Genomic DNA, 522,378 nt, shown 5'->3' with positions numbered 1-522,378 from the left:
CAGTCTACTTTCTGCCAGTGCATACTTTGTTTCATTGTTTATTATAAAAAGGAGAAGTGATGAAGGATAAGGATGGGGTGCCACAGTAAAAAAGTTTGCATCATGAGACCTTGCCATATCTGATTAGACTAGAAATTATTGACCACACTGGACGTCCAGAACCAGTTGGATTATGCTTTGTCTGTATCATAGTTCAGATGCTAAGAAAACTAATTAGTTGCTTATAGACTCTGCAGTTCAAGAGCTAGAGTCAGGATCAAAGTTATCACAATGGCAAGTCTCTGAATGGAAGTCAGGCTACAGAGATGAATGTTGGTTCCTAACCTCAAAGTACTTGGTTTTAGTCACCAGGACACACAGCTACATTTTGTTCCCTGCTGTGGCTGTTTCTGAAATGCTTAGACTTACAATAAAGTATCTTCTTTTACTAGTATTTTCATTGGTTGGAAAACAATTTTCCCAGGCCACAGTATTTTCTGAAGAGTAGATTAAATTTTCTCTGCAAAAATCTTCTTATTCTTATGGTGTGTCAATTTGAAAATAATCTAAATAGCCACTATGACAAGAACATTAGGATTCATACATCATACACACACAAGAAAAACATGGCAGGTTTTGTTGAATGAGTATTTGTTGGGTGAATAATAATAGTCTTCACAGAATTAAAAAGGCTTTTCATTTCATGTTTATCATCAGTGCTTCCATACAGAACATTTTATAATGATTAGTGACACGTAGATACCAATGGATTTTTTTCAAACATCAAGTGCCAATATTTTTGGTATATGTTGATTTTCACTAAACAAAATAACCAAACAAAACACAATTTTAGAAGACGGTAATACCATTAGCATAATTCACCCAAATTATAAAAATGGTAACATTTAAAATCATGCACATTATTTCACCATTTCATAAAACTTTTAAAACTCCCACAAACTTTCCCAATGTAAAAAGACTCCTCAAAAACTTCATAATAACATTAAGCTACAAAATTCACTATGGAAATGTAGGGAGTTATTTTGTTGCTCTAAGTAATTTTTGCTCTAAGATTTTTTAAAATCTCTTTAAAAATACGGTGAGGAGTGTGTTGAGAGATGTGGAGAAAAAGGAGCTTCCAATTGATGGATTCAACAAATCTGAAAATACTTCAGTAATGTAGAGGGAAAACTTCAAGAGTAAGAACATATTATAAATAAATGTCTTTTAGCAAGATGAACAGATGAGCAGCTCTTGCATCAGTTGTACCCACAGGTGAGAGGTCCTTTTAAAGAATGCTTGTTCATAGGATCTTCTGTAAGATAGAGTTGGCTACTTCCAAGGATTCATCTTTTACTAGAACAATATCGTAAGATTCCATGTACTTTTCTAAAAGCTCATCCACCTAATTAACAACCAAAAAATCATAAAAATTAATATGGAAGGAGAAGTAAATAATCTCAGGATAAATCTCACTGTTATGTTAGATCTTCTGGGCAAATGTAGTAAATTAAATTGATTTTCATAAAACCTTTGGCATGAAGAAATACTTTCAAAATGTTAAGACTCATTGACATAGAAAATTAACCATATGGTAGCTTTGCTTCTGAAATGGTTTCTTGCCCAGTGGTTCTCAACTGGGGAGACAGTGCCCAAGGAACATTTGGCAATGCCTAGAGACATTTTTGATTCTCGTGACTAGGGAATGATACTGGCTTCTAGTGGGGAGAGGTCAGAGACGCCTCGCTTAAAATGTACACTCTACCTCCCCCAATACCTAAAGCATGCATATGTGCACATCAACTCCTTTAATAATCACCAAAGTAAAGGGATAAAAAGCAATCAAAATATCTTTAAAATAACTACTTTCTCAGGCACCTTTGGTAACAATTGCCTATAGTTTCATCTGAATTTTGTAAAAAAATAAAATTAAGTAACAGATTTGTATACTTACTCTATCGTTTAGATATCCAATTTTCAGAATGTATTCAACATTGGCTACTCCATCTGCCATTTTTAAGTCCCCTTGGGAGTCTCCCAGCAGAATTATGTTGCTGTTGTTTTTCAGTTGATTGAAATACTCTGTATTCTTCAAGGAGCCATCATGCTTGTTAAAGACATGAATTAGTTCCCCTTTAAATCCTTTGAGCAGCCCCTATTAAAAATATAAATCCTTTGAAACAATAGGTTCTGCAAGTTCTACTTGTTGTATTTTCACATTTACGATAGGTAAGAAGGGCTCTAAGAAGTTAACAACTTTCTAGAGACTACTTTAAATGTTAAACACAATGCATTGAAAACCCAATTTTTACTTTTCATCTGTTTTCTAACCAAAAGGTCCCATTTTATGTATATCATAATATAGTGTCTTTCTTAGAACCTATTCAAATAATGCCACTTCTTATTCATTTTTTTTCCATCTATGGATATTAAGTGTTCAGAATTGCTACATTAAATTACTTTGAAAGAAGTTTTACTAATTTTATTATTAGTCAATAGCTTTGGAAATAAGTTTAAGAATGGTATACTATTTTTAAAAATGGATATACAAGAACCCTGGGAGAGATGAGTCCCACAGTAGGCCTATCAACTTGGCCTAATCTAACGGATATACATCAAATAATAAATTAAAATGCATTTACATAATTAAAATTATTTGATATTAAAATTATGAAGAATGATTTGATATTCTTACATTGTCATCAAAATCCATGAAGTTGGACACTACTTTGACATTTGGATAATAGACACCAGCTTGACGGATAACCTCCTCTAGTACATCACCAATACCAGCCGAAAATATGAACACAGGGATACTGTACTGTTGGAGCTTATCAAAGAAATTCTCATATCCTTCCCTGTAATATGGAGGAAGTGAGTGTTAAAGAGTAAGACATATCTCCTTTTCACCTAGAAGTTAAAACAGCTAAATATTTCTACTTGATTCTATGGCTCATTTATATTCTTGTTTCAAAAATACTACCCAAGAGGGCTGTTGTTATTGATGTCTACGACACTACTAGTACAAGTTTTTCAAACTGGTTAACTCTTTACCATCCTTTCAATAAATTCTAATAGTACAAATTAGATGATTTAAGACTTGTACTGAACATGTATACAAACCTACAATTCAGAATGTACACCATTTAACAGCACGTAACTGAACCACACATTGAAAAACCCACTTTGGGTGAGCTGGAAGACCTCCTGCTTGTCATCTTGCTCACCTACTCCCTGCTGTTAGGAAAGGAGAGCGGCAGGAACTAGGCTACTAGGAACTAGGCTACTACATCTGGCATCTCTCCTACCTAACATCTGGCAGCTGTAGGTAATGTCTTGATCTTAAAATCAAAATCTTTTTTACTGCTACTGGGCTATAGGTTAAGCTGCCTACAAAGGAATAAAATAGTTACTAGCTGTCCTCACACTCTTTGACAATTTAATGCTTTCCTCCTTAGAGGTAGATCACCTTAAAATGTAGCAGCACCATCAAAAAAAGTAAAAAAAGAAATAGTATCATCATATTTGCTTAATGAGTTCAAAAATTTAAGAGGTGGTAAACAGTATTGAAAAAAAGCTTAAAACTGTTTATATCCTATAATTCATGTATTACAAATATTTTTATTATCTGCTAAAACATATTCACCCTTCCCAGAGACAACAGTTTTCAAGGGGAGTTTGAGAATTCAGAAAGCAGACCATGTAACAGAAACAGAGTGACGGGCTAAAAAATCTTTTTCATGTTGATCTATATACATTCCTTTAATACTTCATATCTTTCAAAAATATTTTACTAAAATATTTCAAAATGGTCTTGGTTTCAGAAATTTTTAAGTTAGTCTTGAAATTTTTAATCTGTAAAAAAGAAATGCAAATTCATACTTAAATCTCCTAGGGCTCTTATTCCCTACATCAAGACCTATTACGTTATTCTAAATTTCTTGTTTCACCACTGTTTTATGATAGGTGGCATATTTTGGGTACATTTTTATATGTAATACTGTGATAGGTTATTTTAATAAAAATACACCCTTGAATACATATAAATAATAACAGTTCAAGCATGTAGACAATTAAATAACAAAAAACACCCAAGAAACTTACTTGAGCATAATGTCAGATTCTTCTACAATTTCTTTAAGTTTGGCTTTTGGTAAAGCCTGTTCAACAAGCAAACCATGTGATTTAGTATACCTGATAAGCATAAAGAGAATATCAAAGCAAATTAAAACTAGTATCTTTATTTAAAAATCATTCTTCAGTATGAGAAAATGAGTCTTTCATTCATCATAATTTTGGATTTAAATTTTAGAGATTTAAATTAATTACTAATGAATGTATATCCCATGTGCCTCAAAATATAATACACATACTCTTACTGTTATTTCCCAGTTCTCAAACCCTGATTTAGTTTAAAGGTATTAATAAAACAATGACAGGATACTAGGTGTAAACCTTTTCTCAGTCTATAGATAAGAATTGAATCAAAGCTAGGGAGGTATAATCATTTCTCTAAATTGCAGTAAGAATTAGAGCAAAGCCATTTTTTTCCACCTGTTTGTGGTCTGAATTTTCACGCAATGCCTTAGTACTGAAGATGTTGCCTAGTGAGCAAGAGAAAATCCTTGTTATGGAAAGATTTACACATAGGTGTTCTGTAATTACATCACTGGTGGTGATGCTATAATTACAGCATCTCAGTATAATAGGCCTTTAGAACCTCTCCAGTTGATATCTAAGAATCTACCTGTCATATTCCTAAATGACCCTCCTCTCTGGTCAGCTCCTATCATGTTAGTGAGCTCACTGTCCAAGGGAAGCTTATTCCATTGCTAGAAAATGCTAATTGCTGGACAGTCCTTTCTTTCATCATGTTGAAATCAATCTGTTTAAGTCTTCCAAGTCTAATTTCAGTTCTGTTTTGACAGGCATGTACAGTAAGTGTAACCTCTTTTCAATGTTTCATATCATGAACACTGATTAAGTGTGCAAGGTTAGGTAATGGGATAATGAAGACCAAAAACATCATTCCTGATCTTTTAAGACTATGAAACCACAACTTGTTGCTTCTCAAATCAAAGCACTCTCTGTTCCTTGAAATCTTCATCAAGTGGGATGACTCCAATTCCTGCGATTATCTAAGTGGACTCCTTTGACACAGCCCAAGGTTGTCAACATTTTTCTTAAGAGCATTCTCTCAGGACTCAACACAATGCTGCCACTGTGGTCTGCTTGGAATGCTGCATTTTGATTAATTCGACCAACATCAGAGGTTCATTTCTCAGTAACTATGCTGGCTCCAACTGAGTTTAGAGTCAATTTAAACCCTAATTCTTTTTCTTTACACATTCAGTCACATCTGTACATATACTTAAAAATTTTTTTCTCGTTTTTAATTTAAGGCTTGAGTGCAGATTTTTTAATTTATTCCCACTGATATTCATCTTAAAAAAAGAACAAATTCTAGACTGCTGCAGTAATAAAAGAGTTCATTTTGTCATATTTAATCACTGCTCGAACTCACTGGATAACTTAGGAATCTATTTATATACAGTTCAGGGGTAAAATAAACCATTAGTTTTCACTGTAGTGTTATTTTATATTTTTAATCCCCCCATCACCCAACACACACTTACCATTCTACTATATAAGGGTACTTCTCTTCTACAGTAAGAACAGGATCAATTTCAATAGCATAATACTTTTCCTTTAGTTGTAATAACTAGAAATAAATGAATAACTTAATCATTAAATTATAGTTGTCAGTAAGCTGCTTAGATTTTGTTTTTTTAAATGGAAGCACTGGGGCTTGAACCTGGGCCCTTGTGCATGCTAAGCATGTGTATTACCATTGAGCTATATCCCTTCCCTCTAAGCTGCTTAGTTTTATAGAAAGCAAAACAAGGTAAAAAAGTGTTTTCTATAAACTGCTTTATATGGTAAAGACCAGATCATGCTTAGCTAATGCACATATCCACTAAAGAGATCTTTGTTTACATGTAACTAAATACACCTGCTAAAAGCTAACTATTTTCTCATACCTTTCTTTAAGTACTTTCAGGTCAGTAATTCAGCGAAACCAATAATCAAGTTATCACTACAAAAAACTTTTGTTCTCCTATGAGAGTATTAAATTTGATTAATACTTGGAGTCACAGTTTTAAAATAGACACAGATAGACACCTACTCAAGGAAAGTAGAGAACTGAGGTATTTTCCTGACCAATTTAAGGGAACAAAATACATAAAACCACAGTACTTTTGTTTTAATTCTCCAGTTAAAGTCACCAGGATACTTTGGTAATCGATTAAAAGTTTTCCATGTTAAGTTTTACTGTTGTTACAAAGTTACTATTAATTTTTTTCCTCAAACTATGTTGAGAGCATACAATAAAAACTAAGATCTACCGAGTGTTTACTATGTGCCAGATATGGCTACAAGCACTTTACTTCCACTCTTGTTTGTGTGAATGAACCTGAAAAAATTCACCAGCAAAAAAGGTAATGAAGTCTTTGAGTAACTCTGGATTACAGTTAGTGTTTACCTTTTCTCGACATTCTTCTGTAATTAGCTTACAGTTGTCAATGACATCTAAAGAGAGGAAACACTAGGCATTAAAAGAAATACATTCTGATGCTACCACTACTATAAATAACTTACTACTTTAAAGTTTAAATACCAAGTCGATTAGCACAGTCATTATAACTTTTGGTCTTAGTGCTAAAATTCACATGGCATTCCTAGAGAATCTAATGGTTTTAAAATCTAAACCGTGGATCTAAAGCTTTTTTCCTACATTTGGGATTACCTGATTAGAATTCTCCAGAGAGGTATTACTGGGCCAACAGCTATAATTTTTAGTGGTTTTTAAAAATAAATCATCAAAATGATTTCTCAAATTATACACATACCAACAGTAAATGAGATTGCTTGTATCACTGCTTATTTGTCAGGTTGAAGAGTATCATTTAAAAAACTTACTACCAAGTTTGGAAAACAAAAAAGGTATATTATCCTAGTAACATTTTATTTTAATTTGACTGAGTTATAGTCAGTTTACAATGTTGTGTCAATTCCTAGTAACATATTTTAGCTTGATATTTATTTAGTAACTCATTCTTTTACTCAGTTTATCAATGACACAAAAATGTATTAACAGCCCTAGAAAACAGAGTATTTGATAAACCTGTTTCTTTAGGACAATTCAAGGTTTAAAACCATTTAAATATTTCTTGAATAATACACAGACCACATTTGTAGAGAAAAATTTCAGAAGGCTTCATTCCTCTTGCAACCAAAACAATATAGTAAAACAGCCATTTATGTAACATGGGGGAAAACAAATGCTCAAAATATAATTTAAAAAGCAGCCTTCCCCTTTTAATGTCTAAAAGGAAAAAAAAAAATCCAAGCAATCTCATAGCTAATGTAAGTAGAAAAGGATCTTAAAACAATGATTACTTTGTCCTGAATTTATTTTTAAATGCCTCACTTACTATGACATGATGGGCATCTTTTCCCTTCGTAGGAAAATCGACTCAGTGTCATATCAAAGTCTGTTATTATCTGTAAGAAAAGGGAAAAAGGCATGAAATCATAGCCACCAAGGCCACATTTAATGCTCACTTCCTAGAGGCATGAGACTATGCTCTGCTTCTGCCCCCCACCTTTGGTTATTCTGTCTATGCTGCGTTTTCTAATGCAGTTCATATATTATGTCCTTAACAAGGTGAACCTTAAGTGCCCCAGCACTGCCTGTCACCAAATAAAATCTGACTAATCAGTACAGGAATTTGCAATTGTAGGTGATATGGTTACTGCTCCTGACACCAATAAAACATTACACAACTTCAACCTACTTGGTCAATGTACAAAAATGCAGTGGAAGCAGTTAAACTAAATGAATCACTTAGTTACTGAAACTGTTACATTCTTTTTTTTTTAACTGTTACATTCTTGATTTAACTTGTCTATTTAGGTAAACTATACCAATGAATAAATGATATACAGCAATAATTTACAGCTCTTAAAATTTAGGAGACTGGGCTAAATATTTTTTCAGAAATATTTTAAAAAAGGAATAATTTTCTTACTGAATATTCAGATTGTTGATTTAATTTACATGTAAAACATTCCTTTAAAGAGAAAATTAAAAAAAGTTATCTATCTCCTAATAAAGTAACATCTTATCTTGAACTTTATGATTTAATTAAAAGAACAACAATGTGAAACTGTGTATTTTTTTTAAAGTTTTCCACCATTGTATTTTATGGTGTCTTTTCTGGTCTAGTGGGGTTTTATTTATTTATTTATTTTTAAAGTTGAAATATAATCAGTTTACAATGTTGTGTCAATTTCTGGTGCAGCAACTGTACACATTTTAAAGGTTATTAATCATATTATTAATATTAATAACATTATACTTAAAATGGTTTAATACTTATGCATAGTACTATTAATTTAGTAGCACTTAATAGCTAAAGAAAAGCTAAATTTATCTCAAGACTATTAATTTCTGTTTGTTTCCAATGGCTGTTCTGCATATTTTAGACCAATTCCAGATCTATCTTTTAGATTCTATATTCCAGAAGGATAGGCGAAGCTTGTCTACTAAATTTTCTTTATTCAGATTGTAGCAAAGCGTAAGATGAATGAACATTAAATTAAATCTGCTTGAACATGAAAAATAAAGGCTTAATAATAAATTAGGGTTTATTGATAATTATTCACCTGAAGTTTGGCAGCGCCTCCTTTGATAAGACCACAGATAATTTCTTCTACTCTTTCAAGGTTCTTGATGCGAACTGAACTTTTCTGTAATTCTGGCATCTAAAAATTAAAGGAAATTATTAACTATTTTTTATTCCTTTCCCCCCCAGTTTCCTTTAATATCAAGCAGAAGCTTATATTATTTAAAGATGTAAAAATGTTGAGGCATTATTTTTTAAAAAGCAAACCACCATATCAAACTGCCATTTATATACACAAAGAACTTTAAAGCACATCAGTAGTTTCCATCTAGAACACTAAGACAAAACAAAATTTTTAATACAGTATCAAAAAATGTAATTTTTCTTCTTATAAAAGTTATGCATGCTTATCACAGAAAAAGTATAAAAAAGTAAAAATTGCCTGGAATTCTACTACCCAAAGATTAACAAGTAAACATTTTAATCTATTTTGCATTATTTTCATTTCTATGATTGCAACCATGCATGTGTATGCATATAGTTTGTCTCATTCTTGTATATTTTACATCTTGCTTTTTTTGACGTTAATATTATCACATTCATAGTTATAAAAATATTTTTTAACAAAATTCATTCAAAATAAAATTCTAGAATTGAATGGAGAACATCTGAACTCTGTGACAGAGTCTTCTTTTAAGACTCTTTCTGCTTATAAGATTACATTAAGATTTACATTAAAAATTTTTCTTAGCAGAAAGGAAATAAATATTGTATGACTATTTGCCATAAGCTTACCTTTGTAGTGATAATTAAAATATTTAATGTATTTAATTTGAAAAGTTGCTTCAAGATCTTTGCTCCTTTATTGTACTATATCCCAAAAAACTTCACTATTCTTGGCATAAATTTTACAATGGATTGATTTCAAGTTAAGACAACTACTAAAAAGCATTAAACTAAACCTGGGCTTAGGCTGCTGCTAGGTTGATTTATGTAGGCTTTAGTTTTTCTCAACAATTTAATATTACATTAATATTGTTTCTTTTTTCTACCGCACTACAGATAGAATAAAACTGATCAGAGTTCGGTCAGAGTAAAATCAGCACAAGCACAGTGCTCTTATAGCTGTACAAGACTTGGGGAAGAAAATTATGGATCATTTAATAGTCAGCTCACAGTATAAAATGACAAAACTGAACCTCAAATCAAGATTCCACAGTGGTTTGTACCCAATAATCTTTATTTATTTTATATGCTATTATTCTGGGTGTGTAGTCACCAGTATTAACGTATTTAATAAGTGTTACAGACATGGTTATGAAAAAATTTCCAGATATTGTATCTTTGCTATAACAATCAGACCAACTATGGCTCTTAGCTCCTATGTTGCCTTTATATAATGGACAAAATTAGAAAATCAAAAAAAAGGTAAAATGGTTTCCTAAGACTGGAGGATGAACACAGGGGAAAAAAAATGTGAACATTAAATTTTTCTCCATAAATGAAAAGCCTGGATGTACAATACACTTACTTTTAAAAAGCCACATTTAAGTAGGACAGGATAACCTGCAATGCCACTAATCTTCATACAGTGTTCTGTTTAACTTAACTGGACTTTAAAGGATTTCAAAAGAATAAAAGGATCATTTTCTACTACCTCTGTTTAAAAAAAAAAACAACCAAAAAACAATTAATCACCCCACCTCAAAAAAAAGAACAAAGGAGTTTTTTTTTTTTAATTGAAGTCCAGTTGGTTTACAATGTCATGTTAGTTTTTGGTATAAAACATAGTGATTTAGTTACATATATATATTTAAAGGAGGTTATTTAAATCATCTAAATACATCACTATTTATTTTACAGTGATTTTTTAATAGATGAGAAAAACCAATAGGCATTCGTTCCTACATTCCTTTTTTTTTCATCCATTAATATCCATTCATCTGTTTTACAAATACTTACATGTGTCTGCTTGGTGTCGGACATGAGAAACCAGGGATATGATGCTTATACCATTTAACTATTGAGTTTTAGGAACCATTGCTGTATTGGAATATCACTTCTGTAGCTCCCTTACAAATAAATACCTTAGCTGAGAAATTCATCTAACTAAATTCTGTTCTTACCTCTGCCTTAATTGGCAGATAAATAATAACCAGCATATGCTTGATTTAATAACTAACCCATTAAAAAGCAACAGAGGGTATATGTCATCTATTGTGTTTTCACAGAGAAAATTAAACATTTTACTTCAGTGTGTCCATACTGAAGAATATGTCCTGCCTCAAGCAAATCACTTCTTATGATACATTTAATTTAAAAAAGCCATATCTAAATAGGATAGGATAGTCTGTTTCAGATAATGGATAGGAGAATAGCACCAAGGCCACTTCAAACTAGGCTGGTTTCAGCTTGGCTACCAACTGTTGGATTGGTTTATTTCACATTACTGGGGCCTGAAAGAGAACCAGTGGCTAGAGACATTCATATCCCTGCTTCTGCACAACATATAACCGTTTTCAGATAAATGAGTAGTGAATACCCAAATAGCACTAGAGTGAAATAACAATGATGAAAACAGATGAAAGAGCAGCTCTCTTTCTCCAGAGAACACAACACGATGGAGAACATAAGTGTATGAAATATAAAAATGACAATTATATCTGCCTTGGATTATAAGGTAATACACTATACCCCCCTTCCACAATACCCATACAATGTTATTAAAGTATATGATAAATACTTCTCAGGAACTTGAAAGATTGGGCATTTTACTCAAATACTTTAGAATACAGCCTAAGAAATATAGTTTTCAAATACTGTATGAAATGTGTCAATGAACATCAGAATTGCAGGACACCATGAAACACACCACAGGAACAGGCATTTCATCATACGTCATATATTTTTGTTACCTCCTCAAATCCCTTCCTCATTTCCTCTTGGACAAAATACACCCGTTTGGTAGTACATAAAATAATGATACTTGAAATTTGAAGGGTATCTTATTTTAAATTATTTGAAAACTTTCCAATTTGACTGTGATTCAATTTCATGAAAAATAAGAGGCTAAAATTATCCACCATTTGTGAGCAAAAGAAAACATATTCATTTTATAAGATCAATGTAAAATGCTGGGGAAGGAGTAAAGTTTCCCTGATAAGAATCAGCGTATTTTGGTTGATCAGAGCTTAATCTGAATCAATACTAAGGATAATTAAGGAAAACCTAAAATGCACTTATTGTGGCTGATCTTTAATATACTGTATTTGTACACATGAAATGAACTCCTAATCATTAGTCTACTTCCATATTCAAAAATGCAATGATTTCTAAAGAAGCTGATTTCAAAATTATACAGTTTCATTCACAATTCTATAGCAATATTAGATTTGATACTTGATATTATCTTGTGGCTACACTGAGATAAGACATAAATGAGTATTTGCATGGTATAGTCACAAAATTGTCCTAATGATGTCTACCTGTAGTTCTCTAAAAGTAGCCCACAAAAGAATTAGTTTAAATCTCTTAAAATCTGTCTGAAGCTCTCAGGGAAATTATTTTTTCTTTGTTTTCCAACTTTCAAATATGGTATAAGTAAAAAACTTCATTAGTGGTACAAAGGAGTAGGCACTACAATTTTTATGTGATGACAGAAAAAGTACAGATTTTTAAAACCAAGTATTCAGACTGGTACATTTACCTATTCACATACCTAGAGGAGTCTATGATTTATTTTGAAGATTATGCATTGCTAAATTTTATTGATAGCCATTTCCCCTGCCTACCACACATCTGGCCTGTCTCCACATTAAGGTAGTGTAGGCCAAATTCTTTCCTTCATTCACCATATAGTCATGAAGTGTAAAGCACTGGGTTAAGTAGCTCTGTAAGAGATATAGAAGTTTTAGTAACATATACATCTTATACTCAAATATATATTCTCTAAGATGAATTGTAATATAGGAACCGAAATAATTAATACATTGCCAAGATGTTCAGACATAATACAAGAGAAACAGAAGAAACTGATAATTCTGCTGGGGACAAAGGACGGATGGCGAATAGAGCTAGACTTCTGGAGAAGCAGGATTTGGATATGCTGAGATTTGGGAGGAGTCCAAGTAGAGGGTCTAATGTAGGAAAAGGGTGAATAGCTGTTTTTCTACAACTTAAGTGTCCATAGAGAAGAGTGTGAGTATGTGTAAAGTCTGGAAGGAAAGATCTGGACCCAGATCATGAGAAGTCAAGAAAAACATCCTAAGGAGCTGTCAACTTAAAAGATGTATCAATGTTTTTAGAAAAGCAAACCCAAGGTAAAAATTGTGAAATTCATGCAATGATAGTAAGAAGTATCTAAGTACGTATCATCTTTTAGTTTGTTTTCCGCCAATAGTTCTTTTGTGGGTTAACTACATTGTTACTTGCTTCTAAAGGAGACACGTGTTAGAAGGTTCTAGGATCCAGGTAACAACAAATTATATGGTAGGACATTCATATATCACTTGAATTCATTTTGGTTAAAAAAAAATCAACTCAAGCAAGAAAATGAGTTTAGACTGATTTAATTCTACACATCAGAGATACATGCTCAGTACCAATGAATCAAATGCCAATCATGACATGGACTGAAAGATCATGTCCACACAAAACTGCCAACATTGGAATATATTTGATGTATCAAAACCCCAGCAATTTCATATGCTTTATCCTAACAGTAATAACTACACTGATGAAAGCTTAAGCAGCACTTTGTATCAGCTTTATCCTCCCATCACACACTGGGTGAGGAAAGTTAAGCTGAAAAAGAGATTTACTAATTGTGACACAAAGCTAAGTCATCGTTATGGTTTATAGGCTCAAAGCAGAAAAAGAAAACTAGAAATAAAAAGGGTGAAAAAATAGAAAGAGGAGAAGAGGAAGAACAACAAAAAGAACAGAAAGAGATCATGGGAGAGCTGTCCTCTTTAAAAGGTAGGAAGAAATTATGATTTAAAAAATTTTATGACTGTGAGTAAGGAGAATGGACACAATTTTCCTCACACATACAAATAAATGCTACTTACATAGTTAAAACACTAACATAATACAGATTAATATTCAGAGTGCTTATTATGTGCTATTAGGTACTTTACATGTACTCTTTCACTGAATATGTGTAAGAACATTTCAGTTATAGAATGAATAACGTCTGAGGATATGATGTATAACATAGTGATTATAATTTATAACACTCTACTGTACAACTGAAATTTGCTGAGAGAAGAACTTAAATGTTCTAAAAAAAGGTAAATATGTGAGGTCATAGATGTGTTAACTAGATGGAGGAAACTTTCACAATGCATACACAGATCAAATCATCATGCTGTGCATGTTAAATATCTTATAGTTTTATTTGTCAATTATATCTCAATAAAGTTGGAAAAAAAAGAGTAAAAACAACATGAGGTTGGTGGTTTCATACCCATTTCTTAAAGGTGAGATGGTTGCCTTCATTCAAGGGAATCACAGCTATTAAAGACTGAGTTAAGAACTGAAGCCAGTTCTGACCTCAAAGCCTATATTTTTCTTACCTCATCCTAACGTCTAGAGTGCAGTAAAATCTACTGCTATTCAAGAAGTTTTAAAAAATTATTTAAATGCTTGTCATTTTAGTTTAGAGGCCTAAAAGACCTCATGTTTTATGATTTCAGTGTGTTGCTGCTAAGCAAGGAAAATTTAGTACAAAAAGGAAAAAGGTAATCATTTTATATGCTGAGAAACAATATAATGCACATTAGATTTCAAGCAAAAAAATTCAAAGAAATTCAATTCAACAAATATTTGAGGTTCTATTGTGTGTCAATATTGTGAAGAAAAATCTGCATTAAGTTACAGTCCCATAATTATCTGATTAGAGACAGAGGTAAATTAAACGTGGTGAAGATTCACCATTAATAAATGGAACTGGAAATATTCAAATACCCACCATTTTCACATGTACAGCAGAATCTTGATTAGGCATTTCTTGGTTATCCAATCTTCTGGATTTTCCCAGGTGATGTCACAGTAAAAGAGAGAGAAAAAAAGTACATGTGACATACATAAATTCCAGGCTCTTTGTGTATGTTAATGACATACTCAAGTGGTAATTTTGGTTTGACTGAAACACCAAGTTACCAAAAAAAAAGGAAAAAAAAAAGAAAAAAAAAAAAGAAACACCAAGTTATCGAAGTCACTTTTTCTTTCCTAAGAAGTTCAGCAAAGATTTTACTCTATTTCACAAAGTTTTGGGTTAAAAATTTTGTATGGAGAATTTGCAGCTCTCCTATAATAACTTACATGGTGTTAGTAAGATTTGAATAAAGAGTTAAAGTGAAGTATATACCTGCAAGAAAATGCTTCATTGCAAGAACACTTTATCAACAACTTCTCCACATGTAAGGATGAAGTTTGTGGTAAAATTATGCACTATTATTACTGAATCAATGAAAGAATATATAAATAAATGTAAGTAGAAACATAATACACAAAAATCAAATTTATTCTTCAATTTTCTCACATTAAAATCTTTAATTTTGTGAAATGTGACTAAGATCTGATTTGTGTTTGAATCTACATAGTGTTGGGAACAAAACAGATATGTGATAGTATTTTTTAATTGAATGATCATTTAAGGCCTTTGGATGAAATTTATATGCATCTATTTGTTAAACCCAAAGAAGCAGTTTTAAAAATCCCTTATCATTATGTTAAGTTTCATATTTGTACTAAAAATCTTACGGGAAATTAATTATTTTTGATCCACAATGACTTTTCTTTTACTTTATTCTAGGTAAGCAAAATTTTATTTTAAAAAAAGCACTATTCTAAAATAGGATAACTTAGTTGAGAGGAGAAAACTGTGACTTCTTCTTAAATACCAGTAATAGAAGTTGGACATTAGATCTTTGTTCTTTATAATTAAAATATGTGTAGCAGATATATAAAAATTTCTCAGATTCTAAACTCTTTCCCCTCTTCCACTTAAAGTACGTAAAACTGAGAAATGTCTGTTTAAAAAAAATAATGTCATAGAAACTGCCTGGAAAGTCTGTTTCTTCATTTATAGAATCCAAAGCATAAAATATTAAATGCTTATGGCTTTTCTTTGATGTTTAATATCTGAAAAGGGTTGCTAGATTTCTCAGAAGGGACTATTTAAATAAAACCATTTTATTAGCTTGAAAAAGAGGAAGGAGAATGTGGAAAAATACAGTGGAGTTTACAAAAATACCACATACTCTGAGACATTTGAAAAGCCCAAAGAAAAACAGAATTCAAGCAGTGAAGAATACATTTTAATATCTGGAAATCTAAAATCTTTTGTTACACATAACCAGGTAACTGAATTCCTTTCCACCCTCCACCCCCAAGTATGGCTCTTTTTGGAGCATTCATTCATGTTTACTAGAAAAAGAAAGGGAAACAAACAAACAAAAAGAAGCCCGTGTTAGTAGGGAAAAAAGTTAATTATTTTTTCTCATGCTCTCTTCCTTACTTTATTTAAACAAAATGTAAACAAAAACAAAGAGTGATCAGAAATTTAATAATGTCCAACTTTAGGACATTATTTTTGATAAGTAAGACTAATAGTTTACTAGATATTACACAAATTTCAACTAAGATATTTCATTCTTCCTAATCCTTATTGGCAATCTGATCAGAATTCATCCTTGTTCAAAGACAATCTCACATAAAGTGATACTGCAGTCATAATAGAAAACTCACTATTATTACAAAAGTGTAAAGACTAAAGTACAAATGTCAGCATTCTGGCACTACTTTAAGGAAGACACTGAAAATTAGGGCAGGGTATTTTTAAACCAATAGGCTTGTAAATCTATACTTGGTATATAAAGTTCTGGCTTACTTTGCCAACAGTCATCTGTTCCAGATGCTTCAAGAGAAGAGTTGTTGGAAAAAAACACATCAAGTGTAGAAGACATGTTCAAAATAGAAAATATTACCCTTGAACCGTGAACTGTCATCTAAGAAAGTTTTGAAGTTTTAAGTATTTGGAATCTTTAAATGTGGACTGGAAAAATGTGGAAACTGGAAAATAATTACTTTGTGTTCTTTCACTATGAGATTTAAAGGTCTCTACTGTAACATTGTTCATTACAAGGAGTATGTAGGACAAGGCTAAAGACTGAAGCAAGAGGTAAGAACTACACTTGAATAGTACAAACTTGATACCTGAAAGTTTAAGCTATCGGCGTATTTCATTCTGAGACAATTATCTTTACATCTTGAATATATTTACACATTAGTGACTGAAAATTTCTATATCTACATGAAAAAAATTTACTTGCCTTTATACAAGTTTTAAATCATCTATCTGAATGCAAACTGAATGCTTTTTTTTTCCCCACTCCCAAACTGAATGCTTTTAAAGGCCCACTTGACAGTCTTATGGGAAAGTAAAAAAGATTAAGTTCACTGATATTATTAGCTTCAAAAGTTGTGATTCTGCTTTAATTTTGATACTTTCAGAAACATTTAAACTATACAATAATGAAATTTTGAATGGTAAAGTGTATACTACCTACATAAGAAAAAGTATGTATTACTACAATATGGACAAGGTATCAGCAAGGGTACTGAACATCTTACTGCACATCTCCAGCAACCTATGTTACCTGTCTTAAGCTTGGGTTTTTAATGACACTTTATTAGGATGACTAGCACATGGAAAATCAAACTATAAGTTATAGTGACTATAGTGACTATAATGTCACTATTTGTGTAACATTATCAAATCAGTTTCTTGAGAGTATTTAAAGAACTCTCCCTAATTAGATTTTCAAGGCAGTAGTGAAAAAAATACACAAACTGGAAAGTGAAACTTTCTCTTGATACGGACATAAAACAAAAATGAAACTGAATAGCAAAATGTGGGAGGATAAGAGAAGGAGGTAGAAGAAACGAGAATAGATTTCAAAGTGTAGATATTTTAAAATTGGCCATTTATACCAATTTTCTTAGATAGTAAAGCTTAGCTTTTCAGTCAGAATTTTATGGACACGTATGAATATATACAATTTTAGAGCTTAGACTTTATTTATCTATTCTCCCCCCTCCACTGCCCAAATACCTAATGGCACTTTTCAAGATGAGTAAACCAAGGCACATGGAAATGAGGTAATTTATAATGATTACCCTTAGAGCTCTCTGAGTTGTTCTGTCCTTGACTTTGTCCTAGAACAACAGCATATATCAGCAATATCCAGAGATACAGGGCTTGGATATAGGCTGCCAATGAAAACCAGTAAACTGCTTTAAGAAATGGTCTGCTGCATTAGCTAACTATAAAAAATAACATAAATTCAATTATTTAAATCTTACTTAACCACAATGTTCTCAGCTTTTATGGTAATATGAGTTTGAAACTTAATTTTCAATATATAATATGTTGTAATTCTTACAGACACTAATCCAGCTTTTATGAATTTATAAAACATACCAGTAGAATCCTATTCCATGATTTCCTGGATAAAACTTACAGGCACAAAATAAAAATTACTTATCTTTATTACTAGCCATAATAAACAGTTCATAATTCTAGGTACATAAACTTAATGTGGCTATCAGCAAAACTGAATCACACAACAAGCAAATGAACAACAAAAATGGATCTTTTTTCCCCTTGAAAAGAGACTTCTGAGAGTACTGTTCTTTTTTTAACATCTACATGTGAAAAAAGAAGCTCTTAAAATCAGATCCTACAGATTTAAATTTCTGAGACCCAAGGTACTGCAAACTTTTACATATCATATCTTTGCAAACTATAAAGAAATTCTTTGTTATATAGGATCATTGTATTTCTATTTCCTTAATTTGGATTTTTAAATGCCTAAAATTTCAGCAAGATACTGAACCAAGTAAGAATCAGATAAATTTAAACAAGAGAAACTCATGTTTACATGAACTGTACACTTACCCTGAAGGTAACCGGACAAGCTACCGCAGCAAAAGAAAATTCTTCCTGTCGGAGGAGTACTAATATAGCACAAGGTGCAGCCGAGGGCGGTTCCAAAAGCCTTGGCTAAGCTCAATGCAAAAACAGTCTTGTGACGCATTACTACACAGTGCTTTATTATGCTCTGGGTGACAGGCTTGTTAGCTGAGCTAGTTGCCAATCTACAGAACATGATCAAATGAAATAATGTGGTAAAGAGAAGGTAAATCTGTACCATTAGAGCACTGTCAACTTGCTCTGCAAAGAAAAAGGAACTTCAATATTGACACTTAGAAAAACTCCCTTCCTCATCATGTTTTTTGGTTGTCAGCATACTTGTAATATGTGTATTTTTCTGTATGAATATTCTATTTCAATACAAAGTGAAAAAGATTAGTTGATGGTTGCCAGGAGCTGGGGGAGGGGAGAGCGGGGAGCTATTGCTCAACAGGTACAGAGTTTCAATTTGGAAGATGAAAAGAGTTCTGGAGATGGATGGTGGTGGGGGTGGTTTCCCAACGATGTCAAAGTACTTAATGCCACTGAACTGCACACTTAAAAAGTCATAATGGTAAATTTTATGTTATGTTATTTTACAATTTTAAAAAGATTAGGTCATTTAACATGTGTTAAAAAAACATGATGCATAAAAGTGTGGTTAGTAGGATGTTAACAGTCTTTACTGCAGGGCAATGGCATTTAAAATAATTTGTTTTTCTTCATATTATACTACACTGTAAATTTCAACAAGACCATGCATAGATTTGCTAAAAAATCTGAACACAGAGAAAACTAATTTTTATGGTTAAAAAACTGAAAAAAGTTCCCTTCCTGCTGGAAATAAAAGCAGTCAAACCGTTGTGAAGACAAAAAAATTGTTTTAATTGAAGCACTGTCAGTTATAACGTGTCAATTTCTGGTGTACAGCACAATGTCCCTGCCATGCTTATACATAACGTATATTTATTTTCATATTCTTTTTCATTAAAGGTTATTATATTTTTTAAAATCTATTTTTAAATATAGTGGCTAACACTTGTAAATCTCAAACTCCCAAATTTAGCCCTTCCTACCCCTGGTTCCCCAGTAACCATGAGATTGTTTACTATGTCTGCGAGTCTGTTTCTGTTTTGTAGATGAGTTCATAGTCTTCTTTTTAAAAAAAATATTTTTTCACCTTTAAAATCAGTCTTGTTTTTAACATGAGTAGCAGGATTAAATATGATAATACCATGTGCCAGGGCCCGATAGGTAAGTTATGCTACAGGCTCTGGGGAACCTTATCAAGAGGAACATGGCTATGCTACTTATGTAAATAAACTTGTAATACCAGCCTTCTCTCTTCTAAGTTCAAAAGAAATCAAACCCACACAACATTTCAGTAATCAAACTTTGTGAAGTAGCATTTTCTATTAAAAACAACACACAAAAAATTTTAAATTGCTTAAAAAAAAAAAAAGGCCACTAACAAATTATCCAAACTTGGTTATCTACCAAATGTTAAAAACTTGGTTGGCACTGCCATCTTATTTTACTCAGATGAGGAAATTCACAGCATAATATTCTTCTTAGAGGGAAATCTTATATTCTAGTAATGTAGGCTCAAGGGCAACTAGGTGGTCCATTTTGAAAATACTTCTGTATCATATATGAATATGATGACTTAACTGTCCTGTAATATACTAATATAGTTAGCAACAATAAAAACTTTAAAGATATCTCTTTGAAAGATGATTTCAGATAAATCATCTTCAACAAAATGACAGAGAATGATGGAGTTAGAGCTCCACAATCTTTTGGAAGGGTATTTAGAAATACTATTAAAAGCTTTAGAAATATACATTCCCTTCAACATACCAATTTTATGTCCTAAGGACTGTATCCTAAGGAAATAAGGCAGTACACAGAGATTCAGTTGCAAGGATGTACACTGCAGAGTTGTTTTATAATACTGGGCAGCTGTAAGTAGCCTAAATGCCCAGTATCTAAATGTTCATTAATACTGGACAGGTGAATAAATTGAAGTATGCACATAAAAAATTATACAGTTCTCAAAACTGATTATTATAAATAGCTAAAATTTATTGTATGTTTACTGTTTGCCAGATACTTTTAAGCACTTGATATTCATATTCATAACCCTATAAGGAATGTGCTATTATTATCCTCATTTTACAAGTGAGTAAATTAAGGCTTGGTGCTGGTGAGTGGCAAAAATGGATTCAAACTCAGGTCTCTGTGACTTCAAAGTCCACGACTGTAAATCACTATGCAGTAGTGTTCTGTGAGATCAATATTTACATACATACGGAGATGTACATGATCTACTATTGAGTGAAAAAAGTTATGAGTATAGCAAGTGCCTGATTTTTGGGGAAAAAATATCTTTATATAAGCACAAGAAAGTCTAAAGTAGAATAGATAAGATAGTATCAGTAATGGGATTAAGGGGCCATTTCTATTTTCTGAGCTTTATAAAATAAATGAGTTTCTGGGGGAAAAATGGCTTATTAAAAATGTTACAGTAGTAGAACCAATCATGTCCATAATCAGAAAATAAAGTTAAAAAAATGAGAACCAGTCAACATCATATGGATTGATATTTTAAACAATAAACAAAACGTAGAGACAGGTACAAGGAATTCAGACAGTTTACTCTAAAACAAAACAAAAAAATTTATAACATGAAAACAAAGATGGCTGGTTTCTTATCAAGAGGAGTGTTTCGATCTTGAAGGGCTAGATGGTTCTGGCTCTGCTGGTATTCTGTCCTGCTACTCTAAGGAGAGTAGAGAAGAGAGGAAATATGAGTATTGTTTCCTAACTACATATAGGGGGCTTCTGCCTTTTAATTCCATCTAAGTGTGTATATGTGGTGGGGGTGGGACTGTGTGTCTGGTGGGGTGTCTAAAACAACAATGTACATATCTTAATTTAAAAATACTTTATTGCTAAAAAGTGTTAATCATCATCTGAGCCTTCAGCAAGTCATAATCTTTTTGCAAAAGTAATATCAAAGATCACTGATCCAAACCACTATAACAAATACAAAAACAATGAAAAAGTTTGAAATACTGCAAGAATTACCAAAATGTGACAGAGACAAGAAGTGAGCAAATGCTGCTGGAAAAATGTTGTCAATAGACTTGTTTGATTCAGGGTTGCTACAAACCTTCAATTTGTTAAAAAAAAAAAAAAAAGGACAATCTGCAACCTGGAGTAAAATGAGGTATGCCTGTGTAATTTAATCAGTAAAACCTTAAGAGAAAAATAATATTTCCCCTTTCATTACAGATAAGAATCTAAGGTCTGGAATAAGCCACTTGTTACTTATGTGACTTATGTATATGAGCTGGAAGACTCTTCTTACTATATCACTGCTGTTTTTAGGCAATAGCATAAACATAACACTTAACATGACGTAACATGAGAGGGCTAAAGATGTGTATGACTAAGAATAATGTTTTGAAATTGTGTCACAGAAAAGCAACAAGGACACAAGCAAAGTCCTGAATGAAAGAAAATAAATTTTGTTTCAAATAGCTTGAGGATTTTTTTTTTTTTTGAGAGGAAACACGGGATCCAGGAATAAGAGAAGTCATAAAGGCAGACTCTTTAGCAGCACAGTGGACTTTTACCTCTGGACACATGACTGGGCCTTGTTGCCCTGGAGTTTCTTTATTTGTTGTCATAGAAACAGAAATTACTCATATCGCTCCTAATGCAAACTCTAAACCTGAAACTGATATGCCAAAGATTAAAGAACTTCCCATACAGGACTCAAATATCTGGCAGATTTTTTCTCCCCGTCTAACACTGAAACTGGCTGTCTTTATCAACAGAGAAAAGGATATCCATTCAAACTTCTGAGTTATTACAACTTTTAGATACTGCCAATTATTCAGTTAACTTGAAAAGTTTAAAATGATCACTTCATATTTTGCCATCAAAAAAGCTCAAAAATTTGAAATACTGAAAAAGCGAAAAAGCCACAGAAAACGTATCAATTTAAATCTTAATAACTTAATTGTTTGATTTTGCCTTTAATCTGTGAGCAGGGAAGTTAAGGGAATAAAGGTATTATATTAATTAATAGTTGTATATGAAAGAAATCATTTCATAATCCCGCATAAAACCTGAGGTTAAGTATAGTTATTTCTCAATAATCCAATCTATGACTTTGCTAACTCACAGTTAGTTTACCAATTATCATTCCTCCATGGAATGTATTTTTAAACTTCAATCTGAACTTGGATGACAACCCTAGGAAGTTACTCCAAACCAAACAATGAAGCCATATAAGGAAGACAATTCAGAAAGAGGTCAGGTGCAATACTCTCTATAAGGACTCTTGCAACACTTGTTCTTGCTAATTGCTGCATGATGTAAATACAAAGACCATTTTTTTAAAACATGCAAAACACCTGTCTAGGCATGTGACTTCTATCAAAACTTCTCTGAAAAAGACAAGAGTCAACTAACTTCAATACTGTGACTGTTCAAAATAAAATTGAAACAAGGTGCTATAAGCTATAAATGTTTACATGAATATGGTTTAAAATATTTAATGAGCAAAAACAGATGAAAACAATGAATTGTTAGATTTTGGAAAAATGAAAGACAAGTAAAGATTTTCTCATAAGTTTTTCTTTCACTTAAAATCATTCCAAAAACTTATCCTATTAGGTGACTGTGAAGTTGATTGCTGCATTTATGAATTTACACACATATATACAAACTGAGGAAAACCTATCATTCTAATCTTAAAATTCTATGCAAAAATCTGGGATTAACTTAATTTTCAGAAATTCAAAAGAAGTTCTTGGACATAATCTATTATCTTTTTTTTTTAACAGTTTTGCCGTTTTGTTTTGTTTTGTTTTATGAGGGGGAGGTAATTGGGTTTATTTATTTATTTATATTTGGAGGAGGTACTGGGAATTGAACCCAGGACCTCATGCATGCTAAGCATGCTCTCTACCACTTGAGCTATACTCTCCCCTCTAATCTATTATCTTTTGTTACTTTCTTACTTAATAAAGAGTAATAAATTCTGTAAACTCCTTTAGAGGAAATGACATTTATGTTGCAATAAGTAGGTCAAGTTCAAGAAAATCTTATGTAAGACAATACCATAAATGAAGGAAGTCTTTCCTAACTCTGCTCTCAAATGTACTATGTTCTAATATTTCAAGATGCTTAGCACTGAAATTGTTGTTCCTATTTTACCTGAATTTCTGTGCCTGAAATGCAACAAGAAGAAAAACTTTTGTTTTAATTTTGGACTCCTTCCACATCACACAGTTGGTATTGTGTATGTTGAAAAGAAACAGTATTGTTGAGGATTACTATTTCGGCATAAGTTATATTAAAAATGGTTAAGAAGTTATGCTATTTAAGCTTTTATTATTTGGTGTATTATAACCAGTACATTTAAAAGGAGAATACAAAGACTTAACCTACTATTCCTTCTTTTTGCGGTGCCAGATAAACTCACTTAAAACATAATAAGGTAAGAAAACAATGAAGAAAATTATCTTAAAGTACTTCAAGTTCATAAATTAATAACTTGTAGTAAAGAATTATTTGAAATTTTATGTAGGATCAGTGGTTCATAACTTGAGTTTTAAAAGTAATTCTGAAACATGGACAAGCGGGTGAAACATACCTAATTTCACTTATGAATACAGATATAAAAGTTTTAAATAATGAACCAATAACAAACTAAACTCAGTAGTATAATAATTATCTAACAGGACTGAATCAGATATATTCCAAAAGTCAATGAACAGTTATCACAGAGAAATGATAGGATCACAGGTGATTGTATTTTCTTTTTCATACTCTGGTATATTCTAAATTTTCTATAACAGATAACATCTTTTACCTAGAAGAAAACAAAGATTATTTTTTAAAAGTTACATGTTCTAAAACAGAAGAAAACAAAAGTGTATCTACATCTTTAGAAGAAATGGACATGGCATATGTTAAGTCATGTTTATAAAGGTAAAATGCATATTATCTATTGAGCCAAAATCATAATACCTTACTATTTTTTCAAAGTAGCTTTCCTCATTCTATGGCTGGGAGGGTCAACTAGTGAGTAAGTTATACAAACTATTTAAACAACATGCTATATTCTCCTCCTACTCTGGCTATAGAATGAAGTCATAATGTGTAAATAAGTCATGTGCAAATCAAGGTCAGTAAAACATTCTAAAGTATATAAATCATTTAAAGGTTTGAAAAGGAGGGTCACATTTAGACTGCTCAAAAATGGAAGTGAAACAAAAAAACTTGGAAAAATATATTTCTAACATACTCTCATGGTTAAAATCATCGTATAAAAGCCCATGAAAATCAAGAAAAAGAACTCAGATGATTCAGAAAAGAAGAAAAATAAATGGCCAATTATCTTAAAAGTTCAACTTCAAAAGTAACAGAAATAATTGAAAAAAAAAAAACTATCATTTGGTAAAGATGAGAAAAAAAGTGATACCTACTTCCAGGCAACCACAGATCTAGGTATTTGAATATACTGCTGGTGGAAATATAAATTGGTACAGCTTTTCCAGAGGGTAACCTGGCTTTGACCCAGCAATTCCATTTAAAATCATGGACATTCACAGATGCTACAGGAATGTTCACTGATCCACTATTTAGCACAGAGGAAAACAAAAAACAATCTAAATGTTCAACAATGAAGAACTTGCTAAAAAAAAAACTTGTAAGTAATTTATGATATCTGTGTAGAACAAAGTAATAATAATATAGTAATTAAAATTAGTTTATTGTTAAGGAAAAATTTGATAAGTGAATAATCTTGTTAAAAACAATGTTACATCATTTTGTGAAAAATGATACTTAATAGTTACATGCATAGAAAGAAAAAGGAGTAACTAAAATACGGGGGTTTTTTGGCGGTTAAAATTGCAGATTACTTCTTTTTGCTTAACTATATTTACTAATTTTATATCATCATATATAAGAAATAAAAAGAGAAAGAATCAAAGGGAAAATAAAGTTTAAAATCCACACATGGGGACCCCATGAGTTAATTTTTTGAAATCTATAATGAATCACATTGAGCTGTGCTTGTTTTACATATACTAGACGGCTCTCAAAAGTGAGTCAAACTCATATAGCTTTATTCTTTATAATAACTCCTGTTTCTCATACAATTTTAGTGAACTTAAATCTCAGTAACTGAAAACGATACAATTATATATCCCAAGCCTCCAAGTGTGCTACCCAGGTCAGTTGAACCATCTACAATTATGCCAGCAGGCACGCAGGGTTTATGCTCTGTTTTCTAAAGTGCTAGTGTGCTCAAGCTAAAAACTGCTGGCATAAAACTGGGCATCTCTCATTCCTAGTCTTTTAAACTTTAAGATATATGATAAAACTAGCAATTCAGTTTTTATCTCCAAATTTGAAGGCCCAAACAGAATACTGTTTAGAGATAATTCTTAAAAGCATTACTTAATATGAACCTACTATAGGAGAACATCATGTCTAAAAGAAAGTTGGGAAAAGAATAGCTTTATTTCACAAAAGGAAGAGGATAAAAGAACTAATATTTTATGGAATTACTAGCAATGTGGTAGAAACAGTTTGGCATTATATGTATATAATCTCTTTTTTAATCTTAATAACAACCTAGATAGACATTAGAATAGTATACTGTTGGAACTCTCCCGAAGTGTAATTATTTAAAATAAGTGAAACGAAAAATACTAACACAAAGACAGAACATACTGTAATATAATACTCTGAAGGAAACAAGGGGGCAGGAGAGTTTTTAGGTGAATCTTCTCCAAACTACAGAACTGGAAACTGAGACTTACAAAACTGAAATTTGTCCAAGGTTAAACCATTAGAATGTGGCAGAGCTGAGATCTGAACCAGAGATTTACCAACTACTAAACTCTCAAACATGTATTACATGACCTCATTCCTTTACAAAGTTCAGATCACACATTACATAACTGGTTAAAGAAAGAAAATTCTGTATCTCTCCACTAAACAACTATATTTATAATATGCAGAGAATAACAGAACAATAATTATGGAACAGGAGATAGATTTTTCTAAACTACCAAAACTAGAAACATGCGACAAAATCATATATAGTACACAGTTGTGCACAAAAGACAAAACAGAATAAAGTACTTAATTAGCTTAGAAAGATAAAAAATTTTAAAGACCAGCAACATAAAAACACCTTATTAAAGAAGTAATTCTCATTTCCAACTGGGGAAGTATGTTTTACTCAAAAGCTTCAGAGAGAGCTAGAATCAGATTGAATGCTGGCTGTTACTAGCTATAGTTCTGAAGCAAACTAATAGACAATTACAATAATTATCAGCTGTACTACATTTTAAGGATTAAGTTAGGTAAGCATGTAGGGTGTACCCTGAAATTTCAGTTCCATTTCCCTGGTTACAAGGTAATAGGGCAATGCCAAAGTAGTTTTTAATTATTTTCTAGTTCTAATGCTGGTGTAGCTCCCTTTTCTCTTAAGAGAACGTCGGTAGGTTTCCTTGTTATAACATTTCACTATGCTATAAAGCTAGGTTACATTCTGAAACTTTTTCTGTCTCCATCAAAATCAATCCAGTGTCTCATTCTCTTAGAAGGTTAATGGTGTGACTGATAGAGAAATCAAGATAAAATGACAAAACTGTTCATTGGGGAAGACTGCATGATGATTTTTTGGATGATGGTATTCTGAACCCAGGCTCCATGTGGGACATTTGAAGTAAAGCAAGTGAGAGGGCTGTGCCATGACAAGTCTTCAGAGGAGATACAATAGAGGCAGGAAGGATCTTGCAGGAATCCACACCATGTTAAACCTGTGACTATCTACTTCCATCTACTTACAAGCAGGAACTTGCCAAACAAATTAAGCAACCCTCCAATCAATTGCTAAACAACTCTGTAATCTATGAGCACCTTGAAAATGAAGATAACATAGACTGAAAAAAACAGACAAATGGCACTTACATTTTTAATGTCAGAAGACTGTCATACTTGGCTTAAATTTCATAGGTTAATGTTTTTAGGAAACGAAAAATAATTTTCTCTCTACTCTTCTAAGTTCTTGCCTGAGACCCTCTGACTAAAAAGACAGATTAGCAGAAAAAACAATTGTACCTATGAGAGCCCCCATGAAGATATGAGGCCCGAAAGTTGCCAGGCAATTGAGGCTTATATACCAAATTGAGCCAAAGAGAAAGAGGTAGGGATCTGGGGCTTCAGAAGGGAGGAAGGCAATTCACAGGAAGAGGGGAAGAGCAAATGTTTGGTAAACAAACATTTGTCCTGCTATGCAGATAAATCTCTCAGATTAAAATGTGATCTTTGGTAATAGCTCTCTTCCTGGTACAGGCCACTTTTCTAAATTTTCAGACAGTTAAGAGGAGGTAAAAAGCTTTTCCTGAGTCGGCTGAATCTTGACTGCCTTCAGCCCTCAAATAATCCACAAACCAAAATGGCACGTTTTGGGGTGGCATATTCTGCTCTCCTTCAGGTTTAAGCAACAGAGTAAACAGAAGTGCATTAACAAGAAAGGTAATTTAGAAATGTAGCACTGTGCCATAGAAGAGGGAGAAGTCTGCCACCTGCTGACAGAAAAACAGAATTATATACTTTCCCTGATTGCTCTTTAAGGGGGGGAACCTATCAAGTAAGGTTCATGACATTAGACTTCAAGTAAGTTATTACATGAAGATATAAATGACAACCTCTAATTTCAATGAGAATAAAGATTAAAATAGGATTTCAGATTATATGTATGTGTCTTAATTCAATAAATAATGCAATGCCTGAATTATTTTAAAAGTAAAAGAGAAATATATAGAAATGATTTAAATTATCAGAAACATTCAAACTGCTATGAAAATTAAGGAAAACCCAAAACATTAAGCAAAATTATAAAATCTGTGGGGGAGGGAAAATAATTTTCCCTCTACCCTTCTGGGTTCCTGGCTGACTCCACTGTAATAAAAGACAGATTAACAGGAGAAAAACAAACAAGTTTAGTAACATGTACAGTATACTTTCTGTATACATGGAAGATACCTGGAAAACTGAGTTAACTCACAAAACGGCCCAAGTCATCACTTCAGACATCATCTCCAGCTAAAGACAAAAGATGTTGGGCAAGGGAAAGCTAAATTTCAGGCAAAGCACAGTAAACAAGGAGATGGTTGTTATGCGAGTTAAGACCTCTGGAGAGAGTTTCTATAGATTCAGTCATTACCCACTTCCTGGTACACAGAGGGAGACACCCCTACAAATGGAGATTTCCCTTATAAATGTAAATTGCTTTTATCAAAGGTAACCTCTCCTTGGTTTTCAGAGCTTCCCCTGTGTCAGTTTTTTTTTTTTTAAATAATGAGCCTAAAATGATCCTTATACTAAAGAAGCATATTTTGGGGTTACAAATTCTGCCCCCCTTTCAAATTCTATAGATTTCACCTCTGCAATCTGTCAATTTTCTGTCTTCCTCTTTCTACTGCTCCAACATAAGTCCAGAGAGCATAGTCATTCTCCTTATTCCTGCTCCTCTAGAATGGTAGATTTGCCACCCCAACATTTTCCTCTTTGGCGTAAGGATTACTTGGAGCAGATTATTTCAGAGAAACAGCAGGTGTAGAAGTTCAGAAAACAGAGTAGAAATTACCCTATGTAAGGGAAATTTGCATTATGAAAGAAATCTCCATTTCTAAGTGTGTCTCCCTTTGTACTAGGAAGCGAAGGATGACTAAAGCACAAGAAAACAAATCAATGGAGAATGCACCTAAATCTGCATATCAATCCCTTGTCAACTTTACCATACTTCCTCCACACCTCATAACAGGCCTCCCTATACCCTTCTTTTTGTCTTTAGCCATAGATGGTGTAATTCTAAGCCATCCAGGAGTTACTCATTTTCCCCGGGTATCACCCATGTGTACATGTTAATGACCTTCTGTTTGTTTTTCTCTTGTTAGTCTGCCCTTGTTGTGGGGTCCCCAGTGGAGAATTTAGAAAAGGTGGAGGGAAAATTATTTTTTCCTTCCCTACACTCCTCTTCTCCTGATTCTACTAATGGTAATTTAGTGTACTTCCGATTACTTCAGATTACTCACACTAAAATACATTCCAGAGCTTATTTATTTCTTTTTTAAAAAACAAACTCAAAGGTTCATTAGCAAATTAATTACAAACACCTCACTACTGATAATAAAGATGATTCTACAATGTAGTTTCACAACACTTTAAAAATGTTACTGCTTTTAATTAACTAGTTTTTAAAAATATATAAAATACATGCTCGTGTTATTTCAAACAGTAGGAAACATTAAACGATGAAAAAGTTGAAGGCTTCCTTCCTAGTCTCATCCTCCCAAGCTCCACCATCACCAGCAACAACTATAAACAGCTTCTAGTATAGTTTTTCAAGAATTTCCAATAACAAGCATATATGCAAATCTCTTTTGGAACCATAACCGTCCTCCAACTTATTTCCCCCTAGTTACTATCTTTTGAGCTTTTTAAAACGTTATCTCATACAGATTTACTGTTTGTTTTCAAAGCTGTTCAATATTTTATTATACAAATGCACCATCATTTAACAATGAACTGTTATTTATTTAGCCAATGTATACCACCTCCAAGAGAGTAAATAAAAGTGCACATTTTTCTACATCCTCATTGTTAAGCAGTTAGAAATGAGCACCGGGCAGGGGGAGAGGGAAGGGAACGGAGCAACCCAGAAAATAACAGTACACCTGTGCTCAGGATAAGGCGCTCCAAAAACTTCTACATTCTCTAAATGATGGCCAGCAAAGAAGCTGGCTAGGATCCAGCGCTGTGGCTGCGCAACAGAGAGAAGAACCTGGCTAAACTTGACCCAATGCTCATTATAATGTAATTAACACTACTCCCTCCCAGGTTTCTCTGTGTGCATCATGAGTAAAAACCTGCATAAAAGAGATGAACATGCCTGAGCACAAGAAACGTGAGCTGTCAGTCAGCCTGAGCCCTCAAAGAACCTGAGCCATGAATCAATCAATCACAACCCCCCTACCCACAAAGCCAAGATACAAAGAGGGAAAAAAAAAGGAGCAGCACAATTTTTCCTCTCTTGGATTGGCCTGCTCTCAATTCTCAGGGGTGTACTATATTTGTCTACCTTTTTCCTTCACTAATACAATCTTCTGTTTATATCACGCTCTCTGTCTCCCGTTAGAAATTATCTATTTTTGTCCAGTGGACTAAGAACTAAGGTAACTTTTATTCCCCTCCTCCCGGTAACACTCATTACTCTGCTTTCTCTCTTAACACAGTAATTGGCAGCCACAATATTCACTGTTTGTGAGCAATTAACCTGGATATTTTGTGACTTGTAAAATTTTGCTAGTGGCAAGAATTTGAATTGTTTACTTTAATGGTTCTCAAACTTCTGTAAGCCTCAGAATCACCTGAGAGGCCTGTTAAATGAAGAAAGTAAGAGGATCTAAGGACATGATGGCTTTTAGCCAGAAAGAAAATTCTTGGGTAAATTAAAAATATTAGTATCTGGTTCAAATGTGTCTTCGTGTGTTATGTAAATGAATTTGTAACAAAATGAACACACAAAGAAACAATTAATGAAACTAAAACTTTTCCAGGAAGTATTCTAGCTAACATAAAAACAGCTCACTAGATAAGATATCAAACTTTCACTTAAGTTGAAAATGTGGTTAACCTGCTACATGAAGATAATACAGAGGAAATACAACAAATGTGCTTTGGAAAGACAAAAATCATACGTCTGGTACAAACATTTCCATATTTGCAAACTGGAGATTCAAGATAACCATGGACATATATTTTGCTAAAGTTAAAAGTTTAATGGATTTTCCTTATTTTACAATATACACTATTCAAACTGGACCAATCATGATTGCTATCCCTCAAATACCACAACCATCAAACACTACCCAATGTAATCTGTTTCTTTGGGGGGTGTGTGTGTGTGTGTGTGTGTTTTGAGAAGATGGCTTTAATAATCTGATATTCATTTTTGATTCACTACTTTTTTTTTTTGTCTTTCGATTGAAGTATAGTCAGTTACAATGTATGTGTCAGTTTCTGGTGTACAGCATAATGTCCCACTCATATATTCTCCTATTTCTTTGAATTCCACAAAGCCTTCCATTGATCTCTTTCACATTTATATTCATTCACTCTAGAAGTACTGTTAAGTACTAGTTTTTAAGCTAGATGTGACACATATTTGGGAGATTAGCTTCTAAATCTCATTAGCATGTATAAAGGCAGTGGCCATGTCTCAGGAACTATTTAAGATCTAGATATTTGAGGTGTGAATGAATAAACCTTTACTCTTGGGGGTGGACAGAAGATCAAAGGGATTCTGAGTCTGTATTCTGTACTGCTGTATACCAAGTACTTGGAATAGTTGAAATGCTCTATTTTTCTAGCAAGCTGACTGGACTACCAGTAATATATTATATACATGTGTTTTCATTTGATCGAATATTAAATCAACATTTACTGATATGAAAAAAGAACAGGCACTATAGTGTAACATGGTAGACTGCTAATTACCTAATTAAGACACACCCTCCTCTTCTTTCTTACTAACAGAATCTCAATTTTGTGAGAGGATGGCAAATTGCTCAACCAAAAAAAAAAAAAATCCTCAGTTTCACTTACAGGTAGGGTGACCATATGAACTGTTCTCTCCAATAACATGTAAGGAGGAAGTTTTGCTTATTAAGTATTCTCTTCCCTGCTTCATCCCTTCTGCTGTCTGAAAGATGAACATGTTGGCCAGGACTACAACAGCCACCTAGTGACCATGAGAAAAGTCAAGGAAATTTCAAAGACCTCTTCACATCTTTGTACCCCTTAATTAACACCAGTAACTGCCTATTTTTTGAACTCTTTGTTACACTAGAAAAATAAAATCTGTATTGTTTATTAAAGCCACTGACTGTGGGACTGTTTCTCTTGGTCAAGTGCAATTAATTAAAAAAAGACAACAAGGAACTATGTACCAGTCCAGACCCTTCAAGAACATATGTAACAGTAAACAATACAAGAGACTATATAAATTGCTAAATTATGAGAAATCATCAAGAAATGCCACAGGAGTTCAGGGAATATGGTTCACAGAACAAATCAAGAATTCAAACAGGTGCTAAAAAAGGTCATAGATTTCTGTATTGATATAAATTAGATAAAACCTGAGTTATAGGGATATCTTAAAAGCCTATGTAATAGTGTCAATCCACTGAAGCACTTGTGTAAATCTTGATTTTTCTCCCCAATCCCCTTTCCTAAATGTATCTAAATACAGACTTAGTAGTGGGGTTTCCACTTAGAATAGTACCCACAGAACATCTGATATCTTAAGATAGAAGAAAGGAAGATGTTTTTATTAGAAGTTTATCTCCAGGAAGGAAACGTACTAGTTTCAAAAACAGCCCCAGCTATTTAAGGAGTAACTTGATCTGCACAAGAAAGTCGTAAGTACTTGAGACATGTTTAAATTAGAAATGACAAATTTAACTGGTTGGGGAGCTGCGAGTGACAGTTCCATCTCCCCTGTTCCTGCTGTCCAAATATTTTCCACCCTTTTTGTTGCTCTTTAGGGAACAGTGTTAAGACTATACATTTGTTCTGGTTTTGTGCTTGCATTTTATTTCATTTGTTAGATACTTCTACTTTGGGAGAGTTCCGCACCACAGCCCTCCCTCCAGTTTTATAGAGCTATAACTGACATATGTCCCTGTATAAATTGAAGGTATACAGTATAATGGTTTGATATACATATACTGTGAAATGATTACCACAATAAGTTTACTTAGCATTCATTATCTCATACAGATACAATAAGAAACTAAAAAAAGAAAAGAAAAAGAAAAAAATGTTCTTCTTTGTGATGAGAACTTTTAGGACTTAAAAATTTAAATTTATTTTACTTATTTTTTGAGAGGGGAGGTAGTTAGGTTTACTTATTTACTTTTAAAGGAGGTACTGGGGATTGAACCCAGGACCTTGTACATGCTAAGCATGTGCTCTAGCACTTGAGCTATACCCTCCCCCTAGGATTTAATGTTAACAACATTCCTACATACCCTACAGCAGTGTGAGCTATAATCATGTTGTACACTATATCCCTAGTACTTACAAACCTTGTAACTGTAAGTTTGTACCGTTTGACACCTTTCTTCCAACTAGGTTGGGAGAATTTAACAAAGGACATGAGAACTGAATAACATTAAACCATCTCAAACTCCCAAATTTAACCCTTCCCCCCACTTCCCTGGGTAACCATAAAATTGTTTACTATGTCTGTGATTCTGTTTCTGTTTTGTAGATGAGTTCATTAGTGTCTTCTTTTTTTACATTTGCAAATATTAGCCACCATATATAAAAATGGGTATAAAAACCAAAATTTTTTCTGTATAGCACAGAGACTATATTCAATATCTTGTAATAACTTTTAATGAAAAATATGAAAATGAATATATGTATGCATATGCATGACTGGGACATTGTGCTATACACCACTAATTGACACATTGTAACTGACTATACTTCAATTTATAAAAAAGATTAATCCATCTCATCTTTTTTTGGAATTAGTTTTCTACTGGAGAAAAAGAAGTAACCTGCTGGTAAAAAATAAAACTAAAATATATTCTAGTAACCCCCCAAAATTAGAAAACTGCTGACATATGCAGAAATAAGCACCCATGAATCAATGAGTAGTCAGCCATCTCTATTTGTGGGTTCCGTATCAGCCATTCAACCAACTGAAGACTGAAAATACACAGGAAAAAAGTTCCAGAAAGTTCAAAAAGCAAAACTTGAATTTTCTGCTCACTGGCAGCAATTTACATTGCACTTAAATTGTATTTACAACTGTCTACACAGTATTTACACTGTACTTACAACTATTTACATAGTATTTACATTGTACTTACAACTATTTATACAGCATTTACGTTGTATTAGGTATTAGAAGTAATCTAGAGATGATTTAAAGTATATGGGAGGTTGTGCATAGGTTATATGTAAATACTACACCATTTTATAAAACAGACTTGAGCATCTTCAGAGTTTGATATCCAAGGGGGTCCTGAAACCAATCTCCCGTGGACACTAAGGGATGACTGTACACTCTTTTAGAGAGGGATGTTCCTTATTCCTTTAAAAGGGCATTTTGTCCACCTGCGTTATCTATCTCCTGCCTTCCTATCTCCTCTGGAACTCAGCTTGATTGATTATTCCCTCTCCTCTCTTCTTTAAGCACTAGTTTTTCACTACCCCTCTGCGTACCAATGGTCATGGGCCAACTATTCAAAAACAAAACAAGACAAAACACACCCTGAAGGCACAGGTATTTCTTGTACTCAACAATTCAATAATCACTTTCTGATTTTTTTCACTTCATTGTTTTTCCAGTGACTATTCAATGTACAAGACTTTAAGTCCAAATTCTGATCTGTGCAGACACAGCTGACTCTGCCCACTCTTTTGGAACAGTGTCCTGTTATCTCACCTCTGACACCTCTGTTTTCCTTACTGAATACCCATTATATGTTAGTATTCTCAAGTTTTCTTTTTTTTTGTCTTGCTGCAAAGTTATGGATGAGAATTTATAACCATTTCCACTATTACCGCCAGGGGCTAGACATTTGACAAAGTACTGTTTCTAGTCCCAATTTATCTTCTGAGTTCCTGCCCTACATTTTCAGTTGCTGTTGTTAAAAACAATAGGTAATGTATACAGTGTATATTACTACGAGCCAATATATGGACCAACAGTAAATAAAAGCTTTTCTAAGCACTTTACCTATGGTAACTAATTACTGACATTTCTACTTGTCTACTCTCTGATCACCTAAAATTTAACACAACAAAGTTATTGTATTGTTCCACATTGTCTCTGCCTCCTCCCTCTTTCCCCACACCTTTCTTTCTTGGCAAATAATGTAGCCAGTATCACCATTTACTTTGTAACCTCCCTGTGATTAATCTCTTTATTTAATGATCATAAATAATAAGCTCTCAAATGATAGCAATTATGTTTACTGTGTTATCTTATGTAGTCTTCACAACTACCCTAAGAAGTACTATTATTATCTCCCAGTTAGTAGATGAAGAAACAGAGACTCAGAGAGGTTAAATAACTTGCCCAAGATCACACAGCTTGATAAATGAGAAAGTCTAGATTCAAAGCTAGGTTTGTATGACTCTAGAGTTTGTAACACCGCTGCCTGTTGATTTTATTTATTTATTTATTCCTTGATTCCTCATTTCCTAGTCTAGGTCCTAATCATCTTTTACAAGGAACACTGCCAACATCCTCCTAAATTGTTTCCTTCCTTCCAGGCTCTCCCCTTCTACCCTATCTTGTCTAAGTGATCCTTACAAAATACAGTTTTGAACACGCAATTATCCTGTTTAAAAATCATTTATGCCCACCCCCTTCTCACTCCTCGGACCACTGCTACAAAACAAAGGGCTTTACAAGATTCTTTTACAATCTGGCTTTTTTTGTCCACATTCCCTACCTCTTCCTTTCAAATACACATCTGTATATTTTGCTGTAGCCACAATATTACTTGCCCCTATGCCTTAATATAACATATTATGTATATATAAAGGTTAGCTAATTTCTATACTACAAATAATGGGCCTGAATTATTTTTCACAAAGATGGCAAACTGTTCTTACGATGGCTTTTTGTGGATTTTATGAAAGCATTGATTTTTAGCTCTACTTGGTTTAGAAGGGAAGTGATAGACCAATCTACAGTCTAAGTACATACAGGAAGGTATGGCAATTAAGGTTTCTTCCCACATATGTATCATACATTTTTGCTGTGGAGCAAAAGGAAGCAACATAACATAAAAACGACAGCAACATAAAGAAAATTAAATTTTTGAAATTAAAAACATTTGTCTACGGCCATACCACCCTGAATGTGCCCAATTTCGTCTGAAATTAAAAACATTTGCTGCTGTGAGTAAAGAGATGGAGAAAATAAGGTAGGTAATAATAACCCAAGACTAATTTTACTCTATCAATAAAAAAAAAAAAAAACCTAGGAATATTATTGGCATATGAGAAATGCGGGAGTTTTTGGTTTTTTGTCTTTCTATGGAAAAACATTTCTGCATTCAACCTGAGGTAAATAGCAAACAACACGACAAAGTTTATTTGATCAATAAGAACATATAACTGAGACTAAGTATTCTAAATACATGAACCTAAAATTATATTATTTAGTACAGTGGTAAACTATCAACTGATTTGTCAAAAATATTTGACCTCAGAGGGAGGGAAATAGCTCAGTGGTAGAACATATGCTTAGCATGCTCGAGGTCCTGGGTTCAAACCCCAGTACCTCCATTAAAAAAATTTTTTTTGACCCTAGATTACACATGTAGCATTTTCAGGAGTATACAAGGGACAATGCACTCCAGTAAGTACATTAGAATTCAACTCACTGGGTAAACTGTCTTGATGAGTGGGCTCTAATTAAAAAACAGAAAACTAAAAACTAAATTTGCTCCCCACTGTGGAGCAAATATTGCTTACTATGTACCTCAAATGAAAATCTTGGAACACTCTCATTCAATAAAATCGTAAATAAATTTCTAAGGTGTTATGTAAGAGGTCTGGTGGAAAAAATGAACACAAAGATACTTCCCAGCAGTTTGAGACAAGAAGGAAAAACATTCAATCACAAAATAAACTATTCGGAACTCCAAGTGGGTTAAGTGGCATTCCTTTTATTAACCACTGGGAAGTTACACCTTTTCATAATTTAACTCATCCTAGCTACGGGGTAAAACCAACTCCATCAGAATTAGAAGAGTTGCAATGGTTTCACGCGGGATGCGGGAGCAGAGAAACCTGCCAAGAAAGTTCCGTTTATTTCTTGAAAAACGGGTTTTGTAGTGGGAGGCAGCTTTTTCCGAATCATCTATTTGCTTTTTTGTTTCAAACGGAGACCTAACAAAGGCCACGGGAAACCGAGTGCCGCCGTCGAGGGTTCAGACCAAGTCACCGAGCGCGCGGGTCGCCGCACGCGGGGCGACCGGGTCGCCTGTGGGCCCCTCGCGTTCCAGCAGCTGTCGGCGCGGGAAGGCGAGGCCGGACGTACCACCCTGAGGCCCCTCAACCGCTCCGGCGCCACGAACCCCGCACTCACCATCTCGATGATCTTGGTCTTCCGGCCCGTCTTCCTCTTCAAGGTGAATATGTACTGGGCCAGCACCACCCCCGCCACCAGGGCGCACACGCTGGCGCTCGCTACCGCGCCCACCCTCGCCACGGCCGCTCGGTCCATGGACGGGGCTTCCTGCGCCTCCCGGCCCGAAGAGAAGAGATGGCCTGCTGGCTGCCGGCCTCGGAAGCGCCGGCCTGCGGAATAGCCGGACGCCCCGCCCCCGCAGGAAGCCCCACCCACGAGCGCCGAGCATGGGGGAACCCGGAGGGAGAAATGAATGGCTTGCGTGGGAGGCCAAGGGGCGAAGCGGGTCTTATCACAGCTGGGTCCGAGGAACTGTTTAAGGATGAGAACCAGGCAGGCGTTCATTCCAGCCCTGCTCAGTAGAAATCTGATTACAACCAGGCCCAATGAGAAAAAAATCTTCCGCCTTCCACTCGCCTCAGACATTCAGGACTACAACTCCCAGAAGGCATCGTGGCGCAGCTATTTGACTTGCGCCGAAGCTTGACTGAAATGCTGTGACAAACTGCAGGGTTCGGCAAAGGAAAACGGAACAGGAAGGTGACTTACAGAAAGTGAGAAAATATCTGCAAGCCGTGTATCGGATAAGGGACTAATATTCAGATTATGTTAAAAACCACTGTAAGTCAACAACAACAACAATAAAAACCATTAAAAAACAGGCAAAAGAGGGGGACGGTATGCCTCAGTGGTAGAGTGCATGCTTAGCATGTAGTCCTGGGTTCAATCCCAGTACCCCCATTACAAATAATGAATAAACAAAGTAAAAAAATAAACCTAGTTACCTCCCCATTTTTTTAAATAGGCAAAAGAAAAACTTAACAACAAAAAAAGGCAAAAGACTCGAATAGACAATTGGCCAAGAAGCTCAATATCACTAATCATCAGAAAAGTGCAAATCAAACCCACAATGAAATGGGATATCACTTCACACAAGTTAGGACGACTATTGTCAAAAACCCCAAAATTAAAAGTGTTGGTGAGAATGTGGAGGAATTGGGCACTACTGATGGGCATGTTAATCAGTGCAGCCACTGTGGAAAAAGTGGAGTTTCCTCAAAAAATTAAAAATAGAATTACCATATGATCCAGCAATCCTACATCAGGGTATATTTCCAAAAGAATTGAAAGCAGTAGTCAAAGAAATTTCAGCCCTCTCATGTTCATTGCAACACTATGCATAATAGCCAAGATGTGGAAACAACCTAAATAAATAAATGGTCATCAGTAGATGAATGGACAAAGAAACAGTAAAATGGTGACTGTGGGCTCTGAGGGAAGGGGAAATGGAGTTGGTGAGGCTCTCTTTGTCAAGGACATGGAACAAATTGGAGCAGGAGAATGAGAGCGAGTAGTAAGGGTTGCTCTTCTCTGCACTCTCCACCCTTGCTCTAGTACTTTAAGTCCTAGGACCCTGGCAGGAATTCTTAGAGTGAAATTTGTGGAGAGAGGGTTCTTAGAAAGGTGAGGTAGGGCTCACCTGAGCAGGCATCTGGTAAGAAAACAAGTTTGGAATTAACCACTTGGGGCATAAATGCCTGTTTTGTTTTATTTTGTGGGCAAGATTGAGCCTATGATGCTATGTAATGATTTGGGGGATATAGAAGGACTGACTTAGGAAAGATGTTAGCTTTTTTTTTTGGTTTGAATACAAGCACAAAATATGTGTGAGATCCTGTGAACATATTTGAAAAAAAGATGACAAGAATTTCAAAGGAGTCCATTGGGGCATGTCACATGATGCTTGAGCATCCTCCTCTTGTGACCAATAGGTCCTCAGCAAATGTAAAGCAAATTTCAGCCTTTGACCGAAGTAGGATGCATATACTAAAACCCCATAATTCTTTTCTGCAGTAGGATTACTGTTTCCATTTCCCTCTTTATTTTGCAGACCATAGCAGTTTACAATAATTTAGCTGATTTTAAGGCCAGGATTAAGAAAAAAAGAATTACATATAAATTTATTATTAATACAACTGCTGTGTACAAAGAGACAATGTTAAGATGGTTGCTTTGTTTGAACAGAGTATTTATTAATCCTGCTAAAGACAAACAAGGGTAGTCAGAAACTTTACATGAGGTTGTTCCAATGTACTATCAGGTCCATCTTGAAGCCAAAAGGGAGGTCTAAGTTGTCATTTTTAAATCTGCCAACTTTTTAGAAAAGGCAATTAATGGTATGAAATCTTTTCACAAATAAAATTTTGTGGTTTCTGCATTTGAAGGCTTTGGCAAAACTGGAAAACACATGGTGGCTACAGACTATCAGCCGATATAATTGGTTTGTCTGTTGTTGTCTTTAACTCTTAAAGTATGTTAATCTTTGTTTTTCAGTAAATTATCGTCCATAATGATACACGATGCCACGTGGGATAGCAGGAACCATGGGAAAAACATGCAGGAACTTGATGTAAATTTATAAATTTTGCTATGCGTGACCTTACACTTTGCTCTGATAGGATAACTGGCATAGACTTAGTTTAAAGTAGTTAAGTAGTGTCCTATGACAAAGGGCCATTTGTTGGATGTGGGTTTAAGATCTTGGTTGGAGGTATCTCTTCATTTTCCTTCCTTCCTTCCCTCCCTCCTTCTTGTATTTCTTTCTCTCTTCATTCCAGTATTTTTGTTTTTTTTTTTTTAATTTTCATTTGGAAATAATTTTAAACTTCCATGAAAGGTGCAAAAATAGTACAGAAAATTCCCATGTAGCTTTCACAAAGCTTCCCCCAATGGTCCCATCTTACAACTGACTGTATCTTATAACCACAGCATGATTACAAAACAAATAAGTTGACACTGATACAATATAGAAAGTCCACTATATATCATACTTGGATTTCATCAGTTTTCACAAGTACTTTTTTGATTCTAGACATACAGTTCTAAGGAATTTTGTCAGGTGAAATCAGGATCAGGATACAGAACAGGATCCAGGAGCACCATCCTTCACACCAAGAAGTTCCCTTGTATGACTGTGTTAGAGTCATACTCTCACTCCAAACTTACTATTGGAAACCATTGATCTTTTTAGCACAATGTCTTTGAGATTCATCTAATTTTTTTCTGTGCATCAATACTTCATTTTTTTCTATTGCTGAGTGGTTTTCCATGATAGGAATATAACCATTTGTTAAACCACTTTACATATTATACGTTGAAGAAAATTTGTTTTTTTTCTTGGATGTTGCTTTCTGAAAAAACCTGAAAAGGAAACAGCATCAATGACTAACATTTATTGGGTACTTAATAAACAGTGCCATTTCAAGAGTTTTTTAAAACTCAATCTCCAGCCCCACTCCCCCTCCCCTCTCCCTGGAGGTTGAGGGGTGGGATTGAAAGTTGCCATCCTCTAATCTCAAATTTGGTCTTTCTGGTGACCAGCCTCCTTCCATGAGTTGTCTAGGAGTCCCACCCTGAGTCACCTCATTAGCATACACTCTTACTTGGTGGAAAGGGTTCTGTTATGCGTAAAAACAGACATCATTTGTGCATGTCCTAATAACAACAAAAGACTTCTGTTGAGACATAAATATCTAGTAGAGAGATTAGAAATAGAGGTATGGGTGTGAGCAGTATGCTGGTTGTATTAGAAGCCCTGAGAATGGGTGAAAATGCAGAGAGAAGGTGTAATAAGATGGAGAAAACCAAAAAATGGGCAGAAGACCTAAACAAGCAGTTCTCCAATGAAGACATACAAATGGCCAATAGGCACATGAAAAATGCTCAATATAGCTAATTATCAGAGAAATGCAAATCAGAACTACAATGAGGTATCACCTCACACCAATCAAAATGGCCATCATTAAAAAGTCCACAAACAATAAATGCTAGAGAGGGTGTGGAGAAAAGGGAACCGCCCTACACTGTTGGTGGGAATGTAGTTTGGTGCAGTCTTTATAGAAAACAGTATGGAGATTCCTTAAAAAACTAAAAATAGACTTACCATATGATCCAGCAATCCCACTCCTGGGCATATATCTGGAGGAAACTCTAATTTGAAAAGGTACATGAACCCTAATTTCACAGCAACACTATTTACAATAGCCAAGACATGGAAACAACAGAAATGTCCATTGACAGATGACTGGATAAAGAAGCTGTGGTATATTTATACAACGGAATACTACTCAGCCATAAAAAGAATAAAATAATGCCATTTGCAGCAATGTGGATGGATCTGGAGATTTTTATTCTAAGTGAAGTAAGCCAGAAAGAGAAAGAAAAGTACCATATGATAGCACTTATATGTGGAATCTAAAAGAAAGGACAAATGAACTTACTTACAAAACAGAAACAGACTCACAGACATAGAAAACAAACATGGTTACTGGAGGGAAGGGGTGGGAAAGGATAAATTGGTAGTTTGAGATTTTCAGGTACTAACTACTATATATAAAATAGATAAGCAACAAGTTTCTACTGTATAGCACAGGGAACTATATTCAATATCTTGTAATAACCTGTAATGAAAAAGAACGTGAAAACAAATATATGTATGTATATCTATGACTGAAGTGTTATGCTATACACCAGACATTGACACAACATTGTAAACTGACTATATTTCAGTTAAAAACAAAAACAAAACCAACAAATGAACAAAAAGATGGAGAAAACCTTACAACCATAACCTGGAGAACATGAACATGAAAGAGAGAAATTTGGGAAGAGAGCCAGCAAAAGAATTTAAGAAAGGCCAGTAGAGGGGCAACCAGTTAGGCTGATATCTGGGAAGTGAGGTTTAGTGATATGAACTGAAAAGTTTCCATGCCATTTAGCAGCAAGAAGTTCATTAGTGTCCTCAGTGAGGGTGGATGAATGGGCTTGATGGTAACAAAATCTGGATTTGCACTGAGTGAAGGAGTAAGGAGGTAGAGAACGCTGAGAGTTTATAGTCTTTTATAGAGAAACGTAGCTGTTAATGGAAGAAGGGAGAATGATGACTGGAGACAACAGAGTAGAGGGACATGGGAGAACACTGCTTCTTTCATTACCTGAAGCATCACAACAGACACTGTTAGCTACCTGCCCAATTAAAATCTACTCTCCACTCTTTCTTAGTCACAGCATCCCAGTTTATCCCAAGTGGCAATATGCCCAGCTAAAAGACAAGAGCTCCCACACGTCGTGTCAGCTGTGAGTAAGCAAAGAGATATAATCTGAAGCTCCATGTGTCTTCGAGGACTAACACACTTGAATCTTAGAAAAGGGCTGGAGTTTGAACTTGAGTCCATAGAAAAAATGGTAAAATCCAGGGAAAAGTGTTAACTTGGGAAGAGAAGGTGTTCTGCTTTTCTGCGTAGGTGGTAGGGGGAAGAGTGTTAAATGGTGAGATTGAGGGACTGGACTAGCAGCTCATCCACACCTGGTTGAAGCTTGAGTTCGGACCACCCTATGACTGGTGGGGACAGGGCTGACAGGAGTGGGGAGAGCCCGAAGGAGAGCTTTGGGGTGATTACATCTGGGGTGCAAAGAATGAAGCAAAGCAGGTAAGTGAAGAATCGGATGCATAAGAGCTCCAGGGAAGTTTAAATAAGTTCTAGTCTTGGCCCCCAAATCTTTAGATTCAAGAAATATTTAAGCCTATCCCATCTACTTAAAAGGTAGTGTATTGTTACATCTTAACTCTTGGCTGTTGTCATGACTCTGATTCATGCTCAGTGATCTGGAAGGGATTTTTAAAAACAGGGTGACTTTACAATATGAGCAATTTTTTGGCTTTGGTAAGTTAGTCCTTGCTCCTAAAAGGGCAAGACAATGTTCTGGGTCACTGTGCTTAGAGACCCCCTCATGCATAAGAAATGTCAGCATTTTGTAAACTCCACAATGAATAAAAGCATTCCAGATATGAGCCATCTGTAGGCGCAGCACTCTCCCAACACCTCCCAGAATCTCTCTGAACCCTATCTTGGGTTTTTATGGAGGCTCCATCACATGGGCGGGATTGGTTAAATCATTGGCCATTGGTGATTGATTCAACCTCCAGTCCCTCTTCGCTAAATCAGAGGGTGGGACTGAAAGTTTCAACTCCATTCAGTTTGTTTTTCCTGGAAATCAACATGCCCCTCCCTGCCCCTGCATCTTTAGGTGCTTCCAAAAATCATCTTCCACAGTTGTTGTGGAAGGGAGTTCATTATGAGTAACAAGACACATTTCACCTTTATGGCTTTGTCATGAACTGAGGACAAAGAGATCAAATATAACAAAAGATGCTCCACTGCTCTTACCACACATGACATTTCAAGGGTTTTGGGAGCTGTGGACCAGAAACTGTGGACAAAGACCAAATATATCTGAGAAATATATTTTGGTCATATGAATGATCAAATATATATTATAAATCACAATATCAAAGAATGACAAATAGGAAACAATTGAATTGTGATAGAGGAATGGTTAAATAAATCATAGCACCTTCAAACCAAGCAATTTTGTGGCCATTTAAAGCTTGTGGTAAGCAGTAAGAGTGCCACACTATAGTAAGTGAAATGAAGTCTTAGAATCATATTCATGGTATTCTTCCATTATTTCAGCTGATAGAAAAACCCTGTGCCTACGTGTTTGGTAATGCATTTTTAAAAAGATTTCTTGGAAGGCTGTATCAAACCATCATAAGTAGACTCTCCTTTCACTTTTTACTCTACAATGACCCTGAATGAGGAACTTTTTATAAGCATGTGCTAATTTTATAATTTTGAAACAATTTTTAAATGCTGGTGGCAACATAGCAGTCAAAGGGAAAAAGCATTTGAAGATGTGAGATGGGACAATGAAAGGAAGATCCCTGAGGATGCAGCAAGAGATGAAGACTATAGCGTAAGTAGTAGGAGTAGCCAACATTCATTTAGCAACTGAAATGTGCCCAAAGGTGTCCTAAATGCTTTACAATGTTACTTTATGATTCTATGAGGTAATGTTATCAGTCAAGGAAATGGGAGGCACGGAGAGCTCACACAACTTGCTCACAATGGTGCAGCTGGGATTCAAAACCGGGTGGTCTGGATCCAGAGCCAGTGCTCTTATTCACTGCCCTGTACTGCTGGCTGGTGGTCAGGGTCCAGAGCACAGGTGGAGGACTAGCCTGAGGGGCAGAGAGAAACCTCACTGAACCACTGTATTAGTTTTCTATTGCTGCATAACAAATTACCACAAACTTAATGGCTTAAAACAACCATTTAGTATCTCACATTTCTGTTGGCCATGAAGTCTGGGCAGGCTCAACTGGGTTCTCGGCTTAGCATCTCACAAGATCAAAATCAAGGTGTCAGCTGGGTTGGGCTCACATCTGGAGGCTGTAGTGAAGATCATGCCTCCAAGGTCATTGAGGCTGTCAATATTGAGCTCCCTTTGGCCCTAGGGCTGAGTTCCCCATTTCCTTGCTGGCTGTTGGTCAGGGGACTCTAATTGGTCTGCTGCATTCTTCTCCTCGTAGCCCTGACTTCTCCTCTATCTGAAAAGTTGGCAATGGCATGTGGAATCTCTCACAGGCTTAAAATCTGCGTTCCTACATTGTGACCAAAGAAAACCCTGGAATTTTAAAGGACTCTTTTGATTTGGTTGGGAACACCAACATAATTTCCCTTTCTTCATGCTCGTAAAATAATCTAATCACCATATTTAACAGTTACGGAGAATAGGGGGAAAATCCTGGGGCCATTTTAGAATTCTGCCTCCCACAACTATGGTGATGGATGGTGGGATGTCTTGGTGAAGGAAGGTCTGAGGGCTTGTAGTGCTTTCCTGGATAGGATTTGAAAATACTCAGCTTGAAGGACATTGTTCTAGGATGAAGGTTTGAATAGGTAACTGGCAAACTTTGCTAGTCAGCTTTAAGGTATAAGTTGATTTTGGAGATGAATTTGGGGGGGGGTACTAATCTACATGGCTGTGTCATTTTTCTCTAGCAGTCGGGTTTATGTGCAGAGGGGGTTTGTGGTTCTTCTGAGAAAGCTAGGCCAAAGGGACCCCAGGTCAAGGAGATGACAGGCTTAAGTGATGGACTCTGGAATCTAAGCCAGAAATAGAAGACAGAGAAAACCAGAGGGAGTAGGGACAGTTACCTTGAAAAAGCTGCAGGGGATGGCCAGATTCCAGTTAGAGCAGCAAGTGGAAGAATGCTCCAGTAAGAGGTTAAAGATACAAAGCAGTGGTTCTCCAAGTGTGGTCCCCAGACCAACAGTGTTAGCATTAATTGGGGACTTGTTAAAAAGGAAAATTCCTAGGTCCACCCCAGGCCTACTGAGTCAGAAACTCTGGAATCCTGAGAGTACAGGAGCCTGTGTTTTAACAAGCACTCTAGTTGATTTTATTGTCCCAAAGGTTTGAGAATCATTGATGCAGATTCTTTCCTATTGTTGAAGAATATTTCATCATGAATGGGGCAGTAAGAAATTTCCAGAAGGAGACAAGAGGCCGGGACTGGGTAGGAAACATTGTGAGACATAAAGAAAAGAACAAATGGTCCAGGTTGTGCATTCTGAGCTAGGCTGCTAAGGATAAGTTTAAAGCATGCCTAAATTAATTAACCTCAGGGGTTTCAGGAATAATAAGCCCTGATCTGGACCATTTCTTAGTGAGATACTATTCCAAGGCCAAGACCAGGAGCATTTATTGGTAAGGATCAGAGATGGGTCCATTCTGGGCATGGATTGGCCGTTCTTTAAAGAAGGGGGAAGCCAACCCCCAGGGAAAGAGGCTGGAAATGGGAGTAGAAAGTTCCTGGGACCCTGAAAACAGCAACAGACCCTACTGAATAGGAAGGAACACTTACCTGTGAGCAAGATCTAGCTCCATTTGGCTCAGCAAACCATAGGACTTACTCTCCCTTAGCTGCAGGCACCACTCTGATGGGCTGAGCTGCTTCTCCTGAGGCACAAAGCTTGAAGAGCACAGGTGGGCCATGCTTAACCAACAGGATGAGGAAGGAAGTGAGGGAGACATTTTGGGATGTGGTAGCTGACTTGAAATAGTAATTCCCCTATACTCTTACAATTTTTCTGAGACAGTTACTCCAGGAAAATCTTAGGACTCAGGCAGTAAGATCCAAGTAAGTTAAATTCAATGTAGCCACACAACATTTTTCACTGTTGTTATAGGAACCCTGCCCCATCTTCAACTAATCTCAGGTGATTATGAACACACTGTACCTTTGGTGCAGCAATGCAGAATGTACTTGATATTAAAATCAGTTTTATACTGTTAAGTTAAAAAGTAATGTGTAGATGAATATGTAGTATTTGTATTAAAAAAAAAAGCCCTATGCTTGTGATGTATACAATACTCCTGGAAACTTCACAAGAAACTGGTTAAATTGGTAACCACTGGGGTAGGGAATTGGGTAGCTGAGGGAAAAAGGAAGTAGGAAGAGTTTTCATAATTAAATCTTATATACCTTTTAAATTGGGAGCACATGTATGCATTATTAAGAAATCAAAGATAACTACATTTAAAAAATAAATAATGAGCTTTTATTATCCTCAACAACAGAGGAAAGTCAAGCCTGAAGTCTATGGGCAGTAAGTAGCCCCACCAAGGAGGATGAAAGCTGTGGCAGCACCTGGAGGAGCTTCCTCAGAGATTCCCTTAGTCTGGACACCCTGCCGGAGGCATTTCTAAGGGATCACAAACCACAGTGATCAGCAGGGACAAAAGCTTTCCGGCCTGAAATCAGCAGCTGCCCAGAGCTAGCACCTGGCAAGATACAACCCTCTCTCCGCTGGGTCACACCTTTACTAGAAGGTAGGTGAGAATTCGCACCTGTGACACCAAATCTCCTCCTGTCTTGGTGACTCTCTCTCCTATTCCTCTCCGATCCCACATTCCTCTGATCTTTGGCCACGGTGTTAGTTTTTTGAGAAGAGAATGCTGAACAAGTCAAGTTCTTGTCATTCTCAGTCTGAACTCTCACTTGACTTGGAAGACTTATGCTTCCGTTTTTTCTTCTTTTTCTTTTCTTTCTTCTTTTTCTTATGTTTTTCTTTCTTCTTTTTCTTGTGTTTCTCTTTACATTCTGAGGAACTGGAGCTGCTCTCATCTTCATCTGAGGTTGAATCCTCTAGTAACTGTCTTAACTGTTGTATCCTAAACACATAAGAATGAAAAAAAATAAACATGTAAGAATGGCCAAAGAACCATATTCAACTTAAAAAATTTTTTAAAAGATATAAATATAAAAGCAGTAGTGAGGGTGAAAAATGTCACAAATAATCACCTTTTTGAAGACAATATTTGTTTTTATTTTTGCATGTTTTCCCATTCTTGTCTTATTTTACATGATTATAACCAGTGTACAAGCCACTTTGTATTCTTCTCGTTGTCCTAAATATTTCTCCATGTTTCTATATTCCTTGCTATTATAACTTCTAACAGATGCACACTTTCCTAAATCATTCCCCACTGCTCAAGTTCAAACTAGGTAATCTACCTCCTCAACAACTATAATTCAATGTCACCAATTTGGAAAAAAAAACAAAACCAAAATGACTTTTTTTTTCCCACCTTATCTTTAAGCTAGTCTAGGAATTTTTTACAAAAGCTTAGCTCTTTAAAGTCACTGGATAAGATAAATTATAGTTGCCAACTTCAACTATCAGTGCAATGAGTGGGCTGTGCCAAGCCCACTGTTTTAAGCTAATCCAAGTAGAACAGGCTGGCCTGCTCATTCTCCGCGTACTGGCCTATTCAGAGATTACTCCTATTCTCTAAATATTTCACAATTAAAGCACCATATTTACTAAACCACTCCTCTAATACCGGAATGGTTGTTTCTAACTTTATATAATTTCATACTTTAAGAGGATATTGTTATCATCAGGACAACCTCACCTTATATCCTTCTCATGTCTTTTATTCTCTCGTATGATGTCATACATGGGATCTTCATGTGCCTTGAGGGTTAGAGAAGATTAAAATTAGGCCACGCTTCACAGATTGTTAAATGAAAATTAAATCCCTCTTTCACTGAAGCTAGGCTTTTTTTTTTCCCTGTTTGGTGTAATTTTATATAAAACATGTCCTAATCTTTCCTAAAGGTTCAAACTCATGGAGGCTATGAAAAAGATTTTCCAATATACAAATACAGGATATAATTTACATAGCCTTTATAAGGAAATAAACCATGGCAAATCATTAAATACTACTCAAGGTTAGAAATATTGAGGTAATTCTATTTGTTCCAGGTGGAAATAATGATAGAGAGATATTATTAAGCAAAACAAGTGAGTCGGAAATGATACATAAGAATGATTCACTTATGGGTGCACAAAAACATACTGTTTATGACCAAAGAGAAGTCTGGAAGTATACTCATTAAGCTACTTACTACAAATTCCCTCTGGGAATAGAGGCAAAATTGGACTTGAAAAATCAATTGCGAAAAACCTTACTGTTTCCATTTTGTTAAAATAAGGCAAATGTATCTTGTAATATTTGTATGATTTAAAATTACTTAAATTACTTAAAAATATGAATACATGTAGAATGAACTTTATAGTATGTGAATTATCTTTAAAATACATTTATTATAAAAATTTTACACATCAAAGAAAACATAGTTAAAAATGTGTATTATCTTACCACCCAGGGATATCCACTGGAAATATTTTAGTGTGGTTCTCCCAGTTATTATTCATAATTCACAAAAAATTACAGTCATATATATAACTCTTTTCACATACATTTTCATGAATATCTTCCCGTGGCATTACATATTTTTTTAAAACATAATTCTTAAAAGCTATATGTTTTATATGTTGTGGTAATTTATGTTGTATATTGGACACTGAAGTTGTTTCCTTTTTCTTCAGTTTCTATTTTTCAATCATATAAATAATTCTGAAAGTTATCCTTACATATTCATAAAAATTTGTGTATACTTATGTTGTTATATTCTTAGATCAATTCTTAGAATTCAGATTTCTAAATTAAAAAAATATGAGTATGTTTAAGTTTTTAAGATTTATCATCAAATTACCTGTTATAGGCACTCTAAAAGTTGACATTCTAGGTAGCAGTGATTTGTCCAGGGCATTTTCCATAAATTAGTAAAATGAAAATCTAATATTTTAAATGTCTTAAAATCCTTGGAAAATGTTCATAAACCCCATATTTGATATATGCTGATAATCCTAATATATCTAGTCATAGCATAGTTAAACTGACTAAAACAGTTACTGAATGATGAATTAACACCTCTGGGATGTATCTTTGTTAAAATCAAGTGACGAAATGGTAGACTGATTTTATTTTCATCTAAAGAAGGCATATCATTTGTACACACACTTCTAGTTTATGACAGAAAAATATATAATCTTTAGACAAGGACTGGCAAAATAGAACCCTGATTTTTTCTTTATAAAATATGATTCTTTTACATAAGTAGAAAAAGTGATTGAATAAAGATGTCTGCTTCAGAAAAAAGCAGTGCTTACAAAACATAAGTAAATAACAATTTAATAAGCATTTTTTTGTTAATCAACTAATTTGTCACACAAATTCTACTTAATATAGATGTAGTTAATAGCAGATACTTTGGCCTAAAGGATTTTGGGAATGTTTTTCATGTAAACCTCCAGTTCACTGTGACTGCCTGATTCACTGACATTCATCATCTCCAGTAAATTTAAGTTGACACTCTGGGGTTTTACTTACTACTCGAAACTGTTCCAACTTTTGGTTGCCTTTGATAAAGAAAGGGCATTCTTTGTCACCTGTTCGGTGACCATATCGTTTACAACGCCAACCTAAAACAAAGAAAAAGACATATATTTCTGTAAGATAATGTATTTTTACTTAAGATAAACTATCCGTAGATCATATTAAAGATATCCTTCAATTCGACTCCAATTTTAAAAGTAAATGTAATTAATGGATGAACCACGAAAAGAGAGGGAAACTAATTACTTTCTCAATTATCCTTTAATTGTAGAATTTTAGAAATGAACCAAGTACTTACTAAATAATCCTACTCAAAAAGCAAAGTGTGATTTTTTTTTTTTAACCGCATGTTACAGGTTGAATTGTGTCGTTCCCTCTGCCTCCTCACTGGAATGAATGTCCTAACCCCTGGTACCTAAGAATGTGACCTTACTGGGAGATAGGGTCTTTAGAAAGGCCTGGAATAAATCCTTTCCTCAAAGACCTCAGAAGGAGCCAACCCTGCTGACACCTTGATTTTGGACTCTTAGCCTCTGGAATTGTAACTCAGCTTCATGTAAAACTGGTTCTGGTCCAGACCAAACTCTTAATTTCCAAGTCAATGAAAGTGAATGGCAAGTGAAACAAAACTAACTACCCCAGCACACAGAGGAGTGGTTTTAAACTTAATTTTAAGCCCTGTTTCTTTAATTAAATGCCTCATGTTGGGTGTCAGAGAGATGATACAGGAAAAATGAATGTGGGGTGAGTGGAGGGCTGTGTCCCAGGTCTTGGTTGAGCCCCTGGGACGTGCTCTGCCAAGTGTGTATGTGGGTTCTTGGCTTCCTGCAGGAAAGAATTCAAGAGTGAGCCACAGTTGAGTAAAGGTAGATTTATTTAGAGAGATACATACTCCATAGAGTGCAGGCTGTTTCAGAAGGTGAGACAAAGGCTACGAGGTGTGGGGGTTGGGTGCTAAATAGATACACACTCCCTAGACAGAGTGAGGGGGCCGTCTCAGAAGATGAAGAAGCAAGAGAGATCTTTAAACTTAATTTTAGAAAAAGGAAATATAATCAGTGTAACTCTGAGAATAATAAACACAAAGCATTTATTTACCTAAATTATGATACGACTTACTGGGAAAATGGGAGACAGGGAGGGTATGTGTATGGAATGAGATAGAGGCAGGAAAAAAAGAGTTGAACTCATGTCTTCCATAGTAAGAAGTCAACAGATAATGAAGAGATCTGAAAAATCAAGGGGCAGGAATGTAATCATATTTATCTAGATACATAAGGATAAACTTCAAAATAACCTTCTTAAAAAAGATTGAAGTGGTTGCCTTTAGGGTGAGAGGAATGAAGAAAAGGGGCTGGGAACTGCTATTTTAATTATGTGCATGAAGAATCTCTTTTTTTCTCCTGCATGAATAATCTTTATACAAATAAATGTCTTTAAAGGCAGCAGAACGCTTTCTTCAAATGCCATCTTAGGCTGGATGCAGGTGTCACTGCTCTGGTGCGGTGGAGAGTGCGCACACAGAGCTCCACCTGTTCCAGACCCACCCTCTGTGACCCGTGGCTCCTCTCAGGTTACCTGGATAAAACCTTAACACCACTGAGTCAAGCCCCAGAGGGTCTCACCCCAATACATCTCTTGTCCCCCATGACATTTCTACATGGAGTATCCTTTCTGTTACAGGAATATTACTGTGTATACTCTGCAGGCAGCTATGGACGTGGAAGACCAGGACCAGTGGAGCCAGAAGCCCTGGATTCAAAGCACTGCTCTGCCCCTTACCTCAGACTACTTACTAATATATGTAAGGGGGCTTCTCATCTATAGAATAGAGATCATGCCCTGACTTTCACAGCACTGTGGTGAGAATGAATTAATTAAAAGAAATGAACATGTTTTGTAAACTGTGGTCCATGACTTGCATGTACTGAGGATGTTACTTGAAACCCTTTCATACTCACATTGCATGACTTTGACTTCTTTCCCCAGTGGCATCCAAAGTCCTTTGGTTGGTGCGTGGGCCAGAAATTCCCTGGCATGTTCATTGCCTGGGACATCTGGTATACAGTCTTCTGGCTTAGTCTCATCTTCCTGAAAAAGGAAACAACGTGTAAGCTCTATGGCAAAAAACACACTGTAATTCTCTCCCACCTGTTTGAGACCAAGCATTGTCTAGCTTTCTCATGGGCTCCAGATCCCAATGTCATCAAGTTACCCCTGAAGAGCTAAAAAGACAAATTATAACTGACAGAAAAAACGAAAATAAGTATACTAGAAGAACTATAACCCCAAAACAAAGTAGCTGTTCTTGTATAAAAATTACAGTGTTTACACAGGATTGATCTGTAAACTCCAAATACTAATTCTAGATCACAAAAATCAGATTCTAAGATCACAAAAAGCTTTCTATTCACTTAAAATCTTTGTGGGATGATGCAGAGTACAGAATTAAAGTAAGGTTTCCTAGAATAATAAAAATAACATGTAGATTAAAACAGATTATTAGGCCTTTAAGGCCACTTCCATTTTTTATAATCTCATACATGTCGTATTTGTGAAATGTGTTTTCACCACCAAGTAACTGCACTATACAATTAAGGTGCTGTATTTTTTTAACCTTATGATTTTTTCAAGTTTCCATGAATATTAAATTTATAATGGAAGAATGTTTCTAAAAATCTTTTTTTTTTTCCAATTGAAAGTTACTAAACAGGAAAGGTTGTTTTGTCTGTCAGTCCTCTAAGTCTCACTCCCACAGAAAGACACTGACACTGTGGCCAGGGTGCTGGAGGAGGGACTCGGGCACCAGAGGAGGCTGCACTGGATGAGCTTCAAGTCTCCTCAGAGTCCACTGTTCTCTGAGCTGATGACATTCAAAAAACCAGCACCAGGAGAGTCAGAGAAGGAACATGGGGAGCAGAGCTTTGAGAAGATGCAGTCACAAGCGAATGAAGGGGAGCGATCGCTGAGAAACATACGTGGGCCTGCAGTGGTTTCTTATTTATTTAATCAGACACAAGGCTGATTAAATCTCTGCAAAGGCACAGGCCGTGACAAAGCGCAAAGTGTATGAACGGACTGGCATCTGCAGGGAAGAAGCAGGACTATCATAAACGGAGGCTCAAACCTTATGCAGCTTTTTTTTTTTACTAACAAGTGACTGAGTCTGAGCACTGAGTGAAACGTCTCAGAGAAAAACCAGAAGTACAAACTTCACACTGACCTTGATAAGCCCAGGAGGAGGTTTTTCATAACTAGAAAGGAAAAAAACACCTGTCATCAACCATGTTCATATGAACATAACACATTTCAATCAGCAAAAAGCAACTGCAGAACAAAATAGAAAGGCTTTTTTTTAAGTAAAAGGTTAAAAACTACATTATAACTGAAACAGTTAATAAAATATGCCCAGCAGTCAGAGATCCTACATAAATAACTAAGGAGGATGGGGGCAGTGCAGGGAGGAAGGAGCAAAGCTAGAGGGAAGGGCCTGTTGTGGGGGAAGGAGGTGGGAGTGACCTGTCCCATAGTCTCCCTCTCCCAGCTCCCTGCCCTCCAGCTCCTGATTTAAGATCATCCCTGCTGGGCCATTCTGCCTGCTCAGGCTGCTGTCTGCAACTCAGCTCTCTGATTGCCCTCTATTCCCCTACTGACCTCGCCTGACTCAGGGTGCAGGACACCTGCTTGGTGCCTGCATGACAGGCGGTACTCAGTAAAGAACTACTGCTAAAGAATCAGATAACTGATTGTGTGTAAATGTACTTTCCCTCCCACCAACAGAGCCCAGGGTCCTGAGGATACAAATCATGCCTGTGCTCCCAACTCATGTCCACTTTTCATCATTCTGCTGGAACTTCCAGAAGAGGCTTCCGGATGCAAAATTGGAAAATCAGCACCAAATGCTCATGTTCATTTAAATTTGTTTATTTTAAACTAAAAAAACCAAAAGAGATGTAATTGACATATAACACTGTATTACTTTCAGGTTAATTATGTTCAGTTTAATGTACTGGCAAATTTCAGAGTGTGCAATACACAGTGTGTCTGGTTTTTAAATGTGAGTGTCTAATGGATAAAACTCCCTTCTTCAAAAAAAGTAGTGGAAAAGGCAGGACAAATGAACATCTCAGGTCTTTTCAATACTTCTATAGCAAAATTTTACTGAGAGGGCATCTGGGCGCTATGGCTGGTTTAGAAACTTGGAAATGGGGGAGTTCCAAAATTGATGAACACAGAAGGCAAATTCAGAGATGATAAATGTTCTGAATATTGTACAGTGAAAATGTCTTACTTTTTTAGCATCAGGAAAACATTAATAAATGTTAAAATGATCAATCATTTCTCTAGTAGTCAAATAGATACTGATTATCCCCAAACTAGTCCAAAATAGTTTAAATGAAAAAAAAAAGGTAGTAGTGTAAAGGACAGTGTGTTCAGCGTGGTTCTATTTGTGTGTATGGGAAAAAGGATATTATACAGATACACATTTACAGACATACAGACATGCCTTTATAGGAATAGACTTACCTCTGGAAGCTGAAGAAGGGAGCTTTATTTTTCACTTACATTTATTTACATGCAAATACATTGCTTCAAACAGTTTTTTTTCTTTTTCCCATGTACTTTTTTTTTTAATTGAAGTATAGTTGATTTACAATGTTGTGTTAAGGTCAGGTATAAGAAAATAACTAGAGGAGTGTAAGGGGAACTAAACAGGGCATACCACGTGTCAAAAGGATTTGAATTCAATTTGGAAAAAAACCACTATGGGGCTTCGCATTTAACTGATCAACTTATGCCTGGCTGATCAACTTACCTGTCTTCCTTTCCCAGACCCTCTTAAAATGACAGTAAAAGAAATAAAAAAGGTTAGAAGCCACGGAGAAATCCTAAGAGGAGAAACTAGCAGAGAACAATTTCAAAACAAGGCTGGGAAGACAATGGAAGGTGGGAGAAGGTAACTGACATCTGTAGGTGCAGGAAGTCACCACCTTTGGAATACAGGGGTTGGGAGTATGAACACTAAGTGTTGAAACCACCAATATGCTCCTTCCCTACATCCAAGAGACCTGGTCTGTCTTCACCCTTGAAAAAGACTGCAGGTTTAGTCCCCTGTGAAAGTTAACTGGAGAAGTCCCAGATGCATGGGAATACTTCGTGTTATAGTAAGTGAAGGATGGAGACAAGAATGGAAGGGAAAGAGAACTAAATCCTTGCTTACTATAACACAAAGTTAATAGGTAATGTCTATTATTCAATTGAAAAAAAGCATAATAAGCATAAAATTTAGAAATAGTTAAATTCCAGAAGGAAAATTAAAGTTTCCCCACTGTAGCCTTGTTTGGAGGAAAAGATGCAGGGAGTGTGTGGAGTGACTGAACAGTAGAGATGCGAACCACTGTTTCTTGAAATTAGAGTTTTCATACTATTTTATGTTTAAACTACGTGTAAGTATTATTCTGGAAATATAAACTTTCATTTAAAAGCAAACAGGCATCTGAACTGGCCAACTAAATATGTCAACAGCCCAGAACTTTTAAAATCTCTGAATTGAAAAATCTCACTGGTCTGAGAATTAAACACCAGGGTTTCTATTTAGTTTTGCTAGTTTTCAGCTCCGTGTATCATTGATCAGGTTAGTTAACTGCTGAATCTGCATTTCCTCATGTGCACAAGGAGGTTATAATCTCTCTGATATCTGTGACTGCTCTGTGAGCTACAAAATAGATGTTTAGTATTAACCATTTGGCATTCTACAGTTAAAGATACTGAAGGCTGGGTAGGGCTGAGCCTTGCCTGAGCTTATCCTAGGGAAACATTTTTGAACATCAGCCTTGCACAGGCAACAAAAAGCACCCCGGAGGGCCTTGAAGGGGCCAGGAGTGTGAATGCCAGCGATGCAGCACCTGTATGGGCAACCTCTGCCCCCTGAGGTTAAGCTCAAGGGCTGCACTGAAAAGAGCAGGCCAGGCTGCAGGGAAGCAAGCATTTTGTACCAAAGCTCCCAGAGGTTAATGATTAAGGATTAACCATCTGAGGACCTTTCCTTACATAATCGTCTCAGCACAGATATTGAGAAGTGCCTGAAACTGAAGTAATTCAAATAACTCAGTGACCACCAAACTCAGAAAAGTTAGACTTCTAAAGCTAATGACAGATTGCTTCTCGGCCTTTTGGCTAAGATCAAGTGTAAAGCTAACGACAGAATTACAGAAGAGAACCGAAAGCGTCATCAATCCAACCTTCCACCTGATGTTTAAATCTCCTTTACAACCCACTCTTCCCTCAGTGGTTACCAGGACTCTCCTCCAACCCTGGGCAGCTGGGAAAGCACAGTGCCTCCTACCTAGGTCAGGCACGCTGACCAGCAAGAATGTATGTCTGGTCCTAATTCTTGTTGACTTGGCCTCTTTGTGGCTTCCACCCTTAATCCTGGTTAAAAAAAAAAATCCTGAGGACTAAAGAGAACAGCTCTGACAGCCTCCCCACGAATATTTAGGGACCAGGCCCTCACCCCACTGTTTATTCTACCTTCCTCACCACACTGCCGTTACAGGACTTTCTCTCCCTTATTAACAGCAGGTGTAAAGGACGGGAGTTTTACCCAGCTCATAGCGGGCTCCTTGAACTGACAAAAGGAAAAGACCAGAGCGCTCAGCCGCACTTCTCAGTACTCAGTCCCCGAATCCTGACCGAGCGCCTAAAAGTGCCCCAGCCGAACCCCGCCGCCGCCGCACGAGGAATAAAACCGTCGCTTCCTGCTGGGGAGGCGCCCGCCGCCGCCGCCGCCGGCGGGAAGAGCCGCGGGGGTGGAGCCTCCCCCACCTGCCCCCGGATCCAAGGGGAGAGCCTCCCCACGCGGAGCCCGGAGTCATAACCCGCACCTGGCTCGCTGGGGCCCGACGGGCCGACCTGCCCCACTGGCGGGTGTCCGAGGACCCCGCCTAAAGCGCCAAGACGCGCCGCGCGACCCCGGGCCCCGGCCCCATTCCTCGCAGAAGTCGGGGGCGGGCGTGACGGGCGGGGACTCACAAGGACTCTAGGTGCTTGAGCTCCTGCAGCTGCTGCGCGTCGTGCCGCCGCCGCTTCTGCTCCCGGCGCCGCTGCAGCTCCTGCTCTGGCGGCTCCCGCGGCCGCCGCGCGCCCCGGGCGCCCGCGTCGTCGCGCCCTGGCCGGGACGACATCGCGGCGCGGCTGCTGCGGCCCCGCGAAGCTGGCGAAGACGGCACTTCCTCCGCGTCGCGCACGCGGGTACCGCAGCGCCCCCTCCTGCAGCCTCTTCGCGGCCCTCCGGGCGGGGTCGGTGTCCAGGCTACGGCCGCCTGCCACCCATCACCCTGACAGGCCGGCGGGGCCCCACGTTCGTGCTCGGAGTCCCGGGCCCTGCAGTTAGGCCGGCAGGTGCCGGAGGTAGGAGCGTGCCCTCTGGCGGCGGCCGGGAGCTGAGGCCGCTGTGGAGGGAGCCCAAGCCCTTTCTGCCTGTGGCTGGGCCTCCCCTCGCGATCTCCACTCCTTAAGTCCAGGAAACCTGTGCAAGACACATTCGTATTCCCCTAGTGGCTAGGCACACAGTAACTGCTCCTTACATGTTAGTAGGACTCCTACTGTTTTGGAAAAAGGCAAGACTCTCCATAGAAATTCTCCAGTTTTCCAGAGCATGTGATCCATGCGATGTATACAGTGTAGTATACTGTATTCAGATAAGGTTTGGGTGCTGGCAATGAAAAGCTAACAAACACTGTGCACTTTTTATGTGGTTATTAAGCTAAGCCCTTAACAGGAGTTGATTTAATTTTTAAAATCACTGTAAGTGCTATTACTAGTCATATGTATTACCCTTACTTTACATATAAGGAGAAGGCCCAGAGAGTTAAGTGACATGTCCCAGGAAACAGAACTAGGTCAATGAAAAAGTGTTAGTTGCTTAGCTAGGTTGTGCTTTGAAACTGTCTGGTATATAATTTTTTCAGCTTTGAAATAATGAAAGAAAAATTTTTAGCATTGAAATAATGGAATAAACTGAAATAATGGAAAAGAATCGAAGAAATAAAGGAAGTAAAAGTAACAGCATAAGGGAAATACTTACCTCAAATATTCAAATGATTAATACCCAACAAAAATGAAGAACTCTTTCTAATTTATTCAAGAAAACACAAACAGAGGCTATGCACAGATATATGAAATTATACTGACATATGTTCTGGAACTGGAAAATGACCTTTTGGGGAGGGTGTATAGCTTAAGTGATAAGGCGTGTGCTTAGCATGCACGAGGTCCTGGGTTCAATCCCCAGTATCTCTTCTTAAGTAAATAAATGAATAAATAAATAAATCTAATTAGCTCCCCAAAACTTTTAAAACTGCTTTAAAAGATAAAGAAAAAAATGACCTTTTCCTCTAAAAATGAAGCCAATAAGAACTGCTGCACATTATGTATAATCTAGCCATTCATGGAAATTACCTGGGCCAATAAATGGCCTGTACAATGCCTTATAAGACATCCAAATCCAGTCAAGAAGGATATAGTCTCTGGAAGGTGTGATTTACAAATAAAGAAAATGTAATGTGATCGTGTTACAGATAGAAGTTGGTCTACAGAATCTAGAAGAGAGCCAAGGAAAAGCAGTAAGACAGTGTTTTTCCATCATTGTCCTGTAGAAATCCAAGCTCTGTAATAGAAAAAAGGGGTCAAATCAATCAGATTTGGCCCCATCTCAAAGGAAATATGCTTTAAGACTAGCCAAGTCCCAGTTTCTGATTCTATTCTCAACCAGTGACATTCTTAGTGAGATTCCATATTTTTCCATGTCGGTTTACCAATGGTAAGTGTTAAAATTAAAGAGAAAGGAAATAAGAGATGTGAGGAAAGTTCTCTAGCTACCCAGGAGCTGCAGGGGGCACCACTGTTCAGGGTCTGCCCCTTAGCTGTATAGCCCCAAAGCCTGACACGTCTTTGAGGTCTCAGGATAATTGCTCCTTCAAAACAAACCACTCCAAACCTACTGGAAAGAAATAATGAGCATTTTTTTCTCAGCAGTTTCTGTGTATCAGGAACTCCCAAGGGCCTTGATTTAGCAGTTCTGACTGGAGCGCTTTCATTTGATGTCAGTCAGAGGTGTCTGGTTCTTCTGGGCAGTGCAGCAAGGTTTACCTGTGTCCATTCCTTATATCATAGCATCCTGGTGGTGTCAGCCCACAGTCTAGCTGCATGTTTCTTCTGGCCACTCTGCCTTGGCCACAGCATTCCTGGTTGTGAAGGTCCAAGTCTGGTTTTCTGGGTCTCTCAGAGGCACAGTGAACTACCTGATTCCCTTAAAATTAGCTACTTTATATTTAAAACAGCTAGAGTGGATTCTGTTGTTTGTGATTAAGAATTCTGTCACAAACAATGTCTGATTTCTGATTTCCTTTTTAACACTTTGAGTAACCTCCTAGAGTTATCACAAGTGGAGAGGTGAGGATACTGGGAGCTTTGACAGCTCAGCTCTGGACAGTGGAGTCCCTGGTCTCAGCTGTGTGATAGCTCTAGCTACTGGCGTGATTCCACATGCTTGAGGTGGGTCCTTCTGGATCCTTATTGTATGCAGCCTCCTGAGCAAGAACCCACCCACTAAGAGTGGGTGGCATCAGGCATGCAAGCTTGGCCAGAAACAAAGCCTCGCCAGGAAGGGAGGAACAATTCTGGCCTAATTTGGTTGGTGTGAGCCACTTAGATGTATCAAACATGCATCATTAAGTCGTCTGGGGAGAGGCAGAAGCTGCAAGGTTTAGAAGTGGACAAAAGAGCCAGTAAAAACTCAAACATTCAGTCATTCGTCCATCTAGTCATTTATTTATTCATTCATCAAACACTAAATGAAATCTGCTATGTGAATGACATTTAAGTGCAGGGAACAAGCAGGTCTTTGCCTTCACGAAGCTTATGTAGGAAAAATGTTGAACCAATAATTACTCACATATTAAAATTTCAATTATGATTAGCTCTGTGAAGACATATGACAATACCTACGCTACTGGTTGGCCAAGAAGTCTTCCCAGGGGAAAGGGCACATCAGCAGAGGCTTAAAGGGTGAATAGGATCTGGTGGAGAAAAGAAAGGAAAGTATGCTGGGAGGCAGAGCAACCTGTGGAAAGGGACTTCATGCACAGGAGAAACAGAGAGAAGGCCAGTGTATAGCTGGAGCCTGGGGAGCAAGGGACAGTCATGAGATGAAGCTGGAGAGGCAAACCAGATGAGGTTATTATTATCCAGAATTTTGCAGACCCTATGTAGAACCTGAATCTCAATGCTAAGTGTGGTAGGAAGGTAATGAAGAAAATAAAGTAGGGAAGAGTCATTATCAAATTTGAATTTTAAACACATGTCTCTTGATACCATATTCTATAGCTCTTGCTGTGCCAAATCTGCCTATATGAATGACATTCATTCGTTGCACAAATATTTATTTGGAATGATAAGCTTTATAGTCATGCTTTTCAGACTGGGTCAAGGGTTAAAGGATTGTGAAATCAACTTAGGAAATAGCCAGCAATATTTTAAACAATGAAATAAAATAGAAAAGAATAGAAAGTAGAAATATCAGAGGGCATCACACATGAATAGGCTAAGGTATTACTTCTTTCCAAACTTATTTTGTCCTATTAGTTAAGGCAAAAAATGACTAAGATCTGTGCTCTTAATATTAAATGTTCTAACATGCTTAGCATAGTGCCTGCCACATATTTTAGATATTGAGTATGTGGATCAATAAATAAATAGCCTTGATGATCAGTATAGTCCTTTATGTGTCTAATATGTATGAGTTAAAAAAAAATGAAATAGGTTGGATGGGCAGTTGTGGTCTGGGCTGGCTTAACTGATCTCTGCAGTTAGCTGGGGACTCTGCTGGGGTTGGTTGATCTAGGATGGCTTCACTCATGTGTCTGGTGGGGCAGTGGGGATGGAAATGACCAGCCAAATGGCTATCTCAAGCTTTCAGAAGCTTCCTCTGTCACAAAGAGGTTTTTACTTATTATTTATTTTTAATTAAGCAGTTACATTTCTTAGAAGGTTTAAATAAAAATTAGTAATTCAACACAACATTGTAAGCTGACTATAACTCAGTTAAAAAAAAGATATGGAAGCAACCCAAGTGTCCATCAACAAATGAATGGATAAAGAAGATACACACACACAAACACACACACAATAGAATACTATTCAACCATAAAAAGGAATGAAAATTTTGCTATTTGCAAGAACATGAGTGGACTTGGAGGGCATTTTGCTAAATGAAATAAGTCAGACAGAGAAAGACAAATACTGTATGATATTGGAATCCAAAAAAATCTTTCTTACTTTTCAAGGTGTGAAATATTTCAAATGGTACCATGGATTCATCACTTGATTTTTATCAAGTTTAACTTTATGCTATATTTGTTCCTCATATTTTAAAATAAAGTTAAATTTTAGGTGTAAAAAATTAGTAATTCAAGGTAATTTTCATTTAATTATTTGCAGACAGTATTTTATTCTATCATTGTATTATTTTAAAAACTTTAATTCCAATTACAAAGGTAATACATGGCCATTGAATAAATATTGAAAACATTGAAAAAGCAAAGGAAAAATTAAATGACTACTAGGCCCATTAATAAATAGCTACTGTTAATATTTTTGCAAAAATTACTTCCAATATTTTTCCATATTTTTTCTTTATAAACATGATACCAAATGGTATTTTTAAAGACTTTTTTTTTCCACCTATGATCATTTTTTTCAAGTCAAAACGCTTCAATAATTTGAATTTTAATGGTGGAATAGCATTTTATCTAATTTTCCTAAGCTCTTATTATTGGCAATCTAAGTAACTGACATTAAAATTTTTTTTACAACCAGTGCTGTGATGGTTTAATAATATCACAGTATTAAAAATTAATACTATTGATGATTTTTATGAACTTGTTTTGTCTTTAAGAAATGTACTAATTTAGAACTTCATTTTCTAGTGGGAATGTGAATTAGTGTTGAAAAACAGAAAATCTAAAGCCTAAGCTAAAATCCAGTGAAAAAAGCAAAACAAAATTTCGAGGTTGGTGACTGACAAGAGTATTATACCTACGGTGAATCTGTAAGCAGAGATGAAATAAATGTTTTGAAAATGTCATTATTATTTTGTTTAATTGTAAAGTTGAACATTTGTATACTATACACCAGAAAATCCATTCCAAGGTATATGCTAAAGAGAATAATTAGCACATGTAATCAGGAGACATGTACAAGTAACTTCTAAGCAGCATTTTTCCTACAAGAGAAAAATAAACACCTGGAAACTCCAAATGCCTCACCATCTTGATGATCTTGGTCTTCTGAACCGTTTTCCTCTGCAAGGTGAAAAAAGACTGGGCCAGCACCACCCCCAACGCCAGGGCGCACAAGGTGGCGCTCGCTACCGCGCCCACCCTCGCGGCAGCTGCTGGGTCCGTGGACGGTCTCCCGAGCCTGCGAGTTCGGAAAAAAGCGGTAGCCGGGTGGCTGCAGGCCTCGGAAGCCCCGCCCCTGGAGAGCCCCGCCCCCGCGGAAAGTCCCGTCTGCGAGCGACGAGAGGCGGGAGCGCGGGAAAGAAGGGGAGGGGGCGTGGCTTGAGTCTGCTGCGGAGGGGAGAGGCGGGTCTTCTTCAGAGACTGCGTCCAAGGAACCGTCCAAGAACAAAAGAGGGCTATTGTATTATTTCTTTATCTATCTTTGTGCTAATGATGACCGGCAGGGGTTCATTCCAGCCCCTCCCAGTAGAAATTTGATTCTAACCGTGGCCCAGTAAGAAAAATTTCTCCACCTTCCACTCTCCTCAGAGACTCAGGACTACAACTCCCAGAAGGTACCGGGGCTTAGCTATCTGACCTGCGCAGTAGCCTTCGTTGTAAAGCGCTATGACAACAAGGCGAAGATGGCTTGGAGTTAGTCAGGAGTGAGGAGGTGTCCTTTCCGTTGCTGCTGTCCCTTTTCTGCTAAATCCCACTCACCGCTTCCTTCATAATTTCCTCCTCTGTGAGCAGCAGGACTTTCCGCTGTTCTCGCCTACCTGGTCTCTTCCAAAGAATTGATGCCGTTTTCCCCGCTTGTCTCCGGGGGTGATAGTGTGGATGCAGGGGAGCTTCTTGGTGGGATCGCTCTAACTCTGGAGCTGGTGGTGCTACCTGGTGAGGCGCTCTCTTTCCCTGGGACGTGGAATACGTTGGAGCAGGAGAACCAGAGGGAATATTAAGGGTTGCTTTTCTCTGCACCCTCCGTTCTTGCTCTTTTTCCAGCTCAGGGACCTCGTCAGACGTCCTGAGGGAAGAGAGTTCAAAGAAAGGTGGGGCAGGACCCTCCCGAGTCGGCATCAGGTAGGAAAGTATGTCTGGAATGAAACATTGGGTGTATGAATGCCCTTTCTGTGTTTTATTTTGTGGTCAAGGCTGATTCTCTGATACCATGTTTCGGGGGATATAGGGCGATAGATTTCCTAGGAAGGATGCTTGCATTCAAAACAAAGCAAAACAAAAACACAACTAACAGAGCAATGTGTGTGTGTGTGTGTGAGGAAGAGTGATTAAGAATTTTTTGAGGAATGTCACGTGGTGCCCAGCATCCTTCTCCCGTGACACTTCAACAGGTCTGGTGAGCTAATGGTCAAAGCAGTTCCCAGCCTATGACTGAAGTAGGATGCATGTACTAATACCCGTAATTCCTTGTTGCAATAGGATTATTGCTTCTCCTTCTCCCTCTGCATTGCAGACCACAGCACTTTAGGTGAACTGAGGTGATTTTATTAGCATCTCCCTTCCCCGAGCCAGTCCTGCAGTTGACTCCAATTTCCTAAAGCTTTTTTTCCATCTCACTTTTACTTTAGAAATGAAATCATATCACAGACATCCACAACTTAAAGTTGTGGAGGGAAAACTAAAGGTCTTAGCTAAAGTCCGCCAACATTCAGAGAGGGAGAGATTTTGTAACTTGTTAGAAATATGTAGAGAGAATAATTGTTGAGTCTTTTTTTTTGTGTGTGAATAGACTGAACCGTTATTTAGAAGAATATAAGAAAAGAAAGTTTTTAAATCTTGCAAATGATTTACAAGTTATTTATGAAAGTTTAATGAATTTTTCATTTTGTGTAATTATGTGTAATTGTCCTTAAATTACAACTACACACTTATGTTTATGATACACCTTCTTAATGGAAACATTCTTTGAAGGAAAAAATACCCAGTATCAATGGTATATAGTATTTTTAAAGTTTTACACCATTTGATGTATATAGCAAGTCTTATCCCTCAGAATAAAGACTTTCAAATATTTCTCAGTTATTGAAACACATGAAGTTATTATAAAACATCCCTGCTGATTAACATTTTGATGAAAGATTACTATCATCCTTTGACTGTCCAATTTAAATCTTCATTCCAGAAGGTCAGATTGACATTTGTAATTTTATCTTGCTCACAACATACCACAACCACTACCACCACTACTGCTATTACTACTATTAGGTTACTACTGACATTTATGACATTTGAGTGCTCCCTATGGGTTGGGTGTTGGGCTAAGTAGTTACATGTGTTAGGCCATTTTATCCTCCCACCTCCCAGGACAGCTGGGAGTCTAGAGGATGAGAGACTTATCTAAGTTCACATTGCTGGTGTGTGGAGTCAGAGAGGGAACCCAGGTCTGCCTAACTTCGTCTCCTGTGCTCGTTTGTCTTCTGTGGCTTTTATTGAAAGTTCTGACACTGAGCCCTTATAATACAGTCTTCAACATTGCCCTTCTAAGTTTATATGCATTTGTCATCTTTCTTGGACTAGAAGATCTGAACCCTACATTCCAAAATTTGAGGTGGCACTAGCATAGCATGGAGAAAACAAAGCCCCAAAAATGAAAAACATCAGAATCTAATTCCAGAATCTTTCATCTAACCTACATGTTCCTTCTACAGGATTCTTTGGGTTATCACTGCTATAGCCATTCTTCTAGTCATCCTTCCATATTTTAGGACTAGGCCAATTGAAGTGTTAAAACATTCACATCTTAAATGAAAATTAAATCTGAGTAAACTTGGTTTGGAAGATAATATGTATATAAGTATTAAAGCAAAAAAGAAAGTGGTAAGTGTGGAAGAGAATTTCTAGAATTTAGGGGATAAAGAGATAATCTCTTACTTATTCTAATAAGGCGTAAGAAATCAATCTTTTGTGGCTATTCATAGATATGCACCTGTTAAAACCTTCAAACTGTTGTTTTCTAATCATTCTTAAGAAATTTAATTAAATGCATGAGATACTTTCCTGAAGTTTGAATTTGCAATTATTAGACTTAATATTAAGAGAATTATAGCTTTTTGATTTTCGTGAGGTAGCTGCATTTATTTAAAGTTCTGGAGTAGGCAGCCTGGTGTTGGATGCTTCTTTCACCACTTAGTTGTGATCACTTGGGTAGGTTTCTTAACCTCTCTGTATTCAGGGATGCCTGAAAAATAGTATCTTTGATTTACTTTGTAGTTTTGTTATGAAGAGTAAAATAGAATACTTGCAAAGGACTGAGAATAGTTCCTGGGACCTTAGTAAATGATTAATAAATGTTAGCTATTATTTTCTTTTCCAGTGGAGAGAGATGATATCTATGGAAAACCTGATATTTGTTTTTTTGTTTTATATTTATTAAAAAACCAAATCATTAAGGAGCTGGAAATCAATAATGAATGAATAGGGGATAAAATGCAAGTTCTTCTTTTCTTATTTTTGTTGAAGACAGTTAACTAAATCTAATTAAAATCAGTTTATATGTATTTAATTTTTTGTTGTTTGGAATACATTTTATTTGTTTTTGTAACAGAAAAGCCAGGTTTCATGACTAAAATATGCCTTATTACCATGTTCCTGTTCTTCTTTCTAACCTGCCAGTAACTGATCTCCACCATCTGGCTGCTTACCTGGATATGTTAAAGTCAAGGCCTGTATCTTTTTGAAAGTGGAAAGTGAATTAGCATTTTATTTAAGTCTTAATTTATGGTTAATTTTTCTTTCTCTCAGTGCGGTGGGATGTCCTTCCAGGAGAAAGGGTTTAATTTGTTAATCTTCTGAATTTAATTTGCCAACCTTTTGTTCCTCTGATAAAGTGGTAACTGTGGCCAAAATACAGGTGTATCTACTTAAAAAAAAGTAAAACTTTCTTTTATTATTTTTTATTATGGGAAATTTAAAACATAAACAAAGCATAAATAATATGAATCTGTGTGTCCCCCCATGTGTCCATCACTATTTACTTAAAAAAAACAGCTTTATTGAAATATAATTCACATACCATGCAATTCACGCATTTAATGTATACAATTCAATGCTTTTTTTGGTCTGTTCACAGATATGTACAACCGTAAGTTGTACCACGGTCAATTTTAGAATGTTTTTACCACCTCAGAAAGAAACCTTGCATCCTTCATCTGTAACTTTCTTGCCCTCTCCTTCTCACCAGACCTAAGGCACCACTAATTTACTTTCTGTCTCTATGGATTTGCATATTCTATACATTTTTTATAAATGGAATCATATACTATATGATCTTTTGTGATTTATCATGTTTTCAGGGTTCATCCATGTTGTAGCATGTATCAGTGCTTCATTCCTTTTTATCACTGATTAATATTCCATTTCATGCACATGCCTCTTTATGTTTATATATTCATCAATTGATTGATATCTGGGGCATTTCCGCCTTTTGGATATTATGAGTAATGCTACTATGAGCATTCCTGTATATGTTTTTATGAGGACTTAACGTTTTTATCTCTCTTGGGTAGATACCTTGTAGTGGAATTGCTGGATCATATGATCACTCTATGTTTAAGTGTTTGAGGAATGCCAAATAATCAATGAACATTCTTTAGTAAGGGATAGAAGAGAGTTTTATTCAGGCCAAGCTAAGGACTGTAGCCCAGGAGATACAGATTAAAGAAGCACTTGAATTGTGTTCCTCCACACTACAAAATGGGGGAGGCTTATGTAGTCAAAACCCACAAAGTTACATGAGCTGTTTGTCAAGAATTAGGATTGGAGCTGCCAAGAAGTAAGGATGCTTGTTAAGCAAGGATTGGTTGGGGTCCGAAATGGATGCATAGCTACGAGGAGAGACCTTGACAGTATAAATTTGCAGCTAGTAGCTGCTGGCAGATATTGTTTTGAAAACAACTGTTCATGTCCTTGAGTTTGATACAATTCAAAAATTCAAGTTCTCAGTGATGTAGGAATATGTCTGAGACCACATCCACAGTGGCCATCTGGCTCCATTTTGAATGCCTGTATCACAGTTACTCTATCTTGATTTTTAAAAAATGTACTCTTTTCTTTAATGGTCAAGCAGATGTACAATGCCTATTTGACAGGCTATATAAGACAGGCTTTTCTAGTTAGCATAAAACTTAAGTTAAATCACGTGTACACAAGAATGACTATTATTTAGTCAGCAGCAGATGGCTAGGAGCAAGATGAGTAATGCCGGTGTCCTGCCCTTGCTGGAAAGTATTTCTCTGACTAGGAACTGTGGGGAGAGAGTACCTCTGTTCTTGGCTGTACCAGTCTGGAGTGCAGTTTCCATCTTGTTGAGCGAGGAGTGTGGAGAGGAGTGAATCTTGGTTTAAATACTACAGACTCTTACTGTTTTTACTCTAGTTTAAAGTAGTTTAAATATTACTTAGTCTTACTGCGTTTTAGATTTTTAATGTTTATTTGTGTATGCTCCTAGGACAATTTCCAGAGACTTTGAAGGGTTGTTTTTAAAAATAATTTTCACAATTTCACTGGGTAGTGGGTTCATGGAGCTTCTTACATGGCATGCTGAAAGTAGAACTTTCAGCTCTGAAACTTTAAATTGCATAGCATATGATTTTTTGGAGACATACTTATGTTCTGAAAAGATTTGATCTGATTTCCATTAGATATCAAGGTGCTCTAGTGTCTATAAGACTTACATTTAAAAGCAAGTAAAAAGGTTATCATATACAAGTTTCTTAGGAACACAACTACTGTGTTCAAAGAGAAGTTTTTTTGTAGGTGTGTTTTATTTGTTAGAGCCAAAGGATTAAGCTTTTCTTTTCTTTTCTTTTTTTTTTTTTGCAAATAAACAGGGATATCTAGCAACCTGAAGTTGTCCAGACTTGCTGTCAAATCCATCTTTGAAGCCAAACTAGAAACCCCCTTTTGAAATCTGTTGTCCTGTAGCCTAAGCTGTCATTTAAAAATCCAGCAATTTTTAGAAAAGGTAATTCATAGTATGCAAATTAAGCACAGGTGAAGGTTTGTGGTTTCTTAATTTCTTAGGAGTGGCAGTGCACCCTCCTCTGCTTCTGTTGGAGAGAAAGGCACTGGAAAGCTTACTACTGCTGACTGTCAGCCCAAATTGTTGGTTTTCCCAATGTTTATTAATGTTTTAAAGATGTAAGTCCTTATTCAATAATTTACTGTCCATAGTGGTACATGTTATCACTTGGATCATGGGGGAATCAGTATACAGAATTTTGATGTAATGGAATTTATGCGATTCTGCTATGTATTAGCTTATGTTTTGCTGTGATATGAAAGTCAGTTGGTCTGAAATAATGCAAGTAGCTGTGGTTTTGTTAGGAAGAGCCATTTGTTGGATCTAGGCTTAAAATTAGCAACCACCCTCTCACCTTTTAAAAATTAAAACAAAGCAAAACAAAAAAAAATCCCTCTACTGATCCATACTTTTCCAATTTTTTAGATAATAAATTGCAGGCAGTGACAGCCTAAGAAGACACGGATCTAGAGACCAGGGAGAGGGTATGCAGAAGCGAGTTTCTGCCATCAGCTGTTCTATTTAGGGGAGTCATATAACCTACAGAATGAGAAGCTGATTAATAGGTATCTTCTAGTAGTTGAAGCTCTTTGATTTGAAAAGTGAGTCTCTTTTTCAAGCTTTGGAAAGGAAAAAAGGAAGGGAAGTAGAGCATTGCTATAAGAAAACATCCATTTAGGCTATAAGGTGTCAGTTCAATCATTGCTTTTCAAACTTTAAGGTGCATGTGAATCACTTGGGGATCTTGTTTGGTATGGGGTTGAGATTCTGCATTTGTAACAGGTTCTTGGGTGATGCTGACCTGCTGATCCTGGGACTTAGCAAAGAGCTAAACAGTCTAGGAAAGGAGAATTTTTAGAAGCTAATGAAGTGGTGGGTGACTAAGGAGAAATTGATAGAGTGGGAGAAACAGGAAGGAACTAAATGTTGCCTGACTTATTTTGTTGATAGGAATAGATACTCAGTTTTATGATGGAAATTAATGAGAAATTAGTGCTTGATGTAGAACATTTCTATTTACACACAATGTTGGAGAGATAGGTTTCCATATTGGAGGTTCCCCCCTTTATTCTAACAAGCTGAAAAAATCTGTTCACTAACAAATGTTTTTTAAGGCCATTTTTATATAATAGCTATTTTCATCTGATGCAGTCATGTGTGTTTATATTTGTTTGAATATACAGGTATGTCTCTTGTGATCAGTTATCTAAGCCTTTTTATTTTAAATATATCATTCAATAGGGCTGATGGAAAAAAGCTCTTCTCTTTCACCATTACTTGGGTATTTACTATGTTCTCTAGGCAGGGCCCATGAGATTTTCTCTTTTTCTGCATGAGGTGAAAGGAGACCCCTTTGGTTGTTGGGCAGATCTCCCCTCTTCATGTTTACTTTCCTCCAGACTCCTTTTGAACTGGCTGATACAGATTGTGCAAAGGATCACTTACTTGTTAGTTAGCCTGTTGATTTCTGTCTTTGGCTATAGCCAAGACTTGTGTTCCCAAGTTTTCATTCTTTTTTTTTTTTTTTCCAAGTCTTCATTCTTTATGATGTATCAGTGGCCCTTTCCTGATTATGCTTTGTGTCCTTTTTTTGGGGGGGGTGTGTGGAGATAATTAGGTTTAATTATTAATTTTTTAGTGGAGGGACTGAGAATTGAACCTGGAAACTTGGGCATGCTAAGCATCCACTCTACTACTGAGCTATATCCTCTCCCTGCTGCTTTGTGTCTTTTTTACTAGTAAATCATAGCCATGATGATGACTATATAATGAGTGCTGTGAGTCCTCCTAGTGAATCTTTGAATGGTATTGAATTTGGGTAATATGCTGCTCTGGGCTGCAAGAGAATGATGTGTCTTCATTGTGGTAGTCCAATAGTATGGCATATTACAATTTTCCAATGTATCTGGAGTACATAATAAGAATATATAGCACTTATTAAGTATGTTATTTCCCTCTCAAAAAAGTCCAGTAAAAATATAATAGAAGTATTTATTACATTTTTTCAATACTTGCTGTGAGATTTGAAGTTTAGTCACCTGGCAATTTGTATGGTTATATAGTGCCATTATTAATAACAGGTGATGCACATGTTTTTCAGAAACTCCTGCATATGTTGAAACTCATAAGTTTATTTACCTGCTATATAATTTTTCTAGACCTCCATCAACACCTTGAGTTTTTCTAACTGCTTTCTTTTTTAGCATAAAGAGAGGGTCTTGGATGGAGTTTTCTTTTTTTCTCCCCCTCATTGTTTGCTTCCTTTTTTTTTTAGAATTGGAGAGTGGGAAAAGATAATGTCTGTCCCTTATTAAGTTGTCCATATTAGATTTACAGGCAACAATAAGGCCCTGTTTCTTTCAACTTGTCACTTTGAAATAATTTTATGCTCACATAGAAGTTGCAGTGTACCTCTTACTTACATACAACATATGAAAGCTCTTAATGGTAGTCCAAAGTTGTATAGCTTCTTTATATGAAAAGTAGTGTTTTTTGATAATTGATAAGTACAATTATCAAAACCATAAAATTGACATTGCTACAGTACTATAAACTAAAGGTCTTATTTTGATTTTATCAGGTTTTACATTAATACACATTTTTAAAAGAATATAGTTCTAAGAAATGAAATTTGTCCCATGAAACTACTGCCAAAGTTAGGTTACAGAACTTTTTCATCATCCCAAAGAAATTCCTTTGTGCTAACCCCTTAAAGTCACACCCTGGTAACGGCTGATCTGTTCTCCATCAGTAATTTTGTAATTTTGAAAATGGTATAGAATTGGAATTACTTAAAATGTGACCTTTTGGGATTGGGTTTTTTTTTAACTTAGCATAGTGCCCTTGAGATCCACCTTAGTTGTTATTGCTTCATTTTTAAAAATTACTGAGTTTTACTTCATGGTATAGTTGTACCATAGTTTGTTTAACAAGTCATACATTGAAGGACATTTGGTTTTTTCCTTCAATGTAGGTTAAAAAAAACCCCAAACCTTAAAAACAGTACAAATCATAGCAATGGCTAACATTTACTGAGTGCTTATTATGTGTCAAGTATTGTGCTGATACTACTTTTTTTAAATTTAAAGTTTTCATTTTTTTATTTCTAATTATGGTAGAACATTTCTAAAATAAAAATCACCATCTTAGCTTTTTTTTTTTTTTTTGGTGCCTTTTTTTTGGAGGGGACAGGTAATTAGGTTTTATTTATTTATTTTTTAATGGAGGTACTGAGGATTTAACCCAGGACCTTATGCATGGTAAGCACATACTCTACCACTGAGCTATACCCTCCCCTACATCTTAGTCATTTTTTAAGTGTACAGTTCAGTAATGTTGTACATTCATACTTTTGGGCAACCAATCTCCAAAACTCTTCATCTTGAAAAACTGAAACTCTAGGGTGAGAAGGGATAGACTGGAATTTCAAAATGTAGAATAGATAAACAAGATTATACTGTATAGCACAGGGAAATATATACAAGATCTTGTGGTAGCTCACAGCGAAAAAGAATGTGACAATGAATATATGTATGTTCATGTGTAACTGAAAAATTGTGCTCTACACTGGAATTTGACCCAACATTGTAAAATGACTATAACTCAATAAAAAAAAAGTTAAAAAAAACACTAAAACTCTATACCCATTAAACAAAAACTTCCCATTTCCCTCTTACCCCAACCCTGCAAACAACCATTTTGCTCTCTGTGTATGACTTTGACTATTCTAGATACCTCATATAAGTGGAACCATGCAGTATTTGTCTTTGTTACTGGCTTATTTCACTTAGCATAATGTTCTGAAGGTTTATCCATGTTGTCACATGTGTTAGAGTTTGCTTCCTTTTTAAGGCTGATAATATTCCATAGTATAGATATAAAACACATTTTGTTTATCCACTCATCTGGCAATGGACACTTGGGTTGTTTCTACCTTTTAAAGGCTGTTGTGCATAATGCTGCTATGAGCATGGGTGTACAAATACCCTTCTGAGATATTTTCAAAAATACACTCCAAAGAATTGCAAACAGAAGTGGATTTGCTATACCCAGAAGTGGAATTGCTAGATCATATGGTAATTTCTAAATTTAAAAAATTTTTTGGGGAATCATACTGTTTCCATAGCGGCCGCACCATTTTACATTCCCACCAACAGTGCACAAGGATTCCAGTTACTCCACATTGTTACTGACTTATTATTATTGTTGTTTTTGGTAGTAGCCATCCTAATGGGTGTATGGTGGTATCTAACTGTGGTTTTAATTTGCATTTTTCTAATAGTTAGTGATGTTGAGTATTGTTTCATATGCTTTTTGGCCGTTTGTTTATTTTATTTGGAAAAATATCTATTCAAGTCCTTGCCCATTTAAATTTTGTTGTTGTTGAGTTATACCAGTTCTTTATGTATTCTGTATCTTAACCCTTTATCAGATGTATGATTTGCAAATATTTTCTCCCATTTTATAGGTTGATTCTACTGTATTTTTGTTTAATCCTGACAACAGCATTCTTACCTTTATTTTGAAGAGAAGGAAGCCAAAGTATAGAGAGGTTCAGTAACTTTCAGGAACCTGCCCCTGGTTACATGGTTAGTATACGATGGAGCAGAGATTCTAACTTATACTGACTGCCTCCAGAGTCTGCATTTTTCACCAGCACATTATTGTCAACTAATTTCTTGGCCAACTTTATGGAAACAAGTGGCCTTGGTTTCTGTGATTAGCCTGTGTGGAAGGCCCACTTTAAGAAGCAGATTGATCTGCATATTTAAAAAGTACGATGATCCTCATTATTTGCATATTCCATATTTGTGAGTTTTCCCACCCACCAAAATTTATTTGTAACCCTGAAATCAGTATTCATGGTGCTTTTGAGTTCATTCATGGTCATGCACAGAGTGGCAAAAAATTTGAGTTACTTGATACACACATTCCCAGCTGATGTTAAACCCAGTGTCTCTGTCTTCTTGCCTTCTTGTTTTAGCTCTTATACTATAGACAAGGATTCTTTCATAATCTATTTAGTGACACGTTTTCCACATCTGTCTGGTTTGGGTTTTGTGTGTATGTGTGTGTGTGTGTGTGATTTTGCTGTTTAAAATGGTACCCCAAAATAATACTAAAGTGGTGTCTAATGTTCTTAAGTGCAAGAAGATTTTGATGTGCCTTATGGAGAAAATAGATGTAATAGATAAGCTTCCTTCAAATATGCATTATAGTATTGTTGTCTATTGAATTCAGTGTTATTGAATGGATAGTATATTAAATAAAGTACCTTTAAACAGAAACACACAAAACACAAAGTTATGTATTGACTGATGAAAATTTTGTGATTAGAGGCTTGCAGGACCCTAACCCTGTATTTCCCCTAGGAGCAATGCTTCAGTATTTGCTAATTCAACAGTTGCTACCTTATAGAACAGAGTTTCTTTGAATAAGAAGAATTGACTGCATATCCTGACTATCATTTAGATCATTGTAGCATGGAAGAAAGCCCCATTTATGTTAGATAAGTGAGCTCTCATAGACTCCCAGGGTATGTGATGTTTGTACTGTAATTCAAAAGATCCTACTGAGTTTCATATCCACCACCTCAGTAAGTCAGTGATATGGCTGGTATATCCTCATTTTAGATGAGGAATTAAAGCACAGAGAGGTTGTGTGGGTTGCCTGATACACAGGTAATTAGTGGTATAAAAAGACTTACAACCCAGTTTTCCTGGTTCTTTTTTGGTATGAATATCCCTCTTCCATCTTCCTTTCTACAATTAGAAAGGGGAAAGGGAGTGAATGTTTTTTGAGTGCCAGTAATGTATCCCCTCCAGTGTTAGTTGGTTGATGTATTTGGCCTCACTTGCTCTTCTCAGCAACTCATTGTGACAGGAGATGCTGCAGTCTTTCTAATGACCAAACTGCAGGGAAATTAGGTATTTTGTTAAGGAATTATGTGCTAACTAGTGCTGGTTTGAATCTTGATCTTCCAAAAAATACTTTTTCATTACTTTGTGTAGTTGTTTATTAAATGTCCCAGAAGAGAGAATTGGCCCAACATAAATGTGTAATTTCTCAGCTTGACTTTTCAGTGACATTGCAAAATATCTGATTAATGCTTCCACCCACTTGGATTTGTGGTTTCACGTATGTCCACAAAATACAAAATTTTAGAGCTGAATACAGTGTTTTTCCTCAAAGTTGTCCAGGTTTAGTTTGCTATGTATGCCTTAAGAATTAATTTGTAAATCATGGTGTGAAGTGGATTTTTATGGTAAATTAATGCTTTCTTTTTAGAGTGAAAGAAAATGTCTTTATTTAAAGCCCGTGATTGGTGGTCTGCTGTTCTGGGAGAAAAAGAAGAATTTGATCAAGGCTGTTTGTGTTTGGCTGATGTTGACAATACTGGAAATGGACAAGGTAAACAACTTACGACCTTTCCTCTTGGAGCAAAGCTTTATAGGGATGAAATAAAAACAACTTCTTTTTTAAATGTGTATTTTATAGAACTTAGGTGAACTGTCACAGTTATGCCCTAGTTTTGAAGGTAGTTTTTCTTATAATTAGTATTTAGGTAGCAGGCTGATAAATATAGTTCTGTTTTGTTGTTTGTGTTTATCTGGTTTGTGTTGATTCTGTCATATTTACTTCAACTCAGAAGAATATTATAAGGCATCATTTAGTTTGTTTTCATTTTTTCAAAATTAGATTTCGTAGGATAGAACTAGTAAAATATTTTGAAGTTTGAAAATTTTTTTGTAGAAATTATTTGCAAGAGAAGTTATATTCTTTTGAAATTGAATCTAAGAAGCTGCTTACCAAAATGGAGAAATTATGCTGGCTCTGTTTGTTTATAGAAAACAATTGTTGAATCATTGCTTTCATTTTTATATTTTGATACTAGATACAGCATTCTATTTTATTCTTATAGTATTTGCTCTTCTTTGCATTTTCATGTATTAAGTGGTCTATAAAACATTTTTGTTCTGTATAATTGCTATTTGAAATTTGTGTTTGGTTTTAACAATTTATAATTCTGAGCTTTTTTGGTAACTCAGATAGTCACTGGTCTTTTAAAAAGAGAACTTATTATAACTTTTTTTTGTTCATTGTATATAAATATTGTCCCTTTACATTTTTATTTATTCTATTTCTCTTGCCTATAATGAAAACATTGGAATTTGGGGAACAAGGTGAAAGGAGAAAATTATATTGGCAAAGAAGAGTGGGAGGCACTAACCTCTTCTGAGCACCTACTGAACTGTTTCTAAGGAAAATCTGGGCCCTGCCTTCCTACCGATAGGAGATGGGTAGGCCTAGTCAGAGGGTGTCCTGAGCAGTTCAAAGATTATCAGCATAAAAGAGTCATACCACAGAAATACCTGCCAGAGAGAAACAATTTCAAACCCACCTCTGCCAAAACTATTTAAAGCTCAACTTGATTGGAAATTATACTTACCGGTTATTTGAATAAAATATACTGTTCACTTACCATTTCTATTAGAGGTCCTCCCTGGGGTGCCACCAGTAGGTTACCAACATGCTGAGATGTTGCTTCTCCCCAGTTTGCAGCCATCTGTGAGCAGCTTCCTCTGTCTTCTCAAGCATGCTATACAAAAATTGTTCTTTATGTGTATGTTCCACGTAGGAAAAAAAAAAACACTGATCGTTATTTCTCAAAGCCTGGACCACCTGTATCATAATATCCTGAGGTGATTATTATATATGAAGATTTTCTATCTCAGATGTTTAAGATCCTCTAAGATCATATTCTTTAGGGTGGGTTAAATGGGGGCTGAGGTATCTGCATTTTTGACAAGTTCCAAAGTTGAATGATGGCACACTAAAATTTAAGAGTTATTACTGTTGGAAGGGGAAGTATAGTTCACTGGTAGAGTGCCTGCCTAGCATGCACATGGTCCTGGGTTCAATCCCCAGTACCTCCATTAATACACACACACATAAAATAAAATAAAATAACAAAAAATAAAATTAATAAAATAAATAATAATAAAATGAACAAAACAAAATAAAAAAAGAGTTATTACTGTTGATATTATGGAGTGGAAGGTTAGTGAGAGCAGTTTTGGACATGTTCTGCTTGAGATAGAAATGACTGGTAGGCAGAATTCAGGTAGAGATTTGGGATTGAGCAGTGTGCTGGTTGTGTTTGAAGCTCTGGAAATGGGTGAAAGTGCACAGGGAGAGAAGATGAAATAAGAGGGAAGGAATCTTAGGACCATAACCTGGAGAATATGAGCATTAAGGGAGGAGTTTTTGGGAAGGTAGTCAGTAATAGATTCTGAGAAGGGCAGGCAGAGAGGCAGTTGAGCTGGTACCTGGAAGGCAAGATTTAGTGACATGAAGACTGGTAAGTTTCCATACCATTTTGCAGCAAGTGATTCATTAATGTCCTTGGTGAGGGTGGATGAGTGGACACAATGGTAACCAAATCTAGATTTGCAGAGTATAGGAGTGAGAGTTGGGGAAGACTGAATGTTTACGGCCCTTTAAACAAACAGCTGTAAAGGGAAGAGGGGAGGATGATTGCTGGGGACAATGTAGGGTAAAGAGAATTGGGAAAAATTTAGTGTGTCATGTAGGGGATATAATTGATAGGGCAGGGAGAGATCCAGAGAAGACAGTCAGAGATGGGATCAGGTCAGATGGAAGGGTTAACCTTAAACAGGTGTGAGAATTTTTTTTCACTGTGACAGAAGGCAAGAAGGTAAGAATGGATATACATGAAGAGAAGTTTGCAGGTCAGGGTAAAAATTTGAGACAATAATGCAGTTGAGCTTACTTTCTTTGAGGTGATCAGAGAGTAAAAGGGTGATATTAGGCACTTTAAAATTTCTTTAGGTGAAGCTGACTTGATTCATAAAAGAAGGATTCCTTGTTAATTTTGAGAGGATCTGAATGGTCCAGCTTAGATTACATGCCAACCCATGGCCTGGAGGGAGAGTTTATTACAAGAATTAAGGTAAAAAACATAGAAGGCAGACTAAAAAATAGTTACAACATTTATCTTTCAGCTTCTCAGCATTTATACCTCACATGGGGCAACTATCCCTTGTACAACATCAATTGCACATATTATTTCCCATCTGCAATGGGAGATAACTGCTTCAGAAGCACTTTCAGGGAGCCCTGGATCTTCAAGTCCAGGATCTCTGAGCTGTATCCTTTTCACTTCTTCATTCAGTCATGATCATGTCCCAGTGTTCTGTTCCCTCTAGAATAATTGGTATGTACAATCCATGTTCACAACCTATTATAATAGATGAGGAAAAGAAGAAGACAAGGAAAAAATTTAAAAATTAAAATGAAGTAGAAAAAATTATATGGTACCTTGAAGAAGTCATGTTGAGAGCTACTGCTTTCTGTTTTACAACTTGGTCACCTGGCTGTGTGACTGTGCTGTTCTTTTTTTTTTTCTTTTCTTTGACTAGCCTTCTGTTTGGTTAGATCTCTTGGTCTTGAGTGGAGATGAAGCAACCAGAGAAGTGGTCTAGGCCTTCACTCCTGAGGGATCTAGAACACTGATGCTTTCCCGAAAAGGATTATAGTAGTTGCATTTACCCCTGATCCAGACAGTACAGGGAAGGGCCCTTGGGGACCCCTGGGTTTCACCCATATTTCTTTCAGCCCCATTCAGTCCTTATGAGATGATGAGGTAGTCCTGCTTCCTGCAGATAGGATTGTGGTAGTACATGTAAAGGTATACTTCTGCTCCTGTCAGGTGAAAGCAAACTATTTCCATTGGTCTCTGGGTATTGGAAAGGAGAGAGTGAATTACCAAGATTTAGAATTGTACTCCAGCAGAAGGCATGTATTAGTTGGCTCCAAGAAAAAACAATTTGTGGAATAACAGAATTTAGAGTTACCTTTTAAGTTATACTGATCAACCCTAACTCTGTAAGACCCACCAGACTTTAATATTGGCAAATCTGGTTATTAAACAGGGCTGTGATTGAATTACCACGCATACATATTTAAGTGTTTTGGCATTGAATTTTGGAAACCACCCCAAATCAGGCCTAGGAGTGATATTGATTTTGATTTTCTCCCTGGGTGGGGAGATGGAGTTCCATTGGCTTCCCTATAGTCCTTCCAATATAATATACCTCAATGTACCTGTCAGAGAACCAAATGGGTATTCTACCATTTTCTTAGGAAATACACTTCCTTTAAACTCTCAGATACTGGGTGAGAAATCATAGGTTGGTTTTGCTCTCCCACTGGGTAAACTAAGTTAAAAAGTTCATTTATCACTGGGTCTCCATAATTGGCAATAACAGTATCTTTCCGGGCTTCCAGAATTAGTAGTAATTTAGAGAATATTCAGTGTTCTCATGAAGTCTGGGTATTTACCTTTCCTCAATACACCTGGATAAATGACTGCTCATCCTATAGAGAAGGATCTGAGGAAAATTCATATGTGGCATGTGTGGTGTTACAGCAGTCTATACACAGTCTTGTCTTTGTTCAAGTGACTCTGAGTCTGTAAACTGACTTAAATGTGGGGATGCATAAGATGCCATGACTGTCTAATATGGAGGCTTGAGTTAGTTCTTCTTTTTTCATAGACCTGGAATATTTTTGGTTATAGACTTCAGAAAAGGCCTTAATTTGATAAACACATTATAGTACATTCTTACAATTAAATACTACTAATAATAAAAAAAAGTAAATGAACCACTGGGAAAAAAGAGCCTTAATGAGTTGCCTGTTGGTTCCATTCCTGGTGATCCTATATTATTTAATCACAGCTTGAAATCTGTGAGAGTTAGTTTGTTACCTGAGATCTGGGTACTATAATAGTCCTACTGTCTATTGTAATAATGAAACACATTTAAATTCTAGGGGTTAAATTATCACTATGTGGACTTGGGCATCCCTGAGGATAGGGCTATGTTGAGCTGAGTCTTGGTAGTTTAGGGAGTGAAAATGGGGGTTGGGACATGACAGGATACATAGGAAGCCCAGTAGGAGTGTTTTAGAAGAGTTTGGAGGTTGAAGTCTTGTCCAAGTCATCTAGATTTTGCCAGTAACCCTTTTATAACAGTATGATCCCATTCTTTTTGATCAATGTCTTTATTTTTATGAAGGAAACCTGTAGACTCTGAACTCATTTGTTACTGTAATTTAAAACCTATAGAATTAATCCCTGAATTAGATTCTTAGCAGTTAAGTCCACTGCTAAAATAGGTAAGAAATTCTTTCTGTAGACTCCCAAAGACCCTGAGTTTTATTCTTTATCCTGAGATGAGAATTTTGAGATTTAAACCTGCCATTTTCTTATTTTAAACTATCCTCTGCCCTTAGAAAAAGTCATCTTACAGTGATTTGACATTCTTCCTTCCTATTGATTTGGGCTATAGAAGCATCTATTTAGTCTACTAGAGTGTTACTTGCAAAGGGCACAGGGTTCCAGATACCTGGAGGTGTTAACTTGATTAACCTCTCTGTTACTGTATACAATGCTATTTAACTGTAGCTAGAAAATGAACAGGAGTCATCACATTGTGCCCCAGCTCAGCTCGAGAACCAATTCCCAAATTGGGATTTACAGGAATTAGTGCCTGTAGTTTATTCCTTGGTGCCAATTTCTCTATCAACTAACATTTCATTTTATTTTATTCTTGCCACAGGTGACAGGAAACAATTATGATAAATGCAAATAAAAGAGAGATTGGAATGAGAGTAACATAGCTCTCCCAAATACAGGGAGAGTTAATTTGGCCAAGCCTTAGTTGGAGACAGGAACCAGATGGCTCCAGAGACCTGTAGACCTCCAGGGGGCTGCCATCAGATCACCTAGCATCAGATTTCTGATGACATGTGTGTCTCTGTTCAGGACTGAAAATCCTAGGATAGTACCTCTCTCATAGGGTTACTATAAGTGTTTAATGAGTTAATATATATAAGCTACTTAGACCATTCCCTGGCACATAATAAACTCTGAATAAATAAGTAAGTAGAACTCCTTCTTTCAGTAGATAGAAAAAAAGTCAATCTACTAATCCAGGGATATTAAACAGTCTAAAGTATTAGTTTCCTAGGATTGTGATAACGAAGTACCACAAATTGGTTAGCTTAAAACAACAGAAATTTATTTTCTTGCAGTTCTGGAGGCTAGAAGTCCAAAATCAAGGTGTTGGCAGGGCCATGTTACCGCTAAACCCTTTAGGATTCTTCTTTGCCTCTTTGTTTCTTTAGGATTCTTCTTTGCCTCTTTGTTTCTGATAGTCCCAGGCATTCTTTGGCTTGTAGATTTATCACTCAAATCCCTGCCTCCACTGTCATATGATCATCTCCTTGCTGTTCTGTGTCTTCACGTGGCATTTTCCTCTCCACCCCCATCTCAGTGGTCTCTTCTTATAAAGATACTGAGTCCTATCGCACACATAATCAAGTGACCTCATTTAACTTGATTATATCTTCAAAGATTCTATTGCCAAATGAAGTCACAGATACTCAAGGTTAGGACTTCAACCTATCTTTTTGAGGGGCACAGTTCAGCCCACAACATCTATCCTACCATTTCCCCCTCTTGTACCCAAGACTAGATAAATCAGAGTATTCTATCTAGTGAGGCCTCAGAATCCTTTTTAATACAGTATTTTTGACAGCCAGACCAGCTGTAGATTTGAAATTCTATGATGAAATCAGTTTACAACCTTACTCTAATCCTTTGTTACAAGGACTTGCTTTGGTTGAGTTAAATTATGGCTACTGATACCAAATCAAGGCTTAAAAAATTGATATGTTTAATATGTTGCTGATGTAAAGCTATTTTTGAAAAGCTATATGTTATTAAAATAAGTTCACTTTAGTTATATCATCTATTGGCAGATTGGGCTTTGTGTATGAAGCAAGACTAGATTCTTTTAATTTTCAGATTACTCTTTAGACATTTAAAATTTTATTTCCAAAAAATTTTGTTACTAACATGTTTCTTCCTCTATCTTAAAAAAATCTCTTTACAGATAAAATAATTGTGGGTAGCTTTATGGGATACCTAAGAATCTTTAACCCTCATCCTGTAAAAACAGGAGATGGAGCTCAGGCTGAAGATTTGCTTCTAGAAGTGCATCTACGAGATCCAATACTGCAAGTAGAAGTAGGAAAGTTTGTTTCGTAAGTACAGCTTACTCATTCTGATATTTTATCTTACTACTTGGAATATGTCAGTCCCTTACTATGTCACTTTTATGAATTCATCAAAGGAAAAAAGACTATCCATGAATTAAATATATTTTCTGGATATTGTCACCTAGGTGTTCCTCATGTACTGAACATTTTTTATATGGAAACCTGTAAATTTAAGAGAGAATAATTTAGGCCTTTTTTTTTTTTTTATAGTAATAGACCTAAGATGTCTGATGTATCAGAAGCTTAAAGGAAAAGAGATAAGCTTTTGAAAATAACCAAATGAAGAAATAGAAAATGTTCACTTACTTAAAGCACTAATTATCCAGTTTATATAAATGTCTGTTTAAAAAATTAGACAATGTAGCAATTATGCTTTTTGGCACATAACTTTGAAGCTTTAAAATGAATTGCTTATCTAGGGTAAAGAGGTCCTTAGTTCTTAAAAGGAACCATTTCAACCCACAAGTAAGTCTTTGGTTCAAAGAACTTTACTTTTAACTTTATTTTATTTTATTTTTAAATTAAAAACATTTTAATTTAATTTATTTTAGAAGACTTATTTTGCATTTTGTTAAATGTGTCTTCTCTTTACTGATGATATTGCTGATATTATCTTATTTTCATTCATTCTCATGAATTCTCTTAAAATTAAACCTGTATTTCTTAATTATTAATGAAAGTGTCTATTGTGAACTGTTATGTAGGCAAAGGTGGACTTGTTTTCCCTGACTGTTCTTTTTGAGCCCCATTTGGCTTCCTTAAGTCTGGGAGTACCCTGAGCTCTGGATTTTGGCTCACTCCAGTTGTTCTTCATGATGTATTGGCCCCAGGTTCCACTTGTTCAGGGCACTGATTCTTACTAGAAAAACCTAAATGACAGCTCTTGATCTTCTTCCAGTGGTATGTTTTATTCTGATGGGAAGCTGCTTCATGGATGCTTATAGGCCAGGACTTGAAATGGGAGTTTTATGCACTGTGACAGGCTAGATCAGGGAGATTTTATGACTGATGTGGCTGGTAAATATCTACTACATCTAAAATTTGATGATGATTAGGTGCCCACTGTGTACCTAGCACATATTAAACATGATGGATTTATAAAGTAAGGAGACAAAAGCATTCTTGCCTCTAAAAAGCATTTTTGCCTTTTCATTTTTAAAAAAGTGGAATGCTGTCATAATCTTTCTATACAGTAGTATGGCTCTCATGTATATGATCACTTGTTGGAAGGGAGGAGGTTAACATTAATGAGTAGATTCTGTACTAGCATTAATTAACTAGTACTGTCTCATTAATCTTATCTATAGGATATGATCTTTATTTAGAAATAAGGACGCTAGATAGAGCTCAGAGCTTTAGGTCACACAACCTGGATTCTGTCTGACTCCATACTTTACTATATTTCCATGACATCATGTTCTTTTCCTACGCATGATGGAAAAATTGTTTTGAATGTTCAAGGTATATATAAAAAAATTTGAGGGCAATATTGATTATGTGATAGTTGTGTATATTTTCATTTTTTAGTAGTAGAGTGTGTTGGTGACTTTATTGTAACAATATTTTGCAGGTTATTATCTAATACAATTTTTACTTTATAAATGAGAAACCAACACTCTGAAAGATTAAATTATCATGGAAATATCAAAGTGCAGAGTCAAGACCTCAATCCAGGTCTGCAGACTTCAATTATAGTCCTTCTAATTTGGAAGAGTCTGTATCAGAGGTCATATACTGGAGGCCTGTTTGCAGATGTGTTTTAAATTTAAAAGAATTGAGAACAATTAAAAATGAAGACATTTCATATAAAATCCCTGCTTTCTGGCTTTTCTTGAAAAAATGTGGAGGTCTGGCCACAAGTCCAGAACTGAATCGTAGTCGCCTCATTTTGTCAGGCCCTAGCCTCCAGTTGATCACAACCATTTACACCCTTTATTCATTTATATACCCTTGAAGACTTTGAATTTAGGGTTTCTAGACTGTGCCATGTCTCTGGAAACCACTTGATAGGGGCTGGGAAGTGCAGTGATGATAGTGGCAGTTTATTTCTATTTGAGATTTAGTCCAAACTGAAATATATTCAATACCTTTAGTACAGTTTCAGAGCTGGACGTGATATATGCTATTTACCAATAACCATTACCATTCTGTGGTGCTTTATACTTTGCAAGATGCTTTCATATGATTTTATTACGTTTAATTGAAACCTCTTATTTTCCAAAAGGGGAAACAGGATTCTGTCTGACTCCAGAGAGAGTGACTTTCCCAAGGTCACAGGTTAATTATTCTGAGAGCCAGAACCAGAACTTGGATCTCTTTATTGTAGGAGAGCATTCGTGAAGGGGCCCCTGATATGACTCTTTTCTAGGAGGCTCTCGGCTTCAATCTGAAGGGAACTCCTTGAGGCAGAGACCTTGGGCCTCTGGGATTATCAGTCTGGCTGTTTGTTGTTACATTTATTTTTCACTTTAGAATTTTATCTAGTAAATTATTAGCTCACTCATGGTTGGCTGTGGTTACAATCTGTTTTTAAAATAATTTTTGGAGGGGAGGGTATAGCTCAGTGGTAGAACATGTGCTTGGCATGCATAAGGTCCTGGGTTCAATCCCCAGTACCTCCATTAAAAAAAAAAGGATAAACCTAATTACCCCCTAATAAATTAAAAAAATAGGATTTAAAAAATGAAATAATTTTGTAATTTTTTTGGCTACATCTGAAACTAATATTTAAAATTTTAATACTTTCCCCATTTTCCAGAGGTACTGAAATGCTTCATTTGGCTGTGTTGCATTCTAGAAAACTTTGCATCTACTCTGTCTCAGGTAAGAAACATTTTATTCTAAAGTAGAATTTGTATTAGAATCTGGACTTCTAAATCTTACATAAGAATAGTTAATATTGACTTGATAGAGAAAACAAAACATTCCGTTGAAGGTTTTTCCTATCTTGGTTAGCATTTTCCCATTGTTCATTTCTTCTTTTCATTATATTTTCTTGATCTGCTCTTTCCATGCATACTTAAATTTCTAGCATAGAGGGTTCCTTGAAATCTCCCTCCTCCAAGGAATTGTGTCCAGGATTGTCTATGACTAATAGAGGCTGATTCTGGGTACTTAGGACACTTGAGTGTTCTAACAGCAACAACAGAATTCATTAGATGCTGAGTCATGGTGGTTTAAAGTACATTTTCTTTGGTGAACCTCAAGTGTTCTTACAGTTCCAATTTCTTGGCTTTTGGTTGTGTTCACTCAATCAGATCTCAAGGCATTTACTTGAGACTATTTTTTTTAAACATTTTTTTATTGAGTTATAGTCATTTTACAATGTTGTGTCAAATTCCAGTGTAGAGCACAATTTTTCAGTTATACATGGACATACGTATATTCATTGTCACATTTTTTTCGCTGTAAGCTACCACAGATCTTGCATATATCTCCTTGTGCTATACAGCATAATCTTGTTTATCTATTCTACATATGCCTGTCAGTATCTACAAATTTTGAACTCCCAGTCTATCCTTTCCCTACTTGAGACTTAATCAGGTTTCACTCTCTAACATGGTTCTGTGGGTACAAGTATGATAGTTAATTGTGGTTTGGTTTTGGCATTTTGGCTGTTACTAAAATATAAAAGGTAATTTATAAATTTTGTTTCCGTTATTAGATACATTTTAGTTTAGTTGAGAGAGTTATTTTTATGAATATAAAATACTGGGTAATTTTTAAATGGTTACAATAAATACAGTACAATAGGTCTATGGACCTAGTCCTTATACAAAAGATACTCTCCTTTGGAGTTTGCTGTACATATTAGCTTCTAGGATTTCATTTCTCACTGTCATTCTCTTGATTTGGGTTTCTTTGTATTTTGCTTTTAATTTGAGTAATGATTCATATTTACTGGCACTGAGCTGGATATTCTTAGGTAGCATCTTTTTGGGGTGAAGATCTGTTAGATTTCTAAGGCAGGCTTGGTAACCTGGTATATGGTATATGGTAGGGATAGTTGTTGAATGAATGAATGAACTAAGTTCTGAGGCAATTGGTAGTGGCTAAATATTACTCTCTATATTTTATTTTATTCCTTCTTTCTTCCTTTCCTGTTACCACTATCATTTTCTTTTCCATTCTATTTATATCAGAGGCCCAACAGACTACCTCTCACTGACATTATTAAGCACTCTGATTGGTTTCATGATAAAAGATGTTGTCATCCTAGTGATAGGGCAAATATTTAGTGTTCTAGAGAAAGTGGAGAAGGTATGATATAGGTTACTTTATTGCATGACTCTAGTTGTTCCTCTCTTTTCCATCATAAGCCTGTTAACTTCGAGTGATATTTTATTAACAGGTGTAGAGGAGGAGAACTTGCCCACAGTTACTCTTGAATACTGCTTGGAGTACTGGTCTCTTCTAGAGTCTCCATGGGGGGCTCATGGGGGCTGTAAGAAGGCAGGAAAGGGAAGTGTTCTAAAAACTAGAAATTAGGTTAAACTCTTGGCCTTTCCTGGTCCTGTTTGAATGATAGCCCAGAAAGCCAGACATAGACTAGGTATGAAATTTGTTTATCAAAATAAAGCCTACTGAAAGAAACAGGCATGTTTTGTCACACCTTGTTTGAGGGACGTTGGTATCCTCCTTCAAATTAGTGTTGAAAATGAAAGTTATTTGTTATGGGAATGCTGATTTTATTGAGCTTTTATTCTTTGTATTCATTTACAAGCTTTATATTCTCTAGGGATGAGGAGTTGTCCAAACTCCATTCCCTTACACTCCACCTCACTTCCCTTCTCTGTTTCTCATTTCTTCAACCTCCTATGATATTCGTAGGCTGACAGTTTGTGTATTTTTCCTGGCTTGGCTTAAATTGAGAAGCAGGGAAGTTATGTTTTTGTTCTCTTGAATATGTTTCTTGAGGTTCCAGACTGAACTTTTACCTAGCTTTTACTGTAACAGTGGAAGCATAAACACTTTTTAGTTTAAGTGAATTCACTGGTGTCAGTAGATGAAGAGTGTTAGCTGAACATCCTTAACCCCAACTGCCCTCTCCCCAAATATTTTTTGTTTTATGTGCTGTGTGCTCCAAAAAAAGATTTGAGGTAAATTAGAGACACCAAACAACCCTTAATAATCAGAGGCTACTGTGCTGCCTTTTTTTTTTTTTGGTGGGTGATATGTCATTAAATGCAGGCTTAATATAAAGAAACAGTAGGGTCTTGCTGACCTGAAGTTAGCCTGTCTTATACTCTGGTAAAGGAAGAGCATCATATGGCGTCTCATTCCTTTTGGATGGGCTTCTGTTTCTGAGTAAATGGTTGCAGATGTGGGAGCTTAAGCTATCCTGATTATGTTCTTTTAAATATTCTTTTCCAAAAATTGTGTACTTCTTAACAAGCATTTACTAAGCATTTGACGTATTTATAGAATTTTGATATTTGCAGTGAGAGGGCAAAAAGATGTGGCTGTTTACTTTTGACAAGCTTTTATAATCTAATTTGGTTATTTAATACAATGAACCTTTTAACCTACTCTGTAATGTCTTTTATTTCATTTAACATCATTAGATGTCTCAGCAGTTATATGAAATAGCACCAAATCCTGTTTTCAAGGTGACCTTTGATTTTTCCAGAGAATTTTTTTTGTTTAAATCAAATTATGTTTAAATAAGGCCAGCAGCCTTATAAAATTATAAATTTTACTTTATAATTGATGGAACTTTATACTAACTTCAGCTATATGGAGACTATAATTATAGATATACATTTACTGTATTGAGTCTATATATCCAAGGACAAAGGAAACCTATGTAATTTTGATCTTATGTCATTCATGCTTTTCTAGAAGAAAAAGTGGTGTTTTTAGATTTTCAAATACTACCTTTATTCTAAGGTTAGCACTGAAGGAAAATAAATTGTTTTTTGTTCTCCATAGTTGCACTATTACATTTTAAAGTCCTTTCACCTGAAATTTAAAAATTTATCAATGCATTTGGTACTTTTTCAGAAGATAAATCTTAGTGTCATTTTATGCAAATTTGTTTAAATATTGACTAACTTTTTGGCTAACAGGCAAGAGTAAATGCATTCCTTACTCAGAGAGGTCCATCTGGTTTTAGGTGCAGAATGAAATTTGGAATTTCTGTAGGGACAAACCAAAAGTTTCTCAGAACTTCCTTTTTTGTTTGTTTGTTTTTTTAAAGGCTAGAACTATCCTTAGGTCAATGCTGTGAGTTAGGTATTTAGTTAGAATTTTTTTTTTTTTTTGCCCGTGTGGCTGGTATGTATGTGATAAGCCCCAGTTTCTCTGGGCCTTACTGATTTTATTACCATTTGGATTCCAGAAAGCTTTCATCTCCTATCAGTGTTAGCTGGCATATTTGAATCATTCTCTTTATTTTTTATTCTATTGGTGTGTGAAGTCTGTTATTATTTTCAGGGGCATAGATCTGAGTAGAAGTGATTTTCCTCCAGGAAATCATTCCCTGTTAGTTTTTCCCTTTCAACCCTTTACCTTTCAAATGAGGAAGAGAAGGCCAGGGCGAGAAAGGTAGAGGTGGGAATAACGTATTCTTGATGCTGCATTTTATTTTTTTGAAATTGTCATTGGCTTACCAGGTTCCCTGAAAGTTGTTAAAGGATGGACAGCCAGGCACCTGGATATATAGTGCTGACTCTAAAGGCCTAGTTTGAGTATTGTGTTCTTTATCAGCTGTGTGATTTTAGGGGAAATTTATTGAATTTTTTTGAACTTAAGGTGTCTAAAATGGAAGTAGAAGTATTTCTGTTCTTACAACCTCAGTGCACATCGGTAAATAAATGATCATGTATAAATATGTATGTACATATACATATATAAAAACATATATACTTAGGTTTTTAATGATCTAATGTTATCCAATTTGGGGACTATTTCATTTGCTTTATGATATTTTAAGTTTTTCTTTAACTGTTGCATTTTTGAATGAATGATAAACATGCTTCTTAGTGAAAAAATTGCATTAGGAATCATTTTTCTTTCCAACACTTCTTTTTATCATAATGTTCTTGCCTGGTCACTGGTATATAGCTGTAACTGTACGAACTCTAGAAAGCCTAACAATGAGAGAGTGAAATACAGATAAAGAGTCTTTTCTCATTTGGAAAGAACTAGAAAGTGGTTGTAGCACATATGATCTATTAAGTGCAGGGCAAGTATTTTTCTTTGCTGAAGGAGATTCTTCTTGGCAGACTTCAGAGAAAACATATTGTCCTATTTACCTGCTGAGGAAAGCTTTAGAAGATCTCTCTATTAAATTAAAATATAATGTTTTAGAGGGTGGAATATTTTGAGAGTTGTGACAAAAAATTGCATTGCTTGAAAGTATGCAGAATTTTTTTCTTAGACACTTTGAATCATGTTTTTGCTCTATCATTGTTATAAGTGCAGGAAGCTTGACCTCATTTATTTCAGAACTGAAACTGGAGGGTTTTGTTGTTATTTTAATAATTACACTTTACTCAGACAGAATAGAAATAGATAATAAAATGTCACCCAGGGTAGTATTTCACTAATGGTATAATCTAGCTGAGACTTAAATTGTTTTGACTGTGCTAGCATTCTGTGTCATCAGTATGCTAATTGTTCATAATACATAATGTTTTAGAGCTTTGTCATTTTAAATTTCATTGAAATTGAGTTACTTGGAATTGGTTTAGAGGATGAGAAGATATTAATATTTTTCAATGTAAAAAAATACAAAGCAGTCCTTTTATTTCTTCTCCGTAGGAATTTTGGGTAATGTGGAACATGGGAACCAATATCAGATCAAATTGATGTATGAACATAATCTTCAGCGAACAGCCTGCAATATGACTTATGGACCATTTGGTGGTGTAAAAGGTAATTTGCATTTAATCATAAGTGTGCTATTACAAGGACCAGATTTAGAATATTTGGTCATATGAAAATGGAGGATTGCGTGGTATGAATCTCAGAGAGAGTTAAACATATTTTTGAAAATTTTATATTCAAATACTTGAACAAAGTAATAAAAAAGAAAACTTTAAACATTGAATGTGTTTGGTTTTCATATAACCAACACTTTTATGTGGTCTATAGAGATACTTCTAAAACTGCCTTTTCTCCAGATTTTATCTTTTATGCATGAGCTCACTGAAATTGAGCTTGTTTGTGTGTGTGGTGGAATGTGTGTCTGTTTCTCTCAGTGGAAGAAGGGATTGATCTCTTCACTTATAAGGGGTCCCTGTTCTTCTTGCTGTAGGCAAGGTTAAGCTATGGACCTTTGTCTCCACTTCAACCACCTCCATGGCCACTGTACAGGGTTGTGCAGATTGTTTCGGCACCAGAGCACCTGGAACAGGGGCATGTGGAGACTGAAATGCAGAGCTGATCTTGCTCGTTAAGCCATGTGCCCTGGCCTGGAATAATCCTCCCTAGAGGAACAATGCCTTTTCTAAATTTCACAAATTACTGTCTCAATGAGGCTGAGTTCCTCTCACCTTAGGGGTATCTTTTCCTAATTAGCACAAAGGCTACCTATAAGCATGCTCCTCCTAGTCCCAGAACTTGAGTTACTAGGTCTAGGTGCTTGCTTGTGTACACTGCTGCTGTTGGTGTGGGAAGATTGTTTACGGTCCCACTCCCCTCACTTCACCATGACAGGGTGATAGAGGAGCTGCTGGTGCTGGAGTGAGGAAAGGAAGCCAGGTGGTAACACTTACCTCTGTGGTTTTGTGTCTGAGTGTGTGCATGTGGCACCTGCTGAACATGTAACTAGGGATTTTATATTTGAGCTCTCTTTGGGCTCAAGTTTATGAGTTTATTGTTTAACTGTTGTGTTAATAAAAAGTGACTACCTATATTAGATTTTTCTTTAGTGATGTGAAAAAAATGACTTTATTTTAGAATTATCCTTCATTTATGTGAACTCAGCTTCTTCATAGATAGAGGTAAAGGCAAAGAATAGATGATTTTGAGCATACCAATTAGCAGTCAAGAATATTTTGAGTGGGATGTACAAATAAATGTTTTGTGTAATTAAAGTGATATGAAACAAAATACTTGGCTGGATTGCTGTATAGCTTAACTTGAGTAATAGGACTGTTTGGATTATTTGAAGAATATGGAAGATGTCCAGAGTTAGATGAAAAAAGGAGAGAAAGAGGTAAAATTTGATGAGAGACTAACTTCTATTTGTGAGGTGTCCTTTCCCAAAAGGTGTTGAAACTGGTTTTCACTGTCCTTTAAAAAAAATGTCTGACATGACCAGGGAACCTAGGTCTTCCTTGTTTAATTAACTGTTTTCAATTTTCTTACCCCTACTAAATCTCCAAAAGAATGCTCTGCTAAATTCTGTACATCTGGAGTCAAAAAAATTGTGTGAGAAAAATTGCTTTGGCTAAATGAAAGTAAGTTTTAATTTTTTTGTTAGCATCAAGACAATTATTTATTAATTTATTTTTAAAAAGACAATTCTTTAGATCACACATCAAATGCTATCTTACACTGATTGCACTCTATTTTTAATATCAGATCAAGTTAATTCAATTAAAATAAAGTTTTAAATAAATCAAATAAAAAGCAATTCCTTACTTTTGTGTGACATTTTTGCTAGCTTTATTAATGGACTTCCAAAGTAATGATAGTTGCTACTAGTTTTGAAAACAATAGATAACCTTGTACTTACATGATATCTTCTCTTAGTTCTTAAATTATGCCTTACATTTAAAAAGAACCTTTTGAAATGGATGGAAGACCTAAATAGAAATTTCTCCAGTGAAGATATAATGGACATGTGAAAAGATGCTCAATATCGCTAATTATCAGAGAGATGCAAATCAAAACTACAGTGAAGTATCACCTCACATGAGTCAGAATGACCATCATTAAAAAGTCCACAAATGATAAATGCTGGAGAGGGTGTGGAGAAGAGGGAACCCTCCTACACTGTTGGTGGGAATGTAAATTGGTGCAGCCACTGTGGAAAATAGAATGGAGATTCCTTAAAACACTAAAAATAGACTTACCATATGATCCAGCAATCCCACTCCTGGACATGTATCTGGAGGAAACTTCAATTCGAAAAGATACATGCACCCCAATGTTCATAGCAGCTTTATTTACAATAGCCAAGGCATGAAAGCAATCTAAATGTCCATCGACAGATGACTGCATAAAGAAGCTGTGGTGTATTTATACAATGGAATACCACTCAGCCATAAAAAAGAATGAAATAATGCCATTTGCAGCCACATGGATGGACCTACAGTACCTGCTCTAAAAATAAATAAATAAATAAACCTAATTACCTCTCCCCAAAATAAATAAATAAAAATAAATTGTACAAAAAAAAAGTTGGACCTAGAGATTATCATACTAAATAAAGTATGTCAAACAGAGAAAGACAGATATTATATGATATCACTTATATGTGGAATCTAAAAAATGAAATGAACTTATTTACAAAATAGGAACAGACTCACAGATACAGAAAATAAGCTTCTGGTTGCTGAAGGGGAAAGGCAGGGAGGGATAAATTGGAAGTTTGGGATTAGCAGGTACAAACTGCTATATATAAAATAGATAAACAAGAAGGTCCTACAGTATAGCACAGGGAGGTATATTCAATAGCTAGTAACAAGCTATAATGAAAAATAATGTGAAAAAGAGTAATATATATGTATAACTGAATCACTATTCTATACACCAGAAACTAACACAACATTGTAAATCAACTATACTTCATAAAAAAAGTACATTTTGAAAAAATAATAGGCTATTATGATATGTCTTACTTTCCTATGGTTAAGTGGGATATTTCATAGTTTGAAACAGAAATATCTGAGTAGCAGAAGCAATTATTTTGTTTCATGAGTTTGAAACACTTACTTAATATTATTGAGATATCTATATGAAAATATGAAAAAGTAATGGAGTGGTAAGTTAGTAAAAATTAGCCATTTTGGGGGCTGCCAGAGGGAATGGGTAGTTTCTGCTAATTGGTACAATGTTTCTGGGATGATGAAAATGATCTAAAATTGGATTATGGTGATGATTGCACAGTTCTATAAATACGCTAAAAGCTATTGAGTTGTATACTTTTTTTAAAAACATTTTTTATTGATTTATAATCATTTTACAATGAGTTGTATACTTTTAAGGGGTGGTAAGTAAATTATATCTTAATGATAAAACTGTTAAAAAATTAGCTGTGGGATGAAACCTGATGCTAGAGAGGTGATGGTACAGTCTGTACAACCTACATTGCTTGTGGCCATGTAAAATGATACAACACTCTTATAAACAGGTTGGCTATTAAGAACCATGAAAATGCTCTTGAATGCTGATATGTGGTTTATGGGAATGTATATCAGGAAATGATCCAACATGTGGAAAAGTCACATCAAGTTGACATATGTTTTGTTATTTCCTTCCTCTTTCTGCCTTCCTTTCCTTCCTTTTGTATATACATATATGTATTTATTTGTAATATAGAAAAATTAGAAGTGATCTAAAAGAGTAACAGAGGAGAATGACTAAGTTTTGATGTGTAGATTCTGTGGGTTATTATTAAGCTATTAAGTTTGGTTTGCTGAAATGAACACTTTTGAACATAAATCTTTGTCCATGTTTCTGATTATTTCCTTAGGATAGAATGCAGAAGTACAGTTATTGAGTCAGAAGGTTATAAAATACTTTTTTCTCAATCTGAAAGCACCTCTGCCACTATATAAATAAAGTGTAAAAAGTATAGAACTTAGGAAGAAAAAAGTAAAAGTCACCCCAAGAAATGAACGTTTCAAAAGAAAGTCCCTTTTCTAAGCCTAATGTCACTAGTGTGTGTCTGATGTGCACCTTTCCAGAAGAGAGCGGGTCAATCTTATTTTGATTTGAAAACGTCCATAGACTTGATCTGAGTTTAAAAAAGGAAATTTAAAAATTACCTTCCTCTGTATTTAAGATGCCTTCTTGTAAAATTATGAAGTTGGGCAATCATGTTACTAGTCCTCAGGAAAGGAAGCAAGCAAAAAGAAAACCTAGCAGCATTTTAAAACAAATGTGTTTAAAGTACTGGAAGGCAGACGGAGTTTCTTTGGGATGGATAGCAGAATGAACTACCACTAGATGGCAGTCCTCTACAACCTTGGGCTTTAGTTGGTTCTGCCTTTGAATAAGATATTGTAAGGAATTACTTAACGGAGGAATTTTTATCCCAAATAATACTTTGCGTTTTACTAAAAATTATTGTAACTTCTTAAAACTGCAGAAAGACAATGGAATGGTTCTTGAGAAATTAATTATTATAGGTAACATCTCAGAATATAATGTAAAAATGCTTTTTACCTATGCTTCTCAAATTTTAATTTGCATTTGAATCATGAGATCATGATAAAAATGCAGGTTCTAACTCTTTGAGTCTGGAATTGGACTGAGAGTTTGGATTTCTGACAGTCTTCCAGGCGATGCAATGTCGCAGAGATCTATAGGTTTGCTGCCACCTTGCATCTACTGAGTTCTTATTCTGTACCAGGCAATGTTATAAGTGCTTTACAGGTTGAGTAACTTAAGATATACTTAGTGAACGGTAGAGGAGGGATTCCAACCCAGGCTCTCTGCTTCCAGAATCTTGTGGTGTTAACCATACTAAACTGAGCTATCTGGGCTGTGAGTAAATTTACCTTCTTCCTAATTCAGGAGAAAACTTTCCTATCAGAAGGATGTATACGTGGTTTGGCTAAACTTAGTGTATAACTTTGATTCTTCATAGATGATGGAAAACATTTTGGATAATTTTGGGTCAGATATTTGCTTTTCAATTTCATCTTTTTTTCATTGATGCTTTGATTAGTAAGAAGAGTACCGCCTAAAAATAATCATAGAGATTATATGTGGGTGGGTAATGTATTATTTGGAATTAGCAAAGGAGTAATTACTATTTTTTCTAAACTTTTTTTGTTTGCTTCCTTATGTTAAGAAAATCTTTCAAAAACACCTTTTATACATTTGCAAACACTCAAAGGTGCATTCATTTGATGCAGTAAGTTTTGGTTTTACCTCAAACTATGTGCACGCAATGTTTATCAATGAGAAAGAAGTGATAAAGAAATAGGAAATCTAGTTTTATGAACTAGTTGAAGAATATTTGCCTAATATCTTTCATTATTCAAACTACTACCTACCATTCCAGAATTTAAATTATAATTCTTTCTATGTTATACTTTTAGGGGGAAATGACTGAAATGTGCAGTATTAGTGGCTATATTGGGCTTTCTTTTTTCTTTCACAGAGGAGTGTGGAAGACGTGTTTGAAGTTAAAAATGTTAATAGTTTCTTTGATTTAAATGTAAGCTGCTTTTATGAAGGAACATGTGACTCTGGGTTTTTATAAAAATGATACTTTATCTTTGCTTTTTATACTGTTGACAAATTAATGCTTGCAAAACTTAGTGAGTGGTATAAGCATGGACAATCAAATTATAGTTTGGAAATATGCTAAATCAGTTTTTTTTCTTTAACATTTTTTATTGATTTATAATCATTTTACAATGTGTCAAATTCCAGTGTAGAGCACAATTTTTCAGTTATACATGAACATACATATATTCATTGTCACATTTTTTTCTCTGTGAGCTACTGGAAGATCTTGTGTATATTTCCCTGTACTAAATCAGTTTTGAAAAGGTGGATTTGAACTGATTTAAAAATATGTAGCTAAAATTGGTGTTATTTATTTTGTTAGGTAATTTGAACTCTACTTGTTTTTGAAAAAAGGAACAAATGCCAGATTTTCCTCTGCTTTTATTTCCTTGTGTCACTACAACTTCTAGTCATTATTGACATGGTACTTTACCTAATTAAGATAAGCTTGCCATTTTATTTTATTTAATTAATTAATTTCTTTTCTTTTCTTTTTTTTTAGAAAATTATGAAATATATTTTATTTGTCTAAATGTTATTTTTAAACATTTTTTATTGAGTTATAGTCATTTTACAATGTTGTGTCAAATACCAGTGTAGAGCAAAATTTTTCAGTTATATATGAACCTACAAAAATTAATTGTCACATATTTTTTGCTGTGAGCTACCATAAGGTCTTGTATATATTTCCCTGTGCTATACAGTGTAATCTTGTTTATCTATTCTGTACTTGCCTGTCAGTATATACAGATTTTGAACTCCCAGTCTGTCCCTTCCCACCCTTAATTAATTTATTTTCAATTGAAATATAGTCAGTTATAATGTGTCAATTTCTGGTGTACAGCATAATATTTCAGTCATACATATACATATATATTTGTTTTCATATTCTTTTTCATTATAGGTTATTACAAAGTATTGAATATTGTTCCTAGTACTATACAGAATAAATTTGGTTTTTAATCTATGTTATATAGAGTAGTTAGTATTTGCACATCTCAAACTCCCAATTTATCCTTTCCCCTCCTCTTTTCTCCTGATAACCATAAGTTTGCTTACTATGTCTGAGTCTGTTTCTGTTTTGTAAATACGTTCATTAGTGGCTTTTTTTTTTTTTTAGTTAATCTTGCCATTTTCAAATAGTGTTTGGAAAAGGACAGCATTTATGTTTACTAACAGAAAGCCAGTAGTTAAGTGAAGAAAGAATATTATTGTTTTAAGGTCAACAACTGCATTAAAAAAAAAGAATTAGCATACTTTGGTAGGATTACCTGAAACAATGACAACAACAACAAAAAATCCCCCAAACCCCAACTGCATATACTTAGTTTGGTAAAATATGATACTTTATGTGGTCTACGTCATGTATCTTGCTACTGTCAAGATAAATTTGAGGTAGAATTTCCTTCACTCATAATGTGACTTAGAGACTCTATAGTTATATCCTCAGTTACCCAAAATATGTCCTGTAGGGCTGAGGCAGGTTGATGAACCTTATAATGTATAGGGATCTTTCAAGTGTGTGACATGGACACTGGGAAGAAATAGTTGAAGATGTTTGGGAACTTTCAAAAACTAGAGCAAGTGTGGTGTTAGTTGCATCATCTCTCTGTCCATCCATCCATCCATCCATTCAGTGCACATTTATTGAGTGTCTTTTGTGACCAGACACTGTACTAGTTTCTCAGAGTAGAAAGATTATGAATAAAAACCAGTTTATGTTCTCAAGCAGCTCACAACCTAGAGGGCAATAAAGACTAAGAATTAACTGTAGTATAATGCAGTGAGTTGAAATGGAGATAGATATGTACAAAGTTATGCTGAGGGTAAAGCAACTCCCTCAGGCTATGTAAGTGTGTGTGTGTGCGTGCGTGTGTGCGCGCGCGTGTGCGTATGTGTGTGAGGGGAGGGGAGGAAATGAGGGTGGGGCAAAGTGCTGTTACTTTTTAAATTCCAGCTCTTTATTTTTATCCATTTTAATCTGGAGGTTACTAACCCCAGTTTCCTATAAATGAGTAGTTGTATGGTCTTCAGTATAAAGCTTTCATTGCCTGTAGAATAAGCCATTCAAATTCCTTCTAGGGTAGTTTGTTCCTCTGAGAAGATTATTTTTCAGGCTTTGGAGCACTTTAAAAAATTACTTTGTTGTGAAAAATCTTGGTATTTTCAGGTTCCTCAATTTTCTTACCTATAGTTTAAAACCCCCAATAAGGCAAAATTATGTCCTCTAGCTACCAGCTGATCTTTAATGGAGAAGAATATATTACTGTATGAATAGATAGAGTACTATGACTATATTTGTTGAGAGTGACAAATTTAAGGGTAGAGATAGGAAGATGAACTAACACAAGAGATTAAGAGACATATAAATGGAGAGACAGGAGAACATGGTGTCATGGAAAGAGAGGAAAGAAAGTTTTAAGAGGTAGGAAAGGACTCAGTAGTGTTAGAGCTTAAACAGCTGGAGTATTGAAAAGAAAGTATTGGATTTTGCCATTTGGATGTCATTGGTGATCATAAGGAGGAAGTTTTAACAGAAGGATAGGAGCATTTGTCCCAGAATGAGGAATTACATACAGAAGAAGTGGAATCCCAATGGAAAACTGTTTTGTGAAGAGGTTTGGCCATGAAGGGTAAGAAAAAAATAAGGCCCTAGCTGGAGGTGAAAACGTTTCATAAGGAGGGAGAAATCTTTGAGGACATGGGATAAAATCTTTTTTTTTTAAATTTTTTTTTTTAATGGAGGGACTGGATATTGAACCCAGGACCTTGTGCTTGCTAACCACTGAGCTATTTCCCTTTTCCATGAAATCTTGATCCAATAAAGAGAATGCCTTCCATGGTATTTTGTTGAAAAAATTAACTCGAGTACATTTTTATTTGAAAATTACACTGGATTATGATGAGCCAGTTGTGTTTTTAAAATTTTTTCTCATTACATAATTTGTGCTTTTTAGTCATGTAAAATTGCTATGTCTTCATAATGAATTATAGTTTATGGAAAAAAGGCTCTTTGCAATAGGATTATCACCACCATCTGGTTCTTTTGTCAATTTTTTACCTTCTCCAACATCTTTGCTCTCATTTTTTTCCTCTTCCATTTATTCTATCTATCTAATCATCTATCTATTTATAATTTTACCATGGTAATAACAATTAGCATGAAATCTACTTTTTTAAAACAGATTTTTAAAAATTGAGGTATAATTGATATAGAATTGATTATATCAGCTTCATGTGTACAACAGAATGTTCTGATATTTGTATCTCTTACAGATTTAAAAGCATACAATACAGTATTATTATCTATAGTCTGCTCTAATTTTAAAAATTAATTTTCTTGATCATAAACTTTGTTGTACATGGGGATATTTATATTTTGAGCTTACCTCAAACAATAGACAGCTAAAGACTTGAAGAAATGTTACCATCAAAACCCCAAAACTCCCAATTTCTGCTTTTCCATTGGGCTTGTTTCTTTTCTCTTTTCAACCTGCCTTTGCTACAACTGAGGATTCTTTTGATTGCAGTTGATAGTGGCTTAAGAAAGAGTAAGAAATCTACTGGTTCTCATAATCTGGACCTTTAGATCTGGTTTCTCTCTTTTCATCTCTTGCTTCCATTTCCTTGGACAGGTTGTTTCCTCCTGGTTACAAGATGGCTATTGCAGCTCTAAATCTTACTTTCCAAATTCTAGTCCGTATGAAAAAATGCCTGCTTACCTCCCAGAAGGCTCAACAAAGTTCTCTTTCCAACTCAGTGGCTCTGGTTGGACCATCTCTGAACTGTCACTGTCACTGTTACCAGAGGAAGGTGATTAGACTTGGCCCAGAGTTACTTGTGCTGGAGGTATGGTCAATTCTCCTTTTACCACTAAAACTGAAAGCAGGGGAGTTGGGTCTTTGGGGGAATATCAGTGAATAATTAACTGGTGAGTTTGAGGATTTGGGGGCTGATCAGGGAAAAAGATGTGACTATGAGATGGCAGTAGCATCTCATAGATGATACTTTGACAAGATTTCATGTGAGGGGAAGTCTCTTACAGCAGGAGATCTTCCAGAGACAGTGACACAGGACTACCACCCAAAGTGGGAGAGGGCAAGGAACAAGCATCTAGGTGATGTTGCTCAGATGCAAGATGGTGAGTCTGTCAGGGAGCTGTGAAACGCAGCCATGACTTGGAGTCTTTTATAGCCCCAGAATTTATCTTATCTATGGCTAGCAGATGTTAGGTGCAGTTTTGCAGGGTATGCAAAGCAGGCATACTCTTAATGGCTAAATATATTCTAATTTGGGCTATATGTAAAGGAATTGGAGGTGTGAAAATTTGAGTTTGGCATCTGTGGGCTTTGAGTTCACTGTCAGCCTGCTGTGAAGAAGTAAACAATGTGGGGTAGTATGCCTTTCCTTTAAAATGGCAAAAAATTTCATTCAGTGATTTGAAACCTATGCACATTTTATATTCTGGGAAAGCCCTCTTGAGCTGCACATAGGGTGTGCCCAGTCACAGCTCAGGATCTCTGGTAACAGTGTCTGCAAGTGGATGGGGAGTACCCTGTATCAGTACTCTAGGACTGATGGGGAGCATGTATGACATCACTTCTGACAGTTATCAATGCCTTCTGCTGATTCTTGGTTTTCTTCATCCGTCTTTTGTATGTTGTCTTCCCCCTCCATCTCTCCCTGCCTTCTTTCTATAGTGTATTTGTGGACAGGCCAGTCTCTTCTTATCCTGTTCAAGTGTAGCCTGGTCAACTCTGTCTGGGCCAGTTTGCTTTTTATGATGCTGGTGAATTTTCCTTGCCTTCACTCCCACCCAGTCAGAGATGAGTTTGTTTTCCTTTCTGACACACTATTTTGAGGCTGGTTGTTGCTTGGTGTCTCTGCCTGTCACTTGTCTGTTGGGGCAGTGGGGATGGGAGTGGGGTGGGGGAGGGTGTGTCTGCGGCCACGGCAGATTAATCTGCTTATGGACAATCTGGCCTAGCCCTGTCTTTTGTGGTTTTGCTCATTGTTTTGAATCACTATTCACTCCACCTGGATGGTCTGTAACTTGTTATTGTGGAAGATGGGGAGGGTATTCTCAAGATTTTGGATCTTTTCTGTGATGACTTCTCCCCACCCTGCTCCTCTTCCTTCTACCCTCCACTTTTCTTGGCCCCTTGTGGATGTGTGTGAGGCTCCTCTAGCCCATCTTCCACTTCCCATACTCATCATCGTTGCTGGAGATACTTGGTGTGGCTGCTATTTTTATTTCTGTTTTTCTTTTGGCAGAGAAACATCAGCATGGTAAAAAAATTTTTTTTTCTCTGATAGAAAAGGAAGTGTGGTAAAGGTAAAGGTAGAGTTTTAGTTATCCTGGCATTTCTATTTCTCTAGACTGTCTACATCCCCTCTGGATCTGACTTTCCCTAAATTTGAGAGTTATAGTAAGGTTTTCAGAATTTTGTTTATTCACACTCTTTCCACCCCCTCCTCCTTATGTGAAGTGGATTTAGCACTTTCACAAAATGCACTTAGTCTAGTCCTAGAGATTCTTAGAAACATCTATGTTTCTTGATGGTCACCATTTTTCTGTGTGTTCTTTTGTTCCACTGCTGCTGGTGTATGTTTACTATTCTTTTTTCTTTTATCATTTAATTATTTATTTGTTTGTTTAGCCCATAATGTTATATTTTTGACAGGGTTTTTTGAAAGTAGTCCCTTGACTGCCAGATTTTTTTTGTTGTTGTTGTTGCCTTGACTGCCAGATTTGAAGAATGGATGTTTATCATAAAAATTCTTGTGGATTCTACAGTTCAGTTGTTTGGATGATTCTGGTAGACTCCTGAACAATCTTTTATTTTGTTTTTATTATATGAGCTATTTATTTAGTAAAGAATAATTTCTTTGTACTTGATGTGAGTGTCTTTTTACCAGATCGTTCTTGGCTTTTAAATTGTATGTGTGTGTGTGTGTATCTTGTGTAATGCTGCCTCACTGGCATATTGAGAAATAATCTGAGCCAAAGTGAATCCCAGAGGCCTAAGTAATCATCCCCCACTTTTACCACTATGGGTGACAGGACCTACCATGACCCACACATTGTAGTGGGTATTCAACTGTGTGCGTGTATGTGTGTATTTTAATGTGGTCAAATCGTTCCTTTCCTGTTGAATTTATTCTGTTTCTTCTAAGCTTAGAAAGATCTCTCCCTTGCAGAGTTTTGATGTTTCTGTCTTCTGTAGTTTGATTTTCCAGCAGGAAGTTTTATATTTCTTTATAGAGAAGACTATATGGAAAGAGAGCTAATTTTTATTATCTCCTATATGTTGTATTATTGCATTTAACCCTGTAGGATAGGTAACTTAATTATAATTTCCCCAACAGGGAAACAAAATCTCACAGAAGACAAGGATCTTGCTGCAAATCATACTTGGGTAGAATGAGGCTTTGAATCCAGAACTAACTGATTCTAAAGCCTATGTTCTTTCTAATACATTACCTCTTATTTAATTGTCTTGTTAGAGAGAAGGTTTATGTGAACTACGAGAGAGAAAGGAGAGGGAGGCTTTTCTGTAAGCTTAATGAGGGCAAAGGCCATGTCTTTTGTTCACCATCGGTATCTAGCATTCTGTACAGTCCTTGGCATGTAGTGGGCTAAATAAGTATTTGTTGAGTGAATGACCCAAAATAGCCACGTAGCTGAGCAGGGCTGATATACCATACCTGTTAGGCTTTCAAGGTTATTTTTCAGAAACAAATTTTAGCCTGATTCCCTCATTCTAGCCAACTTCTGAGTTTTGTTTTCTTCATTAACAAACACGGATTGAACTCCCATTACAGTGCATGTGTCATGGTAGTTATTGTCTCCCATAGTGGTAAAAGTGATGGTGACTATTTGGGTCTCTGGGATTCACCTTTGCTCAAATTATTTCTCAATATGCCAGTGAGGCAGTGTTTACACAAGACAAGCTTAACAGTAGAAATAATGAGTTTTCTTGAGTTTTATTTTTATATATTATCCATTCTTATGTTATTAATATGTTTTCAGCATAAAATATGATATTCAAAATTATTGACTACTTGTGATGATGTTCACAAATTAAAAAGGTTTTAGTTTAAAAATTATTTAAATTCTTTAATATTTAGCATAAAAGATATTTCTTCTCTTTAACCCTTTTACTTCTCTCCTTTCTGTGCCTTGTGAAAGCTTATTTTCCTTCAACTCTTCCAGTTCTTTTATTTTACTTTGATTTTTTTCAGTAAAACGGAACTTCAAAAAAGTAGAATTTTTATCAAGGAAAGTTTAATGTCAGAGTGTAGACATATATGGGCATGGTATAGATTATAAAGGTCTGACAGCATAGTAGTCCCATGTTTGTGACTGAAGTGGAAAGAAAGTACTATATATAAAAGGTTCAGTATGTTTGAAATACAATTGTCAGTAAAAGAGGTGAACAGATTTTACTAATAATATATATGAGCATGGTGGAATATTTTTTAAATCATTAAATGACTTCTATAAGCTTGTATGGGATTATATTGTCACATAAATAAAAATTCATGAATTCTTTGGAATAAAAAGTCCGCCAAAGAAAATAGTGAACAGAAGAATAAGTAAGTCACCTTTGCTTCATCTTGAGGCAACTCTAGATAATCAGATCCTAAGCCTTCAAATAACTTCTAATTTTCTAAACTGAAGCCTTTTACTTGTCTGCCAAGGAAATGTATTAGTGGCCACATGCGGTTGTTGAGAGGCTGTGCTTCCCAAAGCTGTCTGGATTCTTTGATTGCCAACCAGAGAGTGAACTGATATGCTCAAGTAGGGTGAATAAACAGCCAGAAACAACCTTGCTTTTTTGGTGTGGGGATGTTAGTGCTAATAAAAGATTAACACTATTTTCCTTATAGGGAATTAAAGGATAATGTTTTGATAACCCTTGTCTCACCAGTGAACCGTATAGCCCCTATTTTCTAATAGATATGGTTGAAATGTTGGAGAATAATGTTATGGAAGAATCCCTATGGTGTGCTGGCTTCCGTTTCTTGCCTAAACATTTAAGTATAGGTGTTTTATAATATAGGAGAACTTCCCTCATTTGTTTTTAAGATTCTTTATGGATCCACAGTGAAAAGTCAGAAGATCAAGGGGATGATAGGATTGATTCTCATCCTGTGCTGGTTTTTCTCATATATATGGTATTCATTTATAAAATTTCTGGTCCAAGACCCATAAAACAATGTCACTTTCAAATAGTGTCTTCCTGTATATTATGCTTTATAAAACCTTTAGTTCCTGGGGGAAGGTTATAAAGAGGGTTCCCTGTAGTCTGCAAATTCTTTTCCTACATGATAATTTAAAGTCATTACTTTTCCTGAAAGGTGAGTTCTGATTCCCTCTATACATATACTATAGAAATTTAGTGGTTAAATACCTCCTTGCCTAAGATGGCTAAGAAGGGGAAAGGTTAAAAAGAAAATTTGAAGTTTCTTGGTGTTTTTTGAAAAAAAATACTTTCTTTCATGGTGGCCAAATGCCAAGGCTGGGAAAGTGTTATGGAAATGTCTGGTTGGGTCTGCCTTTGACAAGAGGATGGTTAAATATGGTAGTCTTGATGGGATTTGACAGCCATTTTTGATCTATATATATGTTTAATCATGGTCTCCTTCTTAACAGTGGAATAACTAAGCTATTAAATATTTTACTCAATTGAGAAGGAAAATTATTACCATAAAACTACTTTATTCAGACGGCACTGTGATATAAAGGGTTCCAAGAATTAAAAAAAAATCATCTACAAAACACGTTGCCAGGGGGCAGGGCATAGCTCAGTTGTAGAGTGTGTGCTTAGCATGCATGAGGTCCTGGATTCAATCCCCAGTACCTCCAAATAAATAAACCTAATTACCCCCCACAAAATTAATAAAAAAATTGTATTAAAAATATCACAATGGGAAATGAACAATCTGCTTTCCCCTCCCTGCTCTCTTCACCTCAGTCTCTGTTGAATTAAGTTGATTCATATATCCTTTTGCATTCTACAAGGAGACTCTTGCTTGCAGATTTAAATTCTAAAACATAGGTAGAGATATATGTTAATGCTTAATATGGAAAACAAATGTGTTGACTACTATCAAGTTAAAATTATTTTAAAAGTGCATTAGTAGTACTCTGTGTAACAGAGGATATATATATATATAAAATAAATTTTAAATACTTTATCTTTTTGATGGACATTTGCGTGGTTTCCAGTTTTTGACAAAAATGAATAAAGCTGCTATGAACATCCTTAGATAATTCTTTATGTGGACAATACTAAAATAAAAGTGTCAAACAAATGTAGAATGATTGTCACTATTAAAAAATTTTAAGGCACTTGAGCCCCCTCTATTTAATATTAATATTTGAGCTATATTTCTGCCTAAGTTAAAAATAAGCAGGGTGTTTATACCAAATTTCCTTACAATGAAATTTGCAAACAAGAACCTTTTAAGGAAGCAATTCTAGATTTTTGCTAAAATAAGACAGTACTATTTAATATGGAAACAATAACTGAGAACTATTCCTCAATCTAATTTGGAAAGTTATATTCATAATTTTAGGGGACTGTCAGCATAAAAATGTGTGAGTGGAAAATTAAGATTTCATATGGCTTTTTGCAGCTGGTTGATTAAGTCCTATACAGTTCATTGTCCTAAAGATGAAATTTGTGCAAGGTTTTGAAAGGCAGGGGTTGTATATTAAAACTGCTTGTTTCCAACGTAGTACAAACTCGTTTTAACAATCTATCACTTTTCATTTACCAAAGGAAATATGTGAAAAAAAAAAAAAGGAAAATGTTCAATGGGAACAAAATGTTGAGATGATGAAAAGCTACAAGGAAAGAAAAAAGATTTTAGAAAGACTACTAAAAAGAAACTAGCTTTTTTCCTCAACAATCTGTCTGAATTCATTTTGCTTTCATTATGTATCTAGCCTGGAGGCAAAGTATGTTGAGTATTACAACAAAGAGGGTGTTATAAGGCGGACTTTTTTTTTTTCTGTAATAAAGTGTAACATATGTGTAAACCATGCAACTTTGTAACAGGAAACTTTATAATAAGGGAGGACTGTTCTTAGCTTTTCCACAATTTTAGAAGAATGAATTTTATTAGGTGTTAGACAAAGAAATTATCAACTGACTTTTATGCTGTAAGGTTGAAAGATTTGTTATGACCATTTCTAGACTTTAGCAGTGGTTTTAATGTGGGTCCTGATATATTAGGAACAGTGCCTAGTGCTATTAATATGTCTACTGTTTCTAGTTCTCTAAAGGAATATGATGTTTAACTTTTGCCTTTCAATGAAAGATTATTTAAAATCCTGTTATTCTGTGGTTTTCTCAGAAGTATTAGGCTGTTCTTGAATTGATCAACACATAATATAATTTGGGAACACAATCAATGGTTCTTTTCTTTTTGAAAGATGGTGACAAATTCTATTGAAACTTGGGAAATTGGCTCCATCATTCATCCCATACTCTTTCTTTGCTTCTCCTGCCCAACTTCCTGAAAACCATATTGTTTTGATGTTAGTGTGTAGAATAGATTATCTGTTGGGGAATCAGTGTTTATTAATTGTATTGGGATAAATGTAAGTATGACAAATGATAGGTTAGTAGGCATTGGGCCTAGTAGATTATGCAGTTAATGAAGACATTAAAACTAGGGACTTCTAATATACCTGAACCATATTTCTTGTAAATTTTCCTCAGTTTTGAGATTAACTGGCAATAGTTATATTTTTCTGGCTTTTAAAGGCTAATATTTTATGGTAGAGTTTTAGGATTTATATAGTGCTTATTATAGAATAGTTGAGCCTCTTGAATTTATCACACAATTATTGAAGTGAGCTAGAAGTGTGGAAGTCAGTCTTCCACTTTTTTGGCTTTTCAATAATCTATTTTTTTAATATGTTATACCTACTCATTCTCCTCTCCTTCCTCTCCCACTTAAAAATTACACATTTATGTACTATCTTAAATGAAAGTAGAGAAATTTAATGACACCTTTTAATATGGTTCAATTTACTGCAGGGCTGTTAGAAAATCAGAGATGAACCTCCTACAGTTAGCAGAGAGACATCAGAAGTATGTTAGCAAAATATATTATTACCTCTTTAAAAATAGACTTTACCTTAAGCCTTGCAAGATCATAGAAGCATTCAAAATAACTTTTAACCATGTGCACTTAATTTGTTAAAAATAAAAAGTCACATAGTACAAACTTAATGAAGGCATCAGTCCCCCCTGCTTCTACCTCCTCTCCAATATGATTCATGTCTGCTTTTATTGTTTCTGATGGCTAACTGCTTATCTCTAAATAATATGATTATACCACTGTTTTTTGATTCATTCTATTTAGATTTTGTCTGTTGGTGTACTACAGTGATAAAGGTTTTGATTATTGACAAATCCTTTCTCTTATCCTTCCTCCAGTTTTATCAAGTGATTTTTATGACTGCTTACATCTGCACCTTCACACAGGATACTTAAACTTTCTTATTCCATCAGCTTTCAATACCTTGATACCACATTTTGTGAAATGAGCACATTAGCCATTTTCTCTTTACCATTATTTCTTCCTACCTTAAGTCTCTCAACTTCGTCATCCTTGCCTTTATTCTTCCTTTGTCAAGGTAATAATATTTATATACTGGTCTGTTGTTATAGCTAAAATTTCAATGGCTTCTTTATAGATGGTTCTAAAAGTTAATACATACTCTGTTTCAATTATCTAAATATTGTTCAGTGTAGTGTACCAGGAGCCAATGGATACATTTATGGATACAATGTCCTTTGCTACTCAAAGGAAAATGTTTATAATGTTTTTTTTTAAATATACATAGTCTAACAATTCCTCAAGGTTTTCTAAGCTTTATATCATACTATTGAATCTGTCAATTTCCTCTAGTTTCTGGAGACCTGCCTGTCATCCTGGAAGCATGGGATTATTTTGCCCCCTAATTTTCTACTTTTTGAATGATCTCATTTTGTTCTGGAGTAATTTTTCTTTTGTTCATGTGTTTTTCTTGGGCTTTTTTTTTTAATTGCAAGTTTTCCTTATACCCAGTTGTTAGTTTTTATTTGAGGATCAATCAGTATACTAAGAAAGGTGAAAGTGGTAACAAATTAAGTGCACATGGTTAAAAGACTAAGAAGTGTGAAAGTGGTAGCTTTAAAGTGAGTGGATGAGGAACTAGCTTAAATTAGAGGCCATCTAATAACTAAATGAGGAGAGGAGGTCTGTATATTCCCAGGAGTTAGCACTTATATTAATCACTGTAGTTCTTCCCAGGTAGGTCAACTGTTTTTTTAAAGAGAAAAAAACATTCCTCCTTTTTTTTTTTTTTCTCCTTTCCTGTTTTGGACAGTAAAAACCTGGCTGCTGAATGTACAGTAAGTGGGAAGAGGGAAGGAAAGTACACAATTAGCTATTGGGCTATCCTTCGCTGGCTACCCATCTATCTATCTCTCTGTCTGTCTGTCTATCTAGCCATATAATATTTCTTTCTTTCAAAACTTTTTTAATTGAATTATGTCATATTACACATTTCTCCTATTTAAAGCACACAATTCAGTGTTTTTCTTATTATACTTACAGAGTTGTGCAGCCATCACCTCATCAATTTTAGAACATTTTTACCACTCCAAAACAAACCCCATAACCATTGAAATGGTTCTGAGATTCAATTCCAGTGTGTGGAGGTGGGTGTTTCTCATATACCACCAAGTAATTCTGTAGACACCAGCTTGGTGTTCTTCAGATAAACTCAATTCTGATACTATCTTCCCAGAGATAGCATCAGATTTCCATATAGATTGAAGGCTCAGTCTGCAAACCACCTCCACACCCTTCAGATGCCAATTGCAAGCCTAGATTGTTACCTGTGCTTCTGACTGACTAGCTACAGATTGGAGGTTCCCACCACTCCCTCCTTAAACTTCAGACACCAGTGGAAGCCCAGGTTGTTACCTGTACTTCTGACCGACCTGCTGTAAATCAGAGGTTCCCATGACCTCTTCTTTGAGTTTGATTAATTTGCTGGAGTGGCTTACAGAATTCAGAGAAACAATCTACTTATTAGATTACTGGTTTATTATAAAAGAATATAATTCAGAAACAGCCAGCTAAATATTTATGAGACCAAATATACATGAGAAGTATATTTTGGTCATTTGAGTGACTTTAATATATATTTCTTATAAATCACAATATCACCCCCATTAATGGTCACTCCCTGTTTCCATCCAAACTCCCTAGTCTTAGGCAACCAGTAATCCACTTTCTGACTCTAGAGATTTAAATATTCTGGACATTTCAATAAATGAAATCATACAATATGAGGTCTTTTGTGGTGGCTTTCTTTCACTTAACATAATGTTTCCAAAGTTTATCTAGCTTCGCATGTATCAGTATTCCATTCCTTTTTACTGCAGAATAGTATTCCATTGTATGGACGTACCATATCTGTTCATCAGTTGATGGACATTTAGACTTTCTGTTTTCTGGCTATTATGAGTAATACTGTTATGAATATTTGTATAAAAGTTTTTGCATGGACATACGTTTTCATTTCTCTTGGGTATATACCTATGAGTGGAATTGCTAGGTTTTATGGTAACTCTGTTTAACTTTTTGAGGAACTGCCAAACTGTTTTCCAAAGTTGCTGCACCAATTTTTATTCCTACCAGCAATGCATGAGGGTTTCATCAAGGATGAGGTTCTCTATATCTTTGCCAACACATTATTGTTCATCTTTTTGATTATAGCAACTGTAGTGGGTATGTGGTGGTATCTCATTGTGGTTTTGATTTGCATTTCTCTGATGGCTAATGATGTTGAAAATCTTTTCATATACTTATTGGCTACTCATTTATATTTAACAGTCAAGCAAAAAGGCTGACTGGAAACTGTGTGTCCCTAGGGCCACATGCCAGGGCTTATTAACTGATGGGCTTCATCTTAGGATAGTTAGGGGACTACTTTACTGTTTTATGGGGGACTCAACTATCTGTAGCTATAGGTCTTTTCTCCTGAGGTGGTTTTCTTTCTCTAGAGTTTTTTAAAACTCCTGTCTGGGGACACGAACCTAGTCCCAAGTATTCTGGAGCCAGGTGGGGAAGGGAGTTAGAGGATTGACTGTCCAGGATGTAGATGTTTTCTTCATCCATGTATTTTGAGGTGCTTCTTCTGTTCCCATGCTATTCTATAACTGGTGTCCTCCTAATCTGGAGTCACTTACTTAGTTAAGCTTCTCCAGAGATTATATTTTCTGTTTCCAGTAGAGGTCTGGCTACCTAACTGTTGCTTACACAGCCTTTAAAATAACATACTTGTCTTCAGATCTCACCTTACCCCACTTTCTGTGCTTACCTGGTACTTTTCAGAATTTTTGGGGATGAACAAATAAATTTCAGGGGGTGAATAAATATAAATATCTATCTAAGTATACGTTTAGATTTGACCTAGCTCTTCTCTTCTGTATTGTTGACCTCTTTCTTTGTTCACTTTCCATCTGCACAGATTGTGGTTAGCCATACCACAGTTCTTCTGATATCTATGAAGGAGTTGATGTCTATTTTACTCCTTGTTGTTTGAGGTTTTTTTTTTGTTGTTTTGTTTTTTTGTTTGTTTTTAGAAGGGGACATAAGTCTTTAGTTCACTATCTTGAAATAGGAAGTAATACTTACTCTTTTGATATACTGCTTCTATAAAATATTGGGGAGAAACTTGTCGTCAGAGTCTCTAGTCAATTAAAAGAAAATGTGAGTGACTGTCTCCACAGGCTTTTAATTTCTGCCTTGAGTGAAATAATAATAAAGGGGTCAGAATGCTTGCCAGGTCATGATTATAGAAGCTTGGCTGTAAGTCATGGGCAAAAAGCTTGATTGTCTGCCCCCATAGTTGAGTGAGTTATTTCACCTCTGGGATCCAGTGAATGTTCAGACAGTTGTGTAATCCCACCTTCACACACATAGTTGGCAGCAGGGCAAGTAATATCTGAGTACTTGGCATAATAATTAATGGGGAATATAAGGGGAGTGTAAACGTTTGACAGAACTCTGTCTCTTAGTTTCCTACAATTTTATTTTCATTGCTACCAGTAGGATTGGTTCTGCCCAGAGATCGAGGGCATTCTTAATTTTGGCAGATGTTTGGGATTACTATCATTCTAATACAGTTTCTAGAGAGAGAGGAGATGAACCCTGTGTTAATCCATGATAAGAACATTTTAACCCAGTGGTTGTTCTCACAATCCCATGTTCCAGCTTCCTATTTCTAGTTAGGAAACCTGGTTCTATCTTGTAACAGTATATAAGTTGTTTCAATATGGCTCTCCCAGTGGCACTCAAAACTTAACATATCTGAACCATGGATTGGTATCTGAGATAATGTCTGTAAAGCACTCAGTCCTGTGCTTGGTTCCATTTACCCATTGTCAGCCTCTGGTTTAGCAATCACAATGGAAAATAAGAATCTATCCTAATAATTCTAACCAACAATGACCTGCCAGGTACTTTGAGTGGCTCAAGTGGATCATATGCTCATTCTTGAGCCCATCATTAAAGTCAGAGGATGGTATACCCTTATGGGTAAGGTCTTGGTTAAGTTCTCAGCTCTCTGATATGTGGTGGGAGTTGGTAATGTAGTTAGTCCTATTTGGATCACATAGTATTTGGGAACAGATGTTGGCTGACAAAAACCACATGTTTGTCATACAGAGAAAAGACAAAACTCTAGAATGGTGATTTACAAACTTGAAGTGTCCACCAGAATCACTAGAATCACCTGGAAGGCTTATTGAGTTGGATTGCTGGGCTTCACTCTCAGAGTTTCTCACTCAGTAGGACTGGGGTGGGGCCCAAGAATTTGCTTTTCTAACAAGTTCCCAGGTGATGCTGATACTGCTGGTCTGGAGAATCACACTTCAAGAATCATTACCTTTTTTTTTTTTTTTAAAGAATAGTGCATCAAGACCAAGTGGAATTTATTCCAGGAATGCAAGTTAGGAGAACCACTACTTTTGAACAATGATTCTTAAACTCTAGTTTAAGAAACTTTAAAAGTGCAAAGAATTTTCTGGGAGGGCTTATTGAAAGTGTTGCTTATCAGGGATCACTTCCAGAAATTCAGATTTGGGAAGGAACTTTGGAATCTGCATTTTAAGTACTTCGGCTAATTCTTAAAAGCCATAGGAGATCAACAGACCATACTAAGAGAAATGCTGCTCTCCAGTTTTCATGTAACAAAGATTATAAATTAACATCCTTATTTATTTATTTTTACTAAATTGGAATGCTACTTTTCTAATTCCGTTTGTACTTTTTATCAGTCAGCATCTCAGCAGGAAATGGGATTTATCTCAGGTAATTTAAATGAAGAGATTTTAGTGAAGGAGTCATTGACAGGTATAGGCAGAGTTAAGGGAACAAATAGTGAAGCAACCAAATATTATCAGCAGTGGAAGCTGTTATCACTTCTAGGGCTGAAGAGATAGGAAGAGGTAATGGTATTATTTTGAGGGCTTATTAAAAGCTGGAGCCATGGAGAAGGGTCCCTCTTCTTACTCTTCATTCAGACAAAAACTCTCAATCTCAGCCAAAGGAACACAAAGCCCCACCAGTCACCCTATTATCACAGGGTGATATTTCAGTCATAATGCTATCTAAAACCAAATTTCAATGTATCCATCTCTGATATTCTTCATATTCGATGGTGTGAAGATGGATAGAATGGGGAGAAATAATGGATTAGTATAAAATATGCTTAGCTGTAACAGTCTTTGTCAACAGACTAAGGTTGACAATCATATCTTCCTTTCTCCACCACCCACTTTGTGTTCCCCTTATATTTTCCCAACATGTTGGCTAGTCAATTTGTTTACCTTTATTCCCCAAAGATCTCAATCCTTAGTGGTCCTATGTTTACCGGGCTGTTGTAGTTTTCTGTTAACTTTGTTATTGGACATAAGAATAATAAGAGGACCTACTGTGTAGCATGGTGACTATAGTATTGTATTGCATACTTGAAAGTTGCTGAGAGTAGATCTTAAGCCTTCTCATTATACATACATACACACACCCACACACACACACACAGAACTAATTATGTGAAGTGATGGATGTGGTAGTTGTCTTGATCTTGGTGATCATCCCACAATATATATGTATATAAAATAATCATGCTATATACTTTAAATAAATATAGTTATATTTGTCAATTATTCCTCAGTAAAGTTAAAAAATAGGAAAAAAGAGTAAGAGAGGAATAGTAGTGTAATATCAGAAACTAAGACAGAACCTGTTTCTTTGGGAAGGAATGATTTTTCAGAAGTTTGATTTTAATTGATTTGTTTAAAGCAGAGCTTCCCTGAGTTTGTCCAATTGAATGGTGATTCTACAATGTGCGAATAGCTGTTCCTTGGCCAGATATGTCTGGAGAATACTGGGTTGATCAAAGTTATATATTTCTTAGAGCCATTACTATGCTCAAATGTGCAGCTCTAATTCTGAGGAGGGCTGTAGGATATAATCTTCTCAATATCTTGATGAACATGAAGCTCTTATTTTTCATTGAACTTTTTATGAGACTAGTGTTCCAGAGCAGAAATTTGGGAGAAATCTGATAAAAGATTTTGATCTTCCCTACATGTCAGAAAGGTGTCAATAGAGTATTATCTATAATCATTGAAAATTTTATATGGAATAATTTAAACCCCCTATATTCATAGTAATGCCCTAATTACAATGGACTTGTAGTTGTGTTTCAAAAATTTATTCCTTAGTAACTTTTTTGGCATTTGGATGCATTTCCCATATTCTAGTGCTATTATTGGTGATTAGGTTCCATAAAAGCTCATTTAATCTATAAAGGACACAAAGTATGTTATTATGTGCATATGTAACTAACGTTGATAAAATAGTTTCTATGAAGAAATGTCTTCTGAATTCTTACTTGGAATGCCTGGAGCACAATTGTACACCAGAGGGCCAAGTTTCTGATAGGAGGGGAGATGATTTATTGTTTTCCTGGGTTCTCATAAGTTGTTAATTGGCAGCATCTATATAAATAAAGATACCTCTTGACAGAAATGTAGGATAAATGCTTCTTTGGATTATATTTGGTGAAATTTAACCCTTCATTTTTAATAACCGAGAATTTTTCACATGTTGATGTATTTATGGTAGTTTTTACTAAGAACGCTCTATACTAATAGTCATTTGTTATGTGACAGAGAAGAGCATATTTAATATTATTTGCAGTTCCTAATTTTTTAACACTGAAGATGCTTTTTTTTTCTTTGACATTTAGCATTTCTGCTTATATGAGTCATTATCTCTGTGATATATTTTGGGCTAAAAGAAACTTTGAAAGCAGAGGAAATGACTAAAATTAAAAAAATTTAGCCCTCCAAACACTACCCATTAGTTACTTAAATTTTATATTGACTCCATACAATGTTTATAATGCAAATATATTTCAAATTTTCATATTTTGATGCAGAATAATATTTATAATTCTCAAAATATCCATATATTTCAACCATGCCAGGAAAACACTAGTGTTCAAACAACAGTAGCTGGTCTAACATTTAAAAGAAACAGTTGCTAGCTGAAGGACATTCCTCTTGAGGCAGAGACTGGAAACCATGTTGTGTATGCTAAGTGATTCCATCTGACCTGCACAAAATCAGTATGGGTTACATTTTCACTTTGCACATATGTCACTGACAAAGCCAACTGGCTGGAGTAAGATTTTTGAAATGGACATTTCTGGCTGAGCTTTTGGAAGACTGAATTTTTTAATGTGAAACATAAAAAAGCCTACTATTCACTGGTTGCACATTAAAAGCAAATGGCCAGAGGAAACAGGATGAACTATAAAAAGCTCATAGGATTAAAACATTGAATTTTGTGTACAATTTTAATTTATTCTATTTGTAGTAGGTTTAAAAATAATTACCCTTAGTATAATAAGCCAACCTCCCTAAAAAAACAAAAAGATTTAGAATCAACTGCATATAACACAGAAGGATGCATTGCATAGCTTAATAAAGAAAAGATTTTGACATTGTTCCTTTTATGTTTATTCACAACTGTATATAGATTTCATACTTACTGAGTGAAGACTTGGAAAATTGATGTGAATCATTGTACTTTTGTCCTTTGAGGGAATGCTGTCTGGGCTGGAAAAAAACTCTCAACTTGAAGCAGAAATTTCTGAGTTTGAGTCCTTGTTTTGCCACTGACTGACTTTGTCAGTCTAAAACATATATTCTTTTAGCTTTGGGTTTCCCTCAAAATGTGGTTATATATTTATCTGATCCTGTCATTGTCAGTAATGAACTGTTATTTAGAAGTGGCTTAAGCTCTTGCCTGGAAAGAAAGCCCATTTTTTTGTAAATTCAGAGCATTATTTTTATACTGTGCAGTAACTGAACTGGTGAAGCCAGAGTTTATGAACCACATGTGGCATTGAGAGATTGTTGAGTATTCAGAAGCAGTTACACAAGCCTTTTTAGTTTGTTGGGATTTACCATAATAAGCTTCTTTTGTGGAGCTCTTTGCTAGATACTGTTTGAGTTATAAGATAAATAAATGCTAGTGTCTCAGCCCTAAGAAAGGAAAGAAACCAATGTAAGAAACCAACATGAGTTACATGCTGACTTGTGCCAAGGACTTTACCACTGATTGACAGACCTCATGTGATCACCTATATCAGTTAAAGGCCTCACAGCAGCATGCTTACTATGTGCCCAGCATTTTGCTGGAGTCGCATAATTATAGTTTATTTTACAGATTAAGAAGGTTAGGTTTAAAGAATTTCCTTATGAGCATATAGTTGATAAATGACTGAGTGTACATTTCATGCCTACATTGCTTCACATTTCTGGGCAACGTATCTTCAAATGAAAAGAGTTTGAAAGTTAGGTATTATGACATAGTTTAAAAAAAAGCACATTTCCATATAGAGGGATGAGCAGAGAGGACACCACTGATACTTTTTGACTGAGCCTCCTCTGTTGCCAAATGTGAAAAGAGCCCTGGGGTTGGAATGTTGGAGCTATTCCCAGTTGACCCTGCACTTGAGATTTGCTTAGATGTTTGCCTTAGTCCTGTTGTTAGACTGAGTCTTCACCATCACAGTGATTCCTATTAAATATAAAACTACTTTGTACATAATTTTGTCCATAAACATAAAGGCTAGATTTAAGCATTTTTGAGCAGCATCATGTTTATGAAATGTGAAGATAATTGATTCTTAGTCAGGTACACTGTGATTTAATAGTAATGAGTTCGATGTGATACCTTCTTTTATATATATATTATTTGCATGTTGTAAGTTACTCAATTCATGTGTTTACCGATTTACATTTAATCTTACACTGACTAGTACTAAACAAATTCCAACGCCCTTCTTAATTCTGAAATTATCATACAGTAATAAGAATAAAACAAAAACCTCCAAGCTCACCTTTTAAATGCAAGTTATAAAATTTCACTTGGCTAAGGATAAGGGGAAAGAAATGTTTTATGGTTTTGATTTAGACTAAGAAATTTGTTTTACAACTACAAAATTAAAGCCATGTACGTTTTCTAAAGTGTAAGAGAAAAATCTAAAGCCTCTTTTTATAAGTTTAGCAGTGCTATTTGCACATGTAATTTCTCTTGTCTTGATGGTGGTTACCAACTAATGGCTCTACTATGTCAGCCAGAGCCTACTTGGGGCCCCATCCCTGCTGGTGTCACTTTATCTATTAAGCTCCCTTGGTCTGCCCTGTTGGTTTGGTTACTTCTCCTTTTTTATTTCTACAGAAATTGTTTATACCTTATCTTTAATTATTACATCTATTAAGTTATGGTAAAATGATTTGTTTTAGAATTTCTTAACCCCAGTTTTTTTTTTTTTTCAGTTTAAGGACTATACTTTATTCATGTTTTTAATCTCTAGTGCATAGCCCAGTTCTAGACAGGCAACAAGTAATTAATGCCTGGAGTGAATGAATAAGCTAATTATATTTTGATTTTAAAGATAAGTATAAGATTGAAATCACCAAGTACAGTGAACTTTATGCAAAAAAGTTTTTTTTTAAACAGTTCAGTTTAGAATGAAAATGTCTTCTTTTTATTCATTTTAACAAGGAGAAAAAAATTAGGGGAACCGCTTTCTACTGTGGAATGTTATGTACTTGATTAAATAATTCCCTTGCTTTTAAATTACCCACTTTGTTACAGAAAAATTGTACAGCATTGTAATTTTGGAATAAATCTAGAGGGCTTCAGGCAATTTATGTAACTGAAGGTAAAGATTCTGTACTGTTCATATATTAGAATAATTTTTAATTGCTTTTTTCTGAGATATAGAAAAATTATGCATTAAAGAAGGTTTTCAAAGTATTGCTTGAAATAGTGAAAATTATTAAAAACAATTAATAGTGAAGACTGATTTAATAAAGTATGGTGCAATGCTTTACCTCTTATAGTGCAATATTATGCAACCATTAAAATGATAGCAATTACAAAGTATATGTATAGTAGCATTGAAAATGCTTCTAACATAACTTTAGTTATATTAGCAATGCTCCAAGTATAAATGAAAACCAAAAAGAAGCCGAAGAGTATAAAGTAAAAAATGAAACTTTATTTTAGGGTAACCATTGCTAAAAGTTTTGTGTGCTTGCAAACTTTTTTCTATACACAGAAAATTTTACTTATTATTGTTCATTGAGCGTTTTACATGTCATTAAATAGTTCTCTAAAACATTACAAAATTTACATATATGTACTGTTCATTGTTTCTAAGAACAGTTTAGAGCTTTAGCTTTTTAAACTTAACATATATATCAAAGGAATAAAGCCAACCACAAAATGCAGTAATCCAATCATAAAGGACAGTCAGATGTGCTTACAGATATTCAAAAAATCAGTCTTCTAAGTTATAAACAATAAGTAGTTCATTTGTGTCCTTTTTAAAAAAAATTCCACATGTAAGTGATCTCATATGGCATTTTTATTTCTCTTTTTGGCTTACTTCACTTAGAATGATGATCTCTAGGTCCATCCATGTTGCTGCAAGTGGCATTATTTTATTCTTTTTTGTGACTGAGTAGTATTCCATTGTATGTATCATTGTATGTATCTACCACATCTTTATCTAGTCATCTGTCGATGGACATTTAGGTCACTTCCATGTCTTGACTCGTGCTGCTGTGAGCATTGGGGTGCATGTATCTTTTTGAATTAGAGTTCTCTCCAGTTCTCAAACTGTTTTCCATAATGGCTGTACCAAACTATGTTCCCATCAACAGTGTAAGAGAGTTTTCTCCACACCCTTTCCAGCATTTATTGTTTGTGGAATTTTGAATGATGGCCATTCTGACTGGTGGGAGGTGATATCTCACTGTAGTTTTGATTTGCATTTCTCTAATAATTAGTGATGTTCAGCATCTTTTCATGTGCTTGCTGGCCATCTGTATGTCTTCTTTGGAGAGATGTCCATTTAGGTCTTCTGCCCTTTTTTTGATTGGGTTGCTTGTTTTTTGATATTAAGGTATATGAGCTGTTTGTATATTTTGGAAGTTAGTCCCTTGTCGGTTGCATCATTTGCAAATATTTTCTCCCATTCTGTAGGTTGTCTTTTCATTTTGTTGATGGTTGTGCTACATTCTTTGTATACAGTATCTTATTTAATTGCCAAAACAATCTTGTCAAGTCAGTGTGATTAACTTCATCACAGAGATGAGGAAACTAGTGCTTATAAATAAAATTTCTTGCTTGAGTTTACACAGCTGCTAAGTGCAGAGCTGAGGTTTGGATCTGGGTAGATCTGATTTGTAGGCTGAGTTCTTAACTGTCCTGTCTCCCTGTTGCATTTATGACAGTGACTATAAATAATAATTTGAAAGCCACAAGTTTAAGTTTTTAAAAACATTCTTACAGCACACATTTCAGTTAGGCTTAAGTTGAGACTGCAGTGGCAAAGTACGCCAAGTTTTACTGGCTTTTTATTCCATTAAAATATATTAATTATATTTATATTTAATTATATTATAATATAAAATATATTAATGCAATAGGTTAAAGTTAGATTCTCCTTCTCTCTTTCCTCTATAACTTATTTGTTCAATAGATTGAATTTTTTGTCATGTTAATTCCCATAGTCTAGATTCTACTCCTTGTATACCCCATGGTGAGTTCTTCTGTCTTTTAAATTTGTAAATTTGTAGTTAGATCTAGAAGCTTTATCAGATGCAGTTTTGATTTTTTGACAAGACAACTTCACAGCTGGTGTTGTGTGCTTCTATAAGGAGGTACATGATGCCTGCTTGTTTCTGTGTTGTCAACAGCCATTGATGATCATTGCTAGATCATTATTTTATTAGGGATTCAAAATAGTTATATTCTAATTTTATCATTTCTTTATATGTTTTAGTTGAAATACATCTGAAAGAATAGATCTTTAATCAATTATAAACTATTCGGTTACCCAGAGATACATTTCATATAAGAAAGGCAGGATAAGTGCTTTGTTCTCTCTTTGTTTTCTAAATACAGAGTTGGTTCCCTAGAATCCTTCAAAAAAAAAACCCCAAATTATTTGCTGTTTTTGTTGTTTGCATGTTATTATGAACTCATGGATTTGAATATTTGGTGCATTTCAATTTATTGAAGTTGTTATTTTTATTAATGCTAAAAATTATATCATCTTTGGCCAGGGAAACTTTTTCAAGTTGGTGCTCTTGAGCCCTTTTGACATAGTTCCAGTAGTCCTTGTCATCTTTCTTATTTTCTGTTATGAGCTGTTCCAGTCACATCTTATATATTTCCCCTTCCAGAACTGGAATAAGTCATTTTTTAAAGGAGCATGTTTCTTTTTTTAGTGGGAAATAACATTTGAAGATCACAATCTGGCTAGTGGTACTCTGCTCCTGGTTGGTTTTTACTTCTGGTTTGTTTTGATGGATAGAGCTAGGAAATATATATAAATAATGTTTAAAGATAAAAAATATCATGGATCCATATTGATATTTCTAACTCATATTCAGAACTATAGGAATTTATTTATCCTCATTTGTCTTACACACATACGTGTGCATGTATTTTGGAACACTTTCAGAAACACTGCCCTAGTCATTGGTTCTCAGACTTTCTTTTTCTTTCCCAAGATAACCAAAGCTCCAGCAACACTCCATTTTGGCGTGGTGGCAATGATTTTCATTTCTCCATACTAAACCTGAAAAGCTGAAAGCCTTCCTGCTAAATTCTGGAGCAAGACAAGGATGCCCACTCTCACCACTTCTATTCTACATAGTACTGGAAGTCCTAGCCAGTCAGTCAGACAAGAAAAAGAAATAAAAGTTATCCAAATTGGTAGGGAAGAGATAAAATTGTAATTATATGCAGATGACATAATGCTCTATGTAGAAAACCCCAAAGACTCTACACAAAAACTATTAGAACTGATGAATGAATTCAGCAAGGTAGTAGGATACAAGATTAACACAAAGAAATCTGTTGCATTTCTTTACACTAAAAATGAAATATCAGAAAGAGAAAGTAAAGAAACAGTCCCATTTAAAATCACATTAAAAAAAATCTCTAGAAATAAACCTAACCAAGGAGGTGAAAGACTTAGATGCTGAGGACTATAAAACATAGATAAAGGAAATCAAAGATGATTCAAGGAAATGGAAATATACCCCATGTTCTTGGATTGGAAGAATTAATAAGTTAAAATGGCCATACTACCCAAAACAATGTACAGATTTAATGTGATCTCTGTCAAATTACTCATGACATTTTTCACAGAACTAGAACAGATAATCCTAAAATTTATATGGAACCACAAAAGACCCAGCATTGCCAAAGAATCCTGAGGAAAAAGAACAAAGCAGGAGGCCTAACCCTCCCAGACTTCAGACAATACCACAAAGCTACAGTAATCAAAACAGTGTCGTATTGGCAAAAAACACACATATGTGTCAATGGAACAGAATAGAGAGGCCAGAAATAAAGCCACACACCTGTAGTCAATTAATCTTGGACAAAGGAGGCAAGACTATACAATGGAGAAAAGACAGTTTCTTTGGCAAGTGGTGTTGGGAAAGCTGGTCAGCCCCATGCAAATCAGTGATATTAAAACACTCCCTCACACCATACACACACAAAAAATTCAAAATGGCTGAAAGACGATTATAAGACATGACACTATAAAACTCTTAGCAGAAAACATAGGCAAAACTTTCTTTGACATAAATTGTAACAGTGTTTTCTTAGATCAGTCTTCCAAGGCAATAGAAATAAAAGCTAAAATAAACTAATGGGACTTAATTAAACTTAAAAGCTTTTGCACAGCAAAAGAAACCATAAACAAAATTAAAAGACAACCTACAGACTGGGAGAACATATTGGCCAGTGATGCAACTGACAAGGGCTTAATATCCAAACTGTACAAACAGCTCATACAACTAAATAATGAAAAAACAAACAACCCATCCAAAAAAAAAATGGCAGAAGACCTAAATAGATTTTTCTCCAAAGAAGACATCCAGATCAATAGGCATATGAAAAGATGCTCAACATCACTAATTATTAGAGAAATGCAAATCAAAACCACAATGAGGTATAACCTCACACCAGTTAGAAAGGCCATTGTCAAAACATCTACAAATAATAAATGCTGGAGAGGGTGTGGAGAAGAGTGAACCCTCCTACGCTGTTGGTGGGAATGTAAATTGGTGCAGGCACTGTGGAGAACAGTATGGAGGTTCCTTAAAAAACTAAAAATAGTCTAACCATATGATCCAGCAATCCCACTCCTGGGCATATATCTGGAGAAAACTCTTAATTTGAAAAGATACATGCACACTGATGTTTACCGCAGCATTATTTACAATAGCCAAGAAAAGGAAGCAATCTAAATGTCTATTGACAGATGACTGGATAAAGAAGATATGGCATATATAAACAATGCAATATCAGTAGGCCATAAAAAAGAATGAAATAGTGCCATTGGCAACAACATAGATTGACCTAGAGGTTATCATAGTAAGTGACGCAAGTCAGAGAAAGACAAATATGATATGGTATCACTTATATGTGGAATCTAAAAAATAGTACAAATGAACTTATTTACAAAACAGAAACAGACTCACAGACATAGAAAACAAACTTATGGTTACTAAAGGGGAGAAGGGAGGGATAAATTGGGAGCATGGGATTAAGAGATGCACACTACTATACGTAAAATAGATAAACAAGCAAGGATTTACTGTATAGCTCAGGGAATTATATTCAATATCTTGTAATAAACTGTAATGAAAAAGAATAGAAAAAAGAGCATATATACATATGTATGTATAAACAAATCAGTATGTAGTTTGTTTAGAGTCATTAAAGCCTTTAGTCTTTATTTAGTTGAAGCAGCTAAAAATAAAATAAATATTAATTTGAAATAAAAATCTTAACAGCTGGATTCAATTATCTTTATCCAAATTCAGAAACTTTTCATTTCTCTTGTTCTAGAAGATATATTCACAAGAGGAAGAAGGAGAACTTTTTGTATATCTTTAAGTCTGTTGTTGTGAAGTCATGCTTGATCTTGGGTCAGGAATATGCTGAAGGAGGTGAGGACAGAGAATTAAAATTGAGAATGAAAGAAGAATTAGGCTTTATTTTTAAAACCATTTTTTAAAAAGTAAGTAGTTTAGATGCTTGAACAACTGGAAGTAGTGTATCCTTCAAAGATAATGGATAGGAATAACTTCTTGAATTAAAATTAATTGTCTTTAGGATTTTGATTTGTAATTTAAACTTAAGAGGTTTATTTTCTCTACACCAAGATTTCTTACCCTTGGTACTATTGATATTTTAGTGGATAATTCTTTGTTATGGAGGCTGCCCTGTGTTGTTGTAGTATGTTTAGCAGCATCTCAAGTCTCTACCCATTAGATGCCAGTAGCCCCCGCCTTCTCCACTACCCAATGAGACAACCACTGCAGGGTACAAAATCACCCCCACTGCTCTACAGTATAGGATTAATATTAACAAAAACTCAGGACTATATTTTATGTATAACCTATACATCTCTTTTTTTCTCCTATTACAACTGTTAGATTTGAATTAGAATTTACTGTATATTCCTTTTGAACAAATCATGAGAAGTCTTAAATTCATAGATTAACCCTTTTTGGGGAGGGAGTTACCAATACTGTGCTTTCTGATTTATATTTCACACTCAAATATTTTAATTATTGCTTTAAAATTACTTCTTTTTTTAAATTATAAAGGCCATATATATCTGCATAAAATTTGGAAAAATATAAACAATTACTAATAACATTTAAATTACCTTTAATCCTAAAATTTAGATATAAACAGAAATACATGTACTTGTAAATCAAATATTGATAAAAATACAGTGGGATTTTGGTGAACACTTAGAGACATGATTGAAATAGGATCCTTCCTTTATGGGTTAAAAATGGCAAACAATGACTAAACAATTCTTGATTTTTAAAAAAGGTATTAGAGCTCACCAATATTTTGACTTAATTTTGATAGAATTGTATAAATAATTGTGATAGCATGTATGAGGATATCTGTGAGGTTAAAAAAGGTATGTTTTTTAATGAATTATCCATTTGAGAGATTAACATTAATAACCTCATACATGTGTAAAGTACTTTCTGATATAACACATTAAACCTTTCAACTGTTCTATATATAATGCATAACTTAGGTGTATATGTTTATTAATGTGTATATATATATATTTGTATCTGTTTCTAATTTTATAAACAATAAAATCTAGGTTTGAACAGAAGTCATATTCTTTGCTACGTAATTGAAAAAACATGTGTTTCCGTGTAGGCAAACTGAAGGAAAGTAGTAACTCTCAAACAATTCATCAGTTTAGAAAATGATTTCAGGACTTTACATGTTAAATCCATAATTCTATTACAGTTATTGAATTTTTTAACAAGAAGCATTTGTTCATTGACTTAAACTTTTAACATAATTTAACAATTAGAAATTTTCCAGAATGATGCATACCATGTCTATTGGAGAAATTGAGGGAATTCAGGAATGAGACATTGTCTGGAAAACTGAAATCTCATAGGTTAAATCTGAATCGTGACATTGATAGTTTAGGTGGCTGCAGATAATGCTGAAATGTTAATTTATTATTTTTTTGTAGTATTTTGTTTTAGGATGTACCATGGCAATTTGGACTGATTTCAAGTAGTTAGTAAAATGTTACCAGGTTGCAAATACATTTTTATTAATTACAGATAATCTGTTCAGAATCTTATTTATTTTATTTAGGAGAGGGGAAGTTAACTTTTTGCTTTCTCTTTTTGGAGTCATTAGAGATTTATTGACTAATGGCTTATTTTATTTTATATAATATTAAAGGATATGGACTTTCTATAAGGAGGAACAACATTGTGTTTCATACATTAATTTCTGTTTTTATTAGATCAACTCTTTTTTTTTTAGATGAAAACTACTGGTATTATATAACTGGCATCTTAAAATATGAAGTCAGTAAAAAACTATTAAAATATCTTAGATGGAGAGTGTATTCGATTTAAGATGGAAAAAACCAAGACAACTGCAGATGTTATTATTTTTTTTCTTGCATTTAAAGATACCTTCTTGTAAAGGCTATTAACTTTGAAATTTCTCTTTTCTCTCCAAAGGCTAAGAAAAACATTTTTTTGCCTGCAGGTTGTGGTTATATGTCTGATACTGTGCCAGTCTCCTTCACATGTTTCCTTTCAATTCTTGAAACAACTTGAGAAGTAGATATTCCCATCTTACAGATGAGAAATTTGGCAGAGTCATAATTCTGTACAGTTATGTGTATTTGTGTACATATCGATATATGTGTGTATGTATATGTTAGTGTACATATACATACACACATATATGTTAAAAGATTTGAAGAGTTCAAGGTTTAAATATCATAATGGCAGTCTCAAGGGAATGGAGAAAAATAATTTTTGGGGAAATACTGATGTTTTGAACCATTCATTGTACCATCAGATGAATTTATTTGAATGAACAACTGTATTTTGATTTTGAATTTGACATGTGACAAGTATATTTTAATACGAGGAATGCCATCAAGTAAGGGATTTTACTAGTTATCTCAGAACATGGACTCAAAGAAGAGTATGTTATACTTTTTTGGGGAATGAGAATTTTACATTTGATAGCATTGGATAGTTTAAGTGGCCTTACTTACCTTTCCACATGAGAATATACATTTTTCTATTCTCCTTTCCTCTTTTTTTCTTTAAGACATGATTCAGATCTGCGGTCTTTTGAAAATCCACTTGAGGTAGTTCGTGAAGGACTTGACTTTTTCTTCAGCAGGAAGTGGCAATCTTAGCACATTTATTTCTAATTAAAACCAGAACCCTGTATTTCACTAGGGAATTTATTATTACTCTAAGCAATGAGAATTTTGAACTTGGGAGTGGAGTTTTCTCTTACAAACCTTATAGGGCATTGGGGCCTCAGGATTTAAAAAAGCTGTTGATTGCCCATTGTGCACTAAAGAGGTTAAACGTCTTTATTTTAATAGTAGTTTTGTAGCATTCTCTTTCATTATAATGCTTGTTTTATGGGTTTTATAAAGGTGCATTAAAATGTAGCAGCTTCTGTTGGAAGGACATTAGTTCTTGGCTTCACTGGCAATGTTTTTGTCCTTGACAAAATTGATTGGACTTTTTAATAAGTCATACACATGACTGAAGATGGAAATATTTGTGCACTGACATATACAAAGTAACTGAAGTTGTGTGTACACATAGAGGAAGTGAAGTAGAAAAGTGGAGGAGCTTACCTGGGCAATTCAGAATCTTAACAAACTTTACCTGAAATACTTGGCTATTTTCTCTTGTTATGTAAACGATTTCTTTTATTTTTTCACTTTACTTTGTGTGACTAAGATCTGAAAAACAATTATTTATTCATGAACTTTAGATATATAGCTCTTTTTTGTGTAATGAAACTGCTTTAAGGATTATTTTTCATTAATTCCATACTACTATGTTAGTTGTTTATAGATTAGAGATACAGTTAAGTGAATAAAAAACAATTACATTTGTTACTGTTAAGTTTTATGACTAATTATGATTATTAATTGACTTGTATATTCATTTATATACACATACATACTTCAAACAAAATGGGTAACTGTTTACTCCTTGTTTTTTTGCCTTATGAACAGTGACTATTTTTCCATGTCAATAAATATAAATCTATTTCTTTTTTTTTTTTACATTTTTTTATTGATTCATAATCATTTTACAGTGTTGTGTCAAATTCCAGTGTTCAGCATGTTCAGCACAATTTTTCAGTCATTCATGGACATATACACACTCATTGTCACATTTTTTTCTCTGTGATTTATCATAACATTTTGTGTATATTTCCCTGTGCTATACAGTGTAATCTTGTTTATCTATTCTACAATTTTGAAATCCCAGTCTATCCCTTCCCACCCTCTACCCACCCCCCCAAATATAAATCTACATCATCACTTTTAATGGCATAGAATTTGTGTTTTATGCATATATATACAGTTGACCCTTGAACAACACAGGTTTGAACTATACAGGTCCATTTATACCTAGATTGCTTTCAAGAATACATAGTATAGTACTACATGGTTCTTGGTTGGTTGAATCCACTCATGTGGAACCATGGATATGGAAGATTGATTGTAAAGTTATACTCAGATTTTTGACTGCATGGAAAGTCAGTGCCCCTAGTCCCTGTGATATTCAAGGGTCAACTGTACATCAGAATTAATTTCTGTTGATATATATCTAATGCTTTTAATAGTTTTCTTTTTATAAATCACTGAACGTATTTGTAGTTCTTTATATATTTATCAAAAGCATAAAACGAATACATTCTTATTTTTTAAAAAGGAATAAAAAATGAAAGTTCCTTTTTAATTCCTTGCTGCCTATGAAATCTCACTCTTCTCTCAAGGTAAATAGCTTGGTGAACAACCTTGCACTTTCATAAATTATTCAATGCATTTAATAAACATGTTTTGTTTTCTTTTATTTTACATTAATGGAATCATTCTCTATATGTTTGCCTGTAAATTGCTCTTTTCATTTACATGGATGTCTTTCCATGTCCAAACATATAAACTTACTTTGTTCTTGTAAGGGCTTCATAGAATATATATATATTTCATAATTTATTTATCCATGGAGATTGCTTCCAAAATTTACTATTGTGGACAATCTGTTTTTGCATTGACTCATTCTGTTTTGACATTCAGGCTCAGAGTAAAGCTCACAGGTAACTATCCCATTGGACTGACTGTGACATGTATTTTATCATTTACATTTTATTACACGTAGGAGTACAGTAGTATTTGTTGTAGTATTTGAGAATAGAGACAGTTGGCTAAACATTCTAGAAAGTTTGCAGAGTGTTTGATCAAATGCTGAGCATAGGAGATTCCTCGCTTCTCATTTACCACATTTATCTCGTACATTGTTTAACAGTCATTTTAATTAACCTTCTCACTGAAAGCTCATTTGAGTAATGGAGGAGTTCCAGAAAGCTACTGGAGAAAAACCATGACTAATTAGCAAGAATAAACAACCAACAAGATTCAGTCAGACAGGTATTTTTTGAATGCTTGTTATTCCTTCCCCAAGGATCTTTCCACATAGCTGGGGAGATGAGAGTAATACACATCAATCTGATATGATACTGAACAACAGAAGTCATCATGTAATATTTTCTACTGATTAATTTTTGAACCCAGTCTTCTTATAAGGAGCTGGTGGACTTGAGTGACACTTACTCTATTTTTGATGGCCTTTCAGGTCTTCATTATCTTCTAGAGAAATAGCATTGTAATAACTTGTTTTCTGACTTTAGCTGGCTTTTTATCATGTGAAAAGAAATTAATAAAGATTCCAAATGTATCAGCTCTTTTTAGGTGTGCTACTTGGTAATTAATATTTATTCAGATTTTTATCCTGGTGAAAATCAAAATCAGTAGGAGTCTGGCATTTTCATAGCTCAAATGACATTTTATAGCAAGTAGAAACAGGGCTTCTCTAGAAGTTGTATCAGTTACTTTCTGATGAGGTGAATGCATATTCTGTCTGTTCTCTCCTCACTTTCCTTCCCTCCTCCATCCTTAAGAATAGAGATATTTCATGTATAGAAGGCATTGTTTTATTTCATGAAATAAAAATAGCTTGTTTAGGGCTAGATGTATTTTGTCTACTTCTGTAAAGAAGAGTATATATCAGCCATTTAAAAATTTAGGTCATCATTTTTGCCAAAAGTGTTTTAACATATTTGCTTTCTTGCCAAGGTTCAACTTGTATGTTTGGACATGTGATTTTTAAAAATGTTTATTGGAACTTTGATCTTTATACCTTATGGCAGAGCCAGTCATTGGTAGGGCCTGAGCTTGAGGAATGGTGAGAAATTTGATGGATTCCTGCCTCTCCTGTTTTTTTTTTAAATTTAAGTAACATGATCATTGTATGAAACTTTGGATGAGATTTATATGATGAGGGAAATAAAATAATCTCTACTCTTGCCACTAAGAATTAACTAATCATTATGACTATTTTAGTGTAATTATTTCATCTTTTTACTATGAGTTTTTGTGCCATACAACTGGATTCATATTGTATTTTAAGGTCTTTTTCTCACTTAGCAATATCACAAGCATTTACCAAAGCAGTAAATATTCTACTGCAATATAGTTCTAAATGATTGTAGGGAATTTTGTGATATATCACAGTTAGTGGAATTATTTCTAATATTTTGCTTTTAAAAATACTATGATCATCCTAAAAATTGTATTGAACTACAAAAGACCCTAAGTAGCCAAAGCAATCTTGAGAAAAAAGAACAAAGCCGGAGGCATCACTCTTCCTGATTTCAAACTATATTAGAAACCCATAGTAATCAAAATAACATGGTATTGGCATAAAAACAGATACGTAGATCAATGGAACAGAATAAAGGAGCTCAGAAATTAATTTATGGCAAAGGAACCAAGAATATACAATGAGGAAAGGAGAGTCTCTTCAATAAATAGTGTTTGAAAAACTGGTTTGCCACATACAAAAGAATGAAACTGGACCCCTAATTTACACATCAATGCAAATGGATTAAAGACTTAAATGTAATGCCTGAAACCATAAAACTCCTAGAAGAAAACATGGAGGGTAAGCTCCTTGACATTTGTCTTGGCAATGATCTTTTTGGATTTGACACCAAAAGCAAAGGCATCAAAGAAAAAATAAAGTGACGTGTAACACTGTATGTTTCAAGTGTACAGCATAAGAATCTGACTTACAAATATTGTGAAATGATTGCCACACCAAGTTTAGTTAACATCCATCATCTTATATGATACAAAAGAAAAAAAAAAAGAAAAAAATATTTTACTCCTTGTGATGAGAACTCTTGGGACCTACTTTCCTAACAACTTTAAAATATTATATCTCAGTAAAACTGGAAAAAGAAATAAGAGAACATTTTTTAGCACCACAAACATCAAAATGGAAATAGAAATACCAGAAATTTTATACCCCAAAGCAAGGTTGCCTAATGATCAAAATTTAGTAGTAAGGAGTAGCTAGAATATATTTTTCTTATTGAGAAAATGGTGGCCATTCAGATTTGTTATTTCTATTACACTTTTTTGATAAACTCTTTGGAAAGAGAAGTGGGATTGGGTGGGGCCAAAGGGGAACCTTTTCTTTGACTGTATCATTGAAATTATTATAACAAAAATGTATTTATGAGATTATGTGTTGATTTTAAAATAAATATTCACTGCCTAAAAATCCCCCCAATCCTCCCCAAACCAGGTAAGACTACATCAAACTGAAAAGCTTCTGTAACAGTAAGGGAAACCATCAACAAAATGAAAGGCATCCTACGGAAAGGGGGAAAATATTTACAAATCATATATCTGGTAAGGAATTAATATTGAAAATATATACAGAACTCATACAACTCAACAGGAAAAAATCCCCAACAATCCAATTTAAAAATGGGCAGGGGAACTGAACAGACATTTTCCCAAAGATGACATACAGATGACCAGCAGGTACATGAAAACTTGCTCAACATTACTAATCAGCAGGGAAATGCAAATGAAAATCACAGTGAGGTATCACCTCACATCTGTCAGAATGGCTATCATCAAAACGTAAATAACAAATGTTGTTGAGGATGTGGAGAGAAGAGAATCTTTGTACACTGTTGGTGGGGATGTAAATTGGTGCAGCCACTGTGGAAAACAATATGATGTTTCCTCAAAAAATTAAAAATAGAACTACCATATGATCCAATAATCCCACTTCTGGATATGTATCCAAAGGAAATGAAAACAGGGGTTTGAAGAGAGATCTGCACTCCAATGTTCATTGCAGTATTATTCACAATAGCCAAGATATGGAACAGCCTAAGTATTCATCAACAGATAAATGGATAAAGTAGATGTGATGGATACATATAACAGAATATTATTCAGCCATAAGAAAGGGAAATCCTGCCATTTGTGATAAAATGGATGGATGTTGAGGGCATTATGCTAAGGGAAACAAGCCAGACAGGGAAAGACAAACACTGTATGGTATCACTTATTTGGAATCTTAAAAAAAAAAACACATCAAACTCATAGAAACAGGGAGTAGAAATTCTAATAGACACTCACAAAGGTTCAAATGCTGGTAATTTATGACCATTGTATTTAAAAATTTTTCATATTTTAATTTCAGTTTTATTGAGGTATAATTGACACATAAAATTGTAAGATATTTAAAGTGTACATTGTGTTGATTTGATACAGGTATACATTGTTTAAGGATTCCCTCCATTTAGTAACATGTCCATCAACTCACATATTTATCTTTTTTTCTTTTTTTGATAAGAACATTTAAGTTCTACTCTCTCAGCAAACTTCAATTTTACAATACAGTGTTACCAACTACATATTTTACATTAGATCCTCAGGTCATTCATTTCATAGCTGAAAATTTATACCCTTTTACCAATCTCTCCCAATTTCCTCCACCCTCCAGCCCCTGGCAACCTCTTTTCTCCTAAAATTCTAGAACTTTTTTCCTAAAATCCTAGGACTGGATACTTGGGACAAAAATATTTTGATACATGTTATAAATTGTTTTATGTCAGAGGGATGGGCCCAGTATACCCTTTTCTCAGCTATGTGTAATATCTATGTCAACATCAGGTATTATCATTTTTAAAAAAGTTCAAAATCTCTATTTAATGGGCAAAAGTGATATGTTGTTATATTTTCATAATTTAAAATAGTAGTAAAAATATTTATTGGTCACTTGCTAGGTGCTACCACTTAAGACTATGCTAAGGATTTAACCTTAACTTTCTCATTTAATTCTCAAAACAACATTCTAAAGTAGGTCATTATTTTCATCTCAGGCATGAGAAAAATGTAGGATTGGCAAGATCAAGCAATTTACCCAAAGTTATGCCCTGTGAAGGATGAGTTTTTAACTTTTAATTTTGTTCATTTACTTAATTGTACAAATATTTTAATTTTTTATGATGTTAAAAATTTTGATCTTTTTTTATCTTCTGATCTTTGTATCATTCTAATGAAGACCTTTCCTACACTATAATTCTAAAATATTTTCATATGTTTTCTTAAATTTTCTGAAATTTATTTTTAGATATGATATATAGAGCTCTAATTAATTTTTTTCCCAAATGCTTATCCTGTTGTCTAAGGACCATTTATTATTATTCCTTTTATAATTTTAAATGCTAATTTTCTTATATGCTAAATTCCTATAGTGTCATCAACTTGCTCTTAGACCATATTCCTTTCCCTTGATTTGTCATAGTGTGTCTGTAAAGAATGCCAATACTGTATTTAAAAAAATTAATGTACTCTATGTTTTGATATGTGGGAGGATTCATCATTCTTTATTGGTCTTGTTTTAAAGTATTTATAGGCCATTTTTGCTTTTTTTCCCACTTTCCCTTAAGGTTTAAAAAATAGTTTATTGAGTTCTGAAAAAACCATGCTAGTATTTTGTTTGCCATTGCATCAAATCTATATGTTATTTTAGTGCATAATTGATATGTTTATATATGGATTCTTCCCATCCAGAAATATAACATGTCTTACTATGTATTTAGCTGTCCTTTTATGTCTGTTAGTAAAAATTTTACTTTTTATTTATATTAGTTGTTTATATGTCAGGTAGCTCTTCCTTGCCTCTTTCCTTTCCTCCTTCCATATCTCCTTCACTTCCTTCCGCCCTTTCAGTTATGTGCCAATCATGGTGGTAGTCACTATGGATAGAATAGTGATAAATACAGAGGTCTGTGGCCTCACTAAACTTGGAGAGGAGATAAACATTAAGTAGACAATAATAGAAATAGATGTAAAATTATAAGTGATATGACGGAAAATATGCCATAATAATGAGGGTGTAATGTAGGGGTATACGGCTTAATTTGGCCTTTCTAAGGAAGTTAAGATCTGAAAGTTGAGTTACGGTCAGTGTGTTAGGAACTTAATTGCTTTGGTCGCTATTGTGAATGAAATTTATGTTTTATTATGTTAAATTTTGGTGGGGGAGGGGGTGGAAGTCTGGATATACAACACGATGTTGACAGTTATTTTTCCTGCTACACAAAAGATAATATTCTGCTCCATTTTGGCTTCCATTGGTGTTAAGAAGTCAACTTTCAGTTTAGCTTTGGTCCTTTTGCTAGTGAAGCTAACTTTTCTCTATTGCTTTTAAGAGATTCTCTTTGCCTTTGGTGTTATGCAGCTTCTCTGTCGGGTATCTAAGGGAGGATTTATTTTTACTTATCCTACTTGGAATTTATTTGGCTTAAACTTGGATCTTAAGATTGGTGCCTTTCAGTGATTCTGGAAAATCTTCAGCCATTAATTATTTCTTTGAATATTACCTCTTTCGTATTCTCTCCATTATCTCCTAATGACATTCCAATTAGATTTGTGTTAGACCATCTTACCCTATTGTTCTTAACTTCACTTGTATTTTCTATCTGTGTTTCTTATTGATGCATTCTAGATTATTTCCGTAGATGTATTTTCCTGTTTCCTAAATGATAGCTGTTTAGAGATTAATTTCTGTTGAAAGTACTCTTGGAGTTTTGTTAACTTTGTTAAGTCTAATTGTTATATTTTTTATTTCTCAAAGTTTATTTAGTCCTTTAAAAAAATCTGCTTGGTCATTGATAAATTGTTCATGTTTTTAATACATTTTTTTCTTTTAAACATACGTGTGGATTTTTGCATCCTTTGTTGATAATTTCGGTAAATGAAGTCTTTGCGGTTCCTGCTCTGCTATTATTTTTGCTGTCTTTTGCTCATACTCCCTTTAATACCATGTATATTGCAATTTTGCCTGTAAGATTATATTCTTTGGAGTTTTATCCATAGGAATGATTGGTGTGTTCCTTCAAAGATTTGAATTGTCTTTTGTTAGGTGCTTGATTATACTTCTAACCCAGGATCACTTTATACTAAATTCACAGGTTGAGGCTTCTTGGGCAAACCAGTAGAGTGAATTTGGCCTGAAAATCCACCTTAAGATCAGCTTGGAGTTTAGGAGTTCTTAGGAGAGTTTTTCTTTTCCTTTTTCCTTCATCTGGTTCCAGGTTTTGAGATATGCATTTTATTTTACTTTCTCTTGGGCTTGGGGGAGGAATGCTATTTCTAAGTTCTCTCTACACTAAGTGTATAGCCATTTGTGGTCTTAGCTTTATACTAGGGGGAGAAAAGTAATGTACAGGATCAGTTGGATTTCCCACATAGAGTGTGCCCCAAGGTTTTTTCTCCTTTACCATATATCATTTGAAACCATGAAAACTGATGCTGAGTTGTATGGGTTAAGAGAATACCCCAAGGTGTCTGTTTACCTTTGTGAGTTTCCACTTTCACTTAGTGTTTGGCTTCTGAATTTAATTTATTTTTTTTAAAGCGGGGGGGGCATATTGATGTACTTAAAAATACTGCTTTTAGCAAATATTTTTTTCAGTTATTTTAGTGGGAGAATCAGATTTTTATCTGCTAATCTCCTCATCTACTTCTTTTATAATTTGTTTAGTTTTATTTACCTTTGCAAGCAATCCATTTGGGAATGAGGCAGTAATTAATAAAAAATTATAGCAAAGAATTCACCAAGCAGCTATATCAAGTTTTGTCTGCAAAGTGAAATTGTTTAACATTTTATATTTAAATTTGATGTTACTTATAAGCATACCAAGTGCATTTGTGATGTTAGGCCATGTTAAATTTGAAATCAGAAAAGAATTTAGAGATTATGTCATTAAGATATCTGCTTTATGTGTAGTTTTCAGTTGGAGAAGCAGATTGAAGATTAAAAGATATAGGGTTGAATTTTGCTACTTACTAGCTGTATGTCCTTAACAAACCATCTGACTTTCTTGAGCCTTAAGTTTCTCCACAATCAAATAAGAACAATAGTTCTTGACGTTCCCAAGTTGCAAAATAGTTGCTAGAATTGGATACGCTAATAATATATGGGCCAGCACTTGTAACCTATTATTGTTCATTCTCAAGGCTTTAATTTGCTTCTGTTAATTTCTTGAGACTTCTATGAGAGAAGGTCGTCAATGCAGTCATAGATTGCTACCTTTGTTCTATATAACCTCTTGAAACCCTCCTCTTTTCTTTTAGCCTCCTTTAATTTCCTCTTTGACAGTCTAGCTCAGTTAACATTTAAAGCATATAGAAGAAACTAAGACATTTGAAAGCTGTTTTAGAAAGGTTTATTGTGATATACAAGGAGTGCTGCCTAGTTATACATACCTTTCACATTCGTATCAGATGGAGCTATAGTCCAGTGTTTCAGGATATAAAGTAAAACTAGTTTTTGATAGAGAATAGTAAAAGCTCATGTGATAGCCAGTCAGAACTGGGAGGATTTTTGAAGTCAGTTGCTTTTTGATAGGATTAGATTCTTTGTTTACTTGTCAGTAGAGGGAGCCTTTGCCTTACTTTTTGATTCCTCTAATGGTGTTTGTAAAGAGCTAATGTATTTATGGAAAATGTTTGTGTCCTCACCCAGCCTAGGCCTGAATAGGAACTAGTTCTGGAACCAGTTTTTCCTTTGTTCCTATAAAGGGAAAACTTTCTTTGCTTTTTTTCTGAGTTTTTTTTTTTTTTAATAGTGGTTCTTGAGCGCTGATGTGGGGAGTTCTTTAAAAGTGGTTCATGCTGGGATAAACTAGTGGTTCTCAAATGCTATGCACTGTTAAAGCTTTAAATGGTCTTAAGATAATAAAAAATTAGCTAATGCACTGAATTATTCATAAAACCAAACTTTGTTCAGTTAAAGGGCTATACTTAGTGCTGACATTTTCTACTTCCTACTTATTTGTTTTATATTGTCTTTGTAGAAAATATTGGTGATGCTAGTCTTTGTGTTTTTAAAAAAATCTCCCCACTGGGCAGTTTACAAGGTTGACAACCCTATTATGTTCCTGAATAGTTTCTGAAATTTTATAAATCGGTGAAATTCAAGAGCCTGGGGATCACTCCTTTTAGCAAGTACTTTAACAAATAAAGATTGGAATTTCTGAACAGAACCATTTCCAATTTCCTAGTCACCTTTTGTCCTAACTTTTCAAGGAGGTATTTACTTCCCTTTTACACCTACAGAGTGAGACTTAATGATTAAACTATCTGATATTCAAGATATAGATAAGTATAGGTACTAGGGAAGGTTGGTTTGATTCCTTTTTTTAAGTGTGCTAAATTTGGAATTAAGATTCACGTACATTCCTGCCATGTTTCAGGTCCTAAACTGAGTAGTTTGCATATGTTGCTTTAAAAAATTTTTACAGCAACCCAATGGGGTATAGGTATTGTGATAAGGTTTATTTTGCATTTGAAGAAACAGACTGAATGAAATTAAACAGGGTAGCCAGAGCCTCATCTCTAGAATGTATTAGAGCAGGATTCAAAACCTTATCTGCTGTCTTTTTGATTCAAAATCATTGCTCTTTCCCCTACATACTAATACTTCATACTACATTTAGCACATTTCCCATGTTTGTTCAACTTGTTCTTTTATGGTATACCATCTTGCTTTGGGAGCAGGGAATAGCTAGAGTATCCTATTCAGTACCCTTTGAGGGGTACTTTTCCTGCTGGCAATAATCACTTGTTTTGTATTGCCCAGAGAAAGACTTTGTACTCAAAGGCTCTAATAATTATTAAAGCTTTAAGGTTTACCTGTGTTATGTTTTTGAAGTTAGAGTTTTATGAAATATTGATGGATTTAAAGATCATTCTACTTCTTTGGTATCTTTTTTTGGGCTGCCACAATTTATTCTTTATGGTAAAGTGATTTCCCTTCTCATTTATATATTTTCCTTTTGCAGTGCTTTCCCCCACTCCACCTTTTTTTCCTGTGTCTTTCCATTAGGCTTAATCTTTCTTAAGAGCACAATTATCCTTAACCTTTCCCCTCTCTTCTTAGTATTTCCTAGTGTATCTAATGTTGGGCATACAATGAGTACTTTGTCTTTTAACACGGTACTAAGCCCTAGAATAATCTAGAATTCCAACTTCTTAAGTGTCACATAATAAAACTTACTGTTTCAGGGCCTTTGCCATACCATTTTTACTTTGATGCTGTCCATTCATTCATTCAACAAATATTTATTGATCTCTACTCCATACTAGGGACTGTTTGGGGTGGGGAGGTGTGGTGAATAAAATGTAATGCTAGATATCAAGGGGTTTTCTTATGATAGTGGTAATATTGTCAAATATCTTGGCCCACTTCATGATCATTGGTATCCTGGTACCTAGTACTACAGTTTGACATGGTTTTCTACTTTCATGAGGGTTCAGTTGACTTGAACAGATATTTTTGGAACACCAATGTAAAAGGGACTATACTCAGTGCTGTGAGCCAGACAATGAAACCAGAATAGACTTACCTTCAAGGATTTTATGCTTCATTTATGGAAGTTTGGGAAGGGAAAAAATACATGCCAAATTTAGCTGTATCACCAGGGAAAATATTGTCATACTAATAGGCAGTGATACAGAATGTATTAAGAAAGAATAGAAGGAGAGTGGGTTATTTATGCCTAAAGGGGATTGGAGAAAGTCTTCAAAGTGGTGGGTTTGGATCCTGGGGATGGAGGAAATGTAAAAGGATTTTGTGAGGGTAAGATGAGGGAATGGCACCTGAGGTGAATTGAACTAGAATAACAAATGCATAAAAGCATTTAGGGCAGGCTTATGTTACCTGAAGAATTTGGTCTTTGGGACTGGATGAGAGGGAATAGTCAAAGTTCGTTTAGCAGTTACATTGAAAAGTTCTTTGGATATCCTGCTTATTAATTTCTACTTATTTTGGAGACACTGGAGTACTTTTGAAGTTGTTGAGTGAGTTGATAACATGATTGCATCTGTATATTAAGATGATTACTTTGGAATATTTATTTTTATGACTTTCATTAAAGATATGGTATTTTAACTTCTTTTAGAAGAATCCAAGGACATTTAATAGAGCAAACAATGGTTGAATGACACATTGAACTTTGTGAGAAGAAGTGACAGTTCAGGAAATTTAAAGTCATCATTGTCATTATCCCTAATTCATTTTGATTTGCTTTTAAAATTGTATGAGTTTAGATGAAGCTGAACCTCGGCTGAGAATTTTCTGGCTTTCGTTATTTTTTTCACAACCTAATTTAGTTTGTTATAGTGAATTCCGTGTAGACTAGTTTTTTCTTATTCCTTCTTTTGATACACTGATGATTTTAAAATTAAGAGAGTTAACAATATATAAAAAGCAAATATTTAGCTTTTGGAGTTATTGCTTTATGGGACTGATAATATTGCAAATGGAGAATATTTGTATAAAATGAAAGGGTATTTAAATTTTTTTCTTTTTTAAAATATTTTTTAGGAGGGATTTTTCTGAATTTCTTATCATATCTGGTTATTACCTTGAGAAATTTACCTCATTTTGAAACTAGTTATTTAAAAAAATATATACACAATATTATACTCACCCTTTAAGAATTTTTCTTTTGGATGGTAGAGAAGAAAGGAATGCTAATAAATAATGGATTCTGCTGTATGATATCATCTATCTTGTCTTTCTTAAGTGACCCAGGGTCATCCAAAAAAATCAGTGAAAGGGAGGTGAGAGTGGGGAGAGGGGGAAGAATACGGATATGTGTGTTGAGGGGAGGGTACAGAGGCATGGGTAGCTCATTCCCAGATAGGGCTTTCTGGCACACTCATACTTCTTTAGAGATTTCAATAGTTATCATGTTAGGGAAATTGCTATTTTGAGGAAAGTAAACTTAAAACAGGCAGAAAATCATCTTGAATCGATAGCATTTGACACAGACTTAGGTTTTGAGAGACTTTCCATAGTTCTTGAAGTCTTAAAAACTCTTTGCTTTGGCAAAAAGGGTGAATATCTAGTTTTGTGTGTGCTCCTTCCTGCATTAAATTTTATCCTTTTCGGCCTGGAAATTTTTTTTCCTCTCAATTTTAAGTTTTTCACATAATTTGGCCTGAAAGGAAGCTGGTAAATCCAGTAATATCAATAACTTACTATTTATTGAATGCTTACCAGGTACCAAGCAGTGTATAGCATCATCTAGTCTTCTCCTCATACCATTGCTTTACAGATGAGGAAACTGATAGAACTTTCAGGGCTAAAATAAGGTTGTAGCAAATCTGGTCTCAAGTTGTGGCTTTCCCATCAGTTCTGATGAGCATGCTTGCCATCTTCATCAGCAGTATCTCCCTCCATACAGCGCCCTCCCTCAGAGTTTGCTGATCTTACTCCTCTTCAAACATAATTCTCTTATAACCCTATAATTCATGTCTCTGTGAATGGTGTGCCTTCTGCTTTTGCTTCTCTGAATGTCTGGCAAACTTTCTCACCTGCAAAACCCGAGTGTTGTTTCTGTTTCAGATTTTCTTGATTCTTCCAGATACTGTTAATCATGCTACCATAGCCTTTTAAATTATTTTAGTATGCCTCTGTTCTTACATTGTTGTAACTCCCATATTCAGTGAACTTTCTGAGGGTAGCAACTGTCTCTCTTATTAGCACATATGAGGTACAGTGAGTGAATGTGGAATTTGTTGAATGAATGTGAATTCTGGAGAATGTTATCAAACCGTTCATGATTATTCCATCTGACAAAGTAATTCACCCAACATTTTGTGCATGCAAGTGATAATATAATGTGTAGGGCCTTCTTTTAAACTCTAACATTGTATTGCATCACATGTAATGCTAATTTAATGAATGGTTGTAATTTCTTTATAATATGTTATTAACCATGTTCACAGTTTTGGGGGAAAGCTGTGATAAATGGCTTGGCGGAACACACACTAGTGGTCTTTGTAAGGCTATTAAAGTTCCTGCTAAAATGAGACACATTAAAATGTCAAAAAGCAAATTCATAGGAAAAGTTAGTATATAGACCTAATTTTTGTTTTCTTGAGTCTTAAAGTAATTAGTCTCATGAAGTTATTTATTGGGGTAACACTTCAATAATAGTTGAGAATTTGTATAATTTTCCCCTGGTATATATTTTAAAATGTTAGCTATTTAGCTCAACACATGTATCATATTTATTGATTTCCTCTGTTTACTTAAGGCTTTAAATAAATTTTATTTATTTATTTATAACTAAGTTTTTAAACTTAGAATCTACTTGAACATTGCGTTATTTTTAGACATTGCTTTTAGAATGCTCAAATAAAAAGGAATATGAGGGAGAGATTAATAAGAAAGAAGCTAGCTATTCTTTTATTCAATTAATTACCAATTATTAATCATTAATCACAGCCCCAAAGTAGCATGTATCTCAAAACAATGATAGTTTTATTTCTATGATGGTATGCATTAAAAAATACAAAAATGATATTTGATGGCAAAACAGCAATCCTGCAAACTCTAGAAATCCATCTGCCATTTGTTTTTAAGTCAGTATCTGTTGAAATCCTACTGTGAACATTTTTATGTCCTTGCTCATAGCAAACTTGTTGTATCATTTTTGAGTTAGGTTTGCAATAAAGATTAAAAAGTTAGTGTTTCAGTTTTTCTGTAACAACAACAACAACAAAATTTTTTCCGTGCATGCGTAAAACGAGCGGAAGTTCCACAGACTTTTGGACTCTTCTGTTCTTATGTATCAGTCTCTTGATGTTTCCTGTCTGCCTTTTTGACTACCTATACAGCTGTTTTTCATGTGTTTTCCAGACTTGGAGAAAGACCAAGTATTTTTGACAGCTGCATGCTGAACTGCAATATATGCTTGGCCACAGGTCACGTTTGCATTTCTTCACTTGTATTTTTACTCAGTGTGTAAAAGAAATATGAGCATAGAGAGATTCAGAAAACATGTTGCATGCTGAGTAATGGTAGCCTTCTTTCATGTATGCCACTACACTTACTCTGCTATATAGGTTCCACAGGAAGAGAAAGACAGCAGAGAAATGGAGGAAATGGTATTCAGAACTACCCTCCACGGGGCCCTTGTTGCTATAATGATGAATGATGGAAAATGCTCTGGGTCATGCATGGTGGAAAGAACTGATCATGAGGATGGACACGGGAACACACACACAGACACACGCACACGCACGCACGCACACACACACACTCACACACCCCAACACTGCTACACACCATTTTAGTGAATAGACCATAATTTAGTAGAGAAAACTGTTAATGGAGCAGTCAGTTCGACATGTAATTGATTACCAGTTTATGCATCATGTTAAAGCTGTGACTATATGATATTTTAACACCAGGAAATGAGACACACTAATAAATATTCATTTCACGAGGCTGCCTTAATGGAACTTTTCTGTCTCTATCCACCCATCCCCACAGGCATAAAAATTATTCTTTGCCTTTGGAAATGAAAAATACTGATTTCCAAAATTCTTTCAAAATGGTTTTGGTAGGGTCTTTGTCAGTTTGTTCCTAGATCTTGCAAATAATATTTCAAATCACAACATTTATTTTTCTCTCATCATGGTTAATTAAGATTAATGAGATAAACATCCAGATTTTAAATTCTGATGAAATCTCCAACCTTCCTAATTCTTTTAACTTTAAAAGATATTTTTCTCTTACAGTTTAGGCATAATTTTTGAGGAAGCATCATTAAGATTTTGACATCTTTTCAATCTGTTGCTTTTACATTTCATTATCTGTTGGTAAAACTTGATTGTTGCACTGGATCAAGTCTTGGCTGCCTCTGTATCTTTTTCTGATATATTCTTTTTCTCTTGCAGAAATTATTTCTGCTTTTTCCTTTGATCCCTATTCATTTTACCTACCCTTCTCAGTCTAGGTATCCTTCTCAGTTGAGAGATAGGATACATCCTACCTCTTTCATGAAACCTTTCCCAATAAGTTTACTCTAATGAAGCTCTGATTTTCTAAGACTTAGTCTGTTTCACATCATTTAGATTTCATGTATTAATTTATGTTACTTTAAAAAATGGGTCCAGTGTGGTATAATGGAGCTTCCCAGGGATCATGTATGCTACAATGGAGTCAATTAGATTCTGATTTGAGTACTAGCTGTCATTTTAAAACTATTTGGCATTAGACAAATTATTTAATCTCTGTGAGTTTCAGTCTTTTCATGTGTAAAATGGGACTACTGTTATTAAAATTATAGCTGATACACTGGGTAAATATACAGCACAAATGTGGTAATATAACAGGTGCTCAGTAAATGGCAATAGTAGTTACTTGCTGTTGTTCTGTATTTCTTACGGCTTCTAATATAATACTGAGGATGTGGTAAGAATTCATGGTTCATGGCGGGGTCATTTAAATAGCTCCTGAAATCCCATCACTTTTATGAAGGCTTCTTGTTGGCTCTGTTCTATTAGAACTGCAAAACTCCATGGCTTCTCCGGACTGTTCTTTCTATTCCCATTATCTGTAAGGGAGCCTTTGGTATGTATTCTGAAATGGCTTCCAAAACAGTGATTTGAAGGATTTATTTATTTATTTTTGAGTAATGTTTTGGATTGATCCTTACATTTTTCTAAACGTCAGCAGCCAGGATTGTAATAAATAAAGAATTTTTAATGTGCTTAAAATGCAGTATGTGAAACACATAGAATAAAGTCTCAGCCAATCTGATCTGCAGATGAATAAATTATTTTGCCTAGTTTACTTCAGCCCAATAGACATTTATTAATGTATCTCCCATGTGCCAGACATTTTCTAGTTGTTGGATTTACAAAGATGAGTAAGATATACCTTCCTGCCTTTGAGTTTAACCTAGGGTGAATGAGAGACACAGAAACAGATCATTTCAATTGATAATTAGCTGTAAGATGGAAGTAAGGATGGGGCTTTTTGGGATCACAGATGGAGGGTAATCAAGGGGAAAAAAGAAGGTTTTTTGGGGAAGACATGAGCTTTATAAAGCCTGTGATGTCTCTCAGAGGACAAATGGGTTGATCTCCTTATTTCAGGGACAGAGACCCAGCTCACCTTCAATATTTATGAGAATTTATTGCCTGTAAAGTTTGCAAGTGGGTTTGGCTCCAAGTGAGGCTTGATGCACTGGCTCAAACAGTGTCTTCCATGGCCCTCTTTTAACTGCACCCTGGTAAAAGCCAAATGGCTTCTGTGATTTCAGACCCTATCCTCCTCACATATTACTCCCCAGGGGAAAGAGTAAGTCTTTCTCTAGTTTCAGCTCAGTTTAGGGATTTAGTTTCTTTCATTGGCTGTAAATTATAACCATCCCTAACCAAGCACTGTGACTAGTGGGATACTAATTAGTTTACATAAGTCAGGGCCTACTTACCCTCAAGCTTAGGATGAAGTCAGTCTCGTTCAAGTCTCATGGCTGAATATGGGAGGACAGGGGAAGGGATGACTGGGAGGCATCCAGCAAATGTTCATTATACCAGGAGAAGAAAAGTGTAAGTTTTTTTGGGAAAGGTAATAATGTAGGCAAAAACAAGGAAGTATGCACCATCATAATGTGTGTAGGAATAGCAAGTGGTTAAATATTAATACAAGTGGTTAAATATTAATACAACATGTAGTACAAGACTTAGAAAATAATTATAGGATAATAATATGATACACTGTTTACCACCTGCTTCCATATATTACTTCATTTAATTCTCACAACAGCTGACTAAGGTAGGTACACTGTCTTGCAGGTAAGAAAACTTGAGCCCAAACTCACAGCTAATAATTGATAGAGCTGGACTCAAACTCAGATTATCTGACTCTAGAGGCAGCCCATGTGGATGTTACAGTATATTAAGTACTTTCCTCTATATTGCTAGAGTTTCAGGAAATAAGACTTCATATATCATGCTAAGGAGCCAAGTTTTCTCTGGGGCTCAACTTTTCTTCAAGCTCTAGCTCTTTGTCATACCATGTGAAGACAGTGGTTTCAAACTTTAGCATGCATCAGATAGCCTCTAGGGCTTATTTAAGCCTAGACTTGCTGGGCCTTAAGATCATAATTTCTGATTCCGTAGATCTAGAGTGGGACCCTAGGATTTGCATTTCTAAGACATTCCTAGATGATGCTGATGCTGGTGGTCTGGGAGCTACACTTTGAGGACCAGTTCTTTAAGTTTCTTTGGGAGACTGAAGATTTGTTGTTCAATGACATTCAACATATTGAAATGAACTCACATTTTACTGATACTTCTTGGAAGTATACATGCCCTTACCTCACATTTTATAATAATACAGAGAGTATATTTTATTACAGTAATATCCTCCTCCATAAGTCAAGGTCATTGCATAAATGTTTCATTGATTGGATTTCTTCTGCCTTTGATTCTTGACTCATTAAGATTAAATTTGTAGTTCTCCTAGGTCCCACATAATTTGCAATGCTAAGTTCCCTCCTTGATGGTTAAAAAAGTGCATTTGTATACAAAAGGAATATATTTGAATACTTTGTCTATGTTTTTATTGTGAAAAATTTAAATATCAGAAAAAGTAACAGAAACACCCATATTTCCACCATTTAGAGTCAACAATTGTAAATGTATATACATGTATACACATACTTTTTTTGATGAGCCATTTGAAAGTAAGTTACAGGTCTTGTGCCACTCACTTCACTTCTAACTATTGCAGTGCACAACTCCCTATAAGAATATTGGGTAATCACCATATCATGATCACATTTAAGAAAATTAACAATTCCTAATGTTATCCAACATGCTGTCATATTCCAATTTCTCCAGTTGTTCCAATGTCTTCTATATATGATTGTTTTTTGATACTAGAATCCAGTCAAGTAAAACTGAATTTTAAGAGTCAGTAAAGCTGAATGGATCTTTTTTTGTTTTCATTTTTCTAAATATATTTTATTCTATAATTTAAGGAGAGAAGGACACATAAACACATAGGTCCCAAATATACATCACTCTGTACAATCACTCATTTTTCTCTCTATTCTACAATCCAGATTAAAACTCTTAATTGATCATTTTGTCTTCCAATTAACATCTTTACAAGTGAGAGTCCAACTGTATGATTTACATTAATCAAGGTTTGATGGTAATTATGCATATATATATATATAAATATAGGATTTCTTCAAAGCTGAATGGATCTTTAAGCTCAGATAAGTTCTGTGTTATTTAAGGTACAAGTTTGATTGCTTTAATAAAGACCCAACTTAATTAAGGAAGATGTTTATTTCTGTCATATTTAACCACCTGGAGATAAAGTGGTCCAGAACTGGTAAGAGGCTCTACTGTTCTCAATACTGCTTCTGTCTCTGAAGCTAAGATAGCTATTCCAGCCCTACCATCATGCTGGTAAGATGGGAAGGTGGTGCATACTCAGTCCTTTTAAGGATATGTCTGAATATACATATTATTCTGCTCCCATCTTATTGACAAGAAAGTAATCACATGATGTGTCTGTAATAGAGGCCTGGAAATATAGGCTTTATTTTGTCTGGATGGCCATGTGTCAGAAAATATGGCTATTGGGGATCAGTTAGTATCTGTACCACAAGTTCTTTACTGCAAATGACTGAGCTATATATACCAAAATGTATTAAATTCATTTACTAACTCCTAGTACATTATAATATGACATTTCTCTTCTTGAGACATATAGGGCTAATAATGTTTCCTAAGCTGAGCCCTGTTACTCTTTTTTGAATTATTTGATACATAGTTTATAGATGTTCTATTGTCTTTTTGTTAGGGCATAGCTGTCACTGTTCACAGTATCCTCATACCTTTTCTAATTTGTTATTTTCTTTTCTCTGGGCTGGGGAAGCAGGTAATGATAACCATCATAATAATGCTATGATGTACTATGCTTATTGTGTGTTTTATGCATGTAATGCAGTATTAGAGACTATTAAGTCTATCTCTAACTTTAGGACTCTGATGCAAATACATTCATTTTACAAATGAGGAGGATGAAGCTCCTGGAATATCAGTAACTTGTTAGGAGAACTACAATTGTTAGTACCGTAATTAAAATAAGAATTGATACCCAAAAAGTTGCATGATTTTCATTACAAAGTCTTTGCAGTGTCTATTTTAACTATTTAGAGGCATGGTTATACTTTTTCATTTTTGCTGGGTACAGACAGGAAGTTTGCTAAATAGTTAAATTCTGGATAAATCAAGTGTTCTATCTAAATATACCTCTGTGAATACACTTGTACAGCATGCATACACACACAGCATGCACACATATCATACCTTTTTGGGGAAATCTTTAATAAGCATAGCAGGTAAAGAATAGATTAAAAATCTTTAAACGGTGACTGCAAAACCTACTATGCATTGTAAAAGAATCTGAACATAGAGAAAATATTCTTCAAAATGGCATTAGTATGAACAATCTGTTTCTCTCTAGAGATCCCAGAGTGCTTCAGATGTGGTTTTAGTGAACATGTGCTAAGACAATATTCGACCTGAAGTATCTCTCAAACTATTAAATCTATTGAGTCAATCAAGATGGGGTAGAGTATATTGCAGTAATAAACACTGCAAAATCTCAATTGTTTCTTTTTTAAAAAACTCCTTGGCAACTTCTTTTCCTTTTTAAAAATTGCCTTTTTGTCCATAGCTAGGAACAATAAGAGTGTCATCCATTTCTATGCAGTTAATTTCTTTTTGAGCAAAATATTCTTTACATTTCAAAACTTATACTACATTGGCACTAATATTCAATATGGAATAGTTACTACAGGACTTACTATATATGGTAAATATGAGTTAGAGAAGACTAATTCGAAGATTGACTTTTTATTTATTTCTTCAGTGAGTAGCTTAATTTTTCTTTGACATAGTTCTTCCTTATATAATACATTATAGGATACACTAATCACCCTAGCAGAACATGAAAAATTACAGTCACTAGATCTTTCTCAGATTAGGGATACTATACTGTCCCATAGAAATCATCATCATTATCATCATTTCAGTATATTTTAAGAACTATGAATTTTGTAGTTAATACTAATAGACTAATAGCAGAAGACTCTTCAAAATCAATCTATAGTTTATGGCAATCAGTGATTAGTATTTTTCAGTAGTAGTAGTTTTCATTGTCGGCGGTGCTGAACACTGATTTGTATAAAACTGGGTGCTTAACACATGTCTGTGGATTTGGCCTGCTGTGTTTGATACCTAAACCATTTGAAAGTATGGGGCTGACATACTATGAAGAAGAGAATTAAGCTCATGCAGAACAGTTATATTTCTGGTTTTGCAATAATTTCTGATTTTGGTAAAAATAATATCTTGCAAAGAGTTGATTTCAGGGATTATCTTGAGCTAGAGATTTTAGCTCAAGTAAATTAAAATAAATATTTAAAATTATAGACATCTTCTGAATAATTAAGAAATTGGGAAATGTATATATATACTGACATACAATAATCTGATAGCTTTATCAGTTTGCAATTTAAAATTTAAACTGCTCATTTTGCCCCTTGGCAAATATTTGTGGTGAATAGTGGTAAATTAAAACCATTATAAGTGGGGAGGGTATAGCTCAAGTGGTAGAGCACATGCCGAGCATGCATGAGGTCCTGGGTTCAACCCCCAGTACCCTCTCTAAAAATAAACCTAATTCACCCCCCAAAATAATTAAATAAAACCATTACATTTATAAAAAGAATAGGTCACCTAATTTCCTCTAATTCTTTTTTAGGTCGAGATTTAATTTGTATCCAGTCTATGGATGGGATGCTGATGGTGTTTGAGCAGGAAAGCTATGCTTTCGGGAGATTTCTCCCTGGTTCTCTTTTACCTGGCCCTCTTGCTTACAGTTCCCGTACAGATTCCTTCATTACTGTTTCTTCCTGCCAACAAGTTGAAAGTTACAAGTAAGTTTGGAAGTTGAACCTTTGGAATCATGATTTTTGGTGTGTGTGCTGTTGGTAAATTCTTTTCCACAAAGAACTTTGAATATTATTGCAAATTAAAAAAGAGACTGGTTTCTTTGATTAAATGTAATTGTGGTGACTTAGAGGATATCATTTACATATCATAACATATTTGGAAGGCAGTATAGTGCAGAGATTGAGAGGAAGGATTTGGAGAGAAGCAGACTTGGGTTGGAATCCTGATTTTGCTACTCATAGCTGTTTAACGGTCAGTATCTTTTATTTTGGCTATAAAGGAAGTAATAATGGCTATTTTGACAAACTTGTTAAAAGCATTAAGTGTATGTCAAGTTGCCACCCCATGGAAAATGCTCAATAATTATTGTGATTGTTCCCTGAATTATAAATATTAAAACACAGTGTGAGTGAAAAAAAATCCAGATACAAATACATATGTAGAATGATTTTATAACAAAAAAAGAATATATGTGACATAGGAAGAATACTGACAAGAAATAGAAGTGTTGTTATGAATGCTTTTAAAAGAATGATTCACATAAGTGAAGTATGAAAATGACCCTATGAAAACAGCTTATACTTTTTGCTAGAAATTCTTACTGATTTTCATGAATTGTGTTTGAGAGAACCCTTTTCTCCTCTACCAGCTAAATTTCAATAAAAATTATCATTTTGAGTTTTTGAAGGCTGTGGTTTTTGTTGGGAGAACGAGAGACAAAAGTAGAAATCCATTTTGGGAAAAGAAATAGACTTGGAGAGTTACAATAACTTCAGTAACTGTATTATCTTACTGATGGCAGTATTTAGAACTTTAAATATCTAAGCAACACATCATTATATCTTTATCAATATTATTTTTGGCCACATGATTTTTCCCAAGGCAGGAGGAAAATGTAAATTTATCAGGCAACAGCTGTAAATTTTTGTCTTTAAGTTTTTTTTTTGTATAATATATACGTTTTATATGTATGTGTATAATACACAATATATTTTATATAAGTATTACATGTTATATATAAAATATACAATATATGTATAAAATATGTATTCTTTACATTATATATAGCATTTTTTTTTATATTTTTTATTGATTCATAATCATTTTACAGTGTTGTGTGTCTTTAAGTTTTAATATTGTGTATAGAGCAAGTTAATGTAGTTTTCCCTTCATAAGAGATAATCTATGTTTTGAGAATTATTATTAAGGCACCTGGGATTCAAAACTCTGAAAATAAGCAAATGTTTATGACTAAGCAGAAGTGAACTGATGATGGTAATGTATTATTATGTCATATTCCGTCTACAACAACTATGGCTCTTGGCCAAAGGAGGTGAATGAATTGTGGCACTGCTACTGGTAATAGATAAAATATTATAATTATTTTGAGAGGCTGAGAAAAATATCTAAATAATTCATTCAAGCCTGACAAAACTTAAGCAATATTGGAAAGATCTGCTTTTCAGCTTTCCACCCAGTTCTGTGACTCAACTCTTGTCAAGTAGATACTAGCAGTGTTACACTGGGGTCACAATACAAAGATTTGAATGTTCCATGACTTACTCTTTGAGATATGTGCATAGGAATTAATTTGGTGATAACTCCAGGAGTAATTGGATGAGGAAGCAATGTGTAGGTTTTCTTAATGTATAAGTTTAACCTCACACTGTTTTAGCTGTGGTAATTCTCCAACATACCAATCTATTAAATTCATCTCCACCTAGATTACAAAATATGCACTTTATTTATTACGTAGATCTTTTGTAATGGTAAAAATGCATGGGATATGTAATTATTGTGAAATGATGACAATCAAGAGGGTTTATAACATTAAGTAGTATGTTGTATTTATATACACTTTCAAGTTTAATAGATTAAATGATAATCACTGGTGTAATTTAGGATGGAAGAAATCATGAATATTGTAAGTTTGTTCCTTGGAGGCTTCATTAAATCTATTTATAATCAGTTAAAGTGTAATCAGTTAGTAGAAAAGGCTTTTAAGACATAATTCTTTTTCATTTTTGATATTGGTATATAATTACTTTAAAAACAGATCAGTTATGTTCAGATAGGAACTAGAGAAAGTTGTGAGTCTCAAACTTTAGTGTGCATAAAAATCACCTGAGCATTCTTTTATAAAATGCACAATTGTAGATTCCCAACCCCCGAATCCACAGATTCTGATTTAGTAGGTTTAGGAAAAAGACCCAGAAATCGTCATTGCAAGTACACACTTCAGGTGATTCTAATTCAGGAACACACTTGAGTGTTGTTTTTCTTTTGAAGTGAGAGAATTATTTACCGTTTTTTTTTTTTTTTTTTTGCTAGTGGAGGGGCTTAGGTACCACCATTTCCTTGGCCATGTTTATCTAAACTTTAGATCATCTTTTATTCTCCTTTTCTTTCCTTCGCTGCTCAGAATTATTTAGTCAGTAAACCGTGACGTTTCTACTTTTTTCCCTCTTATTCAGCCCTTCCTTTCCATTCCCACTGGCATTCAGGCCTTTATTTTTTCTCTTGGATTTCTGGTTTTCTTACCTCTAATCTCGACTTTGAAGGGCCCTTCTTACATCTATTCTTTTTAAACACCTCTTTAAGCTGGAATAATTTTCGTTGTCCATTAAAAAAAATCTAAACCTTACATGACATTAAGTACTGTTTATAATTCAGTCCCATTTTTACCTGTATTAACTGGACTTTCAGATTTGGAAGGCATTTTTAAAATTAACAGGTTCAAATATCCTCCTTTTTTTCACCTCCTCGATATCTTATTGCCTAAAACACTGATTTTTGCACAATATTATATATTGCTTTTCTGTATTGCATTAAAATGTTCCGGAGTATATTTTGCATTATCAGGTTCCTGAGGGCAGAATCTATTTTAAGTACTTGTTCATTAAAGAAATAATCACTTCATTGGTTCAATAATTCATTCAGCAAACATTTTTCAAGAGGCTTCTCTGCCACACACTGCAGAGTACTGGAAATGCAAAGTCAGATATGATCTGTCTCTTGTCCTCCAGCAGTGTGCCAGCAAGCCGGGGAGGTAGCAACTCACCTGTTTCTTTTCATTATGATACAGGCTATAACATTGCTGTGCACAGGACACTGAGGAGGCCTAGAGGTGACACCTTTAAGTAACAGTTGAATCTAAGGAGGCTTCCTGAAGAAATATTTGTGCCATGAGTTTTGTCTTCCTCTCCTCTTTACTATACACTTTCCTCTGTACCCTTGCAGTGGCTCCTAATGCGTTGCTAAGTAGACAAAAGGCTTTAAATCAGTATTTTAAAATGTGTTTGTTGAATTTAATGGATAATATTTTAAAAAGAAGACTGTGTTCTTCACTAGCCTTAAGCTCTTGACAAGTTGAAATATTTGGTGTCGTCCATGTATATTCAGGGCTTCTGTCTTTCTCTTTTGCCCATGCTGTACTGTCTGAAATGCTCTTCCTTCCTTCTCTGCAAATGAAAATTATGAAGCCTCCCTGCTCCCCATTCAGTTCTTCCCTGACCTCTCTGTTAGTAGCATCTCCTCCTTCTCAATTCAGAGTAATTTTTCACTGCTTTCCGGAAGCACTATTCCCACTTTCACTGATATTACATATTTACATGTTTTTCTCCTTGACTAGGCTGAATGTTCCTTGATGGCAGGGATTTTGTGTCCTCTGAAGTGCCTAGCATTGTACCTCGCTGAAAGTGGATGCTTAACGAGATCTTGATGAAGGAGTGAAAATTTTATGAGGAAAACTTCTGTTTTGTTACTGGCATCTTTCAGTGAAAATGGTTATCCCTAGCATAATCAAGAATGTTTTAGCTATTGTCGGAAAGAAAATAGTAATGCTCTGTATCCAGAGCTTCCATTTCTAGTAGAGTTCTCCAGGTTAAATATGAAACTTCTAAAATCTCCTGGCACCTTTTGAGGTGACAGCTATTTTTCGTTTGAAAATAAATGATTTTGGAGGGTTTACTTTTGTGTTCTGTGACACCTCAATGCATATTTTAGTTACTTGCTGCTGTTTTTATGATGTGATACAGAAGAGCACTAAATTATAGATTGAGCTTGTCACTGGTGCTCCACAGGACCTGTTAAGCATTTGTTGCTATTGGGTCAAAAAGCACCACTGTTCACTTGGACTTGCTGTATTTGTGATTAGTGCCTTTCTGTTCTGAGAAACATGTATGACAATCTTTCATGAAATCTTATTACATTGGACCTGATTATTCTTTCAGCAGTCTCAACAAGGGCATTTTATTCTTTAGCTTATTATCACTGAGCACTTGAGTAGTAAGAAAAAAAACCCCAAGTGTTTTCTTTCAGAATTTTCAGAATTTCAGAATTTTCAAGTCTGCCTGGAATTGTTTGGTTTTGGAAATAGATTTCCATGTACATTATTGGTCACAGTTAAGAGGATTTAAGGAAGAACCATAAAATAGATGCTATTGTAAGTTTGTCATCATCTTAATTTATTGTCCGTTACGTTTAGTAATAAAATACTCATTCTGAGTTGTCCTCCAGGAAGAGAAATGGTCCGATTTAGAAATCAGGAGTCAGGCTGTGTCTCTGCTTGCTGTTTTCATGTTAATGAGGCCACTTTAGGGGTTCACTTATTCCTCAAATGAAGTAATAGCTCTTTGTTAATAAGAAGCTTCAAACAGCTCAAGAGCTTTGGATTTCTGTAACAATCTCATTAACATCCGTATCATCCTCCAGTAGGCTGGTGTCTACAGGAAATGAACTGCCTATGTAATTAATTGCCTGAGGTTAAATCCATAGCAAAACCAGCTCTGGGCTGATGTTCTAGTCATTGGTGCATACTATTTCTGCGGCTACAAACTGGGAAGAGTAAAACAATCCTATTCGGAGGTTGAAATGTGAGGTCTAATTATTTGGCACTTTTAGAGACTTAGAAATGTTGGAAGTCAGTCTCAGATGGTATGGAGACTTTTGCTGCAACTTCGTATGGAATTTTTTAGTATGGTTTTACAAGGCTGAGATCTTCACCCTCCTACCTTTATTGTCTCATTTCCCATGACTCATTCCTCTCTACCATGCCTCTCTCTTGCCCTGGCCTTTCATGTCTCTTTTACTGCTGCATGCCTTTGCATGTGCTGTTTGCTTTGCCTTAATGCCTTTTACCTCTTTAACAGCATGCCGAGTTTTCACTCATTCTTTAAAACCTAGCTTTCTCCTCCTGAACTGATACCAAGAACATTTATATTTCCTCCAGCCCAATTACCTGTTTCTGCCACCATGTTCCCTTAATACTATATGCATACCTTCTGTTAGCACAGGGCACTATGGATTACACTTATTTGTTTGTATATGAAATCTCCACAACTACTTTGGGAGGTCCTGGTGGATATAGACCATATGATAGTTTTTCCTCTTGTTAATGCCTATATGAGATCTCTACTATATGTTTATTGAATGAGTGAAATTTATATACATTAAGCTAACTGTAAGACCAATTTTTGTGAATGCATTGCAAAGTCTACCTTAATTCATAGTTATTCAGCATCCACTGAAAATTGGAGGCTTTTTACAAATGAAGTATTCCTGAATGAGGTAGGATGCTTTAAGAGTTGTTACATGACATTTGAATACCAGTGTACATTTCAGTGCTTATTGATATATTCCACACTGCCTTTATTCATTTAGGCCCCTGGTGTTCACACCATCAGACATCTTTCTCTTGGACAATATGAAATGTCTGAATATATCTGTTTACTAATTTTCTTCTTAGCTATTGAAGAACAATGCAAGGTGTTTTGAATAAAGGAAAGGAATCTATGAGCCTGAAGTTTCTTCATTTTGAGTAGGATTATTACTCTAACAATATACCATTAATTAATGGGAAATACGGGGATTTAAACTTTATTGTCTAAATTAATCATCACTTAAAAATAGAGTGGTATTTATAAATTGTTTTTAAGACTGATTTAACTAAATGTTACTATTGAAATAAAAGCTATAAGATATTTATAGAAAGTCATAATGTTCATAATGTCCATTATTGAGAACTTATTCAGATAAGTGATCTCTATGTGTATATAAATCTGTATCTGTTTGTCAATCTATCAATCAGTAATTAGGGACCTAATATATACCAGATACTGTACTAGGCACTAAATTATTTTAAAATTCTTTCAATAATGTTTGAGTTAGAGATTATTACTCTCATTTTATAGGTGGGAAAGTTAAGACACAGAATGATTAATTTTTAAAAATTTACTCAACTAGTTAGTGGTTTAGCTGGGAATTAAACTCAGTTCTTCTGGGGTCCATAGATTATGTATTAATGATTTCTACTATTTTTGGTTGCTTTGCATTATTATTATTATTATTACTTTTTAATTTGGTGTTTTGATGCTAACTCTTTCTTGGTATTGTTGTCACATAAAATTCTAATAGAAGTGCTTTGATATTTGGCGGAGCTATTCTCCTAATATTGAATTTTGGGATATTTGATTATAATTTCTCTATCATTATAGTTTTGCATAGTCTAATGTCACAGTATCATTCTTATTGAATTCATTGCTAATTTTACAATTTTTATTTATTTATTTATTTATTTATTTATTTATTTATTTAAGACAAAAGGTTTTTATTCAAAAAACGCCAAGTATAAAAAAAAAATAAGATCTCTTTTATTCCCCTGTACAGTATTTCACTCAGATAAAACCAGCAGGCTACATGCTGCTCAAAACACAGCCCCAGAGAGGATCCGGAAGGCACACCATCCAGAACTGCTTTTCATATATCTATCCTATATACACAAGCCAGCAACGCCCCTCCCCCATCACCCATGGAACCCATACCCACTTGGGTAATCAGCAGGCGAGGGGGCCCACAGCAGTCAGGGAGCTGCAGCAGCTGTCCTGCCTGAGTCCCGTCACCCTACAAACGAGCAGGCGTTGCAGTCCTCCCCAAAGGTCCCCAAGTCAGAGGAGGAAAGGAGAAAAGAAAACTATGGCAGCAGCCGTGGAAGCTTCGAGCAGGAAGGGAACCAAATAAATAAATAAATAAATAAATACATAAGGTTGACCTCCAGGTTAGAATGCGCATCTTTCCCCCCAAAAAGAGAAAAAAAACAGGTAAAATAACTTAAAGGCAAAATTAAAAAAGAATTAGATCAACTACAATCCTTTTGTACACTATCATGCCAACTGTACACACATTTACAGTTTTTCTGTTGGTTTGCATTGTTTGTGCATTTCTGTGTGTGTGTGAGGTCTTGGCTTAGAAACAGTAAAAACCAAAAAGGAAGACCAGTTCACTTGGGAGTTTTACTAAAGGAAGTGGAAAAAGGGCAGGTGGCTCAGCATTTGGCCCTGTAGCCTCTTTCATGGCACCTTTCATATGAAGGATTTGGGGGAGGATGGGGAAGAAAGGGGGAACCAAACCCAGGCAGATTTTTGGAGAAGCAGCAGGTAAAAGAGGCAAGTTCAAGTATTTCTCCCAGCACAGCCGGAGTCCCCACAGAAGGCACTCAGAAGAGTCGGAAGAGGTGACAGGGACTTAATATGGTGCTAGTCCTATTCCACCCCAATCCATCTTCCCCCTGCCCGACCCATCGCGGCATTCAGCAGAACTCTTGATGAAGGGAACAGTTCCATGGCAGGATTCTGACCCACTCCCACCCCACCCCCCACCCCAGGGATTTTGCAGAGTCCAGCAATGCCAGACACCTACGAGGAGAGCATCTATGGGAGGAGTTGAGGCCTAGGATGCCTGGAGTAGAGTCTCTTCCTCCCATTGGGAGGCAGCCTCCAGGGGCCTGGGGTCTGGAATGAGTTGTAAATGTTGTTCCTGTATCAAGCACTGTCCTGCTTGGAGAGAACTGTCACTGGTATTTGGGAAGCTGGAAACAGACACTTTCCCTCCCTTAAGCATCTGATAGAGAGGGGAGAACTTGCTGGAAAAGCTATTTGCTGGGCCCTGGCGACAGGCTGTGGAGATGGATCTCAGCAGTTTCCTGGGGCAGGAGAACATCTTGCATCCATGGATGGTTCTGGATTTCTTTGAAGGATGGCCGATCTGAAGGTCTCAGGGCCAAGCACCATCTAATGAGATGCTGACACTCTGAAGAGACCCTCTGCCTGAAGAAAACTTGGCCCCTGATGATCTCCTCATTGTGCTCAAAAGGAATATCTCCACAGACCATATCGTACAGCAGGATCCCCAGAGACCAGACAGCTGCCGACCATGGTAGCGATGGTAGCGGATCCAGTCTGGAGGACTATACACTCGGGTTCCATCGAAGTCCGTGTACACTGTGTCCTTGAGCAGCGCCCCCGACCCGAAGTCAATGAGCTTGAGCTCGCCGCGATTGAGGTCGATGAGGATGTTCTCGTCCTTGATGTCGCGGTGGAGCACCCCGCAGTTGTGGCAGTGCCGCACGGCCTCCAGCACCTGCCAGAAGAAGCTGCGGGCCAGCTCCTCCTGCAGGGCCCCCCTTTCCGTGATAAAGTCGAAGAGGTCTTGCACCGGCTCTGGTCTCTCCAGGATCAGGACGAAACTGTCGGGCCTCTCGAACCAGTCCAGGAGCCTAATGACGCCGGAGAAGCCCGAGCTCACCTTCTTCAGCAGAACCACTTCCATGGGCACTCGGGTGCCATTGGGCAGTTCTCCCCAGTCGGAAATCCGATCCTTCTCCACGTGCTTGATGGCCAGCGGCAAGTTGTCGGAGACACGGATGCCTGAGTAGACCGAGCCGAAACCGCCGCTGCCCAGTAGCGGGCCCACCTGGTACTGCGACTCAAGGGGTTCCTTCTCCTTACCGGGCGCCAGCTTGGTGGCGTGCAGGTCGTTGCAGGGCGCGGCGCGCAGGTGGGCTAGCGAGTTGATTTTGGACAAGAGCATCCCAACTTCCAGGGTGTCGGCGTAGGGACTGAGTCTGAAAGAGCTGCAATAGGACCTGGGGCTGAGGTTGTGCGGGTGGCTGTGCCTACGGCTGGGGCTGAGGCTGCGGGTGGCGTTGCGGCTGCGGCTGCGGCTGGCGCGGAAGGCCGAGGGCGAGTCGGAGGACGACTGGGGTCGCTGCCGGGGTTGGCGGCTGGTGGACACGCCGGCGGGGTCAGGCAGCGCCAAGGGCGGCGGGGTGGGCGTCTCGTGGGGCTCGTGGGGTTCGTACGGCAGCGCCGCGACACAGGGAGCTTGTAGCTGCTGCTGCTGCTGCCGGTACCGCCACCGCCGCCGCCGCTGCCGCCAAGTCTTCTCCTACAATTTTTAAAATTAAAGAAAAAGTGATTCATAAGGGTTGTAGATAATGTGCACTTATTTATTTATTTAATTTATATTAAGATTATGTGCTTTTAAAGTTTAAAATAATTTATACTTTTTAACTGTAAAGTCACTTACTATTATTCCATGTCTCTCAAATAGGTACCAAGTACTTGCTTTTGCAACAGATGCAGATAAAAGACAAGAGACTGAGCAGCAAAAACTTGGTTCTGGAAAAAGACTGGTTGTAAGGCCTTTTTTTAATATATGAAATTTTAACAATGTTATATCTAATCACAGATATTTGTTCAGAATAAGAATTCCTGGGAAGAAAATTAAAAAATCCATTTCAGCCACTTCTCTTTTCTATGTTAAGATTATATCAATGATCAAAGAATTTAGCTGGGTATTTTTGAGCAATGAAAACACATGTCTAGTCATGGTCATAATATACTAGACTATAGACTTATATCACTAGGATTATAGATGTCCAAATGGAATCACTTTTAACTGACGTGATTATAAAATAATAGAATAAAAACAGAAGAATGAAAAAAAATTCCTTTAATAGGCAAAAGGGTTGCTACTAGAAGGCATGTGATGAAATATATAAGTAAAAGATGAAAATTCACAGCCTACAAAAATAAAATTAGCTCAATGGTGTAAGTAAGATAACTTGAAAAGTAGTTTGATGAAAAATTGTAAATGATAAATTCTCAATTTATTGGAAATTAGGGAATAGATGCTGATTGTGAACTCTTCCTTATCCTGATACCCTCCGTGGACAGGAAGGCAAAAGGTTAGAAGGAAGTGAAGATTATGATGGAAAGAGTAAAGTGAATTTGAGAAGGATAGAAGCAGTAGGCATGAAGAAATAATGTGGAATTTAGAATGATAAAGAAGTAATATCAGAGAAGACTAATTTTCTATATTAGGATACAGAAGTTAAGGGAGATGGTAGAAAGGAAGGCTAACTTGGAAATAGTAAAGAATAAGATGGAAACATTTTCTCATTGGTAGTAAAAGTTCAGAGAGCACAAATATAATGTCAAACAACTTGGCACAGAATTTGTAGGCAGTATACTAATAATAGTTTAAGCATAGACTTTGGAGTTAGATAGATCTTGAAAGCTATAGCTACTACTTATTTTGAGCAAGTTTATTGACTTTTACATTTTTGTTAATCATTTTATCTTTGTTGGCTTATTAGCCAGAGGGCTTTGTTTCGTTATTTTAGTGGTTGCTTTAGAGTTCATAATATGTATCTTTGACTGGTTTACTTTCAGGTGATATTATGTTGCTTCATATATAGTATATGAACCATACTTCTGTTTCTCACCTTCCAGCCTTTGTGCTATTGTCATGTATTTTAATTTTACATATACTATAAAACTTCACACTACATTGTTATTAATTTTATTTAGTCAATATCTTTTAATAAGATCAAATTATAAGAAAAATACCTATATTTAGCCATGATGTTACTATTTCTGGTGTTCTTGATTAATATATATAGCCCTATAGTTCCATTTGGTGTCATTTTCCTTTCTCCTGAAGGACTTCCTTTCCCCTTTCTTTCAGTGTGTGTCCACTAGTGATGAACTATTGCAGTTTTTGTGTTTCTGAAAAAGTATTTTTGCCTTTGTGTTTGAAAATGTATTTTTTGGTTACAAAATTTTAGTTTAACTAATTTTTCCTTCTAATACTTTGAGATATTGCTCCATTGCCTATTTTTTTAACTGACATAAAGTTGATTTACAATATTATATTAGTTTTAGGTGTACAACATAGTGATTCAATATTTTTTATAGATTATACTCCTTTTAATTACAAAACAATGGTTGTATTTCTCTGTGCTGTACAAAATATCCTTGTTGCTTATCTATTTTATACATAGTATTTTGTAACTCTTAATTCCATACCCCTATCTTGCCGCTCCCTTTCTCCCTCTCCCTACTGGTAACCACTAGTTTGTTTTGTATATCCGTGAGTCTGTTTCTGTTTTGTGTCTATATATGTTTTAGTTTTTAGAAAAATTCCACATATAAGTGATAACATAGAGTATTTGTCTTTTTCTGTCTGACTTCTTTTACTAAGTATGAACCACTTAGGGACCATTAGATCCATCCGTTCTGTTGTAAATGGCAGAATTTTATTCTTTTTTATGGCTGACTAATATTGCTTTTCATACACACACACACATGCGCCTATACACACCTCATCTTCTTTATCCATTCATTTGTTGATGGACACTTAGGTTGCTCAGTATCTTGGCTATTATAAATAATGCTGTTGTGAACAAGTTAGTGTTTTTGTTTTCTTCAGATATATACCCAGGTATATACCTCTATGAAATTAGTTGGAACAGTTAGCTAATGAGATCTTGAAGGGGTGTCCTTATGTGGAAGCATCCCTGTAGAGTCTACATGTGCTCAGTGATTTTTGGTGGGAAAGCTGGGTGTGACATGAACATAAGTCACATCTTTCCTTACAGTGTGCTTGCAGATATCACCTTGGTAGGATGTGGGGCTGGAGAAGAAGGAGCTACCAGGTGTGAGCCAGGGCTTCCTCTCTGTTCAGTGATCATCACTGCCCTATGCGGGGCAGGGTCAGTCCCAAGTTGCTGAAGTAGAAGCCCTTAGGGTGGGGTCTGAACTGGTTCTATTCCCTTTAAGTGTGAGCTCTCTCCACTCCTGGAATTGGCACCCTTGTCCCAGAGGCGGTAGTGCTGGATCAAGAGGGCCTGTACAACTGTTGGTGTGCAAAGGGGTGTGTGGCTGCAGGCAGAGGTTGGGCTCCTTCTGATGCTTTGCCTGTGTGTGCATCAATAATGGCTTCCCCCTCCCTGCTTAGACATTGCTTTGAGTCTTAGCTGCCTCAGTATCTCATGGCTGGGTTCTTTCCCTAGTTGTAGTAGCCCTCACTCCAGCATGGAGCTGCAGTGTGAGGTAAGTGGGGCTGGAACATTTGCTCTGCTCAGGCTAGGGTGCTTGCAGTGGTGGTTGCAGGAAACCACTCAGCTACCCACACAGTTCCAATTTGTACTTTCCTCCATGTTTCAGGAGTAAGCAAGTATGTCTCTCCTACCCAGCAGAGTCCAGGCTTCCTCCAGCCTTTCTATTAGTCTCACCAGCCCTCCAGCTGGCCAAGAGGGCTTGTCTTCTCTATGCAGGACCCCAGGGCTGGGGTGCCCAATATGTGGCTTTAACTGCTCACTCCCTATGGTGTATTTTTGCCTGTGTAATCTCCCTTTTCCTCTGAGTCCCCTCTCTTGGGCACAAGTCTTGACCTGGTCGCTTCTCTTCCCTTTCTACCTGATTATGTGCAGATGTTTCTTTTAGCTTTGGTTACACAAGATTCTTTCTGCCAGTTTCCAGTTAATTTTCAGTGAGAATTGTTCCACGTGACATACATTTTTGATGTATTCATTGGGGGAGGTGAGTTCAACATCCTTCTACTCTGCCATCTTGATTTCTTCCTCTCAGAGCAGAGATCTCCTCCATCTTCTTGTTTGTATTGTTCTCATGAGAAATCTGCTTTTATCTTATCTTTGTTCCTTTGTACATAATGTCTTGTTTGTCTGGCTGCTTTTCAGATTTTCTTATATCACTTGTTTTGAGCAATTAGTTTATGAGGTACTTTGTGTAGTTTTCTTTCATTCTTTTGTGTGTGTGTGTGTGTGTGTGTGTGCTTAGGATTTGTTGAACTTCATGTATGTGTGAATTTATAGTTTTCATGAAATTTAGGAAATATTAAGATACAAGTCCTTGAAATATTTTTTCTTTTCTCCATCTTATCTCCTCTTCTCTCAGTTACATGTACATTTAGGCTAGTTGAAGTTGTCCTACAGTTTACGTATTTTCTTTTTATTTTAGAAATATCTTTTTTCTCTATTTGATTTTGGATAATTTCTACTGCTATGTTTTCAAGGTTACTAATATTTTTCTGCAATGTCTAATATGGTATTAATTCCAATCTGGTATAGTTTCTGTATCTACAAGTTCAATTTGTGTGTTTTAAAATATCTTCCAAGTATCTACTTAACTTTTTAAAGATATAGAATACAGTTATAATAATTGTTTCAATATCCTTGTTTTCTAATTCTAACATCTGTATCAATTTTCAATTTTTTTTACTTTTTTTTTTTTGGTGGGGAAGTAATTAGGTTTTTATTTATATGTTTGTTTTAATGGAGGTACTGGGGATTGAAGTCAAGACTTCATGAATGCTAAGCACATACACTTTACCACTGAGCTACGCCTTTTCCTCTAACATCTGTATCAATTTTGAATCAATTTCAGTTTATTTATCTTCACATCGTGGATGACATTTTCCTGTTTCTTTACATGCTTGGCAATTTTTTGTAAGATGCTAGGATATAGTCAATTTTACTTTGTTGGGTGCTAGATATTTTTGTATTTCTGTAACTCTTCTTGAGCTAAGAACTGGGATACTGTAAAGTTACTTGGAAACAATTTGATCCTTTTGGATCTTGCCTTTAAGTCTTGTTAGGTGGGACTAGAGCAGTGCTCATTCTGGGGCTACTTATTTTCCACTCCTGAGGTAAGACCTTTCTGAGTGCTTTACCCAGCTCCTTTTGAATTATGAGGTGTTCCAGTCTGGCTGGTGGGCACAGGCAGCATTCCAGGCTCTATGTGAATACTGGGCACTGTTAACTGCTAATTTTTTGGGGTGGTTCTTTCCTTAGCTTTGAGCAGTTTTCAACAGGAACGTGCTAATAAGTACTCAGCTGAATATTTGAGATGATTCTTTATAGATCTCCGAGTTCTGTCCCTGTACTGCCCTCTCTCTTTGGCATGCTATCTTGTGAACTCTAGCTGCCTTGATTTTTCTGAACTCTCAGCTTCCATCTCCTCAACTCAGAGCATCTGCTGGGCTTTGCCTGGATTCCTTCTTCCTGCGCCATGGCCTAAAAACTGTCTCATGAATGGAGCAATTGTACCACTCACCTCATTTGTTTTGTATTTTTAAGGGATTTCTGTCCTTTGTTTCCTGCTATCCAGTGCTTTTTAAACTGTTGCTTCATACATTTTGTTCATGTTGTGGTTGTTTCAGGTGGGATGGTCGATTTTTTTCCTATTACTTCGTCTTGGCTGGAAGTGGAAGAATTTTTAAATAATTGTTCTTAGTAAACTTTTGTGCTTTTTGAGACTCATTAATTTAAAATATGGTGAATTTCCCTAGGGTAGGTTACAGAGAGTCGCTCTCAGTACCTAGTGAACTGAAAGTATTTAGTGGCTAGATCTCAGCCGGTGGCCTCAGAAACTTGATTTGCCCGTTTACTCTGAATGAATCATTATCTCTCAGAGTCAGGGACATATCAGCCTGAGTTTCAGGTACTGAAAAATAATGCTGGAATGCCAGGCTATTAAATATAATGAGAAATGTAACCACTTTAGGACTGATGTTCCTATCTTTTTTTCAGTGGAAACTTTTCATATAGGGAAGCTACACTTGAACTAAGAGATAATTGAATGATTTCTTGGTGTTGAGTACTAATTCAGATTAAGATACTCTAATGCATCTACTTATATTTACTATGCTGTCTCCCTACTCCAGATAGTGTTTATATACACATTGATGATATCTGCCCCTGACTACCCTCATTTGGATTTCATACCCTCTTCAGATATTTTAATAATCTAAAGTAGATAGATTAATACCCAAGTCATTCTGGATGGCTTGAAAATTATATGTATCTTTAATTTGACTTTTCATATCTCTTCTTTGATCTATTATTTGTTGAGTCTTGCTTCAAAGCCTAACTTTGAGGGCTATCTTACTTCCTCTTTTTCTGCATACTTTTGTGTATCCATCTCACTGTTGTTGCCATATACAATATATGCCTGTCAGCCAATGCTTTTCAAAATAGTATGTATTTGCTTTTTGTGTTTTCCTGATATTAACTGATTGGGGCTGAATTCTGAGAAACTCTTTTTCACATGTCCATTTTACATTTATTTCTTCATTATTTTAAGAAACATTTCTTAAACATTGATCATGTTCCAGAGCAATGGAGATACCCTGAGAAGCTCTTATGTGTAGAGGATCCTGTCTATAGTACTACAAATGTTTGATGACTTCCCTGTACATGCATATTGATAGTTTCAAAAAGTATCTTTATATCAAAACATTATATATACAGCAATATGGCTGTAGATTTTATTGGTTATTAAATTTAACTTGCAAAGTAAACACAACAGCTTTCTTACAGAAAATTTTCAGTAGTGCAAATAACTTCTTTATGTATATTTTTTTGAACAAGCCATGGAACCTCCTCTTCCAAGACAGGACTTTTGTACAGGCAGCTCACTTTGCATGGGATGTTCTCCCACCTTCTCCATTACCTACCTTTTTTCCCCCTCTAGCTTTATTGAGGTATAATTGACAAATAAAAATTGTATAAATTTACCACGCACAATCTGATGTTTTGACATATGTATACATTGTGAAATGATTATCACAGCTAATATCTATCACCTCACATTTTTTTGTGCTAGAATCACTGAAGATTTCTCAACAAATTTCAAGTGTATGATGTAGTATTATAACTATATGTACATCAGATCTCCAGAACTTATTCATCCTGCAAAACTGAAACTTTGTATCCTTTGACCAGCATCTCCTTATTTCTCTCATACCACAGACCCTGGCAACTACAATTCTACTCTCTGCTTTTATGATTTTGACTTTTTTAGATTCCACAGATAAGTGCAATCATGCGGTATTCATCTTTCTGTGCCTGACTTACTTCACTTAGCATGATGTCCTCCAGGTTCATCCATGTTGTTACAAATGGCAGGATTTTCTTCTTTTTAAAGACCAAACAGCAATATTACCCACACACATATATCTATATAGTGATACATATCTTACATTTTCTTTATCCATTCATCCATCAATGGATACTTAAGCTGATTCCATATTTTGGCTATTGTGAGTAATACTTCAGTGAACACAGGAAAGCAGTTATCTTCTCAATATTCTGTTTTCATTTCTTTTGGATATATACCCAGAAGTGGAATTGCTGGATCATATGGTAGTTCTATTTAAAATTTTTGAGAAACCTCCATATTGTTTCCCATACTAGCTGTACCATTTTGCATTCCTGCTAACAGTATACAGGGTTCCTTTTTCTCCACAGTCTCACAAACACTTGTTATCGCTTGTCTTTTTGATACTAGCCATTCTAACAGGTATGAGGTAATATCTCATTGTGATTGTGATTTGTATTTCCCTGATGATTAGTGATGTTGACCATTTTTTAATATACCTGTTGGCTGTTTGCATGTCTTATTTTCAGACAATGTCTAATTTGGTATTTTGCCTGTATTTTTAATACTGTTTTTTGAGGGGAGCATAATTAGGTTTATTGATTGATTGATTGATTGATTGATTTTTACAGAGGTACTGGGGATTGAACCCAGGACCTTATGCATACTAAGCATGCACTCTACCACTGAGCTATACCCTCCCTTTGCCCATTTTTAAAATCAGTTATTTGTTTTCTTGCTATTGAGTTGTCTGAGTTCCTTATGTATTTTTGAATATTATCCCCTTATTGGATATATAGTTTACAAATATATTCTCCTATTCCATAGATTGTCTCTTCACAGTGTTGATTATTTCCTTTGCTATGCAGAAGCTTTTTAGCTTGATGCAATCCTTTTTTGTGCATTTTTATTTTGTCTGTGCTTTTGGGGTCATATCCAAAATATCATTGCCCAGACCAATGTCAGGAAGCTTTTTCCTATGTTTTCTTCTAACAGTTTTACAGTTTCAGTTCTTATGTTTAGGTCTTTAATCCATTTTGAGTTGATTTTTGTGTGACGTAGTCTTTCATTTTCATTCCTTTGTATGTGGATATCAAGTTTTCCCGATATCATTTACTGTCCTGTTCTCATTGTGTGTTCTTGATACCTTTGTTGAAGTTCAGTTGACTCTAAATGCAGTTTTATTTCTCAGCTCTGTATTCTACTCCATTAGTCCAGATATATGTTTCTTTTTTTTTAAATTCTAGTACCATGCTGTTTTGATTAGTATTGTTTTGTAGTATGTTGAAATCAGGTAGTATGATGCCTACAGTTTTGTTCTTTTTGCTCAAGATTGCTTTGTCTATTGGAAATCTTTTGTGGGTTCATATGAATATCATGATTGCTTTATTTAATTTTTGTGAATAGAACATTGGAATTTTGATAGGGATTTGAATCTGTGGATCACTTTGGGTAGTATGGATATTTTAGTAATATTAATTCTTCTAATCCATAAACATGGCATATCTTTACACTTATTTGTGCTCTTCAATTTCTTTCATCAGTGTTTTATAGTTTTGAATGTACAGATCTTCATCTCTTTGATTAAACTAATATGAGTGTTTTCGAACTGCTGAATAGCTAATATCATCTGGCAAGAGGTGGAACAAAACCTACTACAGTCTATAAACTATTGGAAATATGGCCATAGGGAAAAAAGGAAATGAAGATTAGCCATTGTTTATGTCTGCTTTGTTGTAAAGTATTTCTTAATTGTACTAATGTGAAAGTGACTGAAATGTTCTGTTTTTAGTTACTAAGTTGATAATAAATTTTCCTTTTAGGTGGATTGGACTCTAAATATTGGAGAGCAAGCCCTTGATATATGTATTGTCTCTTTCAATCAGTCAGCATCTTCTGTTTTTGTTCTTGGTGAGAGAAATTTTTTTTGCCTTAAGGATAATGGACAAATTCGATTCATGAAGAAACTTGATTGTAGCCCAAGTTGTTTTCTCCCATATTGCTCAGGTGTGTAGAAAGATTTTCTTTTATCTTTTTCATATGTCAGGGCTATACATCAGAAAAAGCCAAACTCACTCACATATATTTTAAACATCTAGGAAAATAGTTTTATACTGAACATGTAATGGAAATTTTAACTTTTAAAGTTTGAATAGAAGTTTGATATAAAGCACATGTTTGGTTTTGTCAGTCATTTTACTTTGTATAAAATGACTTGTAGAATTGGCCTTAGGTATACATTAATGCTTGCCAAAATGTGGCTGTTCAAGATGCTTCCAAGAGAACATAAGATTCTTTTTAAAGAAGAATGAAGCATAGTAATGCCTAATAGAATGACTTATCTGTAGTGAGTGCCTATTAAATCATTAGCTTAGGTGGGCTAGTTATTAATGAAATTCATGCTGTCTAGATGAAATGCAAAAATGCTGTCCACTGTCTAGTTATAGTTTCTATAGTTACATATAGTTTTTATATATTTGTAAAATGATTTTTTCTCTTTGATATTGGTAGCTTGAGTTTGAAAAATAATGTTTTATTACTTAAAATCTTTATGCATTAAATCAAGACATTAGAATTAGTTTGGATCATAAATCCTCTAAAAGGAATGTAATATACTGTTGGAAATGACTGTTTTCTTATTATTCTCTTTTTCTGTCTTCAACCTGTAGTTTCCGAAGGAACAGTAAATACTTTGATTGGAAACCACAATAACATGTTGCATATTTATCAGGATGTGACACTGAAGTGGGCCACTCAACTTCCTCACGTACCTGTAGCAGTAAGAGTGGGCTGTTTACAGTAAGTGGTTTAATTTCACACAGTTTTTTTTTTTTAAAGAGGACCTTAGTCAAGGAATTCTCTAGAAGTATTATGAAACAATTGAAAATGATTCTACTAAGAAATGACAAGTGATATTGTAGTGTGAATGTCTACAATGGAAATAATTTAAAATATAACTTTTATTGGAAAATAAGGATATAAAAAAGCCTTAATTATCATCTTTAATCATTTTTATTTAGTATCTCTAGCAAGATATCCTGTGTAAATTAAAGATTTTAAGAAAATAGTTTACCTGATAGATTATTTTCTTTAAAATAGAAAAGGATTTCTTCAAGCATTTGATGGGTCCCACTTAGAGATCACTTATAGTTAGGTTGTGAAAATATTGCACTTCAAAACTTATTTCAGAACTCGTTATATCATTTGGTGCAGAATTGCTAATAATTATGTGTTTAAGACAGTTTAGATTTAAAATAGGGCCACCTTACATTTAAAATAAAAGACAAAGTTCTTTTTTTTTAACATTAACTTTACAATATTTATCAAAAATAAGAGAAATGAGACAGCTAAATGTGTTGTTTTTCTAGTTTGTCAGTATATGAGGCAAGGTCCTGAAAAACTCTTTTAGCATTTCAGAGTATGTTTAAGAATTCAAAATCTCAATTAATGTATAGAAACACAACTTTCCATTAAAGCTTCATGGATTCCTAGACGTAGTCAATTCTGCTTATTTAGATCATTTTATTGAACATTTAAAAACCATACATAGAATTCCTCAGTGACACCTATTATCTGATCGGTATGATTAATCCTCCCAATTTAAGAAGTCAAATGTGTAATATTATTGTTGAAGCTCAATGAAGAGTATTTATATTTGCATTAATGGTTAATCTGAAGTCTGAATATTAGAAAAATAAAAACACTGTTTTTAAAACATTGAATATTTTAAAAAGAAGTTACTTTTCATGTTTTATGAGAAAACAGGATTGCTATTCACTGAACACAAATTATAGTTATTTTGTATCTGAAGAAAAACTTAAAATTTTGAGATTAGTTTTTGTAATGTCCACCAGATGGTCTTTTAAGTTCAAACAAATGCTCAGACTCACCAGACATTTTACATCAGATTTACTTAGAAGGATTTAGAACAGGAAAAATATCTTGCCAGCAGGGCAACATCAAGTATTTCTCTTCTAGGAGATTAATTCTCATTAGCAGTATATCTATTCATCTAAGAGCTGTTTTCTTTGGCCCCCCAAAGGACAGCTCAGGTGCAATAAGACAGATCTACACTGATAGATATGCAGCCCATCTTGCCTTATAGTCTACATGCCCCTCAGGAGCCAATATCTTTAAATACTAAAAAGTCATTGTGGTTTTCTTGTGTATGTGGGGCATGGGAGAGTGATGGATAGAAAGGGTTTATAGAGATCATTTAGTTGAAATACTTACTTTACACATACATTATCTACAAGGGATGTGACTATTTCAAGAGTCACCATACTCAGAGAGAAGCTCAAAAGTACAGCTTCTTAGCAGATATTTATAGTTAATTTATAGTTTCTGGTCCAGATGCAACTTATAAGTCAAGCGTCCAATAGTTACTGAAACTACTTTGAGTAAAAAACCAAATTTCTATATAGTGTGCAGCAGGATGCTAATATTCAAAAATAATCTGTCACATCTAAATTTAGGTACCTGTGAGTAAAACTTCCTATTTCTCATAGCTTTTTAAAGATCATAATTGTAAGTAATTAAGTATAAATAAGGCCATTAATGATTTCCACAGTTAGTTAATATATAGCAAAAACTGGAAGGTTTTTCTTATTTTCATACACTTTAACATAAAAGTATAGGGTTAGACTGAAGGAACTTTATTGTAATTTTTAGAAGAATTAAAATTTATCACTGACTGTAAACTATAGTTATAAACTATAAGCTTTAGTTTATTTGTGTTTAGAAGTTATTATTTGAAATTAGAGCACTGAAATAATTTCACTCCTGCTTTTTATTACTTTTAGGGTTAAGCTTTTTGTAGAAGCTTCCTTGGCTGAATGTGTTTATTTGTAAAGGAAATTGCTGCTATTTTAATGTTTCTTTTCAATGAATAAGAAATAATTGGATTTGGATCAAGTTGATGCAATTATACTTAGTAACAGCATTTTGTTCAGAAACTACGATGCTTGATTTCCTCCCACTCCCTCCTACTTGGCAGTCCTAGTCCTCTCTACCTTGTTTATTATAAACCAGTTTTAAATCTGTCTGTGTTCCCTTCTTTCCTTTCAGGATAAATGACATTCTTGATTAGAGTTCTTTTAGTTTAATTATTTTAGTTTTTGTATGTTAGACTATAGGAATGTGAAATATACAGTTTACAGAATCAGAAAAGTCTGAATGTGATAATATTCTTTAAATTCTTAGCTATTACTGTTTTCCTCTCATTGCACGAAGTAGCTATGGAAGCCTGGCCGAGTATCTTACCTCTGCTGTGGTCAGTTCCCAAATGGCAAATAAAGACCATCGTTTATCGGTAACATTATTCTCTCTAGAGATATGAAATATACCTAAAAGTGGAAGTCTATTTGAATGAATGTTCAAAGTGATGGGAGTCTTTCTAGAAAAACTTTAGCCGGCAGCCACAGCCATTGTGCTTTAAAATGTTGTTACAGCTCATTTTCTAGTGTAAACAATTTGGTCTAGTACTTCAGTGTTTTTCTTCCTGGTTATGTTCACTATAGTAACTTTTTATAACTTTCAGTATTTAACATTTTATTCTTTAGCCTTCATTAATATAGTATTCCTGACCAGAATGTTTTTCCATTTTCTTCTCTGGATTTTCAAATTTCTTCTACTTTGAGTCCTAACAAGTCACATAAATAAGACTTCCCTCTCTGGTCTCCTTCTTCTTTGAATTTCTATATTATTTATATTATGTTGATGACTGCTGTTTGATTTTTCTAACTCCCCAACTTGATCATACACTATTATAATGTAGGGACCTGTTCTACTTTTGCATTATCACACTATCTAATCAGTCAGAAATGTGAACACATGATATATGCTCAGTAGATATGTAAGAGTCATTGTGGTTTGTGTTTGTCAGGTTTCAGGGTGGCTAGAAAGAACTTATAAGAGTTTTAAGCTGAAAAACCTTTTTAAATATAAAAAAAATCACAGTTGGAAGGATATGGTTTCTTTGAAAACAAATTTATTAGAAAAGTTCTTAAAAATGACTCCTTCCTTTTTAGTTTAATGTTTGCTGTTAATTTGACATTTTTTTCCTTTGTGCTTTGTAGAAGGAGAATGTAGGCCTATAAATACATTTTTTGCTAAGTTATATTTTTAAGGATTTCCTTTGTGGCTTAATATTCCACATAAAATTAGTAAATATTCCTGGAAGTAGGGTAGGGCATAAATTATGATTTTTAGAGCTTGTGCATTCTTATTGTCATTTTCCTTTATTAATCTGTTAATAGCTCAGGAGTGAAATGTTTGTCTTTCACTACCATATTTTTCTGTCAATTTTTTGAATATCTAAGTATTTTTGATTTATATATTTTAGTTCTATGTTATTCAGCTTATGTTAATGATATTTAATTTCTTGATTAGTTAAAAAAATTTACCAATATAAAAATGACCTTTTTTGTGTTTTCATTTAATGTTTATTTGCTTCTTTGTTTTGTTTTGTTTGCTTTGAGTTCACATTGTTATTAATTGTTAGTATGCTATTGTTTGTGTTTTTTAAACCTGTAACTTTATTTTGGGTGTATTGCTTATAAACAGAATTTGATTGAATTTTTCAACCCATCATGAAGACCATTGATTTTTAATCCATAAAACTGTTATAATTGATATATTTGGTCACTTTTTATCTTCTATGATAGTCTCTATTTTTTATACTTTTTTTTTTTTTGGTTTCCATTCTATGGTATGTGACTTGTGGTATCTTAGCACCCTTGGATTCTCCCATGTACTGGTTGTTACACATGCATACGTATTTCTTTATTTCTATTAGCTATAAATTATTATTGTTAAACTAGTCTAATGCTTTTTTCAAGAATGTTTTACAATTTGCATTTACTTTCTATTTAGACTTACAGTGATTTTTATGTATTTTTCTCTGTATCTAAGAAGATTGTGAAATTTTTTATACCATGAATTGCAATTTTTTAACTTACTAATTTTGCTTCATCTCTCAATAGGCTGATTTAATGTTCCCTAGAATGCTATAGGGTGTAATATTATGTGGTAAAAAATGTATCATCACATTTTCCCTTCAAAGTTTATTGATGTTGTTCCTTTATTTTTTTGAAAATAACTTTGGTGGAAAAAATATCTTTGTGATTTTTGTAAAAAGTATAGAACTTCATTATTTAAAACTTAAGCATTATTTAAAGATGCAAGAAAGAAAACAAAAAATAAGACTAACAACTGTTCCACCAAAGTTACCTGATCTTACCATCCAGAATTAACATTTGTTAACACCTGCTAAACATCAAGCCTGATATTTTTGTCTACAAATATGCCAATTTAGGCATATAATAAAATTTACAAAGCAGAATCATGTTTTTTAAGTATAAATGTGTTTTATATTCTAACAGAAAAAGAAATAGATGAAACAGAAGGAATAAATAAATTTTACATAAATATTTATTCTCAATATATTTCAGTTTCTAAAAGATCCCTCTAAGCAAGGATAGAAAAAAAGTAAAAGGTTGATATTTTTCAGTGTTTTAAAGTGGCATTTCAACCTTTGACAGTGTCCATTGACCTCTTATAAAAGGTAAGGAAAGCAGCATACTTAAGCTTCCTCCTTCCTCTCTTCTTACTGATTTCTGATGTTGTTGGTATCTTATTATTTATTTTGTCAAATGTCAAAACATTTACGTAAATTTTACTAATCACTATTTTTGCAGTCCTTTCATCCTATCCAGTTTTTCTAAATACACTCATAGCACACCACCAATTCTTTTACTGTTCCTAAATTATCTTGATTTACTTCTTGGTTAGTTGAATTTAATCATCCAGTAGATTTAAGGAAAGTCTTAGAAGTCTTCTTGGTTTCTTGAGAATTGCTTATTGCTCTTATACTTGAAGGTTATCTTAGCTTTCCTCAGAATTTTGGGTATTCCATTTTGTTGACAGTTACCGTGGTAAAGTCTGAGACTGGCTTAAATTTTTGTTTTAAAACTTCTTATTGAATTAATTATTTTTCTTCCTGGATGCTCATATCTGATTTATTTTTTTAATCCTTAAAAGACTGTAAATTCACTAGCATTATCTTCAATGGATTATCTTTGTATATATCATTTTATTCTGGGACAAGGCGAGATTTGGTAGATTCAGAGATTCATTCATTTCAGAACAATTTTCTTCTGTTATACTTTTGAATATTTGTTCTGGTTTACCAGTTTAGTTTTCTTAATCAATATCATTATTATAAATATATTAACTCTTACATTGTATCCCAAATACAATCATCTCATCATTAATTATTGTGTGTGTATATATTTTTTCTATTTTGAGTTACGTGATTTTTTTTCCCCATGCCTCTCTACCATGCTCTTGTATTTGTTTTTAGTTTTTTTTTTCTTGTTATTGCTTGTAGTGTGGTTTTCATCCCTCCAGCTTGTGTTTGTGCTTTCTAAACAGAGAAAAAATTATGTTTCTATCATTTTGTTGATACAATGGTAGCTGTTTGTCTGATTTCTTCTTTTATTTCCTTAGGAAATTCTTCTTGCTATGAATATTTTCTGCCTTTTGCTTATGTTCCTATCTCCCTTATCTCTGCCTCTTTTACTTAATTGCAATTTCTACACATAGGTCCTCTGTTAATTACTTTGCAATTATTGCCCATTTTTAAAAATGATGATAGCAAATTGCTGAAGAATCATGTGGGAAGTGATGGGAGAAAATAATGAACTCGGACCCTCTGAGTCTTTCACCTTAGCACTGTGTTTATTTTTCCCTTTGCTCTGGGGACCTGTCTCTCTCAATTTTCAGAGTTTAAGAGGTTGGTAAATCTAACAGAAGTCCCCCTGTATCTCCAGCCACAGGCCTTTGGTGCTAAGAATCAGTGGCGGCTGCTTGTCCTCTTATCTTCATTGGTTAGGAAGATAGCTCATTGATAAATTGATATTTGCTCCTACTGTGGTTTTCTGATATTGCATCTCCTGCATCCCACCTTTAAATTCTGGACCACCTTTAAAATCTGCACCCTTCGATCTCATACTGCTGGTCTAGGACCTTACTCTATTATGCTTGAGGTCTGAGGAGCACTTGTCAGCTCCTGGCATCCTATCTTACTATGGTCCAGAATTTAAAATGTTTGGTCTCAGAGTTTATTGATTGTGTTTATAATGATTTCCTTGTTCAATTTCCCTCTTTTTTGTGGGGGCAGTAGTTGGTATTGTCATGCTTTCTGCTGTTTTTGTTGAGTTTTGAGGAGTTTTGCTGTGCTATCTTTGACTGGAAGTCATTTAAAAAAAATCAGTTGATGTGTATTGTTGCTGGGGAGAGAAATACGGAAAATTTGACTTTTGTTCTTTGTGTCTGGTTACTTGGAGAATGTTCTTAATTTTTTCTCTAAATGCCACATTTGCTGCTATGTATTTATATGATACTGTTTTCCTTGATTTAGTTGGGAATGTAGAAGGTTTAATCTGTTTAAACGATTTGTTTGGCTGCTGAAGAAAGCTTCCTTATGTTATGTATTTGATCATTCCTTCAGTTCTGTTTGATATAGTCCATCCTTCAGGGAAACAAATATCTTTTGGTTGGCTATTTTCCATTCCCCATATCTGCTGTGTTCTTCCTCATAATTTTTATTTCTTTGTCATTTTTCTTCTTGTTTTCTCCTAGGGTGTCTGAATTTTGCGTTCTGTTACCAATGCTTCCAGAGGATTGGTTTTGCTCTTTTCTATGTCTACCACTGGGGATTGTTTTAGTCTACTGAAGCGATATCTTTCTCCCTCCCACATTCCTCCCACTTCCTGCATCCTTGGGATTATTAACCAGTGTAGTACATGGCAGGCTACAATTCCCATAATGTACTTGTACCAGGTATGTCTTACTTTGAAACATGTTTAATGTGTTTATTTTGGGATTCTATCTCTGAGCATATAAAGTGCTACTATTAATTTCTGTCCTTTACTTGGCCAGTTGTTTTATAGAATTTGTTACCTCTGTATGGATGTAGATAGATGGTGTAGACAGGCTAAGGGCAGTAGTAGAAGTGGGAAAGGTTCCAGTGAGTGGGGTAAAATACCTTGCTTCCATAATAGGTCAGATTTCAGTAGTAAAAGATGTCTACATAGTTTTGTGGTTCTTGTGGAACCTGGGTTTCTAAACCACATTAAGTAGTGGTTGGGATTAGGGAAGAAGAATATAACATCTTTCAACCTTTGTTGAGTTGGTCTCTATGAAGTGAAGCTGGGGTGTGGCATGAGCTAAATTAAAGCTGCATTTTTTGCTTCATCTACCTGAAAATTAGTCTAAATTTCTTTTAGGTTCTGAATTGAGAATTTATGGGGTTGTTTTCCTTTCTTTCCTCTGCCTTTTCTCTCTTTTTCCAATGATTTTTTTGTGTCTGTGTCTTTGTCTCTTTTCAGTTCCTGCATGATTTTAGTTAGCTCTTAGAAAGATTGCATGAGGGCTGTTGCCATATTGAATTGAAGAGGCTTCAGTTTAATCTAGAAGAGGCTTAGAATATCATTAAATTGCAGAGAAAAATCTAGTTAGAAATTGGATTTGAATAGTACCAAATTAAGTATTCTTTTGGAGAAACTGGCTTTTTTTCCCAGTTCTGACTAACTTTTAATTTCCAAAAATAATTTCTGTTCAAGCTAGAGGTTGAGCAGTATAGTGAGGTTTTTGGGGAAAAAAATTAAAAATAAAGTGGCAAACTTTTTAGAAAGATATAGTCCTTGAAAGGTGGCTGAGCTCTTGATTTTACACAGAATATATTACTGTCTTTAGTAATTAACTATTGCACTGTCCTTTCTGACCAGTTAATATTTGGTTTTATTTTGTGTAGTGTTCATTATAACTAAGTTCTAGATCATTTGAAAGGATTTGCATACCGTCATGAAATTTGACGTAGCTGAGTTTTGAACATTAATATGATTGTTTTCCTAACCTTCTCTTTTCCCCACCATAATGTTATATTTATATCCTTTTGGTGATTTTTATAAATTTTGTTTTTACTTGTAACTGATGCCTTTGCATTTTAATTAAATTAAATTAAATTTTGTTCACTTTACTGTGATTAAGCTTACTGGTTTTCAGTGTTTTCATTATTTTTTTTCCTGAGAAGTCTAGTTTCTTCCTCTATTTTTTATTTGCTTGTTTGTTTTTTGTTTTGTTTTGCCCTTTTATTTGGGAAGTAAAAAATATATTTTCTGTATTAACAATGATAAATCAATTTTAAAGAAACCTGCTGTGACTTAAATGGCATAAGATTGTGATTGGGTTATTAATGAGAAATATTAAATAAGGTGAGAGAACCCCTATCAGAAAAGGGGACTTTCAGTTTGGGACCTGGTGGTACTACTAATGCAATACAATAGATTATAACTTAATGTAAGAAGATATGGGGGAAGGAAGAGAAGGAAGAACAGAATTAATCATATTTGGTATTTTTTTCTTCCTCTTTATTGTTGATATCTCAGTAACCATTATTTGTTTATGTCAATTCTACTGAAGCATTTTTGGGGCAAAATGAATTGCATTATTATTATTATTATTATTACTTTTGGAGCAGAGAAAGGTTTATTGCAGGGCCAAGCAAGGAGGACGAGATGGCTCATGACCAATAAACCCCAAATTCCCAAATTACATTACTTTGGATGGTCATCATTACTTGTATGTATATGCAGTATTTCCATTGTGTGAGGTCAAACTCTGTATTGAGGTGATTTATAGATTTTATATTGATTGGATTTTATAGCAATTGAACAAGAATTGTGCTTGTAATGTCTTTATAGACATGTGGCTAAACCATAGTTGACCAGTGGCCTATTATTTGGTATGCGGCTTTGTAAACTTCAGTATTGCCCTTTTGTCAAGTATTTTATTCACATGGAAGAGATTTGTAGTAATCCTATAAATAAATTAAAAGACATATATTTATTGTTTTTTATTTGTTGGGGTTATAATCCTCAGAAAAACTTTCCTTATGGAAGTTAGAAATCTTCTGCTTGTGGTCTCATGTTTTCATTATCATTTTATTTTTTATGTGATAATGTAAAACACAGTGTCCTCTATTCTCATGAAAAGTTTAATAATAATTACAGTTGCAGATTGTTTGACTGTGGTACATTCCATAGTAAATCTGTTTAATTTGCTTGCCAGAGGTTTTAGAAACACTGTACAGCCAAGAATAAGGAGTTGTACTTAGAATGCTAGTTAGGTTTATTCTTTTCTGTTTTATAAATTAAATGTTTTAATGTTAGAATTCTTATTTCCACTGAAAAATTTCTCTAGACATACTGTCACTGAGGCTGTGAATGTCTCTTAAAATGAAGTGCTCAGTCTCAAAGAAAATAATCTATATGGAAAAGTGCCTTATCCATCATTCTCTATCCCGTGCTGATATGAGAGTTAATTTCATAGTGGTTGAGGGGGCTGGTAGAGGAGTCAGTTGTTCAATAGAGTTCTAGCAGCAGTAAAGTGTTTTGCTTTTCACTCGTTATGGTAAGTTTTACCTTTTATAAACTCATAGTTCCTTGACCCTTTTGGTCTTGGAGATCATTTGTATCAAGTTGGTGACTTTGCTTTTATCTTTCTTAGAAACACATTCAATTTTACATTTTCTCTCCTCACTTCAAATACTCTGGTTTCAAAGATAGAATGAGGTTTTACAGAAGTTGACATAACATTGTAAACTAACTATACTTCAATAAAAAAGAATGCAAATAAAAAAAGAATGAGTTTTTAAATTTATTTTAAAATTATTTAAAAAAATTTCTATTTCCCAGAGGGAAAAAGTTACATTTTCTAAGTTGCTTATTGGAGAGTATAAAAGGTAAACAAAGTGACTTTTTGGGGGTAATATGAGGTTTACATTGCTGCTGCTAAGAACTTTGGGACTTTAGAGGGGCTCGGTTCTTTTAATCTGTTAATAACAGTATATGGCCTGTATTTATGAACTAGCGTTGGAATGTAAGTGTGGGTTATTGCCAAACTAAACAAGATTGTTTGTAGATATATAGATCTTACTGTATAAGTTAACGTTGGGTGACTTAAAATTAGAATTGACTATTATCTGAAACGAAATGCAAGAAATACAACAGTGCATGCTTATTGCCTGCTGTGTACTGGCATGTTGTATCATTAGGATCTTAAATTCTAAAAAAAACTGCATTAGTAGCTCATTCGAAACTTTCAGTGTTTAATGTATCAGGTTTGATAGTTTAGAAATCTTCATCAACTCCCTACATCTTTAAAAAACAGACTTGGGAGATTGGTTGTGCCTTTTTTCATTTCGAGAGAATACAATATTAATTAAAATTACAAAAAAATGGGGTTAAAAATACAGTCAAGTAATCATGTCATCATTTAGGTCCTCCTTATAACTTTAACTTGAAACTTGTAAATGAAATCTTGCCTGCTAAAATAGGGCTTTATCTCTCAGTTATCTGACACCTGGAACCCACAGAATCTGTCATGGAATAGATAGGAGGGTTCTCATGTATTCTAAAATGGGCATATGTATTCAGTGGTCTTTCTTCGTGTAGATAGAGAAAATCTACTAACTTTTGTTCACTGAAACGCAGTTTACTGTTTAAAATAAGTGTAAAATAAAAAGAGAGTTACTGCCTGCTTTATTGATGTGCTAGAAAAAGGAGACAGATGCCCGTATAATTTGTTTTGAGTACATAATATTTAAAACCATAAAGAAAATAGTACTAATTCAAAGTTAAAGTGTTTTTGTTTTAATTAAGTAGAAGATCACAGAATGCTATTATTGAACATTAATTAATTAATATAGAACCTATGTTCTAATTAGAATTTTTGTTCAAATCTTGATAAGCTTGCACTAGATAAAAACTTTGCTTTGTACGGATTTTGTTCTGTTTTCCCTTGTAGTTCATCAAAAATCATCTTTACTTTTCAGATGTTTTTAGAGTGAGTAAATTTTAGTATCTGTAGATAGTTAACATGTATTACATATTATGAAGATATTTTAGAGCATACATTGATGTTTAATTAGTAACGTGTTCTTTTACCATTACGCTGTTCCAAGAGTCCATATAATAATAATAGCTAATATTTTTTTTACTTACTGTGCACTAGACAGTATTCTAGGTGCTATACATATAGTCATTTAATTCTTCTGAGAACAATTGCTATTATTAATATTATTACCATCTCCATTTTATAGGTGATAACACTGAGGCATGGGAAGATCAATAACATGCCTGGGCTCATAATCAAACATGTAAACAACTAATTGCAGTATAAATTAGTGATACTATAATATAGAAAAGCAGAAAATGATAGGGCCCTTCAAAGTGTTTAGTCTACCATGACTGGAAGTAGAAGTACCAACTCTTTGTTTCTACTAAAAATCTCTCATATCTTTCTTTTCTCTAAAACAATTGCTTCCCTTTCAGATTAGTGATATTCAATAGTCAATCTAATGAAAATGCATTTTTTTGAAGTTAAAATGGTAAGCATCTGAAAAACCAGAAGGCAGAAGCCTAAAACAAAAGTGATTATTTTGGAGTATGGGACTTCAGGGTGAAAGAATCTGGGTGTGTTCTTTAAATATCTTTCAGAAAGTATCAGGTATTCTAAAAATCAACTCCTATCTTTGGAAAAATAATGATGCTGCCAAGACTTTTTCATTTAAATCTAAAATGGTGTAGATGTATTAGATATAAATAAATCTTCTGGAATGAATGAAAAGTGAAAGATAAATTGTTAAGTATTTTATTGAGAATAACAGTGTTGTAAAAAAATCATTCCTTTTTTCTTTTTATTTAAAAGTTATGGTTTTCAGTTTTCAAAATACAATAAAAAATAGTACCTTTCATTTTTTGCATAGAGCATTTTACAGAATACTGCCTTTATTCTTTCATTTATATTTATTTCCAACAGCAAATTTTCTGTCTTCTTATTCCATCCTGTTACTTTCATATTTCAAATGAGTAGGTACAGTTCATATTACTTGAACATTTAAATTTTTTTCTTGGAAAGGAAAGTATTCTAATTTGGACCATATAATGATTTACTTCTAGGAATGAATTTTGCAATAACTTTGAACATTTAGGAGTACAAAAATACTGCATTTCCCTTCTTTGAAAAAACTTTGTTAATGATGGAGCAAGAAAATATGACATCTGTCAAGACCTGTAGTTGGAAAAAAACATTCTCTACTTTCCAAAGCCTCAGCTCTTCCCCTACTGTGTGAATCCAGCATGAGGCTAGTGTGTGAGTGATTAAGTAGCAGGAACAGTTTCTATGGAAACAATATTCAGGGTTTAGCAGAAATATATGAAAAATTAAAACACAATCACATTGGGAGTAATGGGCGGATGGAGTTAAAAAAGTTATCTTACTGCTTTTTCAATTTCTGCAGGCTTCCAGATGGTAGGAAATGCTTTGTTCTTCCCTCCAGCCCATCTGTTCTTCTGTAGTGTAACTGACATCACCGCAACTACTGCAACCGTTAAAGCATCACTATCTAAAAATGACAAAATTTAGAACTTATTGCATAGTTTCATAGAAAGAAGATTACAAGAATCAAAGTTACAGTTTGTTGAAAGATTTGCTCTTTTGTTTTTCATTTTTTGGTGTGACATCGTGGTATGATAGAAGTAGTGCCTAGGAATAATATACTCTGAGATTAGAACAGATTTCCCTTATTTGAGGTGGTGTAGAAAAATTTTCATAACTCAGAAGTAAACATAAGAATTTACATATCATTGAAATGAATTACTTTTTAAGTAAGGGATATAGTATGTGAAATCCACTAAACCTTTGCATTTGTTTTATTCTTTTTTTCCGCAGACTACTGTCTTTGCCAGAAATGGAAATGTGTATTACTGTTTTCTACACAAAAATTACTTTAAAGAAAATAATTGTAATAGTTATTTGTGCCAATTTCAATTCAGCAAGCATATCATTTTTGTAGTTAAAAATTTAAAAAATAGCTAAGCAAAATAAATTTCTCTTTAAATAACATATTATTATAAAATAATTTTTACTTATTGGTATCTGCCTAAAGGCAGACTTCATAAATTTTATTTGCCACTGTTTTGGCACTTTTATCAAACAGAACTTGTGTTTACTAGCACAGAATTTAGAGAGTGAATTTTGGATCGATTATTCATCTTAACTCTCTTTCCTTTTTTCATTCCTTAATTATATCTAAAAACTAGTCTTTTAAGAAAAAAAGTTAAATGAAGTTTTGTTAAAATTAGAATACTTGTCTAGGTTACCTTTGCACATTTTTAAGTGCTGTAATTTAAAAATACTTAAGAAAAAAAATCAACGAATTTTGCTTTTAGGGAGACTGTTGTCACCTTTCTTGTTATTCCCCACTTTGTGACATTTGAGTTTGGGAAACCCAGTTATGACTAGAAGTATTGCTTTACCTTTAGAGATATGCAAATGAATTAATACAGTACCTTGAGTTTTGGCAAACCTCATTTTTAAGCCATTTGAACCATCCAAGTGATATTCACATATATAGTGAAATTCACTAGTCCCTAGAAGCCCAGCTAGTCTACAGTGTTTGGTTTCTTAAAGACAAGCTAAACTAAGTAAGAGTACTGGGTAAGTTTCCATTCAGAATGCCATGTAGCACAGAAACAAGTCATTTGTCTTCCAATGTGAATTGTAATAGGTCTTATTTCCCTAATCTAGGCTCTTTCTGTGGCCAGGACTGGAGTCCTGTGATGTACAGTCTTTAGCAACCCTCTTAATTTCAAGTCTAGGGAGACTACTTTCTTCAGCTGAGATTTTTCTGCAGGGTTATAGAATGGGCATTTTTCAGAGAGTACAATGGTGGTTACCAGGGACTGGGGAGATAGAGAGATGCTGGTCAAAGCATACAAGGTTTCAGTTCTAAGCTGAATAAGCTCTGGGGATCTAATGTACAGCATGGTGACTATGGTTAATAATACTGTGTTGTATACTTGAAATTTGCTAAGAGAGTAGACCTTAAGCATTCTCACCACACACATACACACACACACAAAATGGCAACCATATGAGGTGATTTATGTGTTAATCTGATTGTGATAATCGTTTCACGAAGTATATGTGTGTCTAGTCATCATGTTGTATACATTAAATATATACAATTTTGTTTGTCAATTGTACCTTGATAAAGCTGGAAAAAGAAAGAATGGGCATTTCTTCATTTTTACACAGGGACCATCCTTACTCAGTTTCTTCAAGCTTGGCAGTGAATTGGTATTCAGTGGATGTTGATTAAATGACTAAAGGGATTAATAAAGAAATGGCCTGAAAACAAGTGTCTCAGAAGAAGGGTCAAAGGCATACTGCTTCAGAAGCTGAACACTTTGCCTATGAGAAATTAAAAGAGCATTTAGTTTGGTTACTTAAAAATTTTTTTGACCAAAATCCATTTGTTATAGCAGTAGGTTAAAACTATGGCCTAAAAAAGGGTTTCAATTTTGTGTGAATTTAATTTAGTCTCAATAAGCATGTTTTCCATGGATGATGGGGATTTGTTTGTGTAACATTTATTTGTTTGTTCAGGTCAAACATTTTATTAAGCTTTTTTATTCTGTCAGACATAGATGATTACCTCATAAATAGTCTTAGATCCATTTCATGAAGGGCATGATTGCAATTTGAATTCCTTATATGCATAGTTATTTACTATGCTAATGAATATGCCTGTACTGTTACTTTAGATTGTAGAAGAGAAATTTCAAAAAGTAATTGTTTTTACTGGCATTGACTTTATTTTAAGTCAGCAGTCATAAGTTTAAGTATTTTTATGTGCAAAATGTCCCATACCACTTCATAGAAAGCATATTTGATTATCTTTTAATGGATTATGTCAAAATTTCTCTCACTTATATATTTAGCATGGAAAGATTTTATATTGTTATTGAACTCAGATACACATATATCAGCACTGACCACTTGAAATATATAATTATAAGAGTGAAAATAGAAAGGGTTATAGCAACAAATTTTTTGATAATCAGAAAGTAAATAAGTCTTGATCTCCAGAATATATAAGCAGCTCATACGACTTAATAAGAAAAAAACAAACAACCCAATCCAAAAATGGGCAAAAGACCTAAACAAACAATTCTCCAAGGAAGACATACAAATGGTCAATGGGCACATGAAAAAATGCTCAATATCACTAATTATCAGAGAAATGCAAATCAAAACTACGATGATGTATCACCTTACCCCAATCAGAATGGCCATCATTCAAAAGTCCACAAATGACAAATGCTGCAGAGTCTGTGGAGAAAAGGCAACCTTCCTACACTCCTGGTGGGAATGCAGTTTGGTGCAGCCACTGTGGAAAACAGTATGGAGATTCCTCAAAAGACTAGGAATAGACTTACTCTATGACCCAGGAATCCCGCTCCTGGGCATATATCCAGAAGGAACCCTACTTCAAAAAGACACCTGCACCCCAATGTTGATAGCAGCACTATTTACAATAGCCAAGACATGGAAACAGCCTAAATGTCCACCAACAGATGACTGGATAAAGAAAATGTGGTGGATTTATACAATGGAGTTTTTTTGTTTTTAATTTTTCTTCCTGTTTCATTGAGATATAATTGACACAGTACTGCATAAGTTTAAGGTGTACAGCATAATGATTTGACTTACATACATCATGAAATGATTATCACAATAAAGATTAGTGAACATCGTCTTATATAGATATAAAATTAAAGAAATAGAAAAAATTTTTTTCCTTATAATGGGAACTCTTAGGATTTATTCTCTTAAAAACTTTCATATAAAACATGCAACACTGTTAATTATATTTGTCTGTAGACCACTGGTCCATAGTGATTCATATACTTTTAATTTCTGCAATTATTAATGAGTAATATACTTAATTCCCCCCAATATCTTCCTTTATTCCCTACTCTATTCCTCTTTATTTCATCATCTGCTGTTTCTGGGAGATTTGACTTTTTTCCTCTATGAAGAGATCCGAACAAAATTTTATATGTGGCTTTAATGTAACTGCTAGAAATATTTTTATGTTACTTCATTTCTCAGTGGATCATGAGTTATATTGCCCTAGTGTGTGTGTGTGTGTGTGTGTGTGGTCTTAAAGATATTTTCTTGCCCTATCTCTGAGTGGCCTGAAACCTCTGAACTAAACGCAGAGAAACATCAGACTGTGAATCTTAGTTTACTATATATTTTCTTAAAAGCCACTACAGGTAAAAAGAATATGAAAATAAATATATGTATGTATACGTATGTCTGAACCTTTATGCTGTACACCAGAAGTTGACACAACATTATAAACTGACTATACTTCAATTTAAAAAAAAGCCACTACAGGTAAATAGTTTATTCCATATTATATGATGCTGTTTTACTTTGATCCGGCCAATTAGTGGCAATAAGACTTTTGAAATATTTTTCCATTTGGAGATGATTACTACTGCCCTGAACAGCAGCCCTCTCCCCTCCCACACACAAAAACACGTTCATGTATGTATGTATGTCTTTACGTTTTTATCTTTCCTCCCCTTCACAGTTGATGGGATGTGGGTGGCTTTCTGAAGAGGGGAGGGAGAAGGAGGCTTTGGCTGGGGACTGCTGTTGATTTAAGGCAGGGGGCATTATAATAGGCAGCATCTGCCCTCTCACTTTTGGTAATGCAGCTGATCCTTTTAGCTGCTGGATATCCAAGCTGTAAGTGGCAACTTTAATGTTATACGTTGGAGTTATGTCCTTACTAAATAAATCACATTAAGAAGCTTTTATGTAATCATAGTCATACTTGTATTTTAAAAAGTCTAAACATGATAAACATTAAAAATGAATTTATATTCATGAAGCAAAATTTGATTTTCTAGGTAATTACCAATTCATCTAAAAATTCAGATGGTTGCTTTTAGTGTTTATCTATGTAAATGACACAATCGAAAAAGAAAGCTATTCTGTAATACTCTGTTACTCATTTCGAATAGTTTTCTTCATGTCTAAGGCTTTTAAAAATAGCCTTGTCTTTCCTAAATAAGACTTAACCCTGTTGGAAATAATATGTTTACTGCTGGAATGAGACCAATATAATCTTTTATTTAGGTCTTTTACTTAGGAGATTTTTTTCTTTATTTGGTACCACCTGAGTGGGCATATTGAAAATATGAAAAGTGGTTGTAGATTAAAGGATGCACAGAGACATTATATAATTTACCTTTAAAGCAAGCAGTGTTGGGACTTAGATGATGTTGGATCTAAAATTGAATCAAAGAGTCAGAAATTCAGAGAGATTTGACTCCCCCTAATTCATACGATAAAAGAGAGATGAATTTCCACTGATGTTTAAGAGTAAAATTCTTAACTATAATGGAGGATTTCCTGATATTTTTCTCCCCATATCATTTTGTTAATGAGATTCATACACAAGTTTTGGTATTTAATTCTAAGTTTGAAGTGGGAAATGATCAAAAAGCATTTTTATAATGGAAGCTTAAAGATTACAGACTATATATTTAAAATTTTAATTATTTGAAAAAGCAATAAAGTGGACACAATTGAGAAATATATTTTTAAAGGAACCAGAATTTTATGTGGTAGCTAAATTTTAAACTTTACTTCTGCTTTTGCTTCTTAATTACATTTCTACTTTTTTCATCTTTTTGAATTTCTGTATTTTCCTCCCCCTGCCTTCAAGTTAAAAAAAAGTTTAAATTTTCTATTTCAGAAAACACTGACATTGAGAGAGAGATGTGACTGTTTAAAACATGGCTATAGTAGTCAGGGAAATCGAGAAAAAATTTCTGAAAGTAATTGTAATTGGATTTAATCACCATACTAATAAATGTGTAATTCATGTTGTTGACAAAACAGCCCAGAATACATTATAATTGAATTTTTTTTTGGTTCATTAGTGACTCTTGATAGTAGCTTTCTGAACATATCTTGGAATTGCTTAGTACTTTTAAGTTATAGAACTATGGAAAATATTACATACCATGTATATAAAACACTATATTATCAGAATTTAATTTGTGAATAGATGACATTTAATACAATTTAACTGATACTGTAAACAAACTTGACACCCAGTTAATTTAAAGCAATTATTCACAATTCACAATTGTATTACTTGGCATGCTTTCATTTTGGATTTGTAATTCGGAAAATCTTTAAGTTGGAATGATCACCTGCTTTGTTGAGATTGTGGTAGTCTAAAAGGGCAAGATGGGACTCCTAGTTAAATTAGACCTCTGACCCAAACTTGGCAGTTCTCTCAGCTTGCCAGGGAAAACACTTACCGGGTTCATTACTTTCTTCCGTCATCTTGAGAGATTCTACCCCATTTTCTCCTCCATTGACTAACCTTTGACTTCCCAAACCTGCATTTCTTTCCAACAGGGGTGAATAAACATTCTTGGTATGTGAAGATTAAAGGTCCATGGATCCTGCAGGTGCCCTGAAGCAAATTTGGTCAGAATTAATTTGGTACCTCCAATTGTGGTTTGTTTAGAATAGGAAACCAGATAGAATTTAATAGTGTATCTTGAATCTTAGAACTTAGTACTTTTGTTACAAACAACAGGAAAAAAAAAAAAGACCAACACTACTAACATTTACTCTTCAAAGGAAAGTTTTTGTCTTTCTCTGCCTGGTTATCTTCAAGAGTTACAGAAAAAAAAGAAAATTTCAGTGGATGTATATTTCTGCTTCTGATATAGAAAAGACCTTTAAAAGAATCATTGTTGACATGAAAGGGAAAACATTCTGATTTTCTGGGATGTAAGCCTTAGAAAACAAGCCAGAGTAAAAGAACATGTAGAAATGAAAAACTTATGGCTCTAGGAGATGACCTGTTGTGAATTATTTCAGAATTCAGTGGATATCTCACATGATTGATTTTTCTCTAAATCCTTGCTCCTATGAACTCACCTTACTGAGTAGGCATTAGCTTCATTTTAGAGTGAAAAAAATCACTATAATGAATACTACTATTCTGAACAGATATACCACTTGCTATAGAATATATTGTAGAGTATGTGCTGTAAAGAACAAAATGTGTCTACATGACTAAAGAATATACAGAAGCACTTCTCTGAGGAATTGTAGATATTGATTGGTCTTTAGTAGTATTTTGGCTTATAGATTTCCGAATCTAAATCTAGTGGATGTTTTGCCAATTACAGTTAGGTGATTCTGGCAACAGATACAGTAATCTGGAAGCAATATAGGGATTAAGAAGCAGAGAAGCAAGAAGGAATAGATCCTTTCTTAGGTACATACTTTGCACCTTTTTGTAAAATAAAATGTGCAACAAAAGATATGTTTCACAATACTACCAATGCAGCTAACCACTGGAGTTCAATTGATTATATTCTACTTAGGAACAGAAGCAGTTAAAAACAGGCATTTGATAATGTATTTGGCAAGTTCTGAGTTGTGTTGGTAAAATAGTACATTCAAAATTATGAAAGTCTGCTTCTCTTTAAACATCGAGTATAGGGCAGAACCAATTTTGTTAGATACAAACACCAGAATGTTATTGAAAACTTCTTAAATAATTGGATAGCTTATAAATAGTTATTAAAGACAGTTTCTCAGTCCTCTACATTTTTACCATAGCGAACATTCTGAAATTTCATAGAATAGAAATTTCATAATAGCCTTCTCTTTCTTAGGAGAAAAGTTATTTGTTTGTAAATCTAGGCTTTGAATGGTTAATCTGAGAATAAATAGAAGAGATAGGAGACAGTAGAGCTTTAGAAGAACTTTAATTAGATCAGTAAAATTATGGTTCAGGAATACTTTAAAAAGCTATGTTTTTACTGTTAAGATATCATGATGGTTATAGCAGAAGGCTCTGGATCACATGCTCATTAGCTTATTCACTAGCTCTGAGACGCTGGACAAGCTATTTAAATTCTCTGTGCCTCAGACTCCCTTTCTGTAAAATGGGGTATGGAAAATTTAAATACCTACCACATGCGGTTATTATAAGGACTGATAAGTTAATTTAAGTACTAATAGCACTACTATATATGTTTTAGCCAACACTATCATTAGATTTGGTGCCAATTTGCTTACTTTGGCAGTTGTTTTCCCTAGAGAGACTATAACTCTCTAGTTACTGAATTAAATTCCTTGAAGAAATACAGTTGTCTCTGAGTTATATGTCTCTTAGAAGTCTGGGCCCAAGATCAGAAGGGTAGACAAACAGGTACTTCCTGGTAAATATTATGTAATGGGTCACATAGCAACATCATTTAATGCCCACCTGTGTGCAGAGTTTTGTTTTAGCTTCCTTTGTGTGCTGGATTGTATCAAGTTTGAACGGTTCAAATCAGAAGAATTTGGAAATTGTGTTTTTTAGAGGGATTTGATTCAGAAAGGCAGCTCCATATGGCTTCCAAGATCAAGGGCTTGAACTGGAGCCTCACATGGAAGCTGAGTTGAACTGGTACCTTGATGCAGTACAAGGGAACAAGTCATACTTTTGTTTTTCTACCTATTGAACCAGTACCATAGCCAACTTGGATAAAAACATTTTGGTTCGTGTTTTAAATAGCAGTCAGCAGTCTTTTATTGTTGTTGATACTTAGAAAAATTTGGAAGATAGTTATCTGTTTAGTGCTGCCAAATATATTGTTATTATGCAGACCCTGCAGGCAGCAGCTGCAGTTGTTTTCCAAAGGATATGCAACCAATCTAGCTGTCATGCACCCAGCTTTAGTACTGCTGGCTGTATTTGTTTTTTTACTCACAGATGCATGCATACTAATGAACCCTTTTAGTCACAATGTTAAAATTGAAGGATAGGTACTCTATTTTGATGGTCTTTGTCTTCTCTTTCATCTGTTCTTGGTTTTAGTTCTTAATTACTGCTATTATTATTGGGTACTTCTGATCACAAGCATACATTCGATTTCTATCTAATACATCCTTTTTGAGGGGTTCAAGACAGTTATGTAAGTGTATGATGTACTGAAATAATTTGCTTTGACTTGACTGAATTAGAATTTACTTTAGGCCTTGACCCAGCTGAAGTAAGATAGAGCTAATTTATGCCACTTTCTCCCCCAGGAATGTCGAATTGGAGCAGAACCACTTATTGTGCTAAATCTCACTTCTAAAATGTACAGATACTTATTTACATAGAAGAATGCATGCTAATTGCATTTTAATCTTTTGAAAGGCAAAATAGAATATTGTAAAAGGTATAATTTGCCTCTTTGACATGGTTTTCTGGTATGAAACTTGATACATTAGATATTAATCGAAATCAGAAGCTGAAGTGAGATGAATATATTTATTCCAGAAATTATAGTTATGTAGCCAGTTTTATACCACACCTATTTGTTATTTGTGAAGCAAATAGTGGTAATCAATAATAATAGTAATGATGACAATAATAGTGATTTCATATTTATTAGGCCCTTACTTTGTACCAGGCACTGGGTTAAGCTCTTCAAGTTAAATAATTCACACCAAACAACAATTACAAATTTTCCTTTTTATAATTTATACTTTAAATTTATAATTGATTTATAATGTATTAATTTCTGGTATACAGCATAGTGATTCAGTTATATACGTGCATATATATATATATATTCTTTTTCATATTCCTTTTCATTACAGGTTACTGCAAGCCATTAGATACAGTTCCCTGTGTTGCACATCTATTCTGTACATAGTAGTTTGTATCTGCCAGTCCCAAACTCCCAATTTACCTCTCCCTCTCCACTTTTCCCCCTGATAACCATAAGTTTGTTTTCTATGTCTGTGAGTCCTTTCTGCCAAACAACAATTTTTTTATTTAACATTTTTTATTGATTTATAATCATTTTACAATGTTGTGTCAAATTCCAGTGTTCAACACAGTTTTTCAGTCATACATGGACATATACACACTCATTGCAAACAACAATTTTTGAAGCAGGTGCTAGTATAATTTTCTAATTTTACAGATGAGATAAGAGAGGCTTAGAGATATTAGCACACTCTCCAAGACCACATAGTTTTGGAGCAGAGATCCAATTTCAATTGTTTCTGACTTTTAGAGTCTGAGCTCCTAGTGTCTGTTCTATTTTTACTACATTCCGTATTATAAATTGGCATGCAGTTATATAGATCTTGGCAGCAAGTAGATGGCACACTCAAATGGTGTAATTGAGAGATGAGTGATGGACAAGAGTAAGAGATAACAAGGGATGATGAAGGGATGGTGAGACTAGCAACAATGGGAACTGTTACCACCCCTATATATCAAAGGACAAAAGAAAGGATTGGTTACTCGATCCTGAAGACTGTAGTTTTAGCTATAGGAGAGTGCCATCTGATAAGAGCTGTTGCCTTAGGTTGAGGAATACAACCAACCTTGATGACCTAGCAGGGAAGGAGCTGAGGAAATAAACCCCGGCTCCACTTTCCTCCCTCTCTCCAGTCTCTTGCCAGTGATCCTCATTGGCCATATTCAACTGGAAGCCAGAGGAAAAGGGATCTTTTGATGCAGTGGTCAGTTTCTTCTGGCATGGAGCAGATTAGAAACAGATGGAAAGTTTGCAGGGCAAACGGAAAATATCCAGTTCACAGATGCACTACCAAGAAAATAGTTTCTCAGTGTCAAAGCATCAGAGAGGCCAGGATTTTATGCTTCTGTCTCTAATCATTTGACCTGCTTTTCTTAATTTTAATTTTTTATTTTGTCTTCTTAATTATAGATTTCAGAAACAGCATGCATTCGTACGGAGAATGTAGACCAAAATTCATTCCTTGCAATTGCCAGGGTTACCTTTAGGATTTTGAACAAATTAACTTTGGATGTGCCTCAGCTTTTTTCTTCTTCTTTAAAATATGAATAACAAAATCAATACTATCCCTGTTCTAGGTAGATATAATAAAGGTTCAGAAAATAGTAATGAACTTGGGACATTAAATAACATATACATATATCTACATTTTTATCTTTTCACTGATCATCTTCCTTTCTAAATCTTGAAGTGTCTATCTGAGATCATTTCCTTCTGCCTGAAAAATACCCTCTGCTGTTTCTTTTAGTATAGGTCTGCTGGTAAGTGTTTTGATTTTTTTCCTTTGTCTGAAACAATTTCTTTATCTTATGTTTATTTTTGAAGGGTATTTTTGCTGGGTATAGAATTCTAGATAGCAGGTATTTTCTTTCAGCACTTTGAAAATATCAGTCCATTGGTCATCTGGCTTCTGTAGTTACTATTGAGAAGTTAGCTGTGGTGTTCTAACTCTTTACTTCTTTGAAGGTAGTCTGTCCTTTTTTAGCTGCTTGTAAGATGTTTCTCACTTTGATTTTCAGAAATTTTACTGTGATAGGCTTAAAGTTATGAATTTATTCACAATTTGCTTCTTTCCAAAGCACTTATTTCAAGAGGATCCAAAAGTTTGGAGTGTTAATTGTTATTTTTTAAAAAGGAAATTAATAAAGAAACCAGTAGCTAATGAGGGCTGATGTAAATAAATTAAAAGCTCCTTTTTTAGTTACTTTTACATATTCCTTCTTAACGTTGCTTCTTTTTTCCAGCTTTATTGAGGCATAATTGACAAATAAAATTGTATATAAAGTGTACAATGTGATGGTTTGATATATGTATACATTGTGAAATAATTCCTACAAACTAACTAACACATCCATTACCTCACATGGGTACCATTTGTGTGTGTGTGTGTGTGTGTGTGTGTATGTATGAATGATCATTGTTTCTAACTTACAATTGATGGTAGTACAGGAAGTCAGGAAATATCAAAGAGAGTCTAACAAAATTCTCTCTTTCACTTTTCTAATGCCAGGAGTGTAGAAGAAGAGAAGGAAAGGGTAGACTCCCCCCTGCCCTTTACTTAGAATGATAGGGAAGAAGATAGAATAGAGGCAGTTGATTGTTAGGGTTCTTATTGCTTATTATAGTATTGTATAGACTTGTTAGCATTCTCTTTTGTCTTTGTCACTTTATGATGAAATCATGCATTTTGAAGGGACAAATACTTTTTAAAGAGAAACATTATGTAAATTAAGAAACAGTAAAATGAAACAAAGGGAAGAATCTTGAAGATGGTAGAAGATTATTTGTTATAAAAGAAAAATTATTTTATCCAATGAATTGTCCATCTATAGTGAAGGCCATCATACTATTGAAGCATTTTTCCTTCCATACACCAAATTCATCTTATATTAGCATCAACAAAGTTTCCCGTATTCTATCCTGTTACTCAGGACAAGAAAATGTAGAAAAAAATAAAACAGTAAATTTTCTAATCTAAAATGTTTAAGAGTCTTTTTACAATTGTTAACTGTATTGGAGTAAAAATGATGAAATGCTTTTCTTTTGATAATAATCTAAAAAAGTTTGTGTACTAAGTACTATAAGCCAGATATTTGACTTATTGGATTGATATTGCAAGATGGAAAGTATCTGAAGCATTTTGATTTCTTGAAAGGTTATGTTGTGAAAAATTTGTTTTGTAAGAGTAGATGTACGAAAAACATATGCCATTGTTATTACCTAGAATCCAATAAAAGATAGCTTTTGCAAATTATTACCACATGTGTGTAGGAGTTGCTTTCACAGTTAGGTTATTTTAGATACCAGAATAATTTGTTTCATATTTTCAGCATTGAAATGCCCCTTTAAATTCAGTGTTCCTATGACTCCAGCATGATGTATAATAGAAGTAGCACAGAATAAAATATTTTGGCAAGTAATGAAATAGTAAATTGTTCGGTAATCTATTGAATGAAATAATGATATTTGCAGGAACACTGTATGAGTGCAGGATCTGTGAGGAGTCTTCCTAAAAAGCTACTAAGTTCAAGACTTATGTCCTTAAATCATATAATTAAAAAAAGGAAGAATACCAAGCAATTTGATTGAATGACAAACAATTCATTAGTGACTGCAGTATAGTATAATTTTCAACTTTCAGCTTATAACCTACATTTTTAGTGTTACAAGCATTTGGGTATCTTTTGAAAGGATACTTTAAAAGTATCACTTAGCTGTACACATACAGTAACAAAATTGAGAAATTTTATCTTCTTGTGGTCTGTGTTTATTTGATTTTAAAGTGATGGCAAAATTTTGAAGTCATTTGAACCCTAAGGGAATTTACAGTCTGTAGTGATAGAGGCAGAAGCATTAGTAACCGTAAAGAAGGCTACTTTCATTTCCCACTTAGAAGAGCATATGCCTTGTGTGATCTGTTACTATTGATGGCTTATCATCTAGGATTAAAAAAAATTTCCTTATTAGTGCTGAAATGTGTTTAAAAAATTGGCTGTCAGTTTAGAAGTACAATCTTTGTCTTAACATACTGCATTTTTGGTATATTTGTTACTACTGATTTCTCAGTTGTAGAGGCTGATAGACATCAGGGAATATTTTACTTTTATGACTTAAAGATGTTACTTATTTGGACTAAGTTCCAATAGATTTAGATAATTTGTTTATTGTTAAATGTCACTGCAAATAAGTTAGTTCTGTAGGCCTACAGAAAGGAGAAAGATTTGTGCTGTAATGAAACCTTTTGATACCATTCAAATTGTATTGTATTTTGTTACAATACAGTCATTTTATACTCCACCAAAATGAAGTTATAAAACAAACCAATGGCTAGATATTGTTAGTAGGTCTCAAAATGACCTCAGTCATTTACGAAAGAAAAAGTTAACAGCCAGGTAGTAATGAAGTACATGTGTTCATTAGAATATATGATGTTTATGAAGGGGTGGGAGTTAAAGGTGTACAAATGTTATCTTCTGACTGGTAAAAGGTAAGTTGGCAAGATGTTGTTGATTGATTTTCTCAGCAATTCGGACAGCTAGCTGACTGTCTGCCTCACAAAGGTCTTACCACAAAGACCACAAAGACCACGTGCAGCATCCATAGAGAAACATGGAATCAAGTTAGGAAGAATTGGAGTTGGAGGATGCATCTCATTACAAAACCCTCTGCTCTGCCTGAAGAAGAAACTAAGGACAGAATTAAGGTTAAGCTGCCTACAGGGAATCATGAAAGGAAATTTAGAGGTTGATTTGTCAAGATTAGACTAAACTTTAAGGCAGGAATATAGTAGGTGAGAAAATAGAAAATAGTGAGTTTCTGAAATTCTTTGTTTTAACTGAATTGTTTTGAAGAATTACTGTTGTTAAGGTATCTAGTCATAAGATTTGGTTATTCACGAAAGGTTTGATGTTTAGTAGTTTGAGTTTATAGAGCTATAGGAAAGCACCATTCACAGAGTTCCGAGCTTGATTATCCTTTCCTCCTGAACTGTGTACCGTATTGATTCTCCATCTCAGTGGGTTGATAGTATTTCTAAATTATGGTGCCAGTTTTCAAGAAGAAGTTCAAACTGAAATCACTACTTTATAAGAAATGTTTAAAAAATAGACTTTATACTTAAGTCCTCAGTCCTGACATAGTTTCTATAGAGGAAATCAGAAGACTGTATCTCTGACTTATAGCCTTTTTGGAGACACCAACTGTACACATATGGGGGAGAAAAGAAAGCATTTTTAAAACCACATTAAAGCGAGCATTATATCATTTGGTATAGATTGTACATAAATAGTTGCTCTTGGCACTGTGAAAAAATGTGAGCTTTAGAATCAAGAGTGAGTGTGGTCTATTTACTAGTTATGAAAAGTTGAACTAATCTTGTCACTTCTCTGAGCCTGAATTTCCTCATCTGCAAAGTGGAGGTGGCAATAATGAGGGCTTAGACTTGTGACTTTTAGTTTTGGTGACTTTAAAATCACTGGATCAGGGGGCCTTTAAATAACACTGATCTCTAGACCCCAGAAGGACCAGCTATAGATGATTTTTTAGATCCCCCAGGTGATTCTAATGTACTCCTAGGATTGAGAATCATTAGCCTAGACTAAGGTAATGGTGAATGAGTCCAAGAGCTTAAAGAACTTAAAATCATAGCAGAGTTGAGCTAGAAGGGGCATTAGATCATCTGGTTTAACTGCTTCATTTTGCAAATGAGGAAACTCAGAAGCAAGTAAGTAATTTGATTCAGTGACTTTTTATATAGAGGCATGAAGTAGAGAAATAACTATGGTTATTATTTGCAACATGGTTATGAGGTTAATTGTAGTGATTCTGAAAGCAATGGAAAGATTTATAAGAAAGAAAAATTTAGTTTCCAGTATATTGAATTTAGTTTAAGGTGACTGATGTACACAGGTAGAAATAAATGTGTGCATAAGTCCTTTATAGACTAGAAAGACTTGTATACTTGAAAGTTAATATAATTCAAGTGGAAATACTCTGGCCACATGATATTTGAGAATACAGTCTAGGTGTGATGCTAGTAATCATCAGTGCAGAGGTCATAGCTAATAGAACATTGAATTCTCAGAGTTAAGAGAGTGGGGAGAAGTGTGAGTAATGTTTAGGGCTAGAAGGCTAGAAGAAGAGCCCTTGAAGAAAACCAAAGAGTAGAGAAGTAAGAGAAGTCAGTGGCATTGGAGCCAAACAAGCAGAGCACATCACGACAAAGATCTGCTTCCTTGCAAGACCTGTGCTTACATGTGTCTGGTGGGTAACACCCGAGTTTTGAGGAGGTGCTTCAGAATTCAGGCTTGCTATTTTCATTATCTCCCTATCCACTCCACAAAATCCAACCCACCTCCTGTTGTACATCTAATCTTGATAGATGGCTTTGTATCCAGCTCTCTAAAGATAAAATTTAGCTATCTTCTTTGACTTCTTTCTTTTATACTTTTCCCATATTTAGTAATTCATCGTGTTTCTTCTGTCCACTGTTATTGTACTATTTCTATTAATTCCAAAGCCTAATAGAAAGATAGGTATTTTTTGTTCTTTTAAACCGTATTTCTTGGAAATACTGTTAATGCTATAATTTCCGCTAAGTTAGAAGTAAAACCAGGGTCATTATGTATATAATAGTTTACTTGGTCTGGATGAGAGAACCCATAAAGATACATCCAGGTAGGATGACAAAATAGTTTACTAACTGGGATACTTCTGAGGGTGAAAGGGGGTGGTGTTAATAATTTTACCAGGACAGCAGGCATTAAACTGGAATTGCCCTTTGCAAAATAGGATGTATGATCTCCTAGCTCAGTGGTTCTCATCTGGGAGTGATTTTGATCCCCAGGGTACATTTGACAATGGAGACATTTTTGGTTGTCATAACTGGAGGAGGAAGAGTAGTTATTGATATTTAGTGGGTACAGGCCAGGGATGCTGCTAAGCATCCTATAATGCACAAGATAGCCCCCCACAACAGATAATTATTTGGCTTTCTTCATTTCATTAATTGTTTATTTAGCCTCTCTCAATGGCAGATACTGTGTTAGGCTCTAGGGATACATTTATGAGCAAATCAGTCATGGTCACTGAGTTTATGGAACTTGTTGTGGAGAAGATTGAGACTAAATACATAATTGCACAGGTAAAGATATTATTTCAACAGTGAAAAACTCTGTAGGAATAGTACCTGGTGCTTGGGAGCATTTATAAACAAGGGACCTGACCTAAAATGTGAGGTCTTGAGAAAATGTTCTGACACTTGAGTTGAAATCTGAAGGATGACTAGGCTTGAATTAGACAAAGATCCTTTTTAAAGGGAGAGGAGGGAGAGCATACCAGGCACCAAACAGGAATGGAGAATGACAGTTCCAAAAAACTGGAGGAAAGCCAGTGTGGTAGAAGGATAGGGAATGAAGGGCTGGGGAGAAGGGGTGGAAGAGAGTTGACTAGGGGAGACTGGTCAAATAAACAGGGGTCATAGCTTTGTTTAAAGGATTTTGATTTTTAAATGGGAAACCATTGGAGGTTTCTAAACCAGGGAATTGTGTGATCGGATTTGTATTTTAAAGGGCTCATTTCTAAACTATTGCCTGATTGTTTTACTGTCTTGCATAAAAGAGATAGCTCACAGCATTCAAGATCTGTCATAGTCTGGTTCATTTACATTTGTAGTTTCTCACTCCATGTAGTCTTTTCACTTACTTGCCTTGTTCACTGCATGATGTGTTAGAAAGCTGCCATGATTTTTCTCCTCAAAAATATCTATATATTAACACTTTATTTGCTTAGAATAGTAGTCACTGTTTTTTTCCCACTGACATTCTTCAATAGGATGTTAATCTAAATAGTAAGACATATACTTTCCCCCATGGGGCATATTAAAAGCTATTTTAATTTTGAAAGAAAAGTAATGTGGCCCAGAAACATTTGCATTTTTTCTGAATTAATTGTGATGCAAAAAAAGACTCTGCCATGCTTTAACCATACTGCACTTGAGATGACATATGACTGTGTGCCTCTAAAACTCTCTACCTGAAATGCCTTTTTTTCTGTCAAATCTCCCATGAAGCCTTTCTTGTTTTCACAATATTAACATTTTTGTAATGTCCTTTTCTGTGCTACTATTGAACTTTGTTCATTCATTATATTATTTAGCACATAGTGTCTTGTGTTATCTAGAATGGGATATAAGCTCCTAACTTCCTTAGTGACCAGAGATGAGCTACACCTCTGTAACCTTTTATGACATGTATACAGTGTTACTTTAAAAATATTATTTTTTAACACAGTATCATGTAGCTGCACAGAGAGTGCCTACTGAATGAGTGAATGGAAGGGCCATGAACAATTCTGTCATATACCATATGAAATTGAAGAGGACTGAGAAAATTTATCGTTTCTCCTCCACTGGGAACTTTCAATGGTTTCCTGTTTCTTGTGGGATAAGATCTACAATTCTTTGCAAGACATTAAAAGACTTCGTATTTTTATCACCAATCACTTTTCCATCTGAGTCCTCTTGGGAAAAAAATAGACCTTTCTGGCTAATAGAAACATGTATATCTTAATACTTATGGTCATGCTGTTCCACTGTTCTGGAACTCCCACCCCAGCCTATGCAAATCATCCTTTTCCTTCTAGGTCCAATTTGAGTCTTACTTCACTTTCTTATTTTTTATCCATACCATCTGTCACCTTTGAACTTACTGTATATTTATTTCTTTTGTTCATTGTTTTTCTCTCCCTACTAGAAGGTGAGCTCCTAGAGGACAGAGATTTTTGTGTGGTTTCTTTACTGATATTCTCACTCTGAAACTGTCACTGGCATATTTTATACTCAAATAGATATTTGTCGACTATCTGTTTGGTTCTGGCCTTAAAACACTTCCTGAAGGCCCTGTACTTTGCTCTGTGTGTGTGTGTGTGTGTGTGTGTCCCCTTAGAGGAGAATGCTTTTTTTTTTTTTGCTGGAATGCCCTGCTCCTTCTCTTATTCAATTCCTGCTTGTGTTTTCTCCTCTAGAAATGGTTCTCTCTGCTCACTGTCTGATTTTGATGTTTTTTCACTTTGTTTCTATTGGCTCCCTTGCTTACGTCCATTCTCCATCAGAGCATGCCTCATACATTCTTGTTTCATTTACATATCTGTATCATCCACTGTACTTTAAGTTCTTTGAGGAAAATGACCAGTGTAACCTGCCTGTCTATCTTTAATATGTAAAATGGTGCCTGGATACAGTAAGTGCTAAATAAATATATTTTTTTTCAATAATGAAAGAAGTTAGAGTTAAGACCTTATAAACATGTTTTGCTTCCTCAGTGCAAAATAGGCACTTCTAGAAGTTTCATCTTTTTTTTTTTCCTGGTTAGCAATTTACCTATTTAGTCTTGTGAACAAAATTAGCCAGATTTCATAGTCTGGTGTTGACTTTCTAGTAATTCTAGTAAGAGTTAGTTTTGAAAGAACAAGCTAACATCTGAGCTCTTGATGCTTAGAAATATCCTTACTACAAAAGGTATTTTGTTCAGTCTACGCAACTACAACTTTGTAATTTCTGCAGTTTGCTGTGACAACTTCTTTTTGCAGCGTTCTTGTTACTATGATATCTTTGGAAGCTGGCCTTGGCTCCCTGATTTTACTTGTCCTTTTCTTGGGCATTCTAATTACCATGTCTCTCCTATTAAATAATTTACCTCTTGATTATCGAGGCTAATTGTGGATAGCAATAACAACTGAAAACCATTTACACAAACCTCAAATTACACCTTAAAAATTATTTTAAATTTTCCATTCTTGGGAAGTCAACATGGAAGGGTGGGTTAAAAAAAAAACACACCTCATTGTGAATTGGGAAACATAGGTTCTACGCTTGATTCTTCCTGACGCCAAGATTTTGTATTCAGTATGAACTATGTATGTTAAAATGTATTGATATGAAACTTTGCCTGAGAGATGGTTGTACAGAGAAGGACAAACAAGGCATATTACTTTCAAAAAACTGCAAAGATAACTCTTCAAAATATAAGAGCTAAAAATACAGAGGTGGTTTCCTTAATGCCTGACTTAATTCCGGTAAGGGCTTAATACATTAGAAAATTATGGCACAGAATCATGTCTCCTTTCATGCATCAGGGAAGGGCTCCAACATCCAGTTTTATTTACGGAAAGGTTCATTGCTTTGAACTTTTACTTTAGAAAACTTTCTTCTTTTCCTTAGGAGAGAATATATTTGCTACTAGCCTTCTGGTATTATACATTCAAAGCTCAGTGCCAAGTTAGAGCTACCACCTGCAAGCTCTATCTTCATATTCCTCTTGGCATTACTTTATTATTTGATGATTAGAAGGAATAAGGAAGGGATATTAGAAAACTGTAAATGAAGTTGAATATATCCCATGTTGTTGACTCTAAGGTTCCATTTAAAGTAATTATGGGCAATTACACAGGTCTTCTATATTTACTTGTTAATCTATAATTATTTATTGGTATATGGAATGTTGTGGTGTTTTTGTACTTGCTTATAACTTAGTTGTAGATAAAGATGAATTTAGAGTGAATTCTTTTGGAAAATTTCATGTAGATGAAGTCATTGTGTCTGGCAATGAGGGATACAAATTCAATGTTACATAATACGTGCCTTGAGGGAGTTTACAGCCTGGTCAAAGGTGACAAATATGCAAAAATTTAAAGAGGTGCTATAACATTTTTATAGTTGCTATCATAGAAGTATTATTTAGTGAGTATAGTAAGGTGGTCTGTTTTATGCAAAGATAATAAATTGACTGACTATAGAAGAGATACTTTTTAAAAGAGGAGTGGGTAGTTGCAGGGTTGATTGTGTCAATCAGCTTTGCTGTGTAACAAACCATCTCAAAACTTAGTAGCTTAAAACAACTATTTATCTAGGTTATGTTTCTGTGAGTTGTCAATTTTGAGCTGGACTTAGCTGGATGATTCTTCTGCTCTGTGCTTGTATATTGGTTAGCTGGGACTCCTATAACAAATTACAACAAACTTAGTACTTAAAAACAACAGAAATTTATGATTTCATAGTTGTAGAAGACAGAAGTCCAAAATCAAGGTGTGAACAGCCTTTGGAGCCTCTGAGGGAGATTCTATTCCACGCCTCTCTCCTAGGTTCTGGTAGCTTCTGGCAACTCTTGGTGTTCTTTGGTTTGTAGACATGTCACTCCAATCTCTCTCTGTCTCTTTTATCTGGCCTTCTCTTCTGTGTTTCTCTGTGTCTTCTCTCTCTCTCTCTTTTGTCTCACATAAGGACACACACAATTGGATTTACAGCCTGCCAATCAAGGATAGTCTCTTCATCTCTTAGGCAAAGCAAGACACAGGTCCAGTCCAGATAGAAAAGGTGGAGGAATAGACTTCAATCCTTGATAAGAGGAACTATAAAGCCACATTGCAAGAGCCGTGGATATATAGAGGGAGAAAATTTTGGCCATCTTTGCAGTCTACCAAACTGATAAAGAGAAATGGGCAGGATGGAGGAGAGGGTTGAATAGGGGTGGGAGTGGGGAAGGGGAGAACATTTATGGCCTAAATCCAGAGCTAAAATATTAGGCAGGCCCCAGGTCATGTCAAGGTAGATTTATACATCATCTCTCTAGGTGTTTTGTGTTGATGGTGTCATTTTATACATATTTGTGTGTGTATGTATACATTTTATTTGCTTTTTTTAACCCCCCAAATTTTGTATTGTGAAAAAGTTCAAGTATATACAAAGTAATGCATGGTACAATGATGGTACAATGAACTCCCTTGTACCCAGTGCTCAGCTTCAGCAATTATCGATGTTCTGACATACTTGCTTTTTCTACACCTCTACCTACTCTATTCTTATTCTTAATTCCTTTTTTAAAGGAATAAGGCACAATTGGAAGGCACAAACCTTAATGTACAATTTTGACAAGTGGGTATACCTGTATAACTCATAGTTCTCTCAAGTTGTAGAACAATTGCATCACCAGAAATTTTCCTTGTGTCCCTTTCTAGTTAATAATCTCATTCTCCCCTGCTTGCAGATAACCACTGTATATTTTTCATAATATATTTATGTTGCCTATTCTAGAACTTCTTATAAATGGAATCACACAGTTTGTACTTTTTATATCTGTCTTTTTTTTTCAGCATAATACTTTTCAACATTTTTATTGTTGCATTTTTATTGTTTATTTTATTTGTTTTTTTTTAATTGTTGAGTAATGTTCCATTCAGTGACTATCTCATGACTTGTTTATCACTTTTTCTGTATAAGCCTTTCTGTGGACATGTGTTTTCCTTTATCTTAGATAAATAACTAGGAGTAAAATTGCTGGGGCAGAGGATTGGTATATGTTTAATCTCATGAGAAACTACCAGACTTTTTTGCACAGTAGTTAAACCATTTTACATTCCTATCAGTGATTTTAAGATCACTTAAAATTTGTACAACTTTATGATCAAAGCACAAAAAAGTAAACAAAACAAAACCCACCAAAGAAAAAAACCAAACCCCAATAACAATAATAGTAAAATAGGACTTTACTTTTAAATAGAAAGGTGATGGTAGCTCAAAGGAAGGGTTGAGGAGACAAGAGTAAAATACAGACTGATCATGAGAATCATGTAAGAAGCAGTTTAAAAAAAAAGCTGTATTTATTTATATATTTTTTAATGGAAGTATTGGGGATTGAACCCAGGACTTTGTGCATGCTCAGAATGCACTCTACCACTGAGCTATACCCTCCCCCTAAGAAGCACTTTCAGTCCAAGTTATATAGCCACAAAGAACAGTGGAATAATGGTGCATTGTATATAGCCATGTAGTATATTTCCCTGCTACTACTTGGAGGTTCAAAACATTTAGGTATTGGGAAAAACTGAATATGAACTAACTTCAAAGTTCTATTGACATCATTTACTTGCTTATAAATCACATTTGAGTTAATTTAGGTTTCAGAAACAATTATTGAAGAACAGATTGAGTTTCAGTGTTCAGCTTAAGCTTTTATTTCCACCATCAAAATTTCCCTGATCTCCTTGGCTAGAAATGACATTCCTACTTCTGAACATTGAAATACTTTATACCTGTCTCATGGCTCTTATGTCTTCAACCCTATATTATGTTTATCAAGGTGTATGTCATTCTTTTACAGGGTTGCAATCTCTTTCAGCTAATTTCTAATTTTATCTGTGTATGCTCTATAGCACTTCAAATGGTATCCTGCATATAGCAGATGTTTGAAAATGATGAATGAATGAATGAGTGAATGAACGATGAGCAAATGAAATATAGCAGAGAAATGAGAGGCCAATAGTATATAAAAAAGAGACTGGAACAAAATCATGCACCCCTCTCTTTTTGTTTTCTGTTTCAGTGTTATTTTGGTAAAGGCATGAAAGAATCCAGAGCTGGTTTTACCATAAGAACAATTATAATTTGAGGTATTTCTAATATAAAAAATATTTCTCTTTTGTTTAAGACATAATGTCTTCAAAAGAACTAACCAGAAAGCCACGTGCCTGTTAAATTCTGTAGATACTCATCAATGTACTTTATAACTCAGGTAATTTTAACAATTGATAACTCTCATCCAAAGACACTGTAAATTTTTTCTAAATATACAAAACTGGAAACTGCTGACAATAACAACTTCTAAATGGCCATTGAGTATGCCTTTACTACTGAATTCCAAAGAGTTGTGTCAGCTAATTTCATCTCAATATGAGAAAATAGCCATAATCACTTTGTATTTAACTTTGTTGACTAAAGACAAATATCATTCACATGACATTTTATGTAGAATTGGCTTCTTTTCCTTTTCTCTTTTATTTTCCATATTTGATTCTTGAATACTTAGGCTTGTGCTTAGAAAAATAATTTAAAAAATCCCTTCTGTAGTTTACTTAAATACAGTTCAGTAAAATATCAAATCATACTGTTTCTTAGCATTTTATATTTGTTGAAAACATAGTCTACTCTAAAAAAAACATTTTGCGTGAAGTATCATTTGCTGCCTTCAGAGGGGAGCTATGTAGAAGTGGAAGGTTTCAAATCCGAAGCCAGAAAGTCTGCAGCTTTCTGCAGCTCTGATTATTACCTTGTGGTAACCATAATCTAGTATTTTCTCTTCTCTGCATTTCCTTCTATTTTTCTGTAAAGTGGAGGCAATACCTCTTCCTCATAAGGTTAGTGGGGGGGATTAAATGAGATAATGTGGTAATGTCTCCTAAATGTGTTTTGATCTGTTCTCTTTTCTCCATTCTCATCATTCTTTCCTGGACTTCCTGTACAAACCCTACCTAGAGTGATCTCTCCACATTGCAATCAGAAAAGATCTTTATCAAAGATGAATCTGATTGTATTACTTCTCACTCCTTTATTTTTTAATTTTAATTTTAATTTTAATTTTTTTACTTTAAAACCTCTTGTGATTTCCCATTGCTTAAGGATACAATTTAAAATTTTAATAGAATTTACAAGAGCCTGGACAGTTTAACTCAGTGTCATTTCTTGGCCCCATCTTGTCATAATGCCCCTCCGAACTTTCTTTGATACAGCCACTTTGAGCTTCTTTGCTTCACTGAATGTATAACATATCTCCTTGTCTTGGGAAAATGAAAGGCTGCAGGGGGAACAGGTGTGAGTTGGAGGGGAAGAGCCAAAATCAGAACTCAGTTGTAGCCATGTCTAGCTTTAGATGTATATTGGCCTTCCAAGTGGAGATATCCCATAGACTGCTGGATGTACATGGCTGGACTTTCGGAAAGAGGTCTGTCTGGAGTTATAAACTGGGAGCTGGCACAAAAAAAAGGTATTTAAAGTCATGAGACGGAACGAGTTCACCAAGGTCAGAGTCTTCTGCCTTCAGTCTGTCCACTTTTTTCATCTCCGAGGATCTACTTGTAGGTCAGGATCCAGCTTCTGCATCCTCTGCCCTGTGAAGCCTTGCTCTGCTGTCTCATGTGTGGTCACTGTACTCTCTTCCTACTGTGCTATAGCATCTACCATGTTCTATTGCAATTGGTATTTTTTTTTTAAAGGTTATCCTTTACAGCTAGACTGGATTTTTTTTATGGGGTAAGCACCATGTCTTATTTGCATTTGTAGCTTCTATGTAGCAAATGCTCAATAAACATATCTTAAATAAATGATAATGCAGTGACTCAAAATATGTTCAAGTGACCGGGTCCAGCCTGATGGGTTTGAGGAAGGGCGGCCTGCACTGAATCTGCCTGCTGTGCTAAAGGAAAGTGCCTTTAAATCATATGCTCCTTATTAAGGCAGAGTAAAAATTGGGTACAATAAATAGTATTTAAGTTTTTAAGATTTCTAATGTCTACATATTGTAATAAAAACCAGACTTTGGCAATTTGCTAACTTAAAATATTTCTATTTTGCATAATATGTGGCTGGACAATAGACCATTAGATACAGTTCATGTTCCTTTTCATTTGTTTTTAAAACTATTATTCATTTGTTTTATTGTATTAGCAAATGAAAGAGACTGTTCATTTTCTGTCCCTGTTGAGCTGTATTTCAAATATTTTCAGGTTGCTCTTTTATAGATTAGCCTTCTCAGAAATAGAGAAATAGATAAAAGTTTTAATTTCATAGACTACTTAACTTTGAAGTTACTGATTCAAGTGAATTGTACATTTCCTTTGACCTTTTTCTTTTGGGATATACTCTTATTTTCATTGATTTGTAAAAGTTCTTTACATATTAGATGAAACATATAAAATTGTTTTTATAGGTCAAAACAATTGAGTATCCATAACTATATATGGTTCAACTTAAATTATGTATTTTATGTTAGTTGCCAGGTTTTTCCAGTTTGTCTTTCATTTTTTTTCTTTTTACCATGGTGTTTTTTTAAGCATATAACAGGTTCAGATTTTTTTTTTGTGCTTTAATTTAGAGATCTTTTCCTTTGTAGTTTCCTCTATTGCTTTCTTGTAGTAAAAGTTCTTTCTATTCGAAGGGTGGATAAATATTTTTGTAGTTTCATATTTTTAAATTTAACTTTTAAAATCCATCTAGAATTTTGTTTGAGTGTATTGTTAAGGCAGGGATCTGCTTACTGAGTGATGAAACGATTATTTTCAGATTCTTGAACTAACTCTGTTGTTTAATTTCATGCTCCATTGTTAAAAATCACAAAATTATTATATGTCCTATGAACATAACATTTTGACCTTGATTCTTCATACAATACATTATTCTGGTGCCTTGGTTTAGCTAATGTGCTTCAAGGACTAGTAACAATATAGAGACCTTAATTTTGGCAATGTTAACTTCACTTTAAAGATGTAAGTAATAGGGTACACAATACTTGATTTACTTGATGGCTTCTTGCAACACAAAATTCTGTCACTCACAAAATTTTACACATTAACTCACATGGACAATATTTATTGTTAAATAAAACATTCTTTAAGTAGATTAAAAATTTGTATTGTGTTTTTCTTTTATACTGAATTTGGGCTTTATAGTTAAACTGGGCTTAACTTCAGCAACAATATATTTTAACATTTGTCCTTTGCATTTAAGATACCAAGTGATGACATTACTTATTTATTAAGTAGTGCTATAGGTCTGTGTCAAAGTGTCTGTCCCATCATAGATGTTTTAGACAGAAATTTTACTGATTTAGTCTGAAGTTTTTAGGGCTTGTGTTTATGTTCCTGTGGAATAAGACATGCAATGTTAAATGAATTTGTCTATAGTCTAAATTTCTGATCTAAATCTATATAATCTAAATTATATGTAATGACTCTGATACCATTGATTAGAAAAAAGGTAAATTGCTTAAGTTTTGTAATTTACTGTTAAGACATTCTGGTGACTGCTGGTAAGCTCTTTCAATGAGGGAACACCCCGACTCCTCCGTTTTCCACTTGGATACCTCAAATACCTGTAAAGAATTTTTTTTTGAGAGGCTGAGGAAATACATGTATACTATTATTCAAACTCTTCATATCTGAACTCAGAAACTTAATAGGTTCAGATAAATTTTTAGTTAAATCCCTGTGTCTAAATTGTTGCTATTTGCTGTCTAAAACATTGGAGTGAAACTGATTCAATAATAAACTATCCAATTCAAAGAAATAAATTTGGAAGTGAGGTATATTTGTACTGGCTCATGCTAGGTTTCCAATATAATGGACCACTCGAAGAGTGAAGATGAAATAGAAATACCCTCTGGATTCAAGGAACCAGTGATCCCTGCATTATCTGAGAAGCTCTGCCCTTTAGCATCCTAGAATCTTCTTGGAACTCATTGGATTCTTAGGCTTTAGTAGGTCTGGGTGGAATGAGGAGCAGACTACAGTCACAACTCAATGAGGATGGAGGTTTGCCCTCTTGAAATAGGCCTTGTCAGAACTGGAAGCTGGGATTTCCACGGCCACTAGGTGGCTTCAGTTGCCTGCAAAGAAAGGATCAGGCCCAGAGATCCTATGGGGGTGATAGCAATAATTTTATTTTGGGAGTATTTATTTTCTGAGATAACTTACAGAACCAGTTCATAAAACTTAAAGGCCTTTGAAGATCATCTCGTTTCACCTTCTCATTTTATACATAAGAGCATTTAGGAAGACTTCTCCAAGTTGACTCAGCTACTTAGGGACAGAGTCAGAGCTACAACCCAAGTTCCCTTTTTTCAGTTTTCAAGCTGTTAAATTAGTGATACCAATATAGTTTTTATTTCTCTGCAGTCACATTCCAGGGTTATGTATAAGCCCTGGAGAAAGTGTACATAAGCATATCATATTGAAGGCAGGTGGTAAAGTGGTTGCTGGTGGTCACCTCATGGGAAGGATTGAGTAATGGTAGTATCTACTCTCAGCCAAGTGAAGCTTTTAGGTTAATGAGCTGACCACTTGCTGTGACCCAAAGTTGGGAAGTTTTAAAAATTCTTATTTGTTTTGAATAATGCTTAGACCCTTATATATACCTTGTTTCCTTTTCTTCAGGTGAATAGCAACATTTTTTTCAAGTTCTTTTCTTGCTCAAAATTTTAAAATTGCTTTTGATTAATATTTAACCTTTAGAACAGCGTTGAAAACTTTTTAAAAAATCAAAGGCCATTGGAAACCATAGCAAAGATAAATTTATTATGTATCAGCTCAAAATGACTTATGACAATGTTGAATTTATTTTTCTCTGGGCAAGCTAGAGAGGAAGCAAATAGTGTTCATCTCAAATACTTTTTATAGCAAGTTCAGAAAAACTTACAAATTTTATTTTTAAACATTTTATGCTGAAATTGTCTATAACTTACATATTATGATTAATTTCTAGAGTATAACAGAAATAAGTGAGCCTAAGAGAGAAGGAAAAGGGAAAAAATTGGAGGGGGGGAAGCAATAATCAGGATGAGAAGAGTGATGGAGAAAGAACTACTAAATGGGAAAACGGGTAAATTCTATCTAAGAGTGAAGGGGAGAGAGAACAGACCAGAGAGCTACTTGAGTAGGAGTGTGTGTGAAAGGAGTCAGGGTGGGTGAACCCAGGGAAAGAGGAGAAAAATGAGTTCTAAGGGTAGAGAGAAGGAAAAGGAAAAGAGCAGGGGCACATTTCTCTTCAAGGCCTCCCAGGGCTCCCTCCATTTCCCTGGATTGTTCTGTCTTCCCTCCTCTGCCTCAGCCCTGGTCTTCGGCCAACCAGCAGTCCAGCTCTTGATCCATTGTAGCTCCATATGTGTTGTTCACTGCTTATTATGAATCTGCCAAGTGGGAGGTGCAGTGAGGATTAAATGATACAGTACCTGAAAAAGCTCTTAGAGCAGGATTTGCCATGTAGTTAGGTCTGTGATAACAATTAAGTTCCTCATGTGATGAATTGTAATGTGATGAAATGTAATTGGGAGTACTTTTTAAATACAAATCATGTTTGAAACATTGGAATTGAATCCTTGATGTACAACTTTAGAAATAGATATATTATATAGTCATTTTCTTAATGGTATGTTGAGGCTGAATTGAGTAAAAATCTAGTTGGTCCAGTCTAAATCCACTGAAAACTTTAATCATGTTTGATTTTCTCTTCTCTTTATTGTAGTGATTTAAAGGGGGTCATAGTCACTTTGAGTGATGATGGTCACTTGCAGTGTTCATACCTGGGGACAGACCCTTCTTTGTTCCAAGCTCCAAAAGTTGAATCTAGAGAACTAAATTATGATGAACTTGATACAGAATTGAAAGAACTTCAGAAAATCATCAAAGATGTTAACAAATCACAAGGTATCTCATTTGCAGCTTTTTATTATTTAATTTTAGTATTCATTGTAAAATTCATATTATTTTGTGTATAGATATTATTTTGTACATATTAGTTAATTTTCTCCCCAGGCTTAATTAAAGTTATTTTTGTAAAAACAGCATTGCTTTTTAACACACTAGGTAGGTCTTTGTGCTTAATTTGTATTTTATAGCTTCTGAAAAGTATGTCCCATTTAAGATAGTACTTTTGTTAGTGTGCTTCAGGGACAGTGCTATCTAGTTTTTTTCTTTATACTCTAAGAAAGGAATAAGTGTTTCTTTGGGTAGTGGTTTTAAGCCTTTAGAGGAGCATTAAAATTCAGAGTGGTCATTTATTAACTTCTAATATCCTTGAAAAAATTTTAGTTGCTTCTTTTAAAAGAAACCAAAGCAGGACATGAGTTACCACTTTGTTGCTAAGAATGTAGTCATTTGCAGCCTAGCGATATAATTTATGTTTGTAGTTAATTAGCCATCCAAATGGAGTGTAGCCTGCGGTATGCTGATTTCTAATGACTCAGAGGCTGATGATATTTTCAGTTCCTGAGTTTTGAATAACTCAATATTATCTTACTTTGGGATTCACAAGGGTATAATTTTATTGTAAATTAAAAGGAGAAACAAAACACCAATCCTGCAGTTTGAGTTGGACATGTGAAAAGCATTACTTTAAGTTCCCTTCTCAGGGTCAGGTAAAAGTATTTTTTTAATGAGAAAAAATATGGACTATTTTCACATAAAAGAAATGTTAAAACAAGTAGGAATAATAAAAGAAGCAGAGCATCAAAAGCCAACCAAAACAACAGAGCCGATTTTAATCCTGGTCCAATCACTTTCCTAGATTTATGTATTTTTGAGTTTATATTTTGAAGAAGGATTCAGAGAAATTTAGACAATATATTAAAAAATATGAATATTAAAATAAAGTTATTATGCTTTGGTTTGACAAGTTCTCTTAGAAAGTTTTGAAAGTAAACCAGTGAAACCGAGGTCTTTTAAGTACCTCGAATTATTTAAAAACCTATTTGTTGTCAGCACCCACCATCAAACAGAGAATGGTTAAAATTAGATGTGTCATAATGCAATATACACATTTTTCCATTTTTGATACTAGTGTTTTGGGATTAATGGAATTACAAGTCTCATTTTGTATTTAAAAATGTAATTGGGGAAGAGTGACATATATGTAAAACATGAAATTTCCGGAGTTCATTAAATAAATTTAATGTGGCTTTTCACTCCAAATTTTGTGTCTTGAGATTTTGCCCTTTCCATAAACAATGTGCTAATGATATTTTGATTAATACTTGATTATATAAAACATTTCTCAGAAAAATTCCTTAAAACTAAAACTTATTTTTTGGTGGCCATAGTGAGGCCCTTGGGTGGAAGGGTTAGGCTGTTTCACTTGTCATTACCTTAATTCTTCTGTGTATCTTGAAATAACTGCTAATTAAGCTAGGGATGTACCCATAGGCTTGGGTGCGAAGTTCATTATTTACAAAACCTCGAAGTCAATATTTGAAGTTCTTGGCTCCTTCTGTGCCACCATCGTTTGGTTTTATTCCTAAAAAAGTAACAAAGAGAATCTTTTAAAAAAGAGAGACTTTAAAAGTATTTTATTTCTATATATGGAAAAAATTTTGTACTCTCTACACTTGTAAAATTGTGGTATATTTGTTTATTAAAATACCTGTAATTATATAAAAGTACCAAATAATTTCATTACAGAAGATTATGAGAAGTTAAAACTCTGAACTTTTTGATGACCTCGTTATTCGTTTAAATGCCACCTATTTTAGTACAGTGATTTTAACCTGCAGAAAAAGTTCACAGTCTTGTGGGTTACGTTCAGCACTTAAAGCTTTTTAAAAATTTCTTCAAAGCAAGAATTGCAGCAAAATTTAAAGCCAATTTAAAGAATACATTTTGTTGTACACATGGTGTATATTATCTATTGTAATAAAAGTGTTTTTGAAGCTGATTTTATGTGTGTAAGTTATATGAGGAATGTATGTTGTAATCAAGAAATTATAGTAATAATTTCTGTATGGCTCATGGATTTTGAAGCTTTTCATACTCAACTCATTAGTGAGAATTCTGCCTAGCATTTCTGTTACCAGTAGTCAACAACGTCTGTCGGTAGGCATTTTCAAAAACAGAGTTTCCTTATAATTTAGACAGCTGATATGTTCTTAGGTGGGTGGATATGAAGGAATGGGTACAATATTGAGGTAAATTCCCACACAGCATAGTTGTGTCTTCAGGAAGGGAAAGAGAGACGTTAAGACATGGGCATATAAATGGAAATCTGCACCCCATTTGAAATGTGTCTGGGATAACTAAGTTGCTTCTACCATTGAGTAATAGAAACTTCTGTACTTGGTGATCTTGTTGAAAGATGTACTGTTCAGGGTTGTGTCTGGCTACACATAACAGAATGCCCAAATAAGGTGACTTAAACAAGGCAGAGGTTTATTTCTTTCTCATGGAAGAGAAATCCAATGATGAGCAGTCTAGGGTTGATTTGGCAGTTTCACTGTCATCAGGGAATCCAGTTCCTTCTCACCCAGGGTCCAGGATGGCTTCTGGAACTCCTGCCCTAACATCTGCAGCTGAGTCAGCTCCCTTAAGGATCTTTTCTGGAAGCCACACCCTGAACAGCTTCTACTCACATCTCACTAGCCACTCAAAGCTGCAAAAGAGGCCGGGAAGTTTAGCATTTTAGCTCAGCACTTTGTTGCTTTGAATAAAATTGGGTTCTTTTTCAGTGAAGAACTGAGGAATCATTACTGGGTGGGCAAAGAATAGCCTTTTGTACTCTCACTAAGTTATGGAAATTCCTATTCCAAATATTGCAGTATTGGTGGGAATGCCTGGTGGCAATTGTAGGCAGTTCTCTTTGTGAGACAGCTGATTCATGTAACATCATCCAAGTGCTTTCTGTATTTTCAGTCAGTCATCCTCAGTGTATGGGGAATATTTCCCCTCAGGGTCACAGGGTGATTTCAGCAGTTTCAGGCATTATGTGCAAATATGGTTTTCCAAGAAGTAGACAGATATTTCTCCTAAGTCTGCCTTTTTACTAGGGAGGAATAGTTTTCCCAGAAGCATGTTCCAGCACCCCCACTTCCACCTTCCCTTACCTCACATCTGCCAGGATTAGGTCCATGCTCATGCCTAAAATAGCAAAATGTCAGGGGAATGAAATCACCATAATTGGATTTGACCAAACCAGTGACTTTTGAGGTGAAGGTGAATGTCTCAACAGAATTAGTGCTCTACCACAAAGAAGGAGGGAAGAATGGATGTTAAGTGGGCAGACAGTTATCTGTCATATATATATATATATATATATATGCATATGTACCTACATGTATATATGTGTACATATTATATATGTTTCTTGTTTAATTTAGGATGTCTTTTACGTGTTCATAATATTTCATTATGCACTATATACCCTTTTTAAGTTGTGAAAATAATATGAATATGGTAAAAATAATTCAAATAGTACTGAAAGCGTAAACCCCAGATTTCTTAGTTTCACTAGATTATTAAAGCTAACCTTTATTAAGAGTTTTTATGTATTCTTTAGGAATATTTTCCTGTTTATATAATTATTTTTACACAAATACATGCATATTAGATACACTGTACCACATCTGGCTTTTTTTTTTTTTTATCAATAACATGTCTTGGAAATCTTTTCATGTCAGTGTATAAAGATGTACAAGCACTCTTATCTATAGTTTTGGGTTTGGACCATTGCACAATATGGATATACCATAATTTAGTTAATCATTTCTCTATTAATAGAAATATAATTGAGATTTAGGTTGTTTTTGTTTTTGTTTTTAATAACCTTCAGCAGCAGAGAACCTCCTTGGGCATGTCTGGGAGTACTGGATAAATGCTTGGGAGTAGAATTGTTAGGTCATAGGGTATGTGAATTTTACATTTTTGGGGGTGAATTTTACATTTTGATAGTTATAGCCAATGTACCTTCAAAAAGGTTGTACTCTTTGGGCTTCTACCAGTAGCTAAGGAGAGAGCATTGAAATTCCTGATACTGGTCAGCCAATGGATCACACCTTAACTAGCATCTTTGGAGAAAGAGAGAGTTTTTCTTTACAGTAATGTAGAGGGGAAAGAATTAGCATCAAGCTTTTCACTCTGTAATGCATCAGTTTTTTCAACTTGTGAGTGTATTTATGAGGTTGTCTTTTGATATATGGTATAGAAACACCTTAAAACAACTATATACAGTAAGTTTTACTTTATAATTAAATATGTTTTTTTTTTCTTTTTAAATTACAGGTGTTTGGCCCATAACTGAGAGAGAAGATGACCTGAAAATCTCTGCTATGGTTTCTTCTAACTTTGACTCAGTATCTGTAGGTGTTTTTGCAGCTTTTAAAAGGGTTTATGATAGTGGTGTTCTCTTATAAATTGGGATTAAAATGTATTGGCTTAAATTCCAGGCCTCCAAATAGGAACTTTAGGGAGGATAACAAATTTTAGGGTTTGTTAGTTTCTAGAAAAAAAAAAAACACTTCTAGACTCTTAGTGTAATAAGGAGTTCTGCAGGCAGAATTTCTGTTTAAAAAAAGGGATGGGAGGGGAAATGGTAGAAGGGCTTTCACCATTACTCTGAATCTACCTTTTTTTTGGTTTTAAGCTTTTTTTAGTACTAGAGTATTGAGATAATCCTAATCCAGATGAATAATACTGACACCAGTAGATTTTTGTTGAAGGTTCAATGAGATAATGTTTATGAAACTCATAGATCAGGGTTTGATAATTTATAGTCTTTAATACACTATGGTTGTTATGCTGGGGAGTAGTTTAAGAATAAACAGTTGGGTGCTCAGTGTATATTTGCTCTATAAATGAACAAATAAAGCTGAGAAACAAGACAGATGAAAAAGGGACTGTCCTTGGTCACGTTACCCCATCTCTTTGTTTAGTCTTCTGTAAGCACTTGTTTAATTATGATTGGTTTTGTCTCACTGCCTGCAGTTTGGGCAGAATCTATGAAGTTTATCTATATCTGTACCAAAAGTTGATCAGTTTTGATAAGTGATTGAGTTTACTGGTTTTACTATATTTGGGGTTCATGTCATATAATTTTGCTTAGGAAATGACTTCAATATTTAGATATCAAAGCATAATACAGTAAGTAGTTTCATAAGTTTTTTAGATTAATCTTAATATAAACAGCCAACTCAAGTTGTGATAAAAATCACATTGACATTGCTGTAGTATATAGTAAGTTGTGTATACTTAAAAAAGTAGGACTGTATATGAAAGAAACATTCACCCATCTGAGTCATATAGTAGAGGCACTGTTTTAAACATTGGATACTCAGCACACACCATTTCTCACTCTACCTGAAGGGTGTAGTCTGAGTGGAACATTTCTGCTTAGTTAGCTGACAAATGTACACACATTTTCTTGCCTTGGAAATGATTCTTTTTTTCCTTTGGGCAACTTATATAATTTTTTTCTAGGTTCTCTTAAACATAGGGGCTATTTGGAATGAGGAGTTCCCTTTCTGTTCTTCAGCAACTTTTGATCTTAGCACTGTACTGTAAGACATATTTCCCTATTGGTAACCTGGACTGCTGTTTCCTCTTAACTGGGTGTCTCTTTCCAGCTTCATTTCCCCGGTCTTACTATTTTTTCCTTCTTAAGAGATTCTTGAGAGTATCGTATTCATCCCATTGGAAAACATTAGTCCAGCAATTCATGTAGCTGTGGTGCCATAGTGTCTTCATATAGCCATTTCTCTCTAGCTATAATTTTATGTTTCCAAAGGACTGTTGTCCTTAAAATATCTAGGTGTTTAAACATGGATTGAAAGGAGTGGGAAACAGGAGATGTTGGTTTCTCTTCTAGATCTGTAGACAGCTAAATGTAAAACATTTCATAGATTTTAGGTAATACTAGAGCAAAAAATCCTGGCTTAATATTTTATTTTCAATCATTATTATGAAAGCACACATCCAAAAAAATAATATAATTTGTGTTAGAATAGGGTCTTTTATAGAAGAGACAAGCATCACTGTACTATCGTCTTGATTGAGAAATTGGATCAGAATTCATATATAGTTTCCTGTGGAATCATAAATAGAATGTGAATCTCTTAACTCTTAATTATGCTGATGACCATTACATCATAGTGATCCCCATTGCTTAGGAGTGGCTTAGTTTTTCTTAGTAAAATAATTTCAAATAGGTTAACTTAAAGTACAATGGATTTATTCATTGGTTGGATAGAGACTTTATGATTTTAATTGTTCCCTTAGTAATTCATATGGGTATTATTAGAAAATATGTTACACCTTGATCTTATTCTGTCATAGAGCATTTTTCCTCTCAATCTACCACTCTAAAAGTAAGTTATAAATTATAAGGAAGTGTTTTCTCTCTTATATTCTGAATTCTTTAAGAGGTGGTGGTACCAGGTAACCTAGGCTGATGGTCAAAGACTGAAAGAGTTTATGATATGAGCTAGTAAAAAAAAATACACTCCTACTTTTGTTTTATTTTCTAGGTGCAAGGCCACTCAATCTTTATATCATTAATTACATATTATTAATCAGAATAAAGTGTACCTTTGGCAAGTTGAAAATACAAGGACCTAAAGGAATGGCATAATATTTATCAACAAAATACACAGAGGCCTTCTTTTATATACTATAAATAACAAGTTAATAGAATTAATTAGTTTCAACTTTTAAGGAAATTTGGCAATAAAGTAGTTTGATAATAAAGTACATCAAATTTTCTTCTCTTTTTTGGTAGGTTTTTAAATATTAGCTCATGACTTTCTGAATAAAACTATCCAAAAAGCCACACTGATTCTTTTATTCTGTCATTAGAGTGATAAATCCTTTATAGTTTTTTCCCTGTTTTGGTGGTAGGAAGTATATACCACACCCACTGTGTTTATTCATTGACATGTTGTATTGAAACTATTCTTTCCTTCCTTCTCTTCTCAATTCTGTGTTTACAGCAAGCTACTGATGTTGAAGTGGGAACTGACCTTGTCCCTTCAGTCACAGTGAAGGTATCGTACCATAGTTCTAGACTGTGATGTATAAAACAATGTCACACATTTTATCACATCTGTCACCCTGTAAATAGCTTATGGAAATGTAAAACAGATGCTTGGTGGCCAGAAGAACTAATAGGTGTTTTTCCAAAGAGCAAATCAAAATGGCCAACAGACACATGAAACGATGTTCAAAATCACTGATTGTCAGGGAAATGCAAATCAAAACCACATGAGATATCACTTCTTACCTGTTAGAATGGCTATCATCAAGAAGACAAGAGACAACAGGTGCTGGTGAGGATGTGGTAAAAAGGGAACCCTTATAAACTGTTGGTAGGAATGTAAGTTGATACAGCTACTATGGAGAACAATTGGAGGTTCCTCAAAAAATTAAAAATAGATATACAGTGTGATCCAGCAATTCCATTTGTGAGTATAAACCAAAAGAAATGGAAACAATATTTCCAGGAGACACACACACACACACACACACTTTCACATTTATCACAGAATTATTCACAAAATAGCACACAGTGCCCATCAATGAATGGATTAAAAAGATGGTACATATACACAGTGGAATATTATTCAACTATGAGAAAGGAGGATATCCTTCCATTTACAACAGCATAGATGGATCTTGAGCACATTATGCTAAGTGAGATAAGTCAAAGACAAGTACTGTATGATATCACTTATATGTGGGAATAAAAAAGTTAAACCTGTGAAAAACAGAGTAAAATGGTGGTTACCAGGGAATTAGAGGGGTTTAAGAGTGATGGTGTTCATTACAAATTGTAATGAATAGTAAACTAGCCATAGAGATCTAATGCACAGTATAATAAATATAGATAATATTGTACCATAATTATGTAATGTGATAAATATCACTACATTGGCAATCGTATTACAATATATAAATGTATCAAAGTAGTGCTCTGTACATCTTAAACTTATACAATATTATACATCAAATTTATTCAATTAAAAAAAAGATTTCTTGCTTAACAACTTAAAAAAAAGAAATACCCAAACACTTGAAATTTATAAGTTTTCCTTAGCCTTGGGTGGTAAATAATCTTTATTGTTTCCTACAAATATAAAACTGATAATTGCATTTATAGCAATATGTGTATAATACAAAAATTGTTATAACTTATTCTTGCCATTATTTAAATATGTAGTATGATTCATGGTCTTTTTCTAGAAATAATATTTAAATATGCTACAAGAATTGTGTCATCACATTCATAATAGACCAGTTGATTTCAGTATTATATATATATATATACATATACATGAATCATATGAATGTTAATAATCTTTCTTCTATGTGTGATTATGTGTGTGTTTGAAAAGAATACCCAGTCATCTATCTGCCATAATATTAGCTTTAAATGGATGTATTTATAGCAAGAAAATACTAAATGAAGAAGCCACAAAGTAGAGTAGTGACAAATTGATAGTCCCCAAAAAATAGAGTATGAAGGATGTGGTTTTGGTTAAGATTTTTAGTCCTGCCATTGTAGAATTTTAGAACTAGGACTCCAGTGTGAACCCTCTTAAGGCATTTAGATTAAAGTGTGGTAATCAGTCAGCACATTATTAAGCTGAAAATATTTATCACTGCCCAGACGTTGGAGCCAGGGAAAGTTGTGGATCTTGGCGATTCGCTAAGTCAAAACTTGGACGGGGCTTTATATTTTTTTAGATTATGAGTTGCTGTCCTTGGAGGAGCTTGACAGGGCACCAGGCTTTACCAATTGTGTTCGCTTACACTGGGCCCAGCGGGTGGCCCAAGTGTGGGGATCTTTGGTAGAAGTTGAAGGGAGCCCAATCTTGTAACAGTTTCCTAAGCTAATTTTTTTGGATTCTTGCCACTGGAAACAAGGGTGGTCTTTTCCCAGTCTCCCTTCCCTCCCCATCCAATCAAAGGCTCTATCTCATTAATACTTCTGAGTCTGGAAAAGCATTAGTGGCAAGAAATCAAACATTTAAGAAAAAAAAAACCTACAGAGTTCCAGGAATGATCTATAGACTTTTGTGTAGGAAAATCTCTTTTATATCTATCTACTGATATTGCTCAGACACATACATATAATAATTCAGAAGCGCATTATTATAAATGGCAAAAAGAAATCCTATACCTAATCCAGATAATATTGCTCATGCTAATTTTCCCCTCAACTACGAGTTATTGCTATAAATAAATAAATCTTTCCCTTCCATGCAGTTCTTAGGCCTTCATGTGTAATAGCCACCTTAAATGATGGCATGATACTGCTGGAAACTTCTCTTTCATTAGTGGAATTTAACAATGTTTGAGAATGACTAAGCCACAGCTCTCTTCCTTACTGCCTTTATAAGAGCATGAGAAAGAATGCAACATACAAGGGTTGCACAAAATCAGCTGGACTTACATAGCAGACACCATGACTTCCTGATTCTGCCTGACAGTTCCTATACAAATTTATGTTATAAATCACTCCTTATAGCCTTTTGTAACAACAGCAGCCAAGATATATAACCATGCAAGTTTCCATCATAATAAATCCTGTTAATTGAGAAAAATTTTCCATCCGTTCCAAGTGAATGAAGATGTGGCTACCTTGAGTATATGTGCATGATGCGTGACCATCTATTCCAGGCAACTAAGGCAGAGTGGTTGTTCATACCTGGCCTTTGGAGTCATATTTATATATCTAGGATAAAAATTTGGTATTATATTTCTTAAGGATCATATTTCATTTTGTTAGAAGCGGAAAATATCATGGAAAAATCTCCTATTAATGTTTTATATTTTCCCCATAATATTCTATAATTATTTTTCTCTTAAAATATGAGGTTTATGATTTAGCCAAGTCTTTAACTCTTTTTTTGGCTCAAACACAAGTCTTCTTTGTTACTGTAGTTATTTTCGTCACACATCTTCTTGAATCACATTTGAAAATGACTAGTCCATTGTTGGGATTCAAAAAATCTGTGTATGAGAGTTATCACCATCGATCTTGTATCTAAATTAAATGTGAACACTTGTAACAATGTAAAATTGTGCATTTGTTGTCTAAGTACACATTATTATGCCAGGCAGAGTCAGAATATCGGCTCTCATATAAATGGCTTATTACAACTTTGAGGATTTTTCATTTTCATTTTTAAAACCAACCTCTCACGAGATGTTCCTGGTCAAGTTTTCAACTCTCTTGCACATATTGGCTTGACGGTCTTCGACATGTTATTTAGCTTCCCTGAACCTCTATTTTAAAACTGTAAAATGGGGGTACTTTTTCATGTGCAGAATTGTTTTGAGACTTAACCACAAGCTGATTAAGAGCATGGGCGCTGGATTCTGGCAGACAGAAATTAAATTGTGGTTCTTCCACTTATAATCAGAGTGGCCTTGGGCTAATTATTTAGCCTCTGTGAGCCACATTTTTCTCTTATGTAAAATGGTATATAGTGATAGTACCTGTTTCACAATATTGTAAAGATAATGATGAGTTAGTGCACATAAATAATTTATTGGTTCCATGAATATAGAAGCTGCTAATGATTATTATTAATATTATTAATTTTATTTAAAACTCTATGTACAGACTAGCCTATTATTATTAATAATAAAATATTTAAATTGTATTCTATTTATTTAGTGGAATAGCTATTTGAAAGAATGTTGTCTATATCATATGCATAGTTTCTTCTTCCCATAATTACCATCAAGGTTTTATTTAAAAGGTATTGGGATTTTTATAATGGTCAGACATCATTAAGGAAGCTTTGTTTGTGGCATGCAGATATCCCCCCATGTATTTCCAAGGCTTATAAAGTGAAAATTGACGATTCATTGTTCATTTGCTGTGTTTATTGTATTTATTTGCATCAATAGTTGTCCTTTAAAACTTTCACTGTGCAAGTCAAAATTTTTATGCTTATTTTTAAGTTGTAAAGAATACCCACAACATTTAAAACTAATACAAGACATTTACTGAATCTAATTATGTGTGTATAATGTTTGTCGGCCAGTTGTATGTTCTTATATATTGTTTCTCTCTAAAATATGTGTGTATGTGTATGTAAAATATATATATATATAATTAAGGGTTAATTGATACATTCCTTTCGCCTGACAGAAAGTTCAAAATGACTTTTCTTAAAAATTAAGTATGCCCTTGCATTATGTCAGTTAATAATGAAATGTATCTCTCTCATATACTAGAGTCTGGTAACTAGACTGAACTTCTCTATAGCAAAGATGCCATATAGAAGAGTGCTTATCAACTCTAGTTGTACATAAGTATCACCTGGGGAACTTTAAAAAAATATCAATAGCCAGGTCTACCCCCAGAGATTGTAACTCAATTGGTCTAGCAACCCTACCTGGCTGATGACTGGTAAATCTGGCTTGCCATTTGGATGAACTCATCCAAAGGAGACTATTCAAAGGGACTGGGACTTTTAGGAGACAAAATTCAAAGACAATGTGCCCAATAAAAGAGAGATCTTTAAGCTTTTTCTTTGATACTCTGAAAATGATGCCGCTAGAACTGTGGCCCAAAAAAGATCCTTGGGCCTGATGGATTCTATTGACATTCTTCCTTAGGGGAAGTGAGAGAAGTTGTGGCCTTCTCTACTCATACCCATCCTATTTCCCAGCCAAACTGTTACCCCAGAGTTCTTAGCTCTTGATTCTAATTGGAGTGGGAGAGTTTTCTTAGCATCATGAACCAGGAGCACCAGTTTGGAACTGCAGCCAGCTTAGAAATGCAGCAGTCAATAGTGCCATTCTTTGATATTTTCTAGAATTAGTTATGTCATATATTTTTATGTTAAGTCTTTAAAAGAAAATGTAGTGCTTTGATATGTATGTGTGTAAACTAGTAAATATCTACCTAGTAAGGAAATCTTTAGAGAGTAATTAACTTGTGCAAAAGGTAATGTACTGATATTGGATAAAATAAATAATTCATGATGTCATACCTATACTTGTAAAGAAGAATAGTACTGCTATGAACATGTGTACAAGTTTTTGGGTGGACGTTATGTTTCATTTCTCTTGGCATAGAATTATGAGGTTCAATGGTAAATTTATGTTTAATTAAAATAAACTGTCAAACTGTTTTCTTGAATAGCTATACCATTTTGCATTTATCAGCAATTTATGAAGGTTTTAGTTTCTCCACATTCTTGCTAACACCTGTTTTTGTCTGTCCTTTTTTTTTTTTTTTGGCAGGGGAAGGTAATTAGGTTTATTTATTTAAATTTTTTTAAAAAATGGAGGTACTGAGGATTGAACCCAGGAGCTTGTGTATGCTAAGCATGTACTCTACCACTTGAGCTATACCCTCACTCCTTCTCTGACCTTTTCATTACAGTGTTTTATTGGATGTGTAGTGGTATCTTGTTGTGAATTTACTTTGTGTTTCATGTGGTTAACGACATTGAACATTTTTTCATGTGCTTGTTGGCTATTTGTACATGTTCTTGGAGAAAAGTCTATTCAACTCTTTTACCCAGTTTCTAACTGGGTAGAACATTTAATCTACTACTTATAACCTGTAACAGCTCATTTTTTCTTAGATATTTCCTAATTATTTGCTAGTGATTTTCTAAAAGTAGTTGTGATATTCTATTAATTTGGAAATAATGCAATTTTCTATTAATAACAATTTCTATTTCCTTAGATCACACTACAGAATCAAGTGGCATTGCAAAAGATCAAATTATCAGTCTATGTGCAACCACCTTTAGTATTAACTTGTGATCAGTTCACCTTTGAATTTATGGGTGAGTGCTGTGTTTTGTCTTGAAGTCTATCATGGTGTGAGGTTTCTTTAACTAAAAAATTTTTACTAGTGTGTTTATTTCATGGCTTTATTTCTTATCTGAGTAGTGAGACTGGTGTCTTCCTGAAATAAGCATTTGTATTGTTTTGCTTATATTTTCCCGCTAAACATCAAGTTTGGACATTCAGTGAATGGTTGTTGAACTGAAGTAATTACAGATTTTCAAGCACTTTTCTTAACTACATGGACTGTAATTGTACTTAAATACTATATTTTGGTAGGCTTTTTTATTGATGTTTTTCTAGTGAGCTATTTACTGAATCAGTAATGTTTGAAGAAAGAATACTGGCTTTGGAGTCTGGCCTGAATTTGAATCCTGGCTCTAACACTCACTCGATGTGTAACCTTGGGCAAGCTACTTGAGTAATTACTTGGTGCCTTAGTTTTTGTTTTTATTTTTTTTAATCTGCAGAAAGGGTATAATGATACCTGTCTTGCAGAGCTCTTTGGAGGATTTGATTAGAAAATGAATCTATGTAAGATACCTGTAATAATGCCTTAAAAATAGTAGACAGGTCATAAATGGCAACTCTTAGTAAAATTTCTTTGCATAAAGTCTCTCAACCCCTACCACTTATATCCAAGTTGTCATTAGTTCTGTTAAAATGATTTCTGAATTATCTGTGAGTCTTTTTCTTTCTTTGTTTTACTACCACTGTTCAGCTGGGAACCCTGTGTCTTAATCATGAAATCAAGAACATCTCTCTCTTTTTTCCATTTCTGTAACCAACCCTTACCTGAGTGCCCAGCAGATAGTGGGAACTCAAGGATTCGTTGAATCAGTGAGTGAATGGTTGAATGGTTGAGGCTAAACTTGTAGGTGATATCTCGCTTTATTTTCTAATTTTTCACAACACCTTAATTTGTCTGTCTAAAACATTCTAAACAATTAGTTTTTCCAGTTAAAAACCTCTTATAGCTCTCTAACGCAGGTTGGAGATCAAATACATGAATATAGAAGGCTGTGCACAATCTGCTAAGTTGCTGCAGTTTAACTAAGTTACATTAGTATCCACCCACTTCCATTTCCCCCTGCAGTCTGTGTTCTAGCCAGGATAAAATATTATTCCACTCTTCGAAATTGTCTTGCCCTTTGTCGATATTTTTCTCTGTTCATGCTGCCTGTTCATCTGAGTTAAAAGAAAGTGATATGGAATGTTAGGTACCTTGTTTTGAAGTCAATTCCCAGCTCAGTATTAGCTGTATGACTTTGGGCAAGCTTCTTACTCTCTCTGAGGCCAGTTTTCTCATCCACCAAGAAACAGAGGCAATAACAATACTCACTTTGTAGGGCTGTTGTGAGGATTAAATGAGTTAAGCCATTTAAGTGTGATGTTAAGTGCCTAAGACAGTAGCTGCTGTGCAGTATATACCTAATTTTAACTGTTGTTAATGATAATTGTCTAAAATTATGTAACATATTATTTTTACATTGCTTATAGCACCAGAGATGACTAGAACAGTAGGCTTTTCCGTTTATCTGAAAGGAAGTTATACACCACCTGAATTGGAAGGAAATGCTGTTGTTTCTTATTCCAGACCAACAGGTAAACATACAGTTGTTCATGAATTTACAAGCCTAATCACTTTTTTAAAATTATTGGAGTTATAAGTTAAATGTTTAAGTGTTTAAGATGGGAAAATACATTGTAAAATATTATTAAACGAAAAAATACCCTTTCTTAGTGTTAAATCAAATCGTATGTCCAAATTACTTTTGTATGTTATGAATAATCAGTGATAAGTTTACTTAGCTGATTTCCATATATAATATTTGATTCTATCTCTTCAATTAATAGCAAATATGATATATTTTTATTCCTACTAGAAGAATGGTATCTAGTCAGACTTCATGTATTTGAACTAAAGAGAAAAGCCTCATCTGAATTAGTGAAAAAGACTATTATAGGGTTACTTTAACATTAAGGCATATTAAGTCATGTTATCTTCAGTCCAGTTGAGATTCAATTATTACAAATTTCAACTTAGTTGGCTTCAGTTTTATAGGTTTTTTTTTTGTGTGTGTATTTGTGTAGTGAATTTTTCATAGTAACAGTTTGACAGTTAGTTGATTGATAGAATAAGAATAATAAGTCATTGCTTTTTTTAAAAAAATGTTTCAACATAGTGTAACTGATAGGGTATTTCGGCAATGTTGCATTTCTGTTTTCTTAGTTTAGAAAGTTTCAGAGATGCCTTATTCATATTACTTTCTCTCTGTTGATGTCCACTTTGTTTATCTAGCAATGTTTTTAATAATTGTAGTTCTTATTTTGTCTAAGTGAATTTTCTGTTTTATGCATTGACAACTCTATGCTTGGAGGTGATTTTATAACTGTAGTTCATGTTTTCAGACTCTGCTTCTTCTGCTTTGTAAGTTATTTTGCTTTAAATAATTTTAAAAAATCATTTTTAGCCAGAAATGATCACTTTAATCATTTATCTATATTTTCAAAATTTGGGATAACATAAATATTTTATGTTTAAATGGCTTTGAGAAAGCTGGCTTCAGAAAGAAATGCATAACTTCCATAAGGGATCAAGGAATGATGGACTTTTTAGTTGGATACTTATGAAAAGAACATTGAAATGTTCAGTGCTATTTTAATTTTGAGTTGTGAAATAAAAAATAGAAAATGTTTGGCTAAAATCTCTAGATCATTTATGATTAATTGAAATCAATAATAGACGTTATATACTTTTTATCCTTGTTACACTTAGAACATGCAGTTGTAGACTGTTGATGTCTTAATTCAACTAATTATTTCATTTATTTCCGAGGAAAATAGTGATACTGTTGAAAATAGAATTTAAAATAGAGAAATGGATTACCTAGCAAGTGGACAAAAGGCTTAAAAATATATTGTAAAGTTATAGAATCATTCTGTGAGCTTATATTTGCACATACCATTTTTAGCTGTTATGCTTTTCTAAAGACAGAATTTAAAAGATTATAAATTATTACTAAACCAAAGAATGTAGGCATTAATTGATTGAAAGTTAATTAGAAATTAAAATAAAACAAGTCTATAAAAGTAAAAGAATACTAAGACAAGCCAAAAAAAAAAAAAAAGACCTTACTCCATAGTAGTCTACTGACTTAAGTTATAATATAAGCAAGACTAACTGGAATATTAATATATATTTAGCCATTCATTCACATTCCCCCCCCAATTACTTTAATGTTCTTGAAGTCATTTACATATTCAGTCTGGTTTGCTTTTGGCTAGATCATATATGTTTATCTCTTTTGCTACATTTACACTGGAATAACACCCTCTCATGGACTTCTGAGAATGGAAGTGCATTTACTCATGTTATATTCTTCAATTGTGAATTGACTCATCTTTATTGGAGGCTTATTGAAATCATCTGTGAGAATCTTAAAAATTTTCATTTAAATTTAAGCGATGTGTATTAAATTTGTGTTGTAATTTTATGACAGATAATTTGTTGCATTCTTTCTCCCCTATCCTTTTTTTGCATTGCCTCGGATGGATAGATCGAAATCCTGATGGTAAGTGAAAAGATGCTTTAGAACAAAATGAATGCCAGAAATGAAATTTGGTCAGTTAGCTGAATTGATATTATACCATGAATGAACTCTTCTTGTGGACTGCTGTTTGAACTATAGTAGCCTTGTTAGGGTGATTCAGTGCCTTGATCTGGCTATGGAGAAGATAATAGATGTTTCCTCTTACAGAGGCTTGTCATTCATTATTAGTTGTTTTATTTTTATTTTTATTTTTTTAAATTAAAGTATAGTCAATTACAGTGTGTCAATTTCTGGTGTAGAACATAATGTCCCAGTCATGCATTTATATATGTATATTCATTTCATTAGAGGTTATTATAAGATATTGAATATAGTTCTCTGTGTTACACAGAAGAAATTTGTTTTTTTTTTATCTATTTTTATATGTATTGTTTAACCTTGGCAAATCTCAAACTCCCAAATTTATCCCTTCCCACTCTCTTTCCCTGGTAACTGTAAAATTTTTTACTGTGTCTATGAGTGTCTTTTGTAGATGAGTTCATTAGTGTCCTCTTTTTTCTTTTTCTTTTTCTTTTCTTTTTTATTAGATTCCACATATGAGTGACATTATATGATATTTTTCTTTCTCTTTCTGGCTTACTTCACTTAGAATGATGATCTCCAGTTCCATCCATGTTGCTGCAAATGGCATTATTTTTTCTTTTTTATGGCTGAGTAGTGTTCCATTGTATAAATATACCACAACTTCTTAATCCAGTCATCTGTCAATGGACATTTAGGTTGCTTTCATGTCTTGGCTATTGTAAATAGTGCTGCTATGAACATTGGGGTGCATGTATCTTTTTGAATTAGAGTTCTCTCTGGATATATGCACAGGAGTGGGATTGCTGGATCATATGGTAACTCACAGCCAGCATTATTAGTTGTTGTAGAGTCATGAGAAGCAACTAATGATTTTTTGAAAAAAACCGAAGGTGTCTTTGACAACTTATTTCTGTTAAGTCATTGGTGATTTACCTGTATGCTCTGTTATCTTACTTCACTTAAAAAGAGTAATGAAAAAATTCTGAATTCAAAAAAACAGAATTTAGAACAATTCTGTTTTCTATATACCCCAACAGATTCACCTCTCTTTCTGATCAGAATACCATGTGTACTAATTCTGGGGGCCGATCCCTTGTCTTGTTTAGAATTTATGGGAGAATGTCATCAAGGGTCTGACCTCTTGAACTTGCCTGGGTCAGTGCTGTCACCATTTTGTTTTCCCCAAATCCTCTGTTTATGACTCTGCTATAATATTTATCATAATATGAATTTCATTAAGTTCGTTCCTTAGGTTCCCCTAGTACATTTTGAGCTCTTTGAGAGCAGAGTTCAAGTACTTACCTCTGAATTGTGCAGTATCTGGATGCATGACAGACACTCTAAAAGTACCCCCTACTTTGATTATTTTTTTCTCCTAGATGCAAACTTAGTGTGGTGGTTTGTCTTAGTTTCTTAGCCATTTTAAGATAAATATTAGATAATACTAATTAATTGGTAATAATTAAATAAAATACTCTAAAATAATGGCCATATTTACTCATATAGTTTTGTGGTGCCAGCAACCTGAGTTGCATAGTGTAGGGAGGTTAAAATACATTTATATGAGAAATATTTTAATAAGAGTAAGCTTTTAGTATAATAACATAAAGTATACTTGTCAAATTAGAATTTGGGTTATTAAAAATGACATTATTGGTAGTGAATATTTATATTTTACTTTGCAGGGTTGCAAGTAACTGATAAGATTTTGCAGTAATTTTTGTAAAATACCATATTATTATTTAAATGATTTGTTCTGAGTTTTAAAAAATCAGCAAAGGTTATTATTGAAAGGAATTTATTCCCTCTTACTATCAATTCATATGAAACCATGAGAAAAAAATCACAATATGTTGAAATTTTAATATTTTAATGCAAAGCTAAAGCTGGTTTTAATAGTCTCTTGTGATATATTTTAAAATTTTAATTAAGCTTCAAGGAGTAGAGTTGAAATATTCAGCTTCACCTAGTAGGCAAGTAAATAATATGTTGCCACTTAGATCTTACACACAAGGCTTCGCATTTCAAAGACTGTTCCATTTTATTGGCCTGATCTGTGCAGGCTGTACTGCAGATAAGCAGTCCCTGCTTTTACATGTGGAAAAAGAGAAGCAAACGAGGTTTTATGTTGTCCCATAAGAGTTAGTCTCCATTATTTCTGCATTAAAGTTACATGGCATGGGCAGTGTAAAACATGACTGCAGATGGAGCACAGTACGGAGCCAGACATAACAGGAAGGGATCAAGGAAGTTCTGGCTACCAGACATTGCTACTGCTTTGGGGTTCCTTGTTTTCAATATGAAATGACTCTAGCAGACCCTTGGAAAGAGTTCTAAAGGCATTATATAGATGTGTAATATATAGATATAGTTATTCTACTCTGATATATAAATTCTTTTTTCTTTTTTTTAAAAGCACATTTTGGCTTCCCTCTTGACAGTGATACTGGACTCTCGGGTGTACCAGGGGTAATTAGAATTCTCTTCCTGGAAAAATTGTTCTGTCAGGAGTGATTCTGATGTGAATTTTCCCTCTAAATGTTAAATAATTTTGTGATTAATTAAACCATAGTAGTTGCAACTATCCATTTCCTCTAGTAGGCTAGAAGGGGAAGTGTTTGAAGGAGAAGTAATTATATTTAAAAAAAAAAACCTGTAGAACAAAATTACTCTGATGAACAAGTAGGCCAATGAGTATTATAAGTGACCAAAGTTTTCTTCTCTCTCAGAGTAATACTCAGAGTTGAATAAGCCAGATATAGAGACTGTTTTACCAACTACACAGAGAAAATATCACTGATGGTAGGCAAAGGTAGGACCAGTTAGGCTCTTTCAACTAAGTTGAAAGCTATCCTACTACGAACCTTGGAAAGTCTTTAAATGCATGTAATTCTTTCCTTCCTTATTACAGATGCACATAAGCATACACTCACACATACCTCTACATGTCTCTGGCTTCAGGTTCTTAGATACAGTTCTAACTTGAAGACTAATTGGTAGCTAAATTTGCATTTCAAGTTTCTTAAGAAAATGTGAATCTCAGAAGAAATGTACCTCTGATAAATCCCATGCCTAAATACTAGAGATTATATTTTGAAATGCTTAGGTTTAATTTAATGGAAAATAATATAAAATACTGGCATTGTAAAATTTCGTTTTAAGGATATGGTTTCCTTAAACTGGTTTCTAAAGAATTTCATACTCTCTCTTTTCTCCCTAATGGTAAAACTTTTCAAGTTGCCATCATTTAAAAAATAACCATAATCATTTTATTAAGTATGAGTGTCCTCATTTTTCAAAGTAATGTTTTCCAAATGTCCTTTGAAATAGGTTTACAATTACTGGAGAGAAAAGAAATTCTGGAGAGGTTCTACAAATCTGAGCAACTGCAGACCATTGTCCTAGTGTGTGATATTGTCATTAACTGACTTAACTGAACTGTGAATTGAGTTATAATGTATTTCCCTTCTTGGGTTTATTAGTGCTTGCAATCCATTTGTTTTAATTTCTGAAAACTTACATACACCAACAATTTCTTTAGCTCTAGGTTGTTGAAATTTTAGAGTAATAATCTTCAAATATGTGGACTCAGTAACATAAAGCTAGTGTTGCTAATCATGGTTTTTTTTTTAACACAAATTCAATCAGTACTTGGTCCAAGTGAAGTAGAGCCACAGTTTTAGCAGTATAGTTTTAGAAGAACATTTACAGCCAAACTTTGTTTGAACAGTTAGCTCAGACTTCGGTTGAAAGTACATAAAAAATAGCTTCTCTTTGTGCATGTGCAGAATTGTCAGAAGATGAAGCATTTTTTTCCCCTGTTACTCTATTCATTAAAAATGAAGGAAATGGAAATAGGTTTCAGTTTCCTTGTTCTTTCCAGACTGTACCTATTAATTGAGGCTGCAATTTATATAATGCAGAGGAAACATATTAGTAGATATATTTCCATAATTTAGGGATATATGGTATATATGCAGTTGGAAAAAATAATGCTTTGTAATGTTTTTTGTGGTGATATTGATAGTTGTGGTTTGAGCAGTAGCTTAGATCATGTTACCATAATATTTTGAGTCAAAACATTTCATCATTGTAAAGTACAAATACACATGCCTCTAAAACCTTACAGAATGTCAGGAAATAATACCCTGGGATTTTTCTGAAGAGACACCAGTTATAATTTGCATCTAGGATTCCAGGAGAAGTGAATTTAACATCTGTTGACTATGAGCAAAAAATGAGCTATGTAAAATTTGATGGATAATAGATTATGTTGAAGAGAATGACAAATATGCTCCACATGCTCTGAAAAAGTATTTAATTGACCTCATATATCAATATGCTTGCCATTGTTGATGATCTTTCACTATCCTAGTGAATAAGTAGTACTGAAAAGTGTACTCCCAGCTTGGTTGTAGAGTAAACCACACAACTCTAATTGGCATTAACAAAATGCATATTGCTAATTCTAGGAATCCTACTTTGGGATCACGTCTCTGAACTTTACTGCTTCTGCTTTTGCTATTTTAAAGCTGCTCTCTGACTCCACTATAAAGAAATAAAGGAACTATTGTGTAAATCTATCAAGTAGAGTAAAACACTTTAAGTTTTCCATTTCTCTAGAATAGTTTACAAAGATACGTGTTTTTGTATGTTATCTTTTATCTTATTCAGTCAAAAATAGAATCCTAGTATAAAAGGAGAGAAAACTAAAGTTGTAGAATTGTTTTTCTTGATTTATAAGTAGAGAGCCTAATTTACTTTGGTTTCAGTTTTATTCTTTGTAAAACATTAAAAGGAATGATCTTTAAAAACTTCGAATTCTCACATAAAACTCTTCATTGCTACTTATTTATTCAGGTACCTATTTCAGTATGCCTGTGTACTTTCTGAAAAAATTTGACAATTGAATGACTATATAAGACTTTCAAGATGTTGCTTAACAGTGATATGTAAAGTTAAATGGATAGGGAAAAATTTAATTTATATGAAAATAATATTCTTGATATTAATGTGTGAAATGACATGAATGTCAGTAGACCAAATTCTCCTTTCATGCTCATATAATTTATTGCAAATTGTTCACTGTAATTTCAATCTTCAATAAGTAAAAAAGCTAAAGATTAAAAAATTTATGAGATAGAGAAATTATTAGATATGGTCATATAGTCTTTCTGATATAAATTTCATATTCTTTGCTCATTTTAGCTGACAGCCTTAGATTAGGGCTAGAACTTTGAAGGTCTTAAAGAGTTCAGTAATTGAATATAACTGTGTAATATTTTATATAGTGCTCAACTGTGATGATTTTTAAAATATGGTATTACTGTTAAGGGCAGAGCTTGCACCTATGCTCCTTTTTAAGATTATATTTTTACCTTGTACTTGTTGACAATAATATAAAAATATGAATGTTCATCATGCCTTCCAGTTATTGCAGTTATGCTAAATGAAATGGGCAGGTAGCAAACATATAAACTAAGATATAGTGCTATTTAAACTATTAGTAGCACAATTTTTTTGGTCAAATTATTTGTCAAATCTATGAATCTCTGTTTCTCTCTTTCTATTTCAGGCATTCCTCGAGTTACCCAATGTAAATTTAGACTTCCCCTGAAATTAGTCTGCTTACCAGGCCAGCCTTCAAAAACTGCAAGCCACAAACTAACTATTGAAACCAACAAATCTCCAGTTAGTCTTCTCAGTCTCTTTCCAGGTAGGACTTTTGAAATAACATGCCTGTAAAATCAAAAATGTTAAGAATTTAGAATGGAATCCTTCATCAGCAGGTAATGATGGGGTAATTTTCAGATAATTGTTAAGTCAGAATACAAAAATGCCTCAAGGGTTTTTCCTTCTTGTTTGCCTTTTCAAAGGTGAATAGCATATATCAACAAAGTAATAAAGTGTACCTTTTAAGTTTGATTAAAATTATTGTAATCATTATTTTGCTTAAGTATTCAAAAATGAAAACATCAAATGTTTCTTTTTAGACTGTGGAGTTTTTTGGCTTGGAATGTAAATATTTATTATTCATTTTATTGTAGGTTTTTGAATATATCCCTTTTCTAAGTATATAAATATTTATTATTCCTCTATTGTAGGTTTTTGGAGATGCACCTTTTTAAAGTATATTCTTATGTCCCTGAAAAATAATCTCATAAGTAGGTACTTTTTGTGGTTTTGCTGTCTCCAGCAGCTGGAAGGGACGATGTTCATTCATTCTCTGGCTCTGATCCTCTGGAAGGGACTTTGTGTATAAAGCTTGAATATCACAGTGAACTTTTGGGGTAATTTGTGACGGTGTGACTTTATCCAGGTGTTGGGTTTTTCTTTCTGAGTAGCTTAGAAAAGAGTAGTGTTGATTAGATAAAACATCTTTAGTAGCCAGGATTTCTGATGTGTCACGTCTATTAACTTTCTTGGTAATGAGGTGGAACTAAAAAAAAAATCTAGGAATTAAATCAACCCTTTTAAATCCCTCATTAAAAATCAGCACTGTTGACCATAAGATGCATCCTCACACTTGCATTAGTGGATAGGATTTAGAATACAAAGTACTTTCCACAAGGTTTAGAAATTTATAGTAAGTCAATTTTTGTGTTATTATCTACTTAAAGTACTTAAAATTTATTTTTCATTAATTTGAAGTGTTATTAAAAAGCTTTATTCATATATATATGTGTGTGTGTATATATATATTATATATATATGTGTGTGTGTATATATATACCTTTACAAAAAAATCTGCAAGATGATCTTTATTACAATTAATCTGCTCTTTAGTTTGAGCTGAGTTTGAGTGAGTGAGTGAGTGAATGTGTATGTGTGTATAGTTAGCAAATAGTTTTGTGCCCTTTCTTATTCCCTTCCCCTCTCTTTCTTCTTAGTTAATTTTTTTAGAACAAATTTGGATTATAACAAAGGCAGAAAGAGCCACCAACTTTATAACATCTTATACAAATATACTAATTCCTTGAGTCTCCTATACTATCCTGACAGTATATTTGGAAATTGTATGTTACACACCAAATTTATTGATGCCTTTGAAAAATATTTAAGACTATGGTTTCTGAGTGGTTGATCTTTACTATAGATGGCTGAAACCCATAGAGATTGAATAAAAGTGAATGATTTTGACCAGAGAGGTAATTTCTGTAAGATATGGATTGGACAAGAAATACTAAGGGAAGCTTGGACTCAAGTATTTTGATGTCACAGGTATCTTAGGCTCATCAGCATATATTTGCTTTTTACTCATTTTAGAAATGGGTCTCAATGACAAATTTAAAAAAATTTCCTCTAAGATTCATTGTATGTGATATAGCATGTTCTCTTTTTGAGCTCCTGGGTTTGTTTTCATATTGAACATGCTGGAATCTTGTAATTGCTTAAAATAAGTACTCTTGGTACTTCTTCACTTTTCATGAGTGCTTTTCACTCTTGAGGTTTATAAGACTTTTATTATGCTGATGTCAGATAAGGTTACTATTGCAAATTTATTTTTTAACTGAAATAAACATAATTAATGAGCTTCATAGAGAAGAAATAAAACTGCGTTTAATCTACATCTCTTCGTACTTATTTCAGTTCTTTTTTTGTATATTTAAAATATTTAAAATAACTTTAATGTTTCTTATTACAAAAGATATGTAGAATTTAGAAATAGGTAACCAAAAAGAAGAAAACAAAAGTAACTGGTAATTCTATCATCTAGCAATATTTACTTATATTTTGTTATATTTTCCTAATCTTTTAAAAATATTTTTTCTAAGCATTTCATCTCCCCAAGGAATTTTACTTTATATGTTGTTGTGAGGCACCTTTCTACATAATTAGATTTTTATTTTATAATTTTAATGATTGCATAATATTCTGTGATAAATCTATACTATAAAATCATTTGACCAGCATTATATTTTTTGACATTTATGTTGTTTTCAGTTTATTAATGTTGTAAATATATTATGGCAATACTTCCCTAAACTTATATTATTTATTTGATGACTATCTAAAAGTGGAATTACTAAGTGAAACAAAGGATAAGAATATTTTTAAAGCTTTTGAAATTGAGTGTGAAATTGATTTCCTAAAGGGCCATATCATTTAACCCTATCATCAGTGTTTGAATGGAGGTGTTTTGTACTGCAAATCCTGGCCAGTAGAGGGTATTATAATTATAAAAAGCTTTAAATATGTTTGATGGCTATATAGAAAATATTTATTTACATATGTATATATAAATAACTATCTGGAGTGCTTCTGGCTAAATGTGAGTTAAGCAATGTATATAAATATATGTGTATGTATATTTGTCTCAAAGAGAAGTCCAGAAGTGGGCCCTGGAAGCTGGTATAGTGATTTGTGAATGTTATCAAACACCCAGTTTTTTCTTTCTTTGCAATGTGCATTCTCTAGTGTATTTGGCTTGTTCAGTGGCAGTGAGATAACTGCTTCAGCCTAAGTCACCATAACTAACCTCAAGGCAGGAGATAGGGGAAGGAGTTAGCTATAGAAATGACTAACTTTTATCAGGAAGGCATGTTTCCATAGCTCTTAGGAGGTTTCTGTATAAGTCTCAATAGCCGTTAATAACATCACATGGCCTCTATAGCTGGTAAGGGGGCTGAGAACTAATGTAGATGGGCTAGGGAAAAGGAGGTTAAGAATAGATTTTAAATTAGCTGACATTCAGTATACGCCATGATACCAGTGATTTTACACAAAAGTTTTCCTTAAATGTAATAACAAATAGCATGCTATTATAACAATCTTTCATGGTACTGAAATATATGGTTATCTTTCCTTGTCAATGAGTTTATATTTTAATGATTACATTATATTCTATTGCTTGCAGGTGCCATGTAAATAGCTTTTTTATACTTTTCTGTTTCTCTTTGGAGAAATTCCTTGAAGACAAATGACTGAGTTAAAGGATATGCACATTTGAAAACTTTATTCAGATGCCAGAGTTACTTCTGGAATAATTGTATCAGGTTATAAGCCTAATATCAGGGTTCATACCCAGGGTAGCAGCTGGGTTTGAATCTTTTTAAATTTTTGACATGGTTAGGTGAAAAATGCCATCTCTTTTTAAAATTTGCATTTCTAAATGGTTTGTTAGCGTAGTAATTTTGATTAATTAATTTTATTCTTTTAACATATGAGGTTTATATGTTTAGATAGTGAAATTTATTTTAAAATTTAATTTTATTTACTGCTATATTTTTTTTGTTTGTTTTCAAGTTTTCATATTGTGTTTAGAATGATCTCTATTTTAAGATTATAAATTAATTGCTTATATTTTCTTCTGGTACATGTTTTTTTAAACTTTAGTTTTATTGTTTCTTTGTTTTGTTATTGAGGGGGGAGGTTGTTTGTTGTTTGAGGGGGGAGGTAATTAGGTTTATTTACTTATATTTTGTTTTTAATGGAGGTACTGAGGATTGAACCCAGGATCTCATGCATGCTTAGCAGGCACTCTGGCAATTGAGCTATACCCTACCCCCTCTCCTGGTAGATTTTAATACATTCTTTAATTCTCAAACACAGGTTCAGGGTATAATTTTTTTTATAAAAAACAACCTTATTGGAGTATAACTTATGCATACATGTATAAAGTAAATAATTTAATAAGTTTTTATGTTAGTATTTATCTGTGAAACTGAGACAGAAAGGGGGCAGGGCACAGCCATTCAAGGAATGCTACAGCAATTAACATCAAAATGGTGAAAGATTCAACCCCCAGTAGGCATTGAGGCTCAGGATGGTGAGAGATTTAACTTCTAGTAGATCTTGCTTTTCATTATATGCTCATTGTAATATATTAACATGATGAATAACATGCCCACAGGCACCATGGCAGTACCAAGGCTAGCCACAGAATGTCAAAGAGTGGGAAATGGCAAACTTCCTGGGAATTCCACCTCCTTCCCCAGGCTACTTAGACTGGTCCCTCCACTTATTAGCATATGAAGCCACCAAGCCCATAAAAACCAGCAACATGGTGCCTCGTGGCCACCCCGGCCTCCCTCTTTGGAGATGGCCCACATTCTGTCTTTGGAGTGTGTACCTACTTTTATTCAGAGCACCCAACCCCCATGCCTCGTGGCCTTTCACTTGCCTTTCAATGTATCTCTGTGAATAAATCTACCTTTACTCAACTGTGGCTCTTGAATTCTTTCCTGCGTGAAGCCAAGGACCCACACTTGGCGGGGCAGATCCCAGGGGCTCAACCGAAGCCTGGGACACAGCCCTTCTCATGCTCCACATCTGTTTTCCTGCATCAAAACCATCTCTGTAATCACAATGCTGAAAATATCGATCACCCCAAAAAGCTTCCTTGTCCGCCTTTGTAATCCTTTATCCCCCATCCCCAGGCAACCACTAGTTTGCTTTCTGTCACTGTAGATTACTTTGCATTTTCTAGAATTTTATAAAATGGGATTATTTAGTATGTACTCTTTTTTTATCTGCCTTCTTTCATTACTGTATTGGATTATGTGATTTACAAGTATTTTCTCCCAGTCTGTGGCATGTCTTTGGAAGAGCAGAAGTTCTTTTTTTTGATAAAGCCCAATTTATCATTTTTTTTATGGATTATGATTTAATGTTATATCTAAGAAATCTTTGCCTAACTCAGGGTTACAAAGTTTTTCTTGTATGTATTTATCTAGAAGTTTTCTAGTTTTACATTTTACATTTAGGGCTCATCTGTTTTGAGTTGATATTTATGTGCAGTGTGAGATATAGATAAATCCCATGTTTTTGCATATGACTATCTAATGCTCCAGCACGACTTTTGAAAAGACTATATCCTTTTCCACTGAATTGCCTTTGCAAAGTTATTGAAGTAATCTGACTTTATATCATAGGACTATATAAACCGTTGGAATGTGTATATATATTTCTGCTCCCTTCATTTTGTTCCATTGATCTGTTTGTCTTTGCCCATCAATATTGCTGTATACCAACAGCTTAGTGTCTTAATTAATATTATAAGTCTAGAAGTCATGTAGTATAATTTCTCCAACTTCATTCTTTTTTTTCAAAATTGTCTCAGATGTTCTAGATCATTTGTATTTTCACATGAATCTTAGAATCAGCTTACTAATTTTTACCCAAAAAATGCCTGCTGAAATTTTGGTTGGAACTGGGATTACAATACTGTAAACCAGTTTGGAGAGAAACATCTTAACAATATTGAACATGGTAAAATTTGCTCTACTTATTCTAGTTTCTTAAGATGAAAGTAGAAATCTTCATTTATTTAGGACTTATTTTGTTTTTCTCACTAAGAGTTTGTAGTTTTCAGTGTATAGGTCTTATATATCATTGTCAGTTTTGTACCTAAGTATTTTATATATTTTGGTGCAATTACAAATTGTATTGTTTCACTTCAATTTCATATTGTTGTTTCCTAGTACAGAAATACAAGTTTTTTTGTGTGCATTCATCTTGTATCATGCAACATTGTTAAACCACTTATTGGTTCTACTAGCTTTTTTTTGTAAATTTAATCAGATTTTCTACATAGATGATTATGTCATCTGCAAGTGGGAACAATTTTACTTCTTCCTTTCCAATCTGGAGATTCTGTGTTTATTTTTGCTTGCTTTTTACTTTGGCTAGAAACTTTGTTATGATTTTGAATGAAAATGATGAGAGCAGATATGCTGTCTTTTGGCATTAGTATGTTTTAGCTGTATTTTGTAGATGTCTTATACCAGGTTGAGGAAGTTCCCTTCTATGTCAGGTTTGCTGGGAATTTAATTAGGAATAGATATTAAATTTTTTCAATGCCTTTTCTACATCAATTGAGATATTTTATGTCATTTTTTTCTTTAGTCTGTTAATAGGTGGATTACATGAACTTTTGAATGTTAGTACAGTGGTGCATGCTTTAGATAAATCATGCATTGATCTTGATGTCTTGTCCTTGCAATATATTGTTGGGTTTAATTTGCTAAACTTTAGTTTAGAATTTTTACATATTTTTACAAGGGATACTGATCTGTAATTTTGCTTCCCTATAATTGTGTGTCATTAATGTGGAGTTTATGGAATGAGTTGGGAAATATTTACCTCTCTTCAATTTTTATTTCTTGCTCAAATATTTAGAAGAATTCAAGTTTTCCAGATCTTGATTTTTCTGTATGGGATAGCTTTTAAAGTACAAATGCAATTTCTTCAAAAGAGATAAGACTATTCAGGTTATCTATTTCTTATTGAGTGAGTTTTGCTAGTTTTTGTTTTTCAAGGAACGCATGCATTTCATCTGAGTGTTGAATTTATTGACATAAGGTTGTTTGTAATATTTTTTTATCCTTTTAATATCTGTAAAATCTGTAGTGATGACAGCTCATTACTGATACTGGTGATTTGTGTCTTGTTTGTTTGTTTGTTTCTCCTAATCTATTGATTAGAGGTTTATCCATTTTATCTCTTTTTGAAAAAACAGCTTTTACTTTCATTAATTTTCTCTTTTTATTTTTGTTTTCTACTACTTTTAATTCTTCTGATTTTCCTTTTTTCTGCTTACTTTGGATTTAAGTTTTTTTCTTTTTCTTCTGTTTTCTTAAGATGAAAGAGACCATTCTTTTTTTAAATGGGATTTCAACAAAAAAAATTGAAGTGTAGTTGATTTACAATGTTGTGTTAATTTCTGGTGTACAGCATAGTGATTCATTTATACATATATATATATTTCTTTTCATGTTCTTTTTCATTATAGTCTGTTACAAAGTATTGAATACCAGTTCTCTGTGCTATACAGTAAGATGTTGTTTATCTGTTTTATATATAGTAGTTAGAATTTGCAAATCTCATACTCCCAATTTATCCCTCTCTACCCCCTTTCCCCTCTGGTGACCATAAGTTTGTCTTCTATGTCTGTGAGTCTGTCTCTGTTTTGTAAATAAGTTCATTTGTGTCCTTTTTTTAAGATTCCACATATAAGTGATATCGTATGGTATTTTTCTTTCTCTTTCTGGCTTACTTCATTTAGTATGATGATCTCCAGGTCTATCCATGTTGTTGCAAATGGCATAATTTTATTCTTTTCTATTCTTCTTTTTAATGTAGTTGGTTAATGCTATAAAATTTCCTCGAACTACTGCATTTAACCTTTAGCTACAAATTATGAAATGTGTTTTTCTTTCTATTCAGTTTAAAACACTTTATTTACTTATTTGTTTATTTTTTAAAAACACTTTAATTTCCCCTTTGATTTCTTTTTTTTGGTGTGTGTTTAATATATTTTATTGAAGTATAGTCAGTTTACAATGTATCAATTTCTGGTGTACAGGACAATACTTCAGTCATATAGGAACATACATATATTCGTTTTCATATTCTTTTTAACCATAGGTTACTACAAAATATTGAATATAGTTCCCCATGCTATACAGTATAAACTTGTTGTTTATCTATTTTATATGTATTAGTTAGTATCTGCAAAGCTAGAACTCTCAATTTGATTTCTATTTTGACTCATGTTATTTAGACATATGTTTTATAGTTTCCAAACACTTGAGGATTTTGCATGGAACTTTTGCTATTGATTTGGTCTTCAATTTCACTGTTGTAGGAGAATGTATTTTGTATGGCTTGAATCCTTTTAAATTTATTGAGACTTATTTAATGGCCCCAAGCTAGGACTGTCTTTATATATATTCTACATACATTTGAAACTAATGAATTTTCTGCTGTTGTAGGGTGAGATCTTGCATAAATGTCAGTTAAGGCAAGTTTTCTGATAGTCTTTTAAATCTTCTATATCCTTACTGATTTTTTTGTCTACTTGTGTCAATTACTGAGAGTAGGTTGTTGAAATCTTCAACTATAATTTATTTATTTCTATTTTTGTTGTTGTGGGAGAGCTGAAGTTTTTACTTTATAGATTTTCAAGCTGTTTTAGGTGCATAAAAATTTAGGATTATAATGCTGTCTTAATTATTATGAAATAACCTCTGTCTTTGTTAATATTCTTTGCCTAAAATCTGCTTTGTATGATATTAATATAACTATTCCAACTTTTATTTGCCTAGCGTTACAATAGTATATATGTATTTTCCTTCTTTTACTTTTTTTTATTATTCAAAGGATTTTTTAAAAAACTGAAGTACAGTCAGTTACAATGTGTCAATTTCTGATGTATAGCATAATGCCCAGTCATGCATATTTATACTTATATTTGTGTTTTCATATTTTTTTATTAAAGGTTTTTGCAAGATATTGAATATAGTTCCCTGTGCTATACTGAAGAAATTTGTTTTTTAATCTATTTTTATATATAGTGGTTAACATTTGCAAATCTCAAACTCTCAAATTTATCCCTTCCCACCCCCTTTCCCTCGGTAACCATAAGATTATTTAGTATGTCTGTGAGTCTGTTTCTGTTTTGTAGATGAGTTCATTAGTCTCCTCTTTTTTCTTTTTCTTTTCTTTTTTTTTTCAGATTCCACATATGAGTGATATCATATAGTATTTTTCTTTCTCTTTCTGGCTTGCTTCACTTAGAATGATGATCTCCAGATCCATCCATGTTGCTGCAAATGGCATTATTTTCTTCTTTTTTATGGCTGAGTGGTGTTCCATTGTATAAATATACCACAGCTTCTTTATCCAGTCATCTGCTGATGGACATCTGTCTCCACTCCTTTTTCCTTCTTTATTTTAAGGGACATTTAGGTTGCTTTCATGTCCTGGCGATTGTGTATAGTGCTGCTGTGAACATTGGGGTGCATGTATTTTTTCAAGTTAGAGTTCCCTCTGGATGTATGCCCAGGAGTGGGATTGCTAGATCATATGATAAGTCTATTTTTAGTTTTTTGAGGAATCTCCATACTGTTTTCTATAATGGCTGCACCAAACTTCATTCCCACCAGCAGCATAGGAGGGTTCCTTTTTATTGTTCGTGGTCTTTTGAATGATGGTCATTCTGACTGGTGTGAAGTGATACCTCATTGTAGTTTTGATTTGCATTTCTCTAATAATTAGCAATGATGAGCATTTTTTCACATGCCTACTGGTCGTTTGTATGTCTTCATTGGAGAATTGCTTGTTTAGGTCATCTGCCCATTTTTGGATTGGGTTGTTTACTTTGTTTTTGTTATTAAGTTGTGTGAGCTGTTTATATATTCTGGAAGTTAAACCTTTGTCAGTTGCATAATTTGCAAATATTTTCTGCCATTGCATAGGTTGTCATTTTGTTTTACTTATGGTTTCCTTTGCTGTGCAAAAGCTTATAAGTTTAATTAGGTCCATCTGTTTATTTTTGCTTTTCTTTCTATTGCTTAGGTAGACTGCCCTAAGAGAACATTGCTAAGATTTATGTCAGAGAGTGTTTTGCCTGTGTTTTCTTCTAGGAGGTTCATGGTGTCTTGCCTTATATTTAAGTCTTTAGGCCATTTTGAGTTTATGTTTGTGTATGGTGTGAGGGAGTGTTCTAACTTCATTGATTTATATTCTGCTGTCCAGTTTTCCCAACATCACTTGGTGAAGGGACTGTCTTTTCTCCATTGTAATTCTTGACTCTTTTGTTGAAGATTAATTGACCATAGGTCTTTGGGTTTATTTCTGGGCTCTCTGTTCTGTTCCATTGATCCATATGTCTGTTTTTGTGACAATACCATGCTGTTTTGATCACTGTCGCTTTTTAGTTATTGTCTGAAGTTTTGGCGGGGTTATTCCTCCAGTTTCATGTTTTTTCTTCAGCATTGCTTTGGCAATTCTGGATCTTTTGTGAGTCCATATAAATTTTAGGGTGATTTGTTCTAGTTCTGTGAAAAATATCATGGGTGATTTGATAGGGATCACATTAAATCTGTAGATTGCCTTTGGCAGTATGGCCATTTAAACAATATTAATTCTTTCAACCCAAGAGCATGGGATATCTTTCCATGTCTTTGAATCATCTTTAATTTCCTTAATTAGTATTTTGTAGTTCTCCATGTATAAGTCTTTCACCTCTTTGGTCAGATTTATTCCTAAGTATTTTACTGTTTTGGATGTGATTTTAAAAGGGATTGCTGCTTTCTTTCTTTTCCTGATATTTCATTGTTAGTGTAAAGAAATGCAACTGACTTCTGTATGTTAACCTTTCATCCTGCTACCTTGCCAGATTCTTTTATCAGCTCTAGTAGTTTCTGTGTGGAGCTTTTAGGGTTTTCTATATATAGTATCTTCTTTTTTAACTTTCAAATTGTTTACTTTTTTATATTTCAAGTAGATTTCTTATAGGTAGTGTACAGTTGAGTCTTGGCTCTTTAAAAATTGCAATCCAAAAGTATCTATTTTTACTGGGGTTGTTTAGACCATTTACTTTCAATGTAATTATTGATACGGTTGGTTTTAAGTCTACTGACCTACTCTTTGTTTTTTATTTGCCCCATTTTCTTCTTTTCTACATTCTTTTATGTTGAGTGTATTTTATGATTCTGTTTTTTCTCCTTTGTTGTTTTATTCCCTATATTACCTAGTGTTAATTTAGTTGTTTCTTTGAAATGTGTAGCAATGTTTTTCAACCTTTCTTTTATTATTCCTCCCCCCCAAAAGCCATTTTAGACTTTTTTTTTCTTAATCAACTCCTCTAGACATTTTTAATAACCTGGATAGCCTACATATCTGTTCATATTCTACATAAATATCTGTTTTTATACATAAAATGAGTAAGTTTTTTGAGCCCCATGAATTGATTTTTGCACCCTTAAGAGCAATATTTCCCTGTCAAAAATGCTTGAATGCATGATATCATAAACATGTTTAACTTATCACAGTCTATTTTTAGGTGGTACTATAGTGCCTCACACATAATATAAGAATCATATGATTGTATATGTCCATCTCTCCCCTCCAGCCTGTGTGCTATTGTCTTATATTTTATACCTACATGTATTATTAACTTTGCAATACATTGTTATGAATTTTACTCTAAACAGTGATTACCTTTTAAAAGAGATAATAATAATAAAGACAATAATCTCATATATTTTCTCACAAAGTTACTTTTTCACTGCTTTCCATTCCTTTCTATAGAACTGGATTTTCATCTGGTATCATTTTATTTTTTCTTGAAGTACTTCTTTAACATTTCTTTTGGTGCAGATATACTGATGATGAATTCTTTCAACCTTCTTTGTCTGAAAAGGTATTTTTTTCACCTTTTTTAAAAAGTTACTTTCAGTAGATAAAGAGTTGTAGGTTGACAATGTTTTTCTTTCAGTATTGTAAAGATATTGCTCCACTGTTTTCTGAAGTTGGGTTGACAACACAAAGGCCATTCCTCTATATGTAATGTATCATTTTTCTTTGGTTGCTTTCAAGACATTTTTCTTTAAGCAGTTGTAATTTGGTATACCTTGGTATAGTTCTTTTTTTTTTATTTGTTTGTTTTGTATTTTTGTTTCTCTTGTGCTTGGTGTCTGTTAAGATACTTTGATCTGTGGCTTTATAATTTTTATTCAGTTTTAAAATATTTTGGTTGTTATTTTTTCAAAATTTTTTTTGTGTCTCCACTCTTTTTTTCCTTCTTTATTTTAAGGACTACCATCATATGTATATTTGCCAGTTGAGGTTGTTCCAGTGCTCAGTGATGCTCTATTTTAGTTTCTTCACTCTTTTTTCTCTTTGTGCTTTATTTTGGGTGGTTTCTATTGTTATACATTCATGTTATTTTTTTCTGCAGTGTGTAATGTGCTCGTAATCCCACTCAGTGTATTTTTTATCTCAGATTTTGTAGTTTTAGTTTCTCAGAGTTTGATTTGTGTTTCTCTCTTTTAATAAAAATCTTCCATGTCTCTTTAATGTAGCTCCTTTGAACATTTATAATAATATAATATAATAATTGTTTTAATGCCCTTGCCTACAAATTTTATCATCTGTGTTATTTCTGAGTTAGTTTTGATTGATTTTTCTCCTTGTTAGTGGATAGTAATTTCTTTTATTTTTGAATGTCCTGTAATTTTTGGTTGAAGGACAGAACTTCTGAATTTTATCTAGTATGTTGAGCATTTTAGTTTTTCTGTTAATATTCTTGAGCTTTTTTGTTCCCCTGGGACACAGTTAAGTTACTTGAAAAAGTTTGATCCTTTTTGGTGTTACTTTGAAGCTTTGTTAGGCAGGATGGGAACAACATTTATTCTAGGGCAGAATTTACCTGCTACTGAAGTCAACCTCTTCTGTGTATTCTACCTGATGCCTAGTGAATTATGATGTTTACATTCTGGCCAATGAAAGCAGGGATTATCTCTGGCCCTGTATGAGCTTGTGGATTAGTCCCTGTTACCATTTTTGCTGGTTCTTTTCCCAACCTCAGGTGGTTTCCTCACAGGCATGCACTAATTAGTGTTCTGCTGAGTACTCAAAGGGGACTCTGCAGATTTCTGAAGTTCTTTTTATGTAGCTCTGACCTTTATCTGCCTTGAGAACTTCTGCCAACTTTTGTTCTTCTTGGATTCCCAACCTTATTTCCTCAACTCAGGAAGAATGCTGGGTTGCTTCTGGGCTCCCCCTCCTTGTGTTGTGCCTTGGAAATTTTCTCTAGGTAGTAAGCTGAAGCAATCATAGGGCTCCTTTATTTCTTGTTTGTCAGAAATCACTGTTGTTCATTTGCTGATATCTGGTGTCTTAGGAAATGTTTCATATATTTTATTCCATTTTTATGTTGTTTGAGATGGAAGGGTAAATTTGTCTCCAGTTTTTCCATCTTGGCCCAGAGTGAAAGTCTCGAATGTTATAATTTTTATTTGTTTTTGTCAAGATTTAAATGTGTTCCACTTTTTGCAATTTTTGATATGAGTTTTTTTTTATTATATGCACTTTATTTTACTAGATTATTGCACAGAATACAGTCATACACAAGGTCTTTATCAACAGAGAGGGCATCTCATGTTTCTGAGAGAAGCCTGGGTTAATCTTAAAATTAAGAAATTTCAAAAGAATTTTCTGATGTCTCCTCTTTTATAGATTTTTCTCCTTTATATTTCTTTTTAATTTACCTTTTATTTCTTGAAGAGTACAAATTATTTTTTTCCTCTGAGTTTTCCATACTTTGAATTTTACTGATTACATCCTGAAATGTTACTTAATATTTTCTCTGTCCACCTTGTTCCCTGTAAATCGATAATTGCATCTAGAGCTAATAGTCAGGATTATTTTGACCACCCTCCTTCATGAATGGTGGTATATCTGTTCATCAGGAAGTACATAATGCCTCTTTATCCCTTTTTTTGTGATGGTGACAGCTATTGATATTCAATGCTGAGATCAATTAATTCATTAGAAGTTGAAAATTGATGGTATTCTATTTCTTATAAGCTTTCTTCAATTTATAGCTGAAATATTTGTGTATAGAGTTCCTTTCCCTTATCTGCTATTGGTTTTGTGGTACCATCTGAGTAAGATCATCAGGATAAGTGCTTGATTCTTTGTCTTTATTATTGATTTTTAAAATAATGAATTGATTCTCTAGGACCCTTCAATAGTGAGCATTTGGATTTTTTGTTTTGTTTTTAGTGTCAGTATGAACACATGACCTTATATTTGATGTGTTTCACTCCAGTGCAATTATTATCTTTTTAAATACTTAGATATTTTCATCTCTGGCCAGTGGTAGTCTCTTTTGGTTCGCTCTTATGTCCTTTTCATACAACTCTACTAGTCACTGATAATTTCCTTGCTTTTCGGTGTGACAGGTGTTTTATGTTTATCTTGTGCACTTCGTGCCTCAGACCTAAAGTGAACTAGGAGAATAAAGGAAATTACATGATTTCAGCACATTATTGTGAGGCAGAAATTTTAGCTGTTGGAAGCAACTATGGAAATCAATTAATATATTATATAGTTCATAGATATGCTTTAAACATGACTAGATGTAAAAAATACTCATTATCAACTAAGTTTTCTATTTCAAATGTTGTTTGCTTTGTGGTTATGTAAGGTGATTTTTTTTTTTTTCTTTTCTTACTAGGCTTTGCTAGTCAGTCAGAAGATGATCAGGTGAATGTAATGGGTTTTCACTTCTTAGGAAGTTCCCGAGTTACTCTTCTTGCTTCCAAAACGTCTCGTAAGTAAAACCATGGTATTATTGCTTTTGAAAATTTTTACTAAGGACACTGAATCATGGTCATCACCACATCAAGGATTTCTGCAAAGGGTGATGTTCAGTTAGATATTGAAAACTAAGGGCTATTATATTAGTTATGAAGATAGGACCCTGTTTTATTGGAGATATGTAGCTTTGGTTTTGGGGATGAGGAGAGTTTGAGAGAGGAATTTAAAGAATTGAAAAATGTTTTTGAGATAGATACATGGTGAACTAGGTTTTAGGAATAACTAGAAACTGCAGTTAATTTTGTGTGTGTGTGTATATTCTTAAATCCTCCTTTTTGACATTGGCAAAGATGAAGGTGAAAGTGGATGACTGGTGAGACTAATCTCAGTAGAATGAAATACGATAATTGTATTGTCAAGTTTGAATTTCAGATTTAAATATGCTTTATTGATTTGGTTGTTTCATATGAAAATAATAGTTGAGACAACTCAGTGTAAAACTGACTTTTGATGGATGTACATAATGAAGCTACTAAACTCACGGAGTTTTATAACCTTCATGGAAAAAAATTAAAATGTTAAGAAAGGAAATGTTTAACAAATTTTAGGTATACTAAGGGTATTGGGGAAATGAATATATTTATATCTGTTATCTATACCTATATCTGTATATTCATGCTGTTTGTACAATGGGCTTTCACTTTCTACTTTATGCATTCAAAGCCTTAGTTGTTTAATTTTTTTATAATTCAAAAATATAGTAAAATAAGAGCATATCTTTTTGAAAAATGATGATTTGAACAGGAGGAATGTATATATACATCCCTATTTTAGAAACTGAATGATGTTTCTGTGGTTAAAATCATAACAGCTTCTAAATATGTAGATTGATGACTGGTGAAATAGGCTTGGATACAACTAAAAATTATAGAATAAGACACAGAAATCGAATTCAATTCCTAGCTGAATGAGAGAATTCTGTACTTATTGTAGTCTTTGTGATTGGTCATGATTGCAGTCTTCTTTACATTGGCACCATTTTGTTTTGATTAGCTTTACTCTTCAGTTGAATGATGGAATCATTTTTCTACATATCTCTTAGTTAAACTATTCTCTTTAGTTAAACTGAAAAATTGTTACCAACATTTCTTTGGGAAATTGTACACATCTGTTTAACTTGAGTTGATGATGCTATATGATGAATCTGCAATTGAGACCATTTAAAAAAGAGAGAAAGTTATTTTTTTGTGCAAATGGGGATATTTATGTCCTAAAACATTATATTTATTCTTTTTTAGATAAAGTAACTCTTAGAGCACTGCTGTTACCCATGATTACATTACCATTATCTAAATTTCACCAAACAGCGGAGTATATAACTGATTTATTCACATTCATCTTAATATATGGCAATGAATGCCTATAGTGTGGGCAGACAGACTCAATAATGGAATAGGGCAGGATCCTTTAAATAACAAACCAAATAAACTGTGTAAATTGAAACCTTAAACCTGAAGAATAGCTGTTGAAATTCCCTTGTGGTTTTTTGGCTTCAGTGACACACAGAATTCTACCTAAGAAATGCCCTTGAAAATGGGAAGGGTTTCAGTTTTTCACTGTTGAGTATTATGCTGGCTGTGGGTTTGTCATAAATAGCTTTTATTATGTTGAGATATGTTCCCTCTATACCCACTTTGGTAAGAGTTTTTATCATAAATGAGTGCTGAATTTTATCAAATGCTTTTCTGTATCTATTGAGATGATCATGTGATTTTTGTCCTTTGTTTTGTGTATGTGGTGTATCATGTTGATTGATTTGTGTATGTTGAACCATCCTTGTTCCTGAGATGGACTAAACTTGATCATGGTATATAATCTTTTTTATGTGTTGTTGGATTCTGTCTGCTAATATTTTGTTGAGGATTTTTGCATCTGTGTTCATCAATGACATTGACCTGTACTTTACGTTTTTAGTAATGTCTTTGATTTTGGTATCAGGGTGATTGATGGTGGCTTTATAGACTGAGTTTGGATGAGTATTCCCTCCTTTTCAATCTTTTGCAAGAGTTTGAGAAGAATCGATAGGAGTTCCTTTTGTATGTTTGGTAGAATTCCCCAGTGAAGCCATCTGTCCTGGACTTTTGTTTGTAGGGAGGTTTTTTTATTGCTGATTCTATTTCATTTCTAGTGATTGGTCTGTTCAAGTGATCTATTTCTTCTTGATTCAGTCTTGGTGGACTGTATTTTCAGAAACTTGTCCATTTCTTCTAGATTGTTCAATTTATTTCCATATAGTTGTTCATAGTATTCTCTTATTTTTTTTTTATATTTCTGTAGTATTGGATGTAATTTCTCCATTTTTCTTTCTCACTTTATTTATTTGTGTTCTCTCTCTTTTCTTGTTGGTGAGCCTGGGCAGAGGTTTGTCAATTTTGTTTACTCTTTAAAAAAAACCATCTCTTGGTTTGACTGATTTTTTTGCTAGTATTTTTTTTTTAAATTTCTGCTTTATTTATTTCCTCCCTGTTCTGTATTGTTTCTTTCCTTCTGCTGACTTTAGGTTTTGTTTGCTCTTCTTTTTCTAATTCTTTTAGGAGATAGGTTAGGTTTTTTATTTGAGATTGCTCTTGTTTTTTGAGGAAGGACTGTATCATGAACTTCTCTCTTAGGACTGCTTTTGCTGCATCTCATAGATTTTGTGTGGTTGTGTTGCCCTTGCAAATGAAGGGAGATAGATGTGAAGAAAGTCCAGTTTTCTGGGATTGTGGTAGATGTTGGTGCTTCCAGATGCTCTATCAGAGAATTTATCTCCAAGAAAGGAATGAAGTAATTTGTATCCAGTCTTTGTTTGATATTTTTCTTTTTTTGTGAAAGGCAGACAGTCTTTAGAATGGACAGAAAAACCCTACATATGGAAAGAACCCAGTACGTTTTCCCTAGTAAACAGTCAAATGCTATATAAATTGTACAAAGCTGTTCTTGTATCTTAGTATTTTCTGTGCATTTTAAAACCTGCTTGATAATCAACCAAATCTTGAGGTGTGCTACATGGTAATTTTAGTTCAGTTTGGTGTAGATCAGCCAGAGTAGACAAGAGAAAAGAGGATGCAGCTTATTGTCTCAGATATTGTCACATTCTCTGGGAAACTGAATAGGTTTTTAATATCAGAAAGTAGAGTAGTGATTCAGTGTAATTAGAGTTTATTATGTGAATTCTGAAAAAAACCCAAAGCATTAAAGGTAAAAATATTTAGGAAAAATACTCTACACTAGAGAGATTTCTGAAAATGATTTCCATAGTCCTAAATTGAAAATAATAAGACAGGTGATGGATAAGTATATTACTTTGATTGTAAAGGTAGTTTTACAGGTGTATGTATATGTCCAAATTCATCAGATTGTATATATTAAATAGATGCATTTTTTGTATATCAATGATGTACCTATAAAGTTTAAAAAGTAACAAGAAGAGATCAAGTATTTTTCTACTATTTTTGTGAGATCAAATATCTTTATAATCAGAATTATAAAATATTTCCACATGGAAGTCAATTATATTGACTGATTCAGTATAGATGGATTTCAGAAGAAATATGTATATATTCCTGCCATGCCACTTTTGTAAGATTCAGATCCATATTGTGAATTATTACCTCACACAACAAACTTTACTATCTCTCTTTCCCTCCTCCTTCCTGCTCTTTTCTGTCTCTATACTTTTCTTCATCTTTCTTTTATATCTATTTGTACCTTGCCTTGTTCTACTTGTTTCTTAAAGGATTTAAAATATATAAAAATTATAAAAATTTCTAAAATATGAAAGGAGAAAATAAATGATTGAAAGATTAGAGAGAGAAAATAAGAGCAGGAAATTGATAAAGGTAAGAATAAGATTAATATCCAGAAATGTATACTGTATAATTGATAAGATGCCAACAGCCTAAAAATAATAAGAAAGTATTTTGGTTCCAATTTTCAGAATGCTCCAAAGATCAAATCAAATCAGTTGTTTAGGAGATGCATAGCCTTTACTGATGCTGAGTCCAGGATGAAAGTTCTCTCCTGAATAACACAAAGGCAACTCCTTTAATAATGCCTCTATAGCTAATTTTTTTATCATTATGATTATTATACTTCTATTATTATAATTTATGAGTAAAAATTTCATAGAGCTTTAAAAATAATAAAGCTCAGTTTACTAAATATGTTCTACCTGAGCTGAAAGCAGTGCAGTTTAAGCTGCAGCTTAATACAAGGAAATGAATTTAGAATGCCTAGTATTGCAGGTTTTTAGTATCTAGTATTTTCCATAAGAATTGGGCAACCAAACTCAGTAATTCAGAAGTAAAATGTAGCTAGAAGGAGTCATGGGTTTTGTTTTGTTTTTAAATGAACAATATTAGAACATGTTTGAAAATTAATTGAAATTATTGAGTTCATGGGAGAGGCTGATGATCAGGAAGGAGAAAGGAATCATAAAGCAAAGAATCCTTGAGAAGGAGGGAGGGGGTAAGAAGCAGAGCCTGGTCGAGGGTGAGGTTGAGGAGAATTGGAGGACAGGTCTTTGTAACTTTACTGTGATAGGAGATATTGGATGTAGGTCCAGGAAGATTTTGTAGATTTGTTGATGGGAAAATAAAGGAGCTTTGGTGATGTCTAAATTTGAAGAAAAAAAAAAGGTATGACATTCATTTCTTGGAGAATAAGTAAGCAAACTCATGAAAGGTAAGGCAATGTTGAATTCCCATTTGAAGTCTGAGATCCTGAATTTTGAAGTGAAACTAGCCATCCTTAGATGATTTTCTCTGGCAGTGATTTGTTTATCAGTAGCCAAGCAACTAAATTCAGGGCTGGAATTTTGAAGCAGAGAATTGGAGATAAAATATTTTAATGAGAACAATTGTAATAATAGATTACTAAATCTAAGATAAGAGCAGTAAAGATAAGAGAAGACTAATACATAGTGAAAAATTAATGGGTTCAATGGATCACATGTCTCAAGAAGGCTGAAGTGAAATATTAGGAGTTATAGAGCAAGTGAACTAGAAGAACAAAGTGTGGTGGGTGGTCAGAGAATGATTGAGCTGTTGGTGTTAAGAGGTCAGAGGGACTACAGATTCTGGTGACAAGCTCATCATACAAGGTGTGAGGTTGGGGAAGTGGATTTTGAAGACAGACAGAAGACCAATGGAGACAGGGATTTCTGGGAAATCAAATGTCTAGGTTGTGGATATTGGAAGAGATTGTTCATGTTAGCACAATGAATGAGAAAAAGAAACACATTCAGACATATTATTGTGAAACTTTAGAGCACTAAGGATGAGGAGCATAGCTTCAAAGATTAGAAATGAAAAAAACAATCTACTCAAGGAACGTGAATCAAGAAGGCTTTTCATCATAATCATTAGATGTTAGTTGACAATGGAAAAATTTTCCCTAATATCTGATGGAAATGATTTTCAGCTTAGAATTCTGTAGCCTGCTAAACTGGTAATTAGCAATGATGCTGAGTAAATGTATCCTCCCATTATCACAGGTAGGGCTAAGCAGTTGCAAATAGCAAATTTATGTTGCCTCAGGTAGGCCTTTGGAAAATGGAAAGGATAATTAACATACTAAACATTTCAATATCCTGAAGGATTTTCACATACTAGAAGGAGTGATTAAATTGAATAAGATCAAGTTTAAAAGTCCTTTGCTTATCCATTTTGATTATTTTGCTTTCAGGTATAGCAAAAGAATTGTAATCATGTACATGAATAAGAATGGGCCCTTGAAAACGGCTTTCTTTTTATATCTGCCAAAAGAGAGCATATGTGATCTTGAACTGTATTAAACAAAATATCTTCAGAACAAAGAAAGTGAGAGTCTTGCTCCACTCCATCTGCGTAGATCATACACCTTTGTTTATTTTTAATTCAGCAGACATATTAGACATGAAGACTGTTGTGGCTGTTGTGGAGCTCCCGGACTAATGGGAGAGACAAACAGGTAGAGAACTGATCATAGAATGCTTGATGTGCTTGAAGCACAATTTAGCTGCTATTGGAGTCCAAAGTAATGAGGTTCCATAAGAGATTTTATTTGTAAAGGACCTTGAAGAATGGATAGGTGATTATTAGGTGGAGGGCATTCCAGAAAGAGGAAAAGATATTTTCTGATGCTTGATAAAGCACAGGGATTTTAGAGATCAGTAAGTTTTCTCCTCTGCCTGGAAATCCATAGAGTAGAGACTCTGTAATAGTCCTTTAATGAAGCCAAAAAATTTAGGGACAAGTGTAATCATCAAATCTAAAGTCATCTGACACCACCTCATGCCACTGTGAGCACTTTAATGTGTACAGTGATTCATCAATATAATATTAATGTTAATCTTTATCTTGGAATTTCTTAACAATATTATCAAGGGACAATGGGAATATTATATAAATCTAGTTCAGAAAAAGCCTTTTGAAAAGTAAGATTAGAGGGACCATCCATAGTTTCTACTAATACTGAAGAGGTATATTTAGAGAATATTATACTAATATCTACTGAAATTGTTTACATTATTTCATCCAACTTTTGGTTTAAAAAGCATTCATCTGCTTTCCCATCTCACATTTTAAAATTTCCAAAGAGCATAAATTATATTGATGCTTTGTTTATGATATGAATACAAACATTATTTATTTTGATGAACTTCAGATGTTCTGACGTGAATATAGAGACTGACGTTATGCATTTTTGTGCCCTGCTTAGTTGAATATATTATTTTCTCCATTTGTAGTAGGGTGGAATGGCAATTGACTAGGCTCCAATCATCCAAATTTATTTCATTTGGAAGCTGAAATGGTTATTTCCACAGAGCTGCTATTACAAGATGCAAAGGAAAAGAGATAAAAAAATAAACTGAATGTTCATTTTGGCAGCTATTTTAATTACCAATATTATGAGGGTGAATTTTAGAATACAACTTTCTTCTTTCATGTTATATTATAAATAGAAATTTTCATTTCTCCTTTCCAAGAAATGTATACTCTGGAAAGTCTCCAGGGCAATGTTAACTATCTTGTAGTACTAGTACTGAGAAAATGCTTAATAATTGAAATAATGCCTTAAAAATCTTTGACTCATTAATGTACTGGTTTTTGGTAATCTGAAAAACCCAACTTACAAATACTGTATTTATATTTCTAAATACCAAGTCTGATAGTAAATTTTTTATTATAAAAAATTTATTTGTATTGCATGTATTGATGAAAATAAGAAAATAATTGAGGCCAAAATTTTAAAGGTACATAAAATATTATACCTATTTAAATGTTTATTATGATTTTTACATTTTTGTTATTTGGTGATGTTCATGTACTATACTTATTTATAGTAAAGTACCATCTTAATCCATTTGAGCTGTTACTGAAAAATGCCATAGCCTGGTGGATGGCTTCTATACAACCGAAATTTATTTCCCATAGTTCTGGAGGCTGGGAAGTCTAAGATCAAGGCACCAGTAGATTTGATTTCTGGTGAGGTCCTGCTTCCTGGCTCTTAAATGGCAGTCTTTTCACTGTGTCCCAATATGGCAGAAGGGATAAGGGAGATTTCTAGGGTCTCTTTTATGAGGGTGCTAATCTCATTCATGATGGCCCCACCCTCATGACATAATCACCTCCCAAAGTTCCCACCTCCAAATATTATCAAATTGGGTGTTAGGATTTAACATATAAATTTTAGGGAGATGCAAACATTTGGTCTATAGCAAATATCAGCTGGATATCTAGAATTTTATTCATATGAGTTTTTCATTGAGCTGTAGTTTTTTTTATTTGTTCCGCTGCATACTTTTTGTATCAGAGTTTTAGTTTTTTCAACCAATATATTTTGAACATCTAATTTTACTTGATCTAAATTTTATAATACAAAGATTACATTTGTGTAGGTTTTTTCCATATAGTATTATAGTTGATCTCCATAACAACCTTTTGAGGTATATTTTATTTTCCCCTTGTGTAGATGAAGAAATTGAAGGTTAGATTATTTGTATTGAAGTCATAGATTAAAAAATTTGCTAACATTTTAAGATTTAGTCAGGGTTAAGACCTGAGAAACTAGGGATTTCCTTTCTAATATGATGCCCTTCATTGATATATATGCCACCATCAACTGTTACCTGGATCATGGTTGTAATATCCTAACTGTAAGTCTATTCTTGTCCCTTTCCAACTCTTTTTCTGCTTGGCAGCTCTTGTAATAATAAGAAAGAAAGAAACAATTACACATTATATCATGCTACTCTCTAGCTTAAAATTCTTTGTGTTTATAAAAATATTCAAACTTTTTAGCGACCCTTTTAGGTCTTCTTGTATGTTCTGGCCTGGCCTAACATCCAGCTTTATCAATGTGCAGTCTCTTCCTCACTCTGGCGTTCTCTCAGTTCCTGATACATGTCTGACTTTTTCTGCCCTGAGGTCTTTGAACTTGCCATTCCCTCTACCTATTCTTCCAAGCTTTATGCACAAAATAGTTAGGAGTATGGGGTCTAGAATCAAATTGATAATTGAAATCCCAGCCCTGGCTTACTGTTTATTTGAATGACTTGAAAAAATTATTGTGCCTGTTTTTTCTATCTGCAAAATGGGGATAAAATAGTACAATTATAATATGTAAGAATCAAATGAGATAATTCTCAAAAAGCAATTTCCTGGTACCTTCCAAGTGTTTAGGTAAATTTTATCTACTAGTATTATTTAGTTGGTATATTATATGAAATAATATAAAGACTATTTTACTTGTTAGTTTTTATCACAGCACCCTTTTTATCTGCATCATAGTTCTTTCATAACTTATAATTATTTGTTATTTACTTACTTATTTTCTGCCCTCCTCACTAGGGTGAAGACCAGAACCAATGTGTGTTGTTCCTCATTGTCTCCCCAGCACATATCACTTAGTATCTTTAGAATGAATGAGTAGGTACAGGGTTACCTTCAATCTTCTTGAGAGTATCGAAGATAGTCTTGCATTGTGGCTGTTTCATAAAGGGAATTGCATTTCATTTCTCTCATTTGTCCTTTTCTTTTGAACCTACTGTACATGACTTTTCTCTGTTACTTTATCTTTAGGAAGTGGAAATCTTTGTTTTCCCACAATGGGGGTTTGAGATTGGTCTCTCAGAGAGTTTATAGGCCTCTGTTCAGATAATCCAAATCTTGATAAAAGATAAAGGGAAATGTTTAGATATGTCCACATTTCATTTTAGCAGATTAGGGATTTTGTTGCCTGTCAGGAGTGGGGAAGGAGCTCAGCTGTAAGCAGCAGAGATAAGACACTTCATCTCTCTAGGGATGAGTTCTGGGCACTACTGCCTTTCTTGGCTTGCTCAGACATCCCCTGCTTTCCTTAACATAACACCCATGCCCAGTGTAAGCTGTGAATGGGGACTAAATCCAGGACTTCCTAGGAGGCATTAGGATAGGTGTTAATTCGATTTGTCTTTCCCCATCATCTGCTCAATCTCAGGACAGCTGAGCTTCGGGGTACTATTGGTATTTTGCTGAGAATCCTGTCCATGTTTTCCCCGGTTGTAAATTCTAAGAAATTTTCTAATTTTAAATCAAATTTAACTAATTAAACTAGTAAATCTAACTTTTTGGTGGACACATTTGCCTGGAAATAACGGAATATGTCTTGTTAGGAGATTTTCTTGCAGTACTTACATGGGTGATTTAACAGAAACTGGTGTATTATCTTGTTATAGCGCAGCACAGAAACTACTTACTCAGATTCAGATATGCTGGCCTCCGCACTGTTCCTAAAAGAGCATTTCTGCATCAGGGCCTTTGCACTGACAGCTTGCTTGACTGGGAATGCTCTTCCCATAGATATCCCTGTGGCTTGCGCCTTCATTTTAGTCAGGTATCTTGAAATGTACATTTTTTTGTATCTTGGGCCAGATGATTTAGTTCTTTCAAAAAATGTGTCATAATAATCCCAGTTGTTATGTGCATCTCTTTTAAGATTTGTAAATTGTGACACATTTGTATTGAAAAATTATAATTGAATGGGGTAACTTACTCTCTGTAGTTTTATTTCATTTTATGTATAAGAAATTTTATTCTTTATTTATATTTAGGCTATACTCCCAGTTTGTCTACCTGTGTGTGGAAGCCTATTCAAAATCCTTCTAGAACCTAAATGAATTAATTTTCTTTTGAAATATCAGCACTGTAACATTTATGTAAAAATTTGCAGCTCTATCTAAAATGATAGCAAATTCTATCCTAAGGAAAACACATTTTATTAAGGCCACTTTTTTCGTATCTTTTTTTTGAAAGTTTTTGGGTTAGTTAGGCTCTTTGTGGGGCTAATGAAGTTTATGATAGAATCCCTGCCCTTTAGTTTATAATATTTTTGGGGAAATAATGGTGACAGTGATGATAATAGGTAACACTTATTGAGCACCTAATATGTTTCAGGCACCATTTTAAGTATATAATTAAAAGGTACATATACATGAGAAGAAATGACCACATTAAGACAGTGTGTCTTCTCACTTTCAGAATCTCAGAATATGGACATAGTAAACGATTTTGTTCAATATGATGAACCTTGGAGAGAGCTCTTCTTTAATGCTCTTGACAGGTATTCCTACAGGATCTCCATGAAGATTTTCAAGAAGGGCAGGGCTCTGAGCCCTGAAGGAGGAGCTTACAGAGCTCATAAGGAGCTGAGGCTGAAAGATGAGGGCCATATCCAGCTGTGTGAGGTGTGGCAATGCCTGCAATAGAAGCTGGAGGAGTTGCTGATGGCAGCCTGTCTGAGGAAGCTCACAAGATGGTGTGAGAAGCCCACGTGAAGTAGGTGGGATCAGAAAAGCAGCTGAAGGAGGCATGGGTCAACATGCTATAGGTGGAAGTAGCAAACGTGAAAAAACTGATCACCATATCCACAGCAGCCTCTCCCAGCCACAAGCTCCACCTGCAGCTGCTGAGCCCCACTAAGGCTAGACCCTACAAGGTCCCAAAGCACTGGCAGCTCCCTCTGCTCAGCCGTGTGCCCCATGGTGGGACGTGCCCTCACTCTGGACTACGATGACAAAGAGATAGACGTGATTTTTTTCATGCTAGACAAGTCCTGTTCCTTCCTGGAAAGATTGTACTAGGAGAATGTGAGGACTTCACAATACAGGATCTCTTGGCACTGGTGCAGGTCGCTTTGGAGGACAACACATTCACTATCTAGTCTGTGGCTTTGCAGGTGCTGCCCACATTTAGGGAAGCCACAGTCACATGTGGCAGTGCCAACATATGTGTCCACACCTGCCACTATCACATTCAGCTCTGTCACTCCAGTAGTAACAACTACGTCTCACCATCCTCTCCGGCCTGCATCACTGCAGTATGCAACTTCACCATCTAAATCTGCTATATCTAGGAAGGCCTATGCGGCAGAACATGAAGCCAGTGTTTTGAGAGATCACAAAGCTACAAAAGGAGATGTAGCTGGCTTAGCTCAGCTTCTTCCTCAGAAGGCTGAGGGCATTGCCTGGGCCGGGATGGTCTGACCTCTGCAGATGACCCGCCTTTCTTCCCCACTAAGTTCTACAACTCCCAGTGAGACTTTTAAGAAAGCAGCAAGGAATAAGGGGCTCAGAGCCTAAAACACTTCCAATGGTATGAGGTAGTTCCCTACCTCCTAAGGCAGCTAACTCTGTGAATATCTATAATTATTCTACAACTCTTATTGTGCCTCTGCCCTTGGTAACTCCCTTGCTATTGCCTAATTCTTCTGCTATGTGATAGGCCTTCACATGCCTGAAAATAGTTATCTATCCCTTGAGGAAAGTCTTGGCACTTTGTGGCAAGGTCAGCCTTAATGGGATATCCCTGAATCGATGATGGCAGAAGCAGTGTTCATTCTTCCCCCATAACTCCATCTTTCCAAGTCTACAGTGAGTTCCTTGAGGGCAGAGGCTCTTGCTTTATTCATGATTTTATCCTTAGCTTCTTGTACTGAGTTATAGAAATAAATGAAAACGTGAATAAATACCAGTCTGGGTTTACTCTGATGGATCCCAAGTTTACCTTGGGTAAGACCCTAGATTTAAAGGATTCTAATGCTCCTGTACTTTGTCATCATCATTCTTTCTTCTGCTTCTCCACTCCCACCCCTCCACAATTGTGCTTCTGTGAACAATTTCTTCTTCTTCTAAAGCATTAAATCTTCAGTGGCATTTACAAAGAAAGCTAAAAGCTGTCATATCTAACCTTGGTCCTACTGTCTTTAATGGGGAGAAATGAGGAAAGCATCTATTCAGCATGATGGGCAGATGCCAACATCCAGAATGAGACTGGAGTGAGGGGAGGCCTGGGGAACCTCCAAGGGGAATGATATGACAGCAGAGAAGACCATGGTCTTTGCTGTGTACCATGGTAGGCATACCCAGTATATTTTATTTCTTATATAATTGAAGAGAGTATGACTAGAGGAATAAGAGCAGATATATTCTTGAATTTTGGCTGAGGATGACAAATTTAAGTCCTAAAAGCCAATCGAAAGATGTAATATATTTATAAAATTTGTCAAGGTACCATGGGGAATATAAATATTTCACATGCACATGTCATGTGCATGACCTAAGGCTAGACCTAAGACTCCTTAAGCAAAATGACTGAGTTAGTCTTTATACTCCCAACATTTCTTTCTTTATGAAATTGCACATAATAGATGTTCAGTAAATGGTGAATTAAATGGAATAGGTGACTTAGATCTCAAAAAGTGTATAATCTCTTTGAAGAGACTGAAAATAATCATCTGGAAAGCTAAGTAAGAGTACATGCTTGTATGTGGTTAAGTGTGTTGTTAACTGTAGGCATTCTAAGTCTATATATGAATTCAGAGAAATGCAATTTTGTGAGGTGGTTAAGACTGACAGATAATCTTAGGATTAATAGCTACAGTTCCACCCTTCTACACTATAGGTGAGAATGTGAATTGGTGTAGCCACCATGGAAAACAGTGTGAAGGTTCCTTGAAAAACTGAAAATAGAGTTACCATATGATCCAGTAGTCCCACTCCTGGATGTATATTGGGAAAAGATGAAAGCTCTAACTTGAAAAGATACATGCACTGCACTGTTCATAATAGCACTATTAACAATAGCCAAGACATGGAAGCAGCCTAAGTGTCCATTGACAGATGAATGGATAAAGAAGATGTGGTATGTATATACAATGGAATATTATTCAGCCATAAAAAAGAATGAAGTAATGTCATTTGCAGCAACATGGATGTAACTAGAGATTATCATATTAAGTGAAGTGTCAGACAGGGAAAGACAAACATCATATGATGTCAGTTATATGTGGAATCTAAAAAATAGTACAAATGAACTTATTTACAAAACAAAGAGACTCACAGACATGGAAAATAAACTGGTGGTTAACAAACGGGAAATGGGGAGAGAGAAATTGGGAGTATGGGATTAACAGCTTTAAACTACTATATAATAGCTAAGCAACAAAGATTTACTGTACTGCACAGGGAACTATATTCAATATCTTATAACAAACTATAATGGAAAAGAATAGAAAAAAAGGATACACACACACACACACACACACACACATATACATATATATATATAACCAAATCACTTTGCTGTACACCTGAAACTAACACAATAATGTAAATCAACTAGACTTTAATAAAAAAAATTGCTAGAGTTTCAATTCGTGCTCTGTTACTAACTGGCTAGATGACCTTGCAGATTATTTAAACTCTTCTATGTCTAGATTTATTCTTCTGTAAAATGGGGATAACAGTATTTTCCCCATGGGGCTATTGAGATTTAAACAAGAATTTGAAGTGCTTAAGATAGGGCCTGGCACATATTAGACTGCTGTAGATGGTAAAGAAGTAAAGGTTTCTTGGGGTAGGTGAGGTTGAAGCCAGGTCCTGGAGAATAAATAGGGTTTAGACAATTGGGAAAGGATATATCATGAATTCTAGCTCTGACATTTAATTTGCTTTGTGACCTTTGGCAAGTCTCTGAAATTCGCTGTGCCTAGTTTTCCTTTTTGTAAAGAAGAGGTTGTTGCAATCATGGTGCTTGGTGCATGGTTGGTGCTCAACAAATAATAGTTGCTCTTATCATAGATGTAGTTATTGCCACTGCTGTCATCATCATTGTCATCACTGTTGTCATCAACATCCGGGTAGAAGATGGACAAGAATTTGCCTATCTTGGAGCTGAGGTTTCAGGAAATAGAGGGAAACAAGATTTATATTTAGGGAAGGGTCTTACTATAAAATCTCTCTTCAAATGAAAGAAGCATTAGAAAAATAGAAACCTTTGATTGTGATTACAGGGATTTAAGCTGGCTGCTGTGTCCAGGATATGGGACTTTTTATGGAATAAATTTTATTTCACATCAATTTTTTGAAACAAACTAATGATAACAGATTGTGCTTTTGCAATGGCTATTTTCTTACCTCTTGAGCAAAGCTTTCTTAAGAAGAATCCAAAAGTTATGTTTTTATTGTACTGAAACCTATTTTAAGATACGTAGTAAAACAGACCATACGCTGAAGCTTGCCACTCTGACCACATACCTTTGGAATGAAACTTGAAAATGTTAAGTTGTTGATGCAGAAACTCACAAAAAGGTAGTAGAATTATTTTTATTAAGCCAATAGAAATCATATTTATATTCCAAAAAAGAAATCTTTGTCCTTTTTTGTGTTGGTGTTCCTGTCAGAGTTAGTGATAACTGATGCAGTTTCAGCTAATAATTATGTGTTAATAGGCATTTTTCCTTAATTATTTTTTCTCTCTTAGAGCGATATCGCATTCAGAGTGAACAATTTGAAGATCTTTGGCTCATAACAAATGAGCTTATTATTCGCCTTCAAGAATATTTTGAAAAACAGGGAATCAAAGATTTCGCATGTTCTTTTTCTGGATCTATGCCCCTTCAAGAGTATTTTGAGTTGATTGATCATCATTTTGAGGTGTGTATAATCATAATCCACATCATCTTTAGTTTTTCAGTATATGAAAGAGAAAGAGATGCTGTAGAGGTAAGAATTCTAGTATACATGCTATTAGGCTGTGGATTTCAAGTTGTTATTCTTATGTGGATGGTAAGGTTGTGAATCTGTTCCTGCCCGCTTGCCTAGTTTGTGATCAATTGCAGACTTTTACAGAGTGGCTGCCTAGAGCTAAGCATGTGGTCTGGCCTCAGAACAGAGCTGATTTAATTCTCCCACATGGGGATTTAACCTTTGACCCCAATAACCCAGTGTTAAAACTGTTTGAGCTTATCGGCAGCCAGTTGGCTAACTAATTCTAGCAGGCCATAAATGAGGTGTGATTATAAAGTAAAGTGATTTTTCCTTTTCATTTTTAACAAACGCATCAGAACTTCTGTGTCTGAATGAGGATTAACCACATAACATATTCTCCAGTATCTGGCACAATGGGTGCTTAGTAAATGCTGAATGATTAAATGTCTAAATCAATGAGATCTGACAGTGATTTTGTTGCCTGAATATGTTTGCATTTATTGTTTGGAAATACCTTCAGAGCATATGTTAGATCCCCTTGAGTATCTTGAGGGTGTCAAATCTTCATTCTTCGAATATTGATTTGATATTTGGAAATAGTCGAGTCATGTTTTATTAAAAAATTGAACAAAGACAGTCATTGTTTCAAAAGTCTCATGTGTTAAAATTCACCAAGCTTTACTTACTTATTTGCCTATAAGTAGACCCTGTAGGCAATTATGAAAGGGAATTTCAAAAGAATTTTGAGCATTATTTAAGGAAATATTACTTCCCTAGAGTTATTACTTTTTAAGGAATCGATAGGTTTTTGCATTTCAGTTTGTAAACTATGGTGTGTCTGTGTGCATGTATGTGTGTGTGTGTGTGTGTCGGAGAGAGAGAGATAAAAATATTAAACACTGAAGATTTCTTAAAAAACTAAAAATCGACTTGCCATATGATCCAGCAGTCCCACTTCTGGGCATATATCTGAAGGAAACTCTAATTCAAAAAGATACATCCACCCCAGTGTTCATAGCAGCAATATTTACAATAGCCAAAATATGGAAGCAACCTAAATGATCATCAACATAGAAAGCAAACTTATAGTTACCAATGGCGAAAGAGGATAAAAACAAACTTACAGTTACCAGTGGAGAAAAGGGGTATAGGGGGAGGGATAAACTGGGAGGTCAGTATTTGCAGATACTAACTACTGTATATAAAATAGATAATAAGTTCCTACTGTATAGGAGAGAAAACTATATTCAGTACCTTGCAATGGCCTATATATATAGAGAGAGAAAGAATTTGAAAATGAAGAGTCATTTCTGAGTCTCATCCTCCCGCCATTTAGTCTCCTCTTTGAAAGCAAATTTTCGTGTCCAGTTTTTTGTGTATCTTTCTAGAACTGTTCTATGAGATCACAACTATGTTACTATGCAGATTAAAAAAAAATACATGAATGGTATTCTGTATTTTTTTGCTTTGTTTCATTCAGTCCATCTTTGGCTAGCATGGCATTGTTCCTGCAAAGTAGTCCTCTTTATTTATTCAGTCTGTTCCTCTATTGATGAGTATTCTGATTATTAATATTATCTTACTATAATAGCAGCAGAACAAATTTTGTAATAAATAGCTTCCCATGTACATTGCTTTTTGCAAGCATACCCCTAGGATAAATTCCTGAAAGTGGGATTGCTAGGTCAAAGGCTGTATGTTTGAGAGCTATGTGTATTAACTTTTCTGTGAATTTTGGTCACTTTTCTATTGGATTTTTGCTCCTTTTCTTATTGATTTGTATTGGGTTGTAGTCCTTTACTCATTGATTTGTAGATGATTTCTAGGTATTATGGACATGACTTTTTGTCTCTGTGGTTATTGCTATTATTTTTTGCAATCTCCTGTTTGTCTTAGAACTTTACTTAACAATGTTTTTTTTTTCTTTTTTCCTTAACCGCATAGAATTAAATTAATTTTAGTTAGTAATTTATCAGGGGTGTGTGTGTGTCTGTGTTTTCGTTTTTGACTTATAAGGCTCTTTCTCATGCTAAGATTATTTAAGAAATCAAATTTTCTAGTACTTCTATTGTGTCTGAACTTTTGGTTCCTCTACAGCTGATTTTGCTGTGAAGACTGGGAGAGAAATCCTTATTTTTTTTTCTTGTGTACTTAATCATTTATCACAAAACATTTTAAAAATAATCTGTTTTTTTCCCCATGATACTTGGTCAGTTTACTAAATTTCTATTTGACCTATTTCACTGTATCATCTATGTATTCATGTATCAAATATCACAGCGTTTTAATTCTCTAAATTCTACATAATGTAAATTTCTTCATTACTCTTTTTAAACTTTTATTGGCATTGCCTGTATTCTTACTTTAAACATGTTTTTTTGGGTGCACATTTAACCTGAATTAAGGAAATTCTTCATTTAGTTGCGGATAAATGGTGAAAAATTAGAAGAACTTTTATCTGAAAGAGCTGTACAATTTCGAGCCATTCAACGGCGGCTGCTAACAAGGTTCAAAGATAAAACACCTGCCCCCCTGCAACACCTGGACACCTTGCTAGATGGAACTTACAAGCAGGTAAGTATAATATCAGTGGAAGTTTCTACTACTGGATATAGTTTTTTCCCTCACCGTAGAGTCATGTACTAGATATTTTTCCTATATGTTACAGTGCAGCAAATAGCAGATAAGTTTTAGAGTCAGAACTTAAAGTCAAGTTCTGCCACTTTCTAACAATGTGACCTTGAGTAAATTAGGTCTACCAGTTTCTACATTTTACCTCCCAGGTTTGTTGTGAGGATATTCCATCATTTATGTGAGGCAGCCAGCATAATGCCAGGCACATAGTGTATGTTTGATAAACAGTAGCTATTGTGATTAGTGTTATTATTGGACAATTCTTGGTATATCCCATGATTATCATCATAATTCTCAAATTATCGTACCGAGCAACTAACTTACACTTACAGTTTTATGTCAGTTGATGTTTTGAGATGAAATTCTTTAATAGTCCTTTGTTCTAGTTCAAAAAGACTTTTTTCTTCCTCTTCTTGATTCTTCCTTCTACCAGTGATTTATCATTTACCTGACTAGGGTGATCAGACTCTCAGTTGTAAGGTATTATGTTTTTAAAAACTATTCAAAATGATCATCTCAGGCTTGAAATGATAATTTTTAAAATTTAAGTTTTATAGATAAGGCCTCTGCCTATTCCACTATAAAGAAGTCAGCGTGGAATAACTACATTAGGTCTTATATTTATGTATAGCATCACTGATCTGTTTCAGAATCAATGTTTGTGCTTTGAATATTCTGTTGATTTTTTTAGCTGAATATTTTTGTTGAGATAATTGTGTATTCATATGTAGTTATAACAAAAAATACAGGTAGATTTCATGTATACTTTACCCATCTTCCTCAGTGGTAGCATTTTGTAAATCTACAGTATACTATCACAACCAGGATACTGACATTAATAAAATCTATAGATTTTTATTCAGATTTTCAGTTTTACTTGTACTTATTTGTGGATGTATAAGTTGTATACAGTTTTGTCACACATGTATGTTTGTGTATCCACCACCACATTTAAGATACTGAGCAGCTGCATCAAAAGACCACCTCATGTTGCTTTTTATTAACATAATTCCCCTCCATACCACTGCCCTCCTTTATCACATTCTGTTGTTTTTGAAAGAACAAATCAGATTTTTTTCATATTTAGCTTCTGTAGAGGAAAGAAAAATTACTATTAAACATCAATAAATGTGTTGATAATATATTTGCTTCTTGAAATTTTCATGGTTATTCAAAAATTAGTAGCAATTTGAGGGGCAGTCTATAGTGACAGTGGGGTATTGGAAAGAACATTGTGCTTGGAGTTCAGAGACCCTTGTTCTGTCACTTATTAGTTGTGTGGCTTTTGGCAATTCGCTTACCATCCCAGAACTGTAGTTTCTTTCTATAAAATGGGATAAATACTCACTATGTTGTTACAAAGATTCTATTCCATAATGGATGTGGAAATACTTGGTAAATTGTTCTACAAATATAGACTGCCAGTTTCTTTTGTGCTGGAGCAATTATGTGACTCTGAGATCAGTAGGCACTAATGCTCTTTCTGTTCCACACTTTTTTTCTCTCTTTAGTACACTTTTTGTTTCGGTTTGTTTTTCATTTTCTTTCTTTTTTCCCCCTCTTTCTTCTTATCTCTTTGATGACCTGTCTATCTCATTCTTAGGCCTCCTGCCATGCCTGCTCTTGGGGCTGAAGATACACTGAATCTTGTTTTAATGATGCTGTATTGTTTTGTGGACACAATGGCAGAAGGGTCTTTAAAGGGATTTAATGAGGATACTTGATATAATGCTTTCTGTATTTTCTTTATAGCAAGATTTTCTTTGTCCCTTAAACATTTAAAGTTCTGGGTTTTACATCTTTCTGCTTAGCCCCAGGGTTGGGGTTTTCTATGATTTGTAAAACTTTAGACAGGGTGATCAAAACCATAGATTTTCACTTGAATCAGTATTTTAAGTCTCCAATCTTTTTAGATTAAAAAAAGACAAAGACAAGCTTTTGAAAGAAAAATATAAATACTGTAAGGAAATTGACTTAGTTTTAATGTAATTTACTACTCAATTTTATTATATATGTTAAGATTATATACAGTGCTAAATTCTCCAACTTGATTCTTTATCATCTCAGAAATTTAGTCACTTTTGTATGTTTTGGGGTTTTTTTTTTTGCATTCAGAAATGAAATGTTGTTGATAATTGATTTATATGAAAATAGAAGCAGAAGTAGGTATCCTCCTAACACTAGTGTATAAACTCTCAGAAGTCAATGACCTTTTTACTCCACCACGATATTCTCAGAACAATACATTTCTTGTTGTATTATAGGCGCTTAATAAACATTTGTTCTAGGAATGAATGCTTTCTTACCATTAAGACAATTTCTTGAAACTGGATGCCTTTGATAAGGGCAACTCTACAAGAGCAGAGCAGCAGAAAATTCTTTCAGTTCAGGCTCATGAATCATTAGGATGATTTATTCTAAGATCCTCAAAAGCCACTAAAAAGTTGAAACTCTCTTTTCTCTTCCTAAATAATATTGTTGGAGGACTCAGGTAATTGTCATAGCTAGGAAGGGTTTATATCTGCAAATTCTTGACTACAGAAATCTTTTCAGTTCTTTTCTTATAAGTATGTGTATATCAAAGTTAAATATGAAATAATCATCTGTTGAAATATCTCTAGGCAGATAGAATATTGTTGAGGCTAAATTTCATCATATCCTAAGTATAAAGAAATATTTGGGATTTTGCAATATTAATACCTGACCAGAAGCATGAAGAGTTTGATTGTTTTCATTCTGTTTACATAATTATTGAGTTATTCCTCTTGGAAGCAAAATTTCTTTCATAAAAATGTATCCTTTGAGCATTGAGATTGAGATTTAGAAATGTAGACTTGGACAAAGTTTAGGGTTCTTATGGGTGCCAGATCCAGGAATACTATAAATTCCAAAAATGTCCTTAGGACAAACTGAAAGTGAAGCCCAAGTCCCTTCATATACACATGATTAAGCATTGCTGAGTTGGCTGTAATGTGAAATAGTTTGGTATAGTCATTCATGTAGTAGAGTTAGTGATGGTATAGCCAGCCATAGATTCTGAGGTCAAAATTTGGCTTACTAGCTCTTCACTCAGTAATGGTAGCTATTATTTTATATATATACCAAAAAGTCAGCTTTAATTTTTTAATTTTTAAATTTTATCTATATCTATATCTATATCTATCTATCTATCTATCTATCTATCTATCTATCTATACACACACATACATACACACATACACACCAAAAAGTCAGCTTACCAGATACAGAAGCAGTATGGGATCTGTGCCCCTGGTGTTTAGCAGAAACTTTGGATACCACTAGGTTACATAGTGAAGCTAGCAAAGTAGGCCTCTACTCTTTGAATGACGTGGTATGTAAGTGCCTTTGAATCTGATCCAGTGACTTAGAGAAAGTCACTGCTTTCTGAGGTTGTGGTAAGACTCCAACATTTTTTCCTTTAAATGCATACTAATAAATGTTGGGTTTGAAGTGGCATATCTGATGTGTCCTAGTATAATGAATAAGAGCTCTGTCTAGAGTCAGCTTACTCATACATATTCCAGTTTTGGCTCTGTGACCTTGAGCAAATTACTTAAACAAAGAGAAAACAAAACCCTCCCTAAGCCTCAGTTTTCCCATCTGTAGAATAGTGCCTCCTTCAACGGGTTGTTGTGAGGACTGCACTGTGTAAACACATAAATTGCCTAGAATAGTACTTGGAACACAGTAAGCTCTCAAAAAATGTTAACTACAAGTCTGGTGACTTATTCTTCATCTTATTTGACTAATAAGTTATGCCATTTCAAAAGTGGTGCTATTCATTGATTAGACAAAAGAGGTTATAATAATACATCATCTTTTTGAAACTCTGCTATTTGTCAACATCACAAATCTAGAACTCACCTAAGAATCACGAAGATAATGGATTCTCAGGGACATCTCCAGACTCCTCTCGTGTATCTGTTTTGGGTGTTGTTTGGTTCCAGAGAGGATACCAGAATTAAAGGGGGATCAGCATCATGAGGTCAAGTGGCCATCTTCCCCAAATCCCTGAGTGTTTCACCTGGATTTAGTCCTAGAAGGAAAATTGTTCAACCAAAAAATATTTCACACATACATACACACACATGTACACATACATAATGCTTTGCAAAAATGTACCAAATTATAGTTCCACTGGCAGTATATGAAAATGTCTGTTTTCTAGGTAATAATTGTTTTGATCTTTACAATTTTTAACTGAAAAGATAATTTGTTATTTTAATCTTTCTTTCTTTGCTTACCAGTGATGTTGAACATTTAAGAAATGTTCATCAGCCACTTGTCTTTCTTGTTCTGTTATTTACATATGTATGCCTTTTGTTCAATAGTGTATCAGGTAGTTCAGCTTTTTCTTGTTATTTTGTGTATATCAGGAGTGGTAATCTTTTAGCATACTTTTGTCAAGCATGAAAAATACTTTGTGTGTGTAACGAATGTAACTCTCTTTATATTTAAAGAAGTTTTTACAGTTTGTCATTTGCCTTTATTATTATTCATAATGCTTTTTAGACATGTAAAGACATGTAAAATTTATAAAGTATTTACATAGTAAAATCTATTCATCTTTTCCCTTTAGGTTTCTCTGTCTAGGAAAGCCTTCCCATGCCAAGAGTACATAAATGTCAACCTATAATTTATTCTAACATTTTTATGCTATCATTCTTTATATATACTTTTAAAATCCATCTGGAATGTATTATGCTATTTAGTGGGAATCTAATCTCCTCACCAAAAATGGTGAGCTAGTTGTCTCAGCTGCTGCTTATTGCATAATCCATTTTTCTCTTACTGGGCTGAAATGCTACCTGTATCATTTAACAGTTTTACTGTATGACAGACTAGCCCAAACCTTAGCAGTTTAAAACAACAACAATTCAATATTGTTCATGAGTCTCTGAGTTAGCTGTGCAGTTCTGTTGATCTGGACCATGGTTGGCTGTTCTTATCTGAGCTCATTTACATTCCTCTGGTCAACTATTTGCTCAGCAGGGAACTGTATGGCCTAGGATATACTTATACTCACGTATTTGGCATTTAGCTCACAGTTAGATGGGACGATGGTTCTACACATCTCCCCAGGCCCAGCAGACTGGCCTGGGCTTGTTCACATGGTGGCTACGGGTCCCAATGCACAAGTACTCTTCACGCCTCTGCCTGTGCCATGTCTTTAATTCCCCATTGGTTTTGACCAACCCAGATCAAAGAGTTGGAAATATCTACTCTGCTTCTTTATTGAAGGATTAGAGAATTGTGGGCATTTTTATAATCTACCATATTTCTTTAAATATATGCTAAGTTAGAAAAGTGTTTTAAAAAATAATTTTCAACCTTTCCTAATCCTGGAACTTAGGTTTTCTATACTTCTAACTTTCAAACCTAAAGTTTTGTTGTCATTAAAATTATTTTGTCATTATTAATTCATAATTAATTATAGCTTATGGATTCCAAAGATAATTTCTCTTAGGTTTGTCAAGAGTTGTTTAAAGCAAACAGAGCATCTGTGCTGTCTTCAGGCTAGCGAGACTGCCTGAATACTTGCCTATGTGCTTAGTTAAGGTCAGTTGTTTCGGGGATGAAATCTGTTATCCAGTCTCCTTGTAGGTCCCCACCTGAGTGCTGTCCGGGGTAGGCTTCATAAGCATGTGCTCTGTGCAGTCACAGAGCCCTGTGTTTGGTTGAATGCTCTGTGGTAGCCTTGTGGAAATGCCTAATATTTTTTGAACAAGAGACCCTGTATTTTCATTTTGCCCTGGGCCCCTCAAATAATATAGGTGGTCCTAGCCCTGTTGGGATACTAACTATTTTCTAATGAGGAGAACAAGACAATTGGGAGTTCATATACAGAACAGAGTTCAAAGACATAATGGTTTTACTACCATTACCCCAAAACCACCTGTAAGTTTCCCCAAAGATGAAGAGAAAGGGAAGCAGTGGGCATCAGTGTGCTTCTCTGAATAGCTCGAAGGCTTCTTTCTGGGAAACGCATCTTGTTTAACTGACAGCGAAGTGACAAGGGTTATCTCATTTAAGAATATCATCCAGGAATTAGTTGTCTCTAAGCATGTTTTGTATGGCAGCCTCTTTTCAGCTTTGTATCCGGTGGGTCACTGGCTTCAAGATGCACAATGAATAGTTATGAGTTTTGGAGCATGAGGGAGTCAGCCAATCACCTTTCTTCTGTTTTTAATGACAAGTTATTATATCCCGTATCTTTGATTGAATGGGAACCCCGAAACCACATCCCTACATTATCACTTTACTTTTAGTAGCATAGTTTTCCTACGTAGTATCTACCTACCACCACATAATGATAGAGGGCCATCTATCATGTACCCCTTACTGAGGTCAGCCTATCGCCAAAGCAAGGAGAAGGGACTAGCACTCTGGGAAAAGCATCTCGTGATTCTTAATGGGAAGGATCTGGTTTCCAGTGAATGAGGATTTTTCAGTTGCCCACCACAATTTTGACAATTTTTTCTAGAATTTTGGGAAAAAGTCTTCCTTTCTGAAAGAATTTCACCTTTACTTCTAGCTCTGGAAGCATAATGCTGAAAGTAACTATGTCAAGAATTTTTTTTCAGCAGTTAGAAACCTAAATTTCCTCATTTAAATAATTGGAATGATGCTTTGTCAACCACCTGAATATATGTTTGGAGGACCTAGAAAGAAAATATGAAAAGAGAAGGGAAATTCATGATTACTGAGCATCTGTTGAGTCTGAGGTACATTTCATTTATTATTTCATTTAATACTCACAATCATATTGTCAGGGTGGGAATCTTGTTTCCATTTTATGGGTGAAAAACTTGAAATTTTGAGCAGCATTAAGCAACTTGCTCAGTGTTACACAGGGATTAAGCCATCTGTTCTAAAGTCCATGCTTTAGTATGTCATGTGGCATTTTTACTTTAATTATTTCCAGGTGGAATATAGACATTGTAGGTTTTCTTAGCACAACTATAGTCAGGTTGAAGGAAAAGGGGAATCATGCAAAATATTTGTACATATTCGTGGTGTGTATATGCATATATTCATGATCGTTCAATATTCATTGTGTATACACTGATGAGAAAGTAACAAAATCTTCTGGACAGTTCCCCAGAGTTGTGTATTATGTCTAAAACTTGAGTATCAGAGGAAGAGGCGACTTTGCTAATTTAACTGATACTGAAGTTCAGGTTCTTTGCCATCAAATGCTAATGCTTATTGCATTTGGCAGACAAGCTTTGGAAAATCAGTTCTCCTTCCTGTTATAAAATTTTCACATACATTTGTTTGTCAAAGCAGGACTGATTGGTTGAGTTGAACTAAGGGAAATTTAGACTTACCCTATAATTTGGCTTGTGTTTTGATGCTTTTATGTGTACTGAGAATTTTTTTCTCTACTTGAACACTAGCGCTCTGTTGTAACAGAGGAAAAATGTTTACTAATCTAAAGTTTAATTGTGTTGGATGACATATGTGTGATGTAATGACCGATAGTCATTAATATTCTAGAAAGGCACTTGGCTGATTTTTCTCTTTTGTAAAACAGAGGCTGTATTAGGCATAATTTTAAACAGAGATCTTGTGGTTTGGAGCTTACTGTTTGTTACTTTTTCTGTACTTAAAACTTCCTTCCACTCTGTTTATTTGTGTGGTATTGATATAAAAATCATTTTAAGTCACGCAGAAGTCTAAGAGAGTTTTGGTTCATGGCTTTTTAAATTAGCATGATTTTGACTGGTAACACAAAGGAATATGTAATGAAACCATTTGGAGACCTACTTTCCTCTTTGCATTGGCAAATAAAAGCAATATGCTGATAGACTGAGAAGGAAGTATCAGGGATTTGGTGATGTTGCTGCATTTGTTTTCTTTATAGCCACTTGAAAACTAAGAAGTTCTTTCTCTTCCCAAGGAGATAGAATAAACTGATGATAAAGGGGGCACAGAAATCTGTAACCATATGTTTGGGGATGAATAGGAATGGTAAGTTAGAAAAAAAGGATGGGATGGCAGCAAAAAAATGGAGTTTGTATGTTTTTAGCTCATAATTCTATTCTTGGATATTTATCTCAGGAAATAGTTCACAAAGGAAAAAGAATACATTTATCAAGTTGTTCATTTACAATATTAATCATCTTTGCAAGAGATTATAAATCAGCTTTCCATAGTTGGAAAATGATTAGGTTTATTGTAGCACTATCATTTGATATGATTATCATTTCTTATCAGTATTTTATCTCATTATTTAAAAAACTGGAATAATACAAAACATTTTAAATAATTGAAAAAAGCCGATTAGTATATAGTAAGTTACAAATAATGAAATAGATGTATCTATAATAGATGAATGTGCAAAGATTTGGAAGGCATACAAAAAATCCAAAATGATATATGTTTGTTTTAGACGATTTTATAGTCTGAAATAATTTTTAAAAATATTATGATCATAATTTGCTAAGCATGAAAATTTTTTCACGCTATGCGAATATACTTAACACTACTGAACTGTACACGTAAAAACAGTTAAGATGGTAAATTTTATGTTCTGTGTATTTTAACCACAATTAAACAAATTAATAACTTTGAAAAATGAGATGTAGTCATGAATTCCTGATCTTCATTGTTTTTCTGAGGGAAGTGTTTTCTGAGGGTAGTATTTTCTGTCTCCTGTATGTACCCTATAAACTGATTTCTCTAGTCTCCAAATGTTTAGAATTTTGAATTATCATTCCGTATATGAATTGGTTTATCCCTGTTCACTCAAGAGAGCGATTGGAGGGAAAGGGTATAGCTCAAGTGGTAGAGTGCTGCTTAGCATGCACGAGGCCCTTGGTTCAATCCCCATTACTTCCTCTAAAAAAGGTTCAATCCCCATTACTTCCTCTAAAAAATAAGTAAGTACACCTAATTACCCACCCCCCCAAAAGAGAGCAATTAAATAACTGGATGTTATGCTTGAATGAATACATGAATAAGCATGAGTGTTGTTTTGTTCTATCTGACCCTAAACTCATTAGTTCCTCAGCCAAACTAGAGAAGCATACAAAGCTCTTTCAAAATGATGTAAATGTTTCTTCTTTCAGGTCAGAGTGCAATCTGGAATGTAATCTCCAAAGTGTGTTTGTTATAAGTACTTCATTGATGTATTCAATATATACGTTTGGTTATACAGAAATATATATAGCCCAACAGAAACATACTTCAAGCCACAAACATAAATATATATAATTTTAAATTTTCTAGTAGCCACGTTAAAAAAGTAAAATGAAACAAGTGAACTTAATTTTGATTTAACCCTATATAGCTAAAATATTATTATTTTAACATGTAATCAAATAAAAATTATTAATGAAATATTTTATATTTTTTTCTAGAGTAAGTCTTCAGAACATGGTTTAGTTTACACTTGCAGAACATTTCAAGTACTGAATAGCCACATGTGGCTAGTTGCTACTTTAGTGAACATTACAATTCTACCTACAGATAATTGTTAACTCGTAATTTTATATTATTTCTTGTAATGTCTCTTTTCTTGATTTTTTCTCTCCTTTAGTCCCTTTAAATTCTTGTTCATGATAAGACTATCATAGACCCAATAATTTTCACTCACCAGATATGAATAGCTGGCAGCAGTAAGCACATAGATTGTTGGGGGATTACTGGGAACCTATGCTTACATAAGCCATCCCTTCAGGTATTGTTAAAAAAAAATCAAATTTTGTGTTAACACACATGGGCCCCAGTTCTAGCTCTGTCTGTCTCTTTGACTTTGGGTGTGCCACCTGACCTCCCTAAGCCTTGGTTTCTTCACTTTCATCTGTGGACATCCTTAGGACCTTTTTGAGCAGCATCCAGTGTGGTGCTCATCTTCTAGTAAAATTCTCACTCAACAAATATGTATTGTGTCTGTATAATGGTTAGGGCAAGGGATTTAGAATCTTAAGTTTCCATCAGTACAGAATTTCAGAAACAAATGGAGCCTTTGGGGTCATCTAGTGCCAGCCCCTAGACCAGCGTATAATTGTTTGCTGAACATTATTTGTTTGGTGGACCCTAATAATAGGATCTAAGTTACGGGGCTTTGTGAGACTGAATTAGTCTTCAAACAAGATATGTAAGTGCAAAGTATTATTATAACATTGGAGTTATGCTTCCCTGGATTTAGATATGTAACACTAATTGACATTAATGGGGGTTGTACGTAAATCAAGAGAGGAACAGACCTATTAGTGTATTAAAAACATTCTACTTCTAATACACATCTGGTGTGCTTTACTTCCCTGGGGCATATGTGTTTTTTATAAATTGAATGCATACTTCTTTATCTGCATGTTGTTCAATCATTATTGGAGTTTTCTGCTTGCTAGTGTTAGTTTGAACATCTCCCTAGATTGTATATTCAAAGTTAGAATTCTATTTTGGTAAATTTATCAGATTCAGAAATATGATATCTGTCTGATATAAAGCATTGTAAGCCAAAATAATCAGAGGTACTCTCTTGTGCTAAAATTTCATTCTACTTGTTGTTTGATCTTTAAAGAAAATTAGTCCTATGACATACACTCAGAAGCAAGATGTTTCTAATATTACAATAAAACAATTAATGGGTCCATTATAAGGAAATGAAAATCTTATCTTTTTGTGTCAGTGATGAGAGAAAAATATATAAGTGGCCTCCAATTATCTGTAATTGTATGAGATTTTCTTTCATTTATGTTATCTATCTTCCTGTTTAATCCCATCTAGCACAATTATTCCTTTTGTATTAGTTTTCTGTAAATGGAGTTCTGAATGGTTTGAATTGTGAGTTAACAATGATCACAATCTTTACAACCCTCCTCTCCATCTTCCCTCCTTTCCCTGCCTTTCTCTTTCTCTTTAAATAAAGGAAAACAAATCCAGTTTCCTAGAAAGATTATTTTATGATCTTTCTTAACAAAATAAAAAGATGTATGGTCTTTATAAGAGTATCTGTGCACAGCTGAGCAGTTATATTAGTCCTGATGTGTTTCTCTGTATATTAATAAATAGCAGGCTAATAGTGCTCTGAGTGTTGCTTGTGTGAAAAATATGAAATGTAACCAAGGATAAACTGAAGTGATACATTTTTAAAAGATATTTTTGTGAGACCTAACTGTTTATCTAGGAACAAGGTAGTAACAGGTAAGAGCAATTTAATGAAAAGAAATGAACTTTGAACATTGGACTTTAAATGGATTGAAATTTATTATCACTCTGCCCAGGAATCATTAATAAAATGTTGTGCAGTAAAATCAACAGATATTTATCTTCACTATTTTACCTGATGGATCACCCTATATCGTTGTTTTAAAGTTTTGTTTTATATGATTTCCAAATCTCTTAGAGCAGGATATTAGGTTTCAGGGAAATCCAACCACTCTTCCCTCCCAAATATTGATTCTCTGCCTCCCTTTACCCCATCTAAGACTAGCTTCTGGCCAGCGCTTAATATTCTTGTTCAGTTGATTCCCCAGTTAGAATGATGGGTTGAGGAAACTCAAGAAAACCACATAGTCCTGGTCCTTGTGTTCTAATGTCTCAATTACCTGTCTGACACATTAGACAAGATTAATCTTATGAATATAATTATCTATAGTTTTTCTTTATTTGTTTTTGTCCTATCTCTTTACAAGACCATTAGAGCATCTCGACTGTCTATCTAATTAAGACTTCTTGCTCTGACATTGAAAGGTCTCTGAAGAGTGGAGCCCAACTCCTTCTAATCTTAACTACTGCTACTGCAAAACCTACGTATTAGTCAAGCTAGCCTATCCTCTTAAACAAAAGCTCTATTGATATATATTTGTATACTGTAAAATCTACTTATTGCAAATGTACTGTTTAATAATTTTCAGTAAATTTATAGACATGTGTAACTATCATCACAGCCCAATTTCAGAACATTACCATTATCCTTCAAAGCTCCCTTATGCCCATTTTCGCTTAATCCTCTCTCCCTTTCTTAATACCAAGAAATTAGTGATCTGCTATCTATCTCTGTAAGTTGGACATTTCTGGATATTTTATATAAATAGAATCACACAATAAATAGTCTTTTGGATCTGTTTTTTTTTTTAACCTAATGTAATGTTTTTGAGGTTCATCCATGTTGTAGGATGTGTCAGGCATTGATGAATGGTATTCCATTGTATGGATATACCACATTTCGCTTTTTATCAGTTGACAGACATTTGGATTGTTTCCAGTTTGACCAATAAATGAATAATGCTACTGTGACCATTCGTGTACTTGTCTTTATAGGGACACATGTTTTGCTTTCTTTTGGTAGATTATTAGGAGTGGAATTGCAGGATACATTTATGTTTACCTTTCTATGAAATTCACAAACTGTTTTCCTCAGGGTTGTGTTGTATCATTTTATATCCACAGCAGCAGTGTATCAGGGTTCTAGTTTCTCCACATGGTCACCAATGCTTGTTTTTCTTTTTTTCTTTTTTTTAAAGTATAGCCATTCCAGTGAGTATCTCATTATTATTTTAATTTCTGTATTTCTTAATGACATGATGTTAGGCATCTTTTCATTTGCTTATTAGACTATTCTCTTTTGATCAAACTTACCCTATGCATTCCTTCCATCATGGCTATGCTTCTTGTATTCTCACTACCTGAACTCTACCTTTTCCCCTCCATTTTCTTTTGTGGAAGTGTCTACAAAGTCCATCTTCTTTTTGAAGCCTTTCCTTATTTCATATTGCCACTCCTAGTATCTTGATCTCTTCTTCCTTTAAACCTCAGGAGCACTATGATTAAACCTCCACTGAGACATTTACTTACATTATTCTGCCTAATTCTATCGTTGCTTGAGTACTTGCCTTTTTTTCTCCTGGTAATCTATAAGCTCTTAGATGATAGTTACTGGGATAGAAACTGGGATAGTTTCTTTGCTTACCTATCAATGCACAAAACAGTAACATACTGGGAGAAGTACTCCATGACTGTTTGCCAAATAGTCTTGTAGAGAAAGGTGTATATTAATCTTCTGAGGACCCTTCATACTGTTTTCCATAATGGCTGTACCATTGTACATTCCCACCAACAATGTACCATGGCTCCAATTTCTCCACATCCTTGCCAACATTATTTTCTTTTTTCCTTTTCTTTTTTGATAATGGCTTTCAGAACAGTTGTTTCTTATTGAATTATAGGAGTTTCTTACATATGTGGGGTATTAACCCCTTATTATGTATATGGTTTGCAAATATTTTCTCCCATTCCGTAGGTTGCCTTTTCACTCTGTTGATTATTTGTTTTGCTGTGCAGAAGCTTATTAGTTTGATATAGTCCCACTTGTTTAGTATGGCCATTTTAACAATATTAAGCCTTCTAATCCATGAACACAAGATGTCTTTCTAATTATTTGTCTTCTTTAGTTATCCATCCACATTTAATATGGCTTATGCCTCTGCCACTGTTGCCCCTGATCTTCTGATTGTCCATTAAATATTTTTGGTGTATAATATTACCTGGTCTTTCTACTATGTTTAGCTCTATTTGTACTCCTATTTTTTTGAAATCTTTACTGGCTACTTTAAATGTGTAGCCATTTCTATGATTGTTTTTTCTTTGATGTCCTCATAGGCTACTCTTCCGTCTCCTACCTTTAAATGTAGATGTTCCACCTGATCTGCTGCTCTTCTCTCTTGACATACTCTCACTGTCTACGTGATTTCTGTATGATTTGTGTGTATATATATATATATATTTATTTCCTTGTATGGAACTTATGGGATTTTCTGACATTTATTTATATATAAAGCCCTATGTTAGGATTGTGAAGAGAGGAGTGATAAAAATTACCCAGAGGTATTCTCTATCTATTTCCATATTCAATGAATATATATTTCAACTGGAATATCTCTTTACATTACACACAAAAATATATGTTCATGACCTATTTAATTGATTGCACACCCCACTGGTGGGTTACATGGCTTATTGTTTGAGAAGCACTGAGGATAGAGCAGAAAACAGGTCTAAGGACTGAGTCTGGTGGTTTGCCAACATTTAAAGCCTATTTAGTACTGCTTGTCTCTCTAGTAGATAGTCTAGATAAAAGTGCTATTTTAAATTTTTTTTTGTCAACTTTTAAAAAATATATAATTTGACTTCTTGCTTTCCGTTGGATTTTAGGGTATCATTTTCTGTTTCTTTTCCTGGTTTGTAATAGCCCTGCTAATTCCTAATTTACTGGTTCTAGAGGTTTAGCAAACATGTTACCAAGTTTATTTGTTTGATACATAAATGAAGACTAATGAGTTTTAAGCAGGGTCATGAAGTTCTTGTTAGTGCTTTATGTGAATTTGTTTTAGGGCATTTATGAATTTTTATTTTGAATCCATTTTAGGAATTCAGGCATGTTCTCCCCTTATTCTCTCCATTCCCTAATAATTCTTGTTATTGCTTAGATGGATAACATTACGAGAATTGACATCTATATAGCTGGTATTTTACTGAATGTACACACCTTCCCACACTTCTATATGCATATGTACATTCTTTTAGTTTGTTACAAAGATTTTCACCCTTAGAAAATAAACTGAAAGTAAGTTCCATAGTTAGACCCTATGGGATACGCCACTATTTCCTTAATGATATTTTTTGGTATTTCTGAATAAATAAATGCTCTTAAAGACCTAGCCAGGGAAAAAAATGTATGATATGTTAAATCACATAGTGTTAACATAAAATTTGACATTTATTTAGTTGACACAAGATGAAATAAGTTATAACAGTGTAGAGCCACAGGTATGTATGCTGTGCTAACCAAGTTTTCGACTCTTGGGGATTTCTTCTTCCATTTGTGTAGAGCTTCTACTGATTGAAAATGAACTGAATCTTTTCTTCTTGAAGTCACTTTTGCTTGAATCAAAGGGATCCATGTAGATAAATAACTGGCTCAGAATATCTGAATTGCTTTTAAGCTTCAGGCAAGCTTAAAGGCATTATTTGCTGATGAAGCTATTTTTTATTTGTTTATAAATTTTGGATAGAGTGAAGTGATTTATAGAGTGCCTGTGGCATTAGTACTTTTTAGGTAGTTTGAAACATCACATATTTAAAAAAAAGACTTGTGTTGGCATGTTTTTAACTTAGGAAAGAAGACAAAATTATATAAGAGGTTAAGTTTAGATTGTGCACATGTAGAAGCAGACCACAGCATTAAAATTTTCCTTAAAAAAAATCTGCCTTATATACCTCTAGTGTAATGCAGGCCCTATGTATACATAAGGGAATAATTAAATACAGAAATGCAGCCTACTTGTTAGCCAGAAAGGATGCCTGGAACATGTGGATAAGCTTGGATATTTGTCTAATGTTAATTGGAATATTGGTTTTCAGTTGAAGATGCCAAATCTTCAGAAAAGTAATTGGATTTAGCTTCCTATTTAGCAAACTACTTCAAATCCCTGAAGTATCCCACATCCGAAACTAATTTCTCTTGATTGTATCAAGTTTAGTCATGAACAGAACAGGGTTGACATAGTTTTTTAATATTTAAAATATTTCTTGACAAGGTTTCAACACTGTTGCTTGTCCACAAACCTTATTGTTAGGTTCACTAACGACAGAGGAAATCTTAGGTTCTCAGGAAACTAATTTTACAACTTTGTGAAACTGTCTTGTTGAAATAAAACAATTTATTCTTTTTTCTGTACATTTAAATTTAAACTGAGATTTTGATCAGGTTTCAAGAAACAACACAAAAATGGTATATTTCTTATTGCTTTTCATATAAACTTATATTTGCTTAATTTAACTCCTTTAGCTTCAGCCTAGGAAATGTATTTTGTGGTGATTCTTAACTCTCAAAAGCATTATTCAGTCTACAATTGTTTAACATAATGTGTCAAAATATTTGTAAGATGTTGAAAAAACAGAAAGAATAGTGTATTTGATCATTAAAATTCAGGGATTAAGACATTCCATTTAAGAGATTGCTCTATCAAATATTTATTGAGCAACTACTATGTATAGATTTCTTTGTAAGAGGTTTATAAAGGTGTTTTTAAGATCTGGTTTACAATCATATACCATGAGGAGTGTGATTTACTTATATTGATGATAATTATAAAATAATATTACCTCTTAGTCTAGTCTTTTGCCATTGAGGATGATCATTTTAATATTTGAAAAGATAAAATGGTGCTTCTTAAGTGAAATATGAACAGATAAATTATGCACAGTTTTTAATTAAAATATAATATCAGATGGAAATTATTTTAATTAACATTAACAGTGATTAATATGTAACTCAACAATAGATTATTCTAATGTTTTTGTTCCGTGACTCATCTTGTTATAATAAATTTATAACTATGCTTCCATGTCATTTTTCATCCAGCAGATGAGTGCTGTACATTTCACTTGAAGTAGATTTTCAGTCTGTTGTTAGTTTGTTTTTAGGGTAGAATTAACTGTCAGACCTAACATTGTTCACTACTGTGCCCCATTGCCTAGCACAGAGCGTGGTGTGGCTCATAGTAGGTACTCAATATATATTTGTTGAACTTGGTCCTGCCCTTCTTCAGGGAGCTTCTGAAGGCATGCCTTCTGTCTCTGCCAATAATTTTTCTGGGACTAGGATATTATTTTGCTAGTGAGATATGCACTTTATAACTTGTATATCTTAGACCTACGTTTATCATTCCCATTTCTGGAGTTGAACAGTCATTGCAGGTACTATAGGCAATACTGTTAATCCTCCTTTGCTATGATTGTGTTTGAACTGTTGAGTTGTTTCAGGACTCTCTGTTTTGTCACTGTGGAATTTTTATGATCCCTTTGTGCTTAAAAAGCAATTATCATCTTGAAACAGGAACAGGCTCCATCATCTTTCTGGTGTCAAGGTGCTAGCGTTTGAAAGGTTTATGCTGTATATCACTTGAGGAAAATTAGTTTTTACATCCAAGTTAAGTTTACTGTTCTTTTTTAAACACATTATCATGAGCCTGTATCATAGGATCAGATGAGGTACTTCATCTTTCCAAATTTTGATGTCTCGTTTGATAGCACTCTCCTTGACTTTGGTTTTATTTTTAAAATAAAAATTATTTTCCATAAAATTTTGAAACCTGGTGACTGTAATAATTGATAGAGTTTAATGGGGAGTGTTAGGTAATAATTAAATACCTGGGACCTAGAAAAAGAGTCAACTCATTTTTTACTATGAATTAGGTTTTCTGGACTCCTCATAGTCAACACTGGGTGATGAATTAAATGACAGTTCCCCTAGCCTCCAATCAAGTACTGGTCCAGATAAAATATGTTTCAGTAGTAAGTATGTGGAAAGCCAGATATTCCTATAACTCTTGGTGCCTGAGAGACCTTGTAGGCTTTCTTCTAGTCTCTGCCGTTATAACTTTCAGCTTTGTCAAGGTGGAGACTCTATTGGGACCATGAATGATGATTTACTTAACCATTCCCTTATTAATACTTAGGTTGAGTTTAATTTTTTTGTATTGAATATCATTTGTTTTTTCCCAAATATTTCTCTTAAGACAGACTTCCATAATAGTAGTTACCAGGCCAAAGAATAGGAACGTTTCTAAAGCTTTAATCTAAATGATCGTCAGATTATTGTTAATTTTATGAGTTGATTGTGCCACCAGAAGCAGAGAAAGTGTAAGGATGATTCTTCAGTTATTCCCTGACATTATCTTCACTGTAAAGTGTATCATCATCACTGTTCACGGAGCATCTTACAGGGAATTGCCAAAAGAATGTGTCTGTGTGGTCCTGTCTTAGAAGACCACGCAGCCCAGTTGGAGAAAGCAGAGTTGTATGTGGAAACAAACAGAATACTAGCATAAATAGCTAAAGATAGGTGCCGGCCATTGGCCCCTTGCTTATGGTGAATTTAAAAACCAAACCAAACAAAAATCCAGCTTCTCAGAGTCGATTAAGAAGGAGGCAGCATGTGAATGCCTCTGTAGTCTTATCTTATTTTGGAATTTAGATCAGTTAGTAGCAATTTCTCTGACTGCTTCAGGTCTACTAGTATACAGGAAAGAAAGAGGGAAATGACGGAAAAGAGTGGTAAGCAGTGATTGGCTTTTGAGTGGATTATATAGTGAAATGAGTTTAAATTGTACTCACAAAGAAAAGTCTCTTTCAGAACAATCACACATAGTTTCATTTTATGTACCTTTAAAAATTTTTAAGAATTACATTAAATATTATAATGGTAGAAAATTTATAAAATTTAAACAAATGCCAAACACAAAAATGAAAATGAGAAACACTCATAATTCCCTATGAGTATTCTCTCCTTCTCTGCGTGTATACATGTGTGCATTGTTTTAAAAATTGGGATCATTATATAAAAGATATGCTTGTAGTCCTATTTTTTTCTTCAATTTCATCCCAGGATTATTTTTCATGTATTTATAAATATTATTATGGCATCTTATTTAATGCTATATAGTGTGGCTCTATCAAAATTTAGTTTAACCAATTTTCTAGTATAAGATAATTTGGTTGCTTTGATAACCTTGTATGTATAAATAATGGTGCAGTGAACATCTTTGGAGGTAAAACTTGATGCATTCATGGGTATTTCCTCAGGATAAATTTCTACCTGTGAAATTGCTGGGCCAAGGTCCGCATGTATTTGTATAGGCTTCTAATACATGTTTTCCTTCAGAAAGTCTGTATCAGTTTACTCTCTCTCCAGCAGCACATGAGAAAATACACTCGGCATTTCTGTCAACATTGGGAATTATCATGAAAAAACAAAAAAATCTTTTCCAGTTTTATAGATAGAAATAGTGTCTTTTAATTTTAGTGTGAGTTTGTAGTGTGATGAAGCCTTGGTACTGATCTCTGTCAACGTTTGGGATGAGCTAGTTTTTCTTTCAGGTCTAATGTTGGATGTGGAGATTAAAGAGCAGAACTCCCATCCAATTCTCAGTTTCTAAGTGGTTTTATCTAGTTTGTCTCTTGGCCTCTTAGTGGTATCTTCTCTTACACATGCTTTCTGAACTCAAGAAATAAAGGGGCAACTGTGGTTCTCATTTTGTATTACTATTAGGATTCCTCCTGCCTTTGACTTTTGCCCACAGCATTTTTAATGGAACATTTTATGAAACATATTTTTACTTCAGCTTGTGATTCTAAGTCCATCCCCTTCTTAGATTTTCCTTAGATTTTGTCTTAATTTCTCTCACCCAAGAAGCCCAACACCACAGTCACTTGTTTCCCAAAATGGCTTCAGTAGGATCCTAAGATCTTAGTGGAGCCTACTGGGCAATCAAGACAAAGGGTGGGACAGATACAGAAAACTAACTAGTGGTTACCATTGGGGAGGGCAGAGGGAGGGGCGATACTGGGCCTGGGGAGTGGGAGGTACAAACTGCTGGGGGTAAGGTAGGCTACAAGGATGTAATGTACAACACAGAGAATATAGCCAATATTTCATAATAACTGTAAGTGGAGTGTAACCTTTAAAAATTGTATAAAAAATAAGTAAAAAAAATAGGTAAAGGGTGAGAGGTCAGCCTTCATTCTAGAGTACCTCAGTTTTGTTTTTTTTTTTTTTGAGGTAATGGCTTCACTTAGGATTTCAATTTTTTTAAAGTTTGAAGAGATTGCATTAGTTATTAAAGTTCTTCCAAGTTAGAAGGGGTTTTTGAGGCTGTCCAGCCTTCTGCTTGTTGTATCCTGATTTACAGCCTTCGTAGTTTTGCTTGAATACTCCCAAAGAAGCAAAGTGCTCTCTCCTACTTTTCTCTCTTTTGCCTTTAAAAAGGAACAGCATGTGAGTAAATCATCTTCATCTTCTTGATCAGACATTAGAATTGGCTGATTGGAACATTTATTTATTAGTTACCAAAATCAAAAACCAGGAAACTTTATAATTAAAAAATTAACTTCTGGTTTCTCTTGAAAAATCAGAAGTCCTAGCCACAATGGGCCTGCATCCCCTGTGGTGTCTGTTTGGTTGTCCTCTTCATGCTTGATAACCCTCACCAGTGGTATGGTCATTACTGTTTATCATCAAATTTGTGTGCTGCCCCTTTTTTCTGCCTTTTTTTTTTTTTCATGTTATAAACTTAAAAGGAAAGGGATGTTTTAAAAACCTACATATGTAGAAAAAGGAATGGTAGATTGAGAAGTTATGTACATTTTAGGGTTCAAAACACTACTGACTAGTACAGATCCTAGGGGCCTGTTCAAAGCTGTTGCCTAGACATCATAGTCATTCATTTATTCGACTTATAGTATCTGAGTGCTGCTGTGTGCCAAGTTACTGAGCTACTCATCAAGACCTTAGTGGTTCACGAGATAGTCGTCCTCCCCACCATTATGGAGGTTACAGTCTAGTGGGGTTTTCCACGTTGTTCCCAAAACTTAGCTTACAAGCATCTGACAGGTGTAAATGCCATTCTAAATCACATGGAGGCAGTAGAGGAGGTAGCCAATTATCTCCTTTTGGTGAGAAAAAAAAAAAGACACTGAAGCCCCATTGTCTGTTTTTCTTGAATGTGAACAGAAAAAGAGCAGGGGCATTTGCTTTCCTGGTGCTCCTAGGATTCCTCCTAAGATAATCTGTCATGTATCTTCACTTGCTCTATATTTATTAGGGACACTGGGCAGGGGAGCTGGGAAAGGATACAAAATGTGTCAGAAATGGTTGTTTCCCTCAAGTTGTTTCCAGTCTGGCCAGGGAGATGAGATATGCACCCCAACAGCTGCAGTGAACACAGCATTTTAACTGTTTATTAGATCTTGGGTCTAGTCCATAGAGCTCTTTTAGACTTTTACTAGGAATAGTATCATACCCCCTCCAATAAATCTATTATTTTCTACTAGTTTTTAATTTCAAATATATACTGGTTCAGTTCTATTTTGGCAAATAATGGGCTAAAAGAGTCTTTGAAAACATGTTTGTGAAATAAACACAATTTATAATATTGTCTCACTGGGGAAATTCCTTCTATGGGTTTAAATACCCTACTAATAAACACATTTTTGGAATGTTGTAATTAATTTAAGTTGAATACTTCCCAGTTTTGGAATTTCATATTCCTAGGTTCATAGCAACTGACCTTAGTTATCTCATCCAACCTTCTATTGGGTAAATAAATTCTTTCATTTAATGTAATCTAAGATTGCACTAGCAGATAATTTTCATCTCCTATGCCAATTCTGAATAGTTGGTGGTAGCTGCCTAAAATGCTGAATTGAGAAGGATTTTGAGGTTTTATTTAGGCTCAAAGGCAAAGGTTTCCATAACTGTTTAGCAGAGTTTGTTAAGGGCATGGAATTAAGAATGTTTTAATATATGCCTAGGTATATGTAGGAGATTTTCTGGCTAATTGAAGTGAGTTTTTACCATCAACCTTTAGAAACAGAAGTCATAGTAGCATTTCTCTTTCTAATGGCCAGTCTTTCATTCAGCCAATTTCTTCAGGAACTTCACCAAAGGATCTAAGCACAGAAAAGAGAACATATAGTGCAGAGAGATGGAAATAGTGTTTCTGTTAACCTGCTATGTTTACTCTTTGAGTTTGATCACTTTTCCTTTTACCAAAATTGAAGCTGGATTGAGATGATCAGTGGCAGTGTGTGCAGCTACTAGGCTGTAGGTCCTGTGAGGACAGGGACTGTATCTGTCTTGTTCACTCTATCAAGCACATTGCCCTGTATATGATAGGTACCTCAGAGTTTATACAGTGAATGAATGAATATAACTTTTGACACCTTTGAGGAAATTTTTGATGAGCCCTCAGTCTTCTTGAGAGTTACATGGTGTTGGTTCTTTGGATACCTAAGCAGATGTTTTTGATTACAAACATGATCAGCAGAAGGATGATGGATATATTTTCACCCCTGATGATGAGGACCAAGAATTGACCACATCATTGACCCTCTCCCTTGGGTGATAAGAGTTTGTGGCCAGTGTGGCATGGTGATTTTTTGCAGTGTAATTTTGAAGCTTGGGCTTGTATTCCACTCCTCTTCTGTCAAGCTTTGGAGCTAGGTCATGGGGGTCTTCTCACAGTGCAAACCATTTTCACTCACTGAAAACAAAGGCTGGCCCCATGCCCTTTGGTTATTGCTTTATAAGCGAGAAGCGTGGATTGAATTGCAGGCTCCCTAGGTCTGGGACCAGAATGTTGTGGTGGCTTTGCCCCTGTGGAGAGAGCTGAGTTTAAAGCATCTTGTAGCCACCTTTCTGGTTGACTTAACAGGGGAGAAGGTAACCCTGTAAGAGAAGCTGTTCCCAGCCTAGGGAAGTGTGGAGAAGAAATTCTGAGAACTTGCTAACAAAACTTCTTAACAGGTTTTGATCTTTCCCCCTCTTTTAAAAATATATACAAATACAAAACGTGCCAATCAGATGGCAGAATCCAGAGTCTTTCATGTCACAGTGTGTCCATTTACTACAGCTTTAGTAGGCCAATAATGCCTTTAGCTTAAAGTAGTTAACAAGCATACCTTGCAGTGTTACTTTTATATTCTGCTCTCTACAGCACTTAGCAAAATCCCATTATGCAATTGGGTATTATTAAATGTTAAAAAGTTAATTTGTTCTGCATTCCATTAAAATTACACTTTTTTTCATGTGCATCGGTCCTTACATCTTGTTTAAAACCTATAATTTAAGCTCACACCATAGTGAAGTCTTAAGTAACCTTTTGCCCTTGCCACCTTAATTATTCTTTATCACCCACATTATTTCAGGAGGATTGTGGCAATGGGTTAACTGTTTGTTAGTTAATGAAAATATTTATCATTTGAAAAGCAAAATGTGGACTTGGAATTTTAATTAAATTGCATGTCCATAATGAGATAAAATGTACCTTTTATTGAGGAAAACAGATTTTAAAAGTGTTGCTTGCTTGCTTTTTGAAATAACCATGCTTTGGATAAGGCGAAACAATTGATTAAATAATTAATGGAAACAGGGGGCTTATTTCCATTTAAAATACTAAAACATTTACTTTTTAAGTATAATTTCCCATTTAACTTCATTGTCATTTTATGTAAATATGCTTAGAGATTACAGTACAGTAAATAAATATGAAACCAAATCTTAGTGGTGGTATGGTAAAAATAAGCTTTTCGTTATTTGATTCAAATATGTTAGATAATTTTTTAAACATTTAGAAATAAATAATAAATAATTTTAGGGATTGAAATTTCCTGAGACCATGTTAAATATTTTAATAATTCTTGATGTTTTATTTGGTTAACTTTATTTGATAACCAGTATAAACCATTAAATGTGACATGGTTCAGAGAGAACATTACTGACAATTGTAAACTATACTCAGCAGTAGAGAGTATCTGACATATGAAACTTTTAGGATTACCTTGGATTTTTTTAGCTCAGAGAATTTACATTCTTTTTGCACATCAGGGAAAAAAAAGGAATGAGGCATAGCAGAGAAAGGTATGAGGAGGTCTGGAGAATAGTGGATTTTTGGAGTATAAGGGGGTCTTAGAAATTACGTCCAGTTACCTCATTTCACAAAAGAATAAAGAGATACCCCATAGATTTCAATGACTTGCTCAAAGTCCTCTAACTAATATGAGTATCAGAGATGGGAAAATGAGGTCTCTGAGGCAGTTTGGTGGACTTAAAAGAGATTTTGGGGTCAGAGAAGATCTGAGTTTCAATCCTGACTCAACCATTAACCACCTGTGTGACCACAGGCAGATTATTGAAGCTCCTTGAGCCTCAGTTTCCTCTTCCTTAAAATGGGGATAATTTTCCATTTCAGGGGCATTGAGTCAATTTCGTGAGGTAATGGTTCAGGGCCTGGCTCTTCCAAGCGTGTTGTCAGTGTGTACTCCTTTCCCTTTGCAAGGCTCGTGGCGTTTTCCCTACATTACACAGTTGTTTGATAACAAGTCATTTATGCAAAATGAGACCCTGGCTGTTTTGGCCTTGAGGTCTGAGTTTGCTGCTGGCCCAGCACCAGACACTTGGGGGCACTAGTATGCACTCGGCTTTTATACTGTTAGAAGGTTAGAGCAGGGATCCACGCTGAGGCCATTCCACAGTTTTGTTCTATGGCCTATGTACTCCTGAATTTCCCTACTCTAACTTGACAGCACAGCAGAGAAATCCATAGTGAGGGAGATGACACTTTGGAGGCCACTGCTTTTTTTTCTTTTTTTTGAGCAAAAGAAATGTTCCATAGAAACTTTCCCTGTGAACCCTCTTCAAGAGATTTATACGGATTATGAAGTCAAAGATGGGGTCATTCCAGACTTTTCTTTCCAGGCAAAGAGGCCAAAACATAATTTTAGCAGGTATTAGTAAAAATTGAGAAGTATTTTGTGTATGCTGGGGTTCCTGCCAACATCTGCATTTGCAACTCCCAAGACAGGGCTGAGGTGAAAGTTTTTCCCTCTCTGCCCTTGGAAGATTGTTGAAAGAAGCCGGCCACAATTCTTTTCCATTGCATCTGTGTTACTGAGGCTTCTCTAGACACTGTTTTGTGGAATCTTGGGCCAACACAAATTGATTTACTTTTACCAGAAGAGCTTCATGCTGAATGTTGACTGCAGGTGTGTTTTGGGGGAAGGGGTAAAAGTGAAAACTGAGGAATTGGTAGTTAGACAAAGCAGGTGTAAGTCATTTGACTCTTTCCCAATGAACTGCAAAACTGCTTCAGTTTGGTAAGGGTTTTTTTTGTTGTTGTTTGTTTGTTTAATGTAACAGATGATTCTATAAAATGTGAGTCCAGTTAGGTTCATCCATGGAATTTGTAAGATTAAAGATAGATCTTTGAATTTGTTTACAAGAGATGAGAAAAGATCTGTCTCTGAGGTGGGTACAAAATAGACATTTAAAAATATTTCCTCTAACATAACAATTATTGCATGTATAGTCATTTATTAATATGTGAGCATGGTGAATCCTTGGTGTGTATGTAAACTATATCCCTTTTATTAGATAAAGAATATTCTCTTTTATCCATAGAAATGTGTGAACCTCCATGAAAACATTTTAACCAAACATAGCAAAGACCTAAGCATTCTTTATTGATCATTTTGTGCAGAACCTCAGAGAATGTTCCAGCAGAGTGCAGCAAAAGCCAGTTATTGCAAAAGCTAGTTATTGTTTCCTAAGTCAGTCTGGAATGTGGAGAGATAGAGGAATTTCAGATTCAAAAAATGATGAAAACAAACAATAGAGATCCTGGAACAGTTCTCCTTCCCCCCATCCTTATTAGTAGGCCTCAAACAAGTAAAGCTTTCTCTAATGTACTCAGCAGTGCTGATCTTTCTTGAAGAAGGGACATAGCCCGGGATACACTTAAAAGTTAATGTGGTCTATTTTTACTTTCTTTTCTTTTAAATCTAACTTTTAAAAAATCTACAAGTACTACATATCAGAATTCTTTGTCAGAAAATATAGATAAGTAAAGAGAAGGAAATAAAAATAAAAATTATCCTAATCTCACTGCCCATATATAGAAATCATATTTTAAATTTAGTATATATCCTTTCAGATTCATGTATGTGTTGTAGTGTATAAATATAAATAAAAAATAGAAACATTTTTAAATGGGGTCATAAGGTACATATTGGTTGGAAAGTTCTTTTTTTTATGTAAAAATAAATCATTAGTACGTTCCATGTCATTATATGTAGGTATAGTTACTATAGTTTTAAGAAAAAATTACTCTAGCAGCTAGTTTCAGTAATGTTTGTATGGTATGTTTCTGCATTTTGAAAAAATGTGGCATACTGCTTCACAGGAACATGTAAGTAATTCATTTCACTTTGTGAATAAATATTATTCTGATGCAGACCACTGTATATTTGATGTGTACCACAAGGAATAAATATTTACTATTGCAGATTAGCTGATTTTTCTTTCTGTTGGTGATTTACTTTAAGAAACTTCTCTTTCTAACTTCTAGCCCATTTTTAGAGAGCATGATTTTTTTTTTACTAGAATGTGATTACATAGTGATAATACCTTAAATTTGATAATTTTTAAAGTATTGGTTAAGTAGGAAAAAAGATGCCCAAGTTTTCTTGCTTTCCATCTACCAAAATTCTATTACTTTTGTTTGTCCTAACTTAACAAGAATAATAATAATACCTTAAGTTCACAATATGGTAATTGAAAAAAGAAGCATAAAAGGTTATACTTTGCTTTCCACAAAGAGAAAAGAGCTATCAAGTTTAAAATGCAATTAATAAATGCTAACTATTTGGTTTGCATATGAGCACACCCATTTGAATTATGTCTGGCATATAAATATTCCTGAAGGAATTCTGACTGGGGGGATTTGGGGGGGAACCCAGGTTAAGGACCCTCCCATCAGAAATGAGTGCCACTTCCCCAACAGGCTAGGCCAGTGGTCACAATGAGGGCCTGGGATCTGCACACTTGTTGATTCAGAAGCAAGGATCTCTGAGCACAGTAGGAAACTATATCCAGGTTAGAGAGATTATGAAAACCACTTGTTGAGAGGCTGAGGCTTTCAGGCCTGGCTGTGGGATAAGACTGGGTGCAAAGCATAGGTGTGGACTTGATTCCATAGCAGAGAACACCTGCCTCTGTACTCGGGACAGGAGGAGCCCTGGGCCTGTAGGAACCCAGTGTGGGAGGCATGCAGAGTTAGGGCCCATGTGTGGGCATTCCCTGCCTCTGGTAGTTAGCAGGAGCTAAGATTAAGGGGGTCTTTTATATGGTGTGTAAAGAATATATAATCATAGAAGATAAACAAAAAAGCATAAAAATATTTTGCATTGTTTTAGCAACAGAGTTCAAATTTGGTAAACTTCAAAAATTGTAGTTGTCCCAGGAAATAAGTTAAAGGGCTGGAGATAGTCACTTTACAAGAATGAGTCTATCAGGACATTTAGAAACCAATTTTAGTTTCTATTCTTACAATGGTGAAACTTAAAGTCTTCTTTCAAGACTTAAGCCTTCCAAATGATGAGACTGACAAGGGCTTATTTCCGGAATATATAAACAGTTCATACAACTTAATAACAAAAAAAGAAACAACCCAGTTCAAAAATGGGCAGAAGACCTAAACAAGCAATTCTACAATGAAGATAGGCCAGTAAGCACATGAAAAATGCTCAGTATTGCTAATTATCAGAGGAATGCAAGTCAAAATTACAATGAGATACCTCATACCAGTCAGAAAGGCTATCATTCAAAAGTCCACAAATGATAAATGCTGGAGAGGGTGTGAAGAAGAGGGAACCCTCCTACACTGCTGGTGGAATTGTAGATTGGTGTAGCCGTTATGGAAAAACAGTACGGAGTTTCTTCAAAAAATTAAAAATTGACTTACCATATAATCCAAAAGTCCCATTCTTTGGTATGTATCTGGAGGGAACTCTAATTTGAAAAGATATATGTGCTTTCATAGAAGCACTATTTACAATACATGGAAACAACCTAAATGTCCATTGACAGATGACTGGATAAAGAAGCTGTGGTATATTTATACAATGGAATACTACTCAGCCATAAAAAAGAATAAAATAATGCCTTTTGCAGCAACATAGGTGGACCTGGAGATTGTCATTCTAAGTGAAGTAAACCAGAAAGAGAAAGAAAAATTTCATATGATTTATCACTCATATGTGAAATCGAAAAAAAGGAAAAAGAAGACACTAATAAACTTATCTGTAGAGCAGAAACAGACTCACAGACATAGTAAACAAGCTTATGGTTACTGGGGGGAAAGGGGACGGGAAGGGACAAATTGGGAATTCAAGATTTGCAAATATTAATATATAAAATATATAAACACAGATTTCTTCTGTATAGTACAGGGAACTATATTCAATATCTTGTAGTAACTTACAAAGAAAAAGAATATGGAAACAAATATATGTGTGTATATGTATGACTGAAAGATTATGCTGTACACCAGAAATTGACACTTTGTAAATTGACTATACTTAAAAAAAAAAAAAAAGAATGAAGGTACTAAACGGAAAAAAAAACCCCACCTTCCTAAAAAATCTTGTAATACGGGTAAGCAACCACCAGGTGGCAGCCACAACATGGTTAAAATTACGTGTCTGAACAATAAAGTATTTTTCTCTGGTGAGAAAGTTAAAAGAACTGCTTTTCTTCCTTTTTGAACTAAAGCAAATAAGATAAAAGAAAGTTCAGTGAAATTTACAAAACTTATAATTAGTGCATTTGATTTTTTAGGTACTAAGTGGAAATTTTTGCTTCAGCCTCCAACAGCACAGTCTTTGTGACTTGATTTTACCTGGTGATGTTCTTTTCATCACCTTGTAGCTAGAAAAATACACTCATACACCATATATACGTATTATTTGTATTTAAAAATCCTACCTTTTTGATTCTGTGCTTGAAGAACAAGTGGTTCTAGCAAGGGGATTTATGGAGAAACAAAAGAAAACTCTTTGGCTTATCATTTAGAAAGAATGGAGAGAGGACTGCTTTCTATTCGTATAAAAAAGAGACCCACCCCTTTTTCAAAGTGCAATTTTCTTTTGCCAGCTAGATGCTGCTTGAAATAATCAACCTCTATCCTTAAGTAGTTCTAAAATTTGCCTTGGGTTGAATCAAAAGGGGAACATTTAAAAATACAGATTCCTGAACTCCACCCTAGAGTCACTGAATTGTGGGAGAAGAGATTTTTCTTTTTTTTTTTTTTTAAGGTTCCCTGGTGATTCTGATGCAAAGTCCAGGAAAGTGCCTGGCAACTTTCTCTCTTGTAACTTGTGGGAACTACACTAGTAAGAATATTCCTTAGAACTGACTTTTTGAAAAGTTTGAAGTGTTGGAAACAAATATTTTAAAATATCTATAAATAGTACACGTAATAAGGTTTTAAACAGAGGTCTTAATACAATTTTGTAAAAAATTTTAGTGTGTAGACCACATTTTAATGAAGTTTCTTATTGGGGATTTCTTCTTCACGCTGATGGCTATCTAAGTATAAGATTTGTCTTTTAAATTCTGGACATGGAAATACACTTTCTTGCTTAGCAGCTATTCGAGAAAGATCATGAATGCCAGAGTAATTGGAGTTCCTTTTTATGACTTGGAGATTTGATCACTTTGAGAGTAACAGATGTACAAATGGATATTCACCATTATGTTATGGTAAAAATTGTTTATGATTTATTGGGTGTAAATTAATTTGGTATAAAATTAATATATTATGTGTTATTAATCTCTCCTCTAAACTATGTGTGTAGTTTCTGGACAAGAAACAGCAATGAGGAGGAAAAGCACTTATGTGAGGCCACTCTAACATATTGTAAACACACATCAGAGCCCTAGATTATTTTGATTTCTATGTTATTTTGTTGTCCACCATTTTGCTATAATTGACAAAGTTCTCCCTTCCCTACCCCATGTCTAAACTTAGAGACTGGTTATAGATCCAATTGTTAAGTCATTCTTCCTAGACTTCACTTTATTTAGTGGTTTGTCATTAATTAATTCAAAGCATCATGATAATACAAATAGGCACACTTTTGAGAGACAGTTTGATCAGGTGATGGATGTCTTGGAGAAATGGATGCCAGATCTCCCCTCCTCAAAAGGTTCAGGAAAAAAAGAAGGTACTGCCATGAGAGGAACTAGAAGAAGCAGGGAATTAAGAAACCTCTTTTGGGATCTTCTTAAGCTAACTTGACTTTGGCTTTGAAAAACCAAGCAATCCTCACTGTATTTTATTTTGGTGCTGAGCTTCATATAACTAAACCAGTGTCTTTTGCCACTTGCTCATAATATCCAGCTTGACTTTTCAGTGGCAACCCTAAGAGAGAAAAAACTGAAGAAAGCACAAACACAAAAACTTTGATTTAGTTCTTCTAAACAAATGGGATTTTATTTTTTAACCTTAAAATAAAAAGGAAGACTGGATTTGAGTAACATTTATCAAATTTAGACTAAAATAAACCTAAAGGTTTATAAGGTCCAGTTTGTGGAGTAAAATATTGGCATGAGGAGCATGGAAACACTGCATGTAGGAAAATGTACGGTAGTAGAATTAGAAGGGAAAAATCACTAGTCATGACCCGATGTTACTACAGCCACACCAGCTTATTTATAATAGGAATTCAGTGTGTTATAACAAAGAGGGTTCTGTAAATGCACCATGATAAAAATGGCTAATACTTATAATAGCTGCTATTTTTTGAACACTTACTGTGTGCCAGCTAGTGTTAAGTACTTTACCTACATTATCTGAATTATTTTTAAGGGTTATTTTGCACATAGGGACTCTGCAACTTTTTGCTTTCAATAGTTCAGTACTTTAAAAAATCATTTCTTTATGTAAACATTTCCCTATAAATTTGGGATTTTTGGAAATAAAAGGGAAAATATTAGCTAAACTTGTATAAGAGAGAATGATGATATTGGGCACATGGTACAAACTCTCCCCAGATTTCCCAAACTGTGGTCCAAGGAATATTCCTTTGGGAGGTGTTAATAGGTGTCTTGTGAAAAATGGTTTTTAAAACACTGCATTCTATATTCTCCTGTTGGGGGTTCATTAAGCCACATTGGGTTATTAAAGGCTCTGAGAGGTTCTGTTCTAAAAAACTTAAAAAAAAAACCCCTGTGTTTAATATTTCCCTAATTTATCTAAGTATAGAACAGTGTGTGTGAGAGAAGGGGGTACACATTCCATGAGTGCCTGGTTGGTACTGGGAGATAATTCTGCATGGTGTATCGTGTTTCTGCACATCTCGCAAGCTGAGGCACTGGCTCTCTTTGCTCTGGACTATCTTTTTAAGAATACTTTGACAGGGAATAGCCTTGGATGACAGAGATAGTATCTCCCTCCAGAGTGAAGCCTAGGTTATTTTTTGTGTAGTATAGTAAAGATAGTTGCTCCTTTCAGATATACTTACTGACCATTATAAAATATTGGGGTTCCCTAAGCTCTAGGTTCTTCTGTACCCCAGCCAAATGCCTGTGTAGATATCACCTTGGCCCTTTTTGCACCACTCCTGAGAATTGGAACTCTTGGAACTAGCACAAATGCTGAATTCTACATATTACTGTTGATAGAAGTAGTAAGATCCTTTGATTTTTGAATCTTCTGCAAGCGTCCACGAAACTATGGCAGATTAATCTGTTAGCTTGCAAGTAGGGTAAAGTCTTAGACTCTTCACAATTCTTGACAGTTAGGAAATGCTGAAATATATCCTTGGAGGTAAATAGGTCTACTTCTGGCTGAGTGAACTAGGGTGGGATGCTGTGGAATAGCTGGGGGAAAGCTAAGAAGAATGAAAGAAAAAAAAAAAAGATTCAACAACATATGTTTCCAAAATCTCAGCATCTTCCAAACATTCTGGAATAGTGAATCTCCTTGCAATTTTGCTCCTTTGAGACAAATAATCTCAGTTCCTCTTTCTTTCCTTTTAGATTTTATTTTCTAGACATCAGTTATATTTTGCTACTTTCTTTCTTTCCTTTCTCTCTCTTTCTTTCCTTTCTCTCTCTTTCTTTCTTTTTCTTTCTTTCTTTCTTTCTTTCTTTCTTTCTTTCTTTCTTTCTTTCTTTCTTTTCCTTTCTTTCTTTCTTTCTTTCTTTCTTTCTTTCTTTCTTTCTTTCTTTCTTTCTTTCTTTCTTTCTTTCTTTCTCTTTCTCTCTCTCTTTTTCTTTCTCTCTCTCTCTTTCTTTCTTTCTCTCTCTCTTCCTTCCTTCCTTCCTTTCTCCAGGTGTAAAATTCCTATATAATGAAACACAAAGTGCTGGTGGATTATTAGTACTATGATTCTTGTAGATTTAGGGAAATGAAATAAATTTACACATTTATTGACTATGTATTGTATACCTGGCACTCTGCTAAGTGCATTACATGGGTTTTTTTTTTTTAATGTAATCTTCCATGTTACTCGGGATTTTGGTATCATTATATTCAAGAAGAAACTTGTAGCTCTGTGAAGTGGTTGTTGTAATATTCACAGGTAGCATTTATAGAATATTTTCTAAACCAGCTACTATGCTAATAGTATATTATACTATATAATAGTAATAGCATAGGATATTTTCTTATTTCATCCTCATAATGACCCTGAAATAGTTACTATTATTATCTTATTTTATGCATAGGGAAACAAAAGACCAGAGAGGAAGTGATCGCAGGTTATGTAATTAGCAGAGATATGGTCTGAATGCAGGTATGCATCTGTGACTTCAAAATCAGGTGATGCCTTAAACCCTTGATTTCAGGTTTTATGAAGATAACAGTACTATATGGCTTGAGCTTAGGGTAACTATGTAGTTATAGTCTAAACTAGACATTTTGGAGAGGATGGAGGGGCAGTATTAACTGCACCAGGACAATAGGAATAAGCCCAGACCATTAGGGAATAGCAGGTGAACAGGTCACTCAATCATGTGCAAATAAAACATGCAAGTAAGTACTAGTATAGGCTGCAGTCATATTTGTACTACTGATTTTTGACAGTTGTAGTTCTAGGGTATTATCTCCCATTGAGTCACTATGTTGAATTCAAATAGTTTAAAATATTTTAATATGCTTTTAAAAGTGTTTTATTGCCAAGGTAGACCCACCCTTATTGACAGTTCTCCTATAGATAAAATGGATTACTGCACATCCTTTTCTCACACCTTGGCGTTTTATGGGTTTCCAGAATTTAGTACAGCCCAAAGTAGAGGGAATATTTATGACATTTTTAAAACAAAACAGGAGAGAATTACTTTTCTCTCTCTTCCTTCACCCCTCAGACTTAGGAACATGATTGACTTGGCTTTATAGGGTCCACATTCCACATCTAAATGAAACCCAGCTGAGGATGGAAAATTTCAACACTATCTTGTCCTCCCAATGTCAGCTGACAAAGGATAAAATAACTGCTTTTCTTAACATCATTTTCAGTGGGAGTTAAAACAAAGAGAGAATAATATTTAATATACAGATCTATAATAGCTCTGGTAGTATTCTTGTTGTGGCTTATACATAGTTGTTTAATTAGCCTCTGCAGGGTATTACAGTGGTTTTCAATTGATTTTCCTCTATGGTACTACTAGTTAGATTTTTTGATATCAGTATTAGGCCAGCTTTGTAAATACATTTTGAGCATTTTTTCTATACTGAAGAATTTTTTGTAAGAGTGTATTTTATGAAATGATTCCATCATCAAATAACGTATCTTTTGGAAATTAGGCATACACTTTAACATGTTAAAGACTAAGAAAAATGCTGGAAATAACTTGTTCACTTTGTTTAGCCTAGCATTTCCCACATTTAAACACCAAGTGCTTTTTTTTTTTTTGGTGGAGCATCTATGGAATTCCTCTAGACCGTTAGAAGCACACTTTGGAATCCATTGGCATGTGTGTATTTCTCCCCCTCCCCCGCTTTTAAAAAATGTTACCCTTATTTGCTGTTAAATTTCCTTTTCTTTCTTAATTTTGTATTGCTGTCACTGCCTCACTTTTTTTTTTGAGTAGTTTTGCCTTGGAATTTTAAAAAATTCAACCAGAACTGTTATTTATTTACCAGACTTACTCTAATTCATTATGCTTTGAATCTCTTAATCTTTTCCCTGGCTACTGTGGTTTTCTTTGTTCCTTTTTTCAGATTTCTTACTTGGATGCTTGAATCATTCAATTCTTTTAGAACACTGAAAGCATTTAAGGCTATGAATTTATCTTTGGGTACAACTTTGCCAGCATACACATTTAACTGTAGTGATGATGTAGAATGCCTTGGTGAAAATATTATAGGCTTAAGAAGCAGCTATACCTTTATTAGGATTCTGCTCCTTATTTCATGACCTTGAGCCTCAGTTTATGCTACTGTAAAATGGGACTATTAATTCTTAGGTTTCAGGTTTATTTAAAAAAATGTAATTAAATCTTATCTGTAGAGTTCCTAGCATAGTACCTGGATGGTGGATTGTTGACCAATGGGTGCCTATCATTATTATTGTTATAATTTACAAATAGTCTATAATTTCAATTTTGATTTCCCCTTGACACAGCAGTTGTACAGTAGCTGTTTAGGAAAGTGCTTTTACTTACCAAATAGCAAGATTTAAAATTATACAGTCTTCCTAATTTTAATTGTTTTATAAGCTAATCAAAACATGTGTCTTTAAAATTTTGCATAGCTACATAAGCAAGGAATAGATCTGAATTTTGATGGAAATCCTTTTTGAAGGCCTCTCTCTGCTTAACCTGTCTTTTCTATTCAGAGCCAGAGCCACATGATTAGTAGAAATTATCCCTGATGTTGGTGGTTAGTTGATAAATATATTTATTTTGCACTGCTTTGTAATTGGGCTTCTTTTTGTGTGCTTTCAAGAGAATTAACATTGAAACAGGAGAAAAGAGCAAATCAAGTACTGTGTGCTAGCTACTACGTCAGCCATAAAGCCCCTTTATATTGTATTTGTTCTTGTAAAGATCACCAAAGAAAAAATATTTTACAGTATCCCCAAGAAACTCATTCCAGTTTGTCAACACTTGTGTCAGGAATTTTTCCTTAAATAATTCTCGAAAGTATTTTGCATTGTAATTCCATTTTGCTGTGATTTTATAAATCTGTTTTATGATAAACGTAGAGGGTTCTGTGAAAAACTAGCTGATATCATCAGATTCAAGGTGTTCTTTTTGGCCATTTTGCTAAAGTATTAAACTAAGCTAGCTTTGTTTCTTTTCTTTCTTGTTTTATAAGAAATAATTTACCAGAGAAATGCTCTTGGAAAATCAAATTTGTACATTTTATTATTTGAAATGGAGGATGACTTAAAATAAAGACTATTACTTTTAAAATTAGGCCTTAGGACAGTTATTATTAATATCTAAGCAAATTTTTATGATAAATGTGCTTTTCATTTTTTCCAAGGTATTTTTCCCTGTTTGTATCACATGTGGAACATTCTGTTCTATGAGTTTTCTCTGTAGGATTTTAGAGTTAAGAAGTCATTTACCTGCTAGTATCCTCTCTCCTTCACTCTCTCTTAAGGCACTGGTCTATTCTATAATTCAGACCCTCAGTTGAAAAGGAGCTGACATATATGTGAATAAGAGAGGGTTTATGCATTCCTTGAGGCATGTTCCATTAATCACCTAGCCACTTTACCAAGGAGACTGAAAATTGTGAATCATTTCCTTCACTGCTACATATTCCTTGATTTAGGAATATGGATAATGTGTGCTACAATTTAACTGTTTTATATCTGTTTTATTTTGTTCTTTGTTTTAACATGTAGTATATAATTTTATACCAATTGCAGAGATAGGCAATTAATATTTTGCATTTCCTAGCATCAAGATAAGTCTTTTGTTGATGGGTACACATAGTTACATGGACACACATGTATATGAATCAATAATTTACTTCCAGTGACAGACATCTGTGTAATGTCTTTCCTCTGATACATCATTGGTAGAACACTATTTGGCAGTGAGAAAGCAACAGTTGTTACCGATTTTGTATTCTTTTGGCAGAGCTGCATCAATTCTCCCATACCCTGATCCAGCCGAGATATTAGATGGATTGCTGTACTGTACTTGCATTTGAAATTTCTTCCTCTGTTTTTACTCTGAGTATTTATTTTCCGTCAGCTTGTAATGTAGCATTGATTGGTGCAAGTAATGTATTATTCATGCTATTCTGGTTTCATTCCATTAGTGCTATCAGCATTAGTATTCAGTCTAAAGAGATATAATTATGTCAAGAGCTCTCTGGATCAGCTTATCCTGTTTTGCATTTGTTTCACATTTATAGAAGACACTTCTTTTGTATAGTAGACCTTTTAGTTTTGTTGCTGCCAATTGAAATGATATAAAAAGCTAATATGAGGCTGATGTAAATTATAATCAGTTAAATAATTTTTCAGTTTATGAGCAATCATTGTACCAAATTTGGAAACATATAAGGAGGAAAATAAAATCATTCATAATTTCATCACCCTGTTCACAGCTTGATCCAGTGCCTTGCCTCCTACTCTCTTTTTTTTTAAAAAATAAAGTTAAGTTCATATTATATATACAGTTTTGAATATTGATTTTTTTCTTTAGCATTATATGTAATAAACATTCTGGAAAACTTGAGTTTTTATGTATTTATGATTAGTCACAATGTAACAGTTTCAAATGTTATTAATTTTCAAACATTTCATAAATTTCAAACACTAATTTTCAAACATTTCCACTTCTCCATAGTTTTATTTGCATCAACAGTAATGCATATCCTTGTTCATAAATCTTTGGTCATGTGTTTGATTATTTCCTTTGATTAGATTTCTAGAAGTGAAATTATTGGGACAAAGAATATAAACATTAAAAAAGCTCTTGATACATATTGCCAAACAACTTTTCAAATAACTGAACCATTATCTCTTGGTCAAAAAATACTACCTTCCTTTTTTAACTTACGTTGCTATAGTCATTTTTGGTGTAATGTTGTATATCTCTGTCTTTTTAGTAATATATTCACAAAAATAGACAAATTAAGACATTGTTAGATGGCTAAAATAACCAAAGCAACCTGGTGGATAACTTCTTCACACTGAAAGCAGCCTGACGTTTGGGGGACTATCTTTTCTTAGCATGTGACTTCTGACAACTTAAATTGTTAGATTCTGTAGCTAAATGTATAAATAGGATTAAGAATATGTCTGGGCATTCAGACAAATAACAGTTCTGTTGTCTGCTGTGGAAGAGTGAGAGCTACAGTCTACTGCTTCATGAATAGTAACTGGGTTTTTATTGTGTTTTACCAGTGTTTTTACCTAGTTCATAGAACCATTTAGTGATCTAGTTTTGTTATTTATAAGCATATCTAAATTAGTAGGAAGTCTAGATAATCTAATTAAAACAGGTTACATTTGAAGTAACATACCTGCTCATTAACTTATTGAATCTTTAGCAGTGGAATCCAGAATGTACACTGATGGCCATGACATAATATTATATGAATTTAAAGTAATAAGTGGCTTTGAGCTTATAAAATATGCAGAAAACACTAAATTCAAAGGAAGTGTTTTAATTAGAGTGTTGTAATTTTATTACTACCTTTTAGCTGTCTACCACAAGACATTTTAAGGAATATTAGGAAATCTCACATCCTCTGTAAAGACTGTATGGAATGAATAATGATTTCTATTCTTCTGTCCAAGTTGGTGGGAATGCTGTTTTTATTACAAAGTAACCCTAAAACTTGGGCAGAATATAAATACTTCATTTTGGGAAGGTCATTTTTGGTACTCTTTCTGTTTCTATTCTATCTCTCTTTAGGTCCTGCATTGGTAGACTTCTTATTGATGGTGAAGGGAAGGAAGCACTGGAATTATCAAGATACTTGGAGTCATTTAAAAATTCTGTCTGTAACATTTACTAGCTGTATGACATTTGTTAAGTTCTAGATACTTTCTAAGCCCCAGTTTTCTCACCTGTTAATGAGGGATGACATTACCTCAAATGTTTAAGGGGATAATGAGTGATATGCCCCATTTTTAGGAGATTCTTAATAAAAGTTTGTCCCTTTCTTGTCCTTATGTGTAAGATATGTGGAAGGTTAGTACTAGACCAAGGACTCTGTTGAAAGGAACCAAACCATTAAGCATGCAGCACTCAGAAAAATTACACCTTCAAAAATCTTTTTATCCTTTCTCTGCAGTACAGATGCATCAATAGATATTGAATTTAATGCCAAGTATGTGGGTTGACAACGTCCTGTGTTTGCAACTGTTGGAACCAGTTTGTCCAGTTTTCAGGAATCATAATTATAAAATGTTATTCACAGAGTAGCAGGACCTGTTCATTATGGTGACATTTTCCATAAAAATCATTGAATGGGTTCTAAGAAGATTTTGTGTGTTCTCTTGTGACACTGAGGTATGGACCCTTCTGTTTCTGATATTTTGAAAACTTAAGTGCTCAGAATTATCAATATATTTGGCTGCTCCTTCCATTGAATCAAGGGTACTGTGAAGAATTATCAGGGCATTCTTTGGGACCAGAGGTGGCACCATGTGTTCACTTGGGACAGGTGGCTATAGCCCTCCTATGACCTTCAGCAGCCTCCTCCAATTCTTTGATATGGAGAGATAACATATTTACAGTTTTTTTAAATGGAAAGTACCATGCAAATGCAGCTTCAAGAAGCCCCCTAACTTCCAAGCCGATTGCTACACTGAGGCTGGTGCCACTACAGTTTGCTTGGTTTAAGCAAGAATTATTAGTTTGCCATCACCTACTATCTTTCTGCTACTTAACTCTTTCCTGAATCCTAGAGACATGGGAACCCTGTAACAAAAACTTATGACCACTGCTGTCACTATGGATGTGAACTTAGATAATATTTTTGCATGTTTGGAATAAATACATTATGGTGTTCTTTAAGAAAGATGCCTATTGGTTAAATCTTTACTTTCTTATTATTACTGACTATTGTAATATTCCTTTGATGAGTGTACTAACTTTGAATCATCTAACATCTAACTTCAGATGATCATGGCTTAGAAAGTTAGTTTCTTAAGGGATATTATATAATTGACAGTTGTAATTATGTAATTTATAATCTCACACCCTCATACTAGAAATAATGAGTAAAAATATATAGTTTTTTAAGCCTAATCAAAGGCATTAGATTTCCTGAAATTATTTAATATCTGTTCATGTAACACTGCGATCTACTTCTGACTCCCATTTGCTCTCACAGCTTTTTAGATCCACCTTGACTGTTGCATTTATGACATTTCACTATAATAATTTGATAACACATTTATTTTGTTAACAATGCTGTGAGCTCTTTATGATAGGGGGGCCTATCTTTTTCAGTGATATCTCTGAGTGTTAGTAATTGTCCCCGTTGTAAATAATTGCCAGATAAATGTTTTCCAAAAGACCTGGAAATGACTTAAGTGTGGAATACTATATAAAACGCTCAAATTACAAAACAGAAGTCTGAGATCATTTTTGTGTAACTTGACTTGGAACCGTGACTTGATTTATTTAACATGAATTTTGGTGGTGATACTTGTACATGAATAAGGAAATTTTAATAGATGATTCAGAATATCAGGAATTATTATTTTTTAAATTGATGTATAGTTGACTCATAATATTATATTAGTTTCAGGTGTACAACATAGTAATTCAATATTTTTATAAATTATACACTGTACAAAGTTATAGAATTATTGATTATATTCCCTGTGCTGTACATTTTGCTCCTGCGGCTTAGTTACTTTAAAATTGGTAGTTTGTGCCTGTTAATCCCCTTCATGCATTTCCCCTCTTCCTCTGTTCCCCTCATTTTTGGCAACCACTACTTTGTTCTCTGTACCTGTGAGTTTCTTTCTCTTTTTTTATATTTGTTCATGTGTTTTGTTTTTTAGATTCCACATATAAATGGAAGCATACAATATTATAAAAATAACAACAATAACAACAAAATATCAAGAATTAAATAAATAGCCTACAGCTTTTAGGTGTCAGTTGGACCAGCCTTCTGGACTCTTAACTCTCTTTTATCAAAATCTTTTTTTTTTTTTGAGTTAAGGTAGATTTATTCAGAGAGATACATTGAAAGGCAAGAGAAAGGCCATGACGTGTGGGGGTTGGGTGCTCAGATTAAAAGTAGGTGCACACTCCATAGACAGAATGTGGGCTGTCTCTGGAGAGGGAGAGAGAGGGACTGCCCTGAGGAGCCGTGTTGCTGGTTTTTATGGGCTTGGTGGCTTCATATGCTAATAAGTGGCCGAAGAGATAGAGCGATAGAGGAGAGAATGAGAAAAGATCGAGGGGAGAAAAGCCTTTGGCGCTGTGAGCTCCTTTACAGCTGGAGAGCTGGTCTCTGCCAGATCCTGCAGGCAGCGTCAGCCACCACCTAAGGGTACCTGAATCTGCACAGCACAGGAGAAACTCCCTGCCACCCTCCGAAGTGAGAGGAGCCATAACCCAATAGGCAGATCAAGATTATACCCTTTGAGCCCTGTTTCTTTATGTAAATGCCCCATGTTGGGTGCCAGAGATATGCTGCAGGGAAACAGATGTGGGGCATGAGGAGGGCTGTGTCCCAGGTCTTGGTTGAGCCCCTGGGACATGCCCCGCCAAGTGTGGGTCCTTGGCTTTGTGCAGGAAAGAATTCAAGAGCGAGCCACAGTTGAATGAAGGTAAATTTATTCAGAGAGATACATTGAAAGGCAAGAGAAAGGCCACAAGGTTTGGGGGTTGGGTGCTCAGATTAAAAGTAGGTACACACTCCATCGACAGAATGTGGGCCTTCTCCAGAGAGGGAGAGAGAGGCAAGGCTCTTTTATCAAAATCTTGTTCACAATCTTGTCTCTGGTTTAGGCCCATCTCAAACATTTAATCCTTGTCTGGAATGATAATTAGAAACCACCTAGTTCAACGTCATCTCTGTTGAGGCAAATTGAGTTAGGATAAACTGAAACTTGCCTTGGCATTACCTTCTTTAATGTCAGAGCGAGGCTTGCCTGTTGTGAAAGGCTGTGCAGCTGCCCTCAGCTCCCACACCACTTGTCTCCCAGTCACTTGAGAGTATTCACTGAACAAAAGCCAAGTACTATATCAGGTTAACTCCAGGGTATTTTTAGTGGATATACATGAATGTTTGTCAAACTATTAGTCCTAATTGCTAAATTTCAGAGAAACATGAGAGTGGTACCTGTAAGATTTAACTTCCAATTTCTTTGGGAAAATTCTTTTGAATTTTGCATTAATTATTTAGCTGGAAACAGAGATTGTTTTATATTGAGAATTACTGCACACAAGAAATGAGAGCTTCTGAGATAACTGTGTTCATGTGTTTTCAGTGTATCTTTGGGAACAGCTTTTGCATTTCAACAAATAATATATTCAGTATTTTTGCTAGGCATGGTGTTACATTCTAAAATATAGAAATGAAAAAGGCATAGGCTCTCTTCTTTAGCAATCCTAATCCACTGGCAAAAAAAGTACAAAAGGTACATTGTAATACCTTATGATAAAGGCCACAATAAACGTTTTGTGGATTTTTTTGTTTGTTTGTTTTTTAGAATGCCATAGGACTAAACTGACTGGATATCCATATATAAAAAAATACAGTTGGATCCTCACATCACATCATAAGCAAAAATAAATTCTAAATGAATTAAATACCTAAATGTGAATGGTACAGCTTTTATAAGAGAATAGGGAAGCATATCTTTATAACTTCAGAGTAGGGAAGAATTTCCTAAAGAAGCTACAAAAATCTCAGCTAGTCTTTAAAAGAAAAGACTGATAAGTCTGACTGTTAAAATATAAAACTTTTATACAACAAAAAAACTATAAGCAAAATTAAGACAAAATGTTTTTAGGTCATTTTACTAACAAAAGACTATGTGAAGAACTACATATAAATAAAGAAAACAAACCCAGTGGGAAAAGGGGCAATGCATACGTGAAGAAAATTCCCAAAGAGGCAATGTAAATAGCCAAAAAACATATAAAAAGATGCTTAGCCTTTGATGCTTAGATGCTTTGGTAGTGATCAAAGAAATGTAAACTAAAAACACAGAGTGAAACTCCATTTCACACGTATCAAACTGAAAAAAAAGTTAAAGTATCTGTTAGAATGAAGTATTGACAAGTACATGGAACCATGAGAACTTTCCATATGCTACTAGTAGGAGTACAAGTTGGAACAATATGTGGAGAGCACTTAAAATGAATGAACTAGGGCTACACATGTCAATGTTTAAAACAATCTCAAAAATACAATGTTGAGAAAATAATAAAGTAGAGGATTACCTATGGTGTGGTATCAAAGTTTAACCACATGTAGGATCTATTGTTTAGGGATACATATATAGTAAAAGTATACAAACAATGTATTCAGGATACTGTTTACCTCCAGAGATGGGAGCAAGGCCCAGAGGGACTTTGGCTGTATCTAAAAATGTTTAATTTATTAAATCTGTGGCAAATATGGGATCATGTAAGTCTTTAAGATGCTAGTTGTTTGCTATATTATTTTCTGTACCACCCTGTATGTTTTAGCTATTTCATACTGAAAGGAAAGGGAGACAGAGCACAGTGGAGAATTAATTCTCTGAAGGAAGGTCAGCGAGGACTCTTTGGAATAGGTGCTTTTTAAGCTGGTTTTGGAAAAAGTGGTATAGTATGTAGAAAGGCACAGGGTTATTAAATAGCATTTTGTGTTCAGGGACCTATATGCAGTTTGTCATTTCTATAGTTCCAAGACAGGGGTGTGGATGGGATGAGAAAACAGGAAGGTGACTGGAGATGAGACTAGAGAATGAGCAGGATTTAGATCTTATAACAGGATATTCATTTCCCAAGGCAGGTAAATTTTTCTCACACATTGCTTTTCTCTACTTTGGTTGGGACAGTCAGTTCTTTGAGTTATGATGACTAGAACTTCTGAAGGAGATTCTTTTGACCTTAGTTTATAACATTTGGTAGGTGCTCGCAAGGTTTAGAGGACTCTACTGGTGCTTTGGTAGATAGGCAGCCAAAAATGAACACAGAGTTTTCAGTCTTTGAGCTGATTTACAAATAGCCGGAATACCTACACTAAGGTCAGTGGGTTACCCAGTTTTAAAGCCTGGGGCCAGCTCAGGTCTGAGGGAAATGCTAGGCATGGTCCTGATTTTCTTCCCTGGGCCAGTTACACCTTCCCTTACTACCAGCCATATGGCTCTGCCAGTCATGTCTTTGTTTCATTCTTTTTTTAATACATTCATTTCTTGCAAGAAGTTTCTCTTGGAGTGCTCTGGAGTGGGGTGTTTTGGTTTTTGAGTGACTGCCTCTGTGAGCTCTTACTGTGTTTTGCATATATCAAATAAACTTAACTGAGTTTCAAAGAATGCCTTTTACTATATTATTTTGCAGGAAAATGCTGTTATCTTTTCTGTGCTATCCATGACTTCATAGATTTCTAATTTTCCTTCCCAGCTTTCTTTATTCCACACTGAAGCATTTCTGTCTCCATAAGGCTGTACCTACATTCACGCTCCCTCTTTCTTATTGCTTCTTTTTTGTATATATATATATTTGAAATATAGTCAGTTTACAATGTTGTGTCAATTTCTGGTATACAGCATAATTCTTCAGTCATATGTGAACACGCATATATTTGTCTTCATAATCTTTTTCACCATAAGTTACTACAAGATATTGAATATAGTTCTCTGTGATATACAGTATAAATTTTTTGTTTATCTATTTATATACATTAGTTAGTATCTGTTAATCTTGGACTCCTATTGCTTCTTAAAGGAGTACCTTCCTCTGTAGTCTTTTCTGATAGCTAGAGGAGGGCATAAGGAACTGGCTGTGAGGTAAGCAAAGCAGATAAGGTGAATCTTAGCAGTTTGGTTTTGCATCAGGTGCTTGTCTAGAACAGCACATGATATACCAGGGGAAATTTGACATGAATCAGAAAATGTTTTCTGGTAGTATAGTGCAAAAAGGTTTGGAATTTAGGACTGGCAATTTTCTAGTTATGTAATCTTGGAAAAGACTCTTAGTATCTCTAAGTCAGTTTCATCCATTGAAGGATGGAAATAATAACACTTATCTCATATAGTTTTGTAGTTTAATTTATTTTAAAGTGCATTGCAAATTATATAGTGCCATACAAATATAAGATATTAGTGTCATCAATATTCTTAATGATGCCTAGCATTCTTCTGGTTTTTTTTGGCTTCATCAATACATGATGTCAGTGTGCTTATAGCTCAGCATAGACTGACTTTCATCCCTATTTTTAGTGGCCTTTGTTTTATAAAGAAAGGGTAGATTATTTATCCATAGATGAATAGCAGCTGGGGGCATCCCTTTTAACACATAAAAATCACTGAATGTAGAATGGTGCTCATGGGAATGCTATCATGTAGTGCGTGCAGTGTTGTGGGCCACAGTCCCTAGTTTTGGGGGGCTGTCCTTCAGTCTTTGGATGCTGTGCTCAAGGATTTGATATCAATAAAGAGAAGCTGCCAGAATTTCAACATTTCCTTCTCAAGTATTTATCAAGAACCTAAAAGAATTATAAAACATTATGTTAACTGATGTTAGAGAGTCATTGGAAATTCTTGAATATGGAAAAATTCCAGAATCCATCAATGTACCATTAGATAAAGTAGGCCAAGCTTATGTGAATCCAAGGTAGTTCAAAGAGAAGTACAATGAAGTAAAACCATTTCTTGTCTATCTAGATGAGAAAGAAGGAAGACGACTGTGGACATAGCGGTATCTTTGGGCTTTAATGGTGCTCCGTACTATTCTGGAGGCAGGAAAAAGTGAGCAACATGAATTTTCAGAGAATAAACAAGGAAATTGAATTTTCAACATGATTTAGCCTTTTCTTTGTGCACATGCAGCCAGAGTTAGTGGAATGAGAAAAAAAAAAATCCAATGCTGGTGCCACCAGTTAATTTGTAGGGTGATTTTCAGCAAGTCAATTACTATTTTAATCTTTTCTTTATCTGTAATTTGAGAATACCACTGGCCCCTGCCTTTAATAGGGGCTGTTGAAAATTGAGACAGTGTATGTTACTTGCCATGAAAATATAAGGGTGAAGATTTTAGGACTCTATTGTTATATAGTTAAGAATAGTTAAGGAGTGTTCTCAAAGACCAGGCTACGTGTGCTACCTAATCAAGAAGTGTGACCTTTTGTGTTAGCACTTCCTTTGTTCAAATGAGCTATGTGACTCTAGAAGATAAAAATCTGGAAGCCAGAGACATAAATGAAAATTTGAACAATAAAAATATATTAGCAGCATCTAAGGAACTATGGGATGGTATATATCAATATGACAGTGACAAAACTTATAATTCAATAAAAGAACATGGTCTGTAGGAAGAGAAATCAGAAGAATGATTGCTTTTGGAGAGGGTGAGGAGTTAACTGGAAAAGGGAATGAGGGAACTTTCTAGTTCTAGGCTGATGGAAATGTTCTGTTATCTTGAATAGGTTGTTGCTTATACAGGTGTATACATTTGTCAAAAGCCATTGTGTATTTTTGCATGTAATAATGCTTCAGCAAAATAATAAAAGCAGAAATTTTTTAAATGGGAAAATTACTAGATATGAAAGCAATAATAAAGTGGATACAGATGATCAGTCTTAAGTAGAACATCTAATTTTAATAGAAAAAAGAATGAAAGAATCATCAAAGTATGTTGGAGTGGAGTTAATCTAGGAATACCCCTTATTTGGTGGGTTCTTGAGCTTGGTTTTAAGGAAAGGATAAGCTGTAGATTGCCAAAGGGAATGATCTTTTGAATCCTGGAAACCTGTATGCATGAGTGCTCAGAGGGAGCAGGGTACAAATGGGCGCAGGAATAGTAGATTGATTTTCCAAGAATTTATGAGGAGTAATAATGCTTTAATGTGTCTGTTCATAAAATGAGAATCCCAATGACAGCTTGTGGAAACTTAATAATTATTCATTTAATGATATTTTGGATTATTACTATATAAAATATACATTTCTTTAGAATGGTCTTTTTGAGATCTTGAGTATCCTTGTTAGTAAAGCATAAAGCTTGAACACCCACATGTTTTTCCATTGTATAATCTAAGATCTCTATTATACCACAAAGTGAGTGTTCACATGGTTATTACCCCTTTTAATTGGAACTGATGTGTGCTTTGATGACTTTTGTTTTATTTCATTACCTTTTTGATTTATTTTCTAAGAATCAATTATGAGGACTTTGACTCATCTTTTGCAGAGCTCAAAAAGTTTAAGATATGTTAAAGGCATTCCTTTACTGGTTATCTCAGCTCAACTCATAAAAGTTGCCCATCAATTACAGGAATGTTTTCAACCACCCCTGGCATATACTTCTAAGAAAATTTCACTTTCAGTCAGTTTGACAGTTGAATCCATGAACTCTTGGTCTAAAAGCCCTTGATACTAATTATCACATTATGTTTGTCAAAGAACGGGAAAGAGATTAAGATAACAACAGTTTGCATAATTCAGACTGTAATATAAAGCATGGAAAAAGAGCAGTGTGGTTTGTGGTGTGTAAGTTGTATGTAGAATACAAACATGAACTTTTAAAAATGGAAGTGTTCTCATGTAAGTATCAGTAGTATGTATTTGAAGTACTTTGGAAACATTTCACCAAATTATTAAATTTGTAGTGGAATTAGAGGGAGGGAAAATTAATAATTTTAGAAAGTTTTAAAAATCATAAGCTGAAATATTACAATTGGTTAAAGGGAAGTGAGTCCATTTTTATCTGAAAAATTTTTACTTTCTCCTGGTTGAGAAGGAAAAGGTAATCAGCATCTCACAAATTAATAGCAATGATGGGAGGCTCCTCTGTATATACATCTGATTTGAGGATTATGGTCCTTCAAAGAAGGTATGCATTAAAGATGATATGATCACTGATATTTGCCTCATTAGCTTGATGTTTATCAGATTTCTACACTTAACCTAGGTCTGGTTTGAGTTATAAGCTCCTTTCACCTGGATTAGTCCTTGCCCAAATTTCACACTATGTAAATATAGGCAGAAATAAGAAAATATTCTTAAGAAATAGCTTTGAAAACTAAGGCAGTCTATCAGAAACATAAAGCGTTTTTGGCATCTTATATGTCATATATGAAAAGTTAATGGAATTGGTTTTCATTATAATACTGCCACACCTTGTATATGGGTAAATGGGTAGATAATATACTCATTTCTGTGAAAAATTATGAGCAGTTTGTAGAAGAACTGGCAGTATTGTCAAAATTTATGAATTGGAGTATGATTTTGGTAAAACTGGACTTTGTCTTAAGCCAAATGCCTTAGTAACCAAACCTGTAGCTATTCACCAGAGTTACTTGATTTTGGTTTGATAAAAAGATAGAAATGGGAAATGAGAGTTGTTTGTCGTTTTGTCCGCTGGTTCATGAAAGGAAGAATGGATAATTTCATTCTCCACTCGTGTGCTCTGAGTGGAGAGTTCTTGGCTACTGAAGGAATAGTTCTGTCACTGATTTCTCTTAAATCCAGATATCCTTTATTCCATGCCCCTCACTTCCATTTTGGGAACTCATATATTATCCTTCCCTGTAGACTTTATGCTTTAAATATTTCTTGTCTTCCAAGGATATTATGTCATTTTTCATGTATCTTTATTAATATCATGTAGACTGAACATATAAAAGTTTCTGATCAATGTGAAAATGCCACAAAGAGACAGTATTTTGCTCCACTTTGGAAGCCATATTATACATAAACATGCACATTACATCATTTAAAAATATTGAAGATAACTTGTTTATGGTAGCTCACAGAGAAAAAAATGTGACAATGAATATATATATGTTCATGTATAACTGAAAAATTGTGCTCTATCCTGGAATTTGACACAACATTGTAAAATGATTATAAATCAATAACAAATGTTAAAAAAAAAAGAAAATAACTTGTTGATTCTCCATTTTGACCTTTAAGGAGTCCTCTTAGGAGGCATTTTCTTATAGTCCCTTTGGAAAGCACTGACCTATTAAATCAAGCCAAAATGGGGTACATATAACACCAGACCTCTTCTATATGAACATGGATTATAACTTTTAAAAAGTAGTTTTACTTGAGACAAGTTTAGGGCAGTAAAGTGAATGCCTGAGAAAAGAAGTCATCAGCAGAGATTTATGAATGACAAAAACAGAGAGTTCAAACTGTGCTCACAGGAAGAAGTAGTTAAAAAATTAGAGAAGGTGTTTGAATTGATGAGCTGTTGGTATTGGTCCTCTGACCTCTGAAATGACCTTTCTCATTACCTCCTCAGGTTTGAAAGATAATTACTCTCCTCTTCTTTCCCACTAAGGCAATCCTGGCCAGATTTTAAGCTTGTCCTTTTGAAGGGTGATATCATGGTGCAGTGCTGTGGGTCAGGATATGACCTTGCACATCTGTATTTCACTAAGACCACCAAATAGAGATGGCCACCACTGTTGCTGTCTTTGGATGGGGGGTTAGGGAAGTACCTCCCCAAATCCAAACCGGTCTGCATCTTGATAGCTTCCAATAGCAGGAGGATCATGCTATTCTGCCCAAACTGTTTTTTTTTTTTATTGTCAGTTTTAGAGAACAATGACTCTGTTATTCAAGGGGATAAAAATGAAATAAGTTATTTGAAAGTGGTCTAATATGATAGTTATTTTATATGATAAAGATTTTAAAAAGTTTTCTCTATTTTTCAACATGTTTAGCTGCTATCTTATCCTTGTAGCACTTCTGGAGTTGCAGTAATGAACAGCTTAATCAGGTCTTATAAATTTGTTGTACACTGCTAAGGTCTTTAATTGGAAATATAATAAATCCTTTAAGTAAGCACTGGTCATTATAGAAAGCTGATTTGCAACAGCTGAATGTTCACATTACACTAAAGTGAGATATAAACACTCCTTTGTAACTTGAATGTCATTATAACACACAGATGTCTTGGCTCCAAGAACACGTGTATTAAATGAGTGCTGGCTTGGATTTATGCCAGGGTCGAGGCTTAGTGATCTTAAGTAAGAGCCCAGAACATCGCATGATGGGAGGTCAAGCTAACTGCCTCTTTATTAAAAGAGTTTTAGTCTGTACTTTGGAGTCTCTCACTGGTGGAGAGTAGATGCCCAGTACAGTCTATTCTTCTATGACATACTTAAGTATATGTGCTGCCGAAGCAAGCACTCCTACAACATACTTTAAAATCTCTCACAGCTAAAGACAGAGCCTTTTCAATACATGAAGACCTTAAGATATACATTGAAAATCCTGTAGAAGACTTACCTTAGGGCAAGTAGTGGCTGGTTAGTTGCTTTAAGAACTGCTGCATTTTCCACAGTTTTTAGTTATCTGGGGAAGCTGAGAGTGTAGAGTGCATCTTTCCCTGTGTTTAAAAAAAATGTATGTGTGTTGGAGAGAAGTGAGGGAAAGAAGGGAGAGGAAGAAGAGGAGCAAGGCTATATGCTAGGTCAGATCCACTAGCTCCGATTTTGAATTTTGAGGAAGCTGGTCTGTATTGGAAATGAATCTGTATAAGGACCTACATTCTGTAGGAAAAAGCATGAGCCTGTGTTTTAAGGCTGTAAAGCACTGACTGACCAATTGCTGGATCCAAATGCCAGTAGAGATTGAACTGTGCTGATATTACTATTAACACTATTATTATTTTAGTTAGTGCTTTGATTACAAAATTGTGTAACTTGAGTGGTCTGCCTGTAACTGACCCCTTCCCCTGCCACAGCCTTGTTGTTTTCATCAGGCAATTTTGCAGAATGGAAAGTTTTGCAGAAACACATATATTGCTTTTATATCAGAAATGCTTGTATATCATGGTACGTATTTACTTAGTAAACTACTTACATGTTGATGTATAGTTAAATTTTGTAGTAAGACCTCTGTGGCCAGATTGAGAAACTGAGGCATAAAAAGTTTAAGTTGTTATCATATAATTGGAATGGTCTCTTTATCAAATTGCTCATCACTTTGTGAAACATTTTAACCCATTTGGAATGGCATGAATATGTTTTTGAAGCAGAAATGTATAATTGTATCATTATTCTTTCAGATAATACATTAAGACCTACAATCTCAAATCTAAATTTCTTTGATGTGGAAGTGGGACTTCTAGGATATAGTTTCTTGAGATTAAAACAGCAGCAACAAAATGTTAACCACTATATATGAAAATGGATAAAAGAACCAAATTTCTTCTGTATTATGGCACAGGGAACTATATTCAATATTTTGTAATAAACTTTATTGAGAAAGAATATGAAAACAAATGTGTGTGTGTGTGTGTATATATATATATATACATATATATATATATATATACATATATATATATATATACATACATACATATGCATGACTGGAACATTATGCTGTATACCTGAAATTGACACATTGTAACTGATTATACTTCAATTAAAAAAAAAACAATGCACCAGCAACAACAAGAATGAATCATTTTATCATAGAGACAAGGTCACAACATTGTATAAGGAAATAAAGGAGGCCCTAAAAATGCAGTCCTTATGAGCAAAGAGAATCATTTATGTCAGACAAAAGTTCCTGTGTTCCTATGCCTACTATTAGGGTTCAGTTATAAGTCCACAGTGTTGACAATTGGTTAATATCTTGATATTAAATATTATATTATATTAATATTTAATTAATAATATTAATAATTACTAATAAAGTTAAATATTAAAGCTATTTTCTTGAAAGAGCTCAAAATTCCTTTGCAATGTTAGGTGTCATAACTATCATCATATTAAATCTAAAACCAGGCACATATTAACTGTTGATTGGGTACTTGCTCAGTAGCACAATCATATTTGATAAACAGCCTATCTAAAAGTTCTTAATTTAAGCTTTGTTAAAGGTGGAAACGTGGTGTCTACCTAAGAAAAACAGAAAATGATTAAATGAGAAAGTGGCTTAATTCCTGCCTTCCTCATTGTCTTGTGTATATTTCCTCTATTCCATCAAAAAGGTGGATACCACATTTTTCAGGATCAGCTACTTCCTCTTGTGCTATTGGGGCGAGTGGTGAGCAATACTAGCAAGAAGATTTGAATTGCTTGCCTTTCCATTCCCTTGGTGTGAAGCACACCAATCCCCAGATAGGATCTGCTGTTGAGCACAGCAAAGGTTTTCCAGCTGGCATCTGGACAAGGCCTGACAATGTGGAGAACAGATTTAGTCTGAGTTGACTGTGAGACTCACTGCACCCTATATTACGCTAAAGGTGGCAAACCCTGCTACAAGGGAAGGTTGCTGACTAGTTTAGTTGGGGGTGGGGGGAGCCAAACATGGGCATTAAAGAATCCATTGAATTTATAAGATAAGCAAAGAAACATGTCACATTATCAAAGGCCAGGATCAAACCTAGAAGCATCCATCCAAAGACCATGCAAGAATTTTTAGGATTGCATTTCTTACACATTATCATGGAGGAAGAAACATAAAAACAAAGATTGCTAAAGATGTGCAAGAAGAGACAAACCAGAATATTCCCACTATATTCCTAGTTGGCAGGCTTCTCCCTTCACTTCTAGGCCAGATGGCCACAGACTGATACTGTCATGAGAGGCCTGAGATCCACAATTAATTACTGAAGCTGCAGGGAAGCAATATAGTGGGCCTTCACAAAGGAACAGACTTGAGGGGAAGTCAGTCCAGGCAGACCCGGTATTTCAGAGGATAAACCTCATTACAATTAGCATTTTCAGTACTTAATATAGTAAATAATAACAAATAAAATACACCTTCTGTAGTCATGGCTCTAGTTGACCTTGAGTATTGTCCTGACATTTTCTAAAATTTGCATGTAGAAAATTTAGATCTGATTTGGATGCTTGTTAGGTTAGTCATCTAATTGTTTCCCAAAGGACTTTCCCTTAAATATTTTCCTTAATTTACCACTAGATATATCTACTGCTTTTTTTTTTAATAAATTTACCATTGATCTGTTAAAAATTTTTTTGATGTTTGTGGAATGATTAGCAGCCAGTCTGAGATGGCTGCTGTTGGTCGTTGGTCTACTAGAGAATTTCTTTGAGTTTTAAACCAGTGCTGACTTTAGATAACTTTTTCCCTAGATACAATAGATACATTATTTTGGGGAGATCCTCCCGAAATTAAAGAATCATAGCTGACTTTAATGAAGAAGGAAAGGTGGGTATATGTTGTTCAGGGACCTCAGGTGGCCTATATGGTGTCTAACACCTCTTTTCTTACTAGTAGAACTCCAATTTTATTTGGGACTTGGGGAAGAGAGTGGGTGGGCAAAATTTGATTTGTACCTAGTTAAAAAACTCTCCATTTCCTGAGCTCTCTTTCAGCTCAGAGTGGACATGCTTCACAGTTCTGGCCAGTGAGACAGAAACAGAAGGCCTTCCACCTTCTTTGATGTTGCAACACTCTGATTCCTGGCTGCCAGATTTCTGCCTCTGTTGGCCCTGATAGCAGCAACATTGCCCACCAAATGGGAAAACAAAAACTTTCTCTGGTTGGTGTGTGTGTCAGTGCCAGCCTGTTTCTTTGGCTCCCAAATGTCCTGATCTCAGCTCTGTTCAGAACTCCAGATAGTTCCCCAGCTCAGGCCTTTCTCTGTTCCTTGTTTGCTAGCCTTTTTGGTGTCCAACATGTATTCTCCTAGCCTGGGGTTGGTTTTTCAGATTGAGATGTAGTCTGAGTGCATTCTCTTTGTCTTGGCAGTTTTTCACTTTAAGGACTCTGTTGTGTAGCCTCTCGCTTGCTTTTATGAAGGCAACAAAGGGTGGGGTCCAGAACAGTGGCTCTCGAGTCAGACTGACCTAGATTTGAATCTTGAGACTTATTTAATCTCCTTGTTCCTTGATTTCCTGAGCTGCAAAATGAGAATGATAGTATCTGTCTCATGATATTGTTGTAAGGATTAGAAGGGGTAATACTTGTAAGGCAACTGGCCCAGTGCCTTGGGGATATAGCAAGCACTCAGTAAAGTTGAAGTGATTTTATATGATAATGATGATTATTATTAAACAAATACTGAGTAGAGTTATTTTCTTCCTTCTACAGAGTAGGAACCTATGTTTGATCGTATGATCACTAGTGCCAAGTAAGCAAGTCTTAAATCTCCGTTGGGCAGGACCCTATAAGTTTTACTCGCTGCTGTCTCCCTCGTGTCTGATACAGGGCCCGGCACAGAATAATTAAAAAAAACAGTTTACATTTAGTGAACACTTAGTTTGTATCAGTCTGGTCGAATGTATTAACTCATTTCCTTCCAAAGAACAGCAGGGTAAGTAGTATTATCCCCATCTTATAGACAAACTCAAATTTGGAGAGTTTAACTTACTGACTCCAGGTCACACATTTCAACTGGCCAAGCAGAAAGCTAGTAGTCTGGTATCAGAGTTCCACTGACTTTCAACAAATATTCGTTGGATGCATGAGAGAAGGAAGGGAAGGAGAAAAGGAGGGAGAAAAGGATGAAATCCTATATCTTGACTCCTTGTATTTGAGGTTGATTGTGGTAGTGACACCATAGAACTGGGTTTTGCTACTTCAAAACGTGTTGTCCCTGAATGATTGACTTTGTGGGGAACTGTTATATACTATTTATTTCCTGGAGCTTCTGTTAGGTCAGCAATAAAGGAGGGATACATGAATTACCACCCACAGCAAATAGATCACTAACAGAATAGTGCTGGCTATTGGCAGTTTCCAATTTATGGGCAGGTTGGTTTTCCAAAATGGGTAATTTTGCTGTTTGAAACTCAGCATGTTTCACCAGTAAATAGCTAAATTACCCAGCAGAATAGCTGGAATAGTTCTGGGGCCTACAGCCGTGGAGAGACCTTGGGGGCTGGGTGGAGAAGGGCCTCAGTGATGTGAAGCCAGCAGTGAGGGCTTAAAATGGCCTCAAGTTTTACTACTTTTGAGAAATATACTACTTTTGAAAAATTCCTACAGTTTAATTAGTAAAATTTTTATATCATTGGAGGGCATAGCATAGGTCTGTGTTAGAGCGCAGGCATTTTTCAGGACATATTTCTGAAATAAAATATATTTAAGATGAAGTAAGCAACCCCATCCAACTGTATTTGTTATGCCTGTCTCCTTTATCACCACAGGAATTAAGCAGATAAATTGTATCATGTTGGGCAAATAACAGACGTACCTCTTTCTTAAACAGTAGTTTATGGAATTGAGTTTATTTCCAAGTTTCTCCTTCCACAGTAACACTCTGTCTTTCTGAAATCTAGCTCTTCTTTTCCCTCGCCAAGAACCATAGTCCTTTGAACAATCAAAATAATGTTCACAAAGTCTTTGCACTTTACTTGTAGCAAAGCCCTGTACATCCTCACTTCAAACTTTGTCATTAATCATTGTCTCACCTCAGAAAAGTTGCCCAGCTCACTGGCACCTCAGCGGTTCTCATTTCTCTAGTGGGGAGGTAATATCTTCTCTACAAGGCTGTTTGAGTGTTAAGTGAGATAGGGGACACGAAACTCTGAATATAATTCATGGAATATAATAATAGCTCAATAAATGATATTTATTACTAAATATTATTTAAAATAATATATTCTTAAAGTTGCATGCATTTCAAAAAGACAAAGTAGAGTAAATGTAATAAATGAAAGTAAGAGGGTTATTGTAGGAAGACACTCTAGCAACAGTGGGAAGTAACAACTGATCGTGTGATTGGAGAAAAGAAGACAGACACTGTAAAATTAGATATAAGAGCAACAATTGTGAAGTAGTTATAGTCATATTGTATAAGATCAAAAGAGCTTTCCACCTCTCCAGAATTTCTTCCAGCTGAATAAATGTATAGCTGAATATAGCAGTTGATATTCATAATAGGGACCTCTTTGAATCATCAGGAAAAGATTAAATTATGTGAAGTGCACTCCGTTTAAGAAGACAGTGGGGTTGGAGCACAATTTAGAAAGATTTTTCTTCAGAATAGTGCCTGTTTTACTGATGGCTCTGTAGACCCTCAGCTAAAAATCCCTGAAGTTCTTTCCATATGAACATTTAAAGTACTGGAAATCAGGCTAGAACTCAGTAGTTCTGGAGTAAGAATGGCAATGCCATTAGACAAGACATACTTTTCAGATGATGTCATGATCTGGAGGATTCATAGTCTCTGACTGTAACTGCAAAGCAGCTGAGCTAAAGGGTAGAAGGGGCTAAGTGGCCCTTGCTGGGCTGACAGTGCCAGCCTGGATCTATGCAATGCTACTCTGGACTTAAGCAGGACTTAAGAGCTTTCTGGCTCTTTCTGGTTGCCCCTCACCCCTTCGTCCTTACTCTTCCTGGGAGGCAGTATTGTATAGTGGTCAAGAACATGAGCTTTGGAGATCTACCTGTTAGGAATGCTTTTGGCTGTAACTGAAACCCAACTCATACTGGCTCTACTAATAAGGCAATGTATGGGTCCACAGGATTCAGAGTTGTCTATCCAGTGACTTCCATTCCTGTGGCTCACTTGTCTTTGTCTTCCTCTATGTTTTGGTTTCATCTTCAGGCTGGTAATGGTGAAATGTCCACAGCAATGCTGGACATGTGACATCTGGAGTCTTACTTAAAGCATTCAGCAGACTTTTCCTTATTTCCCTCTGGCCTATATGGGGTCACCTATTCATTTTGGAAGTAATCTCTGATGCTGGAGGAATGTTAATAAGTAGCTTAGTCCAGGTCCCTGAATCAGTCTTCGCCAAGAGGAATGAGATTATCATGATTGATTTAGACAAATCATGATTTACCTCTAGGGCTGTAGCCAAGCCACCTAAGTCATAATGGCTGCTGTGCTGTGGGTGAATAGGTGTTGGGGATAACATAGTATTCTCTCTAGAATCAAACAGGACTTGTTCCTAAGTTCCAGCTCTATCATTTACTAGCTGTGAGCTTTAGCCTAACTTCTGTGGGGCTTGAGGGAAGAATACAGAGTACAGAATACCCTATGTCAAAACATTGTAAAAAGTTATAAATCAAGCCAATTTCTCCTATCCTGACAGATTTACTTTTATAATGACCTGGAAGGCCATGCTGAATTTGAATTCTTAGATACTTCAGGATTTTGCCTTAGAACATGGTTACACAAGGAGAGTAGGCCCCAGATGTGCTGTTTGTATCCATAGCCTGCCCCTGCTTCTATCTTACACAGTGAAGTGTTGACATGCGAGGCCATAGTCCAGGCTGTGTCTTCCCACTCAGAAGGCCACCCCTACTCCACACCTTGGGCCAAGGCACGTAGGCATGTGACACCTGCTATATAGTCAACCTTGGGGAGGGCTTTGGTAAAGATGCCCAGAGGTGAGCTGGGGGCAGTTTGGATGGGGAATTCTGAGCTAATCAGAACATGTCTACAAGGGAAACACTTGACTCTTGGCTAATACATGGCCATTGTACCCTTGGGGAGAAGTACAGAAAGGAGGGCCCCACTCTAGCTTTTCAAAACTCAGGACCCAGTATAAAGGCTCATCTTCCTGGTATAAGGGCAGTTCTGATGAGAAGTGAGACCACAGGCAAACAACAAGTCCCCTGAGACTCAGTTTTCATCTGTAAAAGGGGGGCAATACCACAATATCTAGTTAATTACATTGTGAAGGTGAAGTGAGAAGAGATATGCCACGTCGTTACCGAATGCCAGCTTCACTTAGTGTCCTTAAGTATCCCAGTATGTAAATGTTTCCTGGTTCTGACACTCACTAATGGGAAGACCTTGGGCAAGTAAGCCCTCAAACATCACTTTCTCTTTAAAATATGGATGGTGATGCCTAACTGAGAGCTGCTGATGGAAGGGAACATAAAATACACAGCAGTACAGCCTCTGAAGCTGCTTCCACTGTCAGGAAACCTCCCCATTTCTGATGAAATAAGGTAGAGGTTCTAGATCACTCCAGCCCTCCATAATTTTTCAGGTAAAAATTTCCAGGAAAAATATATTGCTGACAGATAATTTGTTCATACTTTAAAGAAAGTTGGTTTACTAAACCAGAAAGAAAATTTTGACAAATTATTTCCCTTCATGTCCCACCTCTTTTCAAGGCAGTTTGACAAAGTTAGTCTTGTTTTTCCTAGACTTTATTTCAGCCAAATTATCCCCATGGTGATAATTAACAGGTTCTCATGGCATTAGAGACTGTAGAAAACTGTCACTGGTAAAAAAAACCCTGCGTGGTGTGGTAACTAGGGTGTCAACTTTTTCCAGAAACGCAGAATCCAAATGGGGCTCCGACTAACACAAGACCAGAACCACAGGGGATTATAAGAAAAATCTTTTACCCTGTTTTAACAGAGCTGTTAGTGATAAACAATTGCTTATTTGGCTCAACATAATTTGTTACAATATTAAAAAAGAAGAAATTATTTGTTTGATTAGTATGATTAAGTCAATAGATGTATCTGCCTTTGATATATTTAATAACAAGCACTTTCAGAAATATATGGAATATATGGAGCAAATGAAATTATTGTGCTGGGGGATAATTCACCATCAGAGCAGAGCATGGGATGAAACACACACACACACACACACACACACACACACATCATTAATCCAAGATGTGTTTATATAATATTAGTGTTGGTAAACAATTTTTGTTTAATCATAGAGATAACAAATATTTTTAGTTGTAGTACACAGGGGAAGGCAACTAAGTATCTTGGAACTGGTTTAAGGATGGTACGTGGTTGAAAATTTAAGTTCTAAGTTAAATCCTTTAAACTGTTAGGTAACTTCAAATTTCCTACACATTTTGAATTTGAACGTAGGTACTGGAATTAATTCCATATTAAAGGAAAAAATACATTTAATTAAGGAAAAATCATTTTCACAGTGGTAGCTATATTACTATAATTAAGTGTCTTCTCTCTCTTTTTTTTCTGATGGTGGCACAGGGGATTGAACCCAGGGCTTCACTCATGCTAAGCATGTACTCTACCACTGAGCTATACCCTCCCAACCTGTATTGCTGTAATTATGAATGGAAGAAAATGTGCATAACAAAAGAAATAAGCTTGTGTCCTTACTTCAGAATCTTTCCTCTTAAACATATGCTATACTGACTTATATTAGTCTAATATGAGGAGTCATTGTTAAGTTGTAATTAGAAGAGTCTTTTACTTTGTTCTAGGTGGATTTTATGACAGTTTTTTAGAGTTAAAAAAGCAAACCTTGAGTGAGAACCAGGATTTCTCTTCTGTTTTTTCTCTCCCCTGAAGAGTTTGTTTTCTTAGATATGGGTAAATAAATGTCTCTTCCAGATAAAATGGAAAGTTTAGGATTACTGTCATAGAGAAAAGAACTGTGAATGTAGGATCACATTAAATAATGTGCCTGCATTTCCTACAGTGTCAAATGGAGCTTTAAGAGGTGGCAAGATGTCGCATCATCCAAAATGTTCAAGTTTTTAAATAGAACAAATAGGCCGTAAATAGAAGGGTTGCCTAGTATTTTTAGAACTGATTCTTATTATGAGATAGTTTTTCTTAGTAAAATCTGTTTGTGGAACAAACAAGTCACACTTTAATTAGTAGGATGACTTATAAGTAGGGCTCAGACTTCGTCTCCATGGTGCATGGTGGAGAATGTGTGTATGTAGCTCCTCAGAGGGAGCCATAGGTGCACTCCAGAACTATTTTAAAGCTAGTCTTTGGAGAGATAGATTAGGATTTATCCTTTGTTCTCTTCTCTGGCTTCTGTGGGCCTCTTCAGACATTGTTTACACAGAGGGTCATCTTTCTGGAAAATCCATGGGACACACTGATTAATGAGTCAGAGAAACAATTAGCTTTGTAATTCTGAGAGTTATTGGCAGGAGGCCACATATTTTTCCTAAGGTACAAGAGGAACGTCAAGAATGAAATAAATTAGCCTATGCTTGCTCAGAGGAGTTTTTACCTCCACAAAACTAGTCTCTTACTATTGATGCACTTTGAGAAATGGGGTGGGGCAGATTTCAGGACCTTTCTTCAGCTCGCCCTGTGAGTAAGATTTTAAGACTGCCTCTGGACCAAAGAATAAGGATTCATGAATCTTGGCTAACATTACCATTTTAATAAGTCCTTGTACTATAATTTATCAATGAGAAATGTCATCATATTTATTTCCATACATCATGAGATCAGATGCCTTCTGAAACTTATTTGTTGATGGAATAAGATACAATTTTTGTACTTAAAGTGTTCCACAGAATATACAGAAAACATGTATCTTAGGATAGTCTCTTGCATTTTCCTTAGCCAGCTGGTAATTCTGAACTCAAGATTAATTTCTCTGGAAACATGGAAGATTTATCTGTGGAAAGACTTGAGTGAAATTGTGTCTGAAAAGATTGTTATTTAAAGACCCCAATATCTCAATTTGGAGTCTTGAAAATACAATTTAAGTTTTATTTAACAATGTTTAGCCAGTGCTCTTAAAATGTCCCTTCCATAAATTACCTTATCATTTGCCAAATAGTTACCATTTATAGATCAATAAAAGTCCAAAGAGGTTAAGTGCCTTGTCAAAATACAGCAAGCGGCAGAATCAGAAGATTCGAGGCTTTTAATTTCTAGGCTTTTGCTCTAAGACAATTAGCTAGTTCTCCCCTGAGATCAGCATAGACAATTTAAATGGAGTTTCCAGGTGCACTTTGTAAAAGGGACAGTTGTCTGGCCTGGATGATCTGTGCTTTTTTTTTTTAATAGTACTTGTTATTGAAAATGTCTGGTTTTGGCTAAACTGTTTATGTCACTCGTTATCTAAGAAGGAATGTAAAACTCAGCAGAAGAATGGGTGAATGGAACACATTTGTAAAATTGATTTTCTGAATAAGAGAAAAAAGTGAAAGATAAACTTCTTTTACCTTTTAAAAACATTGCTCTCAAAACATTATGCCAGTGTATCTGTTTATTGATTTAATTCGTTAGTTTCTTTCTTGTGAGCATCTAACATCAATATATAATTAGATTTGTTGAAGAATTTGTAGAATTAGCTTACCATTTTGGAATGAGTGTTCATATTAACTATTCTACACCCATGGAATATTCTCGTGAAAAATCCTTCTCTTCTTGCTGGCTAGAATAAGTAACCAGAAGCTAAGACTTGTAGCTAATTGTCTAGAACACAGGGTTAGAAATCCTTTTCTGACGGAGGCCAAGTGAGTTACTCTGAATTTGGCACAGGGTGTAAAAGAAGCTGGTCTCTGTTAATGACATGTTCTTGTTCATAAACAGGTGTTTGCCCAAGGGGAGTATACTTGCACTTCTTTGCAAATGTTATGGAAGAGTGATTCACTGGAATAGGTGAACATTTCTCAGTTTCACACCCTGAATATATTACGGCAATTCTTTTAGTGCTCTGAGTTTAGTGAGTTTTTGCTAGCAGCGGAAGAGATGGGATTCCAGAAACTGTAGCACCCTCCTTATTTGGTGTTTCTGAGTTTAACTGAAAGGCTGTTCCTGTTCTTAATTAAATTGATCCTCGACCCAGTATCTTTGAAAGACAGTCTCTGTGAAGTGTGTCAAGTGCTAGGGCTTTTCTCTTTTCTGCCATGAGGCTTTTTAGCAGCAGTGGGAATGAAATTAGGGGATCAGGAGTACAGTGCTAAAATAGTCATTAAAAAGCCTTATTGCTGATTGCTGAGGGGGAAAGAAGAGGAGAAATATTGAAGGATTAAAAACAAACTCCTTTCCCCCTAGATCCCTCTTCTTATTGCTGTATTGGTTCATTACACCAGCCAGAATCTCACAGCATTGTTTTATCTATCAAGTTTAACTATCAAGTTTTATTTAGTTAATCATTTTGGAAGTTTTTCTAGAGCAGTGGCTCTCAATGTGGGGAGGAAATTTTGCCCCCTTTCCCACCCTGAACCCCCAAGGCAGTTGGCACACTTTTGCTTGTCACAACTGGGGAGCAGGGGGATGATGCTATTGGTATCTAGCGGATAGAGGTCAGGGATGCTGCCGAACTTTCTTCAGTGTGCGGGGCAGTCTCCCATACAAGCATCAAGCCCAAGATGTCAGTAGTGCTGCTGATGAGAAACTGCTGTAGATAAAGAAGTTGAAAGACTTTTGAAAGAACTGGCCTGTCTCTGCAAATTCATAGCCAGTTTGTGCAAGCAGATATTCAAAATATCTCACTCCAGATAGTGACGGCACTGAGCTGTTCTTGTTTTTGTTTTCAGTGCTGCCTCTCTTCGGGACACTGTAAGATGCTCCAGGCTCATCTTGTATATTTCCTACCCCAACCCTAGAATCAGCTATTTATCCACGGAGTCCTGGTTCTTTTATTGGAGAGTAGTAGTGTTAGAAACCACAGTCTGGATGCTGGGTGTTGGCACAAGGGTTTTAAATTCTATAATCTAAACTTAGTTTGTTAATTGGGTCAGTTTTTAAACCTTGGACTTTACCATATACATGAGTGTACTTTCAAAATGCTTTTCTAAAAAAAATAACTTCTTTGATGTTTGAGCTTTTGTACAACATTCAAGTTACCCAAGTAACACTGAAATTTGAAAAGACATTTTTATAAAAAACCAAACTCTCTAATAATGTGATTTGTAAAATATATTTCTTATTATTATAACATAGTGATGGCATTTGAGACGACTGTTGATATAAGTCAACTTTCATTATTAAACACTTATCATGTTTAATTTTATTTAGTTTTGTTTCATAGCCTCCTATAGCTGGAAGATACTTAATCCTGCCCTGTCTATATACAGATAATCTGTTCTGAAGTGTGTGAGAATCTGCATAATGGTGAACCTTGCTATGAGTTCTGTTATAATTTATTTGATAGTCTTTAGTCTTTCATTAGTCAGTGTTGATATGTCTGTGGAAGTTTAAGTTTTAAATTCTCCAAAGAATATTTCCAGAATTTCCCGGATTTACCTTTAACTGCTTTGCTTATTTAAAAAACTGTCTTCTATACCCGTGCTTGATCTACATAACTTGTCAGGAGTTTCTCTCTCAAGTGTCATCACCAACTTTTTAAATATTTCAGGTACAAGTGGAAATAATTTTAGTTTTAAAACAAAACAATGTGATGATTTTTGATTACTGAAATGTTTATTTCATATGTATTGAGAGAACTCTTTTGAGATTTATTTAGATACACATTTTATAATCTATCACACTTAAGTATACATATAAAGAAAAATATAAACAAAATAAACTGTTCAAGGTATTCTTAAAACTTTTTCACATTTAGAGTCTGTTTGGGATCACTTTTCACTTAAAAGTTGTCAATATCTGTATTTTTCTAAGCAATAGTATCCTCTGTTTTATCAGAAGTTTTGGTGATATAGCATTATTAAAGAATGATTTAATGTAAAATTTACATAACAAAATTAACCATTTTAAAGTGAATGATTCATCAGGATTAGTACATTCAGAATGTTGTTTAACTATCATTGCTAATTCCCCCAAATTTCTATCACTCCAAAGTAAAACCCCTTTCCCATTAAGCCATTTCTCTCATTGTACCTTCCCCTTAGCCCCTGGTAACCACCAATCTGAGTTTTATCCTTATGGATTTATCTATCCTGGATATTTTATATAAATGTGATTATACAATATGTGACATTTTGTGTGTGGCTTCTTTCACTTAGCATAATATTTTGGATGTTCATCCACATTGTAGTGTGTATTAGTACTTAGTTCCTTTTTATGGCTGAGTAATATTCCATTGTGTGGATATATCAATTTGTTTATCCATTTGTTTGTTAATGGAAAAACCATCCATTCATTTGGGTTGTTTTTACCTTTTGGCTATTCTGAATAGTGCTGCTGTGAACATGAACACATGTGTACATGTGCTGGTATGAGTATCTGAATATTTTCAGTTTTCAGCTCTTTGGGGCTTGTATCTAGGAGTGGGATTATGGGGTCACATGATAATTCTATGTTTAACTTTTGAGGACCCATCAAACTGTTTTCCATAGCAGTGGAATGATTTTTAAAAAATATACTTAACTTTATGTCTGTTATCTAAATCAACATACTCTGTTTGGAAGCATACTCTCTTCAGTGCTTTGATTTTGTTATTAGGAAGTAAATTATTCTTTAACATAGACATTGCTTTTTCCAAAGCTACTTAAAAAAATCTTTGGATAATTCTTATGTTCCTCTCAGGAGAGTTTGTAAGACTCTCAGAAAAAGATTCCAGGCTTTTAATTTCTAGTCTTCTGCTGTAAGACAATTAGCTAGGTCTCCCCTAAGCTTAGTGTAAGCCAATTTAAATGTTCAGACACAGAATCTGCTTTCCATATGACTTGATAAAAAACAGAGCAAAAACAAACAAGAATTACCCTGGGTGTTCAATGACCTTTTATATATTAAGGAGATAAGAAATATTTTGTTTACTTTGGATAAGAAAAAAAGAAATCAGCATTTTAAGATGTATCCATGAAATAGAATGCTAATTTTTTTCTTCTTTGCCGTATTGGCTAGAATTTTAAAGATTTACCTAAAAGGATATTCTTTTGCATTGAACTCCTGTGACATCATACAGCATACAGTTTTACCAAGTGGATTCAGAATTAATTAGTATGCACATTCCATGGTCTTTATTATTTGCAACTGATAGTTTATATTGTTTTCTAAGCACTTCATTTATATGAGCTTTTTATTTCCAAAGACACAGAATGGGAGCCAGGGATCCTATGTTAGCTCTCTCATATCCTTAAATGAATCATAACAGTACTGGTTTATTACAGATGCTTGATAAATACTTGCTGAACTGAACTGATGATAAATTCTCCAGACAGAAGACCCCCTGAATGCAGGAAGCATGTCTGTCTGGTTCATCAGAATACCGCCAACACCTAACACTGTGTCTTCCACACAATAAATATTTATTGGATGAATGAACAAACCAACTCTAATGTATAACGTAAATATTTTCTACATGCTGATGAAGGGCAGTTTTCTGAAGCTAATTCTTCCCATATCAAAGGTCATTTTAATTTTTTTTCTCTCTTTGGCATTTTTATGATATGCAAGCATGAAGATATGTAGTTTTTCGTTGGGAAAGGTACACTAGGTTAATGGTTAAGTAATAAAAGACAATTAAAATTTAAAACCTTTCTCTAGTGTGATTATACAAGAACATTTTATTGGGATAATACTTGGTTATTTGTTTGCTTCTCTTATTGAGAAATGCTTCCATTCTGTTAAATTAAGAAAATATATCAAATTTGTATCCATAATTATGGCTACCTTTTATATCCCAGATGTGTTTTGCATTTACATTTGAAGTCAATCAAATCTTTTATTCCAATTATTTCCTTGATTAAGGAAATGTGTAAAGTTTTTTGACGAGAAATAGAATGTCACTGTGGAAATGAAGTAATATATGTAGTTTCCCTCAGGGCTTGGGATTGGAAGATGGCAAATAGTAAATTGAACTCCAAGTTGCCACAATTATTAAGTAACATGAATATTCTCCTATTGATGGCTATACTTATCAGAAAGCATATCGTGCTTACAGTAAAAATTATTTTGGTATATTACCTTGGAAAATTGGGGTAGTTCAGTTGGAAACTATGAAAGCTTAAAGTATTGTTCACATTATTTCTGGCAGTGACAAAAAAGTGATAATGAGCTCTGCTTGTCTTTAAACTTTAGAAGAATATCTGGGCCTAGACACATACTTATGGAAAAACATTTAAAGATTCTGAGTGAACTCTTTAAAATCTATTCCACACAAATGAAGATACTACTTGGAACAAATCAGAATGAGGTTACCCAGGAAAACTGAAAGAATACATCGGAATGGCAGCTCTTCTTGCACAATGCAATTGCTCTTCTGGATTTGGTTCAAGAAACACCCATGAAGCCCCTGCTCTGTCCACTTTCTAAAAAATGTTTTTTTAATTAGGAAACATTTAAAGAAAGTAAGTGAGTAGCTCAACTACAAAGTCATTTTGCATGTTGAACCTTTTGGGGATTTAGAACTATAGGGGCAAGCCAGGAGAAAGTGGGAGATAGAAGGGTGTGTGCTTATGTGTGATGAGCAGAATAGGAGGCCTGGGCCATCCCTAGGCCTGGGGAGCCTGAGGGTCTGCATAAGGAGTAATGGGTTTGTAGTTTTTCTGAATTTGCCAAGATTTTTGAAAGGGATTGCTGTGCCCAGGCTTCCTTTGTGTTTAGTCGTCGCTGGTCAGAGGATTGAGACTATGCTGTTCAGCTGAACTGCTGATCAATTAATTGACAAACCCATACCAAACTGGTTGCTTAGAGTCATGTGGACCAAAATACAAATGTGCAAAGACTTAGGTTTTCCCTTTGCGACCAATTGTGCTGGCATTGTATATTCAGAAGTGAAATAACAAAGGGAGTTTTTACATTAATTTTCTGACATGGAGATTCCTGGAGATCCAATTTCAGTTAAGGACCTTGTGAGAGAAAAAAAAATTGTATTGTTTGGAGCAGTGGGCAAAATGGGTTCCAAAGCACTTCCTTGTTATAATGATCCCTTCCGGTTCTAAAAATTCTGAGATTCCAGACTGTGAGTGTATACGGTATTTCTGGGAGCCATGATGTGCTCTTACTGTTGCTTCTAATCTTTTATTTTTGTTTGAAGTAAAGTTAATCAAATTCCTCTACACTGCAACAAGCTTCAACTAGTAAAATGGAGCTATTGCAACCAGATTTAAACAAACCAGATTTAAAAAAAAACATTAAAATAATGGTTTTCAAATATTTTAGGCTTCTAAGCTATTCTGTTAGCCAAAGCAAAGAGCCTAATTTATAGAATGAGACCCATCAAATATTATACAAATGTATAGACGCTCAATTCACTTTTGGAGATATTTAACTTAAAATTAAAATCTTGATTTCCCTGTAATCCCAGCCCTCTCTGAAATTCTATGAGCTGACATTTGTATTTTATGTGGGTGTATGAAAACTTTTACTTTTTTCTTTTCTTTTTTTTTTTAGTTTATTTCCTATTAAATACAATTAAGAAAGAATATATGAACACTTACTTTTTTCCCATTTAATATGTAATTTTATTCCCAAATATATTCTTAGATTTTTAATGTGGTAGAATATATGAAATATTATATACCATTTCATCATTTGAAGTGTTAAATTCATTTAATGTTATTTATTTATTGATTTAAGTATAGTTGATTTACAATGTTGTATTAATTGCTGGTATACAGCATAGCAATTTATTTATACATATTTATACATATATTTTTTTCATTATAGACCATTATGAGGTATTGAATATAGTTTCCTGTGCTATACAGTAGGACCTTGTTGTTTATCTATTTTATATATAATAGTTAGTATCTACAAGTCTTGACCTCCCAATTTATCCCTCCCCACCCCTTTCCTCTCTAGTAACCATAGGTTTCTTTTCTATGTTTGTGAGTCTGTCTCTGTTTTGTAAATAATTTTATTTGTGCCCTTTTTTTTAGATTCCACATATAAGTAGTATCATATGGTATTTTTCTCTCTGGCTTATTTCACTTAGAATGATGATCTCCAGGTTTATTCATGTTATGGCAACAACGTGGATTATTCTTTTTTGTGGCTGAGTAGTATAGTATGTAGCATAGTAGTATTTCATAACTTCTTTATTAAGTCATCTGTCGATGGAGTAGATGATAATTCTTGTTATTTTGTTAATTAAAATTATAGTCCATATATAATATATCCAAATTTGTATAATGTCTCATGGGACTCAGTCTCTAAATGTGGCTATCTGCTTTGGCTAATAGAATTGCTTATAAACCTAAAATATTTGAAAAACATGACTTTAAATTTTTTTAACTAGCCACAGACATCATTATAAGGAAAACTAGATCAACATAAAACAAAAATGAGCCTTGTGAAAATGAAGGGACTATTCTTTAGACAGCTTGAGGTAATGTAAAAAGATAAGAGGTGTAGATTGGAAGACTGAGATTTATTTCTTGCCTTTCCACTTACTCCCTGACTCAGTTTCCTCTTCTATAAAATAGGAGTAATAATATATTTCTTTTAAAGTAGATAGAATAGGAATAATAAATAGATAATATATATAAAACCAAAAACTTCTTTACAATTCTGTGGAGTTTTTTTTGAGGGGGAGCTTGTGGTGAGGAACAGTTTTCTTGAACTTTAGTTTTTCCCCAGAACTTTTAAAGGTCTCCATTTAGATGATCCAATTGAAAATATGATAATATCTGTTGAATAACTTTTTCTACATATACAGGAGTATATATTAATATCTTTCAGATTGTTCTCGATAGGTTGTGAATATGGAGTGTTAGTGATTTCACTCTTAGTTTTTACATATAAATTTAATTAATAGTTGATACTATAAAGCATATTCACCAGTTCTTGTTTAATTTATTTTTTAATTCTCATAATGAACCCATTACATAGCTATTATCATTATCTTCACATTTTACAGGTGAAGAAGCTGAAGCTTAGAAATTTATTCTGACTACTGCTTTCTCTGCCAATCCCAAGTGCCACTGATGTATGTGTCGGTTGCTCAGACTTTATAGTTTGTTAATTATGTTGTTCTTTTAGAGCTGGCAAAAGCCAGTTCTTCCATAAAAGTCAGAGTTCCTGTGTGTTTCTCGGTTATTTGGGGTCAGCTCCACGTAGAGATGGGGCTCTATGGTTATGGCCTGTAATTTTGCTTCAGAGATAATACTTTTGGTCTCAGAAAAGCTAAATCATATGGAAAAAATTAGTATGAATTGTTCTTCAACTTTTCCCCATTAATGCTTCTATGAAGCATAGTCATTTTATGTGATCTTTATGAAAACTACTCCCAGTGTGATTCTCATTGGGGCAGGGGAGGGGGTGTTGCCGCAGCTCTGTGAACCTGTGAATGGTGCACTTGCAGAAGAAGGCCAGCAGGGGGTAATAGGATTGTCCTAAAAGTACTTCAGTTAATAAAGTTCCTTCTTTGACTGTCTCTTATACTGAAAAAATAAAATGAACACCTTATAAATATTAGTTAATTTCAGGATACTCTTATTCCATCCAAAATGATATTCTGAATTATAAATCTCCTTCCTGGGACCTGTCTGGGTTTGAACCCTGGCCCTCACTTACTGGCTTTGTGTTCCTGAACCTGTTATTGCCTTTATCTCAGTTTTTTCATATATGAAATGGGGTAGTAAGAACCTCACCTCGTAAAGTTGTTGTGAGGATTAATTGAGTTGATATATAGAAAGCAGTTAAAACAGTACATGGTACATACTAAAGTCTCAATAGTAACTTAAAGAATACCCTTTCTAGCAATGAAAATAGCGATTTCAATTCTTACTATATTTGGTGAACTATAAAAATAAATCAAGAAAGATCATTATATTAGGAGTAATCATTGTCTTGAAAGACACTCATTGATTACTGGATAGAAGAGTTAGAATTATGACATCACATTTGAGATCCTTAAAAATTAAAAAAAAGGCTAAAAAAGAAGGGTAAATGGCAGGTAAAAAGAAAGAGTAATTTTATAACCAGGAAGAAATAGGACAGTCATTTGTTGATCAAATATAAGTCAGAGAAGGCATACAAGAGGGCATACAAGCCCAGTGGGCACAAACTTGAACTAAGGACATTGGCCTTGGACAGGTACTGTTCTTTAGAATGGAAAGTTTGGGGTAGAGGACATCAGCTGAGCTCTTCTGGTGTGGCTTCCCAGATATCAGGATCCCTCTGCCTCCCCTGTCACTTATTATGACAACTGAAGTCTCATTATGAAGATTATTGAATAACAACAATTTAATTAAGAGAATATGGGTTACCTTTTGAGTCGGGGCGAGGCTGTGATTGAAGATGGCCTGTAGACATTTGCTGCATGCATCCTTAGAAATGAGGGTGGAGGGGTGGAACGAGCTTGATTCTGACAAAAAGGTTTTCCAGGGAAAATTCTGTGTGTGTCTCTAGGTTGTCTGCTAGCTTAGTAACTTGTATCAGCAAAACAATGCCTTGCATTCCAGTGTGTTTACTTGATTCAGAATGATAGGCTGTCTTCTGTGTTTGTATCACCTTCCAGCTCTATTTAAAAATCATGCGATCCCAGATCCCATGTTAAATCTCCTTTGTGTCTTCCTTGGGGCTGTACAAAATCATTAACTTCAGTTCATTTGTGCTTTCCTATTCGTAGTTTACACAAATAAGTTTACCAATTCATCAGTATATTTTTTGCACTTTGGTCCAGTTGTGAGACTGTTTCTTTTTCAAGTGTGCTTCTCTATCACTGATCCATTTGTGCTGTGGAACAAACCCCCAGCCCACCTCCAGTTTTATAATTGTCTTACAACTACTAACTAGTACTCTTGATATAATGTGTTAATCTTCTGTCTTAACTTAGGATTTATAAAGGAGTTTTCCTACATAAATGAAAGAATCTTGCTGGACTAGTGATTTAAAAGCCAAATTCTTCATTCAGAATTCAGTATCTTCCCTCCTTTTTTGTTCTCTCTCTCACTTTTAGACATGACTCTTTTCTGTTTTCATTTTTGTTAAAATATTGATCATTTATGATACTGGCTGAAGACATTTCACTGGTTTCTTTGAGCTTATTACAGGTCACATGGATGACAGGATCCATTATCAGCCTTTCCCCATCAAATTTGCATCAGATTATGTCAGTGTTATGTCTGTAGGAATTTAATAAAACCTTTAGCCATTTTGAGATTTCTGACTTCTATTGACACAGAACAATAGCTGTGACTTTATGATACTACAGCTCTTTGTCCTGTCCTGAATCACTGTTATGATTCTTTAAATTTTTTAATCACATTGAAAATTATGTCCTAGACTAGATTTTCTGTGTTTAATACCCAAAGCTATCCTCCTACCCAAATCTATCCATCTCTTATAGACCCTAGATTAAGGCTCAGCTGCCAGGAAACCTGCTCTGATTTCCATTATTAGCAATGAGGTGTAATTCAGTCAACAAAATGAAGTCCAGGAGATGTTGAATTTAATCTGTTCAAGTTATTAAGCTGGACTTCAATTTTGGGGGTTCTTTAGCATACATACAAATAAACGACAGAACACACATTGCACATACCATTATATCATCCTTAAGTGATAGAAATTACATTGAAAACCAGAATCAGCTGTGAATAAATAGATCTATTTCTTGTGCTGAAAGATAATAAATGATGTGAATCTTTTAATGTGTAGAAATTCTAATAGATTCTGAGTAGTCAGTATACCTAGATGCAACAGTGGTTGAAGAGAAAATGTGACAACTTCTGTAAATGGGAGGGAGGAAGCAAACTAGTTCTGAGGCTGAAATCTAAATATGTGACTACCTCACTGAGTTGTCCCAATCCCTGACTAAAGAATACATGTTCACCTTGAAAAAGATTTTGTCCATTACTTTGCTGATGAAAGAGGGAGATGAAAAGAGAGAAGTCAAGAGAGTGGATAAAATAGCTAGATAAAGTCAGGAAAAAAAGGACTCTTCTAGCGTTAATGGGGGCAGTGAGGACATAGTAAGTCAACTCAATGCCAGATATCTTTCAGTACTTTTTGAAGACTGTTCTGATAGATCCATTTCACTATGAAGGCTGGCCCTATGAAACAGTAATAAATGCTTGAATTCTTCACTTTTGATCTAAATTCAGAAACCACTCTTTTGGAGGTTGTGTTAATAACCATTTATCACAAAGGAATAGATTAACTGTGCACTGGTAAGTAGCATCAGACTGGTCATTATCCCTTCTAGTGATTCATTGGTGGAATCTGAGAGGAAATGGAGAAGTGAGGTGAATGCATTGTTTTTGAAACTGTCTTAGCACGAGTTTCTTTTCTTAGATAGGGAAGAAAAAACAATGTGAGTTACAGTTTATGGCATACAAGACAGTCTATCTTATATTGAATTCCATTTGGTACAGACCTATGGAGTGATCATTAAAGTCTGTGTGTGGAGACATCCCTGCACGTTTTTGGACAACAAGATCTCAGACTATATTTTAAAGCCTGCTTTCCAATCAACATCAATTCTATTTGTTTAAATAAGTTTGATATGTACTGTATTACAAAGTCCTATCTCTTTACAGAGAGAAGGAATGTCACTACCAAATTAAATAGGAAATAACTGAGAAGCCCTTGATCAAACCAGCTGGCTGTGTTGTCTTGATTTTCTTACAATAATATCTTCTTTTTCTTAGGACTATATACTTGTGAGCATATTTAAGGAAACTTTGTTTTAATTACCATAACTAGTAGATGTCTGTGTACTAATCCATGTATTGGATTAGTTCTGAGAGAGCCTTTGTTGAGCTTGAATGTAAGTTGAATGTAGAATGTAAGTTCCTTGAGGGTAGAGGCCACATCTTATTCATCCTTGGAACTGAGTACTTACCTAGCACAATGCTGGGGGCCATGGTGGACCCTCAAGAAATGTTCATTTCATCAACCTGAACTGTGGTTTTACTTTGCCCTTTCATAACAATATAGAATTACATGATTTTTTTCTCTCAGAATTTCACATTTATTTTAGTATAAGCTTCCTAAATTTTTGTAAACAGTGAGTACCAGCATAAATTTTCTCAGATAAGTTATTTGCTACAGCTCACTCAACTAATTGTTTCTGTAGTAGAAAATTAGAACCTAGGTTTTTTATAGTGTTCAACCCTTCTAAAATATACACCTTCTCTAGTGATATTCAGGCTCTCTCCCTAAACTCCTAATGTAAATTCCATTTCTTTCCCTTTGTTATTTATTTATTGCTCTCCTGTAGATCAGCTCATTTTCTGTGAAAATAGCAAGCTTTACCCTTTACAAATGTGTATGATGCCAATGCTAAATGATGAATTCCCTCTTTTCAAAGTGATATTGGACTTCTATCTTAGCATAACAGGCCTTGAAATATGGAAAGCCAAGGGAGGCAGAAAGTAGCAATAAGTGCATACTGACCCTGGGTTAAGATAAGATACTACCTCTGGCGAATTAAACATTCTACTGTAGAAGAGAAATCACATACAGATTCACAAGGTAACACATGAAGAATGCAAGAGAACCCTTGGACCAGCTGTGTTCCACTGAGGATCTGGGCAGCTAAATGGATATACAGAAGGAAACTGATGGGGAAGGATACCTGGGGTCAGGAGATGTTGAGTTTTGAGTAGATTTTTCAAAAGAGGGGATGAACAGGAGTCAGCTGAGAAATACACAGTGGTGATTCTTAGAAGAGTCTATAATGTCATCATGCCACATACTGGTATAGGTTGTCATCCTGTCCATTATTTATTAGCCATTTTTCAATGTGACATCTTCACATGTTGGAATAATATGAGATTTTTTTCACTGGTATCACTAAAAAAAGTATATTTTTCTTTAGCATCAATTCAGGTAACTTTTGGTTGTTCCAGTGGCTAATTATCTAATTATTGACTTATCCAACCATCTTGTTTCTCTTGTTTCATTCCCCTTTTACTTGATTTTTAATTAGACAGTCCTAGTGGAATGAGGGAAGAGAAATGAAGTGATGGTCTTTCATTTATTCTAATTTGCTTATACAGAAGTTGGTGGAGAAGATGTTTTAAAAGAGTTGGCCAAAATGAGATTTGGAATTGACTTTGAATTTATCAGCAGCATTCCTTTTTTAGCATAAAAGATGGCAAGTTGGCTATGTATTGAATTAAATAATTGTTCCACTATGAACTCCTGGAGGTGGAGTTGTGACTTATATCCCGTGTTACACTTCTGGTCCATAATAGGTGCTTATTAACTGCTACGGAGTAACTGTTTGACTAGAGCTAGAAGGGAGCTTAAAGATGCGGAAATCAATGTCCAGGAAATTTAAGGGCATTCTCATTAGTAACAGAAGCAGGGCTGATCCCAGGTCTCTCCTTACCTTCCGTCTATTGTGCTTTCCACCACATCGCATTGCCAGAGGCAATGGCAGTGCTAGCTGTGTAGAGCCCATCAGCCAAGCTGGAAACTATGCCCAGGGACAGGAAATCGGAGGCAGCCAGGGTGAGAGGGATTTCTTGCCAAAGTTGCAAATGTTGGTTTTCAGCAAACCAGAGCTATAGAACTGATTTAGAAAATTTCTAGTTAAAGTGGAATTTTCAAAACCAGTAGCTGCTACCACTAGGTCAGGGAAGTTGGTTTTATGGGAACCCCGGGTTCTGCACAGCTGGTAGAGCAGAGTGGTAATGGTGGTTCAGGCTGAGGACTTCCGTCAGGCTGAATTGCCTCTGACCACAGGTGCCTAAAATCATCTACTCCCAGGGTTAGTTCTCTTAGTCATTTCTTAGGACAAAAAAAAATCCCAGTTTTCTCTCTAAGGCTGTTTGACTCACAGAGCAACTTCTAAAGAGGCATTTATTCTTCTCATCTCTCTGTAAGGCACCGACTGAGAACTAGTGAAGTAAGCAAAAGGGTGTAGGAGTGGTTGCTCAATGATAAATAATGACTCGTACAGAGAAATGGTATTTTTATTCCTTCAGAGGCAATAGGCATATCTAAAACACTGTGAAGATGTCCAGGTGAGCTTATTAAATTTTGAAAGAAAAGAAATAGATGAGGAGCAGATGAGAATCTTGGATGAAGGCCTAGACCTTGATCATGAAGGATTTTATTTATTTTTTGATATTTAGAGTGGATAATAGCAAAGAAAAATTTATAAAGAGGATCATTTTCCAGAAAAAAATGTAGCATTGATTTCTTATGCAATGCTTGAGAAAATATCTCTCAGAGAAGATTCTGGTTCTAATTCTAGTAAATGGGCCAAATGTAATAAGTAAGCTTGAAGCTAGGTGACCTCTCAGATCTAATAAGATGAGGGCATGATGTTAAATAACTTGGGGGGTTGGCTAGTATTTATGGACAGACTGTCCCTAACAGGTCTGGGATTAGTTAACTGCTTAAGAAGTTCTTTAGCAAAGAGGTACAGCAGGATACACTGACTGGCAGAGTTTATAGTTGAAGTTAAGGGCATAGTTAGTTGTGTGAGCTATTTGGGCCAAATGACTTCTTTTTATCCTGTGGCTTCTTGGGTCCTAACATACAGTAGCATTAGCCATCTTCCTAATCACCCTTACTTTTCTCTTCTAGTGAACTTATAAACTTTATTGTTTGTGGAACTCACCACATGATAAACATTGTCAACAGTGTTGGTGATCATAAACACATAAATTGCTTTTCCACTTGGGCAGACTTGTAATGAAATGACTCATCCCAAATCTCTTCTTCATGGTGACTTGATTGGGTATTGATCTAGTTCCTAGTTCCAGAGGGTTTTGGCTCTATCTAACCCCAGGTTCTAGTTTGGCCATGTGGACCTGGATAGCCCTGCTGAGCTCCAGGTCTGGAATGGACCCTTCTTTGCACTTGGGAAGACTTTGTCCTTTGTGAAATTGGGATCATTTTTGTTAGTCTTGAAAGATGACATCTTCCCCTATCAGATTTGCACTGAGAAATTAATGAAGATAAATCTCCAAGTGCAGTGACCTTTTAGGAAGAATAGTGTTTTGCAAATCAAAAGTGTTGCCTTTACGCTAATGTGTTTTAACTAACTACATTCAAATTAATTTGTGATATAAGCTTTACAGTCTTCTGTATGTAACATATAAAAATACTAGTTTTTCAAATAACATCTTCTAAAATCTTTGTGTTTGTGTGGTAAATTAGTTTCCATAATATTTTCTCACTCATGACTTTGATTCTGACTAGAGTATCTGTTTCTCCTCTGTGTTTCCATAACACTCTGCAAACTTGTTCTGTGATTCCTTGTCTTATAATTCTCTGTGTTTAGCATTTCCCCCAGCAGATGGAAAGCTACTCGAAGGTAGGGGATCACATCTTGTTTGTTTTTATGTTTCTAGAACCTAACAATGCCAGATGCATTATATATATTATGTAAATATGTACTGGGCTTACAACATATTCTGTGGAAAATGAGGCTCCTTACACTTTGAAGATTTAAAATGTCCATTTGAATTTGGTGTTTCACAAATTCTAATTGATTAAAATCCAAGTTGTGGTCTCTTTAGTTGCTGTTGATTCCTTGGAGAAAATGATTGCAAGTAGAATGAGCTTGTGCTGTGTGCTGCCTGTGGTAAACCTTTGATTATATTTCTGCAAATGTGGCCTGCTACTTTAAATTGCTCTGGTTTCAATGGAAAAATGAAATAGTTACTCTTCACTATTGCTGGGGGAAAAATTTAATTTGCTTCAAACCGGAATTACTTTAATTTAGAATTTATATAGATTATGGATCCAAACATACATAAACTAAAATATAGACTTAAGGTAATTAAAAACTCTGGTAGTTATTTGGAATCAGCTTTTTTTCCCCTTCTTTCCCTCCTTCCTTCCTTCCTCCCTTCCTTCCTTCCTTCTTATCTAGTCTTATTACTCATGTAATACATCCTCACTGTGGAAAATTTTTAACATACAGAAATCAGGTTCTTTCCTTCTCTTACTCCCCCTATCTTTGGAGTATTGTTCTTGCTGTAGCCTGGTTTTCCTCTTGGTTGCAATATGGCTGCTGTAGTTCTAGCTATCACATCCAGACAATATAATATCCAGAAGAAAAAAGAGGACATCACTTTCTGTCTCTCCTCCTTAGAAATAAAGTATATTTTCCCTAATGCTCTACCTTCATGTCCAGCAACACTCTTCTCCCATCCTAATTATCCTGATGATCTTATGCTTTCCTGAATAGTCTGTTCCTAGACCAATAATTGGCAAGAATAATAAAATTACCATGACTGGCTTCAGGGGTTGGCAGACTTTTTTGTAAAGGGCTTTGCAGTTCATCTGGTCTCTGTCACAACTATTCAACTCTGCTATTGTAGTAACAATAGGCAAAAAGTAAATAAATGGCTGTGTTTCAATAAAACTTAACTTACAGAAATAGGTGGCAGGCCTATGGACCATAGATGGCCAACTCCTGGAACCTTAAACCAGTGACTACAAAACACTGGCATGTATGAGAGTCAACTATGAGCTTGTTAAAGTGTGAGATCCCACAGACATAGAATACAAACTTGTGGTTGCCAAGGGGGCAGGGGGTGGGAAGAGATAGACTGGGATTTCAAAATTGTAGAATAGATAAACAAGATTACACTGTATAGCACAGGGAAATATATACAAGATCTTATGGTAGCTCACAGAGAAAAAAATGTGACAATGAATATATGTATGTTCATATATAACTGAAAAATTGTGCTCTACACTGGAATTTGGCACATTATAAAATGATTATAAATCAATAAAAAAAGTTAAAAAAACACAATCGATTCAAAAATAAATAAATAAATAAATAAATAAATAAATAAATAAATAAATAAATAAAGTGTGAGATCCCACACCCAGAGTTTTGATTCAGCAGATTTGGGTTAGAGCCAGAGAATTTGCGTTTCTAACAAGTTCCCAGTTGATAACTGTGTTCAAGATCAAGTTGATGCTGGTTCAAGAATAGACCAAGGTTTCTAGACACTTCTTTGTCATGTATGTAGAAACCGTCTTGTGCATTGTAGGACGTTTAGCAGCAGCCCTGGCCTCTACTCACTAGATGCCAGTAGCCCTCCTACTCCTCCTCTAGTATAGTGACCAAAATGTCTGAAACACTGCCCACTGTTCCCTACAGGGCAAAATCTCTGATTCTCCCAACCCTTAGACTAAGTCTGTTCAGCTATATCCCCTGGATCTGGGAATAGGTTCATCTTTCCTTGTAACATTTTGTGGAGGAGTGTCACTATTCTGCAAGGAAAGAAAGGAGAGAAATGATTGTGTTGGATATGCAGCCAGCAGTGTCTACTGCTGATTGCATCATAGCTCCTGAGAAAAAAGACCTCATTGGTCAAAACAGTCCAGAAAATGGAACAAGAATACCCATTTTCTAAAATTTTTCTTGAGCATAGAATCTAATTACACAATTGAAGGAACTTCACAGAAAGACTATCAATAAATACAGAGGGGTAGACAAATAATAAGTAAAACAGCCCATTAAGTAAAGCCTTAATTAAAGGTGACATCTGTATTTGGTTCTTATAGGATTTTTTCATGCAAAGTCGGTAAAAGAGTTAATGTTATATTTATAAAATTTTGTTGGCCTTTCCAAAAGAACATTGACAGACAATAATTTTTCTATTTTATATAATTAAAGTGTGAAATATCTGTTTTGGGTGAATTTATGGGACTTTTGCTTAAGAAGTCTTTACTCTTGGATAGTATTTGGACTAGAACTTTGACTATTTATTTAAGTAACAAAGCCACTGTGGAAACCTAAGTGGTTCCTGAGCCATTCCTCACCCTTTTACAGCTAGACTCTGTGTCACAGAGGGCTGTGGGCTACATCTTTCAGGATCCTGGGGGGCACTGGTAGGAGACCTTAAGGCAGCAGAAATTTTGATGTCAGTGTTTTTCCCCTTCCTCATCTGCTTTGAGCAGCAGCTCATTAGTGGCTGCATTTCCTCCAGGGCTCCAGCTCTCTCTATAAACAAACCTGCCATTAGTGATCTTGATCCCCTGGGCTCTGATATCTCTGCTTCTTTCTATTAACCCTCCAGTCTGTGAGGTATGTGGTAGTAGCTTCCTACTGCTGCTAATCTCTAGGTGACCTCACCACCCACCCCCATCTGGCTTCTGAGCTCCTCCACACCTATTAAATCCTTGAACTATGAGTACTTGAAATGGTTCCTAGTTTTCTTTAAAGTCATTTTTTGTGTGTGGGTGGGAAGAGGTAATTAGGTTTATTTATTTATGTTTAGGGGAGGTGCTGGGGATTGAACCCAGGACCTCATGCCTGCTAAACATGCACTCTACCACTTTAACTGTACCCTCCCTCTGGTTCCTAGTTTTCTTGATTAAACCTATACTGATACAAAGCCCAACCCCAATTGTCTTGTCATATAAACCAAAAAAAAATTATATCTCAGCATGAGATTTTGTACAAATAAAGTTTCTATTAGAATATTAGAATATGCTAATGTGTAATCTTGATAGCTGTTAGGTTCAGATTCTTATAAAAACAGAAAAGGAAATTAACAAGTTTACATGGAGACCCATTATAGCCTAGAGACAGAGAACACTAGTTCTGAAAATGAGCTGTCCAGGTTCAAGTGGACCATTCTACATCCTAGCATTGTGGCTTTAAGCAAATGATATAACTTCTTAATACCTCTGTTTTCTTGACCATGAATTGGTGATAATAATGGTACATCTTTGGTCTCAGAGGGATTGTTGAGAAGTTTAAGTGAGTAGATACACCTAAAAACTTTGAGAAGAGCTTGACATACAATGAGCAGTCAGTAAATATTAGCCATCATCATCACTATTGTTGCTATACCCATCCTAGCCATAACTGATTGAGTCAGCCTGTCTCAGTGGAGAAAAACTAGAGTCCCTTAAAATAAGTTTCTACACGGAATAAGGATAAAAATGTGTATCAAAGAGAAAAGTCCTTTTGAACTTACGCTCCCTGAAAGCATACATTCTGTAAGTCCTACTGCTTTAAAGCAGATATAATTTTAGCATACATATGCACACCATAATATCTCACAATAGAGATTATCACTTAAGAAGGCTTTTGTGAATGTCAGAACTTCAATTTTAAGAAGAATAAGAAAGATTCTCTTGATTATATGGGTTTAACAGGCCAGTGGCAGTTCTGTTATTGACACAGTGTCCTGAAGCTCTGTGCATAAGCAAGTATAGCATTAGTTGTTCACCATAGCTATGTTATTGACTATGGAAATTTTAATCATGGAAAGCAAGCAGTGTGTTTCTAGGAGTGCATTAGCTAATTCATTAAAGTTTGTATGGTGACCACAAGTTGTGCAAACACAAGAGCTAACAGGTCAGGACTGAAGAGAGAATATCAGTTGAAACTTACAGAATGCATTGTGTTATGTTTTGTTTTTGTTTATTTGTCTGGTTTTTGGAAGAAGTGAGAAGTCATCTGAGAAATGAAAAAAAAAAAAGGCCAGGAAATATTAATCATGGCTTGTTGATTATTAAAATTCTTGTTAAAAAAAAGTTCTTCTAATTTACAAGTTTGACTTTTCTGTGGGTTGCTTTACTCTTCATTCATTCATTAGTCCTAAATTTCTTATAAGAGATCCAAAAAGTTGGAACATTCGATGTGAGGTGTGAAAATTTGTTTTATTTGTCACTTATGTTCTACTAAGAACCTAAAAATAGTTGGGTTGTCTGTTAGGTTTGTCAAGTAACTTCCACCAAAGTAAAACTGAAGTGATAACAAAGAGAGAAAAGCAACATTTCCTTCCTTCATTCAAGATTGCACATATTATTTATGAATTTTAGCATTGATTACTTCTGTGTAAATTTAAAGAATTCATTACTGGGATTCATTTTATAACTAAAGATCATCTCATAAAAAATGGAGCTGGACACTGATGTGGTGTGACATAAAGGGTGGCATAAGACCCAGCCTGCCTTAAAATATCCTATTATTCTAGCTTTTATCACTAAAATTATTTTATTTCAACACTTGTGTGGAAAGTGTAACATGTTTACTTGGGAAATGTATCATAGAAAAACCCCTGTGAACACATTTGTCCACATTAGTTCAAGCAGGCTGGCCTGTTGTCCTTAACCAGTTAGTTAGCGGTGCTATCAGTCCACAGCTGAAGATTGGTTAACACTGGTACCTCTTGGTGAATTGGGTCGGTAAGATCCGGTGAGGAGTGGTGGAAGAGAAAATCTCAAAGAGAGCTTTGTGAGTGTTAGGGCATTTTAAGTGAAGGAAATCATATGTCTCTTGCTTCAGGGCAGTAGGTAGGTTTACTTGACTTTGCTAGAAATTCCAGATCTGTGAAATAATAATGGATGTGGATCATTAAATATGATGGAGGTGATGAAAGTAGAATATTAAAATTACTATACTTGTGAACCTTTTTTTGAGGTCAGAGTCTCCAGTGGGACTTTGAAAGCTTTGGGCTCTTTCCTACAGAATAATCTATAAAAACACGCAAAATGTTATTTTCAGTTTCAGAGTGTTTACCGAACCCTGAAGCCCATTCTTGGGCCCAAGTTACAAACCTCTATGCTGAATGAAAAGTTAGGGTTTTTAGGAAAATTCCAGTTTTTATAATGTTATTATTCATTTGGGAAGCAATTGGGAGTCACTATAGTTTTCTGTTGTGGAATTAGCATGGTCATGGTAATTCTTGTGCTGGGACCATGCTAATCTTCTCTGTATTGTTTCAATTTTAGTATATGTGCTGCCGAAGTGAACACAGTCACGGTAATTCTAACAATTCCTGTAGAATACTATAGGATTCTATTAAATAGAATATAGTAGCTGATGCAAGGTGCAACAGAGTTAGAACTATCTATTTAACTGAAAAAGAGTAAGAATTTCAAATGTTCAAGAAAGGAAACACAAAAAAGTACATTAAATGTAATTTTGTTTCAGAATAAAAAGTGTTCCTACCAGAAGCTTTGATTTAGTCAGAACAATCATAAAGATTTGTGAGCAATTTATTTGTAATTTTTTTTAACTTGCAAGATGATTCCAGGTTTGTTGATTATTTTATTTTTCTTTTAACTCTACATTAATCAGAATATGGTTCATTAGAGCCATATATTTTGCTTTTATGACTGTAAACCTTCATTTAGATAATCTTGACAAGTCTGTAAAAACAGTCAAAGTAGCTTGCTCTTCCAAATAGGCAAGAGAAGCAAAGTTGATATTAGTGTTTTGGGAGCTATTTAAATATGTTCTTATTTTCTCCAAACATAATTTATTCTTGATTGATAATGTTGCTTTACTGTTCATTTACTAATAATTGACATTCCTGAAATCAATGTTACCAAGCAATCCAATCAGACTAGGTTCAGAGTTTGGCTATACAATGTAGCAAGCAGTTATTTATTTAGTTTTTGGGAACGATTTCAGACCACTGGGTACCAAGCTTGCTGACTATTAGCCCTGCAGGGCTCAACTTAGCAGGAGGAGTCACAGCATTGTTTTTAAGTGGTAATGCTCCGTAGAGAGGAAAGTCTCAGTTGAGAGTTGCCTAAACTGTAAACTCTAGAAACAAACTTAGAAATATGAAGAATAGCTGTAAATGATGAAAGTTCTTCTGAATTCTTATTAGAAGCATGCAATAACTAGTCACAGCTGAATTTTTATTTCATAGTGTTAGCAGCAGCAGTAAGAATACACTATTATTTATTTTCTGCTCTGTACTAATTTATAGGAACACAAAAGAAGGATAAAGCAAGTTATTTATTTGTAAGGAACTTGACTGTTTAAATGAAGAAGGACCTTTGTACCCCAAACGTAAATTACAGTGTAAGAGAGCACAGACTAAGTTTCAAAATGAACGGCGTAGGTTATACATAAGTGCCAGAGGAATTCTGATCTGGAAGGAGACATCATGAGCCAGATGTCTTCTCAAAGCCTCACAGAGGAGTTTTTTCTGATAGGTGCCACAAAGTTTTCTGTCATGTACCTTGACCTAATGTTTATCACATTTTTGTGTTATCACTTGTTTAGTTGTCTTTCTTGGCCATTAGTGGGTAAATTGCTTAGGGGCGGGGCTGGTGTGTGCATTGTTCAATTCTGAATCTTTAGCACTGGGACATAGTAGATGCATGGTAAATTATATGTTGAATGAATGAATAGTGAATATATAAATGAAGGTGAGACTTGTGTTTAATTTTGAGGGAAGGGCACACATTTGAGAAGACATAAAAAGGACTTATAATCAGAAGGAAGAATAGAAGTTAATGTATGGTAATGGAAATCCTCGAGGAGTCTGGGAGATGATGAATGGACCAAATTATTTGTGATGAAGAGGCTGATATAGGAGAGTAACAAAGTTGAGATTAGGTAAAGTAAACACTGTGAAGACTGGGAAGACTTTGGATATCATTATTAAATTATTCCATAGCATGGACAAGACCTGTAACTTCAATGTGTATGTCTTTCTCTATAAAATGAGGATAGGAAGATCAGTCAGGACACACAAGTACAGAAAATGACATTTTAGAGTTAAATTATGTGGTATATTTATTGTATGATACCATTCACATACTCTTGTGTACATTTCTGTCTATACATATGTAGCTAGTCTTAGAAAGAATTGTATGAAAAGATGTTTTCAAACAATATTAATAATGGCTCTCTCTAGGTAGCATAATCTGAGTGAATTTCGCCCCCCTGTTTCAGTTTAGCTGAAGTCTATTTCAGTAACCTAGAAGTGATTTGAGGAGAGTAATGATAGTTGGAGTGGAGAGGAGGATAGGAATATGGGGAGATAGTTTGAAGGCAGAATTGAAAGTACTTGGGGGGTCTTAATGAAGTGGATCAGGAGTTAAATATGATGTTGGGGTTTTCAGTAGTTGGCATTTTTAATAGCAAAGTTGGGAGGGATATGGACCCTGCAGATTGGGACACTTTTTATTGGAAAATTGGCTTATTAATGTCAATATCTTGAACTCTTATGTAAGTATATGAAGCAGCAGCTGGAGTAGTAGCTAATAGTGAAGTAGATCAGGAAAAGCAGAGATTGGAGTAAGCAGAGGCTGATACTAAATTGTGATTTTTTTTAATCACAGAGTTCAGCATTCTTGAAAAAACAAATATCTTTTCAATTCTCATATTTTCTTAAAGAAAATGGTCAAGTATGATATGTCTTCATTTTAGAGACAGAGAAACTAAGAGTAGGGAAATGGAGAAACTTCCATTTATGTTCTGATGCTTACTGAGTGGCAGAGGGAGGTTCTTCCTGTCAGTTGACTACTGTGTTGCTCTGGATGGGAGAAAAGTCTATCACTGATGCTCATGTATCCATTGTGATTGATCCTTTGGTTGTAACTCTTTCTTCTTTTTAAAATCCAGATAAAAGGGCTCTATTTTAGTGGGCTATTTTTTAAGTTTAACTAATAATATAGATGAGATGTCAGGAAGGATGGCTCAAAATAGAAAATACAATTGTATAATGGAGACAAAAAAGGATATCCTGGAAATAATATTATGTTTAGTAGTGAGTTTTAGAGCTTCTAATTATGCTGGTCTTTTCCCTCCTCTAATTACTAATTTTAGAAAATGTTTCTTTCAATTTAAGAGTTAGTCAGCCTTAAATTTGCCTGCTGAAACTATGTTAGAAACCACATTATTTCCAGTTCAGTTGAAATTACATGGTATTAAACCTGTATCTTTCCAGGTTCTATGGACTTTGGCAGAAATGTTGGGACTTAAAGCACTTGTGCTTCAGTGGCTTTCAGAGGTGAAGACCCTCTGTTGTCTGGGCCACACACACTTTATCATTTTTGTTTTTGGGCTGCTCTGCAATGGAAATGGGATTTGTTCACTTCCTTTGGATAAAAGTATGTTATTTATCCCTATTTAATGGTGGATTAGTGAACTGGATTCCAGATTGAAATCAAGAGAAGTGGCAGTTTTAATTTTACTCTCATAGTTTGAGTAAGTCATGAATTATAAATGAAGAATAAACACCTTTATTTTATTCTGGGAAATAGCCTGAACATAGACTGAAATGTTTGATAATTGGTAGCCTGCCTTAAATAATTTGGTCCTTGACCTTGAGTAGAAAATCCTTACACTCTATAAAGAGAAGTAGTTACATTCTGTATTGACCTGGCCCATGATGGAAAAACTGGGCACCCTTCTTAGACTTTGGAGGTACCAAGCTCAAATCTTTGATTTGATTCATTATGTCCTTCCATAATAAAAATTTCCAGAACTTTCAATTTTATAACTTTTGCTTTTTTCATATGGCTCTCATCAGTAGCCTATGAAAACATGGTATTGTTGGCCTATGAAAACATAGTCTTATCTCTATGACTTCTCTGACATACATGCCTTACCTGGAATCAACTCTAGTCTTCTTTGACAGGACTAATTTAGGTTCTGCAACCTTTAGTGAGTCTTTACTGAGAACTCTAGCCTTCATTTATTAAGCTCATCAAGATCACTTACAGGAAGCACTTTGAAGTTTACCACTGAATTCAGTACTGTGTAAAATTTTCTTTGATTTAATAGATGCTAGTTTAATCTTAAACTAGTTACTGTCACCTTTAAGCTTTCAAAGACAAGAACCTTCTTTTTGAGGCAAAGTATCAGACACAAAGTAAATGATCAACATTACTGGCATTAATATTAAGGTGATATGGAGGAAAAAGTTCTGAAATGAGACTTATTTTTGGACTGAGGCTTAAATATTTGCTAATGTTAATTGAGCTGAATTGATACTACTTTTATTGTGCTTAGCCTGACATAAGCCGCTTAAATTACATTCAGCAAGAAGTTGTTATTAATCAGAAGAGTCAGCTCAGTAGTACCTTGGAAAATCTAGACATAAGTACGTTAAATCAAAGTAGATTTCTAAACAAGTCTCAAATAGTTTGGATGGAAATATATATATAAAATATTCCTACATTGCTAGAAATGGACCACAGATTTGACTTATTTGCAACAACAGCAAGTTGGGATCACAATCATTTAAGATTCTTAATGTTTTAAAGGAACAGAGGACACGTTTTACCCTTGTTTTAGTTTTTTTTTTATTTGTTTGGATGTTATTTTTTGTTATTGTTTGGTTTTTCAATAGCAGATTGACTTACCTAATACTGAGGTCTGAGAGGAATTTTTCTCTTGAGTTTTTATAAGGTGGACATGATGTGATGTGAATAACAACCTGACATGAGTGGGAAGGTATGGTCAAATTAGTTGAATACATTCAAATCCAAAATTGAATAGTTGATTAGGTGTGAACCTTAAGAAGACCATTGACTCACTTTACCAAATTGTTCATTTTGCCAGTTCTTTGCTGCAGTGGAGCTAGCCACTAGAAAAAAGATGAATTCACTCACTGATTGAATCCAGTGCCTAATAACTCATGAATAGTTGGGTGTAATTCTTATGACCACACAATGGTGGGTTGAAACCTGATTTCCTAACTTGAGAAATTAATCCTTTTTATGTTTTTTGTGGAGGGGTGTGGATATGGTGGGGGAGCAACCAAAGTGGTCTCTGTCTTCTCCAAAATTTAGGGACATAATTTAACCTTGCTGTTCAAGACTGCCAAAGTTGAGTCTGGGGCAGCGTATTATTTTCCTCTCAGTCGAAATCATCTAGGCTAAATTATTTTTTTAGCTTACAGTCAGGAGCAATCTTGGAATAAAGATACTGTCACAGCGCCTCAAATTCATAATATTCAAGTGGGCTATAAATGGTCTCCTCATGGATGTGTGTCTGGGCAGCCCCAGAGAGGGTCCCTGGGAGAGGAAGTGCTGGAGTGAGGGAGTCAGCCAGCAGTCAGAGAATCTCCTATTCAGTGGCATCAGTGTGCTCCTGAGAAAAAGCTGTAAAGGAATGAAGTTTGTTTAAATCAAATTCTATTTTTGGTGCACTTAGGAAGTTGCTGAACATAAAAGGGATTCTGTTAAGAATCATTTTTTAAAGCGAATTAACTCCAATATTGTGTCATTTCGTATTTTTACATATTCAGGGATCTTCACCTAACCTTTGACTGTGTGGATTTTAAGACATAGGTTTGTTTCAGAATTGTGAGGTTTGGGGAACAAAGAGCCTATTCTCCCTCACCCAAATTAGAAGCCAGCTCTTACTGTATTTGTTGTTGTTTAGATAGATGCTAAAAGAAATCCTGGGTTTTTTTCCCCCAGTAATTTGTCTCTGTGTAGTAAGCCAGTTGCCTGTTCAGAGGTGGCCCTGGTACCATTCAGGCGAAAATGGGAATTCTCAGGGGAAACCTTATTTTTTTTTCTAACTCTCTCCAGCTGCTTGAGACCAGAGTTGATACTCACAGGTGCTCTCACCAACCGAGAAAACATGCTTCATTGTCTTAGCCAGTAATGTCTTCTACTGAGAACAAATTGAGTGTGTGATTTATTGGGTAGTTTCTTACCCAATGTCTTCATCATGTGAATGTCCCAAGCCAATGACTTTATTTTGTTTTAGATACTGAAATTCAATACCAGTGTTACAGAAAGCAACAATTCTTTCTATAAAATTTTTTGTTATTGAAAATCCTTTGATCCTCACCTTGTGGCTATTGACTATCCCCTCTACTCCTGTATAACCTGGCGAATATTTACTCTTGAATAGCATTCTTTAAGGACAGATGTTAAGGATTAATTGTAATTCGCTGATATCCCCATTTCTTAAATGGTAGTTTGTTTCACATGCTATTTTTTTCCAGATAAACTGAATTTTATATTTTTTCCTGGTGAATTAGTTGAATTGTAGGCCTCGGTTTGGAGGATATTAATTAAGAATATTTGGAGATGTTAAGTTTCTTATTCTTCTAGTACAATGACAGCTAACATTTGTATTGTATCTCACAGTTTACTAAATGCTATTACATACATTATTTTAGTTGGCCCTTATAATAATTCCATGAGGCAAGTTAATATTAGTTTGCTATTTTTCACAGTAGGAAAATGAGAATCATTGAGAAAAAGAGAATGACCTGACTAAGCTAAACAGCAAAACTGGGGCTCAAACTGTTAACTAATAGGCCTCTGTTCTTTCTGCCACATCAAGCAATCTTTAGACAAATTTTTGCTGCTAGAAGTGGTCTGGGCCATTTCTTTTCCTCTTTTATTCCATGCCCATGTTTTGATCCCCTTCATTCCAGTAAACTCTGGCCAGAATGGCCAGGTGATGTGTCTTGGTCTCTGCTCTTTATGAGTTGTGGTGTTCTCAACAGTCAGGTAACATTTTTTGCCCAACTTGAGAAAGGGTTAGGGTAGAGGCTCAGGCTCTTCTATAAGCATAGCATCTCAGCTTAATCTCTGAATATCATAGCTTACTGATCCCAGGGGAAATAATCATCAGTGTCAGAGATGTGATAGACTATAAACTATAGATGAAATCAGCTATACGAGTTATAAAATTTTGACAGTGAAGAAAATTACTAAGTTTCTGAGAAAATGGAAAGTCAAAACAGAGCCTATGATTCCATTTTATAGAGAGACCTGCCACTACCAGCCTCAAGGTTTCCTCCTCCTTCTGGCCACCTGCACCTGTGCCCCTTATATCTATTTCTTTTTATGCAACATCTGTGTTCTCCACTTCTGTGCCATCCCATCTTCTTAAACACTTGGTCTAGATTCACTTGCCCCTTCCTCGCTTGTTCCTTGTAGGTGCAGAGTGGCATGTTTTAAATTCTCTGTGCCTTAAGAATAAAAGGTAAGGCATGGAGTTCTGAGTTTAATATGCTTCTAAACCTCCCATGTGACCTTGGCATTTTGCACTTTCTTCCTCATAAAATGGGAACATAGATGCTTGCCCCACTTGGTTTTGAAAGATTGTTGTGAATAGTTAATGAGAGAATGTAGGTAAAATCCTTAAAGCAGGGTGTGGATGTGCCCTGGTTCTAATACTAACCTTCTGTGTGATTTTAGGCAAGTCACTGAATGTTTCTGGGCCTTAGCATTTTTTATATGTATAAAAAATAAGGAACTTAGACTAGATAATTTTGAAGGTTTTTTCAAATTCAATTCAGTTGAATTCAGATGAATGTATTGAATATTTAGTGTCATGAGCTTTAAATAAGGAGGTAGTCCTGGTTCTCAAGGAACATACAATCTAGGGAATGGAGACATGGAATAATGCACTGTTGTGTGATATAAAAAATGTCTTATGATCTAGCCCTCCAGTTTTGATTCTGTAATTGCTAAAGTCTTCTCCTCTTGGTCTCATTAATTTTAGAGTTTATTTCTATCCAGAGGAAAGGAATTCATTGGATTCTAGATAAGTAGTTTCATATTAGGGAATGGAGTTTGCTTGATGTTCAGCAGAACATTAGTACTGATTGATAATATATGTGTGTGGTGAACATATCTGAGATACCTTATAATGTTCAGGATAGACTTCTTTAAATGAAAATAACCAGTTGAAATTCCCATAATGACAAACTGTTAAAGAATCTTTGGTCTATAATGTTATGGAAAACTTTGTTTTCTAGTTAAGATTTCTTCTAGTTAAGATTTCTCATCTTGAAAGAAATTAAATTTGATTGGTAGACAGTCAACTAGTAGAAAATTGGTCTAGAGATTTGGCCCCAACCCCCTTTTAAGTGAATCTGATGCTAACTCTGTTGCTGAAGTAGACTCTGAGTTTTTCTTCAGTAAGTGGAAGGAAAAATTGAATATTTAATATCTTTTCAAAGTAGTGTAGATGACCTAGATCTTCCTATTGCTTCTGTCTCTATTCAAGCAAAAGCTGTTATAAAACCAGAGAAAAATCCAGTTGTCCTGAATATTGGTAAACTAAGATGTGACTGGCCAGCTCATCATTTTCAGATTCCTGCCAGAACGGATTTCTGACATCCCAAAAGTTTTGTGCTGAGCGGTTCCCCAATAACATGTATGATCTTTCATAAAATTGTTTTTTAACCATCAAATCTTAATTTTTCTAATGATTACTAAACCCGACTTCTCTAAGGTGTTCTTAGGAAACTCACAATGATGGCTGCATGATAAAATGCTAGAGAACTGAAACAAAGAACTATTTCCTGAGTGTTCACAAACTAAACTATAATCTTTCCCATCACTCATGCACGTCCTGAAAGTGCCAAGATGGCATTCTTTCCTCAGATTAAAAATTTCTTCTCTGGATGGTTTGGTGTGATACCTGTTATTTTATCCAAATTCAGCTTGTTATCACATTTTGGGGTAATAATACCAAGAATTTAAACAAAAAATGTGTGAATCAGTTACTGGTATGATGATAATCTTTTTCTCTTGTTATTCTTTAAAAATGGATTCAGATTTCTGGTAAATGGACTCTATTGGAGGATTCTGATTTTAAACTGTGACACCTGTTTGATTTATTTAAGTAAACTAGAAAGTGAGTTATTTTTAAAACTAGCTTGTAACCCATATACCTCTCTCATCAGATACTGTCTTCCATATATACTCTATTTCAGCTTCTTTGAATGAAGAAAAAAATGTGTTGGAATTAGAGGGACCTCTTACCTCATCAAATCTAAACCTGGACATTTCAAGAAAAGATTTCATTTTAATATATACTACCTTTACTTGCTTATGTTTGTAGTTTTTTTATTCTTTTTTTTCTTTTTTTGCTGAGGCAAAATTCTAAATTTTTTCTTAGTTACCCTGTTTTGTTTTCATTTTTATTTGTATGTTTTAACAGAGAAAGTTTAAATTTAGAATACTGATGCCAGGACTGAAACCACCATGGATTTTTTTCCTTTTTATTTAATTCTAGTCTGTATTAGAAATTTACATAGATATTTACTGTCTTTTGGCTAGTTTTATAGTTGAAGATCACTTTGAAAATAGTCATTAGAATTATTTTTGTAATGCTGAAAAATGTCACTATCTCACAAAATGTTTATTAGTTGTACGCCTTATCCCCCATACCCCATTTTGGTCTCTCACTGAGCCACATTTATTCCTCCTTTAAGGTCAATACAGCACCTAGCACCCAGTGGATGCTCAGTTGATGTTTGTTGAATAGACTGAATAAACATACATTTTATTTTTTATTAAGGTAAATCAATCTTAGCCTCTATTCAAAAGAAATACATTTTATTATTTCCAGAATGCATTTTTTCATTGAAAGCATGAAAAAATACATGAAAAATTTGCAGAAGTGAATTTTCTAGCTCCAGAGAGCTGCAATCTGTAGAAGCAGTGTGTGAAGTTGAGAAAAATGGGCTTTGTGACTAGGCAGGTCTGGGTTTGAATCTGGCTGCATGTTTGTAGACAGTCTTTTGAACCTTTCAGAGACTCAGTTTCATCATGGCTAGAGTGAATCTAGCAACTCTACTGCACATTTTAGTTATGAATATCGTGTGAAAGAACTCATTCTTGGCCCTACAGTAGGTCCCACTAGGAAGCACGAGGGAGGATGAGGGAACCTCTGTGAAAGTAAGACAGTGCCCCAAAAGGGGCAGCCAGGGAGTGCTCTTGGAACAGTTGTTTTCTGCTAACTGGATGAAAACTCTGGCATTGGGAGGTATCATTCCAAACAAAATACCCAGTGAAAAATACATTCAGTGGATTCTGAGCTGTTAATTTTAAGGCACACTATTGAGTTGAACACTTTGAAAGATAAAAAGAAAAACTAGCATGTTAAATGAACACTGGCACTATAAGACACATCCAGATTTGAAAAACATTAAAATATATATGGAGGGCAGAAGAAGGCACCTAATGAGCAAAGTGCATTACAGAATTAAGGAAATGTGCTATTTGCTGGGCATTGCAACTGGTATGCTAAGTACTAGCTCTACTTCTGAGAGAAGCTTCTGGTAGTAGTATTAAGCCAATAACTACCCTTCCAGGATACACCAGAAGGGCTTTATTTCAGTTCAAAATGAACAGATATTTGTTGATCTCTGCTATGTGTTAGGACCTGTACAAAATGCTGGGACACAGTGATAAATAAGACAGAACATAATCCCTGTTCTCAGAGTATCAAGCTAGTGATTCTAAATGTGATTTTGTCCCCAAGGAGACATTTGGCAATGTCTGGAGGCATTTTTGGTTGTCATAACTGGAGAGAGGGTGCTATTGATACCTAGTGTTTAGAGTCCAGGGGTGCTGCTACACTTCCAGCAGAGCCCAGGACAGCTCCCCACATCAAAGAATCATTTGGCCCCAAAGGTCATTAAGAGGAGACTGAGAAACTGCTCTAGAGTGTAGATTAAGCTGATTCACATGATCTCATCATATGACCTTGTCTATGATGATGTATTTTAAAGTTAAATTACAGACTTTATGACACTACATAAACTTAGCAGTAAAGCCCTGAATGAATTTAGTAGATCGTTGTAATGTAATACTACATTTGGAAGGCATGGATTTAGAGTATAGTTAATTTAAATTTACTACCTATGGTAGACCCAACAAATAACATAGCCTTTAAAAACTTTTCAAACGTGGTAGACCTTGGTCTTGTTCGCCTGGAATATAGGGATAGACTTCCATTGCCCAGGTAGTATTCCTGTAAATTGCCGTCCTAGTGGATACTTGTGCTACTGAGTTATCAGGCTTTTAAATTTACTTCAGTACAACAGACACTCACTGAGTGCCTGCTGTGAGCCAGAGACTATGGGAAGGGTATGGAAAATAATAAAAAAGTCTCTGACCTGGAGAAGTTTACAAAATAGCAGAAATCAGGTACAGCGTATCCTCAGCAAAGCCACTTGTAATTATAATGTGCCTACAGTCTGTAATTGTAGAAATGCTCATAGTTTACCCTAATTTCACTTCATATGAACCCGGGTAGTTCCATTCATTGCCTTTTATATTATTTCCATATAGTCTAGGCCATATAGACCTGTATATATATTGCCAAAGTACTACCAGATAGTAGTGATACATAACTATGTATTTTATCTAAAAATGCAACAGTGATTAAAAAACACAGGTGTTCAAGAGAAATAGACTCTTTTGAAAAACCAGGTGTTTTAAAAGAAGATTCATAGAAAGAAAAAACTTGACAGTTTCACTTAATTGTAAGCATGTCACATTCACCACTCAAATTCTAGAACCAAGGAAGTGATCAGTAGCCTCATTAGCATTGTTGAGGTCTCCAGTCTCTTTTTACCTTTGAATGGATTATCAGCATGTCTCAGTTGATCACACAGAATAATTTGTCTTAGCATTTGCTAAGGAATGTTCTTAGAACAGCTGCCAACTGCCCATATATCCATCATTTCCCCTAATTGGAGATGGCACTCAAGGTTCTGTGGATGGCTACATAATTACTGACATGTCTGATGTAAGAATGTGGCCTGAAACAGTCTAAACTTAGAAACTATTCAGATCAGACCTTGTGGATGTTGTTTTTGGGCAGTGATAACTGTGGCATTCTCCAGGGTTTGTAAAATGAGCTCTGACATTGCCAACCATAGATTCCAGCTTTAACAGCAATCTGTTTAATGAGCAACTGTGGTCGTGAGAGTGTTCGTTCATTCTTCTTTGTACAAAGTCCATTAATTATTATTTTTAAAATTTGGGTTTCACTTGGCTATAGGAATATAATCTTATGGAAAGGGGTAAAAATTTGGTCACCTGGTGTCGGGGGATGGGTAAAAAATAGTAACCAGGTTTGAGATCAGTTGTATTTTTAGCATTATATTAGCCAATCATTGAAGTTAGTTTCCCTTCAGCTGATTAAGTTACATGTCTATTTGGTAAATAAACTTTGCTGAAATAGCGAAATTTGTCTGTATGTCACTTATAAATGATTTATTGTCTTTCTCATTTATCATTTTTATGTATCAATGGTATATATTTTAAAAGACCCAGCCAAAGTCTATATTCCAGTACTGCCTACATTTTATATTCTCCTGGGTAGTACATTAAGAAAGAAAGAATGAAAGTGAGGGTTGTTTTTTTTTTTTTTTCAAGTGAGGGTTGTTTTGACAGTATATAGTACAAAGAAATTTCTCAGGAATAATTTATTTTTCTAAAACCAGTTTTATATGAATTTTCAAGGCATTTGACAAGTGTAGATTGGTGTCAAGGAAAATTATACTTCTAGACCAGAAAAACCATCATGGCTTCAGAGAGTCACAATAATCATACCTTGCTGTTTCAAAGCATCAGATGATTTAGGCAATTAGCAGTTCTCTTTTTATGAAGATAAATAGCTTGAGTGACTGAAATTTTTCACTGAATGGGTACACTTTCTCTGTTGTTTTATAGTTACCCAAAATGGTAGCATGGTTAAAAATGTATTCTAATCTTGGATTTGGTTTAGAAATTTCAGCTAAATACATGTTGTTGGGGAATCTTAAGTTTTACTACATGTGAGGCACAATCGAATGTAATCCAGTCTTCTATCCTATTTATACAAAATAACATAGTAGCAAAAGTAGCTAAGAATTAGATTCTTGCTATGCCTCTGAAGAAGCCAGAGTTCTCTTTTATCTGGCTGAAGTTTCAGCACATAGATAATGAAACATTTCTGATATACTTATCTGACATTTAAATCATCTCTATGCCCTTTCTCTTTTCATTTTGAACCTTATTACATTGTTTTTGGTAAAAGAATAATTCTTTTGGATAAAAATTGGATCTTTTCCGGCAAAGTAAAAGCTTAGACCTGGTAAACTTTTTCTTCTTTATTTGCAAGGACTTGGCCATGTTGTAGTCTGCAGCAAATGCCATCACAAATAACATAATTGAGTAGAAAGCATGCCCTATTTCTTGCCTGCTTCCAAGTCTCCCCTAGACTTAAAGTGTCTTTCTAACCAAAGGGCAGCCATGTGAAGAATAAATTCATTTCAGTAGTCATTAGAACTGTCTGTAGCTTGGCGTTAGGCAGCTGTGGCTAAAGGTGAACTGGAGAGATTTTTTTTTTTTTAAAGTAGATGACAGATATATTGAGGTAGGTCTCTTGTTTCCATGTGACATCACTTGAGTTCCATTCAGATTGGGAGCCTGACAGTGCCTGATTGAGTGTGTCTAGAATTTAAGAGGCAGTTTAGTATGGCTCCTAGTTGTGCTGGATTTTTAGGTGGACTGACTCTGAGGTTCATCAATTCAGGCAGCATTTACGGGACACCCACCATGTACCGAGTACTGGAAAATTGAGGGCATGTTGGGGACTCATCAAGTACTCTTTTTACACTGGAATTTTCTGGGCCACATATGAGTTTTGTTTTCCCTCTGCCTTCTCATAGTGTAACTTTATAAACGTTTTATTCAAACCACCAAATTTTCTATCATTTTCAGTAAGGTACAAAAGAAAATCAATGTATAGCTCCCTGATTAACAAGCCTTAGAGGATTTCTAGAGTACAAGTCGTATCAGGCAAAGTTGTGTATCTGTGCGTGTGTTTTAATAGAATTGCTAAAGGAGTAAGAAATGGAATCCAATACATGTAACCTACATAGTTTTTAGTAATATATATGAAAGAAGGTCTTATGACATTTTACTTTGAAACTTGATTAAACTTGGCTACAGAATGAGCACTGTCCCATTGAGTGATCAGAGAGGGCCAGGGAACACTGTAGAGTGATCAGCTGTCTTGTATCACCTTAGGAGGCAGTAGTTGGTAGAGTGCCTCAGGTGCCAGGAAAAAAAAAATCTCCCCTTTTCAATGTCATTGTCACTCTAACAGAAAAATTAGTTTATCAGGTGTTACTAAACTGAAATGAGCCCTCAGCTATAGGAAATACTAAGAAATAGTAAGCAGGAGTGTCATTTTATAGGTGAGAAAACTAAGTCTGAGGGAGGTAAAGTAACTAGTTAGAGGTTGTACAGCTAGTAAGTAAGCATTACCAGTGTTCAGACTTAATTCTAATTGACTCCAAAGTCATGTGATCATTCCAGCATTCAGAATGTCGTTAAGCCCCAGTTACAATTTGGTGTAGCCATTAATATATCAAAATTGTTTCTTAAATAAAGGTGCCTTATTTGTGTTAATGTATCTACCCTTTATGAATTATACTTTCACAGTACTTTTAACTTCTCTTATTTTTTCATCAGCTTTATTGAGATATAATTTACATATAATTTGCCCATTTAAAATGTACAACTTGGGAGGGAGAGTATAGTTCAGTGGTAAAGCACATGCTTAGCATGCACGAGGTCTTGGGTTCAATACCCAGTACCTCCATATAAATAAATGAATAAATAAAAACCTAATAAAATGTACAACTTAATGATTTTTAGCATGCACAGGGTTGTACAACCATCACCACAATCTGTTTCTCCCTGAAGGAAATCCTGTACTCACTGTACTCACTGGCAGTCATCAACTGATCTAAAGCACATTCCCTCCTGTCTGCTGCCTACCTCCAGCTCTAAGCAACCACCAATCTGCTTACTATGTTTATAGATTTGCCTATTCTGGACATTTCACATAAATAGAAAAATACAGTATTAATAATACAAGCCAGAGTACCCTCTTTAACTTAGCATAATTTTTTTTTAGATTTATCCATGTAGTAGCATGTGTAAGTACTCCATTTCTTTTTATGGCGGAATAATATTCCATTATATAGATACGCCACATTTAATTTATCTATTCATCAGTTGATGGACATTTGAGTTATTTCTACTTTTGGGCTATTTATAAATAATGCTTCTGTAAACATTTGTGAATTTTTGAGTGGACGTATTTTTTTAAATTTCTCTTGGGAATAAACCTAGAAGTGGAATTGCTGGGTCATATGGTAACTCAATGTTTAACTTTTTGAGAAACTGCCAAATTGTTTTCCAAAGCAACCGTACCATATTATATTCCCACCAGCAAGGTGTGAGGGTTCTGTCCTTGTCAGTGCTTGGTATTGTTCATCTTTTTACCTCTCTCATTTAATTCTCATAATCCTGTGAATTAGTCAAAGAAAAACATTCTTGCTGTTATTTTATAGGTAAAAACTCCAAATCAACAAACATTAAATGAGAAGCTCAGTATGTGTATGAATAGAGGGAAAGACGTGGTATGGATGGTTCAAAACAAATCATCCAAAAGTAATTTAACAGTTTTGCAACTGACGCTTATAGCTATGTTAGATGTTAGAGATATTTCCCACCTCTGCATTTTAAAGGCGATGAAACTAGAGCCCTGAAAAGGGAAGTACATTGAACCTGACCTAAATCTGTTTCGTAGAAAGCCAGGTCTAGAAGGACTGTCTCCCTGGTTCCCAGGCCATTGCCTGTTGCAGCACAGCCTATTGCATTCTGCCCTGGGGGATGTATGAACTCATCCATATCACAGGAATTCCATTTCCTTAACTCGTTCATCCAGGCTAGCCTTTTATTAAAATAAACCTATCTTAATTTGTATGGGGTATTGGAAGGTCAGCAGAGCTAAAACCTCCCATTGGGAAGCTCCTGATAGAATTTGTTCCACATATTGCCTATGATCAAACTGATGTGCACACAGAAAGTTAACGCAGGCAATGTTACTTGGTGATGTTTCTTGTGTCAGGTTGCTTGGGTGTGAATTCTAGCTCTTTCACTTACTAACTGCTTGACCCTTTCTGTAATTCTGTTTCTTTATTTTTTAAGTGGGAGCAATACTAGTACCTACCTTATAGAATTGTTTTCAAAGTGAAATGAGAGAATCCCTGTAAAGAGGTTAGTCTAGTGCCGGGCTCCCAGAAAGTCCTCAGTCAATGTTGACAATGATTGTTATATAGTATCAACTTGCTCAGACTACTGAAAACATTGTAATCTATGATTTATAGAAAATAAATCAATCATCCTTGTTAAAAAAGTAACTTTACTAAAGGAGCAGGCCTGGAAAATAGTTATTTTCTAAAGTCTTCGTAATTTCACGTTATATGGAACATAATAAAATTCCCTTTGTTAACAGAAGAAAACTTACTGTGTTAACTTCCCATCTTTTATAAATTATGAACTAATTTCCTTTATACTGTAACTTTGGGCAAAAACCAACCTGGAAATTGCAACTCGAGTTGACTTATGTTAAAAACCCCAACAATGGGAAAACTGATCTAAAGCACATATGCCTGTTATGGATGTAATATATTAGTAGTGTTTTTCCTCAGTATCTTTGATTTTCAAGATGAAAACCCACTGGATTATTTTATGGGGCCAACTGTTTTCACTTGTGTACCAGTGCAGAAGAAAGAGCACCCAATGGGAAATCAGAAGGTAGGACTAAAATCCCTGCCCTAGTTTATGACCACAATCAGTGTGCTCATCTGAGCATTAAGCTGAGCATTAAGCTCATCAGAGCTCTCGGCTTCTGCTTCCTCATCTGGAAATGGGAGCCCAGGGGATTCACAATTTAGTCATGAGGACCAAATAATAACCTGAGTATAACAGTACTAGCTCAGTGCCTGGCCCACAGTTGGGGCTCAGTAAATGACAGCTAAACAGCAATGTAGTGGGACTCTGTGTACTACACATGAGATTTGGAGGCATATTTGATGGTAAGTTTAGGTGAAGAAATTGGACATGTCCGTGTTCACATAATATGATTCATGTCTACGCTGCTGTTGCTGCTGCTGCTTTCCTGTAACCAATTTTAGAGCCTATCTTGGCAGCTGGAAATATTTGGGATTAATTTCACACTCACTTTATGAGTTGAGAGTTTTCCTGCAAGCAGCTCCCTGGGCCTCTGCCTCATTACTTTGGCATCAACTGATATGGCAGTTGGACAGAGATGTCCTTTGGGGTCCCCATTTTATTTGGAATCCTTCAATTCGAAAAAAGGCCATCAACACATCGTGCTTGAAATCATTAGCATTTATTGTTTCTGAAACCCCTCCCTTTCTATAGACCTGTTGAACACCAGGGAACACATCTTGCACAGCCAGTGATGAGCACTGAAAAATTATTCTCCCTCAAATTTAAGCCCTAGCAGCTGGTTGGCCTCATTTCTCAGTTCCAGGTGAGCTGCAAGATCCTCTAGGCCCTGGTCAGACAGATCTAAATCTTGATGGGTCTAGTTTTTCCATCCCTTTTTACTATGTTAATTCTGCTAAATTCATTTGGCTCTCGAGGAGAACAAAGTAAACTTGGCTGTTATGTGTAAAACTAAATTGAGAACATGGAGATCTGTTTAGTATTTCATGCTGGCCAGTAGGTCAGGAAGATTTTCCTTGGGGGTAATTTACATAAGGAATTGTTTATCCTATTTCTTTCCAATTTCTGTGACCATTTGGGGATAGCAGACTCTTTCCACAATGGCACAGAAATATATCCAGTGAGACTGAAACTTAGAGAAATGATGCTTCTCCTGGATTGATGTATTTTGGGTCTTGCTCAGGAAAGATCCTGTGGCTTGGGCTGCTGTCTCACTGAGAAGTCATTCTTCCACCACAGCTGTGTTTAGCAAGTTGGGTGGGTCCACGAACTGACATGCTGTTAAACTTAGTAAGAATTTTCCCTTGATAGTGAGAAACGTGAATAAAAGCCTCACTTAAGTCCCAGCAAATGCCCCAAATGTTTGCTGTGATCTGGTGGCTGCTTAGAGCACAGCTTCCATCAAATAATACCCCCATTCAGAATGCTCTGTGGCTCCCCAGTACCTGTAGCATTAAGTGCACACTCTTCACCTTGACATTTTGTTCCTCTACAACAGTTGCCCAGAATGGCCTTTTGTGTCTCATCAAATGCTGTTTCCAAACTGAAATATTTGCTCCTTCCTGAATAGGTAGCCTCGCTTTTGTGCTTTAATGCATTTGTTCAGGTTGTTTTACATTTAAAGCCCCTTTACCCAATATCTGTTCTTGAGGACAATATCTGTTCAAGAGATACCTTGAAGACATACCTTCTCAGTGGCGCGCTGGTAAATATTTAACAACTGGCTCTCTGGGAGGAGCGGGATGGGTGGGAAGCCTAACTTTATAGCATTTGTCAACTTGCATGTTGTAAATACTACCACCATGGCTGATTTCAAGCTTTTAGTGTGAGGTTACTGAATGCAGAGTTGGGAAGAAATGGGCAGTAGCCCACCTTGCAGAGTGTTTCCAACATGTGGATGCAATAGGCATAAATAATCTCAAGGACCAAGATAACAGTAAAATAATTAGGAAGTAATGAGTTTTGAGTATTTATTATCTCTGTTTTCATGTAACTAATTTTAAATTTATATAATTTAATTTTTAGTAATGGCCACGTTTAACAACTGGTTCACAAAATTCCTGAAAAGCGAATAATTGGTCCTTTCTCCTGGCTGAGCCGCTTCCAATACTCCATGCTTCTTCCACCTTTTCCTTCCTGAGGTCCTCCGCACTCACTAGTAGTTAGGCCCTTCTCTGAACCTTTAAGGTGCTTCATTCAAGTCTCATGCAGTCTTTAGAGTGAGAGACTCTAAGTTTGAATCCTGATCTCTTATTTACTAGATGATGGTCAGACTGGCTACTGAATTTGCAATTTCCAGTGAAAATGAAAATGCAAGGCCCTTGTGAGAAGGCAGAAGAAAGTGCTATTAAAACAGCTAATAAAATATAAAGCTTTTTCCTTTCTTCTGTGGTCTCTCTTTCACACCTTCTGATGGTGTTTTTATTTTCTATGTAATGTCATTCCAAGTAATGAAAATTAAAAATTTAAATTGTTAGCATGAATTTTACAGTTAATCTTTATATTGTGCAATGCCAGTTTTAAATGCAAATATAACAGCATTTAAATCTCTGAGATAATGAACTTATCGCCTCTGGTCATGTTCATGCTCCATTGTCCTACTGACTTCACTTACAAAGCACAAATTCAAAAATAAAATTAAGAATTTCAAGACAAAGATAATAGGGCCTTAAACCAAGCATGGAGCCCTTCTAAGCACTGTATATAGTACTGGGCACATTCCTTACATCTGCTGAGCCTTGGAGTCCTTATCTGTAAATGGAGATCTTACCAACTAAGTCACAGTGGAGGCATGAGGATTGAAGGCACTGATACCTGTATGGCACAGAGCAGATTGCTTGGCATATAGCCCCTGCTCAATTAATTGGAGGGATTATTGTTAACATAATAATCATAATGTTAGTGGCATTCTCCTCTTTAATAGTCTATAGGGTCTTCCCTACATTGTCAACATTTGCCTCCTTGACCTATTTTCCTTTCTCCATTATAAACTCTTTGAAGGCAGAGGTTAGATCTGTCACCTTTGGACTCCCTATAGTGCTTCCTGCAAATTCTTGCCCATACCCACCACTCAGGAGGTGGTTATTGACGTTATCTTTGTATAATTCGGGCTTATGACAATAAGCATCTGTGTTATAATATGATGGCCCCCACAGTGAGGCTTAATTTGTAACATTCATTGGAAGAAAAAGAACATAAGCTTAGACTTTAATAGGAGTCAGTTGTGATTATGGTGAGAGTGAGGGAAGCAGATGATTCCAGGTGTTTTGGTTTAAGGAAAGTGACCTCTCTGTCTCTTCGAGGGGACTTCTTGAAGTAATGGGGAAGGGATGAGTTCCAAGCCTCATTTGAGTAAAAGAGGCCCCCGGGATATTAACTCTGGCCCATAGTAATCTGTCCTTTAGCTAGCTTCTTTCACACTTACTTTCTGTTCTGCACAATTAGGACGTTATTACAGTAATGTTTCTTTCTACTAATTGGTTGTGTATGTATGTTTCCTGTCCAACAAATTATAAGATCCTCATGAGTTGTAGGATATCATGTACTTCTGAGTGTAAATGGGAAGTAGCACAGTAGCAGGCACACGGTAAGCAGCGTGCTTTGTTGTAATGCCGACCGTGGTCCAAACTACCAGGGCTCGCTGTAGAACCGAATGTGAATTGTGATTGCCTTTTGTAATTCCTGCAAGCCCTCAACCAAGTGGTAAAGAAACCTGGTTTGCCCAGCATTGTCAGGCAAAGGCCTTCAGGTGCTTTGTCTTTCTCTAACCTACCTCTCCCAGACTCTCTGAAGACAGTCCCCCCTGCAGCTCCTCTCCTGCATGGCATTTGGGAGACCACACAGCTGTAGACTGTACTTGTTTGAATGTTGAATTTTTACTAGGCCCTTTGGGCCAATGTCAGTAAGCCATGAAATATCACCAAATAGATCATCTGCGCTAGACTTCTGAAACTCATCTGAGCTCCAGTTCCTCAAACTGTCCGGGACTTGTAGAAAGGAGCTCACATTGCCCTGGCTTTTGCTATTCCTGTTCTGGGGGCTGTCAGACGCCTTGAGCCTCTGGGCCAGTCAGTTCATTACCTTTAATGAGCACAAAATTCACCAAGACATTAAAATAAAATAAAACGCCAATGGGCAGTCTTGGATGTTCTATCCAATTGTTACTTTAGTTCTTTTTTCCACAGGACTATTCAAGAGGATGAAAAAAAAGCCAATTCTATTGACTCCTGCCAATTTTATCCTAAGTAGATTTGGCATTGTAAAGCTAACACACCCTGAACATTTTTTTTTTCTTTCAGGTCCCTATAGGCTGGTGCCTGACAATTGTGTTAAAAATGATATTGTCTGGTCAAATGTTTGAACATTATCTACCTTTCAGACATAATAAATATTGGCTATCTTAACACTATTAGCATGTAAAAAATAACAATCAGAGGAAGACAGTTATTTTCTAAAAGGGTATAATGAAGTAATTACTCTAAATCACAAGGCAGATGCAGTTACTTTGATAAGAATTTTTTAAATTGATCAATCTCAATGACTAGTAATAAAGACTGTAGTAACTGTACTGGAGATTACTTATATATTATAGAAGGTGAATCAGTGTTGAAGCAGACACCGAACAATGTTGCCATTAAGCTGATTTCATGGATATTTTCATCTCTTGGCCATATGGATTTGGAATTACTTTGAGCATTTTTTTTTTAAAGAAGGAAGTGAACAGATGAATGATAACTCTTTTATTACTCAACATAGCTTGTGTTTGTGGAAGACAAAGTTCATCAAGTTGTTTTAAAGAAAAACAAGAGTGTGCCAAATGTAATTTGTTGAGGGCTCAAGAATTGTGAAATTATCCCTAACCGAAGTTCGTAATTTCTGCAGGTAATCGCTCTAGCAGACGCAGTAGAGGAAAACCAAGACAATCTGTTCCAGTCATTCACCAGGCTGAAGAGTGCCACCCATTTGGTGATTCTGCTGATCGGGCTGTGGCAAAAGCTTAGCACTGACCAGATAGCTATTCTGGAGGCGACATTTCTGCCGCTGCAGCAGGATACTCCAGAACTGGTAAGGATCCACAAGCCTGCAGTGGTAACAGCTAGCATTATTGAAAAGATTGTGGTTTTAGGAAGATGTCACATGGCTATCATGTTTTCTAAGGTATCAAATGAAGGCTTTATTTTGTTTTGTTTTTTTAATTCAAATCCTGTTTTCCTTTTCTTCAAACTATAGTAAAAGTGTCAAATACAGGCCTTTTTTGTAGAGCTATTTAAAAAGTAGGTATATAGTCCATTTTTATGTGGTATCCAGTCTTTTTTATGTGCTCTTCAATCACTTAGAAGCCAGGGAAAGAGTCATTTGACCGCCTGAGTGATGGCAGTAAACCTTCAGATTAGCTAATCCTTTCCTTTTCCACCAGAGAAAACAGTTCAGCCATTTTAATTTGCTCAACATTCTTAAATTTAAGTGTCACTTCAAGAGTTAGAGAAAACTGAGATAGCCTTGCTAAATGACAAGAATATTTTGTTACATTTATATAGTTTTTTATATGTAGTTTATAAACTCTTTTACTCTTGACCCTTTGAATAGGCAGTTTAGAACAAAAAAAGGAAGAAATAGGGTTTGTATTTCAGTACTTCACCCATTTGTTTTGGGTGAACAATGATATAAATAAAAACATCTTTGATCCCTTGAATTCGTAGAGGTATATGACCACCAGGTACCATTTTTTGCATGATTTTATTTACAAAGAAATAATATACTTCTTAGAAATTAGAAACCCTTGATTTTTTTTTTTGTATTAGAGAAAACCGTTTCGAGAAAAAAGTCATTTCAGATTCATTTTTAAACATAGCTATGAGAACATGGTACTGAAAATAATACTACTAAAACTAACATTTTTGGGTGCTTACTAGGTTCCAGGTGCTATTTTAACTATTTCACAAGGATTATCTCATTTAACTTTAACATGGACCTATAATATAGTTAAGGTACTGTTTTCAATCCTTATTTTACATATGGGAAAATTTAGGCTTTGAGAGTTAAGTAACTTTCTGAAACTAGTGGGTGGTAGAGCCACAGTTTCGACCTGAGTCTGTCTGCTTCCAAAGCACGTTTTTAACCTGTCTACTATATTTAGCAAAGTCATGAACACAATTTTGAAAATCACAAGCTTTGTCAATTAAATCTAATTTTCTACAGTTGAGTTTAAAAATTATCATAGTAAAAGAAATCAATCTATAGTTTATATCATCAGCAAAATAGTGAAAATAGATTGGAAAAAAATTTACAGTACACATTTTTTAAATTGATTAAGTTACAGCTAAAATTGACCTTTGAGGATCAGAAATGTAGACACTGTAATACTAGAAAATAACAAATGCAATGGTTAGAATTATTTTAATAAGAATAATAGCTATCACTTATGAACTCAGATTTAGTAGTCAAAAAGACTTGGGTGGCCTCAGATCTTGGTTCTACCACTTAATGGCAAAGTCCTTCTGGTCAAGTTTCTTAACTGATCTAAATCTCTGCTTCTGTAGCTATAAAATGGGAACAATTAAGTTACCTGCCCAATAAATTATAATAAGAATTGAATGAGGTGATTGAATAGAGTGCTAATCATCATTAGAAGTGGTTTCTGCATTTTATGTTTATTATTTGTCATCCTTACTAAAGTCATGCAAGGTAGATATTGCTACCTTTTCACAGGGACTTGTCTCCTCGACTACACTTGCGGGCAAGAATTGTATCTTACTCATTTTAATATTCTCAGTGCATGGCACAGTGCCTCACCATAGGGCAGTCAATATTTGTTAGGTAAATGAGTGGAGAAAAGGGTGAAAGCTAACAGGAGGTAACTGGCGGAACAGATGCAGTGGCTCTAATCTGGATCGTGAGGAAGCAGGGCAAGGCCAGCTGTGTAATTTACAGGTCTCAGTGCAAAATGAAAATGCAGATAACCTTGTTCAAAAAAGTAAGAAAAAATGCTAAAGTGCTGTTAAACAGATACTAAAAACATAGCTTTTTAGTTTCTGTGGTCTCTCTCTCATCATGGTGTTTTTGCTTGCTATTTATTTATGTTCTAAATAAAGAAAAATTTAAACAATCACTACAATTATACAATTTGCATTTGGTAGCTCATACATGCATCTGTATTCTGTTTTTACAGAACTATAGAATCACTGCACAAAGCTTAATTGTCTTTATTTCACTTCTTAACATGTGCACATGTACCAACATTTCAGCTTCCTGCTGAGTAAGGAAGGACTAAAGGAAAAGGAGCTCTGTGTCACTCTGTTTCCCTTTCCTTCTATGTTATCATTTTCAGTGTAAGTGGCTGGATAATACAGGGAAGTAACAGGCGTATAGTGGGTTTCCTTAGTCATTCCTGTTTCTTTGAATCTATTCCCTTCTTTCTTCATTCAAAACAAGTTCTGGTTCAAATGAAAAGCCTCTTGGGGCTTTCAGTTCCTTTGCTTAATCAGTCTAGACGTAACAGGCCTTCCTCCTGCTTACTTTGAGTCTCCATGAACTCCCACTCATCCTGGGGCCACGGGAATTCTGAGCTCACAGAGCTGTATGTGAATAGGGGAAAGGAGGAAGGATGCTTGCATATTGTACATATTTTCCCTTTGCACACACGCTTCATTGTCTCATCAGACTTCACTTACAAAACACTTATTCAAAGATAAAATTATTAAGGATTTCCAGAAGGCGACAACAAAGCATTAAACTGAGCATGGGGCCCTGTGCAGTCACACAGCTCACATGCTCCTGAAGCTGGCCCTGAAGCATGGTTAGACCCAAAGGAAGAATTTCTTAGAAATAAACGTTCTCAAATGTAGAAATTGAGTCCCAAGAGAAATTGTGGTATTTCCGACTCTAGAGATCTTTAGAAACAGCCTCATTTTCCTAGGAGTAGATAAGTACGCTCATCCCTGCAGGCGGGTGAATGGACTTAGCATCTTCTCAAAGCCCTTTCTACCCTGCCTCTGTATTCTCTGCTGTCACACCTCCCAAAACATGTAAGGGAAAATGATTGCAACTCTTTCCTGAATTTGGTGAGATTGGAAGGTGTGTATACTCTTTATGTCTATTGAAGTCATTAATGAGACAGGACATTTGATAAAAACATAACTTGGAGAAGAATGAATCAAAAAAGACATTTTAATACTGCTTGTTATGCTCTTCATTTTTAATTAGGTTTGGTATTCACTTTGGACTTATCCTGTTGAGACAGTTTATATATCTTGAGGAAAAAGAAGGAATCCTTTTTCATTCTTTAAGACGTACCCATGCAGTATGTGGTTTTGACATGCTAGTTCACAGTCCTCCACATTATGCCTTTAGACCTCACAAATAAATGTTATATGATGGGTATCCTGCTGAGATGTGAAAATGAAATATGCAAACCTGAAATAACTTGGAAGGAGGGTGAGGCGGGAAAGAAAGAAGTCTCTGACCAGAACGTTGAAAATATATCCCATATTGAAGTTATTACGATACCACAAAAATCTGAATGTAATTTTGATGGTTTGGTTGAGGGTGGATGGCAGAGTACGTGTGTGAGGGGGAGAACTTTAGACATGTGGGCAACATTTTCAGAAGAGACTCCCAGTTCAAGGTCAGATGTCCCCACAAATATTGAGAGATAGGGGAAAGTGCTCAGAAGGTATTTTATTTATGGTTCAAATAACACTGCATAATGGTTTGTGGATTGTTATTTAGATGGCATGTGTCACAAGGCAGGTTAAATACCATAGTCAACTCAGGAATATGTTCTTCTTAATAGCCTCAGATTCACAAAGGAAAAGTGTTTAGAATTTATTATTGCTAATGAATAAAGTTATGCTATTTATTAGCAATAATAAATAATACTGGTAACATAGTTCTTTGCACTATAATATCAGTATTTTAAAAAATGTCATCCCATTTGGAACAAAATTCATCATTGTTTTCCTTGATCTGTCTCTTTAATAATGATTTTCTATTTTTGTCACTTCTCAGTAGTATTTAGGGGGTGAATAAATGTTGGTGTTGCAGACTTTAAATGCGATTTTTCTAAGGCACTGTAAGTTATATATGCCCAATGTGTTTTTGTAGGAATACTCCCTTTCACTTTAAGAAATACATTGAATGTTCTATTTAGTGTTTCCAAAAAGAGCTCTTAAACTCAGTTCCAACTGTGGATTTGGTACAGTATTGTCTCTATTGTCTTCCTGTGATAATGAAGAAGTTTTGCCTCAAATAATGTTCTATTCCCACATAGGAAAATTCTAAAGTGAATTGTTTTCTTACTTTTCAAGTTAGGGGCTGAGGATATTTCAGAGTAGTTTAAATTCTCAGTGTAGAATTTAAATATGCCTGTACTGATCCTCTATCAGCTTGAAGAAAATACTGTCACTACTTAGGTCAATGTGTTACTGATTTGAGTCCAAGAGTGTTTAGTTGTCTTATTACACACATCTCCCTGTATGATGTTGTATAGAAGCCAAAAACTGCTAAACTGTATATACCTCAGGATTGACCTAAGAGGAAAAATCTTTTATCCAGCCATTTATTCATTCAACGAATATTTATTGAGCCCCTGCTTTGTTTCAGGCAGTGATCTAGGTACTTAGCATACCTCAATAAACCAAATAGACTTAGTACCCCTCCTTTGTGGATTTACTTCAACATAGCAAGCAAACATATTATAGTCATATTCATCCATAAACATGTTGGCTGTCTATTATGGCAGCCACTTGCCATATGTGGCTATTTAAAACAATTTTTTAAATTGAAGTATAGTTGATTTACAATGTTATATTAGTTTGGATATATAGTAGTTTGTATCTGCTAATCCCAAACTCCTAATTTATCCCTCCCCACCTTTCCTATTTGGGAACCATACCTTTGTCTGTGAGTCTGTTTCTGTTTTGTAAATAAGTTCATTTGTATCATTTTTTTTAGATTCCATATATAAGTGATATCATATATTTGTCCTCTTTCTGACTTAACACTTCACTTAGTATGATAATCTCTAGATCCATCCATATTGCTTTATATGGCATTATTTCAAAGTGCTACTGTTCTCCCTTTACATGGCCTTGGTAGGCATTATGATTGTCATTGATTCTTTACTGTTGAGCTTGCATATGGGCTCAAAATCCTTTTGAATACAGCATTCTAGGTAGTGACTATCACTTGGAGTGGTATGTGCATGAATCCTCTGTGCCCTTACTGATCTCTGTACAGATCTGCCCTCATTTTCCTAGTAAACAGCTTAGATGACTAATATTCTTTAAGTCCAGCAGATGGCAAGACAACAAGGAAGAGCAGTATTGGCATTTCCTAATGGCTGCCTCTGACTTCTTCTGCTCTAAATATCAATGTGTTCCAGTTGATTCCAGAGGAATCTCTAAAGAAAAGAGCAACAGTGCACTGGTTTGGGGACCTGATTACATACAGTCCTAGAGTTGGAAGAAATATTGGCACATTGCACAGCATCTTGCCTGATTTTTTCTTTTCTTTCAAAGTGCACTTAGTATCTTTACATATGTACATATTATCTATTATTTGAAAAAAAAAAAAGCTTTATTGTGTTCTTTTACCTTCCCTAGGATTGAACTTTAAAATCCCCTGGGAAAGTTAAGACGGAAATTTACATCAGTGGGAGAAGGAGATTTGGACCTTCAACCTTACTTTTTGATTGATTATTCCTTTTACAAACTGATATGGAAAGAGAAACTTATTTTTAACATTTTCAACATGGTTCATGTGAGAAAACAGATGTTTATAATAGGAAACCCTATTGTGTAGAGGGACTTATCAAGGCTTACTTACAAGACTTAAAGACTTCTACGTCACAGGTCAGATTTGATATAAGGGCCATTGTGCCTCCTGTCTGGTTTGAGTGATGACTGAGATGGCTAATCATTACTGTTATTAATGACCTCTTCTTAAAAGGCAAACAAAAGGAGGAAGTCTGGTGTCAGTATCAAGTCTGCCATTATGACTGTTAAAGTATCATCACAATTGTAACTGTCTATGGGAACATAGTGCAGAAAGTAAATATTTTGGTAATTCCCATGATCTTAGCCAGCAAGATAAACATGAAAGAATTAGTTTTATGTTTATAATGGCCACATACTCTGTGTTGTTGCTAGTTAGATGCAATTGGTGTTATGTAATTTAATACTCTACTCCGCAGAGTTAAATATAATGTATCTCAGAGCCTTTGTGATACCCTGCTTGCTGTTTTAAAAACTGAAATAATTGAAATATATCAGAAGAGTAGCCAACTAGAATACAGGATACACGTGGTGATGTGTAATTTTTTAAACTTTCCTTATGTATATCAAATATGAAACAGTGCTTTTTTAAAAATTGAAGTAATAGTTGGTTTACAATGTTGTGTTAATTTTTGGTGTACAGCATAGTGATTCAGTTATACATATATAAATATATATATATTCCTTTTCATATTTTTTCATTATATACTATTACAAGATATTGAATATAGTTCCTTGTGCTATACCATAGCACCTTGTTGTTTATCTATTTTATGTATATATGTTAGTATCTGCAAATCCCAAACTCTCAATTTATCCCTCCACACTTCCCCCACCCTGGTAACCATAAGTTTGTTTTCTGTCTCTGTGAATCTGTTTCTCATTTGTAAATAAGTTCATTTGTGTTATTTTTTTAGATTCCACATATGAGTGATATCACATGGTATTTTTCTTTCTCTTTCTGGCTTACTTCACTTGTTATGACAATCTCCAGGTCCATCCATGTTGCTGCAAATGGCATTACTTTATTCTTTTTATGGCTGAGTAGTATTCCATTCATATATATACACATATATGAATATATATAATACTACTATATATATATTTTTTTGAATTCAAATATTCAAATTTGAATATTTCCTCTGAATATATGCCCAGGAGTGAGATTGTTGGATCATATGGTAAGTCTATTTTTAGTTTTTTGAGAAATCTCCATATGGTTTTCCATAATGGCTTCACCAAAATACATTCCCACCAACAGTGTAAGAGGGTTTCCTTTTCTCCGTGCCCTCTCCAGTATTTATCATTTGTGGACTTTTAATGATGGCCATTCTAATTGGTGTGAGGTGATACTTCATTGTAGTTTTGATTTGCATTTCTCTGATAATTAGAGCAGTACTGAGCATTTTTTCATGTGGCTATTGGCCATTTGTATGTCTTCAATGGAGAAACATTTGTTTAGGTCATCTGCCTATTTCTTGATTGGGTTGTTTCTGTTTTGTTTTTGAGTTGTATGAGCTATGAAACAGTGCTGTAATGGACATATTTAATATTACTCATGCATTTAAGAATAAAGAGACTAAATAAATGAACAAAGAATTGATTAATTGAAGCTCTACTCTCACTGTATGTTACCTCAAATCCTTTGTGAAATAAGGTATGATTAAATATAAATAACTAAGTAAGTAAAAATCACACTGCCACAATGAAGAAAATAATGATTATCATCATCCTCATAATACTTACCAATCTGAAACCTTGCTAGAAGTATATTTACATTAGTTACAATTTTCTTAAAATGCCTTTACTCTACCTAGTTTGAGTCTAATAATGGCAAAGAGATGATTTTGACATTTTTGGGACATTGCATTTTTTTAGAAATGTATGCAAAGAACTTGGTGACTCTTTTGTCTAAAACCAGTGCTCTCTCTGTACTGTAACTACACACAGAGCTACACCTCCAGGTTTAGTCAGTCACCTTGGCCTGTTGTTGTTCATTTGGAAATGTTTCTTAGAACTCCCCCTTGGCTTGTGTCCTTGTTATTCTATCTGGCTTTCTGGCACTTGAAGTAGCCTTTCTTCCCATGCCTCTGTGTTGGTACGCCCTGCACCTCTCTGCAAGACAGCCCACTGCCCTCCTGTCACACATCTGCTTACATACTTTCCATGGCTCTCTTTGCTCCTGGTTTAGTTTGGATTTCAGTGCCAGGCATTCAGGACTTTCAGTCACTTGGCTCCACTAATATCTTCTTTCTAAAATTATTTTTCTGCAGCTCCCCAGCTTCCCCACATCATTCTGGGAAAGGTGACTTTCCATGGGTACACAACTTCTTTCCATCAAGCCAGGGCTAGTAGAACTTTTTTCTTTACCTAAAATAGTATCTTTTCTTTACCCCTCTATCCACCCTCTTTAAGAGGCAGATCAGTTTTCATTTCTTCCCTGTTTATTATGACTTTCACCTAGGGGTATGACATAATTTAGTTCTCATTACATTCTCTAAAATTGTCTGTGTGTTTCTCTTGTATTCTAATGAATTTAAGAACGGATTCTTTCATATCCTCACAGAATTAAAGCTTAAATTAAGCATATAGTTGGATATAAGTATCTAGAGATTGCTTGATACCTCATTTATTTTCATAATGTTGTACACAATTACAGATTCTCCTCCAACAACTGTATAGCTCTTAAAAAATCATTTTAAAAAAGGAAGCATTCTGTTTCTAGTTTGCACCACCCCTTTTTTTTTGCAAACAACTTCAAATTTGGGGGAGATTCTAAAAAAGAAAACTTGATCTTTCCCGTACAGATGGTAAAAGATATAGGTAGATTGATAGCTGGACTACTACACATAAATATTTACACATATATTCATTTACATATCCTGTAATTCAAATCAGTTAACATAAAAATTTTCAATCTTACCAGTAATGAATATATGCAAGTGTAAACAACTATTAGGTACACTTCACTTATATTGATTTAGTCAAATTTGGTAATAAATAATACTGACAGACATGTAGTGAAATAGACACACCCATCTATTCTTTCCAGAGAGTCTTCTAGGAAAATGTGGGTCATAAAACTAATCCAACACTTGGGCACCAGTAATCTAAGTTAATGCACTGAAAGTATTAAACTAAAATCCATTTGGTACCATAATGTTGATATTTATAATTACAAAATCCTGAAAGCAACCTAAATACTATTAGTATTAGTTGGATAGTACAAATTGCAGTATATCAATTGAAAAGAATATTATGTCAGACTGGAGTTCACATCCCTTTTAGAGAAAATACTTAAATAGCTGGGCGTTGTTAGGCAGATTATGGAACCCTCTGAGCACTGGTTTCCTTATCTGTACATTGATGAATGAGATCAGACCCCAAGGACTGGTTCTGCTTAGAAGAAAGGTGGCAACGGCCATCCAAATTTGATTTTACCTTACTTTTGCTTTATATTTCTACTGAACCAATAAACAGATGATACAGAAGAAGAACATGAGTGAACTTGGCTCTCCAATGCCTTTCTCATGAAGGCATGCCTGGAGTTTGATGGAAAACAGTTTGTGCAGAGTGAGGAATCTGCCAGTTCAGAGGTTCTCAGAACCAGAGGCTCACTGCCTTTCACACAGTTAGGTTGGGAGAAGGGCCATGTCAGCATCTGAGGAGCTGTTATACATAGAATTTCTTTTTACATTTGAGGTATAATCACCTAATGTGTATTTTTTTACTGCATAATCTGGCCTTCATTAGATTTGTACATGATTTACTTAAACACAATAAACATTGAATAAAAAAATATATATAATTAGGTTTTTCTTTTTCAATAATACAATTCTATTTCTTACACAAAATAAGAAAATTATATTGCTTGTTTGGTCTCATTGAACTAGACCATATACTGAGCCTCCCTTGAATGTCTTCACCACCATTTTCAGATTCAGGGTTTTGATGTTTAGTTATCTGTGTCAACTAAAAGACCAGAATACTACTACCACCACCACCACCACCACCACCACCACTATTACTACTACTGTTGCTACTATTAATGCTACCTTAGAAGCACTAAATCATATTTAAAAAAAATATTACACGTGTGACCTCATTTGGAAACTACTTGTCAAAGATGTGCAGGTGTTATGAGGACACCCTTTATATATGTCTGAAGATTCATATAAGGACTAATTGAGGTAATGTACAGAAGTGCCAAATGCGGTGCTGGGCATATACAGTCTCCAAAAATTGGTAGCTTTTGTTACTAATGTATTTAACAATAAGATGTCATCCATTGTAAGTGACAATATTATCTTATGGACCACTTAGAAGAAAAAAAAAGTACCAGTTAAACTATGACATAGTGTTTTTTATCATTTAAAGTTTTAAATAATTATTGAAAGAGCTCTTTTGGACTTAGATATAAATTTAATCACATATACTGTGAAGCCTGAGTAAGAGGAAAGATTTAAGCAACATAAATTGATTAAGATATTCCTGAAACTTCTTCACATTCAAAGTTTGATTCTCATAAGTCACCTTTCAACTACAGGTCATTGCTGTCTGTGTTTTTGCAGACAGCATTGTCCCATGTGCCGTGTAGGGCATTCTGATGTAGCCTTAAGTGTGTACCACTGTTGCTTTCATGATTTTTTTTCTGAGCCCCTAATATCCATTCTAAAAGTTTTCCTATTTTGCCTCAGCTCAAAGCTTGGCTTTTTTTTCCTTTAGTTGAATCATATGTTGCTGCAAGTTAAGCAGCTTCTGTCCATAGTTAGCAAGAAATTTTAGACAAATTGATGTTTACTACTCTAACAATAGTCCTGTGTGACACATTAATTAATCAAACCACATTTATCCCAGGGATTTGGCAATTTCTCCTACTTCAGTTATATTGTTTGGCATAGGATAGTAATCTGTGTGCATGTGTCTGAGTAACAAAACATAACACATTTCTCCTATCTGTATCTTCTTGTTTTACATCCTGGAAAGCACTTAGCTTTTGCTTTGCAAGAACATATGGAATTGCTGCCATTCTTCTGTCATGAATATTTGCTTCATTAATTTCAGATTTATACTTCCAACTGTTCTATTCCCATGACTTTCTGTATACTTTTTTGTTCAGTGATGAATCATAGTGTAATTTAAAAAGATATTTTAAATGATAGTCAATTTGACAGGAGAACATGGCCATTGCACATCTGTTGGTTGAACTGACATAATATGAACAGCTAAGACAAAGACTGTGCATACACAGGCACTGACAGCAATAGCAGGACTGGAGCGCTGGAGCCTGGAAGCCAGCAGTTGTCAGATGCCACTGAGTTTGACAGTCTATTTCAGAGATGTTAAAATGTGGGAGAAAAAAGTCTAGAATTAATGGAACATAATTGTAAGCACAGAGTAAAGGAATCTAATTACAGTCATTTTTATTAACAGGGAATTTGTGAGTGGTTTGAATTGGGGACAGGAAATTATAGAAAAAGGTAAGGCCTTGATATTCCTTCTTGGAGCAAGCATCCTTGATGAGAAACAGTTTCATATAAATAGGAAAAATCTTATGAATTACTGCTCTTTGAAGAGAAGGCCACAGGTAAACTGTGAGAAGTATTGAAGGTTGAGTTTCTATTGCTCTCACTTTTAATCTGGCAGATTGTATAACATGGTTATGAAATTTAAGTTTCTATTTCACTGATATGTCATTTATGAGGACCATAGGAACACAGATCTTCTCTCTCACTACAACGGATGAAATCACTGATGTTGTTAATGGGAATATGCTTCAATTTCTGCATTTAGAATGGTGAAACTTTCCAGTTTCCTATGAAATAAAGTCTAATTTCCTTGGTTTAATGGCAGTGGTCAGTTGCAGTGGTTAGTTGTTTTCTAATCTAGTAGGTCTAAATTCAAAGTCATAAACATCTCTATATAATTTTTAGGAATCTCAGAACCAAATCCTTCACCTCACTAATTAGAGGGTATCCCTGTTTTGTAGAGGAAAAAAGGAGAGAAATTATATACACACAAACACATACACATACACACTCATATACGCACACAAGAGGTAGGCCTGCCTCCTCAAATTCAAAGGAATGTGAGAAAACTAACTTTTATTGAGCATTATTATGTACTGTGCATTGACCAAAGACTCTACATATATTACCCCATTTAATCCTCACTATGTCCTTTTGAAGTAGGGGGTTGTAACAGATGCTATTTGTATTCCACCTGTATCTCTTCATCTCACGCAGTTCCTGAAAGCTTCCTGCTAGATACTTGTAGTTTTTCTGTCTGAGGATTCTCCCTGTTTGACAGAGGCTGTGCAGCCACTGTGTTCAGTCAATGACCGACAGGGGTGGGTAGATTAATATCCCAGCTCCCTCATCCCTCCGGTTGGGAAAGTGCAAGGTACGTTAGACACCATCTCCTAGAGGAGTCCAGTGGGATTGCACCAGTTGCCCGCAGTGGTAACTGCTCACAGCATAGCAGTTTATTGTCGTTCCCCCTCCCCCCTCTCACTTACTCACTTCCCACTCATACCTCTTGGATCAGCTGTCAGATAAACTACTTGCACCCACATCTTTGTCTCAGGACTATTAATTCCAATTTACAAATGAGGAAATATGCCCAAGGTCATATAGCTAGAAAACAGTAGAGGCAAGATTTGAACCCAAACTAAGGAGCCTCACAAAAATGAACAACTTGACTCAATGGGGGAATTTTTGACCAAGTGATCATATTGAAGTTCTACTCTTCGCCAGTATGACTACTTTAACAAGGATGAGTGTAGTTTATATTTTCTATTATGTGTACCTGTGCTGGATTCTATAGTAGAAAATACTGACAAATTTTAATCGACTTGTTTGTTTCACATGGCACTAATATGAACTCAATCTATATAACTGATTTTTACACAAACTGATGGTACCTTATTATGTAGACAAGTGCAAAGATCTATTCTGTCTTGAATAATTTTTAATATTTGACAGATAATTCTTGATGTTATTCAGTCAAGAGACTGCAACAAAATCATTCATAAAGTACTTTACTTGTACCACTGTCTGAACACATTTCATTTTCTGCATCATATTTTTGTATAAAATCTTATATTATCACTTGAGTATAAGCTACTTGAGGGTGGGATCCATATCTGATTCACCTTTTTTTTAGCCTTACAGTGTTTAGTGTTTAGTATAATGTCTTGCATCAGTGGACTCTGAATAAATGACTGTATGGAGTCAAACTAGTGCTTTAGTAAATGAACAAAGACATTTGAAATTAGGATCAATCGAGGGATAAACATAACAGTTCATAAATAACTACTGTTTAACCTTGAGATTTGTGCTGCTGTGTTACTGTTATCTTAGCTTGATTGCTGTGAAAAATGACGTGAACATTGAATGATGTACAGTCACTTCAGATATATTCTTGAAACTTTCTCTTCAGACTTGAATCCTATTTGAAAGAAGTTAGAAATAGAAATAAAATATGTGGACCTTCCTGTAGCTATTTCAGATCCATTGGTGGTCCTGACCAAGAAAGAAGTAGGTAGGCACATCTTAAAATAGTGAAGCTTCTAGGTGGTCCTGAAAAATCCAAATTATTTAAAGGGAGGAGAGAAAACCAGAAAAGTATTCTAAAGAAAAGTGCTTTGCACTTAAATCACTGATTTCTTGTATTCTGGGACATTTTTTCTTGAGTTTGGTTATTTCTTATTCTTTGAAGTTTTTAGGAACACAGAGTTGTCAGGGAGAAGTTGATGCTTTCAGTTTATTAACATGGTTCTTCTCTTGTCCCAGCTTCAGTAAAGTTTTCGCCAGACTCTGTCAGATACATGGGTATTTTGGGAGTCTGTGGCCCTATGTGTCTTATGATTCTGTAGTAGAAGTGGCCTCTCCAAGTATTCTCAGTAATGAGTCCCTGAAATGAACACCTATAACTCAGACTCATTAGAGTCAAGTCTGACCATTGGTATGTTTTCAGGGGATGTGGTTTCCCAAGGCTGTTCCTAGATGTCAGTTACATAGTCTACGCAAGTGCTAAAAACTTGGGTGGACTCTTCTAAAAGTTTGACCCATCCAAACTGGCACAAATCATAGTGCTTTTTGATTATACAATAAAATCTCATTTAATTATATGCAGATTATTCACTTGGATAGAGAAGCTAATTTAAATTTTGCTTCCATGAATATGTTAATTGTGACCATAAGTTTTCCAAGGAAAAACTTCATATGATATTTTCTAAAGCCCAGTTTTATAAAAGGAGCCTAAGATGACCTAATGACAATAGGTTGAAAGACACACATAATGAAGTCGGGAAGAAAAAGTGCCCTGTAGCATAGTGGCCGAGGGTATGGGATTTGGCGGGGTGGAAGTGTCAAGGTGTCACAAAGATTCAGGGCAGAACGGGACAAACAACAAAAGCATCAGGTGAGATGGAAAAATAAAAAGTTGCTTGTGGCATCTGGGCTCCCACATTTCAAGCGCTCCTTTGTGTGACAGGAAGATTCACTGAATAAAATCTTTTCTTTGGAAATAATCTGAACCTAGATAAATCCTGAAAAATTGTTATTCACAACTAAGTACTAAGTTTTATTTTTTCCTAGGTTTACATTGATCCTTCATGTGATTTTTTTTGGCTTATTATATTATGATAAAATATAATACAAAGTAATAGTAACGTAAGGCTCTGTAGATCAATCATAAATACCAAAGACTTTTTTCCCCTATTTTTTAAAATTGAAGTGTAGTTGACTTACAATGTTGTATTAGTTTCTGATATACAGCATAGTGATTCAGTTATGTATATGTATATATACATGTATTCTTTTTCATATTCTTTTTCATTTACCAAAGACTTTTAATTGTGAATCCTTTACATCTATTCAAAAGGAAATTTATTTCTCTTTGATACAATTTTTTTTCTGATAAATGAATATGATGTAAAGGTTATTTTACCTTCAAATGTATAATGTAAGACAGGCCATTTTTTTGGGAGTCTTCTCTCCTCAGTTGAAACCTGGGCTATGGCACCATGATCTCCATTTGTTCATTTAGACAGATCTCCTTTTTACCTATCTTCTCTACCTTAGAGTTAACTGTGTGCACATTTGGTAACAAATGCTACCATGGCATTTTGTAGTTTTCCCCTATACCACTATAGTTAAGGATGTAGTAGTGTTTCTATTATAAACATAAGTTTGCAGAATTTTATAATTCGTTTGAATAGAAGTTTAAAGATGTTACTTTGCACATTGTATTTCAATGGTGTATTTGTATTTTTTGATTTGAAAGAAAAAGTAAGATTGAATATATATGCTTATTCCATAGTATCTTCTGCTTAAGATTTTGGTGCCTTACCATTCATGTAAGATTGGCATGGCAAATAGTGTTATTCCTGGTTTATGGAGTCCTCATATGTACCCTACAGAGATTAAGTGGTTTATCTAAGGTCTTACAGTGAAGGGGCAGTTGAGGTAAATGAGGTTAAGTCAAAACCCAGAAGCCAAGGGGCAGCTATCTTTAAGTTGGTTATTTTAATTTGCAGATGGCACGAGAGTACTCTTTTATTTTATGTTTTTCTTTGGTTACTTTAGGTGATACCCTAGGGAATTAACTTTATAAACTTGGTCAAACACTCTGCTTCTTACTGTTTCTGGAAAAATCACTTGCTTATACTGACTGGTGTTTAGGCACAGTGACTAGTGGAGACTAGCAGGACAGGTAGAGCAGAGACATTAGAAACTCAGCCATGGCTGTCAGGTCTCTGGACAGCAAAAAGCATAGCTCAGTTTGACTTTAGTCAGGAAGAGGAACAGGTTAGCAGAGAGGCCAAGGCCTTGAATTTCAAAAGCTGCCTCATGAAATAGGGCATCACACTGGTACAGAGAGGCATCTGGGACTAGCATAGCATGCAGGAGCCTCCACACAGCAGGTGAAACTTGAGATCAGAGGAGAGAAGCCATGTTGGGGGGGTTCATGCAGCAGGCAACTTGGCATTGAAGTCAGGCAGTAAGCAGCAGGGCTACAGCCATTGGTCTAGTTCGTTGGTTGGGTTGGGGGGATTTGGCAGGAGCAAAGCAGTCCAGCCCATTGAGGAGTGACCCTTTAAGCAGGCTCCCAACATAGGGTCTCAGGTAGAAGGACTAAGGCAAAAGTCAAGCTACCACATGGAGTAGAGCCTAGACCGTGGGAACAAAGGAAAACCCCAATTATTAATACTAGACTAGATGAAGTAAGCACAAAAAAACAGTAAATAAATTTATTTCAAATAATGACAAGGGCTGTGAAGAAGACAGAGTAATGTGTACATTTAAATTTATTGATTGATTTATTCACACATTTATTTATTTATTTGACTTCACACCACTGTTGTTTTCTAAAAGCCATAGGTGGGTTAACTGGGACTTGAAGAGGCAAAATTATTAGTACAGTTGATGTTCAGCTTTAAAAGATAAAGGTCAGGTATCTGCATGGTGGGTGTGTGGCTGTGTGTTCAGACATTAAAACTGGATATTAGACTTACCAATTTAAGGGCTGTAAATAAAGGTAGTGGATTCAAACACCAAAAAGGTGGTTTAAAAAGCTTATCTTTAAGATACTACTCACATTTGATATTCTAGATTTCCACATAGTTTTGTTTCACATTCAATCAGTTAAGTATGCTCCATGTTTGGTCATGTTGCATTTTTATTTAACAAAACTCGTATTTCAAAGACTCTTCTTTTGTGTCATAAGCATTCCTTTTTATTATCATATTTGAGTTTATGTAGCAATTTAGGTCCTCCAAATAATAACCTTGTATTTCAGTAGCGATGTTTTTGAAGTATTGGCATCGTGCTTCATTATATTAAAGAACCACTCATGCCAAATACCAAAATATGACATGGTTTTTGACTTGATCTGCAACTTGGCAGTAGGAAAGGAAATTCTGTAGTACTTCCATATTAACTAAATGCCGTATCTACTTAAATTATCTAATATGCTACTGTAACCTACTTATGAAAACAGTAGTTTTCTTAGATGAATAGTCTATAAAATAGTAGGAACTGCTTCAATGCTGAAATAACCACAGAGCACACAAATGCCAAATTATATATAGAGGAACTTTCCTTCTTATAGTCTAGAGGTTGTCATCAATGGCTCCAAAAACAACTTGAAAATATGTTCTCTCCAATGACATCTGGGTTACTATTTGGTCTTAATTTACTTCTTCCCATTATTATTGAAATATAAATTCAATTTTAAATACTTGTCTAGTTTAAAATTTGAAAGTTGTATAGAGATGTCTTTGTAGTAAGTAGTGGTTTCTTTCTTTAGTGGTTTGAGGTAGGAAGCTGTTTTTATAGCCTTTGACATTGCCTGAAAGGATTTTCAAGATCATTTAAAAATAATTGATTTGTTTCCTGATTTGCCTAGTGGCATCTGTACTGGGTCAATAGAACAAAAATTCCTGGTTTTCGCAATCAGTGGGAAGTGCTTTAGTGGGTATATATATAGAGAGAGAGCCTGCACTTTAGTCTAAAGAACCAACAGCTTAAGCCTAAAAGGAAGATGTGTGGTGAATGTGGAAAAGGCCTGGGGCTTAATCATCTGCTTGCTCGTTGTGAATCAAAAGTGTGGCGCAGCTGCCAAGAGAGCAGAGGCGACCAGAGGCCAGGCTGGCAAGGACAATTCTCAGTAAACGGGAGGGACGGCTCTGTCCTACCCTGCACTCCCATCCCCAGCCTGATGTCTTGGGGTCAGTTTGGGGTTCTCTGGTTAGCTGTATAAATGTTTAAGTGTTTAAAGTTGGAGCTCATTCAAAGACAAGTGGTCAGGATGGAGAGAAAACTTGAAACCATGTTTATATAGGGAAGAGCTGGAGGAACTGGGGATGTTTATTCTGGAGGAGAGGGTACAGAATTGCTGTCTTCACAGATATAAAGGGCTGTCATGTAGAACAGAGGTTAGATTTATTCTGCATGGCTCTGGAGGGTAGAATAAGAGCCAATGGGGCAGATTTTGGCTCAGTTTAGGAATAGCTTTTTGCTGGTTACACATATCCCTGAAAGGTGTGAACTGCCTCAAAAAAGCAGTAATTTTGGATCTTGAAGACAGCCATGCCTGGGCAAATGGTTGCTGTTGTATTCCAGGGAATATCCCACGAGACTGGACTAGAGATCTCTAAAGTCCTCCCAACACTAAAATCCCAGTTCACCATCTCACTGTTTCTCTGTCCAGCAGACACACTTCTTGACCAAGCACAGTGCTAGGAACATGGAGATCTCCAGGCACTATAAGGAGAAAACTAGATATGTAGACAGCGGCCACAGGGTGAGGAGTGCTGCGATGAACTGGGTGCCTGAGATCTCAAGAGTCCCGGAGAGGGCCCAAATGCGATCCTTGGATGGCAGTGCCGAGCTAAGTTGTAAATAGGAGTTGGCTCAGTAGAGTGGAGAAAGGGGATTGCAGCAGAAGGGCCGAGCAAGTGCAGAGGCCAGGGTGAGAATGTGCGTGGGTGTGGTTGGACAGGAAGAGAATAAAATGGAGCAGGAGCTGGAGCTGAAAGTGCTTCATATGCTAAACTGAGTATTTGGATTCAGAAGTTGAAGTTACGAATGATGTAATCTGATTTGCATATTTGAAGGTGGCTCATCTGATAAGGTTGATGGAGTGGTACCAACAGTAAAGTCACCCAGGGTCTCCTCTCTGAGTCTCAGATTTCTCACCCTTCATCTAAGGGGCTTGGACTATTTGCAGTATTTAGCAGGATAATCGTTCAGTGTCTTCCTTTTTTTATAATTTTACTTTGATTGCTAGGCCCGTGGTGCCCTAGGTCTTACCAGACTCTGGGTACAAATGGAATCACATTGGCAGTAATACCTAGATTTCATTCATGCTTTTTTATCTTGCTGCTTAGGACCTCCAGACTCCCTGAAAAATCATACCAAATTATCTCTGGCATCCTCTTGGGATGTCCAATGGGAGAGCATAAGCCGACCCCTCCCGCTCCTCATTCTGTTGTCTGAACCCATCTGAGAATGGTGCTTTCTTGTGCCAGTTCTGCTGGTGCCCATGCCCTGCATGTCTATGTCCCTGCCCACCATCGATATTTCTAGCATTGCAGCCTTCACGGTGCTGAGGTGATACTGGGCTCCTCACGGTCTTACGTGCAGCACAGCCACACTATTCCCTGCAAAAGGGGGTAGACTGCCCACGTCCTCACTTTGTGTTATTTTTTTGTCACCTGGGCAGTGAAGTGGGACTGGATAGGCTTGAGTCTCCCCAAACCCCTCTTAAAAAATTTTTTTTTAATTGAAGTATAGTCAGTTTACAATGTTGTGTTAATTTCTGCTGTACAGCATAGTGATTCAGTTATACATATATATATATTCCTTTTCATATTCTTTTTCATTATAGGCTGTTACAAGGTATTGAACATAGTTCCTTGTGGTATACAGTTCCAAATCCCTCTTGACAAAACTTCTCTGATTTCTCCCTGCAACCCCAAGGCTGTGGGACCAAGAGCTGAAAGAGACTCCCAGGTTTTCCCTCCATTTCAGTTTCCCCCAGTTTCTCCCTGTCTTGGCTGGTTCTCGTTTAGCAGCAAAATGAACTATAATCCTGGAGGCTTCACCCTTTGGATAATTAAACACACCCACAGCTGAGATGATGATGATTATCATGTCTGGCACAGGGCTGAAGGCTTCTCGTGTACCATCTCATTTAATCACCTCAACCTTTGGAGGTGCAGATTATTAGTATCCTTATTTGTAGATGAGGATGAGGCGAAGAGAAGTTAAGTAATTTGCTCAAGGTCAAACAGCTGACTAAGATAGAATGCAAAACCAGACTGGTCTGGAATATGCCAGACACCAAGCTCTTAACAAGTCCCCGACACTGGGACATAAACACTCATAATCTTATAACCTGGTTAATAATAAAGCGCCTGCTTTGCTCATTTGTCATCTTTGCATAAATTCAAAACTGGTTTTTGTGTCCAGGGCTGGGAAGAAACGGTGGATGCTGCTATTTCCCACCTCTTGAAGACCTGCCTGTCGAAGAATTCAAAGGAGCAGGCTTTGAACCTCAGCAGCCAACTGAGCATGCCCAAAGACACGAGTCGATTAAAGAAACACATCACCCTGCTCTGTGATCGATTAGCCAAAGGGGGACGTCTCTGCCTAAGTACTGACGCAGCGGCTCCGCAGACCATGGTCATGCCAGGTGAGAGCTTTGTCCATGCTTCTGAAACACAACTTTTGATATTTTTGCCAAATTAAAGGAATGTGCCTGTGGTTGTATTTGGAGTTTACATTTCATATTAAAGTGATGATAGCCAAGAAAATTGCTTTCACGTTTCCCTTCAGTTACCCCAGGGTAACCACTTGGATAAATATTCTTGGGGTATTTCTTGCTAGACATTTCTAGAATGGTATATCTGTTTTCTTCCCTCTGCTTTTAAATATATGATCCATTTTGTTTTGCTTCTAACCAATAAAAAGTGGATTAGAGAATAAAACTATTTTTAAGGAAAATTTTACTCAATGTGATCTCGCGATACCATATTTCATAAATGTAAATAGCATAATACAAGCAGCTAATATAATCCAGATGAGTCCCATCCTTCTGCTATTTGCTTGGATTGTGGTCATCAGAATAAGGGATAAGAGACAAAGGAAAAGACTGGGGAATCAGGAGATGTGAGCAGGCTTCTGGGCTGAGGCCCTCATGTGCTGGGGTGAGAGAGATCCAGGTTGCCCCTACGTGGGCAGTCAGTGATGGCCATGGGCATCCAGGTCAGCCCCTCCCACAGTCAGAGGAGCTGAGCCGTCAATGGTGCTGCACTCAGGTCCTTCGAGGCAGCAGCCCAAGTCCTGCCTCGCTCTTCTTAGTGTCTCTCTTTATAGCAGCAGTGAGGAACATACAGTAAATGAATTTATTAAATGCAGCAGCTGTAGTATCTATTTCCTCCTAAAGCAAAGCCTATAGTATGGGAAGTGGTGTGTGTATTTTCTTCTTCCTCCTTACATACCTTTTGTGTACCTAGCCCCCATGCTGATGCTCTTCCTGTTGTTTCCTTTCCCTTTCAACCAGCATTCCTAGAAGTAAAAAGGAGTGCAGGTGAAAACTGAAAAAGATAAACATGGAACAGCACAGCATAATCTAATAAGCACAGACTTTGGAGGCAGACGGACCAGTGTTTGGGTCCTGCCTCTATGCCTTACTGTTTATGTGACCTGAATATGTTACTTAACTTTCTAGAGTCTAGTTTCTTCCTTTGGAAGTGGGATAATAATGCCTTCCTTGTTGCCAGGGCCTTAGATATTTGTAAAGCCCCTAGCACAATTCTTGGAACAGATATATACTAAAAAAATTCAAGATATAATTATTACCATTGTATAGATATATGTATAATTCAGCTTCTAAATTTGGGCTGGTTGGTTTGGGGTCAGAGGATTCTATATTCTATGATTTGAAATATTTTTTACCTTAATCATACACAGACAGAACCTAACTTTTATTCCAAAAGAATATTTCTAATATGGAATTTCAGAATAGAATTGACTTCCTACATAGGAACAGTTCTAATAGTTTGTCTTAATTTAGATCTTCTTCATCTTGCCCTTGTTAACATTCTCTATCTGGTCTTTCAGCCTCTATTCATCCATCTTCTGTCCACTGTTAGGATTATTTTCCTAAGAAATAAGTGTGTAGGCTTAATGAGATAGTAAATGAAAAATATTCACTACAATCAGTAGTGTATGGCTCTCCCTCCTTTCTTGTCAATTGGAAAAATGAAGGAGACTTGAGGGAGAAGGATAAATATATAAAAGGGAAACTTAAAAGGAGTTGGACCAACCCCCTGGCTGGCTAGTGTGTCTGTCAATACAGGCCTCAGCAGCCCTGCCTTCTCTTCCTCATATCCCTGTCGGAGCCTCTCTGGGAACAACCCCAGGGAGTCCAGTGCTTTGCTCTGAGCAAACACCTGGACACCTGGAGAGAACCAGTGCTTCCTTAGTCACATTGATTGATTATGGAACTTTAGTCATTTGTTTAAATAACTAGATTTGAAAGCAGCTTGAGGACTGTGTCTATATAAGCTGTTGACGTAAAATTTCTTAATGTTTGGAAGGAAGGGGCAGAAGAAAGGAGGAAGAGAAGGAAGGGAGGGAGATATGAAGAAATGAAGGGAAGTGGAGAGTGTGTTTGCTCACAAACCAGAGCCTGTAAGCCAAATATGTACCTGTCATGCTAGTCTAACTGAGTTCATTCTATTGGAGAGATGGAGGCTATGCGTATTTTTGCTTCATCATTGTGGTCATCGCTTGCTTTCATTTAATGACCCACTTTTTGACTTCGGTTGAGTGACTCTCCCTCCCACCTGCCCCAATCTAATCATGATAGTGAGTTTTTAAAAAATTTAAATCAGCTCTCTTTGCCATTACCATGCTCCATTATTGCCTGTACTACCTTTCTTCCCTGGAGCTCAGAGTTTTCACACACTTGTTTCTGTACTTAGCACGTTTTTGAGGTAGAAGAAACATGCAGAATTATTGCTGTTTTACAAATAGAAACAGAGTTAGGGAAAGCTAAATATCTTGCCCAGAGTTACATGGTTACCGGAAGGGTTAGGTCTAGAATCCAAATCTTCCAGCCCACTGTGCTTCCCTCTAGACCGCACAGACCACTACGGTACAAATACATTTCTATCCAGAGCCTCCTCCTGTGTAAGCTATTCTTGATCTGGCCTTCTTTTCACTTAAATTGGTCTAGCTTTGTGGGAGGAAAAGGGCAGAAATAGAATAGTCTCACACAGTCTTTTTCTGTGCTATGAGGAATATAATAAAGATTTATCTTGTACTTGGCTATGTGCTTAATTTTTATTACCTCTGTAGGTGACATGATACCATTATTACAGAGATGATAAGAAATACTATGAGTTATTTCAGCTTCAAGCCAGTAATTGTGCAACTTATAATGTTAGTTTAGCTTTAGCAGTTGTTTCAGAATATGTGAAGATAAAGTGGCATATTAGAAAGGAGTGAATTATTGAACCCATAAGCATACAAGCATTTTTCACAGACATGATCTTTTTTTAATAGCTGGGCAGGAACCAGAAATCGTCGGGTTCACCTCCCTCACTTAACAGCTGAAGTAACTAAGGCCCTAGAAAGATGAAGTGACTTAGTGGTTGGTATTTAAAGGCAAGAGTGTGTGTAATTTTACCATGTTCCCTATTAAATTGCAGATGAATAAACACCGCAGAATAAGAAACCCTTGGTGTTTTCTAGCCTCATGACTTTATGAGCCTGGCACCTTGGATGTGCCCTTTCTTTACTCCAGTAAAGGCCATGGTGACAACATCCTCCCTGGCATCCAGAATTTGAAAATCTTTCCCACTAGGAATTACCTTATGGACTTTTTGCCTCACATTTCTCCTACTTGCCTTTATCAACCTTCAGATTCTCTATCAGGATTTAGCCTAACCTTTACTGGGTATTCTTTTTATTACAGAACCATCAAACTTATATTTCTCTTATCTGTACCTCTGGTTGTCACATCTTTCTGCTGGGGAATATTGCACTTCTATTAAATGTCTTTTTTCTAATCTTTCTTAGAGCAAGAGTCACAGAGTGCCACCAGGATAATGTTTTAAAAAAAAAATCTGAATGTGAACGCCACTACTGGCCTAGCTGGCTTTCTCGTTCTGTTTGTTACTTGGTTCATCCCTGTAGATGCCTGAGGCTGAGGTTTGCCTTAGATTGCTAGATTGATTAAAGTATAGAGGGTTCGAGACTAATTGGTGTCAGAAAAGGACTATCTAAATTGGGACCAATATTTCATTGTTTTCATTGGGAAAACAAAAGATTTGTTTGAAAAGTATGTGAAATTAAAATCAACACTTAGTTTATTTTATTGTATGTTTGCCAAAATTTGTATCTGCAATTATGTGCTAATTCTTAGAGACAGTAATGAAAAACTTATATGAAGTTTTTGTTTTTGTTTTGTTTCTGATATGATAATAGACACTCAAATTTGACCTAACCAGCACCTCTAAAAAGAAAGTCTTACTTCACTTAGAATGACAATCTCCAGGTCCATCCATGTTGCTGCAAATGGCATTATTTTATTATTTTTTATGGCTGAGTAGTATTCCACACCACAACCTCTTTATCCAGTCATCTTGTAGTAACTTATGGTGAAAAAGAATATGAAAACGAATATATATATGTTCATGTATGACTGAAACATTATGCTATACACCAGAAATTGATAAATTGTAAACTGACTATACATATATATATATATACACACACACACACACACACCCCAGAAAAACCAAAGAAAGTCATTTTTAGGGAAAAATATTCCAAGGTATTATCCATTTTCCTAGGGGTCTTTTTTGATATGCAAATCATTTTCTTCAGAAACATCTGTCATGTCATCATTCTAACCAATTTTATTCTTGTCTCTTCATTGTTAACTGGGCCAGTTGCCAGATTTTCATGATCCTTGCATGTGATAAGAGCAGTTCTCTAGTGACACTTAAAGTGCATTAGATATTGCATCATTTGCAAGATTTGTTATTTCTCTCTGCATCCTGTTTATGCTGTATTTGCAACACTTTCCAACAGTTGGTGAGTGATGAATCAATACAAAAAGTTGATAACAGGTGGCTTCTAGTGTTAAATGTGGAAATATATTTGAGTTTTTGGTGAATATCTTTGTAGTATGCTTTTGCTTTTTTTATGAGTACAATTGGGATAATTATAACATCCGTAAGTAGGAGAATCCCCTTTCCCACAAATTATATATGTAAGAATTTAGAAAGTGCTAACCTGAATTTTGATCTCAGTGTTAATATGGCATTTCAAAGCATTGGACGAAAGACAAGGTGAATTAATTGAAAAATGTTGCTGAGAACTGGCCAACCATTTGGAGAAAAAAATAGATTTCCTAGCCCATACCACGTGCCATGGTACATTTCAGATAGATAAGAGATTTAAATGTAAAAAAATGAAATCACAAAAATATAGAAGAAAATGGAGATAGATATGCAGATATGGAGGCAGGGTAGGTCTTTCTAAGTAAGTCAGCAAAGGCAGAAAACAAAAGCAGAGCTTCAGTTATACATTCTTCAAAATCTGGTCCAGAAGCATATAAATCAAGGTGTATGTTTATGATGATTATCCTGGGTGGTGGAGTTAAAGGTAGTGTCTGTGTCCTCCTACTAATTCTCTTCCATATAATGTATATATTTCCCTATAAATAATGAATATAACTTTTGTAAAAAGAGAATGATAGAAAATGCCAACAAGAAAATGACTATAATTATATCAGAAATGATGGTAAGAAAAAACAAGGACTGGTTTAATATATTAGGAAAATTAATGACTTTTATGGTACTCAAGGGCAATGACCATGTTTTTATGGGGCCTGTTTGTATTTCATTTCTGATAAAAGAACCCAAGTCCTTCGCAACACTTTGTACAGCTAGTTTATGGATTCTGCCTCCTTCCCACCTCTGCATTTCCTCTCTGAATGGAGGCCAAATCATGCAAGTTATTGATCTCTGAGTAATTTTTTTTTACCTTTTCACAAGTGGCTTCATAATTGCTAAATCTGGTGAACACTTTGCCTACAACCCACTTTACTGCTCTGCAGCCTTTTACAAGGAGACCATTTCCTTCTTAGAGCATTCTCATTCCTTGGCTTCTCTTTCACTATTGGAAACTATTTTTGTTCCCCTCAGACCTGTCTTTTCTGGTCTGCTTTTTGCCTCCTTCTTCCTTTTCCTGTCTCTTGACCATTGGTGTTCCATCTTTATGCTCTCCTGGACAATCTCATCCAACTACTACCTGAATTCTGTGTGCTTCTAAGTCTGTACCTTTCTGTCTGGTGTGTCTTCCAGGTTTTGCATGTCTCTATCAGTACCCGACAGGACTCCCCAGTTCCACATGCCTGAGTGAAACTCGTCTCCTGTGGTGTGTCTGATCTCAGTGGATGATAAAACCAATGTCTGGATCAGGGTCTGTTTACTTTACTTTCCATGTTCAGTCAGTCACCAAGACCTGATGGTGGCACCTCCCAAATATATCTCTTTTCACTGTCCACACTGCTATTACCTTACTTAATGCCCTTATCTCCTACTCAGACTATTAAAGTGACCTACTAGTAGTCTCCTTGTGTTGATTCCTCTTTCATTTTTAGTACAACCATAAAAACAAACAACTTATGAATGTTCATAGCAGCACTATAGCCAAAAAGTGGAAACAATCTAAATACTTCTCAAATGAGTAATGGATAAATAAATGTGGTATACAATGGAATATTCTTTAGCAATAAAAAGAATTACAACATGGATGCTCCTTGAAAACTTTATACTAAGTGAAAGAAGCCAGTCCAAAAGACCATATATTATATGGTTCCATTGGCATAAAATATTCAAAATAGGCAAATTCATAGAGACAGAAAGTCTCTATTGTTGGTCGCCTAGGGCTGGGAGTAGGGGTGGGCAGGGAAAATGGGTAGTGATGGCTAATGAGTATGGGTTTTCCTTTTGGGTGAAAAAAATCTTCTAAAGTTAGATTGTAGAGATGATTACACAACTCTGTGAATATACTAAAAATACTGAATATATATTTTAAAACTGTGAATTATACAATATGTGAATTATATGACAATAACATTCTAAAAATTATTCATATGTTAGTGCCCAGATAAAACGTGTTCTTTGTAGAAATTTAGAGAATTCAGATGAGAAAAAAGAAGAAAATTAAAAATCATGAATAATCTAACTGCCTGGAAATAGATATAAACTCTATTATATATAAATTTATATGTGTGTATATACATATATATTCTATGTGTGTATGTACATATCCTTCCAGTCTTTTTCTTTATATATGTGTACTTTGGTTTTATAAAATTGGATTATGCTGTGACTACTGCTTTATAACCCACTTTAAAAACTTTAATTATATCATTAGTGCATTATTAAATATTTTATATTATTTTAATAGCTGCATAGCTAATCTGTACCCTTTGTCAAATATACAAACTATTTCTGATTTTAGTATGATAAACAATTATTTAGTGAGTATTCTTGTGGCTAGATCTGTGTACATCCATAATGAATTTATACTTTTCCATGGGGTGGTAGCAAGATGAAAGTGCTAAAATCCAACATTTGTGTTGTATGGGAAAGTTTGAGGAGGCAGAGGAATTATCTAGAGCATAGGTAAACTGAATAGAATTAGTATTTGAGAAGAGAAAAAAATTAGAACCCAGATATAAATTGGGACTATAGGGAGAATTAAGAATAGGAAAGTTTAATGAAGTCCAGCCACATGAGCTTGGGAGAAGTAAGTTTTATAATAATCTGTGTGAGAGTGAGAAGAAGTAAATGGTAAGTTGATAAATTAAAGTTGATTTGCAGTAGCCGCTGTGGGAAGGAAAAGCTCAGCCATTTAGCAATTGTGCAGCTGCTTATTCTTCTGGAGCCACAGCTTCCTCACTTGAAGTATTGAGGTAACACCACCGCAACATACTGTTTCAAAATTGAAAATCAAACTATATTGTCATAAGTAAAGAAGGCGTTCAGTTTTTAATAGGATGCTTGTAATTATCCATTGGAATTGGGAGTCCATAATGGGATGAATAAAGGTTAGTGGAAGAGTATTTGAATCCAGGATTAGAGCTGTATTTGACAGGAGAAGCAATTAGGAGCAGCTATAGTGGAAGGTCTACCATCAAAGGCCTAATAGAATAACATTCTCCCTGTGTGTACTTAGCAAATACTTGATAGACAAGCTGACTGGTAACTAATTATAATGTGATGACCAAAGCCTAGTTTCTTGGAAGTAGAGCTGTTAATATAGGAATAGAATACCAGGGGAGTTTGAGGAATTTCCTTCCCTGCAGATGTTTAAACTAATACGGATAGTCAACAGTCTAAAGATAATTTGGGAAAAACCCTGCCTGGAAGTTGGGAGATGAATTAAATAACTTTTAAAGGACATCACTGTATCTATTTCCTTAGTCATGTCTTGTGAACAAATCTATAAAATGTGCATTTTTAGCCTCATCCAGCTGTAAATGTGAGCTGTCTTTTCTTTGGACTATTCTCATATGAAATATTGCAGTGGAAACCCTAACTCTATATAATTTTCAGTATCCTTAAAAATTGACCAAAAGAAAGAGTATCTTTGCAACACTGGAGCATCCCTTAGAAAGATATTTATCTCTGAGGCTTTGTGATATAGCAAAAATAACTTCTCTCACATATTCGATTGACATTAGGGGCTGTTTTATCTTCAGATGTGAGGATGAAAAATTGGTGTTTATTCCAGCAGCTGTTGGTTTGAAGGGATTTCTACAGGTTCACCACAAACTTGTAAAATTTTTTCTAGTTTTCCTCCCCTCAACTTTTACCCCTTACCCCATCTTCTGTTACCTTAGTGGATCTACCTTTAAGAATCAGATTTTCCTGGTTCACCTCAAAATTGTTATAAAATTGTTATAAAAAATAAAAAACCTACATCCTGTTTTCTTCCCTTCAACTTTTATTCCCAATACCTGCTATCTCTCTGCAGAATTTGATCTTCAACAATAAGAATAAACTTCTCTGCTTTCAGTGTAAATTCAGGAATATTGTTAAAGTTGTATTTATTGTTTTTATTTTCCTTTAGATTTTAGGGTGCCTAGAAAAAGTATTTTAAGTGCTTAAAAGCAGTTCACCAATCAGTTACTTAGATGAGACAGACATTAAGACTTTTTTTGTATCACATTATTTTCATATAAAATATATACATAATGAGAATATCCACAGGTAGATGAGGCAGACCCAGCAACTGGCCCATTTCCATGGCTTAGTCATTTTAAATTCTGGTCAAAATACTTGGCCTAGCCTAGGAACAACATTCTGCTTCTGACACTGTGCAGCTCCCACAAGAGAAGATGACATTCTTGTGGTTTGAACTGCCGTGCTGAATGAAGTCAAGGTCCATGCTGCCAGCCTTTAAAAAAACTTCTCACACTAAACTTAAAAAAAAAAATCTTTTTAGTGTGTTTATTCAAATAAATCGTTAGAATAGTCAGCCCCTTCTGATTTATGCATAATTTTGATATTTGGATATTTAAATAATTAAAAATTAAAATGAAAACCTATTCTCTTATATCTGGTGGTTCTCAGAGCATGTAACCTGTTTCCGAAAAGTGAAACACCTTCAGTCGTATTCCTCTGTACAGTATGTCTTTTAAAATATTTAATTTTTAAATTTAAAAATAAATACTTTAGTTAGCTAGAATTCTTGTATTTCTTTCAAGTCTACTTTTTGAGCCATACTCCAGCGTCATGTGGGAAATGTTACTGAAAAATAAAGTGATGTCACTCTCTGGCTTCAGAAGCTGTGATTTATGCTAATACCAATAGGATGATTTTTATTTAGTACAGGTGTTTGCAGGTTGGTTGCTGTAAGTTATTTTCGGCTTTTGTTAAAAAAAAAAATAGGCTTGGAAGTGACTGTAGCCATAAAACAAGAAGCAAATGCATTTTACTAGTGAGTGGTGTGACAAGGCGAGCACGGATCCAGCTTACTAGAACTCTAGTTATAAGCAAATGCAATGGCAGATACCAGGGCTCAGCTGTGGAAGTCTGGTGGGTTTCACTGAAAAAATAAAGTTCAGTGTGGCACACTTTGTCAATGGAGCATTTAGTTAATATACTTATGCAGAGAATTTACCTGATATTGCTACCTGTTTTTATTTTTTTAAGAGATAAGAAAAACTTTCCTGTCAAAATTAGATAAAACTTGAGGCTGCTATAATTTTTAAAACTTAACATGTTAACTCATGGAAAATCATTGATAATTTATATACTTTATAACTTTATAAATTATACACATCATCCATCATTTCCATTGAAAAACATATCATAGATGAAGCCAGGATTGAGACCCCAATGTAAAATTTTTTTTCATGCTTAACTATGTTTCAGGCACTGTTCTAAGCACCAGAGCCACAGTGTTAAACATTTCCTGCCCTCATGGAGCTTACATTCTGACAGGGGGCAGCCAATACACGGGAAAACAAATTTCAGATAGTGAAAATATCATGCAGAAAAATGAGTCATGGTAAGGGGAAAGAGTGCCAGTTATTAACCATTTGTGCCTGTGTCATTCTTATGAGTAAAGCTTTTTCTCTTTCCCTTCACTAGTGAAATGGAAGAATGGCATATTTTGTTATTTGAGACAGATTCCTTGTGTGACTAGTTAAAATAATTATCTGTTTGGTTACATAATATAGTTTAGTTTATTACTATTAATATTATTTGGGCACTATAGTTTTTAAGTTTTCTGATGACAGAATGTGTTTCAAATTCCAGAAAAGCCAGAGTAAATTCTTGAGACTTTTTCCTAATATAAAATGTCTCTAGTGATCATTAAAACATACTTTGTACTATGAAAACAATTTTCGTATTATTTTCATCATATCTTTGAGTTTATTCTTATTTTTGTATTACATCATCAGTCATTATTATCTACTTTCTGTTGACATCAGCTTTCTAGACTATGACATCTCTGAGGGTAAAGACTCATTTCCATGCCCTGGAATCTAATACAGTTGGGACACAGAAGGTACTTAGCACATCCTTATGAGATTGATTTGGTTTGAACCATTTACCTGAACATTATCTCCTCCATTTTACAATTTCACATCACTCAGTTCTCCCCAGCCCCACCTTCTAACACACTCACTCCACTTTCATCTGCTCCTTTATCCCCTTTTTTGCTCTGCCTTGTGGAACTTCGTGTATTTTTACCCTAGTTTCCTTGTCAGTTTCCAGCCTGAGTACATCTTTGGCTTTCCTTGAATCTACTCTGGGAATGGAAATTGATGCTAACATTAATCATAAAACTGATCCAACTGCTTCTGTCTTCTTTCATGCTTTGTGACTTCACCTGGACCCTCCTCTGTTAGAGTTCTGTTTTCTTGTTTTTGATTGATTTCTTGTTTCCTTTCTTACAAAAGTTAATCCTTGTCACTTTACTCAAAATCTCACTTCTTTACCTCCAAACTGTGCAGAAGACATCCTCCTACTAGAATGAAGATCAAGACTGTCCAAGGCAAATTCTGCTTCCCATCAGTTTATTTCAAAATTTCTTTGTAATTTATTGGTTTGTCTTTCTGTTCTTTCTCAGAAGACACACTTGGTTTTAGGATTAAACCCAGACTTCTTAACCTTGACCTACAGGACTCTGCTTCCTCTCTCTATCCATTCAGTTCTCCACCAGCAATCCCTCCACAATTCCTCTTGCCCTCTGTACTTTAGTCATGCAAATCTCCTTTTCGTTCCACTCAACAAGGTTTTTCCTGACTCTGGCCTTTGCATATGCTTTTCCCTTTGCCTTGAATATGGTCTTCTATCCACCCCCAACCATTCACCCCACCACTGATACACATGTTCACCAGTTAATTTATATTCACCCTTGAGTCTCTTTTATAGATCACTTTACTGAAAGAGTTCTTCTGTGACCCTTGTTATTCTCACTTGTGGCCTCTTGGACTTTTTCTTCATTACATAAAGCATAGTTCATAATTATATCTTCATTGTGGGTTACTTACTATTTCCCTCGCTACACTATAAGTTTCATGAGGAGAGGAACCATGTCTGGGTTATTTACTACCATATAGTGCTGAGCTCAGTGCCTGCCATGTACTGAGTATCCAAAAGACAGTTGATGGATGAATTGCATCCTCTCCTGTTTCTTTGTTTCCTCAGGGACATTGTAGCTTTGTATTCATCTCACTTGAACCATCTACCTTTTCTTTTCTGGTGTTGCTTTCTCATTTCTAAGCTTTGCTCAGTTTTCCTCTGTTGTATTACATTGGCTATCCTCTTTTTCTTACCCTCCAGACTTATAAATTATACCAATTATACTGTGGTCTCTTAAATACAAAATTGGAATGAAGCTAATAGCAGCATCTGTAAACAATTCATCTTTGGTCTAGGGAACAATATTAAAAGCATAATTAGCACATGCATAGTTTTTAGAAGGGGAAAAGGAGTTTTCTTCATGAAATAGAACTACTTTTAAAATATTTTTAAAATTTAACAAAAAGTTTTAAAAATACCTTCATGTTTCAGGCACTATACTGGGCATTGGAATATATTGATTAAGAAGAGAGAGACCATTCCCACCAAGAACAGGAGCTTACATTCTGGTGGAGGAACCAGATAATAAATAGTTGTACAGCTGAACAGAAGAGTTGCAGGTTGTTTTATGTGCGGTGAAATAAACAGGAAGTTGAAAGAATTAGGGGTGGAGGCTATGTTAGATGGGATAATTGGGAAGGCCGCTGTGAAGTGGAAGATGAGAAAATGAGGAACTAGAGGAGCAGCATTCCAAGTTGAAGGAATAGAATTCAAAGGCCTGGATTTGCTAAGAGAGTGGAACGTAAATGTTCTCACACATACACAGAAGTGAGTATGTGAGCTGATGGGTGTTTTAATTAACCCAATGGGAGGGATCCTTTCACAACATGTACACATATATCAAATCATCACTTTGTACCCTTTAAATCTCTTACAACCTTATTTGTTAATTATACCTTAATAAAGCTGAGGGGAAAAGAATTTAAAGAGCTGAAGGTGAGAAAGGGCTTAATGTATTCAAAAGTTAACTGATAGCTTGATCATAATGAGGAAGTGTGGCAGGGAGAGCCACATCATGTAGTATTCTTTACATTCCATGGTAAGGAATTTAGATGTTTTCCTATGAGTAGTGGGAAGCCATCAAATGGTTTCAAGCAGGGAAATTATATGATCTGATCTATGTTTTAAAGAATTACTATGGCTGCTATGTCCAGAATGATTTAGAAAACAGCTGGAATGGAAACGGAGGAGAGCTAAAGAGACTATTGTAGAAGTGTAAGTGAGAGGTGACAATGACTGGAGTTGTGACAATGGCATATTTTCGAGGCTAGAAGATGTAGAACGTGGTGATGGATTGCATGTAAGGGGTAAGATTAGGAAGAAAGCAAAGATGACTCTTGAAATGTTGGCTTTAGTAACAAGGTAGATAGTGGTGCTGTTGGTGTATTGGGGAAGTCTAGGGGAAGAACAGTATGTGCGTGAATGTGAGTGAGGAGGATGACAGAATAAAAGACTCAGTTTTGGACCTGTTCCGCTTGTGAAGCCTAGTGGATACCCAGTCGTAAATGTCGAGTGGTCTAGAGCTCAGGTGAGAAGCCTGGGCTACAGAGAGACTGTCAGGAGACAGCAGCCTCTGTACTGTATTTGAAGCTGGATGGGCCCGCTCATATGGAGAGAGAAAAGAGAAGGGAGTCCTCACCTAAACCTTGAGGCCTTCCAGCATCTAGAGGTCAGGAAGAAGGGCAAGAACCAACACTGGAAATTGAGGAGCAGTAGCCAAGGAATGAGTAAGAGGAAAACTGTGAGAACATAGCCACATGGAAGCCAGGAGAGGGGAGAATTTTCAAGGTCAGCATTGTCACATGCTGCTGAGATGGAGCAAGATGAGTGCAGAGATGAGCACTCACAGACTTATACCTGAGGCTCTAATGCAATTTTATAACATTTCTTCGTTTATATATTTATTCCTCATCATTAATGGAAATAAATTTTATGTGTCTTGCTAGCATATTTTTCAGTCTATAGAACTAGCAAATTTAAGCACTATATCAAACAAATCAGTACTTTCTCCCCATCTTATTATTTCTTCAGAAGGACACAATATCAGCTCCATTCCTAATTAGAACACCGAGTTTCTTGTTTTAGGTCCTGGCCCTTCATAATCTGGCTTACTTGTTCCATTTCCTGCTCTTTCTCTTGAATCCTTAGCTCCAGTTAGGCCAGTTTCTTTACTTATTTTTTCTTTATGTTCCAGGTATTGTTGCAGGCAGTGGAAAACTGATGGTGAGCAAAACAGACCTGATCTCTCTCACCATGGAGCCTATTTTGTCAATTAATGAAATAATCATACAGATATTCAATTTCAAAGTGAGGTAAATGCTGTTAGGCAGCAGATGACTGCTGCTCAGCCTGGGGAAGTAGCAATGGAAATCAAGAGGAGCAGACAGCTATGAGAACTTTTTCAGGAGATAAAATCAGCAGACGTTAGTGATTAATTGGTGCTAAGGGTTGAGAGGAAAAGAGAAGTATTGGGGAGGGCTCCTGGATTGTTTGTTCCAGTTGCCTGGTGCTCCATTCATTGAAAAGGCATCTTTGGAAGACTACGAAGCTTCAAGGAGACAGATCATCAGTTCAGTTATGTCCAAGTTAATTTGAGTGCTTATTTTATGCCTGCTTTTCCTGCAGGAAACCTCCCTTCAATATTCTACCCTTTGCTAATTATTCTAACTTGTATAGATTAAATAATGTGAGTAATATCATATGCTTCAACCTAAGACTGTCAACAATTCCCATTGTCACTTCATGTCACACTGTCTGGTTCTTTAATATGCTGTGTATCATTCTAAGTGAGAACATAAACTCCATGTGGGCACAAAATACATGATTATATTTTTGTTTATACAGCTGATAACACTTGGCAGAGTATAATATTATGTAGTAGTACATATTTGAATTCCTAATGTTACTATGGGATTTTCTTGAGATATAATCTAACTTCTTATGGTTAATTAATAATCTACAAAGATTCATTAGATAACAAGTATATTCCAGGCCAGGCGTTTATTGACAGAGTGAATTGTATACTCTGACATACTAGTGGAATATGTTCCCTATTTGGAACTACTTTCTAATTAAAGATGTGAAACTCCTCCTACTTACTGTATTGAATAGTAATTAATTAAATTTCAAGTAAAACACAAAGATGGTGAACCCTAGAGTTTTCCCAGTCTTATATTTTGCTTTTTGTGAGTGTTTTCTTTAATACATTACAAAACATCATCTAAATTTGCATCTGTTATAGAATTTGATAGACCTCTCCATACTTCAAATTGGCCTCAGAGATTTCAGCATTGGAAAGTTGGAATTTTATTTTCCCAGCTGTTTAAATGTAATATATTTGAAGACAGAGGCACTGTCCTGTAAGTTTATAGCCTAAATAAATCTATTTTAAAGGTGTGCTGGTCTGAGGCCAGGTGGCATAATGGGATGACATATGAGCTATTCACATTTGAAGACCTGGCAATAAATTCGTCTCAGGATGCCAGGAAAATGACTTTAGAGGTGTCAATTTGTTGGAGTCCTTTGTGGGCATCTGAGAACATCATGAAACCGTTGTAAGGTCTAACATAATGTATCCTCTGTAAATTATATTGCCACGTTAGCCACCTAAGGTACAAAAGGGCAATTTGAATGACTTTAGTAGGCATTCCAAAATCTTGTTTTAATAAGTAATGAAAAGTACATGCTATGAAAAGTACAAGACTGTCTAAAAGAAAACCAGCCTAACCTAAAGGGTTGTACATGGGACTGGGAGTTGAAACTTAACCTTTTATATTTCTCTAGTCTTTATCTGGCTCATCTGTTACTTAGCAAATATTTACTTAATCCCCTTTTTCTGAGCCTTTATCATTTTAGGCATGGATTTTGTAACAAGACCAGTTACCTTTCTTCTCCCTGGCTTCAGATCTCCTACAGGTGCCAATAATATTTCAAAGAAGTATTGTAAAAAAACTTATTAGTACTTTAAAAAATGCCATGATAATGCTATCTTGAATACTTGTAAAATCATCTCTCAATAATCCCAAGGTGCTTAATTAGACTGCTTATCCAAAGATCTTTTACTTTTTTTCATTTGCATTTGCCAAGAATATCTAGTAATTATACACTCAGTTTCCATTTGAATAGCTTTTTGAATTACTTTAAAGACCATCATCATTAATTCATATTTAATATCTGAATCTAAGGTTTCCTTATTGTAGTAACACATTGTGTGCTAGCCAGAAACATCACTTAATTTGAGAAAGCATAAAAAGCTCAAAGGTACCAGTCAGACTTTGATTTTTATTGTGAAAATATATTTCAGTAACTCACAGACTTACTGTTTATTAACTTGACCTATTTAGTTCCTTTCCTTTTGCGTTTAGCATACGTCCTTTGCCCAAAATGGTCTGGTTAGTGATTTGTTCAGAGGAGACTATCCAGGAAGGTAGTGAAGATGGATCATAGCAGCTGATGAGGGGAGATCCTGGGCAAAATGTGTCTGTCCTCTTTCTTTATCCAAGGGGAGTGTTCAGACTGAAACTAAGCTGCACATTGATTTGTGGCATTTCTAAGGAGTTGATCCAAGTTGATAGTGCTCCAGGCTGCTTCCAGGCTTTCTTTTTTCCAAAGATTCTCCTGGCAGCCAGGGGTGTTGGGATCCTCCATGAAGTGCAGGATGCTAAAAGAAAGATAAATGGTTTTTCACTCAACCTCTCTGAACCTCAGTTTCTTTTTCTTTACCTCTAACTGTTCAGGATCTCAGTATCCTTCTCTCTGGGAGTCTGTGATACAGCTCCCTACCAGCTACAGTTCTAAGCTCTAAGTTATGACCTATGGCTCTGCTGATGGTTTAAGCAGAGCCCTTTGATGGCTCATGAAGTCAGTTCATAGAAAGATGTGAGGAGCATTGAGGATAAACTGTACTTCTTTTAGAGGTGATTTCAGGTTAAAATATACTTTAATCATTATCTCTTGGAATTAAAAATTTATTTTTTTTATAAATCTTTACTGAGTACTTATTGTGGGCCTATTACCATACTAGAGTCTAGGTGTACTGTGGTGAACACAATAGATAAAGAATCTGTCTTGATAAAGCAACCATCCCAGTGGGGAAGGAAAGCAATACACAAACACAAAAAAGGTAATTACAAACCATAAATAATATGAAGGCAGTAAGCAGGGTAGTGTGGTAAAGAGTAACCAGCAGGAGAAGAGAGACTGGGGAAACCTTCCTAAGGAGGAGTCATCTGCAGTGAGACTGGGAAGATGGGAAGGAGCCATCTGTGTGAAGATGCCCTTGGTTGGGGGTTGGGGGTGAGAGTAGGGGTAGCAGTAGGCATTCCAGAAAGAGTCAAAGGATTCAAAGGAAATAGGAAAGAAGGCCAAGGTGACAGGAGAATAACAGGAGATGGGGTTGGCAAAGTGGGCAGGAGCAAGATCACAGAGGAGGCCTTGTTTCAGAGTTTTGGTATTACTAGAAATGATAATCCTTGAAATAGGACATTTTTTATGAACTTGTTATCTCTTAGACCAAATGAAAGGTGGCAGTCCTAACCTTGAACAGCCAACCTGCATTCATAATCTGGAGTAATTGTGAGCAGAAGCCAGCAGCATGTTGAAAAAGCACTTTATTGTATTCAGAGGCCTGAGACCACTCAGTTCTCAGGCATTTATCACTTGAAAGTGGAGGAGCAGAAAAGTTTAAAAGGCTGTGGCAATAACATTTGAGAAAATGAATAATTTAAAGTGAATTAAATCATGAATAATGAATTGTAAAAAAAGAATCCTCACTTGTGATTAGAGATTCGTAATTTTCATTTTACGGCAAAATATAGTTGGCTGCCATGCATTCCTAACTCACTTCATGTCAGTACAATTAGGCCCAACACATTAGTGCCTTGATGTGCAGACTTACGACTGGCTTCTTGTGTCGAAACCATTAAATTTTAATGTATTCCGCTTAAGCGTAAGTGGTCACAGATGATTCATAACTCTGCTCCCTGCTTTTGGTGAAAATGATCGTCAGCAAGAGAATTGTCCCCAGTGGCCACACTTATCTTCGTAGCTGATTTCCTAAACATTTTTGTGTCCGTGGGAGACCAGAAATAAACATTGCATAGCTGATGGGTAAAGCACAATGATAATTGCTCTGAAACCACAGGATATTTGATGATGATAAAGTAGAACTCTGGAACTCTTGACAATTTCTTTTTTAATTCCTGGTGTCAGGAGGGTGCAAGTGATATAAGCTGCCCTTTAAGAATGGAGTTAGCCAACCATGAGGTATTTTTTTCTTCTTTAAGAAATGAATGCCAAGAATTGCCCACGGTATTATGACCTCATCATTTGGCTGTAGGGCATAGAAGCAGGATGAACCAGCAGCTTGCCTAACTGAAGCTTTAGACAACAGCTTACCCCAATAAAAAATAGTGTTATGGCTTGGGCATAGGAGATTTACCAGCCTGGTAATTGAATGCTCATCTAACCCAACCATTATCCAGGTACTGAGACATCTCACCCAATAAGCTGCTAGCTGAATTTATGTTTCTTGTGCAACCCTTGTAGGTGCCTGTGATCTGATGATGTCCCTCCAGAGCTGAAGTCCTGATGGCCTTCACAGTAAACTCCCAGTTATCTGCTCATGAGTCCCTTCATGATCTGGCTTCTGTGTCTCCAACCCCTCCACTCACACTTGGCACTTAGGTAGCTACCATTCTGACCCCCTACATGCTCCCATAAGGAAGCATGTTTTTCCTTGTCTTCAGGTCTCCATTGTCCCCAGGCACACAACTCCTTCACTTGGGATTCCCATCTTACCTATTCCAGCTGGCTGACTCCTGTGATCTTTTGCAACTCACATATTGTCTGAGACCATTCCTGCCTCTTCCCCACTCCTAATACCCATCTCTGCCTGAGTCATGGCTTCACCCCTGTTTCCCCATTGTACCCTCTACAGGGTTGCATTGTATTATAGAGATCAGCATCCCCTAACCCAACCCCACTTTGGGCTCCTTGAGGATAGAGTATGTTTTTTGTGTCTTTGGTACCCCTAGCTGTTAGAACAGGGTCTTCACATGTTAGACTCTTGGTACTGGGTGGATTGGTGTATAGAGTATATCTCTTTCCTGAAATGCTGTAGAACAACTGGCTATTTTCCAAACCAGTATGGGTAGCATACTGGATTGTTCTTGGTAGTAACAAGATAACCAGACTTACTTCAGTCTCTTCATCACATTAGAAACAATTTGACTGCTTCGCTTTCTAAAAAAAGACATGTTTACAACCCCTTTGCTTAATGAAGGAGCATGGTTCAAACTTGCTGTAATTCTGAAATCCTCATGAAACTCATTCATTAACTATTATGAGATTAGCCACACCTAAGTATAGGCTTTGATTCATGTGCTCTGAGAACTGCTTCTACCCAAGCAAAGTCAAAATAAAAGTGCTGCTACCTGCTTTCCCCTCCCCTATTCATTGTAGCTTCAGTGCATGTACCACTGACGTCAGTCTATCTTGTTAAATAAAGCAGTAGTATTTTAGGACTAGAAGTAAAATCTAAAAGTCTCCATTTTAATATTCAAGGCCACTGTATATCTTATACCATCCCAGAAAGATAGATGTTTATTCTTAAGTGTCTCTAGGGATAGGCTTTCAGAGCCCTCTCAGTTATGTGTTCCATTATCTCACCAGTCTTCTCATCAGGAAGGCTTTTTCCCTTACTGTCTAACTTTAATCCTTACTTTTGCAATTTAAACTAATTTGCTTTTGTCCTGGCTTCAGTGGAAATAAAAAATAACTCACCCTTATTTGTAATTGAAGATATCTGACTTCTTCCAGGCAGCTCTTTCTAGTGGTAAACAGACCCAGTTTTTCGTTTTTTGCCATTTCTTGGAGACTCTTTGTTTTAAAACTTTCGTTATTCTTAGTGCAGCAGGTATTAGGTACATTTCAATCCTGTCATTTTAATCCTGCAGTTTATTTTTTCAGTCTACCAATTTCTGTAAATTTAGTAAGCCACTTGACATATTGGAAAAGATTCGGTGGACACCACTGTGAAGTGCTTTAGAGTTATGGAATTATTCCTCTTTCAAAGTGATCTGCTACCATTGTCCAGTACCCTCTCTTCTCCGTTTTTATGCTTAAGGGTGAAATGTTTTTCTTGTCTTATTTCTTGCTTCTTCACGCATACATTTCATGCAGCCACAACTATAGTGTTTCTGGGTCCCAGGTCTACTCACTGCTCTACCAGGATAGCTCAGGGGATGGAGGGAAGAGGAAATGAGACAGTTTTCTTGTTTCCTCTTGGCATTCTCAGATCCTAGAGGCACTAGCCACTACAGTTGGCAGAAGCTACAAATTTCCAGCTCATGGAACACTGATCTTTTTGGGAAACTGAGATAAGAATTTGGGAATAATATGAAAAGGAAGATGAGCTGGAAACTAAAAATACAACTGTGTCTACTACCTAAAAATGGAACTTTTCCCTAAAAATTAGAGAGGAGATAACGATACGTGTGAATGAGAATGCAGTTGAATTAAACAGTAAGACATGAGAGAAGAGGAAGCAGAGCAGGAAGAAAATAGATGTGATTAAGTATGAAGCAGAAAAAAAATGCTTTAATTTGTGATTCCCCAAACAGGAAAATACCATGGTAAGGTCTCAGTACAATTCAAAAAGTAAAGAAGTATAACGTTCCAGTAATAAGAAGAACTGTGGCTCAATTTTATAATATAAGTATGATAAGACTGTCTGCTGATGGCTCTGCTGTTAATTCAGTGACTCCTCATAGACATGTTAACAGCAACTGCCTATACTTTGTGGAAAGATAGTTGTTATTAATTTGACTGCTTAACAATTCTACATAGTCTGAGTCTTTAGGAATAATCCTTGACTATAAACAGAGATGCTATTGAGATTATGTAACTTCAAAGTAACATCAAAGTCAAAGTAGGAATAAAGCAATATTATATTTTCTTCTGTTAATGAAAGATTAATATTAATGATACTGTCTCACATGTATCGATGCCATATACGGCATTTCATGAACATCTAACTGGCCCTTAAATTTACCCTTGAAAATCAAAGGAAGAAATTGATGTGCATGACTAGTGAACTGAATATTAAGTCTCTGTAGAATGCAATAGAGGATAATAAACATTATTAGTAATCACTTTGGAGGATTCCTTAAGGAGAGATTTCTTTTTAAATACACATATCTGTTATTTAGGACTATTTAAAATTAACTACAGCTACTCAAAAAGAAATGAAATATTCCTTTCTCTTGCTTCTCTGAAAAGGTACCATTTGACCAAAGTTTCAATCTGCAGAAAGACAGAATGCCATCTTCCTCTCAAATGAAATTAATTGGCTTCCACTAAATCAAGTGTGTAGCCTGTTACAAGGCACAGCCCTGTATCCTAAACTAAACTTGAAACATCTAACCTACAAAAACTTAAAAAGCCTAATGTCTTGGAAATGTAGTGATAGGAACCATAGAAATGAGAAAGGAGACATTATTTTTTTTTGTATATATTATATATGTGTGTGTATATATGTAATTGAAGTATAGTCGGTTTACAATGTTGTGTCAATTTCTTCTTTTTTTTTTGGTTTTTCCTTCTTTATTTGTTTTCATTTACATATTCTTTTTCACAATAAGTTACTACGTGATATTGAATATAGTTCCCTGTGCTATACACTATAAACTTGTTATTTATCTATTTTATATATATTAGTTAGTATCTGCAAATATTAAACTCCCAATTTATCCCTTCCCACCCCCTTTCCCCGCCATAACCATAAGTCTGTTTTCTATGTCTGTGAGTCTGTTTCTATTTTGCAAATAAGTTCACTTGTCTCTTTTTTTAGATTCCACATATAAGTGATATCATACGGTGTTTTTCTGTCTCTTTCTTGCTTACTTCACTTAGAATGACAGTCTCCGGGTCTATCGATATTGCTGGAAATGGGATTATTTTATTCTTTTTATGGCTGAGTAGTATTCCATTGTATAAATATACCACAGCTTCTTTATCCAGTCATCTGTTGATGGACATTTAGATTGTTTCCATATCTTGGCTATTGTGAATAGTGCTTCTGTGAACATTGAGGCACAGATATCTTTTCAAATTAAGGTCCCTCTGGATATATGCCCAGGAGTGGGATTGCTGGATCATATGGTAAGTCTATTTTTAGTCTTTTGAGGAATCTCTATACTATCTTCCATAATGGCTGCACCAAACTACATTCCCAGAAACAGCATAGGAGGGTTTTCTTTTTTCCACACCCTCTCTAGCATTTATTGTTTGTGGACTTTTGAATGATGGCCATTCTGACTGGTGTGAAGTGACACCTCATTGTAGTTTTGATTTGCATTTCTCTGATAATTAGCGATATTGAGCATTTTTTCATGTGCCTACTGGCCATTTGTATGTCTTCACTGGAGAATTGCTTGTTTAGATCTTCTGCCCATTTTTGGATTGGATTGCTTGTTTTTTTTGTTGTTGTTGTTATTAAATTGTATGAGCTGTTTATGAAATTCTGGAAATTAAGCCCTTATCAGCCTCATCTTTTGCAAATATTTTTTCCCATTCTATAGGTTGTCCTTCTGTTTTGCTTATGGTTTCCTTTGCTGTGCAAAAGCATGTAAGTTTAATTAGGTCCCATTTGTTTATTTTTGCTTTTATTTTTATTTCCTGGGTAGACTGCTGAACTGTTGTGGAAAAATGTGTTACAGCTCAGTGTTACAGCTCGGTGTTACAACTCAGTTGTGACAGCAACCTGGATCTGGGTGAGAGACCAAGCAGCACCTGGAGAGTTGGAGAACTCAGGTTTATTACGCCAGTGGGCCCAGAGGAGTTAACACTCCAAGCTCTGGACCCCATCTGTAGGTTTACACAGGCCTTTATAGGCTGCCAGTTTACACATACAACATCATATGCAAATAAAGTATAACAAAAATTGACCAACCAAGAACAAGCTTTGTAGAAATAGACCAATCAGGAGGGAGAGAAATAACCAATCAGGTGTGAGGGAAATTAACCAATCAGGAGTGAGAAAAATAACCAATCAGGAGTGAGCTCAGGGAACCAATAGAATTTTAGGGGTAAGTAAGCTGTTTCAGAGGCAAAAAGTGAGCTAGAGCCTCTGGGCCAGGGAACCAGATGGTGCTGGCAGGAGAGTAATGGCCCTGCTTGTGGGTCCTACTGGTCTTTTTATGGGGCTTCCTGCCTCACTAAGAGAACATTGCTAAGATTTATGCCAGATAGAGAGGAGACATTCTTAATATTTTTACACAACCAAAAATATGCCCATTTTGGTGCCATATTGTTGATGCAATGGAAAGCATGAATAAAAGTGTGATTATTATTATGGAGTGTATTTTTTGATTTACATCAGTAAGGCCTAGGCAATTGCAATGGATCTTAGATGTGTAAATCAGAAATACTATCAAAATAGAGCTCCAGATGTGTGGTGTCATCTTTAGTGTCAAAATGACAAGTTTAAATCAATACTCAAATAATTTGCAAGGATGGATATATATATATATATATATATATATATCTTACCTAGATTTAAGCTGTCAGATTTTAAGGCATCTATAGACTTTATTTCAATTTTAAACCAAGGTAAAGACCACTGGAACCTGAAATCCAACAGATTTATTGTTAGGATTAGTAATAGTTGTTTCCTTTTAATTCATTGTCACCCTATAGCTGTCATCCTAAGAGACTGCTTTTAAAGAATTTACAATCATCACAAACTTAGGAGGTCAAATCTATGTGGAAAAAGTCATTCTATTTGAGTTGATTCTGACTTTATTTTGATTTGAAATCAAAGCATTGATTAGAAAATTGAATTTTGATAATATTTTTACTGTCTATTTTACAAAAACCCTCTCTCTTAGGAAGGAGACAGTGTGGTGCTTTTGTGTCAAAGAAATAGTGTGTATTTTGGGACTCTTATCCAGCACTTTAAAAGCAACTTTATATTTTAGTTTAGTGTAAAATTGATTCTCATGTGAATAACTCAATCTTCTATGCCTATTGAGTTGCACGTACGGTTTCAGTTTAGCTGCAGTGCATACTGTAAATGATGGTGAAGGGAAGGAATGTCTGAGTAGGAGTGCAATATAATATCTGTGACAATCTGCATTTGGTGCTAAAGCAGAGTCAGGAGATGCAAAGTAAGAGCTTCTTTGAACAATGTGGGCCTTATTGCATGATTGGAGTGTCTGAGAAAGAAGCTAGCTTAAAACTTCAGATCTCAGTATGTTGTTGCCAATTAGACCAATTACTTACTGGAACTTATGCTTTATTCATTTTAGCTTTGAAAGATTTTTAAAAAATCTTGCCTGGAATTCATTAATTTAAAAAATATATTTTATTTTGTCACTGTGTCCTACTTAAAGATAAAGATTTTGTTCTTTTAAGTTGTCTCCTCTCTTCATTTTATTGGCAAATGAGAGAGGGAGGGAGGGAGAGGACAAGGGAAGGAGAGAGAGAGAAAGAGAGAGAGATGTTTTTTATGCTTACATTACCATAGTGTAACTTACCTACTATAGTTCTAGCCTTATACTATTCACCCTGCGTCCCTGTATCATATTTGTAACTCTCACCTCAGACATTTTAATATTGGAAGGCATTTTAATATAAGGCAAGCAACATATAATTAGTTGGAGGTGATGTGTTTTTGGAGCATGATAGATGGAGGCAGGCCAACATAGATTTGTATTCTTGTCTACCACTTATTTGCCACGTGGTTTTGAGCAAGTAACTTAACCCTCTGAGCCTGTCTCCTCAACTGATACGATAGTAGCATTGTGAAGACTGATTGAGATAGTGTATGGAAGACAGCACAGAACCTGGCCCACAGGAAATGCTCAATTCATGATGATTTTTTCTTTTATTATGATTATTATGATTGAAAATGATTTATTCCTTTTTGCATCAGATGTTCTAAAAACTGCCATGGAAGATTACATAAAGAAATTCTTGGCTGTTACACTAAAACCCTGATCAATTTCTTCTGGAAAAGAGGTGAAAATGTAATGTGTGCTCATACTATGATGAGAATAACAATCTCACAAATATTTCTATGTTGCCTTACCAGGCATTTGAGATTGAAAGCAGATCCAGCCTGTTTCTCCAAAAACTGAACTCATTGCTGGGAGATAATCTCTCTTTTTGAGGTAAAGAATGATTTGTATTGATTTTTTGGAACTAACACTTAGGAATCTCTGGCTGTAGACCTGCAGTGTAGATATAACATCAGAAGGAAATATTTGTGTTGTGTGATGGGTGAGGCTACGTGGAGAAGTGGAAAAAGCTAAAAGGTTGGTGTTGGGTGATCCTGTTTAAATCCAGATTCTACCAAGTAATTATATATCATTTGCTCCAGTGTCATTTCTATAATGATGACTGTAATGCCTAATTTACAAAAATATTGAAATATCAAAAAAGATAACATGCATAAAGTACCTTAACCTTATATCTGGCTCTTAGTAGATGCTCCGTAAATCCTCTTGTCCTCTGCCCTTCCTACTGTATTTGAAATAGTTCCATGTAGAAAGACCTCTGTTTTTACCACTTGCCCTGCTTTCTAGTCTCTCTAACTTTGAGTCACTTCTGACCCACTATGTATGCCTATTTGGTCTGAGGAAGCCTGATCTTGTCACATAAGTTGCCTAGTAGAGTTTCAGGAAAATATGACTTAAAGACAAATAGGCTAGTACCTTGGTGAGCTGTCAGAAAATGCATCAGTACCACCTAATGACTTTTTCCTTACTAAATCTGTCACAGTCAACAAAATGATGCTAGTCAGTACTTTATTTTCTTCTGTTCTTTCTTGTGATCCTCTGTCTTTTTTATTTTTTGCATGATGCATTAACATAGCAGAAATTGTTTTAAATTCTATATTTAATTCAGAGCTGCCAGGTTGTGGGTATTCTCTTGCCAGTGAAGGAGAAAGACATGCATGCCATCACTAAAGTTTTAACAGCCCATCCTCAGGGCTGACTTGGAGACTTGCATAGCAACCAGAATTCAAGTAGGGTTGAAAGCAGAGCCCAGATCAATATAAAGCATTAAGGCTATCAGCTCCCCAGATGAAGTATCTGTTGTAAATATGATTCTAAAATATAGCTATAAATAAATTAGAACACTTCTTAGACAGCAGTTACAGAGTGTTTGTTTATATAGGCAAAAGGTGCAAAGTGGAAGGGGCTGTGTCCCAGGATCTGACTTGTATCGCTTATTTATTATTGGGAAAAAGCACAGGGAGTGTGGTCTGCAGATAACATCTGGACCAGTTTTATCTTCAGAAGTCTATTTAGGTTTGTTTCCTTTGAACATAGAGTCTGTTGATTTCTGCCTTATGGGTCACAGACTCCACTTTATGCTTCACCTGTTCATGTATATATAGAGACACAATATTGATACACACTGATGAGAAGGATTGGTTCTCATTATTGCTAAGATGTTGGCATAATGTTAGATTGGTGATGAATAAATGCTACAGATAAGCAGTAATGTTTTTTTGAAAAAGATGTCTACACTTTGCTAATTTTGAGAGATCTTACATTGCAATATATATGTATGTGTGTGCATCTCTCTCTCTATGTATTATACATCTGTAATATATACATGTATATATATTGTGTGTATATATGCATGTGTGTGTGTGTGTGTGTGTGTGTGTGTATATATTTAAATTCTAATGACAAGTTATTTCCTGGAAGAGAGTAAATTTTGAGTGTAACATCAGTCTTAAAGTTTCCATTTAATAAAGAGAGCCAAACATTTCTAATAAGGACCTCCTCAAAAAAATTAGAGAAGTTGCTCTGTTGTTTTATTTATTTCAAAGTAGTATCTATGATTTGGAAGGTATAGAGAAAAGAATTAGTGTCTTTCAAATTTAAACACTTGTTTGCTATTTTTATAGCTCTGGTTATTATCAAAATGCTATCTTTTTTTTTAAACAAGGTGAATTAGTGAGTCATTACTATATGTATACAGTACATTTTTGCCAAAAAGCTATAAAATACATATGTTATTAATATAAAGACAAAACTTTCAAATGAAAGATTCTAAATTGGCTTAAAATTTCATTGAAGAAGAATGTACATTTGACAAATTAGAGGCACATTTTTCCGAAGAAAATTACAAGAACAAATATTAGATCCTTTATGTTAAGAATATAAACAGCTACAATTTAAGAACATAAGAAAAATGAAGAACTTAATTTCCTCAGGTTGTAAGTTCCTCCCAGGTGGTGGTACAGTGGGATAGTAAGGGCTATAAAGGGAAGAGAAGACAGAAATGCTACTCAGGTTCTGCTGCCCTTCAGAATGGAAGCCTGATGTAGATTTAATTAGATGTGTGTTACTTAAGGGATCTCTAAATCAGATCCAGTTGGTTCTTTATTAAGCACTTAGGATGAACCTACCTGAGACCCCACCTTTATGCTTTTTCTTTCCATCTGATGATACAGTGCTCTTTATTTGACCTGAAAATATATAAATTCATCCCCTCTCCCACCAGCATTCAAATTCAGCTGAGTCTCTCCCTTTCTTCTGTTGTAAATACATACATTTACTATTACGTATATTTCCCTGGATCCCAGGACTCTCAGTAGCTGTTGCCATTTCTTTCTCCTTTCAAAGTCAAACTTTTCTGAAATCGTCTCCTTTGTTATCTTTCTCAGCCTTGAGCAGCATTTGATGCTGTTGGCCATTACTCACTCCTTGAAGTAATTTTTCCCACAAGTTTCATGGCACTGCTCTTTCCTGGTTGTCTCATCTCATTGGCTACTCCTCAGCCTGCTTTTTAAGCTTCTCTTCCTCTACTTAGCCTGAAAAGTTGATATTCCTTCAGATTCTGTGTTTGGCTCTCTTCTCACTTACTAGCTAATTTTAATTTCTGTCACTAGTTACTTTCCATATGCTGATGCCTTCCAGACTTGTATCCTCACCACATTCTCCCAAGCTCTAGATCCACATATCCAACCTTATTGGCCTTCTCCACTTAAATGTGACATATGCACCTTAAGCTCAACATTTCAGAAACTGAAGCCATCATCTTCCATATTCAGCCCTACCCCAAGCCTACTTCTCTTTGTATTTCATATCTCAGAATTATACTACCACCTAGATAGCTGCCCAAACTAGAATACATTTAATGCATAAAATCTCATCTCAAACCATTTCTCTCTATCTCCATTGACACTGGCTTACTCCAGGCCATCACTATTACTACATTTGTCTTGTTGCAGCAGCCTGTTCTCTTTTCCTCTTTCTTCTTCAGTACTCTTTTTTAAAATTTCGTTTCAGACCATGTAGAAAGAAACCCCTTGGCTTAAATCTTAACTTCAGTGGCTTCCATAGTTTCTAGAATTAAGTCCAAATTCCTCACCGTTGTAACAGGCCCTTCATCACCTCATGATCTCATCATTGCCTTTTTTTCTAACCTTGTGTCTCCCATCCCATTACATGAACAAGCTGGATTTTTCTCTTTACTCTAAACATTTGGACATAGTCTTGTCTTTGGAGTGCCTGTCTCTTCCTACCTTACTACTTTTGCCCAGTTTCCAGCTGAACTTCACATCTCAGCTTGCATGATATCTCCTCCAGAAGCTCTGACATCCTCACTTCCTTCCATTCACTAAATCAAGGTTTTGTGTTTCTCCTGTGTACCCTTATGGCTTACCCTTACTATAGCTGTTTTCCTAGTGTAGTAGAATTGCCTTTTTACTCTCAGCTTTCCCCTCTAGACTGTAAATTCCTTAAGGTTAAAGATGTTGAAACTTCTGGTTCCCAGAATATAGTCTATGCTTGAAAAGTATTTCTTGAACTTAATGTATAAATGAATTATTATAACTGTTCCTTACTATTTCCGTGGTGGTTTTGCCAGTATCATCATGTATCATATATTCCCTCAGTTTCAGAATCTCTCTTCTAATTTCACATGAGAACTTAACTTCAAAACATGTTGAACAGTATATATACTGTTAAGTAAAAAAGTAAAATATAGAATAGTACTATGGTAATCTTCCCTTAAGGTAAGAAGGAAGGTATATAAGAAAATATACCTGTGTCTGCTCATTTGTGCAAAACAAATACAGGAAGGATAAACCAGAAACTAAAGAGATTGGTTACCTATAGGGAGTGAATGGTAAAGGGGTAGAAAGTAGTGGGGACTGGGAACATGATAGCAGGGATGAGGAGGGACAAATTATTTTCCAAGAACTCCCTTTGTATATTACCTTGACTACTGGAACCAGAGTAACCTTTAATATACTCCCTTTCTGAAAATAACTAGAACCCAAAATGTCATACAAAATATAGCAGATGAGCCTAACTCTATTGTGAATTAATAGCTATCTGCACTGAAGAGAGTGGGAAAGAAAAGTACTAACCTGGGTAATTTTGGATAAGTATTTTGTCTGAATATTGTGAAGCTAAGAGCAATTACAGTACTTAAGTTTGTATTTCTTGAACAGGTATGGATTGTCAATTCTGAAACTGCTGTATACGTATACGAAGTTAAACAAAGAGATTATGGTAGGGGGAATCCTGTAGTATTGGACTGAAATCACAGGTAGTAGTATGAACTCATGGTTTTTACTATATATCTGTATATAAACCTATATACAGATACACGGATACAAAAATAAAACAGATGTGTGTGTGCACAAGCACGTGTGCACGTATTTAGTATGCATAATATTCCCTGCTGTGTATGCTGAGAAGGCCTGAAAGTGATGACATACTGGCAGGAGTGAGCATTCCTAGTGCCTAGGTTTTGGTTACCATCTTTAATAAAAGGAACAAGGCTAATTATGTAGGTAATACATGCTTATCTTAAAAAGTAGCTTTATCTGCTTTATCTTCTGCTTTCTTTCTCTGTCATAAGTATTGTCCTGCTTGTGGAAAAGCATTTCTCAAGATTCAAAGTAAATCCAAATGCAAGAGATTTTTACATTAAAAATAAACAGTACTAGCCCTTTCATCTCCAAGACAAAAACATTTAAATTTCTAAAACTTGAACCACAACCAAAAAAAGAACCAATGCTCCTTAGGGAAGTAGTTGATTCCAGACCAGAGGCAAGAAAACACAAGATGAGCCTGGAGTATCTTATGCCAGAAAGCCTGAAAACATGTTTAGAAGACAGAGAAACCAGCCTCAAGGAGCTCCAACAGCCAAAGCTGGAACAATTTTGAGCAGCAAAGTAAATAATGATAGTATTGGATTGTAACCCACAGAATAAGTATCCATGAACCCATATTGACATAAATACATAATTGAATAAATAAATGGAGGGAAAGGGACAGCTCTTCCTTACAGTAAAATTCTATTTAATAAATGTAGAAGGAGTGAGGGAAATACAAAATCACCATTAGGCAAACAAAACAATAATAGTTATTTCAGATGAGATCCACCAGTGGATGCTAACACTGATGGGAGAAAGCTTGAAGAGAAACAGGGTATTTGCATATCTCTAAGATATAACCTCCCCCAATATTTTTATTTATTAGATAGGGGGAAATATTACTTTACAGCGAAGAGAACTTGTAGATACCATCTTAACCAAATGATCACAGTTAATGTCACTTGCAATAAGACCTATCTATCAACATCATGTACCTCCAATATGAGGCACTGAGAAGTGCACTTCTATGGTTTTCTTGACAAACTTTCATTGAGCAATAAAAGGAAAGAATTGCTGATTCACAGAGAACATAGATAAATCTCAAAAACATTATGTTGAGCAAAAGAAGGTTGGCACGAAAAAAGCATGTGCTGTGTGATTCATTTATACAAAGTTAAAAAAAAAGAAAAAATAGTCAAAACTAGTATATAGTGATAGAAATCTGAACCATGTCTGCCCCTGGATATGGAAAGTAAGGAGACTAGAAAGATCAAGAGGAAACTTTCTAAGTTGAGAGAAATGTTCTATGTATTGATTGAGGTAGTGATTACATGGATGGAAACTATTGCCAAAATTTACCAAACTATGCACAAGATCTATGCATTCTGTTGTATATGTCTCAATTTACAATGTGATAAATGAGAACAATTATGAAATATTACTGAAATACATGAAGAAGACATGAAAAATTGGAAATACATACCATACTCTTGGACACAGAAACTCAATGTATAAAGATGTCAGTTCTCCTTAAGTTAATTTATTAATTTAGTGTGCTTTCTCTCCTCAAAATAGTATCAGATTTTTCTTCCTTCCCATCCTTGGAGCCAAACAAATTGATCATAAAGTTTATTTGAAATAATAAACAAGCAAAAAATAATAAACAGTAAAACTAGAAAAACGCTCAAAAAGAAGAGCCAAAGAGGAAGGGACTAGCCCTACCAAACAATAAAATACATTTTGTAACTAGAAGTGTAATATTGGAACATGAATAAACAATAGACTAATGCAACAAATTTAACTGCATATTGAAGTTGAGTGTACCTTAAGATGGCATCTCAAATTCTAAACTGAATTTTGAAACAATGAAACTGTGTAACTATGGAAGAAAAAATAAAATATAACTTCCTCTGTAACCTGGGATTGGAGGAAATTTTCCTATTATGACACCAAATCCAAAAGCAATATGCCAACAAACAAGAAAAACATAAATGATCATTTGTAGATACATAAGATACATTTAATATTAAACATTTATTCATAATAAAAACTTTTAGCAAACTAGAAATAGAAGGAACTTTTAACTGTTTTTATCAGTAAGACCTTATCAACGATATTCACTAGTGGCATTACTGATGGATTTGTTCTACTTTATTTTTTTATCGCTCATACACTCTGGTAGAGGTGGTAGTGAACAGTAAAATGGTCAAGATGCCAGTAGCCTAGAAGTAGAAAAAAGCCACGTGTGAGAGCAGTAACTCCTAAATAGTTGAAGATTGGCTATGCAGTTGTTCCCACATTACATGTACAATGCTATTTGCACCTAGCTTGAGATCTTCAGTGCTAGCATTTGTAATGATGATAATGTCCTTTACTGGTTTCAGATGGTTTACTCGTAGAATATTAAAGCAGAAACGGGCCGTGAAGACTGTCTACTCCAAATCTTCCACTGTGCACGCAAGGTCCCAGTACCCAGAGGCTTGCCTGGTATCACAAAGATATTTAGCAGTGAGCTGTGATCGGAACCCAGGTCTCCAAATATCTGATCACATGCTTCCCCTGCCTACACCACGTTGTCTCTTCTTTTACAGTCATAAAACCCCAGCATGTAATTGGGAAACTTTTTTCGAATAGTAATTATAAGAAGTTAATTTCAAATCTAACCTTTAAGTTCCAGTTTTTGTTGCAACCTTTGCTTCTTGGTTCCTACCAACCCTTTGTTAATGGTGTGTGGCACATACCTATGTAGTGTTTACTATGTGCCAGGCACTTTTCTAAGCACCTTATGTATATTAAAGCATTTATTCCTTATTCTCAATGAAGTAGGTACAGTTTCAGAGAAGAAAACAAGAACCAGAGAACTGAAAGAATTCATTCAGTGTCACATACTTGTTTAGAAGTCTGGTCAACATATTGTATAAGATCCTGGGAGCACAGGCAGGAAGATATTTGGCTGATACCTTTTTTTCTTTTCCTGCCGTCTTTGGTGACAGAGCCAGAGATCCTCTGGGACCACATAAGTAACCCTAGTAATTTCTGGTATAGGGAAGAATATCTATTGTACTGGGAGTCATAGAGAATACATAGTTTTACTAGGGGTTATAGTTTGGTGGAAAGACTATTTAAAAAGAAAACTTGAAAGAACATTTTTGAACTATCTTTTTCTTTTCTTTAGGCAGTGAATTGATTGTTATTTTCAAATTTAAAATATGCAGGTTTTAAACACCATTTCTTGAAGTTACAGCTTGGGTTTGTTTCCTACTCTTAATTAAAAAGAAATGATCTCTATTCAAAAATGGGTTGCTTATCTGGCTTCTCTTGTATAACCTTATCTGACTTGAACAGGGCTGGTGATAGGATGATTAACCACTCTGAACTCTAGGACTTCAGGCTGGTAAATATTTGTCTTTAAAAAAAATGAAATTATTTAAAAAAATAGATATTCCATCCTCTCCCAAGTAGAGGAGGACAGAGAAGAATTGATGCTACATGCTCTCTGTTGGCTCAGTCTTCGTTTCAACTTTTTAGAAGGTGAATAAGAGTGGTGCTCTCGTGCCTGGATTCAATCACGTTGCATGAAACAGTTCCTCAGTATGTCGAAAGCCTTAGAGAAATGTCCCCTTTCTAAGAAGTCTTAAAGCTTGATTCTAACATTCTGACATATCTTTGCCCTGTCACTTTTTTAGTGTCATTATTTGTAATAATTTTGTATTATTATGGTGCTTTCACATAAGTTATCATGTTTGATTTTCACATCAACCCTGAAATAAGGAGGGAAGCTATTACCACACTATATAGAGAAAACTAAAGCTTAGCAATTTCAAGCAATTTGCCCAAGGTTGCAGAGCCAGGGTGGGACAGAGCTGGTAGGAGGTATGAGTAAGCTGGCCTCCTGACTCTGATGTCCATTCTCCCCTACCATGCCAGAAAGCTCCCAAACAAGATGTCCTCCAGGTCCCAGCAATAATAATAGTTGTTCAGCTGTGGCCTGGTGTGGAGCAAGACAGGGCCAGGGATTGCTTCTTTCTTTCACAGGTAGATAGTCATCTGCTTGTGCCAGCTCTTTAAGACTGTTTTTGCACTTCTCTGCGTGTTTCTCTTTTGGTGAAAAACTCTGCTAAAATACTGTAGTCTAGTTTTGGCAAGTACTAGAAGACGAGCCAGAAATCATATAGGAAGTAGAGTATGTTACTACTTACCTTGCACAATCTCTTGTGCTACAGCCTGCAACAAAATATTACAGGGTTTCAGGTAGGAATTTCTGTTTTTATGTTGCATTGCCTTTTAGGAAGAACTCATCATAGCCATGTTCTGAGATTCATGAGCTGTTAAAATCTATCCCATATCAGTATATAAGCTTTCATATTTCCTACATCTGGGACAAAGGGAAATGGTACAGTCTTCCATCTGGATTCAGAGTATACTTAGCAAAGAAAAAGCATATGTGAGATCTAGTATGAAGCATTGGAGTAAAGCCTGGAGGAAGTATGCATTAAAAGTAACAGAACATGAAAATCTTCAGTGTTCAAAGGAAGAAATTCAGCCCGGCTTTAGGTCACCACCTTTTGCAGACTCTGCTTTCCCACCAGTCTGCAGGGCGTCTGTTTCTCCAGGTTCAGAATACTCAAGCTCGCTCTTTGGCCCTAAGTCCTAACAGCTTGAAAATCTTAGTGTTAGGTATTCCTATTTGAAATCCCTAATAAAAGTGGGAAATTTTTGAGGGGCCATCATTTTCAGTGTTTAGCTTGGAACTCATCCTGTCCTTCAGGGGCCTCCAAAGACTAACCACTTCATTCTCTGAAACACTTCATTATGAGCTGAAAAGAAGCCAGGACAAAAGACCCTATTCTCTCTGAGATGGAACAGGACAGTATGTTTGTCTTGTTCCTAACATGGACAAGTCACCAAACTATTCACCATCTCAAATTGGTTTTATTTATTTGTGTCATGCAAGTGAAATTTATTTTCTAAACTGTTAAGAGTTTGAATATATTTATTACACTCTTTGGAAGTTTTGGCCCCAGCCTTGTCCTGAAGCACTGAGGTTTGTTTTCCATCAATTTGAGCTTCAAACATAAAAGAGTTTCAACAGTGGCAGGGATGTTACCTGTCATTTTAATGATTGAGTGAAGAGAAGTTAAATTATGAGATGGCCTGGACAACAACCAGACTTCAGAATCCTTTTCAATAGAGTGTTAGTGAGCTGCCCAGTACTCTTGATGGTGGTTTAAAAAAAAAAATAAAATGTCAGCCAAGCTTTTCAAGACAGATTAGAGAATTACCCAATTCCCTCAACCTCTTCACTCTAAGGCAAATGTTTGTTTAAAATTTTAAAACTAAGCAGTTTATGTACAACTGGATGAATTTCATTCATTTGGGACACAACAGAAAGTCCATAGTGTTTGTTTTGTAGCTGTTGTATTCTTAATGAAGAACATTCTTTTGTGTGTCAGTACTCAAAATTGAAATACCAGAAATGCAGTAAAACTTAATTGCTATCGGTTTTTAACTAATTTATTTCTTGTATATATATACACTTTTAATTAAATTATAGTCATTTTACAATGTTATGTTAATTTCTGGTGTATAGCATAATGCTTCAGTCATATATGAACATACTATATTCATTTTAATATTCTTTTAATTAATTTATTTCTGATTTAAAATAAAAGTCACTAACATTTTTTAGCCATATTTATATGCCTGGCATGTCTTTATGTAGATTATCTTATTTAATCTTTTCAAAAATCCCAAAGTAAGTACAATTATTCCCCTACTTTTTAGGTAACTAAATAGAGGCTTCCATTGACTAGGTTCTTCGCCTAAGACCACACAACTGTGCAGCTGGAACTGAAGCCCCAAGAGTCTAACTACAGATGGCTTTCTGTTATGAAGCTCAGTTCATGCAGATAATGTGGTCAATTGATGACAGGTCTACTGGGTGATCACTTGAGAACAGAAAGCTAATCATGTGGCATTGCCTAGAAGTTGAAAAAATTGACAATTTTTTAACATGTGTATTTAGCATCCACATAATATAATTGTAGGCACTTTAGAAGTAAGTTTGTGGAAGTAGGTAGAAATGAAGTTGGGGAGTAATCAAGAAGTAAGAAAGACTACTTTTTTGTATCCTAAATGATTGCTATTCATTATGTTCCCAGATGAGACTGTTTTTCTTTTTTAAGTGGTGGATACCCATATGCTGTTCATAAGAGACCAGAGAACACATCAAAGAATCCCACAAGAGACTGAAACAGAGTGTCCTGGGAAGTTGTCATTGAGGGGAAAATTTTTATGGATAAAACTGACAGATGAGGGTTATTCATTTGTCTCTTCTAGAAATAGCTGAAAGAGGTACAGCAGAAATCATTCCAATTCAAACATATAGGGAGATGGATTCAACCAGGATGCTAAGATAATTTTGGACTTTTTCAGTCTCATAGGCTAAGGGTTTCCATGAATGTCGTTGAGACCCATGATTCAGTAAGTTGGAGGGTTAGAGGTTTCACACCCTCTGCATTGTTACCTATATCATTCAGGATAGAACCTTTGGAAAAAGTAAAGATTTTTAAAAAATATATTGGTGAGTAACCATACCAAGTGGTTTTATACCTACAGCTAGTCATTGATCACAGTCTTCAAAGAAAATGTTTATCTACTATTTACTGAAAGTTGTGTGTGTGTGTGTGTGTGTGTGTGAGAAGGATGGTTTCTTTAATTCTAAAGTGACCACTTTGGGCCAAGATATTTTGTACTCATATTTGGGAGAAAGACTGTAAGCACATTAGTTTAAAAAATAAGTAGTTTTGCTGGTAGAATTAAATGATAGTAAGTTCTTCTCACTAGCAAAATGGAAGTTCACTATATGCCCCAAGTCTTTATTTTTATAAACATCATGTCCTGAGCACATTAAGCCCATTTTCTTGTACATAAAAAGCCACTTTACCTCAGCCTTGCCTTGTTCCCGTGAAAACAGTTTTGTTTTATGGCCTGTTTGGCTATATCTTTACCTGACAATAGATATCAAATAAAGAACCAATTGTTGTAACTTACTCAGACTTTTGCTAGATATACTTACCTGAACAGCCTTCAGTAGTAACGAACAGGGCCCAGCTGATAAATGACTGGTTTTGTTTTCATGAAAGTTAGGAGAAGTATCACCTGCCAGGAGGGTTTATCTCTGAGTTTTGGGACAGAAGTGTTTACTGGCTCCAGAATGATGACAGTCACTAACATTTAAGTTCTATTCTAACCTTTCCAGCATCACTTATATGATCCCATTTTATCCTTACAGGGTTTTTAGAAAATAAAAGCCTCAGTATACATAGCATATACTGTTTCAGTTTTTCACTCACATGAATTTAAACACACACCCACAGTTTCCAGAAATATTCACTATCAATTTCTTATTAGATTAGTGTACTCATTTTTTCTTTTCATATTTCTCTTTTTGTTATTCTCTGGACAGTTTTTCTTCCAGCATTTGTGAAACATTGCGATTATTTTTTCAGACTCTCTAGCAAGGAAATATCCTTTTTGGCTACTCAAGTGACATATATTACACATAAGCATTTAGCATGGTGTCTGACAAATAATAGATGCTCAGTGTTGACTTCTTTTCCTCCTCTTCCGTCCCTCTTTTTGTTTTTGTTTTGGTCTTTTGGTTAATGGAGTGGGATCAGCCCACATTTGATAGATAGTTCAAGACAATAAGTAGATAATCTCTCTGTCCATCCATCTATCCATCTATCTGTCCTTGGTCCTTGATTCCCTCTCCATATAGAGTTCTCTCCTTTGATCCTTGATATTCATTCAGTTTCTCTGATTTTCTTATGCATGTATTTTGTATTTATTTATTTACTGGATAAACATGTACAGAAAACCCTAATTGTTCTCATGATCATGCTTAATCATGGAAGATACAAACCAGAGTAAGACAAAATTCTTAGTCTGGTGTAGGAGATGCACAATTAAGGTTGTCAAACCATGTGTGAAGTGCTCTCATAGAAGATACACAGAGGACATACAGTGGATTTGAGAGCTAAGGCCTGACTCTGGTCTTAGGGTGGGAGGAAATTTTACAGAAGATGTGGCCTGGAGAGGCCAAATGATGAGAACAAGGACTTAGAGGCACGCTCTTGGTTGGGTTTGTATCGTAGCTCCAGCACTAACTAGATGTGTGACCTTGGGTAAATGATTTAACCCCTGTATGCCTCAGTTTTCTCCTCTGTAAAGTTGGAATAATAAAAGCATTACCTTTTAAGAGTGTTACCAGAATTAAATATTATTATATATAATTCACTTAGAATACCAATTGCCTCTTAAAAGCACTTGATAAATTGTTGTCATTATTATTACTTCTATAATTACTACCATAGCTGTTTTTATTATTCTTTAAACTGCTTCATGAAGAACATGAATTTAAAGGAAATTAGGGGAGGACATTCCTGACAGAGGACATAATTTAAACGAGAGCGAACGAGTATGGAAAATCAGGGCCTGTTCAGGAAACTACCTTAAAGATCTTTAGAGTGATAGTTGTGTAAAAGAGCGTATACAGATGCTGTAACCCTGATTCCTAGACATTTAGATTTTTAAAAAAATTATTGTAAATACTTCTGTGTTAAACATCTGCATGAAGATATTATATGCATCTTTGATTACTCTCTTAGAGCAAGGGCCTAGAATTGAAAAACCTGCTCCTGCTTCCTTCTTGCTATCCAGTAAGTGCTTCTTGATTTAAAAGTTCACCTGTGACTTTCTGCTGCCTCCTTGACATCAATGATTATCACTGCTTTTCATCTTTGTTGATATCAAAAGTGGAAACTAGAATTTTAATTGTGTATCTGTGGTTACTCTTAATGTTGTATTTAAAAAATATTTTTTGCTATTTTTTATTGTGATTTTATAATAATTTGCACTATTTCTAATGTTTATTAGCTTATTATACTTTTTCTCCTGTGAACTACTTCTTCATGCTTTTGCATGTTTCTGTCAATCAGAATATCACCTTTTATTATTGATTTGAAGAATATTTTGTATCTAAAAGAAATTAACTCATTTTCTTTAATACATGTGAAAAATATTTTTTCTGAGGTTTTGGTTTTGTTTTGAATTTTGCTTAAGGTAATTTGTTTGGATTTTTTAAAAACATGACTTCCTTTAGGTAGTCATGTCTATTCATTTTTTGCTTCATTGATTCCAAATATTTTTTCTTTTATCTTCTTATGTTTTTATATTGAGCTATTTTAGCCATCTAAAATTTATTTGATGTATCTATCTAACTTTAAGTTCCAAAAAAAATTTAACCCCAAATTCCAGCACAATTTATTAATCAATACACCACTTTACACTAATTTGAAATACACTTGTAAAACATACTAAATATTTTTATATAAGTGGAACTATCCCTAGTATTTCTGTGCTATTTCATTTTCTTCTCCATCTATTCTGACATGGATAGAAATGCTGTTGTAATTGTCATAACAATTATTATTGTAATGTTAATGTTATAAATATTAAAGCTATAGTAACTTTTTAAATTGGTGAAACAAATTCCCAATTAGTTATTCATTATTTCCTGGTTCTTCTCAACAATTATTTGTTGTTATGAACTAAGCATCATATTCTTAAGTTAAAATACTCCTTTGAGATTTAGAGTGAAATTTTTTTTTAAATATTCTTGGTTCATTCTTTTTTTTTTAATTTTTTTTAACTTTTTTTAATTGAGTTATAGTCATTTTACCATGTTGTGTCAAATTCCAGTGCAGAGCACAATTTTTCACTTATACATGAACATACATATATTCATTGTCATTTTTTTTTTTGCTGTGAGCTACCACAGGATCTTTATATATTTCCCTGTGCTATACAATATAATCTTGTTTATCTTGTCTACATTTTGAAATCCCAGTCTGTCCCTTCCCACCCCCACCCCCTTGGCAACCACAAGTTTGTATTCTATGTCTATGAGTCTGTTTCTGTTTTGTATTTATGTTTTTGTTTTTGTTTTTGTTTTTGTTTTTGTTTTTGTTTTTAGATTCCACATATGAGTGATCTCAAATGGTATTTTTCTTTCTCTTTCTGGCTTACTTCACTTAGAATGACATTCTCCAGGAGCATCCATGTTGCTGCAAATGGCATTATGTTGTCGGTTTTAATGGCTGAGTAGTATTCCATTGTATAAATATACCACATCTTCTCTATACAGTCATCTGTTGGTGGACATTTAGGCTGTTTCCATGTCTTGGCTATTGTAAATAGTGCTGCTATCAACATTGGGGTGCAGGTGTATTTTTGAAGTAGGGTTCCTTCTGGATATATGCCCAGGAGTGGGATTCCTGGGTCATATGGTAAGTCTATTCCTAGTCTTTTGAGTAATCTCCATACTGTTTTCCATAGTGGCTGCACCAAACTGCATTTCCACCAGCAGTGTAGGAGGGTTCCCTTTTCTCCACAGCCTCTCCAGCATTTGTCATTTGTGGACTTTTGAATGATGGCCATTCTGACTGGTAGAGTGAAATTTCATTAAGATTTAAAGTCAATTTTGTGGGCAATTGATATATTTTTTATATTGAATCTTACTATATTTTTGTCCATCTATTCAGACATGTTATGATTGTCTGTAAACATTTAGTTCTATACCTATAGGCCTTGGCATTTCTTTTTTAAGTTTTTTCCTAGTTATTTTATTTTTACTGTTTAAAAAAAATTTAATATCCTTTTGAATATAATAATTCCTCCATTATATTTTCTGACTGATCTCCAGAATATATAAACAGCTCATATGACTCAGTAAGAAAAAAATAAACAACCCAATCCAAAAATGAGCAGAAGACCTAAACAAGCAATTCTCCAAGGAAGACATACAAATGATCAATAGGCACATGAAAAAATGCTCAATATCACTAATTATCAGAGAAATGCAAATGAAAACTACAATGAGGTATCACCTCACATCAGTCAGAATGGCCGTCATTCAAAAATCCACAAATGACAAATGCTGGAGAGGCTGTGGAGAAAGGGAAACCCTCCTACACTGCTGGTGGGAATGCAGTTTGGTGCAGCCACTATGGAAAACAGTATGGAGATTCCTCAAAAGACTAGGAATAGACTTACCATATGACCCAGGAATCCCACTCCTGGGCTTATATCCAGAAGGAACCCTACTTCAGGATGACGCCTGCACCCCAATGTTCATAGCAGCACTATTTACAATAGCCAAAACATGGAAACAGCCTAAATGTCCATCAACAGATGACTGGATAAAGAAGATGTGGTATATTTATACAATGGAATACTATTCAGCCATAAAAACCGACAACATAATGCCATTTGCAGCAATATGGATGCTCCTGGAGAATGTCATTCTAAGTGAAGTAAGCCAGAAAGAGAAAGAAAAATACCATATGAGATCGCTCACATGTGGAATCTATAAAACAAAAACAAACAAACAAACAAAAAAAACAAAGTGTAAATACAGGACAGAAATAGACTCATAGACATAGAATACAGACTAGTTGCCAGCGGGGTGGAGGGTGGGAAGGGATAGACTGGGATTTCAAAATTGTAGAATAGATAGACGAGATTATACTGTATAGCACAGGAAAATATATACAAAATCTTATGGTAGCTCACAGAGAAAAAAATGTGACAATGAGTGTGTATATGTCCATGTATGACTGAAAAATTGTGCTGAACACTGGAATTTGACATAACATTGTAAAATGATTATAAATCAATAAAAATGTTATTAAAAAATAATAATTCCTCCATTATATTTTCTAACTGAATGCTGCTAATGTAGTGACATGATCAATTTATATATATATATAAATTGTGTATATATATATATAAATACATATAGAAACACACAAATATATATACATTTATTTATTTAATTCTCCACCTATTTAAATAGATTTTTCTTTCATTTTCTTAGAAATTTTTTAGGAGTACAATCATATTATCTGGAAATACAGTCATTTAATCTGTTTTTCTAATGCATATATTTATTCCTTTTTTCTTATTATATTGCCTTGAATTTCTAGAATAATGTTAAATAATAGTAGTGATAAATGATCAAGATCCTTATATTTACTCTGACTAATGTGAATGTTTTTATCTGCTTTACTTATAACTTTGATGTTACCTATTAATTTAAGACAGTTATTCCCAGTTCACTAGGTGTTTTTCTTTTGTTTTCAAATCAGAAGTGCTTGATGAATGTTACCCTCTGTTGAGATTTCTCTTTTATATATTGATTTGAGGAATTATATTATTTGAATCATTTTGCATTCCTGGAGTAAGTTTTTCTTTATTATTGCTTATTATAAAGAATAAATTATTATTCTTTATTATTTTAATTTATTATATATTATTTTAAATATGTCATACTGAATTTGATTTGCTAATGTCTTAATCTGAATTTTTGCATTTATATATACATGCATGAGATTGCCCTTGAGGTTTTTTTTCTGTGTGAGTTTTCACTCAAGTCTTAGCGAAGTTTTCTGAGCATGGTTCTGCTAACTTTGGAAAACATGTATGCATGTTCATGTTTTCTTTATTTTTGTGTAGTTAAAAATTTCCTCTATGGACTCCTTTGAAATTTTTGAACTTTTAGAAGACTGGTTTGTCTTTCTCTGGGTAGTTGGAAAAGACATTATCTTCCATTTTACTATTTCACTTCTTTGTAGTTGTAAATCCTATCTACTCTATTGAGCCACTTCCTCTCCTTTGTATTTATATTCTGTAGAAGCATCAATCAATTCTGAATTATTTTAAAACAGTCTAAGGATCTTTTTAGATGGGTCTAGGGATCTGTCTTCACTGGTGGCTCTTCAAGTTACTTCTGTGCTGATTTTTTTTTAAATAAGATAAAACCTCAGTCATTTCCCCAAACCCTTTTACTTTTCTTTTGAGCATGAGTTGGGAGGGGGCAAATGTCCAGGATATGGGGTACACACCATGATCTTATTTTTACCAGTCGAAACTCTCTGTGTAATTCACAGTCCCATTGCCATATCTTTTCTTTGTATCCGGGGGAAACAAGATTATGGAATGATTTAAGACTGGATTTTAGAGTCAGCATGTAATAGATTCTCTCACTTACTAAGTGCATGACTTTGAGCAAGTCACAAACTTTTCAGAGTCTAGTTTCATCACCTGTGAAATGAGGCACTGCTACTATTTTAGGCAGCTATAAAATGAGCAAACATGTGAAGTAAGTAGCACAATGGCTAGCAAATAAGAAGTACTTAAAAATGGTACTAGTGTAATTATTCATCTATCATAAATAAGCCCCTAATCCTGTCCCTTCATGCACCATGGTCTTCCTTTTCATATTCTTACACAAAAATTGCACCCAGTTTTTGAACCTTCAAAACCTATAGTCTGGGATCTTCAGTCGTTTGGATTATGTACCGCACATTTCCACCTTGTACCTCTGTACTTCTTAAGAGCCCCTTCAATTTCTGCTTTCTGTCTTTCTCTCTCTACCATAGTGTGCTTCCATGGAAATTGCTCACAGCATGGGAGACCCAAGTTTTACTCCTAACAGGGTTATTGGCTCATTATCTGACTTTAGATCAGTCAGTGTTACCATCTGTTACTATAACTACCGATTATCGAGTATGACTTTATCTCTGATGCTTTATATAAAATCTCTTTTACTTCTCACAGTTGTTTGTTAAGAAGATATTATTTCCATTTTGCAAATGAAGAAATAGAGGTTTTAAAGTTATTAAATAACTTGCCCAGGAGCTGGGTGGGTGGTGTTCCTGGGGTGTGGGGTACAGATTTTTACCTACTCTACCACACAAGGTGGTTGTGAGGACCAAGGTCAAGTGAGATTGTTTCGTAAACTGTTGAACATGATGCAAATGGAATGGCTCTATCAGCCTAGTATTTTCTCTTCTCTCCTAGCCACCCCTTTTTATTCCTAAATCTTCTGGCATGTGGATTGTACTGTGGGCTGGTTATCCTCCTTCCCTCTGCGTTTTCACACCTTTGTTTTCCTCCATTCTCTCCCTACCTTCTTTTATCCTATATGGCATTCCCACAGAGCTTCCTCTCTTAGGGAGATCTTACTGTCTGTTTCCCTTTCTCAGCCAGAGAAAGGTCTCCTCTCCCTGTTGTTTTCTTGCCTCACTGACTCTTTCAACCTATCTCCTGTGTGTTTGACACCATCTAAAAATTGTTTTCATAGCTCAGTTATAGGCAGACAGCTTCACATTTCCCCTCTGTGTTTTTAAGGGTTCAGTATGAAAAGGGGCAATGCAGGATGTACAGGCGGTAAGAAAGAAGAGAAAAAAACTGTTGGGAGGGGATGCTGTAGTCCATCTTCAAAGAAAGCAGAGCTGGGGTTAGTCCAAGTTGTTTTACAATTGGAAGAGAGTCATACTACCATAATTTGGATGAAACCTGGCTTTTTACTGCCAAAAAAGTATAAGATGGAAATGGAGGTAAATGTGAATAATTCAAAGTAATGTTTAAACTTGGAGGATATTTCACCTTCTCTGGAATTAGAGATTTATGCTAGTCAAGAGTTAGGGAGGAATTTGAAATGTTTATGTTACCAGAGTGTAAAAAACATTGTCCAGTTGTTTATCTAATCTTTCATTGGGCTTGCTTTTAAAAACACGTTTAGATTTGAAGTAGCCTGGGAAAAATAAACTGTTCCAGGCCATAACTTGATGCCCCAGTGGAAATAAGATAGATCTTTTTTCATTCATTTTGAGAAATTTCCCAAGAAGACAGATGTCTTTGTACCTTCCTTTGCAGTTCCTTCATCCGCAAATAACTGCTATCAAGAACTAGAATTACAAGTTCTCTGTTACTTCTTTTTAACTTTAGCTCTTACAGAAATTACTACTGGGATCTTATTTCTTCTCTGGGCTGAACATTTTGTTGTTGCACCTAGTCAGTCTAACAGATTCTCCCTGTGTTATCATCCAGGAAGATTCATTTCTTAAAGATGTATATTAACTAACACAAAGAACTTTTTGAGAAACTTTTTGATTCACAAAGCAACCAGGTGTGCTGGGGAGTAGGAGTAAGAGGCACTATACTGCATTCAGCTGTAATTATTTTCCAACCTCCCAGTGGAAAAGGTAGATAATATTACATAAAGAATTGACTGAATTTTGGTTTCCATTGCTTCTTCCTAGTCTCTTCAGCTAAATTTGTTCACTCAGGGCAACTAGTAATTATTGTGTGCCTACTGTGTGCCAGGAGTTATTCTAGGGCATGAGATACAGCAGCAAACAAAATAGACAAAGATCCTTGCAATTTTGGAACTCTTATTCTAACAGAGGGAAACAATAAACAATAAGCATGGTAAATAAGTAAATTATATAGTATGTTAGAATATAGTAAGTGTTAGTGTTCAAAGATAATAAGTACTATAGAAAAAGAAATGTCAGAAAAGGGGCAGTTACAAGATTATAATTTTAAATTGGATTGTTGGGGTAAGCTTATCTAGATAAGTTTCTAGGTAAGGGGAATGGACTTGGCATGTTCCAAGGAGTGTAGGGAGGCCAGTAGTGAGACAGAATGGTTAGGAGATAAAGTTAGATCAGGTATAGCCTTTTGGCTAACTTTTGCTTTTTCTCTGGGTGAAGTAAGGAGGACCATTTTAAAGAAAGGAATAATATAATCTTAAATTTTGAAAGGATTCCTGCCTGGTGTACTGAGAATGGACTGTAGGGAGGTCAAAGGTAGAAGTGGGCAGTTAGTCTGAAGGTTACTCAAGTAAGTAATTTAGCAATAATTCAGGAAAGAGATGATGGTGGTTTGCACCACAGTGGCAGTAATGGTGAAGGTGATGAGAAGTGGTCTGATTCTGGATATACTTTAGATGTAGAGACCGCAGAATTTCCTAACAGTGGGGCTGTGATGTGTGCAAGGAAGAAGAGAGTACCGAATGACCCCAAAACTTTTGGCTCAAGCCGCTGGAAGGATGAAGTTGAAATGAGAAAGACTATGGGGTGGAACAGGTTTGTGTGGAAGATTGGAGTGCAGTTTGGGACATGTTGAGTTTGAGATGCTGTAAGATATCCAAGTGGAGATACTGAATAAGTAATTGGATATATAAGTCTGAAGATGAGGAGAGAAATCTGGGCTGGAGTTATAAAATTAGGATTGTCAGCATGAAAATATTACTTAGAGCCAAAAGACTGGATAAGGTCACCAAGAGAGTGATTTTAGAAAAGATTCGAGAATAAAAGACTGAGTGCTGAGAGTGCCCAAACTTTTAGGAGGTTTGGGAGACGAGGAGAAACCAGCAAATGATGCTGAGAAGGAGCATGTGATGAGGTAAGTGTAAAATTCAGTAGAATATGGCATCCTAGAAGTCAGGTGAAGAAAGTTTTAAAGAAGCTGGAATGATTGGCGGTGTCAAATGCTGCTAATGGGTCAAGTAAGTTGAGAGCTGAAAACTGTCCAGCAGATTTAGCAATGTGGAGGTCATTAGTGATCTTGAAAAAAGCAACTTTTGTGGAGTGGTAGAGGCCAGGTCTAGAACTGGATGGATGTATAAGAGGAAGGAAAAGAATTAAAAACATCGAACATAGATAATTCTTTGGAGAAATTTTGCTGCCAAAAGGAGGGAAGAACTGGAGGAAGATGCAGGAAAGTGGGGGTCAAGAGTCAGTAAATTATTCCTGATTTGATGTTTATTGTTGTCCTTTATTATTTATCTAGACCCCAATCTTTGTTCTTTCTTTACCAAGCTGTTATTTCCTGTCAGCCTCTCTTTTTTGCCAGATCAGAAAACCAGTTAAGGTTTTCCTTGACCAACATGAGTTTGTTTTCCTGGAGGTCAGACAACCATAGCTACTGCTCTCTGCCTTCTGAAAATTCACTATCTGCCTTCCCTTCAGCTTATTTGAGAACCCCAAGCTTAGGTGAGGGAATTTAGGCAATGTAAGGCAAAGATGATGCTAATAATAGTAATACTTATCATTATGACACATATTTCAGTTACTGTGAACCAGGACTATTTGAAGCGCTTTACATCAGTTAACTCATTTAATCTTTACAATTACCCCATGAGCTAGGTACAATTATTATCTGCATTTTACAAATCAGGAAATTGAGGCAAAGAAAGATTAAGTAACCAGTTAAAAGGAAAAAAAAACTAGTAATGGTCAGACTGGGATTAAAATTCTGACAGTCTGACTCCAGAATCCATGCTCTTGAAGCAACTGGAGAATTTTAAGAGCAAGATGTTAGCTAGAGAGATCTCATTATACATAATATGAGATTTTTCCAGAGTGGATGGTTAAGTTCTTTGAGAAACAAGATAGAATATAGCTGATTGGTCATTTCCTTAGATTTACTAGCCTGTGCTTTAGTGGGCTGTCACCAGCCCACAATCCTGGAATGATGTGGTAGAACATTCTTCAAAGATAACTTTTTTAAAGACTGTATGTCCTATGTATTTCCTCAAGTTTCATGAATTCCTTTCCAAATTAACAAGTATGTATTAAGCATTCAGTCTACATAAGAGGAAAAAAAATTAACTCTTTTCCTTTATGTGTTTATTTTCCTGTGGGAAGCTTATTTGTTTATCATGCAGGCTATAGAACCATCTGGAAATGAAAACAGAAAAGACTGTGTATGTGAACATAATACTTTACTTTTTTTTTAAGGATTCTTAAAATTTCTATAGCTTTAGAGATGAGGTATGAGCTAAATGGCCCTTTGTTAAGCATTATTTCTTAGAGCACTGGTGAGCAGTTGCCGCTGAATTCTTCATTAATAATCCTTTCCTTTTCCAGAAGGACTTGCCAACACCATAAAGTATTCACTGGGAGAATTAAAGTCATATAAAAATAATTGGTGTTTGCTTCCTTCAAGGCATACATTTAAATACATTGCTTTATTCTTCCGCTCCTTGGCTGCCTCCTATGTTTAGTAACACTAGGTCAGCACACTTCCTCTTTTAAGGTTCATCTGCTGGCCATTTCAGTTTCCCATGAGAAAGCAAACCTACCACTGTTTTACCCTTTTATCTTAATGTTTCATCCGTTTATGTCATATTATCTTGTGGGTTTGCATTTCTCAGTAGTGATGGCACTGCTGGTAAATAGAAAACAATGAATGTGATTATGCCTCCCTCATGATCATGATCATGATCATCATCATCATCTGAGCCCTTTTAAAATTCCTATTGAGATCTCAGAAGAGTGGTTATCTATGTAGCAGCTTATCAGTGATTTCATCTTAAAAAGAATGTTTTTATTTTTCAAGTGAATTATTTTAATTCCTTGCTAACAGTTTGGCTTTGGCCACTGGGTCCAGCTAGAAACATTCCACCACTGGTCTGCTTACCCCATCTTTATTTAGCTTTTACCTGAACATTTTTTGAGAGCATCAAATGTAAATTCATGCTGTGCTCATGGCCTGTAGTTTCATGTGTAAATTGGCTGTAATGTAATGACTAATGTGTGTTGGAGGTTAGTATTGAAAATAATAGCCCAGCATTTATTGGGGGCTTACTCTTTGTCAGGCTCTGGGTAACTGTATTACAAGCATTAACTAAGTTAATCTCTCATAAAGTAAATGCTGTATTTTCTGCATTTTAGAAAAAAGGAAACTAAGATCCAGGCATGTGACTTTGCTCAAGATATGATACTTGCCATGCCCCATTTCAGGCGTCCCTTTCTGTGGTCAGTGGGCTGACTTATCATCTTGTGTACATGTCCCTTTTCTGCAAAATATGACATTGTTTAATGGGCTATTATGGAAGTATATCATTAGATAACAGAGTTGTTTCGGAATGAGTCCTGAGTGCTTGTTCAGGTTCCTCAACATTTAAGAATATGATGAAACAGGCGCTCTCCAGAACCATTGTGTTCTTTACACTTTTCCCTCAACCTGTTTATAACTAGAGTGACCCAGATGAACTCTCAATTTCATAATCACCACCTAGACTCTGTCTATTAAAAACAACACAATTTGGTCAAGATTATGGCTTTTTATTGGGTTGTGGAAAGAAACTCAAGTTGAAGAAATGTTGCCAGGATCATTGGGGAATTAATAGCTACTTGATGCAAGAGGGAGTCTGTGAAGAACACTGGCTCTCTTATTATGCGGTGTCCAGGCAAAGTAGAGTTATGCTCTTACTATTTCATTTTTTTTTTAGAAATTATTATTGCAGAACTATTGGCTTCCTTTCTTTCTCAACTGTAGTTATAATGTTTTATTTGTGCATGTGTACTTTTGAGAGAGTTGGTCTCTGAAGAGGGAGTTAGGAGAGGAAAGTATTTGAAATGGAAACGTCTTAAAATTATGTCTCTTTCCAGTTGTACATTGAATTGCCTTAGGATTTAGAAACAAAATGGAAATTAAAAACCACAGTCACCTTCTTTTTGAACAAGAAAGTACTGTACTTATCAGTATAACATATCTAGCTAAAAGATAATAATAGATCTTGCATTTCCTTGCAGAGTGCTCTAGACATTGATCAACTGACAAGGAAAAGCAAATATTAGCTTTCTCTTCTTCCCCACCTTCTTACAATGTCTGGGTATTACTTTTGTATTCCTATTTGGAGGATTTAATGGCCTTGTTAACCTGTGGGAAAACATTGTGATTGGAGACTTTAACAAAATAGTGAGTAGTTTTTTTTTTTTAAGTTCTATGTTTATGTTCTTACTGGGTGTGTGTCTTTCCAAGTACTCCAGGTTAAGAACTAAATGTGTTAGAAAAACAGAAGTAATGCAAATAAATAGGGGAGTTCTCATTTCCTTCTGTGAACAAAGCTCCGAGTTCCTGAGCAGTAATTTTATGGCATCTTCTCTCTATATCAGAAGAAATTGTTCTTACCCCACTTCTTTACTCTGAGTTCTGTTGTATAATAAGTGACTAATTATCTATAGGGTCAGACAGTTAACCTACATATGGTAGGGGGTCATAATGCACTAACATAGTGTAGAGATCACTCTTACCAACAATTAATTGGAGAATTCACTTTATGAAACCCTGTTTACAGACTGACATCTGGAGAAATTCTTAACCTGGATCCATTCCAACCTGTAGGATTTATAGACTGCGCTTGCTTTTTTGTAAATAGGACTTTTTTCTGCTTGGTACATTCTGTTTACATAATTGTCAATGGATGAAAATAGCTATGTTCCTGTGTTTCTTAATCCTTTGTACTAAGTGGACCTAAATTCTAAGTGGTGGTCCAGCTCAAAGAATACTGGGACACCTACCATTATTCAAGTTGTGACAACATCTTAATGCCAGGAGGACCCTGCTCTCTTAAATCTAAGTACTCTGACTGGAGTCCTTATACCCCAAGGGACTTAGTATTCAGCCTTTATGGGAGTTTTAAAACTTGTTCAGACACATGCTAGACCTCTTAAAATATATTAGGCTCCCTTTTATTCACAAACGTGGTCTCTGTTGTGAGGCATGAGATGGAAATATTTTCAAACACAGGTACATGCATAGTCCTGAATACATTTTAAGTTCTCACCAGGTTTCGGGGGATCAAAGCTTGTTATTAGGGAGTGGAACTGAACTCCTAAACATTCCATGGGCATTGTGTTGGACACACATTACAGTGACCTTCATCTGCCTCTCTGTGATTAACCATTATTATCTGTGTGGCTAGTAGATGAGCTACTGTCTATGCAGTTGGCATGCAATCTGCAAATACAGGGAAGAAAGAAAAGTTGTAGAACGGATTTAAAAGGAACATAGAGAAACAAATACCATATGTTGGAATTAGAAATCTAAGACTGTATAGAATGGCACACTCTTTCTTCTGTTTTCCTGAGTTTTGAAACTGTAAGGGTGTACCAGGTTAAGGATATAATGCCTCTACATTATGACAAAGTAAAGAGTAGAATGGAAGTGGAGATGAGAAAGATATGGACATATGCTGTCCAGTTCCTCCTTCAGAGAAGCAGTGTCATCATATGATATCAACTTCATTTACCATGCTGTGTGATATATTGCATTCTTGATGGCTTTATTTCCAAAATGTGCTTTGACAAGGTCTGTGCCTGTTATGTTTTTTAACAATCTCCTATATGTGTATTTTTCTGGAGCATCTGCTCAGTAAGCATATTTGTAAACCTAGTTTCACAGAAATCTTGGTTTTCTAAAATGTTCTTAAACAAGAACAGACACACACACATGCACACGTGCGCGTGCGCATGTACACACACACACTAGTATTCAAAAACATTTTCAAGAAGCATAACTTTACCAATTATGATATGTGCTCTCAAGGAAACGTTAAGTCTAAGTATGAGGTGGACTCGGCCCTTTGATCTGAAGTCCAGTGTGGAAGAGAGGTCAGTGGAGGATTAAATAGGAGAAGTAGAGTCCCCCTTTTCTCCAAGGGATTTTTGCTTCTAATCTCCATGGCAGCCCTTGTGTAAGTTCTTATCTGTATTTTGTCCACAACCTTCCTAGCTATACCTCCTATTCAGCATTAAATTCTTCTAACTTCCATTGCATTTTATATGTTAATATTTTATCATTTATACCTTTAGTAAGGTTACCCCAAATATGTAGTACACACAGAAAAGTGAAATATGTTGATGATTTATTCTCCCTTCTGCCACTTTTCCTTTTCATCCTCTATCTACCTCTCTCTTTTACCCACTCACCTTCCTTCCATTCTTTACTTTTGCCAAAATATTTCTAGATACTCAGTTAAAATTGCTACATGAACATACAGTAGAATTTTTGGCTTTCTATAGCTTACATTTTCCTTGGGCTAGAAAAAAATATTTAAAAAAACTAGGAAAATGGACAGAGTAGAGGAGAATTACCAGGAAAACTATATATTTGTATATGCTTATGTGTGGATATGTGTGCACACTTATAAAGAGAGAGATTGAGAAAGAATAGAGTAAAACTTTTTCAAAAGTATATTACAGAGAATTTCATAACTACTCATAGTCTCTTAGGGAAGCTCTTCATAATTAAGATAGTAAAATACTTTTTTCAAAGCACCCGTTCCCCACACTTCACATGAATTATAAACCTTTAAAATAAAATCTGAATGTTAGCCTCAAAAAACACTTTATCCATCAAGTAAATCTTGATTAGAAGAAAAATGTCACTGTGTATATTTTTGAGGTTTCTGCTGTTTTTAATTCTTAGTGGCAATTCAGGCACATGAAGAGAAGGTTCTTTGGCTGGCAAGTCAGAGCAGAGTCTGTGGTCATTTGTGATTCTCAGTGTCTCCTTATTTGATTACTTTTAAATATATGAGAAAGAAAAGATTTTCTCCTCCCTAAAGGAATGGAGTATTCACACCCATACACTCAGTTGATTGCATAAGTCTCTAATGCAAGGATATAAATCTGCAAATTCCTAAAATACCCAAAAAAACTTGCCAACCTTCTAGAGTTTCTGTATCATTGAATGGAAGTACCAATCAGGACAGCTAATTCACAAGCAAATCCATGAGATCTTTCTGGAAAAAGAAATGTTCTTGAGAAAGATCCAATGTTTTAGGAAGCAGGAGAATCAGGAACTAGCTCTGGGATATAAGGGACATCTGCTACCCTCTCTGAGCCTCTGTTTTGGTGTCTACTAAATGAAGGTGGTTGCACGAAAAGCTAAAATTGATTCCACAGAAATGATGTGGAAAGTGCATCTATGCCAAGAAAATTCATCGGAGAAAGAAATGATAAAATGTACTTTGTGCTGAGCACTGTGCTCTGTGTACATGGTCTCGTGTAATACTTACTCCCAATAGGCCTCATTTAGACCATCTTTTTACAGATGAGGCAACTGATAACCTGTCTGGATCCGACAGCTAGACCCAGCCTGACCCACTCTGGCAAACTACACAGTCTAAGTCGAGCCTCCCCATTCACTGCCCGGCTAGCTTTTCCTTTTTATAGAAGAAAAGATGAACACCTGGAGACAAAAGTGGGAGACTCTAAGAATTTATTCAAGGAAACTATCTTTAAAATTTCCCCCCAGTCTAATCAAGAGAAAAATATTAGGCAAATTCCAGTAGATGGGCATTCTGCAATATGCCTAATCAATACTCCTCAAAACTTCAAGGCCATCAAAAATAAGAAAAGTCTGAAAAATTTCACAGCCAAGAAGAGCCAAAGGAGACATGGCCAGTAATGTCATGGGGGCATTTTTGATGGGATCTCGAGATAGAAAAGAATGTTAGGTAAACTAAGGAAATTTGAATAGACTATAGACTTTATAATAATGTGTTAATATTGGTTCACTAGAACCAGTCATAACAAATGCACCACAGTAATGCAAGATGTTAACAGTAAGGGAAACTGTGTAGAGAATATATGGGAATTCTCTGTACTACTGCTAAATTTTTCTGTACATCTAAAACTGTTCTAAAAAATAAAGTCTATTTTTAAAAAAAGCTTATTTTCCAAAAAAAAAAAAAAAAGCATTGGTAGCAGTAGGGCAAACAATATTCTTTTAAACTACTACTACTTCTACTTCTTCTATTCCTCCTTCTCCTTATTATTATTATTATTATTATACTATCAGATGATCTGGCAGTGTGAAATGCCCCCAGGAACCTTTAGAATTAGGATGCTGTAAGAAGAGTAGCTTTTTGTGAGCCTTGGATTAGGCCAGGGGTTGGCAAACTACTTACAGCCAATGGGCCAGGTCTAGTCCACTGCCTGTTTTAGTAAATAAGGTTTTATTGAAACACAATTAATGTTCATTCATGTTTACATTTTGTCTTTGGCTGCTTTTGCACTGCAATGGCAAAACCAAATAGTTGCACAGAGATCAAATGGCCTGGAGAGCTTAAAAAATACGTACTATTTGGTCAAGCCCTGGTTTAGGCTACTTGAGTTACAAGGTGGACAGTGAGGCAGGTAAGCTGGGCCACCAGAATTCATCTAGGGTAGAATCAAATGTCTATCAAATAGAACTCAGCAAATCAAGTAGCATAAGTAAACAGTGTAGTTGGCTTCAGCGGTGACCACATGTTTTTCTGAGCACCTTCTTTTTTGCTGCAGAGTCTTTTGGCCCCATGGCTGTATCAGCTGTGTGAATACTACCCCTTCAGCCTCCCACCTTTAGGGACTTCTATCTTGGCTTATTCTTTTCATCTAACTTTGACCTGAAAATAAATAGTCAGAACTTAATGTGTTTTCCAATGTGCCAAGCACTAATACACATCATTTTCTCCCTTGTGAAGCAGGGCTGCCATAATCTCTGTTTATAGATAAGGAAACTGTTTCATATAAGTGAAACAGTTTTCTCAAGAAGGTCACTTGGCTTATAAATGCTGAACCATGGTTTGAATAGAGACTTCAAAACATAGTGTTAAACCCTCTACAAACAAGGCCACATTCAGTGCTGGAGCTGGCTCACACTGGCTCCTGAGAACCAATTGTTGAATTTTTAGGAATTCTGTGAGCCAGTTAATAAATTTAGCCATCATTAGAAGTTAAATTATGTAAACCTATAACCAAATAAATCATGTTAAGAACAAAGATAATATCCCTCAAAACTCTAATTCACTAATTATCTTACTACATATTATTCTCTATGCTTTTGAGATTATTTATGTCTTCAGAATCTGTATGCTGGAAGTGTTATCTAATGGTGTGCTCCTCCACATCTCTGCCAAGCTCCCCATTGGTGACATCATGTTGATTGCTTGAAAGTGGATATGATCGGAGTATTTACACCAAGGAAATGGGCAAACAGTACAGATTTTTAAAAATGTGATAATCAATTGTACACAATAGAAATTCTATTTTAAACACTTTATTCAGTTATTTTATCATGTTTTAATTTATGTTCTCATATTTATGTATTTTTTTAAATTGAAGTACAGTCAGAAAAGACTACAGATTAGGTTTTGCTTTTTTTTCTTTGAAAGCTAGCTTACCTCTCATTCTGATTTTGATCTCTAGTATTCTATGTAACAGTCATATTTGTTTCTGTTTGACCTCTATCTTGACCTCTGAACTTTTATAGTTCATGCTACAATAGCAGCCTGCAGAGAGGGCCTGACTTCTTTTTTATGTTTTTGTTTGTTTTTCTGACACTGGTGGAAATTCCTTAGTGTAATCCCCTTGTGGATAAAATATGTTCTACCTGGTGAGAAGGAAGTTTAATTATTTTATAGTTTGCTTTTGAATGCAGAGATAGGTTTGTAGATAGCTTGAAGTTTGTTTTTTAAAAAATCCTAGAGTTGAACTAGCTTTACAAATATATATTGAACAATCTTCTGTTTGTTTAGAATCTTAGGTAAGATTTGCTATTTAAATTTTCCGGCTACATGAGGATTGATATATGTATATATATGTTATTAATTTGCAAAAACTCCAAATTTTTACAGCCTGATTTAGTTAACACAAATGGTCATGAACATAATATGATTGGTAACAATTTAGAGGAATAGGCAGCATAGTGAATTGTCTCAAAAACATCCTCTTAAATCATTGTGTAGTCTTCAATTTATACTGATTGTTTGCAATTCATGATACATGCTTCATGTTTTCAGATTTCACCTACAGGGGTTAGTTAGGTTTCCAGATTAGTCCAGAAAAGCATTTTAAGCAATTATTTAATTATAATAGGATGCTATAATAAAGCCACCACTTGTAACGTTGTTCCCTTATGAAAATGCACCCAGAGTTCTGACTTGGGATCCCAGATCCCCCCCTTTTTTAAACGTTTTTTATTGATTTATAATCATTTTATAATGTTGTATCAAATTCCAGTGTACAGCACAGTTTTTCAGTTATACATGAACATGTGTATATTCATTGTCACATTTTTTTCTCTGTGAGCTACCATAAGATCTTGTATATATTTCCCTGTGCTATACAGTATAATCTTGCTTATCTATTCTACAATTTTGAAATCCCAGTCTCTTTCTTCCCACCCTCTGCCCCCTTCACAACCACAAGTTTATATTCTATGTCTGTGAGTCTATTTCTGTTTTGTATTTATGCTTTGTTTGTTTGTTCGTTTTTTAGATTCCATATATGAGCGATCTCGTATGGTATTTTTCTTTCTCTTTCTGGCTTACTTCACTTAGAATGACATTCTCCAGGAGCAACCATGTTGCTGCAAATGGCATTATGTTGTCAGTTTTTATGGCTGAATAGTATTCCATTGTATAAATATACCACATCTTCTTTATCCAGTCATCTGTTGATGGACATTTAGGCTGTTTCCATGTTTTGGCTATTGTAAATAATGCTGCTATGAACATTGGGGTGCAGGCGTCATCCTGAAGTAGGGTTCCTTCTGGATATAGGCCCAGGAGCAGGATTCCTGGGTCATATGGTAAGTCTATTCCTAGTCTTTTGAGGAATCTCCATACTGTTTTCCACAGTGGCTGCACCAAACTGCATTCCCACCAGCAGTGTAGGAGGGTTCCCCTTTTCTCCACAGCCTCTCCAGCATTTGTCATTTGTGGATTTTTAAATGGTGGCCATTCTGACTGATGTGAGGTGATACCTCTTCGTAGTTTTGATTTGCATTTCTCTGATAATTAGTGATATTGAGCATTTTTTCATGTACCTATTGATCATTTATATGTCTTCCTTGGAGAATTGCTTGTTTAGGTCTTCTGCCCATTTTTGGATTGGGTTGTTTATGTTTTTCTTATTGAGTCATATGAGCTGCTTATATATTCTGGAGATCAAGCCTTTGTAGGTTTCCAGATTCCCTTAATGAAACTCCTATTTATATGAGAACACAAGAATAGAAGTGGATCTCCATGGTTATAGCAACAGTAGGCAAGGGGGAGCCTGGACATCCTACACTGGTGGGGAGAGAGGGTCTGTTTTGGCCATTATGCAGTGAGGGAGCTGCCAGCCAGATATTTGAGTAGAAGGGGGATTCATAAGTTGTGAGAAGCCCCTGCTGTTACCAGAATGAATTTACTGGCTATTCAATCTTTAGATAATTAGGAGTTGGCTGAATTCTTGTTTTTTAGCTCTAATTCTATATATCGTATAAATTAAGGTAGACCGTATTTTGAAGTCAGTGCTGTTCAAAGTGTGGCTATAAGACTGCCATCTGTCTGCAAACTTTGTGTTACCTGAAATTAATTGTAAGGGTTCAGAAATTTGTGGCAATTGACAGAGCATTTTTACAATGGTTGAATCTAACACTAAAAGTTGAGGGTCCATGTGTTCTTCATTTCATTTTTCTAGTAATTCCTTCTATTCATTTTTATTATATTTGACGAAAGTATTGGTTTAGATGGATTGGAAATTCTAAAGGCTGGTCCTTCAGAGGAACATGGTGGGGAGGGTATAGCTCAGTGGTAGAGTGCATGCCCAGCATGCATAAGATCCTAGCTTCAATCCTCAGTACCTCTCTTAAAAAAATAAATTAATCAATAAACCTCCCCGCCAAAATTTTAAAAAAGTAGAAAATAATTAAAAAACAGGGAGGATGGGTAGGGTATAACTCAAGTGGTAGAGGGCATGTTAGCATGCATGAGGTCCTGGGTTCAGTCCCTAGTATCTGCTCTAAAAATAAATAAATAAACCTAATTACCTTCAGAGGAGCATAGCTATAGTGTGGAGAGCTGGGCTGCAGCTCATGTAGACTTGCTGTTTGACCTTTGGCAAATGACATAATCACTTGGTTCACATTTAATAAATTGAAACTAGCAGGCCTGACACTTAGTTTTGCAAGGCCAAGTCAGGGATGCAAAAAATGTCAAAATCTTTATTTTCTTTAATAGCAAGAAAGTGGGAAATTCAATCTCAGTTTCAGTTATTATTGCCCACTCCACCTCCCCCCACTCCTATCCTCATAGGGGCTCAGGAAAAAAAAGGCACAGTACTGCCAACAGCTGCACTGCCTAAGCCCACGGGGGAGGGTTGGTAGGGGGAGAGAGTCCTTGCTGAGGTCAGGGCTCCTGGTGCCCAGCCCTCCTGTGATCCACACCTCCATTCCTTGCTACCTTGTTAGCTTGAGCAGTCCAGCCTGGGTCTCAGACATCTGTCGCCCTCTGAGGTTTACCCCTCTGAGTTATGGTCAGAGGATAGCATAGAGACAGTTCCATGTCTTCAGGAGCTCAGGCAATTAAAAACCAAGGCTAGGAAGGAAAGTATTTTCAGGCTACTTTTGATTCAGCCCCATTACAGATTTCTGTGGCAAGGACGCACAAAACGACCCAGGGAAACTTTGGGGCAAGGGAGTATGGGGGAGGGACAGCAGAAGAAAAAAGACAAAAACTAGCATCAATGACTTTACAACTGTAAAATAGGGCCAATGTAGCCTTCCTTACAGGTTGTTTGAGGATTGAATGGGCTAATGCATTGAGAATTCATGGCTGAGTGCCCAGCACGCAGTAGGTCCACAGCACCATGATTTCTGGATCAGGAAGTCCCTGGGTCTCCCTTGTTTTCGCCTGTTGGCTCGTATGTGATGCATACACAATATGTGTTTGGATAATTTCATCCAGCTGTGGTTGTTCTTCTCCTCTGATGTGGATGGTTCTAAGCCAAGAGTCCTTCGTCTAGTGTCCGTGGAACCCAGGCTCCGCTTCCAGAATGGGCTTCAGAGGGTCTCTGTTAGTTTGGAAATTTTATATTTTATTTCTCTTCTTTTGCTGCTTACTCTGAATTTTTTAGCAAACAATTTTTTTTTTCTAGCAAAAATCTCATCAGATACACCCATCTGCCCTTCTTAGCAGAGTCTAATTCAGTAGATGTGGGTGGGGCTTGAGACCGCATTTCTAACAAGCTCCCCGGCATATCTGGTGCTGCTGGCTGGATAATCTGGCTTAAACCAGCAAGGCTAAGGAGGCCTTCTGACTTTCTGGATTTGCCTTCCATTACCTGCTAACTACACTGAACTTGCTTTTTCTTTTTGCAAGGAATCTAGTTATCAGAAGCAGCCACCCTACTCTGGAATCCTTATAATTATAAATGTTGCCATGCCACAGCTATTTGATCTCTCAGTCTTGACTTCTCTACGCACATCATCCTGGTTAACGATGGATTTGAAAGCGTAAATAATTGCATAATAGTGGTTAATCCCAGCTGTTTATACCCAGCCATGGAGTCCCTATTTCTTACAGAGAGGTGGGCAATCTAATTTCAAAATTCCATCTTGCAGTTCTGCTTTTTAGTACTACTTCCAGTACCAATTAATTTTGCAAGAAAATAGAGGCAAGAATTAAAGTGATAGTGATTGATTTGGCCAACTTAGGGAAGGAAGGATGAGGAAAAAGGGAATTGAGTCAAGGAAATACGTGAATACAAAGTGGTGCATCCTGTACTGGTGCATCCAGTCAGCACACAGCACTTTTCTGGAGGTTGGCAAAAAAGAAATTCAGAGTTGACCTAGGGAGAGAGGCAGGAGTGAAATTCTCTGCCCAGCTTCTTCCCTTCCCCCATTTCCCATTGGTCAGGATGCCAGATCTCATATCCTATTGTTCCTTCCAAGCTCCAAGTGGCAGAAACTATGGGCTTATGGTTGGTCAGTCTGGCTATATGGAGGCATCCAGAAAAAAGGGGTTGGGATTCCTAGGGCAAGTGACTGGTCAGCCCTGCAGATTTGTCATCTCTCTGTACTTTGGACAAGGCAACATTTTTATACCAAGGACAAGAGAGGAAATTACATATGTTGTAACTTATGTAGCGTATCGTCTACAGGATAGCCTACAGCAACTGACTTTTCCTTTTGTGCCCACATGATTAAAGAATAATGCTTTTAAGTCTTCATCCTTCTGATTTGCCCCAATATTGAGTCATCTGGAATAAAAGATACTCATTAATCAGTGGAGACCTGTCTCTCTCTATGCATGGCAGCACTGCTAACTGATCCCTACACATCTGTTGGCTGTGGACACTTCTTCCCCACTCCTGAAGTTTCCTTGTGTGCAAAGGTAGCTGCATGAGTACAACATTCCTGCCCTCACCCTGCTTCCTTCCTCCCGCTGCCCTGGGGATGGAGAAATGGCTTAATCTGATTTATGAGTCTAGAATGAGAAACCAAGCCATTCTTTGGCCTTTTTCCTTGGCGTCAGGATTCTGTTCTGCAAGGGAGCACTCCCTTCTTTGTTCTTCCCTGTCATTAGTCTTACAGAGATACCCCTTCCCTACCTCACCCAATTCCTTATTTCTCAATTGGATGAGGATCCAGGAGGAGAAAAAGGGTGCTATTTCTTGGGCTTCTTCAAAGTCCTAGCACCTCTGAGCCTGCCCCTCGCTACACAATACTCAAAGCAGTACTCCTGAAGGCTATACCTGGTAGATCATCAGGTGAGATAAAACCTGCTGACATCTGACACCTGCAGCCACGATGTCTCTTTGGCTGATGCTGCAACTGGGAGCTATGTAGTAAGTGGTTAGAGAACATGGGCTTTGGGAGTTGTCAGGCTTGGGTGTGAGTTCTCCCTTACTCCTTAGGAGATGTGTGACCTTGGCAAAGAATTAACAAGAAGAATGGCTTTGGAAAAAAATTAAATACAGTGTACAGCATGTTAGTTCCAGAAAATGATGTACCTATCTTGTGAGACCTCAGTTTTCCTATTTGTAAAATGAGAATAATAATATCTATTTCATGATGTGGTTTGTAGGTACTAAATGAGATAATATGGGCAGAGTTTTCAGCACTTAGAAAGTACATAATAATGACAGAGGAAAAAAAATTGTGTTTTAGAAATACAAATCATGGAGTTGTATCTTTAAATCTGGAATATTAAAATATGCTCTAATAATGAAAAAAAAAAGAAAGAAAGTACATAATAATGATAGTTACTTTTACCATGATCTATAGGCTTTGGAAGGAGATTAATAATAAGCCTGGTTCTTCTGGAGGGGGCCCTAGCCATTTTCAGATATAATTTCATTGCACTGATGGATAATTCTAACATTTCCTGTTTAAGGAACCTCTGAGGCTACCTCTAATTCTTACTTTATGAGTGTGGAAATGCTTGTCTCTCAAGTTTCCCTCAACATCGATTTCTTTTTCAGAGTTGATGCAGAGGAGTGGATGGTAAGGTGTGTTTTCCTTCAAACCTAGAATCTTGCCACTTCCCTCTCATTTGAATGATGTGGTTTACACATCAGTGCTGCGGATGCCCTCTATTCATAAACCCCGTCATGCATAAAGCCAAACTTGAATATGGAGGCTTTGGACAGAGTATATGTGAAGCCTCAGAAAAAGAAATAAAAATCGCACTTCATTTACAAGAAGAATGGCTCTGGAAAAAAATATGTACAGTATACAGCATGTTAGTACATTTCCAGAAAATGATGGCAAATTAGTCAAATCAAGCTGCAGATGTAGTCAGGAAATTCTCACATGAGTTTTCCATACAAGATTTTGGTGGATAAAATCAAATGACTTATACCCAATGTTTCAAAAGTGCAGTGATGCCAGCTCATCCTCAAGTCACCTTGGAACTCACTTGAAATTGAAAGCTTCCACAATGCAGTTCATGGCTTTGCTGTTGAATTATGAAGTGCTTGTATCTGTGCTGTAAGGTGTTGGGATTCAGGTATAGAATCAAATTCCAGGGAAGTACCACCATAGTTCCATAGAAATACCACCATAGTCACCATCTCAGAACACCAGCGGCCTTCCTCTTTGTTCAGTGAAAGTTTCTTTCCCTCCCGGTAGACATACTTTGCTTCTTTTATAGTTTCTGGTGCTCTGGTATTAAACGGAATTCCTACTGAAGTACCATTATAGTATTGATATCACATATGCTAGAGATTTTGTCCTTTTTGACTTTAAAAAAGATGAATTTAAAGACAACACCATTGCTGCTGTCACTAAGTGATCATTGGTATGTCTTTGAGGGCAATAACTCATTCTCAGCATTTTCACCAAAAGAGATACATTTACGGTTATTCTTTTTTGATCTACTCCTGAAGATTGTTGTCACATCATTTATAATCTTTATGATTGGTACGTTCTTAAGCTGTGGTTGCTGTACGGAGAGGCAGACTTTTCTACACAATGCTTAAAATATTGTTCATATTTTTCAACTAGGTGGCTGTGCTACAATCCCAGAATCGGACCTGGAAGAAAGATCAATAGAACAAGACTCCACTGAACTGTTTACCAACCACAAACACCTCATTGTGGAGACACCCAGGGCTGGTAAGTGAATGGGTGGCCTTCACACAGGATATGTCAAGGACAGTGACACAGGTCAGTTTTTGTCATACCAGAAAGCATTTTGCAAAACCGCTTGTTTTCCAACTTCTTCCTTCCCCTCTGCATTGATACAGCTGATGTGATCATTTGTGTATTCCTTCCAATATTCAGACCTTTTCTCTCTCTTGCTTTCTTTCATTTTCCAGAAGTTTCACCCCTCCAAGGCGTCTCAGAATAGTTCAAGTAGAGTTGTCTGGTGGAGGGGAAGATGGCCTTCCCAAGCCTGATCCTGTGTGGACCTCATGCCAAGCACAGATGAAGGGCTGGCCCAGGTGCTTCATCCAGCTTACCTGCCAGGAGCTGACACTAGGTAGAGATGGGGGTCGGGACTCTTTGTTTGCTAGGAGGACCTGTAATACCATTTGCAAGTTGGTCATCTGTATGCCTTCAGCCACAGGATATAGTGATATGACATCTTCTGGGGACAGACTTTATAATATGAAGACCTAGATCCTATTTGATACCCCATTTTTTCACAGAATTCTTATATAGTAAATGTATCAAGTTTAATAAAGCATCTCATTGTCAAACAATATCTTGGATTTGATTTATAATCAGAGGGTTATATAGTTGATTTCTCTGTTTATTCAAAGGGAAGGAATTGAACGGAATTAAAAATTTGCTACTCCATGGTAAGATTCAAATGTGATTGTTTTATAAATTAAAGAAACTACTATTAGAGTGGAAAAAGGTGAGTTTTCTAGTATTGTATGAAAATGTAAAAATATTTTCAAGGAAGCTAGGATTTTAACATTCTCTTTTCATTACCCCAATGGGTGATGCCTTTTAAAAATCCAGATTATAAAAGGATTCACACTATATTATAATTAAAATGTAAGATTTTTATATGCAAGAAATAAAAGAGATTTTGCCAGTTTCAAAACTGATTTATTTAAACAAAAATATGCCTCAGTCAGTACAAGGAGAAAATGGCTTGTGGTTTTTCTATATGTGAAATGTCAAAAAGGCTATAGAGGATGTATTATTTATTATTTGTAGCATTCTTTTTTAGGAGATGCAGCAGAAGATGTAATAGTTTTCATTGTCAAGTGTGGAAGTGGACAGCTTCTAGCCTTTGGGCCAGAATCAACCATTAGGTTAATGTCACCCAGCCTGTGGGGACCAGTAAAAGATGTCATGGCTCTGTGTGTGCCTAAAGATGCAAAACTACAACACTTCTGATCATCTTTAACAGCTTCATTGAAGAAAGGTTAGAAGAGAAGTGTATTACTTCTTTAAAAAGTGTTTCTGAGTTGTGTCTTTTTTTTGTTGTTATTTGATTCCCATGGATGTTTTTCCTACTGTGCATATGTCCAAGTGCTCATCTCTGTTCTTTCTTTCTGTCTTTTTTGAGTCATGTCCTGTTTGTAGCATCCTAACTGCCTTTCTTTAACTCAGTTTCTTTTTCTCACTTGTTATTTCCATGTTTATCAGCCTTGATCAGTCTTTCTCTCCCTTCCTCTATTTCCCCCAATTCTTTCCCTTCTCTTTTTGGTTCTCTTTATTGCCCATGATATAAAACTGAAGCATATTGTTTGATTTGTAAAGGTTACTTTATTTTTTATTTTTATTTTTGGGTTAACAAAGTTTATTCTAGGAAGAGCAACTCACTGAGAGATAAAACCGTTTTAAAATTTACGTATATGTACTGTTCATTGTTTCTAAGAACAGATTAGAGGTTTAGTTTCTAAAACTTACATAGTTGTCAAAGGAATAAAGCCAATAACAAAATAAGAATCAATAGAATGCAGTAATCCAATCATTAAAGACAGTCAAATGTGCTTATACATATTCAAGAAATCAACCATCTAAGTTATAAATAAATAGTTAATTTGTGTCCTTTTTTAAAAATTCCACATATAAGTAATATCATATGGTATTTTCTTGTAAAAGTTACTTTAAATGTGCATAAGTACAGTCATTTCTATCTTTTTCGGATCTCTCCTCCATTGTTTTCCTTTTATTTTTGTCCTCCAAGGTTGCTCTGTTCTATAAGGGAATGACTACCAACATAAACTCAAAGGACTTCCTATCTCTGATTTGATAGTGTAAGGTGACTTTTGTTGCTACAATTACATGTTATACTGAGAGTTTCTATATTAAGAAGTATATTTTTAAGATATTTTCCTGGAAATCATTATCAGTATCTTAAGCCTATTAGCAAAATTACTTGACCAAATAATTTTTTTTATTTAAATCACTTTAATACAGAATTCTATATATATACATTATAGACATAAATATTTTAAAATATATCTAATTTATTACCATTTGCATTTTACTGGCTGCCAAAAGGAAAAAGTTACCAATTAAACTTTAAAAAATTGAAGTATAGTTAATTTACAATATTGTGTTAGTTTCAGGTGTATAGTGTAGTGATTCAGGTTTTTTGCAGATTAATTCCATTATAGGTTGTTACAAGATATTGGGTAATAATTCCCTGTGCTATACAGTAAATCCTCATTGCTTATCTACTTCATGTGTAGTGGTTTGTGTCTGATAATCCCATATTGCTGTCTGCTCCTGTCCCCTTCGGTAACCATAAGTTTGGTTTCTATGTCTGTGAATCTGTTTCTGTTTTGTGTATAGATTCATTTGTATTATTTTTTAGATTCCACATATAAATGGTATCATATGGTATTTGTCTTTCTCTGTCTGACTTATTTCACTAAGTGTTTTATTCTTTAGGTCCATCCCTAATTGACCTTTTAAACATTATCAAATTTAAAATACAAATTTCAAAATGATAAAATAATTTGATTAATGACTTAAAACTACCTTTCATTTAAGGATTTCCTGAATTTAAGTTATATAATATTGTTTACCCCTGATTTTAGCCTTATGATTTAAAAACACACATAAAGTGTTTCTACTAGCAGAAAAATAATGGAGCCAAGATATTATGTTATCTTTTAGAGTGGCTTTTTAGAAATCAAGACCCAACTAATTCTGAACTGTTCCCGTTATTTTGATGCCAGTATTTCAGTCTTTAATAACAATTGTCCATTATCTCTTACTTATGTATGATGTGTATGTGTGCATGTGTGTGTATGTGTGTACATAATCTTGGCGTAACTCACAAAGTTGGAAGGAGAAAGATGATCCAGGTTTCTGATTAGCCTGATAATTTCATTATTACCCAATATATCAGGATAGGTACTAAAAAAATAGCAAACATTTATTAAGTACATACCATGTGCTAGATTCTTTATATGTATGATTTCATTCACTCCTCACAATATTACTGATTTTACAAATAAGAATACTGAGGTTTATAGAAGCTAAATAATTTATCCAGTGTCCCACAGTTAGTGTGTAGCAAAACTGGTACTTTAATCCAGGCTGATTCCAAACAGCAAAAGGCACACCCAAATGTATAGATTATTGGTGAGACATGCATTCTACAACTGAAGGCTTTTAGTCCAAGACAGCTACATTTCTTTGATTTCTAGTATGGTAGCACAATTCAAAAATATACTTATTTGCCATTTATATTTCTCCCTTGGTGAAATCTCTGTTCCTGTTCTTGTTTTCCTTTATTGGTGGTGGTGATAATTATTTCTTTATTGATTTATAATAGCCTTTTCTATTGAAATGATGTTAATCTTTGGTTGATTGAGTATGATGTAAACATTGTTCTCAATTTTTCACTTTCTTTTAATTTTGTTTCTGGGGTTTTTTAAATAGAAATTTTCTAAGTTGTAAGAAGCCAAACCTATTAACCCATTTCTTTGTAGTTTCTGTCATTGGTGTCCAGCCTGGGTGATCTGTCTGATGCCCTCTCTTGCCTCTTCTCTGTGCCTCTTCTCAGTCTGAGGTTGTGCTCAGGCTGTTGTATTCTGTGCTATGGTAAGCTTTCATCATACCCTCCTCGCTGGTGCACTGAGTGATGTGAGCCACAGAGCTGTGTTCTCTTCTGCTTTCATGTTTCACTGAACTTCAGATGACATGCCTCCTAGGTTCTTCCTTCACCCTGTGGAGAATGACCTAAGTGATAGACACCCTATAGCTTTCAAAATCCCACTGCCCTCTGATCCTTGCCCCTCTTCACCATGAGCTCTCCTTTAGGATGATTGGTATTCCGAAAGGTTCCCTAGTACTCTGTAAATAGGCTTGCCCACTCCCACAACAGACATGGCCAGACATGTCTCCATCCCACGTGAACACAGGTTGGGCTCAGGTTGGACACGCGGGACCCACTTACATATATACATACAGAGGCAAGAGGGGTGAGGCAGTGAAGTTTGTACTTCAGTCCCCCAGTTCTCTAAGCTTTTTGGTTCCCCAGCCTCTCAAGGGAATGTCTTGGTATTTCCACAGGTGAAGCATACTGGGAGCCACAGGGGTTCCCTCAAATTGAGGAACATCAGATTGTATTTGAATGGCTTTGCTATGATTCCATTAATTAAAAAAATTTTTTCTGGACTAAAAGTGGCTAAGCCAAAAGACCTCTGTGCTTTACAAAAAATATCTACCTCTGACTAGTTGCTAGTCTGAGTCACAATGTACACAATTCCCTATCACATAAAAATACAGGTAAAGATGCATGAAAGAATAATGATAAAATACATGTGAGGAATGTTTAACCCCCTAAACAGCATTATATAAACACAGGATTGTCAGTGGTCATCTGGCACAGCACCAGGGTCCTCTTTGTGTGCCAACAGGTATCATCCCTGGCCTTCTGTTTAGAGATTTAGGGTGTTTCCACAATTGTCAGGGAGCCCACGAGGGGAGGGCTGATGGGAGAGAGATCTGAACTGGTGGTTTTCAACCTTGGTTGCACATTAAGATCTTTCGTTTTCTTCCTTTTGCTGATCTGCAATTTTAGAGTGTTTTTTAATGAATTTGTACTGCTCTTATAATAAGAGAACAGATTTCACCTTAGAATGTATCACTTTTAGTGATATAAATAATAATTAGTAATATACTCTTGCTGCTTAGCACTTGGCATATTAACAACATGAGTTTTAGAGAATAATCTCTTTGGGCAGTGAGTACTAATAGTTCTGAAAGGTCCAGTGTATAACATATTTTCATCAAAGTAACGTAATTTATAGCAGTAATAGGAACATAAAATTGTATTGAAAATTACGGTTTCTTTTGTATCCTCAACACCTTCTGATGGCAAGAAGTAAATGTGTCAATTAAATATGAAAACAGTATTAAGAGGGTTCTGAAAGAGCAACACAAGACTGTATGGATTGTATTAGATGCTGTCCTTTTCAAAGCCTTTCTGTGTATGCAGCATTGAATTAGCTGGTATTATTGTTCTATTTTGTAGCTAAGTTATGGAAGCTATGTGGATATCATGTGTGTTGATTTGGGCTTTAAAAGGTGTAACTTAAAGTACAGCACAACTCCAAGGCCTAATTAGAAGTGAGATGCCTGTTAGAGTGATCACATCCCCCAGTGCTTAATTTCTGGGCCAGAGAGAGGGTCTCTGTTCTTGCTGACGTGGGAAAAGAAGTAGCAAACCCCCTAATTCTCAGGTTTTCCATCATTTCATTTTAATTATATCCAACCTAGACCCCAATCCTTCCTTCAAGGCTTGGTCTGAATAAATTATCTCCTTACTTGGACAGCAAGAGCCACATCTGAGGTAGTTGGGACAAGTGGGAGGGCACTGTGGATCTCACCTTTTAGTCCCATTTTCTGGCTCCTTATTACATTCTCCTTTTTGTCTTTTCACTTTTCTCCACCTTTAAATGTATTCTGTTTTTGTATTGACAGGACCTTGTAAGCCCCTTAAATAATTTCTGTCATGAATGAGGGGGTGAATAAATCAGTATTGGCACCTCTCAAGACTTTCCTAATCACCATTGCTGGTTGTCATGTTTCTGTCATGAGAAGTCCTGGATTCCATGCCTCTCTAAGGACTTCTCTTTCTTACTGTATTTCACAAGCCAGATTTTCCTTTCTTGCCAGGATAGATTTGCAAACTCCTTAGACACAACAAGGTTCTTGGATTCTTTCTACTGGTTAGTAAATATTTGCTGTTATCACTAAATCAACTAACTTCCTAAAAGAAGTCAACAAGCCATAGAGAAGTGGAGAAATCAGTGATTTAGAATACTGGCTACGGTCTTACCTTCCTAATTTACTTTTGCAGATTGTGCTAAGAAGAGGCCGATCTGACTCTCCAACAATATTTACTTAAATTTGGCTTTAAAGAGAGGTATGATTCTTAAAAATTTAATAGCTCATAACATTTTTTTCCATGAGTGCTTAGGTGATATTGATTTGAATACAGGGTTCAGGTTTTGTGAGCATTTGAGGCTAATACAATTTTGGAGCACTTTTAAAGAAAAAGAATAAAAATTTTAGTATAATATTAGGAACAAAAGTGTATGTTTATTTGAGTCAAAAAAGAATAGCAACATTATACATTTGTAAAAAGCTGACAATTGCCACAAATATCACAAAATCCATAAAATACCATATTTATATTAACTGCTTGATATAATTTTTAATACTTCTGCATAATTTTAGCTGTCCATTCTTTATTTACCTCTTCCATTTTCAATGATTTTATGATTTCATTTTCTGTAGAATGAATTGAAAGATAGTTCAGTTTTCCTCTGGCATTATTGATCAAACATTTAAAAAAATTATCGATCATTTGCAAAAGCTTCTTTATGCTTTACAATTTATTAATAGTAATGTGTAAGTTTTTAAGATTGTTATCATATTTAGAGAAAACTTTATCAATTTTCTTTCATACCTACAGTATATGATTTCAGAGCATTTTTAAGTTTTATTGTTCAGTGATATATTTAAAATAGCCATTGAATCAACAACTCTCATTAGCCAGTTTGTCACCAGTGTCTTCACTGAAATTATCTTCATCACCTCCAGGATTTTATATGAAAGCAGGAAGATATTTAAATATTTTTCCAATGTCTTCATATGATTCACTCTTCTTCATTAGCTAGATTATTAAGCCCTCTAAGAACCTATTTATTACTTTTATTTGAAATTTATTATCTCATCTTAATGAACTCATTATTGGTATGACTTTAAAGTGTTTTTGTTATGATTTTCTTGTTGATAGCAGGATAATTTTTTTGATTTTACATAGGAGTTATCTGACAATGTTATTGTATGATGGGTTTATAATTGTATACTGTGAATCATCAGGTATTCCTGACAGGCAAGAACTTTCACTTTGACTTGGTGTCTGTGGAACTGGAATCCTCTTGTTACTCTTTGTGTTGTCTGATATTCAGAACATCAGATTTCATACATATCAAACTGTGTTTTAGCTCCACCACACCTAGACTTTTGGTAATGGGCACCACAGAACATGCTCCTCTAGTGCTACAGCCTTTTGCTCTGTGCCTTCCTCTCAGGACCCTGGGTGAGGAGAAGAAAGGGACAGTAGTGGACTTCCTGGAATCCATTTCTCCAGCAGAACAGAAAGAATTTAGCCATATTCAGAGTTGACTGCAAACCACTCAAATATACCCCATTAAACCAAAAGAAATGTCTCCCAAACTCAACTTCCCCTGAGCTAGATCTCAAGTCCACAGCTGCGCCAATGCCTAATACAAGGAGACAAGTGGAAGAGACAGCAGTCTTTACCAATCATGATTAAAATCTCTTTTTCAAAGTTTACAAAAGCATATGGCCATGTATCTGGGTAAGGAAAGCGCCCTGAAGTTTAAGTTTAATGTCACAATAAGTTCACTACCATTATAGCATGAGAAAAAGAATAGAAACTATTTGTTTTTTATTTTTTTTCCACAAAAGAACTTCCAAAAAATGTATTAGACGAGTATGTAGGGGGCGAGGGGAAGAGCAGATTTTGTAAGGAAGTATTACAAATTTCTTTAAGTACATTCCAGATCTCTTCAAGTATGCCAGTGTGAGCCTGGGCCTAGCTTTGGGCTCAGCTCTAACTATACTTTCACTTTTCATTTTTGGTAATTAATTTTTCCCTTAGGGGAAACCTTTATGGACTAGCAGAGCAGCAATTCTCTAGTGCCTGTCCTTGATTCTGTGGAGAGATGTTTCACCTTACACATTCAAGAACAATTCTAATGACCTTGACTTCTTAGGAACCACTCCAAGAGTAGTCCCCAAAGGGATCCACTTGGCCCTTCAACCCAACTGGCTAAAGGGTTTATTTTAGATACAAAAAGCACAGAACAGGCTATCAAATTCAAGGCCACAGCCCCTTCACTGGCTCTAGGATCATCAGATTAGTAAGAGTGAAGAGGTTTAAAGTGCTATTAATTTAACTAAATTCTGTTTAACTAGCCATAGGAATCAATGCTTGTTCCGTTTGGTACCAGTTCCAGAGAGAGAGGTTCACAGTGTCACCTATAAAGTCTCATTTCTGTGTGCCAAGCATCCCAAGAACATTGAGGTTATCTGAATACAAGGAACAGTTGGTACCAATTCCTTTTATGTAAACAAAAAAAATCTAGAAACTTTATCTTCTCATTTAGGACAAAACACTAATTAAGCCCAGACTCCAATCACTTGCCATTTAGTGATGTCTGTAGTATTCATTGAATCCTTTAATGTTATCTTCCTATGTTTAGGTGAACTGTTGTCTTACTTAACTGCGGATGAAAATTACGAAATCTCTTTAGGTCTCTAGCCATAAGTAAGGAAACTGAAGCTTTTATTCTACTAAGTCTTTGAGGATAAAATTAAGTAGTTGCTTATTTCCTTGGGGAAAATAATGATATGTAATCCTCATCTTTCACACTTAGCAGCTCACAAAAATGAAAAAAATGGACATGTAATTTTGAAAGAAAATATTAAACATTCTCCAACTTTAATCACACATAGGATGGATAGAGAATGAGAGTTGGGGTTTATTTACAACTTTTTCTAAAACACGTACACATATGCACACACTTCACATTCTTTACTTCTAAAGCCAGTGCCATCTGGATCTAGTCCTCCTTTTCCACCCCAGTAACACTGGCGTACTTTTCCTCAGGCTGGCCTCCAAATTTCATCACCTCCCCTGATTTCATTGCCTTTGTCCTTGATTACAGTCCCTCCCATCATTTGTGTGTGTATAATTGATTCCTCCAGTGGCTTGTGTCGTCTCTCCTTTATCCTTTATTATGCAATCTGTGGTGCTGAATCTACTGGACAAACATATGCGAAAAAAAAAAAAGAATCTGACCTTATACCTCACAAAAATTAACTCAAAATGGACCATAGATCTAAATACAAAACACAAAGCTATAAAATTCCTGTAAGATAACATAGGAGGAAATCTAGGTGGCCTTAGGTATGACAGTGGCTTTTGAGATATAAAACCAAAGATATGGTCCATGAAAGAAATAATTAATAAGTAGGACTTCATTAAAATTAAAAGCTTCTGCTTTGTGAAAGACACTGTCAAGAGAATAAGACAAGCCACAGACTTGTCTTCACAGGTAAAGAACTATTACCCAAAATATGCAAAGAACTCTTAAAACTCTGATTTAAAATAAGAAGACTGATTTTTAAAATAGGCAAAAGACCTGAACAGATACTTGACCAAAGATACATAAATGGCAAATAAGCATGTGAAAATATGCTCAACAGCATATGTCATTAGTGAATTGAAAATTAAAACAACAATGAGATACTGCAACCCTCCTCTTAGAATGACCAAAATCGACAATACTGACACCACATATGCTGGTGAGGATATCAGAGCATCAGGAACAATCATTCATTGCTGATGGAATGCAGAATGATACAACCACTTTGGAAGACATCTGGAAGTTTTTTACTGAACATATTCTTACCAAACAATTCAACAATCATGCTCCTTAATTGTTATCCAAATGAGTTGAAAACTATGTCCACACAAAAATCTGCATATGAATGTTTATAGCAGCTTTATTCATGATTGCCCAAACATGGAAGCAGTATGTCCTTCAGTAGGTTAATGGATAAATATACTGTGATAGATCTAGATAAAGGAATAGTGCTAAAGAGAAATAACTATCAAGCCATGAAAAGACTGCAGGGATCCTGGGTGGCAAAGGCTATGAGTATCTTCTGGGGCCCTCTTGTTCTCTTTTTCTCACATGAAGGGAAGTTGTGGTCCAAGGGATCCCACAAGGGAATGGGGTGATGCAGGTAAAATGCTTCCTATGATTTTCTCTGTAACAGTCCTCAGTTGTACTCCATTAGGTTGCTGCAGCTTCTTAATCATACTCTGGAGCTCTCTCAGGGCTTGATTGTTAAAGTGTTGTTTCTATGAGAGGATGAGGAGTGGGACCTCCTAGTCTGACATCACTCTCAAGAGAAACCACTCCTATTCAGCTTCTTTCTGGAGGTACCAGTCAGCAGTAGAAAGAAAAAAAGAAAGAGAGAAAGGAAGGAAGGAAGAAAGGAAGAAAGAAAGAAAGAAAGAGGGAGGGAGGGAGGGAGGAAGAAAGGAAGGGTACGTGGAAAGGAAGATGGTGGAAAAGAAGTTACAAAACTGTCATTATTTGCAGCTATTATGATTGTCTATACAGAAAGCTCCCCACCCAAGTTATATCTAAATTATTTTAATTGTTAAGAACTAGCAAGTTTTCTTGGCACCAAACCAGTATGCAAAAGTGAATTTTGTGTCTCTGCAATAGCAAATGGAAGTTAGGAAATGAAATTTTAACAATAAAGGTAGCAATTAAAGTAGCAATAAAAATGTAAAGCACCAAGGGAAAAAATCTCACAAAAGATATGTAAGCCTTTTATGTAGAAATTAATAAAACTTAAATTAGTGGAGGAAGAGAGTATGTTCTTGAATAAGAAAACTCGAAGTGATTTTAATGCTATTCCAAAAAAAAAAAAAATCCCAAAAGGACTTTTCATGGACCTTGACAATCTAATTCTAAAATTTCCATGAAAGAGGAAAGACCCCAAAATAGTCACTACCAAAGAACTTGCTCTACCAAATGTCAAATCTAATTGTAAAGTTTTAAAGGCAGTATGCAGTTAATGTAAGAATGTGCTAATAGGCTAATGTAACAAAATATAGTATGCCCCCAAACAGAAATGTCCAAATATGACAGAGATAGTAGTGCATAAGAGTAGGTGAAGAATGGACTTTTCAATAAATGCTGTTGAAGCAATTATATAACTATTGGGGGAAAATGAAAGTATTGAAGTCTCACTTATACTTCAACATACAGAAAAATCAATTTCAGTTGGATTAAATATGTAAATGTGAAAGGAAGAACTATGAATATGTTAGAAAAACATCTTTATGATCCTAGGATGTCTTAATTTTGAAAGTCGTAGTCATTCAATTAAAAAAATATCATAGTCATAAAAGAAACTATTGTTAAATTGGATTGCCTTAAAATTAAGAATTTACAGTCATTAAAATATACGGTAAAGAAAGTGAAAATCATCTCACAAAGTAGGAGAAAATATTTCCAATGTATATAACCAGTGCAATATTAGTATCCAGAATGTACAAGGACCCTCCTACAAATCAATAAGAAAGAAATATTCATAATAGTAATACAAGGAAAAACATGAATGGACATCTCACAGAAGGTGAACAATATAAAAAAATGAATTTTAAGAGCATAATCTCACTAGTAATCAAGGAAATGCAAATTAAAAGCATAATATGATTTTGCATCTACCAGACAGGAGAAAATGAAAAAGTCTATGAAGAATAATTATTGGAAAAGATATGGAACAACAAGCATCCGCATCTGTTGGAGGGAGGAGTATCAGTTGGCTCAGTGATTTTGGCCGAGAGTTTGGCATTTCTTAACAAAATTACACATACACGTAACCTGTAACCAGGAATTACATTCCAAGATGTGTACCCTAGAGAAATTCTTGCACTCGTGCCCAAGAGAAATTTACAAGAATGCTCACTCACAGAAGCATTATTCATAAGCAAAAAAAGTCCAAACTATCCAAATATTCATCAACAGTAGAGTTGACCAATATTAATGTATTCTCATGATGAATTAAATATACATCAATAAAAGTTAGTTAAAGCTACCAGGATTAACATGGATTAATCTCAAAACAAATATTTTTTGAGAAATAGAAGCATATCATAGAATGCATACATTATGATTTTGTTTATTAAAAGTTCAAAAAGCAAGCAACACATAACATTGTTTGGGGAAAGACACCTAAGTGACAAACTGTAAGGCAGAGATTAATGTAGTTTTAGAATTGAGGTTACCTTTTGGAGGTAGAGGAGGGAGAAAATATTGCTGGGGAGGGACTTCAGAAGGCCTGTTTTATTTCATGAGCTACTTAGTGGACAAATCTTTTATTCATTTTACTATTTTAAAAACCCCATATTTATAGGTTTTAGACACTCTTTTGGTTTTGTAATTTATTTCAGCCTAAAAAAAAATTGAAAACAAAAAAACCTTATGTACTTCATCTCCCACAAGATTCTGATAAAGTTTCAGCCCTTAAGAGATGTGCCCCGATTTGCAAATCTCTTTGTCTTGCCAGTAGAGGTTTTGATTAAACTTTATTCTCCTTGGTTTAAGAAAACAATGGATATTTTTGTCCTTAAAGTGTAAAATTATGTGTGATATGTATTGAGGATACCTTTTCTGATTATATATACCCATCCTTCTCTGTTTAGATTTTTATTTTTCCTTCTCCATCCATCAACTACAACTCACCCACCTCTACCCTCAACCCTTGAGAAGTACTGTACAGTAGCCACATTAGAAGCCAGGGATTAATCATGGGGAGAAAGTTTGCAAATATTAACATTCTGATCTAACAAACCCATCTGTGTCTTCTTATCCTATTAACATTCTGTTTGGGAGTACTGCTTAGATCTATTTCTCCTCTTTCATTTTCTAATTAACTTGCAATATGTTTTCTCTAAATTTACAATGAGCTTAGAATAAAATTAATTTGCTTAACCAGGTGGTATTTCTCACATTCCAGATGTTAATATAGGCCTTAATCTGTGATGAGCTTTAAGAGTAACAACAGCACAGTAGTACTTATGACATCTACTAAATGAATTACAGAATATGGTTGTTAAAGGATAATTATAAATAGAATGACGATGTAATTGATTATCCAAACATTTTGGGGAATAAAGTGGGCACTATTAATAATTATTCTGGGACACAGGCATAAACAGGAATAGTTCTAGGCAAACTGAGATGTATGGTCATCCTGATTATAGAGGAATCTAGCTCAATGAGCACCCAGCTGAAAACACATCTTATCTTCGGATCCTATTTCAACAATTAAAACATAATAAACAGAAACCATCCTAGTTTAAAAAATGTGCTCTGCTGTAATTGTAGTCCTTAACTAGTACTCTTGACAGATGTGTTTACTAGGCTTCATTGACACCAGCAGTTGGGGTGCCTGCTTATTGAAATAAGGTTTTCCTCGCAATCTATGCAAAGTAACAAGTGTCCAACTATTCTATGAGAGAAAGATAATTTTGTATTTGTTTGTCACTTTTAGAAGTTTGATTGTCCCTGAAGCAGCCCAAAATATAGTAACAGGGGTTCTATTCTATATGGGCTCAAAATCTAGATAGATGGTTTAGATATAAGACAAGAAGAATAAAAATTCTTTCTGGAAATTAAATGGAAATTATTTGTACAGGTTTATAAATAATAATAAAATAATGAGAATGAATCTTTATTGAGTTCCTACTATGTGCCAGGCACTGAGTTCTATCATATTATAGCACTTAATCTTCTTAGCAACTATATTAGGAAATGATTATTTTTATTATCCACAGATGAGGAAACTGTCAAGGAATTCACACAGGATTACATAAGTGGAAGAATTAATTATATAAATTCAAGTCTGTCCTACTCTAAAGCCTATCTTCTATGTGTTATGCCTAATGACTCTCTGGGTTTTTCCTTTTATTGTTTACAGTGCCACTGTACCGCTGCTGATACAGAGGCCAGGCTCCCTTTGGACCTTTGTAAGATGGCTCCTCAATTTCCAGCATACAACTACTATTGGAATCATTAAATTGATTTTAGAAAGCATCTTCCCATGATTTGGGATCATATTTATACCTGCCACCAATGGCTCCTAGTAAAACAAATGAGGAGACGAGGGGAGGATTTTTTAATGGAACTTCCAGAGAAAAATACAGTATATGAGATAGAATATACAATGGGTAGGCTTAACAACAAATTGTCACTGCGAAAGAAAAGATTAATGAACTTGAAGACCTAGCAGTAGATACCATCCAAAACAAAGCTCAGAGAGAAAGAAGTCTGAAAATTAAATAAACAGAGCTTCTATGACCTATGTGAGAATATCAGGGACTTTTTTTTTTCATTTTACAGACAAATTTAGTCCAATATGCAAGTAACAGATAACTCCTAGGCATTTAAAATCATTCCGAAGCATATAAAATATTTCTATCTTTTTTCACAGCTACCTTAAATAGGCACTCACTGACTTATTTCTTTTAACTTTTTTCCCCAGTTATCTGACTTTTTTTCATTTTTCAGTTTTATTAAGTAGAATTGTTTCAATTTGACTGCATATATACAATATATTACATGTGAATACATATACACAATATACTGCACATATTTTTTAAATTTGCAAATATGTACTGTTCATTGTTTCTAAGAATGTTTAGAGCTTTAGCTTTTTAAACTTACATAGTTATCAAAGGAATAAAGCCAACAACAAAATAAGAATTAAATCAAAAAGATACATACACCCTGTATTAACAACAACATTATTTATAATTGCCAAGATATGGAAGCATCCTAAGTGTGCATCAATAGTTGAATGGATAAAGAAGATGCTCTTGCTGCCTACCTTTGTGAGCTGGTGCATTCCCATGATGGGATGCTAAAATATCAGGGACTTTAAAAAATGTGCATAATTTGAGCCCCTGAAAAAAGTTGGTGGTTGGAGAGTGAAGAGTGAGAAAAAATATTTGAAGAAATAATAGGTGAAAATTTAACAATTTTGGTGAAAACTATAAACCTACAAATCCAAGAAGCTCAATATAGACAAGAAGCAAAAATAAACTGTACCAAGGCATGTCATACCGGTTTGCTGAAAACTAGTGATAAAGAAGAAATCTTAAAAAGCATCCAGTGAAAAAGACATTTCATACATAGAAACAAAGATAAGAGTACAGATGACTTCTCACTAGAAACAACGCAAGCCAGAAGACAACAGAATTTCATCTTTAATGAGCTGAAAGAATAAAACTGTCAACAGAGATTCTATATCCAGTGAAAATATCCCTTAAAAACAAAATTAAGAAAAAGTTATGAGGGGGTGGGTATAGAGCATGTGCTTGGCATACTTGAGATCCTGGGTTCAATCCAAGTACTTCGGCTAAAAATAAATAAATAAAAAAAATAAACCTAATTACCTCCTCCCCAAAAAATTGGAAAAAAAAAAAGTTGAGGTAAAAACACTTTTGGACCAACAGACCTAAAGAGTTCATAGTTCATTGTCAATAGATCTGCATTAAAATAAATATTTGAAAAGAATCAAACTGGACTGCTTTCTCACACTATATACAAAAATAAAATCCAAATGGATTAAAGGCTTAAGACTGGAAAACATAAAACTATGGGCAGTATGCTCTTTTACATTAGTCTTAGCAATATTTTTTTGGATCTGCCTCCTCAAGCAAGAGCAACAAAAGCAAAAATAAACAAATAGGGCTACATCAAACTAAAAAGTTTCTGCATAGCAAAGGAAACTATCAACCAAACAAAAAGGCTGCCTACTGAATGGGAGAAGATATTTGCAAATTATATATCTGATAAGGAGTTAATATCCAAAAGCACTCATACAACTCAACATCAAAAAAAAAAAAAAAAACCCAAACAACCCAAATAAAGAATGGGCAGCACACCTGAATATTTTTTCCAAAGAAGACATACAGATGGCCAACAAACACATGAAAAGATGCTCAACATCTCTAATCATCAGGGAATTCTATCACTGGTGAGTTCTATCAAACATTTAATGGGGAAATAATATCACTCTTACACAAACTTTAAGAAAACAGAGGTGGAACCAATTTATTTTTTTGAAGCCAGCATATCCTGATACCAATCTGGGCAAAAATATTAATTAAAGGGGGAAAAAAAAGAACAGTAAAAGAAAAAAAATACTAAAGATCCTCATGAATATAGATGCAAAATCTTGACCAAGACATCACTATATAGAATCCACCAATATATAAAAAGGAGAATACCCATAAGCGAGTGGAGTTACGCAAAATGCAAGGGCAGGTTAATATTTTAAAGTTAATCAAGGTAATTCACCATATTAACAGATATAGGAAAAAACAATATGATTATCTCAACAGATGCAACAGTAGTATTTGATAAAATTCAGTACCTATTATTGGTTAAGAAATCTCAGCAAACTAGAAATAGAAAAGAACTTCCTCAACATGGTGAAAGACATGTAAGTGCTAACATATTTACTGGTGAAAGACTGAATTCTTTCTTTTTACTGAAATATAGTCAGTTACAATGTGGCAATTTTTTATGTACAGCATAATGTTTCAGTCATACATATACATACATATATTTGTTTTCATATTCTTTTTCATTATAGGTTACTATAAGATATTGAATATAGTTCCCTGTGCTGTACAAATTTGTTCTTTTATCTATTTTACATATGGTAGTTAATATCTGCAAATCTCAAACTCCTAATTTATCCTTTCCCATCCCCTTTCCCCCCAGTAACCATAAGTTTGTTTACTATGTCTGTGAGTCTTTCTGTTCTGTAGGTAAGTTCATTAGTGTCTTTTTTTTTTTTAGATTCCACATATGAGTGATATTATATGGTATTTTTATTTCTATTTTTGGCTTACTTCAGTTAGAAAGATGATCTACAGATCCATCCATGTTACTGCAAATGGAATTATTTTATTCTTTTTTATGGCTGAGTAGTATTCTGTTGTATAAACACACCACAACTTCTTTATCCAGTCATCTGTTGATGGGCATTTAGATTGTTTCCATGTCTTGACTAGTGCTGCTGTGAGCATTGGGGTGCATGTATCTTTTTGAATTAAAGTTCCTTCCAGAATATGCCCAGGAGTGGGATTGCTGGATCATCTGGTAAGTCTATTTTTAGTTTTTTGAGGAATCTCTGTACTGTTTTTTAAATGGCTGCACCAAACTACATTCCCACCAACAGTGTAGGAGGGTTCCCTTTTCTCTATACCCTCTTAAGCATCTATCATTTGTGGACTTTTTAATGGTGGCTATTGTGACTGGTGTGAGGTGATACCTCATTATGGTTTTGATTTGCATTTGTCTGATAATTAGCAATATTGATCATTTTTTCATTTGCCTATTTGCCATTTGTATGTCTTCATTGGAGAATTGCTTGTTTAGGTCTTCTGCCTATTTTTGCATTGGGTTGTTTGTTTTTGTGTTATTAAGTTGTATGAACTGTTTATATATTCTGGAAGTTAAACATTTGTCAGTTGCATCATTTGCAAATATTTTCTCCCCTTCTGTAGGTTGTCTTTTTGTTTTACTTATGGTTTCCTTTGCTGTGCAAAAGCTTATAAGTTTAATTAGGTCACATTTGTTTATTTTTGCCTTTATTTTTATTGCCTGAGTAGACTTCCCTAGGAGAACATTGCTAGGATTTATGTCAGAAAATGTTTTGCCTATGTTTTCTTTTAGGAGGTTTATAGTGTCTTGTCCTATATTTAAGTTTTTAAGCCATTTTGAGTTTGTTTTTGTTTATGGTGTGAGGGAGTAGTCTAACTTCACTGATTTACATATGCCTGTTCAGTTTTCCCAGCACTACTTGCTGAAGAGACTCTACTCCATTGTATATTCTTGCCTCCCTTGTTGAAGATTAATTGGCTATAAATCTGTGGGTTTATTTCTGGGCTCTCTATTCTATTCCATTGATCTATATGTTGGTTTTTGTGCCAATACTATGCTGTTTTGATTACTGTAGCTCTGTAGTATTGTCTGAAGTCTGGAAGGGTTATTCCTCCAGCTTCGTTCTTTTTTGTCAGCATTGCTTTGGCCATTCTGGGTCTTCTGTGGTTCCATATAAATTTTAGGATTATTTTGAGCTCTTTTTTTTTAAAGACTGAATATTAGGTGAGAATGTGTCTGCTGACACTATTTCTATTTGACATTTTACTGGAGGTCCTATCCAGTACAGTAAGGCAGAAAAAAAAAAAAAAAGCAAGGTAATGGGGGCACAGAAATTGGAAAGAAATAAATAAAACTCTCTTCATTCACAGACAATATGAGCTTCAAAAAAAGCTACTGGAATAAGTGAATTTAGCAAAGTTATAGATACAAGAATGTAAAGAATCAATAATATTTCCATATGCTAGCAACAAACAATTGGAAAATGAAATTAAAAGAAAATGCTCTTGCCTGCCCTCAGAACAGGAGGGAAACAGATAACCAAGTAAAATGCAATGTGACAGGTGTTGGCAATGGTGGGCCCAGAGTGCCAGGAGCAAGCTGGGGAGGCCTCCCTACTCTGCCAGGGGTGGAGGTGAGGCTGGAGTCCGAAGAAGGGGAGGGAGTAAACTCTGGTTGAACTGAGTTATTGTTTTCTTTAGTACCTGTTGAATAGAATCTGTGCACAAGGGGCAAAATCAGCACTGACCTCAAGGACTTAGTGCCGTAAAGGCTGTACAGGGGCAAAAACACCAACAAGGAGAATTTGCATTTTGTGTGAATTAGGGATAGTTTCCAAAGCCAAAGAATGTCATTTACATAATTACTCTTAAATCCTGTGTGTGGGCCGTTGGTTTTTGCTAAAATACTCCTGTGTCAGCCCTCATTTCAGAAATGATTCCAGAATTAATCTTTGTTTCCTTTGCTAATTTTTCCTGGGTCTGCCACTTGCTGTGTGACCTCAGGCAGTGCAGTGCTCTTTCTGAACCTTGGTTCTAGTATTGTAAAAAGAGTGAAAAATACCTAGCTCAGCCTGTTGTTGTGCTGAGTAGACTGGGCTAAAATATATAAAGTTTTTGATATGATGCTTGCCACACAATAGGAGCTGAAATGATACTACTTTGCTTCTTTCCCTTTGACATATTTTAACACACAGTTACTAAACTTTGTTGGAAACAAGGTACTTAAACCTCACCGGTCAAGCGATCATGATGACATATCCTTATTCAATGTTAAGATTACATTTCTGTGAAACCATCTATTCAGCTGAATCTCCCTTACATAAATACAGTATTTCTTACCTTATCAGCAAATTAAACTTCAACAATTGCACTTGCTACTGTGGTTACCTCTGAGTTTCTCTAAAACTCCTCTGTATTTTATTGCTGGGTAAATATTTAGAAGACTTTAAAAGGCTAATTTCAGATTTGGGACTTCTCTGTTCAACAGTTTATATTTCAAGACCTTTCATCCAGTTCATGTTCTCTTTTGTGAAACCTAGCACGGTTCTCACATTGATATTATTTATATATATTTTTTGTAATGTGCCACAGGTTTATAAAACTTTCCATTTAAATTTTTGATGTGATTGGCTGCTTTTAATTACATCTGAAATTCCCTTGCCAAATAATGATTAAAACACGCAGAAATGGTATGGTTGAGACAAGCAAAGCAAAACAGATCTATTTGAAAACTGCTTCAAGCAGTGTAACAACAGCAGATCCATTTAATTTGTACGTGTGTGGAGGATTTCATTCAAATTGAAATAGAACAAAAGATAAATGAGGTGAGAAAGGTAGATAAAAGAACTTTTAACAGTGTACACATTGAAATCCTGTTTTGTTTTTTAAAATCAGAGCATAGTTGATTCTGGGGAAAGTTTTGGAATAAAAAACAAAACTTATATATAATTATGGTTCACAGCAAATTACATTTATTGCCTGTTGAACAAACTCAATTGGATTACTAAACCACAATGTTTCCCACCCCTGTGTCAGTTAGAGACCAAACTCTCTCTCCTCACTAGTTCTCTAAGGCCCCAATAGCTTAAGTATACTTACGGTCTTCTGTGTGTTGGATTTTTTCAGGCGGCCATGTCTCCTCCTCTTTTTCAGTGGATCCTCACAACTTTTGGTATCGAATTCAAATTCACATTTTTAGTAGACCCCAGTTCCTCCACGACATTTTCCTCTGGCATCCCCTACCTGACACATGCACCTTTCCTCTATCCACGCAGGACTCATGCTTGCCAGGCATCCAGTTCCGTGTCTTCTGTGCTCACTCGTCTATTCATCCTTTCGGTTATTCAGCCATTCATCCCATAAATATGAATGGACATCATGCTTAGTGGTGGGGGTCCAATCAGAAGCCAGATGGAAACCTTGCCCTTGTCCTCCTGGGGTTATGGTCAAGTGGAGGAAATTGACTTTAATCGAAGAATCCTACAGGCAGCTATGAAATGACTGCTCCGATAGGTGATGCAGAGGTGAAGCACATGGGTGCTGCAATTCTGGTAGATTACGGGGCTGTGATCTGGTTGGAAAGTTGGGAGTGCTTTTCTGAAGGAGTGACTGTGGCCCTGCTGCAGAAAGAAGAGCAGCAATTACCTGGGTGAAGGCAGAGCACCAGAGGTGGGAGCAAGAATGCAGTAGATGCTGTGGTTAGAGGAAAGCAGAGAAGGTGGATGTGGCTGGTGCCCAGAGAGGGAGGAAAGCACAGTGAGGCTGGGCTCCTCAGAGAGAGACAGCATGCCTCTCCCATCACCTTCATCTCTTGGGCTCAGCTCAAGTGTCCCCTTCTTGGTGGTTCTGCCCTCTCCAAAGGGTGAAGTGTCCTCCCTCTGTAACTGTGGCCTGCTCATCTTTGCATCCTCCGCTCCTTTCATAGGCTCCGACACAATGTAGGCATCGTGCGATGAAAGAATGGGTCTATGTGGGAAGGCAGGGCTGAACATGGTTGGGAGGCTTTGCTCGCTGAGCATGGAGAGAGGCAACTTGGCTGTATGAGTCCAGTTTTTGGAGGCTCTCCTAGCGGGTGGCCCCACCTCTTCCAACACCAGTTCAGGGGCCTCTTCCTTCAAAAAGACCCCTCCCTTCTAATTCAAACCAAATCCCAGCTTGATGTAATTTCAGATGGTAAGGAAACACTGGATATGATGTGGAAGCATGTGGTTTGTACAGAAGAACTCAACCATGACCTACTCTACACTACGGGTGCCACCCCGATTCTCATCACTTTTCCCAGCTTGATGTTCCGATGATGGAGCTTATTAAAGGGATCCTGCAGAGAGAGGCTATTCCCTCTTGGGAGTGTTCCAGTGAGCAACAGGGAAACCTGGATGGGGAATCACAGCTGTTAATTGGAGCAGAGATGGAACAAATTCCCTCTCATCACAGAATGGTATTGTATTTCATGTTGAGGGAAAGGAGAGATTTGCCTACAAATTAGACTGGGAACTCTAGGGAAGAAATTGTTTGCTGGCCAGACGGGTATGCCAGGACTGTAATGAAATACAACAGAAGGAGAAGTGGGTAGGTGCTCAAATAAGAAAGTGGATTTTTTAAGCATTTCCTTTACTATCCTTGCAAAGGGTTGAGTCTGTCCTGTTGCCAGTGTTCTTTGGCACTCACCAAATGATCCTCATCTGGGTGATTATTAACCCTTTTGCTCAGCAACTGCTCCAGAGAAGCAGCAACAGCCCTGAGAAATGTTCACTATTCACGGTTCTACCAATTCCTTGGAGAAAAGAGTGAGAGTGCTTTCCATTTATTTCGGAATCATGACATGAATGAAAAGCTCTCTTGGACGTTATTTTCTGTTTGTAAGTGTGCAACGAAGTTAGACAGACCCCCAAGCCCAGAGCCTCCAGTGCTGCACCCACCCAGTGCAGGGCTTCCTCCCAGTAAGCCTGCCCTCCCTCACAACCTGCATCCTCTCCATCCTGAGTGCCAAACCCCAACTCCCCAGAGTGACTGCTCCCCACCCGTGGGTGCCCCCGTGGCTTGTTCATTTGCTCTGGCTCTACTTGCCTCTCTTCCCTGTCTTCCCTCTGGGTCTGCTGGTGCCTGGGTTTTCCTGTCTCAGAATGAACTGCTTGGGCTTAGGTACTGGGCTTCAAAACTACTACTCTGTATCCTTGACCCCAGGCCACAGCACTGCCTCTCGCATCCCTCCTGTAGGACCACGACAATAGAAAATAATTACCAATGGTCTTTTGTGCATTGGCTTTAACATATACACTCTTTCACATCAAATATTCTTGACCGAAAAGAACACAGTGGAAAGGCAGATGTCAGTAAAAGCACTAAACTGACTTGTGGTTTCTTTTGGGGTGAATTTGAATGAAGGGGATGCCTGAACGCTGTGGAGGCGATATTTTCATTTTAGCATTAAGGAAGAATTTCTTTGGCTTGTGACAAGGGGTCATTGAAACCTTTCAATTGGGTGAGTGGTTGGTTGGCAGTCTGATTCCTTCTAAAGCATTTGTGTGACCCAATCAAGTGGCTCAAAACTGGATTAAGCAAACCAAACAAGGCCTGTGAATTAAGATGTTTTGTGTGGGGGAAGCCACTTGCCCTAGCACTTAATCCCTGAAGGAGCCAGTGGTGTGCTGCTTATTGAAGCATTGTCCTTACATGAAATGCCTTTTTCTTCTCCTGTTACTTCTGATTTGCTTGAACTGTTTTTTTCTGTGAGGCAAAGTACAAATGTAGTTACTGATTTTACTAGAAAACAGTTTCGTATCTTTTGTTTTTAAAAATACTTAAAGAAAAACCTTGGAAAAATACTTCTAAAAATCACTTGATGGCCTTTTCGTCTGAGAAATGTGACAGATATATTTTAGGGGCATTCATTTTGGAAATGTTTCTCAGGAAGAATTATATTACTCAGCTGGCAGATTTTGAAAGCTGGGAACTCATGAACAATCTGAACAATTATTTTGCCTTGTGAAGTTGGTGAAGTTAACTTTTTTAAAATCAGGTTTGAAAAATATTATGATAGGGATAAGAGAGGAGCACTTTACCAGGTAAATACCAAAATATATTTATCATGTTACTTTTATGGGTTTTACTAGTACCTTCCCAAGATCTTTGAAATAGCTTCCTCATGAAGTAATAAAGGAAGACTTGTATATACTTTACAAGTTTAACTGCAGTGTTGTTCTGAGGGAAAAGTATTTCTTTTCCTCTAGTAAAAACTGTGATCATATAATTATCTTGGGAAATGTGGTTTTAAGATCAATAAAAGGGAGACCTCTTGCTTGTAGACTACGTTTTCTCCATGTGAACTGGAGTTTGTCACTTGGGCATCAGAGCTGTTTTCCTACCCACCCTTCTCCACCTCCTGCCAACCCCATCTCAAAGTCCTTCCTGAACTTGGGAAAACAGCTGCTTTCCCTAGTGCCACAGCCCTTCTCTTCATGGTTCAGAATTGAGTCCAAAGGACTGTTTTGTGGAATCAACAACAGACAGGCACTATACAGCCTTCCCCTGGTCCCAGGCGTCAGCCATCCCACCTCAGAAGCTGTAAAAACACCTCCCTCACCAGGCCCCTTGTTCTATGGAGGCCCTTGAACCAAAGTTGCAGGCTCCCCACTCTCCCAGTCCCCAGTCTTGCCCAGAAGTGCCTGAGTTTCATTCGGGAGGTGGGTGCATGCAGGGCTCAGTCTTGGCTAAAGTGCTCTGCTGAAAAGGAGGACGAGACCTAACGGAGCCTACAAGCTTTGTCACATAATGTGTGAGGTAGGGGAGGTGATGGGCAAGCTTAGAGTAGAATACTTTGCTCAGACTTTGCAGTGGAGCAGCCTGGCATCTGGATTACAGCTCAGCAGTCGCACATTTACCTCTCTGAGCCTCATTTCCTTATCTGTGAAGCAGAGATAATAATACCTGCTCACGTGGTTGTTGTGAGGGTTAAACTGAGTCATACATATGAAAATGCTATGCATACTTCCTGATCTATTAGGAATCACAAAAGAACATTTTCAAACTCTTCCACTAACACCCCTCGGGTGCCCCCACTGTCGGCAAGTATCAGAATATTGGTACTGTTACCCCAGGAGTGTGTTTCTGTCCAGCCCCAGGTTGTGTCGAGTAGAACAGATTCAGTGCATGTTTGTAGGAAACAGTTCAAAGAAACCCTACAAGTCATCATCTGAGAGACTCTGATATACTGTATAAGTACATGGTATGTGTGCTTACAGGATAGGTTGTAAATAAAAGCTGAGGCAGGTCCTAGTCAGAATTTGAAACCTCTCAGGTGAAGGGAGGATGATCTGGTTCCATAGTTTGTCTAAATGAGGACCAAGAAAAGGTTCTGCAGCCACGGGTTCAGTCCTGAGTGTCAGGTTGCAGATGGTATGGTGGGCTCCTCACATACTCACTGGTCCCGTCAGAAAGAGGTACAGGTCTGTACAATCACCATGCTTCTCCACTGATGGATTTAGGAGGCAGAGCTGACCTTGGAGAAAACTGTGGAGTGGGTGACATTCTCCTTTGGTCCCCTTGGCCTCATCGTCGCTCCCTCCCCACTTTTCATGACCCTCTCTTCCAAGGCACCCAGTGTCATTCTTTTTCCTTCCATTAAGTCCTGTGCTCAGAGTTAGATGCTGCAATACATGTGACAGAGGTTGTATTGGTTCATGGTAGCTGTGGCTCTTTGATGTCCTACTAGCCTTTACTCCCTCTCCATCCCTCTCTGGTCATAGACTCTGTATCTGGATCCCAGGAGTGGGCAGAGGACCCAAACATGGACTCTCAGAGTACCCCATCCCTTGGCCAGTGTCTCTGGCTGACAGCTGACTCATAGGCCCATAAATCAAGCTAAACCAATCAGAGCTGTTCCCGGGATTGGTTGAGATGGGGGTGAGCTCATGGAGAAGGCCCTTCTGTCTATGGTTTGTGAAGTTAGAAACACCTTGGCCTTGTCCTGCTGTGTGGAGAAAACCGGAATGCCAAAGAGAAGCCCAGGGCCAAGCCAAACCAAAATGAGGGCTGGAGCAAAGCCGGCCGGGATCAAACCCTGGTTCTAGTCCCCCAGTGCTGCAGAATTAGCCTGGTCCACATAGCTGCAGATCTTCCTGCCTGTGAGCTACCCCAGTGCCCTTCCAATAACCTCCCTTGTGTTTCAATTAGGTTGCACTGAGTTTCTGTCACCTCTCTCTGGAAAAATTCTATGTGCTTTGACAGGCTGCAGTGTCTTTCTCCCTGAGGTGAATTTCTTAAAGTCACTATTAAGTATCCAAACACAGGAGAGTCGGTAAGGTGTTTTTGTTTGAACTGTCCACTCTAACGAATGATACTGAGGAATCAAATAGGAAATTAAATTCATTGTAAGATTATTGGTCTGTGTATACTTCTTTTGGTCTAATATGCTCAAGGTGTAGGTAGTGGGCAGCTATGATAAAGTCACTTTATTTTTGAAAGAGCCAAGACAACGTAATTTAATTTTAGATCATTCCGGACTGATTTCGAGTCAACATGCAGACAACTGGAAATCTGCCAGAAATTAAATGCTGATTATTGGGTTCCAACTTTAGGTTATGATCCAAGTTAGGGTCAAGATTATTTTTAAAAACCCCAAAATGTTATCCTTACCTCTGAGCCACGTATTTATTGGCTTGGGGGAGGGACTAACTTTCAAATGGTGGGGGGGCTCTGGGGAAGAAAGTCAGCTTCAGAGAAGCCAGGCCAAGGGCGGCAGCAATGCCAGAGCCCCAGTTAGGGGCAGTGTCCACATAAAGGGTATACCAGGGACAGGAGTTTTTATATGCTCCACTGATTTGGAGCACATAGAAAAATGGGTTTCATCTTATATGACAATTCTTGAAAGATGATGAAGACTGCTTGGAGAATTGTATTTTGAAAGAGTTGGAGGTTGAACGTATGTTAGTGAGTTGGCCAAGATTATTTGTTAGTGATGTCTGCCTTGGGTGTGGGAGTGAATTCTGGTGAAACCACATGGATCCAGTATTTCCCATCTCCAATTCAGATTCTTGGCAGCAGAGGAAGTAAAAAAAATTCCACCTCATCATGTCAGAGACATACCTGCTGAGCACCCACTAGTTACAGGGACACTTGATTAGTAGCCATTAGTTATAGGGAACTGGGCAGGGAGCTATTCCTATTAGCCCACACACAGATCTGACCAGAACTCGAGGAGACAGTCAGCAGAGCTATGAAAAGTTGGTGCATTACTGGCTGTTGGCAAATACTGATTTTAGATAACTCTCCCTGTATAGGATAGAAAATTAAAAACAAAAAACAAAAAACTCCAATGTAAGTTGGTGAGAAAAAAAAAAGCCGCAGAATAAGGGAAAGGGAACATCTTGAAAACTTAAAAAAAAATGATCTAGTACAGATTCTGGAAGAAATTTTTAGAAATATGTAAGTGTCCAGAAATGGATTTAAAAACAAACAAAACAAAAACAAAATACGGTGTCTGAAATAAAACAACACTCAAAAGAGAGGTCTGGCTGAGATGAAAAGACAATGGAATAAGATGAAATTTACTTACTTTATTTTCTATAGGTTTATCTTGTTCTTTTCTCCCTTCTTTTAGCTGAATGGTTAGTGCTTTTGTTTTCAATATTTCTCGTTTTCTAGTACACGTAGTTAAGACGATAAAATTTTCTTTAAGTACCAATTTGGCTGCGTTTCATATCTTTTGATATGCCATGTTGAAAATCGAGATTTTAGGTTTGATTTCTTCTTCAAGGTATTTAAAAAGAAGTATTAGAATATTTACTAAATGAAGGGTTTTTGTTTTTTGTTTTTTGCTTTATTTTGACTGTTACTTTCTAGTTTTGTTGCATTGTTATCGCAGGGTAAACACTCTGTGATTTTTACTTACTAGAATTTATGGTGTTTTCTCCCTTGAGGATCATTGCATTATTTTTTGTAAATATTCTTTACATTCTTACTTATGATTGCTTTATATGATGTGTTGATTAGGCTAACGTTTTCCAATATGACACTGGTTTTGTTAATATCTCCTTATTCTTCTAATGATTTTTACTTTATATATTACTATTTAGGTGCATAAAGATTCATTAAAAGGTGTCTACTTTTTGTCAGTGCATTTTCCCTTTGTCATGTTTAATACTTTCATTTTGAGTTATATTTTTGGAATACTAATATTATCATATCTAGCTCTTTCTTAAAAACATTTATCTGGTATAGTATGTCCATCTCTTTATTTTTAGTCCTTCTGATAATTTTGTTTTAAATGTATCTCTTTTAGACACCAACATAGATTAAAACTTTTTTTTTTTGCCCACTCTGTGTCTCTTTAGCAGAAGGAAATTTATAGTTTTTTCTATTATGGAAAAATTTCAAGTAAATACAAAAGAGGAGAAAAATGAATGTCACTCTACTTTCAAAACAATCAATTTTCACCAATTTGGATTATTCTGAAGAAAAAAATTTTAATTTGGAAGAACTGATGATAGAGATTTTAATTGCATGTGGGACTGATCCAGGAGAAGGAAAAAAAATTGATACTAATATTAGAAGTGTTTTTTATTATTTTTTATATTTTTATTATTTTGTTGTCTCTATTTAGGCATAATTTCCTGACAAATGCCTGAAGTACCAGTCTTATTAATACATTTTTAGGTTTACTTATGAATTTTTCTAATTTCTTTATTGCTTTTCCTTGTAGCCCATATTTTCTTCTTTTCTTGGATTTATGTCTTGGATTTATTTTTTATTTTTCTAGACAATATCTTCTGATGATTCTAACAGAAAGGGTTCTTGATTGATAAATTTTCAGTGAATAATATTTCAATAGAATTCCAGTCAAAAATAATTCTTCCCTCTGAACTTTGGAGTTACTGCTTTTTTATCTTCTTGCATCTCGGGTTACTTCTTCCATTGTAGGTAAATGATTTTTCCCTTTTCTTTTGAAGCATCTGGTAATTTATTTATAAGCAAAGTTGTTTGGATTATATTAAAGCAACAGAGAGATGTTCTCAGGCAACTAGAGCTCAGAAATGTATAGCACCCAGGTATTCAGTTTTAAATATTTACTGGAAGATGTGCACCAGCCAACTGAGACAATTCAGGGGATTCATGACCTAAGGATTTCTCCCCTCATTGCGTTTTGACCCCCTACCCCCATATTGGGCCTCTGCATGGGTTATTTGCTGTCTGATCAATTTGCTCCTGCAGGGAGAGTTTGGTCCCATCGTGTCTCAAGCAAACATTTTCCTTCTACCTTTGTTCTTCTCCCACTTGGGAGGAATGTGTTTTTCAAACTCTGTCCTTCACCCTTGAAACTCAGAAGAAATTTCCTTTCTTTCTTAATGATCGCATAAAGTAAGAATAAAGCCATTCTGTTCTAGCGGTAGCTAACATTGGCTAAATATTTTGCCGAAAGAGAGAGATGGAGAGAGACAAAATCTCATGCCTTTAGCTCCTTCCATCAGAGTTTCCCTCTTCCCACTTTACGGCTTCATTGTTTTTCCTTATGCTTCCTTCCAGTTTGAAGTAACCTAATGCTCTTCTGTCTCACTTTTCTTGAAGAATTTATTGTCTTTTCAATTGGCTGACACTAAAAACTAAAAACAATGGAAGGGCTAAGATTATATTTTCAGTTTTGGTATTGAGAATGTGAGTAATTAAAAAACAAAACACAATCTGGTTTTGTTTTTAATGAGATAGATAACAGTTTTGACTTCCTCCCTTCCTTCCTACCAAAAGAGACAGAACTGACAGCCACAAAATAAGGCCTCAAGCCGAGAATAACAATGATTTTGTTATGTTGTCCACTCCATCCTCAGTGCTGCCCATTCCAAGATCCATTCTGCTATTTTCATAACACTCAAAATGATTTCACATCTGCAAGTAATTAGTTGCAAAATAATCTATCTTGGGACTGTGGGCTAAAGAAGGGTTGGGTAATAGGAGTTCCAACTGTAGTATAACAATGTGTAAATCATGTCTTCCTTCTGTTTTTGCCGGCATATTCAGCTGTAAACATGTTACATGGGTATAGGCTGCTTCTGCAAAACCGAACATAGCCCTTTGTTTGAGAAGTTCATCATTTACGAGAACAGCACCAACAACTATCTTTCACATCTGTATCTTATCTCACAGTTTACAAAGCTCTCTCCTAATGTTATCTTAATTCTTTTCCACAACAACCCTGAGAGATAGGAGAGGGTAAGAGTTAATCTGTGGCTGTTAAGCTCCTAGACAGTAGGCAACATGATGTGTTTTGTTGGGTTTTTGCAAACATTTTATTAACAGTTCATTACTGTAGTAACACACATACAGAGAAGTGCAGAAAATCATAATTCCATGGCTTGGTGAATTATCGGAGAATACGCTCATGTAACCAGTTCCTAGATCAAGAAACAAAACAATATCGACACTTCTGTACCCTCTTCCGAGTCACCCACCCCCAAGGTTAATTGCCATTCTGACTCCTAAATAGGTTACAAGTTTATCTGAGTTAATTTTGTGTGGTATGTGAACCAGGACCTTGCAATTTGTGCATGCAGTATGCATGTGTGCTTGATACATTTAGGAATACATCTTGACAAGGTGAAATGCAATGCACGTGAGGAAATGTTAAAGGAATGAAGATGATCCAACCTGAAGAAGGTTCATATGAGTTGGAACTTAATAGCTCCAATATATGAAGGATGAGCGCCTGAAATATTGTAAGACACTTTCTCCATTTCTGTCAAGAACTGACAGAAACTCAGTTGATATAGGAAGAGAAAAGTACCTTTCATTCTTAGAACTTTATGGACGAGAAAGAATCTGTTTCTTTCTATGGGCATTTTAAATTTTAGGCTATATGTGCTAACTCCAAGATGACTTTGGTTCAATCTTAACCAGAAGCAAGGAATGGACAGTTATTTTTCAAGAGGTTTCCTTTGTCTCACGGTGTTTGGCTAAGCATTTCTACCAATTTCCATGGGAAGATCAGCACTGTGTTCTTTTGAGGGAAATGATGTTTTACTGGAATAGGGAGGCGGTGTCTAATTTGCCTCCCTCTCTTGGAGGTAAGAGTGTCCCCAGGGATGAAGTCTTTGCTTGTGTATGTGCTGCATCTCCTTCAGATGGGCAGAGCCAAAGACTGACAGTAATTGTTCCAGCTGGTATCCTTCATCAGAAGAATTTTGGAAGCTTCCCCCTCCTATGTCCTCACCATCATTCTCTCATATTTTTTCTCTACTGCCTGGAGAATCAGAAGCCAGTGGGTAACCAGTGACTTGTTTGAAATGGTTTGGGGCTCATGCACACAGAAGAATACCAACTAAGTCTGCTCCCAGGTTCACTGCTGCCTTGAAATGGAATCCTTCTAGACTTTGTTTAGCAAGGGCTGTGTTGATGTGGCCTCTGTTAGGAAAGATCTGCTTTCTCTTTGGAGTCTGTGTGTGTCCCTCTGCTTCACCTTCAGACCCACTGAGCTCAGAGCAGAGGAATGTTTACATGAAAAGAGACTGCCAAGGTTTTAAATTGCATCCATTAAGGAACGAATTATCCTCTTAATCGTTTTTTTTTTTGTTTCATTCCTCAAAAGATTAAAATGCTTTTAATTTAATAAACTTTTGAAAAATAGGTAAGTTTATAAATTTACAAAAATGCGTTCAGAATAGTAAGGGCAGGAAACCCTAGAGGATATTTAGGTTTCACTCATCTCATTTCTGAGAAACGAGGACACTGACCACTTCTGGCTCTCCAGTCTTAGAAGCATTGGAACTGTTTTCTTTTCCCTACCAAATCAGTTAAGTCAGAGTGTAGGTTACAGTCTTTAAAAAAAAAAAAAAAGCTGGTATTTCTTCCCTTTAAAAAGTCGACACTTCTCTAGTCAGAAATACCTGCTTAGAGAGAAATACTTTTTTATTCAATTTTCACCTTTATCCTGCAGATGCATGAAAATGTAGATTACAAATAAAATCACTGTAGTATTAGAAGGTCTGTTCTGAAATGGATGAGCTTAAGCGTAAGAACATATTTATTACTCTTATTTAATTATAAATAAATATTTTAATTAATTTTGACCAAGTTTGGAACAGAGCATAGAGGTCTGGATGCCAGTGTGAACCTAAATGTTCTTTGTCTATAGATTCCAGAGTATGGCTCATTACTTATCTGAAAACATAACAGAGAGCTTTTGAAAAAACAAATATGCATATGTAATAGTCATTTTAACCAGATATTCTAAATAATTTTCAAAAAGTCACTGTGTAATCACTACAAAATAATGGTCACTTATCTCCAAAGGAAAATATTTAAAATGCAAACCTCTCCTGTTGTCACAAGGTGCTCTAGATTAAATATTTGTGTCCTCCTAAATTCATATGTTCGAAACCTAACCCCCAATGTGATGGTATTAAGAGGTGGGGCCTTTGGGAGGTGACTAGGTCATGAGGGTAGGGCCCTCATGAATGGGATTAATGCCCTTATAAGGAGGCCTGAGAAAGCTCCCTTATTACTTCCACCATGTGAGGTTATAGCTAAACAATGCTATCTGTAAATCAGAAATTGGGTTCTCACCAGACACTGAATATGCTGGTGCTTTGGTCTTAGGCTTCCAGCCCCCAGAGAAATAAATGTTTATTGTTTATAAACTACCTAATCAGTGGTATTCTGCTATAGCAGCCCTAATGGACTAAGACATAGAGTATAAACATAAATGTAGTGAATTTCCATTTAAAAAGTATGTAAATCAACCCATTCCTGAATGACATTACCTGGATATTATACCTTAGGTTATTCAGACTCCTACATCCCTGAAGAGGAAAAGGTAGATTTAAACTTAAAAAAAAATTTCTAATAATGAAAGAAATTTCCGCATATTGAGATACGGGAAAGTCATTCTGGCTTATACATGGTTTCACATGAACTTCATGCTAACTAGAAGAGCCTGTCTTTGGCCTGTCAAACATGCATTGTACATCTGCTTTAACAATTAAAGAAAAGTATGCATTTAAAAATAAAAATGGTGTAACAGTGGCTCAGCCATCCAAAATAGAGCCAGTGGCCATTGTGGATGTGGTTTCAGACCTGATCCCGCATCAGTAAGAACTTGAATTTTCTGAACTATATCAACTCAAGGACACCACCAGCCATTCTCAAGACTAACAGCTAGCCAGCTGGAATCTTACGGTCTCAAGGTCTCCCCTGGTAAGTGTGCAACCAATCCTTACTAAATAAGCACCTTTACTTTTTGCCAGCTCCAATCCTAATTTTTAACAACTAATGTAAGTTTGTGGGTTTTGCCTAATAAGCCTCCCCCATTTTGTAATCCAGTGGAACACATTTAAGGTGCTTCTTGAATCTGTGTCTCCTTATAGTTCTCAGTTTGGATCAAACAGAAATCTTTTCTATTCCTGTTACATATTGCTTATTGATTATTTCCATTGGCAATAACCAAATGAATGATAAAAGTTAATTATTTAACAGAATTTTTTAAAAAATATAGAAAAGAAAATAATGAAAATAACTAGACCTCCTTAGGCTGATGACTACTGCTCTAAAGGAAAAAACACTTTTTACTGAAGCATGACTCACAGAAATGTTAAATCATACATTTACAATCCTATACATTTCACAAAGTGAACACTATTGTATGACCAGCATCCAGATCAAGAAAAAAACATTTTGGTTCCCCCAGAAATCTTCCCTGGAAGTGCCCTTTCCCAGCCACTACACCATTCCTCTCCCTCAGAAAATTGATAACCTGGTTTGTCTTCTAATCCCATTGAATAGTTTTATCTGTTTTTCTTTTCTCAATATCTTTTTTTAATTTTGAAAATTTTCAAATCTGCAGGAAAGCTGAAAGAACAGTACATTGAACACTCATTTCCTTAACCCAGATTCATGTATTTTTAATATTTTGCCACTTTTTCTTATTTCTCTGGACCATTCTAAAGTTTTAAACACCATGTTTCACCCCTAAAAACTTTATCAGATACCGCCTAAAAATAGATATTCTCTGTATAACCCCAATACCATTACCACACTCATAAAATTAAATATTAATAAACTAATATGACCCAATATATAATTATATCCAAATTTTCCCAATCATTCCAATAATTTTACAGCTTTTTAATCTGTGACATGATTAATAATCATATGGTATATTTTAATTGTTTTATGTTTTTCAACCTCCTTTAATCTGAAATAGTCTTTCTGCTCCTTTTTTTTAAAAAGTGATATTGGCGTTTTTTTCAGTTGCTCAGGTTGGTGGTTTTGCAAAATGACCCTCTATTTGAATTTGTCTGATTGTTTCCAAGTAATTCAATTCATCTGAAGTATTTTTGGCAAAAATATCGTATGTGTGAAGTGACTTCCTCATCACCATATCAGTCAGGAGTCAAATGTCAGTTGGTCACATTATTGATGACACTAAATTGGATAACTTGGTTAAGAAGGTGTCTGCCAGATTCCTTTATCATGAAAGTATTCTTTCCCTTCATGATTAATAAATACTGTTTGATGTGATATTTTGAGACTGTGTGGATGTTCTGTCCCAACTCCCCAAACTTTTCCTCAATGATTTTAGCATCCATTGATGATATTTGCCTGAATTAATTATTACATTAATGGTTACAAAATGGTGGTTTAAAATTCTTTTATTCTTTCTACATTGATTAGCTAGCATGCTTCTGTAAAGAATTTTTCCATTCACCTTTCACTCCTCCCCATTTCTTAATTTCATCATAGACTCTTTGACCCTTTTTACTCAGTGTTTTATAATTATCATCATTAGTTGTTTTGGCCAAATTTGGCCAGTGATTGTCCCTTCAATGAGCCTATGAGTTCTTCTGATATCCCCATAGTTTTTGAGCACTTCTTTCTTTCTGGCATAAGATGTCTTCCCATTTATTCAAGAATGATTTTATATATTTTAAGAGTGCTTTGAAGTTTTTCTCACATAGCTTTTGCATATTTTTAAAAAGTTTATTCCAAAGTACATTAATTTTTGTTGTTGCTCTTGTACATTAGGCTTTTCTATTTTACTATGTCTTCTGTGTGTGTATACTATCAATTTTTTTGTCAATTTTGTGACCAGTTATTTTATTGAATTCTCTAGTGGTTAAATTAGTCATTGATTCTTTTGGGTTTTCCAGGTATATTATTCTATTCTCTGAAAATAGAGTTTTACACCTGTTTGAATTCTTAAGTTCTAATTGTTTTTCTTTTGTTTAATTGTTTTTTCTTGTCTAATTGTATCAATGGATATGTCCAATATTATGATAGTTGTTCTTCATATTGGTGGGTATGCTTCTAATATTTCCCATGAGATGTCTTGAAAACTGAAGTATGTGTATGTATGTATTTATAAATTGGTATGTGCAATATATGTGTATATGTGATTTGAGTGTATATATATATATGTGTATGTGTGAGTGTGTGTGTACACATATGTATGTACTTATGTTAAAAAGTATCCTTCAATTCTTATTACATAGTTTTTATCAGGAATGGGTTTGATTTTTTTCAAACACCTTTCTTGCTCTAAAAAAATTTATAACAGGTTCTCCTTAGATCTAGTAATATGGTCAATTACATTAACAGATATCTTATTTCAAATTTAAAGACACACATAGACTCAAAGTGAGGGCTGGAAAAAGATATTCCATGCAAATTGAAACCAAAAGAAACTGGGGGTAGCTACACTTATATCAGACAAAACAGACTTTGAAACAAAAATGGTAACAAGAGACAAGAAAGTCATTATATAGTGATACAGGGATCAATACATCAAGAAGTAACAATCATGAGGAAGTACTCATGCAACATTAGAGCACCTAAATATTAAGTAAATACTAACATATGAAGGGAGAAATAGACAATAATATAGTAATTGTAGGGGACTTTGACACCGCACTTTCAGCAATGGATAAGTCATCCAGATAGAAAATCAACAAGGAAATGATGGACTTGAATCATACATTAGACCAAATGGACCTAAGAGACATCTCTGGAACATTTCATTGAACAGCAGCAGAATACACATTCTTCTCAAGTACACATGGAACATTCTCAATGGCAGATTATATGATAGGACACAAGCTAGAAAATCTACAAATATGTGGAAACTACACTCCTGAACAACCAATGGGTCAAAGTAATCAAAATGAAATCAAAGACTCTCTCAAAACAAATTAAAATAGAGACACAACTAAATAGAATCTATGGGACACTGCAAAAGCAATTCTGAGATGGATGTTTATAGTGATAAATGCATATATAAAGAAATTAGAAAGATTACAAATAAACAGCCTAAAGTTACACCTTAAGGAACTAAGGAAAAAGGGGAAATTAAACCCAAATTCGTAAAGGGGTAGAAATAATAAAAATTAGAAAGGAAATAAATGAGATAGAAGCCAAGTTGGGGTGCTGACATTTTCTTCTGCTTTATTATTGTTTTGGGAGGGAGAATTTCCATAAGCTAAAAGGTTTTGATTTTTATGTTCTATTTTCTTCTTATAGTCACTTCGTATGTATATTGTACTGTTTACTCTTCATTTTGCAATGTTTTATTTTCCTTGACTAGATTAACTGCCACATATAGATAGAAGTGTGGAGGTAAGGAGGCGAGGAGGTGAAGTTTTGGGTCGTATATGAGATTTCTTAATTCAGGAGCTTTCTCTTGTTTGTTTGTGAAGTGCAGTTTCTTAAAAACAAAAAACAAAAACCAACAGCCTGCTTTTAGGGGGTAGAGTATCTTCTTATTTTATGATCCTCTTGTTTTTCAAGTACTTTTAATTTCCAGTTCTTGATTATTTTTCTTCACCACCAAGTATCTGAAGGCTTCTCTTTCCAAGTTACCCCTTCTCCTCCAGAACTGGTGCTTTCTCAAGATTCACACCACTGTTCCGGAGCTCTCTTCCTTCCTTTTGATTTGTTAATAATCAGTGCTCTAATCTACCACATCTTATACCTACCATGTCTCATTCCCATTTAGAGGGAGATAGGCTCTTTCTGGGGGTCTGTATCTGTTTTTCCACACCTAGCTCTGCTTTCCCTTCCTCTTTTCTGAACTGGCTTTTCTGAATTTTGTCATTTTCTTTACCTATTCAGGTATAACTTGAAGTGTGTAGTCTTCTCTGTGTCATATGTGTGCTATAAGGCATGGGTTCTGGGTGATTTGACCTGCTCATCTTGTTGATCTATATGGTTTTCTGGAATATTTATGGAGAGATTCAGAATATAGCATATTTATTTCCTTTTGATTTTTCCCTTTCCATTTTTGTCTGTGCATAATTTTACGTAGTTATGGGTCTATTCAATTTTGCTTCTTTTTAACTTAATAATATCATTTTAATTTCCCCAATTTCTTTCATAATCCTATAGATGCTATCATTGTTTGTGAATAGGCGCATCATATTTTGCCAAGTGGCTATGTCATGCTATATTTTATTACTTTTCTATTGTTGGATGTTTACATTGGAAAAGGAAGGTTACAAGTGTGTTTGGCATGAATAAATTTAAGCTCAGGCCCTTTTGAGGGATGAGCACTTGGCCCAGAATAAGCACGTAATAAATCTTTGTGGAATCAATGATTCAGAAGAAAAATAAAACTGGGCAAAACTACCCAAATGGGAAGAAAACTGAAGTGTCCTTTAAAATGTCCAGTTAAAATATGTAAATCTCATATTGTACAGGAATTTCATTAACTGTTTAGGACTTCACTTGGGGCACACCAGAAATAAATGCTCCGGAAATGTCAGATTGAATTAACTTGGTAATTAAGTTAGAGTGTTGGTAGAGTCAAATACAGCAACTGTCTTAGAGTGAAGGTCATGAAAAAGTGCTTCAGTCTAAGGATAACTTTTATTCAGGGTGACTCCTGGGGATAAGTAACCATGTGATCTTGTCATTCTGCTCCCTCTCCTTTGCATGGGTGGTGATGATTAAACCAGGAAAATGAATGAGACTTGCCGCTCTGGATGTGGTCAGTCTCCATAAATCATTTCTTCCATTGTCTGAATACATTTGGGCATCCACAGTAGTTTATTTCCAAAGTATATAAAGAAGCAGAGGCCAAGGGTGTAATCTTGGAGCTATTTAAATAGAGTGGTTCCAGTCAAGACAAGCAGCTGTTCCCAATTATTAGTCCATATATTCTAGGTGCCAGGGAAAAACCCACAAGGGTGTCACTAAATTGAATTTTAAAGTGACCTCCTGTTCAGATGAAAATCTCCTAGCTGTTGTTTTTTTCCCCAAAGACTGATCTCCTATTGAACAAGTTAGCAACACTCTTGTTACGAATGAATCATTGCTACTGCCTATAGAGGAAATCTGAATTATTCCATAGGGCTTCCAAGGAACGTGAATTTACCTTCCAGGAATCCTTCGTAAATGCTGTTAGGCTAAAAGCCTGAACACAAGGACAAGTCAGAAATCTGCAAAAAGTGCAAACTCTAATAATGGGGGGTGGTTGCAATAGTTTAAACTTATGTGAGTTGTGTCAAAGCATGATTCCAAAGGGTGCCTGGTTCCTAACATACAACTGACAGTCCCTGTAGGGACGTGGGGCTTGTAACCCATTTCTACTTGGGGTTTCTCTTTGGAGCTTATCACAGGTTATAGGAGCAGCTTCCGCCAGAGCAGTCCCTAAAAAACATGAACCCTCACAGATGACAAGATGTCATCTTTCAAGATGGCACTCTTTCAACACAGAATCTTACCATGGATTGCCTTAGTATCCATTTTACCTCATGTCACACTCTAGTACTAAAGAGCACAAGTTCTGGAATCACGTTGCCTGGGTTTAAGTCTTGTTTTCATCACTTGTTATGTAGTGTGATCTTGGGCATGTTAGTTAACCATTTTTTTCTTATCTCCATTTTTATATCTGTAAAATGGAGATGATGAACTACCAACTTAATAGGACTGTTGTGATAATTTGTGAGTATATTCATTTAGAGTACTTGCCAATGGTGGCCGATTTCCTCCTCTTCCTCTCCATTATCTCTGACTATTGTAATCCCTCTCAAGGGATATGTACAGGAAGTTAAGACACTGCTTTCAACTTATCTGACTCCCTGTATTAAAGTTATCCATGTGTGGAACATGGACTACTGAAATTATTCAAGGCCACCTATTTTCCTTTTCCTCCCTCTGCATGTGGAGAGATTACAGAGAGAAATCTGAACAGCTGTTTCACAATTCACAAAGCTAAAGGTGTCCTTTGTGAGGCTAATGGAAGTATCTCCTGGGGTCACTAGGCAAGGTGGGATGTCACTTCATACAAGTTTTGAAAGCGACCTCAGGGCAGTGAAAAATTCCTCATGGTGAGCATTTTCCCTTGATGATTTTCAGAACTGAAGTTTGAGAAAAACCCATTTGGCGAATGTGATTGTAAAACACAGAAGCAATGTATATAATTCTGTATGCCTCAGAGATATATCAATAGAATATTTATTTCACAAACATGAAAAAGGCCCGTTTAATTAGTTGTCAGGGCTAGTGGCTTTATGTCTTAAAGTACATATGAAAGCTCTTTGAACAGCAGCACAGAGACTTTATTTAGTTGTTCTGTTTTACTGCAGTGAGGTGCCAAGTTGACTCCAGAGAAATCTTGCAATGTGGTGCCTAGGAGTCTAAGTCCTAAATTGAATGTCTAGGCTGCTCTCTGTCCTTTCCATGTTAAGAGTGAAAAAGCAACCTCAAGAGCAGAAGGCCTTTTATTTCACACAACTGAATTCTTAATAGTTGATGTTTATGATTGTTTTTATATACAGTTTTTATGACTTATTTTACGTCTACAGGGTTCCTAGATTACATGTCCCTGAGTTCAATATTTTCCCTTTATTCTCTCAGACCTAACTGTGTTTGATATGCTGCATTTGATATGCTATCTTTTATTATGCAGAGGCCCTTTGATCTCTGCAGAGGAAAGGCGCCATATAAATACAGAAATCCATTATAATCATACCAAAGAGTGGCTTTATGGGTGAAGTCCAGCTTAGTGATGCTGTTGGAGGGAAGATTATATGAGGGGCTGTGGAATGCTAATGCCGAAGTATATATTCAGATAAAGGGACTTGTTAGAGAAATGTACTTTTTAAGTATGCTTTTTAGTGCAGTAAACATACATACCAAAAAATGCGCAAATCATGTGTTCAGCCTGATGAATTCAACACGGTGAATACACCCATGTAGCCAGCACGCAAATCAAGAATTAATAATGTTGGATACCTTTACATATCCCCCATGCCTCTCTCATTCCCTATACCCCTACTCATCACCTCCATTCTTTTTATCACTGTAGCTTAGTTTTGCTCGATTTTGAACTACACATTGATCAAATCACACAGAATGTACTCGGTGGGTCTGGCTTCCTGTTCTCAGCTTAGTATTAGAAGATTCATTCATGCAGTGATTCAATTCTTTTTACTGTATAATTTTATTGTATCATTTTTACTGTACAAGTGTACCATTATTTAGCTGTTCTACAGTTGAATGGCATTCAATTGCTTCCAATTTTTTGCTATTACAAGTAATGCTACTAAACATTCTTTCAGATGTCTTCTGATGAACATACATGTGTATCTAAGTTGGATGTGTACTTAGGAATGGAATTCTTGGCTCATAATATATGTATGCATATGCTTGGCTTTGGCAGACATTACCAAAGAGTTTTCCAAAGTGGTTGTACCAATTTAGTCTCTTAAGTGCTGTATAAATGCTCTGGTTGCTCCATACCCATACTAATATTGACTTGGTCATTTTTTTGAAGTTTAGCCTTTCTATTGGGTGTAAAGTGGCATTCCATTGTGGTTTTAATTTTCACTTCCCTGATAACTAGTAATGTTGGACACCTTTACATATGTTTATTCTCTTTTGTGAAGTGCCTGCTCAAGTTGTTTGTCTATCTTACTGCCAAGTTGCCTTTTTATGGGTTTATGGGAGTTTTTAAAATTTGGTCAGATGTGATATATGTATTGCAAATATCTTCATCCATTCTGTGGCTGGGTTTCACTTTCTTAATAGTGTCTTTTGATAATATCAATTCTTAATTTTAATGTATATCAATTTACATATTTTCCTAAAGGAAGAATTGTTAAATGCTTTTTGTGACCTGTTAAGAAATCTTTTGCCGTGGAGCTGTTCTTCTATGTATTTTTTCAAAAGAGTTATTGTTTCACTTTTTATATTTGGATTACAAACCATTTGGAATTGATTTTTTTGTTTGTGGCTTAAGGTGGGGGTCAAGATGCAATTTTTTTTTCCTGTACAGTGTTGCAGTTTCTCCAACATCATTTTTGAAAAACAGCACACTTTCTTTACCAAAATTCACTTTTGAAACAAGTTCAACATTGAAATTCACAACAGGGAGATCACTCTCTCCTTATGCATAGGTTTTCACTGTTGTGCAGGAATCATCACGGAATGCATGTACAACATAGATTCCTAGGCCACATTCCCAGAGATTCTGATTCACTGCAGATGATTTCTCCTGCCTGGGGATCCGGCCCACACTCTAAGGACTGGTGTTTCACTCAGACCACCCTGAGCTAATCAGATCCTGCATCTGTCTGACTCATTTATCTGTATATCGTGACCCTTGTAAGGGGTGGGTGAACAGAGGGGGGCTTCTGATGACAACCAACTTTCCTGATGAAGTCATGAGGCCCTCAGGGCTGTATGATGGGGAAGGATGTGGCTGCATTTGTGCCTCCTATAGATTTCTGTGGCATGGAAGACCAGTTAACAAGTCAATTTTTGGAAATTCTGTTTATTCTACCAACTCTAAAGTTTTATTTGATTAATAGTCTCTATCTTCATTAGTCATTCATTAGTACCTATCAGTTAATGATCATCGATTTGAATTTCACATGGGCATTCCACCAACTCGTTTGACACTCACCCCATACTTGTACTCAACAATGCTCACTGCAAAGCAAATCGTTTGAGACAACTTGCTTGTCTTCTAGTATAGCTTAGCCCAGTGATCTTGTTCTCTTGTTCACTTTCAGTTAGTCTTTATTGAACACCTATTAGCTGCTAAGCATTGTCTTAGAATCAACTCTTTATCCTTGAGGTTCTTACAGTCCCTAGTAGAGGTTGGAATACCAACCAACTTCTTAACAGATGAGTGCAATGAAGAGTGATCTACACCACACTCAGGAGCTGTGTAAGGTCAGTGCAACCTGTGAGAGATCAGAGGAGCCTTCAGTAGTGGCACTGAGCTGGGTCTTGAAGAGTGTGTATTAGTTCTCTGGGAGATAAGTGGGTGAGGATATTTCAGCAGAGGAAAAAGACATGAAACAATGTGGCACAGTCAAGGAACTGCATATGATCACATATATCTAACGCCTTCAGTAACTTGAAAGCCCATGGAAACTGGGTGGCACTGTATCATTGACTTTCACACAAAAGCCAATCCAAAGGCTAAACAAAATTCCAATTTAAATTAGTGAAGTTTGGTGTAAGATAGCATGTGAGCCACAGATGCCAGTGGTCCAGGAGGTCAAAATCCATTTCCTCTCAAAGCATAGGCTTGTAGACCTTTATGGGAGGGGAGACCTTGAAATGAGTCTATTCCTTAATTGGTGAGTGCCTGCTGCAGATTTTCCTGGCCTGTCAGATGCCAGCACCCAGTGCTGAAGTGGGCTGCTATCCACCCTCACCCTCCTTTGCTGAAGAAATTCAAGTAGGAGGGAGGGGAACACCCTTATTGACCCTTGTAGGGGGTGGATGGACAGAAGGGGCTTCTGATGACAATCATCTTTCCCCATGAAGTCATGAGGACCTCAGTGCTGTATGATGGGGAAGGATGTGGCTGCTTTATTATCATAGATAATAAAAAGGGGGAAACCCTGCTAATTCAGTGTAAAAATAATTCAAAATCATAAATATGCCAGACTGAAAGCTAACTCCAGAAAGGCTAGTTTGAAATTGAAGGTAATTAATTCCTCATGCAATGTGCTGAAATTCAACCCAGACATGCCTTTTTTGGTTTCTTTCAGACAGTTTACAGTTTGGTGGAAAGTAAAACTATGCAATCCCTTGGTGTGGTACAGTTTTACTGTGTGTCTCTTTTTATTATTTTGCTCATTTTGCTCATTTTTTTTATGTGAATGTGCATATAATGGATTCAGCTCCTCTTGCCCATGAGATTTATTTTACCCTGAGGATATCTCTTCCCTCCATCAGGAATCAAACTGTTAGCGCATTTCTTGATAAAAGAAAAAGATCTTCAGACTAGAGCATTAAAGGTAAATGCTGACATATTTGAAATTTAAATTTTTTTTGTTCAGGAAAGAAGCTGCTGCTTAGTGAAATCAGACAAATTTAAAGTCAGCAAAGGTTTAAATTACATGTCCAGGGAATTATAAGTCTCCATACTGCCCTGACCTTTCAGGGTCTTTTAAAACCATCTTCTGCAGTCAAGTTGAAAATCTTTTTAATCCTAAATATATTGTTCATAGTCCCACCTCTATACTTTTCTTCATTCTCTGAGCCTTGCCTACCCTAACCACTGCTTTCTTTTTGTCAGTGGGGTTGCCCATTGCAACCCAGATGCACAAAAGAAAACATAGTTCCTTTTTCTAGAACTATCTTGTCCTCTGTAGGACCCTCCATCCACCCTTCTAGGTGAGAAGAAAATAACTAAGTACATAATCCATGTTAAACCTTAGACTCAATAATTTAAATAGTGTCTCTAGTTAAACCTGTCTTTGGGGATGATGGCGCTAATTTCCATCCCAAGTCCCCTGCTGTCTTTAGACAGTGATTGGGTGTGTGGAGTGGAGGCTGCATTTGCTCTTATGGGCTTGTCCCCTCATGGACTGGCTCCCTGCTCAGCATCGAGATGGTGCCCGGATATATATGAGGGATTTGTTTCCTTCCCTGGCCTCAGCTTCACTATGGCTGCTGGAATCTCTAGGCAGCCTTGCCCCTGTGTGTTTTGCTGGCCCTTTTCACTGATAGCTATAGCTGACAAATGTGTCACCTAGTCTTTTTCAGATTGGCCAATGGTGGATGGCTCCTCTCTGTTGACGAGACCTCCCCTTGGTTCTGCACCTACTCCCTGACTCAGCTGCTCTGTTCAGGTGTGCCAGGAGGTCAGTGTGTGCCCTGTGAGGTCCTGGGGTAGACCTGCTGGTAGTAAGCAGTGTCTGATCCACCTGGCCCTGACGGAGCCTGTGGAGTAGATATCAGCCCTCTCCACCTGACTGCATGTTCTTCCCTCTCTGCTCTGCTGGCTTACCCCGAAGTTGACTGGGACCCTGCATCACATTTTGCCCCTGATTCTCAAAAAGGGAGGAAAGTGAAGGCCCCTTCTGCCTTTGGTGTTCCCTAAAAATTACCGGACAGTGCCTCCCAATATGATCCTCTCACCTGGATCATATTTAAAATAAAATGATTTCCTCTAGGAATTCCAGAGCTTGGTCACTGCTTATAATGAATCTTTTAAATACATTTAGAGTCAAAAGGGAAGTCACATTTGGTAATGAATTCTGGTGAATGAAGAACTGAGTGTCCCAAAAGGCACATCTGTGTGCCCTGTTACAGCCATGTGTTTATGTTTCTTCTCTGGACAATGTCTCAATCACATCTGACTCCCCATTGTCTGGCAGAGTGTCTGGCACTGCAGAGATGCTCAACAAGATGATCCTGGAGTTGAATTGAATTTTGAATTCCTTTTGGTGCTTGGGTTGGCAAATAGATGCCAATAAACATTATTTTCTCAAAATAATGTCCCCAGAGACAGAGAGGTCTTCTGATCCCTGAAGCCTAGCTCTGGTGTCATTTTAACCTTCTACACTCTCAGGTTTTCTAGTGAAACCTCCTAATATGTGATGCTGGAATTCATGTCTTCACGGAATACTGATACCCAAATTTTAAGGAAAGCAAAAATAAGAAAAATTAGAGATAAAAAGTCCCCCCAAGGATGCTGGAGATTTGGGGTTTTGCTTTATCATATTTGGTGGAGAGAGACAGGAGAGTTTATGATTTGCATACTTTCTGATTTCTTCTTCTTTGTTGTTGATTTAATCTGATCACTGTAGTAAAATTTCCAGAGAGCACTCCTAGGTAGAGAAATACTCAGTTTGAAAGCCAAGCCAAGGAGGTATCTAGGTGGTTTAAGCAGAAAGTTCCTGAGGCTCTGGGGAAATTAACTTTCTCCTGCTGAGGCTAGGTGGAGGCGGCACCCTGGAGATGTGGGAATGTTGGCTAATTCACTAATTCACAAATATTTGTCATGTATGCCTGCCACGGTTTTAGGCTCTCAGGAAGAATTATCTTCAGGGAGAATGATCTTTAAAGGGCCAAGGCAGCACAGGATGACAAAGGGAGACTGCCATTGAGGAAGGATGGAAACAACTTCCAAATGTTTGCCAAGGGGTCCACACTTTGAGTTTAGACCACTGACAAAGTGTCATCTTGTAACATGGAAGGCAAGAAACAAAGCACATTGGTAACACCCTGCATGTATTAGCTAAATGTTTATGTTTATAAAGATTTCCTTCAGTTTTCTTCTCTGGCATTCTTTACTGAAAGTATGTGCTCTTTTTATCCATCAGTTTCTTTCTGACTTGAGATCATGGATGGTTTGTTTAGTGTTTTGAAGTTCAATCCTAGATAGAAAACCAATATTGAAATTAGAAACTGACCTAGAAGATCTTTTATATCGTACATGTTTCATCACTTTTAAATTTGTGTTAGTTTTTAGTAGGGGAGGTAAAGCATGATTTATCATCATCACTGGGATTCCAGACCAGGTTTGGACATTCAAAACAGCATTAGAAATTAATGAAGTCCTCTCATAACAACACCGTCTTCCTGATTCTGTTTATTTTAGGGGCATTTCATTTTTAAGAATGATATTCTTTCCTGACTTTATAGCAGGTTAAGTAGCTTTAAATATGAACACTTTTATTCTTTTTCAGCATAGTATTTCAAAGTTTATAGGAAGTTGAGGTTTTAAACTTCCAATTTTTGTATGCTTAAGCTTTTTATAACCATGGAGAAAGAAAATATAAACATTTGTGTTCAACTTTCTTCCTGTGTAGTATCATTAGTATAAATTCCCACATTATTTCTGTTCATAATTATAATTTTGGTTAAAAGCTCACATATATAGTTTTATGCACATATTAACACCTTTTGAGGAAGAAAATGAAACTAAGATGTTGGAAAAATAGGAACAAAAGGATCAGATCTTTTTCATGAAGCAGGAATGTCAGTGGTCTAATTTGCTTCACTGTTGGTGCACTGATAAAAAGGAGTTGCTACTCATGAAATAGAAGATCTTTTGTATCCGTTTCATCTTTATTATTTCAATTATCTAAACGCAAATGGTAAATGACTGATTCATGGGCTTGATGTGGGCAGGAGTTCAAAGGCCTCATCAGCAAAAGACCTAGGAACTGAAATGGAACATTACCCCGCCCCCACCCCACCACACATTTACTCTATAATAAATTAACTTCATCAAGCAACATCCTAACTTTTATGCAGAGGAATGAGAAGGCTCAATTAACATCATTATCCTTCTCCTTTGGCACTTGCTTTAAAGCATGGCAAGCTTAGGGATTGGCTCGATGGAGTAGAACTTTGGGCTAGCAAAAGCTGCTGTTGAAGGCAGACAGAGTTTCACTGAAAAGCATAAATCACAATCACTTGAAGGACTCTGAAGTAGAATCAGTTTATGTCAAGGTGGAATGATATGACAAAGCTCTATGGAAGATTTTAGTTGCAAGTGTGGAGCCATGAATCCCCATCCCAGCTCTGCTGCGGATTGGCAGGGTTAGTCATTACCCTCCCTGGGCCTCAGAAGATGGGGTTTGGTGATTTGGTATATTTTACTAGCTCAGGAAGGCTATGTTAGCAGTAGATGTGGTCCATGATGGGGAAGCGTGACAAACAGCCTCAGATTTTATTTCCTCACCAATTTTACCTTACCTCAGGAAACATCACAGAGTGCTCTGTGTTAAATGTTAGTTTTGTTGGCACCAGGGGCCAAAGTCATGTGCTGATTGATTGTGCGCCAGTCAGGTACTGGTCCCTCTCCTAACTTGGACTTCCTGTCCTTTGGATCTGTTACCTGTTCATAGGGGGAGTCTGAGATATAGAGTCACTGGGTCAGAGTCCAGTATGCTCAACTCCCTAGAAAAAATATGAAGCAGTTTAACTATCAGCAGGCATCCTCACCCCTCATGAAAGGTAACATGGCAGAATATTGACATGGAACTGGTACTGGCATCATTTGATTGCCTACCTTCTAACTGATTTGAAATTCTGCTATAAGAATTTTTTTACAAGAATTATTAATGACTTTATGAGCCAGTTTAGCTGTTAAATTTTCTAATTATTCAAAAAAAAATTTTGCCTTCAGGATTTTTCTCCATTTTGTTTTATTGGTAGTGTTTTGAATTATTTTGGCTGGATCTAATATTCCTTAATTTTCTTCAGATCCTTGGAAATGATTTAGTTCCAACACCCAGCCACTGCCTGGGTCCTATACACAGCTCTGACAGTGAGATCCTCCATCCTGTTTGAAAACCTCCAATCAGGGGAATAGAGTCACTCCTCAGGAGGTGCACTGCAGTTTAAAAAAAAATACTTTATTTTTTAGAGTAGTTTTAGAATCAGAGCAAAACTGAGTGAAAGGTACAGAGATTTCCCATATACCCTGCCCCACAAATGCATAGCCTCCCCCATTATCAACATCCCCCACCAGAGTGGTACATTTGTTACAACTGATGAAACTTCATTGACACATCATAATCACCCCAAGTCCATAGTTTACCTTAGGGTTAACTCTTGGCGTGTACATTCAGTGGGTTTGGGCAAATGTATGATGACACATATCCAGTGTTATAGTATCATAGGGAGTATTTTCATTGCCCTAAAAATGTTCTGGGCTCAGTCTTTTCATTCTTCTGTGCTCCCTAGCACCTGGCAACTGCTGATCTTTTTATTGTCGATGGTTTTGCTGTTTCCAGAATGTCATATAGTTGGATCATACTACTGTATGTAGCCTTTCAGATTGGCTTCTTTCACTTAGTAATTTGCAGTTGTTTTCTCCATGTATTTTTATGACCCAATAGTTCATTTCTTTTAATTGCCTGAATAATATTCCATTGTCTAGATATACCACAGTTTATCCGTTCACCTACTGAAGGGCATTTTGACTGCTTCTGAGTTTTGGCACCTATGAAGAAAGCTGCTATAAATATCCATATACAGGTAGCTGGAAGAATTTACATATGAATTTTAGCAGTTTCATTCCAGACTTTGTTATTTTTTTTCCCTATGATTTTAAATCACAAAGCAATAAACCACAAGCCTGAAGGTTTGCTAAAAAATGTTTTGGCATTTTAAGCTTGTTTTTCTCAATAAAGTTTTGAGACATTCTTTGCCAAAAGAGACACTGGGGTTTGTTGTGAAAGTTGTTAAAATATAACTAAAGCCTACTGCTATTTTGAGTCATTTGGAATTTTTTACATTTTTCTCCCAGTGGCCTGGTATCTGATTTAATTAACTTGGAAAACTAGGTTGCCATCACCTATGAGATTTGAAAAATACTTTTTAAAGAAATAATATTCTATATATCCTTTAAAAATAGACCAGAAAATGGGGTTAGTAATTTGATAATTTAGTAGGAAAATCATTACATTTTATGTGACAGTTAATTTATTCTGGTTGTCCACTGGTAAATAGGCAGGGAGAAATATGAAGGACCGGAGGGGAAAAGTTATACCATGAGATCCGGCTAATGCCAGAGAGCGAGATCAAATAGTAAGCTTTCAGTCCTATGCATAATCATCTTGCACTGCCTCCTTTTAAATAAAGATGAGGGTGAACATCTAAATAAAATGCTATAAAAGGCAAAAGCAAGAGAATATAGGAATGTTGTATATTGATTCAGGTCTAACAAATACATACCCAGTCATTGGTGAGGAAAGGATTTTGGAATGCTCTTTAGGATTCAGTTTAATATATGTTTCTATAAAGTTGGCTGTAGAAAACTTTTTCCTGTGGAATATGGTTTAGAGGTGTACATTTTCAAAAGAGAAGGAAGGAAATGATCCCACTATGTAATAAAAATCAGGGTTGAGATTGAAGCAACATGTATAAATCACACATTTTAGGAGGATATATACTATGCTTTTCTGGCTAATAGTCCTAACAGTCAGATATGTAGAAATGCAGGCATAGAAACTGAAAATATTTTTCAATCAATTACATCCTCTGGTGGCTAAATCTTTGGATTGCCTGGTCTTTGATATGAGAGAATTGTGCTAAATTTAGTCTTTAAGATAAATAAATAGGCCCTGTGGGGGATTTCTAGCTTTTAGCTGCCTTTTGATTCTGATAGGCTTCATCTTAGACTCTGTTGGTGCTATTAAGATGTGTCTGCCTTAGTCACTAGGATTCATTCTTGCTTCCTTTTAAAGAATCCACTCATTTCTGTAATCTGAAGAATGGGTTCCTGAAAAACGGGTTTTTCCTTTCAAGCAGGGGTCAGTGCACAGAGAAAGTGACTTCTCCCATCCAAATACTAATCAGGCCCGGCCCTGCTTGGCTTCCAAGATCAGACAAGATCTGGCACGTTCAGGGTGGTATGGCCATAGACAAAAATGACTTCTCATATTTACTTGTGTCCTTCCCTCTCTTGCTACTAGGAAACAGGGAAGAGTGGTAGAGTTACATTCATTCAACAAATATTTGTAGAGCACCTATACTCTCCAGGCACTGTGCTAGGCACTATCACATAGTCCTGGTACTCATAGAACTTCCTGGAAAATATAAAAAACCTCTCCCAGAGTCTGTAAGGCTAAAATATTCCTCCTCAGAACACCAAAACAAATATTATCAATGCAAATGGCCTAAATTTATAAATAGTGCCAGTTTATCCCTAACTGATCTGTGCAGTGGGCTGATAGTAAACTAAATGTATTTATTTTGCTTTATTCACTGTATATTTTACATAATATATCTTTTACATATTAAAAACAGGAGACAGTTTAATAGGATTAATTAGTTCATAGCTGACAGGGTAGGTGCTCAGTCATGAAACTAAGGATGCTGAAGCTTCACTTCCCTGGCCTCTTCCAAGACCAGGAAATGGGCTCTGTAGCATGTGTACGTGTGGTAATTATGTCCCAAATCTGCAGAAATGAACTATTCTAACCACCATCAATTATGACCACGGTTGCTTTCACTTTGATGTCCCTCTGCCATACTGCTGCTCGTCACCTCAGGCAGCTTAGAGGAGCTGTGGCATTTGGCAACCCATCTTGCTGGAATTTCCTGGCCTCTGCACTGTTGACATTTGGAGCTGGATAATTCTTAGTTTTACGATAAATCCACCTCTTCCATACTTTGTGTTGGACACTTTCTTTCCTCACCTGTGTCCTCCAAAGACAGAATGTTAGTTTTGCAGATAAGAAGGGAAGAGCCCCTTAAGCATGAGCTGTGAGATATTGCCACTTTTCTAATTGAATAACGATCTACTGGAGGCAGGAGGTACCAGCAGCTTCAATTGTCACCTGCTGTCCTGTCTGATCTCTCACTGATTTTCACAGGCCCTGCTTCTAGGGGATGGTGTGGGCTTCTTGGCTGGGGAGATATTGATACTTTTTATACTTTTCTTCATCAGATGTTTCCCAAAAGTAATGTCTTTATTCTATCTGAACCCCTGATAGCTCTTTAAAAGAATGTTTTTCCCTCCCAATGATAAAAGCACCCCATGTGTATGGAAGCATTGTTTAGAAAGTACAGAAAATATAAAGAAAATGAAAATATTCTGAAAACCACCACAACTGTTATGACTGATGAATGTTTAGTGTTCTTCCTTCTAATCATTTCCTGGTGTGTATGTGCGTGTTATGTGTGTGTGTATTTAATTAGTGTATTGTGTGGTTTTCTAACTCTCCCATTCTCTGGTTTCACTTACTTATTTTTGTTTATTTTACTTATCATCATACTTTCCCTGTCATTAAATATTTTTTGAAAATGGCATTTTTATGACTGTATGACATTCTATCCTACGACTATCATAATTTACAGAAGCATTTTTTTCTTGTTAAATATTATATCCCCACAGACACACCCCAGTATTCCCACTTCTATAAGTAATGCTGTAGCAAACATCCTTGTATATAAATCTTTGACTATATTTTGATTCTTTCTTTAAAATAGATTCCCAGGATTAGAATAATTGGTTTAAAAATGAACATTTAAGGTACTTGAATCCAAATTATCAAATTACTTTCCAGGCCAAAATGTAATTTAAATTTTATTCCTAATGTCATCTTGATGGTGAAGGGGAAGAATCTAAGCCCTCAACATTCTAGTTTAATGAGAAAAATCAGATCTCAGATGAAAGTCATTATTGTGTACAATGTATTAAACTGCTCTGCCAAGAACATGTAATGTTGGACCTGAAGGTGACTTTAGATGTGGCCTCATTTTACGTGGGTCTGAGTGGCGGCCTACAGAGGTTAAGTTACTTGCCTGAGGATGCACAGTGCATTGGTAGGGGAGAGAGATGGTGAGAACCAAGTGCTGACGTCAACGCTTAAAATTTATAATACCATACTTTTTATGTGATTTTCGATTAATTTAATTTGATTATAGTGACCTGTAAGATAGGCAAGGCAAAAGTTATGATGGCCGTTTTGCAAGTGAGAAAACTAAAGCTCCAAGAAATTGAGAGCCTTGGGCATAGCCCTATAGCTAGTGTGGTGGAGCTTGAATACTGTGTTCTGCTGAGCTGTGTTCTCAATCTTGGTGGCATACTAGAGTCCTAGAACTCTATCTCAGATGAATTGATCAGAACTTTGGGTTAGAGACTAATGACATATTTTTAAATCACTCCTAATGATTCCAATGTGTAGCCAGAGTTGAGAACACTGTCCTACATGGAGGACAGCATAAGGCTTCATCTCCTCTGCCATCTCTTTCAGTTGTCTTGCCTGGAGTCTAGTGTTAAGAAGGATTCTGAGGGCTTCTTTTCTCAATAAGAAAATGTGCATCATTATAATGTCTGCCATGTGTTGAGACTGGGGAGTGACATCACAAGTGTCCTTGCTGTCATGACACCACATCATATTGCCATTCCACTCATAGTTTCTAGAAAGTATATTCCCATTAAGGACATATAAAGATAAGGGCACAGACAAGAGTTAGTGTTAGGATGTGAAAGGCAAGCAGTCATAAAATGTCTAAAGCAAATCGATGTGGCATTTTAAGTATTCAAAAATATTTTCCAGCAATAGTATTCCTCTGCCTGTGAAAGAAGCATGGATTATACACAGCATTTCCATGAGTTAAGCTTTTATTTTGCTAGGCTTGGAATTGACTTCAAAACCTTCCAAGGTATATTCTAAACAAAATGAGAAAGTAAAGGAAAAGAGTTCAGTATGACTCTTTAGCGCTTGGGTTAGTTTGCTAGGGTTGCTGTAACAAAGTACCATAGCCTGGATGGCTTACACAACAGAAATTGATTGTGTCACAGTTCTGGAAGCTGGACGTCCCAGATCAAAGAGTTGGCAGGATTGGTTTCTTCTGAGGCCTCTCCCCTTGGCTTGCAGACAGCCACTTTCTTGCTGTGTCTGCACATGGTCTTTCCTCTGTGCGCGAATTCTTGGTATCTCTTCCTGTGTCCACATTTCCTCTTCTTCTAGGGACGACGGTCAGATTGGATTAGCACCCCTGCGCCCACACCACAGCCTTCTTTTAACTTAATCACCTCTTTAGGCCCTATCTCCAAAGATAGTCACATTCTGAGGTACTAGGTGGTCAGGACTTTAACATATGCATTTGGGGGGGGCATGATTCAATCCCCAACAGGGCTGGTCCTTGCAAAGTGTTAAAAAAAAAAAAAGGTCTATTCCTGTTTATCAGGTTTTCAGGTTTTGGGTTGGAACCACCTCAACCAGGAGCAATTTTGCCTCCCAGGGGACAAATGTCTGGAGACATTTTTGGTTGTTATAACTAGAGTGAGAATTTCCTACTGGCATTTAATGGGTAGAGACCAGGGATGCTATAAATATCATACAATGCACAGCACAGCCCCCCAACGACAAAGAATTATCTGGTCCAAAATGTCAGTGGTGTTGAGGCTGAGAAACCCTGAGATATAGAGACCTCAATTTGAATCCCTCTTATAATACCTAATAGAAATGTGATCTTTTAACACACTTCATCTTTATGAATATCCTCATCTGTAAAGTCCTCATAGTGGGTTAAATGAGATAATCTATTATGGCTTTTAGCACACGGCCTGACTCCTGGGAAGCTCCCAACAACCTTTAAGTGCTTTATAGATTTTTCACCCACAGATGCCTCACTTGAGAGCTCAAGCTGGAATTAGAATTGGGAGGTATCCAGCGTGAGGAAAGAGGAAGGGGGCATGCCAGGCACAGGTAGGTAATTGGGCCACAAAAAGGCAAAGGCCAGGACTTGCAGAAATATATTGAATTCCATATTTTCTTTGGCTCTTTTCCAGTTTCAAATATGTCTGCTTCACTAGGCAAAATATGGCTTGAATTAGGGGCAGCCCTTTCTCTGAATGTAAAAGGTTACATCATGCATTTCCAGTATCTGTGCAGCCTGCTTCTTCTTCCTTGAAATCATTTAGAAAGAGGGTCATCGGGCACATCAGATTTCCTGCTCACAGTGTCAGGTCTAGAAAGCCTCGGAGGGGAAGGAGGAGGGAGAGGCAGAGGAGTAAAAGCCTTTCTTCAGAGAGGAGAACTGTTTGACACACACCAACAAACACTCAGGGGTTTCTGCTAATTAAAAAGTTATTAGAATGCATCTCTGTTTTAGGACCTACACTACATTTTACAGAAAGATTTACAGAAAGATAAAGTAGTAGTTTTTCACTCTTTTCATTAGCTTTCCCCAACCCTGCTACACAAAGTGTGGTCCATGGGCCAATGATATGGTCCTCAGGGGAGTTTATTGGACATGCAGAATCTCAGTCTCTACTCCTGAGGACCTGATGAGGCAGAACCTGCATTGTAGTAAGATCCCCAGGCGAGCTCTATGCAGCATGAGAAGCCCTGCTCTAGTCCTTGGATACGGCTCCCTCTTTCTTTTACTGGAACCTTGTCTTTTACCTTCTTTAATGGCTCCTTGGATCTCTTGTACTTTGTTTTTTAATTGTAAGCCACTCCCAATCTTTTTTGGTCCTCAATGAGGCATAACTATTTAGTGAATGTAAGGTGTCATCTGTCCTGTACGCCAAGGTTTGGTATAGGAGTTTTCTGTTGGAGAAATCCAAGCACTTTCATAGGTATTTGAGAGAATACCTATGAGCAGCTCTGTGATAGAGAAGAGGACTGGTAAGTAGTTTTAACTCAATTCAATCTTAATAAGTAGCTACCATTAGTTGAGTATATACTCTGTATCAGCTCTGTATGTTTGAACTTACTGAGTCCTCAAATTCTCCATTTTACAGATTAGGAATGGAGGCTCAGAATGGTTATTTTTCTTGAATAAGGAAGGCAATGCCAAGCAGTGGCTTCAAGGGCTCCCTGCCACCACTACAGACTAACCTAATAATAATAAAATGGTGGTACTTTTGCAGAAATTGCACATAATGAATAAAATTGAGCATGCTAAATAAATCCGCTTTAAGACATTCCCCTCTCACACCTCCACCCCTTCTAGCTAGCTCATTGTTCCCGCTGCCCTTCCAAGTGGAACTTTGAGAGTGACACTGTGCCCGAGGCCACTTAACTCCACCACATTGTCCCAGGGCTTCTTCTGGAAACTAAGGAAGAAAAAGTAAGTAGCCTGCCAAGTACCTTAAATCAGAAAGGATTTTGGAAATTTCTTACAGCACTTTGAGAGGCTTTCCTTTGGCTATTCTATAATCACTTCCTGTCTAGCTCCTTTAAACAGAAGAAATTTGACTGACTGTGCTGGGTCAGGTTATTCCCCTCCCACACTGTGCCACGATGTTTCAGATGAAGAAACGAGGGAAGATGTGTAGCCCAGGGAGACGTAACATTGGGTTGGCAGTGAGGACTGGTATTTGAAGCACAATGCGGGCACATAAGATTATTCTCTTTCTATCATGCTGTGAGGGCCCAGTGCTAGTTTCTGTGACCAAAGAATGGCTGGGATGAACTCCGATAGTCTTTCTCTCGGAGTGAAGAGCCCCAACAGTGAGGAGTGTAGGAAGGATTTGGAAACAGAGCAGGGCTACAGGGGGGTTGCACAAGCATGTTAGAACCCTGGATTTATACTTATTGGAAACCAGGTCTTGGGCAATGGACCTCATACCACTGAACATTTTGTTTGTGCATTCACAGAGTGTAGATAATCATGAATCTCGGCCTTTTTGTCATAAAAGACCTGGCATATAGTACAGGCTTAGTAAATAATAGTTCTGATGACAGCAGGGATGATGATGATGGTGGTAGTGGTGGTGAGAACTTGAAAATCATCTGAATTATAAAACGTTAAATGTCCATGATTGTTCAGCCTTGAGGAGAGAAGTGCCTTAGAAACAGTGTTCAGTTTTCATACAGGGGTGGTGCTGGCTTCTCCTATCTTCTGATAGATCAGGTGTGGAGACCATGGAGACCACCCATCTAATGTGGTGGGCAAGAAACTGTCCCTGGAAGTTAGACAGCCTGGATCCAATCTGGGTCAGCCACATCCTAGCTTCACAAATATCAAATTGGACAATCTGAATCTCAGTTTCCTGATCTGTAAAATGGAAATAATAGAACTAGGGAACTCAAAGGGTTTTTTGTTAGGAATGTGCTTAACACAGTACTAGGCACACGGTTTGATAGCTATATGAATTTATATTTAAGTATAAGGCCAGCTTTTCCAGAATCTGATTAGAATGTTGTGGAATGGCCTGTAGAAAGACTTTGCAAAGCGTCCCTTTGAGAAGGGGAGATTGCTTTAGTGGAATGGTTCAGAGGGATTGCTTCCTACCATGGAGACTCAGACCCTGGTTAGCATAGTGCACTGTGAAGACAGGAAGCCTCTCTCATAATCCCGAAATGCATTCAGTAGGACTATTGCTAAAAAACAAAACAATACAAAACAAAACTGGTAATCTAATTTCTAACTTTCCTTCCTGCCACATTGCCAAAGGACTACAGAATTGTCATTATAGGTCGATCTGGGTAATTTCCATGCACAACATTTAAATACTTCCAAGTCTGTCTGCATTTTGACAGCATGTTTCATGATGTTTTATCAACCTGTTTGATCAGAGCTTCTTATGCAGGAAGCTTTAGGATGGGCTTTTGCAAAACAACCCTTTAAATACATATGTATCATATGAATAATGATTCTTCACTTTCCCTGTTGTGTCTGACAAAGGAATAGAAATAAGACCTACAAGATAATGGTTTAATATTTTCCCTCTTTGTTTTTGTCACTTATTACCTATCTGAGGTCATATTTTTGTTGGGGCAGAGGGTATTGTAATTTTCTTTAGTGCCTAGCAATCAAGGACTAAACATTCTGAGGGAGTTGGGGTCATGATCAAAAATAAGTGATCTCTGAAGCAAGTAACATCCTTTTTTCTGAAAATAGTTTGGGAATAAGAAACAAGAATAGGAGAATGCACAAAATATGATCTGTTATCTCAGATTGTTTCTAAAACAAACCACTTTCCGAAAGTGAAGATAAATATTTTTTTCTACCATGTAATTGTTCTGGCCTGCATAAATCCTCTGGGTACTTTCAGTTAAGCTGGAGTGGCAGAAATTTCACCGTTTGTGTAAGTTACAAGAAATAATGTCTTAATTTCTTTCTGGCATAAAGGCTAGTCATTCATTGATTTGTGAACTGACTCAATTATTCATTCAACAATATCTGTTGAGCACCTGTTGTAAGGAGATGAATACATCGTGGACCCTGCATTAAGGAATTCATGCTTTCTGGGACAATGGATACGTGCATCCCTTCTGACTTGTGTGGGGATTGTGCAGCACAGGTTTGCATACACCTAGCAGGGGATCCCACTGGGGACACCCAGTTTCCAAGAAGTGAGAGTTGAACTTACTCTTGAGGAATGAAGAAGAATAATTAGTTAAGTTTTAGTGAAGTAAACAAAAAAGAAAGGGATTTCAGAGGCAGGGGAAGGGCACATTCAAAGACACAGAGGTAGAAAAGTGTGGTGGGTTCCCAGAGCAGAGAGAAAAGCAGAGCTATTCCAGGAGGCAGTGGGGTACCGTTGATTGCCATTAACTGCGTGCCATTTTGTGCTACAAAAGGAAGAAAGAAAGAGTCCTGTGACTCCTTATTAATAGATCCATGTTTCTACCAAATTTCAAGACATGTTTTCATATGTGTTTAATCCCGTATTGAGAAGGGTCTATTGTTCTTGGTCCTCCAGGAAATGCTCCACAGTCAAAACATCACTTGACATTCCATCCTCTTGCAACAAGCAGGATGGCAGAAGCTGTACTTTGTCTTGTAGTTATGATCCATGACAATTACATTACCAAGAATAACAGTCTTTAGAGCAAGATCCACAAATTTATCACTTGCATTTAAATCAACGCCCAGTCACTTAAGTAAATACCCACTTTGCTAAATGACTTTCTCTGTCAGTGTCAGTGAGACAAGGAGTGCCTTCAAGCTTTTGTTTGGTATTAGGAATGACGATCCAAGGAGTAGGGCTGGGCCAATTGAAAAGTACATTTTTCAAATAGTTAAAATATCAATGGTATGAAGTAAGAGGAATATTTTGGAACATCTATGTGAAAGTACTTAGCTCCAGGGTGTGAACGAATGTCTTAGTCACCTGGAGATAGAAATCAGAAAGAGAATCGTGAAAAAGCACAAAACCCACTTTAACACTGTCTGTTTGGAGCAGTTGCAAATGCCTTGCCAGGTGGCTTTTTAAGCTCTTCCTAATCTCTAATGAGCCTGCTTTCTTCTCTCACAACTGGGGCAGCTGTCACTCTTCTCAGACTTGGCAGAGGGTATAGTTGATAAGGTAAAACCAGCGAGGCTGAAAGGTCTATGAGCACCCTTTTTTCTCTGTCTGCTGGGATGAACTGCCCTTTGATAAAAATAATAGCCAACACTATGTGATGGGAACCAGGCATCTTGCAGATTTCATTTCAATATCAGTCCTGTGATATTGTCCTCCCCATTTTCACAGGAGGAAACTCTCTTTCAGAAGAGTTTAACTAACTTGCCAAGGTCAGCTAGTCACTAAGAGGTAGAGCTGGATTTGATTCCAGGCCGCCTGATGCCCAAACCACACTTTCCACCATAGCACACTATCTCCCTGTGGTATCTCCACTTGCAGCAAAGGATTTGTGTCCCAACCTCTTCAATTTCTAGATCAGGTTTCTTAGAACACACTATTTCCCCACTGAAACAAGAGTTATCTAGAGATAGATAGAAGAAAGGAGAAAAATAGAAGCCTCCTAAGAATTACGCCTAAGGGGTTGTGGCTATAACAGAAAGCAGCCGTGAATCTTTCACTATGGACAAGGTGGTTTTGAGCAAGTCACTTAATCTCTCTAGTTCTACATCTTTAAGCTGAAGGAAGGGGATCAGATGTTCTCTCTGGTTCATTCAGGCTTCAAATCTATAAGTCTGACTGACTCAGCAAACAGAGAAAGAGAGGTGGGGGAAATATAGGTGTTGGGCTTCACAAGTAGTGTCTAATTTTGTTTTGGGGTTTATATTACAAGAATGTGTTGATTAGGGCTCTTTAGTTCAACCTGGACTAAGCAGCCTGTGTTCATACTGGAGGAGTTTGTGGAATTCATTATTGAAGCACATTGTTGGATTTCATTATTGGAGCACCAAATTGGTAGGCAGCTGGGCTTCAGGAAAGAATTCTGCAGGTGGAGCACTGAGAACCCCAAGCACCTGCCCTCACGACTTTTCCTGGGTCCTTGCCTCTTTATTACAAATTAATCTTCCCTGCTTAGCTATACAGGTGGCAGAAAATGACCATCTCTTAGATCTGATCCAAATTTGGCAGAAACTGGGTCCCACTGGGCCAATTACCAGCAGCCAGAGGGTGGGGTTACGAGGTAGGGCCAAGGAACTCCTACTCCCCTTTGCGGGTGGAGAAGAGCCTAAAGTTGTTAGTAAGCCAGGTTGAGTCATTGTGGAGGATGAGGACAATGGCTCCCATTTATCTGAGGTGATGGTTCTGATGAAGAAATGTTGAAAGACACTTAGACAGCAAATGACTGAGTGGATTAGAGTGGAACCCAGATCTTAGGTTTTGGTTCTCTCCCCCTACTTGAATGTATTTTATTAGATCTCACTAGGAAAACTAATACCTTATTTGAGTAGACTCTATAATAGTTTTGAGAGACAATTCTAAGTACTAGAGGAAGGAATCTAAAAGAATTACACCCTTGCCCCTCCCCTAAAGATAAATCTTTTCCTCTGCACATTTATTTAATTGGCCCAAAGTAAAATTAAATTGAAATTGTCCTCCTCCACAGTAAGCTTTCATTCAAACTCTAGTTTTATAAGACTGTTAGAAGAGATTTTATCAAATGATTTTAGAGGTGAGCAATAAAGACATCTCACATTTCTTATAAATTTAAACCTCACATCTCTCAGCCCTGACACTAGGCATGGGAGGTGTCATTGTGGCTTTCTTGAAGGGCCTTATATCTCTACCAGCAGGATGTGATCTTGTTCGAGGGACCCGGGCCCTTGGAGCTGTGGGAGAATTTCCTTTGTGTGAAACTTAGCTCAAACATGCTCTGTCACGCTTGATGGAGTTGTTTATGGGCTACTTCCTTTCAACCTCAACCAGCAGGCCCATGGCTGCATTTCACAAGCTATTAAAAACACGAGCACTCTCTTTTTTTGTGTGTGGCATCTAACCATTTATTTTGAATATTACATATTTGGAAAAGCATTCAAAATAGAAAATGATGGCTTTGGGGGATTCTGACTATGCCCTGAGTAAACTAGATCTATAATCTGAAACATATTCACATTATGCAGGAATGATGACCATGGTCTGTTGCCACAATTTTTTTTTAGTACTTGAAAGCTTCATTTTTCTGTTTTCAGGGAATTATGTTTTGATTTCTGTTTTCCATAGACAGTAGCAGACACTCACCTCCCTTAATCATTCATGACCTTCCCTCACTGTTTTTATTTTGGCTCCAAAGAGTTTCTCTTTCTCCAAAAATACCCTCCAGAGCATTCAACATTTTTCTCAGTATCACTTAAACCAATACAATCTTTTGTTAAATTGCATTCTTACAGTTTATGAAACACTTTTTGGAACATTTTATCATTTGATCCTCTCCTAAACCCTGTGAAATAGTTATTGTTCTCATCTCCATTTTACAGATGAGGAAACTGAACTCCAAAGAGTTCCTGAAGGGCATACAAGGTGGGATTGGTGCCCAGGGCCTCTGTCAACAAAGCATGTGCTACTTAATCTTTCATTCATTCATTCAGCAATAGTTTAGTACTAGTAATGTGGCAAACAGATAAAAGGAGTATGTTCCTGCATCTAGATGATCTAGATGTTCTAGAGGCTCATGGAAGTCCAATGGAATGTGACAGGTCTTCTGGTAGGGTTAGCACCCTGGGCTTGCTTGAGGATGAGCTAACTGGGGTTATTGTATCTGATGTCACACTTGACTACACTGCAGGCTGTTCAAGCTCCCACAAGTACCTGTTCCTGTGCTGCACTCCACATGTTGTTTTTGCCAATGATGGTTGATTGCTGCAGAGCTAAGGGGAGAGGGGACTCGTTAGCCCTTCCATTTGGCTTAACTGACAGGGTCTTAACCGCAATATTGTGCCGATGACAAGACATACACACATTATGCTTTCATGTTTCTTTGCCTTTCCTTCAAACTTATTCTTAACGGCTGCTGATTCTCTTTCTTACTAGAAAGAATTCTGTTTCATCTCTTCTATGTTCTAGCAAGGGGTTGGCAAACTTTCTGTTATGGGTTGTGGGAGCAAGTGCGAAATAGGAAAGAAGTGTCAAAAAGCTCACTCATCAACATACATGATCTTTGATGCAGTATTTTAAAAAAATCAAAATTAATACAAAATTCCATGAGGAACTAAGTATCAAAAATTTAAATAAAGATCAGGTAAGTTACAGTGCCATGCAGAGCCATGTAGGAGCCTGGGGCAAAAGAGATGCTGATCCTTTGCTAGAGGACTGAGATCCTCACAGGATTTTCTTTCATTTGTCCTCATCATTCCCAAGACGTATAGAAACTCTCCTCATCCTCTTCCTCAGCAGGTCTCCCTGGGAAATCTCTTTCTTGTAAGCATGCCTCACTGCTTTGTCCCTAACTTTGGAAAATCCAACTTTTGATTTCCAAGGAAACCTCAGAGTCTAGATAATGTCTCTGAGGCTTTTGTATAGCAAGTGGTCATTTCTGAGAGCTGGGAAGACAGGAGCTTCTGCAGCTTCCTGGATCTTAGAAGCCTGTTAGGTAGTTCATTATACTTTTAGATGTGGCGAAAAGAAGCAGGTATTTGGAGATCTCTGCCTTTATGAGTTCTTGTTTGATCCAGAGCCAGAATTCCAGCCAGAAAGGGTGAGCTTCATTCCCCTACCTTCATTTAACCTATTTTGGATTAAGGATAAATGTATTTGGTTTATTTATAGTACCCTCTTTGTAGATTTTGAAATGTATATCGATATTAATTCTTGGAAAACAGGATTTGGAGGGAAATGAAGCCATCCTGTTGGACATCACTTGACTCATCTGTCCACTTTGGTCTTCTTTCTGTTGATCGTTAATTAGAGAAAAGGAGAATGCTATGGTCTGAGTGTTCGTGTTCCTCCTCCCTCCCCTCCAATTCGTTTGTTGAAACCTAACCTTCAAGGTGATAGAATTAGGAGATATGACGTTTAGGAAGTGATTAGGTTGTGACGGCTCCAGAATTTGTGTCCTTATAAAAGAGACCCAAGAAAGCCCTTGCCCCTTCTACCACATAAGGTTATGACTAGAGGGTGCCATCTATGGACCAGGAAGCCCTCACCAAACACCGAATCTACCAGTGCTATGATCCTGACTTCCAGTCTCCAGAACAGTGAGAAATAAATTTCTGTTGTTTCTATGTCATCCAGTCTGTGGTATTTTGTCATGGCAGGCCAAAAGGACTAAGACAAAGAGTAAGAGGTGCTGGGCATCCGATGTGATGGATAAGTTGTTCAGAGTGTCCATTTCTCATCTTGGAGCCCCAGTCAGGTGAACAAAATGCTACATGATATACACAAATAAGGGGCTGGCTGTTTTCGCAAAGATTCACATCTTTGCATAAATCAACATCTTTGCATAAATCAACATCTTTACATAAATAGCTCTTTCCCCTACTCCCTCTGGCAATGGCTACCTGTGAACCCCACTGTGAAAGATTAACAGATAAAGCTTGGTCTCTTTCATATATGTTCTGCTTCTGAATTATACCTCATGCCTGACCTTCACTGTGGAAATCCATTCCAGGCATGGTGGACTCAAGGGTCAAGGATTGCAGTCCAGTCTTTGGTCTCTGGGGTTGGGCTTCTGCAATTCCTCTTGATTCACATCAAGGTAATCTTAGCATTTTGCCTTGTTGGGCAACCCATGGTCCCACCACTGCTTAGAGAGTTTCAGCTGGCATTTTATATAGAGTTTTCTGAACCATAAATTTGAACTATAGTTTGTGCATTATGACCTTACAATAGAAGAGAGTACTTTAAATCAAGAGTCTCTAAGAAATTCAGCATGCATCTGTATATCTTTGACAAATGTGTAAACTTAAAAATTATTTATGAATTTCTCTTACAATATTAGGACATATTGATTTTGTAAGTAACAGTGATATATGGTTTTCTGGAAGACCAAGGATGATAAAGCAAAATAGATGCTGCATGCGATCATCTGCATAATCATGTTAATATATAATTCATTTGTGGGGGGAATAAGCATTCTTCCTTGATGCTAGAATATCATATTCAGCACGTTCTTCATGTCGAAGTTAACTATCTTTGAGTTATGCTTCAGAGCAAAATCTGATTGACTTTACAAAATGGACCAGCACGTAAATGTGCACTTCTAATACTTACAAGAGACTCTTCACTCTCTGAAATGTAACAGCACTGCAGTTAAGCCAAGTGACTAAGATACCCCCCAAAGTTAGGAGAACTAGAAGGACTGATACAGGTAATACCCTGGAGTTCTAAATGGCGCTCCCCCCAAGGGTAACACACCAGTGAGAAGGACAGGTTTACCAGTGGGAGGGGACAGCTTGTCCTGTAGGCTCTGGCAAGCTGAAAACAGTAGTGCAAGAAGTACTCCCACCATCAGAAAAAAAAAAGTACAGAAGAAAAAAGGTGGCTCTGCTCTCATGCTCACAATATCCCCTTGACAGTTTCTGCCATTGCTCATTATACTTCTATGACTTGATAGATAAAGCCAGTGCTGTCTTATGTGATGCCACAGCCATTCCTGCCCCTTGGCCTTTCTGTCTGCCCTTTTCTCTTCCTGTGTTTTTAGAATAAATGTCCCTTTCGAGTTGTCTTGTGCTTATCTTCAGAATGACTCCCACAAATTGCCCACAGATTAAACAAGAAACAGCTTTTTTTTCTCCAAGCCTGTTCTTTGGCACAGATAGCTGAATTGTTGTGTGCCCTGAGCCTACCTGTTTTGAAATGCATGGCAAATGAGGATGGGGAGCCATCAACCAATTCTAAACTCCAGCTATGACTCCTACCCACCCTGCCCCCTATTTTACCACTGAGAATTAGGACTGGGGGAGGGAAGCTTCCAGAATGAGGCAAAGTGAAGCTATAAGAAAATTTACACTCATAGTATTATCTTCTGTGTGGTGGACAGGAGGGGTGATTTGTAGGAGATGATCACACGTTTGTTTAACTTTTAAAAAGCTGACCAAAGGGTAATGCAGTATCAAATCAATATTCTTGAGATGGATTTCCAGTCGGTGGAAGTGAGCCTGGTTCCTAGGTTTCCTCCCGCTTAGCGGGGTCATCTCAAGAAAAGATTGATGTGTTTGGTGAGATGGCTGCATTCATAAAGGGAAGTGACCTTTAGTCTTCATTCATTGCTTTCAACATGAATTTCCCCTCAAGTTAATAATTTTTCAGAAACTTTAATAGTGTTTGAGAATCTCTCCCTCCTTGGGAGGCAGTGTCACATGCAGGGTAGAATGGGGGCTTTGGAATAGCAGACCTGGCCTCAAACTTTGTTCAGATGCTTACTATCTTTGTGAACTTGAGCAAATTACTTAATTTCTCTGAGCCTCAATTTTCCCATTCCATCTGTAAAATGGGTAGAATAATTCTACCTTGTTCAGAAGATTGTTGTAAGGATTAAAGGAAATAATTTGTATAATGAGATCAGCACTCCTTTGCTCTCTTACACTCCTCTCCCCTTTTAAACGCTTCTAAATGATGATTCTGGAAAAGAAAAAAAAGATGATCTGACTAACCAAATACTAACGAATTTCCGAGTGAGCTTTGTTTACTGTCGTTACAAATATACTTATATATTTAATATTTTAAAGGGGAAGGGAGAATAGTTTAAAAAAACTAAGCCATGAATCTAGCTTGCTTTGTTTAAAAATATTTTAGTTTTATTTATCTGTTTATATCCAGCTTTGCTATTGTCATCAAGGGGCTTCCTCTCTGGCAGCATGTGCCACTGGACTGAGTATGTGCTGTGTTTAGTATTTGCATCCTTTAGACAGCTAGAACATTAGGGAAATGTACCAGTTCCTATCAAAATACATTGCCTGTTTTTAAAAACGTTTCTGACTTGATAAATCAAGAAGGGAGTCCAAGAAACTTGGATGCAGCCTGGGGACTTTTGGCAAAGAAACCCCTATTCCAGTTTGGAACTGTGTACAAGCAGAGAATACACTTGTCCCAGGTGCCCTTTCTCTTTGTGCCTGGGCTTTACTGCAGGGAAAGGCATCGTTTAGAATCCAGTATGGTTTTTTGGGGGGAGTGGTGGTCATACTTGCCAGAATAGTCAAATCTTGAAGATTCTGGATCAGCAATCTGAAATATATGTGAAAGTCATCTCGAATCTCAAAAAGTCTTATTTTTAACCTCTGATTTCAATTTTCCCTCATATCAAGCTATTTTTAAAACTCAAAGTTTTAAATGAAATACCTAGACATAAGATTTCCTCCTTTACTTTCACTTGACAAGCACTTGACCAGGAAATAAAGCCCAGCCAGGGAACAACAAGCATCAGTAAGCCTGGATTTATGTCCAGCTCTGCCCTTACTAGCTGTGTGACATTTAACAAGTTGCATAATTTCTCCCATCCTCAGCTTCCTCATCGGTAACCTGACAATAACAAAAGCAAGAGAGACAAATTATTTACTTTCCAGTTAATATGTAAAAATAATTTATTGGTTGAATATTAATATTTTCTGCATCTGGCTATTCAAATACTAGTTATTACAACTTTTAATGCACTGTAAAGGTGTTTTAAGAAGAATTTTTGTTTAAAAATCTTGTTTTGTAACTTCTAGGATGGTTTAGCAACTTTTAATATATTCTAATGTTTTCTCTGTTTGCTTTTGAGATTCCTTATATTTAGAATTTATTTAAAAGTCATTGAAAATGAATTAAGTCATTTCAGTCATATGAGAACAAATTAAGTTAGAAATAAAAGGTAAAATAAACTAAAAGAATTATCAGAACAAAATCAATAAAAGTAAATATGAGTGAAATAATGCCCATTTTTGCCTCTCTAGCCAGTATTTCTGGAAATTTTATTGCACAATGATTTAATTTATTTTTACACAATTTTTGCTAGATATTCCTGAGGAAGTCACTCATAGGTTATTTTTAACAATGGAATGTGGAATAAAAAGCTAAGAAATATTTGTCTAGACTATTTCTTGTTGTTTGAACATCCCAGTAGGCATTGTGCCTTTTTCTCAAGTTCGTTACTGTGCATCTAGATCGTGCAGGTCCTTTTATTTTAAGAAAGGCAAAGTTGGCGTGACTGCTAGAAAATGTGTTTACATTTTTTCAAAAACACAGTACTTAGAAAGTGGTGAAATATCTAAAGAAATTAATTAAAATTAAAAACTCTTATTAAGAATCAGAAAATCATTCTGGGATACACAGACATCACCAGTACATGCATTACTGATCAGAAACTACCATTTCTGGGTCGTTTTACTTTCTATCAGGTCACTTAGAACTGGACATAAAAATTTTAAACTCACAAAAAATATTGCTAGACAAACAGGGTAGGCAGAATTGGTTAAAAATAAATAAAATATTTGAAAATGAGCAATCTGGAAAATGGACAAAAAGTGACAAATACAGATAAAATTTTGGGTTGCTCTCCAAAGTAAAAAATCTGAAAAATGCATAAAAACTCATAAAGAGCACCACCACTACTTAATGATACATCAAAATGACAAATATATATCAGAAAAATCTGTGTCCAGAAATATTCATCTTTACCTGATTAATCACTTGGCCAGTTTGTTATTTCAGGCAATTTGTTTAAAAATAATTCGTGTATAGTAATAGTTTCCTACCTTGCAAGATGGTGAATGAGGAGGAAAATAGTTGTTTGTAAAGTGACTGGATCAAAATAGACACTTAATAAAGCATAGTTCTCAATATTTTTTGAGGCTCAAAAAACTTAATAGCTTACCAAAAAAAAGTATAACAAATTGAAATAAACTTAAGGATCTGAGGATTGTTCGAGAATAATTTCTACAAATTCTCTTTTACTCAGCATGTCTGGCGTTTGGGTATGTAATGAAACTGTCCTGTTGGGCAGAAAGAGAAATACATATACAGGTGATTCAATTCTAAAATAGATTGATTTGTCAATTTATGCAATTAATATTTGGTAAGCCTTGTTAGAGAAGACACAAACAGGCTCACCAGCTAGCAGGCTGTTTCCTGCACTCTCCTCCCGGCCATCCTGCTGTTGGCTCATGGAGACCAGCACTGCACTGTGAACAACAGCACCTGGTGTTACATGCAGTAATACCAGAATCTTTGGTTATATTCCTGTTTAGTGATGCATGCAGACACATGTATCAGTGGAGCTAAGTTATATCTCATGATTCTTTTTCCTGTTTTTTTGTAACTTTGCTTTTTCTATAGGTAATAATTATCTTACTCCCTCTCGGAGAGGACTGTCTTTGGGCCAGCTGCCCAGTTGCTACCCTGGGAATTCCCTCTGTTACGCTCCTGTCTGTTGTATCATCTGATTTCTAGATTCTGTTTCTCCCTCTTTGTTAGCTTACTCTCTTATTTTGGTGAAATGTATCCTTTGGTAACTTCCCAGGGGAAAAGGGTACATTTGAGACTTTGCATGCCTTAAACTATCTTTATTTTATTATTGTGCTTGATTTATGGTTTGGCAAGGTATAAGATTCTTGAAATTTTTTTCCTCTCGGCATTTTTCAGGCCTAATATTGCCTCTGATATTGTTATGAGAAGGCTGATGTTATTCTCTTTTCTAGTCCTTTGTATATAACTTTTTTCTTCTCTGGAAGCTTTTAAGATCTTCCCTTTAATGTCAGTGTTCTGGTAGATTCATGGTAATATGCCTTGGTGGAGCTTTTTTCTTATTTTTTTCCCAATTATGCTGGGCACTCAGTGGGTCTTTCCAATTTAGTGTCTGGGAAATTTTTCTTATATTATTTCTTTGATAATTTTCTTTCTGCTGCGTTCTCTAGTCTCTATTTCTGGAAATTGGACTTCCTGAATAAATTCTCTATCTTATTTTTTCCATTATATATCCTTTTGAGTTTTTGTTCTAGTTTTAGGGAGATTTGTTTGACTTGACATTTTAACTTTTTGCTGACTGAAAAGATTTGGCTGTTATACTTTTAATATTCAAGAACTCTTTCCTTTTCTCTGATTATTTCCCTTATATAGCAACCTGTTCTTGTTTCACAGTTCCTTTGAAATGGTCTACTGCTTCCTGCACTGTCTCAGTAATCTCTGAGTTCCCTTTTGTTTGTTTGTTTTAGTTTCCCTGTTCATCTTGGAAGCTTTCTTTAAATGTTTAGTAATCCTTGGCTATCTTTTCATGGGTGAAAAATGGGTTACTGAAGAAAAAAAGCCAACTAGAAGTTTGTGTGATGCTTCACAGTAATGTGATCTAGTTGCTAACAGGCCCCAAACCCAGATCTCAGTATCTTTTCGGTGGGATTGTACCTCAGAAGAATCTTCCAATTTCCTGCCTTTATGTTTGACTGCTGGTTTCAGAGGTGTGTGGGAAAGGGAGCCTGGGGGTTGTCATTGTTCAGTGTTCAGACTTTCACTTAATACTTATTTTTAGTCTGATATCCTTGTTTCAGGAGCCTCTCTAATTCATTTTTTTCCAGAGACCATACCATCTGTCTCTGATGGGGAAAGGGTTTCAGTAGAAAAGGATGGAACCTGGAATCATAACTGACTCTAGGGGGAGGGCATAGCTCAAATGGTAGATTGCATGCTTAACGTTCATGAGGTCCTGGGTTCAGTCCCCAGCACCTCCTCTAAAAATGAACAAACAAACCTAATTCCCCCCAACAAAGAAAACTAAAAAAACAAAACAAAACAAAAAACAAACACCCCCCCAAAAAACCTAGAAGAACTTAAAAAAAAAGGAAAATACAAAAAAAAAGTTCTCCTTAAAAAAAAATAACAGACTCTAACCTGAACTTTAAATAACCCTCCTGTTTTCAGCCTTCCTCCTCCCCACTGCCTTCATGGTGTTTCCAGTGCCTGAGCTTTTCCAGCATTTCACAGTGACTCAGCTTGCTTCTCATCAATAGCGCCATCCAGAGGCACTTATTCTGACCCTCTTGCACCCTATTGGGTCCATCCTCTTTCTCTATCTATGTATTGCATTAGAAGGTTTTAGATGTCTCTTAATACTCCTGAAGACAGATTGTGTTTCTGTTTCTCATTCTGCTTACTGTTTGGGAATATTTTTTGAAAGGATAAGGAGATTGGAATGTCCTTTCACTGTACCATCTTTAAATGTGAAGACTCTGGTACTAACTTTTACATCAGAATATTGCAGAAATGGAACATTGCTTTCTCTGACTCCAGATACAATTTAATACCTGAATGCTAAAGAAACCGAACAAATCCTCTTTCCTCCTTTAACAATAATTAGGTTTGGTTTTCATGGAATTTCCAACTTTTGACTCTATGTTTAGTTGCCTTAGACCGTCAACATTAAGTTAGCCGAAGATGCCAAGTATTTCTGGGAGGAGAATGGTGATGAGGTAAACAAGGTCCTCCTGGTCAATGGGCCCTTCGCTGTGTGGGTCTCTCTTTAAGGTCAGTGTCCCATGCTGCTCATGATAATTTAAAAAATTTGAGGCTCTTCATTTTTGCTTCCAATCTCTTAATCTGGTGCAAAGCAAAAATTATTGGCTTTCTAATTATTTCAGAGTGTGAATCCTGATTGTTCCTTAGGCACTGTGTGAACTTGAATGAGTTAAACAATTTTGCAAACTCAGTGTCTTCTCCCATAAGCTGGGGAAACTAATACCAGAGTTACTGATAATATTAAATGAATTAAGAAGTTAGTTCACTTATCTATTTAACAAACATTTCTTGAACTCCTTTTAAGTGCCAGGAATTATGCTTGGTGATGCAAAGACAGGTAAGCCAGAAATCCTTGATAACAGTTTATTAGGTGAGGGGGTGGGAGAAGCACAGGAATGATTATTCAGATAGAGAGTGGAAGTGCTGGGATGGAGGGCTGCGTTGTGGGAGCACAGATGATGAGCAGCCCAGCCCTGGCAGCTGGGAACATGTCAAAGATTGCTTTCGAGAGGGTGGCACCTGAGACTTGAGAAGCAGATCTTAAGAGAAGAGTAGGAGTTACCCAGGTGAAGAGAAAGTAAAAGAATATTCCATGTTAATGAGACAGCATAAGCCAAGATTACAAAGATGAGAATCAACACTGAATGGGACAGTGAAAATGATTCAGTTGATGAATTGCCTCAGAATGACTCTGACACTCCAGAAATGTTAGCCACCTCCCTCTCTTCCACCCCTACATGTGGTTTTATTAAAAATTAAAGGGCTTCTCAAATCTTGGAGTCAAGATGTAGAGGTGTCTGCCGTATGAGTCAGGAATAGGCACGGCAGGATGTGTGTGTGTGAGTGTGTGGTGTGTGAGTTGGAGTGTGAGGTGTGTATGTTGGTGAGCTTGTGCTTTGTCATCTATGGCTGATTTATGTAGGTTTCTTTAAGAAGCCAATTTCTTCCTCTTTGCAGTTTAGTTTGACCCCACCAGCAGTATATTAGATTAGTGTATAATCTGATATGCATGTATGCATTATACACACAAAATATACACTAATGTGGTCTATTAGGTTACCCTCTGCTGTGCTTCTCTATGAACTCTCTGTATAATTCTCTAAGAAAACAGCTGTCATGTTCTGTGAAAATCCTTGTACTCAGACTGGTACCACAAAAGGGACTTTTTTTTTTAACAGTGAGCTAGGTTTGTCTATTTCAGAATTTTCTAAAAAGGTATTCCCACGGAGGGCTGCAATGGAATTGAAACATAACCCTATCATTTGAGGCATGTTCAGAATTCTAGCTCAATATTAAAACTCCGCTGTTGAGGTTAAGATGAGTTTTTCTAATTAGATCATTCATAAAAGGGGATGGATTAATCACGTACAAATTCTCAATCTCCTTTTTTAGAATCAGAGATGTTTTGACATGGACAGTATGTGAGTTGCTATATTAGTTTTTCTGGCTTTGCTTAGTTTTCCATGGGGAGCACAGTGTGGCTAGGTCATTGCTGAGCTTAATTAATTTCAGAATAGTGGTAAACATTTTCTCCCATGAAGTGTATCTATAAAACGATAATGAAAATAATAGAAATAAATATGGCCTCCTTCATAGTTAGTCTCATGGGAGAGTGGATTCTGGTGCCTATGCTGCCTTCAGATCTGAACATGATCTACTGGATATTCTCAATTAATTTCACTCTTTTAAGGATGAATTCCACTGTGTAAACCTCACAACCATGTTGTGTGAATAAAGCACGAAATATTTTAATTTATACATGAGGTGTCACTGTAAAGTAGTAAGAATCATTTTCGTGGATGCCTTGCAAAAAAATGGTTCTGAAGGTAGTTTAAAGAAGAGTTTCAGAAAAAATTTTAGCATTAATTGAATCACTTTTTAGTTCATTCATTTGATCATATTTTGGTCAGACATCTATTAAGGACCTATTAGTATTATTCTGGTCCTCTATTAGGTACTAGGGATAAAAACCATGAGTGAGACGTAGCCTGTTCTGTGATGAGTTTTCAATCCACTTTGGATGGTGGAAATGGAGTAAGCATGGAAGAAACACACAAAATACAGTATGATAAATGCTATAGTATTAGATAGAGTCTATGTCTTATATATATTATATATTATTCAATAGTGACCAATTCCTGGGCTGTTAGGGAACACTGCATGGAGAGAATAAGGATCTCTCCCAGAGCTGACTTCCCTGAAGAACAACACTGTGTTGTGAAGCTCTAGGTTCTGTCTTCTTTTAAAAGACAGTATCATCATATTGCAGATGTATTTACAGTGACAGAATTGTACTGGATATTAGAATTTAAGTGATAAATCTATGGAAGGGAAGATTTCTGGGTATATTAGAAAAGAAAGTCATCTGCTCCATTTCTTTTAGAAGTAGTAAACTCTGTGGTTCTTTTTCTAAGATAACAATGAACATGAAAATCTTTTCAGACTGTTCAAGTAAGAGTTGCAATTGTCATTATTTCTACCTGTATCCATTAGTGCTTTAAGTCAGCTCTTAAACACAAGGTTATCAAAATGACTAATAATGGTCCTTTTTTCTTATCACAGAGAATTTACCAGTTGAGACCAAGGGAAAGATTGAAATGATTGAAAAGCACATTTTAGTGCATATTTTAGGGAAATGCTATTTTATTACTTTGAGGTAAAACAGAGAAGCAACAACCCATGTGCCAAGTGAAAAGAGTTAAAAACAATTCTAGATTCTTTATTTACTCTTATTGATCTTGTTTTCATCATTTCATTTCTTTTTACATCACTTCCTTCTTTTTTCTTTTTTTTATTGAAGTGCAGTGGATTTACAATGCTAGTTTCATGTGTACAGCAAAGCGATTCCATTATACATATACATATATGTTTTAAGATTCTTTTCCATTCGCTCATTACAAGAGATTGAATATAGTTCCCTGTGCTATACAGTAGGTCCTTGTTTATCTGTTTATATATAGTAATGTGTATCTGTTCATCCCAAACTCCTAATCTAGTCTGCCCCCCTTCCCCACTGGTAATCACAGTTTGTTTTCTATGTCTGTGGGGGTATATTTCTGCTTTGTAAATAAAATTTGTATTTTTTTTAGATTCCACATATAAGCAGCATCATATGATATTTATCTTTCTCTGTCTGACTTACTTCACTTAATATGATAATCTCTAAGGTTCATCCTACTCAACTTTCCTGTGCAGAGATAAAAAGTTGTCTTGAGCTAAGATAAATGTAACAAAATTCACAGTTTATTCATTGATTATAACCTTTGGAGGTGAAATATTGCCTTCTAGCCAACACCAGAATTGGTTGCAAGTAGTGCTAGGTCCTGGAGGCATGAAAAAAGACACACAAAATCTACGTCCTTCCATAAAGAAAAGGAAATCTAGCTAGAGTGGCAATCATTTCATGATCCTGCCAGACTCATGTTGAAAATCTTGCGGAATCTATGACTCTCACGCACAAACTCTTAGAATATTGAAACTCTGAGAAACCTTTCAAAGTTGACTCAAGTTAGCAGGATGTATTCAATCTATTAACTACTCGGTGCAGATCTAACATTTGTCAAGCACTGAGTTTAGTGTTGAATATATTTCCACAAAGACTTGGTTCTTGCCCTCATGGAATGAATGTACGAGTAGATTGAAGAGATACTTGTATTAGGCATGGTTTATGCTTCTTGTTAATGAGGCAACACACATTAAAATTCAGTTTTAGAGAAGAGTGGTTTCTGCGGCAGATGGTGCTGAAAAAAGTAGGTATAATGACCCTGAACTTCTAAAACCACACCCAGTTCATCACACTGATTTGTTTGAATCTGCAAATCTCCCAGGACGGGACAGCTAAGTTTACATGTGACTACAGCTCTGAAGTTGCCTCCTGAGATGCTATTGAATTTCAGGGCCTGAATTCTGGCCTAAGAAGTGAATGTTCATAATTACATATTTTCACATATGTTTTCCTGACTGCTGTATAGTTTGGACATTATTTATACGCATGCTGTATAGGAAAAAAATACACTTGACAAGAAAATTAACTAAAAGTTTTTGATGTTAAAAATGACTGACAGACCTGGGGCCTGAAATCTAGTGAGAGAGGTAGATAGTGAAGGGTCAACCAGGCTGGTCTTCAACATTAAGGGGAAAAAAAAATCTCCTCAGTCGTGTCTCTAGCTCTATAAGCTAGTTCTTCCACAAACTCACCATACATAAAACCTAACATTCTTTGCAATAGACACTGTAGGAAGACTACATCACTGTGCATGTTTTTGGTCAGGAGAAGGCGTATTTGTGAATAGGCTGGCCTGCAGCAGTTTTCTGCTTGTGCAGTTGTGTGATTGACAAGTACAAACCGTTCCTCTAGTGACAGCATAATTAGGTATCATGGTTGCTATGTGTGGTGCACGTGGCCGCCGGCCTGAGTGAGGTGTTCCTGAGTCGGGGAATTGGTGAGGCCGATTTTCAAGGTGTTCCTTCCTTTGTTCCCGTTAAACCTCTTTCTTACAGAGTCTGTCAGAAAGACAAGCTTTATATTGAGAAAGATTATGCTGAATCCCACTCAGTAAGCAAGGAGATAATGATGTAACACTCTTGCGACATGCTTTGGACTCAGTTTGCTGATTCCTCACTGGAAGATGTTTGGTAAATCTCAGGAGGCCAAAAGAAGTCCAGAATACTCCCCAAGTCAGCCTGTAACTGAACTCTTCTTGTAGCAAATCTAGATGAAAGACCCTGGGTTGTTAAATTGTTTTTCTTTTGCCAAACACTCCTTAGAAGTTAAAGATTGAAAAGTGGAAACAGGAGCACAGGCCATAAAGCCCAGGAGGGCTGGAGGTTTAATAGCTGGCACTAGGGAGATGCCAGGGCAATGATTAAAAGGATTTTGTTGCAATTCCCCACTGTTGTTTTAATTTTCGTTATATGGCAGATCCACAATTTGAATCCCTTCTTACTCACCTGTCACCTACTCTGCCTGCTCCAGAATCTTCTCTCATGGTCAAAGATTAATCTCAAGGGGAAAGGGATGGTCATAAGGTGGCTTTACCTTAGGGTTTGTCTTTACTTTCTACATGTTTGACCTCTGACATAATTACCTTTTCTAATTTAATCAACATATGGAATTACTTTTTCTAAACATGACTGAGAGGTCAGCGTTTGTGTTTCCTTTAATAAGATTACAAAACTTCTTAAAGTTGAGAGAGAATTTTCCTCATGTGATTAAAAAAATTCCTGAGAGATTCTTGATTTATTAGCATTGTTCTGAATGCAAAGACTTGAGCACAATGTTTTAATTCTCATTAAATGCCTATGTATAATTTTAACTATTCTTCATTTGATAGTTTACAGCCACGGGAGACATTACCTAGTGTGCTGGTCCCAGTTCCCCATTTTAAACATGGGGAAATTTATTTATAAATATTCGGGCAGTTGTTTTTAGATTTTATTTTACTCCAAATATCCAAATATAAGTATATATTTAAAAACAAATGCAAATGCAATATGAAAGTATCTGCTCAAATTCATTTTATTAGAATAGTTTGTGATTCTCTGATATATGTAGAGAAATCTAAACTTGCAATAGCAGCTGATCTGGAGGGGATTTTTTTGCAGTAGGGCAGAATTCTTCACTTTATAAAATAACTTTCCACAGAGTTGATTTAAGTAGCATTCCCACCCAGTTCGTTTAACAGAGGATTATAAATATGAAAAATTCCTAAGCACTTTGATGTGCATTTAACTTCTTAACATTTCTACTGAATGAAGTAAGGCATTTGTATATTTGTCTTTCATTCAACAGATATTTTTTGCGTACTTTCAATGTGAAGGATGCTGGACAGAATGTAGGCACAAGAGTCCTTAAGTGAGGGAAGCAGGAGGATCAAAGTCAGGGAGACAGAAGGAGGGAAACTGAGGTTGGAATGATGTGCTTCAGAGAAGGAGGAAGGGGTCACGAACCAAGGAATCTGAGCAGCTTCCAGAAGCTAGGAAAAGATTTTGCAGTTTTTATCCATAATTTGGCATTGGCTTAATGCAGCTGTAACTCTATCCCACATGCTGGCTATTCAGAGTTGTAAGGGAATTTCTTTCACCGTTCTTCCATCTCCAGATTTAAATGTGTAAAGGAACACAAATCATCTTCCTCATGGCCCAGAGAGGAGGTGTGTTTCACACTGTGCTCTCACTACTGTATAGTTCCCCCTCAAATTGCATATCTACCCTTGACACTGTCTTTCATGGAGCAAGAGAAGGGTTTATCTGTACTGCACTGAACTAGTCTGTTATAAAGTATCTTATAAATAATAAGAGCTGTCTTTTCTTCTCCCAAGGTAAAGGCTAGATCTCACAGCCCAGGAGCAGTGCACATATACAACAGGTAGATGAAAAGTAAAGGGGATCCTTTTTTTTCCTTAAGTGCTTGGAGTTCTTCTGATGAAAATTCCACCGAATAAGAAAGTAAATTTTGTTTTCTTTTGCAGCCTGAAGAGTGTTGTCAAAGTAAGATGAACTTGGACTCAGCCAAAAGCACATCATCCTGGGGTCCTGGAACAGCTCTCTGAAGTTCTTTCCATTGAGTGCTTAAATTTGAATGCAAAGGTAGCTCAAGAAGACATCTGAAGACAGCACTTTGGAAGGTAGTTAACTTGGGACTGCCAAAAGATTGGCCACATGCTGAGCTAGTTCAGAGATAGAAACTCAAATGAAGTCAACTTTTCCCCTCTTGGCATCATTTGTAGTGATAAGGAGTTAAGTTTGCTTATTGCCTCCTGGCCTATCCCCAGCTTGTAAGGGAATTTAGTTTCACAAAAGCAAATTTAGAGAAAACAGAGTTGCATAAAAAAAATAACAGTCCCTTTAGATTTGGTCATCTTGAAGATTCAGTTTCAAGAGTGTTTTAGTGTAAACACATTTCTAAGATGTGCTAAGACCAGTTGATATAGTCCTTTGGGGAGAAACCAAATGTGCCCAAATAAAATAGGGGTAAATGCCATAGAGAAGTTCTCATGAAAGATGAACTATTGTGATTTTTTTTTAACTATCAGCTTTGGCCAGAGATTCAGCAAAGATAGCTCAAGATAAAGGTGGACAAAGATTGAATTCTAATACTTTTTATTAAAACACACTCAAAATTATGTAAAATAATCTTTACATCTTCACAAGGGAGTCAGCTGTGGTTTGTGCTCTCTGATGTCACTTATGCACATCCCAGCAAGGGTCTGGTGTAAATAGCCAGCACCAGTCCCAGGGTGAGTGGCATTGACAGTGCAACTCCAGATCCATTCTACTTTTCCCCTCTGTGCTATCTTCAGAAAAGGTGAGAGAAGGCCATCCCTCTCTGTCTAGTAGGGACAGTCAGGTATTCACAGGTATTCTTGAGTTAAGATGGTCCATGTTTATCCAATTTTAATTCAGCAAACACTTACTGAACTCCTTTCATTTAGCAAACGTTTACTGTACTTTTCTTTGTATTGTGGCTGTAGGGATTAATCATGGTCTCTTTCCTCGAGGATTTCACAGTCTCTTGAAGGAGTCACATCAGTAACCCAGCAGTAACCATGCTGAAGTAACATAGGGTGCTGGAGAGTCCATGGGTAGGCAGATTATTCATCGTGGTAGTGGGGCACAGGGGGAGGTCTCCAACTAAAGTGTCCAGAGAAGGTCACACTGGAGCTGACTCTGCTACTCTGAAATGTAAGTGAATTACATAGAATAAGCCCCAAACCTTACTTCCCAGTTGGAAACGTTTGTCTGTCTTACTAAGTGTGAACTGTGACTCAAACATAATAATGAGCCTGGATATTGTTTTACTGGTTTCCCATTCCCAATCCTGCTTCTTCCTCCTTTTAGTTCAGGGTGTTAGATACACACTAAAACAAGTTAAGTATTTCAAGTGTCAGAGTGCCATTTTAGAGCTCATGACTACACTGGTGGAGTCTATTTTCTCAGGGGAAATAATTTGCAAGAATTATAATAATCGTAAAGACACCTTCACTTGTACTATGGCTCTTAGAAAATACTTTAATGCGGATGATGTTATTTGGCTAATACTTAACATATCCTTTCAGTGACTAGAATCAGTCTTTCCCAGACAAAATTCCAGGGCCATAACCCACTGTTAAGGGCTCACTTGTGTCAACCTCAATTCATATGTCGAAGTCCTGGATTGTGTCATGCTGCAGAAATGCTGTGTCATGCTGCAAAAATATTTAAGTGAGTCTCAGAGCAATAGATTACCAATAGATTACGTGGGTACTCACTGAGAAGGATAAACTGTACATTTGATAATGTCTTACCATACATCCATTAATCTGAGTAATTTGGCAAGTGGGAAGAAAATATAAAAGCATCCCATTTTATGTAAATTCACATTTTCCCACAGACTTTATAGACAACACAGAATCAAGATACAGTTGTAACTCATTATAATTCTAACCTCAGAATTAGAACCTGCAGCATGTACAAATTCCAGTCATATTGTGTCAACCCCAATTCATAAGCTGAACCCCAAAATGTGACTATTTGGAAATAAGGTCATTGCAGATGTCATTAAGAAGAGGTCATCCTGGAGTAGACTGGGTTCCTAATCCAATAGGACTACTAGCCTTATAAAAGGTGAAATTTGGATGCCAACACTCATAGAGGGAAGGCAATGCGAAGAGACACAGGGAGGAGATGGCCGTCTACAAACTAAGGAGAGAGGTTTGGGACACATCCTTCCCTCACAACCATCAGAAGAAATCAGCCTTGCACACTCCTGGTTTTGAACTTTTAGCCCCCAGAACTGTGAGACAGCACATTTCTGTAGATTTAGCCACTCAGTCTGTGGTACTCTGTTAGTCAACCAAGACTCCCACCAACTCCAGCATCACGGCTTCCAGCAGAGAGAATACAGGTCTATTGAAGTGTTGCCCCAGCCAGTCCAGAGCCCTTCACCTTCCTCTGTGCCGCCAGCAGGACTGGGAGTCTTCTTCTCAGAGATGCCAAGCATGAGTTGAGAATTCAGTATGGCCTGGCATGAGGACCTTGTGTCTTCTAAAAATGGTATTGGAGGAGGATAAGAACTGACAGATTAGCTTTCTTTTATTTTGTGGAATGTTGGACAGGGAAGAAAAAGAGAAAGAGCCCTCAGGGCACTTTAATAATTCTTACTTTTAACCAGCTGTGAAAGAATTCACAAGTTATTGACAGGATATTTTTAAGGAGAGAAGGTATTTTTTTGTGGATTTTCTTTTCAAATGACCAAAAAAAAAAAAAAAAAGAACACCCACCACCAAACCCTTCACTTTATTTTCTTAAAGATTTGTAACACTCTATAATCTTCATCTCAACTCTCTTTTTTTCCCCTCTAAATTTCAACACTTAATGATCAATATTATTTAATCCCATGCCTAATTGTTCCTAGTTGCCCAAGAGGCACATAATTTACTTTCCCTGATTTGCAAAAGACATGTATATTTGTCTAAGGGACAGATTATAACATAATTATACTTTCTATTTTATAATGTGATAAGCTATTAGTAGTAATAAAGTCTATGCATATAATCATCATTTGAATTTTGAAAATGACCGAGTAGGAAGCAAGTTGGAAAGAAATGTGGTATCTAGAAAGTGTATTGGACTTGGAATAAGAAAACCTGAGTTTAAATGCAAGCTCTGACTCCTACCTCTGAAACTGTGAGCTGCTCCTATAACCTCACTGAACATTGTTCAAGGCTATGAGATAGTGATCTCCTCCATATGTTTATTCTGAGGATTAAAATTAGATAATGTACATCATATCATCTGGCACGATGCCTACACATAGGTACATCCTAAAAAATAGCTAATGGGAGTTTGTTAACTTGAAAGCTATATTAGAATAATAAATGGATGTTATTTACATTCTAGTTGTTCTGTTTTTTAAATAACATGTTTCTTCTCCAATTTGAAAGCTTCTTAAAATTAAGTACAAAGGACCTAACCTATAATCTATTTTTCAAGGCACCTAGTTTTAGGATGTCATTTAATATTTACTGAGGGCTTGCTGCGTACCAGGAAGTATTCATTATCTATTCTCTCATCTGGTCCTTATACAAACCTGAGCAGGGAGACACCATTACTTCCATGAGGAAAGAGGAAACTGAGGCTTAGAGAGTAAGTGCAAAGTCCCAGCTAGGAAGGGAGGGAGCTTATCCAGGAAGGGGCTCAGGGCCGAGACTGAGCTCTTAACGTCTGCACTAGGCTGCCTCCCCATGCAGGGAGATCATCCCAAGCACTACCCTCTCTCCATCCAGAGGATGGCTTATGGAGAAAACATTTTTTATTTAGAGAGATAACTAGCAAAAGGGATTAGATTTATTATTAACACAGCATAAAGAATGAAGACTTCTCAGAGATCACTGCTGTCTTTAATCTCTTCTTGAAAGAAAAGTCTTGGGAAAGGATAAATGAAAGTGAACAATGCCCAGCCTTGGGAGAGAGATGGTTTCCCACATCTGAAATGACTCACGTCTTAACCTTTTTGCTCTAATTTCTCTTTGCATGTATCCTGTGATTTACTCTCTGGATGATGGCTCTACAGCAGATTCCCAGCTAACGCACACAGACATTATCCATTTCAGAAGAGACACGCACTCTGCTTGTGAGTGGTCACTTTCCCCCTAGCTGCCCATGTTGCTTTTCCCCTGGGAATACACTGTCTACCATGAAGTGGGTTAGGAAGCAGAACTACCTCACACAATAAGAACGGCAGGTTGATTCTGTGGTGCTTTGCTACATCAGTTACGACCAATTGATCCCAGGTATCAGAGACTCCTTTGCCTCCTGGGACCGTGGTGGTGCTTATGTGATGCTGGTTTTGCAACATGGCCTACAGAGGGTTGATCCTGCCCAATAATTAGGGGCTAACTTGGTTTTGCCTCATCAATCTGGTTCATTTCGCCTCAGACACATTTTTCTCCCAAAGATTATCTCCACAAACCCCAGTGCTGAGGAGAGTGAATTCCAATAAAACCCAATAAATCTGACAGAAAAATGTGGAGTTAGAGATCCACACAGACCATGAGGACTGTCGCATTAAAGGCTCCTGGGGATTTTTTATGACTTTTTTTTCCCTCCCTCTAATGCTTGGTCTCTTGCTTCCATAAATTGTACGGGCTGGCTTTTCATTAACTCAGAAAGCTGAAATAATTCTTTGTGAAGAATTCTTTAGTCACACATGATTCAAAAGTTCACCAAGATCAAAGCCAGTCGGCTTAGTGGCAGGCCCAACACCGTATATTTCATGGCAATGGTGTGGCTTGCTGCCTTCTCAGCTGGAGTTGCTCCAATTTCACATCCCTTCTGCAGATAATGGGACCCTCTGATACTGTCCCCAGCACAAGAGGTTGCTCTGTGTCTGATCCCATCTCCCCGATGACCCATACA

The 522,378-nt window shown here is 35.5% G+C and overlaps 4 protein-coding genes, 1 long non-coding RNA gene and 3 other non-coding genes across 20 annotated transcripts; 2 read left to right on the top strand and 6 right to left on the bottom strand.

The window, feature by feature from the left end:
• Window positions 1-662: 662 nt before the first annotated feature.
• On the bottom strand, window positions 663-38,116 carry NT5C3A (5'-nucleotidase, cytosolic IIIA). Of its 7 annotated transcripts, none has more exons than XM_015237303.3 (11): window positions 37,877-37,919; window positions 17,853-17,945; window positions 14,641-14,695; window positions 8,710-8,808; window positions 7,476-7,545; window positions 6,524-6,570; window positions 5,616-5,701; window positions 4,084-4,173; window positions 2,675-2,837; window positions 1,934-2,134; window positions 663-1,384 (listed from the first exon to the last, which is right to left on the bottom strand). In XM_015237303.3, exons 3-11 carry the CDS (start codon window positions 14,674-14,676, stop codon window positions 1,283-1,285), a joined length of 894 nt encoding a protein of 297 aa, XP_015092789.1. In that variant the 5' UTR covers window positions 14,677-14,695; window positions 17,853-17,945; window positions 37,877-37,919; the 3' UTR covers window positions 663-1,282. The 7 variants fall into 7 exon arrangements, with proteins under 7 accessions (XP_015092789.1, XP_015092790.1, XP_072820803.1 ...); XM_015237304.3 differs by lacking the exon at window positions 37,877-37,919 and adding an exon at window positions 18,634-18,679; XM_072964702.1 differs by lacking the exon at window positions 37,877-37,919 and adding an exon at window positions 18,634-18,652 and having other exon boundaries at window positions 14,641-14,692.
• A 2,386-nt stretch (window positions 38,117-40,502) lies between these two features.
• Window positions 40,503-45,385, bottom strand: LOC140697384 (uncharacterized). Its single transcript, XR_012074366.1, has 2 exons — window positions 45,106-45,385; window positions 40,503-41,119 (listed from the first exon to the last, which is right to left on the bottom strand). It is a non-coding gene; the product is annotated as an uncharacterized lncRNA (long non-coding RNA).
• A 1,977-nt stretch (window positions 45,386-47,362) lies between these two features.
• Window positions 47,363-57,889, bottom strand: LOC102537957 (retinitis pigmentosa 9 protein). The gene is made up of 6 exons (XM_072964700.1): window positions 57,605-57,889; window positions 53,796-53,826; window positions 52,534-52,663; window positions 50,567-50,658; window positions 48,743-48,804; window positions 47,363-47,998 (listed from the first exon to the last, which is right to left on the bottom strand). The coding sequence occupies exons 1-6, from the start codon at window positions 57,754-57,756 to the stop codon at window positions 47,809-47,811; spliced, it is 657 nt and encodes a 218-aa protein (XP_072820801.1). The 5' UTR covers window positions 57,757-57,889; the 3' UTR covers window positions 47,363-47,808.
• Window positions 57,890-63,206: 5,317 nt separating this feature from the next.
• Window positions 63,207-443,438, top strand: BBS9 (Bardet-Biedl syndrome 9). 7 transcript variants are annotated; one of them, XM_072964696.1, is made up of 24 exons: window positions 63,207-63,428; window positions 63,859-63,936; window positions 75,182-75,304; window positions 81,877-82,027; window positions 84,801-84,865; window positions 89,807-89,920; window positions 146,749-146,923; window positions 156,327-156,411; window positions 164,782-164,965; window positions 165,628-165,757; window positions 206,288-206,469; window positions 210,808-210,884; window positions 213,510-213,563; window positions 219,233-219,335; window positions 220,837-220,941; window positions 222,897-222,911; window positions 228,550-228,690; window positions 242,944-243,039; window positions 257,849-258,021; window positions 260,497-260,649; window positions 361,558-361,740; window positions 381,428-381,650; window positions 442,736-442,846; window positions 443,050-443,438. In XM_072964696.1, exons 3-24 carry the CDS (start codon window positions 75,193-75,195, stop codon window positions 443,079-443,081), a joined length of 2,664 nt encoding a protein of 887 aa, XP_072820797.1. In that variant the 5' UTR covers window positions 63,207-63,428; window positions 63,859-63,936; window positions 75,182-75,192; the 3' UTR covers window positions 443,082-443,438. The 7 variants fall into 7 exon arrangements, with proteins under 7 accessions (XP_072820797.1, XP_072820793.1, XP_072820795.1 ...); XM_072964694.1 differs by lacking the exon at window positions 63,207-63,428 and adding an exon at window positions 63,470-63,750; XM_072964695.1 differs by lacking the exon at window positions 63,207-63,428 and adding an exon at window positions 63,482-63,526.
• TRNAG-ACC (transfer RNA glycine (anticodon ACC)) lies at window positions 72,116-72,188 on the bottom strand. Its single transcript has one exon. It is a non-coding gene; the product is annotated as a tRNA-Gly (tRNA).
• Window positions 84,591-84,663, top strand: TRNAA-GGC (transfer RNA alanine (anticodon GGC)). The gene has a single exon. It is a non-coding gene; the product is annotated as a tRNA-Ala (tRNA).
• Window positions 154,065-155,939, bottom strand: LOC102543629 (serine/threonine-protein kinase pim-1). The gene is given in 2 exon segments (XM_015234510.3): window positions 154,065-155,144; window positions 155,147-155,939. Coding segments are annotated over 2 exon segments (936 nt in total). The 5' UTR covers window positions 155,805-155,939; the 3' UTR covers window positions 154,065-154,866.
• Window positions 340,267-340,374, bottom strand: LOC116278833 (U6 spliceosomal RNA). The gene has a single exon (XR_004188191.1). It is a non-coding gene; the product is annotated as a U6 spliceosomal RNA (small nuclear RNA).
• Window positions 443,439-522,378: the final 78,940 nt, after the last annotated feature.

The sequence above is a fragment of the Vicugna pacos genome, chromosome 7, assembly GCF_048564905.1.
Source record: "Vicugna pacos chromosome 7, VicPac4, whole genome shotgun sequence".
NCBI lineage: Eukaryota > Metazoa > Chordata > Mammalia > Artiodactyla > Camelidae > Vicugna > Vicugna pacos.
The sequence above is the reverse complement of the archived record's forward strand: the minus strand, read 5'-3'. Positions and strand labels throughout refer to the sequence as shown.

Coding starts and splice junctions, on each gene's coding strand:
- LOC102537957 (XM_072964700.1), bottom strand. CDS start 57,756: ATGTCGTCCCGGCCAGGGCGCGACGACGCGGGCGCCCGGGGCGCGCGG. Junction 53,827..57,604: donor CTCAAGCACCTAGAGTCCTT/GTGAGTCCCCGC, acceptor TTTCCTTTCTAG/TTATGAAAAACCTCCTCCTG. Junction 50,659..52,533: donor AGAAGTCAAAGTCATGCAAT/GTGAGTATGAAA, acceptor TCTTTGTTTTAG/GTTGGCGTTGTAAACGATAT.
- NT5C3A (XM_006201879.4), bottom strand. CDS start 38,014: ATGGACCGAGCGGCCGTGGCGAGGGTGGGCGCGGTAGCGAGCGCCAGC. Junction 7,546..8,709: donor GAGGCGCTGCCAAACTTCAG/GTGAATAATTAT, acceptor CTTTTCTTACAG/ATAATAACAGACTTTGATAT. Junction 1,385..1,933: donor TTGGATATCTAAACGATAGA/GTAAGTATACAA, acceptor GTTGTTAATTAG/GTGGATGAGCTTTTAGAAAA.
- BBS9 (XM_072964696.1), top strand. CDS start 75,193: ATGTCTTTATTTAAAGCCCGTGATTGGTGGTCTGCTGTTCTGGGAGAA. Junction 165,758..206,287: donor GTAAGAGTGGGCTGTTTACA/GTAAGTGGTTTA, acceptor TCTTTATTGTAG/TGATTTAAAGGGGGTCATAG. Junction 361,741..381,427: donor AGCAGGATACTCCAGAACTG/GTAAGGATCCAC, acceptor TTTTGTGTCCAG/GGCTGGGAAGAAACGGTGGA.